This window comes from Rhipicephalus microplus, chromosome X (genome assembly GCF_043290135.1).
Source record: "Rhipicephalus microplus isolate Deutch F79 chromosome X, USDA_Rmic, whole genome shotgun sequence".
NCBI lineage: Eukaryota > Metazoa > Arthropoda > Arachnida > Ixodida > Ixodidae > Rhipicephalus > Rhipicephalus microplus.
In genome coordinates, this window is record NC_134710.1 from 407,225,933 (window position 1) to 407,802,648 (window position 576,716).

The following is a 576,716-nucleotide window of genomic DNA, read 5'->3' on the forward strand; positions in this document are numbered from 1 at the left end:
CCGCAACCAGATGTTGTCCACCAAACGCGTTCTGTTCAACAATGGGCATTACTACAGCCCCACGTATTTGAGAAAGTTGCTGGACATAACAGAAAAACAGTCGTCGTTCAAGCTTGTTCGGAACCTTACGCAGAAGCACGTTTACCCGACGAACTTCGAGAAATTAAGCGTGAAGAGGGCCGTTGAAGTGTTCTCTCCACAGGCATGTATAAGAAAAGGTGTAAACCCATTTAGCGTTAGTGTCACACACTCCCAGATTCTCTGTATTCCTTGTAGACATCACAATGCGTGACGCACACAGGTCATGCAGGAAATGCCTTTTCGTTAGCTGTAAATTATGTATGCTTCCTGCAACCTGTATTACACAAAAAAATACATCTAATTGAGCTAGAATCATGCTCGCAGTTTTCTATCAGTAGTGACGTTTATACTTCTCAAATTCTTTGGCGCGCTCGGGCAAACTTTTATGCGCTAATATTACGCCACAACTCATTTTACATCATATTACGTCAAGTGAATGTTCATGCAGAAGCAGAAAAAATTTTGCAGCTTTTCGTTCAAATGAAGCAGTACAAAAACTGCCTTTTAATAGTAATTCACCGCAAACGATACGTGAATATTCATGTTAGTTTCTGGTTTATTTGTTTGTAGAACCCAAACGGAAGCAAATGGTGAAAATGTAATTCAATACGTATATAACTGCTAACATATTTATCAGTATGGTCACATAAAAACATGCACATGAGCTGCTGCTACTGCTGCTGCTAACAGCGCATGGTTATCTGAACATACAATTTCCCTTTCTTAACGAATGTACCTGCGCGTATTGCTTACCACACAATAATTACGTATCATTAGAGCTTCTATAAATATATGTTCACTAACACAAACTCACTTAAAAGTGCACGTTATTGATGACTGCAGTGCCACTTGTAACTCGTCTCACTTGCTGTATACGAACGTCCAAGCTTAGAAACCTCTCTCTAAATAATTCCGATCATTTTTAATATGTCGCGTCTCCTTGGTTTCTAGGTGACATCGGCCTTACGATACCTCTTACAATACGGCCGCAGATTTGGCATTTTCGGGTTTGAAGACTGCCTGCCAACCATCGAGCTGATGGAAATGATATTTAAATGGTTCACCATACACAACATAAGAAATACAACCTTCCACGTAGTAAGCCGGGACCAAAACAGGATGCCGTTCAGTTCCCCAGATGATGACAGGTACATTCCATTTATCCCGCTAGGTTTCATATTTTCTACAATAAACTGCTTTATTTTCAGGTTGATATGGCTGGAGCAGGAATTTCTGCCCTTTTTCGCAGCATGGAAAGCCGCGGCACCACATAAGAGGGCATTCATATCTCTTGAAACATACGAAGCTCTCCAACTGACCACAATGTCCACAGTACAGTGCACACAATTTCTCATCCGTTCAGGTTTCCTATACGTGTTGACTGCCAAATTCTCCAGTGACCCTGTCGAAGCACTTTTTTCCACCATCAGACAGCTTCAAGGAAGCAACGATCAGACAGACGCCCGTGCTGCGCTTTCATCACTGCAGAAAGTCCTCGTGATGGGAATGATGCACTCATCACCAAGCGGCAGTACAGAGCAAACAACGTCTCCTCTTGGATCGCCCAGTGCAAGGCAGGCGTCGTGCTCCACAGCAGTAAAGCAAGCCGGACAACCTCTGGAAATGCACTCGCTAGTAAACCAGAATCAAGGGTCGTCAGGCGAGTGCGCGGCATCGACATCTGCTACTATAACCCAGACGATGCGGCCACATCTAGAAGCCCTGCAGACTTGCCGTGGTGCGCTTTTCATATCTCGTTGATTCCGTGTAATGGAATGATTTACATTATTTAAAAATTATTACACACCGTCCAACAATTCCCCACTATACGATATTATGCATATATTATAAACTCTGCGCTGCTTACTGTGTTACATGCAAGCCGCGTGAGGCAGCGTTTGCGTCAGTGCACGATGTAGATGAAAACATGCTTCTCAATCAGTTATACTGTGTATGTATGTAACGATAAGTCCATGGTACAAGCAGGTACTATGGCTTACATTTAAAAATATAACATGCTTTCACCAGGCGCCCACACAACTCGACTAACCGACGTCCCTTTCCCGCAATCGGGGAAGAAATTTTCGGCGGTTTTGAATCGCTGTCATAACTGGCACACAGATGATGGCATGGCTCGTTTGCGTTCGCCTTACTCTCTTGAGATGCTGTCCCTTCCTAATCCCGTCGTCTTTCTCTTGCTTCTTCTCCTAGATTTTTTTTTATTTTTAAACGTTTCTCCCTCAGTTTTTTTTATGTTGTTGTTTATACTATTCTCCGGACTTCTTCCCTCCTGTCGTGACAAGCTATAAATCGACGCGGAAAATGTGTAAATATTATTATACCTTGAAAAAGACGGGGCTCTCCCGACGCAAACGTCGGCTGAATGAACAGTTATCTTGATGATATGTGGGGTTTAACGTTCCAAAACCACCATATTATTATGAGAGACACCGTAGTGAAGGGCTCCAGAAATTTCGACCACCTGGGGTTCTTTAACGTGCGCCCAAATCTGAGAACGCGGGCCTACGGCATTTTCACCTCCATCGAAAGTGCAGCCGCCGAAGCCGGGATTCGGTCCCGCGACCTGCGGGTCAGCAGCCGAGTACCTTAGCCACTAGACCACCGCGGTGGGGGGTGGGGCAACAGTTGTTATCTGAAAGCGCATTAACATCCATATATATATATATATATATATATATATATATATATATATATATATATATATATATATATATATATATATATATATATATATATATATATATATATATATATATATATATTTCTCATATTTTGTATACGGACACGTGTCGGTTTAATCATGCATGCTTATCTATATACTGATAAAATTCTTGCACACTTTTCATTTCTACCTTCCCACAGGTGCCCCACAGCCAGGCATAAGGGCCAGCACGCTTGGCCTTATAGCGGGCTTCCTGGTGAAAGCAGCTGAGGATTGCATTACTTGCGACGACTGCATCGGCAAAATCAAGGCTCCCAGCTCATCTGGACCAGCTACTGCTGTGATATTTAATTTAGACAGGGGAGGGCTTTCATACCCAACGATCTCATTTCTTTCCTTTGTGAGCACTCTAGAAAGGGCCGCGGAAGCATTTGCGCCATTGGCCATTTCCAAAAAGAGGCCGATGGCACTTTTTGTGCAAACTGTGCTACCTGCAGTGGCCTTGAACCCTCTTTTCAGCCATAAAGGCGCTACTAGCGAGCACCGAGAAGCCATGGCGCGGCTAGTGTTGCAAAAATTTAGCCGTCCTTTCTTCTCAAACTACGTGCGGGACAAAACAGCCAAAGAAGGAAAGAGAAAGAGAATAGCCGAAAAGCCAAAATCTCGCAAGATTTTAAAAGTTTAGTTGCATGCCTCCATTGTATCATGTACGCGCCCAGAACCTTGCTAGCACATTTTATTGAACTATGACCCAAATGCACGCAGCTCTGTACGCGTACATATGTTTTTCTTTATTGCAGACACAAGCCGTCACTGTGTGCCAGCAAGTAGGATATTCTTCGAAAGTGCAGAAACTTTGTTTGAAACATCAGCTTTAACTGGCATATTGTGGCACGCATAAGTAAAGCGACAAATGTGTTTTGTTTCATTTTGAAGTGCTGTAACATTGCTCGAATCACACGCATACACTCGCCAAATTCTTTTAGCAGAAACCTTGATATCACTTTGAGGGATCTGCTTTTCATTGACAAACGAGTATAATGGCACATTTTCAGCATGTGTACGCGCCCCAACTGCGGGTGTCGCCCTTGGGCGCTATCAATCAAACATAACCACTAGTACAACAAAGGCGGTACTATTCCGCCCTAAAAATAAGTCTGTTAATGAAAACATACATTTCAAGTATGGCGATACTATTATTGAGTTAGTAAATTGTATAAAAATTCTTGGAGTTACATTTTCGAGCAATATGCTTTGAAACGATCGCATTTACAGTGTGCTGGGTCAGTTATCTCGCGTAGAGGGCACGGTGTACAGTGGCAAAACTGTTCTACTATACAAGGTAAAATTCTTACTTTATAAATGACTGTTCTGTTGGCATCTTGCTTATTGTTTCTTGGTATGAAGGACTACGACTAACACGCGCTTACAAAAACTGTACCTGATGCAAAAGACGTATATTAGAATAATTTTTTACTGGTCGTATGATGCTCGCAGAAGTGAATTGTTTCAACAGGCTGGAATACCACCCCTACATCGTCTCTACGATTTTAAGTTAGCATTGGTGGTCAGGCGTCAATTTCAAGAAAGTCGACATTATTTGTACGACCTCTCGAAACTGCAGCCAAATAATTTGTTCGAAACATGACATAAAGAAACATGGAAAATAAAAACTTCGAGAACAAACTACTCCACAGATAGGTTGTTCTACACAGTTTCTACGTTAATTGATAAATATGTGAAAGCTGGCATAGATTTCTTACTCTGTACCCGAACTCAATTGCACGATATACACATGTATAGTTTTCAAGATTTCTTTGCAGTTGCTACATTGTTATCATGGTTGCTATTTTTATTTTTAGAATTTGAACTTGATATTTTTGTAATTGTTGCTTAGATAACATTGCTAACTGTTTGCCAGTGCTGTCGTGCTAAAGGCGTCTGTGGGCCTATGTCAAGCTGCCTCTTTCGAAGAGCAGCTTTTACCTGCCGCTGTCCTTCATCAAACTATTGATGAAAAATAAAACATTATTATTATTATTATTATTATTATTATTATTATTATTATTATTATTATTATTATTATTATTATTATTAACTATGCTCGACAAGATGATGATAATGATGACGATAAAAACTTTATTGGGGTCGCAATGTGTTGCCCTCGATAGGCACATCACTGCCTTTACCATATCGTCTCATCGCACGGACATATAAAATCATAGAAACGCGCATCGGCCAGCGCTCCCCGTTCCAGCAGACAAACTCCCGTAGCGAAATTTGACGCACAATTTTTGTTGTGTAGGTCACAGTAAGAGTTAAAGCTTCAATTCCTGTGTCTCTCCTTGATATGCGTCCGTGGGCGTATGTGCATTATTCTCTTCTATCAATTGACTACAAGTGTAACACCTGTCCAGGGCGAGTGTCCAAGGTAAGTGCTCAACAGGGGCACTGCGTTTCACCTGACGCGTCCTAAACAACCTAAAATCAGTTTGATATTCTATTACCAATGAGTACATTATTAGTCAAAAGCTTTATGAATACTAAATTGAAGTTTTTTTAGGCTGGAATGGCAAAAACAACCATGCAGCAAGACATTTCTACGCAAATATACAGCTTTAGAAGTCAATCAACCAGTATAGCCTAACTACTAAAATGTAACACATAGCACACGTTAGCCTTTTCAGCAAAAAACAATCACACGTATAGGCAGTTTGTCACAGAAGCAGACGCATGGTATCAGTCCGTCGCCCTCCTGCCGGCCGCACAGTAGCAGACGAACAGGTTATAGGTAGCGCCACCTACGGCGAGCGATTGAACGAGAGCGGGGACACGCGCTCCCATAGGAACCCCGCTATCTGAACAGGTCAGGAGTGTAGTAGGTCATGTTTCCGGGCGTGGGCCTGGTGCGACGGTCTTTTCATTCTCGTGAAATCCTCGCACGTGTTGGCTGCAAGAGCGGCCGTTTCCTTCAGCCACGGCGGCTTCAAAATCGAACACCGCGGTCCCACTGTTAAAAACCTGGGCTGCGCAATCGTCCCAGAAAGACGTTATGAGCAATTTTCAGGAAATATGTGTCGCCCGCACCGACGGTGACCTGCCGCTGGCGAAGTTCAAGTCAACAAAAACTGGCATGACTGTGTGTGTGTCCGAATTCGATGGGCCGCTCATTAGCGGCTACCTTTGCGTTGGTAAGTTTTAATAGCCCCAATCATCGCTTCCTGATTGTGCATTCATGCAGCATCTATAACAGTTGCGCCGACTTCGTGCAGTCAACCACCGCCCACTCTCACAGCTGTGCGCTGTGGTTCAATGTTTACAAGTTCTATTTGCGTCATGTTACTTGAACGGCAGTGTGAGCGTAATTAGTGACGTGAAGGTTTCAATAGCAATGTGAAATTCGAATGGCGGCGACTGCAGTCGTCTGTCAGTCGTAGAGAATACGACTCGGCAATCGTATTCAAGCTTTTGTTAAGCAGTCCAACTTCAAACTACTGAAATGCAGACTAGCATGCGTTAAATTTAATTCAAACATGAAGCGTGGCATGCGGAAGCGCAGAATGAAAAAGAAATAACAGTGGAGCAGTATGTGCTAAATAACAAAATGAACGCATACATTGGCATTGTTTTGGCTAATAATATTTATATATATCATACAGTCTGGTGCAGTAGTCAAGGTGCTCAACTCTAGTTTTTGTAGTGATGTTGATAATGGAATCAAGCAGCATTTAATGATGTTATAATTTACCCACCAGTATAGACGAATGGCACTAAACAAATTCCATGCTGGGAAGAGCACAAGAATACGGCAATACGCAAAAAGACAAAAACACTACGTTTTCTGCCCTTTCATTTGCAGCTGTGCCATGCACAGAGGAGCATTACCAGTTAGCCCAAAGTTGACTCCGTACTGCGTGAACTCTGAACAAGGAACCAAAGGAGGCATGCGCATCTTGGCATGCAAATGCACTAGTTGCCACTGGGCATGTACTCACCAAAGTTAAAAAAAAACCGGGCAGTTGGGCAATAATTGCCGTCATAACCTATGCATGTGTCCAAGAACACCGTTTTACCGGTTTATCTGAGAATTTCACGTTGTAGGATAATCATTTGTCTTTCCTTGTTATAAACAGAAGAGTTGGGGGGGGGGGGTCAACAATTGTAATTTTGAAAACAAATGAAAGACAACTCTAATATAAATTGTATAGTATTAGACATTCGTTATAGCAATTTCAGAAAAATATGTGTAGCCATGTCACCAGTACAGGGACCAAAGCTCAAGTTTGCGAAGCGACGACAATGCTGCGCCTGGCCGTGGTGGTGAGCTCCGGAAAACTTGAGGAGAGACGCGGGAGAGGTTGCAAACGAATTGGTGTGTTTCGCCGGAACGGGACCGCGTTCGACACGTGCTCAACGCATTCTGCAGTCGGTGCGGGGAACTTTTAGGCGCCGTACCATCAGCTTGGGGCGCTGAAACGAGACATTCGCTGTGCGAAGTTGCCTTTTTCGCGATGGAAGAAGTAGCCCCACGGAGGCGTGGGCGAGGTCCGAACACCAAGGGACGCTCTCCACGTGTAAAGCTGTATCAATTTCCCAGCAAGTCACAGGTGGCGAACACAACCGCGTTGGCGAAAGATAGAGCAAGCATGACATGAGAGCTGAAAAAAAAAAACTAACAAAAAAACACGAGGCGAGCACTTCAACTTGGCTTGCTGTAGTTAAACTTCAGCTTGCTGCTTTGCGGTGACGTCAGCGGGTCACGCTCCCACGGCACGGAGGACATGACTCTAAAACCTCTCGGGCATTGTAATGCCATGACCGTATAACTTTAGTTTTTATTTACTTTTTTAGCACGCCGCAAACTTTTGCACATGAGGTACACGGCTGCTACTGCTAGATACCCATCCAAACAATTATATTGTTTCCGTAAACGTCAACACAGCACATCAATAGAGTACACGGCTTCATGTCGGCAGAATGAGACTTACTTTCCTAAGGACCTGAGAAATGCATTTCGCAGTGACTCGGGCGTCCTCGTTTTCAGTCGTCTGCACCACGTCATGAACTTGAGTAACGAGCTTTACTCCTGTTAGATTCGCTTCTCGGATGTGCTTGTCCAGCTCAAAGAACTTGATGAAGCCCCACTGCAGGCGGTACATTGCGAGGTCACTCAAACGCACCGCACGCTTTCTGCACGAGCATGTAAGTGAGCGACAGCACATTGGCAGGAAGGGAGAACGCGTGATATACATCCCCGTTTTCTACTTTTCTACCAAAGATGGCGTTGCCTGTCCAAATTCACTATGCTACCATGCGTTGCTTTGGCTTCTTATATGAGTTGTATATGAATTGTATTCCTCTACAGACGCATAGCTTTATGTGTTGGGGTACTGTTGAAGGGGAATTGTGACAATTTTTCAGCTTGGTGAGAAAACACTGCCACTCTGAAGTCGGGGCTTCTGAGAACACACGAGCCAGACATTATTTTGCAGCACGTGGCGTGGAATTTACAATTGATTCTCAGTCGGCTAAAAATCGTTCACTCTTCTTTCGGTGAATAATGCTAATAAACTTACACGACTGTGCCTCAAACTGAAAGTCTACGGCCACATAGAGTTTCCTAAAATTAACTAGAGGAGACTCTGGCACTGCGATCGTTCAGCGACCGTGGAAACGATGGGTAGTACACGGATTTGCCTAGTCTTCTTACATGCGGGCGGCTAATCGTACTTGTAGCTTTGTTTATTGCCGTGTTTCAGTTTTGTTTCGAAGGAAAGACTGAACCTTTTGAACTTAGTGACCTGATTTGAAAAGGCAAGCCTAAAAGAATAAGGTGGTGAAGCGCAACCACTGAACGTTTGCCGATTTTTGTTTTGTGAGAAAATAGCTTCGAGCCACACGAACACACATGGAGCCAGAATTATAAAGATTAGACAAATACATGTTCTACCCATCATTCCCACGCTCGCTGAAGCGCCGTGTGTTGCAGCTCCGGTATACACTAGTGCCAGAGTTCCTTCTAGTGAATATTTAGGAAACTCTATGCACGGCCATTGGTTGATTTGAGCATCAGGAGTGCATAGTTACCACAGCCATCGCAAGATGCTGTCACGTGCATGTGTTGCTTGCAATCAAGTGTAAGGTAAGCCATGCTCTCGAAGAAAGAAAAAAGTGCACCAGGTCCTGTGCTGATGAATGCACGCATCTTCTTGCCCCTTTGTCATTGCCCCATGCGTAGCTTTCGGCATGCTCGCTCATACGAAAGGAGAGAGAAAGCACTTGAAGCTGTCACTCTGTTTGTAATTGACGGGTAATAAAAATACTTGTGGCGTTCAACTCGCGAGGCAATTACCTTTTTCAATGTAGCCATTTAATGGTTACTTGAAAAACTGCTGCAGAGCCCCTTTGAAGGCTATGCCTGGACTGAGCAGTGTAAGTTATATTTGAAAGTGTAATAAAGGTTGCAGCGCAAGCTCGAAAGTGCCGGAAGAAAGGCAAAAAGAAGGCAAGGTTGTAGCGGCAACCCTTATTACAATGGAGTATAACCAACTAGCCCAAATAGCCATTCTTCTTCGTTATATTTGACAGCAAGGCTGTGGGGATGTTGCTGGTGCACAAAATACAGAGCCTCATGATTGACATTTTGCCTGCTTATCTTTCTGTTTACAAAGTCCCTTCATTTGCTGACCTCAGTTACCCACCCACTGGTTACAGAGCATATTTGACTGCAGTGTGATCATCTGTCCTATGGCTGGAATTGCATTGAAGCAGGTGTATGTCATATCTTTGTGACATTGCAATTGGTAACCTTTTTATTCACAACAAGTGGCATTTATAAGCTTTTCTTCTAAGAAAAATTAACAGCCCTTCCATCCGCAAGCTTCTGTTTGCCTACAAAGCAAATGCCTGATTATTATTCTAGAAGCTGGAATAGTTCCAGCCAAAGTTTTTGAATTGAACCTGACATCTAGGTGCCTGTTTGGTCCCATCTTCATGGGGGGAATGTATTGGTCCTTACCTTGTCTTCCTCAATAAAAAGTGACACCATGCCTGCATTCTATACAGTGACCCCCCTGAGGAAGGGACTGAACAGGCCTCAAGACATTGAATTTATTTCAAAAGCTTTGGTTTGAGCCACTTCAGCCATTAGAATCATTTAATTCAGCCAGACAAAGCTTTGCTGAAAAGTTTACATTCAGTTCTGATTGCATGCATAGCTTTTAATAAAGCATAGTGGCTTAGTTCGTGGTCATTGTGGGTGAGTGGCACTATAAGGCTTGGCAAATTTTCACCTCAAATGGCCTGCCCAATATATAGGTATTCACGAGACGTAACCACAAGGTGCGCTAGCGTGGCAGTCGCCATACTTGTGACCTCGCGCGTGAACATAGTCGTCGTTCCACAACCAATGTTCTCGGCAGCACATGTTATGTTCATATTTTTCTCAATAAACGGGTTAGTGAAGTGAAGCGCCGCTAAATATCATGCTGTCATGAGGTGGATGGCTGACGGATCAGGGCTATGGCGGCGCACTCGCTAGTGCCACCTGGCGGCAAGAGCTCAATGAATACGTCCTATACCTCATCTGTAAAGTGCCTCAATTAAAAGAATAAATAGCTTGATTGCAAAACGAAATAACTACAAATTGAGGCTGTGGTTGAGCTTCTACTTGAATGGTGACCGCATGCTGCTAGCCTGTGATGCTTTTTTTTTTTTGCTGCTACCACACCATGCAATTTTCTTTAACAATTGCGGGGCTGTGCCATTAGAGAATTTTGAAGCTATTACATTTCACATGTTGCAAGTAGCATGACTTCTTTTTTCTAATCCAGCAACCGAAGCTCAAGATGATGACGGCCTGCCTCATACCTTAGAACATCTTATTTTCATGGGCAGCGAAGATTACCCTTACAAGGTATTAGCACTGGTTTTGTGTTGAAATATATCTTAACGTACTGTTTGATGTAGTGGTTGGCAGGGCTGTTGCTGAACAAAACGAGTGCACAGAACACGACTGGCTCTATGTGTTAAGATATACTAGTATAGCTTGCTGCATGTGGGCATATTGTTGGCTTCTGCATACATTCTTCACCGTTTTGCTCTCACAATGCCGAAGTTGGGTGTTGACCTGCACTGTAGCATCATCTGCGAAATTGTTTCCCAGCCCCAAGGACAGTTGGTAGCTTTACGTTTTTTGAGAAATTGGCATAAAATGCACATCATCGGCACACAATAGCCAGAACTTAAGAAAAAAAAGGAATGAAGGATTTCATACTTGCAAAAGATGCATTGTTTCATCTCTAGTGTTGCTGTGAATTTTAAGTGCTATTATTGAGGCATTTAAGTACAGAAGTGCTAGTTAATTGTTTTTTTTTACAGTGACAGCCAGACACGCGTAAACTACTGTGAAATTCTGAGCAAGTCCCCCCCCCCCCCACCTATATTTTTTTCCAGAGATTAGCAATAAGTGCTCCTTACCCTCTTGTCTAGCTACTTTCACTATTTCATTCACTATTTTGGAAACAGTGAATATATGCTTATTCAATAAAGCATTTTTATTCTTAGCAGCTCTTCCTCTGCCATCTTAAATTTTGCTCGATGACCGTGCAAGGGCCCCACCTTTAAATTTTTACTGATTATCTTCACTATAGGGGCGCATTTTCTCAGGATTTTATGGTAGTTTACAAACTTTCATCAACTACTCGGGCTTTTTCTGCTTGAAATTTTGCCATTGTCAAGGCCATGGGGTGATTTCGCCATCACCCACCACTTTCATGCCACAAAGTATGTGTAGCCTTTCTACAAACAATGTTTGCTGCATAGGTTGTGTTGCACAAGTTGAGCTTTGTGGTTTCTACGTGTTAACTCGACTGGTTACTGGCATGCTTACTGACCTGCTACTCCTGAAGTCAAGCTCTTGGCTGCTTGTTATACGGGGTGAAACGTATTAAACTTTTGGCAAACTTCTGCAATTATTCATTGTCTGCTGTCTTATTGGCAAGCGGCACACCTTTCACAGCTCCTGTGCCATGACTGTTGAGCCAAACCATCTCTACTTTGTCAGAGGTCAAGGACCAAAGTTATTATTTATTGAGTTAATGTTGAATTATATGCAGCAGCTGTGTGGCTTTTTCTGTTTTCTTTATGTCAGGAATTGAATTTTTTTTAAATCTCAATTTAGAAAAAAGTAAAAACTTTCCAGAGGTGTAGTTTTTTTCTCTTAGCGAAATGTCTCGGTGCCCTGAAAAATTGTCAAGGAACATGTAAAGAAGAGGAAATACACGAAAATTTCAGCGGCATAGTAGACTGGGAAAGCAACAGTTTTGACCCTGGCTCCCTGTATGGTTCCGTTGTGATTTCACGGACATTAGGATATTCTGTGCTGATAATATCACAAGTATGAGCTTACTATCACATGCTTTAAGTGGGTTAGTGAGAGTAGTGAAGCATTGTTCTTGTAATAAATGCTGTGGAGCTGGTCGGCTTAGAATTCAAGATTAAGAATAAAGCAAAATAGAATATAAATGAGGTCAGGATATTTGACGGGTGCCTGAGGTATCGTTTTCAACCATTGTTTATGTAGTATAATTGATTTTGTCAATCTTGCCATGGCGCTGTTGACTGAAGCATTAATGTTTTGGAGGAGAAAGTGCCATGCTTTAAACCCAGTACAGTGATACGTTTTCTCTGCACTTTAATTTTGTCTTTGTGATGTCGCTTTTGTGTAGTAAATTATTGCTGCTTGTTGTGGACACTTGCAGCTCAAGGGGAACACTCGCCTTCCCTGTAATTTACAGCTCTGTAGGATTCAAGGTTATCTGCAGAATATTCAATTTCCCAATGTATTTCAGGTTATATTCGTAGCAAAAATGCGACGATAAAAAGGCAGTACAACAATGCCACATCACAATTGATAAGTTAGTGGACCTTTTCCAATAAAGCCAAAGTCTGATAATTCTTTATTAACCAAATGCATAGTACATATTTGCACATAGAACTTGCAAATGAGTCAAAAGCAAGTCTCCCCAAAAAATGCAGACTAGAAAGAAGGTTCTTTGATTAGAAAGAAGGCTCTTTGATTAAGGTGGTGAAATGTGCTGTGCATGCAATATTTAGTAATAGGGCAGAAAAACTGTGGCTGCAATGTATGCGGGGGTGCAGGGAATCTTGGACCAGCTGGCGAACCGGTGCCTGGCGTCTGGCACCAATGCCTGGACGGACACAGATCACACGTGTTATACTATGACCACTGCTGGCTCCAAGGGGTTCGTCAACCTGTTGCCAATCTATCTGGACCACATTCTTTACCCCTTGCTTACGGTGAGTGTGTTCAACTCTACTGCACTGGTTTATCCGTTGCTGGATCAGTGCCACTGTACTTCTCACTGGGCTCACGAACACTTTCTGCAGCAGCTGCAGTGAGTAAGGTGGCTTGATAGGCCTCACTGTTGTAGCATCAGAAGCAACATGCCTGCTGTGCTGGCTGGTGCGCCACATTTGTTGGCCTCACAGCTGCAGGTGTGTGGGTTCTAATGGCATGTTCTTCTTTTTCACTGGGCCTTTTTTCCTGATAATGTCACACATTTTCAGAAAAAGCAAAAGCTGCTTCGTGGGTTATCTGATTGCCGAATTCGGGTAGTTGTGCATACACTTCATGCTCATTTTTGTTCCTTGTGTGGCAGCCCTCTTGTGTGCAACACCGCTGCTGTCATTTCTGAAAACACTATCTGGGAAGTTGTACTGATCGGCAAATGGATTCTATTGCATATGCGCATTGCAGTTAATTAAGATTAAAACTGGTTTCGTTGGCTCCTCAAGGCATCACCATCATGAAACATTTCTCCTCCTTTTTATTGACACCTAGTTCCAAGTCCTGCCTTTTTTTCGACAACTGCCCTATCCTTTGTTCCATCATTCTTGCTCTCAAACCTTGCATGGCTACAGCTTGGGACCAAACGTAGGTTTCCACATTTAAATATACATTTAAGGGCAGAAGTGTACTTGAAGACAATTCCTGAATTGATTTGAATTAAAATTATAGCATTTTGCTTGAGGAAAGGAAGTTTATACTGGCTTTGGGAAATTAAATTTCAGTAAGGATCATGAATTATTGTGAAAAATTGTCTGAAGTAACTAGGTCGAGAATATAGGCTTGACCTCGAAGGTGAAGCCTACAAAACTACACCTCAGCGCCAGCAAAAACCTGGAAGACTCCTGCGTTTAACCTTCAAAAGTACGCAATAGCATAACTGGGTTCCATGCGCATCGACTTCTTAATCTCTACTCTGGCTTCGCTTCTCGGTGGACACCGTGCTGCAAGGGAAGGAACGTCTGTGTTTGTAACATTGGCTGTTTCAAACTACCTAGAATGCCTACTGCAAGCGTAGTCTTGAAGGGCTCAATACGTGACAATTCTTTTTTAAACATACATGCAAAGGTAGGAATGTATATGAGACAACCACTGGACCAAGTTTAATTAAATTTGTAGCATTTACTGGAGAAGAGTGAAGTTTCATTGACAGTAGGAAATTTAGTATCAATTTAGGATGACTACTACAAATCAGTGCCTAATATATACTCTAGATCAGTGTACTACTGTATAGCGTAAAAGACTTCTGTTTACAGCTGTCAAACTGATAAGCAGTCAAAATTTTCAATGGGAAATGGTGAAATCAGTGTGGACCGCGAAAAATATAGCGCCTGTTTTAAGAATTCGCATGAATTCGAGCAATAGACCAATGGGGAAGTTTGCATGCAGGGTTGCTGGTGGTGGCTACATTGTGCCAATGCGAAATTAGCTACTTTACGACCCTACCGGGAAACGAAACAAAAATTGGTGCCATGGCTACTTTCTAGCTGCTCTGAGCTTTTATTTTGGCACATTCGCTAGCCATTTTTTTTCTAACTATTTGAAATTAATGTAGTAAGCAAGACTAACGAATTTTCATTGCTGCAAGCTTCTCTGTAATGACCTGTCTTGATGTCTTCCCCATGCCGCTGGGCTGGGTAAGTACGTAATGTGCTGCGTGACTGTAACGACGGAGTGACAAGTGCATGTGAATTAATTCGTGGCTACAGCTCACTGCTGATGCCGGGTTGTAAAACTGAAGCACAGCACATCAAAGAGATGTCGGCAACAGAATGAAGCTTGACTGTTCATCTTCGATCAGAATTCACTTTGGTACTTTGGTAAGACTATTTTGGTAAGACTTTTGTCTGTTCTAGACAACCTACATGCAGTCACGCTGGATTTATAACTTGTTAATTTATTTGAGGCTTGGAGACGCAGCGGGAATGAAAAATATTGTGAATTGTGATTTTTTGTTGTTGCTTTTTCAAAGTCATCTAACTTATTGTTGAATAATAACATTCATGTTCGTCATATTGCTGTTTTTTGTTTTGGCTACACATGTGGCACTAAAGCTAAATAGCATGGCTACTTGGTCTACATTTAGCTTGAGGTTCCTGTCTGCATCAGCTACGTGGCGCATGCAGCTGATTGGCGACCTTGGAGAAACCTTCACTGGTCTACTTGTGTGGTCGTTTTTGGAAAGAGGGGCTAGTCAAAACAACATATTTGAAGACTGAGAAATGTACTTTTCAAAGACACCAGTGCCATTGCTGAGGTATCTCAGGTTTTTTTTTGGTGATGTCTCCTAAGAGACCAATTTCAGGGACATTACTAATTTCCTTGTGTTTGAGACTGCACATGCCGCTTCAGGTCTGGGTCAACGTGAACCAGTCCACCCACCCATACCTGACATTATTTTTTCACTCTTTCAGAGTCAAGTTTTTTTATGAAATGCATGCTAAAAACGTGTAATTTTTTTTAGGCATTGCTGAAAGAAATACTTCAGACCATTCTACTGAAGAAAAAAAATTGTCTAAAACTTTTTTTGATGACCGTTAAAGTGACCAAAAAGTTATTTTGTGGTGTTTCGTATACATTCTTTACTCATAGTAACATCAAGCAAAATCCTAAACCAAAACACTGTTAGGATTTTTTATAAGTAACAATTACGCATTATAAGAAACATTGCTCTCAAATGTACAAAAATAAGTGCACCACAGTACTTTTCCAGTCAAAAATGTTTTTTCTGTAACACTAAATACTGGGAAATAGCCACCTTTGATCAGATTTTAATCATTTCGATGTGTGCGCTTTCGAGATATTGTTCCTTCAACTCGTAAGTGAATTCTCGTCTGATTAGCTGAAATCGAATGGATCAGATTCCGCACTTGGAGAATACATTAGAAGAATTGCCACTCGACCTGCTAGTGGTAGAGTAACTGGCATGTGCTTCTATAGCATAAGCGAACTATGTGAGTGAGCGCACGGAAGATATCTCTATTGTGCGCTTTTCCAGGCAGGAAAACGATTTAAAAAGCTATAATACGTCTTATCGCCAATGAGACGAAGTAGTTTTCTTAATCCCCAAAACAGGAAACGCAACCATGGTGGCATTGTTTGTGTAATTTAGTGCTGCACAGAAACATGTCAGCGCACCCCGGTGAGCGATAAACGAGAGAATCACAAGAGGTCACCCTTTCAGAGATTGGAAACCAGACAGCGATCAGCTTTGCGGGCGCGAGAAGTGATAACCACCCGAAGGATGAAACCGGCTGCACGGTGTCTGTGCGTTCGAATGTGCTAATGAAAGCCACAGAGGTATTGGCATCCTAAAAAAAGTGCACATCTTCCCGAAACGTAGCAGCACATTCTAAGCTAGAAAAATTATTGATCAGCTGCGCATTTTAAACCAGCCCCACCATGGTCGCGCGCGAATGTAAAAGCGACTTTATGAGTGCTACCTGGCAAAGCATAAAACAAAGTAACAACAAAAAGACATCTGTGCATGAAAAAAAACTTCAGTTTTCCAAAAGCATGCCAACACATGCTAAACAAGAAAAATAACCAAAAGAGGTGCTCGTTTTAAACCAACTGAACCACAAACGCGCTCGGGTGTGCACATGGCTGCCAGATCGCCGCTTTGTGAAGAAAAAAAAAACATTGTTGCATGAAAAAACTTCTATGTATTTCCGAAGTGTGGCAGCTCTTTCCAAGCAAGGGAAATGGTCGAAAAAAGCCTGTGTTTTGAACATCGAGGCAGTGCCGTACATGTATGGCAAAAACCCTTTGGTCTTTGTTAGGTGCTGCTGTGCATATATATGGCAAAAACTCTGAAAGGGTTCAAAGCTGTGGTCATGCAACCTCCAAAATTAGGTGCATGGGGTGAAATAACATGCGAAGCGACCAGCCATCTTGCCCGTACTTTGCACCCACACTACTGATGGCCTCCAAGATTACGAAGTTCATAGACTGTCACGTGCTCTCCTGTGTGGAGAGCCGGTGCAATCACGACAGCTGGATGTTGAGCCAGTGCCAACATGCACTGACCTTGGTACTCCTTGGAGCGAGACATTTCATGGTGACTTTCGCTTTTTGTTCTACATACATCCATTCCTCGTCCTACTTCTGCTTTGCTGCATTTGCAGGAGGCAGCCTTCATCACCGAGGTCCATCATGTGAATGGAGAAGGGGAGGATGCTGGTGTGGTCTACTGCGAGATGCAGGCACGTGAGAACACGGGCGAAAGCTTGTGCATGTTGCACCTGTTGCGTACGCTCTACCCAGCTCCCTGTGGCTACCGCTATGAGACTGGAGGCCTCATGCGCAATCTTCGTGAGAGCACTGACAATCAAAAGGCAAGCACTACTCCATTTTAAGGGGATTGGGGTGAGGGGGGGTTGTTGCCACAAGCTGCAAAGAAGAAGAAAGCTGTTGTTTACAAATTAAGAATTTGAGAGAAGCTTCTTGTGGAAAAGTTCACTAGTTTTTGTTCATGACAGATAGTCCCCAACATAAGTTATTAGTAGAGCTGTGCAGATAGCAAAATTTCGTGTGCTAATTGAATTCAAATGACGAAGTGCGAATTGAATATTTTTAGAATATTTGTCCAATATTTTCAGAATTATTTCGAATACTTTGAAGGGACATGGCAGAAAAAAGTTGGGACAGGATTCTGTTCCATAGTGCTGCGCTGCAGTGTTGAATAATAAAACTGATTTATTCTTGCTCTAATGCTACATGACTTGGCAACACCCTATGTGTGTTGTACCATGATGTGAATCGAGCGTCTGATGCTCCAGAGTACATTACGCGCTTCCGGGATACTTTAAATCCTCGAAGCTCGTGCCACCTGAGACCCGAGCTCGTGAGTGTCACACTCTCCACATACCTGTCCGGTGCATGGCAACTGTAGAGCATTCTTGAGGCCATCTGCTGTTTGTATCAGGCGTTAGAAATGGTGCTTGTAAGCACACCGAAGCAATTAAGTGATTCCTAAGCATATTCTTATGAGATAGCAGCATTAAAGTGTTTCTTTGGCTTGGTTAATGATGCACTGGCAGGGTGGTGTTTCATAGCTATCCTACTGAGAATGAGGTAATGCAGAGGCCGAACGGTATTTATTAGGCTTATGTGAATATTCCAATGCTTCAAATATTCTAACGAATAGTGGAGTATCTGAATTCGCTTTGATTCGAATGTAAATTATTGAAAATTTCGAAGTATTTGCCGTGAACAAATAAATGCACATTATCGTATAAATGCGTGTAAGGGCCGCACTTTTTTTTCAGGAAGTGAGGGCAAATTTTCAGGTTGCGGCCCATACACGGAACTTTTTTTTTGGTGAACCAAAAACAACGTACCAGTTAGTGAACGAAGAGCGTTTATTGCAGTATGCCGCGTGTGCGCTTAATCGTCGTCACTCGATGAGTCCTCTAACGCGGAGTCCGAGATAGTGTGTTGCGGAGCACCATCATTTCACAAACAGTCATCTTCGGTGTCATCCAGGCTGTTGGATATCCAAGTGACCTTAAAACTTCGGGACACAATGTCCGTTGACACCGAGCTCCACGCCGACAATACCCACCCGAGAACAGTAGCAAACGGTGCCCTCTTCAGCCGTCCGGTCGGCGTCTGCTCATGGTTGCCGGTTGCCATCCATTCCGTGTAGAGTCTTCGGAATTCAACTTTGAATGGTCGATTCACGCTCACATCCAATGGTTGCAACATTCCTGTGAGGCCGCCTGGAATCACGACCATGTCTGTGCCGACACGGCGCAGCTGCTCCTTCACCTTATCGGTAAGGTGGCCGCGGAAACTATCCAATTCTAAAAGTGAATGTTTGGCCAACAAAGCTCCCGGTCTGTTCTGCCAAACACTTTTCACCCAGTCTAGCACGAAATCATCGTTCATCCATCCCTTCTCTTGGGCTCTAACTATGATGCCCTTGGGGAAAACTTCGTTGGGAATTCTTTTCCTTTTCAAAACAACGTACGGGGGTAGCTTCCGCCCGTCCGCGGTCACACAAAGCATCACGGTGCAGCATTGGCGCTCAGCGCCAGTGGTCCGCACGGTGACACTCTTCTTGCCTTTTATTTCGACTGTGTAGTTCTCGGGAGAGTCAAACCACACAGGAGTTTGATCAGCGTTCGCTATTTGCGACAACAAATAACTGTGCTGATGGCGCAGGTCGATGACATGCTTGTGAAAACTAAGCACCTTGTCGGTATAGTCTTCTGGCAGCCGCTGGCACAGCGTGGTCCTTCGCCGAAAAGAGAGTCCCTTTCTTTTCAGAAACCTTCGCACCCAGCCAGCACTAGCCTTGAAATCCCCGGCCGGTATATTTTTTGCACGTGCCAAGGCTAGTGCCTTCATGCGCAGCATGTCTGTAGTGAGCGCAAAACCATCGTTCCGCACCTCAGTCACATAGCGGAGCAACTCCTCTTCCAAATCGGGATACTTGCACTGTTTTCCTAGGAAAGCGCGCTTTTTGATGTTGGTGTTCTGCAAGGCTTTCTTCTGGGCGCACCAACGTCGAACACACTTCTCGTCAACGTCGAATTTTCTGCCCGCGGCCTGTTTCCCGTGCTCGAGGGCAAACTCGATCACCTTCAACTTATAGCCAGCTGTATAGCTATTCAGCTGCTTGCCCATCGTGCCAAAACGTAAACGTCCCGCAGAAAACTAGCTAGAGTCCCAGAGTCATTCAACGGTGCGCAAAACTCGAGCACATGGCAGGCTGAACAGCACAATGACCGAACAACGCACAAATACCAAAGTTCGTGATGCTAATGCCGATATGGATAGCGCGTTTGTATAGAAGTGTCAGAAGTTAAAGATAAAATCCCGCTTTAACCTTTAGTTGGCGGGTGTATGAACACTACTGAAAAAACTTGCAATTTTTAGCCAACTTCATGAACATATTAGCATGAAGAAAACCAACAAATTATTCTATATGGTGATGATGAGAATTGTGTTCTCTAGCGCCATCTACTGACAACGCCTAGTAGCTCACACACGCGCGCGCATTTTGAATACGCATGGGTCAAGGAAAGTGCGGATGCGGCCCTTACACACAACTTTTTTTTTTAATATGTGCTTCTTAAAAACGGGATGCGGCCCTTACACGGGTGCGGCCCTTACACGCGTGTATACGGTAGTTCGTATGTAGCTGCCTGTAAAGATGTTTTCAATGCAGTGCAGGGGGTGCTAAGCCGTGAAAGCACCTATTAAGGGGAAATACGCTCTGCCGCAAAGCCCTCCTTCAAATTTGGAGGGGCCTTGTAATATTTATTTTATTTATTTATTCATAATAACCCTAAAGGCCCTCGTGAGAGGGTATTTACTTTTGAGCATAGTCAGAAACCGCTGCAGATTGGTGGTTGAGGCCACCGAGCACACCAGATATTATAGCGCAGCTCGTGGCCTGCAATTCACAATAAATTTTCTAAGTCAGCTAAAAATCGCTCTCTCCTCTTGGCAAATGACTCCACAAGGTCACAAAACACTCGTCCCAGCCATTGTATCAGCCATTTGCTGATTTAAGCATGGGGTGCTCAGTGGCAACTGGGGCAGCCGCAGGAGGCTGCCACTTGTTCATGTGCCACTTGTCATCGCAGTGAAAAGTCGCATATTCGAAAAACAAAAAAGAGGAAGAAAGGGCTCAAGGTCACGAGGCTCGCGTGATGCATTTTCTGTGCTGTTGCCACCCCGCCCTGCTTAGCTACCAACGCTTACGTCGGGACGAGAAGAGACAATGCAATTGTAGCATGGGACATATCTTTGCAACTCCACTCTTGCAGGGTGGATTCCGAAAGTTTTTACGGCGGTGAATTCATGAGGCAATAAGCTTCTTTAGTAAATCCATTTCATGGCTAATATTTGAAAGAGTTTTGCAGGGCCCCTTTAAATGAACATATTACCCCCAAATGAATTCATCATTTTTTAAGCATGAAAGCTTGAAAGCTTATTAGGATGGCTTGTATGCTCCTAGTATAATAAATTTTAAAATGTTACATATTTTCCAGGTCATCACTTGCATCCTACTGAAAGTCAAATCCTGCTACTATTCAGAGTTTAGACTTCCTTTGAATAAAAAAAAAAAGCATTTGCATAGGGGCCTTATTTCAATTTTTAAAAAATATTGTGCAAGTTAGTTAGGTCATAAGTGTGCCCATTTTTATTTATATATCATATATACTATTCGAATCTGACGCGCAATTTTTTTACTAATATCACTGTTTGCTTCAAACCAGAAATTCACTATTCACACTAGTCTAGTACCGTATTTACTCGCATAATCGGTGCACTCGCATAATAGGCGCACCCCTAGTTTGGTCGCGGAAAATTCGATTTTTTTTAATTCTGCGCATAATAGGCGTACCCCGAACTTGGCCGTGATCAGAAACGATTCTACCACCCAGCGGTACAGTTGGAACGCGGTCCCCGTACCCTGAAGAAAAAAAGAAGGCAAATCGACAAGCAAATAAAAAAAATTCGAAGTGCAACGACCTAACCAACGTGTTTGTCGAAATAAAACTTGAAAAAAAAAAAAAACGGCTGTTCTATCGATTACTGATACCCCCCACATCGCCGCACTTTTTGGAGGTCACGTGTACAACGCCGGGGGCTCGATCACCATCACCACCATCAGAGAAAAAGAAAGAAACGCCATTTTGCAAGCGGTGTGCGTATGTTGTGGTCGTGTATTGAACTTTGGTTCCACCATGGGGAAGTACGCGAGCTACACGGCTGGGTTTAAACTGAAGGCAGTGCAGTACGCGCTGGAGCACGGCAACCGGGCTGCAAGCAGGCATTTCGGCGTTGGAGAAACCAGTATTCGGTACTGGAGGGACCAAGACGAAAAACTTAAGGCGACGAAGAAGACACGACGGGCTTTCCGCGGTGCCAAGACCGGCAGGTATTTTTAAACGTAAGACGCTCCCAAAGGCGAAATTCCCTCAAGGCATCTACGTCAGAGTCCAGGAAAAAGGCTGGATGAGCGCGGAACTCACTGTGGATTGGGTGAAAACAGTCTGGGGTCGGCGGCCGGGTGGTCTGTTGTTGCCGTCCATGCTTGTCCTGGACAGTTTTCGTGGGCACCTATTTGACCGCGTACGAGATGAGCTAAAGGAGCTGCGCACAGATCTGGCAGTGATTCCGGGCGGCCTCACATCGATACTGCAGCCTTTGGACGTGTCCTTGAATAAACCTTTCAAGGACAATGTTCGAAGGCTGTACACCACCTGGATGGCTGGAGGACAACATCAGCTGACTCCATGTGGTAAGATTAAGAGGCCGCCTGTGGAAATGCTGTGCGCTTGGATCGTGGAAGCGTGGCAGGCGATCTCCGACGAAGTCGTCAGGAAAAGCTTCAAGAAGACTGGTATCTCGAACGCACTGGATGCGAGTGAGGATGACATGTTGTGGGGTGCGGATGATTCGGACACCGAAAACGAATCCCCGCTCGGCGAGGATGAATGTGTGATCTCCGACTCGGACTCCGAATAGGGAAAAGGAGGAACAGCTACGACTTTTGTGTAAATAAATTTTACGTGTGTGTGTGCAGTTGACGGCTATCGCTTGTTCATTAAAAGGTACGTAGGTATGTTTGTTTTATGCTGAATTAATTGGTAAACGATAAAGTCGCCTTTTACTTGACAAGTGTGCAGATTTAAAGCGCGAGAACCGAGTTGAAAAAATTTTCGAAAATTTTACCCCGCGTAATTGGCGCACCCCTAACTTCGAGCCGGATTTTTTGAAAAAAAAAGTGCGCCTATTATGCGAGTAAATACGGTATTTATGTACATGATTTGGTGCTACCAAACTGTTGATGAAAACACTTTACACGTAAAAGGCAAAGATTTTGAGCCTCTCCTCCTTTTTCAACTTCTGTGAAAGCCTAACTCGACTTCTGTGAAAGCCTAACTGATGTGGCAGACAAGGGTGTGCTTCCTTCTTTCAGTCAGGAGTTCCAAATCTACCTCACAAACGTCTGTAAATAAGAACCTCTGAAATTCGGGATGCTAAAAATTTTCGGGGTCCGATTTTTCGGACTTCTTGCCTAAATTTCAGGGTCAGAATAGAAATAATTGAGTCCCCGCTTCTTCCTCATTTATCATCTTCATATTGGAATCAGTAGTTTCTTTAGTCGATATGTCTACGACTGAGCAGAGCCTGAAAGACAGCTTTGCAGCACTATGAGTGTGATGGTGTGAAGCAATTGAAAAATCCGAAGGGCCAATTTTTATGTTGGAGCAGGGTTGCCACTGGTGGCTACTTTTTGCCAAATTGGTGAATTTAAAAGGCCTGTGGCAACCTAAAATTGTGATTGGCGACATGGCATATTTCTGGCGATTTTCCGCTTAAGTTTCAGCAAGTTATGCGTTCTATACTCAGTGTCATCAAAACGAATTGGCAACAGCAATTTTTCTATTTCTCTTAGTTTTAAACGCACCTGTAGAAGGCCCACTTCATGCGCGACTCAGTACGTCTGTCCTGTTTTATGTTTGTATCTCCTCAATTCACCTAGATTCTGGAGGCACTGGTGCGTCCGCGAGCAACCTCCCAGCAAAATTTAGGCAGCGGACAGCTTGGCATGTCGTAAGGTAATGTAAGTTTTTTTATGTGTTTCGAGAGCTTCAAGCTTCTTTAAAGTTTTGATTTTGAAGGGACTAGCTGGCAGTTAGACCGCGTGTTCCGAGCACAGCTCCAACTCTCCTGAATAGTTCTTGGAATTTCTTGAGGGCTGTGGTACCCCCTAATTTGGTATGTAGAGTTTGAATTTGTTATTACCATACTTTTTGGGCTTGCCAAGAAGTCGGCTTTTTTGGGTAGCTTTCAGAAATGGCAGTGAGGCGAATGTATAGCGTAAGCATCACCGCACAGAAAGCATAGTGCGGGCATTGCGATGGTTACGCAGAACTTTTGAATTTATTTCCGTTGGTTTGTATTTATGTTTGAATATGGGATACATGATTGCATGGCACTCAATTCTCTTAGTCTGCAGGAAAGCTACACACGCCGTCCCTTTCTTATGGCAGCGACTGCTTCACCCTGTACTCTCTGCAATTAAAACCATCACAAACTTTTGTTATAAGGTGCTAGCATTCAGGGACACCGCTGGTGAATGCGTGGCCTTTCTCAGTGCTTTCATGGCGAAGCGGGTGCTGCGACTGGCATGGAAAAACCTCAGAATTTAGAAGTTATGGACACTATACTGTACTCCACGAGGCTATACATAATTAGCAATATTTATTACTAGGAACGCCGTACATACGTACAGTGGCGACTCTTTAGGCGAAATTTGAAAAAAAAAAAAGGCTACTTTTGGCGACGTTTTACGCATGTTTTGGCGAATTTGAAGTCAGTGTTGGAATCGGTCTTTTCTTGAGTTCATACATTTGCCACTGTAGTTAAACTTGAAAGGTGAAGGAAATGAACTATTATTGTTAGTAGCGCCTGTTGGTGTATGCCTATCTCCTCTTGTCCATGTCTTTTTGTACGCGCAACTCGTCGAAGTAGGACCAAACAACCCACATTGCCACCTGCAGCTTTGCTGTGATACAATAATGTGATGGGGTGAAGCATATTGAAAATTTTAAAAGGGCGTTGTCAAGGTGAACGTTGACCGTCTTTGTCTTTGGGAAGTTCGAAAGATCGAATAGTACAATTATAGTGCAAATCAAATCAAATAGCAGACACTATTTAAAATATTCGACATTTCGAGTATTTACGCACTTCTATTAGAAAGAAATCTGGAACTAGTGCTTATGGGAACTCCGAGCACCAATTGTCAGCGAGCTTGTGATGCACTACTACTAGCTGTGCACGAGTGCCTAAACTTCATTTCTTTGGTATCAAACGATTTTGGGTTGCATGACTTGATCATATCGAGCAAAATGTTTCCTCATGCATTTAACCTCGGTATTGCAAACTGTGCAAAATCTGCAGTTTTTTTTTTTTTTTCGTTGTAGCAGAGCAACGTAAAATTTAAGTTGCACACCAAGTGCTGGAAGTTTTTGAATGAAATGGTAATACAAACAGAAAGCAATTTCAGGTGTGTTAACAAAATAGAATTTTATTGAACATTAGATCTGGTGATCATGCCGAAATGACCATGTTAATGCCCAAGGAAATGCTGTGGTGATGCGGGACCGTCGAGTGACTATCCAAGAAATTGCAGAAAATGTGGGCATCAGCGCTTTTTCTGCATATTTCATTATGACCGAAGATTGGGAATGAAGAGAGTTGTGGCAACATACGTGCCGAAACTGCTCACGGTGAAGCAAAAGCAACTTCGTGTTGAAGTCTCACAGGACATGCTGAATTTCATAAGCAGTGACCCTAACTTCATGAACACCATTATCACTGGTGATGAGTCTTGAGTATTTGGAAACGACTTGGAAACCAAATCTCAGTCACAGTGGAAGCATTCTACACCACCAAATCCAAAAAAGGCCCATCAAGTGTGCAGCAATGGCAAAGTGATGTTGAGTGCTTTATTGACTCCCGCAATGTGGTACACCACGAGCACGCACCACAGGGCCAAACACTCGCCCAATAGTACTACAGGGATGTCTTCCATGTGAAGCTGTACGGCGCAAGAGACATGAGTTGTGGTGAACAGGAAACTGACGCATCCATCATAACAATGCTCCTGCACATTCCTCACACTTGGTTCAGACTTTCTTGGCGAAAAGTCATACTTCCATAGTTCAACAGGCTCCTTACTCTTCTGATATGGCTCCCTGCGACTTCTGGCTGTTTCTCAAACTCAAGAGGACATTCAAAGGAAAGCGATTTCAGACAAGGGAGAACATTATGGCTGCAATGACAGCTGAGCTAAACTCCATTCCGAAAAAGGCCTTCTCAGAATGCTTCCAACAATGGCAGCACCCCTGGGAGAACTGAGCTAAACTCCATTCGGAAAGAGGCCTTCTCAAAATGCTTCCAACAATGGCAGCACTGCAGGCAGAAATGTGTGGAGTCCCAAGGGGACTACTGTGAGGGAGGGATTAGGTTTCCAACGCTCTAATCATGCCAGTTCTTTTTCTTCCACCAAAGGTTAGATACTTCTTTAACAGACTGCGTATAAGGCATGCATATATGTGATGATTTCACATTCCGTTTCCTGCACTTAGATTGGTCCCATCACATTAATAAAATTCATGCCAACATATCAAGGTCCCTCGCTGTACTCCACATGCTTAGAGACCTTGTTCCAAAATCTTTAAAGTGGCAGCTATATTGCACCCTAATTCATTCACACCTTCACTACTGCATAAAGATTTGGGGGTCTACATCTAAATCTAATCTTGTTAGGCTAATAAGATTGCAAAAGAGAGCAATACGATATGTAGAAAACCTATCATACAACGATCACACAGGTTCATACTTTTTAGAACACGGTGTTCTAAAGGTGAGTCAACTATATGAGTTTCATTTACTCTGTTATGTTTTTTACAAAATTAAGCTTAATGCTTCTAGATATATTGAACTGCAATCTAGTAGCTATGTGCCTTATGAATTAAGATACGACCATTAGAGAATTCCACTTGTCCGAACCACCTATGGAACGCAAGATTTAATTCCCAGTGTTCTCAACAAACATACTCATGTTGTAGAAATCGCGCAGCAATCTTTGTCTCTGAAATCTTTCAAAAGATGTATCAACGCTTACCTTCTATACTGTCCTCAAGATTGATAAGTTCTATATATAGCAGTCATATGTTTCTCTGGTTTCGTTATTTGTAGTGTTATGAATCTTTTTTATTACTGTACAAGTATGTACTCCATTTACTCTGTACAAAAACAATGTTACGCATGCATTATTAGTGTGTTTTATTGTATTTCTTTTTATATTGTATGCTCTGAGTGGTGCTTTCGGGTACTTGGGTCCCGTCAGGCAGAGGATATCTGCCTTTTGCCCTTGTATCCGAGACATACATTTGTCTGAAATAAAGACAACAACAACAACAGCTGAAAGACGTCACTGTGTTATTTAACAGCGCTCTTGTATAAAATATCACTTGTGTTTAAGGGGAGCCCTGCCGCGGTGGTCTAGTGGCTAAAGTACTCGGCTGCTGACCCGCAGGTCGCGGGATCGAATCCCGGCTGTGGCGGCTGCATTTCTGATGGCGGCGAAAATGTTGTAGGCTCGTGTGCTCAGATTTGGGTGCAGGTTAAAGAACTCCAGGTGGTCAAAATTTCCGGAGCCCTCCACTATGGCGTCTCTCATAATCATATAGTGGTTTTGGGACGTTAAACCCCACATATCAATCAATCGTGTTTAAGGGGAGATGCGAGTCGAAAAGTGTGAGTTTTTTCAAAAATTACATATTTTCATTTTTATTTGCTTTCACAAGTTTAGTTTCTCTAAATTCACGACAAAAAAACACCTGAAAATTCATATGAGACTCGAAGTAAGTTAAGATCGCCTTTAAAGAGCACAAGGTGGTTATTAAAAAGTCAAGGGAGGGACATGGCAATGGGAATTGTAAATTTTGTCAAAATGTTCAGTTTTTCAATTAATTTTTTTTGTGGTCCCAAGACCATGTTTTAAATCATAGTGTGATTTTAGATCAAATGAAGTAGTAGAAGTAGAGAAACAAGCATTTTACTGGTGGGCTGTCGTCAAAAGAAAGCTATGGGAAAATTGGGCACAGCAAAATGCAAATTTACAGCTTTACCTTGGCAAAGGGCCATCATATTGGCATTATCATAAAGAGGACAGATTTGAACTCAAGATAGCCACAAAGATGCATTTCTACAATGAAAAATAAAGCCAGCTTCCTTCAGAGTTCCGTTTTTATCAGCTTCTAGCTCCAATTTTTTTTTGAGTTCCATTTTCTCAGGTTTCATTTTTTGAGCAGTTGCTGTCAGTCATCCCTGAGCCATTTCACAACAAATTAAGCTGTAGCCATTCCGTTTCCTGCACTTAAATTCTGAGACATTGGTGAGTGCCGTAAAGCTGTCCATATTTGTGTGCACATCATACAGACTTTTGTAATCGGCTTTTTGTAAAAGTTGTTGGCAAGACAATATGTCCAGGACACTTGAGAAAAAAATTGTGTACTTACTTAAATATTAAAAATAAATCAATAGCATTACGGCTCAAAATGGACCCTTGTAAATATCCTTATGCAAAAGTTTTGATGAACTTGTGTCTAATTAGCTAATTATTTTTGGGGTGACAATGAGAGTCATCAAGTGTTGTAACATAAAAGTTATATTAGATAGCTCAAAACTGATTTCAGTTATGATATTAGCACAACAAATGACATCTGCAAGCCAAATTTCATCCCTTCAGCTTCCTAAATAACAAAAATAATTTTCATTGCCACGTCCCCCCTTAAAGGAGCTCATTGTCTAGAGTCCCTGGAAATTGTTACCTGGCTACTTGCGATTAACTTTTACCTGAAGTGTTCACTAAAGGCACATGCTCAAGATAGCCATGATTGCCAAGCTCTCATGATAGTAGAAAAAAATCTGAAAAACGTATCTTTTCCGCATTGATAAGCTTATACGTTTAAAAAGCATTTCCGATGGAGGCGGAAATGTTGTAGGCCCGTGTACTCGGATTTGGGTGCACGTTAAAGAACCCCAGGTGGTCAAAATTTCCGGAGCCCTCTACTACGGCGTCTCTCATAATCAAATAGTGGTTTTGGGACGTTAAACCCCACATATCAATCAATCAATACATTTATAAAGCTTCTTTCTCAAAATTCATTTTTGGGTCACTTCCTGAGTTACAACATCTTGTTCTTGGTTTTTCTAATACCCTCACTGGTATAAAATTTTGCACCCATAATCGTGAACATGCAAATGGTACAAGTATCTCCTTTAAAACTTGATGTCACCTGTATAGTTATTACGAACCTAAAGTAAACAATAAGTGTAGGCTGAGGATTTTAAGAATTCTCATATCACAGGTTTTCTGGTCCATTAAAATGTCTTATATGCTCTTTCTTTAAATGTATGTGCATTCTACAGCTAATGTAGAACAATATGAGCCCTTAATGGCTGAGAACCATAAATGTCTCGTGGCATAAGGAGTTTGTCCGAAAACCAACTATACATTTTACATGGTCGTGGCATAAAACTAAAACTGTGCAACTTACTATAAAACCCGTTACATATCTGAAATCAGCATAAATGGTCATATATACGGCGAGAATTCTATTGTCCTAAGGTGCAGATTAATACAACTTTTTTTTTTTTCGGAATATCATTTCTCCTTAGTGGCTCAGAACCATAAAAGTTTACTGGCACAAAAAGTTTGTCCAAAACGAACTACATTTTACACATTGTCATGGCACAAAAAAAAAAGAACTGTGCAACTTACTATAAAACTAATTAGTAATTACATACTTGAAATCAGTGTAAAATATATATATATATATATATATATATATATATATATATATATATATGTACATACATATAGCAAGAAAACTTTGTTACCCTAAGGTACAGAATAACGAATTTTTTTTTCAAATCTCATCTCCCCTTAAGTGAAAGGTGAATTTAAGGTGGGAGGCTATCATCAGATACCAACTTTTTTTGTTTATTGAGATATTTTGATGAAATTTTCAGGATAGACTAATAGCAAAATCATTAGAACTACTAATAAATTTCATCAAGTTATGTCCACTGGTTCTCTAGATAAAGCATATGTCAGAATAGTGCTCATGGTTCTTTTATTCCAGGCCTGGAGGACTTTCGAAACATCCCCGCCGCAGTGGTCTAGTGGCTGCTGACCCCCAGGTCGCGGGATTGCATTGACCCGCAGGTCGCGGGACTGTGGTTACAGCATTTCCGATTGAGGTGGAAATGCTGTAGGCCTGTGTGCTCAGATTTGGGCGCACATTAAAGAACTTCAGGTGTTCAAAATTTTCGGAGCCCTCCACTACGGCGTCTCTCATAATCATATGGTGGTTTTCGGACGTTACACCCCCACATATCATCAACTTTCAAAAGATGCTTGAACTGTGAAATGGACAATGATGACTCTCAGATTGATACCTCAGGGGGTAACAGAGCTCTTTTTTTTTATTTCTTACTGAAAAGCTTTAGCAGACCATCAAATTTGGTGTTGATGATTCGGGTATTAATCAAGTGTTGATTAGGTATCATAAATAACAGATACACTTTATTAAAAAAATAGGCTTGTCTCCCCCTCAGAAATTTATTTATGTACATAACAAAAAAAAAATCTATGAAAATAGAATAAGTGGTTTTCCAGATATGGTTAGAACAAGCAGCCTTACTAGCCAAAAAAGTCATTTTGAAAAAACGACATTTGAAATTTTTGGGCACATGCAAATTTAAAACAACCCTGCAGCATAACTGGAGGTCTCCTTTGGCACCTTTTCTTTGCCGCCTTTCCGTCTTCTCGAAGGATCTCTTTTTAGCCTTTTTAAAACGCAGTCAATCTTTCTCGCCTACCCGTTGAATGGCCTGGCCTGGTCACGCTGTATTGCCTGAAATTTCCACTCCGTAGCTGGCATAGTGCCGAGTTCTCCTTGAACAGCAGTGCGTTGTTGATCCACCGCTTCTTTCTCTTCGTACGTCGGAAAACGTGTTCGCAAGTGCACAGTTGACGACCCGTTCGCACTCTTGGAGGATGTAGAAGCCCCTGTCGATGAATGCGAGACACCAGGTGCACTTGCAATGTCGAATTTTTGCACCAGTTGAGCAGGAGTCTCGTGTCTAGGCGGCTTGATGCAACCACACTTTTGTGTAGATGAAGAAGCTGCTCCACGTGTACTGTCGGTGCAATCATCATCGGCGCACGTGTGAGCAGAGAGCCTCATCATGCGGACAACCTTCATAGATCACTTTCTTGCACCGAACACTTGTTGAGTCTTCGTTTTCGTTGGACGCATCGTGAGCGAATGCAACAACGATCTTGTAAATACAGTTGAAAATTGTCTCGTGAAAACGTTTGAAAATTGTTTCGTAAATATGTTTGAAACGCGGAGAGTATGCGATCGGCTGCAACGATGGACGATAGCGGGTGGAACACTAAGAAAATGCTGAGGACGAAAGAGCATCAGACGACAGAGAGCCGCATTATGTGTAACAGTACTACGTCGTTGCGTGCAGCAGTCAATCACAGTCGTAGGATCTCTCTCGTCCTTGAGGAGCGCGCTCATCGTTCACGCCCGGAGGCGCGCCTCTGCCGCGGGAAACTTCAAAGCTCCCGTAAGTCTTCCAATCATGAGCAGTTTTCTCGTCTCCTGCGCTGCTGCCGTCGGCGCTGGTGGCAGGAAGAGAAAGTGCAAGAATTCACGAACAAAACGGCAAAGCTCTGTCAAGCGGTCGAGAAACTGCGATCGCACAAAGTTGGGGCCAATTTGAGCGCTCCCGTGTCACTTGAAGTCTGCGGCAGCTTCTTGTAAACTTTATTTCAAACAGTTTCGCGATGAGTTGGACGTTGATATTTACAGAAAAGGTAGTTTATGACACGTACTGCCCGAATATGTGGCTTCCCAAAAATAGACTTTTTCGCTATCTTTTCGTTTTCAAAGGTCGCGTGCCCCCTTAATTCAGGTGAATGACACCAGCAACGCAGTTTTGAATCATTTGCATCGCCCTGGTTCATCACCATGTTAATTCCAACTATTTCAATATAGCTTCATTTCTAGTTTTTACATATGGCAGACAAATTTAGGTGCGTTACGAGTCTCATACAGGCGACACATGCACTGACGTGAGCTGCATATATTGCAACAAGGTACTGTTCACGGCCCATACGCAGCAGCCACTGGAGCCTGTGGCATATAGTGCATTTCGATTTTGGCACCGCAAAGAATGCTTTATTGTTTTTGGTGCGATTGTGACAGTTCAGTGTGCAACACCCTTTCTCACTGAAAGAGCTGTGGCTGCATTGTGTGACACTGGTTCAGCGAATCACCAGAGAACACGCTTGGGATCGCACATTTTTCGACCAATGGCATCAACAAAGCAGCTAGGAAAAGAAAGTATCAGCAAAGCTGATGTCAATTGTACTTGACCAATCAGAATACATGAAGTGTTAGCATAACCTGCAAAGTGTTCACTTCTCTACAGAGCAGTCAGTCGAATCACTCTTTTCCTCTATTTTTTCCAGCACCTGTTTGCCAACGCAGTGCTTGGTGAATAGAAGTGCTGGAATCACTGAAGGTAGAGGGCATTCACTTGATCCACAGAATGTATTGTGGAGTACCGTGGCTCTGTATTACAACTTCATAATAACTGTTGGGTGTGGTGTAGTGGGTGAAGAAAAAAAAAAAGTAAAACTGGTGAAAAATCGAGAGTGCAATTCTTATACAAGTATATGTGGTAAGGGGATGGCTATTGCATAGTTTGCAACAAACGTTTCGGTTATTTAAAAATAGTTTTTAGGACAGTTGACACATGCGGCGCGCTGCTTGAACACTAAAAAAGACACGAACCCACGGGTAGAACAAAACATGAGCCCTTGTTGTGCTCGAGTTGTGTTCTACTCACGATTTTTCGTGTGTTTTTCTGTGTGCTGAAACAGCGCATCGCAAGTGTCAATTATGGACAACTAACTAGTCCCTACTCTGGCCCTTGTAGCTGTTTTTAGGTGCTGAAAGTTTCTCTTTGAGTTGTGTTGTATGTGGGATTGGCGGCAATATGGCGTGAGCTATCAGTGAGTGATCTGACTTTTTTTAAACTGCATCTTTGAGGGGGCAGACTGGTTTTTAGGACTAAAAAGTGACAAAAAAATTAATTTTTTAAAATTGACATATTTGGCTTCTGCTAGTATTTTTCTATCTCTGCAATTTTTCACACACCAGGAAGTGGTAATCTTTTTGTAATGTCATTCTAAGTGTCAAGATTCTTGGTGCTCTTAACGTCCAGAACCTGTAAAAAAAGTGGGGAACGGACTTTGAGGCTTCTTTAGAACTTGCCAGCACCTCTTTAGAAGCTCTGCTACAAATGTATGAGCACCTTTATGAGGATTTCAAAACATGCACACCATGATTGTTGCTTTTTGAAGAAGCTGTGTGTTTTCAGTTTTTTCCATTTTTCTCAAATAAGCGAATTTGCAACTGTTTAGTTTTGAGGCCTCAATATCTCTGCAGCTAGGACAGGTATAACAATAATTCTTCTTGCAATGGAAACCTATATGTGTGTAGAATGCAAGTATGGGAGCAGAATTTAGAGTGCAAGCCTTTTTAATTAATTACTCATCAAAATTGTAACACAATTTCTACTGCTTTTGAACATGGCTAGTTCATTTGGCTGTAAAATAACCAAAAAAGGCCTAAAAACAGAAAAGTCTTGCTTAATTTGAATCTATAGTCATTAGTCTATGTTGGCATATCCTAAATATCACTTCTAATTGAGCACTTGTTTTGCTATGGCAGCCTTAAACAATAGGGAGGGAACTTAAGTTATCGCAGGAACAAAATAAGTTACAGGAAAACTAATTAAATATTTGAAATCAGCAGAAAAAACTGTATAATCCTGTGCAGTTTGATAAAGATCACTGAAGAAATAAACAAAAAAATGTCTAAGACCAGTCTGCCCCCTTAAAGGAACAAATAGAGTTTAGCATCGTCTCTCTAATTGCCGCATGTTATTTTCCTGATGCACAGGTCAGAGCATACCACAAGAGCTTCTACCGTCCTGAGAATCTGTGTGTGATTGTAGCTGGCAGCATATCGCCCAAAGAAGTACTCAAGGCTCTGGAGCCAATTGAAAAGAAGATCATTGCCAAGGTAAGCTACCTGCCAAGACTCCATCTCACAACTACCTTGCAGCCCTGCCGAAGCTATAAGGAGTACACAGGCAGTGTTCTTGAGCAGCATATTTTATAGTCCTGGCATAAATAATTCATTATCAATGACCAAAGAGCTGTGGCTGTGCTTCTTTTCTTGTATGACACGTTACAACGAAGCATTTTGTGTTAAGCTCTTCACGCATGCATTTCACATTTTCTGAATTATTGCATAGCTTATACCGGTGTCACACGGGCACTTTTAATCGCGATCAATGTTGATGCGGACTAACCACAATCCGGATTAGGTGCTGCTACACTGTCATATTTAATCACGATAAGGCGTGATTGGGATCAAGTTTATCGCGATCCATTCATCGCGATCTGCGTGAGAGATCGCGATTTTGCTGTTGTCTCCATCTCCTGACCGAGCTTGTTGAAAGCACAAAAAAAAAAAAAAAAACCAGCATAGTTCAATAAAAACACTTTAAAACAGCTAAATGTTTATAAAAAGCAAATTTTAAACTGTTTATATTGGGAAAAATGTCTGAAATATTGCATATTTTAACATTCGTTAGCATGTAGTTACGGGAGAAGCAGACGACCGTTGCCTTCCGCTCTTGCTTCAACCCACACCGCCGAGCTGTTCGAGCAGCTCGAAGCAAACTGAATATGAGTGTCGTAAACCTCTCGACTACATCGCAGCGTACGCGCACTTCGTGGTCAAATGAAGGGACCTCCACATTAATTGACCGCTGGCAGGAAAGACTGGGAGGCTTGAGGCGCCATAAGAGAAACGCTGGTGTATACAACGAGATCCCCACTTCGCTCCGACTGGACGGCTACAAGCGGGGGCCGTCAGAAATCAAAGTGAAGATCAAAAATCTCACACAGCAATACAGGTAAGTGCACAAAATACTTTGTGAAATGGTGTATTTATGAAATTACTTTGTAGTGGCACACAGTTTTTCATGTCCGTGCGTTCTTTGCATGAATAACATTGCTGATAAAGGCCTCTATAGAAATAGTGTACGCTGATTTTTGTGATTGACGTGTTCAGTGCTATTTAGCTTTCTGAGACCCAGCAATGGGAAGTTTGTTGATATAATAAACAAATAGTAACACAGCCCACCAGGGCTTTCATAGCACTTGCCTCCTCCTGAAAAAGTGTTTTCTCGGCTGCTTGTGGGACCCGTGCCGCCATGTAGTGAATATGGTCGAAGTCTGTTTGTTTCCGGTTTCTTGGGAGCACTCGAAATAATGGGACTGAGCACGAACAACTTTTACTGCTACCGCCTAAGAAGTAAATGAGTTTATATTCATTCTTGGATGTCTTAAGTGTATCTAAGCATTAGTTTCTGTTCGTAAAAGGTTCAAGCATGCAAAGAAATCCAAATTTGGGGAAAACATTTTTTTTTATGCAGAGTGAATCTGACAATGTCCAACATAATGGGTGTTGGGTCACAATGACAACAAAAACACGACAGTATGCTCATGTGCTCTCTCGGTACTCTACAGAGAACAGCACTTGTTTTGCTGCAGTTATAATTATTACATATTGGCATCACCTATTTTCACTTGTAGGTTACGATGCCATGGCGCAGAAAATATTACCATTAATAATTATAGTTTGTTTGAAAGCAGTAAATAAAAGTATATATGTAATGCGATATGTCCTCCGCCTCTGACCTCAACTACGGCCTACTTTCGGTTACCCGAAACAGTCTCCTAAGAGTGCCAATATCCAATATAATGGACAACGTGCTGCGGCCAATTAACATTATCATTTGAAAAACTACGTGACACTTCTCACCTTAGCACTAAGAAAAATCACCTTTGAAAGTTTAGCAAAAATATATGACCCTAAATTCTTGGTCTCGGGAGGTTAGAGTACGTGCCTATATGCCCCAGCTCAAGGGACAAAAATCTGGTGAGGCGCACGTACTACAAACCTCTTTATGTAAACTACAGTGTATACGCTAGAATTACGTCCTACTTTTTCATTTTATGCATGCATTTATGCTTTGTGCAGACACTACGTAAAGACGGGACAGACGACTGGCTCAGCATCAGTTAAATAGCCCTATTCCCAAAAAATTCATTCTTTCTTGGGATGCCTCCCGGTAAACGACGCGAGTCTTGTGCAGGAGACAAGCTGCGGAGAGGAAGGCACCACTGTGGAAGAGGTATGTGAAATACTTTTTTTTGTTTACATATTCCATGGCAACAAAAGTGTGCTGATGTAGCCTTCATGCTCGCGAGTTAAAGATTGAAAGGGTGTATACGAGATATTTTCAAATGAACAGAAATAATGTGCGAGACATACAATTTTAGTAGCATTGTTTTTAGAAACATTTTTATTGAGTTTTGACCAGCCAGCGCACGTCATTGCTGTTTTCCTGTTTTTCTTTTTCTTTTTACACAGCTCATCAGCGGTATGGTGTGCAGTGGTCGCCAGAACAATGAACATAGTAGCCCTGAAGTAAGCGAAAGCACGGGAACCTCTTCTGATCCACCGCCCGAAACAGCTGAAGAGGAACCATCGACTGTTCGTTCCACATCCCAGCTACGGCGCGATGCGACTAAAAGGAGGCGTGGCACCGCCTCCTCAGAGTTTGGAAGTGCTTTGCTCGCAGAGCAGAAGCGCATGCGGAAAAGCTTTGAGGCTGCGCGCGCCAAATAAATGAAGCTGAGGGAGCGCCACTTGAAGCTTCAAGTAAAAATGGTTGATGCAATAGGTACATTTTTCGGTACGCTTAACTAACACCCTTGTGTTGATAAATAATAATAAAGAAATAAAGAAAACACCACAATTAAAGTAGGTGATGTCAGTGTCTCCTTAATTCTCTTTCCTTTGTTTGTAGTATTGTACAAGAGCTCTTCTAACTGCCTCTCTACCGACGGCGCTCTCACAAGTGCTGCTTTCTGGTTGTTCAAACTGTGTGTTGCTGGCTTGAACATTGGAGGTCCAGTGTTGCATCATTCCTTTGCCGAACTCCTCGCAGATGTTTTTCAATATGCAACAGGCACGAATTACCGTCGGGGCATTGTGAATTTTGCATTTCATACGCTTCATTGTGTACCTAAACTTCGCCTTCAACTGCCCAAAGGCGTTTTCCACTATTCTTCTGGATTTCGATAATTGGTAATTGAATGCTTTCATCTCCGGGTTAAGGCATGCACGGCGACTAAAAGGCTTGATAAGGTTCGCCATCAAAAGAAAAGCTTAGTCACACAAGATCACCGGAGATCCGGAGTCACACAAGATCACCTGTCCGCAAATGTCTACGACGGGCGTCTGGAGTAATGGGCCTTCAATGAACTGGGCCAAGCCAGACCGCTCGTATACAGAGGCGTCATGGCAGTGACCGGGTGATCCAACATTCACGTACAGGAACCGGTAGCGCTGATTCACTAATGCAAGGAGGATGATGCTGTACCTGCATGTAGTATGAGGGGGCATTTACAGAAAGCACCAAGCCTGTAACGTACGTCAATGACGGAAACGCCGACAGGTTTTTTTTTTTTCTTATCCTCACCCGGGCGGCGTAAGTGCTGAAGCGATCAATATTTCATGCAGGTGCAGAACAAGCTATCAATATACATGTCTCAAGTTTTACCCAGGTGGTCGAAGTTTCCGGAGCCCTCCACTACGGCGTCTCTCATAATCATATAGTGGTTTTGGTACGTTAAACCCCACATATCAATCAATGTCTCAAGTTTTATGACTTGTCAAGCCAGTTTGCTACTACGTTCAACAAAATAAGTTTTGTTTATACACAGATACATTATGTATTTTGTGTTTGCGTCAATATATGTCCATGTGCATGTATATTATAAGTACTTACCACCCTTTGTAGTTGTAGTAGTCGTTTGCAAATTCTTTCGGCGGCGACACTGGAAAGTGGCACCCATCAAGGGCGCCAACCACCTGAGGGAAGTCGCAGACAGCGCTGCATTCCATGATGTCGGTGGCCATGCCGTCTGCTCTTGGCATCTTCAGCCACTGTGGTTCTAGCTCAGTTATAACTGCTTCGCAGATTTCTCTGTATATGGTATTCACAGTGGAGCGCCCGATGCCGAAAAGATTAGCAATAGATCTGTCTTCAGAAGACAAACAAAGCTTGTAAAGTCCCATTGCAACTCTTTTTTCCACCGATATCGCTTGGCGCATCGCAGTCACCTTACGCTGCACAATGGGCCGGCAGGATTCCACGATGTATCGAAATGTTCCACTTGATACGCGAAAACATTGCTTAAAAAAATGTTCCCCAATATTTGGTAGAGTGTCCTCAAACCATCTCACGTTCCGATCGAACTTCCACCTTTCGCATGAACAACTACATTACCAGCCACTGCGGCAGCTGTGCATAAGGTGTTTGCGAGAATGCAGTATCTCTTCATTTCTTGGGTTTCCACTCTTGCAACCTCTATGTCAAGGTCAGTATTGGTTGAGACCATCAAAAAAGATACAATTCTGCACTTTTCTTTGGCACTCATTTTGCAAGTGCAGCAGAAATTCCCCGGCGCTTGACACAAAAAAAAAGAAGACGACAGAAAAGCACGACTGTCAGCATTGGCAAGTGCTAATGGTGCCTGACGTAACGAACAAAAACGAAACAAACTTAAAACTTTTGACAAATTAGACCCCTGTGAACATTTTAAGTACTTCGTAAAAAAAATGAGTTTCATGAACAACTTGTAAATTGCATTGCACCCATTGTACAAGTTTTAGGGCACGCTAACGCCACCTGGTGCATTTCTTGAGGAAACACCGAACCGGATTAGCTTGGGCCGTGTATCAGCGGTCGCAAAGTTGATCGCGACCACAAAAACCAATCAGTTACGCTGATCGTGATTAAAAGTGCCTGTGTGACAACGGTATTACACGATGGTAACCATTATAGCCACCCTAACCACAATGATATACAGCAACATGGCAGCCCACATACAGCCCAGACCGTTCACTTGAACTCATTTGTGCTTTTTACTGGCTCTCTGCTCCCAACAGCAAGAAAACTGAATTTAATCTGTCACCCTTAGACTCGTCTAATGCTGAGGGCAAAGCATCAGGTATCTTTCATCGTTGTTATTTAGATCACACATTTCTTTTGATGCTGCAAGGACTACCCAAATGTTGCAAAGCTGTAAAGGTGGTTTGATTTCAACTGAGCAGATGGCGCCACATTAGTACCGTTGATGCGTTGATGATGTGAAACATCCTGAATGCCTATATTGTTTACTGTGCCAATAATTTGCTGTTCCACTCAAGAACAGTACGTTGAATGAATCTCCGAAGGGCTATGTGTCTTCTATCCAGTATTTTTAGAAAGAAGCAAGATTAGTAGCACTAAATGAGCTTGCTATTGAAAAACGAACAAAGAAAAAAAAAACAAGGTGGTAGTATACATGCTGTTATAAAAGGAACTGTGTTCCTCAGACGCCAGCGAATGCATCCTGTATAAGTGGGCGTTGGAACATAAAAAAAAAGCGGTGAGGTGGCGTTCTAGAAGTTTTTGTTTTTATATGAACTACATGGAGCTAATACAGTTGAATCCTGTGACAATGAAATTGATGGGGCAGGCAAAAAAATTTGTCGCGATTTGAGGAAAAAAAAAAAAAAAGAGAACACATACGAGTCGTGCAACTTACGAAAAAAATCAAGCTTTTATGCCAAGGATCGGTCAGTTTAGGCTGTTTTTGCTTCTTGCCAAGCATTGGTACAACATAACTTTCGCATGCCATCAACAGTCATCGCTTCGTCATCCTGCACCCCTACGCAACGTCTGATGACGCCAAATTCGTCCAGCACATGTGAATTCGGAGGCAGTGTGGAATTACGTTGCGTGGATGGGTCATTTTCATCCGACCAAACCCTCTTTCTGTACGCTCTTTATGATGTCTTTGTCAATTCTTTCTGCACCACCAAGCTGGAGTTGGCTCGCATGAACTCGCTGAGATGGACATTGGCCGGCACATCACTTTCCTGCAGGTCTGCCCATGCGAGTACGACTTCTTTGTTCATTAATTCATTCCAATGGTGATCCGAGTCTCGTCATTGCGAGCGTGTATTGCGGAATCTTAAGCCTTGGCATACTGTAAATCGAATCCGGCATGGCGAAAGTAGTTCACGACAACGGCGAAGAGCGAAAGACCCTTGTGAAGTGTTCACGAGGCGAAGACCCTCGTGAACACTTCACGAGGGTCTTTCGCCTTTCCTATTGGCTTACATACCGTGCAGCTTTCACAGTGCTGTATGGTACTACTGAGTAGGTTAACATTGACATGGTAGCTTATGTTAATAGCATCTTGCGAATTTTCCAGCAATATGCTGCATTGAGAATGTGCTGCGGAGGAGGGAATGCATTTCTTGAGAGGGAAAAGGGGTGACGCTCCTGTATACAGTATGACCTCGTTACAATATCTCTGCTTACAACAGACTTTCGGATACTGCATACCTATATAAGACATTAAGCTGATTTCCCATTATTTTCCCACCGATTGAGCTTTGTAATATAACATACTCTAGTGCTGCATAGATTCAGATATGCAATCGAACCCTGTAACAAATGACATTGGCAAGGAAATGTAAAAATTTTGCTATCAGGAAAAATCTTGTCATGGTCAAATAAAACTGTACAAATCGGAAAATCGTCAGCATAGCAATCATTTAATGCCGAAATTTTCGTAGCTTGTCTTGTCGACACTTGCCAGGTAAATAGCATGGGTCTTGCATCACAATGCAGCAAATTGTTCTTGCGACATCGTCTTCACGCATTCTGAGGAACATCCGAATTGTGTTGAAAGTGTGCACCACATCCTATCAATTGGTTGTCTTCTCCCTTCCGCTTGTGTCATGTTAGTTGGCGTCAGCTTCACACGCACTTACGATAGCTTTGTCAGTCAACTCCTAGTGAAAGACCACATCTTCATCAGTACGAATAAAGTCATTCAAACGAACACTGTCAAGAACCACGCTTTTGAGGGAACATAGTGTTCCCTATTCGTTATTTAGTGATATAGGCACCAGCTCATGGCAGAAGCATCTGCATCTTCACGCAAACCTTCAGGCCGTGCCGTCAAATAGGCTCATAATGGCTCTTGGGTGGCATGGAAACCTGCATGGTTGGAACAGTTTTCATTCATCACTAGATACCGCATTTTTGTGCGTATAACCCGCACCAAAAACCCTAAAATTTCAGTGGCCCAGTGGGAGTGCGGATAATATGCGGGGTTTTTTCTATAGTGCTACTTTACAGCTATGTGTGTTGTGCCGTGAAGCCTTTTAGCAGTGTAGCGAAGGCTATTGAGGCGGTTTCTGCAAATTCGTGTTGCTCCGCAAGTAGTACGGCATCTTGCGGCTGATTTTGGTTTTGCTTCCTTGCATCGTTAAAACGTTTAGATAAACATTTTGGAAGAGACAATTCGATTGTTCATTGTAAACCTCACTGTCACATTACAAGTGTGTTTTTGGACGTTTACAGCTGCACAGTGACCCTCCGCCACCCTCCACATGCCTCTACGTCACAGACACCATGTGTACCCTGGAAAAGGGTTTGCCGAAAAGATGGTGCTGTCTAAGAAATAGAAAGGAAAAAGGCATATTTGCAAAGTGAGCAATACCTGTATCTTGCCTGCGACTTCCCGCAACCGTTTGAGTTCCATAATAAATAAAGCAGTATTTATTTCAGCTAGGCACATGATATTAGCAGTAAATTTACGTACTACTTTTGGCGTGGTAGCAGGCATGCATTTCAGTTTTGTTGCTTCCACAGTGCTGTCAAGAAAAGTTGTCACCAAGTGTGACCTCCTTTTACCTCGCTCATATTGCTAGTTCTCCACATCTTGACCCGTTCGCCAAGCCTGACTTTATCTGTGTTGTCAACATGAGTATTCAGTGGCAGTCCTTCACCACAGAGTCACAAAGCGGGAAGACTGTATGTTGTGGACGAGTCCTGCATGCGCCTGTGGAGAAGAAAGCCTGCAAGTTGCCCACCACGACCATAGGTCCTTTTGTGGCTCCAATATTGGCGCCTACCCAGAGACGAAGTTGCAGCTAGTGAAGTTCATCAAAGATGTGAGAAGCAGGGGTCACACCGTATAGGCTGAGATGGCCCAAGTGGAAGCGTGGCGACTATCGACGGAGCTAGGCCTGTTTGTCCGATTCCATGTGAGCTGTGGATGGCTGCACCACTTCTCGAAGCGACAAGGGCTCTCTACTACTTGAGTAGTAGCTTTTCTACAGCCTTCTCTGTATACCAAATGCATGGGAAATACGCAAGGATATTTTTTATTCTTTCTCAGTGAGCTGCAAGGGGGGGTGCGGATCGTATGCAAGGCAGGTTATACGTGCAAAAGTACAGTATGTTAGAGCGCATATTGTGTGTAACACACCACATGAACTTCTCACGATACCCAAAGCATAGTCATATGTTTACATGTAGCCCTCGCCATGCTTGTGGCAAGTTCACCTCAATAGTACACCTGCCGCCCTGTCTCTTAAACAGGATTACCTGCCAGCAAGCTCCACTCTCTGTTATTCTAAGGCACACCTGTGTCTTGTGCTGTAGAACATCGACTGTGCAGGCTTTGCTGGTTCAGCAGTCAATAGAGTGCACAGAGAAAACCACGAAGTGAACATAGAACTAGGGACAAAACCGAGCAGACAATGCAGCGTGCTGTAGCCATGGCAACCACTCCTCCGTTGCTGTGCAGTTTCTGCATAACCTTGCTAAAAAGGGTCCTTTGCCCATTCCTGAAAAGACAAGTGAAACTTCACGTGTGTGAGCAAAACTGCTTGCACATGGCAGCCTGAGAATGGCAAAACAGCACAGTTGCAGTGAAAGCTGGAAGAACGGCCTTTCTAGAACACTTTTTGAGTACTCTAGGGCAACTATTACAGGTATACTCGCATGGCATAATTTTTTACTAGTGGAAAGTGAAAGCTGGAGGAGCGGCCTATCTAGAAAGCTTTTAACACAAAAGTGTTTTATACCGGCGTCTGCCATGCCTCCACTGACATATTTTGGTCACATATATGACCGTGTAAAGTATGTACTAACAGATTGCAAAGCATGGATGAAATTGACAATGGCTAGCATGAATGGCTATCAAGCTAGCATAGGTCAGAAATAAGCACACAATCCTAAAGTTGAAAGAAAGTCTGCTATATCTGAAAGCCTGTTGTACATGTGTATTTTGTAACTAGCATAGACTGTAAGACACTAATTGTTCATGTTTAATTTGTCATCTTTAGTGGAATGCATTGTCACTTTGAATTAGTGCATATTGCGAGGACAAGTAAAGCGGATGACAGACGAGCGAGAAATTACCTTCAGAGAATCTTGCTATCTCGCAAATATAAACGTTTTATTTTGGGTAAAGCATGCAAGCTTTCCTACAAAATAATGTTCAGCAGATGCAGTGCTCGATGTCCAACTTTTTTCTTTGCAAGTATAATGCTGTCGAGTGACCCCTGCAAAGTTGCTTTCACTTTGTGTGCAGTAACCCGCCTGGGTGGTGTAGTGGTTATTCTGCTTGATTGCTGACACGCAGGTAGCGGGAGGTTGCCCTGGCCACATTTTGCCGGAGGTGAAATGTTGAGGCCTGTGGGCTTAGATTTAGGTCATGGCTAGAACACCAGGTGGTTGAAATTTTTAGAGCTCTTCACGGGCGGTGTCTCTCGTATTGCTGGAAGAATGTATCGCATGCATGTGTGAAATACGCTCAAAGTTTGAACTGCTGCCAGAAGTCTCGAAACATTTTTGATGGAGGTGAAAATGCTGTAGGCTCGTGTGCTCAGATTTGGGTGCACGTTAAAGAACCTCAGGTAGTCGAAATTTCCAGAGCCCTCCACTGCCGCCTCTCCCGTAATCATATGCTAGTTTTGGGACATTAAATTCCACATATCAATCAATTGGAAGTTTCCAAAATCTTGTTAATCACGTAGCAATGACTTTTGTTTGTTTTTGTCTATAGCTTTAAGCAAATTCTTAGGTATGACAGGCTGAAAGCACCTTAGTTATAAAGTGAAAGGAGCACATTCGTTCAATCTCATTTCTCCTGTCCTGCTCTGCCCAAACCACTTAAAAATTTGTGTGTAGCTGAATGCCTGCTCTAAAGATGTGGTTTGAATCATTTTCAACTGTTTTTATGGTCAATTTACAAGGGGTGAAGTAAATTAAAACACAGAAAGTTGCTGTAAATTGTGAATGAATTTCACAAAGCTAGCATGGCAATATAGTTGGTACAGCTGTCAGGACAGATCAGTAGGACATTTTGTGGTGATGTTGGCCAAGCTGCTAATTTACGAAGTGATTGAAAACACCCACTGATAAGTGAACACAGCAATGTAGTTAGGAAAAGCTCCATCCCTCTTCATATTTTATGGCTAGGCCAGAGGTTCAGCAGCTGCGCCAATTGCGCCAATTTGATACAATTCCAGATTGTTGCGCCGAGCTGTGCCTAAACCGCGAAGTCGGCTGAAATTGCACTACGCTGTAGGAAAATGCTCAGCCAGCCTCAATTTTATTCTGGTGCGCTAATTTCCGCGACATATTCAGGCCATATCGGCCTCCTGCACTTTGCGCCGTCAGTAAAAATGCGCAAACTCTAACTATTATGCCTAGAATATTCCAGGCACCCGCCCTATGCTCACGAGACCTGATCGACCAGATAAAGAAACAACGCTGCACACTCGTCAATCTGCCGACCGCAGCGGATACCTATCGGCGGGATGACAGAACTTCAAGACAGAAATGCGTTGCTGCGGCCACTAACGCTTCGCGGGAAATGTTACTTTCTTAGCCTGAAAATGCGGCTATCCTTGTTAGGAACTAAAGCTGGAAGCGTATGCCGCGTTTTTCTCACGTGGAAAAGCTCAGTGTGTCGCAAACGCCGGTGTTGCCAGCGACCACGTTCATTGCCTTAGCAGTGGCACATAACTTTTTTTTTGTCTTGAAGTTGCGTTGTCCCAGCCAAGGTCCTTGCGATAGACATCCTTTTTTTTCTTATATTGCTCCAAATTTGGATTTTAGTGTACCAAAAGTAACATTTTGCTGCTTCAAAAATTGTTCCAAATTGTATTTCTGCATTTGCACCCCTGCTAGGCTTGTGTGAATATTAAAAATTTCAAAGAATGCCTTCTTTATTCGACACATATCTATTTGAGAAATGCATATTTGAATTTTCCCGAGTACTCGACCATGGTGAAATATATTGTTGAAAAACTGAACACTATTTGGAACAGTTCTCATCTTCAACCAACTGTTGACTTATGAATGCCATGCATCCCCATTTTAAAAGTAGAATATCGCCTATATGTACCCATTAAACTACATTGTACTTCACAGTTACCGCATACTGGCCATGCAGTTCTGGAGAGTTAGTGCATATTTATGCTACATTTCCAGAAGTCTCCTGTCATTTACTGCAGTGTGTGATAAATACGAGGTCTGTTAGAAAAATATCTGACCTTCGGTAGAAGAAAAAAAAACAAACTGGCATAATTGGAGCGTTGGAAACCTAATCCCCCTCAAAGTGGTCCCCTTGAGACTCCACACACTTTTCCCAGCGGTGCTGCCATTGTTGGAAGCATTCTGAGAAGGTCTATTTCAGAATGGAGTTTAGCTCAGCTGTCATTGCAGGCGTAATGTCCTTCCTTGTCTGAAATAGCTCTCCTTTCACTCTTCTCTTGAGTTTGGGAAACAGCCAGAAGTCGGGGGCCATATCAGGAGAGTAAGGAGCCTGCTGAGCTATGGAAGTATGTCTTTTTGCCAAGAAAGTCTGAACCAAGTGTGAGGAATGTGCAGGAGCATTGTCATGATGGATGCGTCAGTTTCCTGTTGACCACAAGCGCCGTACAGCATTACATAGGCAATGGAGGACATCCTTGTAGTACTCTTTGGTAATTGTTTGGCCCTGTGGTGCGTACTCGTGGTGTACCACACTGCGGGAGTCAATAAAACACTGAACACCACTTTGCCATTGCTGAACACTTGGCAGGCTTTCTTTGGCTTCGTTGGTGTAGAATGCCTTCACTGTGACTGGGATTTGGTTTCCGGTTGTACTGTGCACCCAAGACTCGTCACCAATGATAATGGTGTTGAGGAAGTTGCTTTTGCTCTACCGTGAGCAGTTTTGGCACGAATTCTGCCGCAACTCTTTTCATGGCCAAATCTTTAGTCATAATAGAATGTGCAGAGAAAGTGCTCATACCCACCTCTTCGGAAATTTCCCGGATATTCACACGACGGTGCCACATCACCACAGCATTAACTTCGGCAATGACCTGGTCATTTCGGCATGTTGATGGCCGACCGGAGCGTGGCTCACTCTCCACCAATGTGTGGCCGTCTTTAAACCAGTTGTACCCCTCCTTAACCCATGTGCAGCTCATAGCGTCATCACTCAAAGCCGTCTTGATATTCCCAATGGTTTTTACTTGGTTGTCGTCTGGAAAAATTTTATGTAGTATCATTGCTCTAGTCGCTCCGTCATTGTCCCTACGAATGAAAAAACGACGAGAGCACTGCGCACTACCTCACTCAAACTGTGCGTCCCATCAGCTGACGTTATTGGCAGGCGGGAAAAAATTCACGCATGCGCACTAAGATTCAAGGTGGGCTGATGCAAGCGCGCTTGTTTCAAATTCATCAGGTGTTCGCCAAAAAAAAAAGTAAGGTCGGATACATTTCTAACAAGCCTCGTGTGCATGACACTTGATTTTCAAGTTCCATTCCAATCGGTCTGGCTCCTCCAGGTGACAGGGGCTGTTTATTTTTTGCTGAGCTTTATTTTGCAAGTCTCTCATACAGCACACATGGTTCCTTTGTGTTCTATAGAAAGGTATAGTGGACTCTCAATAAACGGAACATGAAGGGACCAGGAAAATGTTTTCTTTAACAGGAATTCAGTTTACTGAGAAATGAGTAGGGGTGCAGAGTACAAGTACGAAAGCAATGTTGTCCAAAGCACTTGTTCCACTTAAGCAGCAGTTCTGTTTACCAGATTTCTGTTTACTGAGAGGCAACTCTATTATTAAAAATGTTTCCTAAGCGAGGTGTAGATGCTTAGAAAAAAAAATGGTTATGTGCAAGCATCACATTGCATTAGTAAGAGGGTCTTTTTTTTTCTTTTAGACATGTTGCAGTATGTACTGCATGCTATCTTTGTAACAATGTCAAGGAATCAATTTTTCTGCATGATAATTTGTAGTGAGTCTATTACAAAATCCATCTCTAATGTGTTACAGCCTGATGATATCAGGATTCTATAATTTGTTAAAAAAAATAATTAATACTATAGTTATTTCTTGTATTCCAACTTCTTCAAGTCACGTTAAAGAACCCCAGGTGGTCGAAATTTCCGGAGTCCTCCACTACGGCGTCTCTCATAATCATATGGTGGTTTTGGGACGTTAAACCCCACATATCAACTTCTTCAAGTGCCAGTAAACATCCCTGCAGTCAGAAATTGTAATCAATGGAAACATGCACACTTTTGCTGTGCAAAAATGCTGCCGTAAGAATTTTGCCAATATGTCCTATAATAAAGAAATTAAAAGGCGTTAGAAGAAACGTTTTAGCTGGTTTCAGATTCTAGCGCAGCCTCACCACCCTTCTTCGCCATAGGAACGGGAAGGCATAGCCCACTGCTGTAACTTGGTCCACTTCCACTATGTGACACGACATCTGCAATTGACGTCATCGGCGAGTTCGATCACTCGCAATGCACTTTCACGGCTCGCGGTTGTGTACTGTTTACATTCTCGCACGCGCTTAGTTGTCACACGTGCTCCTGTTATTCACCTTGTGTTGTGCGCACACCTTGAAAGGTTCTTGCAGAAGGGAGAGAGAGTGGTTGGGGTACAGAAGAAAAAGGATCATTACGGTGACACGCCTTGTCGATGTACAGCTGAGAGTGACGACCTGTCATGCAAGTGCAGTGCGTGCAAGTGCTATGCTATGCGAGAAATATATGCACGGCAGCTGCGTGGCCAAAACTGCATCATAGCAGGGCCAAGAAACATGGGGCAGCTTCGTAGAAGTGGGTGGAACAAGCAGAAACTGATGTTAACTTGACAATTGTTTGTTGAGACCTGGTTTAGACCAATCAATGAGCTTGGTGGTATGTGAAGTCGCTCCTGGGCTAGATTGTGTCACTTTGATATGAGAAGGATCAGTCAGGCAAAAGAAAGAGGCAGGGAAATCGTTTTTCGAAATGGAGGGTTTACGCGGTGCGCAGTGCTGTAATATTCAGAAAATAGGATCCCCACAGCTTGTTTGGGAGGGGAAGGGGGTGTGAAAAAAAGTTAGGGCTTGTTTAGTGGCTCTTTAACAATGTACAATTGGTAGAAAACCGCAGAGGGTTAAAGTGATAAAATTTGCAGGAATAAAATGAATTGCCTTATGCAGAACAGGGTGGGTTTGGGATCATTGGGGAAGGTCTTCGTCCTACTGTGGACATAAGTTATTATGCTGATGAATATGACATATTTTCTATTTGATTCTACATTCAAAGGCAGTGTTTTGTATTATTTGTATTAGAAAATTTCATTATTTGCCCATCTATGATTATAGCCACTGCCTAGAAACTGTGTCAAATACTAAAGAGGTTGGCACTTAATGCCTACTTTCAGATCACGAGAAGCAGTCATGAACATTGTGCTTACAGGGCCAGAGAAAGCCATTTACCCGGCCATGGCAGAAAACAGTGCCACCCATCACCGGTCCTTTGGAGTCAACGGTACCGTACCCATGTGACGATGATGACCATGGCCTTGTCTATGTAGCTTTCAGAGGGCCTCCACTGAAAGTAAGTTGAATGTTTGTAAGCTTACCTTATTTGTAATCATGAACAGCATACAGGCAATGGAAGACTGAAGACTGGAATCCACAAGATTTGTTCATTAATGTTATGTAATTGTCTTTGTGTGCCATTGAACTGTTTCCTACTCCTTCACGACATCCATCACTGTTGTGAGTGGATGCGATTGCAAAAGACTCTTTGTGTGTGTGCCGCATGTACATGTGCATTAGTGTGGGTTCGGCGTATCTGGCTTCTGACTACTAACGTAATATAAGACTTATAGAGTGTGTTGAGTTTTTACTTGACAAAAAAAAAAAAAAGAACAAGGTGAAAGAGTGAGCTTTATTTAATTCATGAGCTTCATTTCCTGATTTGGTGTGGTTGCTTTTCTGGTGAATATTATTATGAGGTGCGTATGTGCATAACTTCCAACTCTCCCAACTTGCATGGGAGAGTGCCGATTTTTAGCCTATATTCCTGTTTGTATGATTGCGGCCATGAATTTTCCGGTACACTGCCTCAGCCAATTTCGAAAAAAAAATACTGCAGTACTACACTCGAACTCGGTTACAGCGAAGGCCACTTCAACGAAATTTCCGCTACAACGAAAAATTCACGATTCCCCATCAGCAGTCCATAGAAGTCAATGCATAAATATTGTTGCCACAACAAACACTTTGTCTTCGATCGTCCCGCTTCAACAAAATTTTACGATGCAATTCGAGGCTCAGATACCGATTTTTATGCAGTAAACCCAATCTTTAACATTTCATGCATTTTGAGAGCCTGAAAATACGTCAACGAAGTCTAAAACACATGTTGGCGCCACCAGAAACCACCGCTATACCGCCGCTATTCAGCTAGCATGGGCGCCGCCATTGCTCGATAGCGATGGCAATGAGACTGCTCTGCTTTTGCCACTGCCTTGCTTTTAAGCCGCAGGCGATTCGAAGCTGAAGCTCAGTCGTTCAGTTTATAGTTTGCTTCTCGCAGCTGTTGCGTGCAACTGCAGAATGATGCCTTTTTTGATGCTTATCATCATGTTTGCGCTTAGCCAGTGTGGTAACTAATCAGAGCATTATCAACAAAATCAGCTAGCTGCAAGTAATGGATGATAACAATGAATAATGTAAAAGTCGCTGCTTCACGATACTCTGCCTCCATCTTCACTCACGAAGGCCGTTTTAGGCATTGTTTCAGCATGCTTTTCACCATGGCCGCATTATGCATGGATGAGAATCACGTCGTGACACTTCTGGGAAAGAATAGGAAGCAGCGGACAAATTTTCAGAATAAACGTTCCTTTGTTTTGCTAGCTCAGATCAGTTATGTTTTTTCGATTTCACTACAACGAAATTTTTGCTTCAACGAAATTTTTCCCGCATTTTTCGTTGTAGCGGGGTTAGACTGTAGTATGATCACGAGAAATCAAAATACCACCACCACGACACCACATTGTGCCTGCTGTAACTGCACTCAAGCACATCCGGCACTACCACGCTGTGTATGGCCAAGGTCTGTGAGCACGTGGCGCTCACTGTTGTTGCACTGTGTCTGGTTGACTGACAGATACCATCGAATCCCTTTATAAAAGACACATATGTAACAGACAAATTGTTATAAAAAACCAGTTTGTCTAAATTGAAATAAGTGTTGATAAGAAAATGCATGCGTGGTATTATGCTCGTAAGAGACACCACATACAGTATAATATATTGTATCTAAGGAAACGAGCCCTTAAATTTACTCTTCTTCCTTGGAGCAAGTCTCTTATAAAGGTGTAGTAGTGAAACCCAAATAGAACATTTTACCACAGTTTCAACTAGCCAATGTAGAAAGTGTGCACTGGCCTGCATGCCGATGGATTTGGAACTGACGATATTAATCATTATGTGCTGTTGTAGTGTGTTCAGTGCGACTCAAAGGACTCACTCAGGTCCCTAAAGTTCGAAATATCATAGGCTTTATTAAGCCTCCTGCCACCTTGTAGGGGAATACGGGGAGAAACAATATGAACAGATGACCATTGATCGAGACAAGAAGTACCAAGAGGGCTTAATTCAATGTTTTGAAGCAAGATAAATTCAGATCTGTTGTTTATTTAACTCTGAGCTCACAATATTATCTGTACCGAGGGTGCATTCGTGATCATGAAATCAGCCATTGGTCATTCCCATGTCAGTTTGCCGAGAGGAGAGCAAGTTAATTCTCAGCTGTTTGCGTAATGAATGTGCAAATTCCGTGCACTGTGCAGTGCTATCTGTAGGGAATTCGGAGCATGGTGTTAGAAGTATTTAGGTGGCCCAATAGTTCCTTCGGAAACGAAGAACTTTGGTCCTCGTTTTGTGGAGAGGGCCTGAGATGGCGCCAGAGTACCCACTGTCGATGTGAGCTATTATGCATGGTCATTTCAGGGCCGCGGACGCTGCTCAACATTTATAAAAAGAACAAAAAGACACTGTCTTTACTCTATAACAAGTGTGATAATTAAATGAATAAATTTTGATGATACAAAAGCATATATTAGAGGAATATGTTCAATTCACTTCCTCAATGGTCCGTGATAGACCGATGCTTCCACATTTGGACACGTGAAATTGTGCATTTAAACATATGGCATTAAAGTTGCGTTGAAATATGAGAGAAGTTATGGCATTGGAGTTGTGTTGAAATACCAGAGAAGGTAGTTCTGTTTAAGTAATCCTTACAGAAACAAAAATAACCTACACACCTTATTAAGGAAGGCTCTCTAGGTGCCGTCATAAGCCCTTCTGGACTGTTGTTAACAGGCGTGACTCCCCAAAATTGCAAGACCGAAGCTGTGACATCAGCTTTTGTACTACCATGCAACAGCCTAGAAAGGAGGGGATCCTCCTCTCTGTTAAAAAGGTGTATTTGCCCTAGTATAACAGCGCAAAAATGTACTGTCGATTTCTGTCGTAGGGATTGCATTTTGGTGGAGGCTTCATGCTAGAGGCCCGTGCACTGTGCGGTGTCGGTGCACTTTAAAGAACACCACATTGTAAAAATTTCTGGAGCCCTTCTCCAGCATGCCTCATAATGATATCATGACTTCAGCTCATAAAACCCCAAGTATTCTCATTGTTAACAAGCGTAGCTCTGTCACAGGGAGAACACACTACATGCAGGCAGGGATGGTTCATAGAAAATACCAACTCACAGCGAGGATGAACTCAATAGCGACAGTGATGTCGAGTGTTGTTACAGTGATGTCGAGTGTTGTTACAGTGATGTCGAGATGCATTTTATTGCAGTGATGTAAGGATGACACGCTGGCACACAAATGAATTGCGCTCACTTACCTGACGAGCATTTCAATATTTTTACTGGTATACTGACGTTGCTAGGGAGTTCTTGAATGTATTGAAGGGGTGTATGTTTGCCCAACAGAGCTAGAATTACGTTCGGTTGTTTGTCACGACTCGCCACTCTTTTCATGACGACGTGACTGGGAGCAGTAGCATAGCAGAATTAGCTCGTGCCAGTTGTGGAATCATCTGGCTGGGTAGCTGCCTCACGATAATAATGTAAACTTCACGAAACATGATTGTTCTCAACCTGTCATCTTCAACCTTGTGTTAAGCTCGGGCTGCAGTTGGGAAAGGCACGGTATTGTCGTTTTCAAAAACGATCTTGATCAAACTTGTGCCTTAGACCATGACTGGCACTGTGTCGATTTCTGTGGTATCAGATGCCACACAGCTTCGTGTACTTATCTCGCAGAACATGCCGCATGCCTGCTAGGGTTTCGTTGGCGTGAGTTCTTGAAATCTGGTTGTATTTTCTAGCCTGACACAGCGCGTTTGACACAGCGCGTTTGAAGTAGGCGCTTCCCTTCCTTTTTTTTTTTCGGTAAGCACGGCAGTCGGAATCTTCGTCGGCATGGCGTCTTTAGCCAAATACTTTCTTTGTGGTGCACTCACAAGAGTGGGTCCTTCATAGACAGCTTCCCACGTTTTCATTGTGTAGTGTACCTTGGCACGTAGAGCTTCCTGCAGACGTAATTAGTCGACTGCGGCATGCAGTCCTTGCGCGGATTAACATGGCAGCCCGCTCCTTAGGGTTCAGGCAAAAAGCGGCACTTTTTCAGTGCAAGTGTTGTCGCCCGATTTGCACTGTGTCACATACAGTAAAACCTCATTAAATCTAACTCGGTCATTTTGAAATCCCACTTAATTTGAAGTATTTCAGTGGTCCTGTATATTACAATTCAAGTTTGAGCTGATAATTTGAAGTGGCAGTCAGCACCTGTCTGGTTAATTAGAAAACTTTGAGTGCAGTGTACCCATTTCCGATCTCGATTTCTCCGCAAAGCTACAGCCCTTAAAGGCTCTTAAAGGCCTTTAAGGGCCGTAGTTTAAGGGCCGTAAACAGCCATTAAAGGCCACTAGGCATTGTACTGTAGCAATTCTGCTGAGTGACAGCTGAAGTACACCAGCCTCGATACTTTGTGGGGTCTCGAAGTGGAGAGCGCCGCGCTCTTGGAGTAAACGGACACAGCAGACGCGGTTGGACCAAAGCCAACAAATATTTATTGAACTACTTTTAGAATGACCATGTGATCAGCTGAATTATTATACATCACATCAGTTGTGATTAGTATGCTAAACAACCTTACACAAAACTACATAACACTCAACAACATAACAAACAAAAGAACATGCACAAGGCGACTTCGCTAAAGCTTGACTCACCACGTGGGCCCACCGCTAAAGACAACCCTTCGCGCTAACCGTCACCTGCGAAAAAAAACTGCTCATCTCTCCCGTGCCGCCAGGTGTCACTGCCGGTGCCATCGCTCTAACTATGATGATGATGGTGGTGAACAACGTTTGCGAGCACAACACCACACTCGATAGTTGCGACCCCAAGACACGTGCGCCACGAGGCCCAACAAACCCCACATCTCCCCAACCTTAATTCAAACCATATTCCGAAAAAGAACAAAGAAATCATCTACACAAGCTCTAACAAAAGATGACAACTCATGTCCCTAAGAAATGTCTGTGCACCACGACACCACCGCCAGTGGACACTGCTGCACTGTCCGGCTCGACAACTTCACCTCAGTACCGGTCCCGCAACAGCAACGTTGCCGTCAGCGCAAGGAACCGTCACTTGCCCCGATACGTCTTCTGGTTGCGACCAGCACTCACGAGGGCGCCGGACTCCAGGCAGTTGCGCAGGTCCCAGGCGTGTCCATCGGCTGATCTCACGACTGCATTCCTGGTGAACGGCGAAGACAATGTCCAGAAGAGCTAGCCGCCTGTACATCACTCCCGCTGTGTACATTCAAAACATTTGAACGAGCTTCGTCTCTTCGCCCCTCGTATGGTCAGTACTGCTAGCTAATAAATCGGCGGCGACCGAGATGCACAGCTCAAATAAATGAAAAGTCACTTGTCTTAATTTGTGCATCGCAAGATAAAAAGAAAAGTGAGGGAAGCAGAGTGCAATGCCTCAACGCCACAATCCACCTAGTTGTGCCACGTGCGACAAGCGGCTGCGCAGAGCCTTAGGCCTAATGAGTCGCTCGACAACGACCGGCATCCACCCAGCACCCAACCTAGGGGCAGAAGAGGCAGCCACAAGGAGACATCCATTCTTCAAAGCAGCCTTATTCTCTCGCCACACACAGCAGCTTACTGAGCGATTGGCTGCCACCGTCTCAGACGGTGTCACGGGGCGTCGAGCCACAAGACAAGACAGCTATGACGCCCGGCTTCCTGAGCCCAAAAGCATACCTGCCAAGTCTCCCGGATTGGCCGGGAGACTCCCGGATTTTGACCGTTTTTTAGGGTTGTACCGTTGTCATGAAAGTTTCCTGGAAATCGAAATTTCTCTGCCTGATCTGTCCGCATTGACAAAAAAGCAGCTCAATACGCTCCAGGCTTTTCGAACTTACCCCATTTTATTATAAATGAGTTTAAGAGGTATTCATGTGAACGCACAGTATAATCTCAGTGATGCGAAACCGTGGCAAATTCAAATTCTTAAATTCCCCATCCAAATTTTACTATGTTCATTGGGGCTCAGTTCAAATGTTCTGAGCACAATTTGTAGTAGCGTTGGGTGATACGAACTTTAGTACAGAAACCGTCGAACGAAGGCCGAGAGCAGCGTACTCGAAGCTTCGGAAGTACGCGTGCAGCCGGCGCACTACAGTGCGTGTGACTGTTGTTGCCACAACCGCTGAGGACGAAACTGTGGTTGCTCTTGACACGATCATGTATGCCGACGACGTGACTGAGAGAACCCCGCAAGTGTGCGCTCAACCATTCAAAGCAACGCTGCTTTCCGCAATATCTGCGGACAAACCTGTAGTAGATGCTATCGTAGAAGGTACAGTCAAACCTCAATATATCGAACACGGGTATATCGAATTATTGCCTATATCGAACGGTTCCTATCTCACGCGGGAAATCGCATGCATTATTGATTTTTTATTTCGAACAAAGTTTGACATATATTGGATATATTGAACTCAGCCACCCCAAACCGCTCGCACTTCATTGACAGGCGGCGAGCTTTCCCGCAACTCTCGAAAGTAGCGGTAGAGCGGCGGGCGCTTACAAATGCTGCACACATCGATGGCGCCGAGGGCGCCACTTTAATGTAGCGGCGTACGCGCACCGCAGCCTTGCGGTAGAGGTTCTTGAATGGGGAAAGTGAAAAGCGCGGAGCTGTTATTTTCTTTCATACGAAGGCACCGACACGGCTTCGCGCGGGGGAAGGGAAGTGGGAGGTAAAGATTGAGGAGGAAAGTATAGGAGGGAAAGGACGCAGACGACTGTCTCGGACGCAGCCCGCGCTGCCGCCGGAAAAGGGAAAGCCATGGAGAGGAAAGCAGTCAGGCGAGCCGGCATGGGCGCGCCATGTGCGCGCTTTACACCCGCACTTACGCCGCAGCCTTGCAGCTTGCAGTCGTTGCAGTCTCTATGGTGTTAGCGGCACACTGCGCACTTGTTGCAAGCTCCTCCCCCGTAGCATCGGTAGGAATCGGTCGTTGTGCTCGCAGTGTTCGTGCGTTCGGAGTTAGGCCTGTCGCGCGCTGTTGGGCGCGACAGGGCCGGAGCTCACAACGGTGGAGCTCACGGATGTGAAGATTGTCGCCGAAGCTACTGCTGAGCAGCCAAATGAAGACTCTGCCGAGGTGGATCCCGCAAGCGCTGATGGTGCCCCGCTCCCGACATCAGCTTAGGTCGTAGCTGCCTTGGCCCTTGTGCGCCGTCACTGCGGTGCGATTGAAGGCACCGGCCTATCACTTATGTATCGCCTGGACTATATTGAGGATGCAGCCGCCAAACATGCCTTGGCCAACAAAAAGCAGGCTACTCTTTTTCAATATTTTAAACCAACACAATAAATACTATGTTTGCATCTTCAAGTGAGTATTTACTGCACCATGCTTGAACGGTTCGTTGGTTGTTTTCAGCAAGCTGTTGACGCATTTTTTTCGTGATTTTTTTTATATAGAATTCTGGATATATCGAACTATTTCGCCATCGCCGCGCCGTTCTATATATCGAGGTTCGACTGTATAAAACGACTTAGTTTTGAAAGTGCGTGCGCAGCCAAGCGCATGGGGATTCTAAAATGAACTACCAATTGCCGCAACCGCCGCGCACAAAACCACGGTCGCGGTGATGGGATCTACAAGCTTCGAGAGCACACAGCGGTAAATTAAAAGCAGCAAATACGGAAAAAATTTTAAAAAAGTTACAGTTTTACCGCAAGGGCGAAGCAATAAATGCGACAGCAATAACTTGAAATGTACCACTGAGAACGGCAAGCAGATCGAAACGTGCAGCGTGCTGCTCACACACAAATGACGCACGAAAATGATACTCGCAGGACGAGAGCGAACTAACAGTGTTTACTTCTCGACACATAACGCGCTGTTTAAGCAAAAATGATGCACGATACGTAATCACAGGTACAGATGAGTACAAAATAACTAGTGTCCTAGTTGTTATATCTCGCTGTGTATGAAAAGCGCGCCGTTTTCGCAAAAGGGGCCTGTGCAGAGATCGAAGTGACCTTTGTGGGCCCTGCAACTAACGCTTTCGTTTCAGTGAGAGACGATTCCCCCACTAAAGGATAAGCACGCGCGCACAGTAATCCATCCAAGGGGCAAAGTACACGTGAGAGATGACCACGTGGCGGCGCCGAGCGCGGGCGTGTTTTTTTCTTTGAGTGTTCATATATATATATATACATATATATATATATATATATATATATATATATATATATATATATATAATCGATACGTATACATATATTGTGAAGTACGGCAGTGGTGGCGACGGCAAAAAAACAGCCTGGGCTGTCCATATAATTGCTATCGCAATAAATAGGGCCTCTCAAAAGAATATTGGTGTTCCTCTCAAAAGAATCTAGCAGTGAGCAAAGCTTTGACCCGCGCTTTTGCAGCAGCCAGCTGCGCCATCCCGTCCATTCACGTGTGTCCCAGGAAGACACACGCGAGTTGTTTTGACTGAAATATATTCTGCTAGTTGTGTTAATCCTTTGAGACTCTCACCTTAGTGAAAAACTCTACCCTCGTGTGTTCGGCCACTCCTAGCCACTATAAGACCGCAACGCTGATGTTGGCGCTTGCAATTGAGACCTCCCTCTCACCACCTTTTGTTTTTCGCGATGGTTTTTGTTTGTTTTTTTTAATGCCCCCTCGTTGCGGAAATCTCCCGGATTCAGAATCCTTGAACTTGGCAGGTATGTAAAAGAGATAGAAGGAGGTATTTACAGAAAATTGGACCACCCACGAGGCTTCCGTACTCACTTGCTTCGGGCCTGGCCTATAATCCACGGGCTCTTAAGCTTTGCTCACCCCAGAATGCAGGTCACATAGCTCTCATATCAACTCAACAACATTCTTGAACCAACAACAATAACAGCAAAACTTGTGAGCAGAAAAAAAAAAAACTCAGCGAAACTCAACGTGCCGACAAGTTCAAACATGTCTCAACAACCGATCTTCTCGCTCTCGACAAAGCACACCGCTGACGCTAGCAACAAATATCCCCCTAGGCCTACTCTTTTCCGGCTCGGACAACAGGCTGTACCAAACCGCAAAAACTCGTCCGATGCTCTAAGAGCCCAACGTCGTTGGGCGCCAGTGTGGGGTCTCGAAGTGGAGAGCACCATGCTCTTGTAGTACACGGACACAGCAGATGCGGTCGGACCAAACCTAACAAACATTTAACTACTTTTAGAACGAGGATATCTTCAGCCGAGTTATTATACGTCACATCAATTGTGATCAACACGCTGAACAACCTTACACAAAATTATGCTACACTCAACAACATATCAAACACAGGCACACGTACAAGGTGGCTTCGCCAACGCTTGACTTGCCACGTGGGGCCCACCGCAGATTACCCGCGGTGCCGCCCACAGCAGACCCACCGCTAGAGACATCCATTCCCGCCAGTAGCCAACCACAAAAGAGAACCGCTGATCTCTCCCGTGCCGTCATCAAGGCTTGAGGCCAGGCGTCACTGCCGGCGCTATCACTCTAACCGTGATGGTAAGTAGTGAACAACTCTCGCGAACACAACGACAACTACCGCTTGGAAGTTGTGACCCCAGAATATGACTTCTGCACGAGACACGTGCGCCACGAGGCGCAACCAACTTTGCAGGGGGTGTTAGCACCTCCACAACTTTTAGCACGAAAAAAAAAAAAAAAAAAAGTCCCATGATCAGCTGAAGTGTGTGCCTGTGGGAAACAGGACGTGCTTCACTGCAACACAGAAGTGATGTGCGGGCAGCATGTCGCATGCTTCTCGCAATGTCAGCACGTCATGTTTTACCCATTCTTTCTAGGAATATAAACAAATTAATAAAGGGTACTTTGGTGGAATTCAGGATGTATGCGAACCTCTGAGTACTGGTTGCTCCAACAATTTGTGCACTTGCACTGCTGGCGGAGTTCTTGCCTGCTAAGCCTACTTGGAAAACTCGGTTAGAAAGCTTCAATGATCATGTTTTCCAGCCAAAACATTGCAAATTTTGTCCCACTGTCTATTAAATAAATTGTTTATTTTACTATAAAGAATGGACAAATAGTGGCATTATGATAGGCTGACGTAGCGAGGGGCAGGTGACACGCTGCCCGCGTGTCGCTACAGTGTTGCAGTGTAGATGTCTTACGTTACACAGGTGCACATTTCAATTAATCACGCCATTTTTTTTCTTGTTTTCTTAGAGATTGCAGCAGCAAGACTCTGCATTCTCCCTTGCTTGCGGCAAAACTGTGACCTTGTATTGTGGGAAAACTTGACTCCTGGAACTGCAAACTAGCCAGCACAGCAAATGACCAGCCCCGATACTTTGAATAATTTTAAGTTCCTTGCACCCCACTTTTTGTATGTTCTATTTATATAATGTATGTTCTCGCCACTAATGCGTTATAGGAACCAGCACACCGGGCTGTCGACCACACAGGCTCTGAGCCACGTGACTATTACTGCCATCTGGTGGCGTGAAGGAGGGGAGGAACTGAAGTTCAATGCAGCGCATGTGTGGTGGCAGTGCTTCGTCGTTCCACCTGTATTTCTAATACCGTGATTTCTAGTACGTTCAAAAAGTGCGGCAGGACCCTTTTAAAGGGACCATTTTAGATAAACACAAATTTTGTTGTACATCAAATAGTGTTGCGGTCACCATTGGAAGTGACCATTTGAAATAAGGACAATTTTATTGGCCGATCACAGGTATTGCCAGAAACAATTTTTTCTCCCTCGTCTTAAGGGGCACGTGGCCCTTGAAAACCGAAAAATCACGAAAAAATCTGTTTTAAAAAAAACGTATTTTTAGATTGTATGTCACATTAACTACCTATTCTGTAAATATCAGCGCCTAATTCAACTTCTAAATACAAAAAATATGCTATTTTTGAGGCTGCTGCAGCGCCCAAAACATGCGCAAAAGCCAAAATCAAACCAAATATTGCACGCGCGCTATTCCGAGACCATGCAGTCGTCCCGCGCAATCTTGGTCTTGTTTTGACCGTAAATTCTTTCTCTCTCATTTGCCGTCTTTCAAAATGGCGTCAACGATGCAGTTGAGAAGCTATCTATGTTTCACTTTTCTCAATCAACATTCGCTTTTCTGCTGCAAAGGCCCAATGCGTAGATGCTTGCGCCGGCGAAACTGTGCTGTCGGCTGCTACAAGTCCAGAATCCGACAAACCTTGTATACCTGGAGCCGCGAATGCATCAAGCGTATCCGAGATCGCTGGATGCAGCACGTGCTCTGAATCAGTACTGTCAAGCGTCACACCGAGTGTTGCTAAGATCGCCAGACCCTGCTTTTCGTCTCCATTGGGGCCAATAGCGTGCATGGGCCATCGGCCCTTCATCTGAGGATGCATTTTCTAACTAAGGAAGAAATCAATGCGAATGCGAGACTTCGAGACGCTGTTTGTGCTGAACTCGAATCTATGCCAGCGACGCAGAAAAAGTTTGAACTGATGCAGCCGGCTCTTGAAAAAAAAAAAAAAAGATTCTAAACAGCACTTAGAGAAGATGGAGGGAAGACAGAAGAGGAAAATAGTGCACAAGGACACTTCAAACTACTCTGCTGGAGCGTTTTGAGGAAAACACTTGTGCTGAACTTTCAAAGCCCGTTTTCTCAAAATGAATTTTTTAGCTAATTGTGGTGCCGAGGGAAGTGATTTTTCAAGAACTGCTTATCAGATTTGTGTGCCGTCTTTTTTATTCTGCTCTTGGATGACTTTGCCAAGGTGTAACAAGCTTCTTTTTTTGAAAATTGTTGCCATTAAATTATTAAGAAACAATTATTTTTTGATAAATGTCATACCTACTGGCTACATCAAATTCTAAGTTGCATAAAATTTTTTTGGAGGAGAAATTGGGTTCTTTAGCGCCCTAGGATATCTATCCAGGGGTGATCACAAAAAATTTCAGCCTTCTGGTATGTCCTAGGATTTCTTCCGGCTCTTCCTCAGGCACGCAAGTGAACCACCCTGTTAGACCTCAGTGACTCTAGAACCCCTGAACACAATTTCACGAAACTTTGCAGTTTATCCAGTTTTAATGTAGTGAACATACCCTGAAAGTTTCAGGAAGATATTCTAAAAAATATATAAGTTCGTTTTCCGGGGTAGCCTTTTCCCCTAACCCTTGCAATGAGTCTCCCTATTTCAGAATTTTCTAAATTGGTCAGAATGCTGTCTTAATCTTAAAAGAACTTATTCTCTTATCTTTCCAGGTTTTTGAAGACATTGCTGCATTGTTGGTTATGCAAGACTACCTTACAGACACGTCAGTCTCTCCTCTACAGAAGTTGTTTGTTGAGACAGAAGATCCATACTGCAGCATGGTATGTTCCAAAGTATATACAGTATAACCTCACTACAAGAAACCTTCATAGTGAAGAGTATTTTGGTCTGTTGTAAAAGGAGCATGTAAAATCCAAGTAGTGTTACAACAGACTTTTATGTAAGCACCTAATGGGTCTGTTGTAACTAGAGAAAATTACTAGTCATGAATGGATTTACTCTGCACAGGGGTATAAAAAATAATTGTTTGAAAATCGCACTTAGTTTTTGTTTCCTCCCTATTTTTAAATATGATTCCAAAATATCGTCACTGAAAACTATGCAGAAGGGCTGTAAAAATTGTTTGCGCCTGTCGAGCTTGCGGAAATTATTGCCGAAATATAAAAAAAAAATATTTAAAAACTACAGTGCCTAAACGTCACAATCATCGAAAATCACACTACTTAGTGACATTCCTGCACTTGTTCTGTGTTCGTGGGACTCAATGTAGTTAAAGAAGCTCAAAGCGGAAGTTCAGTTATCAAATATCGATAGCGCATCGAACTTGTCACGAACATCGCAGACGTGTGACCTGCTGCTGCTGCTGACCTTGGAAAAAAAAACCACCGCAGAACAAATATTTATTATCACAATCGCGCATGACCTACTTTGAAACATCGGGCACTGTGGCTGTGTTCATCGCAACCAAGATTTCTGCTCGAAGTCGTGGCTAGGCTTAACTTCACTCCAAACTTTGTGGGCAAGATCATCGCATTAGTGGTCATGCGAAAGCGATGAAGCTGTAATGTGCTTTGTCAAAAGTGACGAATTACATCGCCTGCTAGCTCCTCAGAACCATAGATAGGCATATTGCGCATAGGCAGCAGACTCCCTGGCCAAACACAGTATACAGCGATTGCTCGGAGCAATGGCTAGCAATTCTGAGCGTTGGCACCCCAAAACGCAAGACCAAGCACACTGCGTGTCTACTTTTTTGTTGCCTTAGTTAAGCATAACCAACTGCAGATTGGTAACCTTTGTTCTTAAATCAGCATGTTGATATCCGCGGCGTGCCATTCCTATCCAGAAAGTATTCCGATGTTTGAGTCGGAAGTTGTTGAATTTGGCATGGTCCACTGTAGAAAAGTCCACTGTAAAGTATTTCTGGCCACCTTGCCAAACGTCTGTTGTACTAGAATCCGTAGTAAACACAGCTCAATCAATGAAACAAGTAGGGTGGTCGGCATAACGACGCAAATTGGTACGTTGTATACGAAAGTCTGTTATAAGCAGATCTGTTGTAACGAGGTTATACTGTAATCTTTGCTCAATGTAGCCTTACTCTATGTGTCACTGTTCAAATTTTAGAACACAGAATAAAAGCAATGATTGTGGCGTCTATTTGTAATTTAAAAACCAGGTACAGTTAAACCTCGATATAACGAACTTTGGCATTATAAAAATATTGATATTATAAGACAGTGTCTCACTTAGCACAACTTAATGCCCATGAAACACCATCTAGATTGAGCCTCATTATTATTAGGAGTCTTTATATGTGAATTAAGTATAGCAGAATTTCAGTGCTGCTCCATAGCAATACCAAAGCAGTAAACTGAAAGTTCTGCTGGGGCAAGTCGTCGAATGGTTGAGTTGGACAGAGTTTTTGCCGATGCCTATTCACATAATTAAACAAGTTGGCACCTAGCGGCGAGTGCATAAAACCTCGCGGTGTGGATCCCTCCTTGCGACGTCAGCTAGCCACACCTTGTCCGCATGTGCGCACGTCATGCACATCCTCAGAACACCATTGTGTAAGCACAGTGTTAAATGCTTGTACTTATGCGTATACATTATGCACTAGCATTTCACCTTCCAAGACGCACCATGTCCTTGTGCCCAGATTTGGGTGCACTTCAATTTCTAGAGCCCTCCATTACTGTGTTTTTCATAATAATATGGTGGTTTTGGGAAGTTCAACCACACATATCAATGAAAACTTACCATGGTGTCTCTAATAAGTGAGTTCATGCGCGTGTGGGTATGGCACTTGCTGTAATCATTGTACTGTCCATACCCTAAAATCATTTCAGTGCGGGGGTCATTTGTTGTTTAAGCGCATCAAATAGTGCATTTGGCATCATTCTAAATGCAAGAAGTATAGTCCTAAATTTCAAGGTGTAAATGGGTAATTTTAGCGATGTTTTGCAGAGTGTTGGTGATTTTGAAGTCTTTGTAGTAACACTGAGCATGAATGAGTTTTGCAGAGGCCGTTTCATGGTAAAGAAAACCTCAAGCCAAAAATTTCTATTGCAGCACATGTATTCATGCAAACATAAAAGCAGAGTGCACGAAGTTCTCCATCATCTTATCATGCAAAAAAACAGTACAGACTTTTTTGTAGTCGTTAGATAAAGTAAACACTTAAAATGTTGTAGTCGCACAATACTTTACTTACATTGTGGTATAGGCAGAGCACAAGTTAATAAAAATAAAACATATATCACCTGGCAAAACATGACTGGGACAGAAGGCCATCGGCCCATTGATTGGTAGATTTCTCACACATAATAGGAATGTTAGCCTGGCTTCATGCATTAATGTTGCAGTGGATGTTGTATATTGTATTGCCATTAGACTATAGTCAACACGATATATTCGGTGATCATCGAATCAAACCGCTTACAGCGAAGCATTGTCGCTGAGTACATGAGTATATACGTGCTGCCAACCACGTATTCACACCAACGTGCCAATGGTGCTGCCACCTATAGCCTTCTCTCGCTGCGAATACTTGTATTGCTTTCAGGTTAACACATGAAGTTTGAAAACGTTGACTGTTGGGCGCGTTGATGGTGTGACATAGAAACCACCGTCCTCGTCTGTTTCTTCCTGTATGTTGTGTTTAGTTGCGCCCTCACGGTGGTTTCTATGACATGACTTTGGCTGCTGTGAACAGGACTTTGTTGCCGGTGCAGCATCAAACCTTGCTGCTGGCTCTAAGGTTCAAGAAAACAGATTAGTTGGCACTAGTGAAATTCACTTTTTAATCTGCTGTATTCAAACATTTTTGTGGTTTTTATCATGCAATAATGTGAGCCTCTGGTAACTATACGTGGCTTTTAAAATCAAATCGTCGACATTATTGACTTCGTCATATTCATGTTTAACTGTATTTGATAGTTCCTAAGTATTTATCGAAACCAAATGAGTATCTCAAGGCTCATTTTCATTTGCTAACTCAATTTATAATTAGGATCAACTCTCGAGTACAGTCGAGCCCACATATAATGGCCCCACTTGAAACGAACTTTCGCTTAAAACGAACAATATCCGCGTGACCGTCAAAGTATACATTGGTTCAATGGCACAAAATCGCACTTACAGCGAACGTCCTGAGCGCCGCTGATCGGTTACAGCGAACGAAGTCAGCGGTCTGCCGACTTCCCGGGAAACCAATTTGGACCACCGATCAGGCATCGGCGAAGTGCCCATACATTCGTATTGTTAAACGCCGACCCTGCCTCCGCGACCCTCTAGTTGCCGCTCTCCCCAACTCATGGAGGAAGAAAAGCTGTTTCTTTCCTCCATGCCCCGACTGCTTTTTGTTACGCACCTCTCCGTCCTTTGTCCCCCCTCTACTCTGAGTGCCCCGCATCGTCAGACGAGGCCCGGGTTTTCACACTGCCATTGATCTTTCGAAGACCGGTCGGCCATCTACCCTGTTTTTAATTGCTGGTACTGTCGTTGGCGTCGCCGGCCTGGAGTGACCAGACCATTTGCCAACATCATCGGCTACCAACTGTATCCGATAGTCTGCGTCTAGTGCACACGCGTACACTACCCCACCGACTCTGATAATATGCAATTTGTTTCGTGTTTAGGGCTTGTTCTCGCTGATTTTGCCCTCGTCTCTGCATGCCTTCCGCGCGCATGCGGAAGTGCGAAATCGGCTGTTAATTTGCGTGGAACGAATCACGACATATCAAAGTTCGTGAGGCCACGCAAGCCCGCCGGCACAACAAAATGATTTTTGACCACGGCCGCCGATTCTTCGAACAGCACCGCACGCACCAATCCAGGCAGCCATGCTTCGACTTCTGCGCGCGCAGGCACTCTTTCCAAGTTTATCTACGTGTGAGTTTCGCGGACCTTTCAAGCAAGCTACCCAATGTGCCTCCTTCCCGTGTGTTTTGGTTTTCAAGGTCGCCCTCCCACCACATCCTCCCCCCTTTTTATCGCAACTCCTTGCCCTTCTCTCGCAAGTCTGCTCTCCTCTCTTGATCACAACCCCTTCGCCCGTCTCCACTGCTCCGCGACGCCCGCCACGCTGGCTCAAATTAGTTTCGTTCTCTGACTGGAAATGGGCCCAGAGTTGTTCCACGCATTCTGGTATGTGTGTCACGTGTGCGCGTCTTGCTCGCTCTTAATGTGTGTGTGTGTGTGGTCATGATGGCCGACGGAAGGACTAGCACGCTTTTTCCTGCCGCTCAACAAAACGTCGAAAGAGTGACCGCTTGGCTTGAGCGTGATCCGCGCATTAGGTGCCGCGTTGCGGAGTGCTTGCTCACAGCTATTGACCACCTCGCAGCCATCTTGCTGCTTCGGGCGTCCCAGTATTCGGCGGTGACGGCTACATGCGCGCGAAACTGTTTTCGCGAGGCTGACTTTGTCGACGTCGGGCCCGATGCCGAGCCTGAAGTTTCCGAACTGCGGCGATGATTTGTGGCAGCGCGTCGACTCCGACCTGGGAGAGCAGGTGGGACATCTGTTGCGGTGGTTTAATTACGTCCGACGATGAGGCCGACACTGCGAAACCGTGCACGGATTGCGGTATTGTGAATGAAGTACGTGACGAGGGTGATTTGGAGGAATCTGATTGCGAGAACGACGAAACTTTGAAGCCAGTGTTTCATGCAGCTTATGCCACGGGCCTCGGTGAACGAGCACCCTGCCATTTTAAATGAACTTGAGACCACCCTTATCACTTCTGCTCTTCGAAACATGTGGATCACGGACTTTTTGCGGCAAAAAAGATATTGTTTTTACTCGCAACTTTTTTAAAAGCTGTGTTTCATTTACTACGAACTTCGGGATACAGCGAACGGATGCCGCGTCATGCTCAGGTTTGTTATAAGCGGGCTCTCGACTGTGTAAGGTTTAGTAGTAGTAGTAGTAGTAGTAGTAGTAGTAGTAGTAGTAGTAGTAGTAGTAGTAGTAGTAGTAGTAGTAGTTGTTGTTGTTGTTAGTAGTAGTAAAAAGAAATATTTATGTTCACTGGTGGGTTTTTAACAGAGGTATCCCACCACAGAAACTCAGTACTCTAGAAGATGAATCAAATGAGTTGGTTTACATTTGAGTGCCCTATTAAAAAGCCATGTGGTGTGAAGATTTTTTTTATGAGAGATGACTGCACACTTGTACTGTGTGAGCATACTGCTGCAAGAATTTTACAAATAAGTTGCGTGATAATGAAGTTGAATGGGATTAAAGAACCATTTTGGCTCAAAGGGCTATGATATTCGCAGAATGTGGTCACCGAGGCATTCTGCATGAATGAGCAAGCTTGTTTGGTTGGTCCAAACACATACACACGCAAAAAAAAATTTGGAGCTTATTTACTGGCCATTAGTCTTGAAAACTTGACGATATGTAAGCCAAACTTTTACATGTTGTTATATGTGCTAGGCGGAAAATGGTTCACATTCAGTTTCCACACTATGAGATCTGCATAATTTTTTTTCCTTACCTAGACTTGTTGAGATGGCAGTAAATAGCATCTGTACCCATCATTCGCTGTTATTGATGGTCATTTGAGAGTGAGCATGTTTAAGGGTTTATTTCTGTATAATTATGGGGCTGAACAGGGAGAAGGCTTGCACGCGAACTTGCATATAAAAAGAATCTCTTACCCAAATTAAGAGAAAAAAAGAAATGCTGCTTATCGGCTGTTGAAAATTAGCAGCTACAGTGCTGCTCTACTAAGTCTGGGGTCACGCGATCAATCCTGGCTGCAGCGGCTGCACATTGATGCTGAAACGTAAACATTCTCTTGAAAATAACTTAAGTTTCTTGTACAGCCAGTGCACTCTCAGGGCCAACCATTAAACACTGCAAGTCATCTTAACTAGACGGCATAAGTAGTATTAGTGAGACCATTATTCTTGAGTGAAAATAACTTGCATAACAAGTTCTGCCTTCAGTTGTGGAACATAGAGGCCATTGCCGGAACAACTGCATCATCCATGACAGTGCAAGCAGGGCTTATGCCATGTCTCTTCTAGATGTAACCACTTGCAGAGCCAGAAGCTGTATCTGATATAAAGATGGTGTGGGATCAAAATTCAGGGCAACCTCCAGAGCATGTTACCTAATTCACTGCAAAATAAAATGATTTTTTTTTTGGCTGATATCGAGGATGGGTACATAAAGTTAATGCTAACTTAAAATTTCCGCTCGACGGAAATTAGTTTATTATAACCCAACTTCATTTCTGAAATTGCAGCATATGGCCTGAACTGAATAATTAGTTGTTTAGAGATTTTTTTTGTTACCATTATAAACTTCTCAATTTTTTCCTGTATGTAAATGGATATTCTTGCCACTTCAAGAAATAGAAAAGTTGGTCATTCTAACAGTTTCGTGACTGCGAGAAATTTGGCCCTCCTTCCGTAGTCCAAAAAACCTTATTTTTTTATGGCACCCAAAGTTACTAATGTTACTGTTTATGGCGTCGAATTGTACAGCTAGGAGTTGCCTTTCAAACACGGTCAGTTTGAAACCACACATTTATTAACAATAATGTGAAAAAATCATCAAACTAAAAACATTGTAAACATGAACAAAGAAATTTCATAAAACCAACACTGCTCTGAATAGGCTAAGCATAAAAAGAAATTGAAATATACATTTTAAGCGCAAGGAGCACACACAATTATCTTGTAAATATAAGCACTGTACATACAATTGTATATAAAATAACATTACACGTAGTGTCTTTCATGCTATTGTGCTAAGCAGTTTCACGATGCGGTAAAACACAGGTTTGCTACGCATGTTTCACAGAAAACACTTGCTTTCTGTTCAACTTTTCTTTGTTCATAGCATAATTTACAGTTCCTGAACCTCCAAGAACTGTCTCTCTCGCTGTACGTCGGCTTCTGAAAAATATGCGTCCAGGCATATCTATTTGTGCTTTTGCATAACTCTCCAATAACTTGAACAGTAAAAAACAAAAAGTCGACAGCGCTTACGAAGTGCCGCGCAGCACTACGTAACGCGGCTCCAAGGTTTACTCCTGGCTGCCTCCGCGCACAAAACTGCGCTCCCTGCGCTGCTGCCGGCAAGTAGTCCTACCCGAAGGGAGTGGACACTTTGCAGATAAGAGCTCTAACCTTCAGAACACATCGGGTCAACTTACACCAATGCGCGCCAGCAATAACGTGGCTCTAGCATTAAGCTAAACACGGCGGTGGACGACTGCTAATGTTCCGAGGCAGTTTGACGAACTCTCCTCATCCGCGCTGAAATCAAAATTGTCGATGTCATGTTCCTAGCCTGGGCTGTGATCGTCATTTGAATATTCCAGCCCAGATGCACGAGAACCACCCGAAATTCGCCATTTTCATGAAGTAGTCGCACGCGACATCGACGCCATAATTGAAACAGTGCATGCTCACTCGCGCGCATAGAAAGGCGCTTTAAAATAACCACATGGTGGCAAAAGAGAAACACAAAAGCAAAACTGATAAAATACTTTTTTTTACCCGTTAGATAGCGCAAGGGGTCCAAAAGTGTTCGAAACAGGGCAAATATACAAGTTGTAAACATCGAAAACATACTATTGATGGGGATAGATGTAGTCACGAAAGTGTTAAATAAGTATCTGTTATAATAAAATGGTTGTATAGCCACTCATTAATTACCATATAATAAGACTCTATGCACTGATTTTCTATATATGTTGCCATTTCCACAAACTTCAAAACAATTTTCTGTGCCACTTAAAGGGCCCCTCACCAGACCCAATTGAACATTATGGTGATTGATGGTATATTGTAATGATATTGCCGTAATAAGAAATTCAGGGAGTGTTTCACTGCAAGAATTTTTCAGACTGGTATATCACTGATAAGGACAGGATCGCCTACAGTAGCATTGAATGCTTACAGAAGGTGAGCTTTACTGCCAGCGGAGACACTCTGCACCTTTGTCCAGCATGAGTGTGTAAGCGACATTCCTTCTCGGCCTTCTCACGTTCTATAGCCAAGCCACTCATTGTGTTTGTTATGAGCCATTGCAGCCTTTTCTTTCTTTCCTTGCTGTGTGGCACACTTCAAGGGCAGGGTGTCTACCAACTGGGAAAACGGAGGAATCTCAGGGGTTTTTCTTTGTCTAGAAAATCTCAGGGAAAACTCGGTGAATTTGGGCTTCTGTCTGAGAAAATCAGCTGAAACTTTATTGAGGGGACTAAAGGCGTGTTCACACTTGGCCTCGAAAGGCGCATTCACACTTGGCCTCAAAAGTTGCATTCACACGTGGCCTCGAAGGCGCAATCACACATGGCCTCAAAAAGTGTGTTCACATTTAGCCTCGAAGAGAGTGAAAGTGGCGACACTCTCCGGAAAATGGCTTGTTTCGCCACCCAAGCAGCCGGAAAAATACGGCGCGCGGCTGGCGAGCAATCATCGGCCGGAGACTGCTTTTCCCGCCATGAAGCAGAAACCTATTCGTTTTGCGCTTCACGGCTTAGGCTGTGATAGATCAAACCGCGGGATCTAATCAGCCGGTTGCAGATTCAACATGGCGGCAAAGGCGTTGGCGGTGGCTCGCATCGGCTCAAATTGTGAAGTACCCGTGCAGCACGATGAAACTTGACGGCGTCAACAAGGACGTTGTGAGCCTAGTTTGGATTATGATCGTTGAGAACTCTGGAATTAGATGGTGCAGCAGCAGCGAGTCCGCGTGCCCCAACGTGTCTCGCGTTTGTGTACGGCCAGCTGATTTCAGTAACGCTGCCGGTGCGTTCCCTCATGTCGTTTCTTCTAGCTCGTGTCGTTTCTGCTAGCTTAACTTGAATTTGGTATGAAACTTGGCACTCGGAAAGCAGGCAATATCGAAATAATTCTCAAAATAGCGATGCCAGAGGCTGCGTCAGGGGCAGAACGAATGTGAACATTCTTGACACGTGCGGTTGTGCTTTTTTGGCCGCTCTTGCGATTTTGTTTTAGCTTCACTTCTTAATGATGACGTGACAATGCGTCAGACACCGAGCGGCGGCGCGTCAACCTTCTTGCTACCCGGAAACAGCCGCCGGCATTGCCCAGAAAGACTGTGAAGGATCGAGAAAGAAGGAATGACGCCGCGACTCTCAGTGCCATCGGCGGAAAGTATCTAAGAAAACTGGAAGTGCCCGTAGCCTCCGCTGTGCTGCACGCAAGCAAAGGCATCAGAATCGTCTGGAATAGGGGCGTGAGGCTATAAAAATGTGTAGGGGCAATGAGCAGCCAGTCTCAGTCGCATGCTTTCCTTGCGTGCAGCACAGCAAAGGCTACAGACGCTGCCAGTCTTCTCTGGAACATCCCGCCAACAGCGGCAATGCAAGCGGCGGTGTTATGCATTCTCTCTTGATCCTTTGCAGCTAAAGTTTACTAAGATGTAAACTTGCGCTGGCGTCACTTGGCTGAACTTCTTTAGCTTTGCTTAAGGCACAGTTTGCAGTTATAAATGATGCTGACACCAAAATACTGTTCCTGATATTTTTATGTAGGTTTTTCTCGACTTTACACATTTCGTACATTCAAAATCCGCATTCAAGTAATTTGACTATTTTGCACAAAGCGTTGCACATGCTTACTAGGCAGTGATAGCATTTGGTAGCATGGTGCCTTCTTGTATTGATGTGGCAGAAAGTTAAGTGCCACTCGGGGAAAGCCTGGAAATCTCGGGGAATATTGAAATGCTGACTTAATAGACATTCTGGGGGGCCAGTACTGTGTTTTTCAGGGGACCAACCTATTGAAGAAAGAGCACACTGAAATAAACACCCAATGAAAGCACACACATGCACACTCATAACGCTACTTTCAACAGTTTTATTTTGAGATTCCAACACTACCCATAGGGCAGAAAAATGAGCTCATCTGCTGTGCAAAAGTAACAAGAACATTACTAGGCATCATAATGCACACCAAGGAAATCATTATTTCTTTATTAGTGCGATACAGGAATGCTGATTTCCAAGAATTTAGGAAATCAAATTCTTTTTTTATCTGTGCAATAGAAGCATGCTGGTTTTCAGAAATTTAGGAAATGAAATTCTTTTTTTATCAGTGGAATAGGGCATGCTGATTTCCAAGAACTTGATTTTTTTGGTGTTCATTATGATGTCTAGTGATGTTCTTGCTACTTCTACGCAGCAAGTGTGCTCATGTTTTGCTCTACAAGTAGTGTAAAAATTACAAAATAAAACGATTGAAAATGGTGCTATGTGTGTGCATGTGTGTGCCTTCATTGTGTGATCATTTTCAGTGCACTCTTACCGTTCATAAACATGGAATTTTAACGCGCCCAGATTCCCGCCTTGGAATCTTATTTCCGCCTTGGAGTACTGCAATATGATAGGTTGCAGGCAGTATTGCTGAAAGTATTTATCTGTGCAACTTTGATTGCCAGTAGCATTTAAGGCTCTTTTAAACAAAGTGCACAGTCCTGTGCTTGAAACATCGACTGCTTTTGCACAATGTAGCCATTTTATAGTGTTCAAACATGTATACCATGTCGTGATGTATGTACTAAGCTTGTCTCTTTGCAGTGCCCAGTCTGGTGAGGGGCTTTTTCATAATGTAGGTTAACTTATGCTAGGAAAATATTTTTTCTAGGCCGGGAATGCATTCAGACCACAGCTAATATTCCAACGTAAATTACACTGGGCATGCTTTCATGCATGCAAGTCATTAATAATTCCATAAATGTGCTCTCTACTGTCTGCTAGCAAAGGGACATTTCCTTTACATACCTTGCGTATTATTTGTTAGCTTGGTTTTGGTTTTAGTTATCATTCCCCCACTCCTGCCTTCTTTTTTTTTTAACACTGAAGCTTTTTAAACTAGCTGTAATTTTTGTGGTCTAATGGGCATGAGCCACTATGTGGCCTATCTGAAAACTATTATCATCATAAATGGGTATGTTGTCATAAACATGTACAGTAAACTCATGGTAAATGAAACCTGAAGGAACCAGGAAAATGTTTCGTTTAAGAGGAGTTTCGTTATTGAGAGATGAACAGGAGTACAGAATTCAAGCTCGGAACCAATCACATTAGAGTAGAGGTTGCTGCAAGCAGCAATTTTGTTTAAGAGAGTTATGTTTGATGGGAGTTTACTGTATGTGCCACAGAAGTTGGGTAAATTTTGCTGCTGACAACTTCCACTGAAAAGAAAGAGGGCAACAGCTAGCCCAACAAATGCCTGTGAAGAGACAGTGGCGAGCCAAAGATCTCGAGTACATACAACAAGAGAATACCATGGAAATGGAAAAAGAGTGGCAACTGTGAGAAGACCCCCGAAGCGATGGAAGAACTTTGCCTATGATGACGTGCCCGTATCATGTCTGACTGTGATTTGACTCAAACCTCTCTGCACTGAGAATCAATGTAGAAATGACTTAGCGTCACCTAGCTAGAGCCTAGCAATGACCTAGACGCAACCTGCACCACCAAGCTAAGGTCTAGAAACAGACTAGAATCAATCAGATAAGTCTTCAGAACTGTCCAGTTTCTCTGTTTCAAGACTTGTGTGGCTTTTCGCAAGCTTTACCATTTTTTTTTCTTGTAACTTCTCGTTGCAAGGTATCTCTTGTACTTTCACAGTCCCGAGGAAGTGGTAAGCTTGTATTAATTATTCAAGTTTGTGGGCACACATGCACATGCATTTGCAAGTGGAGATTCGTGGTTTTTTGTTTGCTTCAATTGTTTGTGCCTTGCTTTTTTCCAGGTAAAATCAAGTTTTATTGAAAACAGAGACACCTGCTTCTATTTCACCTTTGAGAATGTGTCCAAAGGAAAACTTAAAACAGTCAAAAGCATGTGAGTGATTTTTTTTGCTTTGCATATGTATTATTGTTTATATTTATACCTTAAGGTTGGTTAGGTAAAAAAAAGGGGAATTTTACTTCATTACATTGAAGAAAAAAGGTGAAAATTTTAGGGGCCATTTTTCTTTGTTATACACAATATTAGTTCTCATTAACTTCATTATATTGAAGTTTATAATAAAATTCAATATTCCACCTTTGATGTGAAATATAATCGCCGACAAATTTTTTCTTGCACAAAAAAAAAAAGCGGGAAACTCAAAGGAGCTAAAAAAAGTGCTCAAGGAATCGGGCAGTTTGACAACACAAATTTCAATTATGAAACAAAATAAAATTTTGTGTAACATATCATAACATATCGTTAATACTCATACCTGTTACTGCAGGTATTAGTATTAACTTTTATGGGTACTTTCATGGTTTGCTATTACCCTGGCTACTTTTATAGTTTGATACTTGACCAGCAAAGTCTTTTGCACAGAATGCTAATAGCTGGAAGGAATGAACACCTGTTTAGTACACTGTGGTTATTGGTGTAAACTTAGTTTTCTTGTGTTTTCAACTGTGGTGGTTTGCCAGTGTAAGTTTTAATAAGTTTGTCCTGATAATGATACGAGAACAAATTTATCAGAAATCATGTTTTGAATTAAAGTTACCAAAAGGAAGCATAAGCAAAACTGTGTGGCCACATTTTCTGCATGTCTGGCAGTCTTGGTTTTAATATCTCCATTCCAATGGGTTGATGAATATTTCTAATAACACGCAACTTTTCCGATTTAAAGAAGATTGGTGTGTCATAAGTTATGACAGCCTACAACTTTACCACGGGGAGAACTGCCATCAAGTTTTAATTAAGAAGGAAAAAAGTTTTTGTTAATAATTCATTATGTGTCTTTGAATGCAACGAAGTATTTCCACCTTGATGTAGAGTTAGTGTGTGAAAATACAGGTGCCTGTCGAAGCATTTTTATGAGAAATCTGTGTTGTCCAATAAAAAAAACGCCCTGTATAAAAGCGTGAATTCTTTTTTTTAAGGTTTTTTACTAAGCACATGCTTATTAAGAGAGTATGTTTGTTGTTGATACATATAGAAACCGCCAGGCCCCAGAAAATGCCTCATAGCAGCTTTTTGTGCCCTGTGTCTGCCAGAGTGGTCTAGTGGTTATGGAGCTTACCTGTTGACCTGAAGGTCACTTCTACGAAAATTCGACCGCCATGGCTGAGGTCACATTTTTTAGAGACAAAATGCTGGAGGCCTGTGTATTGCGCGATGTTCATGCATGCTAAAGAACACAAGATGGTTGAAATTTCTGGAGCCCTACATTATGGTGTTCTCATAATCATATCGTGGTTTGGGACGTAGTACCCCACAAGTAGTAGTAGTAGTAGTAGTAGTAGTAGTAGTAGTAGTAGTAATAATAATAATAATAATAATAATAATAATAATAATAATAATAATAATAATAATAATAATAATAATAATAATAATAATAATAATATTATTATTAATATTAATACTATTATTATTATTATTATTATTATTATTATTATTATTATTATTATTATTATTATTATTATTATTATTATTATTATTATTATTATTATTATTATTTTATTGGGCTCTGTGTAAAGATTACTTCCCAACATGAATATAATAGTGATGGTATTTGTATTCCTACGCTGTGTAAAATTGAAAAATGATGAAAGGCATTGATTTTTTACTATTGTAGAAGTTTGCTTGCCATGCCTTGTTGATTCATAGTGCACATCTAGTAGCCATAGTCGAGCACATTATTTCTATTAGCTGTCACTGCTCGTTACTGCCACTGGCATGGTTGTTGGTTTTCACCAATTGGTGGATCTGACAGTGTGGCGTGTCCGGCCAGCATGCTCACTGTCCTATACTTATGGCTTGAATAGCATGAACGCACAATCTGGAGAAGATTTTGGGATCTTGCTACTGCAGGCACAAGTATTAACTTTATGTCAGAGATAACAATGAGCAGTCACTGCATCTTGACCATTTTTATGTCTTCTATGGCAAAAGAAACTACCCGTGACATTATTTGAATTGAGGTTATCAGTTATAGCAATTAAATCTGGCTCCAGGGTTTCTGTGCGGGAAGCTAAGCTGTTCAGGGCTGATTCAACTAAACTTGCATCATTCAATTGGTGCCTGGAAAACCAATTCTTGGTAAATGACCACAAAAAATATAACCTACAAACACAATTTTCAAGACACAGTGCCTAAGAAAACTTTCATGAAAAAAAAAACATCTTCTGCCATGTGAATTTTGTCTTGCTGTTGTATGATGACACTATGAAGCAAGCTGCTAGCAAAAAACAAATAATTGAGCTACCATAAAATCCCGAGCAAGTGTCCCTTCCTTTTGTCAACAGATGTGCAATATGTGCCAGTGACAAAGCAATGCCCCCCACCCTCTTCCACCGTTTCCACTGTTTCATTCACTATCTTGGAAACACTGAATACGTGTGCACTCAATGGAGCATTTGAGTAGAACTATGGGTGCACACTGTTTGTTCTTAGTGGCTTTTGTCTGCCCTCATTTAATTTTGCTACATGATTAAGCAATTATTCTTATCAGGTTATCTTTAGCCATGGGGGGGGGAATTCATGGTAGTCTAAAAATAAAGCTCGTGGCTATTCAACATATCACTCATAAAAGTGGCTTTTGATATTGTGGCATTTCATTTTATTGTTGATCTAGCCCAGGATAAATCATGTCAAGACTCCTTGAGAAGGAAAGTAAAAAGCATTTGTGTTAATGCCTTTGATAATTTAACATAATATAACAACGCTGCATTCTTTTTGTTTGAGTTACTTTTGTGCTGTCCATTCCACACTTCTTGTCATGGTAGCAAGTGGCATTGGCTAACACTCCCAGGATTACAGAAATATAAACGCTGAATAAGGTTGATTGGAAAAGAACCGCCAATGTAGGTCAGTTGGTAGATCATCGGATACATTATTCTTTGTTGCTTTGGTCCCTTGTCTCGATTTTTCATCCACTTTAATTCATTTCCATTTATAGTGTAATTGCTTTACTACAGTTGAAATATATGTACAAGAGATACCCCCTATACCTTGCAGCTTCGCTGTCTGTTGTTTTCCTTTGGTCGCATGTAACCAAAGGAATGATCCCTCAATCAATCCCTCCTGTTTCGTTCGTACTACTGGAGGAAATAGCTATTTACAGCCTATTTTTTTTTATTCATATGTAGTTCGTAGATGTTGAGCGCTAATACATTATTATTTCTCCCAACTGTTTTTATCTCTCATTTCAGTTTGATCAAGGCTTTGACTGATATTGCCAATGGCACCATGCCTCTGGATATGGATAGAATGGCTGTTGTAATTCAGAGGCGACGTCTACGGATACTGAATCAGGTTTTGTATTTCTTCCGCTGTTACACAAATTGCATCAAGGGAAAGGCCACATTTGACTAATGCCTCAAAAATGATGCTTGTGTCAATGTTTACTGGCTTCATTGTCATAATAGCAATAGGGCTTGTAAAGAAGTTGAAAAGTTAGTTGATATTGAATGAACAATTATATAATCAGTTATACATTGTAATGTAGTTGCGCTGAGCAAAACACGCAGATTTACGAAACAGGAGGACAGGGACAGGTGGTGTGCAGTTCTGCCCCACTGGTTCACACCACCTGACCTGTCCTCTTGTTTCGTAAGTCATTCATGCATTTTGTGCAATGCAACTACACTATATAAACCGGAATATAAGTCGAGATATTTTCAATAGAACAACGAGCTAAAGTTGCCCTTTGTCTTATATAGCGGCGTCTAGCCAACAGTGCACCGCTGTTTGGCAACATGTGGCTTGCATGTGCATGAGAAGCTGGACACGGCCATATTCGCATTCAAATCCAATAGCAAGTTGTTTTTTTTCTCTTGTCTGTTTTTTTGTGTTCGTGCTTTGCCTCTGATCTGTTTAAGTTCTCGCTCTGCTTGACATTGTGTTTCATTTTTAGTGGTCTTTTTTTTCGTTCACTAAATATCAGTAGCGGTAAGAGAAGGCAGTACTCAGCTGCGTTCAAACTAGAGGTTGTTGAGTTCGCAGAAGCGAATGGGAATAAGGCTGCTCAGTGCCACCTTGGTGTATCAGGAAAAAGCATGCGCTATTGGGGGGTGCAGAAGGGGAAGCTGCAGATGTGCAATCCTTGAAAATGTCATTTCGTGGGCGATACGCGGTTGGAGGATAACCTACCTCATACGCAGTTGGAGGATAACCTAGGGAACTTTGTGTGGGAATTTCATGCGTGCTCGCTGCCAGTGACCGTGGATACCATTCGCAAAAAAGCTGTGGAACTCACTCGTGAAGCTGGGCTCACGAGAGAAGAGTTTCGTGCACCAAACTCTTGGGTGCGTCGATTCACGAGACGCAAAGGATTTTCTTTCCGGTGGCGCACATCCATCTGTTACCCATTATTTACCCACCTCTACGGATTACCCACCTCTACGGAAATTACCCACCTCTACGGAACGTCTGACGTCACTGTTACAATGTTGCCCGACTTTAATGCACAGCCACCAACACTAATTGATTGATATGTGGGGTTTAACGTCCCAAAACCAGTATATGATTATGAGAGACGCCATAGTGGAGGGCTCCGGAAATTTAGACCACCTGGGGTTCTTTAACGTGCACCCAAATCTGAGCACACGGGCCTACAACATTTCCGCCTCCATCGGAAATGCAGCCGCCGCAGGCCACCAACACTAGTAGCAGCAGAAAGAAAGTAGCGGGAGCCACAGCAGCAACAATGGCCATTGAACAATTTTCCATCATGACCTTCAAGATTGCAGGCATGCTTGGTTGAACCGGGCTCGCTAGATGGCACGCCCTGTCCAGTTTAACCAGGTGAAAATCAGATTTTTGAACCACTCGCGCCATTCCCTATAGTAACATCCGGCGATGATTTTTTTCATGAACAGAAATTAACAAGCAGCATTTTATGACGTCTGTTGGTGCACGGAAGGCTCATTATTTAGTGCAGCTAGATTGATTACTAGTGATTAGTTGTAGGTGGTTTTTCTGACGCCATCGGGATCATTTTGTGAGCCTCCTATGGTAACATATTCATTCCCGTGCACATACCTCAACTTTTCGGTAAGTAGGGCACTGCTGTTGATAATATTGTCATTTTAGAAGTCGTCATACATTGAGCTGTCACTTTAACGTACATTGCTATTCGATTTTAGTGTCTCGTTAAAGGGGGGGTGACATAAGTTTTGGCATTGCGTTTTATTGCTCCAATGTGTTGCTGGGGGCCTGTTCGTCATAACACGCGACATTCTTTGCTGTGGCGTGTGACAGATAATTAATTATAGGCCTCTCATTATCCACCAGCTTCAAGTTTTGGTTGGAAAGATCTCCAAAAATGACAAGCCACCGGGTGCAAGTATCGCCACCTAGCGTGTGCTGCTTTAGATCACGTCAGCACGCATAACTGTGACACTCCTGTGCATGGTCTGCATCAAGAATTCATTTTGAACAGAAACAAGACAGCATAGTTGCCAAATACAAAACTTTCAACGTGTGCACCGCGGTGACGCACTCGCGACCAGCCACCGACTGCGAAAACAAACGTGGCAAAAATGAAATGCCGGCTATGACGTCATCATAACTTGTTTTATTGACGGCAGGATGGTGACATGAGGGAAGCAAGCCCAAGGGGTCCCTTTAGATGTAGACAATACCTCCAGAATTCGGGCTTCAAAATTTCTGTAAAATACTTTCTCGCTATACTTGCTTTGATATTTTGCAGTTGTACACGTCTTCACGTGAATCAATCCCGCAGGCTATTTCGACCGCAAAATGTCTTGTGTCAGTACCACTTTAACTCTTTCATTACCGCGCGAAAATGGTTGTTTTTCATATGTCTCTAGAAGATCGCTTTTGCCAATTCAAAAAGTACTCCAGCACGCATTGCATCATACCAAACTTTGCACAATAAAATTCTCTTCCCCAAAAATATATGTTGTAGAGCAACAAAAATATTTTACAATGAATAAGAATGTGAAAAGTGTGGAATTTTCGGTTGCCAGCTGGTAAACAGTGGGATAAAAAGCCCTATACACCAGAACACAGCGAGCTCAGTGCTTGCTGCCATATTGAAAAGCACGTGGCGCCATCTATTGCAAGTGCGGTGAAGCAACACTCTCAACTGCCAGGCGAGCAGATGCCCTACAAATCAAACGCGAAACTTCACAACTCGAGTCCGGCTGTAAGCATGTTTCGCACTGTTCCTGTGCTGGAATTTTATGCTGATTTAGTGTTAAACGTCGAGGAGACCTTCCTCGACAGTCCAGAATGTCTGCAGCACGTGCATTTCAGACTACGGACGCAGCTTCATCTGGTATGTACTATTGCGATTGAAAGAAACGCGAACAGCAGAAAGCGTTGCTTTCGACTCGGAACTGTGGCGTGCCTTTAATGTGACAAAGCAGAATTTGTGCTGTAATCCAGTGTCAGCGTTGCGCTAGAATCTGGTTCCTACTTACGCTCATGCACCGCATGTGTATCAATCGCCAGTCGGGCCGGGCACTCGGAACACACGTGCGCTGCAAAAGTGCTAGCCAGAACAAGATATTAAAATACTACGGTGACGCCAGCCGAAAGCACGTGTAGATTCGCCTAGCGACAGCCAAGGCATGTCGCAGTGCGACCGAGTAGAATCTGCGTCGTTCACGCTTCGCGATTGCAGGCCGTTGCAGCTGTACTAAACATGCGCGGTGCGTGCATCAACGCGTGAGTCGTAATACATATATCCCATTATTGACATGCGGCCTGCGAAAGAGTATGGCAATAGTTCTGTGCCTCATACTACAGGCATACTGCACGCAAATTGCTGCTGTAAAATGAAACAGCTGGAGACGTGCTTGAATAAATGCAATAAGTATACTTACTTGTACACTTCACTGGGCTCTTAGTTTTTCCTGCTAAATGCGGTTATATCCTAAGGTGGCAGAGCTCGGCATTTTTCATTGTGGACGGAAATGTGTGCAATCGCAAAACACCGCACCGGCACGATTCCCGTGATGCGCTGTGAACTTCACAGGCAGTGCTCAGCAATCTCTTCCTCTTGCGCTCTTTCTTGTCGCATCAGATGACAGCGCAGTGGTAACCAGATGAATTTTTATAAGCGGGCGCAGCGTTTATAGGCGCTTTCTTACATTTTAAACTCCCAGAGCCACTGCTCGCCATGCTAGCGAGGTGCGCCGTGGCCGTTGCAAATAAATTATGGCGTCTCTGGGAGCAAGGGTATACTGCCGAAGGCGCCTGGGTGCGAGATAGGCGTGCTCTCGTCTATATATGCAAACAAATTCAGAACAAAGACAATTCAGAATATACATTTTGTAGCTAAATGACCCAGGAAGAGTGTAAAGAAAAAAAAAATGAATGTTGTACAAAATGTTTCTCTTTACATAGACAAAGAAAATCATAACAGAGGTGCTGCCCCGCAGGGGCGTCTGTGAAAGCAGGCGTTTGGTGTATAGCGACACCATGGACCCGAGCTAACGGGGGGTTTCGACTCTCTCCCACGCCTAGCCGTGCCTGGCTGAGCCGCGTCCTGGGAAATTGGGATCCTGGGATTTGAGCTGACACCGGGTGATTGGACTTCTAAGGTCCCCCAGCAGAGGCAACACACTTCTTTGGCCCCAGCTTCACGTAGACGGCACCCCTGGGCTGGCCCACCCAGCGGAAATCGGCAGTTGCCTTCTCCTTATCTCTCTCCCCCTAAGCTTCGTCTTTATCTCTCACTTTCTATCTGTCCTGTCATCTTCTCTCTTCCTTTTACTTCCGAATTTCCTGGCGGCGAGGGTTAACCTGGTGTACCTATCCAACCTAGGATAATTATAACAGGTTATAGTGGCGATGTATGGCTGGCATCTCCAAGTGTTTGCTTTCAACCGTGTAGCGTCTCCATGTTGGGCTCGGTCGTGGGTGGCCACCATCGCCGCCGAACTTTATAGTATTTTTATGGCAAAAGCTTTCCCCCCTTCCTCATCGCCCCCTGAAAGGGTGGCGCACCGAAGACACTTTTCTGCCTAACACAGCAAAGCCGACATTCCCAAAATACTATGTTATCCACAGTCAAAACGAAAAGAAGACAGTCCGAGCCATTTCACCTTTCGTCGTTTCCAAAACTCTCACAGAAGCAATAGGCCCAGGTTATAAAGTGACCAAGATGGGAAGTGGCGATCTTCTTCTAGAGGTTCGTGACAAAGCTCAGTATGAGAAGCTGTCTAAGCTAGTAGCGTTTGGAGAAACCCCTGTTTCGGTGGGCCCACACAGGTCCATGAACACTGTCCGTGGCAATATTTCCGATGATGATCTTACAGAACTTTCTGAAAGTGAGCTGCTCGAAGGTTGGCAGGACCAGAACGTGGTCAAAGTCCTAAAAATAACAATAAGGCACAACAAAAAGCTGACCCCTACAAAACAAGTAATAATTACCTTCGAAACAAGTTACCTACCAGAATCAATCGAAACCGGCTATTGTAAGCTCCGTGTAAGACCATAGATTCCCAACCCTCGTCGATGTTTCAAGTGTCAACGTTTCGGTCATGGATTGCAGAGTTGCTGAGGGCGCGCCACTTGCGCAAAGTGTGCATCCATGCAACACATATCCGACAACTGCACCTCAGAAACGAACTCATTGTTCGAACTTTGAAGGAGATCACGCTGCCTACTGGCGATCATGCCCTGGATGGAAAAAAGAGAAACAAATAGTAGAACTTGAGGTCAAATTCAATATCTCATTTCAGGAAGCACGTCAACGTTTTGCACTACACAACCCATTTTATTCCTCCTTCGCAGATGTGACGCACAGGGGCGCCCCGCCACATGTCTCTGCACCCGCAAATGTCACGCAATGTGTGGCCCCGGTCGTGCCACCAGCGCCCCTGGCTGGAGCAGCCTGTACTGCTCCGCCGCCTGACAAATAGGGCCGGCAGACCCCCGGGTCTGCTGAACCTTGGACCACTGCAAGCGCAGTTAGGTTCAAAAGTTCTATGACCATGCCTGCCGAGCAGGCACCATCCACCACCTTACAAGAGGTGATGGATACAGGTCCCACTCCTCCAGCGCCTCAGACGCCAAAGGATAGGCGCAACTCTTTGGAGCGCGCCAAAAAAGAAAAACCTCGAATCACAGGGCCTCCAAAAGGCCCTGTAACCTAACGCAATACTTTTGTACACACAGCACCACACAACTATAAAATGACACAAATACTACAGTGGAACGATAGAGGACTGCTGAGAAACCTCGACGATATCCAGGGACTTTTACACAAACACACACTTAAGGTGCTTTGCGTACAAGAGACACACCTGAAACCCAAACACACCAACTTTTTACGTCATTACGTTACTTTTCGGAAGGACCGGAATGATGCCATTGTGTCATTTGGTGGTGTTGCCATTATAGTCAATCAAGGGATTGCCTGCACACACATACCATTACAAACATCCCTTGAGGTGGTGGCTGTTCGAGCAGTTCTTTTGAATAAGCTTGTCACTATCTGCTCTCTCTACATACCTCCACAACACCATCTTGAAAAGCATGACTTCGAGTCCCTCATAGACTGACTTCCAGAACCTTACATTCTCCTTGGAAATTTCAATGCACATAGCAGTCTATGGGGTGACTCTCGCTACGACGCTCGAGGTCACCTGATTGAACAGTTCCCTTTTTCTTCCAGTGCGTGCCTGCTGAATTGAAAAGAGCCAACATATTATAACATCGCTAACAATATGTACTCAACAATAGACCTCAGCATAACATTTCCATCTCCCCGCCGCGGTGGTCTAGTGGCTAAGCTACTCGGCTGCTGACTCGCAGATCGCGGGTTCGATTCCCGGCTGCGGCGGCTGCATTTCTGATGGAGGCGGAAATGTTGTAGGCCCGTGTACTCAGATTTGGGTGCACGTTAAAGAACCCCAGGTGGTCAAAATTTCCGGAGCTCTCCACTACGGCGTCTCTCATAATCAAATGGTGGTTTTGGGACGTTAAACCCTACATATCAATCAAATAACATTCCCATCACTCCTGCCTCTACTTAAATGGGAAGTCATTAATAATTCGTATGGAAGTGACCATTTTCCTATCGTTATTAGCACATCAATAACAAACACATGTCCTGCACAAGTTCCCAAATGGCTCACCGACAAAGCCGATTGGGAAAAGTTTCAAAAAATGACTCTATTACCTTGGACTGACATGGCGGCGTTGAGCATAGAAGAGGCTGTGTGCTAATTTGCCGCTTTCTTGGTTGATATGTATTCCCCAAACATGTGGACCGTCAGGAAAACGACGAGTCCCATGGTGGAATAATGAGTGCCGTGATGCTCGAAGAAAACAAAATAAGGCATGGAAGTTGCTCAGAGGCTCGCCGACTGCCGAGAATCTTGCAAACTTTAAGAATGTCGAGTCGCAAGGAAGGAGGACTCGCCGACAGGTCAGAAGGGAAAGTTGACACAAATTTTTATCAGGTATTAATTCATACACAGATGAGGCGAGAGTCTGGAGCATGGTTGGTAAGGTGGCAGGACGAAAAGCACATTCACTTCCTCTAGTGAACACACAAGGGGAGAGTTTGGAAGACTAGGCTAACACTCTCGGAGCGCACTTCGAACAGGTCTCCAGCTCATCACACTATAGTGAAGCGTTCCGAAGACACAAAACCACAATAGAAAAACAGAGATTAGAGCGCAAACCCACAACACATGTGGCATACAATGAACCTTTCTGTTTCGCTGAACTACAAGCCTCACTTACCTGCTGCAATAAATCTACACTAGGCCCGGACCATGTGGCATATAAAATGTTATAACACCTGCCGTCTGAAACCCAAAAAGCTCTCCTCTTCCTGTATAAGGCGATATGGTCTTCCGGCGAGCTATCCTCAGCCTGGAAGGGAGCTATCGTTATCCCAATTCTAAAACAAGGCAAGGACCCAGCCTCAATTTCCAGCTACAGGCCAATAGCATTAACCAGCTGTCTTTGCAAGGTCTTTGAAAAAAAGATTATTAGGTGCCTGATGCACTTCCTTGAAATTAATGGCCTCCTTGACCCATACCAGTGTGGGTTTCGAGAGGCTCGGTCCACCACTGACCACCTTGTCCGTATCGAGGCACAAATTCGCGATGCTTTTGTTCATAAGCAATTTTTTCTTTCTGTGTTTCTCGATATGAAAAAGGCATATGACACTACATGGCGCTTTGGCATATTGCGAGACCTGTCACATTTAGTTGTGTGGGGTAGAATGCTGACAATTATCGAAAAAAACCTGTCCAATCGTATATTCCGTATCGAAGTTGGCACTGTCTTATCTCGAGTATTTGTCCAAGAAACAGGAGTGCCACAAGGAGGTGTATTGAGCTGCAAACTTTTCATAGTTAGAATGAATTCCTTGCACCTGTCTTTCCCACGAAATAGTTTTTACTGCATATATGTCGATGATATACAGATTGGCTACAAATCGTGCAACATCTCAATGTGCCAACATCAAGTTCAACTAGGGTTGAACAAGGTATCTCAATGGGCAAACGAGAATGGTTTTACACTCAACGCGCAAAAGAGCACTTGTGTCTTGTTCAGTCGAAAGAGGGGCCTCCATCCTGACCCCGACATTGACCTGCATGGTCAACCTCTGTCAGTGAAGACAGAGCACAAGTTTCCTGGTCTTATATTAGACACTAAACTAACCTTCATCCCACACATCAAGTATTTAAAGGACAGGTGCTTGAAAATAATGAATATTATAAAAGTGTTGTCACACACTACATGGGGTAGTGACAGGAAATGTCTAATGAATTTATATAAAAGCCTCATACGCACACGCCTAGATTATGGTGCTATAATTTATCAGTCGGCAACACCACCAGCCTTGAGATTCTCGACCCTCTCCACCATCTAGGCATTCACCTCTCTACGGGTGCTTTCCGAACTAGCCCCTGTGGAGAGCCTGTACGTGGATTCGAATGAATGGTCGCTCAACCTACAAAGATGTTTCCTGTCCTTTTTGTACTTCTTGAAGGTGAAAGCAGACAAGAAACACCCTTCCCATTTCACAATCAATGATTTGTCTTATTCTGGCTTGTTCGAGAAACGTCCTTCATTTAGACAGCTCTACGCGCTCCGTGTAAGGGGCCTGGCCGAAGAAACAGGTGTGCTTCTTCTTGAACACAGTTTGATGGCTCCTGCAACATATCTGCCACCGTGGCAGTGGCTGCATATAGACTGTGATGTCTCTTTTGTTGAAGTCACAAAGCATGCACCACTTGCACACATACATACATACTTCCTAGAACTACAACATAAATACACATGCCTTGAGTTCTTTACCGATGCATCAAAGTCAAACACTTCAATGTCATATGTAGCGATAGGCCAATTTTTTTCCGAGGCCGGCATTCTTCATCTTGATGCAAGCATTTTCACAGGAGAAGCTTACGCAATACTGGCAGTCGTTAAACACATCAAACAAATAAAATTACAAAAGGCGGTAATATACACAGATTCCCTAAGCATGGTCAAAGCCCTGAAAATTCCTAAAAAACACAAGAACCCCATGCTGGTGTCACTTTACTCACTTCTGTGCACACTGTACACATCAAAACAGCATGTCCTTGTCTGCTGGGTTCCAGGGCACCGTGAGATACAAGAGAACGTTTTGGCCGACAATCTGGCTGCTTCCGCCAACGACACTACTCCCAATGCATCAATACCAATCCCTGCACTTGACTTAAAACCTTTCCCAAAACGAAAGTTCAGGGGGTATTGGCAGAGCACGTGGAATAAACACACAGATAATAATCTCCATGCTATTAAGCCGCAACTAGGTTATTGGCCGCCACTATCAAAATCACGACACACAGAAGTAATACTAACAAGGCTTAGAACATGACATACACATTCTAAACATTCATTTCTTCTATCCACCGGCAATCCACCATATTGTGAGAGATGTGGAGAACTCCTTACGGTTCTCCACATTCTCGTTCAGTGCAATGAGCTAGATGCTTTTAGAAAAAAACATTTTTTATTGCCCTACCGGCAGGAGCTCCCTCTACATGCTGGGATGCTCATCGGTAGGGATCTGCTTTTTAAACTGCAAACACTTTTCATGTTTTTAAAAGATGTGCATGGCTTTCACTCGATATTTGGAAGTCATCCGTAGCACGACCTCTGTACCATGGTCGTGGCTGCGGTGACTACATCTTCATCATGGTTTTAATATCATGACATTTTGCCATCCGCTATCACTACACATATCTCACGCCACTGTCATGATTTTATTACTTCTATGTTTTAACCCGTGTTCTCGCGAGGAATTTGAAGGCCCCTTTACAGCCACACATCATATCATTGTTCATATTTGTAGTCAATTGAAATGGCGCTCTTTGGCCATCAATTGGCCTTTGCGCCATTAAAAACTACTCATCATCAGAACCGAGGTGCTGCTTTGTTGCTCATGCCATGGGGTGAAGCATCGCATGGTTTTTTGTGATACACACGTGTATCATACACTTTCTCAGTGAATTTTTTTTTTCTTGCGATAAAAGTCTCCAGGTGTTCCAATATATATGAATAACCGTGATGTGAATAATGCCTCTATAAATGGCACGTTCAATGAACTTTGTAATTCATCTAGTGTCATTTCTTTCCATGAACCACCTCACTCAGCATAGGTTGGCGTTTCAATATATGCATCCAAGCATATTTCTTTGCATTTTTACACATATCATTTTAAAGAAAGCACAATATCACGTGCAGTTCTAAATTGTTTCATGCTGCTCTAAGGTCAGCGTCAAGATGTGCTCCGGGAGCCTTCTTGCCATTAGGAGCTCTGCAGCCAGCGCCAGCACACCGTGCCCCAGCGAAGTATGGACTACGCACGTAACCAGAGTAGCTATAAGATCGTGCACAAGGCTCAGTAGCTACGCACTTGAAGTGGAAGAGACAACTTGAGGTTATAAGCAAAACAAACCCATAAAAGGATGTGGATGTTTCAGGCTGACACAAAACATTGTCTTCATAAACTTTAAAGCTGAGGTGCTGTCATCCTCAAACTCTAAGCTTGTTCTCACTCAATTCAGGTGGAGTTGCAAGACAGTTTCGAGCAGTGCATGTTTTTTGCAGCGCTGGTGCGCACCCATGCATGCGTGACGACGATGTCATAGGAGCGACAAGTGACACAAGATGCGACCTTGCATCTGATGTAACGGCGCAAGCAAAACCAAAGTTGCTGGAAACTGTCAGAGAAGGCCACCTCGACACTTTCAATGCGTGGCTGACCTTCGTAAATACTTCTGTAGAACAAATTTTTCCCAACTTCTAGGAACAGCTCTCCATTGAATATTTGGCAAAAAGCTTGGGCAATTATTACTGTTCAACATAGTCAAATTGCGAAGCTGACACTTTAATTTGATATTTTGCTTGCAAATGTTCTTTTCATTACAGAACTTCGATATTGCTGTAACATAATCACGAGGGGTACGCACTTCTGTCAAGTTTGCCAGCCTAGTGCACTTTTTCAACAATACACGCACATTAGTTCGCGCTAAGGTCAGTCAGAAATCACTATGTTGCAAAAATGGGCAAATTCAAATTGATTCTCAAAGTTAAGTGGCTGGACTAACTTTTAGAAAGTGCTGCGTGCACGATAAACAAATTTAACATGCCAAAATCGTTGATCCAAAAGCGTTGATCACCGGTGATCGATTTCATAGGCGTGGTAACGAAATAGTTAAGTTGGAAGCGTGACACACACATTTCCGCGACAGCGGGACATGTCTACCAGGTGTAATAAATTGTCATCAAGAAGCAGCTCATCCAGATCGTTGTGCTAACCTAAAGAATTGATGAATACTTTTCCATTTGTTTTGTTATGTTAAACCCTCATAACTGCTCGGCGGTCACTGTTGCAAGCTTTGTTTCTTTAGCGTCAAATTAAGACGATGCAGAGTAAGTGCTGATTATGGTGTGTTTTTTGTCACAGTGCATTGCTGTAGCACACACAGTGAAGAAATATACATGCACACACTCAGTAACATGGCATTTTGAAAAAGGAAATGGCATGCTTTCAAATAAAGGTTTAGAATTCAATTGTCACCAATACAGCTTGGTAGATTGTTTTCGCACATGTAGTTCAAAATATTAGTTCAGTTCTCGCAGTAACGATTAAATCCAGGGTGCTGCCTGACAATGTGGTGAGCACGTGCTACTGTGGCAGATGACTACGCCTCTCGAGCGCCTGGACACACGCGAGCTGTTGCTGACGTGTCGCTGCTGCGCTTGCTGCATTGGGATTTCCATGCGCTCTGAGACTTCTCCCAAGTGGGAAACAGCCTGTACATGCATACTCGCAAAGTAATGAGTTTGCTACAATTAGTAGACACTGAAGAAGACGGAGGAATGCCATCATAACATCATGGAATGTTGTTTTAGTGTAATGGAGGCAAACAAAATCACGTGCCCTATGTGTTTCTAAATTGATATTACAGCTTAAATATTAACTTGAGACAAGAAACTTTGCATATACGAGAGTAATGGATGCGGATTTCAAATGTGCTGCTGTCTAAAAACTGATTTTTGAAGTGATTTTTTTATTAATTAAGATCTATGTTCCCCCTTATTTTGTACATGTTGGTCTTTGTGCAGTTTTTAAATGTGTGGTTTTGACTCATAAGCTTGGCAGAAAGCCAGCTTTTATAGTCAAAGAGCTGACTTCTGGCTGAAAGTAGAAGTGAAAAGTGAACATTTCAAAATTAAGCGAAAACTGAAGTTGTGCAGAATTCTACTCCTGTTTTTTTTTAAAACTGCGTGCTTGTTCTGAAGGGGCTCCTAAACCACCTTTGTTACTTTTTTAATATTACATGCAATCAGGCGCATTGTGTTTTGAATGCTGTGATGTTCACAAATGTTAAATGCGGCAGCATTTTGAGCAGCAGGTGTACCACAAAATAAAAAAACAATCCTGTGCTCCTCTTTGGACCTTCCCATATTCCTACTGATTGTCATCACGTCGTCAGGCACATCCGGTTGTGTAGCCAGCGGTGAGAGCAAGTTTGTGTACTAGCAGGCATACATGCTCGCTGCTCTTCCTCCTTGCTGCTCGAGGAGAACTCTGAGCACAGGAGAGACGATTAAATGAATATGAGGAAGCCAACATAAGAATGGAATGAGCGAGGTTTGGATTTCCTCATCGATTGCATGTAACTACGTATTATGACACCATTTTGAAAATTTGTCGTGGCTGTGTGTTTATTGTAGACTGATGCATAACTGTAACACCATAACTTAAGTTCGACCTCTGGGTCGTTTAGGGGTCCTTTAATGATTCATATATGCCTTTTTATGCGTATTGCAACAATGACAGAAGCTTGTTAACAGTAGGAATACTAGGACATGATCTTTGCGTAGCAGTCGTTAAAGCAGTTTTTTTTTTGAAAACCTCAAAAATTATTTGATATGTAAGTCGATTTGATTTGTTCTTAAGATTTGTTCACCCACCCTAATTCAGAGCATGCAGTGAAAAGCTTGCAAGTCAGTTGGTGTGAAAGTAGGATTGATGTAACAGCACAGAAAAGTCCCGAAAGAAAGTAAAGCAGTGTCTGTGTATATCTTTCCCTAAATCTTTGTTTCTGTCCATGTGTTTATTGTGGTACATGGTCCAGTTTTCTTGTGTAATGTTATCTTTATAGAAAAATAAAAAGTTTAGAAATAAAAGTTGAAAGAAAAGTTTTGTAGTAAGCACTTTTTGCTTACAGTTTCTTCTTTCACACTTGGTTAATTCAGAATTTTTTTTCCAGCCTTGAAAAATAAGATTCTCAAATATTCACTGGAGTATCAATTTTATGTTTGCTTTTACCAGTCAATAAAAAAAATTGAGCTCTCGAAATTTTAATTTATGACATGGCATGTGGGGCTTGCGGATTTTGTTAGCCGTGTGTCCTGAAAGTTGATGTATAATGAAGGAATTACTTTATTGTTTTTTCATTACTTGCACTTCTTTCTTATATGTGCAGATCGAATCCGCACCACATGAAAGTATTGCAAACACTGTCATTATCGACTTCCTTTACGGAAATACACCTGAAGATGTGAGTGATGCTGAACACTTTTAGTCAACTTTTGCATGCAAATGCAATATTCTAGTGCCATGCAATGTTAAACTTCAAAATGAAACCCACTGCAATATTTTGCAGACATTTTGTTCCCAATACATTATTGCAATTTTTGTTGCAGCTGCGGAACAGGTTGAACCAGATTCCCATATTCATGAGCTTGCTGAAGCGAGATAAGGAGTTCTGGGTGCAGTTGCTGAAAAAGTACTTGGTTGACAACAAGGCCATCTGTGTAAGTGATTCGGTTATAATGTGTGAGCAGTAGTGCTTTGTCCGCCACACTGCACATGTAAGCTACCTAAGTGGTTCTCTTCCCCATGCATGCATGCATCACCGTAAGTATCTACTGCTACATTTCAACATACGAAAGCGGAGCGGTGCGTAAGTTAACGTGGTGCTACTGTCTTACAATCTGTAAAATGCATGTCCTATGCTGTTTCACTTAATCATTCCCAACTAATTCTTGTATTTGCATTAGGTTGCTCCCGGCCACAGCAGCCGTATTTTTGATGGAGGCGAAAGTTCTTGACAGCCCACCACTTTGGCATTCCTCATAATCATATTATGGTTTTGGGACGTTAAAGCACGACAAATATTATTATTGCTTTAGATTGCTGTTGAAGCACGAAGATAAAAAGTATTTGTGACAACACGGTGCGCGGGAGAGCGTTCGAAGCGCCCGGCAGACGCAGTCGCTCATCGTGTCGGCTCCCTGTTTCCTGGATCCTTTTCGGCAGAAATCACCATGTCCAGCGGATTTCACGTTACGAATCGACGCCACAAGTCATTGCGACCATCCTGACACAAAATTAGGTGGGAGGACTTACATTTGACCATTTTATGCCCATTTTTGTATTTGCTACGCCGGCAGAAAAGCCACCTCTATAGCGTTCGTTGGAAACACCGCCGCCATCGCTGCGGCGCAAGGAATCAAGAAGAATGTGGCGCCCTGTACGCTTTGCACGTTGAGTTTTTTGACCAAATGGAAGTGACCGTGAAGGGAGAAAGCGTTTCGAAAGAAGAATTTGAGGATAATAACGGATGGCAAACAGTGGGACAGCAGAAGATTACAGAGCAAATGCCAGAGCAACCAGACAAGCAGCATTCAACAGGGCAAAAGAACAAGAAACTGAGAGAACAACGGCTTCGCCTAATCACCAGAGCTAGCAGAATGCTGCCACTTTTAAGGTAAGACTGCAAGATAATTGTGCGACCCTGTGGGGGACTTGCGTCAGCGATCACGGTGCCGCCTGCATTGCCAACAGCGTCTGCCAAGGGGCCAATATACCAAGGGAAGTCCGAAAGCAAGACATGGTCTGCCTCAATTACCAACAAAACATTGTTGTGGTTACCACTCCTGCCAAAGAACATGCCAATAGACACCAGCGAATTGCCTGTATTAAAATAGGCACGCAAGCATTTGAAGCCAGCGCTTATGAAACAGCCCCAGAAAACACCTCCAAGAGAGTGATCCGGAGAATACCGCTAGGAGATATAGCCCGAGAGATAACAGCCCGGCAGGAGCAGTCGCTCATCGTGTTCGGCTCCCTGTTTCCTGGATCCTTTTCGGCAGAAATCACCATGTCCAGCGGATTTCACGTTACGAATCGATGCCACAAGTCATTGCGACCATCCTGACACAAAATTAGGTGGGAGGACTTACATCTGACCATTTTATGCCCATTTTTGTATTTGCTACGCCGGCAGAAAAGCCACCTCTATAGCGTTCGTTGGAAACACCGCCGCCATCGCTGCGGCGCAAGGAATCAAGAAGAATGTGGCGCCCTGCACGCTTTGCACGTCGAGTTTTTTTACCAAATGGAAGTGACCGTGAAGGGAGAAAGCGTTTCGAAAGAAGAATTTGAGGATAATAACAGATGGCAAACAGTGGGACAGCAGAAGATTACAGAGCAAATGCCAGAGCAACCAGACAAGCAGCATTCAACAGGGCAAAAGAACAAGAAACTGAGAGAACAACGGCTTCGCCTAATCACCAGAGCTAGCAGAATGCTGCCACTTTTAAGGTAAGGCTGCAAGATAATTGTGCGACCTTGTGGGGGACTTGCGTCAGCGATCACGGTGCCGCCTGCATTGCCGACAGCGTGTGCCAAGGGGCCAATATACCAAGGGAAGTCAGAAAGCAAGACATGGTCTGCCTCAATTACCAACAAAACATTGCTGTGGTTACCACTCCTGCCGAAGAACATGCCAATAGACACCAGTGAATTGCCTGTATTAAAATAGGCACGCAAGCGTTTGAAGCCAGCGCTTATGAAACAGCCCCAGAAAACACCTCCAAGAGAGTGATCCGGAGAATACCGCTAGGAGATATAGCCCGAGAGATAACAGCCCGGCAGGAGCAGTCGCTCATCGTGTTCGGCTCCCTGTTTCCTGGATCCTTTTCGGCAGAAATCACCATGTCCAGCGGATTTCACGTTATGAATCGATGCCACAAGTCATTGCGACCATCCTGACACAAAATTAGGTGGGAGGACTTACATTTGACCATTTTATGCCCATTTTTGTATTTGCTACGCCGGCAGAAAAGCCACCTCTATAGCGTTCGTTGGAAACACCGCCGCCATCGCTGCGGCGCAAGGAATCAAGAAGAATGTGGCGCCCTGCACGCTTTGCACGTTGAGTTTTTTGACCAAATGGAAGTGACCGTGAAGGGAGAAAGCGTTTCGAAAGAAGAATTTGAGGATAATAACAGATGGCAAACAGTGGGACAGCAGAAGATTACAGAGCAAATGCCAGAGCAACCAGACAAGCAGCATTCAACAGGGCAAAAGAACAAGAAACTGAGAGAACAACGGCTTCGCCTAATCACCAGAGCTAGCAGAATGCTGCCACTTTTAAGGTAAGACTGCAAGATAATTGTGCGACCTTGTGGGGGACTTGCGTCAGCGATCACGGTGCCGCCTGCATTGCCAACAGCGTCTGCCAAGGGGCCAATATACCAAGGGAAGTCCGAAAGCAAGACATGGTCTGCCTCAATTACCAACAAAACATTGTTGTGGTTACCACTCCTGCCGAAGAACATGCCAATAGACACCAGCGAATTGCCTGTATTAAAATAGGCACGCAAGCGTTTGAAGCCAGCGCTTATGAAACAGCCCCAGAAAACACCTCCAAGAGAGTGATCCGGAGAATACCGCTAGGAGATATAGCCCGAGAGATAACAGCAAACGTCATAAGTCCCAGAAACCCAACTGCACTCGTGGCCAAGCGAATTGGAAACACCACCAATGTGATTGTACTATTTGACAGCTACCGCATCCCAAGCTACGTGAAGTACGGTGGGGCATTGCTACTATGTTCGTTGTACAGAAAACAACTAGACGTGTGCTACCACTGTGGACGCTTGAGGCATAGGTCTGCCGTAACCCTAAAGACAAGATCTGCCAAAGCTGCAGCATGCCAAATCCTCCCGAAAGCCACGAATGCAAGGCCAGGTCCCAACTGTGTGACGAAGACCACCCCACAGCAGACCAAACCTGCAAAGCAAGATAAAAGACACCATTCCTAGGGCGGAAACACCGCTGGGAGAGAGCCAGACAAGAATAAGAGAACACGTCTTTCGCAGCACAAGACAGGCCATCTCACGCCTACACAGTGAGGAACAACATATCAGAGTTTTTCCCCATTTTGTCGCATGAGAAGAAAAGCTGCTCAAGGTCCAGGAACCGTTCCTAGTCATGGGCCAAGGAACCTCAAAACCCCGGCGGCGATACATCGCTCAGGGTGAGCCGCGCAGACAGGGTCAAGAGGACGCGCGTGAAGGGGGAGGCTGCTTCTGACCAGAAAGTCGCCAAACTCAAGGAAAAGTTAGCAGAAGTTAAGCAAATGATTCTGCATGAGGGAGTAGATTAAAATATTGAGGGAAGAAATTCACAACTACAGAACAAGCATGGTGTAGTGCAATGACGCAATCATTATAACAGGATAGCGTAACCAGTATGGAGGAGAGCACTTATTCTCCTCTCGCAAAACGTAAGGCTGTAGAGAACAACGGTGATGGTACTAGCAAGCACAAGAAAATCAAGAATACTTACATGTTGCACAAATCTTAAGAGGAATTTAAACAATGCATAGATTCACGAATAAGCAAAGTTGAAGAAGCTCTGAAAACTCAAATTAAGGCAATGAACGACATTAAGGAAACCATGGGAGTGCAAATTAAAGAGTGAGGAGCGGCTTTTATGCAGCAAATTAACACAGTTATACAACAGCAGGCTCACCAGCAGCAACTAGATAGCCTATCTACTATAGTCGGTGGCAACCTAAGAATAAATATATAATAAATCAGGCCACGAGGCCTGATTGCCCTTTTTTTCCATGCCTCTGTGCTACAAAGGAAGTAGTTCTCATATACTGGCCATAATTTTTATGCACGCAATTGTTACCTTACAAGACTTAATTGGCGTTGAAATACAGAATCTGAAGCTCGATAAATAAATGTGAGAAGGCGCGGGCTTCCGCGTCAGCAATATATCTGTTGTTTAAATCGCACCCCTCACTGTGCTCATCTCGGAGTCCATGAAGAAGCAATACACATCTCTCGAAGGGGATGTTTCTGCATGGTACCTAAGGTTGTACTAAACAAATAATGCCACATTTAATGTAATGTTAACAATTAGGAAACTGTTATTTTGCAGTTTCACATAATGAAACAGGGGCAGTATTCACATTTAATTAGGTTGTTTGCAATTTTTTTTACGAAACTTTCGCTGCCAGGTTTCTCACTGTTTTCTGTAACTATGGAAACCATGACTTAAAGCGAAGAATGGAGAAGAGATCTGAGATTGACTTTGTGAATTTTGATTCTTGTGCTGCCTTAAATACCGAATGTGTGTTACGCGTCATCGTGTTTGAGATAATTGCCAATGTTTCTTTCGACATCTTCTTGTTTTATGAAAATAAAAGTGCTCTGAAGATTTTGCGTCTAACAGTACGTATCATTGCATACATTGTCGTTAAGTTAAAGGCCAAGGCGATGTACACGGCTAAGGTTGCGGCGACTAAAAGCTGTAGGTACAATTTTTTTTTCTTGCTTCGACAACTTGCACTTTAAGGTGTTGCCATCACCTGTCAGCACTTCAATACTCAACTTTCTTAAATCAGGTCCCAGTTTTGCTACAACAGGGGCCACTACGTTCAATGAATGTGTCTGTGTGAAGGTGTGTCTCTGCAGACAAGGGGTTTTTCTCTCTCCGGAAAATGCGAGTGAATATCGTGCCAGACTTTGCTTTCACAGGGGAGAGCAATGCGTCAGTCTTTTTTTTTCATTGAACTGTAATTTAATATAAACAATTTATCTCTATGCATAATACATGCACGCAATACAGGCAAAATGAAAAAACAACACAAAACGTAAGACTTTCAATATGATATCAATAAGGATGATACAGTGTCTTAAAAAACGAAATGTTTTTCTCTTTTTTTGCTCAACAATAGCTTTAGCGGCGTCGCCACAGTGACGATCACGATCAATGTAACTGATTGTGATTGATCGTGATTGCTGCTTTGATAACGATTGATGCATCGATATTACATAGCTTTTGTCTTTTCCCAATTTGAAGAACCACGCACAGCATTTTTCTTGCAAGGTGTTCGTACTTCGAGCGTCAGACAAGCGCTTATGCAACGGACTTTTCAATCTGGCATGTAATTATGAGCGTGGCAATAGACTCCATTAAAATGACGCAGCTGTGCCAATTGGCACATGTAAAAATAATTACCCACGTACACGATGACCACAATTCGCTTTTTAATGCATATATCGCCCCGCCGCGGTGGTCTAGTGGTTAAGGTACTCGGCTGCTGACCCGCTGGTCGCGGGATCAAATCCCGGCTGCGGCGACTGCATTTCTGATGGAGGCGGAAATCTTGTAGGCCCGTGTGCTCAAATTCGGGTGCACGTTAAAGAATCTCAGGTGGTCGAAATTTCTGGAGCACTTCTTCACGGTGTCTCTCATAGTCATATGGTGGTAATGGGACGTTAAACCTCACATATAATAATAATAATTTTTAATGCATACACCAATGCAAATTTTCCCCACCTGGTTTGTTTACTGTTAGAACTGTGTGATGCTGGCTGGTCCTCTCAATTGCTTTTTTCTCCCACCTCGCTCACTTATAACACTCATGTGGGTGCACAACACAGCACATATTGCAAACAATCACCCAGATTCTCACGTTGCACCACTCAAGTAACGCACTCACACACGTACATGCGGTAACGCTGATGCCTCACCTTTGGCGGGCAGTAAAGCACAGACGTGCACATTCAACAGAACACACACTTGCACATTCAGACTTCACTGTCACCTTACTGCACACGAATGACCATGACGACAATCATTGAGAGTGGTCATTCTAGCGACGCAGAGAATAGACGCCGTGTTGCTGCTTCACGCTGCCGAATCGACGAAACGCGATGAAGCTCTGCCGCTTCGTGCATTCGAAATGCTACAAAATCATAAACGCCAGCATCGAATGACGGTCGACCACGATGATGGTGAGGGCGAGTGGATGATATAGCTTCTTGACGAAGAAAATGCCCCATAAAACCAAATGGACGCCCGACGGTCTCTGTGCAGCGGCACATCGCCTCTCGCCGCGGATGGCACCATGCTGAATTTGTCATTGGTTCATTGTGCCTCTTACATCATTGTAATGAGCGGCTGCAGTTGGACGCGCATAATACAACTGGACAGTGATACACTTTACTTTTTTTTCTTAGCTTGTCACCGGCTATAGGCTAACAGAACTTGAAAATTGGCCCTTAGCTACAGGCCTACAAACCAGTCGAGTAGCACCCATTAAAACAATCATGAAACCTCCCCTACTATATCCGGCTTTCATAAACTCGGCACCTCCTCAGCGATAATTGTAGCCATGGACAGATGCAACAATTATTTAATATGGCAATGGAATTGTAGAAGTTGCAGAAACAAAGAAGCCGCCCTACACCAGTATCCTGATGATAAAGAAAAACCAGATATTATCATGTTACAGGAGACGCATGGCCTCGCTAAGTTGTCTGGCCAGCGCTCTGTCGGTGGTGCTGAAGGGGAGACTAAAGCCCTTGCAACTTAAGTGCAGAAGGACCACATCGCAGTGCAACACAGCACACAGGTTACTGATATAGATAATATAATAATTGAAATCATACCCACAAGAAAAACAGGTGACAGTGTGTTCATCTTAATTGTGTACAGTAACCCGAAATTCACACCGCACAGATTTTTAACTCTCTTCAAGCGTACATATGATAGCGGGCGACCGAGTTGTAATAATCGAAGGGGACTTTAAAGGGCCACTCACCAGGCCCCTTACCGAATTTTAGTTAGACAGTGGAAGTTGTTAAGTGTTCGATGAGGAACGTTTTGCCACAAAAATTTTTTCAATCTGTTCATTACGAGCGGAGAAAACAGGTTTTTTGAAGCGGCGCAAAACGAGGGTGAGAGGAGACGAGCTTGACACCCTTGCCGCTCCTCCGCGTAGCCTTCGCAAGCCAAACCTCTTCCCCACCCTCTCCGGCATCCGACCAAGAGGAGACGTTTGCATGACGTGCCCGAACAAGCCCAGTCTCCGTGCACGCGAGCGGCGTTGCTTTGTTGATTGGCGTTATTTTGTGGTCTTCTGCCTGTTTTTGCGGGATTGTTTGGAAACGCTGGCTTAGACCCGGTAGAGTAGATGAGCACAATGAGTGCGCGAACACGTAGGAGCGTTCCATGGCGGTCGTCAGCTCGATGCGCTGACCGCGGGAACCCGAACGCATGTGAAACGCTTGCACATTAGCCCGGCATCTCGTAGTATTTCACGGGAAAAAATGTAAAAAAAACTTGCACAATTTTTTATTGCGTCTCATTATTTATTTCAAGTTTTATTCATCTCTTAAAGCAAGAAATACATAAATTACGCATGTTGTGTTAAATAATTTTTGCCATGTCACGTGGTATACTGTTGACAACGTCAGAACAGAGTCGTCTATGTAGAGGACCAACGTGACCGCAGTGCTGTGTACGTAGGGCCATTCCTACGTCCACGTCATGCCCTCATTCTCTACACGTGTGCCGGTAGAGTGGAGGGTGAGCAGCTTTCATCTTGCAATTTGACCCATTTCCGCGGCACGTACCATTGCAAATTTTGACAGAGGTGATCATGAACGCCTCATCTACGCATTGCGCTTGTCAGCTCAAAATTGTCAAACCTGGTGAGTGGCTCTTTAATTACCCCCATTCTACATGGGGCTATAAACAAGTTCTCCCCAAAGGCAGGGATCTCTGGCTTGACTCGTAACAGGAAGGCCTAACCCTCATCACTGACCCCACAATGCCCACTAGGCAAGAAAATAGTGTCTGTGGTCATACCACGGCCAACCTTACTTTTATAAAGAACACGCAATCTGCACGATGACTTAGTACACAGAAAGACTTTGGAAGCGATCATTCGATTATTGAAATCCAGCTTATTGGGAGGCCCACCAAACACATGGGCAAACAGCTTAGGCCAGTTGACTGGGTTAAATCAGAAATATACGAGAGGGCATCACAGAAAACATTACAAACATTGCCAATGGGCCGCTAATCTAAAGAAGGATATTTCAAAAGCAACATAAATAGTTCCACCGGAAGCTAAGCTTGAAATTCTGGACAGTGGAGTATTACATATGGGGGAATCCAAACAAGGGCTGCAAAGACGCTGGAAAATGCAGAAATATAACAGAACATTAAGAAAAAAGATAGCCGCACTTAACAAGGAAATCGAAAATTATGCACAACAGCTTTGTTGCCAACAATGGGAAGAAACTTGTACCACCATGGACAACCAACTGAGCCTAGGCAAAACGTGAAATTCTCTTCGACACGTCCTTAATCTAGAAGACACAAAAACAGTACATAGTGTCACGATGAGTCACAAGTACTGGGGGATTTATTAAACCACCGAGTAGCTAGCACTAGGACGATGCGTCAGTCGTGGCTGGCTTTCTAGCAGAGAAGAAGCACGCGATCTTCTTTTTTCCTCCAGATTGAGAGCCGCTCTTGCTGTCAGCCCACTACGTGCTGTTGGCATTATCCCCCCTTCCAAAAAAAAAAACAAGTACCAAAAAGAGGAAAGAAAAGTACCTAGCAGCACCGCGATGTTACTACATAGGCACGTGAAAAAAAAAAAAAGGAAATTCGGATAAAGTGAAAGTAGAAATTAAAGAGCGTGCCAATATAGGAAACGTCAATGAATGAGAAAGAAAGTTAACAAAAATAAACAAAAAACACAAAGAACACTGTACGGTAAAGGAAAAGTTACGAATAACGCGCAATAAATGGTTTCATGCGCAACACATGAACGACGTCCGGCCTCAGTCGTGTCCTGCTCCGTGCATGGGGTGTTGAGTTCGAACCACTTCGTAGTTCACGTCACTGACGCGGTGTAACACTTTATATGAACCAAAGTATCGGCTCAGTAACTTTTCAGTAAGGCCACGGCGGCGGACGGGCGTCCACACCCAAACTTGATCTCCGGGGCTGTAAAACACTTCTTTGTGGTGGGTGTTTTCTTTTCGGAAGGGGGGTCTGCAGCATCCGTGAGACTACCCAGCACCTCCACCAGTTTGTCACGATGAGTCACAAGTATTGGGGGATTTATTAAACCACCGGGTAGCTAGCACTAGGACGATGCTTCAGTCGTGGCTGGCTCTCGGGCCGAGAAGAAGCACGCGATTTTCTTTTTTCCTCCAGATTGAGAGCCGCTCTTGCTGTCAACCCACTACGTGCTGGGGGCAATAGGAAAAATATGAAGAAAATTCTGCATGCCTATAAAGGCACAAGAAAAGAGTTTCCTAAAAAAAGGTCGCGCTTAAATACATATCCGAGGCACCACCACGCATTCACCCTGATTACGTTGGAGTGCGGAATCCCGACCTCGATGAAGAATTCAGCAAAGCCGAGATACGAGCAGTTCTACACAAAGTAAATACTACGTCGACACCGGGCCCTGACGCCATTACAAACAAAACACTGCGGAACCTAGACGATACGTCCATTGGCAAATTAACAGACTTTATAATTTATGCTGGAGGCAAGGCCATATACTGCAGTAATGGGAAACGGCGCTCGTTGTGCTTATACCCAAGCCTGACAAACGCTTACAGCTTGAAAACCTAATACCTACATCACTAACTTCCTGCTTGAACAAGCTAATGGAACATGCCTTACTGACCCGATTGACCAACTACCTAAAGTACAACAACTTACTCCCATGTACAATGATAGGATTTCGGAAGAATCTGTACACAAGATGCCATACTATAATTGAAACACCATATTATAGATGACCCTAGCAGATCAACTTGAGCCATCCTTGTGCTTGATTCAAAAAAGGCATTTGATAATGTCACCCACCAAGCCATACTAAATTATGTCAGTAACAGGCTTAGGTGAGAGGACGTATAATTACATCCGGAACTTCCTAACGAATCGGCAAGCCAAAATCGTTGTAGAAGGCCTCACATTTGAGGAAATATCAATGGATTGTGCAGGGACACCCCAAGGATCGGTGATATCACCTGTGCTATTTAACTTAGATCTAACTGGCCTCCCAAGTAGATTAGAAAAGATGGAAAGTTTGCACCATACATTATATGCAGATATTACTCTGTGGGTAAGCACCGGAAGTGATTGGTCAATTAAACAACGTTTACAAGAAGCGATCGACACCGTAGAGCAATACCTAGAAGAAACCAGTCTCATGTGCTCAGTCGAAAAATTTGAGCTGTTACTATATAGACCAACATTAAAAGGCTGACCTTCCAAGCACCACAACACACATAACTACACAGACATACAACTTAAAACACGAGGCCCCGCTGCGGTGGTCTAGTGGCTAAGGTACTCGGCTGCTGACTCGCAGGACGTGGGATCAAATCCCGGCTGTGGTGGCTGCATTTCGGACGGAGGCGGAAATGTTGTAGGCCCAAGTGCTCAGATTTGGGTGCACGTTAAAGAACCCCAGGTGGTCAAAATTTCCGGAGCCCTCAACTATGGCGTCTCTCATAATCATATAGTGGTTTTGGGACGTTAAACCCCGCATGTCAATCAAACTTAAAGCACGAGATGGGCACACCATACCCATTTTAGACCAGATAAGGGTAATGGGCACCAAAGGGGAAACGGTACTCAAAATCGAAGGGAAGATTTCTCAAACGATGCACCTAATCAAAAGAATTATGAATAAGCTTAGCGGCATGAAAGAGGCAAATGTCATAAGGCTTATCTAGGCTTTTGTCATCAGCCACATTACGTATGTATCTGCATACATTAGATGGTTCCCAGCAGAAAAAATGAAATAAACAGCCTCATACGAAAAATTTATAAGCAAGTGCTGGGGCTTATGCAAAGCAGAAGTACAGAGAAGCTGCTAGAGCTAGGTTTACATAATACACTTGAGGAACTGAGAGAGGCGCAAGATATTGTGCAGTACGAGCACCTTTCTAAAACAAAGACTGGTAGATGCATCCTGGAAAAATTAGGCATCACTTACCACACACAATATGGCACTAAATGCGACATTACTCGTGACGTACGGACTAAGCTCACGGTGCCTCCGTTACCTAAAAACATGCACACTGTGCACAACGCAGGTAGAAGGCGGAGCAGAGCCACGACGATGACAAAGAGCTGTGGAAACGACGAAGAAGCAGTCTTCGTAAATGCCGCTCGTTACACAAAAGCTGCTTCGTCGCGGCAGTAGTTAACCACAAGAAACAATGCTCCACCAGTCTGACAATATACACGAGATGCGTTGAAACGGGGGAAGAGATAGCTATAGCTTTCCCTATATCACAAACTGACACGTGTTATATAATCAGCGATTCACAAGCTGCTGTACGCAACTTGGAAATGGTCAGATTTCCCCGGAAGCACTGCGTATTCTTAAAACAGGCAAAACCAACCAAGACAACAGATGCATTTGCATTCTCTGGTTCCCAGCTCACATACCCGAAACCACAGGAAATATCAACCCTAAAGAGGTGGTATTCGAGGACTTACCGGGCTACGACAAATGTTTTCTCGTCAAAATTTCCAAATGTCTGGGAATGGATGGACCGAATGACAACATTCAATGAAATTACCAAACGTTATAAATTACAGAGGCATGTTTACCCCCTCCTTACCATAAACTCAACAGGGTGCAGTCTGTCCAATGGCGACAATGAAATTACGAAACATTATAAATTACAGAGGCATGTTTACGCCCCTCCTTACCATAAAATCAACAGGGCGCAGTCTGTCCGATGGCGACAATTACAAACCAGATCCTATAGAAATCCAGTGCTACTACATGCTATGTATTCAGAGATATACGCGACTTCTCAATGCAAAGATTGTAAGGCACTACAGTTAAACCTCGTTATAACGAAATTGGAGGGCCGCCGCTATTTGCTCGTTATAACCAATATTTCGTTATAGCCGTAGCGGGCATTTACCGCAAACATTATGCACTGTACTTACCCCCAAAAAATAGCGGGCGAAATAGCATCCCGCCGCACGGTGGTATGCAACAAAATAACCGCATTCCCAAATGAAAAGGAAAAAAGTCATGCACCTGTTTTAATGCACTTCAAAATACACAGCTTGCATTTCAGGCAGACTTAGCTGCAAAGAAGTCCGTAATTGGACGTTGATGCATCTTCCTGATGCGAACGATGGCTCTCTCAGCTGCGGCCGCAATGTTCAAGCCATCTTCGCCGCCCTCGTGAGCGCCGAAGTAGCGGCGCAGTACGTCCACTGCATCTAATGCCGGAGGCATTAGACCCGGTGGACGCATTGGCAAGTCCACATTGCCTTTCTTGCCACGTTGCCTTTCTTGGTCCCCGATTCGACGGCTCTTATCATAGCCGCCTTCTGATCTAGTGTTATGCGCTTTCGCTTCCCGCCTGGCGCACTCATGTTGCTGGAATCACGAGCACAGCACGATAAAAGAAAAAACGGAAGCGGTCGAAAAAGAGAAGAAACACGCAAGCAAAAGCAACGCGGCTCACGTCTGCGAGCGACAACACTTGCAGAGAAAGTGACTGTGAAGAGGAAGGGGCGCTTTTTTGCGCTGCCCTCTAGGAACCGGTTACTCAAGGGGAAGGGGGTACGTAAGATTAGGAAGCGCACCTCAGCCCCATGAGAAAGGGGAGAGGAAGAATATAAAGAAGACAGAAAAGAAAAGAAAAGGGCGAGACAATCGCGGGGCGCTCCGCTGTCGGTGGTAGCCAAGCGGCGTACGTGCAGCGAACTCTCCTCCGGAAACAGCGTGTGCCGTCTGCTTTGCGCGCGTTGCTGGAGGGCGCGTGGCGGAAGTTTTGAACTGCTAAATACAGTTCTCGCGTTGCGCGCCGTCTCAAATTCGCGTTGTGCACTGTCGTGACATCGGCTCAAAATTTTACTTCCTAACAAAACTTGTTCGTAATATCCCATAACAGGCAAATTTTGCCTCGTTAAAACAAGGTTTTGAATACATTGGTTTGTATGGGGACTTTCAAGGGGAATTAGGATTTGCTCGTTATATCCATTATTTTGTTATAGCCCGTCTCGTTATGACGAGGTTTAACTGTAGCTTCCTTAGAACATATACCATGGGAATGCCAGGGATTAAAACACAGTAATGAGAATGCGGCCTCCACCGACAGCCTCTGCGCTATGGGCAATCCAGCGGGCAGAAGAAGCCCCTGGGAGGCAAGACCTTCTAGCCGACACCTAGGCGGGAGCCCAGCTCACCAGCACTCCGGATACAAAATAAAGTTTTTTCCATCTATCGAACTCGTTGCGGGTTTAGGGATGGGGTTACAGTTCTTGACATTGTGCTTAACGTAAGATGTTTGACACGGTATTACCTTGAGAAATAATGAGCCTCAAGCACATTACCTGATGTTAGATTCTATGAGCTGCATTTGTTTGCCTGCACTTTTTGCATTTCGTTACAGTTCCACTCGGATCCACAATTATTCGAAGAGAGAAGTCTGTGTGGCGCTTATCAGCATATCATACTAGTGCCCATTGAAATGCTTTGTGCTGTTCTAAAATTCTGTGATAAAATCACACTATGGAGCCTTGTTTTTGGGAATGTTTTATGAACCTTGCTTCCATGTGCTGCCTGTATTCAGGATTCAGTAATTTTACAGCTTTTACATGTTACTTTATTTTCGATTATCAGCAATGTTTGTCTATTTGCTCATGCAGATTTCTTACAAAATTCGGCAATTAAGGCCACAAGCTTTTCTTTTTGGTTATAAAGTGTGAAAGTCCACTTGTTCAATGTAATAATTTCGTTGTGGGAGTAATTGTCAATTAATGTGGACACTGCTAGGAAGGATGCATGTTCTTATTATGATAACAGAATAGAAAGTTGCGCGAGTTGGTGTATATTCACGATCAATTCACCCGTGAGGTGTATGAAGCCTATCATATTAACAAGTCACGTGATGCTTGCGTAAGCCAGACCTCGGTTACATTGCACAAAAAAGAGTTCACTTTTATTGATGAGCGTATCAATCTCGTTGTACCTCACTTGTCATGTGCGGCTATTACTTTTTAAATTCCTGTTGCTCGGAATAAACTTTCAGTTGTGAGTGCAGCGCTGTTTGTGGTTCTCTTCTTTGTCTCTGTCTTTTTGTGCTCCGCTTTTCTTTTAATATCCTTATTATGATTGTTATAGTTAGGACTAACTTTAGTTAGACTAACTAAGTTAGGACTAACTAACAAAAGTTGCATGAAATTTAAAATGTTCTTGCAGAGAAGGCCCAGAGAGATTGTCAGGTTAGTCTTAATAAGTATGCAGAGATCTGGCACTTATCTCAGTGACTTTTCTTACCACACGCTTGTTTTTGTCGTGCAGGTGATTGGGGAGCCTAGCCCAAGTTTGCTGAAGAAAATGACTGAAGCCGAGAACCAGAGGATTGAGCATCAGCGAGAAGCTCTTGGTGAGGACGGCCTCCAGAAGCGAGCAGAAGCATTAGAAAAAGCCATTGAGGCTAATGAGGTACGATCTACAAGGGAAATTTTTTGCTTTACTACTGTATCTTCTGGTAGTCTTGGCACCCATAGCACGACCCCTTGTTGAACTGACACCAAAAGTACACCCACAGTGTGTTTGGCTTGTTCCATCTGCATGATCGTTTCCTGCCGAAAGTGCCTTGAGGTGTGCCCAACTGTTTTGTCATACCAACTTGGAGATCACGATGAGCTGTGGTCACAGGGCCTCAACTTTCACTACGGATGCCACTGTAGCATAACAGTAGTATTGTAATTACTCGCGTAATCCTTGCACTCTTATAATTCCCGCACCCCCCGCATCACCCAACAAAAATACGATTTCTTTTTTGCCTCGAGTAATTATCGTACCCCCCAAAATTGCCGCAATAATGTCGTCTGCTCATTCCAGCCATTAATGATGATAGCGCGCACCATCTGACGCCATCTCTTAAGCATCAAGCGTGCTATTTTTGCACGGAGATTCAATTCAATCAAAGCCAAGCCAAAGTGGCAAGTGCACATCGCGGCATGTTTTGTATGTTGTGTCGGTAATCTTGTCACGTTATGGGGCGATACTGAAACTACACGACTGCTTTCAAGTTGAAAGTGATTGATCATGCACTAAAGTACTGCAACAGGGCCGCTGGTAGGCCCTTTGGAGTCGACGAGTTTTGTGATCGCTACTGGTGACGGCGGCTGAAAGTCACCAAGACGCGTTGGGCCTGCCATGTGCCTAAGACTGGGATTGATGGTAAACTTAATTTCTTCAGAAGGAAACTGCTGACGATTCTGTTAAGTAGCCATCAGCCCAATACTGATGACCTACGCTTATCGTTTGAGGGCTCTTTTTCAGTGACGACCGCTATCGCTACGCCCGTAATGCCCACAAGCTTTGCGTATGATATTCTGATTCTCGACTATTAGCTTGCACTTCTTGTGCCTCAAATAAATCTCTCCATGTATTGAACCAGCGGTTTTATTGTAAGTTATAATTAGTACTTCTCAAAGCTTGCTGTTAGTTTCTGGTGTGAGAATCTTGATTTGCGGCCAATTTGTTTGTTTTTTTCCGCTCTGTACGTTTTCATGAAAGGTTTTCTCCGCGTAATTCTCGCACCCGCTAACTTTGCATTGGTGTTCTGCTAAAAAAAGTGCGAGCATTATGCGAGTGAATACGGTATTTCAGTACCCTTGCACCCTGCCTTAATCCACATTAGCCATTGCAACTTGCTATCCATGATGACAGCAAGAAATGAAGAAATAAATGGGAAATTTTAGCCATCATGAGGTCTTATCTCGTGTAAGCATCAGAGCTAGCAACATGTTTTTGCTTTAAAGTTATAGTATATCCACTCTCTATGAAAAAAGGGGTTACGGTAAAAGAGGATGGCAGTAACAATACTGTTACTTACACCTTATGTTTGTTTTGACAACATCGAAAACATTTTTGTGCTATATGAGGGTTCTCATAAATGCAGTATAAAGCAGAAGAGGCCATGTCTTTGAAAACATTGTTGCCGATACATTGCACCAGCGTGTAATACGTGGTTTTGTAACAATCGGCTTTTTGTTACAAATTGGTTTGGTCTTGGCAGAACCTCCGTAGAAATAATGTATCAAAAACATTCAATATACGCCCAAATTTTGTACGACTGTGGCACTATCCGAGAAAAATAAATGTTTTTTACTAAACTCTAACGCTGGCCAGAATTAGTGGGTGTAAAATAGAAACTGACAAGCCCATAGGTTCAAGATAAAAAAAAAGAAAGTATAAGAAGACATGCTCTGTCTTCTTTCAGAATGGAAGATATATTCTTCAGGCAGTTCATAAGCACCTGTGACTCAATTTTCATGACTTTCAGATCACTTCTCGATGTGCTTCGATAGCAGGCATATTCTTGGGCTCTTACCTAGACAAACTCGATCTATACGCAGTAGCTTCAGGAGGTTGACAAGCTAGTCTTAGAGATCCGGATATTTTCACGTATTTAACCCGTGGAAAATGTTCCTGGTCAACATGCAGCTGAAGATTTCCTCCCTTTTGTTGCATCCCTAGCAGTCACTAGTCTCAAGTGCGCAATAAGGATGTGAAGCAGCTATTTTCAGCATGTAGAATAACTCTATTTTGATGTCATTGTTTGTAATAACAGTGGCACATCACTATGTGCACTTAACAAGGCAACAAATAGAATGTCCACAGCTCGGGCACATGCAAAATTGTTCTACGGGAACTAGCAAAAAAAAAAAAAGTTTCTCATCATCATTATGTGATGCCGTTGACTCTGTTGGCTGTTCCGATGAAAGGCTGTTGCCAAAACTGTTTCGGTTTTGTTTTTATTCGCAGGAAATTTTCGGACTGTACATATAAAAAGCAATTGCATTGGATGTCTGTTTTTTTTTTTGAAGTTGAGGATGAGGATTTCAGTGCTGGGCAACCTGCGACTATTCGCAACTGTGCCATGCTGCTACAAAAGAGTCTTTTCTGTCTAATTTGAGCCATTGCTGTGCCACAAGATCGTTTGGAACCAGAAGTAATGTTGACAGCGCGCATCTTGAGCAGATATTATGTAATGGTTGCCATCTTGTACAAGTGCACTGCTGCATTTGTGTAGAGTAGTGCTGCTTCAAAAGCACGAAACTGGCCGATCAAATACAGTCAAACCCTTTTATAAGAGCCATGCTCCAGGCAGCAGTTAGTCGAATATGGATATATCGAAACTCAAAGGGGATTGCGAATTAGTTTGATATATGAAAAATTTGATATAAACAAGAGGCCCTGAGAGCTTACCTGTAACTGTCATCACCTACAATAGGTGCATTCAAGAATGACAATTTATTCCGCACATACGCTGCAATAGAATGATTTATTTGGGTGAAAAAAAATGGCTAATCTTGGCCTGCTTCGTCGCTTTTGAAATGCTGCAGACACTAGTCTCGATCTTATCAATGCTGTCCAGGTGCAACAGCCCAGTTTTCTCCATGTGGCCAATACAACGGCAAATGATCCCGAACGCTGCCGCCACTTCAGCGGCAAAGTACGCGCATGTAGCCAGCGCGTCGTCCGGGTGATCCTGCTCGGCACATCAGCTGTCGGCCTGGACATTGCAGTCCGCTTCCACGAAGTTGTCTGCCGGCACTTCGTGTGGAACTGCTTCCGAGAAACGGAATGGCTACTCGCGGAATGCGTCGTCTATGCGCTTGTCATCATCGTCTTTACCGGTTTCCGCAAGTTCCGCCGTCTTGAAGCCTGCCTTGTGGAAGCAGTTGACCACTGTGTTCGTTTTCACATCTCGCCAGGCATTCAAGATCTCTGCAGGGGAAAACTTTGCGGAGATTTCCGGTCTCTCCTTTGTCATCCTGGCTGCTGACAGCTTCGCTTTTACCAGAATTGGTATTGTCAATGATGTTGTAGCGCTGCTTAAATCGGTGAAGCCACCCCCTGTTGTCGGCGAAGCTGTTTCACTGAGTGCAGTGGCAAACCGTTTGGCCTTGGTGATCAGCATCGGGCCATCCACCACACTTCTAAAAACCAGGCATAAAGTGCCTTTTCTGCATTCTTGGGGGGAGAAGCGTGCACATGGGATGCTCCCAATGCTCGCTGCTCCACTGCCTTTACCTTGATTATCTGCCTTATTTTTCAACAATGTAGTCAGAGTGCTCCGTGGCATCCAAAAATCATCTGCGATTGTGGAACATTTCTTGCCCACCTCAACACGCTGAATAGCCTTCAATATATCGCAAAGTCAACGGTCTTGTGCTTCTTGACGCTGGCCACAGCTAGATGAGATGTCGACAATTCAAAGAGTCTGCAGTGGCTTTGCACACTACACACGCAAAAGAGAAATGGTGCATATGCGGTGCTACGTAGGCGAAGCGACAGCGAATCCCATGTTAGCTTTAAAGATCGCGTATTAGCGTTGATGCCATGTGTCCAACATGCTACTGAGCTGAGAAAGTGTTTGATTTTGATTTCTGCCTACGAGTTGGAGCCAGAACATTTAGAACTGGTGATGTGTCTTTAGTGTGGATTGTTTTGAAATGAGAGCGCACTACTTAGATGCGAACAGAAAGACAGGGACAAGCGCTTACTACCAACTATGTTTATTCGGAAAATTATGAAATATATACTGACAGATGAAACAGTGTCATGGCACACACGATAAGACCCAATCACGGACCAAAATAACAAAACCGATAAATATCTATGTACGTCAACCCCACCTTACCAACGCCTACTGTGCCTCAGAGTGATTACTTAACTCAGTATAAACTTCATAGTTTTCCGAATAAACTTTCAGTTGGTAGTAAGCGCTTGTCCTTGTCTTTCTGTCCGAGTCTAAGAAGTGCGCTCTCATTTCAAAACAATCATGCATCACTACCTTGCCCAATCAACAATATTGTAGTTTGGAATGTGGGTACTCTTAAGCGGGAACAGGTGTCTTAGAAGGCCAAAAATTGCAAAAAATAGACTTTTTGAAGCTGACATTTTCGGAATCTGCACCTATTTTTGAACTTATCTGAGAGGGTTCTAGCCTTTCGCGTCATTATTTCTGGTGCAAAATCAATTTACAACATCCCTGTGAGATGAATGTGAGCGCAGATTGACGCTAAAACCGCATTTTTTCCGCGCCAAACTGTTGCCGTTACACACGAGCTATCGTGTTCATCTTGGTCTCGTTTGGAAGGGTCGTTCTTCATCTTCAATTTCCCGCCACTGCTGGCTCACCTTGCTCATTGGTTTTTTAGCAAAAACTCGTCATCGAGAACCACTAGCGCGCGATTCAATTGGCTGCTTGGGGCTTGTGACCAAATTTAGGCATCCGATTGGCCAAGGGGCGCTTTCAGCATCTGCTTCACCATCGTGACGCGCACGGACATGCGCCATTTTGTCATAATGCTACTGACTGCTTGCGGCAGTAAAGAAGTTCCGTGCTACAGTAATTTGTGAAGCGGGTATGGCGGTCGTTCGTTCAAACCCAAAACACGCTACCTCTCCAGTGGGGGCTGTTACGTAGTGCCTCGTGTCATCCCCACTGGGGCTTGTGACAAGTGAGGGTTCGCAATTGTGATGCTCAAGGGGGGCATCGGCCCGGTTCTCGAGCAATGCGGTATCTGCTGAAAACGTCAGCGGACAGAACTCACGCGGAGCAGACATAACGCGGGTAGACACGGCGAGCCTGATTCGCAAAGGCGGGCCGACTCGGCTAAGACGAATCAAAGGTTTAAGAACCTTTGATACCGCGTTGGGCGCCAGTATGGTGACCCCGCTACTAACTGCAGGAAATGATCACTGCGGGTTCACGCTTAGCGAGCCACAGGGCCGCGACTCCGCCACCTACTCTCGTGTGGCACACAGCTTCGCGCGCGCTCAACTAATAAGGCGTATAGCGTGGTGCGGCAAAACAGACAGTGTTCAAATACAAAACGCACAAACTTTATTGCCTTTGGCGGCACCCCGAACAGCAGTTTAACGTCCGCTCCCGGGACGCGGAGAGCACAGGCTCCCGAACGTGAGCGTTCACGATAACGGGCAACCGCAAGCACGTCGCAGTAGGCAGTGGCGAGCCTTGACACACTGGTCGGGAAAAGGTTCTTCGCGGTTATGCTGCGCACTGTCACGATGGCCACTGGGCCTGGTCGCGAGTGTTAGGGCGAATCTCGTACGCGTAGGCCTACGGCAAGTGCGGCTCGGTGCAGTACGACCACTTCAAACACTAGGCACCGCTGTGGGCTTAGCGTACGGTACCGAAGCTAGCACTCAAGTAAACACGCCTGCCGAGGTGCCAAAGGCCACCCAGGCAGCTACAGTCCGGCAATTCCCAAAGGGGACGTGGACGAAGGAAAACACGTGCTTACCCGGCGCCGACCACGAAGGAGAGAGCCAGCTCCCTCGGCACACACATACCGCGTGCCGTGCCCGCACGTGGGGCCATCTATCGCCACGCGCCGTTACCAGAGCAGAAAAGCAAAAGGGTGTGGCCATGTGGCAAAATGCCCGCGAAATGGTCGCGGGCGCGCCTCAGATCCCCATAAATGTTTGGTATGATGCAATGCGTGCTGGAGTACTTTTTAAACTGGCAAAAGCGATCTTCCCGAGACATATGAAAAACAACCATTTTCGCACGGTAACGAAAGAGTTGAAGGGGTACTGACACTAGACATTTTGCGGCCGAAATAGCCTGAGGGTTTATTCACGTGAACATGCGTATATCTGCAAAATATCTGCAGCAAATATAGTGAGGAAGTAATTTACAGCAATTTTGAAGCCTGAATTCTGGAGGTATCGACCACATCTAAAGGGACCCTTTGGGCTTGTTTCCCTCATGTCATCATCCTGCAATCAATAAAACAAGTTATGATGATGTCATAGCCGGCATTTCTTTTTTGCTGCATTTGTTTCCGTAGTCAGTGGCTGGTCGCGAGTGCGTTGCAGTAGTACACACGTTGAAGGTTTTGTATTTGGCAACACTGCTGTCTTGTTTCTGTTCAATAGGAATTCTTGATGCAGACCATGCAGAAGTGTGTCGGAGTTATGCGTGCTGACGTGATCGAAAGCAGCACAGGCTAAATGGTGATAGTTGCACCCGGTGGCTTGTTGTTTTTGAAGCTTTCTCAAGACGAAATTGAAGCTGGTGGATAATGAGAGGCCTGTAATTAATTATCTGTCACGTGCCACAGCAAAGGATGTGGCCTGTTATGACTAGCAGGCCTCTAGCAACGAGGCTTTGCAGTATTGGTTGTAACAAAGTAAATGAAAAAATGTCTTATACCGTAAAACCTCGTAATTTAAAGTCACTGGGAGTATGAAAAATCTTGGAAGTAAGGGGGTTTTACAATAATTGAAACATACAAAAGGTTTAGTGCTAGGAACTTTGAAATACAATAAAATCTCGTTAAGTTGAACTCAGTTATTTTGAAATCCCGCTGAATTCGAAATATTTACACCGTCTCGTATTTCCCGATGTAAGTCTGAGCAGAAGGGTTTCTTGAAGGGCCAGTTGGTATATGATACTGAGGGGAACAGTGCAAAAAACGTGACGGAGAAAGAATGAACACACGACACAGGTGCTGACGAACAACTGTGTGTAAATTTATTACACCGGGAAATATAGAGCTGAAAACGGGAAAACAAGAACAAAAACAATCACGCGCACATAAGCGTGGAAGGCTAAAACGAATCTGCTACGAGTCAAAATGTACGAGTTAACCGCTCAAAAACATATCTTTTTCCAGGAGGGAAAAAGCTTGTGAAATGCGGAGTTGCCTTAGGTGTTCTTAGGAGTGCTCAGAAGAGGTCTTGCTCTCACCAAGTGCAAAGAACCTTTGGCGCCCAGGTCGAGCGACTGGAATGCGCCAGCTACCCAACTGAGTTACTCTGTGCCTTGGCAACAATTCTATTGAGCGAGATTTCGAAACGTGGCACCAAGACACACCCAACACAGGAAAGACAAAATTTCTGTTATCCCTTACGTACACCGTGTGAGCCAAGCGCTCATGAAGATGTTTAGCAAAGCAGGCATAAGACTCGTTTTCTCTGCACTTTGTAAGCTTAGCCGCTTTTGCAAGAAAGTGAACGATGACAAACCCAAGGAGCATGCATGCGTTGGGGGGGGGTCTGAGGTGCGCCCGTGACCATTTCGCGGGCATTCCGCCGTATGGCCGCTCCTTTTCTCTTGTCCTGCTCTGGTAACAGTGCGTGGCGATAGATGGGGCCACGCGTGGGCTGAGGGAGCTCTCTCCTTGGTGGTCGGCGCTGGGTAAGCACATTTTTCCTTCGTCCGCGTCCCCTTTGGGAATCGCCGGACTGTAGCCTGCCTGGGGGGTCCTTGGCATCCCGGCAGGCGTGTTTACTTGAGTGCTAGCTTCGGTACTGTACGCTAAGCCAACAGCAGTGCCTAGTGCTTGAAGTGGTCGTACCACACCGAGCCGCACTTGCCATAGGCCTTTGCGTACGAGGTTTGCCCCAACTCTCGCGACCAGGCCCAGTGGCCATCGTGAGAGTGCACAGCATAGCTGCGAGAGACCTTTACCCGACCGGCGTGTCAAGGCTCACCATTGCCAGCTGCGACGTGCTCGCGGTTTACCTCTTATCGTGAACGTCCGCATGCGGGAACCTTTGCTCTCCGCATCCCGGGAGCGGACGTTGTACTGTTGTTTTGGTGCCGCCAAAGGCAATAAAGCGTTGTGTATTTCTGTTATTCGAACATTGTCTGTTGAGCGCGCAAGAAGTGGTGCGCTAGACGCGAGTAGTTGACGGAGTCGCGGCCCTGTGGCTCGCTAAGCGTGAACCCGCAGTGATCATCCACTACGGTGAGTAGCGAGGTCACCATAGCGTCAAGAAACACAGGATGCAGTACGTTCAGTGTGTGAGCAAAGTAGTGTACGACATTCCGTTTTCCTTTGGTCGGTCCTATACGGGACACACCGGTCGCTCTTTGGATGGTGGCCTGAGAGAGAATGCAAATAATCTCAGGGCTTCAACAAGCAGCACCTTGGCAGCTGATTGCTCCTTGTGCAGATATGTCCCGCTCCTTCATGAATGCAAGATACTCTCGAGATATCGTGACAAGACAGAGCGCAAAATGAGTGAGGTTTTCCTTATCAAAACGAAAGGGAACATGTGCAGAAGTGAGCCTTCACTCGCCCTCCTGGAAAAAGAGAATGTTTTTGAGTGGTTAACTTGTGCATTTCAACACGTGGCAGATTCGTTTTTGCCTTCCACTGTTATGTGCATGTGATGGTTTTTGTTCTTGTTTTTCGTTTTCACCTATATATTTCCAGGTCCAATAAATTTTCACACAGTTAATCATCAGCGCGTATGTCGTATGTTCATTCTTTCTCCGTCCCATTTTTTGCGCTAACCTCAGTAAGTATGAGGGCATAATTTAAAGCGGCACTCAGCACTATTCCAGTTAATTTGAAAACTTCCGGTGCCATGTGCCAATTCCTTATTCCAATTTCGCCGCAAATACGCGGAAACGACGGCCCCTGAAAGCCACAGGCCATTCAATGTACTAATGAGTGACAGCTGAGGCACGTCAGGTTTGCTTTTTGCAGTGCAAAAAAAAAAAAGTAGTAGTCTCCAATCAAAACGTGCCCTGCGGAAAACGAGATGTGCTTCACTAAGCTTCATCGATTTACGTGTCCCGAACGGCTCCGGACGGCCCCGGACGCCAGCGCCGCATTCGTTTTTCTTAGGTACCAACTGGAAGCTCCACCCAGTTGTCCGGGATCGCTCAGACGCATGTTCGTTTTTCACCTGCCTGATGGCCTGCGGGCAGCCCGGGACAGTTCGAACAATTTCTTTTGAGCCAGGCAGGTGGCAGACGACAGCGCAGTGCGCATGCTGTGCGGCCATCTTAATTTAGACACGGGAAATTTCCGATGCGCTCCTCTCTCTCTGTTTTTATGTCCCCTTCTCGAATGTTTCTGAATTTCGCATTGTTAGTGCACCCAGTTCTTGTGATCAGTGTTCTGAGCCATGTCGAGCATGTGCATATTCCTGAAGGTCAAGCAAACACGCGTTATGCTCGCTAAGAGAAACAGTGGTGGAACGACCGCGCCGGTCTACGATGCGCACGTGTTCGAGTAGTTCACTTACAGTAAGTTGCATCACAACAGAAATGGGCATAATTCACTATGTAACTGCTGTTCAGGTTTCAAATTGGCCAGCATTGTGGCCTGTGTTTCAGCTATGGAGGGAGCAGATGGCATAGCCAGGCATAGCAGACGCCCCAGCGGATGCAGTGAGCATCAAGCGCGCAGATGGCCCGAGGCCGCTCGGGCTGGCTCGGGACTTTTAGATCACGTGCATGTGATGTAGCCAGCTGTGAGCCGAAGTGTCCGTGGGCTGTCCGCGAGTGATAGGGACTTGGTAAATCGAAACTCACTGCAATACAGCAGTGATGCGCAGGCAGCGTATTGAATGTTTCTCGCTACGCAGTGTGTCATGATTTGCCCATTCTTTCTGGGATTGTAAATAAATTTAATAAGGAGACTTTGGCGGAATTCTTGATGTATGCGAACCTCCGATTGTCCATTGCCCCTGGCAATCGGCAGACTTGCACTGCTGGCGGAGTTCTTGCCTGCTACACCTACTTCGATAACTTAGTTCGATAGTTTCAGTGATTATGTTTTACAGCCAAAACATATCACGAATTCTGTCACACTGAGCAATATTAAATTCTTTATTTTACTAAAAAGAATGGTCCGATCATTACGTGGCATTTCATGATACGAAAAAAAAAAAGGATGACCTTAATTTTAGGTCTGGCGGTCACATGCAACCAATTTCCCATGGGGTGGGTGCCCTCCTAAGCCACTATAACTTCGTTCTGCCAAGCACGAAGCCAGAAGTGCGCCTCTACCTATTTAACCAGTAGGTACCTGGCGGCAGCAATTCTCTGCCTCCCACAGCAGTGCCGTATGCTCAACTATTTCACCAAGGCTGTGGTGGGTTAAAGTACACCCAGGAGCCTTCGGAAAATCTTATGGAGCTACCTTCCGAGATGAGTACCCAGAAACAACTGAAGGCCAGGTCGGTGTACTCCTCTACCTTTTGGCAGAAACCGATGGGTTCCTAGTAAGCACTGGGAATTGAACCTTGCACCTCCCGCATTGGAAGCAGACGCTCTAACCATGTAGCCACTGCTGCGGTGGCTACATGGCAGTACGCCATGAGGTGCATGCAACATGCTGCCCGCGGGTCACTACTGTGTTGCAGTGAAGTGACCTATTTTCCGCAGGTGCGCATGTCACACTATCATGACAGCATATTATTTTTTTTTCTTCTTTTTTTTTTTTCGATGGAAGCGGCGAGGCCCGCCATTCTTCAGTGTTTGCGGCAAAATTAAGACCAGGTATTGCGGGAAAACTTAACTCTTGAAGCCGCAAACTAGCCCGCACAACAAACGACCAGCCCTGATTACTTCAAATAATTGCAGCTTCTTTGCATCCCACTTTTTTGTATGTTCTGTTAATTTGAAGATTTCTGGCAACCCCAGTGACTTCTAAATAACGAGGTTTTGCTGTTAAAAGTAATCAGAGATAGTCGTTTGCTGTGCCAGCTAATTTGCAGCCCCAAGGGTTTTTTCTCGCAATCATTATCATCATCAGCTTGTCTACGTCCAATGCAGAACAAAGGCCTCTCCCATGACCTGCCAGTCAACTCGGTCCTGTGCTTGCTGCTGCCACTTTATACCCGCAAACTTCCTAATCTCATCTGCCCACCTAACTTTCTGTGTTCCTTTAACCCGCTTGCCTTCTCTGGGAATCCAATAAGTTATTCTTAATGACCAGCGGTTATCCTGCCTAAGTGCTACATGCCCGGCCCATGTCCATGTCTTTCCATAATACCAGAGCCCAATTTGTCACCATTGTGGTGAAGTGAGGCACATCTTTTTCGCATGTGCACATTTAAGTCGATGACAAGACCACCTTTTTCTTTTGCTGGCAGAAGTGTGGCTGGAGGGCATTATCAGTCACTCCGTCATATCGCTACTTTGCATTGCCTTGTGGCTCCTAAGGGCTGCAATTTTCATGAAATTGTGGCGAAATCGGGATCGTGAATTGGCACATGGCACCTAAGTTTTTGAGTAAACTGGACTGGTGCCGACCACCGCTTCGAATCATCCACTCAAACTTGCATTACAAAATACTGGACCGCAGAAACCCTCGAATTAAGTGGGATTTCAAAATGACGGAGTTCAAATGAATGAGGTTTTACTGTATTATAATGTCAGTAATATATCTTTATAACGAATGTTTGGATATAAGAAGCCTTTTTTTTGGATGTAAAATGCAACTTTGTTCTAATGACTTTGAGTGTAATGTCATACGCATATTGAAATTTCTGCACTCTACACCCCGTGTAGGGCCGTGGGCTGATTTGAGCATTGTGAGCGGCATAGTTACTTTGGCTGCTGCAAAATGCTGCCGCGTGCCCACGCGTGTTCGCGATCACAGTGTCAGAAGTCTAGGGGTGTCACTCTTTTTATCTACCTCGAAATACCAAACTGAGTGTTTGCATGTCGCTTGTCGGTTACCACTGAGGTCCAACGTTTGCTGTTACCACTCACTTCGCAAAGCCTTCCTGACACCGCCGCATATACACAACCGTCCTTTGTCCTCTCACCATCTTGCCCTCTGTTCTTGCCCAAACATAGCCTCGTTCCCCAAGCCTATGCAACACTACTCTCGCAACCATTGACTGCTCTCAATGCTAAATAAAAGCCACCCATTTGAAGAAAAAAGTCGCAGCTTTGCCTTAAAGGCCAAGCAATGAACGTGATAGCAACAAATTAGAAGGTCACGTGAAGAATGGCAAGCAGACTGAAATGTGCCCCGCGTTTCTTACGCACAAATGACGCATGAAACGTACTCGGTTACAGATGAACGCGAATAAGCGTCTCAGTTGTTACTTCGCTGCATGTGAAAAACGTGCCCTTTTCACAAACGGAGACTGGGCAACAAGTGCAGTGATTATTTTGTGCCTGGTCACAACGACAGCATCGTTCCGGTGAAAGCCCTAGGTTTACGATTGTCCCCACTGCGAGGTAAGCGAGCGCGGGTGAGAGCGTCCCCTTTCCATGGGGCAAAGTACGTGCGAGAGATAAGAGCGCACGTGAGATGCGCGCTCATCGCGGAGGTGCGCGCTCATAGCGCCATCTCTTTGGTAATGCCGAAAACACGATAGTCGTTTCACAGAGATGCCCATCGCCAGCGGCAAGTGGTAGATATAAATAGCTTGCCGTTTGAATGTTCAAGGAGGTGGTCTTTCTTGATTCAGTGGCTAATGCCTTGCACTCTTAATTCGCTGGTCTGAGGTTCGATTCCGCTTGCCGCAGTCAATTTCTGGACTATTTTTCTTTCTTACGTTTTCACATATATATGGATATGTATACATATACAGTGAATGACGGTGTTGCCGACGCCCACGTTGATGCCAACCTCAGCGGCAAAATCCATTCGAGAGTGTCCATATAATTGCTATCGCAATACAATGAAAAGTGCTGAAGGTCTTGATGCATGCTGACGAATGCGTGCATCTTTTTACTCCTTTGTCATGTTTCTCCCTGCATAGCTTTTGGCGTGCTCACTGGCACAAAAGGAGAGAGCATGCGCTTAAGGGGGGGACGCGGCTTTGGTATCGCGAGAAATGGGCCAAAAAATCCATTTTTCAAAAATAAAGTTTTCAGTTTCTGGAATCTTTTTTTTTATCTGATTCCAAAACATCTACTCAGAAAATGGCGCACAAGTGCTTAGAAAAATTCATTTCATTTTCCTAGGTAGCGAAAGTTTTTCTGGAAATGGTGAAAAAAGATCGATTTTCGAAGAGTTACAGCTTTGCGAGGGTGTGGCCGGGAGCCGTCTTCTTGGGCTCATTAAAAAGAGCGTTTCTTCGTGTTCAAATTTCCTGCCTCAACTGGCGCCTCCCTTTAAAAACAAGCGTACAAAAAGCAAATATTCGAAGATCGTTTCGAGGCCCCTTATTGGCTGTAGCCGTCATGTTACCCAACTCGCCTCGCCATTGGCCCGATGCTCGCTCCAGGAGATCGTTGTCTGCTGCTTGTGCGTCGCGAGGACATGACTGTCAAAATTACTACTTCGTGACGTGTTCATGGCTTGACAATCCCTTAGGATATAATTACGCTTTAGTTAAGAGCTGTAAGCAGATGCACGATCAGATTACTAGGAGCAGGTGCGCTGTCTACGAGCGTGGCGCATATTCGCAGTCGTCTTTAGGCCAAACTCTGCTGAAGGCGAGACTTCAGGCAAGAATGACGCGCTAGCGCACTTGTGGTGATGTGCTTTTTCACAAGCAACAGAGCTGTAAGCGGATTCACGATCAGATTACTATGAGCGGGCGCACGGTCTACGAGTGTGGTGTGTCGTCGGAGTTGTCTTTAGGCCTAACTTCGCTGACGGCGAGACGAACTTTGCGGGCAAGAATGTCGTGTTGGAGCACTCGTGGAAACGTGCTTCTTTGCAAGCAACGAAGCACATCACTCGCTAGCTCCTCGGAACTGTGGTCGGGCGTTTTACACAGCGGCACCAGACCCCATTGTAAAGCTCGTCAACCTGCTCCCCCCCCTCCCTCAATTCATCCACTGCCAAGGATTGCTTGGAACCGCGGCTAGCAGTCTCGGGTGTCGGCATTCGAAAATGCGATAACAAACGCAGTGCGCGCCAGTTTTTTGTCATCGTAGGTACACATTTCGCACATCATCACCGAACGCTGCCGGCAAGTGCTGCATGACACGCCAGCTGTGTTGTCCACACGGCCTCACACTTCACGGTCATATGAAGGGCTGTCAATAAGCTTTTGTGATGCAATTTAGACGTGCTTGGAGCCTTGCGATGGTCGCCGCGGGCGTCTATGGATGTTCTGAGACAATGAAAGCCTCGTAGATCAGCGTTTTTGCGACCGGCCGTATGATGATGCGTTTCACGGCTAGCCTGGCTAAAGGGCATGTATGAAGCAGGGCCACGAGTTTTTTTATTTGCCCGACTCACGTCATTATATAAACTGCTAAAACGTTTCTGTGCCACCAGTTTTGTGCCCATAACTATTAGTCATTTAAAAAAAAGGCATAGGCTGTCATACTAAGAGTTATTTTTTTATGCCATGAACTTTTCTTTATAAACAAGTTTTCAGTGTTTATTTATAATTAAGAAGCACCTAGTTATGCTAATAATAGCTTGAACATAAAAAATGCCTAATCATTTGAACATATGGCCTTATTCATTTACAATCTATTCTGTCATGCCTACTGTCACACCACTTTTGTATACAGAGAACTTAGTTTGAAGTCTCTACTTCTTATTTGTAGATAAAAAAAAGGCTATGAAAAAAAATATACCGTATTTTCCGGTGTATAAGGCGCACCTTTGTATAAGACGCACCCCCCAGTTTTCGCAAGTTTTCATGCAAAAATTAATATATAAGACGCACCGGTGTATAAGACGCACCTACATTCACTCACTTTCCGCAAAGAAACTTCATAACGTGCAGTTGAGCGAGCATTGTAAAATGCCGTACTTACGTTTCTGAGCGCCAGTCCGTAAGAAAACTTATACTACACCGAATTTGTGAGAAAAAAATAATGCGCACCCACTGAAACGTTCCGCACGACTGCAGGAAAACATTTTATTCCTCAAAGCCCTCAAAATCTTTGTCCTCCGACGCGCTTTGGAATAGTTCAGCGAGCTCTGGCAGCAGTGACGCTGGGACTTCTTCTGTTTCCTCTTCGGAATCGCTGCTGCTGCTGCTGTCGTCGTCGTCGAGGCAGGGGCTGAGGATGCTAGCAGGCCTGCCTTGCGGAACCCCGCAGTTACGGTGGCCTGTGACACCGCACACCAGGCTTCGCGCACCCACTTTGCGACCTCGCAAAACGAAGCACGCCTCATGCGTCCAGTTGCGGTATAGCTATGCTCGCCGTCGGACATCCATGACTCCCACAGGCGCCGCAGAATAGCCTTGAAACTGCGGTTCACCGAGATGTCCAACGGCTGAAAAATTTTTGTCATCCCGCCTGGGATAACTGCAGCGGTGCAGTTTTTTGCCTTGATGCGCTTCAAAGTGAGCTCCGTTATATGCGCCCGCATGCTATCCAATACCAGGAGGCCCTTCTTCGCATGAAAGAAACCGTCCGGTCGCTTAGAAAAGCATTTTTCAAGCCACTTGCCCATCATCTCTTCGTTCATCCAGCCTTTCACGTTCGTTTCTATGACGACACCAGGCGGGAAAGACTCTTTCGGCATCGTCTTCCGCTTGAATATAATCATTGGCGGAAGTTTTTGCCCGTCGGCGCCACATGCCAGCACAACCGTGAAGTGCGCTTTTTCGTGGCCGGTAGTTTTGATGGTGACAGACTTGTCACCTTTCGGTGCCACACTCCTTTCCATTGGAATGTCAAACGTAAGTGGCACCTCGTCCATGTTTATTATATGGCTGTTGCCGATGCCATCGTCTTCAATGGCTTTCTTAACGAAAGCCTGGAATCTTTCAAGCTTGTCCTTGAAATCTGCTGGCAGATTCTGGCACATGCTTGTGCGGGCCCTCATCGCCAGCGCTTTGCGGCGCATAAATCTGGAGCACCAGGACGGCCCGCCAACAAAATCAACGGCGCCCACCTTCTTAGCTAGCGCCTGCGCTTTGAGACGCAGCTGCACCGTTGACATCGCCCTACCTTGGGCACGCTGCTCCAGTATCCATGAGTGCAGACGTCCCTCAAGGTCTGGCCATCGTGCTTTCTTGCCGCGGTCAGCTTTCTTGTCACTCTTCATGGCCTGAAGCTTATCAGTCGACTGTCGCCATGTGCAGACCATCTTCTCCGTGACGTCGAAATGACGGCCCGCTGCCCGGTTTCCGTAGTCCTCTGCATACTTCACAGCAGCAAGCTTAAACTTCGCCGTGTAACTTTTCCGTTTAGCCGGCATACTGCAGGTGAAGGTAACAAAGGCGCGGACCAACCGAACGAATGAAGTTGCAAATGGCGACTAGTCCAACTCGCTGAACGACAGCGTAGCGATGGTAGCCGCAGTAGCGGCCGAATCCGAACCAAACCGCCGAACCCGTCGCGCACCTATCGCCATCTTACGCCGATTTCACTCACTGAGTACAGCTCTCTATGGTACAGCCTCCGAAACTTGCGCAGCTTCAGTGAGCTGAGAACTCACACGACGACATACTTTTGAAAATTTTTCCGTTTTATGTACTTTGGTTTTGTTTTAAAACTGTAGTACCGGCACGTTGAGTGTTCGTTATTATAATTATGATGCATAATTCGCATTGGACTGCTCTAGTGGTTTAAAAAAAAAGACTGATGAGCATCAACACGAGTTTCTCTCAAAAAACTACCAAAAAAGTGCGTATAAGACGCACCGTTGTATAAGACGCACCTCCGAAAATTTTGGAAAAAAAACGCGTCTTATACACCGAAAAATACGGTAGGCAACAAAGGCACACTGGGCAGAGGCCAGATGCCTGAGAAGTCAAATATCACAAGACAAACCTAAGATCACAATTTTTAGGTGTTTTAGAGACGTGAAGAGAAGGTGAAACTTTGATGCAGTTTTCTCAAGACTGTTTTTTTGGCATTATGCTCAGCTGGTGGAGAAGATATCTTGGCAACCACTTCACAGATTTTGATTTCGTTTGTTTTGTGATGCTCCTTCATTCATGCTTTAGGGGGCTGCAATCTTAGTTTTTTATATTACTCCCTAAAAAATTTTCCATGGGGCTTCTTGTTTGTAGTACAAGTGTGCTCATTGCAGTGTCGCTGAACAAAATGCTAACTTCAAATTTTAACATTCTAAAAAATTTTTTTTGAAAATGCAGCCCTTTTCAGCATACATTCGGCTATGCGTTCAGTGATTGCCAACTATTTTTGTCATTTTATAAATCTGCCAGCCTCTCGACAAGGTTCAATGAAGGAATAATTTGTATCTCATTAAGTATTTGTGTTATGGCCTCGAAATTTTTATGGAAACACTGTGAGGCATTTTTAGTGTCTGTGCCAATTTTCATCAGCATTCAACGAGAAACAAGAAAGTTAGTTTCCAAAGGCACATCCCCCTCAAAGCGTGCGGCACATCCCTGTAGCTCCGCTCGAACTTGAATTCTAAAATTTTTTGTGGCAGTCAATATGTGAGGTAGTGAGCTTTTTTAAGAAGGCATTTGATGAATACTTGGAAAAATATTGCAGGGCTCCCTCAATTTACTTTTGCTTTCCAGTGCAGTTGTGAAAACCATGCTGTATACTGACATCGTGGCATGCTGTGGCTCGACAGGAAGCCAGTACATGCCTATGTATGTAATTTATCCTACAAAGCTAAAACAATATAATATTGCAACATTGCCATTGGTTCATTAAGACACGCACAAACATGTTCGTTACTGCAAGGTCAAAATATATTTGTTGGGATAGATGATTAGCTGGCACCTGTGCTATGACCTCGGGTGATGGAAAACGCTAAAGAAACCTACATTTAGAAAATTTCTATGCTTGAAATTATTATTTCTAATTGTACAAAGTTCCTCTGAATATGTATGTTTAGCCATATTGTGCAGGTTACAGCTGCACAAAATAAACCAAGAAGAGCCAAGAGCCAAACGAAAAATCATGTCTATTACATTAACTATTCAGTTTATGTAATAGAATTTTTTCGCATTTTTTTTGTATCGCTGGTGTTCAGTTTTGCTCCCAAATGAAATACGAATTACGAATAAGTTCCATGATCTCCTTTATGATAAGTGACATTGAATTTGCCATGTATTGGGTATAAGTTTTCTAGACTGATAAAGTGTTCTTAAAACTGCATGTGTGCTGGTAAACATAAAAGGACTGATTATGATTGAACAAATTGAAGGCAAAAACATGCATTGGGATGTCTGTGCTACTAAGTTCAAAGTATTCTGTATTTTTGCCTGTTTGGCCCAGGGAAAGTCGCTACACTTATTAGGTCAAGTTTTTTGTGGTGTCTGTCTCACGATAACAGTAGCTACATTGCTATTTATAGAATTGCTACTTACTTATTAAACTTGGTTTAGTAGTCCTCTTGATTGTCCTTTTAACATCTGCACAGACTAGCAAGAAGCTACTGTGACCAGCAAGGTACTTTAGTCTTGGTTTTGCTAATGCTGGTGTACTTATAACACTAGAACTTGCATTTTGAAACCGCTTCAATCAAAATTCTTGGCAAATATTTTTCATTAAGTGCGCATTTGTTGGGAGTCACAAGGCATAAGGAAACTGTATCTGTCAATTTGGTGCAGAAAGAGCCACCAAAAGACATGATCTTGGCTGTGCAAGTCCCTCCAGTGTCGACCATCCGCTTCCACAGTCTGGTGCGTGTTTGCAATGCTCATAACGACAAGGGCATTATGTCGTTCAACTTTCAAGGAATTCCTTTCCGCTTTGAAGTGGACCATCTCAAGACCAACTTTGTCTCGGTAGGTGCACAATGTAGTTTTTGTCTAGCTCACTATGTTCGTGATATTGTTCTAAAATGTTTGGTTTTATGAACTTGTTTACAATTGTAAAAGCAACAATGATATAACTGTTTCTTTATTGCAGCCATACAGGATAGGATTTATTTACAAAATACTGCCAGTGTCTGATCTCGCGCCTGCTTGATTATTCGTACAGACACCCACACGTACACTGATACGACAGTTGAGACCAGCAACTGCTTTGAACCAAAACACTTTATTAGAAAAAGTGAAGCAGCTCGTGCCCGTGCCAGAGAGCAGTCTTTTTACTTCTTATCTTGCGTTGGATGACGATATTTTATAGGATCTCAGCTGCCACAGTTGCAATAGGATAAGCTTTGGCGGGCTATTCACAACACCCCTCCGGAGGGTGTATGTTGTTTACAGATTTTCTGAGTTCTTTGTGGCCTGTATGAAAGAGACGAGCTCTTGTTATTCCGTCTCACCTAGGGTATTGTTTTTTAATCTGGCACATTTTACGAAATGTTCTTGGACCCTTGTCTTCATCAAAAACATGTCACCCTGTGACAGTGGTTTGGTTTGTCGTGTCTTGGCTTTGACCATAGCTCCTATTTCCTTGATGTATTGTCGATGCCATCTCTTCTACCAAGCTCGCAATGCATCTTCATCCTCACCGTTGTGCAGCCTTGTTTCTGCGTCTTGAAGCTGTCGTCCTCTGTCGGTGTGATGTCTGCTAGCGTTAATTGGATTGGCTCATTAAGTTCTTCATACTAGCAAGTGTGAATGGTCAATTATTGAGTGCTCCGTCAAGTTCTGCTACACTAGAGCGTAGTTTCTCTAACGAAGTTGTCCTTTTCGAAATTACAGTCGTTGACCGATTTTCTGAACCCGTCAAGGTCCGTAAAATAGTCCGAAAAATTAAACAGTTTGAAAAATATAGTCAAGCTGTGAAAATGAAGTTCATTTATATTAGAAAAGCCTGAAAAAATTTCAAATAATGCCATTCTTCATGCTGTTCATGGGGATGAGCAAATTGGATTCTTTTTGGGCTACAGTAATATTGCTGGCAAGCGCCACTGTCAGTTGCTGCCGCCGACCGTTGCGGGTGGCTAAGTTTTCGGCTCTATGGAACCAAGTTAACAAAACTTGATACCGGTCACAAAAAGGTGCATGCTTTTTTTACCTGCATCCACACCACACAGTACATGAGCCTTCAACATTTCCCCACCATCAAAAGGCTACCTTCGCAACCGCGATCGAACCCGCGTGTTCCAGGTCAGTAGCTAAGTATTGTTTCCCCCCCCCCCCCCCCCCCCGAGTGCTACTAAGCGACTGCGAACTGCAGTGAGCGTGTGACGCACACAATGGTTCAAACACACTTGGCACTAAAACGACCACGTGCTCTATGACGACAAAAAAGCCAAACGCTCAGAAATAACGTACCGGTATATTAATGATGATGATAAGTCTGACTGAAACAGAAAAGTATTGCCGCTTTGCTGGTCAAGAAGGATCAAAGATGGCCTTTGAAATTGTAAAATTGTGTGTGCTTCCAATCTTGGAGGCCACACAACTAGCCATTGCTTGCCAAACTGGATAAATCACACAAAAAATCTAATATGGTGGCCTTAAAAAGTGGATTTTGAAAATCGAGCACAGATCAAGCGGCATAGCTCGAAATTTAGTCCGGAATATCAAACTTTCGAACCTAACTTCATCTGGAAAATGAGTTGCGAAAATGCATTAGTGCAATTGGAACCTTGACGGCGCATTTGTAAAGTCTGAAATATCCAACAAGTCCAAATTTTTGAACTTCGAAAATCCATCTGCGACTGTATTTTCTGCATCGACGGCTTCACGCTTGTCATGAGGCGGTCGCGAAATACTCCCCAACACAGGGAACAGTCAGCTACTGTTTTTCACAGAATTCGGTTGCCACTGCAGTAATCTGTTACAACCTCGTGTTTAATGGTTTCAAGCATTCGGTTGATTTCTTTCACAGGCTTTATAAATGTTTTGGTGTTGCCCAAGTAGATAACTGCAGGCATTTCTCGTTGAGCAGTAAATTTGAACCTTATTTGAATGCTTATACAAAACTTGATGATCAACTGTCATTGATAGCCTCTAAGTCTACTCTACTCATTACTGCGCAGTTGAATAACAGTACATCTTTGTTTCACGATCTCGTACTTGTCCTTTGGATAAAGAGTTCCTGTGAAGTCAACTCCTGTGATTTTGAATGGCTCTGCTTCAGTAACTTTGTCTGCCAGGAATTGAGGCATGTTTTGAGCAGGCGGTCCGGTCTTATGCCTCTTGCATACGACATATTTGTTCAAAACTCTTTTCACTGCTTGACACCCTGCACTATCCAGAACTTAGATTGCAGTTGTGCCAGTGCAGTGGTAAGAAACCTGAGTCGACTGGAAATCGCTGTGCCATACTGCTCTAAAAGGGTCTTTTTTGTCTGTTTTGCATTATTGTCGTGCCACATGGTGGTTTTGGAACCAAAAGTAATGCTGACAGCATGCATCGTTAGCGGATATTACATGAAGGTCGCCATCTTTCGCCTTTGCGCTGCTGCAAAAGTACTGAATCAGCCGACAAATTATTGCGATATCCACGCAATTGCGGGGGTGCCTTTTCTGGTAACCATGGGCAAAAAACGAAGGCCCCCGCAGAGGCATCTGTGAGAGAAGGCGTTTGGTGCGTAGCGATGCCATGGACCCAAGCTAACGGGAGAGTTTCGACTCCCTCCCATGCCTAGCCGTGCATGGCTGAGCAGTGCCCGGGGGAAAGGGAATCCGGGGGGTTTAGCCGCCGCCGGAAGAATAAATCTTAAAGGCCCCCCGGCAGATGCAACACACCCTTTTGACCCTGACTTCATGTTGACGGCGCCCCTGGGCTGACCCACCCAGGGGAAATCGGCAGTCGCCTTTTCCTATCCCTCTTTCTCTCTCTACATCTTCGTCTTAGGCATCACTTTTTATCTTTCCTGTCTTTTTGTTTCTTCCTTTTATTTCAAATTTTTCTGGCGGCGAGGGTTAACCCTGTGCAAATAGCCTACCTTGGTCTAGGCGCATTGGCTTATAGTGGCGTTGTACGACTGGTGTCCAGTGGCGTACCAACTCTTTCACGAGTGGGGGGCAAACAACCTACCTCGATTGCCAAGCGATGTATATATATATTGTACCGAAGCATAGTGGCGCCAGCTCTGTGCCAGCGTGAAAGAAGACGTTGACGTCCGTGTGTGGCTCGTGCTTGCCGGGTTCCTGCCTGTACCAGCTTGTTGCGGCTAACGTTTCTCGAATAATAACCTGTGTTTTTACGCAACTTTGCTCGTTGCATTTGGTGGAAACGTGCTGGGTAACGTCCTGGAGCTCCGCAGCCGTAAGCTACCATCTCAGTCCGCGATGACCGAGCGCGTCGATCCCCCACAAGGCTCTTCCACGCTGCCACCTGTCATTTGTTCTGGTGTACTTCGTCTGCGTGACCCACTAGTATACAACGGCACTGAAGATCAAGATGTCGAGGACTGGCCGGCAGAGTACGAGCATGCCAGCACGATTAACAAGTGGGATGACCCTGCGAAGCTGACTCACGTCATCTTCTACTTGATGGATTTGGCCAACCTATGGTTGTTCACCAACCACTAAGCCGACATCCCCACCTGGTCGGTTTTCAAAGAGGCCGTCACCTCGTTTTTTGGTCGTCCAGCCATGCGTAAGCTTCGTGCTGAACTGGGCCTGCGGGGACGGTTTCAGCGAAATGGTGAGAGCTTCACGAGCTACATTGAGGATGTGATCAGCCTCTGTAGGCAAGTTGATGCGTGGATGACGGAGGCTGACAGAATAAAGAATAAATTGAAAGGCATTGACGACGACGCTTTTCATATGCTTGTGGCCAAAGACCCACAGCTATGTCAAAGTTTCGATAAGCTGCGCAAGCAACGAATTTCCACACATCGCGCTAATACGCAAACAGCTGATATTTCGGCTTTGGAGTGCAAAAGCAGTGGCCCCGACTACAGCGTGTTAATGCCTCAAATTCAACAGTACATCCGGGAGGAAGTTGCTCGACAGCTCTCTCTTGTCGCCACCATCAACGAGACCCCCACAACACTGGACCACTCACTTCGCCGTGCTATTCAGACGCAAGTTGCCGAGGCTCTCCCTTCGCCCGCGTCCCCAATATCAGTGGCTGCACCGCTGACTTATGCAGAAGCCGTCCGCCTACCTCCTGCCCAACTGCCGCTCCCTTCATACAGTCTAACCACCAACTACTATAGGTCACCAGTTTCGGTTTATCCGGTAAATCGACCCTTTCCACCACCTCGAGCACCTGTAAACTCCTGGCGTACTCCGGATAACCGGCCCGTCTGCTAAAACTGTGGTATTCCAGGACAAGTCGCGCGCTACTGTCGTCGCCGTGGATTCTATTTTAATGATGTTCAGCATTCCGGCAACATACCTCGGCAATCAGAATCGCATGTGACACCTGATTCACATGACCCCCGCTCACGTCGACCAAACTTCAGCCGACGTCGATCTCCTTCACCCCGTCTTCGGTCTCCTTCCCCCATGCTTCGCCGTTCCAACCACGCCCAGGAGGAAAACTAACAGTCGCAGTTCCTGAGGCAAGAGCTGCGCCACCGACGAAATTTCCAAGGCCTCATCTTTCGCCCCCTAATGAGATTGCCGTGTTTGTGGACGGTTTCGCCACAACTGCTCTTGTTGACACAGGTGCTGCTATTTGTATAATCAGTGAAGTGTTATGCCGCAAACTGAACAAAGTGACGACTCCACTGGTTGAAATTTCTTTACGCACAGCGAGCTCGCAACACGTCCAACCTCATGCCACATGCACTGCTCGTGTTGTGATTCAAGGAATGCTTTACATCGTTGAATTTGTCGTCCTTCCGCATGCGTCTCATGAAATCATCATGGGATGGAACTTTCCGCTAATCATGCGGTTGTCGACTGCGCTCGTGCTCAACTCATTTTGTTTCCATTCAGCACGACATTCATAGATCTGCCTCGCTCACCCAAAAAGGTGACCGTCGTCATTTCTCCTTTTCGGTCGCCTCGGTATTTTTTTTGTGCAACTCCGTTTCCGATTCAACCGCCCTCTTCATGCCGTCACAAGAATGCGCTCGTTGCCGGAACCTTGTCGTCCCGTTTGCCCGTTTGTTGTATTGGGAGTCTTGACACTTATGATGACATCATTCCTTTCGATGCCCGTTCTGATACGACATCGATGTTCGTAGATGCTGTCACAGCTGCCACCGCGCCCTCACTACCTGACGAAGACGTTCTGTTGCGCAGCGTAGACACCGGCTTTACACAAAACCAGCGCAATCAGCTCATTCAACTACTTGACCGTTTCCGCGCCTCCTTCGACCACGGACAACCTCCCTTGGGATGCACGTCAGTTGTCGCTCACCATATCGACAACGGTCATCATACTCCTCTTCGTAAGCGCCCCTACCGCGTCTCGCAGGCTGAGCGTGACGTCATCACTCAACACGTCGACGAGATGTTGCAACGTGGTGTTATTCAGCACTCACAGAGTCCTTGGGCTTCGCCAGTGGTCCTCGTGCGAAAAAAGGATGGCTCCATCAGTTTTTGCGTGGATTATCGTCGACTAAACAACATCCATCACACGCTAGGATGTTTATTTCCTGTCACGCATTGATGATGCCTTGGATTGCCTTCAAGGTGCGGAGTTTTTCTCTTCATTGGATCTGCGCTCTGAATATTGGCAAGTGCCAATGGCTGAATCAGACTGTCCAAAAATGGCGTTTGTGACCCCTGACGGCTTATATGGATTTAATGTAATGCCCTTCGGTCTTTGCAATGCGCCTGCGACTTTTGAAAGAATGATGGACAGTGTTTTCAGAGGACTTAAATGGCACATCTGTCTTTGCTATTTAGACAACATAGTTGTATTCTCGGCGAATTTCAAAACTCATCTTTCCCGTCTGGAACAAGTTCTCCAGTGCCTTACGGCAGCCGGGTTGCAACTAAACTTCAAGAAATGTCGTTTTGGCGCCCGCAAACTCACAATTCTCGGCCACGTCGTTTCAAAAGAAAGAATATCGCCAGACCCTGCCAAACTGCGTGCCGTTGCCGAGTACCCGAAGCCTACTATCCTAAAGGAGCTTCGTAGTTTCGTAAGCTTGTGTTCCTATTTTCGGCGTTTCATTCGCAATTTTGTCTCTATAATTGCCCCCCTGACTCAGCTTCTCTCCCGTAGCGCGGACCTCTCTGGCTGGAATTCCCACTGCAATGACGCATTCCCACTGCGTTCGACGATGACGAATTCGATGACGAATTCCCACTGCGCCGGCTACTCATCTCTCTGCCAGTTCTCTGCCACTTCGATCCCAATGCACCCACTGAAATTCACACGGATGCAAGCGGTGTCGGCCTCGGTGCCATTCTCGCTCAACGCAAGGATGGCTGCGACGAGTACGTTGCCGCCTATGCCAGCCGTACTCTAACGAAGGCAGAGTCCAACTGTTCCGTTACGGAAAAGGAGTGCTTGGCTATCATTTGGGCTATAGGAAAATTTCGCACTTACCTTTACGGCCGCCAGTTTGATGTTGTCACAGATCACCATGCTTTATGCTGGTTAGCATCCATGAAAGATCCTACTGGCCGCCTCGCTCGTTGGGCTTTACGCCTTCAGGAATACGATATCCGTGTTGTTTATCGCTCAGGACGCAGACATTCGGACGCCGATGCACTATCCCGTTCTCCACTGCCTCCTGACCTTGCCTGCTTATCAACTGCCATTTGCGATTCGTCATCGTTGAGCATCACTGACATGCCATCGGAACAGCGCAAAGATCCTTGGATCATTTCTTTGCTCGACGTCCTTTCTCACAGTACGTCAGAAACGACTTCACGCTCCCTCTCTCGTCAAGCAAGACACTTTGGTGTCCGTGAAGGCTTGTTGTATCGCCGCAATTACGTGACGAACGGCCGTAGGTGGCTTCTTGTCATCTCTCGTCATTTGCGTTCAGACATCTGCGCTGCCTTTTACGATGACCCCCAGTGTGGCCACGCTGGAGTATTGAAGACTTACTCTCGCCTTCGTCTAAGATACTACTGGCGCAGCATGTATCGGCACGTTCGCCAGTACGTTCGGTCATGCACCACGTGTCAACGACGCAAGACGCCTTTTCACAGCACTGCTGGCCCTTTGCAACCTTTAACCTGCCCAGCGAGACCATTCGACCGCGTCGAAATTGATATTTATGGTCCTCTACCCAACTCTCTTTGAGGCAACCGGTGGTTTATCGTCGCCGTTGATCATTTGGCACGCTACGCTGAAACATCTGCGCTGCCTGCTATCACTGCGAAAGACATTGCGTCCTTTCTTCTTCACCATCTCATTTTGCGACACGGTGCACCTCGTGAATTACTGACTGACCGTGGACGCGTGTTTCTCTCGAACGCCATCGACGAGCTGCTCAAGGCATGTCACACTGTTCATCGGAAATCCTCGTCATACCATCCTCAAACCAATGGCATGACGGAACGCTTTAACCGTACCCTCGGAGATATGCTTGCCATGTACGCCTCTGACGACCACACTAACTGGCACCAAGTGCTCCCTTTTGTCACGTACGCGTACAGCTCTGCGCCACAAACAAGCACTGGCTTTTCTCCTTTCTTCCTCCTGTACAAACGTGAGCCATCATGCTCCATGGACACCATTCTCTTTTACAGGCCTGATGTTTCCGAAGCGACGCCTGTTTCCGAAGGAGCTGCTTATGCCGAAGAGTGTCGTCAACTCGCTCGCTCATTTACCGCACAGGACCAATGGGGCCAGAAAATTGACCACGATTCATCTGCGTCTACTGTACACTATAACCCAGGAATGCTGGTTTGCCGAAGAGTGTCGTCAACTCGCTCGCTCATTTACCGCACAGGACCAATGGGGCCAGAAAATTGACCACGATTCATTTGCGTCTACTGTACACTATAACCCAGGAATGCTGGTTTGGCTCTGTGTCCCGTCTACCCCTCCCGGTCTTTCCCCGAAGCTTTCGTCGAAATACCATGGCCTCTACCGTGTGGTGCGGCAAACATCTCCTGTCAACTATGAAGTTGAGCCCATTGATCCACCTTCGGACCAACGCTGCCGTGGGCGTGAAACAGTACACGTATCACGCCTCAAACCGTGCTATGACCCCCTTGTCGTGTCCTTTCCCTAGGTCGCCAGGTTGGCTCCTTTCTTCGCGGGGAGTAATTGTACCGAAGCATAGTGGCGCCAGCTCTGTGCCAGCGTGAAAGAAGACGTTGACGTCCGTGTGTGGCTCGTGCCTGCCGGGTTCCGGCCTGTACTAGCTTGTTGCGGCTAACGTTTCTCGAATAATAACCTGCGTTTTTACGGAACCTTGCTCGTTGTAATATATATATATATATATATATATATATATATATATATATATATATATATATATATATATTATGAAGTCTTGGTAGTCTTGGTTGCGACAGCGTTTAATTGAGGAAAGACCTCACAAAACGAATGGGCAGAGCCAGTACACAGACGATGACGATGATGATGACCCCGAGTGGCAATGAGGAAGAAGAGACAAGCGGATGATGGTGATTGTGATCATGCAGGGATGAGGACGATGTAAGTAACAAATGCCCACACTAATTCTTCCCACTTGGAAGTGGACACCCTGGCCGTCGTAAGTCAAAGTGACGGGGAACGTCGCGTGAAAGGTTTCATGCGACAAACGTGGACAATCTCTGTGCTGCGATAGCGGCGGTCTATTGGGGCGACGAGTGGTGTCACACGATAATTAATTGGTGAAGTCTGTTCTAAAACAATGTATGGCCTGATAAAGCGTGGTTGGAATTTGTGACAGAGACCAGGAGTGTGAATAGGTGTCAAAAGCAGCACCTCGTCACCAGGTTGGAAAGACACAACGCGGTGGGATTCGTCATAGATGATCTTCCGCTCGTGCTGTCTCGCTTCAGTATTGATGCGAGCCTGATGGCGAGACTGGGCCAGGCGGAAAATGTATTCTTCGCTAAAAGACTGACATGAATTTCCATGGCTGTTAAAGAAGGAGACGTCGAGAAAGGTAGTTGGGGTGCGTCCGTACACGAGGTTAAACGGTGAGTAGCAAGTTGTTCGCTGAAGGGCGGTGTTGTAAGCGAATGTCAGGAATTGTAAAAGAGTATCCCAGTTTTTGTGGTCGGGTTGGACATAAACGACTATCATGTCTGCAAGGGTTCGGTGAAATCTTTCTGTGAGATTATTTGTCTGAGGGTGGTAGCTTGAAGCTGTCTTGTGAGTAGTTCCAGAAGCGCGCAGTGCTTCATTTACCATTTGTGACAGGAACAATTTGCCGCGATCACTAAGCAGTACACGAGGACCCCATGACGCAGGATTATGGCATGAAGAAAAAAGTCTGCAACTTCCACAGCTGAGCCTGTAATAACAAAGGAAGTCTCAGCATAGCGTGTCAGGTGGTCCACGGCGGTCACTATCCATCGTTTGCCAGCAGATGTGACTGGGAGAGGCCCGTAAAGGTCAACACCTACAACTTCGAAAGGCATTGAAGGGCACGCTGTAGAGGTCCAGCAGGTGCAGACACAGGGGAGTTTACGACGCTGGCATGGGTAGCAGGAACTGACGTACCGCGCTACACTATAAAAAAGGCCAGGCCAGTAATAACAACATCGAATGTGGTCAAGAGCTTTTTAAAACCAAAATGACCAGCAGTCAAGTCGTCGTGGAAGGCTTTGAGCACCTGAAGTCGAAGAGGGCGTAGCAATACAGGAACTCAGCGCTGACCGTCAGTGTGGTAGACGTGGCGGTAGAGAACCCCATTGTCCAGCTTAAAGTGGAGGAGTTGATGACAGAGTCGTGCGTTTGGTGGATGAGAAACTCCCGAAAGGTGGTCCATCATGCTTCTGCAGTATGAATCGGACCGCTGGTGGGAGATAAATGTTGGCTCGTCGTCCGAAAAGGGTTGCCTTATTGATGTGAGCGTATGAACTTTGGTAGATGTGGCGGTTGAGTTCTCACCAACGCTGATATGGGTAGTTGGAAGCGGGCAACGAGATAAAGCATCGGTGTCTTGATGTTTTCTGCCTGACTTGTAAGTTATGTCAGAGCCGTGCTCCTGCAAGCGAAGTATCCACCTACCCAAGTGTCCAGACAAGTTCTTCAGTGTAGAAAGCCAGCATAAGTCATGGTGGTCCGTAACGATTGTGAAGTGACAGCCATGAAGATAGGGACGGAACTTCTGGACCGACCAAACCACAGCCAAACACTCTTGCTCAGTTATTGTGTAGTTCTTTTCGGCAGGGGTGAGTACGCGACTGGCATATGCAACAACCTTCTCTAGAAAAGACTTGTCATGTTGTAGAAGAACGGCTCCTATACCAAGGCCGCTAGCGTCGGTATGAAGGATAGTCGGTGCAGCTTTGTCAAAGTGGCAGAGCAGAGGTTCAGACGTGAGTGCCCGCTTCAACAGCTCGAATGCTGTTTGACATTCTTGAGACCACAGAAAGGGGACGTTGGAAGTGAGTGGTTGGTGTAATGGAGCAGCAATAGAAGCGAAGTTCTGGATAAACTGCGAAAATAGGAGGCGAGGCCAAGGAAACTGCGAAGCTCCTTTGGTTTTTCGGGACGCGGAAAGTGAAGGACTGCAGAAATCTTGTCAGGGTCGGGCCGGATGCCATTTTTGCTAATGACGTGTCCTAAGACCTTGATAGATTTGCTAGCGAAAGAGCATTTTTTAGTGTTTATTTGAAGCCCGGCGCGGCAAGGCACGTCAGAACTTGATCCAATCGTTCTAGGTGCTCAGGAAACGTTGATGAAAAGAGAATAATGTTGTCCAGGTAGCAAAGGCAACTTTTCCATTTCAGGCTGCACAGCACGGTATCTATCATGCGCTCAAAGGTCATGGGTGCGTTGCAGAGCCCGAAAGGCATCACGTTGAATTCATATAGCCCGTCGGGGGTTGCGAACGCCGTTTTCTCCTTATCGTTTTCATGCATGGGGATCTGCCAGTACCCAGAACGCAAGTCGATGCTTGAAAAGAATTCCGCGCCTTGTAGGGAATCAAGGGGGTCGTCAATGCGTGGCATATGGTACATGTCCTTGCGTGTGATTTTATTGAGCGCCCGGTTGTCCACCCAAAAACGCACAGAGCCAATCTTTTTATCGACCAAAACAATAGGAGACGACCAAGGGCTAGATGAGGGACGGATGACTTCCCGTTTAAGCATGTCCGCAACGTTTTTTTCTGTAATTTTTCTTTCAGCTAGAGACACGCGGTAGGGGTGGCGGTGTACAATAGATGTCCCAACTGTTTGAATTCGATGTGCTGTAGTATTAGTGCGGCCCAGCTTAGACGAGCAAATATGGAAAGAATTTGCATGTTTCTGTAACAATGCGAGCAGCTGCTGCCTGCCTCTGTGAATATGTCGATTCACTGCTGATAGCGGTGGTAAAGGCGGAGGATGAAAAATGCTCACCGAGGGAAGGTTCTTTGGATGCGATGGCCTGAAGTGGCGTGACAAATACAGGCTCGAAGTCGGCAACACGGGCCACAGTAGTGCCCTGTGGCAGTAAGATCTTCTCCGGTGTAGAGTTGACAGCGGTGACCAGTGCAGAGCCATTGCAAAAACGAATGACAGCAGACGGAAGAGCTATACCTTTACGAACGCAAAGTGGTCACGGTGAGACCAATACATCACCGTGATAGATGTCGGTGGACGTAATGCTGACAATTTGCTCTTGTAGTGGCGACAGTTCGATGTCTTTCACAGCCACCAGACGAAGTGGCTTCTGATTGTCTTTGTCAAGCATGTAGTCGGTGTCAGCGAGGTGAACGACGCGTTGTCCACAACAAATTGCCGCGGAAGCAGATGATAGAAAATCCCACCCTAAAATTAGTTGGTGAGAGCAGCGGTACAGGACAGCAAACTGGACATGATGGTGGATGCCGTCCATGAAAACACGCACAGTACAAAACGCGGAAGGGTTAATGACGTTCCCCTGGGCAGCAACTAACATGGGGCCATCGTAAGGCATCATTACTTTCCCTAAATGTTCACACAAATCAGCACATATCACAGACAATGTCGCACCTGTGTCCACCAAAGCATCGACTCGTACTTCTTCCACTTCCACAGAAAGCATGTTACACGGGCCTGATGGAGGAATTTAAGTTTTGATTCCGAATGCAGTTTTCCCTCCACAAACTGCATCACCTAGTTTCCCGAATGAATATTCGGGCTGAAGTGGAGAAGTGGAATGGCGGAAGGGCGAAGGCGAGCGGCGTCTCGTGTTTCGGCTGTTTCGTGGTGCAGTCGACCTTGGAGGAGATGGAGACCAGTGCGGGGGAGACGAATAACGCCGACCTTGATAAAACGCCCCAGTGTACAAATGCCGTTCGTGCACGTCGTTCCGATGCTCATCTAGCTGGTGCTTTCGGCAGAAACGAGATATGTGGCCGCGATAGCCACAGTAGTAGCATACAGGGCGAGACGAGCGCCACGGTGTGGAATAGAAGGCATTCGGGGCACCTGGAGATAGCACGGTCAGGTGGGCCAAAGGGTCAGGGGGCACAGAATGGTAGTTTACCGGGGGAGCGGCAGCAACTGATGCGTAGTATGGACGCGGCAATGTCGCGTGGGCGTCGCTGGGAGGCACGGCAGCAACTTCAGGGTACGTGGGTATGGGGCGTGAAACAGGTGGCTGTACGGGCGCAGAGCCGGTCAGCGATGTAAGTTCCTCCCTAACGATGTCACGCAAGGGCACTCCCGAAGACTCTGTCGGACGCGGTGTAGGAGGTGTGAAGCCCATGGACTGCAATTCTTCACGTATAATGTCCCGGATGAGGTCACGCAGGTGGCCATGAGACGTAGAGTGGTGGTCGTCATGTCCGGTTGGAGGTGAACAGAGTCCAGCGTATCAAGGCGCTGGCATGTCGTCACGACATCAGTGATGGTAGCTGGGTTTTGCACAGCAAGTGTGTTGAAGGCAACAGGCTCAATGCCTTTCAGTATGTGGCGCTTTTTGTCTGATTCTGGCATGGATTGATTGACACGCCGGCACAGTGCGAGGACATCCTCGATGTATAAAGCGTACTATTCACCGGGATGTTGTCGGCGAGTATCAAGTGTCCTCTTCGCAACGGCGGATTGAATGTCCGGGGTCCCAAAAACGTGTCGCAGCTGCTGCTGGAAGGTAGCCCAGTCGGGTAAGCAAATGACATGATTAAAATACTATGTCTTTGCAACTCCGGTCAGATAAAAAGGGACGTAACGCAGTTTGGCGGCCTTGTCCCACTGATTAGCGACACTTACGCGGTCGTAGTCCTCGAGCCAGTCTTCTTCGTCTTCTCCACGAAGACCAGCAAAGAGCGGGCGTTCCCGCTGATGTCCGTGTATGTAAATAGGAAAGGCAGCTTGCGTCGGTGCGTGGTTGATGACATCAGCGCCGGTAGGCTCGGTCTGGGACATGCTGCCTGACAGTGGGTGCAATCGGCACCCTGAACGAAGTTCCAGGGGGTAGAGCGGGCTGCGGGAGGTTAGAGGACGGAAAATCCACCTCCACCACGTATGAAGTCTTGGTAGTCTTGGTTGCGACAGCGTTTAATTGAGGAAAGACCTCGCAAAACGAACGGGCAGAGCCAGTACACAGACGATGACGATGATGATGACCCCGAGGGGCAATGAGGACAAAGAGACAAGCGGATGATGGTAATTGTGATCATGCAGAGATGAGGACGATGTAAGTAATAAATGCCCACAATATATATATATATACACACACACAGTGATGAAATCTCGTTAATTCGAACTTCAATAATTTGAATTTACGGATAATTCGAACTGTAAGTTATGGTCTGGCCAAGCCCCATACATACAAGCCAATGAATTAAAAAGCCCGTTAATTCGAACGCGAGTAGGTTCCGCCGTGGTTAATTCAAACTACGCGCCACCGCGCCGGCAGCTTGGCTAGTCACTTGATAGGGCAACTGCCGAGTTGCGAGGCCGTGTTGACAAGGAGCGGAGAAAAAAAGCGGAGAAACTGGCACGGAGGCCAGAGTGCAGAAAATAGCGCCACTTACTCTTTACCCCCTCCCCCCACAATCTCTCTCTTGGTGGCTGCCTGCTCTCCGTCCTACGTAACCTCCAAGATTTGTTTTTTTAAGTGCCAATCTCGGAGCCTTTGAAACTCCTGCGTAGTTGTCGCTGTTAGACGACAGATGACATGACCAGCACACAGCAAATCGAGTGCGTTGTAGCTTTGCCCCTGCAGTCTCTGTCTTGGGCTTGCGTCGTACACCTCGGTTGTTGGTGCTGGGGGTAGCTTCCGGCTGTCACGATTCTTTGTGTTGGTGTTGGGCCTCAGCTAACGTTTGTTGTGGTAGCGCCTGTAGTAGCTTTTTGTCTGTCGCGATTCTGCAGCTCCGACTTGATGGCGTGTGCCCGCGGCAAATACCGTGCCAAGACATTTCAGGAGAAAGCTGATATCCTGCGGGAAGTGGACGCCGGACTCTTGCCTAAGCAAGATATCGTGAAAAAGCATGAGATACCGAAAACGACACTATCTACTTATATAAAAAATAAGAGGACTATTGAAGTCGCGTTAGAGGCAGAAGTTGCGAGCAAAAGAAGGAGGTTGCAGCCTGCAAAGTACCCTGACCTCGGGAAAGTGCTTCTCATTTGAATAAAGGAAATGTGTTGGCAGGACATACCACTGAGTGGCCCAGTCATACTGGCAAAGACAGCGGACTTCGCCCTGCAGCTAGACTACGATGACTTCGCTGCTTCAGATGGGTGGTTGCACCGTTTTCATGAGCGCTACTACCTCGTTTTCCGTGCTGTGTGGGGGGAAATGAACGCCGTCAACATGGAAACGTGTGAAGGTTGGCGCTCCGAAGTGCTTCAAGGCTACATGGAGAAGTATTCTCCACAAGACATATTTAGTGTGGATGAAACTGCCTTATTTTTCAAATTGCTGCCCACCAAAACTATCACGTATAATGGGGACAAGTGCAAGGGAGGGAAGAAAAGTAAAGAACGGATAACTGTGATGGTTGCTGCGAACATGACCGGGACCGAGAAGTTGCCTCTGTTTGTGATAGGCAAATCGAGATGTCCTCATTGCTTCAAGAACATCTGGTCCTTCCCATCATCTACGCGGCCAACAAAAAGGCTTGGATGACAGGGGAATTCTTTGTGCAGGGGCTGGTGAAGCTTGACAAGAAGTTCGAACGCTGTGGCCGCAAAGTCCTGCTTCTTGTGGACAACTGTTCAGCTCATAAAGTCAACAAGACGAAGGCCATTGAGTTGGCTTTCCTTCCAGCAAACACGATAGTGGTATTGCAGCTCATGGACCAGTGTATAGTTAGAAATTTTAAATCATTTTATCGGCATCATATGTTGGAACGAATTATTTTGTGCAATAACTACCAAATGACACTTCTAAGTATCCTACACATGCTTGTGCGTGCTTGGGAGGAAGTGACAGCGCTTACGATAGCAAATTGTTTTCGCCACTGTGGCTTCAGCACCGAAGCTCTGCAAGCTGACGAGCCACCACTGCTCGAACATGGCGTCACTGTCCCCATGGCGGATGTTTTGGAAGACGTCTGCTTTGCGGACTACGTCGATGTGGACTCAAGTGCAGTGGTGTGTGGTGCACTCACGGATGGTGACATGTCAGGTAAGAAGTGCAGAACCTATTGCTGCCAGTGACGATGATGAGGAGGAGTACGAAGCACCAGTGCGGCCCTCTGCTGCGGAAGTCATGGCCAGATTGAATGCCGCCCGTCTTTTCTAAAGTTTTGAAGAAGGCGGGGAAGAGGCCTTCCATCAAATTCACTCGTTAGAGCAAAAAGTGCTGGCTTTCGCCTTCAAAGAAAGAAAGCAGACCGCGATCACAAATTTTTTCAAAAAATAAATTATTATGCCCTACTCGCAGTGTACTATCATTGTTCTTCACTTCCGTTCGAACTTTTGTTAATTTGAACTGAGGCAGCTTCCCCTTGCGATTCGAATTAACGAGCTTTTACTGTATGTATATATATATATATATGTATGTATATATAAAATCACGCTCTGAAAAACGGAGGAAGTGTCAAAGCATTGAAGAGGAAACTTGGGATAGGCAAAAGTCGGATGTATGCACTAAGGGACAAAGAAGGCAAAATAACTACCAATATAGATAGGATAGTTAAAATAGCAGAGGAGTTTTACAGAGATCTGTACAGTAGCCGTGACAACCACGGCCTTAATACTATAAGAACTAGCAGTAACCCAGATTACACCCCACCAGTAATGATAGAAGGAGTCAGGAAAGCTTTGGAGAGCATGCAAAAGGGCAAAGCTGCTGGTGAGGATCAGGTAACATCAGATCTGCTGAAAGATGGAGGACAGATTGTGTTAGAAAAACTAGCCACCCTGTTTACGAGGTGTCTCCTGACGGGAAGAGTACCAGAGTCTTGGAAGAACGCTAACATCATCTTAATACATAAGAAAGGAGATGACAAGGACTTAAAGAATTACAGGCCGATCAGCTTGCTCTCTGTAGTATACAAGCTATTTACAAAGGTAATTGCTAACAGAGTAAAGAAAACATTAGAATTCAATCAACCAAAGGAACAAGCAGGATTTCGAACAGGCTACTCAACAATTGACCACATTCATACTATCAATCAGGTAATAGAGAAATGCTCAGAGTATAACCAACCCCTATACATAGCCTTCATAGATTACGAGAAAGTGTTTGATTCAGTAGAAATATCAGCCGTCATGCAAACACTGCGGAATCAGGGCGTAGATGAAATATATATAAACATTCTGGAAGAAATCTACAGGGGATCAACTGCTACCATAGTGCTTCATAAAGAAAGCAACAGAATACCAATCAAGAAGGGTGTAAGGCAGGGGGACACAATTTCCCCAATGCTATTTACCGCGTGCTTACAGGAGGTTTTCAGAAGCCTAGAATGGGAACAGTTTGGGATAAGAGTCAATGGAGAATACCTTAGTAACCTGCGCTTCGCCGATGACATTGCATTGCTGAGTAACTCGGGGGACGAATTGCAACTCATGATTACGGAGCTAGACAAGGAGAGCAGAAAGGTGGGTCTTAAAATTAATCTGCAGAAAACGAAAGTAATGTACAACAACCTCGGCAAGGAGCAGCGCTTCGAGATAGGTAATAGTGCACTTGAAGTTGTAAAAGACTATGTCTACTTAGGGCAGGTAATAACCGCAGAGCCGAACCACGAGACTGAAGTAACTAGAAGAATAAGAATGGGGTGGAGCACATTTGGCGAGCACTCTCAAATTATGACAGGTAGTTTGCCACTATCCCTCAAGAGGAAGGTATATAACAGCTGTATCTTGCCGGTACTTAGCTACGGAGCAGAAACCTGGAGACTTACAAAGAGGGTTCAGCTTAAATTGAGGACGACGCAGCGAGCAATGGAAAGAAAAATGGTAGGTGTAACCTTAAGAGACAAGAAGAGAGCAGAGTGGATTAGGGAACAAACGGGGGTTAAGGATATCATAGCTGAAATCAAGAAGAAGAAATGGACATGGGCAGGGCATGTAGCGCGTAGACAGGATAACCGCTGGTCATTAAGGGTAACTGACTGGATTCCCAGAGAAGGGAAGCGGGTTAGGGGGAGACAGAAGGTTAGGTGGGCAGATGAGATTAAGAAGTTTGCGGGTATAAATTGGCAGCAGCAAGCACAGGACCGGGTTAACTGGCGGAACATGGGAGAGGCCTTTGTCCTGCAGTGGATGTAGTCAAGCTGATGATGATGATGATGATATAAAATCAGCTTTTCGATGGCTGCATTTTTCGATGGAGGCGAAAATGCTGTAGGCCCGTGTGCTCAGATTTGGGTGCACGTAAAAAAAAAACAGGTGGTCGAAATTTGGTGGTTTTGGGACGTCAAACCTCACATATCAATCAATCAACTCAGGACGCTTCAGTCAGCACATGCGTACACTATCCACTACAGCTCACCACTCTACAGAACCGTCTTAAGGGGGGACACGGGTCTTAAAAGGCCGGAAATCGCGAAAAAAACCGACTGTTTAAAGTTGACATTTTCGGAATCTGCAACTATTTTTGCACTTATTTGAGAAGTTTCAAGCTCCTCGCGTCATTACTTCTGGAACAAGAATAATTTATATCACCCCTGTGAGATGAATCCGAGCTCGAATAGACACGCTAAAGTCGTGCTTTTTCCATGCCGAACCATTGCCATTATACACAAGCTATCGTGGTCATCTTGGTATCGTTTGGAAGGGTCGTTTTCCATCTTCAATTTCTTGCCACCAGTGGCTCGCCTTGCTCATTGATTTTTCAGCAAAAACGCGTAATCGAGAAGCACCACTGCACGATTTTATTAGCTGCTTGGGGCACGTGACAAAACTTGGGCACCCCATTGGCCAAGCGGCGTTTCCGGCGTCTGTCTTAAAGTAGGACGTGGGTTCCAAAATGTTTTTTTAATTTTTTGCTCAATCTTAACCAAGCTTCACTATCTAAGCTAGTTTTTCATGCTGATTTCAAATCTCTAATTTGTTTCCTAATATTTCAAGCAGTTTAGAAAACATGAAGGTCTGAATCTTAATTGCATACTTCTTACGAGACTTCTCGGCAATTCATTCTTGCTAAATCCAAAACGTGAATGCATAATCCCAATGCTGGAGACTTGCTCTAGGGGGTGATACTATATTTATCCATTTGAAGGCATTTTATAAGCAAGAAAACGGACGAACACTTATTGTCACTATATTAAAATAAATTTCTCTCACTAAAAATTTCAATGGTAATTTTTGAAGTGATGCTAGAGAAATAGAAATAGCATCACCCCTTAGATCATGTCAAGACGAATAAAATGATACCAACTTTGTCGCATTCACTCAAGCTTAACATAGGAAAAACCCACGTAAGGCCGAGTGCAATGTGCAAAAACATCGAACTGAGAAAAACGCGTTTGAAGTTTCTAGCAACTTTAACTTTTGCTAATGTGAAGCTACAGCGATATTAATGACACCATTCTGTAGCTCTATAATATAGGATAAATGGCCATGCTAAATTTCACTGTACCCACCCAGAATACTGCTCGCAGCTTGTTCTAGAACTATAAGATAGTCATTGACTCAGCATGAGAATTATTATTTTTTTACTTTGTGGTCGTTCCAGTGCCTTGCAAGTGAAAGGAACACAAAAAAATTATGTAATAATGTGTCCTTTGATAGACAAATAATTTACACAATGTTTAGGTCTAAAACCAAGAATATTTATTTTTGCAAAAATTCTCACTATTTGCCATCATGACTGTTTACAGCAGATCAGGGCCACTATACATCTCAACAATGCAGCCAACACATATGCGAGCTATGTCCACGCGCTAGCCAAGTGCCGTCATAAACGACGTCGACGTTTCCGGGTGCGTTGCCGAACTCCGCATAGAGCTCCTTGACGCGAGCAACGCTCGCCGCCCGCATTCGGCAGCGGTCGCACAGCAGGCTTCTTTCATTATATTCATGTGGCTTTGGTAACTCTTGTGGTGAAGCCCTCGATGTGAAATATTCATGCCGATGAAGAAGTTCGACAGAGCCGTTGCCCCCCTGCCGATACTGTTGATGGCCTTCATGGCACGCATATTAACTTCAAACGGCCTTATTTTGGCGTCGGTCTCGTCGGCTATACGTGGGGACGAAAAACGCTCTTCGCGAAAGTCACAACTGCCGCATGTGACTATGAGCTTCGAACACAGCCCGTACTCTTTCTTGGCCTTTGAAATAGTGACGCTTCTTTCACCGCATTCTCGGCAGGCGATAAGTGCGAATAACGAGTGTATTGCCGCCAGATCAACAATAACAAATTCTGTCCCGTTTTCTTTGCCACCATCCTCCAGATCAATATCTAGTAACTCGAACTTACGTTCCGTCGCGCTCTGCGATGGGAGTGATGCCTTGAAGCCCGCTGCATTTCTCGCGCACTCAGCTAACTTGTCTGCCGAATAAAACGTCGTGTCAATGCGGTCTAGGATGCTGCTGGAAGTTCAAGATAATGATCTGACGATGACATAATCCGATGAGGTGCTGCTGCAAGACACAAGAGAGTGCACCGCTTCGGACACAAGCGGCCGTGGCTGCACGCTGTCGTCGAAATGCGCCACTTCGGCGGCATCGGGCGAAATCGGCTGCACGTTGTCGGCTGCTTTTTTCTGCCGGGCGTTCCACGGGCGCCTCTGTTTCTTGCTGTACGCTTGGCGCGTCTTCTTCTTTAGACGAGCGTCTCCAATCATGCCGGCAAAAGACGGAAAGTCGTTGCGTCGGTCACGTAGCACAAGCAGACACGTGCGGGAAGCAGACGAACAACGTGCGTGAACAAGAACCGGCGGCCAACGAACAATATAAAAAAAAAGCGCGGGCAACTTTGGCCGCATCAGCCAATGGAAAGCGAGGAACAGGGGGCTCGCCTAGTGCGCACGCGCTCCGGCCAATCAGCGGCTTGGAAGGGGGTTCCTGAAAAGGGGTGAGGGCAGTCGTTCTGTTTAAGCAACGCCATTTTGAAGGGTGGCAAAATGCGCACAAAAGAATCAGCTTCAAAACAAGCCCAATATGGTGGCGATCGGCCGACTTCCTCGCCGGCGGCGCGCGCGGGAAGTTTGAACAAATTTGACCTACCGTAGGTTGTTTTGCGGCTCCCGTGGCGACTTCATAATCAATTTTAATTCATTCACTGATCAAATTCAGTGTTCATAATTTGAAGACATGTGCTTATAGGTCAAAAAATTTCAAATATCTCATTTTCTCAAAATCGACTTTTTGGCCATTTTTCACCATTCTAAGACCCGCGTCCCCCCTTAATCGTGATGCGCACAAACATGCGCCATTTTGTCATGGTGCTGTCGACTGCCTGCCGCAGTAAAGGAGTTCCTCGCCGTACTAATTTGTGAAGTGGGTGTGACGATCATTCGTTCACTGTGAACTTCAGAAAGAGCTCGCTGTCACTCAGGTTAGGGAGGATAGCAAACTCGCGGCGTTCAACGACGTTCGCCGAGTCACCGATGTAGGCCTAACTCATGTACGAGCCCGTTGGCTGTCGACAACGTCGCTGAAAGCGGCAGTGTTTTGCAGCTTCAACAGTTACAGGACAGCAAGTAAAAAAGCTGAAGTGAAGCTACGAGAGATAGCAATCTTTGCAACGATGGAACAAAAGCGCAGTCTTATCGCTAAACGCGCCGATGCCGCGGGTTTCCTCCGGCTGACGTGAACTGCGTGACGGTTCGTCAGAGTGGAGTTCGCCGGGCCTTGGCAAACAACAGAAAATGAATTCGCTTACGGTGAGTGTGCTTGCCACCCACGCAATGAAGGCTACTGGCAACAGGTAGAGTGCTTGTGACGCATTCGCAACGATGAACATATTGCGCCGCGGCTTTCACTCGAAAATGTTGGAATCTTGCGTGAAAAGGAAACCTAACACCTTGCTGCTCTGGAGCCTTGAAATTGATAATCGAGTGCACGAGTTCGGTCTGCGACATCAACAACTCAATCTGGACAAGCCGAAAAACCGCTTTATTATACGACGGATTGCGGATTACGCGCGCACATTCGTCGCACATAGGCGTCACCGAACTGATAAGTGGCCTAGTTGGCAGACGAGCACACGGCAACCGCATTAGCTCGCAACTGTGCCTCTGCAGAAAACATGTAGCGGGCATTGAAAAAACGCCACTTAGGGGATGCAAAACAGGACTACATGCCTGATGCCTACTGAGAAAGTTGAATTCGGAAATCATTGTAAATAAACAGCTTTTCCATGCTCCTGTCTGCCCAAAATGTACTTGTGTTTTTGCATAATTTCTCAGGATTCAAATTTTGCTGCTGTTGCAAAGTTGTCTAAGTGATATCTCTGCCTCCAGAGTAGATAGGACTGTCATTTTTGTTGTGACGTGTAGCTGTATCTTTAGTTGACACAATAGTAGGTGTGAATTTTTGATTGAGATCTTCAAAAAATTTAATTTTTGCCAGAAATGGAGCATAAAGTGGGTGTGTCTATAACACTGAAATGCAAAGTGCGACAAACCTTGCTAAAATTATCAAATTAAAAAAAGCACTCCTACTATTGTGTAGCTTATGTTCATTAGTACGCAGGCATGTGCCAATAGTAGCTCTGAAATACAAATATCTTGTGTCATTATACCGGCAAACAATAGGTAATTAGGTTTAGGATATTTCAAAAACTAGTTGGCTTGAAGGAACAGTAATTACATTTTTGAAATCAGCATCAAAAACGCTATCTCACTGTGAATTTTCTTTATAAACACATGAAAATATTTGGCATTTCATCTCAAGTACAGTGTCCCCCCTTAAATGAAACAGGCTTGTGTAGGCACTGGCGCAAATGTTCCTGCATATACCAGACAACTCAGAAAAGTGGTAGGGGGCTCAGCCTCCCCACTGAGAAACTTTTCTTAGTGATGAGGCTCGCGCCCCCCTTGCCCCCCCACGGTTATTATGCCACGTCGGTAAGTTTTTAGTATTTACAAACTTGTAGCGTCCCCTCGTTGGGCTCTATGGTGGGTGGTCACCAATGGTGCTGAATAAAAATAAAACCAGCATGCATAGAGCATTTCCCTTACTTACCGATCGTACCGGCTTGAAGTGGGTACGCATTGATGATAAACTTTTTAAACAGGCCAATAGAAACATTTCCTCACTTTAATGTCATTCACTGTGAGAAAACTGAAAAGCAAGCCAGGATGGTCTCTCCCTTCGTAGTTGCTAGATGTCTCACCGAAACTCTTGGTGCTGGATACAAAGTAACCCAAATGGCTAGCAGAGACGTCCTCCTCGAAATTCGGGACAAAGAACGATTTGAAAAGCTAGGCCGTTTCTCAGCTTTTGGTGGCATACCGATAACCGTAACACCACACAGATCAATGAACGCAACTCGCAGAGTGGTATCTGACACGGACTTACTTGACCTGACCGAAACTAAATTTTTGGAGGGGTGGAAGAGCCAAAATGTGACCAATGTACAGAGAATTATCATCAGAAGAGACAAGGAAACACCAACGAAACACCTAATACTCACGTTTGCTTCCAGTGAATTGCCAGAAACCATTCAAACAGGGTAACCGAAGACCTCTCTCAGGCCATACATACCAAACCCCCATCATTGCTTTCCAATGTCAGAGGTATGGCCGTGCCTTTAAAAGCTGTCTTGGTCACTAAACCTGTGCGTAATGTGGAGTCCTAGGCCACATGTCTGTCCTAGGCTACATGTCTGAGAACTGCAAAGAGCAGCCACACAGTGTAAACTGTGACGGAAACCATGCTGCATATTCACGTTGCTGTTCATACTGGAAGTAAGAAAAGGAGACAACGCTGAAGGTGAAAGAAAGCATTTCTTTTAAGGAAGCAAGAAAAAGGGTCCCACCATTCCATGGCCCAACACATATGCTAATGTAGCGCGTCAGGGGGCACCGCTGCACCAGCCCTCGCCACTTCTTAGGCCCGCGTATACCAAGCCGGCGGTTGTGGCACCTGCCTCGAACACGGCTGTAGTCCAGACTACGCCTACCGCATAAACTGGACTATAGGTCGAGTGGGAATATAGGTCGACACCCCAAGTTCAGGTTACCGAAAAAGAAAAAAAGGAAAACAACCCAAAACTGCCGAACCACATTTATTTGCGAATTGGGCGCACCGCACCTCGATCGTCGGGGCTCCTCTCAACCATCATCGCAGCTGCTCCTATTAGTCCGACGAAGCAACACTGTCTTCCGAAGACAAGAGTTCGTCGTTGGCCGCCTTCCACAGCGGGTCATCTTCGGTGCCATCAAGCGAGTTGCTGATACAACCTTTCTTGAAAGCATTTTCCACCATGGAATCCGGCAAGGAACGCTAAGCAGAAAGCACCCAGCCACAAACATTCGCAAGCGGAGGCCTCTGTAGGCGGCCCGTCGGTGTCTTGGGGTTGTCGCCGGACATCCACTCTTGGTATTCCAGCCGCACTCGGTCCTTGAACGGCTTGTTTAGCACAACGTTGAGCGGCTGGAGGGTGGACGTCATACCACCTGGTATCACGGCGACGTTCGTTTTCCTATCGCCGAGTGTGCGTTTCACTGCGCCGGTTAAGTGGCCACAAAACGCATCCAACAGCAGCATGTTGCGAAGACGCAGCAGTGCGCCTGGCCGACAATTCCACACCACTCTTATCTATACGAGCATCATGGCCTCGTCCATGTATCCCTTTTTGTTGACGTGAACGACAACACTGGGCGGGAACACTTCGTTCGGCATTGTCTTGCATTTGAAAATGATGAAGGGCGGAAGCTCTTTTCCATCTGCTATGCATGCCAGCATGACGGTGAAGTGCGAGTGCTCGTTGCCAGTGGACAACAGCTTCACATCCTTGGCGCCACGATGCGTGATCGTCGTCTACGAAGGCATGTCAAACCACACGGGGGTCTCGTCGGCGTTGCCAATCTGCCCCATCATGTAGTCATTCTGCTACCGAAGCCGGTTCACAAAGCGCTGAAAGTTTATGAGCTTGTCCTCGAACTCCTCCGGCAACTTTTCACAGATGGATGTGCGTCGCCGGAGAGAAAATTCTTTGCGTAGCATAAATCAACGCACCCAAGAGTTTTGGTGCACGAAACTCTTCTCTCGTGAGCCCAGCTTCTCGAGCGAGTTCCACGGCTTTCTTGCGAACGGTATCTACGGTCACTGGCAGCGAGCGTGCACGAACTTCCCGCACAAATCCCCTAGCTTATTTTCCAGTTGCGGATGAACGGCACTTCGTCCACGAAACGACATTTTTCGAGCATTGCGCATCTGCAGCTTCCCTTTCCCCGCCCTCCAATAGCGCACGGTTTTTTCCGATATACCGAAGCGGCGCTGAGCAGCCATATTCCCGTTCGCTTCTGCGAACTCAACAACATCTAGTTTAAACGCAGCTGAGTACTGCCTCCTCGCACCGCTAGACATATTCAGTGAACGAAAAAAAAAGGCCACTAAAAATGCAGCGCAATGTCAAGCGGAGCGAAAATTCAGAACAGATCAGAAGCAAATCCCGAACACAAAGAAAACAGGCTGCGATTGGATTTGGATGGGGATATGGCTGCGTCTGGCTTCACAAGCGTATGCAAGTCATATGTTGCCAGACAGCGTCGCACTTTCGGCTAGACACCATTATATAAGACGAGGGGCGGCTTTAGCTTATTATTTTATTGAAAATATCTCGACTTATATTCCTGTTTATATGGTACTCGGGAACAGAGACCGGGGAGGGACTCCAGGGTCCTTAGGTCTCAAGGCGTTGCCTCACCAGGCGAGGCCCAGAATTTGAACAACCAGGTTGCACGTGCGGGCATCCAGTGCCTCCAATGAAGCAATGGATACGTCGGTACCCTTGGTGCCGAAAGAGCGGTGTGGCTCCTTAGAGAGCGCCAAGAGAACAAAAAAAGCAGATAACGGGGCCTGGTGATGGCCCTGTTACTTGAATTCCAACTTCCCGCCTAAAAAGCCACTCTCTCATCGTACATACAGCATAACTTTACTTTCACTATTAACACTCAAATTATACAATAGAATGTCAGGGGCCTTCTCAGGAACCTTGACGATGTCCAAGAACTTTTACCCAAACATTCACCAATAGTGCTGTGTGTACAAGAAACACACTTAAATCTAAAACACACCAACTTTTTACGTAAATTTGCTATTTTCCGAAAGGACATTGATGATGCTTTGACATCATCCGGAAATATTGCCATCATAGTGAATCAAGGGATTGCATGCACACACTTTTAACTCCAAACATCCCTTGAGACAGTGGCTGTTCAAGCTGTGCTTTTTGACAAACTGATCACAATTTGCTCTCTTTACATACCTCCGAGATATCAACTACGAAAACTTGACTTCCAGTCCTTAATCTATGAACTTCTGGAACCTTTTGTTCTCCTTGGAGACTTGAGTGCGTATAGCAGGCTCTGGGGCGACTCTCATAACGCCAAAGGTCGACTGATTGAACAGTTTTTTTCTCTTCCAGCACGTGTCTCCTGAACCGAAAAGAACCAACCTATTATAACTTTGCTAACAATACCTATTCCTCCGAAGACCTAAGCGTAGTATTTCCATTGTTTGTGCCTCTACTTCACTGGAAAGTCATCACTAATCCCTACAGAAGGGACCATTTTTTCGTAGTTTTGAGCACACCTACATCAACTGAATGCCCGCCACAGGTTCCAAAATGGCTATTAAGCAAAGCCGACTGGGAATAGTTTTATACCATCACTCATATAAATTGGCGCGGCACATGTAAAGCATTGATGCTGCTGTCAACAACTTCACAGCGTTTTTGATTGATGCAGCAACAAAATGCATCCCACAAACAAATGAACACCCTGGAAAACGACATGTGCCATGGTGGAACTCTGTGTGCTGAAATGCGTGCAAGCAGCAAAACAAAGCATGGAGGTTGCTTTGGAACTCACCGACAGCCGAAAATCTTGACATCTTTAAGAAAATAAAGTCTCAGGCCAAGAGAATGCATCGGCAGGCCAGAAGAGAAAGTTGGCAGAAGTTTTTATCAAGGATCAATTCTTATACACAGGAGGCTAAAGTCTGGAACATGGTTGGTAGGGTAGCAGGAAGACAAGTACACACACTCCTACTCGTAAACACACAGGGTGACACCTTGAAGATCAGGGGAACTTTCTCGGTGCACACTTCGAACGGGTGTCCAGCTCATCACACTATACTGATGCTTTCCAAAAATACAGAACAAAAATAGAAATCAAAAATTCGAACACAAATGTACAAGATGCGAGGCGTACAACCAAGCTGTCAGCTTAGTCGAGCTCCAAATATTACTGAACTTCTGCAATGATTCTGCTCCAGGTTCTGACCGTGTGGTGTACGAAATGTTAAAAAACCTACCAATCGAAACACAAAAAAACTTTACTTTGTCTGTGTAATGCTATCTGGTTTTCTGGCGCTATCCCTACTTCCTGAAAAGAGGCACTTTTTATTCTTATTTTGAAACAGGGCAAGGACCTTTTTTCTGTTTCGAGTTATAGGCCTATTGCACTTACAAGCTGCCTGTGCAAACTTTCCGAAAAAATGATGAACTGCCGACTTGTACATTTCCTTGACACAAAGAATTTGCTCGCCCAATTCCAGTGTGGGTTTCGAGAGGGTAGGTCCACCACCGACCACCTTGTTCATATCATGGCACAGATCAGAGATGCTTTCGTCTACAAGCAATACACTCAAACCTCGTTATAGGGAAGCTGAAGGGGAGCCACAATTATTTTGTTATATTCATTATTTCGTTATATCGATTATAAAAGTTTGTGGAAATGTATGCTCAGATGGGCGCACACCTATAAGCGTGCAAGGAAGGAAACTGCTGCTCAGCTCGATGTACCGCTACACGACCACGCGTGCGACAGAAAATAAACACAGTTGAATATCATAATTCAAACACGCTTAATTCGAACTTCCGGTTAATTCGAACTCACGCTGTGGTCCCGTCAAAACTATGTGTATTCCAATCAGCAAAAACGCCCTGTAATTTTGACGCACCAGCACTTTCGGCGGTTAGTTCGAACTTACTGTGCTCCGAAAATGCTCTCAGCATCATGTTCGACCCCGCGGCGGCACCCCTCAACGTGCGCGCAAAGAAGAAAAAGAAGAAAAGAAAAGACTGGCGGATTGTTTGCTATCTTTCAAATGCCGATCTGCAGCGCGCCTGTGCCAGGCTTCTGCCTTTTCCGTCTCTGCGCGTAGAGATTCTTCTTCTTTCAAGGCCACGCGCAGACAGAGAGCAAGAAAAAAGAAAAGCTGTCGCGAAGAGTTGACTCTCTCTTTAATGCCCATCTGCTTGTTTCCGCGTGGAGTTGTTCCTCCTTTGTTGGTGCAGAGTGTAGCAGTGGAGATGCACTCGTTGCCGTCGTCTTTAGAAAGTGTTGGCGCTGGACTTAGCCGCGCGCTACTACGCTTTGCAAACTGCGTGCGAAATCGATTGACTCGCTGCAAGGCAAATGTGTGCAGACGCGCATCACCGATTTCTTCAATTTATGACAAATGTCCTCCGATTTGGGAATAAATCTAAGTCTTTTGAAGGTTCCCCATCGTGTGTTCTTAAGTGAGAGGGAAATTGCTTTGCATCATGGCACTGCTTCTCGGTCATGTGACGCGCTGAGCGCTTCCTCAATCCTCTCTGCTGGCTGTGGGAAGAGGACGGCTCTGTCAGCCTCGCGTAGCGCGGCTGTAAGGTCGGCGTGGGAGTTTTGAAAGAGCCACGCCGAACGAGCGTCGAACTCCGCAGAAAACGTTATACTTAACACTCAATAGTAGTTTCTTATAGACTATTTGATAGACTCATTTAGCTCGTTATATTTATTTACCCGTCAATTTTAGTTCGGTACAACGAGGTTTAAAATGCATGGTTCACAATGGAGCTTTCAAGGGGAAATTCATTTACTTATCCAATATTTTGTCATATCCCGTTACGTTATAACGAGGTTTGAGTGTACTTTCTTTCTGTGTTCCTTGACATCGAAAAGGCATATGATACAACGTGGTGCTTTGGAATATTGAGAGACCTGTCCCACCTTGGCTTGCATGGCAGAATGTTTACTATAATTGAAAGTTACTTGTCAAACGGGACATTCCGCGTTCGAGTAGGCAGCGTTCTTTCCCAAAGATTTGTCCAAGAAAGAGGCATGCCGCAAGGTGGTGTACTTAGTTGCACACTTTTTATTATCAATCTGAATTCTTTGCACTTCTCCATTCCTCCCAATATATTTTATTGTACATATGTCGATGACGTCCAGCTTGGTTTGAAATCTTGTAATCTGGCTATGTATGAGCAGCAGTTTCAGCTTGGTTTGAACAAAGTATCCGATTGGGCCGAAGAAAACGGGTTCGGACTGAATGCACAGTAAACAAAAAAGCATGTGTGTCTTGTTCGCAAGGAAAAGAGGCATCCATTTTGAACCCAATATTCAACTGCATGGGCAGCGTCTTTCTGTTAATACTGAACACAAATTCTTAGGCCTAATCTTGGACACCAAGCTAACCTTCATATCACTCATTAAGTATTTAAAAAACAAGGGCATAAAAGCCATGAACATTCTAAAAGTGTTGTCACGCATTACGTGGGGAAGTGACAAGAAGTGTATAATGAATTTATATAAAAGCCTCATACGTACCTGCCTAGACTATGAGGCAATAGCATATCAGTCTTCGACATCTACTGTCTTTAAAATGCTTGATCCTGTTCAAGATATAGGCATCCGCCTCTCTACGGGTGCTTTTCGCACTAGCCCCGTGGAAAGTTTGTACGTGGAATCGAACGAATGGTCACTCCACCTACATAGATGTTACTTGTCTTTTAAATATTATCTTGATGTAAATGCAGACAATGATCACCCATAACACTCAACAATTAATGACATATCAAGTCCTGCTGTGTTTGAAAAACGGCCTTCTATGAGACAGCCCTACTCACTCTGTGTGAGGGGCCTATCGAAGAAAACCGGTGTGCCACTTGAACACCGTTTGATGGTTCCCGCAGCATGCCTGCCACCGTAGCAGTGGCAGGCGATAGATTGCGACCTGTATTTTTTGAAGGTTACGAAGCATGCACTAATTGCACATATTCAGACATATTTCCTAGAAGTACAACAGAAACACACATGTCCTGAGTTCCTTACGGATGCTTCAATGTCCAACACTTCTGTCTCGTACGCAGCCGTCGGCCCATCCTTTTCGGAAGCCGGCCGTCTGCACTCTCATACAAGCATTTTCACCGGCGAAGCTTATGCGATACTTGCGGTCGTTAAACAAATTAAACAAATAAAACTACAGAAGGCAATAATATGTACAGATTCCCTAAGCATAGTAAAAGCTTGGAAAACTCTTAAAAAACACAAAAACCCTGTCCTTGTCTCACTTTATTCGCTCTTATGCACAGTCTACTCATCCAAGCTGCATGTTGTGGTCTGCTGGGTTCCAGGTGTCACAAACGAGCGCTCAAAAAAGAGCGCGCTGCCGAATTCTGACGACCAAGCGCCGAAGGGGCCCCTCAAGATCAATGATAACGAGGGAAACAAGTATCGAAAGACTCCCCGGGCGCACTGTCTTTCCCTCCTCGGAAGCGTAGTTTCGCCGACCAACCTTCTCACATCGGCTGCCGAGCAAGCCCTGGAAAGATCTGGAAGGAAAGGGGCATGGTGATGTAGAGTTGTGTCACGTCTCGCGTGCGGTCCTCGAAACGTCTCGCTTTTTCCCCAGCCTTGGCTGTGCATCGCGCCGACGAAACGATGAGAATTTTCTGGAATCTAGCGGGAAAGGTATTTAAGCGAGCAGCGAAGAAGGGAAATCAGGAAAAGAAGGAAGTTTGCACCAGGGTGTGTCGGGTGTTCCGCCTTGTTGGCGAAGGTTTTGTCTTTAGGGACAAAGCAGGAAAGAAGAAAGTTTGCGCCCGTGTACGTAGGCAGAAGATGAAAGTTTTGTGCAAGTGTGCGTAGGGTCATTCCGCCGTGTCGGCGAAGGCTTCTGCCCTCAGTGGCAGAGCAGGTAATGAAGAGGATTTCCACCTGAGGGGTGAAGACTCGTGCTACAAGCAGAAAAGTGTGTCTACTACCAGTGAGCGAAGACGCGTTGCAGCAGCTGCGTGTGGGAAGCCGACGTGTTACCAGCGAATAAGTTCGATGCTTGGGAGAGCAGCCAGTTGAAGACGCGAGGTTTCCTGGAAAAAAAACTTCGGGGGCAGCGGAACGACAACAGCGCTAGACTTTGAGTGAGTGATTCTTGGAAGAGTATCATTCAGACTTTGTTCTAAGGACTTTGGACTGAACAAGTTTTTGAACTGTTTAGTCTTTAAGTGTCTTGGTTGTTTGGTGCATGCGATTGCGTTTTAGCGGGTATTGTTGTTTGTGTCCGTTGTTTTGAATGTAGCTGATTGTATTGTGTAGTATGTTGTTTGATTGATGACATATTGTGTAGCGACACCACGGACCCGAGCTAACAGGGGAGTTTCTACTCCCTCCCACGCCTAGCCGTGCGTGGCTTTGCCGTGCCCGGGGAAAAGGGGATCCTGGGGGTTGAGCTGACGCTGGGTGATTGGACCTTTAAGGCCCCCCGGCAGAGGCAACACACCCCTTTGGCCCCGGCTTCACGTAGACGGCACCCCTGGGCTGACCCACCCAGGGGAAATCGGCAGTCGCCTTTTCCTATCTCTCTCTCCCTACATCTTCGTCTTTATCTCTCACTATTTATCTGTCCTGTCTTCTACTCTCTTCCGTTTACTTCCAAACTTCCTGGCGGCTAGGGTTAACCCTGTGCAAATAGCCTACCTTGGTCTAGGCGCATTGGGTTATAGTGGCGTTGTACGGCTGGCGTCTGCAGTTTTCAGCATCTGTAAACTTGTAGCGTCCCCTCGTTGGGCTCCGTGGTGGGTGGCCGCCAACGCTGCTGAACAAAAATAAGAAAGGCATGCATGGAGCATTCCCCCTAATGTCTGATCGTACCGGCTTAAAGCGGGTACGCACCGATGCTATAAATTTTTTCAACCAGCCAAAAGAAACATATCCTCACTTTCATGTTATCCACTGTGAAAAAACTGAAAAGCAAGTCAGGACCGTCTCTCCTTTCCTAGTTTCTAGATGTCTCACCGAAACTCTTGGCACAGGATACAAGGTAACCAAAATGGCTAGTGGAGACCTTCTCCTCGAAATCCGCGACAAAGAGCAATTTGAAAAGCTAGACCGTCTTTCAGATTTCGGTGGCATACCAATAACCATTACACCACATAGGTCAATGAACACAACTTGCGGAGTGGTATCTGACATGGACTTAATTGACTTGACTGAGACTGAACTTTTGGAGGGGTGGAAGAGCCAAAATGTCACTAATGTACAGAGAATCATCATCAGAAGAGATAATAAGGAAACACCGACAAAACACTTAATACTCACGTTTGCATCCAGTAAACTACCGGAATCTATTCAAACCGGGTACACGAAGACATCTATCAGGCCGTACATACCAAACCCTCGTCGTTGCTTCCAATGCCAGAGGTATGGCCATGGCTCCAAAACCTGTCGTGGTCGCCAGACTTGTGCACAATGTGGAGTCCTAGGCCACGTGTCTGAGAACTGCAAACAACCGCCACACTGTGTAAACTGCGAAGGAAACCATGCCGCATATTCACGCTCCTGCACATACTGGAAAAAAGAAAAAGAAATAATTACGTTGAAGGTGAAGGAGAATATTACATTTAAGGAAGCGCGGCGAAGAGTCGCTCCATTCTATGGACCTACATACGCTGATGCGGCGCGTCAGGGGGCACCGCCGCACCAGCCCTCTCCACCCCTCCGGCCCGCGCATTCCGAGCCGGCGGTTGTGGCACCTGCCCCCAAGGCAGCTGTAGCCCAGGCTACACCGCCTACTCCCAAACAGAGACCGGAGACTCCAAAGTCTTCGGGTCTCAAGGCCTCCCCTCACCAGGCGAGGCCCAAAATTCGAACTAACAGCCCGCATGTGCGGGCATCCAGTGCCTCCGAGGAGGCAATGGATACATCAGCACCCTTGGTGCCGAAAGAGCGGCGTGGCTCCTTGGAGCGCGCCAAGAAAACAAAAAAGCAAATAACAGGGCCTGGTGATGGCCCTGTTAAGTGACCTCAAACTCCCCGTCTAAGCAGCCACTCGCTTTTCGTACACACAGCACTATTTCACATTCACCATGAACACTCAAATTATACAATGGAACGTCAGGGGCCTTCTCAGAAACCTTGACGACATTCAAGAACTCTTACATGAACACTCGCCAAAAGTGCTGTGTGTACAAGAAACACACCTTAATTTAAAACACACAAATTTTCTTCGTAAATATGTTATTTTCCGAAAAGACCGTGTTGATGCTATGACATCATCCGGAGGTGTTGCCATCATAGTGAATCAAGGAATAGCATGCACACACTTACAACTCCAAACACCCCTTGAGGCAGTGGCTGTTCGAGCGGTTCTTTTTGATAAACTGATCACAATCTGCAGTATTTACATTCCTCCTAGCTATCAGCTCCAAAAACGCGATTTACACTCTCTAATTGATGAACTTCCGGAGCCTTATGTTCTCCTTGGAGACTTTAATGCGCATAGCAGGTTATGGGGTGACTCTCGGTATGACGCGCGAGGTCGACTGATCGAACAGTTCCTTATCTCGTCGAGCGCGTGTCTCCTAAATCGAAAAGAACCAACCTATTATAACCTTGCTAATAACACCTACTCCTCCATAGACCTGAGCATAGTATCTCCATCTCTTGTGCCTCTACTCCAGTGGAAAGTCATCAGTAATCTGTATGGAAGTGACCACTTCCCCGTAGTTTTGAGCACAACGACAGTAATTGAGTGTCCACCACGTGTTCCCAAGTGGCTCATAAACAGAGCCGACTGGGAACAGTTTCATACTATCGCTTGTCTAGGTTGGAATGACATCTGTACTTTGAACATTGATGTTGCTGTGAACTACTTCACAACGTTTTTTATTGATGCTACAACAAAATGCATCCCACAAACAAATGGACACCTTGGAAAACGATGTGTGCCATGGTGGAATTCTGAATGCCGAAACGCGCGCAAACAGCAAAACAGAGCTTGGAGGCTGCTTCGGAACTCACCGACAGCCGAAAATCTTGAAACCTTCAAGAAAATAAAGTCTCAAGGCAGGAGAACGCGTCGGCAGGCCAGAAGAGAAAGCTGGCAGAAGTTTTTATCAGGGGTTAATTCATACACACAGGAGGCTAAAGTCTGGAACATGGTCGGTAGGATAGCAGGAAAACAAGTATACACACTTCCACTCGTAAACACTCAGGGTGATACCTTGGAAGATCAGGCAAACTTCCTCGGTGCACACTTCGAACAGGTATCCAGCTCGTCCCACTATACTGACACTTTCCAAAAATACAGAACAAGAATAGAAAAGCAGAAACTCGAACACAAATCCACTAGATACGAGGCATATAACCAAGCTTTCAATCTAGCTGAGCTCCAAACATCTCTAAACTCCTGCAGTACTTCTGCCCCAGGTTCTGACCGTGTGATGTATGAAATGTTAAAAAACCTACCAAACGAAACCCGAAAAACCTTACTTTGTTTGTACAATGCCATTTGGTCTTCTGGCACTATTCCTACCTCCTGGAAAGAGGCTATTATTATTCCCATTTTGAAAGAGGGCAAGGACCCTTCTTTACCCTCGAGTTATAGGCCTATAGCACTTACAAGCTGCTTGTGCAAAGTATTCGAAAAAATGATAAACTGCCGACTTGTACATATCATTGAAACAAACAATTTGCTCGGCCCATTTCAGTGCGGGTTCCGAGAAAGTAGATCCACCACAGACCACCTTGTTCGTATCGAGGCACAGATCAGAGACGCCTTCGTCCATAAACAATATTTTCTCTCTGTGTTCCTCGATATCGAAAAGGCCTATGATACAACATGGCGTTTTGGAATTCTAAGAGACTTGTCCCACCTTGGTGTGCGAGGAAGAATGTTTCATATAATCGAAAGTTACCTGTCAAACCGGACATTCCGTGTCCGTCTGGGCAGTGTGCTCTCCCAAACATTTGTCCAGGAAACAGGCGTGCCACAAGGTGGCGTGCTTAGTTGCACACTTTTTATTATCAAAATGAATTCTTTGCACTTGTCCATTCCCCGCAATATGTTCTATTGTACATATGTCGACGACGTTCAGCTTGGCTTCAAGTCATGCAACTTGGCCATGTGTGAGCGGCAGGTTCAGCTTGGTTTAAATAAGGTCTCCAAATGGGCAGATGAAAACGGATTTCGACTTAACCCACAAAAAAGCACGTGTGTCTTGTTCTCTCAAAAGAGAGGCATGCACTCGGAACCTGACATTCGACTGAACGGGCAACGTCTGTTCGTCAAAGCCGAGCATAAATTCTTAGGCTTAATCTTGGACAACAAGTTGACCTTCGTACCGTACATCAAGTATTTAAAAACAAAATGTTTAAAAGCCATGAACGTTATAAAAGTGTTGTCACGTACTATGTGGGGTAGTGATAGGCAATGCCTCATGAACCTCTGTAGAAGCCTCATTCGCACCCGCTTAGATTATGGGGCCGTTGTCTATCAGTCTGCTACTCAAAGTGCCTTGAAGATGCTGGACCCCGTACACCATTTGGGCATCCGCCTTTCTACGGGTGCTTTTCGCACCAGCCCCGTAGAAAGCCTTTATGTTGAGTCAAATGAGTGGTCGCTTCATCTGCAGAGAACTTACTTGTCCTTTGTATACTTCCTGAAGGTGAAAGCAGACAAGAAGCACCCCTCATACTCTACTATTAATGATCTGTCGAGCTCCATTCTGTTCCAAAACAGGCCTTCAATGAGGCAGCCCTTCTCAGTACGCCTGAAGGGTCTAGCTGAAGAAACTGGAGTGTCACTTGAACACAGTTTAATGGCTCCTGTAGCATACCCGCCACCGTGGCAGTGGCAGATTATAGACTGTGATGTGTCGTTCCTAGAAGTTACAAAACATGCGCCTATTGCCCATATCCGAACATACTTCCTGGAACTTCAACACAAATACACACGTCCTGAGTTTTTTACAGATGCCTCGAAGTCCAACTCCTCTGTGTCCTACGCTGCTGTCGGCCCATCCTTTTCGGATGCTGGCCCTCTACATCCAAGCACAAGTATCTTCACAGCAGAAGCTTACGCGATACTTGTGGCAGCTAAACACATCAAACAACTACAAATACAAAAAGCAGTAATTTATACAGACTCCCTCAGTGTTGTAACGGCTCTGCGCAGTCTTAAAAAACAAAAAAAACCCTGTCCTCGTCTCACTTTACTCTATTTTATGCACACTCTACACACTCAACCAACGTGTTGTAGTGTGCTGGGTGCCAGGGCACCGTGAGATTCAAGGCAACGTGATGGCGGATCAGCTTGCAGCATCCGCCCACGAAAGCACCGCCATTACACCCACATCAATCCCGGCCCTTGATCTTAAGCCGTCTCTCAAACGAAAACTCAGGGACTACTGGCAGAGCAAGTGGGATATACACACACAAAACAAACTACACGTTATCAAGCCACACCTTGGTCATTGGCTGCCAGTATCAAAATCGCGTCATACAGAGGTTATACCAACGAGACTCAGGATAGGACACATATACACGACACACACATATCTTTTGTCTGGTGGCGACCCACCATTGTGTGACAGATGCGGTGAACCATTGACTGTCCTTCACGTGTTAATCCAGTGTAAACACTTAGAAACTATAAGAAAACAGCATTTCCATTACCCTACCGACAACATATACCTTTACACCCTGCAATGTTCGTTGGTAGGGAACCGCTTTTTAGTCATAAATCATTGTTAGCGTTTTTAAAAGAAATTCGTAATTTTCATATCATATACCCGGGCATCCCGTAGCTCGACCTCTCCAGGGAGGTTTTTGCTGCGCTGGCTACACAGGAAAGCACTTGTCTCACGGCCCTTGCACGCAAGGGTATGAACCAGTGAGGCACTTGTGCTAATGCCATACATATACATCATCGTTTTTTATTATCACCAACTTTTGTTATCTATTCACACCACACACACCTTTCACGGCATGGTCATGATTTTATTACTTGTATGTTTTTACCCGCCTTACCGCGAGGAATTTTATGGCTCTTATACAGCCGCTAATCACAATCATTGTCCACATTTCTTGTCGCATGAACTGGCGCTCTTTGGCCATCAAATGGCCCTTGCGCCAAAAAACACCATATATCATCATTGATGACATATTGTATTCAACTATTGTCAAGTGTTCATATTTGTGTATCGTTTGATCTGCCTTATTTGAAAATATGATTTTGTTTTGTTTATTATCAACTCTCGTCTCTGACTCGTCCTTTGAACCACATCCGGCGTCCGTTGGCGTGCCAAATAGGACCACTTCTAAAATGTCCACGCTTTCGTGGTGCAGTTCGAGGGGCCGATATTTCGGGCCTTCGAATTAGTTCAGCGATATCTTTCCCAATTAACAGGACCTGTGACAATTATTCTGGCGTCCGCGGCAGGACCTTTTTGGTGCACAGTGTGTCCAAAGTAGTGAGAAAGAGCCTGAGTCGTTGATAGGGCTATCGGGACAATTTTTTGGCGTTCCTCAGTGTTCTCGTTAACGAGTGTGTAAGGAGTGTTTCGATAGACTGAGTTAGGCAGATATTTTGGGCACGCGGCAAGGTTTTATTTGTGAGACACCATGGATCTTGAGAAGTTATTAGCTCTTGGTGAGAAGATGGGTCTTTCTGGCATCGAACTATGAAAGTGGGTCAGCCACAAGAAAAAAAAGAAGAAAAAGTGAGGGTCAAAGAAGAAAAAGCAGCTGAGCTGGAAAAAGAAAGCTTGGCGGTTGGAAGAGCCAAAGCGGAAAAAGCAGCTGAGCTTGAGAGAGGGAGGTTGGCAGCTGAGAGGGCCAAGGAAGAAAAAGTAGCTGAGTTGGGGAGAGAAAGGTTGGTAGCTGAGAGGGCGAAAGAAGAAAGAGGGGCGGAGATGGCAATGATATTTTATGCCCGCTACAGTGGTCTTGTAGTTAGGATGCTTGACTTTTGATCGCGGATCTGATTGCGGGATCGAATTTTGGCTGCAGCGGCTCAATTTTCAATGAAGAGGCAAATTCCTGAAACCCGGGCGGTAGAATTTCCAGAGCCCTTCACGTCAGCGTCTTTTACAATGATATTGTGGTTTTAGGACATTAAACTTCGACACTTATTATTGTTATTACAGACACCCACAGCTATTCAATTTTGTTGAATTGGGGCACCACATTTACAGTTTTGGCGCCATCCTGACGAAGGCCTTTCCACAGGGGCTGTTCAGTATACAGTTAGAAAATATATATAGTCAAACACGGTTATATCAAACCAACATATATCAAATTTTTGTTTATATCGAACTCGCAAGTTACCCTCCTGAAATTCCTTTGTAAGAGTATAGAAATTCGTATGTATTGTAAATGTATAGAAATTCGAACAGTATTTTTACCCACCTTTGAATATATCAAACGCCGCGCAAGCTGAAGGTACACTTCGAAACTTCCCCCCCCACCCCCCGTTATTTCCGCGGCAGCGCGGCTCCGCGCGCCAGTTGGAAGGCGCATTTGTGCTTGGCGACCTCTGCCAAAACCCGAAACGCTCAAAAAAAGGTATGTGCGAGAAGGCTAGGACTGCACGATCTCTAACTTGCAGAACATTCTTTTTTTTTCCCATTTCTCTTTTTCTCATGCTTTCTCTGCATACCCATCGGCTCGAAGAGCGAAAACAAAGGAGCCGACGTCCTCCTCTTTTTGCCTTTTCTTTAATTTTTGTTGCTGGTTTGCGAGTTTTGATCACCCAACCACAGTTCGCGCCTTTTGCTGATGACCTCGCCGGTGGCAATCGCCTCGTGAGTGCTTTGTTGCTTCCACTGTCGCATCACCTAATTACCGCCGCATGTACAGCATTTATCTTTAGCGTGTGTCGTCACAAAGCTGCTGCGGACTCCTTGAATTGTCGACTTCTCGTGTAGCAATGGCTAGTGTCAAGAAGCGCAAGACCTTCAACTTCGTGATGAAGTTGAAGGCTATTGAGTGTGTTGAGGCGGTGGAAAAATGCTCCACCGTTGCAGACGACGTCAGGATACCACGGAGCACTCTGAATAACTTGATGAAAACAAGGGGGATGTCAAGGAAAAGGCGGCAGAGGAGCGAACGTCGGGAGCCTGTCATGTGGGCGCTTTTGCCCACGGGAATTTAGAAAAGGCACTCTATGCCTGGTTTTTAGAAGTGTGCGCAAAGAACATTCCGGTGGATGGCCCGATGCTGATGGCCAAGGCCAAATGGTTTGCCGCTGCACTCGGTGAAAGAACTTCGCCGACAACACCGATTTAAGCAGCGTTACAACAGCGAAGCAAAGCTGTCAGCAGCCAGGACATCTAGCAGTGGATGACGTACGAGTGGCCAGAAATCTCCTTGAAGTTTTCTCCCGTGGAGATCTTCATTGCCTGGCGAGATGTGATAACGGACACAGTGGTCAACTGCTTTCGCACGGCAAGCTTCAAGACTGCGGGACTTGCGCAAACCAGTGAAGACTATGACGATTGCATAGACGACACGTTTCGCAAGTTTTCGTCCCGCTTCCCGGCTGCTCATGTGACGAGGAGAATCATCCAAATGAGGCCCTGGCTACACGGGCGTACTCTGCCGCTGAAGTGGTAGCAGCGTTCGACATGGAGGGAACCGAGCTGTTGCACCTGGACAGCCTTGATAAGATCGAAACTAAGGTCTTCAACATTTCAATAAGGAAGAAGTAGGTTCAGATTAGCGATTTTTTTCATGCAATTAAATCATTTTGTTACAGCATGTGTACGGAATTAGTTGTCATTCTTGAATGCGCCTATTGTAGGTGATGATCCGTTACAGGTAAGCTCTCGGGACCTCTATTTTTTATATCGAATTTTTCATATATCGAACTGATTCTTGATTCCCTTCGAGTTTGATATATCAGTGCTTCATTGTATACTCTATTCACACGCGTAATGAACGCACTTATTTTCTAGAAAATCTGAGCAAAGTTGGGGGTTACTTTTTTTTACGCGAGTAAATTTTATGAGAAGTTTTTCGGGAAGAGCGAAAAATGTGGTATTGCCAGAAAAGTTATATTGCTTAGCCTTTCGCAATTGACGTACACGTACACTGTTTGGAAATGGCTTCTTTCTTGCACTTTACTCGTCTTCAGTGGTTGATGACGCTATCTTCTGCAAGCTGTGCCTGGGCAGCCCGTGCATGCCATAAAAGCGTTTTGCGGCTGTCTTTTCTCGTAATTGTTTAACTGCAACAGTGGTGTCTGCTGTGAACTCGAGGGGCGCCCAAAAGCGTGCGCTATGACGCTACGATGCACTTTGCCAACATCGCGGCAAGCTCGCACGACGACCTTGACGACACCCTTAACATTGTAGCAAGTAACCAACATGGCAGCAGGCTACATTCAAAGTATCAAAACAAACCCTTGATAACAAGATTAAGGACAAAATATGGCCGCCGCCTCGCTTCTACATGAGAAGTTTCTTCATACACGGATAACAAGCGAAGTGGGAATCTGGGGTGCTACCATGTTGCGAAAATCATCACGATCTTTTTTGGACTACAAGAGACTTTTCCCAGTTTTCCAGAAAGCTGCGACACTATAGTGACGAATGACCCTTTGCAGCAGTACATAGCTTCTCAGTACATAGCTTCACTTGGTTGCAGGATTATTAAATGGAACTGCACCGACTCGTATACTTCACGGATGGAATGGGCAAAATGTGCCATAAGCCTGTTGACTGCGCTTGTTTTGTCATTCAGAGCTGCATCTAGATCAAAAGTGTCAAGAAGTGAGCTTCCAAGCTCATGCAATACAGCACTGTGTGAACTTAAATAGACTCGAACTTCATTATAACAAAGTTGAATCTTGCAAAAAAAAAAAATCATTATATTCAAAAATTTGTTACGAAGGTTATTCCTAACACTGTATCTATTGTGAGGCTATTTTTCATTTACTTCGTTATAACCGATATTTTGTTATATCCATGTTCACTGTATTGAGATTTGAACGCATCTCCAGGTGTCTAATGAAGGTCTGAAGTCAACACGTAGTTTTGAAATAGGTTTAACCACATTGACCAAGAACCAGCATTCGTGATGTCGAATTGATCAGGCTTGCGCGAGGACAGCCTTGCCCATAATGTGGTCACCGCTTGGGTGCAGCAGCTGGTTGTGACAAATAATTTGTGATGGACATCACAGCTGCTGAGTGCAGCAGCTACATCATTCAGGCGATTGATTGTCTTGGGTGCTGTAGTCTCTCTGGCAGTGGCGAGGCCCAGGGAAGTGTTGGCAAGGCTGACAAGAGCAACTACGCAGCTGCGGACGATGGGATTGTTTCATAGACTGTGGCTGAAGGTGCCTTCCTCACAGTGGCTTGGTGATAGGAGTGCCGTTGATAGTGTAGACCAAGCGCTTTGTCATGCGCTCACTGTGACCACTTCTGATCACTTCAGACATCATGTCATGCTTGCTATAAGTCATTTTCATAACTAAGTTTAACAAAGAAACAGATGAGCACTACAAACCATGTGTAAAAAGTAAGTGGTGTTCTTGTGTATTAGGGACGATGTGCTGCTTTTTCTGGCCATATTCTGCTGCGACTCATCTTTTTTCAAAAACCGTCATGTGAGTTTCCGGCCTGACATACCAGGGCTGACGGATTTCCTGCACGTCTAATGCGCTTAGTTTGGTATCAACTAGATTGGGGCCTTGAATTTATAATAATAATATCTCAGATTAGATGCAATTGTGTTATATCTAAAAAGTGACCATGTCAAATTGTTATGTTTTACAACTCTTTGATACAAGCGACGGCCGTAAAGCTAATAAAAGTTAGTTTGCAGAATTTTCTTAATTACTCATTTGAATGTAACTCTAACCCTTTCTGCCCTGGTGTCCTATAAAAAAAAACACGAAGGAATTTTGTTGCCATATAAAAATAACTCAGATTTTGAAAAAGGTATCTGAGTTGTCCTGAATACATTTGTGAAAACGTAGGTGGTCGTTTTTTTGTCATCGTCGTCTTCAGAACTAGGCAAATAGGAAAGCAAGATGGTGAAAGATGAAAAAGACGACACTTGCTGCAACCGAATAGTTGATGTCTTGTGCATTAACTATTATATCGGTAGCTGTCATGTGTTCTCATATTTTTTCTAAGACATTTGACATCCAACTTGCAAAGTGGGTCTTTCCAAAGGCTAACATGTGGCCCGTAGGAATGCACAATCTTGGTGTCCTAAATGTAGGACACCAGGGCTCAGTGGTTGTCGGAGTTCTGAGTGCATTCATGCATTCAGAGCTCGATTTCTTCAGAGCCTGATTTCTCGTTATTCTAGTCGAGAAACCTGCCCAGATCTCTTAGATCATATGTATGGTGTCTCCAGTAGTGAGATTGTAAGTAATGAATTTAAATTCGTTTTTTGCACTATATGAATGATGCGCCGGAGAGCTAAAACATGATGACAAAGAGCAGTTCAATCAGCTTGCCCTTGCAGACATGGGGAGAAACAATTTTGGTACTGCGAAGCAGAATTTGGCAATCTTTTATGATGTTGGATCTTCAAAGGGTCTCATAATTAGATGACGGCCATAGCCCCACCGCGGTGGTCTAGTGGCTGCTGGCCCGCAGGTTGCGAGATCGAATCCCGGCTGCGGCTGCTGCATTTTTGATAGACCCGAAAATGCTATAAGCCCATTTGCTCAAATTTGGGTGCACGTTAAAGAAACCCCAGTTGGTGTAAATTTCAGGAGCCCACCACTATGGCGTCTCTCATAATCATATAGTGGTTTTGGGATGTCCAATTTCACATATCAGTCAATTAATCAATCAATTCATTCGAAAGCTATGAGAAGGTATGTGTCATGAGCACAAAAAGCCTGCTTTTGGACCTTTCGGGCACTGTAGCTAATGCATGGTTCTTACGTGCTAGTTTTACAATCAATACATGAGCTAAAGGGATAAAAATAAATAGAAGTACTTCAACTCATGACATTTCCCTTTGCAGCCTCTTAGCCCTGGTGTCCTATGTATAGGATAAGGCACCATTTTTCTTCTATACTGATGGGGTGCTCGGAATACATTTTCATGCTCTTAGGGTTGTAGTCAAGCCAAAACAATAAGAATTAAAAATATATACACGTTAAAAAAATTCAGGGCTGAAAGGGTTGTCGAGGAAAGAGAGGCGAGAATGTCGCGACGAGCCCGTGCCGAAGTCAAGGCTTTATTTGGAATGCAGGCGTAGGCAGAGTCACCGCTGCAGCGTCAAGCCAGGTTCCAAAGCTAGGCTGTTCTGACATACCTCGTGGCTCGTGCCACACGAGCCACGCAACTCGCTTCTTTTTCGGCGCGGCTACTTAGCCAAATCTAGCGTGGCGCTGCATAGGCTCCCCCTAGTGCTTTGCGTGATTCAAAACATATCTATAAAAGAAAGGGAGGGACAGATGCTATATACATGAACTACAATCCGTAAAGTGTCCATTTGGGAAGTTCAGGTTCTCAACGTGTATAAGCCATTGAGAAACAGTGGGTCTCCGGCGGGTGACACTGGGAGAAACGCAGTGGACGGAGATGAAAGCGCCTGGTCGCTGCGGTCAGTCATAGACGCGTGCATCTCACGACGACTCGGCGGGAGTAATTGAGAGCGAATCCGGCGTTTGGAGCGGACGCAGCTGACAAATGTGCCTCCATCTAGAGCAGTGGGAACGCGCTGAAGAACTCGTGTCGGCAATGTGGGGGAAGCAGTCTGGTGAATCAAAACGGAGCCATGATGACCGAGGACTGAAATGTAGCAGTCGCGGCGAAGTCTCTGACAGCGCAGATGGCACCCTCAAGGCAGCCGACAAAGAGCAGTTGGCCGGATGCGCTGATGCGTACGCAGCCATCGATGGAATAATGACCTCAGCGTTACAGTGTGGCTGCCATGCCGACGCGGGTGGCTGAATCGACGGATGTGAAAACGCCGTGCTCGAAGCGCACAAAGGTCACGCCAGGCAAGCAGGTCCACAGCGGCTTGTCGGCTGAGTTGCAGAAGGCAGAGTTGCGGAAGCATGGCAGCGGGCCTCAAGGCGTTGGGTGTGTTCTCCGGGTCACCATAAGTCAAGGAAGGAGAGGCAAGACGGTCGCGACGAGCCCGTGCCGAAGTCAAGGCTTTATTCGGGACGCAGACGTAGGCAGAGTCACTGCTGCAGCGTCAAGCCAGGTTCTGAAGCTGGGCCGTGCTGACATACCTCGTGGCTCGCGCCACAAGAGCCACGCGGCTCGTTTCTTTTTTCGGCGCGGCTACTTAGCCAAATCTGGCGTGGCGCTGCAGGGTTAAAGGGACACTAAACGCTACTATTAAGTCGACGTTGATTGTTGAAATAGTGGCCCAGAAACCTCATAGTGCTACGTTTGTGCTAAAGAAGGGTCTATTTTGAAATGAAATCTCGTTTTAGTGGTCCGCATCGGGTTAGCGCACTTCAAATTACCCGCCTCAAGAAGCAGACAGACTGGACCGACTCACGTCACTGTTGCCGTACACAACATTGCCCAGCTTTCTGCACTAGTAGCAGCAGACCGAAAGCTGCGGGAGCCACAGCAGCAAGAACGGCCATTGATCAATTTCCCACTATTGGCTTCGAGATTGCAGACGTTTTTTGGTTCAACTGCGCCCCGCTAGATGGCACGACCTGTCCAGTGTACCTACGCGAAAATTGAATTATGAACCACTCGTGCCATTCCTCATAGTAACGTCCGGCGGTTCTTTTTTTCATGAATCAAACAGAAACGAACAAGCAGCATTTTATTGCGTCTCTTGATGCACGGAAGGTTCTTTATTTAGTGCAGCTAGATCAATTACTAGTGATTAATTATAGGCGGTTTGTCTGATGTAATCAGGATCATTTTGAAAATGTCCTACTGTGGCGCATGTGTTCTCGTGCATTTACCTTAATTTCTCGGTAACTAGGGCACTGTTGATAATATAGTCGTTTTAGATATTGTGATATATTGAGATTTCACTCTGACGTAAATTGTTGTTTGACTTTAGTGCCCCTTTAAGCTGATTGATGTGTGGTGTTTAACGTCCCAAAACCACCATATGATTATGAGAAATGCCATAGTGGAAGGCTCCGGAAATTTCGACCACCTGGGGTTTTTTAACATGCACCCAAATCTGAGTACACGGGTCTACAACGTTTATGCCTCCACCAGAAATGCAGCTGCTGCAGCCGGGATTCGATCCCGCAACCTGCGGGTCAGCACCCGAGTACCTTAGCCACTAGACCACCGCGGCAAGCCCTTTAAGTGTGGAAAAGATTTGCCATCCTTGCTTATGAATACCACCGAGGCCCAACTCATATTTTTATAAAATAATCTGCATTTTCTAAAAAAAAAAAAAAACCTATACATAGTGTGCACGTGCGTCACGCAGCGCCCCTTCGTCATTTTGGAAATGCGCCGCCGACATGCCCGGGTACATACCGACTCCATTGCCTACCGCTGCCGTGTTGTCTCCTCGTGCTTATGCCCATTTAGTTTTGCCCCACGATGCAAGTTTGAGGGCTGCTAGTGAGGCAAGTTGCTTTAGTAGTCCCCAAAGAGGGAGCAGAGCTTCGGCGTGTTTCTTCGCCGAGAGTTATTACCCGAAATTGAGAACGCACATTGCGATTTTCCGAAAAGTACTGGCGTGTTTCGCTGGCGCGGATTAACAAAAAAACTACTTGAAGAAACTCGGTGATGTTTGCGTCTTCAGGTGTCACTTCATTCTGGGTGAGTGCTATAGCCAAGCACTTGCAAACTTGCTATAGCCAAGCACCTGCAAACAGAGATAGCTTACAAAGATACTGATGTTTATACAAACTTGTCCGCGACCACTGCATGCACTATCAGCGTGTGAGAGAGGCGGTTAAAATTGTGATCGATCGCAGAAATTCACGTGTTGCATTGAAACAAACTGTGAAAATGCACGCGAAACAATGTTAGTTCACTTTGAAGTATAGCCGATCGGTCCGAGTTGGGGGGGGGTCAGGATTTTGAAAAGTTGGTCAATCAATTCCCTAACATGGTCATCATCATGTTCAGGGACTCTACTGTACATTAGTGTAAAAAAAAAAGTAAAATACAAGGTGAAAAAGGTGTCAAAACATACGCGAAAAAAAAAAAAGTGATGACCGGCATTACTGCGGCATGCACCACGCGAAGTCTCTATGTGCCTCGCATAATATTTTGCTCGGCTGTTTCCACAAATTTCAAATAAATAGGCTCAACATCAGCACTGTTTAAAACATTTGGGGGGACGGGGGGACGCTGCTACTTCGGTGGCGTGGGCGGCAGCGATATATTAATATTATATCTTTTTTTTCTTTATCTCTATTATTAATATTATATCTGGATATATTAATAATATATCTCTTGTAAACTTGCCTAGCTCTGCAGGACTCGTTTTTGATGAAAGCTGCTGCGCTTCACTCATCCACTCTTAAAATTGTGGCTCGAGGGACTTTGGGCTTTCACTTGTTCTTGGGCCACGCGATTTGTGGTGTTTGTAGTGAAAGCGAGATAATGGGCCCTCGTAGATCGTGGTGGGCAGCCGGTGTATGCGGTGGCTGCAGTATACGTGTCGCACATCTTGATTTTCTGGTCTTGTATCGAGTGAACAAACGAGGCCTTCCTGATCCGATGAGCTCGTTGAAGTACGACAAAAAAACCCACAATGCTTCCCTTTCAACATCGTACACAGCAACAGATGACGAGTCCCCAACAAGCCGCGCTGCAGCACGCGAACTGCCGTAGGTACCCAGGGAGGTACCCGGGCATGGCGGGAGAGGGCGACAATGGCGGAAGTGACATCACATGAACACTATGTATATATTTTTGGCTCCCGGTATAGGGTTGCTTGGCATCTTTAGTGGTTAAGGAACTTGACCTTCTACATGGGGTGAATGGGGTTCAAAGCCTAGAAGCTCATGTAGTGCAGGTGCTTGGCCTGTCACTCAAAGCTTTGTTGCAGTGCTGCTAAAGCACATATGTGCGCCAATTGCAGCTGCCGAAATATTATAAATTTTTCTAAAAATCTAGACTCTTACTATGTAGGCCAGAAACCCGAATGGTGAGAAAAAGTAGCACAAGGTTTTCACTAGGCATGTGTGAATGTTCAAGTACTTCGAATATTCTAACAAATATCACAGCATTCCACTTCACTTTGAAATGAACCTGAATTATTCCAAGTTTGGAACTGTTTGAAATGAACGAGTAGACATATAAAATCCACATGTAGCTTATTGTAAAGTTGTTTTCATTCCAGTGGAGTGATGTTGTACTGTGGATACACATATCCAGGGAAAATTTGCAATACCACAAAACCTTGCTTTATTCTTCTCATACCACTTCATCAATTTTTAAGTTTAAAAGCTTGTAATACCAGCTTATATACTCTATGTATAGTAACTTTTTAAACGAAACATCTTTTTATGGGCTATCACTTGGAATCTACAGAGAGTCAAATCTTGCTACTGTTCAGTGTTGCTTCCTTTTTTTTTTTTAACCAAGAAGAATCACATTTGCACACGCCTTGTTTAAATTTAGAAAAGTATAGTGCAGGTTAGTTGAATCATAAAAAAATATGCTCATTTTTTAAAAATGTGATATACACTATTTGAATTCAATACAAAATTATTAGACCAAATTACTATTTGCTTTGATGCCTAATATTTACTAGTTGCTCATGCCTAGTTTTTACAATTCCTTTACAACACACTAGATGAATTAGCTTTTGCACTTACAATGAGTCGGGTGCTTTTTATGCATGCTGAGGTACTTGACTTGTTTTGTCTTGGAGCTCTCTTTTTAGTTCAAAGACATGACAAAACGAGGGTGGGGATGCAGATTTTTCATTTTTTTGCTCATTTGCTTAGGATAAAAGTTTAGAGTACTTCGTTGAAGTTGGAAATACTAAGCACAATGATCTTTCATGTGAAAAATAAAAGCAACATTCATGACTCCTCAAGCACACCCAGCACTTTATCTAGATCAGATGGTGTATATAGACTGTTGCTACCATCAAACTCTTGGGAATTGGCTACTGAGCAGATAAGAGAGAAAGGTGTTTGACCCCAGGTACTCTCAAAACAGTAGACTCTCACTAAAGGGAATTGCTGCTGAAGTGATACAACTGCTTCTAAACTTGATTAGCTTCGTGCTTGAATTCCGCATCCATATTTATTTGTCTATAAACAGAACTTTTATGAAATGCAACGTAGTTTTCTGGCCTTTTCAGGTTCCGCTTAATGAGCGTCTACTGTAATTTCGAGTCCTCTACTTTAGTATGCTTCTAACCATAGTTAGAAGCCTACTTTCATACTTGCGTGCACAGTGGACCCTTGTGTCTTTTAAACATCAAACATTATCGCTGTCATACTTGGTTATTATTTGACTGAACCTCCGACTTGTGACATGGGGACCTGTCACCAGTCTACACAGTTGACCCTTGTGTCTTTTAAACATCAAATATTATCGCTGTCATACTTGGTTATTATTTGACTGAACCTCCGACTTGTGACATGGGGACCTGTCACCAGTTTACAGTGTATTCAACAAAATCTTGACTCTTTCGTTACCACGCAAAAATGGTTGTTTTTCATATGTCTCGGGAAGATAGTTTTTGCCAGTTCGAAAAATAATTCAGCATGAATTGCAGCATACCAAACTTTAAACAATGAAATGGTCTTTCTAAAAAACATATGTTCTAGAGCAACAAAACATTTTAGAATGAATAAAAATATGAAAAACTGGAATATTTGGTTGCCAGCTGGTAAACAATGCAATAAAAAGCACTATATATGCAAAAATATTCACAATGAAGAAAACTCAGGATGTACATTTTGTAGACAAATAACCAAGGAACAGTATAAAAAATATTGAATGTTGTAAAAAATGTTTCTCTTCACATAGAGAAAGGAAATCAGAACCGAGGTGCTTCTTTGTTGCTCGTGCCGTGCAGTGAAGCATTGCATGATTTTTTGCGAGACACAAGGGTACTCGTACAATTTCCTCAGTAAATTTTTATTGTCTTGCGATGAGAGTCTCCAGGTATTCCAATGCAGATGGATACCCGTGGTGTGAATAATCCCTCTGTAAATGAGATGTCCAATGAACTTCGCTATTTCATCTAGCGTCACCTTTTTTCATGAGCCACCTCGCTCCGCATTGGTTGGCGTTCTAATATATGCATCCAAGCATCTTTATTTGCATTTTGTGCATATCCTATTAAAAAAGAAACAATATCGCACGCAGTTCTAAAACGTGTCGCATTACTTCGTAGTCGGGGCGAAGATGTGCTCTGGGGGCCTTCTTGCCGTTAGGAAAAGCTCTGCAGCCAGTGCCAGCACACCACGCCCCCGCGAAGTGTGGACCACGCACGTAACCAGAGTAGCTATAAGATTGTGCTCAAAGGTGAGAAGCTATACGCACTTGCAGCTGAGGAGACAACTTGAGGATGTAAACAAAACAATACCATGAAAGGCTGAGGATATTTCAGGCTGACGCAAAACATCATCGCCATAAATCTTGAATCCGAGGTGCTGTCATCCTTGAACTCTATCTAAACTCGTTGTCACTCAATTCAGGTGGGGTTGCAAGACAATTTCGAGCAGCGCATGTGTTTTTCAGCGCTGGTGCGCACCCATGCGTTTGTGACGACGATGCTATAGGGGCGACTAGTGACTCTAGATGCGACTCTGTGTCTGATATAACGATGCAAGCAAAACGAAAGCTCTTGGTAACTGTCAGTGAAGGCCACCTCAACACTTTGAACACATGGCGGATCTTTGTAAATAATTTTTGTAGAACAAATTTTCCCTGACTACCAGAAACAGCTCTTTGTTGAATAGCTGGCATAAATCTCTCGCAATAATTACTTGTCAAGATACTCAAATTGCGAAGCTGACACTTGCAAAGGTACTTTTCATTACAGAACTTCGATGTTACTATAGCAAAATCACGAGGAGCACGCACTTGACAGCTGTCAAGTTCGCCACTCTAGTGCACTTTTCTAACACGCATACACGCATACACGCACACGCATACACGCATACACGCATGCACATACACGCACATTCTAATACACGCACATTGGTTCGCTGAAAGGTCTGTCAAAAATCCCCATGTTGGCATAACTGGCAAATTCAAAATGATTCTGAAAATCGAGTGGCTTGACTAAATACTAGAGAGTGCGGGGCGCGAGAAACAAAGTTAACTTGCCAAAATTGACGAACCAAATGTGTTGATAACCGGTGATCGATTTGAATAGGTGTGGTGACAAAAGAGTTAAGCTGATGGTGATGGCACTCGACAAATTTGCACCAGCAAGGTGCAGACTGCTAAAAGCAAAAATTACTTTGTTTATTGTATGCTGATTAGTGGATTTCTCTTTAGCAGCTTCGGTGTGTTAGTGTTACTGTATTTTCTGACTACTCTAAAAACCCGAGTATAGGCTGGACCAGAATATAGGTCGACTCCCCGAACTTTGAATCTCTGAAAAAGAAATTTTTTAGAAATTGCTAAGTATCGTGGCACACCCTTACCTTGGTAAATACGCAATACAACTAGCTACACTGTGGTGACATTTTATTTGGACACTAACTTTATGTAGTTAAACCACAGGAGGCCACGAAGTGCTGTCACTCAGACTTGTCCAAACTTGAATCTGTTGATGTCCGTTTTTTGCTAGTAATGTCCCAGAGTGCATCGTCCTTCGTTCAATCCAACGTGTTACTGATGCAGCACTTCCGGAAAGATGGAAGTACGCCACCTCAGCGCAAAGCCTTTCCGCTTCATAATTGGTGCACCCACGATGGCGATCCCTTGAATTTCACACTTGTGAGCCAAGAGTCGCGCACTATCTCGAGAGCTTTTACGCGGATGCACTATACTGTTATGGGTAGCGACCTTGCACGCAGTTCCCAGATGAATTCGGCGTATAGCGTTTGCAGTTCAGGGTTTACTGCAGTCTGTCCAGCAACAATGTTTTTTTTGGTTGCTGCAGGATGTGATGCATTGCTTTTGGCTCCTTCATTTTTGAATGCTTTTCTTCGATGCACCGAATTCCCGTTGTGCTGCCAGCTTTCCAGGTTGCCAAGCACTTCGGCATGCTCAATAACTTTGTTCTTAACGCCGATTCTAAACTGCCATCGACTACCACTCATTCTGAAGGAAACAGAAAAAAGAAAACAGCAGACTGACAGCAGATAACCGAGGCAAAATGGCATTTATAGAACACTGTAGGCCTTGCCTAGCCTTGCCCAACGGCGCTGCTGCTGATGCTCACGATGGCAATGGAGGCTTTCATTTCAGCTGCCCATTGTTGCGGTCGTCCACATTTTTTTCTGCCAATGACCGGCATATAAGACGATGGTTGACTTTTTATTGCAGTTTTTTACAAAAAAAAAAAAGACCTATCTCGGTTTTTATGGTAGGTGAGAACGGTAATCATTTTCGATGTACTGTAGGCTCGTTAAACAGAACCTGAAAGGACCAGGAAAATGTTTTGTATAACAGGAGTTACGTTTACTGAAAGATGAATAAGGGTGAAGAATCGAAGTAGGAAACCAATCGTGCTAGAGGCAGTTGTTCCACTTAAGCAACAGTTTTGTTTAACACATTTCCGTTTACTGAGTCTACTGTAGTGCATTGCTTTCAGTGTTAAGTGCAGATAAAATACATTTGTTATTTGGAAGTGCAAGTTTCAAGAAATTTGTTCTTCTCTTTTTCCAGCTGACTGTCATGCTCAACACTAATGGTATCTCCCAGGACCTTCGTATGTACATTCCACTTTATCTAGAGCTGCTTCACGAGTCACCAGTCATCACAAAAACAGGTGAGCGAGCATGTCATCATCAGTAAGTAATGGCTCATCCATACTGGTGGCTTTTTAGTCAGTCTTGTGGTCATTGTAACTCTGCACAGTGAGAGATTAAGAGAGAGAAAGAGATGTAAACTTTATTAATTTCTGGCAGATTGCTGGGATGGGCTCCCTCCAACTTTTTTTTATTTCTGCTAACATGTAATTCTGGCAACATTTTATCCTGTATGCCTAAGGGAAATCCTACACAGTTTTCAGCAGTGAGATGTCAGATTGTGCTTACTGTTTATTGTTTGAAGTAGGTTGCAGAAGGTGTTCTGCTATTTAGCAGTTTTTGCATGTGAAATATACATATTTTATTGCCAAAAACACAAGCTGCTTTTATGTCCTTCCTCTTGTGTGGTTGTGTTTTTTGGCTATTTTCTGTTCTAGTTCAGAATTGCCAGTTTCTATTTCCATTGCCACGAGAGAGTCTGTAACCTTGATCTCATAATATACCATACCATATTTTTTCGGATATAACCTACACCCTTAATTTTTAAAATTACAGAAAAAAAAAAAGATATGTATCTAACCCGTACCCTTACCTTTTAAGCACACTTTTCTGAATTAAAGCAGCATGCTGGGGCAAGCTGGGTGAGTTGATACTTAAACGCTTGCATGTGTCTGTTCCTTTTAGTCCTCCATCGAGGTCATGCTGTGTACATGGCAAACGTCAATTTTTTTTTGTCTTTTGGTGTCGGGTACATGTGAAAATACGGCAGCTCTGCTGAAATTATAGATCCATGTGATGCTGCCTGCTTCTAGCTTGCGGAAGCAATAACGAAGTTAAATTGTGGCAATACGAAAACTCATTAGGTATCTTGGTAGAATTTCATCCAAAACCCAGCCTCCTAAGCATCAGATGGATGAGTGAGAAAAAACAGGCAGCTAGAAGCAGAGTCTAAATCTGAAGCATGTTGTGACCAAGAGTGTAATGCTAACCAACTGCAATTCTAACCAGTAGTTACATTATATTTCTGGTGTCTATATGTGTTCGTATTGTAAAACATGCACACCCTACTTTTTTTTTTTGAAGAAACTGTGTGTTACTCGTTCTTTTCATTTTTATTAAAGTGTAAATTTAGAACTGTTCAGTCTTGAGGCCTTGGTATCTCGACAGCTAGGACAGGTGTGACAATAATTCTTTTCGCAGTGGAATCCTGCAAGTGTATAGAATTTAAGTATGGGAGTAGAATTTAGAGCAAGTCTTCTTCCATTAAAAGACTTGTCAAAATTGTGACACCATGCCGACTGCTTTTCAGAACAGAAAGTTCATTCTCTATAAAATAACTAAGAAACTGATGAAATCCAATGTTTGTCTGAATTCCATCAGACTGGGAGAACCCTGTCCCCATTTGTTGTTGCGAAGTGTCTTGCTGACGCAATAGGACCTGGCTATAAGACCACTGAAATGATCAGCGGTGACCTGTTACTTGAAGTAAGTGATATTTCACAGTACAAAAAGCTTTCCAACCTTGTGGCATATGGCACATTTCTAATCACTGTGACCCCTCATCGGTCATGAACAGCATGAGAGAAGTGATTTCTGATGATCATCTGAACTTGAGCGAAGAAGAGCTTCTCGAAGGATGGAAGGACCAAATTAAGATAAGGTGTGAGAGCAAAGAAATTATGACAAAATTTCTGATCATCACTTCCGCTTCAACTGTTTTGCCCAAGTCTTTTGAAACTGGTTACACAAACACAAGCATCAGATTCTACATCCCGAATCCATGCAGGTGTTTTAAGGGCCAGCGTTCTGGTCATGGTTCGCAGAGTTGAAGTAGCCGACTGGCGTGTGCCACGTACCGGAATCACAAACACTCTTTCGACACTTGTGACAGTCCACTACGCTGTGCAAACTGTGATGGTAGGTGCGTGGCATATTGGAGAGCCTGTACTACTTGGAAACAAGAAAAGGAAATAATCCCACTAAAATAAAGAGAAAATATTTCCTTCAAGGAGGCACGAAGAATGGTTTCAACATTTTACGGCGCATTCTGTGCTGATGCAGCGTGTCGAGGAGCAGCGCCGCACCAGCCCTTATCAAAAGCCCAGCCTGCTTGAAGCGAGCTGTTGGCTGTGGCTCCTGCCCCCATGGTGGAACTAGTTACATCTGCTCCACCTATCCAGCAAGAAAGTCCCGCTACCTTAGGGTCGCTGGCACATGCACTAATTATGAAAGCCTGCTTCATGTGTACTGAAAGCTCATTACCGCCACGACCGGACGCAGTGGGCACAGCCAAGGCTGCCTGACTCTCCCTGGCCCGAACTGGCGCTGGCAACAGCCAGAGCAGCATGGACCCAAAAACAACCCCATCGACTTCCGGACCGGGGGGTGTAAAGGTTTTGCCCTCTGTGGCGAGGTTTGTTTTTACGTGAGACCTCACGCTCGCCCGTTGCCTCGTCAGAGGCAATGGACACTACACTTACACCAAAGGCTTACTATGCGCCTATGGAGCAGAGAGAGTCTCTCGACCGCTTCAAAAGAGATAAGATTCGTGTTAAAGAGCCTGGAAAAGACCCTCTATTACTTAAATTTTAAGTAATTTTCATTTTGGGCACACAGCACTACTTTACACACAAAATGGAGATTTAAGTTTACTATGGAACATCAGAGGATTGCTGAGAAACCTCAATGATGTCGAAGAACTTTTACATGAACATTTTCTAAAAGTGCTGTGTTGACAAAAAACACACCTAAAATCTAAAAACAAGAACTTTTTACGCCATTATGTTATATTCTGAAAGGACCAAGTTTATGCGGTGGTGTCATTGACTATAATGGCATGTGCATTATTGTCAATCAAGGAATTGGATGCTCACACTTACCCCTTCAAACGTCCTTCAGTGCAGTGGTTGTTCGAGCTGTCCTCTTCAATAAAATCGTCACTATTTGCTCATTTTAGATACTCCCACATCACCAGCTCTAAGAACAAGAATTTAAGGCTTTAATAGACAAACTCCCAGAACATTATCTGGTTCTTGGAGACTTTAACGCACATAGTAGTTTAAGGGGTGATTCTCTCTGCGATGCACGAGGTCATGTAATTCCTTTTCTCAACCTGCGCTTGTCTCTTGAATCAGAAGCAAACAAGATATTACAACCTGGCCAACAACACCTACTCGTCCATAGATCTCAGCATTACATCCCTATCACTTCTACCTCAACTGAAATGGAAAGTCATTAATAATCCTTACAGAAGGGACCATCTTCCAATAATTCTGAGCTCACCAATAGATAATGCAGGTCCTCCACAAGCTCATAGATGGCAGATCGACAAGGCCAACTGGGAAAAGTTTTTAAAGGCGACTAGCCTAAGTTTGTTCAATCTACGTTACTTAAGTGTAGACGCAGGTGTTCAATTCTTCACAGCTTTTATAATTGATGCTGCTACAAAGTTCATCCCACAATTGAGACCGTGCGCCAAACGACGCGTCTCTTGGTGAAATAGTGAGTGTGAAAACGTGACTGCTTGTAACTATACGCAGTTTCCATTATCTATCTTTGTCTTGTATGTGCTTGAATTCTTATACATTTTTAGTTGACTTATGTTTGCCTTCCTGATTTGCGCATCTGATACCTGTTTCTTTATTTTGTCTTTTTTTCTTGTGTGTTATATATGTTGTACCCACCCCCTCTGTAATGCCCTACGGGCCCTGAGGGTATTCTAATAAATAAATAAATAAATAAATAAACAATAAGTCTCAAGGAAGAAGAGTGCGTCGAAAAGCTAGAAGGGAGAGCTGGTAAAAATATTTGGCGGGAATTAACTCATACACAGATGAGGTGAGAGTCTGGAACATGCTTGGCAAGATAGCAGGATGGCAAGCACACTCACTTCCTCTAGTGAACACTCAAGGCGACAGCTTGGAGGATCAGGCAAACTCTCTCGGGGCACACTTTGAATAGGTCTCCGATTCGTTGCACTATACTGAAGCATTCCAATGGCATAAAACTATAAATAGAAAACAGAAAATAAAGCACAAATCTACGACACATGTGGCATACAGTGAACTTTTCTGTTTAGCTGAGCCTCTCTTATTTGCTGCAATGAATCCGCCCCAGGCTCAACTGAGTAGTATAGGAAATGGTGAAACACTTGCCCTCTGAAACTCTAAAAGCTCTCCTTTCTCTGTGTAATGCCATATGGTTTTCTGGTGAGATCCCCCTAGTCTGGAAAGAAGCCATCATTATCCTGATTCTAAAGCAAAGAAAGGATCCATTTTCTGTTGCTAGGTACAGGCGGATCGCACTTACAAGTTGCCTGTGTAAACTTTTCGGAAAGACGATTAACTGCCGGATTCTACACTTCCTAGAAACAAGTAATGTAGTGGATTCATACCAGTGCAGACTTTGCGAGGGTAGATCCACTACTGACCACTTGCTACGAATTGAGGCACAAAACCATGATGCTTTCGTCCATGATCATTATTTTCTTTCATTGTTTCTCTATATGGAAAAGGCTTATGACACCACCTGGCGTTTCGGCATACTACAAGACCTCTCACACTTAGATGTCCAAGGCAACACTCTGACCATAATCGAAAGTTACTTGTCCAACCACATTTTTCGTGTCTGCATGGGGAATGTATTGTCACGAACATTGGTTTAGGAGACTGGAGTGCCTCAAGCTAGTGTCTTGAGTTGCACACTTTTTTTTTTAAATATAATAGTTAACATTCCTACATTCCATGCAATATCTTTTATTACGCATATGTAGACGACATTCAGGTCGGTTTTAAATCCTTAAGTTTCACGATGTGCGAGGAGCAGCTTCAAGTTGGTTTGAATAATGTTACCAAATGGGCTGTCAAGAATGGGTTGAACTCAAATCGCAAAGAAGCATATGCGATTTATTTTCAAGAAAGAGAGGTCCCCATCCCAATCCTGTTTATGACCTTCATGTGCAACGATTAGCTGGGAAAAGTGAGTGTAAATTTTTAGGCATAATTTTAGACGGGAAATTAACATTCGTACTTCACATAAAAAACCTCAAAAACAAGGGCCTGAAAGCAATGAATATACACTCAATGTTCACATATATCATGGGGCAGTGATAGAGGATGTCTGATGCATCTTTATAAGTCTTATACAAACGTGCCAAGATTACGGGGCAATAATCTGCCTGTCAGTGACACTAAACGCTTTGAAGATGTTTGAACTGTTTCATCATGTCGACATCCGGCTCTGTACGTGTGCTTTTCGTACTAGTCCTGTAGAAAGCCTGTATGTAGAATTGGACAAGGGGTCATTGCAACTTTAGATATCTTAAATGTCCTTGCTATATTATTTCTAAGTGAATGCAGACAAAGAATACCGTACACATTCAACTATTATTGATATGTCGATTTCTGCAGTGTTTTGCAACCGGCCTTCGTTGCACAACCCTGCTCCATGTGAGGGGCCTTGCTCAGGAAACCGGTGTGCCACTTGAACACATTTTGAGGGCCCCTGCAGAACAGCTGCCACCGTGGCAGTGGCAAACGATAGATTGCGATGTGTCTTTCTGAGAGGTTACAAAGCACACCCATTGTACATACCCAGGCACTTTTCATGGAACTGCAACATAAGTACACTTCTCCTGAATTTTTTACTGATGCCTGAAAGTCTTACACTTTCGTGGCGTACACAGCAGTCTGTTCATCCTTTGCGGATGTCGGCGCTCTGCATCCTGACACAAGCGTCTTCACTGCATAAGCTTTTGCGGTACTTGCGGCTGTTAAACACATTAAAAAATTAAAGTTACAAAAGGCAGTAATTTACACAGATTCCCTGAGCTTTGTAAAAGCCTTGAAAGCTCTTAAACACAAAAACTCTGTCCTTGTCTTGTTTTATTCACTATTATGCACAGTCTACAAGTCCAAACAGCATATTGTAGTGTGCTGGGTGCCAGGACACTGCAACATCCAAGGTAACGTGGTGGCAGACCAGCTAGCAACATCGGTGCACGTAAGCACTGCCAATACTGTATTTACTTGCATAATTCTCGCACTTTGTTTTGCGAAAAATTGCTGAAAACTTGGGGGTGCAAGTATTATGCGGGGAAAATTTTCCACGAAAAGGTACAGAGTGCTAAAAAAAATAGGAAAAAGAAACAGAGCGGCCGCAAATCAGGGTTTTCACAGCAGCAACTAACTACATGCTTTGAGAAGTACTAATTAAGACTTGCCTTAACAATATCACCATGGGTTCAACAAAAAAGCAAGATTTATTTGATGCACTAAATCCATCAGTCAATAAAGTCACTTGGCCGAACTTCTCAAAGTCAGAGTTAAAACTGGAGTCGCTGATTACGGCCTCATCCAAGTCACCGCCAGCTTTGACATCCTCTCTATAACCCCTTTTGTGCATCATGTCGTCTTTTATCCGGTCGAAGAGATAGGAAATCTCAGTTGTTTTGAAACTGCGGGCTATGATTTCTGGAAAAATCATGGACCATGCCTAGGTAATCCACATGCTAAGGAGCTCCACTGACGGCTTCTTTATTTTGCCTCCGGGAGTCATGGGATGGTTGCCTTCGACCATCCACTCTGCATACAGCCTCCGAACATTATCCTTTAGGGTTTGTTCAAGGAAACATCCAGAGGCTTAAGCATCGATGTCAGGCCCCAGGAATAACGGCCAAATCAGTCCGCAGCTCTTTAAGCTTCCTCCGAACGGAGTCGATGGGATGACCGTAGAAGCTGTCGACGATCAGCAGCGACTGGTATAGAAGTGCGCGTGGCTGGTGTCCCCAGACAGTTTTCACCCAGTCGACCATCAGATCAGCGGTTATCCACCCTTTCTCCTGCACCCGTATGTGAAGACCAAGAGGGATCTTTGCCTTCGGTAGGGTCTTTCTTTTAAAAATTACAGAAGGTGGCAGCTTCCGCTCGTTCGCTGTAACAGCGAGCATGACTGCCCACCGCTGCTTTTTTGCACTGGTTGTCTTGATGTGCACACTCCGCACACTTTTTTGTTCGACTGTTGTGCAGTGCGACATGTCGAAATTGAGCGGCATTTGATCCGCATTCGAAATTCGCGAGAGCAAAAAGTTCTTTTCTTGCCAAATCCAGATCACAAATTGATGAAATTTTACAATCTTGTCTTCATCTGTCAAGGGTAGCCGCTGGCTCAAAGTTTTCTGTTTTCTGAGTGGCAGTTCATTTCGGCGCATAAAGCGTGTGGCCCATTCATTGCTTGTACAGAAATCTCTTTGCCAGGATGCCCTCCTTCTTGGCAATTATGCGCACCTGATTCTTCATTAATTCAATGGATACGGCACACCCGTCCGCGTGGAGACTTGACGTAGTTGAGTAGTGCCGCCCCCCCTGCACATATTTTTCAATCTTAGGCCCATGGAAGGCCTGCTGGGTTTTGTTAATGGCCTTTAGCTGTGCGTGCTGCCGTTGCCAGTACCAGGCACAAAAATTCATCAACTCCGAAGTGCCTGCCGGCGGCCCTGTTGCCGTGTTCTAATGCATGGTCAATCACCTCGACTTGAAAGCCACCGTGTAGCTTGCGTACCAGCCCATAGCGTAATCACAGAACGAGGTAACACACACGCTGAACGAACTAGCACTAACACGTTGCTATGGCAGACCAAAACACGTACTTGCTACTTGTGGCTTGGCTTGGATTAGGTTAGGGCTCTCTGCGATAGCAGTTCGCACGATGCACGCTAGGCTGTCGCTTAACGCGCGCTATCATCATCAATGGTTGGAAGCAGATGACATTCTCACCGCAATGTTTGGGGGTGCGATAATTGTAGAGGAGGAAAAACTTTTTTACCAATCCAGAGGATGCAAGGATTACGTGAGTAAATACGGCACATTCGTAGATATCTCTGCTGTTAACTTACAACCATATCTCAAACAAAAGCTCGGAGCTTATCGGCAGAGCACATGTGATTGTCACACAGAAAATAAACTACACGTCATTAAGCCGTTTTTTGGTAATTGGCGGCCAGTGTCAAAATCACGCTACCCAAAAGTTACACTTACAAGGCTAAGAACAGGACATACACACAGCACACATTCATACCTTTTGTGCGGTGGCGATTTGCCTTTGTGTAATAAATGTGGTGAATCACTCACTGTCAACCATATTCTCATCTAATGTAGTGAACTAGACTCTATTAGATAACAGCATTTTTTGTTAGCTTACTGTGAACACATTCCACTTCATCAAAGGATGTTCATTGGCAAAGAAACATTTTTTAATTATCAGTTATTGCTTGTGTTTGTAGATGAAATTCACAGCTTCATCATATATATAAGGGAACTGCGTAGCATAACCTCTCCACCGAGGTCGTTGCTGAGGTAGCTACTCTGAGAAGGGCCTGTCTCTCAGACTTTAGTTTCAAGGGGGTTGAGGAGGCATTCCTGCTATTTTACGATCGCTGCTTTGTAGATACCGTGGTCACTTGTAATTCATTCCACACCCAAACATCAAATTGCATATCACTGTCACAATTTCATAGTTTATACACACCTGTTATGCTTTTATATTGTCACGACGCAGACACAGCAGGAGTTCGATATAGAAGAGCTCACTTTAATTAAAAATGAAAGGCGCTCGTAAAGAGGACCGGGCAAGAGCTTCGTCTTCTTCTCTGGCTGTGCGAGCTCTCCTCTGCAGGTTGAATGCGGCATTTGCCTCCCTCCAGGAAGAGCATCGACCCGATGCTCGGCTACAGAATACGCGGTGTATGTAGTTGACGTATTACGCAACTGGCTCACTGAAATATGGCTTCATCCGCACAACGTGTACGATTTCAGATTTTTGAGCTCGTGAGGAACTGTCAGGGATGACCTCATAATTCACGTCACTTAGGCGCCGTATAACATTGTAGGGACCAAAGTACTTCTTCAATAACTTTTCACAAAGGCCGCGTCGGCGAATAGGGCTCCAGACCCACACTTTCTCGCCTGGTTGATAAGTGACGTATCGGTGTCGCAGGTTATAACGTTGTGCGTCATAACTCTGCTGTCGGGCGATTCGCACGCGTGCTAGCTGCCGTGCCTCTTCAGCTCGTTGGGTAAAGGCTTGAACATCCGTGTCTGTATCCTCGCAGTCGTGCAGCAGCATGGCATCAAGCATTGTCGTCACTTCACGGCCATAAAGAAGACTAAATGGCGTGCTCCGCGTAGTTTCCTGCTGCGCCGTATTATAAGCAAACGTCACGTATGGTAGAACGTCGTCCCAATTTTTGTGATCCACGTCGATGTACATACTAAGCATATCAGCAATTGTCTTGTTGAGGCGTTCTGTTAAGCCGTTGGTTTGTGGGTGGTAGGAGGTAGTTTTTCGATGCGCTGTTCCACTCAACCCAAGCACTGACTTGAGGAGCATGGCCGTGAAAGCGGTACCTCTGTCTGTTATTATAATTCTAGGAGCACCATGCCTCAGAACGATATTTTCAATGAAAAATCGTGCCGCTTCTACTGCGGTTCCACTTGATAAAGCCTTTGTTTCTGCGTAGCGAGTAAGATAGTCCGTAGCGACAATTACCCACTTATTTCCAGTATGCGAAGTCGGAAATGGTCCAAGGAGATCCATTCCGATTTGTGCAAAAGGCATGGTGGGCACTTGAACTGGTTGCAACAATCCGGCTGGTTTTAAAGGTGGCGATTTTCGTCGTTGACAATCGAGACACGTGCGGACGTAATGCTTTACAGTGCCTGGAAGCTTCGGCCAGTAGTACTTTTGTTGGATTCTGGCCAATGTGCGCGTGTATCAGAGGTGGCCGGAGGGTGGCTCATCGTGGCAAGCGCTCAGGATCTCATCGCGAATGGATGTCGGGACGACAAGTAAGTGGGCGTTTCCGCTGGGGGCAAAGTTCTTCTTGTATAGGACACCACTGCGCAAGCAGAATGATGGCAGGCTCCTTGCAAATATCTTGGGAACGCTTGTAGACTGGCCGTTAAGAAAATTAATAAGAGGGAGCAACTCACTGTCTTCTTTCTGCTTAGACGAAATGGTGACCGTGTCGACCACTCCTAAAAATGCCATGTCATCATCTTCTGAGACATCATCTTGCTTTATAGGCGACCTGGATAAGCAATCAGCATCAGAGTGCTGTCGTCCCGACTTATAGACGACCGTCATATCGAATTCTTGTAGGCGTAAGCTCCAGCGCGCTAGCCGACCGGATGGGTCCTTCAAGTTGGTCAGCCAGCAAAGAGAGTGGTGGTCGCTGACTACGTGGAAGGGACGGCCGTAGAGGTATGGGCGAAACTTCAGAACTGCCCATACTACAGCAAGACATTCCTTTTCCGTTGTGGAATAATGGGACTCGGCACGGGAAAGCGTCCTACTTGCATATGCAATCACTCTCTCGGCTGAGTCTTGCCACTGGACGAGTACAGCGCCTAAACCTACGTTGCTGGCATCAGTGTGGATCATGGTTGGAGCGTCCTCGTCAAAGTGAGCAAGCACAGGGGGTGTCTGCAGGCGCTGTCGTAGAGCGTCAAATGCTGCTTGTTCCTCTTCGCCCCATAAAACTGGAACATCGTCTCTCGTTATGCGTGTTAAGGGCGACGCCATGTGCGAGAAATTGGCGATAAATCTGCGGTAGTAGGCGCAAAGGCCAAGAAAACGTCTTACGGCCTTCTTTTCTGTTGGCACCGGAAATTTTCGGACGGCGTCGATCTTGTCGGGGTCCGGACGAACACCTTCATGGCTCACCACATGTCCTAAGAATCGGAGTTCCTTGAAACCGAAATGACATTTCTGAGGTTTCAGCGATAAGCCAGCAGACCGTATTGCTCGAAATACTAATAGCAGCCGTCTTAGATGTTCCTCGAATGTTGGTGAGAAAACAATGACGTCGTCGAGGTATACCAGACACGTCTGCCACTTAAGGCCTGATAGGACGGTATCCATCAGTCTCTGAAATGTTGCTGGGGCTGAGCACAATCCGAAGGGCAAGACTTTAAACTCGTAAAGCCCGTCAGGCGTAACAAAAGCAGTCTTTTCTCTGTCCCGCTCATCGACCTCGATTTGCCAATAACCGCTTTTCAGGTCCATCGACGAGAAGAAGCGTGCATGCCTCAGCCTGTCAAGTGAATCGTCAATACGCGGTAGTGGGTATACGTCTTTCTTGGTCACGCGGTTCAGCTTGCGGTAGTCCACACAGAAGCGTAAGCTGCCGTCTTTCTTCTTAACTAGCACTACCGGTGATGCCCAAGGGCTTTTTGACGGCTGAATGATGTCATCATTGAGCATTTTCTGGACTTGTTCTTGGATTGCTTCGCGTTCTTTCGGTGCCACGCGGTATGGGTTTTGTCGAATTGGTCTTGCCGTCTCTTCCGTTATAATTCGGTGCTTTGTCAGTGGCGTTTGATTTACTCTCGAGGTCGACGAAAAACAATCTTCAAACTGGCCGAGAATATCTAGAAGACTCTGCCTCTGCGCTGGCGATAAATCTGTGCTCACGTCGACAGGCAGTGGTGTTGAAGCGGCCAGCGTCTCTGCCTGTTGTACTGCGAAGCACTCGCGGAATTCTACAATTTCTTCAAAGTATGCAACTGTGGTACCCTCTGCAATGTGTCGACGCTCGTTGCTGAAGTTTGTCAACAGGACCTCTGCTTGCCCAGACACTACACTGACGAGACTTCTGGCAATAGCGATTCCTCGAGAGAGTAAAAGCGTCGATATTTGTTCCGCGACACCTTCTCCACTATGCTGCGTGTTGCACGTGACAGAGACGAGGCGGCATGACAACGGTGGCATGGTCACGTCGTCAATCACGCGCATGGGCTTGCGCTGCAGCGCTGCACTATGGTCCGCTGAGAAGGTCAGTACACTGTCCGGTATATTAATAATGGCACCGTACTCCCGCAGGAAATCCATACCCAAGATGACCTGTTTACAACACTCAGAAAAAATAATGAAGGTTGCCACGAATGATGAATCCCCGATCTTGATTCGTGCGGTGCACTTTCCGGTTGGTGTCAGCAGCTGGCCTCCGGCTCCTCGAATTTGCGGCCCCGTCCATTCCATTTTTACCTTCTTGAGTTGGTCGGCCAGATTCGCACTCATTATTGAAAAGTCCGCACCAGTGTCGACCAGTGCGGTCACGTCGTGACCGTCAATTGAAAGTGTAATGTCGGCGGTGACAATCTCGTCTTTCGTCGGTTCATTCGAAATGTGTGGCACTTCATGCGGCGGCAATGGGGGATTTTCAAATCTTCGGCAATTCGCAACCTTCCCCCCTAAGGTCGCTGCTTTTAGTTTCCCCGGCGTGGACTGGGAGACCTTCCTCTCGCCATGTCCGTGGTGCTACCTCTATTAGATCGGGGAAACTGACCTGGGGAGGGCGAGCGTGACCGGAACCCAGGAGAAACGTCTCGCGGGATCGTCGCGCTCGCTTCAACGTTGCGTCTTCCGTCGAAATAGCGCCGAGGGGTAGTGGACGGAAATCCTTGATACCCGGCAACGCGATGAGGACAATACCGCACGATGTGGCCTGCTTCCCCACAATGGAAGCACAGGGGCCTGTAGTCAGGGGTACGCCATATGTCGGTTTTGCGGAGTGGGGGTCGCATCGGCGTCGACGTTTCCCTGTAGTACCAAGGCACTGTCGGCGGCTGTTGCTGGTGGTACTGTTGAGGTGGCGGCACATTAGATCTAGGCTGTCGACGGAGAATATCTGCATATGTTGGCCTAACTATTTCAGTGTTCGGCTCGGGAAGTGAAAGCGCTTGCCTTATTTCTTGGCGAACAACTTCTGTGACCGACACAATCGCGCAGTCATTCGGTGTGGCGGCGAGCTTCTTCACCTCTTCTTGCACAATTTCGCGTATCAGGTCACGCAAAGAACGCTCGTCAGGAGTCACCGTGGTCACGGCGGTTGCGCTGATTTGTCCGCTGTTGTTTTGACGGTCGTACTGGCGGTACCGTAGCTGTAGTGCGCGTTCTATGGCGGTCGCCTCCTTCGAAAATTCGTCGACGTTTGAAGGTGGGTTCCGTACGAGACCAGCAAACAGCTGCTCTTTAACACCACGCATGAGGTGGCTGATCTTTCTGTTCTCGGACATGTCGGGATCGGCTCGATGAAAGAGACGAGCCATGTCCTCAACAAACATAGCAACAGACTCGTTGGGCTTTTGAATCCGTGATTCAAGGAGTCGTTGTGCATGCTCCCGCCTTTCGGTGTTTGCGAAGGTGTCCAGGAACTTCTGCCGGAACTCGTCCCACGTTGACCACACGCGATTCGTGAACCACGTGCGAGCCCCGTCTTGAAGAGGGAAATACACGTACCCCAACTTCTGTGCGGCGTTCCACCCGTTAACGTTGGCTGTGCGCTCGAACTCCTCAAGCCAGTCATCTGCGTCCTCATATGAGTTGCCATGGAAGTCCACAGGAGTTTTAGGGGTGAAAGCAGTCACCTGTGTCGTGCTTGGGCTCGTCATGGTGGGGCAACTGCTTCCCGGGGCAGTCATGTTTTCCGTCCAAGGACCGAACTCTGGGCTCAGGCCTAACAGGCGGCGGCTGGCGCGGTGAACGGGTGTTTCGACGAGCGGAAGTCTTTGTGGACTAGATCCCGGGCTGTTGGAAGGCGTCCTGGACATGTACCCAGCTCCTCCACCAGTGTCACGACGCAGACACAGCAGGAGTTCGATATAGAAGAGCTCACTTTAATTAAAAATGAAAGGCGCTCGTAAAGAGGACCGGGCAAGAGCTTCGTCTTCTTCTCTGGCTGTGCGAGCTCTCCTCTGCAGGTTGAATGCGGCAATATAGTGCTTGATTTTAGGTTTTCATAGAGCCGTAATACACCCTGTCATCGCATCAAAGACACGGGGCTCTTTGGCCACCCAAGGCCCTTGCGCCACAAAACTCCACTAAATATTATTTGCATTAAACATCATTTGGAACAAGTTTAGCCTGTGTGCATTTATATGCCTCCAACATATTTCATTTCCTTAGTGAGTTATTGAACTGTGTCGTTTAAGAATGAGATTCAGTTCCGACTGATCCGCAGTGCAAGCATCCTATGTTTTCTCATGGTTATTGCATTTCCATTTTTGCATTCATGCAAAATTTCTTTTTATTTGTCTTAAATCATTTGGTTTTTATCACGTTCTAGCCTATGAAATACGGGTAACATGAAATCGCAGACAGCCTGAACTTGAATAATGTGATGTATTTATGTCTCGCTATGCCAAAATAAAGTAAGAGGAAATTCGCCGCACAAGCATGTACTAATGTTAACCAGCAAAAGCTGAAAGGTGCGGCGCCGGTGTTTACCCGTGAGTTTAACCTGACGCGGTACAGAAACATTTCACAATTATTGGTTTCATTTTCACGCTTCCTAATGTGGTTAGACAAACCTCATTTGCCTTTGGTTTACTACATGTTTATTTCACATGCCGCACATTGTGCCTCACATGATCACGGTCACGGAGGAGTGTAATGAGTGGTTAAATGCGCTTGGCAATGCTTTAATCGTAGTGGTTGTTTTCGAACCACAGGAAGTAACAGACGACGTAGCCAAAGCCATTGTCCGCTGGAAAAACTCCTGCCGAACGTGGGCGTTCACCTCGGGAAATGCGTTCTCGCAATCATCATGTTGACGCTGCAATGACGTTGCAAGTGTTTGACGTCGGGAGCATACTTGGCGGTGTGGTTTGCAGGATCTGCCCACCACTGGCGCCTGCATTTCCGTTAGCGATATATTGCAGTTTGGAAGTCTGCTGGATCATCGGTTCGCAGTTGCTGCTGGAACTCGGCCTCCTGGGCCTGTTTTTGTGCCCGGACTGCATTATCGACCCAGCGAATGCGAGCTCTCTTACTTTCGGTGCTCTTCTAAAATTGTCCGTGGCATACGCTTATGGACGGTTGTGACGGTATGGGTGACAACACTCGCTTACGCAGCCAATGACGTCCGTGCCTTGGTACGACGCTGCAAATGACATAACTGATAACACAGCCAATGGAGACCGCTCATGACACCGCTGCCAGACATATTTTTGTTTCTCCTAGCCATATACAGCTTTCGCTGTAAAAACTTGTTTTGTTTTTTAAATTAGTATGTGCAGGCATTTTCACTTCAGTGCAGTACTTTAAAGGCTATTCTTTATTTCTTTCTGCTGAGGCAGAAGTATTCAGTTGGTAGACAAACTTTTAGGTCCATGCTAAAAAAAAAAATGTCGGATCTCACGTACAGTGGGAATCGATGATAAGCGACGTACGAATGAGGAAGGTTGATATGTCACTTTAATATCAGCATAATGTTATGAGGCAGAGGTAAATTATGCGGAACATGACTTTGATGTGATGATAATCATGTTTGGACGTGTCATTTACTTCCGTCGTCTATTCGTGCCATGTGATACCAAATTTGGTATATGTGGAGCTAGAGAAATGGCCGCGAGTGTCCTATGAGTGTAACATGTAGTCATGTTTTAGATGAAATGCATGCCACATTTGAACATGTCATTTACCTTCGTCGTTTATACAAGTCACGTAATACCAAATTTGGTATATGTGAAGCTAGCGAAGCGGTCCCGAGTGCATGATGAGCGTGGCATGTAGTCATGTTACATGACATGCATCTCATGATTATCATGTTTACACCAGTCACATAACTTGATCATCCATTCACATCCTGTTATTGAAAATATGGTGTATGTGAAGCTAGCGAAACCGCCGTGAGCGCATCAGGAGTGTGGCATGTAGTCATGTTCTCACATGACACGTACCTCATGATTATCTTGCATGTACATGGCATTTCCCTTCGTCGTTTATTCACGTCCCAAAATACCAAATTTGGTACATGTGAAGCTTCCAAAACAACCGCGAGCGCACCATGAGCATGGCGTCTAGTCATGACTTACATGACATGCATGTCATGATTTCCACATGAGTGTGTGTCACTTGTGTTCACCATGCATTCATGTCATACCATACAAGTTTTATAACATGTCATGTGAATGAAGCCACCGCAAGAGCAAGACCATTAAATGTAAATCATGACATTCATGACATACAAGTCATGATTTTCATGTTATGACTAGTCACTTATGCTCATCATACAGTTATGTTATGCCATACCATTTTTGGTATTGATACCATTATAGAAACGGCCAGGAGTGGTAAAAGTTGTAGGTGGCTAGATAGATACGCTCAAAGTCGTTAAAGTTCGCTAAGAAATGCTTTGCATTCAATAATAAATTAGCTTTGTGAATATACACATTAGATAGTAATTATCATAGTCTTCATGTTGGTACACAATTTGTAGGCTTGTTGATCCTTATGACATATATGATGTCATCTTTGACTGTGTTCAGTTTTGAAACTGAACGAACCTAAAAAGAATCTAGATGTTATCGTTATTTGTGAAATGTTATTGTTTCTGCATTATCTAGTTTTCCTTTTTCAATTGCTGTATGCTGGAAATCTGTATTTCATTCCGTATAAATCCTCCCCTATGTAATGCCCTCCGGGTTCTACAGTATCCAAATAAATAAATAAAATAAATAAATACCAGGCTCATGAAATCATTGAGAAGCGAGGTTCACATAACCATGCTTCTGGTAGCTTCCTTCTGTATTTAATTGGGGCTTCACTTGTACCTGCATGTATGGTGCAATGAGATATCAATATCAGTAAAAATTTTCCCCCAATGTTCTCTCTTTTGATTGGGTTATCTCTTACTTGATGAAAGTTGACATGTCTCATTCCTCTTTTGCTGCTGTGAGGTACTCTAGCTTTGCATGCTAAACGGCAATAAGTCGCCATCCTAGGTATCCTGCAGCATTTGAGAGTGCAGTGGATGGGACCATTTTTTTTGTGCAGGACGCATGAACCACAACGAGGTCATCAATCAACTGGAAGCAGACACCATTCACATTTTCACTGGGTTGGGCCTTGAGTGCAGTACACGCTTCTTTGCTGGCTCACATGCCCAGTACGCCTCCCTCTACCTTTTGGTATGATGTGACATCCACACTGCTTTAGCCAGTCATATTGGACGTATGTACATTTCATTATGATGGCAGCAGGCACACCAAGCTAAAATGTGCTGATGGTGCCATTGTCGTCATCATGGAGGTCTATACAAAGTGAAAGTGCACTGAGATTTTATGTGCCTAGCATGTGCAACGCCGCGGAAGAGTATGAGAGAGCACGCCAACTTCATATGTGCTAGGGGGGGGGGGGGGGAGTAGCGGAAATGTGGCTAGGCAGGCACGGAGGGGCAGGCAAGAGTAGCACAGTGTGGAAAGCATGCATTTTTCCTTAGTCTGCCTAACATGGGGAGGTCAATTTCAGCCTTTTGGCTTTTAAAGCTGGCAAACATGCCGACTGCAATGGGGCCATATTGTCCAGCCAATGATTTGCCAGGTGTGATATATTGTTGACTTCGAAAGCTACTGCCAGAAACTTGATAATTCGCTCTGTTATTATAAAATCTCACTTACCTCAAATAATCTGTGTTCCAATAATTTATCTCATAAATTGCACTGGATAATCTGATGCAGTAGCCTGCATCAGCCTGGTCAGTCAGAAAATTTCGGGAGTTGTGTGGCAGTGTGTAATATCAATTTCGCCTAAAACCATGAGAATGATGGTCCCTTTTGAGTCACAGGGTGATGCTATGTAGCAGTGTTCATGATTGTTAGACGAAGTGCCCAAGTCTTGTTGCTGCCAGCAGGGAAAAGAAAGGGGGGTTGAGGGGGGAACCACAGTGCACCCTGTGGACAGTTGAAGAGGGCTTCTAACAACTGCGTAGGAAAAGAAATGCTTCACTGTAACACAGTGGTCACATGTGGAGGAAGCAATAGGTCATGTGTCCTTCTGTGACAGGTTCGTGTGGGCCCAGGTGCTCAAACGACAAGAGATGCGACGTAAACAACGGCAGCACGTTTATACGACATGGACACACATATATAAAAAGGTCTACAATAACATAAATAATCTTAAAATCCTTTGCGGCACTATTGTCCCTGCAGTTTCTAAGTTACAGTACACGGTTCCTGCGACCCCGACACCGCGCAGCTATTTAGCACCACACTGCATGTGAGCCACTCACACGTCGCTGGCGACGAGATGGTCCGACCTGTCGTCGTGTCACCTTGAGGTCGTGCTGCTGCTATCACGATAGTCCCTGGGACGGCCGCTTCGCTGTAGCGTCGCTGGCCAGACGCATGGTTGCAACCATGCCTGGAACACCGGTAGGCTAGTCCCGCACCTAGGTCTCAGCTTGCCTGGCTTGGTTGCCCCCGGAGTCACCAACTCGCTCGCGAGTCTTGATGGTGACGCTTGCACCATCGTCACCCGGAATCGCTAGTCGTCCAGGTTCGCCTTGGGTCCTCCCATTAGAGGTTCGGTGCTGCAACGGACTAGTAGCATGCAACCCTCGATCTCTTCTGCTGTCCGACTGCCTCGACCTGCCTGGCTTCTCGAGCGCTTCAATCTCCTTTGTCTTCTTCCCGCTCCCTCAAGAGCGGCACCGCCCCGCACCATGCACGTTTTCGTCCTATTTTCACCTCTAACCCACACTGCACTAAAAAATGTACTCCACTCGTCACACTCCCCCCCGCTTTCAGAATGTGTTCGGCGGATACGATTGGCATAGACGTGACACAATGGCACAAAAAAAATACATACGTGGCCACCGCACACATGCAGAGCACTTCCCGTACAGCACAATTAGGATCCCAAGACTCACGTACCAGCACACCATGGCAGCTCGCCATGAGGCACAAACACCCTGCCACCTCTGACGCGAGAGCCCCGCCGCGGTGGTCTAGGGGCTAAGGTACTCGGCTGCTGACCCGCAGGTCGCGGGTTCAAATCCCGGCTGCGGCGGCTGCATTTCCGATGGAGGCGGAAATGTCGAGGCCCGTGTGCTCAGATTTGGGTGCACGTTAAAGAACCCCAGGTGGTCAAAATTTCCGGAGCCCTCCACTACGGCGTCTCTCATAATCATATGGTGGTTTTGGGACGTTAAACCCCACGAATCAATCAATCTCTGACGCGAGAACACATCCACGCACGCAGAATGCACAACACACGATGCACGTGGTGGGTTCCTCCTGGTCTTCACTTTGTTGTGACAAGCAGCAGCTTATCAAGGTCAGTAGAAGTCTGTTTCGTCGCTTAAACACTTTGGCCTGATGACGTCGTCGGTGACTCTAGGAACGGGATGGTTGAAAGTGCCGGAAACCGATACGTTGGTACACTGGGTTTGTCCGAGTCATGGAAGCGGTGCGACGGGGATTCCTATCTGTAGCAAACACAGCTGGCCACATTATGTGGACCGCTCTGGTAGTGCAGCCACCTTTGCCAACGCGGCGGTATTTTCGGCGACGTGTAAAGAGGCGCTGTCGCCTCATCTCCTCTTTGTGTCGAGTTCTAGTCAGATAGGGGCGATTCCTATTGCGCTTTAGGCCATGGCATGGGTGATAGCCGTTTAGTTTCACATGGGATTGGCTTTTGATGCCTTTTCGCACACTCCTTCCGCTTATTACCGTTTACCGCAGCTGGACTTCTCTCTCTCGATTCGGGTTCATATGCCGGTGATCGGTTAATTACGGGTACCTCGTGTCGTCTACCAGGACGTGTCGTGGGTGTCACTTGCTCAACGACACTCCAGCCGCTTGGACAATCAGCCTTCCTTTGAGTTGCTATCGAAGTGTCGAGCTGTGCTGCCCCGGGTAGGTTCCCAATGACCACATCATACAGGGAATCTCTCATGCACAAAGCACGAACCTCTTCACTAAAGAAGGGTGTGTCCAAAAAAACCACAGCTTCCGGGAGGTAGTGTGCCGTGTGATCCAGCAATAATAGTGGTCTATAGGTGCCAGTGAATCTTTTTTTCGGGCACTATTGCCTGTCGGACAACGACTGTGTTGCAGCCAGTATCATGCAGCACGGTAACCAGCTTCTTGTCTAAAAATCCTTTCTTTACTAGAATATTCTGGATTCCTTGTGATGGAACGCCCCTGCTGGCTGCGGTATTGACGACGGAAATCCTCTATCCATCCTTGAGAACAAAGAATCTTTGATTTCTTGGAGATTCTTCCGGTGTATGGTCTACTGCAACCATGCACGACGCTTCACTATCACCCTCTTCTCGGGTGGTGAACTTCTTCCTGTTGGGACGCATCTCACCTGTTCGGCTTTCGTCTCCATAATCACCTCTAGTGCGCACCCAACACTCAGCTGCCCTCTGCCCCTTCTTTTCGCATAAGCAACAGCGATTGTCTCCCCAATCTCGCACAGGTGTCTTCGTTTTATCTGTTCTTAGACCGGACCCTTGAATAATTTCCTTCTGAGGCCGCTCCCTGCCAAAGTTCAACAAAGCCTGAGCCTCGGCGAAATTGTCAGCTGGCTGCAAGAGTTCCTGGATTGTTCGGCAAAGTCTTTTTTTTCAGAAAAACTCTTAATGAGGGGGAACAGTCCTTGAGAAATTGCTCGGAAATCATCAGCTCCTTAAGGCCATTTTAGCATTCTCTGTCTCTGCGAGCTCCAGCTAATGATTGAAGTACCCCAGAGCCTTGAAGCGTACTGCTTGGCGGTTTTCCTATCTTCTGGTCTTGCATTACAGAATATATCTCGGTACCCGTCCGCCGTGTTCCGAAACCGTTGTAGGAATGCCTGCTTTAACGTGTCTATCCAAGGCAGCAGTCAAGTCCATGCGTCCAATGACAGTCGGTGCTTCCCCCATCATGCATAGACTTAGAGAAAGGGCCCACTTCTCTCGGGGCCATTCCTGGCAAACGGCTACACGTTTAAAGGGTTGCAGATATGCATCTAGGTCGTACCTTTCGTCATTGAACGGTGGTATAAGCTTGTGGGGACTGCACACGTTATACGCCCCGGATGCATTCGCTCTCGCAGCAGTGATGTAAAGTGCGGCCTGCGAACCAGCGGCACTTTCTTGCAGTCAAAGACTCAGTTCAAGAACCTTTCTCACGAGCTGCCTCTCATTCCTGTTCGATCAACTGCTGCTTTCATGCCATTTCCTCCTTCAGAGCATTTCGCTTCTTGGCACGCTCATCGTGTAATTGTATATGCTTTTTCTCTACCCATGCCCTCAATTCTGCATCCTTCAGTCCTAGCTCTTTTCCAATGCTTCCAACGTTGTCATTATTCATGCTTCACCCCTGTGTTGGAGCGTTGGCTACCGTTGTAATTAGCCTGTCCTGAAAAGGCTCGCGAATAGTGACAGGTTCATGTGGGCCCAGGTGCTCAAACGACAAGAGATGGGACGTAAACAACGGCAGCACGTTTATACAACATGGACACACATATATAAAAAGGTCTACAATAACATAAATGATCTTAAAATCTTTTGCGGAGCTATTGTCCCTGCAGTTCCTCAGTTACAGTACATGGTTCCTGCGACCCTGACACCGCGCAGCTATTTAGCACCACACTACATGTGAGCCACTCACACGTCGCTGTCGACAAGATGATCCGACGTGTCGTTGTGTCACCTTGAGGTCGTGCTGCTGCTATCACGATAATCGCTGGGATGGCCGCTTCGCTGTAGGGTCGCTGGCCAGACACATGCTTGCAACCACGCCTGGAACACTGGTAGGCTAGTCCCGCAGCTATGTCTCAGCTTGCCTGGCTTGGTTGCCCCCAAAGTCACCAACTCGCTCGCGGGTCTCGATGGGGACGATTGCATCGTCGTCGCCCGGCGCCGCTCCTCGTCCAGGTTTGCCTTGGGTCTTCCCGTTAGAGGTTCCGCGCCGCAGCGGACCAATAGCATGCAACCCTTGATGTATTCTGCTGTCTGACTACCTCGGCCTGCCTGGCTTCTCGAGCGCTCCAATCTCTTTCGTATTCTTCCCGCTCCCTCAAGAGCAGCGCCGCCGCGCACCACACACATTTTCGTCCTGGCCACTGCTAATCCATATTGCACTGAAAAATGTACTCCACTCGTCACACTCTCAGAGCGTCTACTTGTCACAGTGCAACCGTTCGACCATTTCTAGGAAAAGTAAAATATCAAGGCTCGTTTGACGAAAGGTTTTGTCTCTTGTCAGGTCATTGCTCCGGCAATAGTGTTGCCGGCAGAGCGTTCACCTGCTTTGAAAGCCTGTTCCGTAATTTTTTGGTAAATCACTTTTATATCATAGACAGGAGGTAAATCCACCCTCATTTTGAAGAAGATTAAGGATCAGACTACCTATTTATAATTCTAGACCAAGATTGTCAACACGGCTAGCAGTGCCATATTGCACTGTAAATTCACCAACAGAGAAACACTGCCCTGTGTCTATACCAGTTGTACGCAATGTTTGGCTAACCAGCCGCGGCATGGACACGTGCGTCCTTGTGCCTTCTTGGGCACTCCTCCCTGTGCTTCTCCACAGGCTGGAGTTCTGGCTGTTTGTGATCTGTTTTGCATTATAGTGCATATAATTAATGCAACCATTAGAGACGCGATTTATGGCAATATTCTGTCCGTGGCTGTCACTAACATGGTTACTGATAATTGGCGCACATCCGGCAATAATCTGCCGCCCACTGCCATGCCTGTTGTGTTAGCTGTAACCAGTTTTGCTTTGCTACTTATCTGCCACTAGAGTTGCACTGTATTCTGCATTGTAGCAGACCTATTTGCAATGGCTGTGCAACTCTGGTGGGGAACCTGGAAAACCATCTCACAGTAGAAAATGAGATTCGGGAGTGTAACCTCGCTGTACGACACTACGTATCTTCATGGCCATGATTTTCTGCATTATTGGGCTCAAATATATGTTGAAAAATCAAGCCAGGCACAGCATATGAAACATAACTATAAATGTAGTTTTTCTATGGGCGATACATGCCAATTTTTCAAAGAGGAGATGCTGCTTGAAAGTTTTTTTAATGTGTGGTCTAGGGCAATGACAGTGTTACCATTGACATAGGTTAATATGCTTATTTAAATTATGAGATAAGTTTTATATAAATTTGCACAGTTTTCATTCTATATCATGACAAGGCGTAAAATGCGGCTCTTCTTGGGCACACTTTTCTTGCTACTTAACTTCTTATGTTTTTGAGACATTGATAACTCATACTGCTCCACAAGTTTAAAATGCTAATAGCTATCAAGAAAGTGCACATAATAATTTTAATGAACTAGAAAAAATTTAATGTGAGAATTCTCAAAATTCTCAGCTAACTCTAATTGCTTACTTGAAGTTTAACATAATTGTGTAAGTGATATCAAGTTTAAAAAAAATCATTGCACTTGTCACCTGTTAAGTGGCATTCACACGAGGGAGAAATCCACGGGGGATAAAGGCGGAGCCTAGTGACGTCAACAGGCAAGGATAAGTCCCCCCGAATGTCCCTCACTCACACGGACGAGGTGAATGACGGGAGAGATCAGTGTGGCCAGAGTCTCCACCATACAATGGAGTGGGAGAACTTTGACCCCCAACCATAGATACCGGGAAGCTTTCGTCTATGAGGGGGGGGGGGGGGGGATCAAAGCCGCATTGTGTCTTTATTGGAGAAGGAAGAAAGTGCTGGCGTATCTTGAGTGAAGAAAGTGCTGGTGTGGTTTGAGGGAAGTGCACATTTTGCACACCCCCCCCCCCCCCTGTTTATTGCTTTTTTTTTGTGGAATGCAGGCGCGGCATTGCTCTTGGTTTGACTAGCCACCACAAGCTCTTTTCTTTGTTGCGAAGATGAACTTTCCTAAAGTGACATTCCGGGCAGCGTCATTGACGACTATGAAATTCCTCACAGCCTCTCTGACTCGTCAAATACTAATATTGAGTTAGTAGATAGGAATTGGAATAAAGTATCTTTCGATGTAGGTTGGCTTTTTGTAAAGAAGGCATTATGCTATCATAACATTTCTTTCGTGAAAACAACCGAGAACAAGAGAGATCTAGCCTAGTAATATTTGACAATTATCTGTACAAGTGTTTTTTTATAATTTCAAAACCCAAGGTAATAGAAGACCATTTATGTCTTCACTACGTGAACTCAGCTTAAGAATCAGCTGTATCAGTGCAGCCAATAAAGTAAAATGTGAAGTATGTCATGTTTCTCAAAATAAAAAACAGCGTTTGGATTCTACGACTGCCTATATTTTAAGCATTTATAATATTGAATAAAGAGGCCTGTTAAAAAAAATTTCTTCATAAAGTAAGACATCTCCATCAGACTGAACAAGTGGAGCAGCAGCAGTAGCAACAACAAAAGTGGGCGATGTCACAATTCTTATCAGAATAACCACTTTCAAACAAAACTAAATATCACTACATAGAGATGGTAGCGCTCCATCATCTGTTTGGCTACCGTCTCCCACACACCATTCTCCAGATTAGTCCTACTGTTATTCACGAACGAGATCTCCAACAAACAAGAATATTGTTCCACGAGAGAAAAAAACAAGTTGCTTTGTCGCTCATTTTCGCCATGACGGGGTCTGCAAGTCCGGAGCATAAATTGGAAAGGTCGCTGCCGTGTTTTGTCGAAAAAAGGCTGCAATGTGGCCAGAGACCCACCCGAAATTCCTCTGCATTCCCCGCTGCACGTGGATCGTTTGATTGGTTGGAGAAATGATCCCCGCCTCCCCCGAGGAGCCGCGAAGAGGGCGCGTCGACACACTAACCCGTGACGTCGTTGTCACGTGATGCGCCATCCTCGCCCGTCTTCTGGGGATTTTTTTCTCGTGTGAATCCCACTTTATTAAATATGTGAGAAAAAGTTTATACCAATCTGGCCATAAGAAGTGCCAAAAACATAATATCCTAACTCAACAAGTTGCCCAATATTGCATCTTTAGAAAAACAAATTTTAAAGGTAGAATTGAAAGCCTATCTATTTGACAAGGATATATTTTTGAAATGATTTCTTCTATCATGAGAGCTTTGCAATCATGGTTATTTTGTGCATGTGGCTTTGGTGAACTCCTCATGCGAAATGCAGTGGCAAGCAGCCAGGTCACTAAATTCCAGGGGACAATGAGATCTTGTTAGTTTTTTTATAGACACCTTGTGCTCCTTTAAATTGATTTCAAAAGATTATGTCATTCATAACTACAATCTCAACTTCTTTTGTCATGAGAGTGAAGAAATTAAACTTGTGAAAACAAGTAAAAACAAAAAATATGTAGTGATCTCACTCCTGCATTATTCTGATAATATCAACGAAAATTGCACCGAAGTTCGATTTGGGAGCATCTATCACCGGCAATAGCCACACTGATGCCTCAATTACTTGTGCATCCTATTTTCGGGGCCACCAAAGTCACATTCACGTACCTATTTTATTATGCTGAATAAACAGTGGTCACGCGTGCGTCCAAAAATCCATAATGCTATGTTTAGTACAAACGCAACTTTGTTGTGTGATTCCGCTTAAGGGCGAAACGCGCTCTCCGCAGAGGCTCTTGAGATCTAGTCCAATCGGTAGCGTGAACACTGTGTCGGAGATTCATCGGCGGACGTCATTTGTTTCAAGAACGCTGCTGATAGTTCGTTTGAAAAGTTATGCGGCATGTAATAAAGCAGTTTTCACTAATAACTGCACGCGTGCCACCAGGATGTCGCGTCTATTTCTGGACATCGTGATTAAATTTTCTGTGTTTCTCGTCTGCAGAAAATACATAAATGATGGCGAACGCTTTGACACTTTTCCTCTAATACACTTTATTCATGAATCATTATACAGAAGAGCTCTTTCATAATTCCTTCTACCAGCACATCAGCATTTATATTCACTGTGGCGGTAAAAGCCTCTAAAAAACCCTGCCCTTTCGAACTCGAGGTTGCTAGGGTCCGAATTGATCATTCTGGCATGGCCATCGGTAATACCATGCTGAATGTGCTGGTTCTGAAAATTCTTGTATGCTTTCTTTTTAAATGTCATTGCATTTATAAAAGCATGTTTCATAGTCGGAGAAATGGCGATTTGGTTTTAATACGCACAGCCATGAGGCCATCGCTAGCGGCTCTTGCATTGGAAGGCCTGTGAAGCGGCTATGCCTTGTTACACGTTCGCCTCTTGCTTTTAAGGGTCAATAGCTGACCATTAAAAAAAAAAACCGGCATGGCATTTATTGTTTCATTTTAATAGGACGGGTAAAGGGGAGACTGCTGCGTCGCTTGAAGTGGCTGGCGTGTGCTAACTCGAGGCATAATGAAACTGCTCGTGAACTTCCTGTGTTACGAACATCTTCTTCGCGTTTAGATAACTGACAGCACGAAAGCTTCGGCAACTAAAGTGGTCATTGTCTCTTTAGCCGGCGTTCTTTTGAGTTACGTGATATCGAATCTAAAAGATACAATTTGTTAGTTTCACTTACGCTCTTAGCCATGAATGCGATACTAACAAATTGTATTGTTATACCAAATAATAAAGCTTGACGTCATCTGTGAGAAGCGCTAGTGGCGGGGTTGCCATTTCGAAGGTTCGCGCACTCGCAGAAACTTGCTCATGATGAAACAAGCACTAAAAATACACACACTCAGAGAGGACACAGACAAGTGCTTACTAGCAACAGAAAATTTTATTTCGAAGCGAACATTAATAAATACATCACACGCATGTACGTCACTCCCGACTTCTCCTGTCATCATCAACAATGTGATATAGCAAAATATGCACCCCCATAATCGACGGCACAGAACCAGAAACAAACACGTGTCAAGAACTAAGAAAAGAAAACGTAAAACAGAAAAAAACAGAAAAAAGCGTAAAACAGAAAAAAAACACTGGGTTATGTGACGGTCTAAAAAGAGCGGACAGTGGTCATCCTGATCTGCACAATATTTCACATAGGTTGGAAAAAGTTGCATGATGGTATGGCGTGCGGGCTGTTTTTTTCAGCTGAAAGCAAATGATCAAAGAGTTGTCCAGCAGTAGAAAGGCTAGTCAACAAGAAAGGAACTGGAGAATCGAACAGATGTAGCATAAAACGTGGCAGGAGGTACGTTGAGTGCAAAAGAGATTTTGTATACGGAACTCCTTTCACATGTGGAAAGGAATACGTTGGTCAGACGGGTCGGTGCATAAATGTGCGCCTTCGTGAACATGAGAGTTCACTAAAGGGGGCCCCTTACTCACACTTAGCGATGCACTGCAAGGAGTGCACCTGCCAACCGAAATTTTCCGACACACGAATAATTGACAGGCACAACAAGCGGACGACGAGAGAAATAATGGAAGCGTGTAGAATAAGGAAAGGAGGGGACAGTTGCGTCAGTCAAGCGTCAGTTCTACTAACAGATGCGGAATTTGCTTTTTTGGACGTCACATAAACCAGTTTTTTGTTTTTTGTTCTTGTTTTTTGTTTTAAGTTTTTTCCGTTTTTTTTCTCTTTTACGTTTTCTTTCCTTAGTTCTTGACATGTGTTTGTTTCCGATTGTGTGCCGTCGATTATGTTAGTGCATATTTTGTTATATCAGGTTGTTGATGATGACAGAGAAGTCGGGAATGATGTGCATGCGTGTGATGTATTTATTAGTATTCGCTTCGAAATAAAATTTTCAGTTGCTAGTAAGCGCTTGTCTGTGTCCTCTCTGAGTGTGTGTAGTTTTAGCGCTTGTTTCATCATAAACCTTTACCAACACGCCCAACTAGCAGTCATTCTAAAAGAAACTTGCTGCATGCGTGGTGTTCGATAGCTGCGACTTGGGTGACTAGAGACCCTCGAAACATCTCCTGCACGCCGATGCACATACAGATAGAACGCATGTACACAGTAGTATTGCGTGTTAGGCCCTTGTGCTGTAATGTAAGCATTAATGGAGGTTTGTATCTAACTTGAGATAGAAACCGCGGCCAACAGTGTCGACAGGCACACGCTCCGCTGGTCTAGACCAGTGTGACTTCATTTGTACAGCACAACTGCATGTACGAATGAACCTCCAAAATGAAGCCACTATGGTGTGGCCGCCTTGTGATCATGGCTCAGTGCATACCCTTATATAGCCGCTCTAGAAAACCGAGCACTTTTCACAGTCTGTTCGCATTGGGAGTACAAGGTAGAAGGGTACACCAGCCGTAAATAGTGTGTGCGCCAGCGATCACACCCTTAAAGTCAAAGCTCATAACAATGCTCCTTCACCCTCATGTTCCTCGCTCGGTCCTTCGTGTCTTTTGGGCACGGGTGACGTTATCCTCTGGGCTTGAATAACAATAAATGGGAGGCCTGGAACGCGGGTGAGGGTATCTCATTCGCCATCAGTGCAAAGGAGATATGTTGGCTCTTGTCTCTGCTTTAGCCATGTTCGTCACCCCTGCACCCCTGCTCGCACACTTTTACCCGCCTGTAAAAGACGATGCGCGAGGGGATGTTACCGATTTGGACGTTACACAATACATGATGGCCAGTGGCATAGCGGGGGGGGGGGGGTACATTAGGAACGTTGCCCCACCATCCACTTCCGAATTTTTTTCGCCGTGGCATATATAGTACAAAATTGCCTTTTGCCTGCCCCCCCCCCCCCCCCTCAGATCAAGGTGCAACCCCCTTCCTATTTTTTAAAATACTTTTGGCTACACCCCTGGCAATGGCAGAAACCAGTCGAGAATGTCCAAATAATTGCTATCCTATTAAAAACAATATGGATCTTGCCTTCGTGTTGGTATGCATAAGGTTCCCTGTGAAACTTTTTTTATGCACGGCTTTCTAGAGAACACGATGGGGGCTTTTGTAGTATAGACGGAACGCCCTAGCCACGTAAACTATGGCTGCAGAAAGAAAATGAAGTTCGTTGAATTGTGTAGTTTCAGCACAGAGATGATTCCGGAGGAAGTTGGCTTTCTGAGACCAGCTGAATGACTTCGTATTGTGCCCAGCAGTCTAATCAGTCGTGAAGAAAAAGAACCTTTTTTTATTCTTGAAGTCATCATAGGAAAATGCGCTTGGGACTGTGAGAGTCTTTTGGCGTTGTATGTCACATCGTTTGTCTACTGTATCTGCTGATAATCACTTAGGTGTATTTGTAATATTCTATGAAGTACAATTTTATTCAACCAGTATTCTGTTTATTTGCTACGGAAAAAATCACTGAACAAGTTTTGCCAGAATGCTCAACAACATAGGGCATTATTCTTGCATCATCTATTGAAATAGGGAGTGCTTCTAAGACGAATGGCTTCATGAAATTTGCAATGAATCTAAATATTTTATTTATTGCTTTTCACAAGAGCCTCAGAATAATTTTTCATGTCCTTCAATTTAAATGCAACTTGCTTCTCCTACAGGATTTGAAGTTAGCTGCTCCAGATTGCTCCAAAATGGAAAATTCTGCTCCTCCAAAGTGCTCCAAAGTAGAAAATTTTTCTGCTCCCAAGTGCCCCCAAATGAAAAATTTCGCTGCTGCAAAGTGCCCTAAAATAAAAATTTTGCTGCTTCGAAAATTGCTCCAAATCATAAGACTTCGGTGGCATCACTAATTATGTAATTCTAGAAAATACTTCCATTTTTTGAGTAGCATCTACACTGAATGGTCTGTCAAAATTGCGGGTGTGGGTTATATTGTAACAGGCAGATGAGAACGACGAAAAGGACGGGGAAAAAGATGATGTGGTCGGCCTCTACGAGCGAGCGGGATGCCATCTTGTCCGTCCCGAGTTCATTCTGTATTTTGTCCAGTAAAGCTATTCTCTACTCACTTCAAGCAAGACGGAGCTTGGTAGCAGGCACTTAGTGGGCTCCCTCATGGCGACTGAAGTCAGCAATGTCGACCCATCTCCCACTATCCTGGCTTTTTTAACCACTTCCGTGCTTTCTCCAACTGGCCCGTCAACTCTCATCTTGGAGCTCCCGAGGGATCCAGGAACCTTTTCCAGCACCAATGACGTTTACGTAGAAGCCTGGCTGATGTCATACGTTGCGAGTGGGTGTACTTATGCGATGGGACCCAACGCTCTTGCTGGCCGACGTGATTTTTTATCTTAGAGGTACCGTAAAGGTCTCGTATGAAACGCATGAGGAAGAGCTGACCAGCTGGGAGTTATGCAAGCAAAAGCTCTGAGAGCTATTCGACAGGCCTGTGGCAAGTCAACGCGCCACCCAAAACGAGCTCGCACGTCGGGTTGGATTGTGCACCGAATCTTACCTCACGTACATTCAGGATGTACTCGCTTTGTGCTGCAAGATGGACTCGCAGATGTCTGAAGCCAATAAGGTTGGCAATGTTATTAAGGGCATAGTGACGCCTTTCACCTTCTTGCATTCGAGAATTCATCTACGGTCCAGGACATTATTTCTGAATGCCGGCGCTTTGAAGAAGTCCGAAGCCGCCGTGTTCTCCACCAGTTTGCCCGCCTTCCAAACACAGCTGCAACATCTACATGCGAGGACCCTCGTCTGCCTTCTACGGAAAGTTCCGGTGACGTTCGAATTGTTCGTCGGGAAATAGAAGCCACGGCTCCACTCGCGTTGCCCTCCCCCAACTCTGACAGCTATCACGCCACCGTCTCCCTCATCCAGACGGTTGTGAGACAAGAATTGGCCAGCGCCTGCTAGAACATCTGCTCAATTTATCGTCCAGACTACGCTCCACCAAATTCACCTCTGGTTGTTGCGCCCAACCCACGTTTTGCTGCACCCCCACGTTACCGCAACCCAGCAGAATTGCGTACCCCAAACGACCGGCCAATATGCTTTGATTGAGGTCGTATAGGCCACATTTCGCACTGCTGCTGTGCCCACCTGCCTGGAATTCACAGTCGTCACCGCAAACAGAGCCGCTAACGCCTGACAATTCTTCGCACCCTCGATCCAGCTGCTCCCCTTCTCAGCAATGCCGTTTCTCCCGCTCGCTCCCATCTCGTTGATCGCCGTCCCCAAGCTTCTTCTGGCGCTCACCTCCGGAAAACTGACGGGAGCACCTATTGGAGGTGCTGCAATACCGACCTGATGCTAAAATCTTCTACTGACCCTGCCTGCACATAGGAACCTTATCAATGTTGACGTCAACGGCGTACCAACTATGGCCCTCATCGACACTGGCACACACGTGTCCATCATGAACGCTGACCTTAGAACACAGCTGAAGAAAGTCCTTACTCTTGGCCCAACTCCTGTGGTCCGAACTGCCGCTGGTAGAACAGTCACCGTGATTGTGTGCTGAGCTCGCGTCAGCGTTGCCGGACATCACACATCAGTTTTGTTTTATGTTTTAGAACGTTGCCCTCACGACATAATTTTGGGCCATGACTTTTTGTCGGAACATTCGGCCTTGATAGACTGTTCTGCCGGTATAGTGCAACTTTTTCTACCTACTGTTGTTGATCCTTCAAGTTGCCCTCCAAGTAGGCTCTGTTCCACAGAACACCTGCGTCTCTCTCAACGAACAGTTGCTCCCATAGGTGTCTGCCCTGTTCCACCTGTCCCAGACGGTGTTTATATTGTGTCCCCCAATGTTGACGTCCTGCTTTCGCACCACGTTGCATTTCCTCACACTGTCATCACTATAACGGCCAACGCATCCTGCCTACCACTAGTGAATTTCAGCCTATGTACTCAACTCCTTCCCTCCCTCGTGATATATCTCTCGCTGAAATTATGCCGGCGGCAGAGTGCCATATTTGCACTCTTAAGTTATTACAGCATCCCGAGTGCAGGGAAAGCTTTGTCTACTCCTCCATCAGACCAAAGTGTCTTAACGAAGATGATTGCACCCGACTTACCGAAAGAAGAAGCTAACGAACTACGTTCCCTCCTTGCATCTTTTTGGGACATCTTCGACCTTGGCGACCGCCCCGGGGTCTAGGCCAGACGTGTGTTGTTGAGCATCGGATCGATACAGCCGATACGAGTCCCACTCATCAATTACCCTACCGCGTGTACAATACTGAGCAGCGCATCATCCAACAGGAGGTCGACAAAAGGCTTTTTAGGAATATCATAGAGGCTTCCTGCAGTCCACGAACGTCCCCTGTTGTACTTGTGAAGAATAAGGACAACAGCTGGAGATTTTGTGTCGATTGCCGGCATTTAAACAAGATCATGAAAAAGGACGTCCATCTTTCACCACGCATAGACGATGCCCTGAATTGCCTTCACGGCGCTGAGTATTTTTCCTCCATTGACCTTCACTCCGGATACTGGCAAATAGCCGTTGATGACATGGACTGTGAGAACACGAGGTTTATCACTCCCGACGGCTTTTACCAGTTTAAAGTGATGCCATTCGGTTTATGCAATGCGTCCACCACGTTAGAACATATTGTCACGGGGTCGTGACGTAGCCGAAGACAGGAGACATTGTGTTGGAATTTAACTGTTTTTTAAGGTGAATCTGTGCCTGGTAAACGGAAAGTCCGATTACAGTAGCAGTCTTGGACTGATAGCGGCGAACGGAGTGTCGGCCGTCGATCAATTACTGACAAGGGGCGGAGTGCGTCGGCATTTATACTCTTGCCATCGAATGTTCTAGCGTTATCGCTGGCGGTGGCGTAGGTTCCAGAATAATCTGTACAGTTCACAGAGTGGGCGTGATCTTATCGAAATGATCTACTAAAGTCCGGAAGCTTCTCGAAAACTGCACGCGCATTTTGCGCTGAGAATTGTGTAGTGTTTTGGGGTGATAACAAAACTTGAGATATGGGACGTGGCACTATGATGGATGCCCTGCAGCACGGCTTCAAATGGTCCATGTTCCTGAGCTACGTAGACAACGTCATCGTTTTTTCTCCTTCTTTTTTGACGCACTTTGAAGGGCTATCGAAAATCCTATCGGTCTTTTGTACGGCTGGATCGCAACTCGATTCGGGAAAGTGCCACTTCGGCCGTCGTGAAATTTCTGTGCTCGGACATTTTGTTGATTTTATAGGCATTTGCCTTGATCAAGATAAAATACGGGAAGTAAAAGATTTTTCTGTACCAATCTGTACCAAAGACGCTCACAGTTTCTTTGGCCTATGTTTTTACTTCTGTCACTTTGTTAAAAACTTCGCTGACGTCACACGCCCTCTCACTCAACTCCTCAAAAAAGATGCTGGCTTCATCTGGGGCCCTGAGCAAGCAGATGCGTTCCGAAACATAGTGTGGCTGCTTACTTCTCCTCCCATCCTCGCTCACTATGACATCTCAGCTCCAATAGAAGTTCGTACAGACACAAGTGGCTATTGCATCGATGCAGTCCTGGCCCAAAAACAACAAGGACCCGACCGTGTTGTTGCCTATGCCAGCCGCCTTCTTTCGCCCGCTGAGAGAAAGTATTGAATAACTGAATGCGAATGTTTGGCGCTTGTTTGGGTGTCACACCTGTCCCGTTAATTAGGGAGGCGATCGCCGGGCTAATTCCAAGGGCCGAAGTATCGGCCCCCCGAATCGCACCACGAAAGCGTGGACAATTTAGAAGTGGTCCTTTTTGGCGCGCCAGCGGACGCCGGCTGTGGCTCAAAGAACAAGTCAGAGCCGAGAGTTGATAAACAAACAAATTATATTCTCAATAATGGCAGATCAAAAACAATACACAAGTATGCACACTCCACAATAGTTGCATACAATATGTCACCAATCAAACCAATCAATCAACGTACTACACAATACACTCAGCCACACTTGAAACAACGGACACGGACAACAATACGCACTACAATGCAGTCGCATGCATTGAACAACCAAGACACTTAAAGACTAAAGAGATAGAAAACCTATTCAGTCCAAAGTTCTTGGAACCAAAGTCTAGATGATACTCTTCCGAGAATCACTCACTCAAAGTTCAGCGTTGTTGTCGTTCCGCAGCCCTCGAAGTTTCTCTTCCAGGAAACCTCCCGTCTTCAATTGGCCACTCTTCCAACTTCAACTTCTTCGCCGGAACACGTCGGCTTCACACCCGCAGCTGTTGCCCCCGCGTCTCCGCTCGATAGCGGTAAACACACACTCTTGCCTGTAGCCCGAGCCTTCACCCCTCAGGTGGAAATCCTCTTCATCTCCGGCTTCGTCCCTACGGACCAAAACCTTCGCCGACTACACGGCAGAATCCCTACGCGCTCTGGCGCTCACTTCCGTCTCCTCCTGTTCTGTCACTACGGGCAGAACCTTCGCCGACTCCACGGCGGAATCCCTACGCGCTCCCGCGCTAACTTTCCGTCTTCTCCTGCTCTCTCGTCTCGGCCGCTTGATTAAATACCTTCCGCGCCACATTCTAGAAAGTTCTGTTCTTTTCGTCGGCGCGATGCGCAGCGAAGGCTGGGGAGAGGCGTGAGACGGTTCGACTGCCCTCCCCGTCGGATGAGTCAACTCGGCGTGGCCACGCCTCCTTCGTTCTAGAAACATCGCGGGCTATCTCGGCCGCCGATGTGGGGTGAGGAGGTTCGTCGATGAAGCCACGCTTCCGCGGGGAGAGCGCGCGCCCGGGGAGCCTCGGACGTTTGCTTTCTTTTTTTTTTTTTCTTTTGACCTCGCGGCGTTTCTCTCGCCCGTTGTCGCAAGAATTTGGCGGCGCGCTCTTTTTTAGCGCTCGTTCTGTGACACTGCCCCCCACTTTAAGAATATTATCTCATAATATTCAAAACCACACAAACGAGCGCGAACAGTCACCACACATTCTCACAGACTGTAACATAGTCCGTCGCTCATGACACGTCACATTCACAATAGATCACTTAATACAATTGTACATTGTAATTCACTTACACCACACGTGAAAACACAACCACAAGCACATGAGTCCAACACTCCACCACACATTCCCAATATACAATGTACAAAGTTCTCTCATTACAACAATGGTCCAATACTATACATCACATCACAGCACAACACTTCGACACTTGTGACACAGGATACCACAACATTAACACAACATAGGGCACTCAACACTGCCAAACACATTCTGCTTTGACCTCAGCACTTACCCTACGTACTTCGAGCAGCGCCTGCGCCCCTTTTTTCGGTGCTCGCTCGATCTCTTCTTGTGCTTCCACGTTCTTTTTCGGCGAGCCCTTTCCAACGACGATATCTGAGGCGTCGTCTCAGCCATCGTTGTCTCTTCCGACACCGTTAACGCGTCATTACATTCGACGGGTCCTGTCTGTTTATTTACCCGCTTGATCATGCCACTACATTTTGCCCGGCTGGCCAACTCCGTCTCCTTTACACTGTCGGTCGGTTGAGGTCGTGCCGACGTAAGTCCGGTTGCTCGGCCCGTGAACTTATTCGACACGATCGTCTTCTCCTTCGCTGTCTCTTGCGCCGCGGCTTCGCCTCGGGCTCTAGTGAGATCCGTCACGGGATGCTCCTCCACTGTATCTCGCGGCCGCTGTGTTGGCGAGGGCTCTAACTTCGGGTCTTCTCCCAAACATTCTGGATCACTTGGCCCTCGCGCCCCGTCGATGTTTCCGATGACAAGGTCATACAGGGGGTTCGTCATGCATAAAGCAGTAACCTTCCCGCTGAAGTACGGGGTTTCAACCTCAATTTCTGCTTCGGGAAGCATCCGGACTGTACGGTCAATTAGGCAAACCGGTTTCGTTCTGCCTGTCAACTCTCTTTCCCGTACCAAATTTCTCCTCACGATAACCGTGGAGCTACCGGTGTCTCTTAGAACCGTAATCTTCTTGCCTGCAATCTTTCCAGGAAGCGTTGGCATTCCCTTCGTAACACCGGTTGGCTGTTTTGACATTACAGCCCCCACAATAGGAATTTTCTCCCCATTCTTCAACTCTACGAATCCATCAGTGACGGCATTATTATCAGATTTCGGTGCTGCTTGCACACAGGATACCTGGTGAGTTTGACTCACTCCGTTCCGACATGCATCTGCTCTGTGCCCAGTCTGACCACACTTGAAACATTTTAGAACCGTAGGGCTCGTAAAGATCGTTCGACAGTTTTTCGCGCGATGACCCACTCGGTTGCACAGAAAACATCGCGGAATGCTCTCTGGTGCACGCTTCTTTTCTTCGGGGGCCAATTTCTTCGAATCATCGGGACAATCCTTCTTGACCTTGGCCAAATTAGTTCCACCTTGCGCTTCCAAGAATTGATCAGCCAATTCAAGCATTCCTTCAAGTGACTCAGCCTTCCTCTCTTTCAAATACAGCGACAGGCTTGGGTGGCAACTAGTAAGAAATGGTTCTCTAATTAGGAGCTCTCTAAGTTCATCGTACTCCTGCGCTGTCCCTGAAAGTTCAATCCATCTGTCGAAATAATGACAAAGTCTGGCGGCATACTGTGTAGCCGTCTCACCATCAGCTGGCTTTCCTGTCCTAAATCTGTCCCGGAATCCTTCCACAGTGAATCTAAATCGCTTTAGCAAAGCAGCTTTCACCTTTGCATAGTTGGCTGCATCGGTCGGCGTCAGCCTACCGTACACACTGAGCGCTTCACCACTCAAGCAAGTACTCAAAGCAGTTGCCCATTGATGTTCCGGCCAATTCTGGCTCTTCGCAATCGTCTCAAATCGGTGAAGGTACGCGTCAAGGTCGTCCTTCCTTTCATCAAACGCTACGAGCAGCTTGCTTGGGTTCAAGCGGAAGCCGTGATCTTCCCGTTCGCTGCTTTCAACTCTAGCTTGGACGGGAGTTTCGCTTCGCTGTTGCAAACGGAGCCGCTCGAGTTCCATCTCGTGCTGCCGCTGCCGCTCCCTTTCCTCTCTTTCTTCCTTCAGCTGTCGCTCCCTCGCTTCTCTTTCTTCTCTCGCCCTTTCGGCTGCCAACTTCTCTCTCTCCAGCTCCAACTTCAATTGCTGCTCTCTTTCTTCCTTCAGCTGTCGCTCCTTTGCCTCTCTTTCTTCTTTCACCCTTTCAGCTGCCAACCTCTCTCGTTCCAACTCAGCTGCTTTTTCTTCCTTGGCCCTCTCTGCCTCCAACCTCTCTTTCTCCAACTCAGCTTCTTTTTCCGCTTTGGCTCTTTCGACCGCCAACCTTTCTTTTTCCAGCTCAGCTGCCTTTTCTTCTTTGGCCCTCTCTTTTTCTTCTTTTTCCTTCTGGGTGACCCACTTTCGTAGTTCGGCGCCAGAAAGACCCATCTTCTCACCAAGGGCGACTAACTTTTCGAGATCCATGGTGTCTCGCAACTCGCAAATAAAACCTTGCCGCGTGCAAAAATTATCTGCCTAAATCAGTCTATCAGAACACTCCCCTGCACTCGTTAACGAGAACACTGAACAACACACAAAATCGTTCCGATAGCACTATCAACAACTCGAGGCTCTTTCTCACTACTTTGGACACACTGTGCACCAAAAGGTCCTGTCGCGGACGCCAGATTAATTGTCACACCTGTCCCGTTAATTAGGGAGGCGATCGCCGGGCTAATTCCAAGGGCCGAAGTATCGGCCCCCCGAACCGCACCACGAAAGCGTGGACAATTTAGAAGTGGTCCTTTTTGGCGCGCCAGCGGACGCCGGCTGTGGCTCAAAGAACAAGTCAGAGCCGAGAGTTGATAAACAAACAAATTATATTCTCAATAATGGCAGATCAAAAACAATACACAAGTATGCACACTCCACAATAGTTGCATACAATATGTCACCAATCAAACCAATCAATCAATGTACTACACAATACACTCAGCCACACTTGAAACAACGGACACGGACAACAATACGCACTACAATGCAGTTGCATGCATTGAACAACCAAGACACTTAAAGACTAAAGAGATAGAAAACCTATTCAGTCCAAAGTTCTTGGAACCAAAGTCTAGATGATACTCTTCCGAGAATCACTCACTCAAAGTTCAGCGTTGTTGTCGTTCCGCAGCCCTCGAAGTTTCTCTTCCAGGAAACCTCCCGTCTTCAATTGGCCACTCTTCCAACTTCAACTTCTTCGCCGGAACACGTCGGCTTCACACCCGCAGCTGTTGCCCCCGCGTCTCCGCTCGATAGCGGTAAACACACACTCTTGCCTGTAGCCCGAGCCTTCACCCCTCAGGTGGAAATCCTCTTCATCTCCGGCTTCGTCCATACGGACCAAAACCTTCGCCGACTACACGGCAGAATCCCTACGCGCTCTGGCGCTCACTTCCGTCTCCTCCTGTTCTGTCACTACGGGCAGAACCTTCGCCGACTCCACGGCGGAATCCCTACGCGCTCCCGCGCTAACTTTCCGTCTTCTCCTGCTCTCTCGTCTCGGCCGCTTGATTAAATACCTTCCGCGCCACATTCTAGAAAGTTCTTTTCTTTTCGTCGGCGCGATGCGCAGCGAAGGCTGGGGAGAGGCGTGAGACGGTTCGACTGCCCTCCCCGTCAGATGAGTCAACTCGGCGTGCCCACGCCTCCTTCGTTCTAGAAACATCGCGGGCTATCTCGGCCGCCGATGTGGGGTGAGGAGGTTCGTCGATGAAGCCACGCTTCCGCGGGGAGAGCGCGCGCCCGGGGAGCCTCGGACGTTTGCTTTCTTTTTTTTTTTTCTTTTGACTTCGCGGCGTTTCTCTCGCCCGTTGTCGCAAGAATTTGGCGGCGCGCTCTTTTTTAGCGCTCGTTCTGTGACATTGGGTAGTCAGGAAATTTCGTCCCTATTTGTACGGTTGGCCATTCATAGTCATCACTGATCACCATGCCTTGTGGTGGCTTTCGTCCCTGAAAGACCCTTCACGCTGTCTTGGCTGTTGGGCTCTGCGCTGACTACTCAGCCTGTACAAAACCGGCCTCTTGCATCAAGATGCCGACTGCTTGTCCTGATATCCTGTCGACCCTCCAGACGGCGACTCCTCTACAACCTACCTTCCTGCCGACGTTCTCTATCTGCATTTAATGAAATTGGAATCGAGCAGTGACAGGTACTTTCTTGGGCAGTATGATCCGAAGGCTAACATCGGCGACGCCCGACCCTTCTCTTCGAATGTTTGAATTACATGATGGTGTATTGTACCGTTGGAATATGCGTCCTGACGGCCCAGAAAGACTACTCGTCATTCCCCTTCAATTGCGTCAGACTGTTCTCGCCCGGCATTATGATGCAGCAATAGCCGGTCACTTCAACTTGTCACGGACCTACGACAGAGTTCGCCGGCACTCCTTCTGGCTTGGCATGTACCGCGACATCTGCTGTTATGTTGTAGCCTGCGACCCTTGTCAACGACAGAAAAAACCAAATGTCCCTCCTGCCGGACGTCTTCAGCCACTGGACATCCCACAAGACCCATTCTGCCGTGTTGGCCTGAACCTGTTTGACCCTTTTCTTACGTCAGCTGGGGGTAATCGCTGGATTGCAGTAGCAATCGATTATACTATCTGATACCTGATCACACGGGCCCTTCCAATCAGCTGTGCAACTGATCTGGCCAATTTATTTTCGGTGGACGTCATCCTACACCACGGTGCCTCTCGACAACTACTTATCGACCGAGGCAGCTACTTCCTTTCCGAAGTGGTAGATGACCTCCTCCACTCCTGCGCAACTAAACACAAGCTTTCGACTGCTTACCATCCACAAGCAAATGGTCTAACAGAGTGCCTCAATCGCACTCTCATCGACATGCTCTCCATGTATGTCTTCACCAATCACTGCGGCTGGGACACTACGTTACCGTTTGTAGCATTCGCATACAATTCCTCTAGACACGACACCGCTGGGTTCTCTTTTTTTTTTCTGTTGTTCGGCCATGACCCTGCACTACCTTTCGACACACTTCTGTCATCCGGACTAAATGATGCATCCGAGTACGCTCGTGATGCAATTATGTAGGCCCAAACGGCACGCCAAGTTGCTCAATGACCCCTAATGGACTCCCAGGACAATCAGAAGAGCGTTTATTAGGCCAGCCATCGTGATGTTTACTTCACACCCGGCAGTCGCGTTCTACTTTGGTCCCCCTCGCGCCATTTTGGACTTTCGGAAAAGTTACTCCCGCGCTATTCAGGTCCCTACCGCATCTTACGCCAAGTAATGAAATCACCCCTACAGACCCCACCATCACTCACCCTCGCACTGACATGGTACATGTTATGCGACACAAGCTATATCACTGCAGTGCCTGCTAATTAGCACTAGATCGGTGCTCCAGCCACCGGCGAAATCATATGACGGGCGGACGAGAACGACGAAGAAGACAGGAAAAAAGATGACATGGTCTGTATCTACGAGCAAGCTGGACGCCATCTTGTCTACCCAGAGTTCTTTCTGTATTTTGTCCAGTAATTCTCCCCGTAACAATATGTATCTGATAAATAGAAGCCGGATTTTTAGGCACTAAAAAGTCTTGTTTTAGGTGCCAAAAATCAGGCAAAAGACAGTTTTAGGCCTCCAAAGTCATAAATAAAGACACAATAAACTATTACAAAAATTGATATTTTCGAAAAGAGAAGTGCGCTATGTGTGTCACGTCAGGAAAGCAAAAAAAAAGTACATATAGTTTGTGATGCCATAAAGGCACCAATGGTTTAGCATTGCCATGCTAAATGGTTCTTTTTCCCACAAAGGGGGGGGGGGGGTGCAAAACGTGGTCTCTTCGGCGTAGACAGCAAAGTGTCCACTAAAAAATAAACATGCTGCTCCTGTGTCTCTTTTCTTTCGGCATGGCTGAGAAGGGCAGCACAGGAGCAAATAGCCAGACCACTAGAAAGCCAGGAGGGTCTTTTAGCCTCATAATATTGGCTGGGTGTAATCATGCAGGGTCAATTTCTGCTCTGTCGGTGAACACCTTAAAAGTAAAAGACCCCTCACTCACCAGGTTTGAGCATTTCAAGCTGGAAAGTGGTTAGGTTATGTTAGGTGAGATTAAAGTGCTCAGTGCATTGCATGCACTGGGCGCTCACAATCACATCTGCCAAGATTTGCGATGTTACTTGCTCTGGAAAAAGGTGAAATCTCTGATTGAAGGGCGCTTGCTCTTAATCTCAAGGGTGCGCACCCTAATGTAGAGGTAATGTACAACAAGGAATGGTCTTGCATACATCCCAGTAGTATACGTGACACAGCGGGAATTATTTGACCAGACCTGTATAATTTGTGCGATCTATCGCTTGAATAGATGAATGAAAGCTGATAGAAATATTAAAACATACAAATGAAATTTAGAACCTTCAAATCGTGTGAGATGCATGACTACGGTGCCTTCATTTCATCTGTGTTTGTGTTCTCGGCGTTCTCGCATCGTGCCGGCATCAGCCTTTGTGCCTTGGCGTATTTCTGGTACATAGTCTCTTACTGCAGTTCCAGTGGTGCGACGCTATGTATTGTTGTAAGGTTTCGGGATTCATGCCAGCCTGTTTACACCTGCGCACGTATAGGGATTGATCTCGTAGAAAGAGGCAGTACACTACAGCGAATGTAAAAATGACACATCACCGCTTGCAACTTGGCTTGGGCATGTCATCCACATGTAACCTTGCGTGTGCATGACATGTTGATGATTTTGTGTTGTGTGGTCTTCTGGCTCCAATACTAAGGAGGGCAGCGAAGGAATTAGTCTTGCGAAGTCTCTACGGGGGAGAGTGGCAAATATTTCAAGCTCACCTCCTCACATCATGCTTTCATGGCTCATAATGGAGCTAATGAAAAATGCTTGTGGTACAAAGGTCTCCATTGGGCATGTAACAACTTGCAGCGTCTAACTAAAATTTCTCATGTGACCTGTGGAAGCGCCCTCTTATAAGTAAGTTACAAACAAAACAGAAGTCAAGTGCACATCCAATTTTTTTTTTCACCTACGCTCTATTCTTTTACTTTCCCCTGATGGCTTTCGATGTTTTCACATTCGTTTCATGTTCCTGCAGCTGCACAGAGGCACCTCTTGTTTCCTGCATGTCCCTGCCACACCCAGGTCTTCAATGTCTTGGGAACACTGGCCTGGTAAACTGGCTTAAAAACTGCCTGCCAGGTTCTAGTCCATGGATACCACTCTCCAGTTCCTCTCCTCTTCTTTTCGCACCTTTATTTTCACCTCCCCATTCTACTGTGCATGCTAGAATGTGCTCCTATCTAGAATTGCATGAAATAGCGTATTTTCCTCTATTCCCGCTCCTGCGTAAGGTGGCTAGTGCGACCCATTTTACTGCTGCTGGTGGTTGCTTGTGTGAGATCATTGAAAAACTGAAAAAAACTATACACTGCTATGATTTTCAAAAGATCAGTTTTGCCGGCTAACATGCATAGCTGTCTCAAACTGTACTCAAAAGCAAAATAACTCAGGCACCGATTTTGAATATAGGCATTTATAGGCACTTATGGGTACTTAGTCACTAATGCCAAAAATAGGCACTTATAGGCACTATAAGAACACTATAAAAGCTCTCTTTATCATCTAATTTATGGTCTTATATCAAAGTGGCACGATAGGAATGCGAGGAGCAAAATAGCCATTTGCCTAAAATCGGGTCTCTAGTGATAATGTATGATAAATCTCAAAACTTAACATAGTTAGTATAAACTTCTCTGAACTTTAAAAAAAATTAAATCTGTATGCAGGTAACACGCAAGCTTTTCTTTTAGCTACGACTTCACAGTAACTTGAATTTAATGTGAATTTAATGTGAACATGTCCCACACTGCCATGAAACTGCTCCTTCATGTTGGCTACAAGCAAATTTTTGTATGTTCATTCCTTTTCAGTAGTTTGAATAGTAAAACTTAAGCCGAAGCAAATGAATATTCTTATAAGCCTGCTTTAATGTCCCAAAAGTGCATGAGAGACATTGTTGTGGAAGGCTCTAAAATTATTTTTACCGCATGAGGTTCTTCAATGTCTATGTAAATCATGTTTTTCTGCTGAATTTATTAAGGGATTTGCATGATGAAGTATATCAAGTTATTTTCATAATCATAGCACAAGCACCAACATTCTGTATGGTGTGAACTATGTCATAGTGTAGCAGAAGAGTGGGCATAGAAGTTCTTGTACTAAATTTGCAAATATTTAAGCTTACGTAGGCTTTCTTTTTCAAGTTTCTATCTTTTTTCTTGATTTGAGTTTTCAGAAGGGATCTCTTCATACTCATCTAAACACTTCTTTTTCACAGTGAAACCGTGGATGTTTCAACAGTAGAGATGGATCCTACCGGACATTACGTTGCAAAAATGCAGTGGCGCTGTCGTCAGGTGTTTAGTTTCGCATGTTAGGCAAAAACCACTGCGTCAACTCCAGTTGCTGCTGTGTTTTTGCTCGTGCGTGTACTGTTTGTCGGCATGCAGAAAAAAAAAAGCTGTGTACCAAGGAGCCATCGTGGTTATTTGTGCAGAACTGCATAAGAAAGATGGAATAAGTCTTCTTTTTAAAAGTTTGCTATTTATGATGACCATTGGAAAAAAATAGCCACAGCTGTAACACTCTAGAACTTGTCTTGAACATCCGTTTTTTCTTCATGTTCTTGAGCGGCTTACCCAGCAAAAATGATCAGCTTTGTTAATCATTTTGATGAGCCGCATTGCATTTCTTTATTCATTTATTTATTTTGGAATAGTATTCGGGCATGTAGCATGTGTTTCTTATGCATGGACATGGTTTATTAAAATAGTGGTCATAGAAGAGATGGCTTTAACTATGCTTTCTTTGATTGTATGGAGCTGCGATGACACACCTGACACAAATGCATCGGAAAAAGGTGTTCTGGCTGTAGTGAACCTCAGGAGCTTTTCATATTGGTCAGTATTCACAGAAAAGCAGCATTCGGGAAACTTGCAGAGTCTGGTTATGGGCTGTATGCGTTTCATGGCCTTGACTTGAATGTACAAAGGAAGCCGCAGACTTGACAGGAACGTAACCGTATTGTCTATAGCACGTACAGTGATGCTATTACTGCGCCAATTGTGCCGATCCGCACCAAATCGCCCTGGCTGTTACACGCTGCTACATTTTGTCAAAATTTGGCGAGTCTGCGCCCAACCTGCGCCAAAGGGCGTGCTCAGACTTTCAGAAACGAAACTACTTGAGGTTCTCCTATTGAAAATGACATCGCAGTGCAAGATGCAACCTGAGCCAAGTCAAGCCAAACTGGCCGAAATGTGAGTGCTGGTGCAATAGGAATGTTGGGACTATGGATGGTTCGGACGCAGTGAATGCCTGATTTTTCGGACTTTTTAATGACTGGGAAATCGGCCGAAAAAAGATTCATGGCTTTTTATTCTGCTGAAGTAATCAAATTGCCACAGCCCCGTCTGAAATAGCTTCAATTCCTCCTAGAGTATACTTATCAGGCATTTCGGTGCATGCTCAGGCTGTCTGTAAGTACATTGAGGGTCTGCCAACGTCCATTTGCAAATGTGGATTGAATGATGAGCGCTTCCGATAACAGCAAAGCGCAGAATAAGTTATGGAGTTATCGCATGGAGCGAGTGGAAACTATGACGCAGAACATTAAGGATGTGGCAGAATAAAGAGATACTTGTCTGGACTTCTGCGATGCGTGTAAGATGTGTCACTGTACGAAAATCTCCGGTGAGCGACACGTAGCACTGGCTGCCACTCGAGACTGATCGTTTCTAGTTGTGTGAAGCACATAGCCTACACAGCTGACGCCGTTTCTACCGGGGCCTTTTTGCAGGCACGTGTTTCTCATAAAAAAGTGTTCTTGATGCCCACTCTGTTTCTTATCGCTTACGCACGTAACAATGGCGAGCTGCTTTTGTTCTTGAAGACGCACTTAGTCTTCTGTGTGCGCCCTTAACTGATTCGCACAAAAAGACAGCGTGAACGGCGGCGCTCGTGAGTGAATAAAAGCGTGCGGTACGCCGACAACTGCGCCACATGGAGTAACAAGCAGTTAGCTGAAGATGCTTATCGTGAAGGAATTAAGTCTTACTGGCGTGTTTCCTGCATTGCCTCCCTCACGCCTCCGAGCATTTCCAGTACTTATCGGTTAGACATCACCTCCCTCTGCACTGATACCGGCTGTTTCGAATTTATCTGCTTTACCAAATAGCACTTGTGCATTGCAGCAAAGCCGACTGTTGGACGTTATTGTGACGTCGAATGATGCGTGAAAGCGCTAATTTAAGCCTATGTGGTCATAGACATAGCGAAGGTAGGGACTTAAAGTAATGCTGTTTTATACCTGGAATGCTGGCTGAAAGCCCAAAAACATCTGACGTGGAAGAGTTTCAGCGTCGAAAATTTTATTTGTTCTTATCCATAGACGTTGTTAGGGCTTGGGATGCAGTCGTGAACTCGCCTGAATTTGGAAGCATGTCTGAAAAATCTGGCTTCAAAAAATCGGCAGTCAACTGATCTTCAGTGAAGTTATAATGAAGTGCTATGGTTTTAAATTTTATCATTGGCTTTGTCTATTAAATATGGTTAGGTTATCTGTTGGGGATATAGTTTTATTTTTTTTACTCTATTATGCTTGAGTAGCATGCAGCACATTGTAATTTTATTATTCGTGCATCATAAAAAACGGCAGGAAGGGGTGGATAAAAGCTTTCAATGAAAAAATTCATAAGGAGGGGTCGGTGTTGGGTCGACGTTTTCACAAGTGGACTTGTTTTTTTCAAGGCTAGAACAGAACATTCTGTTCTGAAGAAGACAAGACCGCTTGTCGGAACGTCGGCTCGACACAACCCCTGTTGAAGGATTTCTTCGTGAACACCATAGGGGCCTTAAAATTAACTCTAGTAATATCTGCTCTGAAAGCCAGTTTTGCTGCTCCAAAACACAGTTTTGTCTGCTTCAAAAGCTGCTCCAAAGCAGCCTAAGCCAGTAGCATCACTGCATGTAGTTAAAGCATTATCGCTGGAGTATTACGAATGACAGTGTCGCCGACATCACCCTTGTCTTTTGCAATAAAAACTTCCGCGGTATATTTGTTATATGCGATGATTTACCGTAACAATTTACCATGTATTTTTACTCCGTGCATTTTCATATCGTACCAAAAAGACTCTTGCTGAACTGGGTCACTCATTCTAGCATCAGTTAAGGGGGGACGCGGGTCTTTGAAAAGTGAAAAATGGCCAAAAAATCGATTTTGAGAAAAACGCATTTTTGAATCTTTGAACCTATAAGCACCTCTCCTCAAATTATTAACGCTAAATTCGATAAAAAAATAGGTTAAAATCTATTTTCAAACCATCACGGGAGTCGCAAAACAACCCGCAAAACAGAAAATTTGTTCGAACTTCCCGCGCGCGCCGCCAGCGAAGCAGCCGGCGGATCGGCGCCATCTTGGGCTTGTTTTGAAGCTGGTTCCTTTGTGCGCGTTTTGCGGGCTCTCAAAATGGCTTAGCTCCAACAGAACGACTGCCCTCCCCCGTTTTGCGAAGCCGTCTGCCGGACCGCTGATTGGCTAGAGCGCGCGCGCGCCGGCGAGCCCCCCCGTCTCGCGCTTACCATTGGCTGGCGCGGCCACGGTTGCTCGCTCTTTTTTTTGTTTGTTTGTTTTTGTTCCGTCGGCGCCTGCTCTCGTGTGTGTTATCTCGTCTGTTACCCGCTCGTGTACCAACGTCGCCGACGTATACGTCTTTCTGCATTTCGCCGGCATGGCTTGGGAAGCTTGCCTGAAGAAGAACGCTCGTCAAGCTTTCGACAGGAAATGAAAGCGAGCGTGGAATGCGCGGCAGAAGGGAGCGGCCTGCGCGCCGCCGAGAACGCCGTAGATGGCCGAGGCAGCGCATTCTGACGACAAGGGGTGTCGGAAATGCCTGTTATTGCGGAGGCAGCACATTCAGACAACGATTCGCTGGCGCGAATGCCTGCCGAAGCGGTGCGCTCTATTCGGCCCAGCTGCAGCACTTCGTCGGATCATCACGTCAGCGGATCGTCATCCGGCACTGCTGGAACCATTCAAGGTCGTGTCGACACGACGTTTTACTCTGCGGACGAGTTCGCCGAGTGCTCCATACATGCGGCGAATTTAAAAGAGTCCCTGGCATCGCAGTGCGCGACAGCACGAAAGTTTGAGCTGCTGGACGTTCTGCTGGAGGGCGACGACAAAGAAAACGGCACGCAATTTGCCATTGTTGATATAGAAGCGATAGACTCGCTATTTGGACTTCTCCCCTGCCCCGAGTGCGGCTCAAAAAGTATGACTTTCTCCAAGGGAAAAAGAGACTATGGGCTGTGCTCAAAACTCGTGCTCGCATGCAGCAGTTGCAACTTTCGCGAAGAACGGTTTTCTTCACCGAGAGTTGCCGAAAATAGCCAGGCCAAAGTAAGGCCTTTTGAAGAGAATTTGCGTGCCATGAAAGCGATGAATACTATCGGCAAAGGGGCAACAGCTCTGATGGACTTCTTTGCCGCGATGAATATTTCGCATCGAGGGCTTCACGAGAAAACATATCAAAGCCACATGAAAATCATGCAGGAAGCCTGCGGTGCGACTGCTGCCGAATGCGAATCCACTAGCGCCGCCCGCGTCAAAGAACTCTATGCGGAGTTTGGCAATCCACCGGGCAACGTCGACGTCATTTATGATGGCACGTGGCTTACCCGTGGACACAGCTCCCATATCTGTGTTGGTTGTATAATTGAAATGTACACTGGTTTAGTTATTTATCACGTTGTACTTTCAAACTTTTGCCTGGGCTGCGCCACTGGACCAAAGGAAGATGAGGAGGGACACGCTGCTTGGCTCGTCCAGCACGCCCCTGTGTGCCAGAAAAATGTTGACTGCAAGGCTGGCCAGATGGAAGTAGAAGCAGCCCTACGCCTCTTCCGACGCTCCTTAGAAAAGCATAAGCTTCGGTTCACAACAATGCTTTCAGATGGTGATAGCCGAACCTTTCATGCCCTCACTGAAGATGAAGTTTACGGATACATAAAAGTTGAAAAAAAAAGACTGCATCAACCATGTGCACAAACGAATGGGGGCTGCCTTACGAACGCTCATCGAAAAGAAAAAAGCTCAAGGTGGGTCACTTGGCGGAAAAGGTAGGCTCACTCAAGACAAAATAAAGAAAATTACCTCTTACTATGGTTATGCCTTGAGGAGCCACAAGAGTGATGTGCCAGGCATGAAAAAGGCTGTGCTGGCCACACTAAGGCACATGTCATCAACAGACGAGGCACCCAAACATGACCTCTGCCCTGAGGGAACAGATTCATGGTGCAAGTTCAACAGGGCCATAGCCAATAGTGAGGTGCCTCCACCGCACAAGAACAGCCTGCCCGATTTCGTCTGTGAGGCACTAGAACCTGTGTTTATGAGGCTTAGCGACAAAGCATTGTTGGAAAGGTGCAGTGATGGGATCACCCAGAATCCTAGTGAGAGCTTACACACTACAATTTGGCAACAAGTCTCAAGACCACCCATGCCTCACTGCGCAGCGTAGAAAGAGCAGTGGCTGAAGCCATCAGCCGCTTTAATCAGGGGGCCACGACGAGCAATGAAGCAATTGCTGAGAAGCTAGGCTACAGTGCAGGAAATCTCTTCATGCGTCGTAGCCTTGAAAAGGATAAAACCAGGCTTCACAAATCGCGGAGGGAGCACCTGCAGAGCAGTTCAACAAAGGCAACACTTGCAAAGCGACATAAGCCTGCAAGAGACACTGCATACAGCCCTGGCATGCTGTAGAATTGTAAGGATGTCTGGGACAAAAATGTGTGTTTTACTTGAAATAGTGTTTTATGTATAAAAGGGCGATGTTTTTATATATAACATGTGTCTTCCTTTGGTTTTCAGTGCACTAGAACAGCCACAAAGTTGTAGACTGGGTTCCTTATACTGATTCAACGGCCAGTACACAGTTTTTAAATGAGCTGTGGCAAATATTTTGGGAAGGTGCATTGACACATTTGGTACAGCCATACTCACATAATGTAGAGCTATACAACGGTGCCATTTTTATTGCTCTAGCTTCACTTTAGCAAAAGTTACAGTTATTAGAAACTTTAAATGTGTTTTTCTCAGTTCGATGTTTTTGTGCACCACACTAAACCTTAGGGGTTTTTCTTATATGTTACTGTTGATTGAGAATGATAAACTTGGTATCATTTTATTTGTAATAACATTACCTATGGTGTGATGCTATTTTGATTACTCTAGAAGCATAGTGTTAATTACAATTATGGATAGTAATGAGCGAAAATTGAACAGAATATTCTTTGTAAGTGCTGGTCTGTTTTCTTATCTATATAATGCCTAAAAATTAATAAAGATAGCATCACCCCATACAGAAAGCCCTCAGCATTGGGGCTATGCATTTATTTTTTGGATCTGGCTTGATTAAGTTGCCAAAAAGCCCCCAATGAAGTGCATAATTAATTAAATTACAGATGTTAATATCTTTTTATCCACTGAAGCTATTTCAGAAACAATTACATATTTGAAATCAGCATGAAAAACTGTCCAAGATGGTGAGGTTTGGTCAAGATTGAGCCAAAAACAGAAAAAAATTTTAAAGACCCATGTCCCCCCTTAACACGGTAGAATGTACTCGTGTGTCTTTGACTGCTACAACAGCGATTACATTTTGCAAATGAGTTACATTCCCACCGTTAAGATATCTCATATTTTGATGAGGTTCCCAGAACCCGGTCTACATGTCAACATGACTCGTATGTTCATTAGAGAGCCTCTCCACTGCAACTTCGTCTGCTATGGTTGCTACTTGTAAACATACGGTAGGCGCACTGACATACGTAGCTTGGAGGCAGCTTTTGCACCTGCTACGGCAGTTGTCACGTGATCATAGAAGACTGTAGTGAGCTTTCATTTGGGGAAGGCTGGGCGAAGCCAATGTGCCGTCTCGAGGCTAGAAGAGCCCCTTTCTATATTACAGTGCCTACCGTGTTTACAAACATGGAGTATGTCAATGGGCGAATAATACATCATTGCTGAAGACCCTCAAACAAATTACTAGGTGCAAAGCAAAAGTGACCGGTAGAGTTTTTAATTAAAAAAATATTGCTGTTTCCAAATTAACCTAGTTGTATTCTGTAATCTGCACTGCTAAATACTATGTAAACTTTGCTCTAGATGGCCTTGTTTTGCCATGCTAATGCTCTCAATGTGCCAAACTGATTCTTTCCTCAACATCTCATTTTCTCCACTTCAATGCACCCACCTATCCCTCCTTTTGTGGACCCACACCACCGTGCCGATTTTGCAGACGGGGCATGTACAGCCGAAAAACTTTTGTGCACTGTCATTTTTGAAGTATTACTGACATCACACAGGATGCCACTTAAATTATCTGCGCAAGGAGGACAGACAGAGGCATGAATGCATGCTGAAGTGCGATCAGCTAAAGGAATGTTAACAATTCATTTATGAAGGGCACGGTTAACAAAAGTTGTCATGAAGTTAGCTTTTGGTGTTTGCAAAGACAACCACAAGATGAATGAAGTCATTTGTGTACAGTCATAAAATATATTTTGGCACCTTTTTTAACTGCCCATATTCACATTTCCATTAGGGGTCGTGTTGTGCTTGGGAGTTAATGTAAGTAATCTATCTGTGTCCCGTTTTCTTTTGTGTCCATCTTCCCCTTCTTGCTGGTTTACTAGTGTTGATACCAGCACTATGTAATTACAAGTGTGTGTGAAGTAGTGGAGGCTTCGCATCTAGTGGAAGCAGTTTCCCAATGCAGTTTCCCAATTGCCTGTTTTAACTAATTGTCAACTGAAATCTGCTTTCACTTTACTCTCTTATGTATTTCAGCTAGACCGTGAGAAGTATTTCCGAGGTGTGCAGTGGGTGCATGACTTGCTGACAGGTATAGATTTTGAGGCAGAACGGATCCAAGTTGTTGCCAACAAGATGGTCAAGGATGTGGTCAAGAAGAAGCGATCGGGAATAAAGATAACTGGAACACTCATAAGGATACTTACCTTTCGGCCGGAAAGTAATAATACCGCTGGCAGTATGCTGCGCCAGCAGACCTTCTTGTATGAAGTGCTGCAACAGCTGAAAGCAGATCCAACCAAGGTGAGTGTAGCTCCACTTTTGCTTCACCCTTTTTAAAGTAACGCAAAAGGAGAATCGAGTGTTATGTGAGAATGACAGGCCAATTCTTGAAAAGGTCTAAAATGTCAGTACCATCACAAAGCAGTGCTTTAGTAATTGAGAGAAATATTGAAGTTAATTGTGTGAGGCCAATTCTTGAAAAGGTCTAAAATGTCAGTACCATCACAAAGCAGTGCTTTAGTAATTGAGGGAAATATTGAAGTTAATTGTGAGATATGCAATTTCAGTGGGACAAACTCATACTTAACACTCTCATCATGTAGCACCTCTTCACTATAATGTGGTCAATAGTGCTCAACGACTCATTATAAATAGATTATTGCAATGTGTGCTAAGATGGCATGACAGCTTTACATTTCTGGTTGATTATAGGAAAAAAAATTGACCCCGTATATGCATGTTAATCTGTGATTGTCGTCGAAAGACGATAGTCTTGTGAGTGGAGAGAATGAACAAAACATTTATTTGATATTCTGCGCAAGAAAATTGGTGAATGGTATTCTGGAGGCACTGCAGAAAACATTTATTTGATGTTCTGCGCAAGAAAATTGGTGAATGGTATTCTGGAGGCGCTGCAGAGTGCCTCGAGCGTGCAGCGGAGGCGAACGAACGCATCGAATCATGTCACATGTGAGACATGAGCGTCATCTGGCAGTTTTTTTTTGGAAAACAAAGCACGTGGCCCTGAGACAGGTGTGCGCGCCCGTCTCAGAGGTGATAAGGTGTAGAACGCAAAGCGACGGGTAGGTGCCACCACCATCTCGTTTTAGCAAAGCGTTGGAAACACTCACCTTTTCATGCAAGCGTTGCATGGTTTGTGCCGCGTGATAAGCACTTCGGTCCTTAAGATTACTTATGTATACCTTTTCTTGTAAAAGACGCACATGTAGAATATATACGTGATGTTATAGTGCCCCAGACACGTGCAATAATTGCTTTTAAATGGACAATTGCGCAAGTATGAACGCTAAACCTTCAGCAACATTAGTGGGCCCTGCGGATGGGGTCGGCCATTTGGAGTATCGTTTGGTCACTTTGGTGCTGTTTAGAGTACTGTTAAGGGTGGACAAACAGACACATGTACAGATACAGACAAACAGACAGACCAAAATTTTTGTGTGGAAGGTCCCCAAGAAAGACTATCATCTTTAAAAGAACTGTCTGACCTTACCTCGATATTGAAGTGGGTGGTAGCAAAATTTTTGTTTTTGCCCAGCTCCGCATGCACTGCTTTAGTAGTTTCATTTTTTGGTAGTTCTGCTAGTAAGGGAAAATGCTGCATCTATGTGACGTCAGCTTTGTCTCCAACCATGCTTTTTCATTTTAGAGAAGAAGTTATAACACCAGCTGTCTGATAATAAAGAATTAATTAGATAATAGTTATTGTTGTTTTATATATGCAGTCACTTCTGGGTCATAAACGTGCGTCTAAACCTAAGCACACTTGCCTCTAGCATTATGCCTCCGTCGAACTGCGACTGGGATTAGATTCCGGAACATTCGAATCAGCAGGTCCTAAAGAAAGGTAATGGTGATTGCAATGTCAACATCCCTCACTTGACGGCAGGTGTTTAGGATTGTGCTTAGGGCATGTAACTGCAAGTACAGTTTTCTCATAATGTAACCATTTTTTCTAACATAAAGTAAGTGGCATGTGGTTCCTAGAATGGCCCTGTAACAGTTCACATGTATTCATGTATTCACATGTAACAGTTCACATGTAACAGTTCACATGTATTTGTTTTTAGCATTCTTTTGAATTCTATAGCCATGGCTTTATCATTTTAAAACCTTGTTGAGTTCAAGAAGCAATAGTTTTCATTGATTCTGTGTTCTTTCTGATGCTTTTCTTGGTAGGTGATAAAAAACCTGACGGAGGTTAAAGAGTTCTTGACACGGCCCGAGAATGTGACTGTGCACATGGCTGCGAACATTGAAAAGCTGTCACTGCATGGTGATCTGGGAACACCTTGGACAACCTGCCTCACCCGACAGCCAAAGCCCCCATCTCCTATAAAGTGGTACAGCACATGCTATCAGATGCACCTTATTTTTCTAACCAAAGTTCTAGTTTATCATCAATTTATCATTTTGCACACATTACAGCCAATACCTGTTGGCATACGAAAACCTTGACTTTGAGCTTGAAGAACATTCATTTTAAATGCCATATTTTAAGTAATTAAAACCTAGAAAACATTGAGCATAGTTACACAGCTTTTTGGTGCACATATTTAATTTAGGTGACACCAGTATTTTTGCAGAATTGCTTGGACACAGAGAAAAAAAATGTCTGCATTTTTTTTTGACATTGTAGTGTGAAATTCCTCTCATTCTCTATGCATTATTCAGGGGTGCAACAGCTGCACCGACTGCGCCAATGTTATACAATGCCTGGTAATTGTGCCAAGCTGTGCCAAAACCAGTGAAATTTGCTGAAATTGCGCCACGCTGCACTAAAATCCTCAGCCAGCCTCAAAATTTTTTTCTGGTGCACTGATTTTGACGAGAAATGCAGGCCATGTCGGCCACCTGCAGCTTCCATCATCAGTCAAAGCGCGCATACCTGAACTGTAGTGCCTAGAATATACTTAAAGCATTCTGGGCACCCGCCCTATGCTCGCAAGACACGATCGACCAAATAAAGTAACAACGCTGAGCGCCCATCAGTTCGCTGACCACAGCGAATATCAATCAGCGGGATGATGGAACTTCAATACAAAAATGTGTTGCTGTAGCCATCAATGCTTCATTTCCCAGCCTGAAAATACGGCTATGGCTTGTTAAGAACTAAAGCTGCAAGCGTATGCTGCATTTTCTTCATGCGGACAAGCTTTATGTGCTGCGGCACCAACATTGCCAGCGACCACGTTGATTGCCTTAGCAACGGCACATAAAACATTTATTTTTGTCTTGAAGTTGCGTTGTCCCTGCCATAGTCCTGGCGATAGATATCCGTTATCGTCGCCAGGCCAACGGGCACGCGCCATTGTTACTTTACCTGGTCAAATGCGTCTTGAAAGAGAGCTGAAGCAGCACCTAACCCCACGGTGAAAAAAAAAAAAAGAAAAAGAAAAAGGGCGGGAAGTGGTGTGCTGTAGCAGTTATAAAATTATTTGGTATTGCTTCTAATTCTGCTTGAGTTACCTTCGCCACAGTTCACTGGTGGCCTGCGGAACAGCATGTTTAGACTTATAAGGGGCTGTTAGCACTAGTGGAACACTGCACATTTTTGCTCAGTTACTCATGCACTTGTATGCCACACAGTTCTGAGTATTAGTATGATCACTGATGTCTAATTAAGCTACTGGCAATAATTTGAAGCATTGTATGACATTTCTGCTTCCCTAAAAAACCAATATATATTCTACACCAGTTTTTTTTTTTTTTTTTCACTACCCCTACTCCTCAGTTTTATGACTCTCCAAAATTTGAGGGTGGCGAGCTTGGCTGATCCATATTTAAATTTGCAGAGTCTGTGAAATGAGTTGACAAGTGCAGCAAATGCTAATATAGACTATCATTCTTTGCTCAGCTGGGTGGTTCAAAATACTACTTTCATTGAAATAGCAGTGCTATTTCAATGAAAAGGGCTGGGGTAGACATAAAATAAATTTTTTTTAAGTTGATCAGTGTTGGTACCAGGTCCAATAAATGGGATATAATAGGGCTCAGTGAGGTTAGGAGGACAGATGAGACCTATACGGTGCTACAGAATGGGCAAGTCCTTCGCTATCGAGGCTTGGCTGACAGTAGAGAACTGGGAGTGGGGTTCCTAATTCACAGAAACATAGCTGGCAACATAGAGAAATACTATAGCATTGATGAAAGGGTGGTAGGTATTATAATTAAACTGAATAAGAGATACAAGATGAAGGTGGCACAGGCTTACGCGCCTACATCTAGCCATGATGACGCTTCGGTTGAAAGCTTCTAGGAAGCCGTGGAATTGGCAATGAGTAAGGTAAAAACACAGTATACAATACTGATGGGAGACTTTAATGCAAAGGTAGCGAGGAAGCAGGCTGGAGACCAGGCAGTAGAAGATTATGGCATTGGTACTGGAAACGCCAGAAGAGAGCTACTAGTAGAATTCGCAGAACGCAATAATTTACGGATTTTGAATACCTTCTACCGAAAACGAGGAAACCGCATGTGGACATGGAGAAGCCCTAATGGCAAAAATAAGAATGAAATAGACTTTATAATGAGTGCACACCCAAGCATAGTGCAGGATGTGGAAGTGGTTGGCAAGGTACGATGCAGTGACCATAGAATTGCACGGTCTCGAATTCGCCTAGACTTGAGAAAGGAACGACAGAAACTGATACGCAAGAAGCCAATCAATGAGCTAGCACTGAGAGGGAAAGTACAGGAATTCAGAGTCTCGCTTCAGAACAGGTACTCTGCTCTTAGTGAGGAAACCAACCTTGGCATAGATACAATGAATGATAATCTGACGAGTATCATTACGGAGTGTGCAGTGGAAGTTGGAGGAAGGGTAGTTAGACAGGACACTAGCAAGCTTTCCCAGGAAACGAAGAATCTCATTAAGAAGCATCAAATCATGAAAGTATCAAGTACAACAGACAAAATAGAACTGGCAGAGCTTTCGAAGTTGATTAATAGGCGTAAGGTATCCCACGTAATAAGGTATAACATGGAGAGAATTGAACACGCTCTGAAAAACGGAGAAAGCGTCAAAGCAGTGAAGAGGAAACTTGGGTTAGGCAAAAATCGGATGTATGCACTAAGGGACAAAGAAGGCAAAATAACTACCAATATGGATAGGATAGTTAAAATAGCGAAGGAGTTTTACAGAGATCTGTACAGTAGCCGGGACAGCCACGACTTTAATACTATAAGAACTAGCAGTAACCCAGATGACACCCCACCAGTACTGATAGAAGAAGTCAGAAAAGCTTTGGAGAGCATGCAAAGAGGCAAAGCTGCTGGTGAGGATCAGGTAACATCAGATCTGCTGAAAGATGGAGGACAGATTGTGTTAAAAAAACTAGCCATCCTGCTTACGAGGTGTCTCCTGACGGAAAGAGTACCAGAGTCTTGGAAGAACGCTAACATTATTTTAATACATAGGAAAGGAGATGACAAGGACTTGACGAATTTCAGGCCGATCAGCTTGCTCTCTGTAGTATACAAGCTATTTGCAAAGGTAATTGCTAACAGAGTAAAGAAAACATCAGAATTCAATCAACCAAAGGAAGAAGCAGGATGTCGAATAGGCTACTCAACAATCGACCACATTCATACTAACAATCAGGTAATAGAGAAATGCTCAGAATATAACCAACCGCTATACATAGCCTTCATAGATTACAAGAAGGCGTTTGATTCAGTAAAAATATCAGCCGTCATGCAGACAGTGCGGAATCAGGGCGTCGATGAAGTATATATAAACATCCTGGAAGAAATCTACAGGGGATCAACTGCTACCATAGTGCTTCATAAAGAAAGCAACAGAATACCAATCAAGAAGGGTGTAAGGCAGGGGGACATAATCTCCCCAATGCTATTTACTGCGTGCTTACAGGAGGTTTTCAGAAGCCTAGAATGGGAACAGTTAGGTATAAGAGTTAATGGAGAGTACCTTAGTAACCTGCGCTTCGCTGATGACATTGCACTGCTGAGTAACTCAGGGGACGAATTGCAACTCAAGATTACGGAGTTAGACTAGGAGAGGAGAAAGGTGGGTCGTAAAGTGAATCTGCAGAAAACGAAAGTAATGTACAACAACCTCGGAAAAGAGCAGCACTTCGAGATAGGTAATAGTGCACTTCAAGTTGTAAAAGACTGTCTACTTAGGGCACGTAATAACCGCAGAGCCGAACCACGAGATCGAAGTAACTAGAAGAATAAGAATGGGGTGGAGCACATTCGGCAAGCACTCTCAAATTATGACAGGTAGATTGCCACTATCCCTCAAGAGAAAGGTATATAACAGCTGTATCTTGCCGGTACTTAGCTACGGAGCAGTAACGTGGAGACTTACAAAGAGGGTTCAGCTTAAATTGAGGACAACGCAGCGAGCAATGGAAAGAAAAATGGTAGGTGTAACCTTAAGAGACAAGAAGAGAGCAGAGTGGATTAGGAAACAAACGGGGGTTAAGGACATCATAGCTGAAATTAAGAAGAAGAAATGGACATGGGTCGGGCATGTAGCGCGTAGACAGGATAACCGCTGGTCGTTAAGGGTAACTAACTGGATTCCCAGAGAAGGCAAGCGGGTAAGGGGGAGACAGAAGGTTAAGTGGGCAGATGAGATTAAGAAGTTTGCGTGTATAAATTGGCAGCAGCAAGCACAGAACCGGGTTAACTGGCAGAACATGGGAGAGGCCTTTGTCCGTCAGTGGACGTAGTCAGGCTGATGATGATGATGATGATCAGTGTTGGATCATACACTGTGGCACTTGAGGAAAGATAACGCAAAACTCTGACTGCATGGTCTCTGCTTGGCTCGGCCTCGCATACCCTAAACTTGGCTTTTCCATCTTTTATTGTGTTCTTCCACATTTACCAAACTCTTCCCACTAAGAGTTCAAGTAAAAGAAATTTTGTGGGGCCAGATTATTCATAGAGAGATGGACTACCAAAAAAGCTGTGCATGTCTTTCTGCTTTAGATGTCTCTCCACTCATTTCTACAACATTGGCGGCTGCAAATGATGATGTTCTTCCTCAAACTCGTGTTTCAATTAGGCTTGTGTGAATAGTGAATTTCGGGTTAGACGGGAATAGTGATTTTCATCGAATAATTTGGACTCCAAATCAAATACTATATATCCTGTATTATAAAGAAAAATGCACATACGAAGTATGTTAGAAAAGTATCCGACCTTTGGTGGAAGAAAAAAAAAAAACTGGCCTAATTGGAGCATTCGAAAGCTAATCCCCCTCAAAGTAGTTCCCTTGGGACTTCACACACTCACCTAATCGTGCTGCAATTATTAGAAGCATTCTGAGAAAGCCTGTTTTTGAATGGACTTTAGCTTAGCTGCCGTTGCAGCTATAATGTCCTCTCTTGTCTGGCATCGCTCTCCTTTGAATGTCATCTTGTGTTTGGAAAACAGCCAGAAGTCGCAAGGGAGAGTAAGGGGCCTGTTGAACTACAGGAGTTTGACTTTTTGCCAAAAAAGTCTGAACCAACTGTGTGGATTGTGCAGGAGCATTGTCGTGGTGGATACACCAGTTTTCTGTTCACCACAACTCAGTCCTCTTGCGCCGTACAGCATCACATAGGCAACGGGGGACATCCCTGTTGTACTCTTTGGTGATTGTTTGGCCCTGTGGTGCGTACTCGTGGTGTACCACACCACACCCTGGGAGTCAAAGAAAGCACTCAGCATCACTTTGACATTGCTGAGCACTTGGCGGGCCTTCTTTGGCTTTGTTGGTGTAGAATTCCTTCACTGCGACTGGGATTTGGTTTCCGGGTCGTACTGTGCACCCAAGAATTGTCACCAGTGATAATGGAGTTCAGAAAGTTAGGGTCATTGCTCGCGAAATCCAGCATGTCCTGTGAAACCAACACCAAGTTGCTTTTGCTCCACCATGAGCAGTTTCAGCATGAATTTTGCCGCGACTCTCTTCATGGCCAAATCTTCAGTCATAATGGAATGTGCAGAGAAAGTACTGATGCCCACCTCTTCGGAAATTTCCTTTTCCTGGATAGTCACACCATGGTCCCGAATCACCACAGCATTCACTTCGGTAATGACCTGGTCATTTCGACATGTTGATGGCCGACCGGAGTGTGGCTTGCTCTCCACCAGTATGTGGCAGTCTTTAAACCAGTTGTACCACTTCTTAATCTGTGTGTGGCTCATAGCATTGTTGCCGAAAGCCATCTTGATTATCCCAATGGTTTGCACTTGGCTGTCGTCCAGTTTCTGGCAAAATTTGATGTAGTATCGCTGCTTCAGTCACTCAGTCATTTTTTTTGCTACGAAAAACCGACGAGACCACTGCGCACTACCTCACTCAAACGCTGCGTCCCAGCAACTCACGCTATTTCCAGGCCGGAGAAAGTTCACGCATGCACTTGAAAGTCGGCTTATGCAAGCGCACTTGTTTCAAATCCATCAGGTGCTCACAAAAAAAATGGTCTGATACTTTTCTGACAGTCTTCGTATTTGCCATGACCCAAGACCCAACTAACTTGACAATATTTTCAAGAAATCGAAACAAGGCCGCTGCAAATGCCAATCTTTATGGTTCGAAAGAAGTGGAAACAACTTTGAATAGTTGCAGGATTTGACTTTCAGTTGAAGGCAAGTGGTAACCTGTTAAATATGTTACGTTTTAAAATTTACTAGACTTTGCATATAAACCAATATAAGAAGCTTTTAAACTTATAAAGAAGCTTTTAAAAGATAATGAATCAATGTGAGACAAAGAATGTCATGCACAGTTCATTTATCTAACTTGCATTTCAAGTGAAGCTTCGCGCCAGTGTAGATTTCGCCTGGATGTTTTCACGTCTTAGCACTCTTTTATTGCAGTGAAACTATCTTTGCAGTGAAACTCTCTTTTCTTGGCTCAGCCTCCCTTTCATTGCTTTATTTTTCTCCTTGTCTTTTACTCAATACTATGTAAACTTTGCTCTAGATGGCCTTGTTTTGCCATGCTAATGCTCTCAATGTGCCAAACTGATTCTTTCCTCAACATCTCATTTTCTCCACTTCAATGCACCCACCTATCCCTCCTTTTGTGGACCCACACCACCGTGCCGATTTTGCAAACGGGGCATGTACAGCCGAAAAACTTTTGTGCACTGTCATTTTTGAAGTATTACTGACATCACACAGGATGCCACTTAAATTATCTGCGCAAGGAGGACAGACAGAGGCATGAATGCATGCTGAAGTGCGATCAGCTAAAGGAATTGCAAAGACAACCACAAGTTGAATGAAGTCATTTGTGTACAGTCATAAAATATATTTTGGCACCTTTTTTAACTGCCCATATTCTTATTTCCATTAGGGGTCGTGTTGTGCTTGGGAGTTAATGTAAGTAATCCATCTGTGTCCCGTTTTCTTTTGTGTCCATCTTCCCCTTCTTGCTGGTTTACTAGTGTTGATACCAACACTATGTAATTACAAGTGTGTGTGAAGTAGTGGAGGCTTCGCATCTAGTGGAAGCGCATGCATGAGCCAGCCTTTGATCAACTTGCATAAAGAAATAAATATCTAAGCAGTTATGTTTTGCTAACATTCGAATGTGTGCCCGATTGAAAGGTGGCGCTCAATGCCTGAGCACACAGAGATAAGCTTTGTGCTTACCTTATTTTCTGACACTGTGCTCACTTTGAGTCTATAGTTAGTGTTTTTGTCGTCTCATTCTCTTGTGTGTTCGTGATTGCTTGTTCACCTCCTTTCTTGATAATATGCAGTGAAATCTCATTAATTCGAACACGCCTAATTCGAACTTCCAGTTAATTCAAACTTACGAATTGGTCCCATCAAGGCTATGTGTATTCCAATGGGTGAAAACGCCCGGTAATTCGAACGCGCAAGCACTTGCGATGGTTAATTCGAACATACCGCGCTCCGAAAACGCTCTCAGCACCCCACCCAATCCAGCGGCGGGACCTAGACCTACGACACCTCAACGCTGCTCGCAAAGGAAATGAAAGGGAAAGAAAAGGCTGCTGTGGAATGTTTTCTCTCTCTCAAATGCCGATCTGCGACGTGCCCGTGTCACAATTCTCCCTTTTCCGTCACTGCCGTGTAAAGACCCTTCTCCTTCCAATGCCGCACACAAAGAGAGCGAGGAAAAAAAAAAAAGAAAGCTGTCGCCAGGTTTAATGGATATGTGGTTGAAGGAAAGCAAAAAGGCACTATCTCTGCAGCCCTTGCCCCTTGCGGGAGCATGGCCCTACGTCTTGAGGGGGCGGATGTCTGTCACGTGCCTGTGTCACGCTTTCTCCTTTCCTGTCCCTGCCACGTAACCCTTCTGCTTTCAACGACACACAGGAAGAGAGCAAAAAAAAAAAAAAAAAGCTGCCGTGGAGTGTTGGTTTTCTCTCAAATGCTGATCTGTTGCTCTCCGCGTGGCGACGCTCCTCTTTTCTCGTCACGTGCTGGCCATGCTGCGGCTTCGCTATGCAGTCATTGTTGTCGCCATCTTTAGAAAGGCACTGCCAGGCCCCGGAAACTCTCAAGTTGAAGTGATCACCTGTAGGGGGCGAAAGAATCAACACGGCGCGTTTCTGCTTCAAACACCCAGAGTGGATTTACTAACCTCTCTCGCCACTCGCGCTGTTGCACTTTCTTGTAGGGCACCCGCGTCGGGGCCAAGTTTCAATTCTAAAATGATCATATATTGCATTTTTGCGTTTCGTTACGCATAAAAAACTACTTGTTCTTATAGCAAGTAGTTTTTCTAAAACTTGTGCTGCATCATCAATTTTTTGTAATAGTTCTTGCTTCAGCTGACTCGAGGTCAGCAGCAGCCTATCGACATCATTATCCTCTTTTCAAAATATACGGTGGCCAATTGTTGCGACGGCAGGTAACGGCTCGCGGTACATTCTGATGTGTCTTGGACTGTTTCATTTCGCTGTAAATATTTCGAGCCTCTGCCGATCGACACACTCTTTCTCGTTCTATTTATTTTGACTCGTTCAAATGCTTTCGCGAAGGGAGGTCAAGTGATTTCTGGGGAACGAAGCGACTGCTGAAGCTTTCATCAGATGAACACCCGTTGCAAGCCCGGGCCGGTGAGTAGAAACCACTTCATTTTTTTGATGGTTGCTTGCTGGGCTAGTCGTTTCATTTCAATATATGTTGTTTTTTTGCCAATGACTGCATAGGCGTCACATGATGGCAGCGCATTGCAATATTAAATTTTAAAATTTTTTAACGTCTCAATCTATCACCGGAAAAACGTGCATTACTTTGGGATGGCTTTGCGAGAGAACGAGTCGCTGACTCGTCAATTCTGAAATTCTATCGCCAGGTAACACCATCCAGGCTGTTGCGATGAAAGAAGGCAAATAAATCCCTGTCGCCTCGCATGTGTCTTCGTAGCTAGCCCATATATTAGTGCAAAAAAACCTACGAGTTGATAGTTTACTGCGGTTGCGTTTGAGAAACAACACATAATTATGGGTGTGGTTTTGCTATAGTGTGACAAAGAAAGTGTCACATAAATTAGAAGTACTTCTTTTTCTGCCACAGCATCCTGGCCCACCTGACATGGAAGCAGCTGTGTACAATGGGCAAGGGACCTGCTATATGACATGCTTTGTGAAGAAGCAGCCCTGAGTGATACATGTGTCATGAGGTACCATCATATATATGTATAAAATACTGTTGTTTACTAGTTAACTTAGTTTATTTCTTTACTTTCGAAAATTTCATGCATTGATATCTGGTGATGTTACTTGTTTTTCTAGACTGCCATGCAACAAGATGACTACCCCCGAATGTCCACTCTGCAAGCACGTTGAAACATATGAGTGTCCACTACAACAGGTCATCTCGAACCTCACACATGCAATGCTGTATTTTGGAATGTTTTACCGCGCATATCGTAGAGAGGTGCTTTAGATTGGCCACAAGCATTGGCTGCCTACCGTGACATGGAATCTGCACTTAAATACCATTAAAACTGAAACACTATTAGATTGTGTGGCACTTCTGACCTCAACAACAAAGGTTCAACAACGACCCAGATGTCTTTGAGCACATCTGTTTCTGTTTAAATTTAGTTGTCGTAACTATAGTGTTTACCACTATGAAGAGAAATTCTTTGTACTACCGTCATGAAAAAAATCTAAGAAATCACACAGGTAGTTCAAAAATACATGATCTTGACTTATCTACAGCCACACTGCAAGATAGTACGTATTTCAAGTCCTAATCTTTAAAAGTAGCAGAGAGAAAACAACTTCAGCTTTCAAGCACAAGTATATTGAAAAAATAAACACAATAACAAGTGTGTAATAAATGTGACGTTTATTGATCCAGTATTTGGACAGATTTACATCATGTACCACCAATTGATTTCTGCAGGGCTTGCTTGCAAGAGAGTTCTCAATCTTTATCAATATGTCTATGCAAAAAATAGGTTGTGCTCAGAGCTGAGCAGATAGTGTACTCTAAGAGTGCCAACAAAGATGTACAAACAACAAAATTGTACAATGCATGCCTAAAGGTTATTCTCTTAGAATTAGGCCTTTTCGATCTGTAAGCACACACCTCATAACTGTTCCTTTCGCATACATGTTCGCTGCATACTCGGCAGACCTGTCATTACCTGTGACGAGAAATTCTAGCTGTATTAACTGTGTAACTTAACTCTAACAATAAATGTAGCAAGCCTGAAATATTTTTAGGCCCATCACCTAAATACATATTACCGATGATATGGGCTAGTGGCTGAGAATTAAAACTAGTGCCTACCCTGTCCACACGACGCGACATTGCACAATTGTGAAGTACTCAATGTAGCATTGCAGAGCGAGAAAAATTCAGAACTGCACGCATCCGCAATTGCTTATTTAACAAATTTAGCAAAACTACATTGCTCTCACTGCGCGAGCTATCTATCGGCAATGTGCAAGCTTCCTTCCCGATTCCATATCATGCATTCACTTCACTTCAAGATCAACACTACAGGACAAGCACCGCATCTGAGGGCAGAATCGGACCCTTGTTCTAAAGCCATGATATTAAACTCGAATGCCGCAACACAATGAGAGCGACGTTCATTCAGCAATCTCGATGTTCAGTTATATGCATATGCTTTTTAGCTTTCAAGAGTCTTTACGCATGGGTTGAAAACTGTCGATATGTATGACTGACTTGTATTCTTTGGATCCGACCGAATACATTGGTTGTGCCGGCTTGGACACTCGCAATAAATGATGCTAACCTTACTTGATTGAAGTTTTTGCCAGTTGAGGCCACCTAGGTCACCTGGCGATAATTACAGATTACAGACGTGAAGCGCGATTCAGCAACGAAAAAAAAAAAAAAAAACCAAGGAAGCGACCAGCGTGAACCAGTCGCGAGCCCCCCACCTGCAACGAAAAAATTTGTCTCTTTATTGATGATGATAGTACTACCAGCGCCATCTCGCATCGCGGTATTTCAGTTCAGTATGCCGCCGCTACGTATTTACATGTTATTTTGATGCAACAGCCCAAAGGTACAGTTTTCGTTCTCTAACCTGGTAGGTGTTCTGTGGCACTGTACCGTGCTGCCAACCGGGCTGCAGCAATTAGGTGCCTTTTTCCTCTTCTAACCACTAACACCACCAACTTTGGAAAGTGGTTGCGCTGGTTTCCGTGCGCAACTTCTCTTGCTGGGAGAATGCTGAAGCCGAAGTAGAAATGCTTTGCAAGCTGTGTGCAAAATTTTTTTACTCGCTGCAAGGCAAACGTGTGCAGAGGTGCATCACCGATTACTTCAATTAATAATGGATGTTTTGTGATTTGTGAATACTTGTAAGTCTTCTGAAACTTCCCCCTCGTGTGTTAGCTCAATGCACATGCTCCACCGTGCAGAGAACCCTCCGTTTATTTAGCTTTTATTAACTTGAACTTCTTTTCATTTGAACAAATTTTCGGACCTCTTTGGGTTCGAATTATCGAGATTCAACTGTAATTACCAAGTAGCTCAACTTTTGTTATTCTTGGCCTCTGTCATTGCTTCATATTTGAATGATGTGTTAAATTTGTTCACAAAGTCATTTTTATGTATGTTACGAATGACACTACACTTCATGATGTATGCCAGCCTATATTGGCTAGCTTTTCTAGTTTTTGCATATCGTCGAGTGTGCAAGCTTAACTATGCCGTGTTGGGCCGATTGGGGAGCAGTGTTGCGCAGGTGTCGTGCCATAGCCTGCTGGTTCGTAGCAACGAGCAAAGCCTCCCAAGGGATGTGATCACATCTGTGGGCTCTGTAGAGTCTGCCTTCCTGACCCAGTGCTCACCGAGCCTCAGCTCCTATACAAGTCCAGACCTGCCTCCATTGCTGGTGCTCATCCAGTATCTTGTACAGTTGGAGGTGCGTGACAGTGCTGCTCAGTGTTGTTTGCTCAATGCATGTTGGTATGTACCTGTTGTTGGGGACTGGAGAACACAATTGTGTGTATTTTAAAATTTTTTCTAAATATAACACAATACAAGTCGTGCACAGAGCAAACAAAGCTTTGAGAAATACAAGATTATGGCCTTGCAAGCACAACAAGGAAACATCAAGTTCAGAGGGGGAGGGGGACAAGTAAAACCAAGTGTTAAGATTTTATGTGAACAGCATCTTCAGAAAGTAAATTTTATTGAGGCATTATTCATGGATAAAAATGAAGTGTCAAGGGGCACATGGCAATGAAAATTATATTTGTTATTTAGAAAGCTAAAGAGATGAAATTTGGCTTGGAGATGTGATTCGTTGTGCTGATATCATAACTGAAATCGGTTTTGAGCTATCTAATATAAATTTTATGTTACAGCGAGACTCATTGTCACCCCAAAATTAATTAGCAAATAGACACAAGTTTATCAAAATTGTTTCATAAGGATATTTACAAGAGTCCATTTTGGGCCATAATGCTATTGATTTATTTTTAATATTTAGGTAAGCACACAATTTCTTTTCTGAAATGTCCTGGACATATTGTCTTACCAACAACGTTTACAAAAAGCCAATCACAAAAGTCTGTTTGATGTGCACACAAATGTGGGCAGCTTTATGGCACTCACCAATGTCTCAGAATCTAAGTGCAGGAAACAGAATGGCTGTAGCTTAATTTGTTGTGAAAATGCACAGGGATGACTGACAGCCACTGCTCAAAAAATGAAACCTGAGAAAATGGAGCTAAAAAAAATTGGAGCTAAAAGCTGATAAAAAGGGAACTTGGAAGGAAGCTGGCTTTATTTTTCATTGGAGAAACACATCTTTGTCGCTATCTTGAGCTCCAATCTGTCCTCTTTATAATGATGCCAATATGGTGGCACTTTGCCAAGGTAAAGCTGCGAATTCGCATTTTGTTATGCCCAATTTTCACATAGCTTTTGACGACATCCCACCAGTAAAATACTTGTTTCTCTACTTCTACTACTTCATATGATCTAAAATCACGTTATGATGTAAAACATGGTCTCAGGATTACAGAAAAAAGTTAATTGAAAAACTAAACATTTTGATGAAATTTACTATTCCCATTGCCACATCCCCCCTTAATTAAATTTGTTCTCGAAATAAAAGCCACCAGAAGGTGTTTGGGACCTCATCAGGATTGTAGGACAGTCCAGGGTATCGAATGTCCAAACAAACGAATTTAGCACAAAAAAAAAAAGACTTGCTTACTTATATTTTGTGCCTCAAGGTTATGGCCACAATGGCTTCTGGGAAACTTATTTTTGAGAGAATTATAAATCATGTGCTTATGTTCGTGGAAAGCTATTTTGACTCTGTAAAGAATGGGCCATGTGCTGCAAGACGGTCGAATGGAGACCTAGCACAAGCACTGATTATGCCTTCAGCGTAACATTGGAAGGATGTGGCACTTCCCAATATACAAGCAGGTTTAGTCCTGAGTATGGGTATGGTCTTTGTGTTTTCTTCCATTTTGTGAATGTCAAATGTGTCTAATGTGCCGCTAACTCTGAAAAGCATTCAGACATCAGCGTGCAATAACCTTGGCATTTGGCATCACATGTGAGAATTAGGTAACAGTGCACTGACCACTGCCTTGTTACCTGCTGAGAAATTCCGAACTTGTGTTCGGCAAAGTGAATTATTTTTGCCAGCACAGAAAGTGAAACCCCTCTTGAATGCTGCTGTGAAGGAGTAGCACATGGCCCAGACCTGAGCGTTGGGAAATTCCTGCAGGGCTTGCACAGCCAATGTCCACTTTAGTCTTCACCAGATAATGAAACTTTGGCCAGTGGCTCTGGCAGTGCTGGCATGGTCAAAAGTGGGTGGCTAGGCAGGTGCACGCGGCAACAGTCAACTATCGGGTAGCTGGGGATGTTGTAAGGAAGAAAAGGAGCTAAAGGGCAGATTAACTTTCCACCCACTTTCTTCTTTATTAATACAATGGAAATTCTGAAGCTATACGTGACGCTGTGGCCTTCAAAAAAAGAAAAGTCTAAGTAACTGAAGCTCTTTCTAGAACACCTGCTACCACCACAACAAATCGCCGCTAAGCTGCCATTTACTGTTGGTACTTCTGCTGCTGATTCAGTAAAGCCATAAGTAATGTAAAATGGTTGCTCTAATTTGTCGTACTGTTCGTGGTCAATAGGAAGTCGATAAAAGTTTTCTGGGTTACTTTCAATTCAATATTAGTGTTGGCTGTTCTCTTGCCTGTCTTTGCTTGAAATTTATACTGAACTTTGTGTTCCTGTTGTGAAACCAAGGCATACTTTTGCAACATTATGTTGTGAATTTTTGTGTCTGGTTAGATTTTTAATGTTAACTTGAAATGATGAAACCTAGACATTTCAAGTTTGTCATATATATAATATAACTGTTGTGAAAGTATCCATAGAATTTGGGAAACACTATAGCAGTGGTGGTCCAACTGCGCCAGTTGTGCCATTTTGTTACAGTTTCATATGTCTGCGTCTTGTTGCGGGCATTCGAATACAGCTTTTTTATTTATTTATTTTGAAGATTACCCGCAGCGCAATCTTAGGCATTATTGCGGAAGGCACAGTGCCTCATAGAAAGAATCCACAGTCAACTGTGCCAAAGTTCATTAGTCCTCCTGTCTACACGGTATCGAACTGTTTATGGTTCAAAAATATTTTCGGTCACAACAAACACTACTAGAGTTTTTCCATAATGCCACCAATGCCCTTGCTTTATTCCAGCAACATACTTTTTCTCATTATATTCTGTCCAACCAAAGTCTCTGTACGACCACATGTGTCTCTGTTGTTGATATTTTAGCGTGCCCTTCGATAGTCTATCTTATTTGTAGGGGAACTAGCCATAACACGAAAAAAGTTATGCTATATATATATAATATATTTTATTCGTGATCACTTCGCATACCATGTTGATATCTACCGTGGCTAAGTGGCAACAGCTATCGGCACTACACGTTGTTTGTAAACAGCGCTTTCATGCAAATGAAGATTTGGCTGAGCAAAACATTGCGTGATATTTTGCAGTAAAAGTAAATCTTAATTGTCTTTCAATAAAAGTAAAGCTTAATCATGCTGTGCAACGTTCTTTGGTGTACCTACCATGTGCAACAACTTCTTCTCGTGTACATCCAAGTGTTTGTCACGTGTCTTGATTACTAAACTGATGTAATGCAGTGGCTAGTCATTATACGTAGTACATAGAAACAGTCGCGCAGTGTTACAAGCTGCCACTCTAGCATTGCCGGTGCGAAGTTGGCGGCGGGAATAACAGCAGGTTAGTTCGTTCCGTACATAAGCAGAGCAGTGAAAAGTTCAGAGATGTGTGTGGGACAATGAAACAATAGATGTAATATACTAGTATGCAACACAAAGAATACAGTACTTCAAAGAACTACAAATATACATATAAAAAACAGCAAATGAGCTTACAAGCCAGAAGTATTAGCTGGTACTAAATTAGCATGCCATGAAACAAAGAGTTGAATAAATAAATAGTAGTTAAAGACGCAAAAGTTCAGAAGTATTAACAGGTGATGGCATACGTCCAATGACCGGAATACTCATGGCGGCAGGTTGCAGAAACGACAGTTCAAAATTGCTTCAAGCGTGCTGGCTTCAGTGTGTGGGCGGGCGACGCAGATGACGCCAGTGACACCATCGACCAGACTTCGGACATCGTAGACGAAGCTTGCAAAACTCTGCTAGCTTAAGTGCTGGAGCGGCAGGACGTTACGGAAGGCATTTCCTTCCCCGACTTCAGAGACGCAAACAGCGATGTGCAGACATCTCCGGACATGTCCGACGAAGCCATTGTTGCCTCGGTTGTCGAAGTGTCGCCAAATGATAGTGATGAGGACGACATTTAAAGTGACAACAAGGGTGATCCAGGTCTGACAGTGGCCTAAGCTGCGCATTGCGTCAGCGTCAAGCGGGTATTTGCCGAGAAGAGGGGGGCTGGCGAAAAGCTGGCTCACAGCATAAGTGGGTTTGAGGCCACTGTCGTTGCTGCTAGGCCGCCGCGTCGTCAAATGAAGATTACGGTTTTTGTCACGCGAAGTTAATAAATTACTGCACGTTTTTTGTTCTTTCACCCCACTCCCCGAAGGTTTCTTTCTTTGACAGGTAAGTGAGCTACCTGATGCTATTTGGGTTAAGCAGTACTACCGTTTAGTACCTACTTTTTCCGAGCTCGGCCAACTATGATTTAACGAGGCTTCACTGTATTAGAAATATCTTCTAATGCAAGAAAGCACACCTGGATCCTAATGATGCAAGAGATATTGGTCATAAGATAGGAACCAAGCACTGCGTAGAATGCTTTTGGTAGTCGAAGTATGCCCTAACGCAACTAACTGTGCCTAATACTTCATCACGTGACAGATATTGCTCAAAAAACTGCAACTGAATCTTGTATGAAAGACTTCTGGACGTTCTCTGTAGTCAAAATATTCTCTAAAAACACAAATCTCACACAACACTTTTTAAAGTCACTGATATCGGTCATAAGATTGCAACTGAACCCTGTATTGAAGGCTCTTGATTGTCAGTAGTCGAAATATTCTATAAAGCGGCAGACCACACCCGACACTTCGTGATGTCACAAATATCGATCATAAGATTGCAACTGAACCCTGTATGGAAAGCTTTTGATGATGTCTGTATTAAAAATTTCCTCCAATGCTCCCAATGATTCAACAGATATTAATCATAAGATAGGAACCAAGCACTGCGGAGAATGCTTTTCGGCATTGTCTATTGTTGAAATATGCTCTAACGCAGCTAACTGTACCTGACACTTCATCATGTGACAAATATTGCTCAAACGACTGCAACTGAATCTTGTATGGAGGATTTCTGGATGTTGTCTGTAGTCAAAATATTCTCTAAAAACACAAATCACACACAACACTTTATGATGTCACAGATATTGGTCATAAGATTGCAACTGAACCCTGTGCAGAAGGCTTTTGAACGTTGTCTGCAGCCAAAATGTTCTCCAATGCAAGAAACCACACCCGACACTTCATGATGCAAGAAATATAAGTCAGGAGATTGGAACCGAGCACTGCGTGGTACCCTTTTGGATGATATAGTTATTTATTTTCAAATACTGCAGCCCAATGCACGGCTACTGCAGGAGTGATGCACATAAATACAAAATGAAAGTATTGAAACAATAGTTTCACAAAAATGTGCCAATGTGAAGAAACAACACTACATTCTAAGTGGAGCCCGGTAAAAACGAGAAAAATAGAAAAATGAGAGAAATAGAACAACTGCCTACAAAAAGTCGGACACACTGGTATCACGAACCAAACCAACTAGATCATTCCAGTGTTCGATAACTTTATTTGAACATGTTAGAGAGCACTACAAATGACTTCTAAGCTGGATGGTGGTTGCAGATCAGTGATGTATTGAAGGCTTTAGCATTTTGCTGGAAGTTTAAATATCCTTTAACATCTACTTAATGCATCTGACACTTCTTGATTAGACAGATATTGGTTTTGAGATTGCAGCCAAGCACTGCATAGAAGGCTTACACATGTCATCAGTGGTCAAAATACCCTATAATGCATTAAAGTGTGTGCAAAATCTTTTATGCAATAGATACTGGTCATAGTATTGCACCAGAGCACTGTACAGAAGTTTTGGCAAGTTTTTTAACGTAGCTCAACTGAATATCTTGATATTTTAAATATGCTTAAGTGCATGCATATATAGTCCAAGGTAATGCGTGTACTAAAAAACTGAACAGAAATGAAGCAGTCCTTGGACACACATACAAAAATTCAGTGTTCGAAACCATCTAATAATATCTTCAGCTCATTACAGTCTGGAGGAAGAGATGAATACATGTACAATTCTGAATGGTCTCATAAGTCACATGAGGCACTTATTGCTGTTCTTCTAAACAAAGTGCAGTACAATACTTGTGCACATTCACTCATTCTGTGGTTATATGGGGACCTTCTCTTCCTACTATAGTGTCATCATGCAGCTGATTCCAAATGAGGTGCTTCTCACTTACAAGATTTTCAGTTATCTCTCCGGCTGTAAACAAAACGCGTGTTATATTATAGTAAACTGTAAAACGACGGAGAAGCGTCATTGTATGCCTATAGCTATGAGTATCGGAATGAACTAGAAATTAAAAATGTGTGTGTCAGAATGCTGCCAAACAACGTATGTGCTACTGAGCATGGCAGAGAAGCAGAACAAACGAAAAGTGAAATAGCAGGCAATACTAGTAGCACTTTATCATGCAAATTTTTGTTCGATCACCACAGCAACGAATGTTCGAGTTTCTATCTTGTACATGAATGGAAATGAGAGCGCTGACAGCTGAATGTGTCAGCGTCGCTGGTATACCTGACACGAAGTCACATCACACTGCTACCAACCAGCACACGCTTGTTATTAGCTTGGCAACACACGAAAACAACTTTCACCAAAGCCAACGAATGTTTCAGGGTCGTAAAATCCATGAATATACTTATTCATGAAATCCATGAATATACATAAGTTTTCACGTCACTGAAATTTGTTGGGTACGGCGTGGTTTGCTTTCAGCGATGATGAATACTGATGTTGCAAACACAGTGCAGGTAATAACTCCGTATGCACTACGCGATGTTTCGGGCGTCGCATATAGTGTCTATGTTGCAACGGAAACTACCGTCGATTTTTTTCAGCCGATGTACTTCGCATAAGCTGGTTCATACGAACTCGATGGTAGAGGCCGACGCTGGATGCAGATGACACCGCTCTGAATATCTTCCGCGGTTGGCGAGGGCTCACGCTCAAAACTTTGAACCTCGCAAGTCTGTTTACACTCGTTTTTAACGCAGAAAATCGCAGATCAAAGCACAGGAACAACGACGTGCTCCAGTAGTCTGTACGATGTTTTCGCTCGACTGACGATCGCACTCTGGACCGGCGCAAACACAGCCGGCCGGCATTCACTGGATTTGTCGGCATTGCTTGAACTTGGCACGAAACTGAATCACGTTGGTAGCACTCACAGTCGTTCCTCGTGTCACTGTCGTTTTAGATTACAGAGCAGTTACTCAGGAACGTTTGGAGTAGTTTCTGTGCTTGCTTTCAGCACTCGGCCATTGCTTTCAGCACTCGGCCATGTCTTCGAAGCGGCGGCCATTAGGCACAGCATTCGGAGGCATTGCGGCTTCTGGTTGGTTGGCACGTGGCTTCTGGTTGTTGGCACCGCTATACGCTTGGTGACGTGGTGTACGCGTGGCAAAAATATCAAGCCCGACTTGATCCCTCGTGCCTCCTCGCGTATGCCCCTCCGACGCCGACGCCGAGAGGCGCATTTCACGCTTTTGACGGGTAGACGCGAGCATGCGCGTGCCCGTCGTTGGCACTTAAGGCATGAAACTGCGCAAAGTAATACAAGGACGAGAAGGGAGGACACAACAAGCGAGCTAGTTTTCTACAAAATGTTGGCGCATCTGTTGCGTCTTCTCTCTTCATCTGTGTGTTTTCTTGTGCTAAATATCATTTTACATTTAAGTGCTCAGAACAAAACAAAACAGGAACTGCAAAAAAAACTAGAGAATGCTCGCAATATGCCGAAGGAGTACTGTATGTATTCGCGTAATGAATGCACTTTTTTCTTGAAAAATCTGAGTAATGTTGGGGGTGCGTTTATTATACGAGGCAAATTTTATGCAAAAAAAAAAAAAGTTAGGTCGCTTAATCTTTTGCAATTCACATATGCGTACACTGTTTGGAAACAGCTTTTTTGTTGACTTTTACTCATCTTCGGTGGTTGATGATGCTAGCTTCTTCAAGATGTCTCGGCTTCGCCCATGTATGCCATAAAAATGTTTTGTGGCTATCTTTTCTTGCAATCGTTTAACAGCAACAATGGTATCTGCTGCGACCTCGAGGGGCACCCAGAAGCACGCGCTGGGACGCACTTTGCCAACTTCGAGACAACCTCGCACAACGACCGCGGCAATGCCGTTGCCATGTAGCAAGTAGCAAGTAACCAACATTGCAGCAAGCTACCCCCGAAGCATCAAAACAAACCTTTGACAACAAGATTAACAACTAAACACGGCCGCCGCCTCGCTTTCACACGAGAAGTTCTTGTACGCACGAAGAATAAGCGAAGTGAGAATTAAGCATGTGACCATGTTACAGAAATAGTCTAAATCTTTTTTGGGGGACAAGCGATTTTTTCTGGTTTTCCGGAAACCTGCGACGCAATACCGATGAATGACCTTTTTGGCATAATAATAATAAATGGAAGAGATACAATGAGTAAGAGGTGCCACGTGTCGGTTAGAGGGACTGCAATTAATGGATATATGGGGTGCGTTTACTACTTGGGGAAAAATATCGAAATTTTAACGACTGAAGTTGGGGGTGCATTTATTATGCAAATGCATTCATTACCCCAGTAAATACAGGTGTAAGCCCGCACTGCAACTTGACTTCACTATGACACTGAGTGCGGATAGTTCTTCAAAAGCCCGTTGCCAAAATGTCATTTGTTGTCTGCAGGGTCCCATGTGGCGGCAAATTCGAGGCCAGGGCTTGTCCTACAACTATGACCTTCTGATAAGACCCTGCGATGGCCTGCTCTACTTTGTTCTGACGAAGTCTACATTGGTGGCGTCCGCATATCGCGAGGCAATGCAGATTGTACAGCGACACATTGCAGGCGAGGAGGAGTGGGATGAAGAGTTGCTGGAAGCAAGCCGCAGTAGCCTCATGTTTGAACTTATTGAGAAGGAGAAGTATGTCAATGAGGTTGCCCTCCAGTCCATGCTGTCCTACCTCCGTGGCATTGACATGAGCTACACCAGGCAAGTGAACATTACTAGTTGGATCCGCCCCCCCCCCCCCCCAGGGAACTCTTCCTTTATTACTCCTTGCCCACTATAATACTCCTTGCCCACTATAAAAGAACACTATAAATCACACCCGTACAGCAATCTGTAGATTGATTGATCATAAAAGTTCAATGAGCAGAGGATTTCCACCTACTCTTTTCTTGTGCTGGTGATATTGTAAATGCATGCCCCTGATTTTAAAGATTTGCCAGTTTGTACCGACACAAGAATGTAGAGGCGCATCTAATGTTTGAAACTTGGCATATCAAATGAAGCAAAAGCACTTGCATGAGCCAGCCATTTAATTTTGCGTCAAGAAAGAATGGAATGTCTAAACGTTTATCTCGCCTGTAATGCCACACATGTGCCTGATTGACAGGTGGTGCTTAGAAAGCACCACCTGTCAATCAGGCACATGTATGTGCAGATGAGTTTTGTATGTTAGAAAGGCGTTCATTTCCACTTGTAACACTGCACCGTGCGGCCAGCACTCCACAGAGTCTCTCTCGCAGGCCCTTGAAATAGCATTTGAGCATAGTCGCATTTGTAGGTGGCATCGGCCGCGCCGTCTGCTAAAACATAGCAGCTGTGCCGAGCCACGCTTGACTTGCAGCGAAGCTAAGTTCACTCGTGTTATGCGAATGCAAATCGAGTATCAAGCATGATTTTCAAGAAGCGCAGCGACTGTGCCTTGCTCTGTGCAGCTTTTCCTCCTCAAGTCTTTTTTTCTTTGTTACATGCAATCTCACGACTACAATAATTTAAACATTGGCCCTTACATGAGTAAAATCTCCAAGCTGAACTGGCACTACCCCCAATTAAGCAGGCTACTCAGCTCTTTTGTACCACACAGTTGAATATTTCTGTGATTCACGTTACTGTTTTCATCCGCTTAAAGTTGGGTGAGACAAAGCTTATAATAAAAAAAAAAGATAAGTTTGACTGCACTGCAAATTGAAGGCTCAAAGGAAACTTTCTACATCATTCCAAAGTTTGGAGGCAAGAAAAATTCAAAGCAATACGCAAGCCTTGGCACAAAAATGTGTATGCATGAGGGATGACATTTTTTTTTTTTTTGAGATCATGCACATCAGATTGGCTACGCCAGCAGATGTATTTTCATTTTTTTTCGCGCAAAGTGGCTAAAAAATAAATTTGTTCTAACTAAGTCGGCTAGCAGTTTTGCAACCCATGGGTTGCTAGGAATTAAAAAAAAGTCAGTTTTGCCGCAAGTGCGAAGAAATGAATGCGATAGCAATAACTTGGAATGTAACGCTGAGAACGGCTAGCAGATTGAAACGTGCAGCGCACTGCTCACGCACAAATGACGCACGAAAACAACATACACAGAACGAGAGCAAACTAACAATGTTTACTGCTCCACACTTAATGTGCTGTGTAAACACAAACGATGGACGAAACGTAATCACAAGTATAGATGAGTGCAAACTGACAAGTGTCCCAGTTTTTATACTTTGTTGTGTATGAAAAGTGCATTCTTTTCGTTAACAGGGGCCTCTGCAGCGGAGCGAAGTGACATTTGTAGGCCCTGGAAATAACGCAATCTTTCCGCTGAAAGTCGAAGGCCCACAATTTTCCCCACTGAAAGATAAGCGCGCACACACAAGCATCTACCCCCCCTCTCATTTGCAGGGCAAAGTACGTGTAGGAGATAAGCGGGTGTCACGCGTCCATCGGCGCATCGTGACGAGCTGAACGCACAGCCTGGGTGGCTTTTTCTTTCTTGAGTTTTCATATATATAGACACGTATACATATACGGTGAATGACGGCGGTGGCAGTAATGGTAAAAATCAGTTGAGACTGTCCATGTAATTGCTGTCGCACTAAAAAGGGAGTCAGCAGTGCTTCTTTTGTGAATTGATTGCTTGGTATGAGTTCAGCTAAAAAAGTCCGTTAGAACACTTCTTAATTTGTCTGCAAAATGGTACAAAGAATGTAGTTGCAAATGAGTGCTAAGTTAGGGCAGCATGTTGGCGAGTTAAATTCACTAGTGCATGAAGCATTAGTGCTGGTAACACCTGAATGTCATGTTATTTCTCTGAAATTGACAAACTGCTCACACCTTCAATGTTTATGGGTGAGTAACAAGTTTAGACATTTCCACATTTAGACTCTCATGTCGAACTTTTCATGTACTTGTCATTGATTTTGTGGTGCCGAACTTTTAGACTGATCAAAAACAATCGCATGAACAGTGGCAACATTGTGGCAACTGGCCACAAAGCAACTGAGTAGCTTAGTTCTCGGAGTTGTGGCACGGCTTGGAGTTTTTACTTATGCAGGGGCACACATTTATTACTAGGAAGGTCACATGAAGAAAAGAAAGCAAACACGAGAAGCAAAACCTCAACAGAACAAAGCACTGTCGCTGCACTTCTCGGGAACCATGTCGGATTCTCGATTTGCATGCACATAGCAAGTTGGCTTCACAGCAAAGCAAAAGAAATTCAGAGGAGCTGTTGCGGTTTAGCAGGCAATGTGGCAAAGGCACCACCTACAGCTGTCATTGCGCTTGCGTGCAAGTTTGTCCTAGCTCCACCGAGAGGCAGGCACTCTGCAGAGCGGCCGCATGGTGTGGTGTTACTGGTCGAAGTGTACGCCTCTGCACTTACCTGGATGTCGTACTTTCCTGTACTTTCTTGGAGTGGCTGGACGCCAAGTGCCGTCCAGCCCCCCCGGTTCTCATGCTCCAGCGCAGTGGTTCTCAGCCATGGATGTGTTGGAAACCCCTTGAGGACTGGTGGCAGTGATGGGAGGGGGGTACATAGGTAATTTGCGTGAAACAGGTGCATTTTATTGCTACCAAAAACATGATACAAACCTGCCACATCACTTCATTTTGTAAAAAAAAATGTAAAAGAAAAAAGCGAGTGAGTTTTCTGCGGATCATAAAAATGGAAACCACTGCTCCAGCGCATGCTGTTTGTAACCAGCCGTGTAGCTAGCATACTGGTCAAATGCGCTCTGCACAGCAGGTGTGCCAACTAAGTTCACAATGACAAACCCAACAACAAAAACGCAGCGACAGATGGTGGCGCACAAACGTTATGGTAGATGTTGCGAGTGCACAACGCCGTTGGTGCGGTGGGTGCGATTGCACTTTGCTTGACCCCTAAGATGGCGGGCGCGCAGCGTGCCTCTACGCTGCGCGCCTGCCATCTCGCTCCTGCCATTTCGGATGCCATGTGATTTGTTTTTTGCTTTGTTGTTTTGCCGCTGTGCATGCGTGGCGCTATCAACAAAGAGGTTTCTCCTGCATTCAACAGAAGGCGCTTTGCCACAAAAGGGGACACTTTCCAATTTTGATTGACATCGTCCACACTCGCGCTGCTCGCAACTGTTTAGCATTTTTGCCAAGCTATGTTATGACTTTCATTGCAGTGTTATTAAGTGATATAATGGCTTGATTTAGTATTGTTTTGATCATCAATATAACTTGCTATTATACCGAAATAAAATGAAGAGATACATTAAAAAAAGTTTTTTCTTTTTGAAGGACCAAGGTGTGGGGTGGATTCATTATGCAAGCGGGTTCATTACGTAAGTTAATACGGTAGTATGTATAGACTGACAATTCTGCTTGTGGTTTCGCATGTTTAGGTAAAAAGATTGGTAGAACACATGTTGCTGCCTCATTGTTATGTTATTGAAGTCGTGCCTTTTTTCTGAGCTCGTGTAGTACTTTGCTTCCCTTTTGGCCATTTTTGCCAAGTCTTGAATAATTTTTCAGCCATGGTATATGACCTTATCTTAAGATGCACACTCTTCTCCTTCTTCTTGTGCCCCCATCAACAACTTTACCTTATAATTATGACTACAATATATTAAAACTAATTTAGAAAATTGTACAGCAATGGATATGATCACTGCCATTTAGTTCACAGTGCTTGAAAGTTGTGCCCCATAGCAACTAGTAATATCTGCCATGCAGGACCTTGCTGGAAAAGGTGGCACAAGTGAATCTACCAGACATGGTTCGTGTAGGAAAAAAGTACCTGTCCACACTTTTTGACCCAGCCGCGTCCAAGCTGGTCATTTGCTGTCACCCATCCAAAGTCGATGATACAGTTGCTGCTTTCAAAGAGTATGTGCCATTATATTTTTTTTTCTGTGGGTTCAGTGTATGGGGACTGTGGAAGCTTGGAAAATTTTACGTTTGGTTCATTATTAATTCTGTAAGGTGTGTTCTGCTAAGAACCCCAGGCATATCTGGCAACAATGTTCAGTTTGGCTGAAAAAAAAATATGTGTTTAAGGTATGTCGTTCTCCCAGGAACAAAAAAATCATAGGATTGTGAAAAAAAAGATTTTGCCTTCGCCAATAAACGCAGATGTCCCAGCTGTGCTGGAACCAATTCAGATGAGATCCCACTAAAAAAGCTATTTTAGCCGTGGAGCTGAAAAATGTTTGTGACATACTGTGAACAGCATGCATTGCAAAATGTTGTTACCTTGAGGGAGGGCTGCGTCACTCGAGCAGCAGCTGCTAACGCAAGCACTGGCACGAGCTCTATCTCGGCAGACATCAGTAGGCGGCTGTTACACCCCTGTGTGTGCTCGGCTCTCACCAAATGCTTTGTTTTGAGATGACGTGCAGCACCAAAACTGCTTCACTCCCTGGAGCAATTGTACTTTCTTATACCGATGTGTTGTAGTTACATGAGATGAAGTCCAAAATAAATAGCTGTTAACCTCACTTCATATGTATAACATTAGAATTTGTAATGCAGTTTCACCCTTCCTGTGAAACTTTTTTTATTGTTTTTTTGTAGTACACATGGCATCTATGCAATTTTTTGTGCAATCCACACTGATGATTTTGGTGATGCATATTCAGCTTCTTCATTTCCCTGAAATACTAGCAACCTTTTTGGTTCTCTTCCTCATGCATTTGTGGTACTTTGCATTCCACATGCTGCCTTGGTAGCCTGACTTAAGCAGTTTTGGGCTGAGTACATATAAATTAACAAAAGTTTCATACAGTAAGTCCTCGCTATAACAAAGTGGGATATAACAAACTAATGGATATAATGAAGCAATTGTAATTGCCCTTGAAATTTTCATAGATGCCCATGTATTCAAAACCTCATTTTAACGAAGCGAAAATTTCCCCACATTTGATATAACGAACCATTCCTCGTCCACAATGAGCATTTACACATAATTCTAATGTATGTCAATTCAATATCCCATAGCGCGCGATGGTTTACGTCTCATCATGGCCGTGGTTTCAAAACTCGTGCCTTGCCGCTTGCCAACACGCGTGTGGGAGTGAGACTTCCTGCTTCTCTTTTCTTCTGAAACTAATGGACTCTCCCGTGCGGCAACTCGTGCGAGTCTGCCAGCCTCCCCTCTCCTGTAGAACTCGTTGACCCGCCCGCGCATCTGAACTTCTTCTCCCGTTCAACTCCGCGCTGTAAAGCCCTATACTATATACGAAGGTATATGGGCTTTACTGCGCTGGGGCCTTGCGCGCTGCCAGGGCAGCGGATATTGTGGCTTTCTTTTTTTGTCGTTGGCTGTAGAAGAGTCACACCACCTCTATCAGTTTCTGCCGCTAGACACGTCATGGACAGTGGCAGAGGCGAACGTAAGCGCAAAAATATAACAATCGAACAGAAGTCGGCAGTGTTGAAAGCCCCCGAGTCTGGCGTTAAAAAAAAAAAGTGGCAGAAGATTTCGGCGATGTGGATGCTGTGGGCAACCAGGCCCAGACATCATGGCATTCTCTCTTTGACACCGGCGTTGTGCCTGACTGTGACACTTTCTGCAAGTATGTTGGTGCCGATGCTGACGTGGTGACAACTGAAGAACTGTCAGATGCGGAAATTGTGCCCGTGGTGACGGGCATGCATGACGACACTGGCGAATGTGTCGTCACCCCCAGAGCCTAATGTTGGGGAACCTGACGTACGACGCCAGCGCAAGAGCTGGATGGGACAGACTTGTTGTGCCGCTACTTTGGTGCTTACGATGACGGCGAGGACGGTCTCGAAATAGCTGCTGCAGCTTAAAAGGCAGTCATCCGCGTGAGGAAGAGTCGCCAAAAGTCTATTAAGGAATGTTTATTATAAGTGATCTGCCAGCTGGTGTGCTGAATTTGGCGGTAATAAAGTGCATTGTTCTTTATTATTTTGCTAGTTTTCTTGCCTTCTGACGGCTGTTTTTCTCTGCGCAAAGGGCAGCTGTGATATTTGCTTGCGAGTACATTCTCTCTTGCTGGCTAATTGTTCCTAGATATGGATATTGGCTATAATGAACTAATGGTTATACAGTTAAACCTGATAATAACAAACCTCCATATAACGAATTCCTCTATATAACAAGGTTTTTCTATTCCTCGCCTTTGCTTCATAGAAGCACATGTATTTGTGACCTCTATGTGACAAAGTAACAGCAAGAGACAACCTTGATATTGTCGCGAAGGCAATGTGTCGCAGAAAGCTTTTTTGTTTTTCAGCTACAGCTGGAGTTCTTTCTTTGTCAGATGCTCCTGTTAAAGGCGCTATTTAACGACTTTTTTCGAGGAGGGAGCCTCAAGGAAGAATAAGAGTCTGATGACAAAAAGCTGAATCCGGTCAGTCACTGTGGGCCACACACCCCAAACGAGTGAGCCCCCGCTTGGGTCCTCTGGGGCAATCGGGGACCGAAATTTGAGCACTTGTTTGCGCGTCAAGGCTGTTTTAGAGAATATGCTCGTTTCAAGAAGCTGCCACAGTTTTTTTGCGAGGCAGGATTCACGCGACCATGAAAACTCGTGTTGGGATTGGTTATCCTCGACTTGCCTGATTGGTCCTTATAAGCCGTTTTCTTATTGGTGCAAAGCAGTGGTCTTCCGCGCACCCGTGGATGCTTGAAAACCTTTTTTACGCAACAACTCGGGCTCTTTTTGGGGAGAGCGGACTCGGGGTCAACAGCGCTTCTGGCCACCAGAGACCACTCATGCAAGCCGAGAGGTAGGCCATCATTTCTCGAGTTTTGTATTTGTGACTTAGGGCATTGTGTAAATTTAACTTGTATTAGATAAATAAACCCCCAATGAGTGCTCCCTGAAATCATCGTGTCGACTTGTGATCACTTGCCTGTGCGAAATTTCTCCCACACTTCTTCGTCTCGACGGTCTTCAAATGTGTCTAGCTTAAACAACCCCAAAGTTTTGCTACAAAGTAGTGGAGGTGTGGGGTAGCGATATTGCCGCTCTGAAATTATGCCCCGAGTCAATAACAAGCATCAGGAAACAACCTCGAACTTTTATACTATGACGAAACCCCCTACCTTTCTCTCTGCTATGTATACCCCCCATGCAAAATCTTTCGTCGGACCCCTAGTGTTCAGAGGCGCGCCGGAGGAATCTATTTCTGAGTGGCTACTTTGCTACGAGCATGTAGTATCATTGAATAATTGGGACCAAGCCACAAAGGTTAAATTTTCATATTTGGCACTAGATGGGGATGCAAAAAAGTGGCACACGACACAAATTCTAATGGGTGCCCCAAATTCATGGGAAGAGTGGGCGACACTCTTGAAAACTTCATTCACAAGTCGGCACTTGATTGAGATCGCCCATTTGCATCTGCAAAACCGGACCCAGCTACCTTCCGAAACCCCCAAGCAGTATTATTATGATGTCACACAACTTTGTGCTAGAGTCAACCCGTCTATGACAGAATACGATCGGTTGCGGCACCTTTTGCGCGGTTTGCGCCCGGACATTCAAGAAAAAAACATAATTGCAAACCCAGAAACCTACGCTGTTTTACTTCAAATTTTGCAGTGCACTAATGTAGTATCTTTATTGAGTCCTGCGTCAGGGCCCCAGCCAATTGGCACCTACTATTCTACCAGCCTGCAGTCATGGACGCAAAACATCGCACCTCTGGTTGGAATGGCACCTCGCAGCAACAATACAGCCCCTCCGTGTGTCGCCAGCTGAGCCGCGGCCGAGTTGCGTTGCCCGCGGGAGGCTCCCGACCGCGAAAGAGAGCTAAAGGCAATTGCTGACTCCATCGCGTTGCTTTCTGACTGGCTCAAAAGCATCAAGGATGAGATGCGTCGTCCTCCAATGCCTTGGCCACCGCGAAATACCCCGCACAGACGGCCGTCCCCGATGCCAAATTTGCCGCCGCATAGGCCACATAGCAGAACAATGCTGGCAGCGGTTTCAAGATGGCAGGAATGATCAAGCGGTGTTCATTGAGAACCAGAATGGACAGCACAACCCTTCGGGAAACGAGAACGGCTGGGCCTAGGGAGCCAGCCCGGCCACCCCATCGGTACATTGTTGGAAAGTCAGCTTCTTGCAGTCCCTACACAAGCCAATGGTACAGGTGCACAGCTTGTAATTGGCACCGGCTTCTCCATAAGTGTAATCTCAGAAGGTTAGCCAACAAAATATGTGCTACATCAAAATTGAGAAAAGACATATATAAGAGGAATTGGCGGAGTTGTGCTCACTCCCCGCCGTGAAGCCGAAGTAAGACTTGAATTGGGCTCCACCAATATTCATGAGACATTTTTGGTAGTGAAGGATAGCTCGAACGAGCTGCTAGGTGGCCTTCCTTTCTCGAGAGCAGCACGACTTCTTATTGATTTCTCGAAGAAAGAGCTCGCACTCAATGGGGAAGTTTTCTGGCTAAGTGTAAACTCAGGTGCCCCCTGAACACAATGTGGTCCTTATAGTGTGGTGATCTCCTTATAGTAAGAGCACATTCGTATTGAAGCACGCGTAGAGGTGGCTGTTGAAATGAGTCGCGAGAGGTGGAGTTCACCTTGTCGAACGGAACAGCACGCTCAGAGCTGACTCCAAGTGGCACGCACAGTAACAAGGATTGTGCATGGGAAAGGCCTCAATCGTATTGCTAATCCCACCATGTCGCCAGTAAATCTCCTCGGCAGAACAAAGCTTGGATGGGTTTCGTCCATTCATTACGCGTAGCTGGCAATTACGGCTCCACAGAATGATCAAGTGCCCCAAGAATTCTTTATAGAGACTGGGGATCACCTACAGTTATCTGAACGAGAGAAGCTGCTGTCGCTCATTGAGAAGTACCGTCATCTTTTCACAAGCACTGATAACCCCATCCGGCAAACGCGTGTCGCTGAATACTTGATCGACACAGGCGATTCTCGACCCATTCATCAGCACCCATATCGTCATTCCCCTTTTGAAAGGCAACGAATGGAGCAACAAGTTGAAGAAATGCTTCGCGATTAGAGAGTCACACAGTCCTTGGTAATCGCCTGTTGTCTCGTGAAGAAGCCAAATGGGACTTGGCGTTTCTGCATCGACTTCCGAAGGGTTAATGAGGTCACTAATAATGATGTGCAACCCCTGCCGCAAATTGATGACATTCTTGACGTGCTTCAGGGGTCAAAATACTTGACTACACTTGATCCCACATCAGACTACTGGCAAGTGGGTATCAAAGAGGAAGATAAGCAAAAGACCGCATTTGCCTGTGGACCCGGCCTCTATGAATTCAATGTTGTCGCGTTCGGCCTGTGCAGTGCCCCGGCCACATTCCAGAGAATGATTAACAAAGTCTTTAGCGGCCTCCTATGGATGGTTCGTTTGGCCTACTTGGAGGACATTGTAATTTTCTCCGAAACCATGGCAACTCGTTCGGAAGATTTGGAAAGTGCCTTTTCGGCATTGGACTCGGCAAACTTGTGACTGAAGCTTGAAAAATGTAGCTTCAACCATCAGGAAATTAACTATCTCGGACACATACTCACAGGCGAAAGCATCCGGCCAGACCCTGATAAAGTAGCAGCCATTGAAAAATTCTCCAAGCCACGAAATAAGAAGGGTGTGCAAAGTTTACTCAGAATTTGTAACTACTATCGGCGTTTCATCAAAAGATTTTTCTCACATTTATCGACCTCTAACAAACATAACTAAAAAGGATGTTCCTTTCGTCTAGGATGCGGCTTGCGAAGCCGCGATGCAATCGCTCAAAGAGAAGCTGATCACAGCCCCAGTTTTGCATCAGTTAGAGCCGGGAAAGTCAATAGAGGTGCACACTGATGCCTGTGATTATAGCATTAGTGCCGTCCTTGTTCAAAAAATCGGAGCTCAAGAACAAGTCATCGTCTATGCCAGTTGCCATCTTAACAAGGCTGAGATGAACTACAGCACGACTGAAAAGGATGCCTCGCCGTCGTGTACGCCTGCGGACAATTTCGGCCGTACATTTTTGGTGCTAAATTCGCTGTCGTAACTGACCAAGCGAGCCTGGCTTGGCTGATGAAAGTAAGGAATCTAAACGGTCGTCTCATGCGCTGGTCACTATTGCTTCAGGAATTCGACATAACTTTGCGACACGGCCCTGGCCTCAAGAATGGAAATGTCGACACGCTGTCCCGCCTTCCTCACGATCCCGCACTGGTAAGCGAAGAAAACCCTTTACCATTGCTGGTCCTGGATCAGGTGGATGTTGGGAAAAAGCAGAGGGCAGACCCTCTGATGAGAGATATTGTGCAGCACCTCGAGCACCCGTATGCCCCCTTTGTTAGGAAAACTTAAAGAACGGCCCGGAGCTTCTGGTTGATCGATGGTGTACTGTATCGGAAGACGAAAGGCTTCCAGGAAAATCGCGTGGCACCCGTGATCCCTAAGTGCTTGAGATCCAAGATTTTAAGACACTGCCAAGACGTGCCCACGGCAGGCCACTTGGGTGTTAAGCACACATGGAATAAAGTGCGTTGCCACTCTTTCTGGCCGAAAATGTTGTCAGCAAGTATGTTCTCTCCTGCCCTGACTGACAGACGCGAAAGCAACCACCTGGAAGGCCGGCCGGTTTTTTTCAACCAATCCCACCTGCAGGTCGACCCTTTCAACTGGTGGGCGTGAACTTTATTGGACCTTTCACTAAGTCCAAATCAGGGAACCGCTACATTGTCGTGATTACCAACTACCATACCAAATAGCTCAAGGCTGTCATATGTCAGGCGGCCACTGCTGCAGAAATAGCAAGGGTGTTCGTTGAAAAGGTCGTGCTGCGTCATGGTGCACCGGAGAAAGTGATAAGCCATCGTAAACAACATTTTGTCGCCAACTTGACCGAGGAAATTTTCCGGCTCGTGGGTAGCGAACATGCCATCACAACAGCATACCACCCACAGGCCAAGGGTTTGTCCGAGCGTTTTAACCGCACGTTGGCTGACATGCTCAGCATGTATGTTTCCTCGCACCACCGCGACTGGGATGAATGTTTGTGGTACGCCCTTTTTGTGTACAGTTTTTCCACTCACGAGACAGCCGGATTCACGCCCTTCTTTCTGCTTCACGGACATGAGCCAACGCTACCTGTAGATGTTTGATCTGGCGCACAACGTGGATTCGACTACACCCTGGATGCTATCAAAGTGGCTCGATGACTCCAGCAGGCTTGAAGACTAGTAAAAGAACGGGAGAGGCGTCAGCAGGAGAAGAACAAACCCAGCTATGATGCTAAACGATGAAGTGTTGTTTACCACGAGGGCGACCTGGTATACTTGTGAACTCCCTCCCAGGCCAAAGGGAAGACAACCAAGTTTCTTCTCAGATACCACGGACCTTTCCGTCTCGTGCGCCGGGTAACCACAAATAACTGGGAGGTGGTAGACCAAACTGGAAGAAAACGTGACGTTGTTAATCTGGAGCATTTAAAATCCTGCCACGTCCAATGCTCTTTTGATGCCACTGTCGCAGAGGATGAATCTAGTGATAATTGGGAGGTTCACGATCGAGGTGGTGATGTCAGCAAGTGCAGTGCAAGGGGTGATATCTGCAAACAACATCAAGGTGTTCACGTGCGTGGGTGCAGTGCGAACAGTGATGAACTGGAATAGCATCTAAATGTTGCGTGCGAGTGCAGTCCGCGAGTGGGTCAAGAACTTTGTTTGCGACTTGGTGTGCGCGGGACTGAGGCCAGTGCTCCAGTACAACAGCGCGAAGGCTCCGACACTGACACTGAACTTTACACCGACTGGAAGACATTTTCAAGTAATAACAACGCACAACAGAATGTTGGCGCCTATGACACAGACACTGACTTGTATAGCAGTGCCGACGAGTGAACTCTATATATTTCTGTTTCCGATTATTTTTTTTGTTTTTTATTTGCAGTTTTAAATATGTTATTGTTTTAACCTTTTCACCTTTTAGACACGTGTATACGCATCTTTAAATAAGCCCCTTACACTTTTGTTGAATACAAAACCTTTTTGTGTTTTTAGTCCATTTGTTTTCACGTTTTTCAGATAAAACAAGTGGGTCACTTTTTTTTGTAGGCAGGAGGTGTCACCAAGGCAATATCTCGTGGAAAGCTTTTTTTTTCAGCTACAGCTGGAGTTCTTTTTTTGCCAGATGCTCCTGTTTGAGGCGCTATTTAACGACTTTTCTCGAGGAGGGAGCCTCAAGGAAGAATGAGAGTCTGAAGAGAAAAAGCTGCATCCGGTCCGTCACTACGGGCCTTGCGCCCCAAACGAGTGAGCCGCCGCTTGGGTCCTTCGGGGCAATCGAGGACCGAAATTTGAGTACTTGTTTGCGCGTCAAGGCTGTTTTAGAGAATGGGCCCGTTTCAAGAAGCTGCTACAGTTGTGTTGCGAGGCAGGATTCACGCGGCCATGAAAACTCATGTTGGGATTGGTTATGCTCGGCTTGTCTGATTGGTCCGTATAAGCCGTTATCCAATTGCTGCAAAACAGTGGCCCTCCGCGCGGTCCGCGCACCCATGGATGCTGGAAATCTTTATTTCAGCAGCGATTTGAGCCCTTTTTGGAGAGAGCACACTCGGGGTCAACAGAAAATCTCACCACCGGAGACCTGTCATGCAAGCTGAGGGGTATGCCTGCATTTTTCGTGTTTTGTATTTGTGACTTAGTGCATTGTGTAAATTTAAGTTGTATTAGATAAATAAACCCCCAATGAGTGCTCCCCGAAATCATCGTGTCGACTTGTGATCGCTTTCCTGTGCGGAATTGCTCCCGCACTTCTTCGTCTCGACGGCCTTCAGATGTGTCTAGCCTAAACAACCCCGAAGTTTCGCTACAATATAACGAATTTTTCCCATGGGAAGTCTAGGAATTTTGCTCCGCATTTTGTCAATTTGATACAAACATGCATCTTCCACGGCTGCCCTGCTGCCGATGAACGGCACGCACAGCACACCAGGCCAGAGCGAGCGCTCATTATTGCGCGCTGCTATAGTGTACTAGAATATAGGGTGGTGTGTTCAGCGAGGAGCTGTAGCTCCCACAGTTGGTATCGACAGCCGCGAGATGGCATCACCTTAGCATGGGCTGTCACCTCACGCATGGCCCTTTATGTACTTCTGTGCTTTTATATTAGTAATAGCAGAGGTTTAACGTCCCAAAACCACGATATGATTATAAGAGACGCCGTAGATGAGTGCTCCGGAAATTCGACCACCTGGGGTGCTTCAACGTGCATCTAAATCTAGGTGCACGTACCTCAGTATTTGCGCCTCTGCCGAAAATGCAGCCGCTGCGACCGGGATTCGATCTCGTGACATGCGCTTGCATACATCACGCTTAATAGTCTTGTGTTTAATTGCTGATGCGTCCGCGAAAGCTTTCTGATTGGGTGTGATCATATTGCAGTCAAAACAAAACGAAATGTCCAAGCTGCAACGCACGGTCCGAACGCAGGCAAACGACGGCAAAGGAGTCATCCCTCGGGAAACCGCCTGCAGTTTTTCAAGTTCGGTTGGTGAACGAATAAAAAATTAGGAAGATCGAGGTATCAAAGGAGCATCCATAAACCCAAAAGTTTCTTGTTATATTACTGCTATATGGAGTCATAGTCTGCACACTGCGACAGCTTCGACTTCCTTCGTTATGCCTGCGGCACCGTTCTTGTCGATAGTTGCATCATTTAATTGTAATTATGTGGCTAAGGTGACAAAACTGCCATTTGATTGAGAAGCATGCCGTAGCTGGAGACTTGGGAACAATTTTGACAATTTTGGGTCCTTCAACAATTACGTGCCCACCGAGATACTGCTGCTGTGGCCGGGATATTGCACTGTACAGTCAAAAGGAAACATCACTTGGCACTACTGTCAGACTGAAAGAAGAAACCCTTTATTTACGAGCGCGCATGCTACAGTGAGTAGTAACACCGACAAATTCTTCGCCATTCTGTGGAATTATCAGTTCACGATCACTTGATCACGGTGGCACCTTTATGAACACCGACTGAATTTCGCATGCATTTTTTTGTTCATTGTACCTCTCGAGACTGGTTGATATCATTCACGAAAAAATGAAGTCATGGCAGCACGTAAATTTTTGCTCTCTTTGACACGGGATGCGGTGCAATCGAGCTCATATAAATTGAAAGTAAACACAGCTTGATTAGCGTTCCAGCGAAGCTGCAGTCCCTATAGTGTTCGCCACATCGGGTTCGTAGTCGCCCTGCCGCGGTGGTCTAGTGGCTAAGGTACTTGGCTGCTGACCTGCAGGTCGCGGGATCGAATCATGGCTGCGGCGGCTGCATTTCCGATGGAGGCGGAAATGTTGTAGGCCCGTGTGCTCAGATTTGGGTGCATGGTAAAGAACCCCAGGTGGTCGAAATTTCTGGAGCCCTTCACTACAGTGTCTCTCATAATCATACGGTGGTTTTGGGACGTTAAACCCCACATATCAGTCATAAATCGGGTTCGTAGCCTGCAAAAAGGTTCATCGGTGAACCTGAATCAGTGGCCTTACGGTCAACACATGGTGCTGCAGTTTCCTTGGAGATGGTATAGATTCAACCGTCGAGTTCTTCCGCTTTCTCGGAGGTCTTGGATGCTGCGCTTTCTTCGATGAGTAGCTTGGAGCGTTGGTCATCGGCACGGCGTCCGGCGTCAGCTCTGGTCTCCTACGTGGTACACGATGTTCTGGTCTCCTACGTGACACGCAAATGGAGTTTTAGAATATCGTTTGCAAGCGCTGCCGGCGTTGCAGGTGCCGTATAAGTTTTAGAATAGCGTTTGCCCTGCTGTGAACCGCAACCCACGATAGCAGCGACACCGTAGTTTTGAAACCAGCACTTGCGGGCTACATGCATGCCGCGATCGCCGCACGCAATTTCAGATTTTCTACGTGCGATCCGCGAACACGAACGCCGACTCACGTTACGACGCATGTGTTGTGGCAACGACGCACCGCGAGGGCTCTCGGTGCGCTATTCTAAAATTTCCTTATAACTTGCACGTGGTCTCCGTGAACGCATGAAGGCTCGAAGTGTATCTCACATACAGAGCAGCTTTCCTTCAAAGTCCCATCCGTTTAATGTAAATTCTGTTCCCAAACCAAGCTTCCTCTGTGCTTCGTCTTTGGGTGCAGCGAAAAGCGATGACTGCTCACCTTTTTCCAAAGGTATACCCTGTTTCGCACCTAGGTGCAAAGCAGTGTCGTTGCTGCCGATGATTCAGCATTGCCTCACTGTCGCGTGGCCAGCAAAAACATTGCCAGAAAAACTTTCATTAAGCGAGCGCGAACGCAAGCAACATGTTACTGAACAGCACCCGAGAAGGCAGAGCGGCACGGAGCTGACAATCCTGCCAGCCCATCCTGGCAGCGCCACCTTGAAAACCGGTTTTTTTTCCACGTGTGTTGCTTCACGCGATGCATGGCAAGGGAGGGTGCATGGACAGACTACCCTATATTCTTGTACACTATAGCACCGCTGAGCGCGATGCGGGCAGGCAGGCCTGCATACCATAAGCCGGCGTTGCCACCACCTGCCACTCTCATTGCCGCGGGCGCACGTACGCGTGGTGTGCCTTCCCCCTCCCCCTCACGCTTTAAACCAAATTAAAAAATAGTAAAATTAACCAAATAGTTTTACGTGGTATTCGTTTATGTGTTCGTGTCGTTCGCTCTTCATTTTCTACGCTGTGCACGCATGCATAGTGTCACTGCACGTGCATGGTGTGGCCCCCAACGACGTTAAGCTTTGCTTTTTTTTATTACGATATAGCAATTATATGGGCAGTCTCGGCTGGTTTTTTACCGGCGCTGCAGCTGTCATTCAGCGTATAAGTATCTATCTATATGAATACTCAAAAAAAACATTTGGCCCTGTTTCTGCATGTAATCTGCAAATGTCGTCGAAAGACAATAGTCTTGTGTGTGGAGAGAGTGAACAAAACATTTTTTTTATGTTCTGTGCAAGAAAATCGGTGAATGGTATTCCGGAGGCGCTGCGTTAGAGTACCTCGAGCGTGCTACGGCGGCGAACGAGCGCATCAAGTCATGACACATGTGAGACCTGAGCACCATCTGGCAGTTCTTTTTGGAAAACAAAGCACGTGGCCCTGAGACGGGCGTGCGTGCCCTTCTCAGCGGTGATGAGGTGCAGAACGCAAGGAGACGGGTAGGTGCCACCACCGTGGCGTCCTAGCAAAGCGTTGGAAACACTCTCTTCTTCGTGCAAGCGTTGCATGGTCATCGCAGCGTGATAAGAGCTACATTCATTAGAATTACTTACGTATGCCTTTTCTAGTAAAAGAGGAACACGCAGAATATAGGTGTGTTGTTATGTTGCCTCAGATATGCGCAATAATTGCTTTTTAGTTGACAATCGCACACATATGTACGCTGCTCTTCGAGCAACATTGGTGGGGGCTGCGGATGGGGTCGGCCGTGCAGGGTATCTGCTGGTGCTGTTTAGAGTACCCGGATCGCTGTATCGGTGGACAAATAGACAAATATACAGACAGACAGACCAAAGTTTTAAAGAGTATAGTTTTTCTTGGGGACCTTCGAGAGAAAAATTTTGGTCTGTCTGTCTGTACTTTTGTCTGTTTGTCCGTCCTAACGCTACTTCAAACAGCACCACACGGCCAACCCCATTCGCAGCGCCCACTAATAATGCTCAAGGTTTAGCGTTCATAGTTGTGCGATTGTGAATTAAAAAAGCAAATAGTGCGCATATCTGAGGTACCATAATACCACGTCTATGTTTTGTGTGACTGTCTTTATATGAGAAGAAGCACACATGAGTAACTCTAAGGACTGTAGTGTTTATCGCGCTGCGCTGACAGTGCTTTGCATTCTAAAATTTTCACCTCCAAGAGTGGCGCGCATTTTTCTCCGCGATCGCGCACGCCTTCGTTTTCGAAAATAACTGCCAGATGGCGCTCGGGTCTAAGTACGAATCCTCAACCTCACTATTTAAGGTGAAAAAATGAATCTAGTTTTTGGTTCATTAAGTATTACGGCTTGGTGGCGCTAGCCACCACCCGATCTAAAGGGTAAAGCCATATTCACCCATTTTACATGCGCTTGTTTGCCTCCGCTACACGCTCGAGGCACTCTAGCGCAACACCTTCAAAATACCATTCACCGATTTTCTTGCACAGAACACCAAATAAACGTTTCGTTCACCCTCTCCAGACGCAAGACTATCGTCTTTTGACGACATTTACAGTGTAACATCTAGATTCGCGAGCGAATTTTTGCGTGGAAGGTCTCCAAGAAACACTATCGTCTTAAATGCCGTCTTTAAAAAAAGGCCGCCCGCGCTCGGCGCCCAGCTTGTCACGATGCGGCGGCGCGTGCTGATCACCCACGCGTACTTTGCCCAGCGGAAAGGGGGGGGGGGGGATGCTTGTGCGCTGCGCTTATTTTTCGGCGGGGAGAATCGCGTGCCTTCGACCTTGGCCAGAACAATTGGGTTTGGTTGCTGGGCGCACAAAGCTCACTTTGCTCGATAGACAGGGGCTGTGTGTAAAAAGAGTGTGCTCTTCAAACACAGTGAAGTAACAACGGGGGTATTTGTTAGTTCGCATTTATATCTGTACCTGTGATTACGTTTCATCCGTCGTTTTTGTTTTTGTTTAAACAGCGCGTTGATTGTTGCGCGGTAAACGGTGTTCGCTCTTGTTATGTGTATGTTGTTTTTGCGCGTCATTTGTGCTTGAGCAGCGCGCTGCATGCTTCGGTCTGCTTGCCGCTCTCAGCGTTACATTCAAAGTTGTTATTGCTTCATCCTTGCGGCGATAGTGTGACTTCACTTAATTTCGGAAAACCGTATCATTACCACCGAGGGGTTGTCAGATTAGGCGCTGATAAAAACTCCCTGAGACCACGGTGACGACGGATCTTTGGAGGTCTAGTCGTCCTGCGCTTCCGTCTTTAGCCGTGCCGTGAGTTCGCAGGGTGGTAGCTTTCGCGATTAGTCGATTAGTTTTGGCAACAGGACGGCGCGTTGAATGCAATGCAATGAACGGGATAGCAAAAAAACATTATGATGTTATTAGAAGTAAGGCTGGCAGCCAACTCTTTTGGATCTCATATCGCGGAACTCCTACAAAACGCCGCTGTGAGCAAATACGGCCGCTCCAGGTTGAAGTGCTCTTTTCACACCTTCCATTCGCGTAGGAAACGCACTGATACTCGCTGAGATAGCAAGCGTGCCAGTGATCGCGACCACCCTTGAAATCTAAGTTCATTATTGCTACTCGAGTGATCCCCCGTCCCCTCCCCCTACCCGCGTTGTTTCACGCTTGTTCAAGACGGGTGGTTCACTTTGAACATTCGACGGCAGTTTTAACACATGGGAGATGTTATCTTATGCACTTTCCAGGCGATATGGATGGGCCGACTCATTTGTTCTCTGCGAGCACTCTTACGCTTTTAACCACTCGTGAAAGTTACTATTCGCGGAGGCATGTTACCAATCTGGACTTGTTAAGAAACATGGCGGCGACAGCAAAAACCTGCTGAGAGTGCCCATATAATTGCTATCAGAATAATATCGCAGTTTTTTTACTGTAACGTAAGTGTTTTGGGTTAGCTCTGCCTTGAGTTGCCCTTTCGTTTTGTTTGTGCGTTTATTTTCCAAATTTTCGTACCGAACCTGCACATAACGAAATTCTCTTTACACCGAATTTTCTGGGATTTTGTCAATTTCGTGATATCCAGGTTTAACAAAGTAATTACGACTCCCCCTTCAACTTTGTTATAACGAGGTTTGACTGTACCTATAATTCATCCATACATTTTCTGAAATGAATGAGCGAGTTCTGATTGTGTGTTTTTTTTTTCTAATGAACTATTTTATTACCGCGCAAAAATGATTATTTTTGATTTCTCAGGAAGATTGTTTCTGCCTGTTTAAAAAAGAACTAATGCACACATTGTGGCATACGAAATTTTGCACAATGCAATGTTCTTTCCAAGAAATTTGTTCTATTTTGCACAATCAAATGCTGTATCCAAAAAAATTTGTTATAGAGCAACTAAAATATTTTAGAATAGATAAAAATGTGATAAGCATGTGATTTTTGGTGGCCAGCTAGTTAACAGTGCAATAAAAAAGACTATAAATGCAAAAATATTCAAAACAAAGAAAATTCAGAATGTACATTTTGAAGATAACTGACCCAGACACAGTACAAGAAATAATAAATGTTGTACATAATGTTCCTATTCAAATAGACAAACAAAATCAGAACCTAGGTGCTGCCTCGTTCGTGCCATGTGGTGAGGCATTGCTTCATTGTTTGTGAGACACAAATGAACTTGTACACTTTTCTCACTGAAATTTTGCTTTTTTTGTGTGATAAGAGTCTCCAGGTCTTCCAATATAGACGGATGCTCATGATGTGAATAATCCCTCTATAAATCAAATGTATAATGATGTTCGCTATTTCATCTAGCATCACCTTCTTCCATGAGCCAGCTCACTCTGCGTATTCATATGCATCCATATTCATCCATATGAATATGCATCCAAGCATATTTCTTAGCATTTTGCACATCCTCTTAAAAAAGAAAGAATATTGCGCACAGTTCTAAAACATTTTGCTCTTCTCTGTAGTCAGGGCCAAGATGTGCTCCAATGGCCTTGTTGTTGTTAGAAGCTCTGCAGCCAACACCAGCACACCGCTCTCCAGCGACTCCTAAGTAACTAGAATAGCAATAAGATTGGGCACAAAGGTCGGCAGCTACGCACTTGCAGCGGAGGAGACAAGTTGAGGTTTTAAATAAAACAAATCTATGAATGGCTGCGGATGTCTCAGGCTGACACACAACATCGTCGCCATGAAAGCTTACGCTGAGGTGCTGTCATCCTCGAACTCTAAGCTCATCCTCACTCAATTCAGGTGCGGTTGCAAGACAGTTTTGAACGCTGCGTGTGTTTTTCAGCACTAGTGCACACCCATGCGCTTGCGGATGATGCCATAGGAGCGACTAATGACACCAGATGTGACTATGTGTCTGATATAACAGTACAAGCTAAAACAAAGCTGTTGCAAACTGGCTGAGAATACAACCTCGGCACTTTCAACATGCGGCGGACCTTCAGGAATATTTTTTATAGAAAAATTTTCCTGGACTCCTAGCAACTGCTCTCTATTGAATAGCTGGCATAAATTTCTGGCAATTATTACTGCTCCACACTGCCTAATTGTGTAGCTGACACAGTTCGATATTTGATTTTCAAAGGTTCTTCTTATTACATAACTGCGATGTTACAGTAGCATAATCACGAGGGGCATGCACTTTTGTCAAGTTCGCCAGCCTAGTGCAGATTTTCAACAACACATGCACATTGGTTCGCACAAAGGTCTGCCAAAAATTACTATGTTGCCAAAACGTGCAAATTCCAATTGATTCTGGAAGTTGAGTGGCTGAACTAACTACCTGAAACTACCTTAGTGGATGTGCGTGAAACAAATTTAACATGCCAAATCGACAATCCAGAATGTCGATCAGTGGTGATCGATTTGAATAGGCATGGTAACGAAAGAAAAAAATAAAGAAGAAAAGAGGATTGTCGCCGAGCTACGAAGGAATGGCTACACAGAAGCGTTCATCCGCCGGGCGTCACGCCGTTTGTCGAGACGACAACCACCGCACCGCGGGAAGACACCTGCAAGCGACACACCGCCCGACCCCCTTTCCGCCCTGGCCACACCACCGCACACGAGAGAAACGAAGACGCCAAACAAACGCGTCGCCATTCCATATGTGCCGGGCATAAGTGAACAGCTCTCGAGAGTCCTAGGAAAAGCCGGGGTCACGGTTATCCATAAACCTGTTTCGACGCTCGCTCGCTTGCTACCGCGGCCGAAAGACCGACCTCCGAGGGAGCTACACCCGGGCGTTGTCTACAAAGTGTCGTGTTCTGGGTGTCCAGCCTGCTACATAGGCGAGAGCAAGTGTTTCCCGGAAAGAATGCGCCAACACAAGAACGACGTCAGGAAGATGGAAGTGCAACGTAGCGCTCTGGCGGAGCACTGCGAGAAGCACGACCATAAAATTGACTTAGACGGCGCTTCTGTTATTGAAACAGAACGGAATTTGGGAAAGAGGCTCTTGCTCGAGTCTTGGCACATTCAGCATACGCCTGCCAACGTGAACCGCTCGCTGGGAACAATGCCTTCGGTGTACGTTCACGGTCTCCGAAACGTGGTGGAAAGGGAAAGCCGGAGCCGTGGTGAGAGAACACGACGCGACGACACTTCCATGACCAAGACAGTCACCCCCTGAGGAAGGGACCGAGTCGGTCTCGAAACGTCGGGCTCTTTTTGAACTGTGGCTGGAGCGTTTTCAATTTTCTAAACTTTTCTACCCAGCCAGACAGATTGCTGTCAAAATGTTTACGTTTAAGAGTGAACAAGCATTGAATGAATGAAGTATCACTGTAGTCTTCTGTTACATTGCGGCAACAGCTATGTCAGATTCTGAAATTAACCTGAGTACGGTAACTAACTGGATCTAATATTTTGTAGCGATGCCTTTTTGCGTTTTTCATGTTTTTTCAGTGGGAAGGAAAATGTACAGCCCATGTTATCAATGAGGTGGGCAAGCTGTGAGTAGTGAATGATGAATACTGGCATAGAACAAGGAAAAGCCATCACTGCAGAATATTTGCCTTAGTGTTTCAGTACTCATCATTGTTATTCATCGTGTAACACCTCGAAGGGCCACAGCTCATTTACTGTTTTTTTATAGTATAGCTTTGCTCTTCAGCCATGGTGGTGTGGTTTGTACAAGACCCAGAGCCCTGTTATAAATTGACTTAGCATTCCGACTTCGAAATGTGCAAAGATCATTAATGGCCCCGTTATGAAACTATCAGTTTTATACTTGCCATACAAGTTCTACAAGCTACTGTGAGCACCGTTGTGGGGTTCTCTGTGAAAGAGCACGGAAAGTTATCTCACTGCTTTCGAGCCTCTTAGAAGGCGTCTCTCATAATCATATGGTGGTTTTGGAACTCTAAACCCCACATATCTAACAATCAATCTAGCCTCTTAGAAGAACGTTGAAGTACTAGGACTGCTTGATTGTCTGTGCATCTAGGGCAGTAATGGTCAAAGTCGAATGCCAATCAGTTTTTACTATTGTGAATCAACACTCTTCATAAAACTGCCTAGTGGCTGATGCAGCATGTTTAGGAGCCCACATATAGCGGCCCCACTCAAAACGAACTTTTGCTTAAAACAAACGATACCCGTGTGACCATGGAAATATGCATTATTTCAATGGCAGAAAATTGCACTTATAAGGAACGTCTCAAAGCCTTGCTGATCGGTTACTGCAAATGGATTTGGCGCTCCGGCGGCTTCCTGGGAAAATACTTCCTATTACTGATAAGTCATCAGTGAGGTGTGCGTAGGTTCCTACTGTTAAATGCCGACTCTGCCTCTGCAGCCCTCTACTTGTTGTTTTTCCCGCCCGTTTTTTTGTTACACACCACCTCGGTTCTTTTATCCCTTGCTAATCTGAGTCCCCCGCATTGCCAGATCATGCCCACGTTTTTACACTGCCACCAATCTTTCGTAGACCGGTCGGCCAATTGTTCTCCCCTCAGTTTTTGATCGCTAGTTTTGTTAAACCGTTTGGCTACATTGTTGGCCATCGACTGTACCCAATCGTCTGTGTCTGTGTTTCTTCTGCATCAGTGTCGTATCGTTCCACCGCACGAGCTGCCCCACCGGCATTGATAATTCGTGATTTGTTGCATGTTTAGGACATACTTGGCTCAGCATGCTCTATGCACAAGTTTCGAAGAGTAAAAATAGCTTTTACACGAAATGCACGCATTTGGAAGCGTAAAAACGGCTTTTACACCGAACGAATCGCGAAACGTTTAAGTCCGGCAGCCTCATAATGCGGTTGTTTTTTACCTCGGCACGCACAAACCGTTCTACCAAGTTTTCCTACATGCGAGTTGCGCGTTTCGGTCACCCTGCAAGCAAGCTACTGGACCTGCTTTCTTTCCACATGTTTTGATTTTCAAAGCCGCCTTCCCGCCGTATGCTCGCCTTTCATCACTCTATTGCAACTCCTTCACATGTCTGTTGCAAGCATGCTTGCAAGTCAACTCTCCTCTCTTTATCATAACTCTGCCCGTCTCCACAGCTCCGTAATGCCAGCCGCGAGCCACGCTGGCTTGAACTCTGAATCGTTTTATTTCTGAGTTTCGTTTTATTACTAGAAACGGACCCAAAGCAGGTCCACACGTGCTAGCTTCTCCATCGCGCGTGCAAGTCTTGCTCACTGTTGGTGTGCGTCTTTGGTCAGGATGGGGAACGAGAGGCTTTCCGCGCTTTTTCTGCCACTCAACAAAACATCGAAAATGTGACTGCTTGGGCGTAATTCGTGTGTTTAAGACATTGTAGGTGCCACATTGTGGAGCGTTTGTTCATATCTGTAGACTGCCCGGCAGCTAAATTGCTGTTTTTTGTGTCCCTGTATTCACTTGTGGAGATGGTGAAGGTTTCATAGGCGGCGGGGATGGCTACATATGTGCGAAACTGTTTTCGCGAGGCTGGCTTCATCGATGTTGAACCCGATACCGAGCCTGAAGCTTCCGAACAGGACCACTCCGGCGGCAATTTGTTGGCAGCGTGTCGACTCTGACATGGGAGGGCGTGCAGGACATCTGTTGTGGTGATTTGATTACGGCCAATAATGATGCCAACACAGCGGAACTGTGCCCAGATTTGGCAGGCATTTTTAATGAAGTGCACGGCAAGAGCGGTCTAGAATAATTCGGTGGCGAGAATGGAGAAACTTCGGGTACAGTGCCCACAACCGTAGCCTCAGGCAGCTTGTACTATGTGCTACGGGTTGCGGCGAAAAGAACCCTGCTGCTTCAAGTGAACTTGAGACTATCCTTATCGCTTCTGATATACTCAAAACATGTGCATTACGGATTCTTTTTTGAAAAAAAAAATTGTGTGTTCACTCGCCACTTTTTTCAGAGCTGTGATTCATTCACTACGAACTTTGTGGCCCCGCCACGGTAGTCTAGTGGCTAAGGTACTCGGCTGCTGACCCGCAGGTCGCGGGATCAAATCCCGGCTGTGGCGGCTGCATTTCCGATGGAGGCGGAAATGTTGTAGGCCCGTGTACTCTGATTTGGGTGCACGTTAAAGAACCCCGGTGGTCAAAATTTCTGGAGCCCTCCACTACGACGTCTCTCATAATCATATGTGGGTTTTGGGACGTTAAACCCCACAAATCGTCATCATCACGAACTTTGTGATACAGCAAATGGAGGCTGCATCACGCTCAGGCTCGTTATAAGTGGGCTCGACTGCTCCTTTCAGTGCATCTGACACTATTTGATCCCATGTGAGCATATAGACTCGAAACTGGAAGTGTTGCACTGGTGTTTTTTTTTTGGTCATCAAATATACTGCACTCATCGCAAAACAAATTATAATGAATTGAATAAAGGGCTTACCCATACAGCAACATTCAAGGTACGTTATGATTAGACACCATTACACCTAATTTTAACTCAATGGTTTGACTGCACAAACCAAAGCCTCGCATTGTTCACCTTTAGAGCTTTGTTACTGATGGTGGTATTGAAAAGACAGGCAGTTGTACAAAAGGGCTGTGCCATGAGCATTTGATCTTTCTTTCTTGCAGGTTCGGGAGAAACCTCACAGTTATTACATCTCTGGACGATAGCATTTTTGCCAAGTACTAAAAATATGGCCGTTCATCTAAAAGTAGAAGCACGTAAGAACCCAAGGCTGAGGACCTGAACAAGCCACACGTTCATGTCTAAGTAATGGACTATGCTTGTTTGTTGATTTTCACTACCCTTGTCATCTGCACTGACTTTTTTTTAATAAAGCCTGTAAAATTGTTTCTATAACTTTCCTAAATGCCTGAACTGCATATTCCATGTAAGTAAACCTAAAATGTTCCTGAACAATTGTTTCAGTGTTTCCGAATAAAGGAGCTCTGCAACACTTTTTGAACATGCAAAATGTTGTTGCTAATCTATTATCAGGGCTTCAGTAAACATGCGAGCCAAACATTGTTGCTGTGTATGCAGCAGGGAAAACCATTTTGTGACTGAAATGCCTGGAGGATGCTTGAGGTTCAGCTTTAAGGGCGCAACGTGATAGTCTTATAATAAAGCCCCATTTGCATCGCCTTCTCATTCATTTGCCATTCTCTGCTTCTCTGTGGACACCTCAGCTACGCCATCAGAAAGGAACATCTCTGCGTATGACACCTACTGAAGTTACAGTTGCAAACACACCATGCTGTGTCGGTAAGGATATGCATGCACCTATGTTGCTGCACATTTTTTTGTTACTTTGGCAGTGATGATGGCAAAAAGTTAGTCTTATAATTCAGCTCTTTGCAAAGGATTGGCAGCTTCGAACTACCTACTCATTGTGCATTTCTAATGGTGATACGCCTTGTGTGATTCTATGCTTCTACTGCGCAATACAAAGTAGACTCTTGTTAAATGAAACATGAAGTGATTGGAGAAATATGTTCCATTTAGCAGGAATTCTGTTTACTGAGAGATGAACAGGCATGCAAAATAAACTTATGGAACCAATCATATCAGTGGCAGTAGCTCTGTTTGAGCAGTACTTCTGATGATATTTTCATTTACCGAGAGTGTACTGTAACACAAAATGCTTAGGTTATAGCACAGCTCTGTTTGAGTGTGAAGAAAAAGAAGCCAATGAAGAAGGTAAATGCAGACGAGAGGATGAGTGCTTAACTTCGAATTTTTGTTTATTGCGTGACACTACAGCACATTATATAGCTCACCTAGTTGAACATGTGTACCGTGCACATTACAAAAACCTTGCGCATGTTGCGCAGCGCACGTGACAGAAAATTTAGCTGGAAGTAGATTGCCAAACTAGCAATTCTATATAAGTACGCCACTATTCACACCCAAGAACATCGAGCTTTTTTTTGGATAAGGTACATGTGTACCATGCACATTACAAAAACCTTAAGCGTGTGACGCAACATATGTGACAGAAAATGTAGCTTGAAGTAGATTGTAAAGCTAACAATTCTATATCAGTTCGTCACTGTTAATGCCCAAGAAATTGAGGTTTTTGTAATGTGCACCATACACGTGCGGGCAACACACGTGACAGAAAATATAGCTTAAAGTAGATTGTAAAACTAACAATTCTATATCAGTACGTGACTGTTCACACCCAAGAGCATCGAGCTTTTTTTCAGTTAAGGCACACGTGACAGAAAGTGTAGCTTGAAGTGGATTGTATAGTAACTAACAATTTTATATCAATATGTCACTGTTAACGCCACGAAAATAGTGCTTTTTTTTAAATAAGGCACATGCGTACCGTCCACATTACAAAAACCTTTAAGGACCCCTGACACCGAATTCGGAAACTCGAGATACTTGTGTTATTTGATAGTCCTGCATGCGGGGCCACCGTTTGCCAATTATTAGTGGCGAGCATAGCCTAGAAGATATTTTAATTTGGTTTTAAAGTATTAGTAGGGGTGCCTGCTCTTTCAAGTATTGAAGTGCAATCTACATTTTCTGTGGTTTTACGCCGACAAAGACTTCCCTTGTGACGTTGCAAGGTTAACATTTGCGGGGCGCGCACAATGCCCCGACTGGCACCCAGCAAAGACTATTGTTCGTCTCCTCTCACCCTCTGTTGTTGGGCTGCTCTCGAGGTGCTTTTGGCTGCTTGTGCCAGTAATGCATTTCTTTTTTTGAGGGGGATGCGCTCAAAGCACCCACAACGTTTCATTCTTCACTACACGCGGGTCTCAGGCACAGCTTCCCAGTGGGGCACTGTTTTCTTACGGCATTTAGGCAGATGTTTTGAGCTCAAGCAAAATTGTTCTGAATTAACGCCACTAGCAATAATTATGCAATGCGTTAGAGCATTTAATATAAAATTTTGGCATTACCAGACGCAAAGCTACAAATTACTGTAAAAAACTCGCAATAAAAACTTTCGTTGTCAGGGGTCCTTTAAGCGGGTGGCACAGCACACGTGACAGAAAATGTAGCTTGAAGTGGATTGTAAAACTAACAATTCTAGATCGGTACGTCACTGTTCACACACAAGAAAATAGAGCTTCTTTTTCAGATAATAAGGCACATGTGTACCGTGCACATTACAAAAACCTAAAGCATGTGGCGCAACATACGTGACAAAAAATTTAGCTTAAAGTAGATTGTAAAACTAAAAATTCGATATGAGTACGTCGCTGTTCACATCCATGAACATCAAGCCTTTTTTGTTTTTTGAGATCATGCTACGCATGCTGCTTCACACACTTTTCGATAGAGTTCGCCTCAATAATTCTCTTGTCAATTGGTTATTGCTGCGCTCAATAATGATACATTGGCCAAACAATGGAGTGCATGCAGACGTCTTACAATGCATAGCCAGAAAACTACCAGAAGAAACTTTGTTGTTTACATTGTTATAGTACTTGCGCAGACATACATTGACACACCTACCAATTTTTTCTATGCAAACGGCGTCACATAATAGAGGGAACATGTACGCGACAGCTAGAGAACATTCAATAAACCTAGTCACATGCTTTTCTCCACAGGTAGGTGGAAATATATTGTTACGTGAGTAACGAGACAAAGTATTGCGAATATATTCGAAAAATATATTTGCAAGAGCGGTTGCAGCACTGGCCAGTCTGGCTCCGAGCTCGAGCAGCCAGCGAGCCTCATCTTCTTCGTCGGGCGCACACGCGCATTCGCACTATGGTTTGTGGCAGCCTACAGGTAGCATATAACCCCCGTCGGCAAAGGCGCCGTCTCGGCGCATCTAGATGTCAAGATCATTGGGCGAGTGGTACTGCTTCAGGCGTGCGACGTGTACGATGTCGCTGGCCCTAGGGGTGGATGAAGACGGCGAGGCAGCAGGAGTGATTTCATAAGTGACGGGAGTCACCTCACGAAGCACTCTGTAGGGCCCTGTGTACCGAGAGAGCAGCTTGTCAGACAGGCCAACGTGCCTGGTCGGAGACCACAGCAGAACCAACGAACCGGGCGAAAAGTGCACATCGCGGTGTCGTTGGTCGTACCGACGCCGTTGGTTTGCTTGGGAGGTCAGAAGGCGAGCACGAGCGGTTTCGCGTGCGTGGGCGGCCCGGCTGATGGCGTCCAGAGCATATTGTGAAGTTGGAGCTGCTGGTAACGGAATCGTCGTATCGAGGGGTAATGTGGGTTCGCGGCCGAACAGCAAGAAAAAAGGGGAGTAACCAGCCGTGTCGTGGCGCGAAGAATTGTAGGCAAATGTCACGTATGGTAAAGCGATGTCCCAGTCAGAGTGATCTGAGGAAACGTACTTTGCAAGCATGTCAGTTAGGGTTCGGTTCAGGCGTTCTGTGAGGCCATTTGTTTGCGGATGGTACGACGTAGTGAGCTTGTGGCGTGTTGCACAAGAGCGTAGAATGTCCGCTATGACTTTCGATAGAAATGTGCGGCCTCGGTCCGTGAGCAGCTGGCGTGGAGCACCATGTTGCAAGATCACGTCGTGTAGAAGAAAATCGGCGACGTCAGTGGCGCAACTTGTTGGAAGGGCGCGTGTGATTGCGTAGCGTGTGGCGTAGTCTGTGGCCACAGCTATCCACCTGTTGCCAGCAGAAGACAGAGGAAAAGGGCCGAGTAAGTCCAAGCCGACGCGAAAGAAAGGTTCAGTAGATATATCGAGTGGTTGAAGGCGCCCAGCCGGAAGCGTCGATGGTGTTTTGCGGCGCTGACATTCCTCACACGCCGCGACGTATCTTCTGACGGACCGTGCCAGACCTGGCCAATAGAAGCGACGGCGAATCCGGTCGTATGTGCGGGACACACCCAGGTGACCGGCAGTAGGAACGTCATGAAGTTCGTGGAGTACAGCCAAGCGGAGGTGTTTGGGTATGGCAAGCAGCAGAGATGGGCCGTCTGGATGGAAGTTATGCCGGTATAATGTGCCATTCTGGAGTACGAACGAGCGATAGGATCGGTTCGATGGGGAGGAGTCGAGGCGCTCAATGATAGCTCGTAGGGCTGCATCACGGCGTTGCTCGTCGGCTATGTGGTTCAGTTGAGAAACGGAGCACACGCAGGCGTCGTTGTCAGGTATGGTGGCCGATGGGTCAACTGGATAGCGAGAAAGGCAATCGGCGTCCTGGTGCAGGCGTCCAGACTTGTATATCACAGAAAAGGTGTATTCTTGCAGTCGCAGAGCCCAGCGACCAAGTCGACCTGTGGGATCTCTTAAGGATGAAAGCCAGCAGAGCGCGTGGTGGTCGGTGACGACGGAAAAGTGAGTGCCATATAAATATGGACGGAATTTTGAGACCGCCCAGACAAGAGCAAGGCATTCTCGCTCTGTGATCGAATAGTTACGCTCTGCAGGTGTAAGGAGGCGGCTAGCATACGCGATAACGCGGTCGTGTCCCTGTTGGCATTGGGCGAGAACGGCTCCGATACCGTGACCACTGGCATCAGTTCGGACCTCAGTTCGGGCAGATGGGTCAAAGTGGGCGAGGATAGGGGGCGTCGTCAAAAGTGTTATGAGGTGAGAGAAGGCGGCAGCTTGAGTGGACCCCCACGAAAATGGAACGCCTTTCTTCAAAAGATCGGTAAGTGGTTGGGCGATTGCCGCAAAATCTTTCACGAACCGCCTAAAGTAGGAGCAAAGTCCCACAAAGCTCCGGACATCTTTGGCGGATTGGGGTACTGGGAAATTCGTGACGGCACGAATTTTCTCAGGGTCCGGTCTCACACCAGAAGCATCGACAAGGTGGCCCAGCACGGTAATCTGTCGGCGGCCGAAGTGACACTTCGAGGAGTTCAACTGGAGGCCAGCTTTGCGGAAGACGTCGAGAATGGCCGACAGACGCTCAAGGTGGGTCTCAAACGTAGGTGCAAATACGAGGACGTCGTCTAGGTAACACAGGCATGTTGACCATTTGAACCCGTGTAGCAGAGAGTCCATCATACGTTCGAACGTGGCGGGGGCATTGCATAGGCCGAAGGGCATAACCTTGAATTGGTATAGGCCATCTGGAGTGATGAAGGCGGTCTTTTCTTGGTCTTTCTCGTCTACGGCAATCTGCCAATAACCAGAACGAAGGTCGATGGATGAAAAGTAGCGTGCGCCGTGGAGACAATCGAGGGCGTCATCAATACGTGGTAAAGGATACACGTCCTTTTTGGTGATTCGATTTAGATGCCGGTAATCGATGCAAAAACGCCATGTGTTGTCCTTCTTTTTAACCAGGACGACGGGTGACGCCCATGGGCTTGATGAGGGCTCAATAATGCCTTTAGTTAACATCTTATTCACTTCAGCTTGAATAATCTGGCGCTCCGACGCGGACACGCGATACGGTCGACGGTGAATGGGAGCAGCATCACCGGTGTTGATGCGGTGCTTTACAAGAGAAGTTTGGCCGAGTGGGCGGTCGTCAAGGTCGAAGATGTCACGGTAGGAAGCTAGAAGGCGTGCGAGAGCGGCTGATTGCGCTGGGGGAAGGTCAGGGTCGATCATGGGACGTATTGACATGTCGAGGCATGTGGCATCGAGTGGGCGACAAGGAAAATTGGGGCATGCGTCGGCTGCGAAAGTGGTGACGTGATCATCGGCTAAGGACCGCAACGTGGCAATTAGGATGCCTTCAGGGAGGACTTGCTTTGTGAAGCCGAAATTTATGACGGGTAGACGGGTCCGGTTGGAGGCTACAGTTACGATGCAGTGAGGGACGGTGACGTCACGTGCCAGTAGGACATCAGGAATCGGCGTGACGATGTAATTCCCATCCAATACGGGTGAGGTCGTGGCGAATTCGGTGAATGTGAGGGCTTTAGGCGGTAAGCGGAGGAAGTCTGTGGCAGAAAGGCCGTGTTGAGGTTCAGGGTGAATATCCGGCTGAAGAGGAAGGTCTAAGCAAAGAGTACCAGCGGAACAGTCGATCAGAGCAGAATGGGTCGACAGGAAGTCCATCCCTAAGATGAGGTCATGAGGACAGTTCTGGAGCACCGTGAATAGAACAGGGATGTAACGGTCGGCGATGCGTATGCGAGCCGTACACATGCCAATGACAGGAACAGTGCCGCCATCGGCCACACGTACAGCTTCGGTAGCAGGGGGCGTGAGTACTTTTCTTAAGCGGCGACAAAGATGAACGCTGATTATGGATACATGAGCGCCAGTATCGACTAGTGCCGACAGAGAAATACCGTCCACGTGTACATCGACAAGATTTTTGTTCGTATGAAGCGTCAATGGAGGGTTTGGTTCAGACAGGGATGATGCAGCACTACCTCCAGGGGCTGCACTGTCTAGTTTTCCGTCGGGTACGATGAAAATTAGGCGGCGAGTGATGGCGGCGTGGCTGGGGCGACGGGGAACGACGGCGTTGAGGGGACGGAGAACGAGCAGGAAGGCGGCTGTTAGACGTGTCGAAAGCAGGGGCGGTACGGCTGGACGAATACCGGCGAAGATCTTCATATGGGCTATAAGGTGCGAAAAACTGGCTCCTATGTGGCGGCGTCCAGGAGGCACGGCAGTAGCGGGAGACATGTCCAACGCGGTGGCACCGGAAGCAGATCGGTTTGTCGTCAGGAGTTCGCCATTCCGCCGGGTTGCGAGATCGTGGAGCAACAAATGGGTCACGTCGAGGTGCATTAATGGGAATTGGTCTGGAGGAGGGGCAAGAGATGGGGCAAGCATCAGGGAACCCGCGGTTGGCGAATTCTTGTCGTACGACCGCCTGAATAACGGAGATCGCGGGGGTTGTCGGTATCGTATGTTCGAAAGAAGTGGGCTGAAGCGGCGCTGGACTTGCTGCTTCAAGTTCCCGTCGAACGATACGCGTTACACTCTGCTCAAAGGGCGGTGTGACGGTAGAATCGGAGCAGGTGGACGTAGCCGCCGTGTTTGGCAACCGAGAAAAAGGAGGGCGCACCCGACGGCTTTTTGCTGTTTCGAAACGGCGGCATTCTTGAATTACACGGTCGATGGTCGAGACGTTAGTGTACACCAGCAAATTGAAGGCGTCGTCCGCGATCCCCTTCAAAACGTGTCCAACCTTTTCAGCCTCAGACATCGCCTCGTCCACTTTTCGGCAAAGAGCGAGAACTTCTTGGATGTATGACACATACGATTCAGTTGGCGACTGGACACGGGTAGCCAGCTCCTGTCGTGCAGCTGCGTGGCGACCGGTCGGGTCCCCAAAGATGTCACGTAGCTTCTCCTTGAACGTGTCCCAGCTGGTGAGTTCGGACTCATTTGTCTCGTACCAGACACGCGGGGTTCCGTCCAAGTAGAAGAGAACATTAGCGAGCATCATGGTAGGGTCCCAACGGTGAGTTTGACTGACCCGTTCATAAAGGCGAAGCCATTTGTCGACGTCGAGGCCAGGTTGCGCAGAAAATGTCCCGGGATCACGTGGTGTTTGGACGGCGACAAAGGTTGTCGGAGAAGCCGCAGATGATGAAGCGGACGCGTTGTCACTGGAAGCCATGGCGGGAAGCTGGAGGATGCGGCCACTGCGGAGCTGCGTGGTGAGGACGGGGATCGTTCCACCTCCACCAAATATGTTACGTGAGTAACGAGACAAAGTATTGCGAATATATTCGAAAAATATATTTGCAAGAGCGGTTGCAGCACTGGCCAGTCTGGCTCCGAGCTCGAGCAGCCAGCGAGCCTCATCTTCTTCGTCGGGCGCACACGCGCATTCGCACTATGGTTTGTGGCAGCCTACAGGTAGCAATATATATATATATATATATATATATATATATATATATATATATATATATATATATATATATATATATATATATATATATATATATATATACATACATACATTGACGTGTGTCTACATGTACACGAAAACGATGATGGGGGATTTAGCGAATACCAAGTAGTAGGCCTCTAGCTTTACTCGGGAACCAAGAAGACAATCTTGCGACTAAGCTGTTGAGAACAAGCCGCTTTCGCAGTCGCAAGGCGTACCTGTGTTTTGTTTGCGTTGTACCATGACACTGGTGGAGGTGCGAGGTAGCTACCCTGCCACACGCCCGCTGGGAGTCGTTGATCCAGTCCAGACGCATTGTCACCTGTTGCAACTCCTCTGCATCGCTTCAGTCGACTGTTGCGAGGCCTCGCGCCAGTGCTCACTTCCTCGCCGGAACCTCGCAAGCACCACTCACCTCAACCAATGGCCAACGCAAGCCGCCAACAGGCGCCCCAAGGCAGCTTTCTGATGCACCCATCTCAGGTGACCATCTTTCGACCACTTGTTCCCGATCGCTTTAGGGGCGGCTCCCATGAAGACATTGACGACTGGCTCTACCACTACGAGCGCGTTGCCAAGATAAATCAGTAGCCGGAACAGGAAAAGCTTTTTTGCGCCTATTTCTACCTTGACGACAGCGCTCATACTTGGTATGAGAATAGAGAAGCCAATCGGTCAACTTGGCCGGACCTTCGACAGCAGTTCGTCGATACCTTCGCCAATGTCGATCGACGGGACCTTGCGCAGCAGTTATTGGAGCTACGGGTTCAAAAACCTAACGAAACCGTTGCAATGTTTGCCGAGGACCTGACTCGTCTCTTTCGTGAGCTAACCCGCACATGACGGAAGATAAAAAGTTGACTTACTTCAAGAAACAGCGGCGTCAAGAAACAGCTTTTCGCCGGGCTACTACTGCGCAACCCTCCAAGTACCGTGGTTGCCTTTATTACGGAGGCTTCGCCTTCCGAGCGGGCCTTTCGTCAACGCTGCAGGCAATATTACTGTATGGGCAGCAATGTCTCAATCAATGCTATCGCCATGACGTCTGTCAGAGCTCCTTGCGAGACTTGATTAGGGAAATAGTTCGCGAAGAACTGCAAAAGTTCCAGACTTCGGTTGCTGAAACTCCCATTGCGTCGGTCGTTGAAGTCGTACGTGACGAAATCCGCCAAGCGTTCTCTACGGCTGGTCCTGATGCTGAGTAGCGTCCCATGAGCTACGCTGCCGCTCTCCGACGTCCACCACCCCTTACGCCGACGCCGTACATCAGGCGCCTATGGCCCTTTGTCACCGCCGCAAGAGCAAACACTACAGCAACCACCCATGCTACAGCCATACAACTAGCCGTCCACAGCCACGGCAAGGGCATCGACGGTAGGGGAGATGCTCAGACGTCCACCGACCCGAAGAACAGATGCATGGCGCACAGTCGACAGGCGTCCACTATGCTTTCACTGCGGAGGTGCTGGCCATATTGCCCGTCATTGCTGGCATCGAGGTGATTCATTCCGTCCTCTTCGAACTTGGTTTGACGGTCGACGTGCCAACGACTAATACATTCCACGCTACGACGACTCTTCTTTCTATGGAGGCTGCTCTCACTTTGAGGACGGCCGTACCACTGCAGAGGAGGCAATGCCTACTCACCCGCCTGGTCTGGGACGTCGATTCCGCCCTCCTCTTGCGTGCTCGCCTTTGTCGCACCTACGCGAACATTTTAAGAAGGTCACCTAGCCCGCGCCCGGGAAACAGGGCGGCGACCTCCGGGGGGGGGGGGGGCAAGGTTGCAGGCTATGAAGGTGACGAAACAAAGCCCACACTGCATAACGTCGTACAGCCGATGAAATTGTGACTGCCGACCTTATTATTCTTCTTGACGGCCAGAAAGTAACGGCTTTAGTCGACATCGGTACCGACTTCTCTATTATCAGTCGAAACCTCGCCGACAGCCTCAAAAAAGTGAAGACGCCGTGAACGGGCTCTTATATAAGAATGGCAGGGGGCCAGTTATTGATGCCCTCTGGAAGATGTACAGCAAGAATAGACATCAGAGGTTCTCGTTTCACTGCCTCGTTCGTCGTTATTGCCGCATGCTGCAGAGATGTAATCCTTGGCATGGATTTTACGAGAAAATGGCGTCATCATCAACATCCCAGAAAGTTTGATTACTTTCTGCAACAGTTTGGGCTTACCCTATTTTCCAGAGGCGCGAACAAACCAACTGCGTCTTATTGATGACGATGTGGTCCTCCCTCCTAGGTTATGCAGGCTTGTTTTTATGGCTGCCGCTGTTCAGTTTGATGCCGAAGGAGTTGCAGACCAAATAAGCTCGCTTCTTTTCGCCCGCTTTATTTCCGTCGCAGAAGGTATCGTAAGAGTTGCTGCTGGACGCACGGACTTGCTGCTGACCAATTTTAGCACTGAGCGCCGGCTCCTTCCAAAAGGCACGGCTGTCGCTTACTTCGGCGATGTCATTGATGCCGAAGGCTGCTTGGCAGTAGTCGACGAGGCGCTAAAACTCGATTCAGCGCCTGCTTAGGACGTTACCATTACTTTGCTGAAAGACGAGCGACGCAGACTCATTGAGCTATTGGCCGAATTTTAAGGCAGCTTTTTGACAACATCAAGAGTTAACCGCACGCCTATATCCAACCATCGGATAATAGCCGAGGAAACGGTGAGACCTAATCACCACAACCGTTATCGCGTGGCTCCAAAAGAACGCGAAGCTATACAACAGCAAGTAGACAGAATGCTTGAAGATGACATCATTCAGCCTTCACAGAGCCCCTGGGCGTCGCCTGTGATCCTCGTTAAGAAAAAAGACGGAAGCCTGCGCTACTGTGTGGATTTCCGAAAGCTAAATCAGGTGACCAAGAAAGAGGTATACTGTACACTGAATTTTCTAACACTCATAAACATCCAAGCGCACACCTTTACGGACTTGAACATCTGCTTTTGTATACCCAGTATAACTTGCAGAATTCTGCTTTCAAGAAATTGATTTTTCCTGAAGGTTATCGAATTTCAATGCCAACCTGTTCAGCTAAATAAACGTCAATAACGAAATAGTTGGATTGATTGCACCCAAGCCACTTTGTGCTGAACTTTTTCAATAATAATGTTCCTGTTGCAAGCTGCAGCAAATGTGCGAGGATGGCAGTAGCGTAATCTTTCTGGTGAAAAGTAGTTTTTGGACTCCAAAGCGGCTCTTGGCTTGCCTTGCCGGAATACGAGGAGTACGATTCTGCCGGGCCACCATTCCGGTGCTGTGCTTATCTGTAGAAGGCACAAACGATGCTATTTTTTTCTACCGCCTTCCTGGTCTTCATATTAGCCGTCAGGAGTAAAGATTAACTATTGTGCAAGCACAGCACAAATCAGGAAGCAGCCAAGTGTTCAAGCTATTATTTCCATCTGCCCTGCTAGTTACCTTTAGTTTCTCTAAACATTCATCTTCACGGTTAAACATGTAGAGTTAGACATCATCTCCATTTAAGCACACAGTTGTGTATGTTTTGTAATCTTTGAAGACTAGGCGTGTGCAAATAGTTGATTGATTGATTGATATGTGGGGTTTAACGTCCCAAAACCACCATTTGATTATGAGAGACGCTGTAGTGGAGGGCTCCGGAAATTTCGACCACCTGGGGTTCTTTAACGTGCACCCAAATCTGAGCACATGGGCCTACAACATTTCCGCCTCCATCGGAAATGCCGCCGCAGCCGGGATTTGATCCCGCGACCTGCGGGTCAGCAGCCGAGTAGCTTAGCCACTAGACCACTGTGGCGGGGCGTGCGCAAATGGTAAATAAGTTCGAGGTGTATATTGGTTTGGTTGAATAATTTTAAATTGAAGTCAAAATGTATATGCATCTCGTAATGTAGAGAAGCATAACCATATTTGTGATGACCCAAGTAGCTCGCACAATATTTAAAAAAAAGTGAAAAGAGGCATGCGAAATTTATGTTTTCCGAATAATTACAGGATTTGATTTTCAGTAGAATGCTAGTGATGACCTGTAAAATGCGTTATTTGAATAAACTATGCCATTTCATGAAAAATCTTTTCAACTTATGAAATGACGAATTCACGTGGGGGTAATATCTTCATTTAAGCTTCAAAAAAAGCTTTGCAGCCTCGAGGATTTTTCTGGATTAATGTATTCACAGTGTAGCATTTAAACAGAACAGTGGAACCACCTTTACAGGTGTTTCTGCAGGCGTTCTATGTGTAGGGAAACTTAAGGCAAACATTACGTCGATGATGATTACTGAAATAGCGGCCTATAAACCTCGTGGTGCAACTTTTGCGCCCAGGAAATGCTTCTTTTGAAATCAAATTACATTTTAGTAGTTTGGATCACAATAGCGCACTTGAAAACCCGCGCCTGAAAGTCGCTTATCTCGAGTCAATGTTGCTGTGGTACCGTGCACACCGTTGCCCGGCTTTGCTGCGCGGCCGCTGACACTGGCAGCAGCAGAGCAAAAGTAGCGAGAGCCCAGCATCAACAACGACCATTGAACAATTTTCTGCCATGTCCTTCAAGATGGCGGGCGTGTTTGGTTCAACTGCGCCCCGATAGATGGCACCACCTGTCCAGTTTAACCAGGGGAAAATGAAACGCTCGAATTCAGACGGTTCTTTTACGAGCTTGCTACTTTTACTCGTGGCTTGTGGTGCGGCGGCTGCCGCCGTGCACACCAGTATTGCCAGTGTGTACACTTTTCTGATCGCCGTTCAATATCGCCACTCAGATGATTCCAACAGTGCTCACTAGGTGGCGCGCACCTCAGATGGCGCACAGTTCCGTTCGGACTGGCACGGTGAATGGACGTGTTTTTTAGCGCACGCGATCGATGCCGCAGATAAGTGGTTTTGCATGTTGTGAGCTTGCCTTTATAATTAGTAAGGCAGCAGTTAAAATCTTTTCAGCATATTGTCACGGGGTCGTGACGTGGCCGAAGACAGGAGACTTTGTGTTGTGATTTAACTGTTTATTTGGGCGAACCTGTGCCCGGTAAACGGAGAGTCCAATTACAGCAGCAGTCTCGCACAGATAGCAGTCTCGGACTGATAGCGGCGAACGGAGCGTCGGCCTTCGATCAACAACTGACAAGCGGCGAAGCGCGTCGGCATTTATACTCTTGCCGTCGAATGTTCTAGCGTTATCGGTGGCGGTGGCGTAGCTTCCAGAACAATCTGTACCGTTCGCACAGTGGGCGTGATCTTATCGAAATGATCTACTACAGTCCGGAGCCTTCTAGAAAACTGCAGGCGCAGTTTGTGCTGAGAATCGTGCGGTGTTTTCGGACGATAACAAAAACTTGGGAAATGGAACGTGGCATTGCCCCCCTCTGAAAAAAAGGCATCGTCCCGATGCTTTAACTAAAGATGAAAGTACAATAATAATGCAAGAAAGTACAATGAATAAATTACGATACAACAATAATACAAAAAACACTAGTTCAGTTTGTTAACGCGCATGAAACGGCTTGAGGCGCGCGACATGGACGACTTCAGGTCGCGATCGGCGTCGTTGAGAGTTCGTGATGCCGTCGGGGATAACCTCGTAATCGAGTGGGCCGAGCCGTCGAACCACCCTGTACGGTCCGAAGTACCGTCGCAGAAGCTTTTCACTTAGTCCACGTCGGCGTATCGGCGTCCACACCCAAACACGTTCACCGGGCTGGTATTCCACGAAGCGTCGTCGAAGGTTGTAACGGTGGCTGTCGGACGTCTGTTGATTCTTGATACGGAGACGCGCAAGTTGTCGGGCTTCTTCGGCGCGTTGAAGGTACTCGCTCACATCGAGGTTTTCTTCGTCGGTGACGTTGGGTAACATGGCATCGAGCGTCGTTGCCGGGCTCCTTCCGTAGACCAATTTGTATGGCGATATCTGCGTCGTCTCCTGCACCGCCGTGTTGTATGCGAAGGTCACATACGGAAGAATGGCGTCCCACGTCTTGTGTTCGACATCGACGTACATTGACAGCATGTCGGCGATCGTCTTGTTAAGCCGCTCGGTGAGGCCGTTGGTCTGTGGGTGGTACGCTGTCGTCCGGCGGTGGTTTGTTTGGCTGTATGCCAAGATTGCTTGAGTTAAGTCGGCAGTGAATGCCGTTCCTCTGTCTGTGATAAGGACCTCTGGGGCGCCATGACGTAGGACGATATTTTCGACGAAGAATTTAGCTACTTCGGACGCACTGCCTTTTGGCAGGGCTTTTGTCTCGGCGTAGCGGGTGAGGTAGTCGGTAGCTACCACGATCCACTTGTTTCCGAAAGCCGACGTCGGGAACGGCCCCAGTAGGTCCATACCAATCTGCTGGAAAGGTCGGCAAGGTGGATTAATTGGCTGCAGAAGTCCCGCTGGCCTTGTCGGCGGTGTCTTGCGTCGCTGACAGTCCCGGCATGTTCTCACATAACGAGTGACGTCGGTGGTAAGACGTGGCCAGTAGTACCTTTCTTGTATCCTCGCGAGCGTGCGAGAAACACCGAGGTGCCCTGCCGTCGGATCGTCGTGAAGGGCCTGCAGGAGTTCTGGTCGCAGAGCTGAAGGCACCACAAGAAGGTACTTAGCTCGAAGCGGTGAAAAGTTTTTCTTTTGTAGAAGACCGTTTCGTAGAAAGAACGACGCAAGTGTGCGCTTGAATATCTTCGGGACTTCGGCGGTCCTGCCTTCGAGGTATTCTATTAGGGCCTTAAGTTCCGGGTCGGCCCTCTGTCGTTCAGCGAAGTCGTCGGTAGTTATCGTTCCTAAGAAGTAGTCGTCATCCGGGTCGTCGGGTAGCGGTTGGTCGACAGGCGCACGAGAGAGACAGTCGGCGTCGGAGTGTTTTTTGCCGGACTTGTAAATGACAGTAATGTCATATTCTTGAAGTCTCAGGCTCCATCGTGCGAGGCGACCTGAGGGGTCCTTCAAGGTGGCTAGCCAACACAATGCGTGGTGGTCGCTCACAACTTTGAAGGGCCTGCCGTAGAGGTAGGGGCGAAATTTCGACGTAGCCCAGATGATGGCGAGGCACTCCTTTTCTGTTGTGGAATAATTTGCTTCTGCTTTGGATAGCGATCGGCTGGCGTAACTAATAACCCTTTCAAGTCCGTCAGCCCTCTGCACAAGAACGGCGCCAAGACCTACGCTGCTTGCGTCAGTATGTATTTCTGTCTCGGCAAATTCGTCGAAATGGGCAAGTAACGGAGGCGTCTGGAGGCGATGTTTAAGCTCCTGGAAAGCGTGTTCCTGCGGCGTTTCCCACTTAAACTCCACGTCGGCCTTGGTAAGGTTAGTGAGAGGATCGGCGATGCGGGCGAAGTTTTTCACGAACCGCCTATAATAGGCACACAGGCCCAGAAATCGGCGCACGGCTTTCTTGTCAGTGGGCTGCGGAAAGTCGGCGATGGCGGCTGTTTTCCGTGGATCGGGACGAACTCCAGACTTGCTGATAACGTGCCCCAGAAACAAGAGCTCCTCATACGCAAATCTGCACTTTTCTGGCTTTAGTGTCAGTCCGGAAGTCTTGAGGGCTTGAAGTACAGCTTCAAGGCGCCGAAGATGCTCGTCGAAACTCGAGGAAAACACGACGACGTCGTCTAAGTACACAAGGCAAGTCTGCCACTTCAATCCTGCCAGTACTGTATCCATAACGCGTTGAAACGTTGCAGGCGCTGAGCAAAGGCCGAAGGGCATCACCTTAAACTCGAAGAGGCCGTCCGGTGTTATGAACGCCGTCTTCTCTCGGTCTCTTTCGTCGACTTCGATTTGCCAATAGCCAGTCTTAAGGTCCATTGACGAAAAGTACTTGGCGTTATGGAGCCGATCAAGTGCGTCGTCTATTCGTGGGAGGGGATACACGTCCTTTCTTGTGATTTTGTTCAGGCGGCGATAATCGACGCAGAAACGTAGGGTCCCATCCTTTTTCTTCACTAACACCACGGGGGATGCCCATGGACTCTTGGACGGCTGGATAATGTCATCCCGCAGCATTTCATCAACTTGTCTCTTCATGGCCTCACGTTCTCGCATCGAAACCCTGTACGGACTCTGACGAAGTGGTCTGGCATTTTCTTCGGTTATGATGCGATGTTTCGTGATTGGGGTCTGCCGAATTTTCGATGACGACGAAAAGCAATCTTCGTATTGCAGGAGCACGGCCTTGAGCTGTTCTTGCTTATCGTTCGGAAGTCTGGGATTGACGTCGAAAGCTATGGGAGGGGCTTGGTTCCTCTGAGCAGGTTCCGCAGAATCGGCGAGGGCGAAAGCACTGGTGGCTTCGACAATTTCTTCGATGTATGCGACCGTTGTTCCTTTGTTCACATGTTTGTACTCATTGCTGAAATTCGTGAGCAAAACCGTTGCTTCGCCTCCCCGCAGCTCTGCAATTCCTCTTGCGACGCAAATATTTCGGGTGACCAACAGATGCTGACTGCCTTCAACGACGCCTTCCAAGTCAGGTGATTTAGGAGCGCCGACTGAAATAATGACGCTTGAGCGAGGCGGAATGGTGACTTGTTCTTCCAGCACATTCAAGGCATGGTGTCCTGACGGCGTGCGCGGCGGTAGTGCTTCTTCTGTGGATAACGTTATCGACTTTGTTTTTAGGTTGATGACAGCACCATGGAGGCATAAGAAGTCCATGCCAAGGATGACATCTCTCGAGCAACGCTGTAGGACTATGAAGTCTGTAGGATAAATACGGCCGTTAATGGTGACTCTCGCTGTGCAGATTCCTGCAGGCGTTACGAGATGACCTCCGGCTGTGCGGATTTCAGGGCCTTTCCAAGCTGTCCTAACTTTCTTTAACTTCGCGGCGAACGACCCACTGATGACAGAATAGTCGGCTCCAGTATCGACGAGAGCGGTCACACTGTGGCCGTCGATAAGAACGTCGAGGTCGCTAGTTCGCCGTCTCGCATTACAGTTAGGGCGTGGCGTCGGGTCACGGCTGCGTCGGCTTGTTCCGCTGCTTCCATGTTGCGTCGTCAGGCCACCTTCAGTAAGTGAGCTTTCACTGTCAGGGCTTTGCCTGGTTGGCGTTGTGTTCGGAAAGCTCCGTCGCGGCGTCGTCGTCGTCGGAGGGTCTTCGGTAGTTCGTCGCACAGCAACCGCACCTCCACCGGTTGCTGCCCTTAGTTTCCCGGATACGGGCTAGGAGACCGGCCCCGCGTTGGGCCAGAGTACTGTCGGTGGTGCGGTGACGTGCGGCGGCTGGGCGACGGCGAACGCGAAGGGCTTCGTGGTGTCCACCGAGTTCCTGTCAGGTAGTCGGCGATGTCACGTGGTCGTTCTCCTGGCTGCGGACGTGGTGCATCGACGCCGAAGCCACGCAGTCCCATCTGTCGGTACTGGCAACGGCGGTAAGTGTGCCCGGCCTCGCCGCAGTGGTAGCACAGTGGGCGGTGGTCAGGGGTGCGCCAAACGTCGGTTTTCCTCGGCGCACTGCGCTGGCCCGCTGGTGAACGGTAGGTCGTCGGTGGGGGTGGTGGCGGCGGTGGTGTCTGGCGACGGAAGTGCGACGGGGCGGCGTTTTGGCGTGGACGGGGAGGAGCGTTGTGGCGCACTGCAGCGGCGTAGCTCATAGTTTCTGGCTCGGGCAGCGGTGTATGGGGAATTCGAAGTGATTGCCGAACTTCTTCTCGCACAATGTCGGCGATCGAATCCACTTGAGGTTGCGCCGAAGGCAACAGTTTGCGCAGCTCTTCCCGCACGATCACTCGGATCGTTTCACGCAGGTTTTCGAAGTCACTGGTTTGAGCAGCAGCGCATTCTGGAGTCAGGCGACGATTATACTGTCTGGTGCGCATGTCAAGGGTTTTTTCGATGGTGGTCGCCTCGGATACAAATTCTTCGACGGTGTTCGGTGGATTCCTCATTAGTCCCGCGAAGAGCTCCTGTTTGACCCCTCGCATGAGGAAACGAACTTTCTTCTCCTCAGGCATGTCTGGGTCAGCGTGACGAAATAGGCGGGTCATCTCCTCTGTGAAAATTCCAACCTTCTCATTCGGTAGCTGAACCCGGGTCTCTAGTTGAGCAGCGGCCCTTTCTTTGCGAGCGACGCTCGCGAACGTTTGCAGGAATGCGCCGCAGAAGACATCCCACGTTCGGAGCGTGGACTCACGATTCTCTAGCCAGGTCCTTGCGGTGTCCTCCATGTAGAAGTACACACGCCGGAGCTTTTCTTCGTTGTCCCAGTGGTTGAGGGCGGCCACACGGTCGTATGTTTCTAACCAGGACTCCGGGTCTTCGAACGATGACCCATGGAAAATTGGTGGTTCCCTGGGTTGATGCATGACCATCGTGGGCAGGGATGCGGCGGTTGTCATTGTCGCTGCAGTCGCGGTCATGGCCTTGGTCTTCCGCGCCTTGTCTTCTAGAATCCCGTACTCCGGTGGTAGCCCTTGCTGTCGGCGGCTTGTTCGCTGCTCCTGGTTGGCGTCGGTGTCTTCTCCGCGACGTGGGCTGGGTTCACGGCTTGACGGGGGCGTGCGGTACATGAACGAAGCAGCACCTCCACCAGATGTCACGGGGTCGTGACGTGGCCGAAGACAGGAGACTTTGTGTTGTGATTTAACTGTTTATTTGGGCGAACCTGTGCCCGGTAAACGGAGAGTCCAATTACAGCAGCAGTCTCGCACAGATAGCAGTCTCGGACTGATAGCGGCGAACGGAGCGTCGGCCTTCGATCAACAACTGACAAGCGGCGAAGCGCGTCGGCATTTATACTCTTGCCGTCGAATGTTCTAGCGTTATCGGTGGCGGTGGCGTAGCTTCCAGAACAATCTGTACCGTTCGCACAGTGGGCGTGATCTTATCGAAATGATCTACTACAGTCCGGAGCCTTCTAGAAAACTGCAGGCGCAGTTTGTGCTGAGAATCGTGCGGTGTTTTCGGACGATAACAAAAACTTGGGAAATGGAACGTGGCAATATATTACATTGTACGGCTTTTCGGGGGTCAGTCACCAGGTATTTACTAGTTTGTGCGTGTGTGTGATTGTTTCTTTGTGTTTTTTTCTTGCCACCCCGTCAGGAAGGTGCATGTACATTCACCACGCAAAATTTTGTAGTAGAGCTTAGACTTTCTCTTTTTCGTAGGGCAGGGATCGTGTTTTGTAATTATCGACTGAGAGACAAGTCATAAGGACAATGGGTGTCTTAAAGACATGGTTAAAATGCTGTAATGTGTTCAGGATGCGGGGTGAGTTTGAAAATAGACCAAAGTGCACAATCAAATGGAGAAGAGGCTGACGCGATCTGTAGGCAATGTGAGGTCGAGGAAAAAATGGAGAAAACGATGGTTGCCCAGAGTGACCTGCTGATGAGAATAACTGAGCTGGAGACTGCGTTGGCGACAGAGCAAGAGAAAGTGAGGGCAATGGGAGAAAGGCTGAAGTACGCCGAGGAAGCACTAGCCAAGGTGAACAAAGGAGCAGCCGATGGAGAGAACAGTAGGGAACCGGCAACCAGAATGGCGGAGAAGAAAGAACAAGCAAGTTTGGAAAAGAACAGGTTCAGCCGGTTCAATTGTCGTGAAGCCCAGCTTCAGCGAAGTAGTGGATGGGCTTGGAGGGGACAAAGCAGCCGGCGTCACAGGTGCAAGTAACCCCCAGGTGCAGGAAGCTCCAGCTGAAAAGTCACAGCATGTGATAATCGCCGGGGACTCGAATTTAAATCGATGCGCAGAAGAAATCAAAAAGAGGGTAAGAGGTGACTAGAGGGTTGCAGTAAAAACTTTCCCAGGACGCAAGCTAGAAGCAGTCATGAGGCAAGCGAGTGCAAAACTCAAAACTACAGCTGATAGGCGAAACCTCGGAACAACTTCAGGTGGTTTAAACAATGTCTTAAATGAAGATACGGCAGGACTAGCGACCACACTGGCGAAAGGGGTCGATGACATGCGCGCCACTTCTCCTCAGTTACAGGTAGCGATATGCACGATACCGGAGGTACCGGTGCGTGACGGCAACCTGCAAAGAGCGGTTGTCAACGCAAACCAAGAGATATAGTGGAAGAGTCGAGAGAAAGGCTTTGAGGTGGTCAAAATAAACAGAGGTGCATAGGTGGTGTGGTTTTCAACGAGACAGAATTCACTTCAATGCGCGGCTAGGTCACGAGGTGCGTTGGCGACTTGCAGGATGCGCAGTAGCTCTTTTGGGGGCACGCGGGCCCTTCGGGGTGCAGGATAGCTAGTAACGAGGAAAACAAGCAGGGAGACTTTTTGACAGGTGGTATGGACAGATACAGTTTCAAAGTGGCACCAGTATCTAAGATAGGTAGAGTCCCGGGCAGAAATAGACGTAGCCACGAGCGTCGAGCCACTTCAGACATAGGGTATATTAACATGCAGGGAGGCAGAAACAGGCTGAAGTGAGAATAGATAGAATAACAGCTAAGGGAGGAGAGGTCGATGATATACGGTTTTGTAGAAACACAACTTAGGGATATGAAACAACCTCTTAACAATCCGGACTACGCGTGGGAATATTGTAATAGAACAGAAGGCAGCAGAAAGGGGGGTGGTATTGGGGCATTCCTTCATAAAAGTACAAACTGGCAAAGGGTCAAGCAGGAGTGCAAGGAACATTTATGGCTAAAAGGGAAAGTGGCAGGGCAAATGACACTCCTTGGTTTCGTGTACTTGTGGATGGGAGCACAGGACAGAGAGGAAAACCAGGCAATGGTAGAGTGTATATCAAAGGACATTCAGGCGTTAGGAGGAGAATGCGAGATAATTATACTAGGTGATATTAATGCGCACATAGAAGATACAGATGGGTATACCGACACAACAGACAAAATGATCATGGATATGTGTGAAAGGCATCATTTGATCATTTGCAACAGTACCGAGAAGTATGAAGGGCAACTAACATGGGAGGTAGGAAGGCTGCAGTCGGCGATAGATTACACACTGATGTCACATAGGATGTATGATAAGCTCAGGGGAATGCACATAGATGAAGGTGGCTCCAGAAGTCGGGGTAGTGGTCACAAACGTATCAAGCTAAGTTTTGGAAGAGCAGTGAAAGTGGAAAGGAGACAAGATAAGCAACTACAGGAAAATTTTTATTCAGAAAGGCAAATAGAAATAGTTACTAAACAAATCGAGAAAGTAATCACTGATGACAATAAAACAGTGTGGACAGACACGAATCTAACTAGCCTGTTTGAGCTAGAGCTTGCTAAGGCACATGACAAGTCACCCCGGAAAAGAAGACACAAACCAAAATTTGATGGGATGAGGAAGTTAAGAGAGCCATAGCAAAACGCCAGGAAGCATCTAGGGAACACAGACATTCCAAGCAGCGGGGTAAACCGACAAATGATGTTGAAAGAAAATGGGAAATCTTTCTAAGCTGTAGAAGGAATGCATCCCTTCTGATCAATGAAAATATTAGAAGAAAGGAAGCGCTGGTAGAAGTACATAAAAACATAGAAAGGCAGCTGCGAAATTTTGGAACCATCTAAACTCCCTAAGAAATGAGCCGAGCCTAAAGCAGATGCTTATAACTACAGCTCAAGGTGCTAGGCTAGAAGGGGACGAAGCTACTGAATATATAAGAACAAAGGTGACAGAAAAAGTTCAACAAAGAAGTGCTTTATGCACCACCAAAAAACAAGGATGAATCAAGTGGCGCAATGGCTCCATTTTCACAACGAGAGTGGGAAAGGGCTGAGAAGAGGGTTCCTAGTAGTACATCAACATGCCCATATGGCATTCCAATTATGCTGATAAAGACATTAGGTCCGAAGTCTAAGCAGGCTTTGAGAGAGGCAGTGAGCAAACTAATATTCGATGGTGAAGTCCCGATGGATGGAAACCTAGCAGGATGAGCATGATCTATAAAGGAAAGGGGGACAAAGCTGACATAAACAACTACCGCCCTAAAACCGTGACATCAGCGGTCTACAGGCTTGCGATGCAGATTATAAAGGAACGACTCTGGCATGAAAAGAGGTTGAGGGGGTGCTGGGGGAACTGCAGATTGGGTTTCGGAAACCCAGGGGGTTGGAAGAGGTCCTGTTCTCACTGACGCAGTGCATCGAAATAGCAGAAAAGGAACACAGGCCCCTGTGGCAAGCATTTTTGATATCAAGGGAGCGTACAATAGCGTAGTTCAAGAAGACCTGTGGGGAATACTGGACACACTAGGTGTGGAAGATGGAGTCACTAATCTTTTAAAAGATATCTTCAAAGGTAACAAGGCAGTTATAAAGTCGGAAAAACAGGTATCCAAGTCTGCAGAGGTAAAATGGGGGCGTAGGCAGGGGTGTCTTCTGTCACCTTTGTTATTCATGATGTACCTACATTGATTAGAGGCCAAGTTAGAGGGAAGTGGACTGGGCTTCAACCTCTCTTTCGTCAAACAAAGAAAACTCATTGAACAGGCACTACCAACATTGGTGTACGCAGATGATATAGTGCCAATGGCTGACAACAAGGAAGATTTGCAGAGATTGATGGAGATCTGCGGTAATGAGGAAATAGGTTAGATTTCAGATTCAGTAAAGAAAAATCAGCAGTCATGATTTTTAATGATAACAAAGCTAGTGAGCTTAGAATACAGGAGGTCGCGCTAGAGGGAAAAGATAAATACAAATATCTGGGCGTATGGTTAAGCAATGGGGCCGAGTACCTAAGGGAACGCGAAATTTACGTGACGACTAAAGGTAACAGGAATACAGCGGTGATGAAAAACAGGGCACTGTGGAATTACAACAGGTATCATGTTGTGAGAGGAATACGGAAAGGGATCATGGTTTCTGTCTGACGTTCGGCAATGCGGGCTTCTGCTTGAGATTAGAAGTTCAAGCAATATTAAAGATTAAGCAACGGGGAATGGGTAGGCTTGCCTTAGGAGCTCACGGGAATACACCAAATCAGGGAGTACAAAATGATATGGGATGGACATCATTTGAGGGCAGGGAGGCTATCAGCAAGATGGAATTTGAGAAGCAATTGAGAGAAATTGGGGGGGGGAGCGTTGGGCTAGGAAGGTATTCAGCTACTTGTACATGAAGAAACTCGATACAAAATGGAGGAAGCGAACCAGAAAATTAACTGGTAAATACCTGGAAAACAGCAGGAGGTCAAACCAAAAAGAATGATTGCTTAAGAAGAACGTGAAGGAAGCTGAGACCGACATTTGGAGAATGGGCATGATTAAGAAGTCCGCACTAGAGATCTATCGAACTTTTAAGCAGGAAATTGCCACGGAAAGGATCTATGATAATACTCGGGGTAGTTCTCTACTGTTTGAGGCCAGGACGGGAGTATTGCGAACCAAGACATATCGGGTCAAATACGAAGGGGTAGACACGGTATGCAGTACGTGTGGAGAGGAAGAAGAAAGTGCCGAACACTTGATAATGTTCTGTGAAGGGCTTCACTCTATAGTTCAAGATGATGGCGCAGAATTTTTCAAAGTACTGGATGTTAGGGACAGGGAGAGCAAAATAGACTTTAAGCGGGTAGAATTAACTAGAAGGAGGTTATCTTATTGGTGGTTAAAGTCAAGGCCCGAGTGAAAATGAACCCTTCACTGCAAAGTACGAATCCTCAACCTCACTAGTGAAAGGGAAAAAATAAATCTAGCTTTTGGTTCACTAAGTATTACGGCTTGGTGGCGTTAGCCACCGCCCGATCTGAAGGGTACAGCCATATCAATCAATCCATCCATCCATCCTTTCAATATTCGATTGTCCGCGCACATGCCTCCTCGAAGTAATTTTGAAAGAAAGGGAAGTGATACGAAAAATGTGGCGTCCCAACTGTCTCTTTCTCTCAGTAAGTCACCTCAACAACGCTACCGGGGGGATGGATAGTTGGAAAGAGAAATGAATGTGAAAGAGGAAGGAAAAAGAAGTACCGTGTGAGTGGTGCTTGATCTGGCCGCGTGCGAACGCGCACCGCCTCTGAGCCGGGAGGAGACAAAAAAAAAATAAAAAACTCGTCAGACAGGCTGGTAGGGCGAGGAGGATGTTCAGTGACTTTCATCGGAACCTGTCAAATGACGTGAATGTTTACGTCAACATCAAATAGTTTCACCCCTCCACTCGAATTTAGTGGCAGGACAATCTGATCAAGCCCCTCAAGATACCCCTGGATAAGCACAAGGCAGCCTTGTTCAACACCATGCAACAACCTGAAATCTTCGATTATGATTTTTTTATTAAACACTTTAACATGTACATATTCGCTTGTGTCCCATTTTTAAGGAGCTTCGCTCATTGGTTTATTGATTAGTACACGAAACAACTGTTAGTTTTTATCTTTTGCATTCGTCGGGTCTACCCTGCATGCCGATGTCCCTTTCTTTTAACGCCCTCACATTTAGGTTATTTATGTCCGTCCTCGCCGTTCCGCAGTGGATATAAGCTGCAAACCTCCTGTGGCACATACGCGCGTTTCCATGGGACCTGTAGCATTACGGGTACGAGCCACACGATTCTTGGGGGAAAAGTGTGACCATGTACGCGATAAGCTTGTCACGGTATTTATGCCATGACCCGACTGTCGTATTTTCCGAATTCTCCCACCCTCCCATGCAAATTTAAATCTGCATCAAGCTAAAAAGGCGTGTGGCAGCTTGGGCTAGTTGGTATGACATGACGATAGTTATAGCGCGAGAACAGAACGACGACACAGACACAAAAATGACACGAAGGACACGAACGCTCGTGTCCTTCGTGCCCTTCTTGTGTCTTTCTCGTCAATCTGTTCTCGCGCTATAACTATCGTCTAAAAAGGCGGCCACGACAGCACCCGCTTGACGCAGGCGGCTAGATATATGGTTTATACACATAAATAGTATATGAGCACATGGTTGTAAAGATTGAGACTAACTCTATTCTTGGAAGAACACTCTACTTGCCTGACACGAAGTATGGATTTGGACGCCATTTATCAGCGCAAGACATCTCGTTATAGCGCAAGAAGGACGTCATCGATTATCTAAGCAAGCTCAGTAAGAGCATGCTTAGATAATCTTGGCATTGAACCTGAAAGAAGTGTTTCTCATAGCTAAACCTCCAGGGCGCGCTCTGTGGCGAATGAACATACCACTACGTTAGAAACTTTGTTACCAGCAGAACAGCAACAGTGCGCCTGGCACTCCGAGATCGGAGCAGTTTGAAATGGCAAACAAAAGAACCCCTCAAAGGCTAGGTCATCTCGCCCTTCCTCTTTAATATTTCTATGATAAAACGGCCGGACATATTGAAAGGAGTACAGGGATTAAGCCACGTCCCATATGCGGATGACTTATAAATAGTAAGGCTCAGAGTCATATTGATAGAAACGCTCAGAGTGCCTGCAGCATGCAAAGAAAAGTTGCGCGTTTAAAACGCGGGTTCTACTGCGGAAATCCTTGGTTTTGAAATGCGCTTGAGGGAGCGGCACATTTCTTGGTCGTATATTTTGCAGAAAGAAGCTGTAAAACACATAGTAATATATCAGTGACAAGCATGCTGATGAAAAGGGAAGTAGTCAGAAGGAAAACACTTTTTGATAGAATGTGGGTACGTGCACTTACACTCGAAGTAAAAAAAAAAACTATGAGCATCAAGCTCTCAAGGAAGCACCACCCCCTTAACAGCAACAAGCTCATTCCTTTTTTCAAGCAGTCTCATTCCTTCCTTTCATCCCTTGTCTTCAGTCTCCACGTTCGTTTTTTCAAGCAACAGATAGACGATGGCACGAAACGTCCTCCCGGACAGGCCACCTCGAGAGCGGCGCAGGATATTTATCTTGACGCGTATCTCCTGCTCAGGGAGCTCTGGCTGACGCTTCTTTGCCATACGCACTATTTCTGATATACCTATTACTTCGCATTGCTTTCCGCTGTTTTTCTTCGCTGGACCACTAGTATTCCGTCTCTTTGGATGGATTAGCAGGCTTTTTGCAGTCCGGTACTTTGTGAAACTGTGGCAGTCGCATTGCTGTCCTTGAGAATTGTTCCTAATATTGCTTCAGTGAGGAGGGTGTTGGTTCGATTGGAGCTATAAGCAGCTTTTCCATCCTGCGAGGGGGGGGGGGGGTAGACTCCTCTCACGCAGCGGCAGCCGCAGCTGAGGCTGACTGGCCTCGTCACCTGTCTTATTCTATTCCACTGCCTTCTGCTTTTTCGTGGCTCTGGGGTTCTTCAGCTTCAACTCATATTGCGGCGTTGATGCTTGAGAACTTTCGATGACCTGTTCTACCTTCAGGTACTGTACATCTCCAACACTTGTTCTGGTGGAGATTCTTTCATCGGTGTGCCCTTTCATTGGAGTGAAGTCTACGCTATCGCTTGGGGGTGTCGATTGCAACGTGACGAATCGCCGAATGTCTGACTCTTCTATCTGTGTCTGGGCGTGTGATGTTTGCGGCACCGTTTCTACGCCTCGAAAGTGGCAACAAACAGATAATGGTGCTTGACATGCGTTGTTCGTGACTCCATCACTTTCTTCTTCGAGGAGTTCTTCAACGGCCGACTCGTAGCAACTGTTGCTATGTGAGCTCGAACGCGCACGCTGAAGTTCCCAATCACCGGATGCTATGTGCTGGTGGCCGCCGTTGTCGGATGCAGACGAACTCGCTCCGGCATCAGCATCATCCTGCAGGTTTGATGATCCACGGCAGCCATACAATTATATGTCAGGCTCTTGGTTCTCAACAAATTTGAGCAGGCCCTATACAATAGAAAATAAATTCCAGGATCTGCTTCACAAATGCTGTCAGAGTTTCGAATCCTCGGAGGACATCCACAGCTGCCGAAGGCTTCAGGGAATTGAGCAGCTCGCCCAAATGGGATGAACCGTTAACTAGCAGCAAACTTCGCAGCTACTCCTCAATCTCTGCTACCTAAGAATCAGTGAGAATACTGGAAGTGGCCACAGTGGCGTCATCTTTAGAATTATAGGTGATTACCTCTTCTACAGATGACTCGGTCTTGTCTTCTCGTTCATTTCCTGTCTCTGCCGGGCTACCGCGTGTGGTGTTAATTCAGCTTGGAGCTCATAGCTTCTTGTTTTCCCAAAAGTCGGCTGTATCTCTATATTTGTTTCAGACTAGGAAGCAGCAGCTTTCTCCATCGTAACAGCAGGATTGTCAGAAGTTGCATCCATCTCAAGATGGGTGTACAGATAAGTAAGGTTCACCTCCGTACGACGCGGCGGGTCGCCAGGACAGCTGCTCGTCGAGCTGGGGGACGGCTTCGACATGACCATGAACTTCCTGTTGCGTGCCAACAAAGGAGCAGTGGTCTGAATCTTCTGGAGTTATAGTGATGCTTTTATGGAAAAGTGAGAAGCATTCTTTGACTCGATTCCGAGGATCGACGTTCGCCGCGAGCAGAACGCGCCACTCGTGTCCTCGAAATCCTGCCTAAAGATGGGCACAATGATGATGTCGCATATTTATGGCATGTGCCCTCAAATTAAGGGACCTAAGCGATATAAGGTGAGCTGCCAGAACCAGGTTAAGGGAAGTTGGAACCTTGTGAAGAGTTTTTATTTATTTGTTTGTTTTTCACTATTATAAATAAATACGCTTATTGCGCTCAGAAAGCCACTGCAATTATTTATGGCTAATTAGACCGACCATCTGTCACAGTAACGCCCCAGATTTAAAAAAACTATAAGCAATACCGCCCTGACACACGTCTAATTCATTACATGAACGAGAGTTAAACACCTCCAATTTTTAACGAAACAGGTCACAACAAATCTAAAATTTCCGGCTCGGACTGTTCACATGACACTGTACCAAATGCCTTTCACCTCAATGAAGGGTGACTTAAACAAACTTCCGCTCTAGCGTTTCGCGTATAAATTTTACATTCCCAAATCTGGTTTCTCAGCAACTAACTTCAGTACAGTTTGAGATGAAGTGGAAATAATGGGTCCCCTTTTTCAAGAATGCTGAAGCCTTGCCTCACTCTGCAGCATGCTGTTGCCGTTGACAAAACGTCTGCTCGGGCATGTGTGTAATTCATTCAATCTTTTCAGCGCACACAGCGACGATAAAACAGCGCTTTGTCAGCGTTGCTTTTCGTCCTTGTCTCTTTGGGCCCTAAAGAATCATGCTGTTGTTGTTCCCTAAGAAGTTATAGGCGCTACGCATCCCGGGTGATCGGCTATGAATTTGGTGTAACTAATTAACAGTAACATCTGGGATTTTACGTCTGAAAACCACAACGTGATATGAGGGCACGTTATGATAGAGGGCTCCAAAATTTTCGACTATGTTGTGTGGTTTAACATACTCGGACGTTGAACAGTACTAGATAGGTCGCCACCAGGTCAGTTCCTGCACATTACAGAGGTACGACCGACGGAACCGGAGTTGAATCCGCGACCTTCGTGGCCGCAGCCTGGCAAAGTAGTCACTACCAGACCTTCGTGGCCGCAGCCTGGCAAAGTAGTCACTACCAGACTGTAAAAAGCTTGCTGATTCATCTAAAGAGGCGGAATACAAGGGGTCCAGTGAAGGAAAAACAGCCTAAAGCAATACGGAGCAACAGCTATCAGAAATAGTGCGTATGACTAAGAAGCGTCAGCACGCGTCAAGATAGATCTCCTGCGCCGATCTTGACGTGGTCTATCCGGAATGATGTTTCGTGCCATCGTCAATATATTGCTTGGAAAACCAACGAGAAGACAAAGATAGATAGGAATGGCAGAGACTGCTTGAAAAAAAAAAGGGAGCTAGTTGCTGTTAATTGGGTGCGGCTCCCTTGAGAGGTCGATGCTCATTGTTTTTTGAAGACTATAGTATTTCTTGGGGTACTTCGACGTGAAAAATTTGGTCTGTCAGTCTGTACATTTGTCTGTTTGTCCACCATTGTTCATTGTTATTTTTAAAGACGATAGTGATTTTTGGGCTACTTCGACGCGAACAGTTTGGTCCGTCTGTCTGTACATTTGTCTGTTTGTCCGCCATACGACAATACCCGAAACGGCCAACCCCATCTGCAGCGCCCACCAATATTGCTCAAGTTTCAGCATTCATTCTTGTGCGATTGTCGATTGAAAAGCAATTATTGCACATATCTGAGGCACTATCACAACACGTCCGTATTTTGTGTGTATGCCTTTATACTAGAGAAGACATACACAAGTAATTCTAAACACTTTAGCGGTTATCGCACTGCGCTGCAAGTGCAACGCGATGCTGAAAAAAGGAAGTGTTTCCAACGCTTTGCTAAGGTGACACGGTGGTGGCACCTGCCCGTTGCTTTACGTTCTACACCTTATCGCTTCCCAGACAGGCCCGCATGCCTTCCTTCGTTTTCGAAGATAACTGACAGATAGCACCCGTGTCTAACATGCCTCCATGCACTCGTTCGCCTTCGCTGCACAGATCGAGGCTCTCTAACGCAGCGCCTCCAGAATACGATTCACCAATTTTCTCGCCCATAACATCAAATAAACGCTTTGTTCACACTCTCCAGACAGAATACTATCGTCTTTCGATGACATTTGCAGTGAAACATGCAGGTAGGGGGGCCAACTATACTTATGAATGGTGTAAAATGCTCGGGTGGGCACACAGAATGACGTCCATAACATTCTAACCATTACATTTCAAGTTTTTAAAGAGTATTGTGTGGTTCATGAGATCAAACAAAATTCACGAAGATATTAAACGTTGAGGTCGTCTCTTCTAACTGTGTTAATGTACTGCTTTTCATCGAGTAGTGTTATCTCCGCAGGTTTATTTTTACAAAGACCAAACATATTTGGTAAGAGAAGGCGATGTATATTAATAAAATCTGACAACCTAGTATACATCACTTTCTGAAAAGCTTTCGTGACAAGGTGATGTCTAGATACTGGTCTGTAATTACCGGAAAACTACCATCTTCTTAAAAAAAAAAACGCGACTTGAGAAACTTGAATTTTTTCTAGGAGACATACCGGTATCTAAACATAGGTTAAATACGTCTGCAAGAACAGGCCCAATGATGCCTCCAACATGCTTCACAGGTGTTACTTGAATACCATCTATGCCATAGCTATGACTGGTTTTAAACCTTTGCATTACTGCTATCACACCTTTTGTAACAGGGGCAAAAAATATTGTGTCATTCGGCGCATTCAGTCCCTGTCCACGGCGCGTCATCTTTTCGTCCACTTTTCCTTCTCCACAATTACATTTAAATTACTTCTAACAACATCTCTAAAACTTTTCTTGGCAGGAGTGTTTGTTAGATCTCAATAATGTGTCTAACACAGAAACCGAGCCCTTAAACGTACGCTTGATTCCTTCATATATAGCGATCAAGGGTCTCGTTCGGGCAGACTTGGTGCCTTGACGTAGTATACGAGGAATTATTGGTCAGTTTCCAGCTCGTAATAAGGTTGCATGCTACATTACGCCAAACAGGCACAAAAATGAATGTTTCCACTCGCCGTCATAGCCACTGGTGGCGCTGACTGACGCTGGCGCGTTTAATGCGCATATATATCCCATGAAGTAGACGGAGGCGATAGCCGCCGTGGTAGCTCAGCTGGTACAGCATCGAACGCGTTATTCGAAGGTCGCAGGTTGGGTACCGCCAACAACAAGTTATCCTTTTGTCCACTTTTCTTTCTTCACATTTACATTACAAGTACTCCTAATGACATCCCCTATACTTTCCTTGACATGATTGTCTGTTAGGTATCATGAATATAATGAGTTGCGTGCACCAGGACTACGATGATCGGCTGCTGACCCGTAGGTTGCGGGCTCGATCTTGGCCCCGGTGGTCGCACTTTATTATTTCGCTGGAGGCGGCATTGCAGAGGCCAGTTTACTGTGCAACATCAGAGCACGTTTAACACCAAACGGTAGAAATGTTTGGAGCTGTGTACTACGGCCTTTTTTCTTATATAATAATAATAATAATAATAATAATAATAATAATAATAATAATAATAATAATAATAATAATAATAATAATAATAATAATAATAATAATAATAATAATAATAATAATAATAATAATAATTATAATAATAATAATAATAATAATAATAATAATAATAATAATAATAATAATAATAATAATAATAATAATAATATAATATAATAATAATATTTACAATATTATTATTATTATTATTATTATTATTATTATTATTATTATTAATATTAGTGCAAAATGCTGAAACATTCAGATACCTAGGCGTAATTTTTCATAGTGCTATGTCTTGGCAACATCACATGCATTTATTTGTTCCAAACTGAGAAGTGTGGCATGTCTGCTTTTCAATATAAAGAGCTCGGTGCCTCTACCATTGAAAAAAAAAAAAAGATAGTTCATTCGCTAGCATATATTGTGGTGAGATATGGGATTACAGTTTTTACATTTTGCTCAGAACGCTGGAAAACACGCGTTGACAGTATACTTCGAAATATTTTAAAAAGTGTAGCTTACGGTGGTAAGGCAGATGCCAGTACTATTTTTCGGGATTTGGGCTTTTGTGGATACTAGGATTTGTCTATTAAAACAGTTGTGCTGAGATACAATTGATGTGACGACTAAAGTGCCACATGTAACGCGTCGACCCTTGAGAGAAAAAAACGTATACCCCCGTTTTCTACCAGATATGAAGAAGCATGTAGAGCCCCGCCGCGGTGGTCTAGTGGCTAAGGTACTCGGCTGCTGACTCGCAGGGCGCGGGTTCGAATCCCGGCTGCGGCGGCTGCATTTCCGATGGAGGCGGAAATGTTGTAGGCCCGTGTGCTCAGATTTGGGTGCACGTTAAAGAACCCCAGGTGGTCTAAATTTCCGGAGCCCTCCACTACGGCGTCTCTCATAATCATATAGTGGTTTTGGGACGTTAAACCCCACATATCAATCAATCAATCAGAAGCATGTAGAAGTGTATATATTCCAAAAAATATCAATGCACAACCTGAATAATATTTTTCAGCGAGTTCAAAAAAGCTATTAAAGCAATTACTCGCTGAGCTGTAAAATCACATGGTCTACTTGCATGTCACGTATGCTTTGGGTCCCTCCTTTGTTCTTTTTTTTATTTACTGCCTGTAAAAAAAAGCGATGGTGTCAATCATTAGTCCGTTCGTTGGCAAAGAAGCAACAATAGTTTTTGTTACCTTGTATTCACATCGCTGTAACCGGATCTGCCGGGCCTATCGCACAAGTATTTGGGACTAAGACAGGCCCATTTCTTTGTATTTGTTATGGATGTGTACAATAAAGTATTATTATTATTATTATTATTATTATTATTATTATTATTATTATTATTATTAAAAATGATAGTTCATTCGCTTGCATATAGTGCGGTGAGATATGGTATAAGAGTTTTCGCATTTCGCTCAGACCACTGGAAAACTCGCATAAACAGTTTGCTTCAAAACAGTCTAAGAAGTGTTGCTTATGGTGGTAAGATAGATGCCAATACTATTTTTAATGATTTAGGTTTTTGCGGGTTCCAGGATTTGTTTACAAAAACAATTGATCTAAGATACAACTAGTGTAATGTCTTTAAAGTGTGAAATGTTGCGCGTCGACCTCTGAGAAAAAAAAACAAAAACTTTTTACTTTATCGCAATTTTCTACCAGATATAGAGAAGCGTGTAGAAGTGTGTATATTTCCAAATTTTTTGATAAATTACCAGAGGAGTTTTTTCAGCTAATTCAAAAAAGCAATTGAAAAAGTTACTCTCTGAGCCGTAACATCACGTAGCTATGGTGTCGTATGTGCTCTTAGTTCCTTCTTTGTATTTCTCATGGGTGTGGACAACAACAACAATAACAACACTAACATTATTATTATTATTATTATTATTATTATTATTATTATTATTATTATTATTATTATTATTATTATTATTATTATTATTATTATTATTATTATTAATTTTATTATTATTATTATTCCAGAAAAATTGACAAAACACCCAGATTCGCCTTTAAGCGTGGTGACTACGTTAGCTTGTACTATGACTTGTTCATCACAGATTGGTCACTGGTAACTGACAAACCCAATGTCGATGATAAAGTCGATCAGTTTACTGAACTTATTTTGACCAGCATAGGCAACTTCATTCCCCAGTATATACGTAATCATTGTAAATATTCCTCCTGGTTCTCATCCGAACTTATAAGTGCACTGAAACATGAAGATTGTGCACACAGGAAGTGTAAACGTTCGCCATCAACTCATTTGAAGGAAGAATTCTGTCGGTTTTGTACTCTGTGTAAATGTCTTTATAAACGGGATCACAGTCTATAGATTTCAATTTGCAGAAAAAAGCCCGTCTGAGAGGACGGCTGAGTTCTGGAAGTACGTGCGCCAATGGTCGAGCAAAAGTGGCGAGTCCTCAGGATACTGAACCCAAATGAAGAAGTTCAAGCCGTTGCTGACTGTTTTGCCATGCATTTTTCATCTGTTTATAAGTGTGCAGCCTCTGTATTTAGTAACAGACAGTTAGTAATGGTCGACAGGTTAAGGCAGTTGGCACAGCTGATGCTGTGTCAATAGATGAAGATTTCATTTCAGAATGTATTAGGCGCTTGAAACCATTTTTTCCAGCTGGCCCAGATGGCATCCCCTCTGCCATACTAAAAGCGTGTGGCAGTATACTTGTACCACTATCGACTACCATATTTTATAAGTGTCTGATGCTTCAACGTTTCTTAACATGTGGAAAACTGCTCGTGGTTTCAAAGTGTTTAAGTCTGGCTGTAAAAGTGACGTCTCAAACTACCGCCCTATTTCCCTTCTTTGTGCCTCATCAAAAATTTCTGTGCTTGCTCTACACAAAATATTTTCTTTTTGTGTAAAAAGGCATTGATTGTAAATCAGCATGGGTTTATCGCTGGTCGCTCAATCATCACTAAACTTGCCACTTTGATGATAGAAGTGTCCACGTCTATTTCGTACAGAGAACAGGTGAGGCTGTTTGCTGTGACCTTAGCAAAGATGTTGTCAGCCATTCGCCGCTTGTGGATAAACCTCCACACTTCGATGTAAAGTATTCAACTGTGATTCTCCTCCATAGCCATCTTCGTGATAGGTCATGTTATGTTGCCGTTAATGGCCAAACGTCCCCTTTGAATAAAGCTACGGGAGGAGGGGGGGGGGGGGGCTCCTCAAGTGTCGGTACTGGTCCCACTCCTCTTTTTCAATTTATGTTAATAATGTTTTTTCCACAATTCAGAAGTTTTCTTTCCTTTTTTTATGCCGATGACATAAAGATATTCAAGGAAACTCATTCAGTTTTGAATTGTCGCTTGCTGCAATCTGATTTGTGTTCTTTTTCTGAATGATGCAGGTGCAATAACCTCTCCGTAAATATCTCAGAAACCAAGGTAATCAGTTTCACTCGAAAAACATCTAGTGTGACATTTTTATATTCTGTCAATTCTGTGTCGTTGTTTAAGGTATGTGAGATCAATGATCTAGGTGTTCTTTTTCACCTTACACATTCCTGCTCACGCTAAGCGTGTTGCTTTGCGGGGTCTTCGAACCCTAGGCTGTGTTTGCAGAATGTCTAGAGAATTCTGTTCTCCTGCGTCCTTCCGAAAATTATACCCCACGCTTTCACTTCCTCAACTTGAATATGCATCTGTGATCTAGAGTGGCATTTCTGATTCGAGTATAGCAACACCATTGATTCAGTAAAAAAAAAAAAAATCCTAACCATTTACAACCATCGTTTCGCTAGAAATGGCTCTGGATTTCGGTCTAACGCTGCTGGACTATTATCATTGCCATCACTTTCCTGCTGACAAAATGGCGCTGATCTGTTATTTCTTTACAAGCTTGTGCATGGTATCATATCCTGCCCTGTACTGCTCAACTGTCTAAATTTCCGAATTCCATGTTAGCTCATCAGAGATAATAGACATTTTCGTGTAACCACCGGCCTATGTGAACATTCGACCGTTGGCAGGATACAACGTTTTTACAATGCCTACTTTTTGGAGCTTGATGTCTTGCACAGCTCCCAGTCGTCGTTCTGCTCCAAGCTTTGCGCTCTACTTACAGAGCCTCGTACACTGTTGACATTTTTTTCGCTGCCTGCGCTAAGTGTATATGTGCAATTCCATAACGTTTTTTATCCCTGATATTTTCTTACGAATATTTGCCTTTTTTTTCATGCACCAGTACAAAGACTTCGTGGTTGTTCCTGGGCACTATAAATAAACATTTATTATTATTATTATTATTATTATTATTATTATTATTATTATTATTATTATTATTATTATTATTATTATTATTATTATTATTATTATTATTATTATTATTATTATTATTATTATTATTATTATTATTATTATTATTAGTCACGGCGAATTCATGGCCGATCGCCATGGGTAGGTTGCATGAAGTATCCGCGGAACAGCAGCAGCATTCTGCAGAGTGAGTCAAAGCGGCAGCATGGTACAAGAAAGAGACCTGCATGGAATTGACGTGAAAAGCATTCGGTAAAATCTCAAGTTTACTGTCGCGGACAGATATTTTGAGATTTGATGACAGCTGTTCCATTAAAAAGTGCAGGCATTTAACTGTCACTCCTGTAAGTAACGAAAAATGTCTAAGCACGGCACCGCTTATAGTTTTTTTTTATCTGCGGCGTTATCGCGGCAGATAGTGGGTCTCATTCACCATAAATGATCGTAGCGGCGTTCCGAACTCCATGAGCGTGTTTATTGGCTATTAGTGAAAAAAAGTGGTTTATCTTTGATATAAAAATTGGTATAACACTCTGAACCGGAGTTTGTCTTCATAGAAGCTGTTGAATGTTTATTGAACATAGATGCACAATGTATATGATGTTAGGTGGTCATAGCACTCTTGGACGTTGACGCACCCGTGCTGACGCCTGGTTACACTTATCCATCACGAAGGGCAATGATTTACGACCGGGGCACATTTTCCGGCGACAATGTATTGTACGCACCGCCAACGTTTTAGTAACGTTGCGCACCACAGCATCGCGCAAGTCACTCAGGCACCATTGGCGTTCTCAAAAAAAAAAGCAGAAGTGAACGTGTTTTCACTAAACTGTTTTCTGAACTCTGCTAAAGCAAAATGCGTATGGTATAGAAGTGGGTGAGCGTCCTGTAAATGTGCTTGGCTCAGGGTTATGCTGATAGATTGCTTCGGTAAGGGTACGCCATCATTTTAGCCCTGCTTCGGTGTGTGCAAGACATCGAATTTCGTCGGGATGCGCTCCCCTTCGGAAACGGGAGAGGCAGAGTTCTCAGCTTCAGCCGAGAGCGCGAGAAAGCTTCCTGCTCCCCCGTGGCATGCCCCTCGCTACACCACGTTCACTTGCACGTCATTCGCCCGTCGGCGCCGTGATCTATCGACGCAACGCAGCCGTTCTCGTCGTCGGTTCTCTCGCGATTGTATCAGGTTACGGTGGTTAAACACTGTTGGTGCATATGGAATCTGCGCGCCACGCTAGTGCAACGCGATAGGCAAAGCACGCAACTGCGTCGTCCACGCGTCACATCACTCGTGGCCTCCAAAATTAGCTCCTGAAACGTTGTTGGAACTAACTGCAGAGGCAGTGATGCCAACCTAGGACTAGAATTTATCTCTAGATTGAAGAATGAAGAATTCCTAGATAATAATTCAGGGTCATTAGCTGTTAACGCCGTGCTGTTAATTAAGCAATAAAATAGCGTGCTATGTGGCCAAGTTCTTTTATATCTTGTTAAATTAAAAAGAGCCATATTAACTACCTTTAAGGTCTTTTCTTCTACGTGTTTTGTGGAGTTGTACATAAACTACTGTAAATGGCACCAGTTGCCACAGATACAGATTTTTCTATCAAATTCACTGTGCAACCACATTGAAGGCATAGACCGTTCAAGTCAACTGCAAGTCGGTAGCACCTTTTTTGTAGCTGGAACTTCTACGGTGGTGGTCCATTCTTAATTTTCCACATTTCCAGTCCATGTTGCATTACTTTTAGTACATGTATGGGGGCCTTCTTTTACTGGCTGAAAGCTACGCCTTTCGTCTGTATTTTCAGTCAGCTCCCAGTTTGGCCAAATATTTTAGTCACTTTTGCGCTCTAAAGCGAAGCGCACAATGAAAACACTGAAAATACCTGAACAAGTCTTCTTGTCTCTTTTCATTGTGCTGCTTACGCAATATTGAACCCGTACCACCCTACCCAGGCGTAGTTTCACTTGGTTCCTCTCGAAGCCTCCTGGTTAAGTTATTTCAGATGAAGACATCGCTGGGTGAAGGCACCCAACCAGCGTAAACACCTGTTTATGTGCACCACAAAAGAAAAGTTATTTTCGTTTCCCAAAGCAGGAATTACTCAAAGTACTCAAGATATGCACGTGCATGCTTAAGCCTTACAACAAAGTTTCATTTTGCCTAGTATTCGGCGTATAATAATCTCGCGTTACATCGCTGCTATCCAATTCGCTCGGGCCAGCAGAACACCAAGACTAGCACAAATAGAAAGAACATGAACATGAAGTAGCAAAAAACATTATTTTTCTAGCCTTTTTATAGTTGGAAGAGTGTGATGACTAAACTATGCCTTTATCAGACCACGTACTGTGACATTTCCAGAACCTTAAAAAATCTCCAGATTCAACAAAAACACACCAAATCCCTAGAAGAGGTAGAAAATTCTTACATCTAGGGATAAATCTCTAGAGTTGGCATCACAATGGGAAGGCCATGCTCCTCTGCTTTGCTGAATAAGGCCGATTCCTCCTAGGTGCCGTTTGTAGGCTGCACTGATGCCAGCGTCCGTTCGAATGCTGGCATCGAGACGCGCACCGTATATTGCTGAGACTACATAAGCGTTCTATATGAGTGCTTGTTAGTGTTATAACGCAGTGAATCTCTACTCCACTTTAAAGCGCTGGCACCACCCCAAGGAACCAAGACCACAGGTACAGAGGAAAGGAGTATGAGATATATAAGACACGTCGGATGTACTCTACCAATATGCACCGGTGGCGTAGATTATTTGGCGCGTGGTATAGTTCGTCGTGGACTGACAGTTCGTGGGTTCGATAGCGGGCCTCCAGGATATGCGAAAAACATTTTATGGTTTATTTCATTGTATTCACTTTGTGTAAGCTTTAACAACGTGATATCCAAGACGCAAGTGCGTCAGTGAAGTCTTGGTGTGCCCTCGCATAAAACACTTTCGTGTGAATAACTTTCCACATCGTTCAGGCTAGCTTTAGGCTAGTTCCTGCAACACCGCTTATATTGCGTTTTCTTCCCAGTGGGCACAAGCCATAAATATGCGTCATCATCCTCACCCCCATCATACCTGTGCCCTTTATAATCTGCGGGTAAGCGTTTTAGAGCACGAGTAGCACGTTCTGCTCGCGGCGAACGTTGACCAATCGATCAGAATCAAGCCGCCGAAAGCACGCCATTTTGCCTTTCAACCAGAGCATTGATAGCTCCAAGAGATGTCAATCATTCATGCTTACATTCGAGCCCGCCAAAGGAAGTACCTGGTGAGGGCGAAGCCGTCCACCGGCTCGGCAAACAGCAGTGTCGGTGATTCGCCGCCCACTAGAGAAGTGGATTTTGCCGAACTGTTCCGCTATCCCGAAAGGCATTCAAGATTTCATGATGCTCTGGCTACGACCGAGGGAGCTGCTGCTTCCGAACGAACATCGAGTGACGAGATTCCGTGGAATCAAGAAAAAATGGGAAGCCACGAGGTTGACGTTGAATTGACATCACATGACATCCCGGCAGTGGCAAGCAGTGAAGAGGAAGACAACAGTGGGCCATTCGCTGAAGAGGTGACCATTTTCAATTCAGAAATTGAAGATTCTGTGGCCCGAAAATTACACTTGAAGACTCCCACTGACAGTGAAGCTGCAGATATTGAGGATCAGCTTCGAAACTTGCTGCGAAGCTTCGAACTGCAGCGCACGCGTTATTGCTCATTTGTGCAGAACGAAGACCACGATGAGGAACAGCCCGACTTCGGCGTATCATCAAATCTCCAGAACGAAGCTGACGCCGGAGGGAGTTCATCTGCTTCCGACACCGGCGAGCACACGGTGTCGGGTGACTTCGAACTGCGGCGTGCGCGTTCGAGCTCACCTAGGAGCAGTTGCTGTAAAGCGGCCGCCGAAGAGCAGAACGAAGATAAAGGTGACGTAGTCAAGAGCCTCGCTTGTCAAGTACCGTCATCTGCTTGTTGCCATTCGGGAGACGTTAAAGGGGTGCCATCAGAGTCCGAGAGAGAGACTGTGAAGTTGGACGTTTTCCGATTCACGGAGTTGAAGTCGACACCACAAAGCAACAACGTAGATGTCACGGTAATAAAAGAGGGGCGAGAAAATCTCCGATGGAACCAGGTTGGCGGTGTACAGCAGCTGCAGAGTGACCAGGTGCTCAGAAGTCCTCAAGTAGCAACAACTCAGACTCCGGTCCAGCTGAAAAGCTGTGCAGCCTCGAAAGAGCAGAATCCAGCCGACAAGAACAAGGCGCGTGCTGAGGCCAGTCCACCGCAGCCACGCCTACCGCTGCGCGAGAGGAATGCGGCACCACCTCTCAGGCCGGAAAAGAAGTTGCTTAATCCTCGAGTTGAACAAGGCCTCTGTCCAAGGAAGCAGGCGGATGAACAGTTCTCAACCATGGCTAAGCCAATGACAGAGCCTCACAAAGTATCCGACTGGAAAAATCCTGCTCTTGCATCCACAGACTTCGAACGCCAGCTGTCGAACCAGGGACGAACAGTGGTGAGCAACACAAAAAAACAGCTATCAAAAATAGTGCGTTACGCAAAAAAGCGACACCCAGAACTTTCCGAGCAGGAGATACGCGCCAAGATAGACCGCCTTCGCCGCTCTCGAGATGGTTTATCCGGATTGACGTTTGCCGCCATTGTGGAACTATTATTTGAAAAACCAGAAGCTGAGCCTAAGGACAAGCCTTGAGAGAGAGGGAGGACACTACGTGACAAAAGAATAAAGTAGAAGTCAGCTTGCTGCAGTTAATGCGGCGCTGCTTCCATGGAAGCCTGATGCTTATTGTTTTCTTTTTTTCTCATGTAAGCTCATGTACACATATTTTATGGAGTGTTCACATTTTCAGTGTTTCATCAGCATGCTTATAGTTGATGCATTACTGGGGACTTCATAGCTTCGCTCTGCAAAGTATGTGAGCTGAAAATATGCAGATCTCCGGGGCATTTCGTACCCATAAAATTTCACAAGATTACTCACGTTTTTACCATTGTGAAAGGCTGCTGATGACTGTTTAGTTGGCAAAAAAAAAAAAAAAAAACTTGCGGGTCCTTGAAAGCTCTGTACATGAACGCAGGTCGCGACAGTGGCTTCCCGGGCTTGAGGAAATTATTTTGCTTAACGTGGTCGTCGTGGACGAATTCCCGCATAGACCAATCAAAGGTTACTGCAACTGAAGCGCTAGGCACACAAACACAGCAGCTGAGGGATTCACTAATCTGATAGTCAACGCAGCTCTATACGGAGTAAAAAACTATTTAACGAAAAGCAACCAGAATCGTGCATTCTGTTCTTGTGATACGACATGTAGATTCAATTTTATTTGGAGCAATTTACTTAAGGGGCCACTCACCAGGTTTGACAATTTTGACCGATGAACGCAATGCATACATGGGGCGTTCACGATCACGTACGCCAAAATATGCGACTCGAGGCGCTGCGGAAATGGGTCAAACTTCAAGATGTACTTTGCTTTCCCTTCTTTTCGAGGTTGTGCGCCCTGAGAATGAGGGCATGACGTAGACGTAGGAATCGCCCTACGTCGACGGCAGTGCTGTCACATTGGGCCTCTACGTAGATGACTGTCTTCCGATGTGACACGTCACATGGTGAAAATTATTTTACTCGACATGTGTAGTTTGTGCAATTTCTCGCTCGAATCATCATCATCATCATCATCATCATCATCATCATCATCATCATCATCATCAGCCTGACTACGTCCACTGCAGGACAAAGGCCTCTCCCATGTTCCACCAGTTAACCCGGTCCTGTGCTTACTGGACCTCGAATAGATGAATAAAACTAGAGATAAACGAGGAGACAGAAAAAGGGAATGTGCGCGTTTTTTTCATTTTTCCCATGAACTGCATCGAGATGCGGGGCTAATGTGCCTGCGTTTTGCATGCGTTCGTGTTCCCGCGGTTGGCACATCGAGCAGACGCGAGCCCTGCAAACGAAATGAATGGTCCTGCGCGTTCCAGCACTCAATGTACTCCTCTATTCTAGCGCGTCTAAACTAGCGGCTCCAAACGAGCGCACACCGAGGCATACCTCTCGCTGAAACAGGCACTCGATCAGAAAATAAGGGTGGTCAACAAAACAATGTCACTCACGTGATCGGAGGTTGGGCCTGCTCGAGAACGGCATGTGTACGTGATGTTTGATGGGATGCCGGAAAGGGTAGGGAAGAGACTTGTCTTCCGAAGACTACGCGAAGCCAGCGACAAGAGTTTCGAGCTCGCCTCCTCGCATCATCCTTTCGCACCGCTTCGAATTATCAGTTTCTCAGCTCGAAATGAACCAACTGAGAAAAAAACGCGGCATAATGCTCTTCACTAGACGCAACTGCCACGGTCTAACTAAAATTTGTTATGGGGCCTGGTGCACATGAGTGGACCCTTGATGAACGAACTCAACAATGTAGATAACAGGATTTGACAATAAAATCATACAACGGATTGCTGAATATCATGGTGCAGGTGAGGCAGACCTCGATTCCTTTACGACAAGTATTCTGGAGTTTGTAGCGAATAGAACGTTAGTGTATAAGGACGCTTTGCCATGACTTCATCAGAAAAACAAGGGCTTCCGTGTGATTGTTACAAAGGTAGGGGTATCAAACTGACCTCAAACAGCGGGCCACGCTTATGCTCTTTACTACTGCAAGGGCAGTGAAGGGAGTAGGAGTGGAGGTGGTATGAGGAGGAAGAGTTGTGCAATCTTGAAAGAAAGCTTTTCCATATTACATACACTGGTCATTTCTGAAGAATATTTGGTGGCAGAATTGCGGCAATATAACGATACCAACCGCGGAATTGCTCAAACTTGGATGCTGATTCTGAAACATAATTTCACAGCGAAAGCTGTTATTAGATCACAACTCGGGTCACGCGTCAACGTTGTTGTCCGCTGTCGCTGCCGCTGTCATCGCCGGTGTCCGTAACCACATCGCGCGAAATTAGGAAAATAAAATAAAAACGCAGTACTAAAGACACATCGAGGTTTGAAGCCAGGTCGGCTGGGTACTATCGCAGCATTCTATCCCTCAGCTACACGGGGGCTTGTGACTTCTTGGCAATATTGCCCTAGGCAGGCTTGATATCGGGAAAGGAATCGCTTTAATACATTGTGTAGAGCGTTTCAGAACAGCAAACGAGCAACCAGGTGTCACGCAATCCAAATAGTGTAATGAGTCGTCCAATTCTCCAACCCATTACAAAAGCTTGTTTTTGTTCAGCTATTAACTGTGGCGCATACCCATTTCAGGCATAATTCCTCATGGTCATCAGCCACAGCATGAACAATTGACACGAAATTCCTTGCTCGCGTTTAGCGCATACAACGCTTCTCAGAAGAATGACAAAAATAGCATTGTGAATACTGGTCTACTACCCTAAAATACCGTAGTGGGCATCAAGAAAGTGTGCTTGCAGCAGTTACCCAATAAGGGCTTACAAAAGGCTCTGAAAGGTCGCTCTTCTAGCTTTCGCTGTGACTGTACTGCGCCTTCCGCGCAGGACTGGCGTTTTTAGCTTCATGGTTGTATCGTGCTTGACAAAAGACAAGTGCCGTTACCACGCCTCAAATTCAGAATTATTGAAGAATCATTGCCACTTTAGATAGTGAAGGTGTATCACCGCTCCCCTGAGACACAATTCTGCCTACGCCCCTGTATGGTATATATAAATAAAGAAGTAGCCTTGGCATCAGTTTGATTCTCGGGAAGTGTTCAAAATTTTGTTGTCGGTTTTCGCGTGCTTCGTAAGAGGTCTTGTAGTCTTCAGTCTGCGCAATTTATGCCTTGCAGCTTTTCGGCACTGCTTCTGGTTGAGTAACGAATTTATACAGATGCACAAAATCAATCGGACATTACCTTTTCTCAAAAACAGAGCGAATGACCTTCATATTTTGCATGATGATTCAACACGGTATTAGTAATAACGCTTACCTAAAAAAATGGGTTCCTACATTTATTTCGCAAGAAAAAAATAATTGCTCTCTCTGTTCACTTGCAGTAAGGGGGACCTTCCAATTAATTTTGCTTCTTAATTATAAGTATTAGAAACTTTTAAGTTCAGTATATTCGCAAGAAATTTAGCTCTGATCTGAGAAAGTGTGAGATTGTTCGGTTGGTTAGTTTTCAAAAAAAGGTACATGACGTTTGAAAAAATTTAAAAAAGTACCCACCCGGAAAAGGCGTTTGTTATCTTAAAAAAAGCGCTTGAACTGCTCACAACGTAAAGTAATAATTACGATGAAAAGCAAGAAAGCGTTTTGGTCGAGAAGTCGGGGATTGGAAGGTATCAAAATGGTTCGAAGTGAATACAGTAGACTGGTGATAATTCAAATTTTGATAATTCATACTTTCGGTTAATTTAAACACAATTATTTTTTGTGGCAGGCCCTCTATAATTTCAATGTATTTAAAGGTCTCCTAATTCAAACTCTATTATTCGGGTAATCCACACTTTTTGCTGTTCTATACAAGAAAATATCTGCGGCTGTCTCACTACTATTTAAAAATTTGCATAGTTATGTAATCCTAACAGTCTAAAGATGAAAAATAAGCACCTCAGGCCTTCAAAGAAAAGTTTGCTAGTAAACAAATGTTTGAAACAAAGCACACGCATAGTAAACCGTGATGCTTCTCAACTGGTATAGAGAGCTTTGTCTTGGAGGCACATACCAATAGCAAAGAAGCAATTGGCAATTAATCATTTTTCAAAAGGTCTGAACAGCAGTGAATGACCAATATACTTAAGGACCTTACTCCTCTGCTTTCTGTGCACTGCGTGCAGTTTGGTATAAAAACACCTAAAACTTTAAATGTGATAAAATCAATGCTTAATCATGATGTGTGGTGTCATCTCACCCAGAGTCATCTATTTAAAAACTTCTGATAATTCAAGATTGTTGATAATTCAATCAAAATGCAGATAACGCTTCAAGTTTGAATTAATGAGAGTTGATTGTATTTAAAACTGATCTAGCCACAGTAAATGTTTTCTTTAAAATTCGAACACGTAGAAACAATGACGAAAAAAGAGCCCGCATGGAACCATGAGAAGGTGCAGCCTTTGGTGTCATTTTTAAATGGCTTAGAGCACTCCTACACTCTCACTAATGCATATTGCTGCTTTTCATAAGGTTTATTATACTAAGCATTGAAATAAAAGAAAATTCTTGTTAGGTCAATCTACCCTGTCATACCCTCTAAATAAATAATTGCATTTTTCAGCGAATGCTGGTGCGGTGCTTCACCTCATAGCACTTCCTTACTCGGACGTTTTTTTTTTAGTTTTGAAATGCTCCTATGTTTCCAGTTAATGATGCGGGATAATACCAGGGGTGGCTTATGCGGGAAAAACAAGGTACATATCTCAATGAGGAAAAAGATTTAAATTTAAGGGCTCATTTTTTTTTGTTAGGCATCACATTGATGACAACTGTTAATAGTCAATTTTTGTTAGTTCTCAATAATATATATGTATATGGCGTCTAACATTCTTCGCACACACCTGAGCATACTCGTCTGGCCCGCCTTCTTTTTAATATGCTTAATGTGCTTCTTGATATACTGGACGGAATAGAAAGTCACACCTATGGTCTCTATGGTCTATGGTACTGGCCATTGTCTGCTTTGTGGAGAACAGCAGTTTGATCAGTAGTACGACATTCATCGCGTGAATGAAACTAGCGGAAAGAAGAACAGTGATCCCGTATGACGGACTCGCGGCGCAACGACGAAGAATCTGGGGGACAGAACGTGGCCTGAAGTAGTGTCACCCCTTTTCGTTCACTGATGTCGCCATATATTTTGGTATGCATTGACACATTGCCGTGTTCCAAAATAGTCCAATATTAAGGATAAATAACTTACATGCATTCGATATAATTGTGTTTGACTGTGGCTGTGCGTGTGGGCGTGTGTGTGTGTGTGTGTGTCTGTGTGTCTGCGAGCTTGCGATACCGAATGTGCTAGCCAACTGAAATCAAATTTTAGCAAAAGAAATGACACCCTCAGGGAAAGCTGAGCGCTTGCACACTACCCTGGTCGTGTACGCTCCGTTAAGCATGCCCTCCTCAACTTTTTCGTCCCTGTAACCGTAGCGCAGCTTTTTTAATCACGCTCTAGGAAATTGGTGCATGCTATAATTATACGCGCTCACGTGGCGCTTCTGAAAAGCTTCCTAGAGTTCTCCAGTTGCTTCAGAACTGCATTCGTTTGTAGCCGCATTGGGCAGGGCTTCACGCTCTTTGATGAACGCGGCATAAGAACGCCGTGGACGAATCCATGAAGAACCATGACACCCTTTAAAGCCGCACTGCATGCATGCGTTGCAGCGCGTCAACGCGTGGCTTTTTGACGTGGCCCCCTGCCCTTTCCCTATGGCGAGAGAAGACGCACCGTTGCGCAAACCTGCACGCCCTCTTTCCATAGGGAGAGGGCGCGGCGCTGGGTCAAAAGGCCACTCACTGACACACTGGAAGACGTATAGTACCTGTGGTCAAGCCTTTACAATGCGCTGATTAACGAACGCAGCCGTTTGTCATTCGACACGCTCTGAAACCATAGGGTAACATATAAAGTTAAGAAAGAACACTCCCGTAGGCCCCTACGGCTGATTTAGGTTCGCAGCGCTCCAAACGGTTGTTGGAAACGTTCGCAGCCTCAGAGAGTGAAGATCACAGAAGAGAATGTCTCGAAGGCTTTTTGTAGTGACTAGGAATATTATTCAGCCTCGGACATCACTTCTACGTGCGTGCTTGTCTCTGAGGCCATATTTTTTTTTACGTGTCCTTTGCAACAATCAATGAGCTTCATGTAAGTTGCAACGCTAGAGCGGTAAGCACATGATGTCAGTGTGTGCCTATGCACATATTTTAATTAAAACATGAGAATCACTGGTGGAGCGAAAACTTTTATTTTCAAGTGATTTTCTTGGTAGGCACATGCCCACTTTGTTATTGTTAGATAAACACAGGCACAAAGAGAGGTTCTTTGCACTGCGAGACCCTAAAAGAGAACTGAAATATTATGATTATAAGTTAAACACAAGAAGTAAACATCTACCCAAGGATATAAGTAGACCCGCAGAAGAGTAAAACTGCAATAACCACGCACAACTACTCACATAGTGCACAGCGTGATACGGCAGTAATTTATTGATATGTGGAGTTTAGCGTCCCAAAACCACCACACGATCATGAGCGACGCCGTAGTGGAGGGCTCCGGCAAATTCGACCACGTGGGGTTCTTTAACGTGCACCCAAATCTGAGCACACCGGCCTACCTCATTTTCGCCTCCATCGAAAATGCAGCCGCCACAGCCGGAATTCCATCCCGCGACCTGCGGGTCAGCAGCCGAGTACCTTAGCCACTAGACCACCGCGGCGGAGCACGGCAGTAGTTGCATCAGCACTTGACTCCTGCATGAACAAAAAAAAAAAGAGAATAAAAATGTTGACTAAGTTTTCTTTCCCACCTTCGCACTAATTTTCTCCTACGCACTTTACATCGCTCTTTCGCGAAGAACAGTCACAAGCTGTCACTAGTCTAGTTAATTAGGCAGGCAATCGGCAGGCTGATTTCAAGGGCTGAAGTATCTACCCCCTGAACTACCCCACGAAAGCACGGACAATGTAGATGTGTCCCTATTTGGCGCGCCAGCGGACGCTGGCTGTGGTACAAAGAACGAGTAAGAGCCGAGAGTCTATAACAAAGAAAAAATATATTCACAACAACGGCAGATAAACGATACACAAATATGCACATACGGCAATAGTTCAATGCAAGACGTCACCAGTCAAAGAACGGGCTGCACAATACAATAGGCTAAATTCAAAACATTGGATACAAACAATGACAGACGCATCAAAAAACCAAGAAACCTAAAGACTAAAAAGATCGTCAACTTATTCAGTCCAAAGTTCTTGGAAGAAAGACACTCTTCCAGTAATCACTCATTCAAAGTTCAGCTCCATTGTCGTTCCACTGCCACCGAAGTTGCTCTTCTAGGAAACCTCGCGTCTTCAAATGTCCGCACTCCGAGCATCAAACTTCTTCGACAGTAATACGTCGTTCTCCTACGCGCTGTGGCTGCAGAACGCGTCTTCGCTCACTGGCGGTAGACACACATTTCTGCTTGTAGCACGAGCCTTAAACGTTCAGGTGGAAATCCTATTTAACGCCTGCTTTGTCACTGAGGACAAAAGCCAAATATGCACATATTTGGCCCCACGGCGGAACAACTCTATGCATGCGCGCGCAAACTTTTTCTTTTCTTGATCACCACTCTCCACTGCTCGCTTAAATACCATCGCGCCATGTTTTATACCCTGTTCCAGAAGTTTCATGCAGCAGTGTGGAAGCTACAGGCCTTTTAAACCAATCAGGAGGGCGAGCACATCTAAGTGTATTCTTCCGCGCCCTGTCGTCTGCTAGCGGCGAGCGCTGCAGCGAAAGCGGCAAGAGCGTCTTGGGACTGCGCAGTGAGATGAGCTGTAATTGTGAAAGCGGATAATTATTCCTCCAGACACTGTAAAAGAACGCGTCTTCGAGATACTTGCACGTAAATATTTGAGGGATAAAGTTCTGTCGCTCATGTTCTGGTGGAAAGTGTCGCGCTAGCCAAATGAATATGAAAGCACCACGCTTCATGAGATTTCGTATACGCATGCCTATGGGCATGCAAAGCGCCACTCGCGTTCAATACGAAATGATGGCTCTATTCCCAGTGGTTTACTTGTCTTTCCCTGCGCAGTGTAGCAGTATGCATGCCGTACTTATGCACACATCGCGTCCTAATATGCTGGTCTCGTCTAGCATCTGCTCTCGATCACAGCTCCTGCCACCACGAGACAGCGTCTTGGGTGAAAGTACCTTGCCGTGCTTATCGTGCTCCGCTACCCATTTCTACAGCGCTCGCTTGCTGACGTGGGCGTACGGAGCCGTTCTCTTAATGAGAGAGCTCATGCTTGCAATTCTGCTACCCTCCTTACGCACTGTCCCGAACACATTTAGAGCCAACTGCTTTCCTCTTTTGTCGTAAAAGCTGATCCGGGAACGATATCACACAGGTGAACCAGGCGCCGCAATTTCGGCAGGAGTGACCAAATCTGCCGCCGCGGACTAATCACAACCCAAGACTGGGTCCTCCGCAGCACTGTGGACGCTCGGGCTGTGCGGACTACCCATAAAAAGTGAGGCAGTGTGGTACCATTCCTTCGTACTTTATAAGTAAAAACATAACACATACGAGCCACAACAGCGTTATTTATTTCGTCATTTGCATGTTATAACTTGTACAAGCAAGAACCCTTGCTTCAATATCATGGAGGCACAAAAATTGTTTTATACAGAAAATGCGACAAAATCGTCGTACAAGTCACAGCTGCAACACGCAGAGAAGCCTTCAAGTAAAAATCCTCCAATGAGACCACTTGTAAAAGTCATGAGGACAAACAACGGGATACGTATATGGGGCACTACGTGTCGCTCCGCAACAACTTGCGCTCGAGGGTCGTGTAGCCTTCGCTCTGCTGCACGGAACTTCTGGAACAGAGTATAGACTTTTCTAATCGTTTCGTCTGGGCGCTGCACAGCCAAGGCAGGGCAAAGGGCGAGATGTTTCGAGAACAGCCCGCGACATGTCACGCAACTCTATATCACCCAAAGGGGTTATACTAATGGCGAATTCCAATGGTAGATCCGGAGTGGCCGCCGAAATCTTGGAGCCAGCACTCGGAGTGTGCCAAACGAGATCTGCGAGCGGAACACGTATGTTCCGCGTGAGGTCTCCCCGGAAGTTTTTAAAGACGATATTCTTTCTTGCGGACCTTCCACGCAAAAATTTTGGTCTGTCTGTCTGTCTGTCTGTCTGTCTGTCTGTCTGTCTGTCTGTCTGTACACTTGTCTGTTAGTCCACTCTTAATGGCACCGGGTACTTGAAATGGCTGACCTCATCCGCAGCGCCCACCAATGTTGCTCAAGGTTCAGTGTTCATACTTATGCAATCGTCAATTAAAAATAAATTATTGTGCATGTCTGGGGCACCATAACTACAAGTATGTATTCTGCATGTGCGTGCGTCTTTTAACAGAAAAGGCATACATAAATAATGTTAAGGACCGTAGTGCTTATCACGCTGCGCTGACCACGCAATGCTTGCACGAAAAGGCGAGTGTTTCCAACACTTGGCTAAGACGAGACGGTGGTGGCCTCTACCCGTCGCCTTGCGTTCTACACCTTATCACCTATGAGACGGGCGTGGGCGCCCATCTCAGAGCCGCGCGTCTTGTTTTCTAAGAAAACTGACAGATGGCGCTCATGTCTCACGTGTGACGTGACTTTATGCGCTCGTCCGCCTCCGCTGCTCGCTCGAGGCACTTTAACGCAGCGCCTCCAGAATACCATTCACCAGTTTTCTTGCGTGGAAGATCAAATAAATGTTTTGTTCACTCTCTGCACACGCAAGACCATCGCCTTTCGACGACATTTGCAGAATAACCAGCAGATACGAGGCCATTTTTTTACGCATACGTCACTAAACCGGTACCGGAAACGATTTTTTTTCTGCTCTCGACGTTTCAATGACAACTGTGTCGCTACTGCAAAGTACGCATTTCGACCACGCAGTCACGCGGAAAGCAGGGCTACCGCTTTCAAATTTTAGAAATGTAAACAACAGCACAGGGTTACTAGACCGCTTCGAAAAACGCTGAGGGCAACCCAGCTGCCCGACTGTACCGGAAATTACGGCACGAATTCTCAGAGTTCCGGCAAAATCTGCCTCCGCAACACAGAGCACGCGGAACGCCCCGTCGCGGAGTGGATTGCTCCGAATTTGCCAGCAGAAATGGGAACTTGTTTCGAATCTACCAGCGAAACGCGGATTGTCAGCTTTCGAGCAAGAAAACTTGCTCCCGCTCAACGAGTGTAATTCGCCATGAAATTTCTGGAAAGGTGGAGGGGCTCCGTGGCTGAAGCCAGAGCGCTGCCATATTGCTAAGGGCAGGAAGCAGATGGGCGCATTGTGGCGTACATGGCTTTCGCGTTGTTTTTGTGCTAGTAATGTTGCTTGTGGTGCCTCTATTTGAACCAGATGGTTGTTAACACGGCTGTGATCACTTTTTCAGGCGACTATGGTAGGCTCTTAGGTAGCATTTCGCTGCGCGAATTTCGTGAAGTGGACACCGCGCACAACTCTCGATGTGCAATTAGGAATGCTTCGCGCGCTCGCTTTTCCTCACATAATTTACAGCGAAAGCTGTTCTGAGATCACAACTCGAGTCACGAGCAGCATTGCGCCGCCACCGCCGGTGTACGTAAAAAACACCGCACGAAATCAGAAAAAAAAGTATAGCACCATTGACACAATGGGGCTCGAACCCGGGTTTACTGGGTGCCAGCCCATTATTCTACCACTGAGTTGCGCTGGTGCTAGCGACTTGTTGGCAAACTTGCCTTGGCACGCTTGATGTCGGGAAGGCAATCGCGTTAAAACGATGTGTAAAGTGTTTTAAAACAGCGAAAGAACAACCGGTTGTCGCACGATGCGAATAGCGTAACGAGTGGGCCATCCAATGATCCAACCCATTACAAAAGCTTGTTCTTGTTCACCTATTAACTGTGGCACATATTCACTTCAGGTATAATTCCTCATCGTCATCACCACTGCATGAACAGTTGGTGCAGAATTCCTTGGAAGTGTTTAGCGGATACCATGCTTCTCAAAAGAATGACGAAAAATAGCTCAGTGAATGATAGCCTACTACCCAAAATAGTATTAATATTGCCCAAGTGGGTATCAAACAAGTGTGCTTGCAGTAGTTTCCCAATGAGTGTTTTGAAATGACCCGGAAAGGCTGCTCTTTTAGCTATGGCTGTGGCTGTGCTGCGCCTTCCGCGCAGTCCTGGTGTTTTTTTTCTTTTGCGATAGCAATTATTCAGACACTCTCGGCTGGATTTTGCCGTCAGCATCGATGTCATGCACCGTATATATATATATATATATATATATATATATATATATATATATATATATATATATGTAAACGCAAAAAAATCCAGAAAAAATAATCCGACGCGTGGAATCGAACGCAGGACCTCCGCGTCATCGTGGATGCAAGGTGTCAAGCACTGGGCCACCAAGGAATACCTCTTTCAACGTTCAAATGACAAGCTATTTATACCTACCATTTACCACTGTTGGAGGGTATCTCGGGGGGACCATCGTGTTTTCAGCATTATCAGCAAGATGCCGCAATGAGCGCACGGGGGCTCTGGTCTCTCACGTGCACTTTGGCCCCCGGAGAGAAGGTGAGTGGACGATATCTCGCGCAAACTTGTTTTCGGGTGGGGAGGATTGTACATCTTGGCTGGCGTTAGGCTCGGAACGATTCTGTTGTAGTTACGGAGCGCACAAAGGCCAGTGTAATCATTCCACAGCCCCCGTTTGCGAAAAGGACGCCCTTTTCAGACACAGCAAATTAACAACTGAGACGCTCATTCGCGTTCATCTGTACCTGTGAGTATGTTTCGTGCGCCATTTGTGCGTGAGGAACGCGGGGCACGTTTCGATCTGCTTGCCATTCTGCGCGTGACCTTCCAATTTGTTGCTATCGCGTTCATTGCTTCGTTGTTGTGGCAAAGCTGTGGCTTTTTTTCGTGACTATGACTGCATTCGCGAATACATAGATTTATTTTTCATGTACGGGTGCTCACAGACGATTAGAATAAATTTTGTACGTTTCAGGGTTGCAAATATGCACGGCACATGTGAGTGCGCTCTGTGGCGAGAATTTTCAGCACCAATAAAGAATGACTACTTATGTCTAGTACACATATTGAAGCCGGCTGCTTCGATAAGACAGAAAATAACGAAACGACGGGCTCGTAACAATACTGCCATGTTTGAATCGTTCTCACGCGCACATACAAAAGCCAGCACGTGAGTGTGCTTAATACAAGTGAGCGCTTTGTTTTTTAAAAAGTAGGTAATGTAGCACCGGCTGTGCATTTAGGGAATCTTGAGTTTTTATATCTGCATGAGCACTACGCGCCCAATGCCGAAATGTCTGGTGTTGCGATATGCATCTCTTTATGTAGAAGAAAAAGAAAATGAGGTCGTCTGAAAAGTCAGGAAAAGGCGTACACTTTTTGCCTACTGCGCCTTTCATTGATGGAGCTGTGAAAATCCCGGCAACCCCAAACTTCACTTCCAAAGGTGTGGTGCAGGTGAAAAAACAAAACAAAAACTGAAATAATCGCGAACGAGGTAGAAGGGTAAGGCACCTTAGTAGTAACAATAGGGCTTTTTAAAATGTATTAAGACTTCTCGGAATTTCATTGACCAGATAAGGAAGCAGAACATTCTCAGATAACAGATTGGAAATTTTCCAAGGATTGTTTTTCTCGGATATCCAGAGCTTTTGAAACGAGTACGTGAAAAGGCGAATACCCCCTTCTCTCCGCATAATGAAAGAAGTTTGCAACACACTGCTCCGTTATTCGCCAAGGCCTTATGGTTGTGTGCGACTGAAACTTTTATTTTCGCTGAATTTCTTCACTGGTTACTTCTGCTTTGAGGCAACTGCAGTGAAAAAACATATATAGTGAATCGATATCCTTCAGAACGTTTTTTTACAGCGAAAGCTGTTATGAGATCAAAACACGGGTCATGCGCGGCGCCGTAGTTGTCCGCTGCCACCCGTAACCGGTATCGAACGAAAAAAACTCGGCATATAAAAAACACAAAATGACAAATGAGATTACAACTTGGGTCCGCTGCATGCCTGCCCAGTATTCTTCCACTGAGTCACGCTGGTGCTATGAACTCAGTAAATTAAAAAAAAAACGCCAATGGCACAATTGTATTCAAACCCGAGTTCGCTGCGTGCCAACCCAGTATTTTACCACTGAGCTATGCCAGCGTTCGGAACTCGTTTCTAAACTAGCCTTAGGCAGGCTTGATGTCTGGAAAGAAATCACGTTAAAATGAGTAGTAACGCGTGTGAGAAGATAGAAGAAGAGCCAGGACTCACACAATATGAATCGTGTAACGACTGGGTTGTCCAATGTTCCAACCCATCACGAAGGCTTGTTCTTGTTCCCCTATTAACTGTGGCGCATACCCACTTCACGCATATTTCTTCATAGTCATCAGCCATTAGGTAAAAAAACAGCGCAAATTTCCAGCAAATTTCTAACTGTTACCGTGCACTCTAAGCCAAAAGGCTCTCATTACTCTCGTTACTCCCCACTCTCATTACTCCCCTCAAAGGAGTAACTGGAGAGGGACGAACCGTTGCTCTCCTTTCAGTTCCTCCTTCGGAGGACAGACAGTTACTCCCTCCAGTTGCTCCCTGCAGACCAACAGTTACTCCCGACAGATGCTCCTTGCGGGCCAACCATTACTCCCACCAGTTGCTACCCTAAGACCAACGGTTAGTCTACACCGTTCCTTCCGCGTTTTCGTAGTTACTGTCTGAGGACCAACTGCACATGCTTCCAGTTACTCCTTGTGGAAATGAATATTTATCTCGAGTGTGCTTGTCACACGCTTAACAAATAGAGAGAGCTCTTTGGAAGAGCACTGCTTGGGTGCTTCTTACACAAAAAGTGGACAATATTGAAAGGAAAAGAAATGCTTTTTTTGTTTTTTTTGAGGCGACGTGTGAGCACATGTAGAATTAGACTTCGCCACATCACAGCCAGCACCAACCAAGCGCCATAATGCATCAAAGGTTTTCTGCGTCTTCCGTGGAAAAGCAATCTTGAATTTCTAGCATAGGGCAGTCTGTGTCATCATTGGAGAGAGAAGGGCAACTTCTCCAATTGTGAAGGATTCGAGTTTCGCATGACAGGTGTTTACATCAGGCTAGCACAGCAGAATGTCACCGCAGGCATATGTGAAGCATCTCAATGCTGCAAGAAAAAATAAAAGTGTGAAGTTTAACATGCCACAATCAATACATAAGAATAAATCACACACACTGCAGCAGAGTTTACATTCTAGAATGTCTACTGCAAAAAGAAATGTGAAAAAAATGGTAGGTTAGGTTAGGCCAAACGTTACTTTGAAAGCCATATAAAATGCTTATGTGGTAGACGCTCTTCACATGATGTCTCAGATAGCAATATTATGAAGTCTTGGTTTGGAAGACCTTTATTAGGCCTGAGGAACCGGCAGCCGACAGCTGAGATGAACGAACCAAGATGATGATGATACGTGACAACGATGAGGATGCATGAGCAACACATGATAATGATGATAATGTACAGATGAAGAGGAATGGTATACTAAATGCCCACACTGATTCCCCCCCCCCCCCCCCCCCGTGAAAGCGGCCAGCCTGGCCGCGGCAAGTCAAGGGGACAAAGAACGTCGCATGAAGGGCTTCATACGGGAGACATGGACGACCTTAGTAGTTCGATAACGGCGATCTGCTGGGGCTAAAAGTGGCGTCACGCGATAATTCACTGGTGAAGTTTCTTCAAGAACTATGTACGGCCCGATAAATTGTGGCTGGAACTTGTCGCACAAACCAGGTGTGCGAATAGGCGTCAAAAGGAGCACTTCGTCTCCAGGTTGAAAGAATACAGCACGATGCGATTCATCATAAACCAGCTTTCTGTCTTGCTGTCGGGCTTCAGTGTTTATACGAGCACGTTGGCGGCTCTCTGCGAGCCGCAAAACGTATTCCTCTGAAGAGGATGAAGATGAATCCGCATGGCAGGTAAAGAAAGAGACGTCCAGGAAAGAAGTAGGGGAGCGTCCATAAACTACGTAAAATGGGGAGTAGCCGGTTGTCCACTTAATAGCCGTATTGTAGGCGAAAGTGACGAATGGTAGAACTACATCCCAGTTCTTGTGGTATGGTTGAATGTAGGCGGCGATCATGTCAGCAAGAGTGCGGTGGAATCGCTCAGTGAGGCCGTTAGTTTGGGGATGATAACTAGAGGCAGTCTTGTGAGTTGTGCCAGAGGCGCGAAGAAGTTCGTTCACTAGTTGTGAAAGGAAGGCCCTTCTACGGTCGCTGAGCAATACACGTGGAGCACCATGACGGAGTATAATGGCTCGGAGAATGAAGTCGGCAATTTCAGAAGCTGAACCGGCAGTGACAGATGCTGTCTCGGCGTAGCGCGTCAAATGGTCAACGGCTGTTACTATCCATCGGTTTCCAGCAGCACTGACTGGAAGGGGGCCATAAAGATCGATGCCTACAACTTAGAATGGTGTGGATGGGCATGGAAGAGGCTGTAGTGTACCGGCTGGAGCAGAAGTGGGTAGTTTTCTACATTGGCAGGTAGTGCAGGACCCAACGTACCGAGCTACACTACTGGTAATACCTGGGCAATAAAACCGACTTCGAAGGCGATCGTAGGTTTTGTGGTAACCAAGGAGACCAGCCGTCGGATGGTCATGAAGTGCTTTGAGGACTTCGGACCGAAGCGATCGGGGTAGAACGGGAACCCAGCGCTGACCGTCAGGATGGTAAATTTTGCGGTACAGCACCGAGTTGTTCAGCTTAAACTGCGAGAGTTGGCGACGGAGATTCGCATTAGGTGGACGGGAACTGCCGGTGAGGTAGCCTATAATACGTCGACAGTATGGGTCAGCCAGCTGTCGAGAAGAAAAATCGTGCGGGTCGTCCGAAGGCAGCTGGTCCATCGAGGCGAGAGAGGAAACCACCGTAGACGTGGACTGCGAGGGTGTGTTGTGCAAAGTGATTGCGGAAACGTTGAGGGGAGGCGCTGGTGGTGGGCAGCGAGAAAGAGCATCAGCGTCGCTATGCTTTCTGCCACACTTGTATACTATGGCAAAATCATACTCTTGTAGGCGTAGAATCCAGCGGCCGAGGCGTCCCGACAAATTCTTGAGTGTCGAAAGCCAACATAAAGCGTGGTGGTCGGTCACAATGGTGAAATGGCGGCCGTGAAGATAGGGACGAAATTTCTGCACTAGCCAAACGATGGTGAGGCACTCCTTCTCAGTGATCGTGTAGTTCCTCTCGGCTGCGGAGAGGACGCGGCTGGCGTACGCAACGACTCGCTCTCGCGAAGAGTTGTCACGCTGGAAGAGGACGGCTCCTAAACCGTGGCCGCTAGCGTCTGTATGGAGGAAGGTCGGTGCACCATCGTGAAAATGAGAAAGTACAGGATCGGTCGTGAGGGCACTCTTCAACCTGTCGAAAGCTGATTAACATTCCTGAGACCACTGAAGGGGCGTACCAAAAGCAAGTAGCTTATGGAGTGGTGTGGCTATGGAGACAAAGTTTTGTACGAATCGCCGAAAGTAAGAGGTGAGACCAAGGAAACTTCGCAAATCTTTCGGCTTGTCAGGGCGAGGGAAGCGAAGCACCGCAGCAGTTTTCTCAGGGTCTGGACAAATTCCGTCTTTGCTCACATGACGGATGACCTTGATAGATCTGCTGGCGAAATGGCACTTCTTGGTGTTAATTTGAAGACCAGCACCCGCAAGGCAAGTCAGGACCTCGTCCAAGCGTTGCAGATGTTGAGTAAACGTCGATGAAAAGACAACAATGTCATCGAGGTAACATAGGCAAGTCTTGCATTTCAGGCCACGGAGCACGGTGTAAATCAAGCGTTCAAAAGTTGCGGGCGCATTGCATAGACCAAACGGCATAACATTGAATTCGTATAGGCTGTCCGGGGTTGCAAACGCCGTTTTTCTTTGTCATCTTCGTGCATGGGGATTTGCCAATAGCCGGAACGCAAGTCGAGGCTTGAAAAGAATTCAGCACCTTGTAAGGAATCGAGGGCGTCGTCGATACGTGGCATGGGGTATACGTCCTTCCTAGTGATCTTTAGTACTCGGTAATCTACACAAAATCATACGGAACCATCTTTTTTACGCACCAGAACCACTGGAGACGACCAAGGACTTGTTGAGGGTCGGATTATCTGCCGTTGCAGCATATCGTCTACGTTTTCCTCAATGATTTTCCGTTTGGCTAGGGAGACGCGGTACGGACGACGATGCACAATGGATGTTCCGTCGGTCTGAATACGATGCGCTGTAGCAGTTGTCTGACCCAGGCTGGATGAATGAACGTCAAAAGAGTTTCCATGCTTTTGCAACAAATCAAACAGCTGCTGCTTCTGTGAGTCTGTCAAGTCCTTGTTGATATGGCTTCTGTAAAGGCCGAGGAAGCAGCATGATCTCCACGATGGCCTTTAGGGGAGGCAGGGGTAAGTGGCACGACGCACACAGGCTCCAGATCGGCAACGCAGGTTACAGTAGTGCCCCGTGGCAGTAAAATTTTACCCGGTGTGGTGTTCGTAGCAGCGAGGACAGCTGATCCATTGTTGAAGCGAGCCACACCTGATGCGAGAGCTATGTCTTTATTAAGGCAACGGGGCAACGGAGTGACCAAAATATCACCAGAGTTAACGTCGTTGGACAAAACAGTGACTAATTGATGTTAATTTGGGGGTAACACGATGTCTACAGCAGCGACGAGTCGAAGTGGCCTGTAGGTTTCGTCACTAAGCAAATAGTCTGTGTCAGTAAAATGGACGACACGTTGTGCACAAGAAATAGCCGCGGAAGCAGATGAAAGAAAGTCCCAGCCTAAAATGAGTTCGTGGGAGCACGGGGATAGCACAGTGAATTGTATATGATGAAGAATGTCGTCGATTAGCACACGGGCATTACAGAGAGCGGAAGGGCAAATCATTGTTCCCTGGGCTGTAACCAGTGTTGGTCCATCATAAGGCGTCGTGACTTTTCGAAGACGGGTACACAAATCAGCACGAATAATAGAAAACCCAGCCCCAGTGTCCACCAAAGCATCAACGTCCACTCTCTCAACTGAGACTGCAATCATATTGTAAGGGCGAGCTGGAGGAATTGGAGTACTGTGTTGGAATGCAGTTTGTCCTCCAAAAACTGCATCCCTTAGTTTTCCGGACGCCGATCAAAAGCGAGGGAAGCAGGCTGAGGAGGAGAAGAGGAGCGACGGTAGGGCGATGGTGAACGGCGTCTGGTTGATCGATAACTACTGCACAGTTCACCGGATGCTGGCGGAGATGGAGACCGACGCGGCGGTGACGAATAACGACGGCCCTGGTACAAGGTTTCTGTGGTATAGTCTCGTTCGCGTATGTCGTAACCTCGGCGCTCATCTTGCCGGTGCTTGCGGCAAAAGCGTGAAATGTGACCACGATAGCCGCAATAATAGCACGTAGGGCGAGTCGATCGATAAGGAGGGTAGTAGCTTGTGTTAGATGCACCGGGAGAGAGAGCAGTGAGAGGGACAGATGATGGCTCAGGCGGTGGTGATGGAAAGCTCGTGGGAAAGCTTCTGGGAGGTGCGGCAGCAACCGACGCGTACGTTGGTGGCGGTGACGTCGAGCTGACGGTGCCTGATGGTGCGGCGACGGCATGCGAGAACGATGGGAGAGTACGAGCGACAGTGGGCTGCAGGTGGGCGATGTGGGTCATGGACGTGAGCTCTTCCCTGATGACATCCCGCAATGACGTTGAAGACTAAATGGGACACACTAAAGGTAGTGTGAATCCCATTGATTCTAATTTTTCGCGTATAATCACCCTGATTGTGTCTCGTAGGTTTGGATCTGCCGTAATATGGGCCGCGTCACTGTCCGGTTGTAGACGCATAGACTCGAGTGTTTCGAGGCGCTTACAGGTTGTCACAACGTCAGCAACAGTAGCCGGATTCTGGATTTCAAGGTGATTGAATGCGATGGGTGCAATCCCCTTAAGAAGCTGGCGTACCTTGTCTGACTCTGTCATTGGGGTTTCAACCCGGCGGCAAAGTGAAAGGACATCCTCGATGTAGGATGTATACGACTCCCCGATGATCTGTTTCCGAGCCGCGAGAGCTTTCTTTGCGAGAGCCGAACGAACAGTCGGTGTGCCAAAGACATGGCGAAGCTGATCTTTGAAGGCTCACCAGTCGGGGATGTCGATGAAATGGTTGAGGAACCACGTCTTCGCGACACCCGTGAAGTAGAATGACACGTAAGCGAGTTTGTAGGTGTTATCCCTCCGGTTAGCAGCGCCGACACGTTCGAAATCGTCCAGCCATTCCTCCACATCTTCCCCGCGCATACCAGCGCAGGAATGGGGCTCACGCTGGAGGCTGTTAATGACGTGAAAAGGCGCGGCACGCGGTGGCGGAGTGGGAACGGTGGCAGCACCGACCTCTTCTTGGTGCGACATATTTCCGGACACCTGGCCCAAGCGGCGACCTGAACGTAGCTCCAGGGGGTAGAGTGGTCGAGAGGATGACGAGGGATGTAACAGCACGCTCGACCACGTATGAAGTCTTGGTTTGGAACACCTATATTAGGCCCGTGGAACCAACAGCCGACAGCTGAGATGAACGAACCAAGATGATGATGATACGTGACAACGATGAGGATGCATGATCAACACATGATAATGATAATAATGTACAGATGAAGAGGATTGGTATACTAAATGCCCATAATATTCTGGAAGAAAATGTGCAGCGCCTCAAGAAGGCATTATATTTGTAGCAGTTAAAGCTACCCTTCGGTTAAGTCAACTTGTTTCCCATACACAGCTGAGTGACATTTCTATGAGCCCATTCACCAATGGGCATTCTAAGCGACATCATGTGTGTGGTAAATAACACGTACTGTCCGCTCACGTTAAAATACATATTTAGTTAAATAAATATTTAGCTCGTGCAGATAGTTGCTCTAGATTATACTGCGGTTTCATACGCTGCTGCGTCACGAATTGTGCAATACCTGTAGGCACAAGGCCAGCATGCAAAGCCTGGTGGAAAGTAACCATTTGCAGAGACTACATGATAATCTTCAGTATATTCTCTTGTACCTGAGGTAAACGGCTGGACAAAACTATCGACACAAATAAAAATAGAACATGCTACCTTCGAACAATGCTTTAAATTTAGGAAACAAGGGTGCACTTGTTCACTCTGTTTACAAGTCACAGCCACGAGAGCTGTGAACGAAGCAATATATCTTAAGGCATGCACAGATATTCCAATTCTTTGTTTGACAGTGTCACAGTTAGCTTGCCGATACACATATATCTGAGCGCAACAATATGTGAAGCTTTTATTAGTTCAACGTATTGTTGTTTCACAGCCGAACAGGTTACTGCTCTGTGTCTAGACGTTTTTTAATATCCTTGTTTTGCACGTGTTTCGGCGTTTGGTCCGCTTTGACGGGCCAACTCTCCATGCTGCTGCTGTGTGTGTTAGGCACTTGAGGTAGCTGCATTCTCAGGCCTTCTGTGTTCGGCCAGCGCCGCTATTTTATTATCTGCGGATGCTAAAATAAATCACTGTTTTGGTTTGGTGAAGTTTAGCACACAGAACAAATAATAATCTGGCCCATGAATATGAATGTGGGTGCCATGCATATTTGTGTGCGGTGTCCTTCAGGGGAGTAACCGTTGCGTGACGAGAGCACTTACAGTGGTTCCTCCTTCCGTTGCTCCCTTAAAAATTTAAGACTATTACGATTGCTCCCCCGTGTTCGAACATGTCGGCCATCTTGTTCCGCTTGGTTCTTTCGGGGAGTAACAGTTGGTCTGAAGGACTAAAAACAGCCGTTGCTCCAATTTCGGCCGTTTTCGGCTTAGAGTGTGTACGCTTCTGTGTAGTAGGCCAAGGAATACTTGCCTACCACACAAAATTTATTATTTTTTATGGCGCTGTGGGTACTCAGCAGTGTGCTTGTAGCATCTCAAAGAGTGTTTAGAAAAGGCTCTGAAAGGCTTGTTTTCTAGCTGTCGTTGTGACTGTGCTGCGCATTCCGCGCAGGTCTGGCGTTTTTTATCAGACTTAAAACGCCAAGTGTCAAAGAAAAATTAAATCAGATGGAGATTACCATCTCTCTTACGTTCCCTCACCTCCTAAGAATAATAAACAGATGCTTTATTAGCTATGACGAAACGCACGGCCGCAAGCACTAAGATCATTACGGCGCTACAGACTCCGCCTCCTTCTGCCCTGAGAATATGGCTTGACTTCGATAAATGGGTGGGTATGCGGGACGGGCACTGCAGAAAGTCAAGTACAGTGGCTAGAGTAGCCACTGTACTTAAACTATTCTCTATTCTACCACAGTCATCATCATCATCATCATCAGCCTGACTACGTCCACTGCAGGACAAAGGCCTCTCCCATGTTCCGCCAGTTAACCCGGTCCTGTGCTTGCTGCTTCCAATTTATACCCGCAAACTTCTTAATCTCATCTGCCCACCTAACCTTTTGTCTCCCCCTAACCCGCTTCCCTTCTCTGGGAATCCAGTCAGTTACCCTTAATGACCAGCGGTTATCCTGTCTACGCGCTACATGCCCTGCCCATGTCCATTTCTTCTTCTTGATTTCAGCTATGATATCCTTAACCCCCGTTTGTTCCCTAATCCACTCTGCTCTCTTCTTGTCTCTTAAGGTTACACCTACCATTTTTCTTTCCATTGCTCGCTGCGTCGTCCTCAATTTAAGCTGAACCCTCTTTGTAAGTCTCCAGGTTTCTGCTCCGTAGCTAAGTACCGGCAAGATACAGCTGTTATATACCTTCCTCTTGAGGGATAGTGGCAATCTACCTGTCATAATTTGAGAGTGCTTGCCGAATGTGCTCCACCCCATTCTTATTCTTCTAGTTACTTCAATCTCGTGGTTCGGCTCTGCGGTTATTACCTGCCCTAAGTAGACATAGTCTTTTACAACTTCAAGTGCACTATTACCTATCTCGAAGCGCTGCTCTTTGCCGAGGTTGTTGTACATTACTTTCGTTTTCTGCAGATTAATTTTAAGACCCACTTTTCTGCTCTCCTTGTCTAACTCCGTAATCATGAGTTGCAATTCGTCCCCCGAGTTACTCAGCAATGCAATGTCATCGGCGAAGCGCAGGTTACTAAGGTATTCTCCATTGACTCTTATCCCTAATTGTTCCCATTCTAGGCTTCTGAAAACCTCCTGTAAGCACGCGGTAAACAGCATTGGGGAAATTGTGTCCCCCTGCCTTACACCCTTCTTGATTGGTATTCTGTTGCTTTCTTTATGAAGCACTATGGTAGCAGTTGATCCCCTGTAGATTTCTTCCAGAATGTTTATATATACTTCATCTACGCCCTGATTCCGCAGTGTTTGCATGACGGCTGATATTTCTACTGAATCAAACGCCTTCTCGTAATCTATGAATGCTATGTATAGTGGTTGGTTATACTCTGAGCATTTCTCTATTACCTGATTGATAGTATGAATGTGGTCAATTGTTGAGTAGCCTGTTCGAAATCCTGCTTGTTCCTTTGGTTGATTGAATTCTAATGTTTTCTTTACTCTGTTAGCAATTACCTTTGTAAATAGCTTGTATACTACAGAGAGCAAGCTGATCGGCCTGTAATTCTTTAAGTCCTTGTCATCTCCTTTCTTATGTATTAAGATGATGTTAGCGTTCTTCCAAGACTCTGGTACTCTTCCCGTCAGGAGACACCTCGTAAACAGGGTGGCTAGTTTTTCTAACACAATCTGTCCTCCATCTTTACACCACAGTAGTTTATGTTTAACCTTCATATTCTAGCCACTGCAGTTTAATTATAACCTTCTTGGCATCACCATGCCATTGGAGAATTTTATAGCGATCTCTCGCCGACGGGTGCGAGGAGGTTGGTCGGCGAAACTACACTTCCGAGGGGGGAAGACGGCATGCCCGAGGAGTCCTTTGATGCTTGTTTTTTTCTTTACGCTGGCTTTGGCGCGACTAACTGGTGCCCGTTATCGTCGCCATCGCCAGAATTCAGTGGCGCGCGCTTTCCCGAGCGCTCGTTTGTGACACAAGCAGTTGCCGCAACAAAAACAAAGCAATTTAGGTGTCATGCAAGCCGTTAACGAGGCAGATGTGTTTACTCAAAGGTCACGTCCTAGCTTTTGTTAACAGACATTTTTCTAGATTCACCACTTCTCTTTTATGGTGCTCGTTAGGGCTTAGAGCAATTCGCGAACGGCACAGATAACAATACTGAGCCTAGCTGTACTTTTCACAAAACCTGACTCATGCAGTGAATTCGAATACATGCATCGTGGCACAAAGAAAACCTAACAATGCGAGCGGCGGCACAATTTCTTGAGCCAAGAAACAATTTTTTCGCAAACGTGTGGCGAATCATTCGTAACAGCTTTTCTCTCGTGTGAAGCAATAAAAAAACAGTAGGCGAAGTGAAGGGCACAAAAAAGATCTTTGCGCCTAACAGCACAATGCGAGAAATGTTAGGTTAGCGTTTAAATGACAAATGCCATACGCACTTACCAAAATATTGATGGCGTTCGTACCTAGCAGCAGCCAACCTGAGAGGCAGACAAAACAAACGAAGACCACGACGCACGCCGGGCACGTTATCGCACATCTTTTATCGCGCCTCCCTGCAGCTTCCCATGTTTCTTCATTGCCTTAAATGCTAATGAACACGGAGCGTGAAAACGTTGTCGTCACGTCGACATGTGTACTTCTCTCGCATCCGATTTATGCCTGATCTATGCCCGACGATATCGCACCGCACAATCACAGACGATTAAAACGGATCGAGGTCACTATCACAGTCGAAAAAAAAGTTAGACGTATAATGCACTAGAAAAGGTACTGTAGTAAATAACTAGTACGCGTGTTTTCCTTGAAGCAATGAGTGATATGTTGCCATCTTACCGTTGGAGTGAAGCTGCGTAGCTCCGCCACTTTTGGCCCGAGCGACCACTCTAGTTTTATTACGTTACTCCATGCGGAAACGCTTGAATAGTGGTGCACTAAAGCACACCTATTTCGTAATTGGCGTTGCCTGTCGTGGTGGTGTAGCAGTGTTCTGTGATAGGCTGCTGACTCGAAAGTTTCGGGTTCGATATTAATAGTACAGCAGAGCTGTTAGGTTCAAGGTGTGGCTTGTGTCGTAGATGAAAAAATTGTTATCATCAACCGACGCGTGCTCTTTTCTTCCTTTTCTGCTTCATGCCCAGAACACGTCTACCGATTCGTCGAACGTGCTCTGATGCCATACCATACCTCTGATGGCACACCTGTGATGCCATACCTCTGATGGGCGAGAGGATGAGTACTGAGAGAGACAAAGAAACAGGGAGAAAAAAGGAAATCCTTGTCGAAAAAGAGTTCTTCACCAGGCTAGATTCCAACTACTGTCCCCGTGATCAGAAGGCAAGTGTCTCAGCCAATCGGCCATTCAGGACCGTTAGCAGAGAATACCATAGCCATGTACAGCATAATACAGCAAGAGAATGGGTAAAAGAATTGAGGGTGAAAAGACTATGGAAGGAAGAAGCGAGAACGAGATCAGAGAGATATAATTATAAAGAAAAAATTGAAGAAGTATAGATGAAGATAGCAGGCAAGAAAACAACTGCAGAGAGATAGGGAGAGTACAGACGAAAAATGGAGAAAGAAAGCGGAGAAGGAAAAAAATGCTCTCAGCCCCCCGCCCCCGAAGAGAATGTTGAGGAAATGTAAATGCATTGCGTGGCATCCATACTGGCATTTCGCACTTCAGAACCCAGCTTTAGAAGAATAATGTATTTTTTTTGCACCATACAACCAATAGCAACCTTCTGCGCATGTGGAATTTTTCAGTCGCGAGAAAAACGGTATGTGTTTTTAGCTCTAGTGACTAGCATGCGCGGTTAAAGAATACTATGAAGTGAACAAAACAAACAGCATTCTCGACTCGGCGCTGGCGTTTCGCAGCGGTGCCTCGATCACACATTTTCGGACGTTCTTGAGAGGTGCCCCGCCAGTGAACGATCGAGAGTGAGGCGCGAGCAGATGGGAAAGTGAGGTGCAGAGAGGAGAGAGAGTGACCGGCTAGTGAAGGAGTGGCAAAGCACTGCACCTAGCATCTCGTGTGAACTGCGGTGGCCCTCATCCTGCTGACACACCAGACTGTCCATGCTGGCAGGAACAGAGACGATTGGCTACCAACACGGCTGCTCGACGACAGCCCTTTCCAGACGAGCAGTCACGGTGGTTATGAGGGAGGATACAAGGGAGGTTCGGTCCTATGCCAGTGCAGTGAAGGGCCATGCTGCACCAGCCAGACCAACTCCAGCACCACACAACCTCTGCCAGCCAGCCCCTGCAGCCGCGACCAATACCACAGTTGTGCTTGCAGCCCCGGCTGATCATGCTGTCCAGCCTCCTGTACGTGTCTCCACGCCTGCAGCCGCCGCCCCCAGGAACCAGCTTGCTGAGGCCCCCGCCCCGACGCCTCTACTAAAACAACTGCTGAGCTCCCTTCTGCTCTCCTTGCAGGCAGTCACTGCTTTGCTTCCTCCAGAGCACCCGCTTCGTGCCATCTGCCTGTAGGCGGGAGCTTGGCAGCAGAACAACCACCAGCATGGCTAGTCCTCGCACCAGGCCACGTCCGCCCCGACGTCCGAGCGTCATCCACTAGAAAGTCCGTTGGCTGGGGTCGTAGAGAGACGACTTCAGACAACAGCTGCTGCACAACGACTACGACGTCCTCGCACTCCAGGAGGTCTACGCCCAGGCAGAGCAGCTCCTACTGCCAGGCTATGTCGGCTAAAGAAGGCGAACCAGCTGCACTCTGACTGACTGCCGTGCTTCTCTCTGCCTAGACGACAACCATCCACAAGGACTTGCCCGCTGTGCCATCTACGTGAAGCGGGACTTGCTGCAGACTGAGGTATCCATGGCTGACTAGGTTGGAGGGCCCTTCCAGTGCTGCACCGTCCGCGTCCGCCTCGACGGGGTCTACACCGTGGTGGTTAGCGTGTACATCAGTCTCAAGGAACAGTAGGACCCTAGGTGTCTTTGGCAGCTTGCGCAACGAGTGGGGAAGGACTGTGCGGTGACGTCAACGCCCACCATTCAGTTTCGGGTGGCCGCAAGACTGACCTATGAGACCGAGACATGCGCGACATCCTGGTGAAGCTGGGGCTGACAATTCTGAACACAGGGGCCATCACCTAGCTTCGTCGCGGAGCCAACACCATGAGCACCGCCATAGACCTAAGCGTGGCCACGGAAGGTCGCCGGTATGCCTAGTCGCCATTTCCAGACAACCGGGGTTCGTACCACCTGCCCATTCTTCTGACCCCTTTCCGAGGCAAGGCCCCCAGGGACCGAAAGTACCATGTGGTAGACTGGCGGGTATACCGGCAGCTCTTCAGACAGGACACGGGTGACAAGGACCTCATGCAACTGGTGGCTGGCAGTGCCCGAGCTGCAACCATCATCGTCAAGGCACAGCAAGGGCAGCCTCTTCCAGACATGCAGCACCTAGCCTTTAGGGCAGAGCAGAGGCAGGCAAAAGGCCAGGCTCCAAAGAAGACTCAACTGGAGCTCTGGACAGTGTTCCGGAAGGTTGACGCCGTCTGCAAGAGGCTCTGGACCGACTTGGTGTCGACGGGTGCCAGCGCAGCTTCATGACCGCCTTCCTGTCTGGCAGGACCTTCCGGGTTCGAGTCAGAAAAGCGACCAGCTAACCCATGGACATTACTGCAGGCATATCTCAGGGTTACTTGCTGAGCTCCTTCCTGTTCAACCTGACGATGGCAGGGCTCTCAGCTTCTCTTTCTACAGGCACCAGGTTCCCGGCCCGCTGCGCCGTCTTCACCGATGACGTGGCACTCTGGGCCCGGGGACCGAAGCGGTCCATTCCAGCCATTAGGAGGTCACTGCAGGCGGCCCCGGACGCGGTGATCGCCTACCTGAGGGGCATCGAAGTCAAGGTCTCCGCGACCAAGACCAAGGCCCTGCTGATCCACCCGCTGGTGGCGGCACCACGCTACAAGAAGCAGCTGAGGGTCGGCAACTGTTGCCTGCCTTGGAAGCTGCTGGTGAAGTACTTGGAGCTCACCATCGACCACCAGCTCATCTGGATCACAGCTGCCAAGGTTGCCACCACACAGGTTCGACGTGTCCAGGAAGCCATCAGCAAGCTGCAGCAGCGTGGACGCCGTTGCTCCCCCAAGCTGGCTCTATGACTCAACCAGGCTTCATCATTCTCGATCCTGCTGTACACATTCCTACTGGTGGCCTTGACACCTGCCAGGAGACTGGACCTTGAGGGACTTCACAGGAAAGAAGACATGGTCATCCTGAGGCTCCCCAAATATTTCCCCGGGGCAGCAACCCTAGCCGAGGCTAGAGAGTGGCCCCTGTCCTTGCGCATGCTCCAGCATGCGCTGAGGCACGTCGACCAACCTCCCCGTGCCACCGACGCAGCACCAGCCGAGGTCACGGGTGGGCGGTCTTTTTGCATTCTACCACGAGATGGTCCCGGATCCACCAGTCACGGTGGCTCCTCCACCGCCCTACCACCGGGCGCCTAAGGTTCACCTGTCCTTCGATGGTGCAACCAAGTGCAGAACGTCTGCTGCAGCAGCGCAACAGGCTGCCGTCTCTAACCTCCGTGAACAACTTCAGGCCGGCTCCAGGTCTTCATGGACGGATCCTTCATGCCAGACAATAAAACGGCAACTGCCTGCATCATCGTATCCCGGACCGTGAGCAGGCAGTGCCGACTACCCTTCCCGGCGAGCTCAACGGCTTTGAAGCTGGTGGGACTACACCTGGTGGCAGACCTGCTTGCCGAGGACGTCCCTGCTGAGCCGGTTGCTGTACTGTGTGACAGCAAGGCAGCCCTGCAGACACTGACCAACCATCACCGTGCCGGGCTCTTGAGGAGTCTCCTGGCATCCAAGTACCAGGCCCTTGCGGTGACCGGGACGTCCGTCTCCTTCCACTGGCTGCACTCTCACGTGGGAATAGCTGGCAATGAGGAGGCGAACACGCTGGCCAAGGCAGCACATCAGCCAGGCACCCCCATCACCCAGGCTGTGGCGGGTGATGGGGGTGCCTGGCTGATGCAGGCTGGCATCAAAAGATCCTCACCTCGGTCCACCCGGACTAGAGGGTGGCCAACGGGTGAGGACCCAGGCATCTCCTCGAGGCAGGCCTTACCAAGAGGCAACAAGCTGACCTACTGCGGCTGCGAACTGGGTGCGTGTGGATCGCGGCCAGCTGCTACCTCAAGGAATGCTGCGCCTCCCCAGCCTTCAGTCACTGTTGTGTGACCCCAACACCCCAAAGCACCTCCTCTGTGCCTGCCCTGCCTTGGCACAGGAATGCTCGAGGGTCACCGCGACGTACCGGAGACATGGCCTTCCTACCACTACCCTGGAGGACCTGCTCTTCCCGTCTCGTCCCCATCTACAAGCACTGCGGAGCCTGGTGAAGTTCCTAGATGAGACTGGAATTGCGGCCTGCCACTGAGAACGTGACCCTTGCCATCCTTACCCTTGCTGCCGGGCTGCTGTTCGTGCTGAAAACGTCTGCGCCACTGCTTAACTAACCTTTTCCTCTTCTATCTAGTTTTCTCCCAATCCCGATTTCCGCAGGCACTGCGCCATGTGCCCTACTGGGCTGCAGACATTAAGTGCCTTTTTTCTCTTCTAACCACCCCCCATCACCCTCGCTTACGCTATCTCGCACCATATTCTCCGGTTGGTAGGAACGAGGTCAAGCGCGCGCGCCCGCAGCTGTTGCTATGGGAGAGAGAGTGAGAGCGGAGAGATGAAACCTGCCTGCTCGCGGACAGTGCCGCGGACAACGCCGAATGCCTGACCTAGCCCGACAAAGAAATGCATTCACATTTAAAAAGAGAAAGACAGAGTAAAAATAGGCACATGGAGAAAAAGACGCAAAGGCTCTAAAAAGTTTGAAAGAAAGCAGAGATCTTGCCACGTTATGTGGAGTATCATCGTTATCAGTCAGGCTATGCCAACTGCTGGAGAGAAACTTCTCCCATGTTTCGCCGGTCAACTCTGTCCTGTACTAGCTGCTGTCACTATATACCCCCAAACTTTCTAAACTCATCAGCCCACCTAACTTTCTGTCTCCCCTTCACCCGCCTGCTTTCCCTTGGAATCAAGTGTGCGGTCTTGAACGACCAGCAGTTATTTTGCCTTCGCGCTATGTACCCGACTCAAGACCATTTCTTGTTCTTGATATCGACTATGATGTCCTTAACACCTGTTTTTACCCTGATACTCTGTTATCTCTTCTTGTTCCTGAGGGTTGGACCTATCATTTTCTTGTCATTGCCTGCTGCGTCATCCTCAATTTAAGTTGAACCCTCTTTTTAAGTATAGGTAAGATTCAGCTGTTGTACCTTCCTCGTGATGCATACTAGCAATATACTACTCATGATTGAAGACTGCTTGCCGAATGTTCTTCACCCTATTCTTATTCTTCTAGTTGCTTCAAACTCGTGGTTCGGCTCCGTGGTTAATACCTATCCAAAGTAGACGTACTCTTCTGCAACGTCGAGTGCACTGCTACCTCTCTCAAAGCGCTGTTCTCTTCTGAGGTTGTTGTACATTAGTTCCATTTTGTGCAGAATTATTTAGGACCTACCTGTCTGCTCTCCTTGTCTGATTCAGTAATCGTGGATTGTGATTCATGCCCTGAGTTACTCAGTAACAGGAGTAGCATGTCAGGTGCAAAGCCAAAGAAGCATCTCCAGCTCTCCATCAGAATAATTTTTTCTGCAATACAGTATCATCGGCGAAGCGCGTGCTACTAATGTACTCTCCAATAACACGTATTCTTCCCATTTTAGGTCTCTGAAAACCTTCTGTAGGCACGCTGTAATAGCACTAGGAAAATCGTAACCCCTTGTCTTACACCATTCTTCATTGGTATTTTGTCACTTTATTTATCGAGCACTATTGTGACAGTTGATCCACTCTAGGTTTTTTCTAGGATATTTATATATGCTTTGACGACGCCCAGATTCCGCAGTGTCTGCATGACAACTGATATGTCTACTGAATCAAATGCCTTCTCCTAATATATGAAGGCTATGTATAGTGGTTGGGTGTATTCTGAGCATTTTTATATCTCATGATTGATAGTATAGATGTGATATAGAGTGTTGAGTATAGCCTGTACAAAATCCTGCTTGATCCTTTGATTGATGGGATGATGTGGAATATAGTACACAGCAAGCAATGAGAATGACCCGCAACGGTGGTCTAGTGGCTAAAGCACTCGGCGTCCGACCCGCAAGTCAGGAGAACGAATCGCTGCCGCGGCGGCCGCATTTTTGATGGATGTGAAAATGCTGGAGGCTCCTGTGCTTTGATTTAGGTGCATGATGAAGAACCCCAGCTGGTCGAAATAGCCGGAGTCCTCCCTTACAGCGTCTCTCGTGTCCATGTGGTGGTTTTGGGACATTAAACCCAAAGAATTGAATTATTGTATCTTGAGGAGCGGGAAAGCAAGGTGATAGAGTGCGTAGACACCCAGCTAAGACCGGACCATTATAGGTGCCCTCAAGCTGTGTTGTAACCCCCTTACGTGTGACTTGAGGGAAGCTCGCTCAATATTTATCATGTATCGTGTGTTTCGCGAGCTTTTGTTTTTTTCCCTCTTTTTTTGGAAAAATAATTAAAGCCAAATTCCGTAAGGAAACAAACGCTCCATTCCGAGGTTACGTCAGGTGGCCTACATCTCAATGTTTCAATGTTTCAACGTCAGCTAGAGTTGCGGCGACTGACTAAAACAAGAATCAAAATGTTGGCTAATTAAAAATACCTGATGAATTGTTGCTTTGTAATGACTGTATACACTACGCTACTTTAAATCATTTACGCTACGCATACTTTAAATCACGACTTTGGAATGACAACGAAATAATGGTTGTAATTACACAACAGTGTCACCAACTATAGCAGGTAAAGCTCCCCTAAACAGAACGGTGGTTTTTCAGGGGCGTAGCCCCTTAGGGGCTAGCCTTGTCCGGAAATGTACCGGCATGCACACGCGTATCACAGCGCCGGCTAGAAAGTGGTGAAAAGACCACCTACGCAATCCGCCTGTCCGTCCGTGCGTCCATACTTCCATCGATCCTTCCGTTCGTCCATGCATGCGTGCGCCCGTCCGTCCGTCCATGCGTCCGTCCAACTGTGCGTTCGTTCATCATTCCGTGCATCTGTGCATCCATCTATTCGTTCGTTCGTTAGTGCGTCCGTCCATCTGTCCGTCAGTGAGTGCTTTCTTCCGTTCATCCGTCTGTGCGTCCGTTAGTCCATCCATCTACTTGTCCTTTATGCCAGTCGAGGACTTCAACGTAGACATTAGGCACTTTGGTTAAATTTTTGTTAAAGAGACTCTCTACTAACCGCCATCGCTTTTCTGTTTTGCATCGCAATAGAAAGCGTAGCGTCTGAAATGTCCAACCTTGCAGCAGCTTCTTTGGAAAGTTAGTAGAAGTTTTTAAAACAAATTTTTTCGATCGGCGTGCGATTTTGCAATGGTGTGATCTATGTCCCCCACACTGCTTGGTGGGGGCGATGGCAATCGTAGCCTCGGTAAAAGTCTATAACTGAAACCATGTGCCATTTTTTAGGTCCCATCGAGTTCTGTTTTACAGTAAAACAAACACCGTAGTGGTCGTCCTAAGCACGCAGATTGCGAAATACAGTATTATTAGCCCAGTTTATCCAGCTTTGTTTAGTCAGCCTTAAAACCAACCCATTCGAGCGGAAACGTTGGCCTGTTTCTGCAATACAGCCTCGCCGGTGTTGTGAAACAATGTTACTAGGTTGTGAAATGAACGTTAATGGTTACAATCATGCCAAACATGCTACAAAAAGAAACGTGAGACGTGCTTCACAAAAGAACACATGACCCCTGCTGTCTTTCAGTTATTTTTAGGTGTTCTCTGTTGCGTGTGAGATCTGAGAGCCAGCATGGACGCCTTGGTGAAGGGGAACATCATGACAAAATGTTCAATGTAGAACCTCGGTGAATTCTGATGTGCACTTTATGCGGGAGGACAAGCGCAACTTTGCTGGACCACGCTGGATTCAGGAGCACAGTTCAATAATTTACTGAAGTCAGTCGCACTGCAATTCACCGAAAACATTCTTCTTTTTGTTCGCTTGTTTATATGAGCACCGCCAGACACAGTGCTCGCGTTTATCCGCTGTATTGGGTGCGCGATCCTGCAGAGTCGCCGCCTGGTGGCAGCTGGCCGAAGAGGTGAAGTGTGGATTGCTCTGTGCGTCGTCTGCTATCAGCGTCGTGTTTCTATGTGCGCGTACGTCCTGCAGGTTCTCAATGTGTGGTTTGTCCCATGGAGGAAGGAAAAAACTTTGGAGAAGCCCTCACGTCACTCGATATGAAGCCGTGGTGAAGCGGGAAGTCAGCCATATTGACTGGGCAGATTCTCCTCTCTTGTTTACATCCAAATGTAAAGCAGAAGGCACGACTCTTCCTCCGGCTCGGAAAGCACGTAGGCTGCGCAGCGAACGTGTCTTGACGATCCGAATATAATGGAACGGCACTCAACACTTTGGACCAGCGTGACACCTTCGGCAAAATCATTTCGTCCGACGATTAACAGAAAGTAACAGCTCGCTCACAACGAAGTAACTACAAGAAAACGTGCGCTAGATTCACTGAGCTTGTCGAGTGTTTTCACGTCAATAATTCACACACTTTACAGACATCACAATTGGTCGTGCGCCTTCTTTTATGGTTGCATTCTGACACGAGGCCAATGCAGCGCCCAGCCACTGTGCCCGTGTTCCGCGTGAAACCCACCGGTGTCAGCATTCTGCGACCGTGGTGACTTTCAGCACAGTGCAGGTGACACTTGAACGCAGTTGCTCTAACGTTGAGAATATAATGCCGGGGGCGAGTATAACAAGTGGAAGAGAAAAGCTGTTTTATTACGCACATGCAAGTTGTTACTGTACACATACCGAGCACGAAACTACGTATGTGCACATGGTCCTCATTGTGCCTTGCTGGGCACAACAGTGTCGTCTGTTGCCACAAACAGGAGCACTGCCAAACTGTCACTGACTTTCAAGGCGTTCATCGTCGTTCCGCTTCGTCATGGTGCCCAACAAAATTTCGCTGATCAATTGAAATGTTTCATTCGCGTCATCCGCCGCACGACACATGAATACACGCTCGTTCTATGCGCTGTTCAGTTCCTGGGGTGGACGAAAGATTTTGTAAACGTTGCTAAGAATACAGTAACTGCCAGGAGAACATTGTGTAACCAATAACGTGGAGCAGAGCACGGATATTGTCCGCTACGGCTCAGCACGAGACCTGCGGAGGCACACCTGCCACCGCCAGCTGCGACCGCTCACTGCTAGACTAGCCTCACTGTGCAACACGTAACCATAGCCACGGCGCCATTGTGCCCAGTGAATATGGCCTCCATGATGGCGAGCGTCCATTTGTCGTACAGAATGTAACCTAGGAAGAGGTTTTTCTGGGGATTTTTCTATCTAGTGATTTTTGATGGTGGCGCCATGACGTCGCAGCGGAGCTATTTGGAACATGTTTAGAACGCCGCTTCATCGGTCCAGAGGACCGGGTGGGGCCTGATAACTGGCTGATTCTCATTGTCAAGGGCTGCAGAAATTAGGCGTCTCTTCCTTCATCTAACCACCACCACCGTTCTCAAGCTAGCACCTCAATTGAACGTTCGGAAAGTACCATTTATTTTGCTTTGTCTCCGCAAGTCGTGCCGCTTCGTGTAGACAACGCAGTACGCGAACCGGTGCCTCGTAACGATTTCGTCAACGTCGTGGTGATTGCGCTTACTCGATCGACAGACAATGTAGTAAACCGGTGCCCCGTTGCGATTTCGTCAACGTCGTGTTGACTGCTCGATCGACAGACGTCGCAGGCTGCAATGCGCTGCGTTATAAGCAGTCGTCTCGATTATTTGTAGTTGTACTCTGCCCTGTCGGTCACTATCCCATATGTAATAGCCAGAAATACCTGTATATATTAGACGGCGTGATAATATGGAGCTATGCTGGTGGGATTCGAGAGGAATTTCGCAGAGGCTTGTAGATAAGCCCAAAAGTGGTGAATTCTTTGGTACCTGTTATCATCCTGAAAAAGTTGGGTAACTTGCTCCGAGTCATCCTCTCATTACGCTAATATGCTGGCATGGCGAAATTAAATTGTGTTTCGGGTTGGCCATTAGGGATTGAGAGAGTAACACAGGTGTAATGGTAATGACCCCAAATGTTTAGGTTGAAACATGCATATGCCCGCTTTTGTGGAACTGAACTGCAATTAGTTCTTTTCAAAAAAATAATTGCTTCAAGCGCGTTAAGAGGTATTGCACAAACACCTTTGGTCTCCGTAGCACACGGACAAGGCGGTGAGGCTGGATTTGTGAACGTCAGTTTGATAAATTCGTATTTGTTTTTACCGCGTGCTTCTTCGCAATGCCGTATACGACGGTGAAGCCAAACGTGTAAATGCCAATGTTTTTTGTGTGTGCTCCTCCGCAGCGCGCGTGCATGGCGGTGAAGCACATCATGTAAATGCCAGTTCGGTCAATTAGTGCTTGTCTTTACCGAGTGCTTCTCCGCAGCACGCTTGCATGGTAGTGAAGCTTAACCTATTTCTGCATTGCATTGTTTGCTTTATTTGCAGGCACGGATATGAGTGTTCGAAGTTCAAATCAGCACGTAGATTCCTTTACATTTATTCAACGACTTAATTTTAAGAACGTATTTGTCATTAACTTGCCACCCAAATGCTTAGCTTCGTATTATGAAAGAACATGTCATCATTTGGTGCTTTCTACCCACTGCTGTACCATAGAATGAAAATGTCAGCTGTTTCTCATGCTAATACATACTGGATGACAGAAAGGCCATGGGATGAATTTTTAAGCAACTATTCAGTCGAGCTGACATCCCCAAAGCCAAGAGACGGATCATGCTTTTGCGCCACTGCAGGCTAGCAAACTAACACATACCCAAATTTACCAACATACTCAAAGCTACATTCCGCAGTATACTGAGACGAGCGCCCGTGGAGCTTAGCGGTGCGAACGCTGACACATATGTACGAGTATTCTTCATGTCCCTGTGAGGTGAACGCAAAACGGGGTATGCACTGCCCCTTGATCCGCGAGGTGGTGAAAGCATCGCTGGGCAGCGAGGCCATTTTGGCGGCCATTCATAAGCGCAGTACTGGGCTAGGCTACGTTCTGTGTGCGCTCTGTCTTCCCTATGTCCGAGCGTCATAAGATAAGTGTCAAAGGTCTCTACTGTGCAAGCTGTCCTCTTTAGGTCACATACAGCAGTGTTTTGTGCGTGGTGCGTATTTATTACGTGGAAAGTTTTGCGTTTGTGGAGGGACCGTACGTGCCGTTGATGCACGCCAGTCAGCAGCAACAGTTGTGAACTCTGCCGTAGTTGGTTGTAACAGCCACGCGAAAAAGAAGCCAAGGGGTAAGAATGCTGCCTCAGTATTTTTTTTTAACCAAAGGGGGGCTGAATCATGCCAGAAGGCCGCAGAAGTAACAGCTTGACGAAAAATTTAGTGGTTTCACCGCATGAACCGCTGAGACATCCTGTCTTCCCCTGACCATGTTTACCAGATTCACAGGGGCTTGCACGACAAATGAAACGTGATTAGAAATGAACGGAAAGTCAGCTTACCTTTCTAACAATAGTGATCGACTGTACGGCAGGACTTTCACGCCTGCACTAAACAGCTGCGATCACTCGGCTACAAAGCTCTGAAGAACGCTTCAGCTATATAAATGTTCCCTCTATTCTCGCTACAGCCAAACTTATGCAAACTTGTTTGGAACACTCCCTTCGCTAACATCTGTAGCATCCCCTCCTGGTCCTTTAATGCCGAAGCCTGCAAGAGACACTAGCAAGCTTTTACATATCAAGCTTTGTTTACTTTCAGCTTGAACCTGATTCTTCAATATAATCTACTCGGTATACAGCTTGAAGCAAACTGCTGTACTAAATTAAGAATATAGCATCCTAGCCAATTTAGCAAAACTGCAACCAATAAGCAAATGGAACACTGTGCGCCGAGAATCGAGAGAGCGCACCTCGGTACTCACTCTTGCTTATTAGATGGCAGTGCACATTTATGGCAGGTCCTTCATAAATTAAGTTCATGCTCTAACAGTGAACAGAATTAATTCATCAGTTTGGGACACTGCACAAACAAGCAGAGACGCATTCTCGTGAACAGTGGCCCTTAGTGCCAAAATATATGAAGCTATTTGGGTTCCAAAATACATTTATTTACATGACAGAGTTCATTTCATCAAAATTTAGAGTATTTCTTTCTTAGTTCATTTAGAACAATAGTGAAATTTGTCAAAAAAAAAAAACGTGCCTAAAGGCAAATATTGCCGCACTGGGCTGTTCCACCTATACAGCAGTAGCAGCAAACTGCATTTACAACCACAAAATCATACATGGAGATCAAATACTGCACTTGTTTGACACAGATGAAAGTACTGAGTAATTCGGATGATCATCCTCGGCCTATTCATGCAAATGTGTACGAAAGCAAAAGGCTCCCAGTTTGAAATAACCATTGTTGATATCGACGTGTTCCAATTATTTGTAGTTTTCCCCCATTGAAATACAAAGTTGTGCCAAGATTAGGGTGTCAGTTTTAGTTAAAGCGGCCCTTCAACACGTTTTGAGCATGGTCATAAAACACTGAGAATGTATTTATTTGTTTATTTATTTATTTTGATTACCCTCAGAGCACATAGAGGCGTTACAGAGGGGTTGGTAATACAACAAAAATGCAGCAAAAGTAGAACAAAAAATACAAGTTAGTGAGAATACATGTTTAACAGCAAAAAGTTATTTAGGGCGCATGACATAATCTGTCAGTGCAGTTTTGAATGATGATGCGTCTTCAATGCAGGCAATGGATGAGGGAAGGCGGTACCACTCGGCACTGGTTTTTGTCAGAAAGAAGTCGGAAAAAACATTAGTGCGACAGAGTGGAGTGAAAACTTAATGTTCATGATCAAGACGTGACGATATGTATGACGGTTGTGATATGAGCTCCTGTCTAATTGAATTGTTCGATTGAAGAATTTTTCGGAAAAGGCATAGACGAGAAGTTTTTCTTTTAAGCTGCAAATCAAGTGGTCCGAGATCAGATTTTAATAATGAAACGCTTGCTGAGCGGGAATAGTTTGACGTAATCAAACGTGCTGGTCGATTTTGAACGGACTGAATAATGATTTTAATGAGTTTAGACCGGTGTCCCAAACAGAAGACGCATACTCGAGTTTTGGTCGAATGAGTGTTTTGTAAAGTAGCAATTTTAAATGGCGTGGGGCATTAGAAAAACTTCTGCGTATGTACCCGAGTGATTTATTGGCATTGTTAGTGATGTAATGAATGTGTGTATGCCAAGAAAGGTTATTCGTTTTGTGAATGCCGAGATACTTACACGAGGTTACGTATTCAAGGGTGATGTTATTGATAGCATAGCGGAGAGGAATGGATGCATCAGAGCGACGTGAAACAGTCATAATCTTGCATTTAGTCGGATTTATTAACATTAGCTATTGTGAGCACCACATTGATATGTGATCTAGATCGGACTGAAGATTGAGGTTATCATGCAGGCTAGTTATTTCATGGTATACAACACAGTCATCAGCAAAAAGTTTGATGGAACTAATATTAATGGAAGGTAAGTCATTAATATATATTAGAAAAAGCGAAGGACCTAAAACAGAACCTTGAGGAACGCCTGACTTTACGTCACAGTGGGACGATACGGCATCATTAGCGGTTACAAATTGAGTACGGTTAGTTAGAAAACATTCTGTCCGCTCCAAGATGTTAGGGTCTATATTAGGAGAACTGAGTTCAAGAAGTAGTAAACGGTGAGACAGCTTGTCAAAAGCCTTAGCAAAATCTAAAAAGATACAGTCAATAACCTGTCCTTTATCTAAGAAAGGTGAAATGTTATGCATAAACGATACAAGTTGTATTTCGCAGTAATAGTTCTTGCGAAACCCATGCTGTAATGAAGTGATATATGCGCTGGATTCAAGAAATGAATGGAGGTTAGTAAATATTACATGTTCGAGGATTGCGCAACGAATGCTAGTGAGCGAGATGAGTCTGTAATTGAGAGGAGAATGCAGGTCACCTGATTTAAACAGAGGCAGCACCTTCCCCCCTTCCAATCTGCAGGCACAGACGAGCACTCAACAGACTGGGTGAAAAGGTATTTAATAAATACAGAGGAGTACAAAGCAGTATTTTTCAAGAGCTTGGAATAAATTTCATCAGCGCCACAGGAAGATGATAGTTTCAAAGCATAAATTAATTTCAAAATACCCGCAAAATCAACTACATTGAATTCATGGGGAAAAATTGTTTTTGTACAAGTGCGGCTCTATGTCGATATAGCTATCAGAAAACGACTTTGCAATGGTGTCATTTAGTACCATGCGACATTCTTCATTGCTCATAGCGCACCCATCAGAATCTGTAAAAAATATCCTAGTTTTTTTTTTATTTGAATAGTGCTCCAAAATTTTGATGGATTAGTAGAAAAAAGTGATGGCAGATAAGTATAAAAAGTACGGCTTTTGCCTCTTTTACCGCGATGCGATATGCACGCAGTGCGTGAACACAGGCATTCCGACGGATAAATGTTTGAATGCGTTTCGCATTCAAACAAGGTGAAAGAGGCGTTTTTTCTTATTTTATAATCGTTTTAGTGTCGTCGAAAACCACGGAAAACGTTTCTTTTCGGAAAGCCTGCGCAGTGGGATATATTTAGCAACAAGTGATGTGGCTTTATTGTTAAACAAATTCCAATTATCGTTTACGGTACGGCTGAAAAATTCTGGCATGTACTCTTCAACGAACACTGCAAGCTTATCATTAATTGCTGTGTAATCACCTCTCGCATAATTTCTGATCAGTTTTGGAGTGCTTTTCTGGCGTGTGACGTGGCCCTTTACAGAAAATGTAAAAGACAGTGATCGTTTTTTCCGGGTAAACAAGATATTGAGTGTACTAAGTTAGGGTTATTTACGAGTACGAGGCCGAGAGTATTTGACGAAGTAGCGCTAGTTCTAGTAGGTACAAAAACAAGTTGCCTAAAAATAAAATTTAAGCAGAAGTTAATAAAAAGTTGCTTTTAGTAGACGAACCAACAACAAAGTGATATTGCGAAGCCCAAGTTATTTTAGGAAAATTTAAATCACCCAGGAGAAGCATAGGAGAGTGGGAAAATTCTGAGACAAGAAACTTGAGAACGTCGTGAAGTTCATCGCAGAAAGCAGTTGGTGAATTTAGCAGACAATAAAAAGCACAAAGCAATATGTTCTGTTCATTTAAGACAGCACGTACGCATACTAATTGTAAGGATGTGGCAAATACAATCCTAGCATACACTATATTATCGGCGACGGCAATCAGCACGCCACCACCCGGTTTTATATCATGGTCTTGACGGTACACAACATAATTCTTCTCGCACCGAAACAACTCCTCGCTCAAAATTTTATCGGTCAACCAGGTCTCCGTCAATGCAATCACGTCAGTGGCACATGAATCAAGAATAGGGGTTAGAACGTCACGTTTATTGATTAAACTGCGTACATTTGACAACAAAAAAATAAGCCTTCAGAATACTGCCTGCGTGGCTGATGTCTAACTTTGTGAGGAAAAAGAACCGCCAGAACGGCAGTTTGCAGCAGCAGATGATAGTTCCGTGTTACTTAGAGCATTGCCGAAATGCAATTCGCAGACACTGTCGGTGTCGGGGAGTAGACGTAACACTTTTTGTTGATGTATAACTTGTTGCACCTCACAGAAAAATATTCACCGCTTTTCTTGCCAAAATCGTACAGCTTTGTCCTGACAGTTCTAGTTGCCTTACGAAAATCTTCGCTTACGGAAACACCAATCGCTTTTAACTTACCTTTAGAAGACAGAATCGCTTCTCTTAGTTTACAAGATGAAAACCGAACAATGATAGGTCTGGGATTTTTAGTGACAAAACGGCCAAGTCTGTGGGCCCGGGAAATCAGGTCATCGCTGTTGTTTAGGTTCAGACATAATGCTGAATTTATTGTTGAGCAAGCTATTTCTTCCCATTGTGGTCAAATTTCTGAGGTGGTGTCAGCTATGCCGTAAAATATTAAATTTTCTCGAGGCGAACGGTCTTCAAATTAATTTAGCCGTTGGTTCAGTGCAGCCATTTGAGGAGCTATGCTTTCCCCTTGTTGCCCTTCAGACGATCGAAGGCTTTCTTAAACGGCAGAGAGCCTATTATCGATATCAGCGATTTGCTACTCCGTCGAAAATTGAGCTTCTTTTACTTCACCTAGGGCAAACATGACTTCTTCATGTTTCGCATCAAACTTATCGAGAGCTGATTTAACAAGCTGTAGTAATTCCTTGCTAGGATCGTCTCTGGGGGGGGGGGGGGGGGGCAAGGTTTAGCTCTACATCACCGGACATGAATAACAACTTGGTAATAAACACGCACTCTCATGTTAATTGACACATTATTTGGGGGACTGGAAGCACTAGCAGCCAAACATTCTTCGACTTTTTACAGTGAAGTTGCGGTGCTGTACTCACCCGCACCCAGAAACGGAAAGGTGTTTCAATCATGTTGACGGCTGCAGTGCCTCCAATCCCACCAGTACTGCGTAAGATTTTCCAGCAGCCTTTAAGACTTGCCGATGACGATGTGTAGGTCGACTTGGTAGCCGGGAATAACAGCACAACGGTAATACACGGCCAGCTCACACAAAATGTCTCAGTAGCTTCACGGCAGAACAGGGGCCCCGTCATTCGGCTGAGCGAGTTGATGCCTCCGTCTTTAGCTGCCGGGATTACCAGCACTCGCGCTGTGTCGGTGAGGTTGTACCACACGAAGAAACTGATAAACAGGTGCACCCAGAAACGGAAAGGTGTTTCATTCATGTTAACGGCTGCAGTTCCTCCATTCCCACTAATACTGTGCAAGATTTTCCAGCAGCTTTTAGAGCTTGCAGTTGACGATGCGTCGGTCGACTTGGTAACCGGGAATAACACCACAGCAGTAGTACGCGACCAGCTCGCACTGAATTTCTCAGTAGCTTCATGGTGGAACAGGGGCCCCGTCACTCGGCTGAGCGGGTAGATGCCTCCGTCATTAGCTGCCGGGATTACCAGCCCTTGCGCAGTATCAGTGAGGTTGTCCCGCACGAAAAAGCTGATGAACAGGTGCACCCAGAAACGGAAAGGTGTTTCAATCATGTTGATGGCTGCAGTGCCTCTATTCCCACTAACACTGTGCAAGCTTTTCCAGCAGCCTTTACAGCTTGCCGATGACGATGCGTTGGTCGAATTGGTAGCCGGGAATAACAGCACAGCAGTAATACGCGGACAGCTCGCACAGAATGTCTCAGTAGCTTCACGGCGAAACAGGGGCCCCGTCATTCGGCTGAGTGGGTAGATGCCTCCGTCATTAGCTGCCGGGATTACCAGCCCTTGCGCAGTGTCGGTAATGTTGTCCCATACGAAGAAACCGATGAACATGTGCACCTAGAAACGGAAACGTGTTTTAATCATGTTGATGGCTCATCTTGGTAGTGAAGGCTCCCGAGAACCAGTGAGCTAAATATCATAGCACAGCTCATGGCCTGCAATTCAAAATACATAGCCAAAATAAGTAAAAAGTGCTTTATTTTCTCTCGTAAAGTGATGGACGAAGCTCAAAAATTGCTCGTAGAAGAACATCTGTCATTCTTTAGCCGATGTGAACATGGCGCATTCAGTCGTTACCGCGATCAACGTTTGAGGCTGCGACTTTTCTACGCATGCAAGCATGATCATAAAAAAGTTGTGTATTCGAATAAAAAAGAAAAAAAGTGCACAAGGTCACAATGCACACATGGCGTATTTTCTTTGCCCCTGCCATCCCTCTCTGCTCGGCTTCCAGGGCTTTCGTTGACATAAGAGAAAAGAGTATGCGATTGCAGCGTGCGACAAATCTTTGCAGCTCCGCTCGTACTCGACGGATTCTTAAAATTTTTGCGGTGTTTAATTTTGTCGCAATAATATATTTTAGGGAATCCACTCTACGGTGAGTAGAAAAAGTGTTTCAGGGACCCTTTAACGTTCAAATGAACGAGATTTTACTGTATTATGTGTCAGGCCATACTTCAGTGACATAGAGAGCATGCTCGGAGAACGAAAATGATGTGGGTGAAGCGGCATCAGGCGCAGTCCCCCGCCAAACTGTGTTTGGAGGTGCCAGATGGGCACCTGTTTCACAATATCTCTCATAAAATAAAACTAATTGAATGTTGGTTTATTTCTTGCAATGTTTAAAATACCCTGGCGTAAGCAGCCAGCACCAAATAGAAAGCAGCCCAAGAACGCAGCAAGAGAGGTGAATGACGATAGCCTTCGTCATGGACCCTGCCAATTCGTTTGTCATAGATGTCTGCTATACTCGCAGAGCAGGCGAATTGTAACTTGCGGCCTGAACAGCCACTAAATTTATTGTACTGGTAATAAGTTCACGCTGTCTCATGACCCGATAGAGGCACTTGTGCTTACTTTGAAACCATATTTAAATGTGTTTCAGATGACAATAACCAGTAAAAAAGTGGTTTGTATAAGAAGCTTAACATACAGTCTGAATATCAATAAACAGAAAAACCAAAGCAAATTTTCACATTGTCATTTTATTGGCATTTCAGGAACAACATTGCCAGATGACTAGAGTACGTGCCACTTGTAGATGGAAATTGACTGTTCAAGAATAGGTTGCGAAATGTAAAAGGCAGATATTGGCATTCTCCTTGAACCATCAGCTGTCCAACATCTGCAAGGAGCAAAGGTGGACACAATGTCATGTAAACAAAGCCTTGTGCAAGCACTGATACAAGTTTGTTCGGCTGTTATAAAAAGGACCAAAACATTTTGGTTCACATGCACCAACAACAGAAATGAAGGCCAAAGATCAGCTCCACCAGTTTAAGCAAATTTTTAAGAGGCTGCATATCAGCATTCAGTCTGTTTTACTAGATCATAATTGCTTATTCCTTTGCTCTATTTTTGTGAGCATTTACCTGTCAGGTAATCATAATCTAAACAGATTGTACTACTTTGGCTTTCTAGCACTATAAAAAAAGAACCAGGCGAGTAACTAGTGAAGGCAGGGCTCTAGCTCGTTCGCGGCTCTCTACCCAAAATACGATAAATGGCCTGGTTGGTGCCTTGCATGTGTACTTGTATTAGTAGCCCCAAAACACTCTACAATAACCTTTAAAAAGGCCACCCTTCACTGTGATAGTCTGCTGCGTGTTCTGCGGAGGCCTCGCGAATTTTGTTATAGCTGAGCGGAGCTCTTTCAGCGGAAAGTTCTGCAAAGTGGATATTTGCCAAGCAGCTCTCAGCATAGCTTCGCATAGTGTAAAGATGGAAATGGGAAGCAAAGGTGAGGACGATCTTAGGAGGAGTTGAGAGCTTGAAGCATAGCATAGTTTACAGCAGCACAGGGGTGAGCAGTTTTAGACTCGCCCCCCTAACGGATACATCTCACTTGTTTACTAGGTGGGACAGTGTCCGCACACTTTTGCAAAATTGACCATTTGCAGAAATCTGCAAGGCGGCTTTCCTACAAGGTTGTTTTCTAGCCAAAAGGAAAAAAAAAACTCGCGTGCCAGATTGCTTTCCTTGTTTACACAGGCAATAAAATGACATTTTCCCCCAACAATTACTGAGTGGTTGTCGCACCTCGAATGAACCCTCAGATTGCGTGGTGGGCGAGGCAACTGTCGTTTGTAAAGAAGAGAGTGCGGTAAGGCAACACAGTGAGTGAAAAAAGCAGTGTGAGAACGAGACCTTTTGGTTGGAAAAAACTTTGCAGGAAACCGAGCTTGGAGATTCGCGCAAATGGTCGATTTGGCTATCAGTACTTTAAAAATATCACGCAGAAGCCCTGATGGCCATTTCTGTGAATACTTTCTAAGCAATGGATCTTTTACTGTAAAAATAATAATCTTGCATTTAAAAAAGCAAAGTTGTTCACAGGCATAATCTGTTTACAGAAACTGTACAGAGAGTGCATATTGCGCATAATTAATTGCTGCTAGAAAATACTATGCCCAAACAAGCTTATTTCAGAAAATGCCGGCAATCCCTGAAAAGTACACTACTACACTGGTTTGCCTCAGTTAACGAATGACGTGGCGCAGCATAAATAGGCATCTATAACTGTGTAAACGCATAACGCATTTCGCATAGATATTATAGAAGCTTTTTGAAAATGCATTTTTGGTTACAGTGCAAAAGCGGCGAAGACGAAAGATAGAATGGACACAAACGAGTGCTGTAGGTGTCCCTTCTTCGAGGTGTCCCCCATCACTTGTTTGTACAATTTCTGTTTTTCTTCTTTGTTGTTTTCGCGCTGTATTTAAAAATGCATCCCTACCAACTAGCCAAACTTTCAATACTACTGCAATATACTTTTTAACATTATTTCCCTGAAAAATAAGAAAAAAATGGCAACTTCTTGCACCCGCTTTCGGCAAGATTCTCTTTTAGATGGGAATACATACGGCTCCATCGAAAGCAAATAAGGTTGAGATGGGAAAAGCAACTTAAATTTGGGAGTGAATATCAATCTATAATTTTGGGGAAGTTATGGAAGTATGCTACATATAGGCCATCTTATGCTAGAAAGGCATCAGTAGTCAGCCAGCAGGCTCTGTCAAGCGTCTCATTGAGCGCTTTCTGCTACGCATAGAACATCGCAGCTCCATGCAGATGCAAAAAACGTCCTTACGGAAGCATTGACTGCAACTACGTGTTGTAGCCACAGGTTGACAAGAAACTTCGAGCTCACTCAGACTCACGGCTTGACCTGAGCCTGAGTGAGCCAACTCATGAGTCCGTTAGTGCTAAACGAGCTTTTTGATTATGGTGTCAATGCTCTTTACTGCCAATATCTCTTATAATCCAGGCTTTGCGATATGCCTTGTGGTCTTGACCGTTTACATAAGAATTACCAGCGATTCAAATATGCGACTGGCGAGATATATTTTTACCAAGAGCTCCTAGTAAAACAGTTTGCGGTGGGGGGTCATGGCACCTTTCCTCTAACTCATGTCTCTGATCAATAAATATTGAGGTGGTGCATGAATGCTAGTGCATAATGTGTGTGAATATACTTGAAGTTCTAAACAGACATAATGCTGAAGTTCATTTGATAGAACTACAGGCCGGTGATAAAAGGTGGAGCTTACTCGTGGCATTTTCTGCTGGCAGCACCGGTGGCATTTTCTGTGTACTCATGCGTTGCCGTGCGGTTGTCTGAGCACCACGCGTGCGGTGCCGCATGTCCGGCTGGGCCGGCCATGACACTATAGTGCACGCCACTGCAGAGGTCGATTGTGGAGTGTAGTGCATCAGACCGTGTGCGCTGGTAGACGACGTGGTGACATTCCATTTCAGGCGTAATTTACAGTTGGGGCATCTAACTGTAAATTAAACTGTGAACTCTAAAGAACACGCCTGGACGGGACAGAAAAAAACATGCGTGAGCGTACATCGTCCAATCTTACTCGCACAAGGCTACTTTTGCTGTCCGAATTTCAAGGCGACGAGAAAACCACCGTAACCCTGGTCGAGTTGGTACAGAACTGATGCAGCACAACCGCCTGGACAACAGACGCGCACCCACCAGACATGCAGCGTCTCGCAAGTGTCTCTCAATGTATGGTTTTCCGTCGCTTGATCTTTTATTCTTAGTACAAACAGGATGCTGGAAATTGTTGTCTGCTGAATAGCGTCTCTCGCAGACGGCGCTGCTGCCGTGGCATCGAGTCTTGTGGCTCACACGTTCGTCTGACCCGTTGCGGGGCGTGAAACTCTGGTGGTGTTTAACGTAACTTCCCTTCCACTGTGACGGTGCCAGTGATCCTCAGCCCTCAAAAGACTCACTCGACTAAATATTACTCTGACAGTCTGATTGGATTAGTTGACTCTTGAGTCAGTTTGTCAACTTATGGTTCTAGCCAGTGTCAAGTTTCACAATCCAACCTTCACTCATACAGATGTCATCCTCCGAAACACAACCTTCCTCCAAAAAAGAGATTTACCTTCAGACACAAGACTCAGAGCGATCTGTTTTCTGGAAACAAGGTGCGTCGCTCTCTTTCACGACCATAAAAGTGCAGCTGCAAAACCAGTGGGTACCACTCGTTAGGACCTTAACATATAGATAAATTAGTAAACATATATTTTGTTACCTAGGCTTATCAAAATTTTATATCTCGTAGATGACGTAAAGAACCCTTTAAATGCTTTTCTTGTGAACTATCTAAGCAGGTTGAATGCATTGGGTATATTACATGAAGATGCAGAGCACATCACATGCACGATCTCAAGAAACGTGGCACTGCGCCAGTAACTAAAGAGATCTGGATGCATGTAAAAAGCCCCAACTGCAATTTTTGTAGAGGGAACAAATTTTATAGGCAACGATTAGTAATTTTGTCTAGTCTGGTTCTCTTTGTTAAATATATTACCATGGTTTTGGTAGCATGTTTGGAAAAAGTAACACTAAATAGACGTTCTTGGTGCCGTGTGCCTATGAAACAACGCCTCCTCATTAAAAAAAGTTTTTCTTTAAACTCTGTAAAAGATTGCTTGTGTAAGATAGTTTTGTGCGCTCAAGTAACGTGACGTCGCAGGATCGATGAGCACCAAAGCACCTCAAACAAACACGCTTTATCGATCACAGGCCGAAAACAGCAACGTTTTCTTCTTCTCTGCCCTCGGCCAAGGACACTCGCTGCTTCGTTGTCGCCGCCACTGGCACATACGCGCATCATTATTCCCCCTTTAAAAATAAACATCGCCCCGATGTTGAACGTTCGAAAAGCAAGGCAAAACCAAAACTGCACAGTTAGTCACTAAAAGTAAGGCTTCATCTGAAGCACGTAGACAATGTCTGATGAATGTCTGCGGCGCTTTGAACACTGAACGCCGTCCTGAACAACCTCATAGTTAACGTCACTGATGCGTCGCAGAACCTTGTAGGGTCCGAAGTACCTTCACAACAGCTTTTTGGAGAACCCACGCAGACGAATAGGTGTCCAGACCCACACTTTGTCGCCCACGTTGTATATGACGGTTCTGTGCTGAAGGTCGTAATGTTTGGCGTAATCGTTTTGTTGTTTGGTGATTGGCAACCTAGCAAGTTGTCTGGCTTCCGCTGCTCGCTGGGTAAACTCTTTGGTGTCCGTTTTATTACCATGATTTTTATGACGGAGCATCGCGTCTAGCGTTGCCATAACTTCGCGTCCGTAGAAGAGACTGAAGGGTGTCTTCCGAGTGGTTTCCTGACGAGCCGTGTTGTACGCGAACGTGACGTAGGGCAATATGTCGTCCCAGTTCTTGTGCTCTACATCTACGTAGATACTTATCATGTCAGCCAGGGTCTTATTGAGACGTTCGGTGAGCCCGTTGGTCTGGCGATGATACGCCGTTGTCTTTCTGTGAGCTGCAGCACTTAGTCGGAAAACGGTGTCCAAAAGCTCGGCCACGAACGCAGTACCTCTGTCAGTGATGACTATTGCGGGAGCACCATGCCTTAAAACGATGACTTCGATGAAAAATTGCGCCGCTTCAGCTGCCGTTGCGCGTAGCAGAGTGGCTGTCTCCGCTTATCGGGTCAGGTAATCTGAGGCGACAATTATCCACCTGTTCCCAGTGGCAGACTTTGGCAAGGGACCAAGAAAATCCATGCCAATTTGTACGAACGGTGTCACCGGCACTCGGACAGGCTGCAGCAGGCCGGCTGGTTTGATGGATAGTGGCTTGCCACGTCGGAAATCTAGACATGCCTGCACGTAAGTTTGGACAACTCCGGCAAGTCTTGGCCAGTAATAGTTTTGCCTTACCCTGGCCAATATTCTTGCGTAAACCAAGTGACCAGTGGTAGCTTCATCGTGGCATGCTTGCAGTACCTCATGGCGAAGCGAAGAAAGAACGTCGAGCAAGTAGCTGCTGCCGGCGGGTGAAAAGTTCTTGTTATAAAGAACGTCATTCCACAAGCAGTACGACGGCAGCCCTCTCGAAAATAACTTCAGCACGCTATGCGTTCGCATTTGTAGCTAATTTATGAGTGGTAGTAGTTCAGGATCATCGCACTGCTGTTTAAAAAAAAGCGGCAGTGTCCACAATTCCCAAAAAGGCTATGTCGTCGTCGTCATCATGCGGCGATGCCGTCTCAACAGGAGATCGAGAAAGATAGTCGGCATCGACGTTTCGTTTTCCCGACTTGTAGGCAACAGTGAAGTCAAATTTTTGGAGCCGAAGACTCCAGCGTGCAAGACGGCCAGACGGATCTTCTAAGTTGATTAACCAACCGAGCGAGTGGTGATCACTGATAACGGTGAATGGGTGGCCATACAAATAAGGGCGAAACTTCAGGACTGCCCACACCATTGCAAGACATTCTTTCTCATTCGTAGTATAGTTAGCTTCTGATTGGGACAGCGTTCTGCTGGCGTAGGCAATCACCTTTTCAATGTTGTCCTTCAACTGTACGAGCACTGCTCCAAGACCCACCTTACTAGCGTCTGTATGTAGTATTGTTGGCGCATCTTCATCGAAGTGGGTGAGCACGGGCGGTGTTTGCATGCGCTGACGAAGCTCGTGAAATGCCTGCTGCTTTATCACACCAACACACCAATGGTGGCACCATCTTTTCCAGTGGTAGGTTTCACGCTCACTATTTCAGTTAAAAAGTATATACACTGCGACGACACTAGTATTGAGAGATAATATTGCAATTTAGCTGTTATATAGTCAGCGACAACTTATCTTGATGTTGGAGCACAGGCTATGAGGCGGGGCTTCTGCACACTTGTGTTTTATTTATTTATTTACAGAATTTTCGCAACGCCCTAGCAGCATTACTGCAGGGGGGTATACTTACTCATTCATTCTTGTGGTGTTTTAGGCATCAAGAATTTTCCCTTGAAATATGTGCCAACTAGTATACCAACAAGTACTTCTAAGTTTTCGGATGATTTGGGTTTTTGTTAGCTCGCATCGTCAAAGCCTATGGCGGCGCACACAAGGCTACAGAACGAAGATGCACTCAAAGGGACAACATACAGGGTGTCTACCATCCTGGAAAAGTTAGAGAAGTTGGACTGCTCTGAAAAAGTCAGGAAAAAGTCAGAGAATTCCCGAAAAATCAGGCCAGGTCATGGAAATTGGCAACAGTTCTGTGCGAGCGTCACAAAAAAAAGCATTATCATTGATCAATCCTTAAAAAGTCTTTCCTTTAGCTGCAACTACAGTGAACTGCTAGAAGGTGTGTGAAAAAAAAAGCCGCCCCTATCTTTCCACGGGGGGAACTCGAGTAAATGCGTCGCAGAGCGGTGAGGGTATCTCGTGAATGTTGCGTAATTCGGTATGGTTTGGGATTCACCGGGTAGCATTTATCTCGGGTAGGTGTGCGGGCCGAGGCAGGTAATGGTAACCGTAGGTCACGCTCTTGAACGATACGTGCCCACATACGAACGAGTCCATACACGATGCGCACACCAAGCACGACTTGAACAGCTCCAGCAGTCTCTCGTCGTCATCTTTGTCGCTGTTAAAGTTGTCTTTGACGAAGACGCCCTTCAAGTCGACGTTGCCAAACGTGCTCCAAAGAACCCAAAGCGTGTTGGTCTGCTTTGCTTTGTTCGTGATGCTCCCGACCAGCGCAAGGCCATTGTCAAAAATCAACGCCTTACAGCTGTGTCCGAAGTTGTGGTCTTCAAAGTCGAGTTTGAAACGAGCGGCCGGCTGCGCAAACTGCTTCGCTCACCGCGCCCCTTTCGCAGCACGCTCGCGTTCACGAGCAGCTTCCGGAGTCGCTTCTCGTTGAGGGCGTGCGCACGCTGCTTCTCACTCACGTACCTCTGGTCTTAAAGCTCGCTGCTCACGTTTTGCCGCTGCTTCTCGTGCACAAAGTTCGGCATCAGCAGCTCGGTGTTGCCATTTCGCAGCTGCTTCTCGTGCATGATGTTCGGAATTCGCCACTCGGCATTGCCGTTTTGCAACTGCTTCTTGTGCCCCGAATGAATGATCTGCAGTTCACTTCGAACGCTTGCGTTAGCGTCGTATGCTCGTTTCTTCACAGCCTTGTCTTCTGCATTAATTTCCATTGTTGATCCTGAAGATGGTGAGGGTGGGTAACGTTGCCTTGAACGAGTAGTGGGACGATAATGTTGGGTTGTGCCCCAGTACTGGTTGAAGGTAGAGTTGCCATCTGTTGCTTCCATCACATCTACTCGAGTCAAGCAAAGCATCAAGTCAAGCGAAAGAGGGGGATGAAAAGGGAGATGGGGAGGTGGAGGGGAAACGAGCCGAGCATGTGAAGGGGGGGGTGTGAACACCGACGATGAGTGCGACTGAGAAATGCTGCGCGTTAAAAAAAGTCAGTGAATATCTTTTGCTTCTGAGGGTATACACGTGAAAGGATACACTGACCCATAGAACATAAAGTTTACTAACGTGTGAGTACCCGATATGGGAGAGAACCTTGTTCACAATAAAAGCCATAAGAAATGCACAGCGTACCTAAATACGCCTGGATACGTGACGTAAGTAGCGAGAGTACATTGTCAGAAGAATCTTATCACTCCTGACCAGTTTATGTACAGTCGTCTGTATCTGGATTCGAGGTGCAGGCATGTGTTAGCTTCTTTTAAAGGCGGAGCATATTATAGTCGAACCTACTCGTAAATCTGGTGGTGGTGTTTACACCCTTACTGCACATGCTCACATTTCGTGCCAACTGTAGCCCTTCCCACTCTCTCGCTTCGCAAGGCCGTCGCAGACAGCGTCTGCTAGTAAAAAGGGGCTGCTCGCGCAGCGCAACCGTCACTATATGTAGGCACTGGATCGGGTGTTCGGTATTCAGTATAGGCCGTCTTTGCGTGGCTTTCACTTGCCTTGGCGCTTTGCTTGACTCGAGTAGATGCGATAGAAGCAACAGTACCTTCAACCTGTAGTGGGGCACAACCCAACAGTGTCCCAGCGCTCGTCGAAGGTAACGCTTCTGTTTGATACAATAAATAGGCATAATGAAGACGAAATGGCAATTAGGCAATCCCAAACTTTACCTAATTATGCAAAAATCACGCAGTACCCCCCCCCCCCCCCTATGCTGTGACGCATTTACTCAAGTCCCCCCCCCCCCATTTCGTGGGAAGATGCAAGTTTTTTCTTTGTCCAAAACACACAAGTTTTACAAATCAATTTGGTGGTCTGTAGATTCCACGTGTTCAGAGAGGGCAGTCGAGGCCACACATTGTTTCGTGGCGTCTTATGTGTGTTTTTTAACGTTTTCCTTGAAGTCACCAGTTTCACCGATGTACTGGCTGTCACAATTGTGGCAGCCTAGTGCATAAACGAGACTAAGAAAGTTTCTGCTCGGCAACTGGCCTTCACATTGGCTAACCTTCAGCTTCCATGTTAGTACATTTACTCTTTTGATGTCTGTTGCTTCTACATATCACGCAGCATATCTGACTTTTGAACCACAACTTTACTGATGTCTGTCTACGCCACAATTTTTGCTCGGCATGAAGGTCGCCTGGATTGTCTAGGCTAGAACTGCAATCAGCAGAAGCTTGCCGGGCTACCTATGTTATTTATTATTATCAATAATAATATTTTATTATCGTTGTTATTGTTATTATTATTTTTGATACAACAGGAAACTTTGTCAGCTACACACTTACTGCTCGTGTTTCAAGGACAACACTTGGGTAACTTCAGCTAAGTTTTTCATTTTGATTTTCTAAGATTGTGTAAATATATCTGCAATTATTTTTCATCGTCACGTCTCCAGCAGAGTACTTAAATCAAGCTAACGTTCCGACATTCGTGATTCTTCTGTGGAATCAAGGAAGCTGTTGCACCTTGACAGATTCATTCTTGCAACCGCATATTCAATCGGCACTAGAGCACTGCACGGGCCGATGTTTCCGGTCCGGGCCCGGCCTAGCCCGAAAAATACATGCGCAGGCCCACCCGAGCCTGGCGCAGGGTTTGAAATGCGTCCCGTATCCGGCCCGGGTACGTGCCTGGGGTTTTTAAATATGGCCCGTACCCGGCCCAAGCCTGAAAAAATTGGGCCAGGCCCGTTTTTGCCAAATATGCCTTCAGCATAAACGAAGCACTGTCCAATCTTCTGTTATTGAGTAAATGCCTGCAGCATAGAAGATACCTTCTAAAAAGTCATTTGAGAATTTCTTTCAGGGCCACAACTTCACCCGTTTCTGTGTATATTTCCCTTTATAATTACACCTGTACCACTTCAGGGAAATAATTTTAGAACAATGACAAATGAAATTGGAGTCATAGCTGGCTTTTTCATTTACGCAGTGCTAACCGCGCTACGTTATTTTTGCGACTTAGAAGTGTGGCAGTTTGGGCTAGTTGGTATGACATGACGATAGTTATAGCGCGAGAACAGAACGATGTCATAGAGACAGCGCTCGTGTCCTTCTTGTCTCTTTGTTGTCGTTCTGTTCTCGCGCTATAATTATCGTTATTCTTGTGTTTCAAAAAAAGACTGCAAAGTATATTACCCTCATAAAGTGGAAAAAGTGCCATACATTTGTACTCCGACTCTATGTAAAGTGCATATGAGCTGTGCCTATTGAGTTCATGTAGCAAGTCTTCTGCAAATTCCGTTGAGTGAAACAGAATGCAAAAAAAAGTGCCACCCGCATCTTCGCAAAGGGAGAACTCCAGTAAATGCATCGAAGAGCAGCAGGGGGGGGGGGGGTATCACGCGAATGTTGCATAATTAGGTATGGTTTGGGAATGCTTAATTGTTCATCATCGTCAACATCGTGACTACTCCTACTGCTGGGCTACGGTCTCTACCATGATTCGCTAATAAACCCAGTCTTGTGTTTTCTGCTGCCACGTAATACCTGCGAACTTTTTACTAACTTTCTGTCGCTCCTTCGTGCATTTGCCTTCTCTGGGAATCTAGTCACTTACCCTTAATTACCAGCGACTATCCGGCGTACGGGCTACATGCCGGGCCCACGTCCATTTGTCCTTCTTATTTCGCCTTTATTATTTTTCTTTATAGAATAAAGGAGAATTGCTGCCTTCAACGTCATGCGAAAGCCAAGATGCACTTGACTGAAATCTGATCGCGCGATCCAGAGCGTGAGCAGTCGTTTTTTTTACTTGCAGACGCTGCCTGCATCGGCCTTGCAAAGCGAGACAGGGTGAGGGGAGCGACAGTTTTGCAAGTGTCTTCTTAGGCCAGCACGTGACGCGAGCCACAGCTGTCGCCGAAGAGAGACATCATGCGATTAAGAAATTCTCCACATTTAAAACGCGCTTTAGCTGCTTCTGGCAGGAAAACACGAGGCTGGGTGGAGGGGTTAAATTAACCCTACATAGGTTAAAAAAACCTATGTAGGGTTAAATTGATAGGATGTAAAAAAAGACTTGGTGGTGATACATTATGAAAACATGTGGCGTACAAAAATACAATAAGAAAGATGACTGGATGATGCGCTGTCCTTCACATCGTCATGTTGTCTTTTTAGTCCACGTCTTTGTCATGCGCTACACGTTTTTCACAACGAAAGGGTTAAACACTTTCTTTTCCCTTTTTTTACGAGTGGAAAGTTGCTTTTTAACTGGATTTTTATAACTTCTAGAAATGAATGTAACCCCAATCGCTTCATTTCTGTCGTCTTGAATTCTAAATTTAATGTCTTGGGAAGTGAGAGTGATGCCTTTTTATTTGTAAGGTGGCACCACTCTTTTGGGTATTTATCGCTCTGTCTTTTTTTTTTGCAGGCTCTCTATGTAAAGTATGACGAGAAAGCGATGTGGTCAGCATTCACAATGCTTATGTTATGCAAGACCTTCAAGGGATGTGGCCAAAGGACGACCTGCGGAAACTGTGCACTTGATCGGTGGTGTGTTCTTCAGAGCAAAGTTCACCTTTTTTTGAAGATCCAAGTGTGAGAAACTGAAGCAGCAGACAGCTCCAATACATGATCTGTGCAAGTCACATTTAGAGGAGCTGCAAACAAAAAAAAAACGAATAAAAGGTGTATCACCCGTGTTTATGTACTTTCATTACAACCATTTAAGATTTGGTGAATCAGTGGCACTGCAGAAAACTGATGAATGCTTGTCAAACTGTGGAAGTATAAAAAGAAGCATATGAACTTACCACACGCATGATCGCTGCTTCTTTCCTTTGCCCCCAGAAAGCACGTGGTACAGCTAAGCGTACTTAGGAACTGACAACTGAGGACGTAGCAGATGTTCAACATAAAATTTTTCTTGCTTAAAACAAGTCACTCTAATTGAACGTTGCTCAATAAATTTTTTTGTATGCCCCTCTAAAAAAGTGAAAACATGAAATTTTAATTTGACTGTATCACCGAAGTGCCTAAACATAAATAGTTTATTTAAAAAATACTCTCAACGGCAAACATTGTACAAAGGAGAGTGGTTAATACATTTAGGTTATAGAATGTTATGCAAGACCACTTGGAAAGAATAATGGTCTGACTTGTTGGCAACTGAGTGGGGAAGGTGGTTCTATAGGCAAGGTGTCAACTCGCAAAAACTTATGGGATACACGCGGTCTGCACTGGCTTACGGATTAAGGGCTCTTCATCCATCTGCTGCGTCACTCTTTGGGTGTCGGTGTGCTCTCTTTTTTCATAGCAACCCAACGTGTATGCTGTGAATTTCTGGAGCAAGTTAGCATAGCCGCACCCACGACTGACCACGAAAAGAAAGCATGTGCTGTCGTGAAATATTTTCAAGTGGCGAACAACAGACTGTACATGCTATCACGATTCAGCGTTTCTTCAGAATAATAAGTGGCGTGGACTTAGCTGTCACGTCTTTCAACTACTTTACACTTGTATAATAATGCAGGGTGTCCACTAACGTGCTTATTTCTTACGTGTTTTCATCTTTGGGGGTGCTCAGCTGCTTTTGCATTCGTAGTTGCACCACACCTTGTATCAGTGTTCATCGTGTGAAAGGGGTATCCTTTATTACTGAAACTATGCGTTCAATGACAACGACCTGTAAAACTGTTCAATAGTTCGTTCGTGATGACCTCGACTTTAATGCAGCACTGACAAAACTTTAAAAAGTGAAATATATTGACAGCAACTTTTTTCAGCTAAGTCGAGCTTGTTTGGCGTTTACGCATTGCATCGTGTCCGTAAACAAGCTGGTCGAGACGACGCTCACTTCATAGTCAGGCGCCGTGGCTGTTATGCGTAGTTACCTGTTCTGCTCGATGTGCACTGGGTGAAGTAAGAATAAACTGACTACTAAAAGAAATGCTTGGAAAAACACTTGAAATCACCAGGAACATATTGCATAGCTGTTCTATATGTAGAATAGTATTTTCTTGTCTACACAACGTTACTGACATCATTTTGTCCTACTGATGCGAGGTCGTCGCCGTCAGAACCACTGACTGACTACATATACATCGCTGCAGTCATTGACAAATGCTGTGTCCATGGATTCTGCAGCGTCACCGCTGGCCTGATGTCGCGTAGCGGCTGTGTCACGCGTATTTATGTATGAAGGTCAGAGAGGACGTAGCGGCCGTGCGTTTTAGCGTAAACGCCATATGCTTGTAGTAGATGCGTATATAGTGATTGTGCTTTTGATGATGAAAAACTGCACATTCAAATGCCTTTCGTGCTTCCTTCTTGATACCTCAGTTCCTCTTTTGTCATGCCAAAATGTCGACAGCACGTAGTCAACCTACCGTGAATTTTCGCTGGGAGCATCTGTATGTATGTGTAAGACAAACGAAATCATTCATGCAGGATTTGGGACAAATATCATCCACATGACGTTAGGCATCCTAAGGCTATACGACTCGCCGTGGCTCTCCTTCCGTGGCTGTCACCGTGGCTGTCCTATAAAACCCACTTCCATATTTTATCTTCATTCCAAGAGAATCCGACATCTTTTTCTCTTTGGTGCTCAAACTCGAGCAACTGACAGTTGCACAATCAACAATGATTGCGTGAGCAATTAGCTTGCAACCCAATCAAAAGAAACGACGTGTATACAGCTCCAAAAACGCGGTCAGCGAAACAGAGCGCCACGGATATATTGAAGAGAAAGCCGATGCAGACGGCGCCTTCCATGAGCCTTTGCGGGTTTACGCCTTACTTATTCAGATGCTCTCTTCGGCACGAATGAATTGAAAAAAAAAAAGGTTCGTGTAGCAACTTGGCACTTTGACTTAAATGTTGCCGTGTATTCGCAATCAGGTGTAGCAAGTATTGTGACACCCCGACTTACACGGTTTTTTAACGTTTATGCTCCTTATTCTTCAAAACTACTTGATCATCGACCTCCATGCTTCTTTGACACAATTACTAGCAACTATCCTGGCGTGTGAAGCTATTGTATATCTTGTAGAACTAAAAAAAATTGTCAGAATGGGTGCATACTTGCTGTTTTGCTTTCACCTAAATGCATATTGTAACAGAAAGGTGCACGCCAGTGAAGTGGATAAAAAGCACCATTCCTTTTCTAGAAACCAGCAGTAGATCAGAACAATCCATACAGTATTAAAGAAAGAAGCGTACTTTAAGAACTTGTTTTTCTTTGTTACATACAATAATTATGAGCACAGGAAGTAATGGCAAGGAAAGTGTAGGAGATGTTATCTGTAGCAATTATCGGTTGCATAAAGTTGTCTTTTTGCCCACTTCACACTTGTACGATAATTGGAACAAATAACATTTCCTTGGATGTTGTTTGGCATTAGCGTGTTTTCAATAATGCGAGCGCTATTGTATTGATGGCTTTTTTTAAAAATCAACTTAAGTTATACCCACTATGGCAACATTAAACCGCTTCAAAAAACAGCACAAAAATTTTTGCAATAATACTGTAAGAGGTTGAATATTGCACAAAAATAATTGCCCACAATTTTTCGGACAAAGGAACTCATTTGTTTTCTTGTATTGTTTTTGTGAATAAACAAGCATGCCACCGTATCACCTGTTTATTTGCACATGCGTGTGCGCTTATTTATGAACCTGCAAGATAAAGAAAATATAACGTGCGTCTGTGATTTGAACCACTGCGTTCACGTATGCTCAAGATGCTGCGTCTGCTGTCCACAGAGTCTCAACAGTACAACTTTGCTAAGAGTGGACAGTACAGTAACGACAGCAGCCAGAGGGAGGCCGCAGTGGCGAAAGTCTTATGGCTTCGTGCAGTGCAGAAAACAAGTAAACAAGGCGGTTCGTGCGTGAAACATCATCAGAAGACAGCGAAAAGACGGAAAAAGCTGGCCAACACGAGCGCTGTCTTTTTTGTCTTTAGGCTTTGCGCTGCTTCAAAATGAACCAAAAGCAACAACCAACTCTCGCTTTTGCTGCAGTTTATGCAACCACAGGCCGCTCTTCTTTCTGTGCAAAACAAAAACAAAAACAAAAAAAGCAAGGGCACTGAATGATCCTACACGCGAACGCATGCGTTACCGTTTTAAAAATGCACTTAGAAATTTGCGGTAGTTCACAGGAACCGATGAAGATGTGGAGAAATCCGTCAAAGAACAAAAAAGGTACAACGTCTGGCTCTCCGAACGCCATGTTTGTGCAGCTCACAATCTTCCGCATTGAAGACTCAGGCCTTGGTCGCTAATGCAACGTGAAAGCAGCCAAGTGCCATTCTTAAAATTCAAGGACTGCGGTAGCCCTGAAAGCAATAGATATTCGCCTTAACACGTTGACCGCGCAAGTTCATGCATGCTGCAGAGGCGTTTTGCTCACCTTCTGACGACCAGTAGGCGAAGTGTCGCACATCAAATATTACCTCTCGATGTTCCGGATGGTGCTAAATGTGATCGCCACGTATTTATCTACTTAGATTTCACAATGTGACGTAGAACAGCGCTGAAGCTTGGTCGTTGAACGCATGTCTTGCAGCCAAAAAGGTAAACAGGACGTCGCCTTGACACCTGCTACAGGAAGCAGGCAGCGCTTTGCGCAGTTAAGAACTGAAACCGATATCGCAATCTTATAAGCATCTTCGATTGACCTGTCATTCGCGCACCCCAGCCATAAATTAACGAAACAAACTTTTTCTGCGTGAAAAAAAAATTACTGTGTACATACTCCATGGCCTTTTGGCTGAGCTGAAGGTGTGGAAGAAAAAAAATTCAGTCTCGAAACTTTTCATCTCTGCTGAGGTGTTATAACATTTTGATCCGAAGAAACCGGCAGTAAATGAATAAGTAAATAAGTAAATAAATGAAAAGATTGTTTGGTTATGTGACGCCTTGCAGGCGGACGGGCAGTGAGGATTCGGCGCGAAGTTCAAAGGTTTGCTCTTGAACCTTTTTTTTTCATTTTCATTATTCAACTTGTCACTGCAAAAACAAATAAAAGGCTTCATTCCAATAAGTTTCCCTCTTGTGAACCATCATCTGCTCTATACAGTTTCCTTACGCATAACTGTCTAAGGCACTTCTCATCTCTAGGTCAACTTATCACTTGACATGGTACTTCAATATAGTTCCAGGTTGAAGCTAGTGACCATGAGAAGTTACTATATAAACTTTTAGAGTTACTCTGATGCCCGAGCACTCTTACTCTGAACTATATGTAAAGTGCAATCGTTGTGAATTAATTTTTTTCTTCTGGCACCTTTTGGCAGTCCAAATGTCTCCATATCTCTTGTGTCAGACAGGTCTTCACGGATGCCTTCAACTAAATGGCACTAAAACCGTGCACCTGCTTGAAATCATATATATGGGCTTGATATAATATTTCAAACAAAAACAAATGAAAATATTGTAAAAATTGGCGTAGTGTTGGTTACAGGTGCCTTTAGACCACATGGTAGAATGCTGCATTTGCAGTAAATGAGGTGAGAGACTTATGAATTGTAGAATTTTGCTATGCTTCTTTATTGCCTCGTTCATACGAATGAATCTTGTTTGCACTGCAGAAACACCTAAAAAAGGGCCAAGGTCCTCCGTTATTTTCCAACGGAGCTGCTGTGATGCACTTGCAAAAAAAAAATAAATTCAGAACAAGGTACTACTGTAACATTCACCGAAACTGCAAGACGCACAAATAAAACTGAGCAAAAAGCTCATAAAAGAAATCTTTATTTTAAGGTAATGCAGGCATAATAGCGAACATGCAGCTTCCTTAAGCTATGAAATTTCCCCCAGAGTTGTTTCTACTCCTTCCTCCTTACCTTGTATAAAAACAATCTCACAAAAGAGGGGCACACAAACCTTATCGCATAAGTTCTTTCACGGTTTACTATGAATGTGCTTTAGTTGTCTACTACATCAATAAGAACAGAAGTGATAATGAGCACAGACACTATATCCAAAAAAAAACTGTATAATAAATGCAGACCTATATTTAAAAGTAAAAGGTGGTGTAAACTTTTTCTTTGTTACGTTCAGCTGACATGGCATTGGAAGCTCTTTGCAGATGCCGATGTCATGTTTAATTCTAATACGCTCTTTACAAACTCGAAGACACGATAATGTACACTTCATAACATAAATGGATGGTGAGACTCAAACACTTTGGCGATGGTCCTGGTCTGTGAACGTACTTGTGAAACAATAATAAAAGTTTTGGTGCACTACAGTGCAGAAAGACACAATGGACCGAACACAAATGACGAGAACAAGCGCTGAACTTTCAACAATGTTTATTCGGAAATAGCCCGTATATTCATACCGCCCTGAGAAAACTGAAGACTTAGCGTACCCCACGCACGTAAGTCACAATGCAATGTGCACATCATCAGTGAATCAACTTTGCCAGCTGGTCTAACCTGTGTTCTTTCCCTTGGAACAACGTTCCCTGTGGCATTCAGGGAGTCGAGGCCAGCACAGCTTTTTTGTATGTAGGGTTTCACATGAAGCCCCTGTCGATTAGAGCGCATGTTGTATTTCAGGAAGTGCGAACCTCCTTACAGCTGCCAGAACTAAAAACCCGGCCCACCCATTAGACGAGCGGCTTCTCTTCTATATGACCACTCCTTCCACAATTTCGTGGTCAATAAGAGGGGTGGTTTTACGATTCCACTGAGCAAAAATATTCTTAAAGCAATATCGAAAGAAACAATTGCTGCAGTAGATTTCACTCCGATGTTTCTTAAGTGAACAGAAGTTTAATGCAAAAAAGTGTGAGAATCTTAACATTTCTGAGCTGGTTAATGCGATCAATAAGAGCAAGAACAATTTTTCAAAAGTCTTTTTAGTGCAAAAAATCACAAGGCCGATGCACCTTTTTGGATTATTGTCTACGAATCTGAATCAGCGTAATCTGAAGCTTTCAGTGATAGATGACCCTTTTTTAAAACTAATTCTAACCAGGCTTTAGACGTCTTTGATTCTTTCACCGACATGTGCTGTCAGGATTTATCAATTGATATCAAAGATCTTTTTTATTCCTTGCATCATAACCTAATCTTTGAGTTTGTTGAGCATTCTATCTTTAAACCCAGCTACGTTGCTTTCCAACTCTGCGAAGATTTCTGCTGGTCGTTTCTTAGAATGTTTAAGCTTTTATTAGCCGTCTACCTACGTACTGTTTGAAGGGATCCCACACCTACAAAAGCAAGGCGTATGCACTCGTTCCTATATCGCTTGGTTATTAGAGACCTAGTTCTTGCTTACTTCAATATTCAGATGAATGGCTTGCTCACCAAGAAAATGTTCTTAGCATATTCTGATTTCTTGATAACTACCTAATTGTTTTAAGTTGTGATTCGTACGATTTAGAAATACAAAGCATAGTGCTACTTGATGTGTTTTTCGGTGTGATGAGCCCATTCGGCCTAACCCATGAAATCCCAGTAAATGGCTAAATTAGATTTTTAGATATCCGGTTTCATTTGACATGTGTTAGCATCTGCCGGTGCTATGAACCATGCACTAAAAAACGACTACCACTTTTCAAGTCCACCCACGCTAAGCTCGTTAAACGAGCAATTGTCACGTTCTGCCTCAAGAGTGGTCTGAGAAAATTTTGCCAACACTTTACTTCTGAAACATTTGAGCGTCAAGCTACAAGGCAGTCAGGTGCTGGGCATCTCGAGCCACTCCACATTTCAGTTGTAGACAGCCTGCTCGACAAGGTACGCCACCACCCACAAAATTGTGGAGCCATCGCATAGCGCTGGCAGAAGGTAACATTGATACCTAATAGACAAAAGCTGTCGTCCAACTTGAAAAAAGGTGGCCTAGTGGTAAGACGTGAAACTCGTATTTTCAGTACCAAACATGCTAAGTTCTACAGATCGACCGACCTGGAGGCAAAGATGAATCAGGTGTGTGGCACAAAGCACTGGATGCCCTTTGCTAATTGTGCAGAAGGGATGGAAGGCGAAATTATTTTAAAGTGAGGTAAAGTGTACAATGGCTTAACTGGGTGTTGCAAAAACGATAGGCTAAAAGAGCATGCAAACAATGTGAAGAATGCGCATGACAGAAAAGATTTCGAAGGTTTCCTACCTAGATATTGTGTTACCTGCTAGAATTTCTCTCCCAATCAGTGGTCGTCATTTGCGTTCTGCCTATTGTGTGTTTTTTGCACTATAGTGCACCAGAATAATGTACCAACAAGCCCAACTCGCCGCTTTGATAATGAAAGGCTACATTGCAGTAGCTGTCACATTTGCTTCATGGGCGCAGTTTTGTAAAATTAACTAAAATACTGTATTTCTAGTTAATTACACCAGTTTAATTCAAGTGGTTTAACAAGTATATTATATGGAAGAATCAGATTTAAGCTGAAAGTAAACGAAACCTGAGAAGCAAAAGCTTGCTAGTCTCTCTTGCAAGCTTAGGCGCAAATGGACCAGAAGGGGATGCCACAGATGTTAGCTGAACAAGCTTGCATACCTTGAGATGTACTAAGAATAGATCGAACATTTATATACCTGAAGTTTGTCTTGAATGTAGGAATGTTAGGGTTTGTTATATAAAGGTCAAATTTAACAAGGCTGCTTCTGTGGCAGTCCTCTCCCCCTCCCTTCTAGAAACACTAGGCTTGATGATCTTGGTATACCTACAATGATTACGCTTCTTAGCAGCGCAACAACTGAAAGAGAACAGAAGAAAATACACAGAGGGCTAGCTTCCAACAGCTGGAAGAAACGCCACGTCTCACTCTCTTCCGTCTTATTTGGTTGTTGCGCGGCTAAGAATCGTAATCAGAGCCCCTCATCACTAACCGTTCTAAAAAATCACAGCATATCCACGAAGTGAATAATGGTGAGTGAGATGAAGAGCTGTAGGGTCTCACCACTAACCGTAAACCATCCACGAATATCACCCACTACATCATCAAAGACGTGAGAAACACTGCACATGATTATACAAAAACTTTCATTATTCGTAAGTGGTAGCTATACGTCGCTTCCATTCCCCCTTCATTATTACGGCTTTATGGCCGGTGAAGTGGTGGATTGGTGATCGGGCATAGTAAGATGTTCGCAAGGACGAAGTAGTGGCAGTCGGCAAAAGTGGAACTATAGGCGGTCACGTACAGAGAAAGAATGGATACAGTGCGACAATCTATTGTTGTTTAACGAGCACCTGGATGTACACGACCATCTTGCACTTCATGTTGGCTACTTCTCAACAGTATTTGCTTCATGGTTGGTGAAGTCGTGCACCGGTGATGGGGCGTAGTGGGATGTTTGCAAGCATGAAGTAGTGGGCAGTTTTCAAAGGTTTAACTTTCTCTATGGTGTAACTATAGGCGGTCATGTAAAAACAAAGGATGGACACAGTGGGACAATCTATGGTTGTTTAACGAGCACCTGGTGTAAGAGGTATGAGGTTGATGGCATCCCACCGCTGCGACCAGTTGTTAAGGGTACGAGATCGATGGCAGGCATGACGAGTTTCTCTACGGTAGCTGAGTTCCGCCGTCTTCCGCATAGCCAATCTTCGCCAGTGAGGAAACTCGTTGTTAGAGATAGAAGGAAGGTTCGTTTACATGATGGAAAGATAGAAATGTACAGATTCAGCTCATATTGAAAAAATGGCTTCGGCTTTTACAGCCCGTCGTTTCCTCTACACGTCAGTCCGAAGAAGGTGGTGACCAATGTTGCCGCGAATCAAGTGGCGAGCCAGTCTCAGGGAACCACCCACCAGAAATGGTGCAGAAATTGGGCCACTCGTGAGAAGAACGACGTGCGTGAAAAGTCCAATGGTTAGAACGAACGCACCACACAATGACGCACCGGGCTCACGCCTTCAAGACATTGCTTGGTGAGGAGGAAGAGTCCGGCGGAGAGGGAAAGTCAAGCTCCTCTGGGGAGAAGATGGCCGCTGACACGAACATCAGCAGCGGTCCATGGCTGCGTTCTCTTACAGTATTTTCAGGAGTTTCTCGGACTCGTAAGGCGAGGTGCTCGATGCCTGAGAAGTGTGATTGCGACGCCTTCCCGCACTTCCGATTCTTTGTCATGACCTCATGTAGGCGACAATAGCCGAGTCGAGAGGTTGACTGTATGAGAACTGCAACAGTGGCGCCGTCTCACGCTCTTTGACCAGGTTCAACAAAAGGGTTCATCGCAAAGCTTCCATTGAGTTCCTTGTAACCCACCAACAACAAACTGCCTGGCCCACCTGCAAGACAGGTGGGCTAGGCTTTTCGTTTCTAGGGCAGCAATGGGGTTCAAAGCATTCTAGCAGACCGGCTTACCCACAATGACACCTGCTGTTATGAACTGCCGGGCCAAACTGAATACAAGTACATGACCATCTTGCATTTCATGTTAGCTACCTCTCAACAGTATTTGCTTCATGTTCGGTGAAGTGGTGTACCCGTGCTGGGGCGTAGTGTGATGTTTGCAAGGACGAAGTAGTGGGCAGTCGGCAAAGGTGGAACTCTAGTCAGTCACATACAAACAAAGAATGGACACAGTGGGACAATCTATTGTTATTTAACGAGCACATGGATAAAATTGCATGATCATCTTGCACTTCACGTTGGCTACTTCTCAACAGTTTTGTCTCATAGTCGGTGAAGTGGTGCACCGGTGATGGGGCGTAGTTGGATGTTTGCAAAAACAAAGTAGTGGGCAGTTTTCAAAGGTGGAACTATAGCGGTCACGTAAAAATAAGAATGGACACAGTGGGACAATCTACGGTTCTTTAACAAGTACCTGAATACAAGTGTACGGTCATCTTGCATTTCGTGTAGACTACTTGTAAACAGTATTTGCTTTATGGTTCGTGAAATGGTGCACCGGTGATGGGGCGTAGTGGGATATTTGCAAGCACGAAGTAGTGGGCAGTCGGCAAAAGCGGAACTACAGTCAGTAACGTAAGAACAAAGAATGGACACAGTGAGACAATCTATTGTTTTTAAGGAGCACCCGGATACAAGTACATGACCATCTTTCATCTCATATTAACTGGCTACTTCTCAATGGTATTCGCTTCATGGTCGGTGAAGTAGTGCGCTGGTGATGAGGCATAGTGGGATATTTGCGAAGACGAAGTAGTGGGCAGTTTTCAAAGGTGGAAGTATAGGTGGTCACGTAAAAATAAGGGATGGACACAGTGGGGCAATCTACGGTTCTTTAACAAGCACCTGGATACAAGTGTACGACCATATTGCATTTCATGTAGGCTACTTGTCAAAAGTATTTTCTTTGTGGTCCGTAAAGTGGTGCACCGGTGATGGGGCGTAGTGGGATATTTGCAAGGACGAAGGAATGGGCAGTTTTTAAAGGTGGAACTATAGACAGTCACGTACATACATACAAAAAATAGACAGACCCACTACTTCAGGAGTTTCGCCCCTAAAAAAGCAAAGCTTTAATTTGAAATGTTGATTTCACGAACAACACAGTGCTATAGTGACCATTGCCGTTACTCAATAAAAGCTAACGTAAGTTCGTCACCCTTCACAATTTTGAAACCATTCCAGCAACGGAAAGGTTACTAAGATACCAGAATAGGTGACGTGCTACCGGAAATGCTGCGAGACGCTTTATTGGTGCGCGTTACCACTAGGCATGGCCACCATGGTGGTCCACTGGTTATGGTGCTGAACTGCTGACCCGAGCCTCACGAGATGATATTCTGGCCATGATGGAAGGATTTACATGAAGGTGGAATCCGAGAATCCCATGCTTACATGGGCTTAGGCGCACGTGAAAGAACACAGGATGGTCAAAAAGTTTCGGAGCACTTCACTGCGGCGCCTCCAATAATCTTGTAGTGGTTCATGGAAGGGAATATGGATCATAGAAGCTTGCGATGAAAAAAAAGGCAGATACCACGTACAACGGGAATCGATGATATGTGAAGCACGAAAAAGGAAGGCTGAGATGTCAATTTATATCAGCACAACATTTTGAGGCGTACGTATATTATACCGTACGTGACTTCCATGTGATGATTATCATGTTTTGACGTGTCATTTACCTTCGTCATCCATTCACTTCACGTGCTAAAAAATTCGGTATTTGTTGAACTAGCGAAACGGCCATGCGAGCCCTGCTGCAATGATCTAGTGGTTAAAGTACTCGGCTGCTGACCCGCAGGTCGTGGGACTGAATCCCAGCTGTGGTGGCAGCATTTTCAATGGAGGCGAAAATGCTGTAGGCCCATGTGCTCAGATTCGCGTAGACGTTAAAGAACCCCAGGTGGTCAAAATTTCCGGTGCCCTCCACTACAGCGCCTCTCATAATCATATGGTGGTTTTGGGACTTTAAACCTTACATAGCAATCAATAAGCGGAACGGCCGCGAGCACATTATGAGCATGGCATGTAGTCATGCGTTTACATGAAACGGATTTCATGATTATCATGTTTGCGCCAGTCATCTATTTTCGTCCTTCATTTACATTCTACATTCTAAGGCAAAATTACCCGAAAAAGGAGTAACGGAGCCCATTGGGCACACGCGATGAACCGTTGACCGTTGAGGAGCAACCACAGAGGGAATCTTGCCGCACGAAACCTCTTAGTCTCCAAACACGCTCCGAAGGGATGAACCGCCCGGGGATTGCAGGCAGCGCGAAAAGCGTTGCCAACGTGAGTAGCTTAGCCCTCCTTCTCCTCTTCTGCTGGCTCAGTCTGTCCCCGTATTTTGCCGGCGATGGTTCGCGGTGCGTCGCGCTCGGAGTGCTCGACCACGGCCGCCTGGATTCGGCAGTCCAAAAATTACGACGTGGTGCTTGTGTTAACGCTTGGGTGAGCGTGGGCGGCTGCTTTAACGTTTCGCTGCACCCATGAAGTCTGGGGCAAGTGTCGACATGTTACCACGCCGCGCTGTATATCTCTAGCTTCAAGATAGTAACAACCAACACATGACAGAAACAAATTGGAAGGCCAATATGACAGCCGAAAAGACAACAGACCTATAAGGTATATACTTCGCTCCGACTCAGGGCAGAAAACAGCGCTGAATTCTAAGGCAAGTAGGTTATCATTCTTTATTCTACTCGTTGCGTGTGCGATACGGATCACGCTTGCCAGCAATGGGCTTGGTCATGTTGTATATCGCACGCACGAAATGCATCGCGAAGGTCAGCTTCGGCGTCTGCAGTTCGCCTGTGCTTTGCGACCGCCTGGAAATTTCCCGCCATTGTAGTCGGCCTCCCGTACGCTCGCTCATCGAGTGCTCACCTGTCTTCGCCGCCGCGATGAGGTCCGGGCTGATGATATTGGGCTGAGACCTCGTCGCTGTGTTGGAAGTTGTCGAAAACACGTTGCGGGTTCTCGTAAAAAGCTTGGTTGTAGTATGTCGCGCGCTGTAAATGCACCAGCATGGGCTGGCGGGGCTTTCGCTAGCGTGGGAACTCACTGAAAATTGGTCGCCATTACAGTTGGCTTTCCCGTGAGTTGGTCGCAAGCAGCTCGGCGCCGTCCGTTGGCCGCGGTGACGGACTCGCGTTTGCGCGCTGCACTCGCTCGAGTTTGTGGAAAAGGGTCGCATTACCGTCGATTTCTTCGGCACTAACTCTAAACCAGCTCGGCGCTGTTCGTGGCGGCGGCCAAGTGTACGCTGGCTCTCCTGTTTGAAGTTCGCTGGCGGCAGACACTCCACGTGCATCGCGGCGCCATGTTTGGTCTCGCGTTCGCTTGCTCGAGCTGAACGACGTCACTCGTTTAGGACTCACCGACTTGTTAGCGGCACGGTGGTTCGCGGAGTTGTGACTGCAGCCGCCGTTTCTAAGCCGTTGCGCTACGGGGATCAAAATGAGTCTTTGACGATGTGTGACATCATGGTGAAATTATTAGAATGTCATATCTCACGTGTGTTTTCATTTCACCTTGCACTTATTTCTCATATGCATTTGTATTCATCCTCTGTCACGTGTGACTCATTATTTTACAAACTTATTGTGCAGCCGTGGGCACACACCATGCTGAAGACTGTGTGCACTGGCGTTTGCGATGCCTATCATCCCTCTCTTTTGTCAGAGCAGCTTCAGAAGGACTGTGCGAGATGTGAAGGTAAAGTTATTTGTGTGTCATATTTTAACGCTTGTTTTTATGTTAACATGCACGTACTTGTTACATGCGTGCATCGTCATCTTCTGTCACGCGTGGCTAACTACTTTAACTATATTATTGTACGTGAAGCCGTGGGAACACAACAGGCATAAGGCTGCGTGCGCTGGCATCTGCAATACCTGTCATCTATCAATTCCGTCGGAGGAGCTCCCCAAGGAGTGAACAAGATTTGACAACGAGACTGCAATCGAACAATTCACCATGAATTCACTTAAGAGAATGGAGAAACTTCAAGTGTATGTAGAAAAATGAAAGATTTCGGTGTCTCACTTTTACCTTTCGTTGTGGCCGTGACTGCGAAAGCGGTTACACATAGGTGGCTAACTACTTTTTCGTGTGTTCTTTTCTGCGCAATTTGTTGCTCATTGCCCAGAAAATTAGGCGAAAAGTATTAGGCCTTGCGGAAAATACACAAAACAATGTTTGAACTGGGAACAAAAAGTTCCTCCGATTGGTGTATTTGAGTGGATCAACCGTTCGTCCAGCAAGGTGCAACCATGAGGGCTAACGGTTTCGCGGTAATGTGTAAATGTGGGGATTAACAGTTTCTATATAAGGTGCGATTGTGAGGACTAAATGTTAGTCTTTTCAGGTGAATTGTGGGACTCACTAAGGTGTAAATGCGAGGACTAAATGTTAGTCTCTTGAGCTCGTGGGGACTAACTGTTAGACCCAGTGCCGTTAGTCTTTAAAGGGATTAATGGTAGTGGCGGCCGCATTAGTCTCCAAAAGGACGAACCACGCACCCTTTTAACACCATTGTGCCTTAGAGTGTATCGCGTAATATCAAATTTTGTATAAGTGAAGCTAGCAAAACGACCGCACGCACGCCATGAGTGTGGCATGTAGTCATGACTTGCATGACATGCAGGTCACGATTTTGACGTTACGGTCTGGTACTTATGTTTGCCAGGCTCTCATGTCATAGCATACCAGTTTTGCAATGTGTCATGTGAACGAAACCACCGTAAGAGCAGCAAGACCATGAAATGTGAAATATGACATTCATGACACAGATGTCATAATTTTTATGGTACGACTTGTCATTTATGCTTGTCCTACAGTCACGTTGATCCATTCCGATTCCGGTATTAATACCATTATCAAAACAGCCTGGAGAGCTAAAAGTCGTATGGGGCTAGATAGATAGATAGATTTATAGATGGATAGATGCGCTCAAAGTCGTCAAAGTTCGCTAAGAAATGCTTCGCTTTAAAAAAAGTGAGGTTTGCGCGAAACGCATAGAACAGTCACAGCGGAAGCTGGAAGTACGGCCTTTCTACATCCTTTTTTGAACAATTTTCGAGCAACTACTCGAAGCATACATAATGATACCTACTATGCCATATATGATTCAGATCTGTGCGTATAGAGGCGAAGCGTCCACAATTGCATTATTCGCCATTGTTTGAAAAAGCGTGGCACCCACTATACACTTGTAAGGCATTATATGGCTTTTGTGGATGCTGTGAATGACGACGATGAAGAATTTTCCGAGGCTTCTGCAATCAGTTGGAACATTCATCGAGGCACTGTTGGCGCAATTCACATTGTGGTGCGATTCACTATTACTTCACGACTCTACGCGCTTTATTACATATGTTAACGTGATTCCTGGAGATGAAGCCTGCGCAGAGTCAGTTTGTAACTGAGTTTTGATAACCAGTGTAGCTCTGGAAAACTGGACTTTGTGGAACTGGACACTGATGAAGAAATTTCTGCTTTCCCACAAACACGGACCTAGTATCAGGCAGGAGACTCTATAGAGATTTGCTATCGGTGCTTTTTCTACCTCCACGGAAAATGTATCTTTTTCATGATACAAAAATCTTCTTATACAAACTTCGCACCGATACACTGCCAGTAAAATCTTTATTGCAAAGGGAAGACATTTTAGTTTCTTAAGTTAACTGTCATCTCCGTGATGTACCAGAGAAAAGAAATCAGTTTTAATAGGTGTAAAAATGCCATTATTTTGGGATATTCTCTTTGGGATATTCTTACTGATTCTAAAAAAACCTTTACAATTATTGCACTTACGATACCTTACCTTCCACCAACATTTCTTGATGAAGTGCTTTTGGTATGTTTTCCGGTCTACGGCGGCGGCATTTCCGATGGAGGCGGAAATGTTGTGGGCCAGTGTACTCAGATTTGGGTGCAAGTTAAAGAGCCCCAGGTGGACGAAATTTCCGGAGCCCTCCACTACGGCGTCCCTCATATTCATATGGTGGTTTTAGGACGTTAAACCTCTCCTATCAATCAACTTTTTTATTTGTTTTTTCTTTGTGGGACTGCATAGTTTGTCGAAAATGCGCACGCAAGAGCGTATAGCGGAAACAACCACTGCTAAAAGCATTCAGTTCATGCTTACGACTCTCTATCCAAGGAACTCAGTTGAAGAACTCGACATCAGACCAGGCTGGAACTCCATTTTGATGAGATGCTCATCCTCACGAGCCTCCCGGTGTGACAGAACTTCGCCTGTTTTTCTGGGTTTGCGCAGTACATATGTGTGTCAGGCTTTGAATGCCTGTGCGGTGCTTGTGCGATTATTGTCGCTGAGTGAATGCATCAAGACGTTACAGCATTTGTGATATTTTCAAATATGTAGAATAAATACGATTAAAAATATAAGTGGTGTAGCTTTGTGGTAGAATACAAGGCTGCCATGAAGAGGAACCTGGTTGTATTCATATCCTGTCCTTGGCACTTTTTATTTTAGTTTTTTTATTACTTCGTCTGATAGTAGTTGCGGTCACCACCGGCGAAGAGCTATGGGGCCCGAATCGAGCCTTTTTTATGTCCTAGCAGCGTTCGCTGTGAATTGTGTACTCAGGGGTTGTGGATCGAGGAAATAACCTCTGCACGAGCATTGAAACTTGAGCAAGTTGGTACGCATTCATGTTGATTTTAGCAGCACACTGTGGGACAAGGACTAAGAAGAAAAGAATATGCACAACGTGGGTGCTGTCTCGTAGCTGAAGTTTTTTAAGAATAACATGTAATCTAAAAGTGACAAAAACCTAACAGAAAACGGATAAGTTTTATAATCAACACGTGCAGGTGGCGCTTGGGTATTGGAATTCTGCATCCCTCAGCGTGATAGAAAGTACACCGATATAATTATCTAATTATCTTTTTCCTTCAGATGTGGGACGCTTTGATGAGCTCTCTTGCTATCTGTTGTTTATGACGTGACAATATCTTAGTGTCAGAGAAGAATGGAGGGCCACTGCATTGTTTACATGGGCGGCGAGTGAAAAACAGTTTGCTGCCTGATAGTGATCATTCATGCTTCCTAAGACGGATATTGAAGCATCTTCCGCTCTTTCCATTGTATGTTTTCCCAAATGATAATAGGAGTTGGTAGACAATGTCCTTTTGTCAATCACTATAACGAAAAGTGTGTTTGATGTCGCCATTGCGGCAAACACCCATTTTGTCTGATTTGTGTGTCTCTGCTTTTCTGCACTTTTGAGCACATGGACTCTAGCTTATGTGGGGAGGAAAAAACTACGTCAACGCCGGAACATTGAGCCACGTTTTTCAAACCGTGAGCCACACGATGAATATACGGAATGACCGTGTGCCTTTGGCTCTCGTAGCCAGTTTTTCTTTTTGTTGCCTCCCGTTTGTCAACGATTTCGCTTCAAAATATTGCGCAACTTTTCACAGGATTGCGCAATCGTGTCTTCCGGAAAACGTGCTTACTTGAGTATTGCCGCCTGTTCGCTAAAGCTAATCTGTAGCTTGTCCTGACAGAATTTCTGTTAGGTTGAGTGTACACATGACACGACTATGCCCAGTGTAATTATTTTTGATGATTTGATGTGAAATTTAGTAATGGCTTAAGTGAAGGAGAATTATAGCACCAACAGGCATCTGTAGGCTGAAAATATAACTTGAAGTCTAGACATCTAGGCACCGGAGCACGCCTTCTGTCATTAACTCAACCATGAAATTTAGGCCGCTATTAACTTGGAACACTTTCAAGATATTTATGGAGTGTCGACACGAACATAACGAACATCAAAAAGCACCAAGTCGCCATCGACGTAGCGAAAGACATGCTTGACCAATCCATCATATCTTGCACCAACTTATTGTCCAGAAAACTCAGAAATATTTTTCAGAAGGACTGGCACTAACCGAGAGCCAATGCAGCTTCCCCTTTCCTGTATGGAAAGCCTTTCATTAGGTTGAACATAAGTGGTTTTTAAGTAGGAAGATACTAACTCTGAATAAGTGTTGGAAGTCTTCCGAAAGAATGGCAGCGGCCTAAATTTCATGGTTGAGTTAGTGACAGTAGGGGTGCTCCAGTTCCCAGTCTCCAAGTTAGATTTTCTGCCTACCCATGTGTGTTGGCGCTATTATCTTCTACTTAAGCCACTACTAGACTTCACATCAAACCATAAAAAAATAATCAAACAGGGCATAGTCGTGTCATGCGTTTGCTCAGCCTTGCAGAACTCCTGTCTGAATGGGCTGCGGGTTAGCTTCAGCGAACAGGTGGCAAGACAAGGAAGCAGGTTTTCAGGAACACACGATTGCGCAAGGCTGTGAAAAGATGCGCAAACCTTTGAAGCCAAACCATTCACAGGCGGGAGATAACGCAGAACGGGCTACGAGCGCCAAATGGTACACGGTCATTCCGTACACTCATCATGCGGCTCAACGCTATGGCGTTGACACCACAATACTGCCACGTCATAAACAACAGATAGCAAGAAAGGTCCTCGAAGCGTTCCACATCCGAAGGAAAAGAGATAAATGTATCACTGTACCTTCTATTACGCTAAGTGATGTCACATTCCAATACCTGTTGTCCGCACATGTCTGAACTTGTTGATCACAAAGATTATCAGTTTTCTGCGCAGTTTTTTTCACCTTTATATCAGTAAGTTAAAAAAATAAAACTCGATTGCGAATCAGCACCCGTGTTGTGCACATTTTTTTGTTTTTAGTCCTCATCCCCCATTGCCCTGCTGAAATGAAGAAGAAATAGACCCTGTTTAGAGATTTTTTGCAGCAACCATTATGCTGTCATTCCCACGGATACTTGTGCGTGGTGACACTTCGTTACGCGCGGGCATCCCTTCTTTCACTCATCGCCACCACGGCTAGTCCGCATCGTGCCTATCTCAAAAAAGAAATGTGCATCCACGCATCATGCATTGCGGATTCCGTGTGGTATACCACGACGGCGATGTGCTTGGGCCACCCGCAGCGCGTCACTTATGGTCAAGTGCGCCGCCTCCTGCCACTCAGCGCCTCGATGCTCACGCTTTGCATAGCCGCGCTACTCTCGAGGAATCCGAGCAGTGTGAGTTGATGAGCTTGTGTTTGTGCGTGCACGAATAATTAGGTAAAGACCCGGTGAGCTTGCTTATTCTGTACTCATTAAAAGTGTGCTCAACCACTTCTCAACGTAATTATCGAGTAACCTGTGTTTCATAGTGCATTGACTTACTAATTTATTGCCGCGAAAATGCCTCTAATCTATGAAGATCCAAACAGGTGGCAGGGTTTTGCCACGCGCTTTAAAGGGCTCATAAAGTTGTCTGAGTTCAAGTACTGCAGATGTTCGTAGTCACCTTTAGTGCCCCTCCTATTCAGGCACTCTCTCCTTATAGCATCATATCTCTTCACGAAACACGTAGAAAATGTTAGCAATATGGCGTGGAGTCATCTTAAAGAAGTATTAGTGCGACGAAAACAGGGACGGAAAAAAAAGACAAACTACCAAGTGGGCCAATCAGGTGTTACTGATTTTCGGCTATACACTCTCATCTCCGCTTGCGCAATCCAAAAAGCACAAAGTGCAGTGATATCACCTAGTCAAGCTTAATGCAAACATAATTGTTAGGCTTTTAATACAAGTCTAGAAATAGTGGTGTGGTTATAAATTGAGCTCTTGTGAAAGATTCTTGAAATATTGACCTGCTAGGATTCAGTGGGGAGTAAAGTGAAGCTTTGGGCTAGTTGGTGCTGCATCGTAAAGCACATAATTAGCAAGCTTCAAAAGGGTGCTCATCTTTTAGCACTCTAGATCGGATAAAAGCAGACTGATAGCAATTATAGCGGCGAAAAAGTACCTGTAACTCTGCTCATATTTGACGGATTGAAAATACTTTTCTGGAAGTCCGTTGGGCAGGCAACAATATCCCATAGCCTTGTCATTCGATGAGAGCTTAGGAAAATGTTGCGCCCCGCCGTGGTGGTCTAGTGGCTAAGGTGCTCAGCTGCTGACCCGCAGGTCGCGGTATCGAATCTCGGCTGCTGCGGTTGCATTTCCGATTGAGGCGGAAATGTTGTAGGCTCATGTGCGCGAAATTCGGTGCACAATAAAAAACCCCAGGTGGTCGAAATTTCCGGAGCCCTCCCCTATGGCGTCTCTCATAATCATATGGTGGTTTTGAGACGTTAAACCCCACATATCAGTCATTAGAAAAACGTTTCAGACGCCTTCATGTTACCGGCCTTTCTGGGATCACTACTTGCTCAACGAAGTTCTCACGGAAGTGCTGTTGGAACCTCTTCCGTTAACCGTTTTGCAACTACCTGATAATTTGTTACGCTCTTTACACAATTGTCATTTTTTTATTCCTCTAACAATTTTCCTGTTTTATACACCATTGGAGTAGTAGTAGTTCTGGTCAAAACTCTACGAATAAAGTTTCGTATAGCCAGACCTTATGGAAAGAACCATAGCATTCAAACTTGTCTGTTGACGTTGTACATGGAAGTGACTATCGAGACTAACAAAATTTAATATGCCATCATCATATTAGTCTGTCATTTTTCTTTAAACAAGCTTCATCTTCTTGGAGTTTACCGTAGTTGTGCTGATATGGCTAGCACGTTGTGTGATGGCGCATCAACTGATGGCATTATCACTTGTTGGCTTAAGCGCGTGCCAATTCAGTTCAACTGTAATTACTAGATAGTGAAGTACAAACACTTAAACGAAGGTGAATTGGGCGGCATTTATCATATGCCTTTTTATTGACGCTGATAACATACCTCTTCTTTTTAATGTTAACGTTTGTGCCCCGCCGCGGTGGTCTAGTGGATAAGGTACTCGGCTGCTGACCCACAGGTCGTGGGTTCGCATCCCGGCTGCGGCGGCTGCATTTCCGATGGAGGCGGAAATGTTGTAGGCCCGTGTGCTCGGATTTGGGTGCACGTTAAATAACCCCAGGTGGTCAAAATTTCCGGAGCCCTCCACTACGGCGTCTCTCATAATCATATGGTGGTTTTGGGACGTTAAACCCCACATTTCAATCAATCAATGTTAACGTTTGTAATAATAATAATAATAATAATAATAATAATAATAATAATAATAATAATAATAATAATAATAATAATAATAATAATAATAATAATAATAATAATAACAAGTGGTCTGTCAATGGAAGAAAAGATGATCTGCTCAAAGATTAGGCACTTAAAATTATCCTTATCGGTTGACTTAGATGGCATCCCTTCTGCATTACTAAAGACTTATGGTAGCACATTTACCCAGTACGGACTACAATATTTAATAACTGTGTGAATACTCCCACACATCACATGTGAAAAATTGGGTGTGCTATTCAAGTATTTAAGTCAGGCTCCAAAACTGGTGTTTTCTAGCCAGCATTGTGAACAAGAGGAATGCAAGATGCCGCCCCATGGATCTGTAGACAACTGAAGAAAAAAATACTTCATACAATTTCCGTCATGAAGCACTACATAATGGGTTGTCTCACTCATGAGCACAAAGCAGTTGCGAAGGTAAGGGATGGGCGAGAGCAGAAGAGAGCTAGAGGCGAGAGTGGCGAACAGCTAGATCGGGAGCATCTGTCTGGCATTGAAAGTATAGAGGATACATGTTTGGCATAGCGGTACAAGCTGTAAAAGAATGTAACTTTGATCAAAGCAAGCATGACTTCCGCTTTGATAGTGTGTGTAGGCTGGTGTGCTTTACCAGTCAAAAAGAGAAAACCTACATCTTCTAACTCGTAAAGAGTTAATAGTTGAGCTAGTAGCTGTGCGCTTGCGTCTTCTCGTGGCTGCCTTGTGGCGCAATAATCTCGCCTGCAAACGCAATCATTGTCGCTCACCGTAATTACATATAGATCGCACTTTAAGAATTTCTTCAACCGGAATACCTTCTCAAGCTTTCGAAGAGAGCGGACATGCGTTTTTAGCTCTCGCGTCCGTGAGCCTCTTGCAACGCTCCCAATTTCTTTCGCGTAGGCGTATTACCAGTGCTTTAGCGTTTCACCCCGCGCTTCTGCCGCGCCCGGACGCCCCTGACATAGAGTACATGGTTGAAGGAACCAAGATTTTGGCAGGAGAATGGTCGGATGGCTCTCGGCAGCCGTCACCCGGTTTTCACGCCTACTAGAAGCGACGCCTCGAGCTCCACCAGGCGACGCGCACCTGAACGGCGCCCAGCAAGCGACGCCCTCACGTAACGACCGGAAATCACACCCGACGCTCCTGCGAAGACGTGGTCCACTACGCTGGATGCCACCTGACGCCATACACATCGTAGGATGGCTAAAACCTCCCGTCAACCTTACGATGCTGCCGCCATGGCAACTGTACAAGCTCTGTTGAAGGCAGCATCGCTACCGGACCAGCCACGAGCGTCCCGCGACAAAGTGCGGGTTCACTCCACAAACACCACTTTCACCCTTAGTGTGTGTGTTGTGGCGAGGAACACCCGCCGATCCCACTGGTCACAAAACCAACATGCCATGCCCGCTGCATCGTTTGTAAGGGCGGTCACGCAACGAACAGTTCGACCTGAAAATACCGTTTCGTTAGGAAGCCTACCCCATGCAGCAACGCACCGGCGCAAGCACCCGGCGAAGAGCCACAACCACAGCAGTCATCGATATTTCGCACCAATCACTCATGGCCGTGAAGAGCAGTCGTACCCGCCTATCTGCCAGCCGCAGCCACAGCAACAGACTGGTCATTCCGGACCCCGCACCCGTGGCCAGTCCCCATCGAGGTCCTGGTTCAGGCTTCGGTCTCAGTCCAGTTCCAAATCGCGGTCCAAGTGCTGGTCCAAGTCCCAGTAGCAATCCCGTTCTGCTAGCCACCTCAACTCGTCCTCGTCGCCTCTCTCCTCCTCCCTTAATTTGTCCCAGGGATCATTGCAGTCATCGTCCGCGCCTGGTACACTCTAAGGCAAAAGGGTGCTAAAAGGGTGTGTGGTTCGTCTTTTTGGGGACTAATGGGGCTGCCACAACCATTAATCCTTTTAGGAAGTAACGGCACCGGGTCTAACAGTTAGTCCCCACAGATCAGATCAAGAGACTAACATCATCATCATCATTATCAGCCTGACTACGTCCACTGCAGAACAAAGGCCTCTCCCATGTTCCGCCAGTTAACCCGGTCCTGTGCTTGCTGCTGCCACTTTATACCCGCGAACTTCTTATACTCATCTGCCCACCTAACCTTCTGTCTCCCCCTAACCCGCTTGGCTTCACTGGGAATCCAGTTAGTTACCCTTAATGACCAGTGGTTCTCCTGTTTACGCACTACATGCCAGGCCCATGTCCATTTCCTCTTCTTGATTTCAACTATGATATCCTTAACACCCGTCTGTTCCCTAATCCACTCTGCTCTCTTCTTGTCTCTTAAAGTTACCCCTACTATTTGAGGGAATAACAATTAGTCCTCACATATACACCTTAGCAGGTAACCGTTATTTCCACAAATCACCTCAAAGAACTAACATTTAGTCCTCACCTTTACACCTTATCGGGTAACCGTTAGTCCCCACAATTACACCTTACCGGACGACTGTTAGTCCTCACAGTTGCACCTTGCCGGATGAATGGTTGGTCCACTCAAATACTCCAATCGGATCAATTTTTTATCCTAAGTTCAAATATTGATTTCTATTTATTCTCCGCCAGGCTTGTACTATTTTCGCCGGTTTTTCTGGGCAGTGAGAAAACATGGCGCTGAAAAGTACACGCAAAAAATTATTAAGCCACCAGTGTGTCACTGCTTTTGCAGTCACTGCAACAACGAAAGACAAAAGTAAGACATTCAAACCTTTTATTTTTTTCTGTTCACAAGAATGTTTCTATTATTTAAGAGAATTCGTGGTGAAACGTACTAATGCCGCCTCGTTGTCACATCTTGTAATGTCTTTGTGAAGCTCCTTCGATGGAAGCGATACATGACAGGCATTGCTGACGCCAGCGCACATAGCCTTCTGCATGTCGTGTTCCCACGGCTGTACAATAAAATAGTAAAAAATAGTTAGTCACACGTGACAGAAGATGAGAATGCACGCACATGACAAGTACGTGCAAGTTGATATAAAAACATACGTTTAAAATATGACACGCAAACAACTTTACAATCACATCTCTTACAGTCCTTCTGAAGCTGGTTGGACGAAAGCGAGAAATGACAGGCCTTGCAGACGCCAGCGCTCACAGACACATCCTAATGCACGATGTGTGCACAAGGCTGAATAATAAAATTGTAAAAATAGTTAATCACGCGTGACATAGGATGGATATGCATGGGTATGACATAAACGTGCAAGGTGAGATAAAAACATACGTCTATAATAGGACATGTAAATATTTTAACGCGATGAAACCCATCGTCAAAGATGCGTTTCAAACTCCGCAGTGCAACAGCTTAAGTGCGGTAGCAGCAGCCATAACTCCGAAGCGCTGCGAACCACCGTGCCGTCAGCGAACCAGCGAGTTCTAAGCAAGCGCCGCCGTTCAGCTCGGGCAAGCGAACGCGATATCAAACACGGCGTTTCACGCCGAGTTTCTGTCGCCAATTAACCTCGAAGAGGAAAGCGACCGTACGCTGGGCCGCCGCCACGAACAGCCCTGAGTTGGTTTCGAGCGAGTGCCTAAAAAACCAACGGTAATTCGGCTCTTTCTTCAAAAACCGAAGCGAAGGCAGCAAGCAAACGCGAATCCGCAGCCGTGGCAGCCGCCAACGGTCGGCGCCGAGCTGCTGGCGACTGATTTACGGGGAAGCCAACTGTAATGGCGACCAATTTTTACAGACGCAGTTCCGACGCCAGCGAAAGCCTCACCAGCCTGTGCCGGTGCACTTACAGAGCGCGACACACTACAACCAAGCTTGCTACGAGCAACCCCAACGTGTTTTGGACGACTTGCAAAACAGCGACGAGGTCTCCGCCCAATATCGTCAGTCCGGAGCTCATCACGGCGGCGAAGACAGGCGAGCACTCGATGAGCGAGCGTCCGGGAAGCCGAGGACAATGGCGGCCAATTTCCGAGTGGGCGAAAAGCACAGGCTAACTACAGACGCCGAAATCGACATTCACCGTGCAAATGTGCGTGCTATATACAAAACCACCGAGCCCGTTGCCGGAAATGCGATACGTATAGCACACCCGACAGTACGGCCGAATAGAGAATGATCACCTACTTGTGAAAGAATCCAGCGCTTATTTTTGCCCCGAGTCTCAGACTGAAATAATGTATCCGACAGGCCTGTGTTCTCGGCCGCAATGTTGGTCGTGATTCTCAACTGGTGGTGTCGTGAGTTGGTCTTCACCATCTCGACCAAGCGAGAATTATAAAGCGCGTCGTGGCGACGTGTCGAGAACGGGTCCAGATTTCATGGGTTGGGTGAAATGTAAAAGCAGCAGTGCATGCTCATTGAAGGGTACACACAAAAACCACGTCGTTAATTCTAGATCGTCGAGCTGTCCGAGCGCGACCCAACACGTACCATCACCAGCGAAATCGGGGGGAAGACTGAGCTAGGAGAGAGGAGGACGGCTAGTTTTCTCGACAGCGTTTTTTGCACGGCCCGCATCTTTCGCGCGGTTCATCCCTTTGCATTGAAGAGAAAGACTAAGTGGTTTGCACGCGGCACGCATCCCTCTGCGGTTACTCCTCAATGGTCCAGCCGTTCATCGCGCGTGCCTATTGGGCTTCATTACTTCTTTTTCGGGTAGTTTTGCCTTAGAGTGTACCAAGAAGCTTGCCTGGGTACAAAGACCGCCAGCGTCGCTCAAAGTGTCACCAACATCGTCGCAGGATCCACAGGTGAGGGAGTTGGTCAGGGAGAACACCTCACTCAAGGCACAACTATACTCGCGGCAGTCTCTGCTCTCCTTTCTAAACTAATGTCCAGAATAGGAAACCTCACACATCACACCCAGTCATTTCAGTCATCATCCAGTCATCCAGGCCGTTTCTTCCCCATCCAAGCTGCAATCATAGCCCGCGGGTAAGCGCAAAGCGAACACCTCCACCGTGTTGCTTCATGCCGAAACCGATATCGCTGCAGCGGTCTCTAAAGCAGCATCTGCAAATCTCACGACCCTATATAGACGCGAAATCGAAGTCCATTTCAACACCCTGCCACCGGCCATTGCGGACACAAACACCTGACTGAATGCCCTAAAGAGTTATACGGAGGCCACCAATATTTCACTGAACGCTCTAAAAATCACACTGAGTCCACCACTACCGAAATCCATGCACGCCTCGAGCGTCGTGAGCATCCGCATACGTTCGACCAACCTTCCAGTAAAACTCAACCTCCTACCCACTCCCTCTGTTCCCTTGAGCAGAGCTCTCTCAGCTGCGTAGCGGCTGTTGCTACAGAAGGGAGTGGAAGGTTGGCTGCTTGGTGCCCGTCTTGTCTCGTCGTGGCTGCTGCTTGTCAAGGATTGAGACCAGAGCCTTTAGATACATTGCAACAACTCGACCTTATCTACAGAAAACTATGTACATATTTACAAGACACTTTCACCAATGAAACCATCGCGTGTTGCTTCAGCAGAGCCGATAGTGCAGAGCACTCTTTGTGGCGACCAGAACGACCATGAGGACTCGGGATCCAGGTTTTAATCCCTCAGTTGCCCCTCCCGAGTCTCCTCACGGCCAACCAAAGCAAATTAGTCTGTTTATTAGACAGACTAAACATTTGCTGGCGTCCTCTCTTCTCGCTCTCCTATTCAAGCACTCGATTACTCGGTCGGAGAGAGAGAGAAGAAAGGACTGGCCTGCACACTACGTTCCACGAACTCTGCGAAAGCACAAAATGGTGGCGCCGTTCGGCTGTGGGACTCCTGCCATTACCGTGAGATGACTACACTGTCCAGCATGACAGCCATCCCGTGGACTCTAATCCTGATGGATGGGTGTCTATACGCTGTCGCCATGTCACCCGCCGGCAATCCGCTGGCCGGGGACCCCTTAGCTGGTTGTTAAACGTGGTGACTGACCGTGGCTCTCTTGCCAGAAGGGGCGCGCTTACGCCGAGATTATCGTCTCTCGAAAATGGGCTCTTTGAGAAGCGCGCCCTTCTGTGACCAAGAAGACTCGCTCCCCTGGCCTGCGACGCCAGACCTTACACGCCCTTTCCAATATTCGCGCAAGCGCTCAAATGCAGCTACGCGAATAACAACAACATGAAGGAATGGCGTCGAACGTCCCTAACCTTGCAGCCGCACTTCGCAGTTCCTTGAACGCCAGAGGTGTTTCTGCAACATGTGCAATATTCCCTCTGCTTAAACCTTGGGGCTCAACTAAACGAACGCCACCACAAAGCGACAAAAAAAAGAAAACCGACACGAGGTCACTGTGTACACAAGTACAATCGACAAAGCAGGCAAATCAAACAACAACAAAACTTCTGCATGCTTACAGTCGTACATATACACAAAAAACACTTCACTGAAACACACACACCCTTTCACACATAGTGCGGTTCAAGTCAAACAAAAAACCCATCACTCTTGCGTGTTTACACACAAGAAAAAAAAACACACTTCACTGAGACACACACACATTTCAACGCAAGCGCTGTTCAAGTGTCTTTAGGTTCACGCACGTCACTTTTAACTAAAGGAGTGTCCACAACGCGCCTAGTCTTCTAGTGTCTCAACGGCCCCTGAGGCACCGCTGCCATTTCCCGAACGACCATTAGGTGTCTTCGACAGTGCGCATGCGTTGGCAACAACACTGGGTAGCGGCCCCAGGCCCTGGTCATCAGTGCGCTGAAGGGCCACAAATCGAATGCTCCTGAACTCCAGCTGACTAACAAGGAATCGCGGCATTGAGTTGGAGAAAACCCGTGCCGTGCAAACGCGATTAACGCTTGAGCATCGCCATTCCCCGCCGAGACCTCAGAGGTCGCCATGAACGAGTTCACTACAAACCAATACGGCTTTTCGCGATCTACTCTCATCAATGGCGCTGCCTCACAGAGAGTGGTTCGCCCTATCTGCCCACGCAATTTCGCCCGCGACCCATTCTCCCGTTAGCTCAGAAAACGGCTGAGCTACCTCCACGTAATTTAGCCCGTTGCTTAGGTAGTATTCACACGATGCCTGAAATTCTATCAGCTTCGTCCCTACGATTGGCACACTCGACATCTTGACTACAGCGATCTCCTCACCATCAAGGCCCCGACAAGGTGAGCCTGCAACACGCTCTAAGTGACTCTCCAAATGAAACTCCACACAACACTGTTCCCGCTCGAGAAGTCTCCCCCCTTCCCCTTTTACGCTACTATGTAGATGCGAGCTCTTTCGGGTTAATTTCTCTTCTTCAAGAACTTCTGGTTGTCGCACCGAATTTACATTGGGTTGGCCACCGAACCGCACCCCGTGCTTACTAAAGTTCTCGCCGCCTCGGTCATGGTCTCGTTCTCCGGCATCTGCCAACCGACCTGAAACCGCGCAAGTACCCACAGCACACGATGCTGCTGGCCGCGGTTCATACTCAGCATTGCTAAATTCCACGCCTTGCTCAAACGATACGCCACCTGACCCAGCTTTTGGGCGAAAAAGGCGAGACTCACTCGCGTCTCCTAGCTCTCGAGGCTCCACCGGCTTCTGTGCCACGCACAAATGCTCGGGTTGTCTCTCAACAATGCCTTACGCTCCCGCGTCCTCCTCGGCTATCCGCGGCTTTACCTCGGCATGCTCCTTTTCACGGAATTCCTCGGGCGCGCTTGCATCTTTCTTGCCCACCGCTTCTGTACCATCGGGCGACGCGCGGCTGCCCCGAAGGCTGTCGTCGTCCCCGCTCCTGGCGACAACATGGGTGATCATACCCTCTATAGTCGCGACGTCCCCCTGGCTTTCAGGGCTCTGGGCTTCTAACTGCCGCTCTTTGCACGTGCTCACTAGGCCACTTTTCGGCGTCAGCTGTGTGCCGCCTGTCTTCTCCACGCCTTTAAATATTCTCTCGGAAGTGCACTCATCTTTAAGCCATTTCCATGCTTTTTCTGACAGCAGGCGATCCGCTCGTGCTGTCAGTTGGTCAGTTAACGCGCAAAGCACGGAAACCATCCCCTTTAGGTCAGCGCTAACATCGCTTTCGCTAGACATCATCAACGGGACTACCACGAGCTTCGCCTTGACTGTACCACCGAACGCAGCTGTTAAGTTAACGGTGCCTTGTGGCTTCACCATCTCCGGTGGGATTGCGCTCTCCCGCAACACAGTGATCTCCGCCCCCGTGTCCGAAACCGCTCCGACGTGAGGTTTCCTAAACGTTCATCTCTCTGGCCCTTCCGCGCACTACACTCTAACGGGTTTCCCGCGTCGCTCTCGTCTCCCGACTCGCGACTCATGGCCTGCGCTCGCCTGTGCAGGTTTAAGTGGGCCAACCTCGTGTTCATAGGACGCCTTAAATTTTTAAAAAAAGGCAGCGGCACCCCTGAGATGTAAGAACACCAGAGGACTCGCCACTTTTGAAGTTGCTGCTCGCTGCTCTCTTGTCGTTAACGCCGTCAGACGCTCGACATTGCTCGATGTCGCCCGGGTTGTCGCCGGACTGATGATTTGGGATGACCCCAGTGACGCCAGACCTTACACTTCCACACTGCAGACGAACCCCATACCTGCAATGGCTTAATCATGGCGTGTTCCACACTGACCAGATGGCAGTGGAACTGCAAGAGGGTACCGTAAGAAACGGAGCCACCTGGAGCAGCTCGTACAGAAGCTGCAAGCTGAACCGCAGGCGAAGGAGCCGGTCCCGGATGTTATCGCCTTGCAAGAGACATCTACTCTCTCCACCCTCCCGGTTGCGTGGCATACGATCAGCTTGATACTTCCCCCTACACATTTACGCTCGTTCACAGCAGCCTCACAGCTGTAGAGCACGAATTAGAAGCTACGGGCATTCAGTATACGAAAGTAGAGATTATACTACGCAAGAGCACATGTAGACAAGTCGCTCTTTGTCCTGAATATGTTCAGTTCACCCCGTGAGAAAGCGGCAGACTTCTTCCGCTTTTTTCACTGAGATGATCGCTGTCGTCGCCGCTACATGTACACGAATCTGAAAGGCACAAAACTATTGTCGTTAGTACAAGACCTTTGCCTTACCCTATATAACGATCCGCAGCAGCAGCCGACATGCAAAGGCAACAGTGTGTGCTGCGACACATCGCTGGACCCCACACTTTGCAAGAACGTTACGCGCGCTACCTTGGACAACATGGGCCTTTTAGTGGGCAGTGACCACAAGATCCTCGTCATAACAATCCAAACGCGCCTCAGCAAGAAGCCAAAACCTACATCTCGCATTACCAATTGGCCGAATTTCCGCCGTTTGCATGAAAAAGAAGCCTCCGACACCATTACAGAGACCAACGAAGGGATAGCTTCATAGCAAGAGTACGTGCAAGTCACAACCCGTGCAGTAAAGACTACCACCGACTTACCCACAACTGACTCTCGCCTCCTCCACATGTGGGACGCACACGCTGGCCTCTCGCACAGGTAGTGCCGGCAGTGTAACAACATGAAATTGCGCGGCCCCATCGAAGCGCTAGTGCGCGAAATTGAGAACTCCAGCTTCGACCTTGCGAAACAGCAGTGGGGCCAGCTGTGTGACAGTCTCAATGGGCAGATGAGCTCCAAGAGAACGTGGCACCTACTACGACACTTGCTCGATTCCTGCATGTCAAAGTCATCTGCGGGAAAAAAAGCTTCACCGGCTGCTACATTGTTACCTGGCACGGCCGCTGAGCTGCCGAGTACCGGAGCCACTACACCACCGCGGCGGAGCTTTCCTCTGCACTTTATTTGTTCGTACAACACACATGACTGGAAATGCAAGGATACGGCCCGCAAGAGACGCTCATCAGCGTACCATCCGAACACGGTTTGTGTCCCGCAGGAACGCGAGCTGTGTTTGTGTGCCCTGCAGAAAACGCGCATTGGCGTCACTGGGACACGCAGTCGGCGTTTGACAAGAAGCGCGTGCACGGACCGGGGGGCGTGTTTGACAACCGTATGCTGGAGAACGCGCGAAAGAAAAAAGAGACGTCCATGTCGTCTGCAACGGCTCTCATTGGCTAACACCACCGCAAACGTCACTTCCTCGCAATGTCCTGACGCCCTCGTCTGTCCTCGCCGTCGTCGCTGCGCTCACGGGGTGAGGGGTGGGTGATCGCGGTGCTGCGTTTTGTCAATATGTCAGTGATCCAACTGCTTTGGGGTTGTTTCTGAACTACTGAAGCAGTAAGTAAATATTGTCAGGGCTGTCTGCGTGGACAGGCGGCATCTTCACCCTCGTGGCAATACGACGAGTAGCAGACGGACAAGATTTACGCGTTGGAGCGAGACGTACGGCCCTGGCCGCGGGGTTTCATCGCGTGGGGAGCTTGTTTTTTGCCACGCGTGTTTAGCTCATGCCTAAGTTTTAACCCCACATAGTTGTCGTTTCAATCCACATTCTAACGACCGTATCTAAATGTCATACACTGCTGTTCACGTTTTTAGCAGTTTCCAGTACTTGCTTGTACTTGCAAGTTTTAAACAGATCAGTACGACTTGTCTAAATGTAACATTTTGTAATGTACATACCTACCGGCCTAGTTCAGTTCGCTAATTCAGGTGAACATTCTTCATTCTGTTTCAGAAAACGCAGTTTACACTTGAGCACAGCGTGTTCAAGCCAATATATGTCAAGTTTATTAAAACAGTTGTGGAAGAGCTACATTGCAACAAAAAAATCACACTAGCAGGTCCCATAGTTCATAAAAACTGCTGCGAGCCTATTGTGAATATTGTAACAAACAAATACAGTGCCGGAAGCTAAAACAGCTATTTAATAATGGCGAACTTTTGCCCGTTAACTAAATACACAAAGGTTGTGAGCTCACTGGTCAAAGCCTCGTCAACTTCTCTAGCGTCTCGCCTTGAGCTGCTCCTTGAAAAACACCAGCGTTCCTTGTCCAGCGCGTGATGTGGTGACACGTGCAGCCAGCGTTGCATGGCGCGTTTAGCTTGGCGCGTTTGGCTTGTCAGTTGGTGTGGCAGAATTTATAAGAGCAGGAAGCGGGGCAAGACTTCGGTAGGTGCCTAACAACATGCGGCATTAGTACCCCTCCTGAAACGCATCGTCCTGATGCGTACGCTGACGTCGAACAGTTTTGTAGAGGAGTATTTATCTGATGTTTGAGCACATTTGTCAGTTGTTTCGTTCAGTGCCTTTCGTAGTACGGTTTCATTCGTACTACATGTACGACTTCTGTGCGATTCCTGCGTCGGGTTGAGCACACTTGCCCTTCAAGAATTACTTCGTAGTTTAGCGTGCCTAACTGGCGAAGTACTTTGTAAGGGCCGAAATAGCGCCGCATCAGTTTTTCCGATAGGCCAGGTGCGCGTATAGGCGTCCACACCCACACTTTGTCTCCGGGGTCTTACTGTACGTGTCTCCGCTTCAGATTATAGCAACTTGCATCGGAGCCTTGTTGCAAAATGATACAATGTCTTGCCAATTGCCGTGCCTCTTCTGCCCTTTCTATGTAGTCGCTGATGTGTGGGTCACTCTCATCCGAATTGTTGACAGGTAACATCGCGTCTAAGGTCGTTGTGACCGTCCGACCAAAAACAAGTTGAAATGGCGTGAAGTGTGTCGTTTCTTGTACTGCGGTATTTTACGCAAATGTTGCATAAGGCAAAATGCTGTCCCATGTCTGGTGCTCAACGTTCACATACATCGAGATCATGTCGGCGAGAGTTCTATTGAGCCTTTCGGTTAATCCGTTTGTTTGCGGATGGTATGCTGTAGTCCTTCTATGATCGGTGTGGGTGAGCTTCATAACAGACTGCATCAAACGGGCAGTAAATGCTGTTCCTTTTTCTGTAATGACAACCTGTGGTGCGCCATGTCGTAGTACAATCTGAGTGACGAAAAACTGGGCTACTTTGTTCGCCGTTCCTTTCGCGAGAGGTGATGTCTCAGCATATCGAGTCATGTAGTCTTTTGCTACAACAATCTAGCGCTTTCCCGATGAAGAGAGAGGAAATGGACCAAGCAAATCCATTTCCACTTGCTGAAATGGCCCTTTTGGTGGCTCTATTGGTTGCAACAAACCCGCTGGTTTCGATGGTGGTATTTTACGTCTCCGGCAATCGCGGCATGACATAACATAATAGTGCACCGAATCCCTTAATTTCGGCCAATAATACTTCCGGCGAATTCTGGCCAAAGTGCGGCTACTACCCGTATGGCCAGCCGATGGGTCGTCATGACACGCTTCTAAGATTTCTGCTCGCAGTGATGATGGTACAAGAAGCAGAAACGTCTCACCGGTGTTTACGAAGTTGCGCTTGTATAGGACGTCGTTCCGGAGCACATAGGATGTCAAACCACGGCCGAAAACTCGTGGTACCTCAATTTGGTGACCCTCAAAGTATTGGACAAGCGGGCGTAGTTCCAGGTCCTCTCGCTGAAGACGAGCCATCTCCGACACATTCAGAACTCCAAGAAATGGGATGTCTTGTTCTTGGTCAGATGATGCAGACTCAACAGGTGCGCGAGACAGGAAATCCTCGTCATTGTGCTTGAGGCCGGACTTGTAGACCACAGTGATGTCGTGTTCCTGCAGACGCAGGCTCCATCTAGCAAGCCTTTCTGAAGGGTCCTTGATGTTTGCCAGCCAACACAATGAATGATGATCACTGATTGCTCGAAACGGTTTGCCGTAGAGGTATGGGCGAAACTTGCTGATGGCCCATATAACTGTGAGACACTCTTTCTCTGTCGCTGAGTAATTAGACTCAGCATTTGATAGAGTGCGGCGCGCGTAAGCAATGACCTTTTCTTCTCCATTCTGCCACTGAACGAGGATGGCACCGAGGCCAACGTTACTCGCGTCGGTATGTATGTCTGTATCGGCCTCTTTGTCAAAATGGGCAAGTATTGGAGGAGACTGCAAACGGCGTCGCAACTCTGAGAAATGCGCTTCTTGTTCCTCCCGCCAAGAGAATGGTACACTTTCTTTCGTTAGCCGTGTCAAAGGCTCAGCGACCTTAGCAAAGTTTTCAACAAAGCGTCTGTAATAGGCACATAGTCCCACGAATCGTCTGACGGCCTTTTTGTCTTGCGGTTTCGGAAATTTTTCAACTGCTGCAATCTTTTCCGGGTCTGGGCGGACGCCTCCCGCACTAACTATGTGCCCGAGGAACCAAAGCTGACAAAATCCAAAGTGACACTTTTGCGGTTTGATGGTCAGTGCTGCCACGCAAATGGCATCTAGTACCATTCTCAGTCGGTGGATGTGCTGCTCGAAGGTAGAAGAAAAAACGACTACATCGTCGAGGTAGACGAGACACGTTTGCCACTTGAGTCCGGACAGCACAGTGTCCATCATCCTCTGGAAGGTAGCGGGAGCAGAGCACGCACAAACCGAAAGGGAGCACTTTGAACTCGTATAGTCCGTCTGGGCTCACAAACGCCATCTTCTCGCGATCTCGTTCGTCTACCTCGATCTGCCAATATGCACTTTTCAAGTCTAATGATGAAAAGAAGTGAGCATTGCGTAACTTATTCAAGGCATCATCGATCCGTGGAAGTGGGTAAACATCACGCTTTGTGACTTGGTTCAGCTTTCTGTAGCCAACGCAAAACCGCAGAGTGTTGTCCTTCTTTTTGCCTAGCACTACCGGTGATGCCCACGGACTGTTGGATGGCTGGATTACATCATCGTTGAGCATTTCCTGTACTTGGTTCTTGATGGCTTCCCTTTCTTTTGGCGCTACTCGGTATGGGCGCTGATGCACAGGTCTCACGTGTTCTTCGACCACGATACGGTGCTTTGCGACGGGAGTACGTCCGACTTTCGACGAGGTGGAGAAGCACTCGGCGAACTCTCTGATGAGGTCAGCAATCTGTTGCTGCTGAGATGACGAGAGCTCTCTGTCAATTTCTACTGACTGGAGTACGTTATCTACTGTCTCTGAAGCATTATCAAGAGTGCACACATCTGAAACTTGCACGTACTCATGCAGTGATGCTACGGATGTTCCCTTCGCCACATGCTGCAGCTCATTTCGAAAGTTAGTTATTAGGACATACGCACATCCATCACGAAGGCTCACTAGGCCTCTTGCCACGCATAGTCCTTTTTCTAGTAGCAGTCCGATGTTTCCGTCAGCTAATCCGTCACAGTCATGAAGAACTTCACTCCTCACAAGAGCGGTCACACTGTAACGTGGCGGCACGGTTATATCTTCGTCCACAATGGGGAGAGGTAGAACGATTGGTTTCTCCGCATGACAGAAGGCGATGGCATTCTCTGAAAAAAATGAAACCTGGGACTCTTGCAAGTCAATGACTGCATTGTTTGTTTGCAAAAAGTCCATGCATATAATCAGTTCACGGGAGAACTCAGGAAGCACAATAAAGCTGCCGACATACACAAATCCTCTTATTCCTATCCTTGCGGTGCATAACCCCACGGGACTAACTAAGTGCCCTCCAGCGGTACGTATCTGAGGTCCGGTCCACTCAATCATCACCTTCTGAAGCTTCTTTGCGAGAGCATTACTGACAACGGAATAGTCTGCACCAGTGTCTATTAGCGCAACGGCGTCGACGTCGTCGATCGTGACTAATATCTCGGAGGTAACGTCGCTACTACTGCACTTGCCATCGTTGCGTAACTGCCACCGTCCTGTCGGGATAACAATGGAGGGTCTTCAGTTGGCAGTATATCAGTGGCCTCACCTCCAGAGGTCGCTGGCTCTAGTTTTCCCGCCGCGGGCTAGGTGAACGTGATCTTCGGAGATTTGATGACGGACGACGACTCGGCGACCGATAGCGCATTGGTGCTGTCGAACGCGACTCCCGTTGTTGCGTGTCTTGAGGTGAATAGCGTGAAGACAAGTACTCTTCGATTTCGTAGGGCCGTTCACCGTTCCGTGGGCATGGTGCATTGACTGGAAAACCACGCAGTCCCGCTCGACGATACTGGCACGCCTGGTAAAGGTGACCTGCTTCTCCGCAGTGGTAGCAAAGGGGCCGCCGGTCTACAGTGCGCCATACATCGCTCTTACGTGATCTTGCTTCCGGCATTGGTAGCGGCGTACTCGGAGAAAACGTCGGAGGTATCACAGCAGTCGCAGCCGTCCGATTCATGCGTCCGAGGTCCTGTCGTACAGCTTGCGCGTACGACAACTGAGGCGGAGGCTCCGGTTGTGCGCGCTGTAGTACCTGAGGTTGTGGTTGTAGAACCGGTTGCCGCACTTCTTCGCGCACAGCGTCGGCAAGTGAGGACATCGCTGGATGAGCTTGAGTCATGTGTATTTTTTGCAGTTCTTCCCTTACGACAGCCCTCACCATTTCACGCAAGAGATCAATGTTACTCGTGAGGGTTGTCGACGCCGCGCTAACAGATGAGACGCTTACGTCCCTGTTGTATTGGCGCGCGCGCTGCTGTAGAGTCTTTTCTATCATGGTCGCCTCTGATCTGAACTCAGCAAGAGAGCGCGGTGGATAACGCACCAGGCCTGCAAAAAGCTCCTGCTTCACTCGACGCATCAGGTGCCGCAACTTCTTTTCGTCAGCCATGTTCTGGTCGGCCCGGCGGAACAGTCGAGACATGTGTTCTATGTACATGGCGACGCTCTCATTGTTCCGTTGGTTTCACGTCTGAAGAGCAGCCTCTGTCTTTTCTTTGCGGTCCATGTTTGGGTACGTGGCAAGAAACTCTCTTCGAAAGTCGTCCCACGATAATAAGGACGCTTCGTGGTTTTCGAACCACGTACGTGCAGAATCTTGCAGTGCCACGTAGACGTAGCGACGTTTCCAGTCTTCGTTCCAACCGTTCAGTCTGGCAACGCATTCGAAACCGTCGAGCCAGTCCTCGGAATCCTCGAAAATATCACCGTGAAATACCTCTGGTATGCGGGGCGGGTCCATGACAATATGCGATGAAAATGAAGTCGCTTGGGTGGAGGGGCTCCGGAACTTACGTCCTCCGCTGGTCTCGAAGAATCGAAGAGGGCACCAAACTCGGGCTGCTCACCTCGTAGGCGACGACTCGTTCGTTGGTGTACGGGAGTCAACAGCACTGGCTGCAACCTTCGGGGTTCAGGGCTATGTTCCCTATGCTGAGATGGGCTTGGAATCATACCCAGCACCTCCACCAGTTTGTAACGAACAAATACAGTGCCGGAAGCTAAAACAGCTATTTAATAATGGCGAACTTGTGCCCGTTAACTAAATACACAAAGGTTGTGCGCTCACTGGTCAAAGCCTCGTCAACTTCTGTAGCGTCTCGCCTCGAGCTGCTCCTCGAAAAACACCAGCGTTCCTTGTCCAGCGCGTGATGTGGTCACACGTGCAGCCAGCGTTGCATGGCGCGTTTAGCTTGGCACGTTTGGCTTGTCAGTTGGTGTGGCAGAATTCATAAGAGCAGGAAGCGGGGCAAGACTTCGGTAGGTGCCTAACAACATGCGGCAATATGCATGTTGCCTGTCTGAAGCCATCCACATGAAGAGAGCAAGAGTAACTCACAGCGAAGACCTAATGTAGAAGCATAGAAATGACAAAGTGAGTTAGTTGCAATGAAAAATAAAAAGGGGGGCTGAAACAAGAGAAAGCCGATGACACTATTCACAGTATTTTTACTTTTTCTCTCCATTAGTATATGCTTACTTATTATAAAACACCTGGTCCTCTCTGAAGCACGCGGCCATATAGGTAACACTGTAAAGTTAGAAATTACTAATGCTTAGTTTATTTCGGTGCATTGAATTTTCTACACACTCCTGCGGTGCCCTCAGGCCTTGGAGGTAATACAAATAAAACATCTGGTATAAACAAACATACTCTTGGAGAAATAATTGAAAACTAAAGTCACCCTTACCCGTCGTTCAGTTTTCTTTTGCACCATCTGCTTGCGATCTTTTTTTTATTCGTCATTGTAGTAAGCTGCTCAGTACGATCCCAGTGATACAGTTGGGAGCCACGAACATGTGTCAAATCTGGATTTTTTTGCACTGCAACTGCCCCATATGTCCCTTGTTTTGCTTTAAATATTACCCACGGTCACCTGCAAGTTAGACACGTGCAGTATTTTGGAGAATGTCTACTGCACTAAGTCCGCAAAATTTCGACAGGCATCACGAAACGACATTGCAATGTTAAGTAACTAGGCAGTTTATTTTAAAACAGAGCATACTCAGTGATTGAACAACTGTTTCACGTTTTTGCGCCACTCTCGCTGCAGCTAAAAAGCGACTGGGGTGCATTATGAACACTTATTACTTTAAACTCTCAATTACTAACGATATGCATCGATCGTGTAAGAAAGACCGTCGGTAGCCTCAAAATTACTCAAAACATGAACGCTGACTTATGGGCCGTACCTGCAACAGCGGAATAAGCCGACCGGGTTAAACTTGACATGCGTTTCAGAGGCGTGACAAACATGCCGCGGGATCTACGGGAAAAAGTGGGCCTTGATGCTCGTGACGCTTCGCCAAACAAATACGTCTTATGTACAGTTCATCTACGCAACTTACCCGAGACTGTTTACTTACGGTATCAGTAGTTTGGACGCAACCGAAAAGCAATCTTATTCACAAAACACACCAACACACAGCTGCCCTCAGTACCGGCGCTACCAGCGAGTCCGCGGCGGCCTTGGCTGCTGGAGCGGCAATAGCAAAAAAAGCAAAAAATCCTACGTAACGCGGAAATGACATTTCTGGTAGCCGCTCCCAATTAGCGCCGTAGCAGACGACATGGGCGTCTCCCTTCTCTCTCGCGCGTTCTCCAGAATAGGGTTCTCAAACACGCGACCAGAGATATAAAAGGAGCGTCGCGTGTGCGCTGGGTGCTCTTTCTCTGGCCTTCGTTACGGCTTGTCGTGTCTCGTGTAAAGGCGCGTCCCGACGCCTAATGAGCTTGACCCTTGTAAATATTGCGCGTGCATAGCTGCGTCTAGCTGCGAGATAGCGATGACAATGAAGATCACAGATTTGCTCGAGAGGCACAGCACAGGCGAGTGAAGAAGACAACAATCTTTGTGGCCTACTTTTTGAGAGCGTCTCTTCGAGTTGCACTGTCGGTGTTCTTGAATAAACCCTCTGTATTTTATAATTCGCGACACTGGTGGAAGAGCTGGGTGCTATCACCCTATGATCGGCATATTGTGAGAAGCCCTGGATCCAGTCCTACGAGACAGCCACGCGTGGAGAAGCCTGTGCACCACTCAAGCCGTCGCCTTCAAGGTCTTGAACCAGAATTTGGCCTTTTAGAAGGAGCAACACTTCTGACAGCCACCCATACACAAGAAATGGCATTTTGAAGGAACCCTGCACAGGTGTCGGTTCAGAATATGCGTATTCCTGAACAATTTCATGGCCAGCCGAACGAAGATTCGCAAGACTGGCAAGAGTTGTTTGAACGGGTAGCTATATCGAACTACTGGAGTCTCGATAAAAAGCTCTTCCACGTATACTTCGATCTTGAAGATGGCGCGAAGACGTGGTATATAAACCATGAGGCAAGATTGACGACATGGGAGAAGTTTTGTTGCTGGTTTCTTGACACCTTTGGTTACGCGGGCCGACGCGAAAACGCACAACGCCTTCTTGAATAACGCACCCAACAGCTACGTGAAAGCGTCGCCATGCTTGCTGAGGATATGCGCGTTCGTGCCTCCGCGCGGACTCCAACATGCCCGAAGCTCAAAAGCTAAGCCATCGCACGAGGGGCGTCAAAGAGCAGCTGTTTGTTAGTATTGTGTGCAATCCGCCAACAACAGTCGACGAGTTCATCAGAGAGGCCACAGCAATAGAGCCTGCGCTGCAGCAACGGTACCGACAGTCTGATCACCCGGCGACCGGCGCAGCTGCAGGCGCCGCCACGCTTACCTCAAACGACGAGTTTTCTCTACGTCACCTGATTCGACAGATCGTGCGTGAGAAGATAGCGAAGGAGAACGCAAAGTACACATTGCAGTCACAGGCACCCCCGCAGCACGAGTCCACGATAGCCTTCGTTGCTGAAGCCATTCGCCATGAAATTCGGCAAGCAATTGCCTCTACTCAGCAATATTCCACTCCACCGTACCATCCAAACTCGTATACCTACGCAGAAGCTGTGCGTCATCCATTGGCTCCAGAAGTATCCTACCAGCCCAACGGATACAGCTATGCAGACGCTGCTCATCGACCCACGCCCATGCCAGTGCCGCAGTACTTCGAACCGTATCCTGTGGCAGCCTGGGCTCAGCAGGATTTGGTCAGGTGAGGCCTATATGCGGAAGACCGACATACTGCACACTACAGATCGCCGACCACTCTGCTACAATTGTGGAGAGCCAGGGCACATTTACCGTATTTACCCACATCGCCGAGATGAATACCGCGGGAGTGCACCTGCCACTACGTGCCGACAGTTCGACGAAAGTCGTGCCCCCCCCCCCCCCCTCGACGACGACCAGGTTGGCCGGTGGGATCAGTCTGCTACGTTCTGGACGCGCTCACCATCTCCGCCTCGTTCTGCTTCACCAAGCCGCCATAGTTTTGCTGAAGAAGCCGTCAGAGAGTACGGTGCTGTGGTCAACATACGTGATGGTGTGATTACATTCTCCGCTGACAAGCCTGTGACCAATCATCCAGACAAACAACCCAGGGTGTTACGTGTGGTAGACGGCGACGTCTTCGTGCCACCACTGTCATGTAGTCTTGTTTTCGTGTGTTGCGGCGTGTTTTGTAATGAAGACGCCATAGTCGAACGCATCACTGCCCTTCTTTTTCGCCAATGCATTGCCATTGCTCGCGGCATCGTCAGCTTAATGGATGGGTGCGTAGAGAAGTTTCTGGCCAACTTCACGAATGAGCACCGGCACATCGGTAAAGGCGCGGCTGTGGCATACCTCGAGGAGCTCGACTACTCTCATGACAATCTTTTTATGCAAGAGGAAGCCACAGCCAAATCAGCTCCGCATACTCCACCAATCAATATCGGTCCGAGTCTAACACCGACTAAAAGATGCCGTCTTATAAAGCTGCTTAACCAGTTCAAGGACTGCTTTTCATCGACATCACGAGTGGGTGGAACGCTTCTGACTAAGCATCACATAATTACGGAAGACACAGCAAGACCGATCTGACAGAACGCATGTTGCATCGCTCAGAAAGAAGGTGACGTCATTCAGCAGCAAGGCGAAAAGATGCTAGATTATGACGTAATTCAACCATCAAAGAGTCCTTGGGCATCGCCATGGTACTCGTGAAAAAGAAAGATGGCAGATTGCGTTTCTGCATCGATTATCGTAAGCTAAATCACGTTACGAAAAAAGACGTTTATCCATTACCACGGATCAACGACTCTTTGGACAGGCTACGGCATCGCGCTACTTCTGGTCAATGGACCTTAAGAGTGGATACTGGCAAATAGAAGTATATAAGCGCGACCGAGAAAAGATCGTCTTCGTGATGCCAGATGGGCTTTATGAATTCGAAGTCCACCCTTTCAGTCTATATTTTGCCCCAGCCACGTTTCAGAGACTAATGGATACCATTCTGTCTGGCCTGAAATGGTAAACATGCCTTGTGTACCTCGACGACGTGATTGCTTTTTCTGCCACGTTTGAAGAACATCTAAAGCTGCTACTCTCGGTCCTTCAAGCCATATGGTCCGCTTGACTCACGTACACTAAAACCGGCAAAACGCCACTTCGGCTTCGAAAAACTTCAGTTCCTGGGACACGTGGTCAGTCGCGAGGGTGCGAGGTCTGACCCAGATAAAACTACTGCCGTCACAAAGTTTGTTGATAAGAAAGCGGTCAGGCGTTTCCTGGGTCTTTCCGCCTACTACCGGTGATTTATAGCAGACTTTCCACACATACATGACGTAATATCGAGAGACAGCACGGCAAGGTTGGCTAGTATACCCCTCAGGTAAATAACTGCGCCACTAGCACCAAATTGTCCCCTGGTGTTTCGCAGGTGAAAGTGGAACAAAAACAATAAAGATATTGCTGATATGCTACCATGGCAACACTTTTTATTATCAAAGAGAAGGAAACGCTCAGCTGCATGTTGTATGCTTTGAGCTTGACGAGCGCATGACTGCCTTTTGAGCCTCCAATGAAAAACCACAACGCTTCATATTTTTTTCAGCCTGTGCTGCTGTTGCGTATGCTCTTTTCGACAGCTTTCGGTTTTTATTTATCTCGAAATCTAGAGACGACCAAAAAAGTTTGTTTGGAAATATTTTTTGTTAATTGCGCGCAAGGCAGCCTGCCTTAAAGTGTGACAATTTTGTTCGAGCAAGAAAAAAGAGCAGTCGGAAAATATGGCTTACGTACGGTACATATTAGCAACGCTTTACAAAAGACAAAACTCAATACATGCCAGAATGACACAGAGCGGTGCACATCGTACAGTAAATACAAATGGTGGAACTCTGCACTGGTTACACAAACGTAAGAGAATGCTTTACGCAAAATCACCGTATACAAAGTATACCTGCAGGAGTCGCAGCGTCCATTGGCTGTACAGAATACAATACTCGAGAAGCGATGGCTCATGTTGACAAGTACGTGAATAATAAACTGATCGTGCAGTACAGATGACCTGTATATTGAGCCGAACACTACAAGCTCCTTTTCCTTTTTCAATAAATGTTGCTAGTGGGAACAACTTTCTTCCCCAGGTGAATTTCCTACATAACTCACCCTCTGTTAATGTACCGTTACATAATGAGCAAATTTAATTTACATTTTTAAGAGCCCCCACGACTACGGAACCATGAGAATTTTTCAAAATGGTGCCGTAATAGTGGAGTTCAACGTGCACGTTGATGGTTTCCACCATCAAACATGTTTGATGGTCAAAATGCAGCGATCATTTCTTTCGCTGTTTCCTTCAGCACCTTTCGTTCATATTTGCTCCCAAAGCTGCTTGGCCTCCCGCCGAGCGTCCCTCCCAATTTCTCACGGCATACGTCATCGCCAACGTGCTGCTCGAAACACCGTCTACTTCTGGTTGCCACGACTTCGTCCTTCCTTAAACTTCGTGCTCGTCATCGAACCACTGCTGCCGTGCCGGCCCGTGCTTATACGAGTCATGCTGCTCTGGACCGCGTCATATGGGCAACAGTAGCTGATTTGCTAGCGTGCGCACGCACGCGCGTAACACGACCAACAATAAGAAACAGCGCAGACAGCTGCTTGCAGAACAACCGGAATTTAAAAACTTTTGCTCAACCAATAACACCATCAACGTGCGGCACGTCAGAGATTCAAATTTATTTCAAGGCGTCACGTGGAGGCCCGCAAGCATGTAGTGGTAACTCAATTCCCAGTAGGTCCGTAGAGAAGGACGGATAGTTTCTTGGATTTTGTGCCGAGGCAACGGCCCATAGCACTGCCATGTGTGGACTCATCATGAGGGAATTCTGCACACAATGTGTGTGTTTACAAAATTATCGGAGTTGGTTTGGGGCCCTTTAGCACTTGACTTTATTTATCGATACAACGCTTATTGTTTCAGCATGTCCACCGGTCTCCTGTCACTGGAGATTATGGCTTCGGGTCTATATTCAACCACACTTGAGGTCCTTTTGCAGGCGGCTCCTCGCTGTGGGTAGCCAACCTCTTGTTAAGTTTCGTGGTCTCGTCACACAAATACTTCTGTGCGGCTGTGGTGACTCTTATCTCATTTCCGCTTCCCGACGTCGCTGTTCAGGGTTTTGCTGTTCTAATTCTCAGCCTCCTCTGGCACTGTGGTCTCCTCCATCCGCTCAAGTTCCGCTGCTGTACGGATAAAGGTTCAGGCGGCCTCGCTACCTTGTGCGTGCCTGCCGATGCCGACTCTGTAGTTGATGCAAGGTGGCACTTCACACTCACGGCGGACATAATGTGTCCCTTGACAGCGCAAGCACTGCATCGGCTGACCAGGCTCAACTACCAAGGCTATCATATTCCTCTCGCGCAGATCTGGTGGGGGGAGGTTTCCCAGTTTAAGGCACCTCTTTAACTTTAGTACGACAGTCCTTGTAGTCGAGCAGTTCTCTGCAGTTTCCGGGACGCGCTACCACTCCTGGTGTCCCGTTTTTCCACCACCTGGCCAAATGCTGCCGTTGAAGCCCTAACATGTTCGTCAATTATCCCGCGCAGCAGTCAGTGCAGCCTGAGAATCATGCGTTGGTCCTGCGGGTCGATGATAACGCAGCACTGCCCTTTCACCTGGAGTTCCTTCAAGGCAAGTAGGCGTTTAGTGAATTCCGCATCGTTGAAGGTCACCGTCCTCAAGTGGTTTATATGACACGCATCTAGGCTCAGCACAATTGGAACCAGGCCCGTTGGCGTCAGCTCATCCTGAAATCTTCAAAACTGTAGGGCATGCTCTGACGTCTCAGTGAAAAACACTATGTTATTTACAAGTTTTCCTTCTGGCAGCTGGGGCAAAACAAACTGTTATTCCTTTTGTTCCGTGCCCCAGTTCTCGTGGTCCAGAGTAGCCTCTATCGCGGCTCCACTGGAGCGCATCATACGACGATGCCCTCAGCTCGGCTGCTGAAAAAAGAATGCTGAGCTTTACCCCCGATGTGGATGGGAACCATATGCTGAAAACTAGATTAGTAGTTAGGTGGCACAGCTGACTGAAAAGTAGGAAGAAAGATGCTGTCCATAAACCGGTTCTTTTCTGACAGCGCTTTCTAATTACACATTTTTTCTACTCCACAAATCAAAATAGGTATGACTAGTAACCACTCGTAAGTTAAAACAAATTTGATGGTTCCGGGTATCGAACAGAGGACCTTTCACGTGCAAAGAGAGGGCTCTTTCCTCCTCAATGAAGAATGAAAACATATGCTGAAAACTACCTCAGTAATTACTTGCCACAGCTGACTGAAACGTAAGGACGAAGATGGTAACGCAGAGCGGCTCCTTTCTGACAGCGCTTCTCAGTTACGCATATTCTTCTGTTCTAAACTATAAGAAGGACGACTAGTAACCATTCGTAAGTAAAAAAAATAAAAATGATGGTGCTGGGTATCGATCCCAGGACCTCTCGGACGCAAAGCGAGTGCTCTACCCACTGAACTACACTCCCGATGGGTGCCCATAGCATATGCTAAAAACTACACCAGTAATTACGTTCCATAGCTGACTGAAAGTAAGGACGAAGATGGTATTGCAGAGCGGCTCCTTTCTGACAGAGCTGCTCAGTTACGCGTCTTCTGCTATTGTAAACTATACGAAGGGAGACTAGTAACCATTTGTAAATAAAATAAAAAAATAAAAAAAATGGAGGTGCCGAGTATCGGTCTCAGAACCTCTCGCACGCAAAGCGAGTGCTCTACCCACTGAGCTACACTCCCCTTTTTCTTTATTTCCGACTTTTACGTTTGATGTCACTTGTTACATATATAAAACGTGTGGGCCATGCTTTTGCCCGGACGAGCTTACAATTTTTTGAAGCGCACTAAATCGTCGAGCACAGTAATCCACACTGGCGGGTCGGGGAGCGTGCGATACACCTGTCTCAGACGCACTACACTTTCAATGAAATGATCAGAAACAGGACGAACGACCTGGTGAACATGTTCGAATTCCATTTTCGTTCTTGACACAGCATGTAGGCCAAGGAGCATGACTAAATCGTAAGGAATGTTCGCCGGTGTGTTTACTGGCAGGAAGCGTATTTCATAGGGGTCAAGAGGCAGCTCTTTCTTTAAAGTGCATTGTAGCTAGCACATCCCAGAAGAAAATGGGGTCACAACTGTCCAGAAATACATGCTCTATAGTTTCGCGTTTTTTACGTAAATAACAATTGGTTGTCCAGGGTATGAAAAAGCCTTTATATTGTAGCCAACTTTCAACAGGGAGTGCGTTTGTGAGGAGTTTAATGAAGAATGCCTTAACACATGGTAGTACCGGCATTTTCTTTACTCTTTTTAGGACGTCCTGTCCTGGGTCTCCGAGGTGCGGGAAACGGTACAGAGGCCCTGGAAGCACACTATCAACGAGATCTTTATACAGGTTTTTCTTGCTGACACTGCACAGATATTCTTGAGTAAATCAGGCGCACAACATCCTATACGAAGCGATAACCTCTCACAGATAACCGGTGACTGGCGCACATAAGATATCACTTGACGACACGAGAAACCAGGCAGGAGTCTCTGCAGTCTCACTTGGATGACAGTGCGAAGAAAAGGGTCATTTTGATCGCGCAGGAACACAACACGAGATACAAGTTGTCACAGAAACAAGTGGGCTATACCGAGACCGCCTAGCTTAACTGGACGGAACAAATTCATTGACTGGTACGCTCCCACATGGACACCCAAATCAACACAGCAAATACTCGATGAATTCTCTGGATATTCACCCGTGATGTGCATAATATGTTCATCACGGACCAGAACTTCACGACAAGAAATGGGTTGCAGACGGTGGCCCGAGAAAAAATTGACAGTTGCCTGCCTTGCCATGCTGTTGCCTTTTCGGTTGCTCTTCGTGCTTTGTCAGACCAACAATACTGAAACGTTCCGTATTAAATCTTACGGAAAACATATGGACTCTGTACGACTTCCTTATGAGCTATACGGAAAAGATAAGAATTTTTATGGGAGCATACGGAAGTTGTATGGCATATACGGAAAACGTTTTACGGGAAATATGGAAGCATACGGAAATTATATGGAACATAGGGAAAATGTTTTATGGAAGATATGGAAAGATACGGAGTCATGTTGTATATACGGAAGATTACTTAGGAATATATGGAAAGAGGTGGAATTATGGAAATCTCTATGGAGTATACAGAAAATTTCTTAAGGAATTATACGGAGCTACGGAAAGTTTCTTACGGAAATATGAAAGAATAAGGAGTGCGAGCAGACTAATAAGACCGGAGGTGTTAATGTCACTAGATTAAATGGCAGTCTGAGCTACGAATACCGTTCGATCCGTGGTGGTGCTACACCGCGGCCAGAAAAAGTAATGTCATTGTGATTGTACGCGATGTCAATGTCGACAATTCAGAAAGAAATGGCCGCAAAAATTGAAGACAGAAAATGTAGAGTGATAAACAAAGTGAAGATTTATAGACATAATCAGTCCCGTGCCAAAATGAGGAGCACATAAACGGAAAAAAAACGTCGACAGGACGAGCGCTCACTTGCAATGTTTATTCCTTGTGTTATTCCTCTTAAAAACATGCTAATTTGCTAAATAAATACACACAGAAATTTTATATCGCAGATTAAGTGGTCACCAAGAGCCAAGACGACCCACTTAACCAGTATGCACACAGCCGATAAAATAACCACAAGCAACACGGCGTTCGCGGCGTGACAAAAAAAAACTAAACGGCAAAATGAACATCTCAGGTCTATTCAGGTTTTCTAGAACGCGAAGTATCAGATGAACACCTGGTATCTTGTGGTGCGACCGCACACATGTCGAGCTACTTAATTATTAGTTTTCATGCAAGTTATCAAGAGAGAAAATTTAAAATACAGATGCATGAATCGAAATTGCCTTTCTGCTTTTTACGATAGGCAGTGAATCTTCATGCACATGAATTATGCCTCTGTAAAGTACATAGGAAAATTAAATCGAACAGAAAAAAAGAGAGGAAGACAGAAGAAAGGCAGGTAGCTCAACCAGGTTGATGATTTGCTGGCCTGCAGCATAGGTAGGGGTAGAGGGAGTGGTCAGAAAAACAATTAGGTATGAGAGCACAACTGATATGTACCGACACATAATGGTGCTTATCATTGATGCACAGATGGTCGTATATAGAGCTGGATCGTTTAGAGATTTTCAAAAGCATTGTTTCAGCCCACCGTGCAGATTACGCTTCAATTTTAGTGCTATATAAGACACAACTTATGAGCCAGCTTTAATGAATAGGAAGATTATAGATGAAACAAATGCTTAAAATTATATCACGGCTGCATGGATGCATACAAGAAATGTAAAGCGCAATAAAGTGAGGACAGATGAGTTCTGTAGACGCTGCAGTTCTACATAAATGCTTCAACTGTGTTGCAAAAAAATTTAACCAATGTCTGTTTGTGCAACATTGTTCATTTTAAACTATCTATATGTATACCTAGAATTCCTACTGCGAGTGAAGCTACGTAGCGTGCCATAACTTTTCCTTTTATTAAGGGAAAATTTTCAAACAATGAACATTGTTTATTTTCTGTCTCTTGACTTCCTGCCCGCAATTCTTGGTTTGGCTCGATCACAATTGTGCAGCCCTTATTTTGGAGGAATCAAAAAACGTTAACCAAAATATATTTTAGAACTGTTTCTCGGTGATATTGCCTTCCCTCAACTGTCACAGCTTGCGATGAGTCATAGCAAGTCTCGCACATACCTAGGGCCTACCCTTGAAGAAGCTGGTCCAGCTGTGAAATGCTCAGTTTTTTCTTAAATAAATTTTTGGTTAGAGTTTTCTCACTTCTCGAGTCCCTTCCCAATCAAGCAGACCCAATGTTCCCCTTTGTTCTTAATTTTGTTTTATTATGAAATAAATAAAAGTGCAATTATGAAAACAAAAGTAGTAATCTATCATTGTGTGCATATGTTTTGTGATTGTATCTACGTCACATACTTTTCGCATGTCTCTCAACAATAGATTGCCGCCCCCTCGCGGATGAAAACAAGTATTTTACGCCCACACACAAGATGAGCAGTTGGTTGTTTCCCGGGGCTCTCTTGCGATCGAGTCGGCCACCACAGGAAATTAGAGTGATACGCCATTAATCCCTGCATCTAGCTGTGTTCCACTTAGTAGCTCTCTCGTTCGATGACAAATTGAGCGTGGGGCGCGATGCTAATGCGCACGACCATGCCTCGCGTAGCGGCGACATCAGCTGATTGCGCCGGCTGGCTTGCTTCTATTTGCTTCAGAGCAAATAAATGTCACGCCTTGAAACATCGCGTACTGCACTCTGTCAAAATGTTACTGCTTTGCACTCATCCTATGATTCATTGAGAATTGATAACTCTGATACAACTACTAGAGAGCTTTGCGTCGGCGACACGCACCGAACGTGAAACCGCACTACGCCTGTCATAGAAAGAGTAGGAGACTGTCGTCTTCCAGAACAAAAAACAAAACAAAATAAAGACCTGCGAAAATATTCATAATTTCTAACTTCTTTTTTGCATAACCGTTTATCACTTTTAAAGTTATTTTGCCAGGTACCATACATTTTTTTCAGCTTATTGCAGCGACAGATGTTTGTTTTTTATTTTCCTCACATATATATTCAAGTCAAATCGATCCACAGCTAAAGCCACAAGTTGCTTGTCTTCTTTGTTTCCGTGGGCATGCCGTTTCGATGCGTCTCTCATGCGTTCGCGCTGCTACACACGAGAGCACGAAATATTACATTTACGCAAGGAAGCGCCGTTCCTCGTTCGTGCTATGTGCAAAGATTGCGCGCTATTCTCGCAGTTTTTCGAGTGCGGATCAAGTGTGAGTCGTCCAAGAAATCGGCGGGTTGTGGGGGCGCTCGAAGGACTCCGAGGTGACGACTGACGCCTGTGGTCGCTTCCCTCTGGACAGTAGGAAAGAAACTAAAGGTAAGGGGGATACTTTTTTATGTAGACTAAGTATGCCACTCCGCGCAAATGTGTGTTGCCGCATTCGAACGAGGCGTCGTGAAACGGCAGCCTTACGCGCCTTTGCGAGTGCGGTTACCGATTGGCTTTGACAACGCTAACGTCAGCAGAGCCATGGCGCATCGGCGCGGCCTTACTGGAGCTAATTCGCGACAACTAAGGCAACATGCATATGTGTGGTGATCGATTTTTTCATATGTGCAATGTAGTGATGAGGACGCACACGGCGCTTGCTACGTTGTTGATTAAACGAAGCCTGCAGTGACATTTGATGCAAAGCAGCATTTTGTTCACGTCCGTGGACGATACAATTTGTAACTTGGCTCGATTCACCTAGCCAACCGCCTAAGTGGGTATGATAAGCAAACGTTCAAGGTAGAGCGTTATTATGCCCCTAAACATTGGCGTATGCTTGTTAAAAGATATAATGTGTGTGCCTAGTGTAGAGAGAGAGAGGTGTTCGTGCAATTTGTATATGTACCTGCAAGACGCTTTTGCTTGTGACTAATAATGTGTCGGCCAGCACCTACATTCTACGCCTGACTTTAAAGAAAACTTGCATGCACAGTGTGAGATTTTGTAATCTGCCAGAGTTGCTTTTTATAAAATAATACACTGCCAGCATGTTCAAAATATGTTTCGCTGCTGTGTGGCAGGGGTGCGGTTATCACGCTGTTGTGCGCTTGCTGATGCAAGCACTTATAGTTTTGATGCATTAAAACTTCTCATCTAACTCATCAGGTGTTTGGCTGTTTCAGCACAAACAAGAGAAAGAATGAAGGAAGACGGGTAATGACAGGACCAGTGCCGACTTTTGTTTGCAGGAGAATACCCATGTTGGTGCATTTATTGTGACAGCCTTTCTGCGTTGCTTTTTTGCCCAATTTATGCATTGACACAGTTGTCAGCAATATGAGAGAGAACAAGGAAATTAGCTTCTAAATATCATGGTGATTAAAAGCCTAGTAATTCACAGCACAAAGTAGGAAGGAAGGAACCAACAAAAAGGGAGAAGGCAGGGAGGTTAACCGGAAAGACATCTGGTTGGCTACCCTACACTGGGGGATTAAGGAAGGGGACAAGAAAGACGAGAAAGAGAGAAGAGAGGGAAAAGAAGGTGGGGGAGAGACTTACAGTAATTTAACTGCAGCGTGTAGAGCTCTACCACTTGTTAGAGGCGTTCACACAAGCCTGTCTTTCTCAGGAAACACAACAGACTTTCACTGCCTTGTGGGCTGTCGAGGCATGTGGACGTTGCTGTAATAGCACCTGCACAAAAAGAGGCCGATCATCCAGTCGCCGCATTGCGTTGGCAAGTATTTGTCTATCTGAGGCAAATCGAGGACAATGGCACAGCAGGTGTTCGATATTTTCGTCGGTGCCGCAAACATCGCACACCGCACTGTTAGTAGTTCCGATTAACGTAGTATAAGCTTTCGTGAAAGCAACTCCCAGCAAAAGGCGATAGAGAAGCGAAGCTGCACGTCGATGTAGGCCGGGTGGAGGCCGAAGTTGTAGTGAAGGGTCGAGCTCTTCTAGTCTTGTACGCCGTATGCTTGGTGTGTTCCACTCATTCAGTGTGAGACTGCGGGCCAGTTGACGAATCTGCCTCGCCGCATCCGCTCTTGAAAGCGGAATCGGGACGCTGTTCGCTTCTTTATGTGACGTGCGAACAGCATGATATGAAGAATCATTGCCGCCTATACCACAATGCTCAGGTAACCACTGAAAGACGATGTCATGGCCTTTTTGTATTAAAAGGTGGTGAAGTTTCACGGTTTGGTAGGTCAACTGGTCGTGGCATCCGCGTCGGAGAACTGATATCAGGCACTGTAATGCTGGTTTTGAGTCAGAAAACACAGCCCATTTACCTGGTCTTTCTTCTGGATTGATGTGTTCAGTGCATTGCGCAGAGCCTCGAGTTCTGCCGTCATTGAAGTTGTCACATGTGAAGTCTTAAAACACCGAGTTACCCCTTGTGATGGTATAACCACTGCTCCACCTGAACTAGACGGCGTAGTAGAGCCATCCGTGTAAATGTGCACATGGTTACTGTAGTTTTGTTCCAGTAGGATTAGACTCAGTTGTTTAAGGGCATGTGTCGGTAAGTTCGATTTTCCCCTAATTCCTGGAATCATTAAGTGAACTCGCGGCCGGCTCAAGCTCCAAGGAGGAAGCAGTGGCTTTGATTCAGGTGCGTATGTCTCAGCAAACGATGAACGATGCTTGTAGACAATAGTGCCCTGTGTCGTGCGGGGCCTTTCAGCAGCTAGGCTCGCTAGGTGGTGAGAAGGGGTCCTGGCATAATGCCTGAGGTGCATGCGCATTGTCTCGGTAATAATATGCGTATTTATCGAGTGATCTTGAGCGATGGCAATGGTTTCAGCCGTCGAAGCACTGCGAGGTAATCCAAGGCATATCTTTAGTGCTTTGGCTTGAATGCTCTGAATTGCGCGCAGGTCGGTCTTGCCAGTGTTAGATATTGCAGGTAAGCTGTACCGTAAGAAACCGATAAACAGCACTCTGTCCAGTTGTAGTATGGATGTTATGGGCACTCCCCAATTCTTTCCTGCAAGAAATTTGAACTTGTGGCATGTTGCGATCAGCCGCTTCTTCACATAGTTCACGTGTGGAGTCTATGACAGGTTTCTATCAATTATGACTCCCAAGAACCTGTGGCTTCTGCTGAACGATATGTATTCTTCATTAAGCGATATACTGTAAGCAGACATTGGTTTCCGCGTGAACGCTACCACTGCACATTTTCCGCAGGACACATCGAGGCCTTGTTTACGAAGATAGCATGACGTCGTTGTAGCAGCCTTCTGAAGGCGGGCGCGAAGCTGAGGCCTTGTCACACCTGATGTCCAAATGCAGATGTCATCAGCATAGACAGAAAGTTCTACAGTGCTAGGTAGCAGCTCGACTAGACCAATGAGAGTTAGGTTGAAAAGGGTAGGGCTTAGCACTCCTCCCTGAGGAACTCCTCGGCTGCTGTAATAATCAGGTGTAGGGCCATTCGCTGTCATCACGTAAAATGATCTCAGCTGTAAGTAGCTGTACACCCACATATATATCTTGCCACCAAGACCTACTGTTTCCAAAGCACTAAGGATGGCTTCATGGGTGACATTGTCGTAAGCCCCCTTAATGTCTTGAAACAGGGCGGCGCAAAGTCTCTTACAGGCTTTCTGGTGTTGAACATATGTCACCAGATCAAGAACGTTGTCGATTGACGAATGGCCACGCCTGAATCCAGTCATGGATACTGAATAGATTTCGTAGTGCTCTAAATACCACTCCATTCTTGTTAGAATCATTCGTTCGATCGTTTTTCCCACACAACTGGCAAGTGCGATAGGACGGTATGAGGCAATATCCAAAGGAGATTTACCAGCCTTTAGAAGTGGAATGAGGCGACTTGACTTCCATGCCTGGGGAACCGTACCAGTCTGCCAGGAGTCGTTGTATAGGCGTAAGAGTGCCTTTCGAGCTTCGTCTCCAAGATTACAAAGGGGACGATAGGTAATGCCGTCAGGTCCGGGTGCTGAAGAACGTCTGCACAGAGCCAGTGCCACCTCTAGCTCATCCATAGAAAACTGGCATTCCATACGGGGATCACGTGAGGGCGGTGGGTGGTCAAATATTCCCGTTCTTGATACTGTGAAATTGGAATCACCGGCAATTCTTCTACAGAAAGATTCTGCGACGTCAATCTCTCTGCATCGAAGGTGAAGTGCCAGAGATGTAAATGGGTGTCGCTGACTCAAGGTTGTGCTAAGACCTCGGACAGTTCGCCATATCAGTGATAGGGGCTTTCGTAGATCCAACGACTCGCAAAAGGACGTCCAACGTCGCCTAGCTAGTTTATCCTTGTGCCGCTGCATTTTCTTTCGAATGCGTCTAGCCGGCATCAACTCATCCATGCACTTTGTCCGTCGGTACCTTCGTTCTGCACGATGGCGTACTGCGCGAAGTTTCTTAAGCTCGATGTCGAAATCGGTGCGCTTGTGACTAGTCAAATGTGTATGCGTGGTATTCTGCAGGACATTCTTTATCGAGTCCTCTAGGTTATATGATGAGCCATCGGTACAGCAGTCTTCCATTAACATTTTGAATTTCTGCTAATCGGTGTACTTGAGGCCTTTTGAGGACTTGGAGCTGGTGAAACCTTCTATACACAGGTAAGTTGGTATATGGTCGCTGCCCCACGTTTCCAGATCCGAAAACTAGTGCACTTTCCTGGTAAGAGAGCGAGAAACCAATGTAAGGTCCAGGCAGCTGCTATAGGCTGATCCGCGTAAATATGTAGGGCTTCCATCGTTACAAACGCAGAGTTCGTACTCCCAGGCTAAGAACACCAATTTTCTTCCTCTAGAGTTGTTCCTAGAGCTTCCTCATAGGAAATGGTGGGCATTGAAGTCGCCAGTGATAACCCATGGCCTTGGAGTCGATGTCAGAATACCGCGTAAGCGCTCGCAGTCAAGGCGGCTTGATGGAGATAAGTAAGCTCCGATAATCGTGAAAGCAACCTTATCCTTCTTCACAGTAAGGCACACATACTGATTCCCTTCATCAGGCGAGACTCTGTGGTGAACGTAAGTGAGGTCATGGCGCATGAATACAATAACTTTGCTGCAGTCTCTGTGAGTGGAGGACTTAAAGCACTCATATCCTGACAGCTTGATTGAAGCACACAGGTTGGGTTCACAAATCACGATAATGGGGAAGCGGTTCACAAATACAAACTGTCTAAAGTCAGACATGCGCGACTTCAGTCCTCTGGCGTTCCACTGAAAGACAGATGCATTCTTGACTTCCGCTCCAAACGATGGTACCTCGCTGGCCATGGTTTTACCTTAGCGCTGCAAGCACCGGACTCAGGGTGTCCAGCACATGCAGTGCGCTCTGCGCAGCCGAAGTCTTCATATTACTCAGTAGGACACGCATGGTACTCATCAGCGATTGCAGCAAGCTTATCACTTGATCTTCATTCATCGCATCGCTGGTTTGAGGGGTCGTCGAGGGCGGCGAGATTTGATGCAGCTCCGAAGTAGGTTGACTTCGTGGAAAAGAGGGCCACTGTTCGGAAGGTGCGACTGCAGTCCCTTTGTTCTGTTTGGCAGTATCCGTCTTCAGTGAGCTCGGTGTTCGTGGGTCAGCCTCTTTGATAGAGGATGACATCTCTCTATCGGTGGAGCCGTATTTCCGTGATGGTCTTCGACCACGACGCCGTCGTCGGCGTAGTGTAGCGGCAGCTTCCCTGTGCGTTGAATTGTCCTGCATCATACGCCTGAGTACCGCGTGCTCGTTTCGCAACCGCGGGCAATCTTTGGATGAGGCCTCATGAGCACCGTGGCAGTTTGGACATCGTGGCATGGTGGCACTGCAGGCGTCTTTTGAGTGAGACTCAGCGCACCGCGGACACACAACTTTGTTCTCACAGACACCTTTCACGTGTCCCATCTTGAAGCACTTGTAGCATTGCAGTGGCTTCGGTATGTAAGGACGCACTGAGTGGTGAACATGGCCAACTTTGACATACGAGGGAAGGCTGTCTCCCTCGAACACAAGCCTAGAGCAGCGTGAGTTGCCGAGTCTGGTAATGTGCGTGATGCGGGTGCCTTCAGTTGCTGGCTTTATTATTATTGGCAGGTCATTAGCTGAGATGGAAAGATCCACATCATAAATGACGCCTACAGTGCCACTACAGCCTGTAGCGACCATTGGCCGAACTTTCACGTTGCCGATTTCTGTTATGTGCCGAAGACTTTGCAGTGCGCTACGGTGCATAACGTCTACAGCAAGGGCATTCTTTCTTGCATTGATCCTCACGTCTTTGATCTCATTCGGCACGGTTTCCTCGAGAAGCACAGAAAGAACTTGCCTGTTCAGGAGTCGCAAGTTAGATGCGGGGTCTTTGGGCATAAACAGCATGGTGTGCGGCCACCGCTGTGGTGCAGTCTTAACGGTGGAAACACTTGCCGACGATGCCATCCGCAGCAGTCTTCGTTTTGTAGATCGATTCTTGATGACCGTGAAGTCATCATCCGATGACTCAAAGCCGTCCGAGTACAAATCAGTTGCCTCACTGTCGGTGTCGCTCGACGCGTTGCTACGCTTCCTGGACGACGAAGTCCGGCGCGACGGTTTCACGCCAGGAACATTCTCAGGTGTGTCCTGAAGCATCACCGCAAAGGAGGGAGCGGCAGCTCCCAGGATTTCTAGGAAAACAAATTGAAAATACTGAGACACAGGCACAAGAGTTCTGTGAGAGAATCACTTCGTCGTCGTCCCAAGAGAAAAAAAACACACAGCACAAAGTAAGAACAAAAGACATCAGTATGATCAATGTGGGACGAGTACAGTCTGTCATCTAAAAAATGTATTGTGCAAAATGTTGCCTAAGTAAGAAACCTCTCTATGTTTGCAAACAGAGTGACGTCACTTCGAGCACCGTGCCAGCCATTCCCTTCCTTGGTGCAAGGAATAGTTGGAAAGGAAGATGTTGGTGACATTCCATATAGCCCACTGAGATGTATGCGATTCTAAACCTGTAGCCTAATATATACGTAATCTTTTGTGCAGTTACATTGCTGCACCTGACACCTACAACTTATTTGCTTATTTACATTGCTCCCTTAGGACCTATCACACAAACTTGAAGTGTGCATTGTCACTTCATGAATATCGAGCAGTAAAGGTACTGAGTATATGTGAAACAAGAATCTGTGCTTATTACACGAAGACATATAAGGCCTTGGATGAAACGAGTTATACCTTTATTGGGCTTGCGTACTCGTCGGGGCGATGCATACATGCAGCTTCAGCAAATAGTATCTTCCAGCCCGGTGACCATGCAATTTTTTTCTGCACACAGCGCAAACACCGAGATGTACCCACTCGCGGATGATCGCGTCAAGTGCATATTTACCTTGAATAAAATGTCGGATCAAGATTTTTCAACAACCGGTCGCTGCAACGAGTGCTAACGTCTTCGCAAACAAGGCACATTGTTATTTACACTGCGCACGCCACACACAATATTCTCAGTTAAATCGATATTCTCAATACCTCTTAATGCACACTACATGCCGCAATCAACAGTGCACATTTTTGAAGACTATGCCGCTGTTCCTCGCACAGGCCACCACGTGTGTTCACTTCTTCAAGATAAACAGACAGCGTGGCAAATATTTTACCACACAGTTTACCACACAGCTAGATGTTTGCTGACACATACTACAGCTAATGTCGACATTCTAATGTGAAGTGTAAGCTTTGAAAAATTGAATCTTGCCCCAAACACCGCACGACTGTACCGGGCTGAGTCACCAGTGGGAGTCTTTTTTTTCAGCCACACCTTTAACGTATGCCAGTGACATCATGCTGTGACGTAACTTGGTAGGGGCCTATCGCTGCATACTTTATGTGAATGAATGAGGGTCCTGTTAAAAAAAGCAGGCATTGTTGATTTCGTAACTTGTTCATTTTTAACTGGACCTTTATTTACACGAGTTGTCTTACTCATATTCAGGCGAATTTTTGTGCAATAAATTATACAGTTGGCAGTCTGTGCTTGCCCCATACTGTTGTTACTGGTGGTTCTCGTTGTTACTTCGCATTGTTATTACTGCTCACCTACAGAAACTAGCCTAGCTTGCCACTGTTTTGGACAAGATGCAGCTGGCAAGTGCGATAGTGTTCATAACTCTAAATGCTCAAGCAAAAATTATCGTTTTATATTCAGTTAGTTGCATTCATATCAGTACATTATAAGTAATCATTGATTAAAGATGAATCTGTGTTATTTCACATAATGCTCACAACTTTAAATATCAAATTGAATTGTGTTTATAAAAACATTGATTTTAGCTAAACTTTATGCTGTTTTCTTGAACAGCTGACAAAACGCTATTGCATGCTTACTTGCGATGAATTGGATTGTGTTTGAAATACATTGCAATTCTTCACCAGACTGCCAGTAACACTTCACGTTGGAGGAAATTTTATTAACCATGGATTGAGTAATTTTTAAGAACGGAAAGAAAGAAGTGGCAGGCCGGGATACTTGATATTGACATTCATTTTGCTACCCAGCGCATTATCATGCAAACTTCCCTTAGAGTAGGTATGCATCTTGCATGTGTGTCTGTAAACCAAGAACTTTGGGTAGAACTGTATTTGTCTTACAAATGGTTGCAGGACTGTGGAGGCTGTAGGGCTGCTTAGGCAATATGAATGGTGGAATCCCTGGAGATGTGTTCAACCATGTTGCATGAGCTGCTTGGTGTTTTCACAGCATCTTTACAGATGTGTTGGGTGAGTAAAGCAAGCAGGTTTCAACACAGGGAAAAGTATAATATGGCAGAACCTCTTGTGCGTGCCTTACAACCCAAGTATATGAAATATTGATCCTGCACCTTGTGGCCGGTAATTTTTAAAGAGACACTTCTTGTTGCTTTATACTTGAAACTTGATGCTTCGACAGCAATGTATTTGTGTTTGACAGCAAGTGTTTTTGAACAAATAACTGATCTCAATTATGACAAAACACCCTTCAAACTTGATCCTTAGCATAAGCTTGCACATATCTATAGCAAATTCAACTGTTCATTTTTTGCTGTGATGATAATGGGCAAGTAGCAAAGGCGAGTTCAGATTGGAGTGGTCGGTGACGTCTGTTTAGGCTGTGCCGTATTGCTTTGGAACCAGAGTTACTTGTGGCCACATATACAATAAAGCCATATGACGTGCATTCTAAATGAGATTACCATATCACATTGCACTGTATCTTAATATGTGTGCATTCTAAATGAGATTACTATAACACATTGCACTGTATCTTAATATGTGTCGAACAAATGCAGATATCTTTAGCTCGCCACTATAAATGGATACTAAACCAACACACGGTTGAAATTTAGTTGTGGTGTTGCCGCTGCGTATGAGGAGGAGGAGGAATAAATGAGAAAGGACAGGGAACAGCTGCGTATGACTCTACAATAAATGCATAGTCGTGATAATTTTTGTATATGCTGTCGCAATAGTAATAATACACACATTGGGTGATACAAAAGAGGTCCTCGCTTATTTCGCTTGTTTTCCGCTATGCTTCTTTCTTGTCTCTTCTTGCCATGTGCTCCTCCTCACTGTGTAAGGAGCAAGAGCAGTGGGCACACAAACACGTATTAAAAAAATGTTGTTGTAAGGTGAGCACTGAGAGGCTGAACACTTCCAAAAGGTTCAAAAAGAAAAGGTATTGTTTCTAGCTACTTTTTGAGCACCCATAGCTAGTTCTGCTGCTGCAGTTGTCATTGTTGATCAGGACATTATTCTGAAGTCGTTGCACACATTTACTTGAAATGTTTACAAAATAATTGGAGGTGGTTTGGCACCCTTTATTGCAGTTACATACAGAACTAGGTTTCAATGTGTAAGCAAAATCTATTCACTATAAATCAGTAATAATGATATCTGAAATTCAGGAAATATTCACAGAAAAGCTCAGGAAAAGTCTAAGTGGTTGCCCCTTGAACGTGAAGGAGATACCCTTCTTCTAAAAGGTCAATAGACAGTCTAGTAGTCTCGATATTACATGCACCATAAAATATTCTGGTGTGCTGCTTTTCATGCATGTTATAAAGAGAGGGGTTTTTAATACAACTGTTGTCACTTTGACCTGTGTTGCTGAAATTGTTCACATAGTGATAATACATGAATCTCTTTATGCCTTTTGGTTTTATGCAAATGGTTTGCTTACCCAGTCGGTATAACCTAATTTGGATAAAATCATAAATGCTCCAAAATTTTTTTACTATACAGCAACTTTATTTTTGAAATACGCGACCGTAGATGTGAACGCAGTTGGTGGCGTGCTTGATTAATGCTTCACTATCACCACTCTAACTACACCTGCTACAGTGCATAGTGTGACAAAATTATTGGTACTTAACATTACTGGCAGCATACACTTTTATGTCTCAAAAGGTGTTAGAAAGCCTGGTAAAAATGTGTGTACTTTTTTTCACTCCAACGAAATATTCTGGTCTACTCAAAGCAGCTTCCGCTCTTTTAAGGTCCTCAGACTATTTGGTATTCAAAAGAAGTATCACTGCCATATCCTTTCTTTGTTGGCCTACTCACCACTCTAATAATGAGAATTACCCGACAACATTTCTCAGGAAAATATATCGATGTTATAAAAAGTAATATCAATTCAATTGTGAGAAAATGTGAACCCATTAGTAACTTGTTGCCAAGTTACGTTTTCGTTCACTTTTCACAATTTTGTTAAAGTTATTTTTGATAACATCCCCTTTAGTTTGTTTGGCCTCATTGTCTGTTAGTTCTCGTTATATTGTGTTCAGCAAAGGCAACGAACCCTTAAGTTGGTAGTTCTTTCCTTTACTCATGAATCTGAAACAGTGAATCTTAGTAATCTTCGCGGTGTGTGACTTGTTTTTTTGATGGGTTGTGCGTGTGTTCGTGTACGTGCATTTATGTGGGAGGACGAACCATTGACACCTCCTGTGACTAGCAGATTTTCTGAGAAATAACAGATGCATAATGCAGCCAAAGAAGTATAGGGATATTGGAAGTAATCGTAATGTAATTGTCAAGAAAGAAAAGTGGAAGAAAAGATAACTTGCCATGGCGAGGAACTGAACTTGCCACCTACGAATAAAGCGTGCGGTGCTCTACGAACTGTGCTACGTACTACAGAAGCTATTGCGCCTTCCGCTTGGCAAGGTATGTATGTGTACCTAATCGTCGGAGAGACAGTCAGCCCCGCTTGTTGCCATCATGGCAAGTTTGGGACACTATTTCTTTTCTATTGGCATCACGTAGCATGTGATGTTATTACAAGCTGACAGCCTGACTAACGCGCCTGTGCCTAATGCACATATATGCCCCATAGGTGGACGAGTAGATAACTGTCATATTAGCGCAGTTAGTAGGGCATCAGATGCATTATTCAAAGGTTTCCAGATTCGGTTATTGCGCACGACAAGTTACCTTTTCTTACCATTACTTTCTTCTCAATTACATTAGAAATTCTTCCATTAATATTCCTAGTACTTTTTCTGGCAGCATTGTCAGTTCTCAATAATATCGTTTCTAACAAAGAAAAACGAGCCCTCCTTTCCTTCATTCGTAGTGAGGAACTTGTTATGGCAGGCTTTGTGCTACGAGGTTGTATATGAGGGATAATTGGTCAGCTGTTAGCTCGTGTAATAATAGCACGTGCTGCGTGCCACCAGTAGGCAAAAGAAGGTGTTCCACACTCGCCATAATGGTAACAGGCAGTGCTGACTGACTCTTCTATGATTAAATGCACATATATATTGTACAAAGTGGAAGGGGGATTGCCGCCATGGTAGCTCAGTTGATAGAGCATCGGACACATTATTCGAAGGTCGCAAGCTCGGTCCCTGTCCAGGGCAGGTTATCCCTTCTACTTTTCTTTCTTCACAATTACAACACTTCTATTCTTCTTGCAGATTTTCTGGCGTTTGCTAAAAAAGGTACCTTATAATCTGAAGAGGCAAACAGAATGAGCCAGTGTACGAGTTAGCCCTTGTAGTGATTACAAGTAAGATATGTTTTGAAGAATAAATCGTTTTGCCACTTGCCTCAAGAATGGCTACAGGGCATGGTGCTGGATGCCCTTTGGTATTTTTAAATCAAGCTATCTTGAATTCTATTTTTATGAATTACATGTGCTACACATGTCGGTATCACACATTTTAATGCCACAAAGAATATGCAGCGAGCAATGTTATAAATGCGAAATTGCATAAGGGTAAGGTGAAAACTGCACCCTCAACGAGAATGTACAGGGAGCACAGGGTGCAGGCGTCATTCCTTCTGCCCGTACTTTTTAATTGCGAGCTGTTTTCCCCTCGTTCTGATCATCTAACTAGATTGAGATGTCTTGTTATGGTGCATAAGCATGCTCAACGGGAAACTAGGTTTGTCTCAAACTCTGTGTGTGTCTTTCAACCTATATGATGCCTGGTTCAAGAGTTCATGCAGACCAGATTGTGTAAAACAGGACACCCGTTTAACATAATAACATGGCTTAAAGCATAAAGCAATTAATGGGACGGAATATCAATTTTTATAGTAGATGTTTTTTTTGTGCAATAGAAAGCTTACTGGTCTGAGCATATAATCATGCAGTGAAAGAAGAGAATTGTCGGGGCTTGTTTCTTTTTGTTTGACATGGCTTTCATGAGTACATCTAATAGTAACACAAAAAGTGCTGGAAACATTTTAAGAATTCTCGGGTCTCTGACTGCTATGAAGTGTCACACAACACAGGCTGCAAACAGTGGGAGGTAAGCATAACAGCTTTATATGTTTGTGCATTGCAGTTTGCTGCAAAAGCATGCATTTCACGTGTGTGTGAAATGCACATATTTTGCACTGTTTGCCACGATGGCAGTGCTGCTTTTTGAGGGTTGACTCCTCTGCGTAGGCAGCACAGAATAATGTTGGCACAGGTAATATGAATATAGGCTGCAACTTCGACCACTAAACTTTTTGCATGTTAAAGCATCAAACTATTTGCAGTAAACATACAGACTGCATGACATACTAATTTTTAGGCGTTTTAAGTGCAATTTTAAAAGAAAATGCCACTCAAGTTGCAAAAAAATGCAGCTCAATTCACGGATTTCGATTTCCACCTCCAATCACACATTCTGGTGACTAGTCAGTCTCTTTATTGAAGAAATTCTAATCAAACTTTTTAGCTGAATGGGTGGGTACTGATGTTGAATTTTGTGCATTGCTCATGAATAGAACAATATATTCATGCCCAACCCTTCAGTACTGCCGGAAATCGATCAGGCAATCTTTGCATATTTTTAGTATCGTTGCACGATCAGTGCCAGCTTCAGCTATGCCACAAAAGCAGCCCACAGCGTCCAGCTAATGTTGTTTCCGTGTGCAACTGTAGTTGTGGTTGTGCTGAATGACCTTTCTTTAGATACACTACATAACAAACTTGCTCTTTTAAAGTCAAGTGCATCTTCGGATCGATTGTAAATGTTTGCATATGCGAGGCGTAAGTTTTATATGAAATTTCTCAGTGTGCCACGAGGAAATGTGTGTTCTACAAAAATTTGTATATCATTATATACAACTCCCAAAGCCTCGTCTACAACTTTCTGCAGGTTGACCTTGAGCAGAAAACGAGGAGCGGCAGCAGCTCCCAGAAAAGAGCAAGCACTTTCCAAGCTTTCCAAGCTCTCTTCGACCGGAACAGGAAAATCACTGTGTGGCATTCAAAACCATTGCAAGAAGTGTCTTATTAGTACACTGTGCTGCTCTTTCATCGTGGAAGACGAAGTTGACTACTCTAGAAGAGCTTCTCGCTGTGTATTTTGAGTGCTTCAGTGGTTTTGTTTTTGTCCAGCCTGCAGTCAAGAAATCATGTGTCAGATTCAGCCGGGATGGCTAGAGGGAGTCGGACAGGCATGTTTGGACATTTTTCGAGCCAAGTAGTGCCAACTTGTCGCACTGGTTCTGTGAGAGTTACTGCCACAAATGACAGAAGCTTTGTCACCTCTGTAAATGTACAGATGTGTCGGGGAAGATCAGCTGCATTAGTTTTTTCTAAAACTGATAGCTACTAATATTCTTCATTGTACAGGAGTTTTGTTCCTCACTTATGGGTGTAAAGCCCTCCACAGAAAAAATGCTACACTTGTACTTATACAAGGCCCCAAGGCCCTACTTGTAGGTTTTTTGGCTTGTAATCATAAGCACCTCGTTTGGGTGAACATTTTAAACATGTACAGCGAAAAATTTGGGTGGCCGGACGTTTGGTCATTATCATGTTTCTCGCAATATTCTTAAGTATGTTGCGCATTACGTTGTCAATCTGGTTCATGTGCATAAAAGACATTACGCAGTTTTGGGCTACTGCAAGCACCGTATTGTAGTATAAAAAGCCTGGAAGCAACCTATCAATAATTTTTTTAACACAGTTGCTTAATCTGATGCATGATACATCACTTAACTTTCATGCGTATTCATTAGTGTAAGCTCGTCTTAGTGTTATCAAAAATGAAGATGCGAGTCGACAGATGGAAGCATCTAGTGAGGTAATCAGGGTGAAAAGTGGAAGTGCCTCAGACAGGCTGGCCGATGTTGCAATAGGAGGACCTATTTTTTAGAAGTCACCTTGTCATGCTTGGCGTGTTAGTTTAAATGGGGTTAGTAATGACATCGTCTTTTGGTGTAGACACGTGTGCCTCTTCGAAATGTTTGTCTGAAAAAAAAACCTATAATGCAGAAGAGTGCAGCCCTCACTTCCTTTCAAGTTAGGTTCAAATAATACAAAGTGTTCTCCTGTCGGAGGGTGGGGGTAAGAGAAGCAAAAAAAAGGTGAAAGAAAGAAAAGAAGAAAACTGAAGAAAGAAAAGGGGGGATGCAAAGTAAAAGTAGTGTGCTACACTGCTCCTACTTTGCATCCCCTATTTCCTTCTTTTTTCCTTCTTTTCTTTTTTCACCATTTTTTACATTTCTCCATCTAGTGCATGAATCAATGACACATGACTTTGCTACAGCAAAGATGCCTATGTGGTGTTGGATTGAATTCTGCATTGTACTTCATTCAGTATAATTACAGGCTGATCTGTCTTGCATTAAGTGCTTCGTGTCTTTCACCACACATGATCAAATGGAAAGTTTGCGCTTGGCTCTTAGTATACTGGTATATAGCTTGTGTCTTGGACTACTCAAAACGAATGTTATTTTGCTGCTGCTTTTGGTAATTAATTTATGCGACATGAAAATATCTTGCCTTGTGAACTTCGTAAGACCTGCCTTTCTTTTTCTTTCCTATGCAGGCATTGTATGTAAGGATGGAAGTAACAGAGAGGTGATAGCTTGGGCTTCGGAAGCATAAATACTGGCAGTCAGGCTATTCCACATCAAACATCCCAGTCATTTTGCCAACCATCCTAAATGTGTTTTGAAAAAATATTGTGCTTGTTTACTGTAATGAAAACGGCAAAATGCTAAAATATATCGCATAGAAGAAAATATTCGGCCACCTTGGTACCTTATGGACTTCTGAGGATGTCGTCTGGGTGTTTTTTGTAAAAAAAGTATTTCAAAAATACTGCCTCTTCTACACCAAATTTGCTCCAGGTATTAAGTAAAGGTGATTGTGTGTAGTGCATTAAGTTCAGTAATATTAGTGAAATTTTTTTGCCACATCAAAAGCAAGAAAGCAGTTCTCTTTATATGGCAAGTTATGTGGTTACACGTTTTGTGTAAGAAGCAGGAGAGGGCACGGCACCCGGCCTGCGGACAGCATGGCTAAACCGCTGCTGCTGCTTTTGCAGGTTGCGCCGTGTTTTTTTTTTTGGTCTGACTGCAATGACGACGAACTGCGACGATAGAAATGCATACTTCCTGCCGCCCCACGGAATCCTGGAACCTGGAAATGCCGATAATCTGTCGACCCGAGTGACGTCACCTGCAGCAACAGAATATAAGGAGCAACGAGACATGAGACGTCTCAGAGGGCACGGCACCCGGCCTGCGGACAGCATGGCTAAACCGCTGCTGCTGCTTTTGCAGGTTGGTTACCGCAATGAAATAGCTTCTTGTCGTAGTGATGATTTATGCTTGTTAATCCTGCCGTGCCCTCGAAGATGTTACTGTATTATAGTTGACTGTTGGTCTGCTGTGATGATGCTTGTTATATCGGGAGACGTCAAGGAAAACCCCGGGCCTGCTACGACGCAAGAGCTCTTGCAAACGATCTTAAAAAACCAGGCCAAGTCTGAACGTGATTTGAATGCTATTAGCAACCAAATATCTGAAGTAAACGTTAAAACAGATAAGCTAACCAGTTCGCTTGCTTTAATCCATGAAATGAACCTGAGAATTGATACTTTGGAAGCTACTGTCCGGCAGCAGGCGGAAATGCTGGTAGACTACGAAAACAGAAGCCGGAGACACAATATTTTGGTATTCGGTCTCGCTGAAAAAAGTATAGAATCTGAATCTGATTTAATGGTTTTGGTCGTGGACAAGATATTTAAGGAAAAACTTGATGTAGAAGTTAAGACGATCGAGAGAATACATCGCATGGGAAAGGTACAGCCTGGGAAGGTTAGGCCAGTCTTCATGAGATTCTATGACTGCTGGGAAAAGGAGCGTGTGATGAAAAATTGTCCCGAGGCTGAAGGGAAGTTCCATAAGTATTAGTAATGACTATGCGAGTGAAACAGTGGAAGTGCGGAGGAAGTTATGGCAAAGTGCGGCTGCTGAGCGTGATAGTGGTTTGAAGGTTTTCCTGAATCACGATAAGCTCAAAATAAACGATAAGTTCTACACTTAGGATCAGACCAAGAATGAGCGTTGTGCGATTTCGAACAGCAAAGACAAGAGGGATGGCAGAGCTGCCCCTGCTACCCGCTCGAATGCCGCATCTGCGTCGAACACTTCTCCTTTCACTTCTGCGCCAAAATCGTAGCTGTGCCTGCTTGTACTAAATGCTCGTAGCATTGTAAATAAGGTAACGGAACTCGAATTCTTGTTGCTGTCACATAGCCCACAAATTACTGTCATAACCGAAACATGGTTGATCCCTTCAATTTCCGACAATTGTATTATTCTCCCCGGATATCTTGTACACAGGGGGGATAGGGATTCACGGGGTAGTGGAGTGGCCATTCTTGTGAAGTCGCCTATCACGACAGAAAGAATTGATTGCTCCCTCTCCGAAACGGTTTGGTGCAAAATACTCGTTGAAACAGTGGTTTTTATTGTCGGAGCAATTTACAGGCCCCCTGGTACCACGCCTGATTTCCTAGACCAACTGAACAGTTTCTTGTGCAAATTCCAGAATGGCAACACGAGGTTGATACTGACTGGCGATCTTAATTTACCGCATATAAATTGGGAAAGTGTCACATCTGGACAAATAGATACTCTGAGTGGTGATAAAATGTTGGAAATAATGTTCTCTCATAACTTAACACAGATTGTAAAAGAAAATACGCGAGTATCTACTAATTCAGAAACATTGCTTCATTTAGTGTTCCTATCACGCAGAGTGACACATAGCACTTTATCGGTCGAAGAGGGAATATCGGACCACAAGCTGATAACTGTTAATATCCAACTAGACGCAAAGCCGCAGAAGTGGCCATTTATCCCGGTTCAGATTAAAAACTTTGCACGGGCCGATGACACGTCCATACTTGATTATCTAGAATTGTCCCTTCAGGAGTTTGAACTTGCTTCTGTCTCAGAGTCTGTAGAATAGTTATGGCAACGTTTCAAAATCATTATAAAGCATTGTACGAATAAATTTGTTCCAACTCGTAAAAAGAAAACGAAACAGCGCAGTCCGTGGATAACGCGGGAAATCTTCCATATCAAACGAAAATTAAAACGCATGCGGAAAAAACAAAACCAACTCGGCAGCAATCGTACAATTGCGTGGACAGTTAAAGACAGCATTAAAAGAATCCAAACGAAAGTTTTATGCCGAAACCCTTGCTGACTTCATTAAGTCTTCTCCTAAAAAATTTTGGCTTCACTTGAGGAATAAAAAAGAAGAAATTGAACAGATAAAAATTGAACCCGAGACAGTGAGGCAAAAACTGCAGATAGCAAATTCTTTCAACCAGTTCTTTCAGTCGGTCTTCACTAGAGATGAAACCGATCAGGTGGATGCTGACCAGGCCTGCCCGCGCGCCTGCGCAATGGAGCCCTTTGCTATCATGCAGGAAGGGGTGTTCAGTCACTTGCTAGGGCTTGACACTAAAAACGCAACCGGACCAGACGAAATTTCCAGTATATTTTTACGACGGTATGCCGAATGTTGGTCCTTTTATTTAACAATTAGTTTCAGAAAATTTCTTGAAACGTCCTCATTACCGCAAGACTGGCGCACTGCAATTGTAAAGCCTATATACAAAGCTGGCAATCGGCTTCATGTGAACAATTATCGCCCCGTTTCACTGACCTCTGTGTGTTGCAAAATGATAGAACATTTCATAGCAAGGCACATTATTATTTTTCTTGAGTCAAAAGAGTTTTTTTATCCCCATCAACACGGATTCAGGAAGGCGTTGTCAACTGTTACTCAACTGGTAGAAACAGTTCATGATTTTATTTATCTCTCCAAGGTCAACAAGAAATAGACGTCAATTTTGTAGATTTTGCGAAAGCCTTTGATAAAGTTCCTCATAGCAAATTAATTTTTAAGCTTCAGCAACTAGGACTTAGCTCAGATATACTAAATTGGATAGCCGCGTATTTTGAGAACCGTCAACAAAAAGTACGTGTAGATGATTGCACATATAGTTCATTGAAAGTACTGTCTGGTGTCCCACAGGGGTCAGTGATGGGTCCTTTGTTGTTTTTAATTTTTATAAAGGATATTTCCGCAGTTGTCGAAAGCCCGGTTAAAATCAAACTTTTTGCAGACGATTGTTTAATTTACGCTCCTGTAACTAACGCAAACGACCAAATCAAAATTAATCAGTGTCTGCAAGCCTTGCATAATTGGTGCGCCCAGTGGGGGATGGAAATTAACTTTTCAAAGACTACTTTCACCCATATAACCAAGAAAAAATCCGTACTCGCATATGATTATAAAATCGGAAATAGCCTTCTGACCAGAACACACAGCTTTAAATACCTGGGGGTGATATTACCAGCGATTTGCGGTGGTACACTCATGTTCAGGAGGTGTGTTCAAAGGCCTACAGGAAGTTGTTTTACTTGAGGAAAAAACTCGAAAATGCCCCTAGAGATGTCAAATTACTTTCATATAAGACATTTGTTCGCCCTATTTTGGAGTATGCGTCTTCTGTATGGAGTCCTCATCAGCAGTCACTGAGAGATAAAAAAGAAAAAATTCAAAGGCTAGCAGTGCGCTTCATTTGCTCGTGGTACCGGAGGACAGAATCCGTCAAAAATCATGTGTGCTAGAACCCCTGCAAGTGCGCCGCGAAAAGCAAAGGTTAAAACTCCTGTTTCAAATTATAAGTGGCGAAATGAAAATCATCATCATCATTATCATCAGCCTGACTACGTCCACTGCAGGACAAAGGCCTCACCCATGTTCCGCCAGTTAACCCGGTCCTGTGCTTGCTGCTGCCAATTTATACCCGCAAACTTCTTAATCTCATCTGCCCACCTAACCTTCTGTCTCCCCCTAACCCGCTTCCCTTCTCTGGGAATCCAGTTAGTTACCCTTAATGACCAGCGGTGATCCTGTCTACGCGCTACATGCCCGGCCCACGTCCATTTCCTCTTCTTTATTTCAACTATGATATCCTTAACCCCCGTTTGTCCCCTAATCCACTCTGCTCTCTTCTTGTCTCTTAAGGTTACACCTACCATTTTTTTCCATTGCTCGCTGTGTCGTCCTCAATTTAAGCTGAACCTTTTTTGTAAGTCTCCAGGTTTCTGCTCCGTAGCTAAGTACCGGCAAGATACAGCTGTTATATACATTCCTCTTGAGGGATAGTGGCAATCTACCTGTCATAATTTGAGAGTGCTTGCCGAATGTGCTTCATTCCATTCTTATTCTTCTAGTTACTTCAATCTCGTGGTTAGGCTCTGTGGTTATTACCTGCCCCAAGTAGACATAGTCTTTTACAACTTCAAGTGCACTATTACCTATCTCGAAGCGCTGCTCCTTTCCGAGGTTGTTGTACATTACTTTCGTTTTCTGCAGATTAATTTTAAGACCCACCTTTCTGCTCTCCTTGTCTAACTCCGTAATCATGAGTTGCAATTCGTCCCCTGAGTTACTCAGCAACGCAATGTCATCGGCGGAGCGCAGGTTACTAAGGTATTCTCCATTAACTCTTATCCCTAACTGTTCCCATTCTAGGCTTCTGAAATCCTCCTGTAAGCACGCGGTAAATAGCATTGGGGAGATTGTGTCCCCCTGCCTTACTCTCTTTTTGATTGGTATTCTGTTGCTTTCTTTATGAAGCACTATGGTAGCAGTTGATCCCCTGTAGATTTCTTCCAGAATGTTTATATATACTTCATCTACGCCCTGATTCCGCAGTGTCTGCATGACGGCTGATATTTCTACTTAATCAAACGCCTTCTCGTAATCTATGAAGGCTATGTATAGTGGTTGGTTATAATTTGAGCATTTCTCTACTACCTGATTGATAGTATGAATGTGGTCAATTGTTGAGTAGCCTGTTCGAAATCCTGCTTGTTCCTTTGGTTGATTGAATTCTAATGTTTTCTTTACTCTGTTACCAATTACCTTTGTAAATAGCTTGTATACTACGGAGAGCAAGCTGATCGGCCTGTAATTATTCAAGTCCTTGTCATCTCCTTTCTTATGTATTAAGATGATGCTAGCGTTCTTCCAAGACTCTGGTACCCTTCCCGTCAGGAGAAACCTCGTAAACAGGGTGGCTAGTTTTTCTAACACAATCTGTCCTCCATCTTTCAGCAGATCTGATGTTACCTGATCCTCACCAGCAGTTTTGCCTCTTTGCATGCTCTCCAAAGCTTTTCTGACTTCTTCTATCATTACTGGTGGGGTGTCATCTGGGTTACTGCTAGTTCTTATAGTATTAAGGTCGTGGTTGTCTCGGCTACTGTACAGATCTCGGTAAAACTCCTCCGCTATTTTAACTATCTTATTCATATTGGTAGTTATTTTGCCTTCTTTGTCCCTTAGTGCATACATCCGACTTTTGCCTATCCCAAGTTTCCTCTTCACTGCTTTGACGCCTCCTCCGTTTTTCAGAGCGTGTTCAATTCTCTCGATGTTATACCTTCTTACATCGCATCTTTTACGTCTATTAATCAACTTCAAAAGCTCCGCCAGCTCTATTTTGTCTGTTGTACTTGACACTTTCATAATTTGACGCTTCCTAATTAGGTTCTTCGTTTCCTGGGAAAGCTTGCCAGTGTCCTGTCTAACTACCCTGCCTCCAACTTCCACTGCACACTCCGTAATGATACTCGTCAGATTATCATTCATTGTATCTACGCTAAGGTTGGTTTCCTCACTAAGAGCCGAGTACCTGTTCTGCAGCGACACTCTGAATTCCTGTACTTTCGCTCTCAGTGCTAGCTCATTGATTGGCTTCTTGCGTATCAGTTTCTGCGTTCCTTCTTCAAGTCTAGGCGAATTCGAGACCGTACCATTCTATGGTCACTGCATCGTACCTTGCCAACCACTTCCACATCCTGCCCGATTCCTGGGTGTGCAGTCATTATAAAGTCTATTTCATTCTTATTTTCGCCATTAGGGCTCCTCCATGTCCACTTGCGGTTTTCTCGTTTTTGGTAGAAGGTATTCAAAATCCGCAAATTATTGCGTTCTGCGAATTCTACTTGTAGCTCTCCTCTGACGTTTCTAGTGCCGATGCCATAATCTCCTACTGCCTGGTCTCCAGCCTGCTTCTTCCCTACCTTTGCATTAAAGTCGCCCATCGCTATAGTATACTGTGTTTTTACCTTACTCATTGCCGATTCCACCTCTTCATAGAAGCTTTCAACTGAAGCGTCATCATGGCTGGATGTAGGCGCGTAAGCCTGTACTACCTTCATCTTGTATCTTTTATTCAGTTAAATTACAATACCTACCACCCTTTCATTCATGCTATAGTATTCCTCTACGTTGCCAGCTATGTTTCTGTGAATTAGGAACCCCACTCCCAGTTCTCTTCTGTCTGCCAAGCCCCGATAACAAAGGACGTGCCCATTCTGTAGCACAGTATAGGCCTCATCTGTCCTCCTAACCTCACTGAGCCCTATTATATCCCAATTAACACCCTCTAGCTCCTCAAATAGTACAGCTAGACTTCCCTCACTAGATAAGGTTCTAGCGTTAAACGTTGCCAAGTTCAGGTTCCAAAGGCGGCCTGTAGTCCAGAGATTCTTAGCACCCTCTGCTGCGTTGCAGATCTGACCGTAGTAAGGTGTAAGCACTTACAGATAGCGCATGAACCCAACTTTTCTGTGCACAGTTTATTTCTGTTATTCTTGATTGATTTGTGGGGTTTCACATCCCAAAACCACTATATGATTATGAGAGACGCCGTAGTGGAGGGCTCTGAAAATTTCAACCACTTGGGGTTTTTAACGTTCAGCCAAGTCTGAGTACACGTGCCTACAGCATTTCTGCCTCCATCGGAAATGCAGCCGCTGCAGCCGGGATTTGATACCGCGACCTGCGGGTCAGCAGCCGAATTTCCGTTACTCTTGCTCCCCTATTTCTGTGCAGTTCGGCTATAGTATTCTGGCTTGCACAGATATTTAATGGCACCTGCCTGATCCTGCTTACTTTCATGGTGATTTTAACCTTCATAGGTTGCATAGTTTTACGTCTCAAAATTGTTCAAGATGCCAATTTTGTGCGCAAACTGTATAGTTTAAAGGCAGTGAATGTACATGTACGCACTATTAAATGTACATTGAGAGCTTTCACTGGCAGTTCCTGAAGTTTTAGTGTACAGAAAGCTTTTAAATCATAATTTTATAAGGACATATCAACAGATTATCTCTACCATTGAAAATCGTGACTACAACCTAGTTAGTTTCACTGTGATAAGCACGCTGTTTTCTTTCATGTGCCAGAACTAATTTATACACTTCTTTCTTCTATTATTCACATATGCATAACATGAAGGGTTGTGTGCCTTATATTTTCAGTTTTATTCTGTGTGTTATATATCTTGTGCTTGTGAACTAAGGTGCTAACATGTGTCTCTGATATTATTTGTGCAAATTATTTATATTTTCAGGTGCCTACGAAGGACACAAGTTCTATGGCAGTGACCTCACAAATCTACAGTTTTGCCTGAGCCTCAAGCAGCATTTCGCCGATCTCCACAAGGTGTTCATGAGATTCATGAGCACTGTGAAAGTGTGGCGCTGTGAAAAACACAGCGCCGCACTTTCACAGTGTTATGATTATTATTTATGTTTAGAGATTTCGTTCCAATATTGCTGTTACATAGTGTATTGTGCCACCATCCTGTGGCTTAGGTGGAGCTCGTGAAATTACGGTGCAGTCACCTCATTTTCGTACCATCGACACTGCAATGTCCCTATTCGCAGCTGAAGCATACGGAGAAATAAAAAAAATATGTTAATAGTAGCAGGGTTGATGTGTATATTATAGCTTCTCTATTGCAAATATTCAGTTTATAAGTTTTTTGAGTCTTGCATAGAACACTACATTAATGTGTTGTAATGTAACCACCATTTATGATCGCTAGCATGTGAATTTTGTAGCTTTGTAACGTATTTTATTTAAAAGCTAATTTTGCTTTTGCAACACGACAATTGGAAAGATACCTATGATTCAATCCCTCATCATGCATCTTCAAGCAATATTGTGAGTTGTACACAGTATTGTTTGTACTCAAGATGTGGATGTCTATTCAATTTACACATTATATTGCTTTGCACTAGATTCGGACGGTCATTTCTTTTGCGCATAATTATTACGGCTTTCCTTATCTGCAGAGCTTTCCGCATCCTGGGCTTTCCTTATCTGCGCAACTTTTCGTATCATACGGCTTTCCGTAGTCCAATGATGGCGTATGTGCGGAGCCGCACATACGGAACGTTTCAGTGGGGACGCGTCAGGATCGCGGTAACTACCGAGTGGAACTCCGAGGTATTGCGTTGGGAGTGTCGACCAGCACAAACGGGAGAAACGCTCCGGCGTCGCCTCCCACTTGCCATGTCAGAAACCATAACTCTTATCCCAGTTTACCTGGGCACTAGTGCAAACGCAGAAACTCGACAATAGTCGTGGCATGTTTAATACTCTTCTTGTCCGTGCAGAAGACGGCGATGTCGTCTGCCTAGGCCAATATTTTAACGTGTGCTGCCTGTAGCCTAAAGCTTGTAATAAGTTCGCTCTGAGTGATGGAGAGACATAGGGGCTCGAGGTAAATTGCAAACAACAAGGGCGACAATGGGCATCCTTGCCTCACTGATGAGCCAATGCGCAGGCTGTCAGCTCGCCGTTAACTATAATCCGCGTAGTACAGTTACTATACGCCATTCTAATTTTCTCAAGTATGACATAGCCAACATTAGTGTGTTCTAATATGCTGACAGGATCATGTGCGATACGTGGTCGAATGCTTTCGCCAGATCATACTGCTTCATCACCACATGCTCATCCAGTGCGTCACAGCATTCGAGCACACTTCGCGCAACATGCACGTTTGTCGCGATACTGCGACCTTTAATACCGCATGTCTGGTGTGAACCCACCACTTTTGTTATTACCCCTTGAAGTCTTTTCGCTAAACCCTTCATGAAAATTTTATAATAGACGTTTGTCAAGCTTATGGGATGGCAAGATGCGGCGGACAAGCGTTTTACGGGACCTTCGATTTTCGGCATGAGCGTGACATGTGCCGTTGTGAAAGATAATGGTACTCGTTTCAAATCATACGCTTCGACGAAACCTCTGAGCAACATCTGAGCTACCAAGCACTTGAAGGTTTTATAAAATGCCACACCCAGGCCATCGGGCCCCGGTTCTTTCTCCGGAGTCAACTCATTGATAGCGTCTTCGATTTCACGGACTGGGATAGGATACTCAAGACGTGCTTTGACGTCATCGTCCAGCTTCGGCATATATCGAAGGAATTTCTCCTGGAAGCCTTCTACGGAGTCCCGCTGGTGGCCTAGCAGGTTGCTAAAATGCTCTGCTATCACGCGCTTGATAGTCTAGCTATCAGATGTGATTTCGCCACCGTTAGCTATCTCACAAATTTCTCTCTGGCACGCGTATCTTTTTTTATTTGATAAAGCACGTCTTGTTGGCCTTTCCCCAACCGATAATTTCTCGGCTCTGGCACATATGATGGCCGCTTTGTACTTCTTGGCTTCGATTTCCTCCAGTTGACATTTGAAGTCTCTTAATTCGTTGCTGAAATAATCAGGCTGGTTGCTTTCCATGCTGTTTAAAAATTCGAGTTGCTCTCAAAGCATTCGCTCAGTTTTCTCTCATTGATACTTGAGGATGCTACTTTTTTCCATAGCCATCATTTTCACTCTCTGTTTATATTCTTCCCATCCAGCGGCCAAGGAAGCAGTTGACAGCAAAGCGAGTAGTGTCTCCAATTCTGCTGCTACTACGCTTACAAACTGCTCTGCGTCAAGCAGCTTAACGTTGAATTTCCAAAGGTCTCAACTGAAATGGCCTCTCAGGTGCCTTTACCCGAACCTGGCGATAACTAAACAGTGGTCGCTGAAAGAGACAGGCTTAACGTCGTACGCTGGGCACAAAGGGAAAAGTTGAGCTGATATGTAAATCCTGCCCAGCCTAGCATGGCTGTCACGTTGAAAATGAGTGTACATTTAGCGAGCGCCACTGGAATAAACGGTGCCCAAATCTTCTAAGACATTTTCGTGCACTATCCTCGGATAGCAACTCGACACTCTTCTCGCGAATTCGAGACTTCTTGGACCGGTCATCGGCTGCACATACGCAGTTGAAATCACCTAAGAGCGGTAACATTTTTTCGCAATTGAAGTGTGTTTTGAGGCACTGGAAAAAGATTTGCGCTCTGTTTCTACGTTTGGTGCACATGCACAGATCGGCGGTAGCTTTATCCAGAAAGAGAGAAATCGACGACCAAGAGGCGTCCGTTCTGGCACGATACAACAGCTTGAACACAGATGTCCAAGTTGTTGCGAATAAAATGCGCGACCACCCCAGCTACCAACCACGTGACACACACATATATCGAAGTGTGAGCGAAAATTTTATGCCATCCGATATGTACCTTCCTCGCTCTCTATTTTCGTTTTCTGGAGTGCTACTAAGTGCAAGTCATGGTAAAGTAGCAGGCGGTTTAATTGACACTGTCGCCTTCTAGTGCCCAGTCCCCGAACATTGAAGCTTGCTGCTCGAAATGCAGTTTCAAATTTATTAGCCATGTCGGAAAAAAATAAAGGTAACTCCCGAAGTGGCGCCAAAATCTACGTACCACTGTCCGGTTTTTGAAAATGTCATGCACCCTGAACCGAAAACAAAAGAAAGGCCAGGAAGCGAGGTAATAGGAAAGCATTTTTGCAAACAACACAAGTGGTAAGAACAGCCTGTTGGCTTCCAAACACACGCATGTGAACAGAGAACAATAGGAACAAAAGAATAAAAAAATGAAGAAACAAAAGCACCCCCATTCCACCCCACTCCCAATCCCTTCACCGACCGCCGCTACAACTACGGAGGCAGGTTAGCGGCCGACCGTCGTGGTTCACCCGGAATGTTCGGCTTCGGTTTGAGAGGAAATCGCCTCACCCCTGGCGCCTTTATCGGTGGCTCGTCCCCACCACTATCGTCCTGGTGCGGCTCGCTTGTCAATGAATGGTCGTGCGGCCGTTTACCGGGTGCTGTGCTAGCTGGTTCTTCGGTTGTATCCATGCCCTCATCATCGGCTTCATCCACACTTGCCTAAGGCACAGGATTTAATGACGTGGCCTTTGTCACCGACGTGCCCACTGTTACTGGGGTAGCTGCTTGTTCCAGTTCCTTTCGGGGTGCCGCGAGAGGTAGTTTCTCAGGCTGACTTGGCATAGAAGGAGACAACGTTGGCGGTGCACCCGGGCTGGCGCTTGTCGGAGACGCCGCCTCTTCCACGTCTACCTCATCGATCAGAAGGTCGGCTGAGTCCTCTCTGTTCCCCGGTTCTGTCACGCTGACGTACGTTCGCTGACACTGGCTGTCCTCATGACGTAAACGCCGGCAAAAGCAGCACCTTGGAAAGCGGCACTCACGACGGATATGGCCTGTGCCATGGCAGCGAAGGCAGAACGGGAGCCCTTCCCTGCACAACGACGAGTGCGAGCTCACCAGCGATACTAAGCTGGTATGGAAGGTCATGCATTTTAAACCCAGTGTTCATCTTCAGGGTCACGGCTCTTCTTCTGGATACCTTGTCCGCCACCCCCCTCGGCACGCCAATGCTCCCTGACGACATCGGTGACCTTGCCGAAGGGCTCGAAGGAGAGTCGAACGTCCTCGTCAGACACGCTATGAAGGAGCCAGTGCATTTTCATTCGAATACCCCTGTTAGCCGGGTCGATGAAAACGCAGCGCTCACCTTTCACTTGCAGTTCACCAATGTTCACGAGCTTCTTCACTGACTCGGCGTCCTTGAAAGTGACGGCCCACACGTGGCTCATGTGATACGCCCCCAAGGCGATAATATAGGGGAGCAGCAACCGCTGAGACAAAGCATCATGATAATCTTCCACCTTGTAGGGCCGACCGCTTACGTTGGCGTGAAAAAACAATGTATTTAACACCAACCGACCTGTAGGTAAACTGGGCAGAACAACCTGGTATTCATTTTCCTTCGCCAAAGACCTGTTTCCATGGCCGAGCATGGCCGCAATCAATGCTCCGTTGGAGCACATGACAACCCGTCCATACGCTGTGGGGACCGGAAGTGGAATCCCACTGAGCTACACCCCCGCTGCGTGGTCATGTCATATGCTGAGAACTACACCAGTAATTACGTACCACAGCTGACTGAAAAGTAAGGACGAAGATGGTATCGCAGAGCGGCTCCTTTCTGACAACGCTTCTCAGTTACGCGTTTTCTACTATTCTAAACTATACGAAGGGAGACTAGTAAACATTCGGAAGTAAAATAATAAATGGAGAAGCCGGGTATCGATCCCAGGACCTCTCGCACACAAAGCGAGTGCTCTACCCACTGACCTACACCCCGCTTGCTTCCCATGGCATATGCTGAAAACTATACCAGTAATTATGTACCACAGCTGATTGAAAAGTAAGGACAAAGATGGTATCGCAGAGCTGCTCCTTTCTGACAGCGCTTCACAGTTACGCGTTTTCTTCTACTCTAAACTATGCGAGGGCAGACAAGAAACCATACGTAAGTAAAATAAAAAATAAAAAAGAAGGGGCCGGATATCGATTCCAGGACCTCTCGCATGCAAAGGGAGTGCTCTACGCAATGAGCTACACCCCCGCTGGCTTCCCATGGCATATCCTAAAAACTACACCAGTAATTGATCCCAGGACCTCTCGCAGGCAAAGCGAGCGCTCTACCTGGTGTAGTTCTCTACTGGTGTAGTTCTCAGCATATGCTCATGGCATATGCTGAGAACTAAACCAGCAATTACGTACAACAGCTTACTGAAAAGTAAGGACGAAGATGGTATCACAGAGCGGCTTTTTTCTGACAGCGCGGCTCAGTTACGCGTTTTCTTCTATTCTTACTATACGAAGGAAGACATGTAACCACTCGTAAAAAAAGTAAAAAAATTAAATTTGGAGGTGCCCTGTATCGATCGCAGTACCTCCCGCACGCAAAGCGAGTACTCTACTCACTGAGCTACATCCTTTTTTTTTTTTATTTATTGCCTGGCATGGACATTGTACAGGGCAATCATTGCACACACATATATTACAATACAAAGAAAAAGAAAAAAAAAAACAAGCATTGCCATCAGTCCCATTTGTACTGATGTTGTCCTCTTAAAAATACTTAAGGTTTGCCAGGGGTTCAAACCTTGACAACCATTCTGGCTCGATATCCTCTATTTTGCTACACTCAATGAATGCAGACATGCTTTGCCTGAAATAAATTACTGCTGGTTTTGCGTCCGGGTCGAAATGGTATCCGGCCATTCGTGCACGCCATATACAGTGGAGACCGGTCAACATCACTACATCGAATGGGACCCCATCATCATTTGTTACTGCGAGGTACCTTATTCCGTGTGGGTCTAGTGGAAAATCCTTCTTTATTGTCCTCTGTAATATGTCCCAAAAATGTACCCCTTCCCAACAATGCAAAAAAACATGGTCTATTGTTTCTGGTTTCTTACATATCAAGCAGTGTGACCCCCATAGTGTAAAAAAACCCCGTTCCTCTGTGAAAGTCTTTACTGATAGTGTTCCTGTGTGTAACTTGAAGAAAAAAGTTTTCACCCCTGTAGGTACCTGCATGTTTCTCACCCGCTTCAGTACGTTTTGTCCCGGTCTTCCACTGTATATGGCCCTGTACAATGGTACTGGCAAAACCATAGCACATACATCTCTGTACAATTCTTTTCTTCTAACACATGCTAGATAATCTATCGAAAAGCGTACAGATAAAAAACGTACACTGTCTACCACTTCCTTGAGATACCCACGCAACGTCACGGGCCGGCTATCCGTAGTAACAACAAAATCTGGTAAGGCACTGCCTAACCTGAGCTGGCATACCGTACGTAAAAACGGATCCCTGACGTCACGGAAAAACAAAAATCTATTTACTACTTGTCTCACAAATAGGTGCGCCAAACCAAGACCTCCGTCCTTCACGCGCCTGAACAAGTTGGTCCGTCTGCACCTTTCCCATTTCGAGCCCCATATAAAAACTGCGAACACTCTGTGCAGCCTTTGCACGTTGATCCTTGAACAATGTAACACCTGCATCACATACCACAGTTTAGCGATAAAAAACATGTTGCACACAGTAGCCCTAGCGAAAACAGACAGGTTCATGCCTTTCCACCTGTCTGCTTTTTCCTTCGTCTCTTTTGTTTGACGCGACCAATACTCCTCGCTGCCGTTATAACATTCCAGGGGAACACCGAGGTACCTTGTCGGTGTTTCCGTCCAGTGCACATTCGCAAAAAGGTCCGGCTTTGAAGGCCACCTTCCGTGCCAAAGCCCAAGAGATTTCGCCCAGTTTACGCGGCTTCCTGTGACGCTACAAAAATGTTTCACAACACTTATCGTTTCCTCTACACTTTCTTTGTTCGTACAACACACCGCAATGTCGTCTGCATATGCCAGCAGCTTAACTTCCACTGCCGCCAAGCTGAAGCCACGAATTTTTTCATTTTCATTTATCGCTAAGCACATCGCTTCGATGTAAATACAAAACAAAAGTGGACTGAGGGGGCAGCCCTGACGCACAGAACGCATTACGTGAATGGGGGCCCCCAAAGACTTGTTAACAATTAAACGTGTTGTGCAGTTCTGGTACGCCAAGGCCACTCCCTCCTTGATGATGGAACCGACATTAATATGATCTAAGATGACAAACAAAATATCATGCGCAACACAATCAAAAGCTTTCTCCAGGTCTATCTGGAGCACAGCAACGCCAAGTGAATCTTCGTCACAACACTCTAGCACACACCGCATCTTGTGAATGTTTGAGCTAATGGTTCTGCCTTTGATTCCACAAGTTTGGTGCTCTCCAACAATTTCTTTAATGACACCTTGAAGTCGCGCTGCCAGAACCTTCATAAAAATCTTGTAGTCGACATTGGTCAGCGATATGGGCCTATACGATGTCACCAGTTTAAGTTTTTCCCCTTCGTCCGTTTTAGGAATTAATATCGTATGCGCTTTGCTGAAGGAGGGCGGCAGAGTTTTCCGTTCGTACGCCTCATTGAACAGCTCAGCTAACCCCGGGGACAGTTCTATTCTAAACGTCTTATACCATGCTGCGGTTAGGCCATCGGGTCCCGGTGACTTTCCGGGGTTCAGATGACCAATCGCGCGTTCCACTTCACCTTCCGTTATTCTGCCTTCTAAAAGCTTTTTTGTGTCGTCACTAAGCCGCGGCAAGCGCTTGAGAAACTCTTCTTTAAAACCATGTACATTCGCTTTTCGAATTGCAAAAAGTGACTGATAATACGCAACAAAGGCCCGTTCGATGCTTTCATTGTCGCTCGCGAGAGTCCCGTTGCAATAGACCTTATCGATGTGGTTTCGGCGTCCTTGCGCTTTTTCGAGACCAAGCGCCCTTTTTGTGGGCGTCTCACCCGCGGCAAGATCATTTGCGCGCGCGCGAACCCAGGCGCCTCGATAACGCTCTCTGTCATGCAGTTCTAATTTTTCCTTGACACTGCGCACCTCGTCTTTGCAAGTCCCAGGCTCCCGACTTTCTAGGGCTATCAGCTGCTGCAGTGTTTTCTTAAGACTTCTTTCTTTTATTTGCGCTTCGAATTTTAGCGTGCTCGATCTGTCAAGCGCTTTCATTTTCACCTTCTGCTTTAAACACTCCCATTTCTCTGCTACTGTTTCCGTTTTTTCCATAAGCACTTCATTAATGGTCTCGTGCACTGCTTCTAAAAATGGTTCATCTTTTAGTAACAATGCGTTCAGTTTCCATAAATCCCAGTTGAAAACCTTACGCTGTTTCTTCATGCCTATGCGACACACAACCAAACAGTGATCTGAAAACGACACTGGCTCAACCGAAAAATCGTGACACATAGGCAATACATCTAGGGATAGGTATATGCGGTCTAAACGTGCATGGCTATTGCCATGAAATCGCGTGTAGATCACTTCGCGATTTGCTGCCACACATTCATACACGTCTTCCAAGTCATTTTCGGTTATTAATTTGCCTAGCACGTCACTGCTTTTGTCACGAACGCCAGTGCTATTGACTCTATCGCGAGCCCTTAAAACACAGTTAAAATCACCTAACAAAACCACCCTCTTATCACACTTTGTCCACTGAAACAGGTTAGAAAAAAACTGAGCACGCTCTTCTACACTATTCGGTGCGTATACGCATATAACTCTGAATTCAGTGGCACCATAAACAAAGTCACAATAAACAATTCTGCCCGACTGACATGAAAAAACACTTTGCACAAGAAGGCTTTGCAATTTTTTTACAAAAAGAACACAACCCGCGGACGTTCCTATCGAGTGGCTTACGACCGCGTAATATCGGTCAGTGAAACGGCGCACCATGCTCCCGGTCTCCTCCTCTCCGTCTACCTTAGTTTCCTGGACGGCTAGGACGTCTATGTCTTGGTCTGTGAGCAACCGATAGAGCTGACTTTGCCTACGCCTAGCCGCCAACCCTCTGACGTTAAGCGTAGCTATACTGAATGGCGGAGTTAATTCCATAGTGACTTGTTCGCTATAAAGGAGTAGGCCCGGAGCATGGCGCTTACCCTTCACGACCAGCCCTCGGCTAGCCGCCTCCAGGACCATCCTGCTTCCCAGCGCTGTTTTCTTTTGCCTTGTCCTCCAGTCTCCGGTCGGTAGGGACTTTCGGCTTAGGTTTGAGACTACGCCGCCTCCCTTGCGGCGCCTTCGCAGGCGGCTCCTGGCTGCTGGTGGACGACGCCCCGTCCTGCTCTACCGAGTCGTCGAGTGGACGCTTTAGCGTGGCGCTGGTCACGCACATCTCGTCGTCGCTGTCCGCCGCCGTCTCTCCCTGACCCTCCGTTGTATCAGCTGTCCCCACTGGAACCACGTCCGTCTCGACCCGCTCAGGCTCGGCCGCTGACGGGGCGCTGGCCGGTGTAGTCGAAAGCTGGCGAGTCTCCGGAAACTTGGGTGTGTCTGCCTGCGCCGCCCCTCCAGTAGTCACAGGGACCACTGGGCTTCCGACCCCTTTGGCGGCGTCCTCTGCCTCGGCCGCGTCCATGACGTGCTCAGCCATCGCCTCGTTCTTCGCTGGCCCCATTGCACTGGCGTACGTTCGAACGCAATCCGCCTCGACGTGTCCGAAGCGTTTGCACCGCGAGCAACGGGGAACCTTGCACTCTCGGCGGACGTGCCCTTTGCCTTGGCAGCGCAAGCATTGCATCGGCCGACCAGGCACAACCAGCAAGGCCAGCTCTCCATCGATCCTGATCTGGTGCGGAAGGTCCTCGACCCTGACGCCGCTTTTCAGCTTCAGGAGAGCTGTTCTCGTGGCCGAACACTTGTCGGCCATGCCCGGGACACGCCACCGCTCACGGCTCACCTCCACGACCTTGCCGAAAACCGACAGCGCCGTCCGTACTTCTTCGTCGCTCACCCCGTGAAGCAGCCAGTGAATTCGTAGCCGCACCTGCTGGTCCTGTGGGTCGACGACGACGCAGCGCCGCCCCTTCACCTGCAGCTCCTTCAAGGCGAGCAGGCGTTTTGTGGGAGCGGCATCATTGAATGTCACCGCCCACAAGTGGTTAACCTGGTATGCACCGAGGCTTACCACATCCGGCAGCAGGCCCGTTGGCGTCAATGCGTCCCTGAAATCTTCGACCTTGTATGGCCTCGCTCGTACATCACCGTGTAAAAACACGGTGTTGATAACAAGTCGTCCTTTTGGCATTTGCGGCAAAATAAACTGGTATTCGCTATCTCCGTTCCTGTTTCCGCGGCTAAGATTGGCCGCTGTCGCCGCTCCGCTGGAGCTCATGATCCTGCGATCCGTTCAGCACGACTGCCGGAAGCAGAATGACTGAGCTACATCCCCACTCGGTGCCCATGGCATATGCTGAAAACTACACCAGTAATACGTACCACAGCTGACTGAAAAGTAACGACGAAGATGGTATCGTACAGCGGCTCCTTTTTGACAGCGCTTCTCAGTTACGCGTGTCCTTCTACTATTAATTTACGAAGGGAGACTAGTAAGCATTCACAAAAAAATAAAAAAAATGGAGGTGCCAGGTGTCGATCCCAGGATCTCTCACACGCAAAGCGAGTGCTCTACCTACTGAGCTACCGCCCCGATGGGTGCTTAATGCATATTCTGAAAGCTACACCAGTAATTATGTACCACAGATGATTGAAAAGTAAGGACGAAGATGGTATCGTAGAGCGGCTCTTTTCTGACAGCGCTTCTTAGTTACGTGTTTTCTTCTATTATATACTATACGAAGGGAGACTAGCAAACATTCGTAAGTTAAATTAAAAAAATGGAGGTGCCAGGTATCGATCCCAGGACCTCTCGCACGCAAAGCGAGTGCTCTACCCATTGAGCTACACCACGATGGTGCCCATGGCATATGCTGAAAACTACACCAGTGATTATGTACCACAGCTAACTGAAAATTAATGACCAAGAGGGTATCGCGGAGTGGCTCCTTTCTGACAGCCCTTCTAAGTTATGCATTTTCTTCTATTCATAACTATACGAAGGGAGACTAGTGAGCATTCGTAAGTAAAATATAAAAATAAAAAATGGAGGTGCCAGGTATCGATCCCAGGACATCTCGCACGCAAAGCGAGCACTCTACCCACTGAGCTAAACCTCCACTGGATGCCCATGGCATGTGCTGAAAACTACACCAGTAATACGTACCACAGCTGACTGAAAAGTAACGACGAAGATGGTATCGTACAGTGGCTCCTTTTTGACAGCGCTTCTCAGTTACGCGTTTTCTTCTACTATAAAATATACGAAGGAAGACTAGTAACCATTCACAAAAAAATAAAAAATGAAGGTGCCGGGTGTCGATCCCAGGATCTCTCACACGGAAAGCGAGTGCTCTACCCCCTGAGCTACACCCCCCTCTGCGCCCATGGCATATGCTGAAAACTAAACAAGTAATTATGTACCGCAGCTGACAAAAAAGTAAGGACGTAGATGTTATCGCCGAGCGGCTCCTTTCTGACAGCGCTTCTTAGTTACGCGTTTTCTTCTATTCTAAACTATACAAAGGGAGACTAGTAACCATTCTTAGGTAAAATAAAAAATAAAAATGGAGGTGCCGGGTATCGATCCCAAGACCTCTCGCACGCAAAGCCAGTGCTCTACCCACTGAGCTACACCCCCGCTGGGTGCCTATGGCATATGCTGAAAACTACATCAGTAATTACGTACCACAGCTGACCGAAAAGTAAGGACGAATATTGTATCGCAGAGCAGCTCCTTTCTGACAGCGCTTCTCAGTTACGCGTTTTCTTCTATTATAAAATATACGAAGGAAGACTAGTAACCATTCGTAAGTAAAATGAAAAAATAAATTTGGAGGTGCCGGGTATCGACCCCAGGACCTCTCGCAAGCGCAGCGAGTGCTCTACTCACTGAGCTACACCCCAGATGGGTGCTCAAGGCATATGCTGAAAACTACACCAGTAATTACGTACGACAGCTGACTGAAACGTAAGGACGAAGATGGTATCGCAGAGCGGCTCCTTTCTGAGAGAGCTTCTCAGTTACGCGTTTTCTTCTATTCTAAGCTATGCGAAGGGAAACTAGTCACAATTCGTAAAAAAATAAAAAAATGGAGGTGCCAGCTATTGATCTCTGGACCTCTCGCACAAAAAGCGTGAGCTCTACCTACTGAGCTACACCCCCCTTTTTTTTTTTTTTTTTTTTTCTTTATTGCCGGCTTACTGAGCTACACCCCCGCTGGCTTCCCGTGGCATATGCTGAAAACCATACCAGTATTTATGTACCACAGCTGATTGAAAAGTAAAGACAAAGACGGTATCGCAGAGCGGCTCCTTCCTGACAGCGCTTCTCAGTCACGCGTTTTCTTCTATTCTAACCTATGCGAAGGGAAACTAGTAACAATTCGTAAAAAATTGAAAAATTGAGGTGCCGGCTGTCGATCCCAGGACCTCTCGTACGCTAAGCGAGCGCTCAACCCACTGAGCTACACCCCCGCTGGCTTCTCTTGGCATATGCTGAAAACTACACCAGTAACTACGTACTGCAGCTGACCGAAAAGTAAGGACGAAGAGGGTATCTTAGAGCGGCTTCTTTCTGACAGCGCTTCTCAGTTACGCGTTTTCTTCTAATACAAACTATACGAAGGAAGACTAGCAAACATTCGTAAGTAAAATTTAAAAAAATGGAGGTGCCGGGTATCGATCCCAGGACCTCTCGCACGCAAAGTGAGTGCTCTACCCACAGAGGTACACCAGCGCAGGGTGCCCATGGCATATGCAGAAAACTACACCAGTAATTAAATTCCACAGCTAACTGAAAAGTAATGACCAAGAGGGTATCGCGGAGTGGCTCCTTTCTGACAGCCATTCTAAGTTATGCATTTTCTTCTATTCATAACTATACGAAGGGAGACTAGTGACCATTCGTAAGTAAAATATAAAAATAAAAAAAGGAGGTGCCAGGTATCGATCCCAGGAACTCTCGCACGCAAAGCGAGCACTCTACCCACTCATCTAAACCCCCACTGGGTGCCCTTGGCATATGCTGAAAACTACACAAGTAATACGTACCACAGCTGACTGAAAAGTAACGACGAAGATGGTATCGTACAGCGGCTCCTTTTTGACAGCGCTTCTCAGTTACGCGTTTTCTTCTACTATAAAATATACGAAGGTAGACTAGTAACTATTCACAAAAAAATAAAAAAATGGAGGTGCCGGGTGTCGATCCCAGGATCTCTCACACGCAAAGCGAGTGCTCTACCCCCTGAGCTACACCCCCGCTCTGGGCCCATGGCATATGCTAAAAACTAAACAAGTAATTACGTACCGCAGCTGACAAAAAGTAAGGACGTCGATGTTATCGCGGAGCGGCTCTTTTCTGACAGCGTTTCTTAGTTACGCGTTTTCTTCTATTCTAAACTATACGAAGGGAGACTAGTAACCATTCTTAAGTAAAATGAAAAAATAAAAAATGGAGGTGCCGGGTATTGATCCCAGGACCTCTCGCACGCAAATCAAGCGCTTTACCCACTGAGCTACACCCCGATGGGTGCTCATGGCATTAGCTGAGAACTACACCAGTAATGACGTACCACAGCTGACTGAAAAGTAAGGACGAAGATGGTATCGCAGAGCGGCTTCTTTCTGACAGCGCTGCTCAGTTACGCGTTTTCTTCTATTCTTAACTGTATGAAGGGAGACTTGTGACAACCCGTAAGTAAAGTAAAAAAATAAAAAACTGGAGGTTCCCTGTATCGATAACAGGACCTCTCGCACGCAAAGCGAGCACTCTACTCACTGAGCTACACCCCCACTCGGTGCCCATGGCATATGCAGAAAACTACACCAGTAATACGTACCACAGCTGATTGAAAAGTAAGGACGAAGATGGTATCGCAAAGCGGCTCCTTTCTGACATCCCTTCTCAGTTATGCGTTTTCTTTTATTCTAAACTATAAAAAGGGAGAATAGTAACCATTCGTAAGTAAAAAAAAAGAAAAATTGCAGGTGCCGGGTATGGACCTCAGGATCTCTCACACACAAAGCGAGTGCTCTACCCACCGAGCTACACCCCCGCTAGCTTCCCATGGCATATGATGAAAACTATACCAGTAATTATGTACCACAGCTGATTGAAAAGTAATGACGAAGATGGTATCGTTCAGCGGCTCCTTTTTGACAGCACTTCTCAGTTACGCATTTCCTTCTACTATAAAATATACGAAGGTAGACTAGTAACCATTCACAAAAAAATAAAAAAATGGAGGTGCCGGGTGTCGATCCCAGGATCTCTCACACGCAAAGCGAGTGCTCTACCCATTGTGCTACACCCCCGCTCTGGGCCCATGGCATATGCTGAAAACTAAACAAGTAATTACGTACCGCAGCTGACAAAAAAGTAAGGACGTCGATGTTATCGCGGAGCGGCTCCTTTCTGACAGCGCTTCTTAGTTACGCGTTTTCTCCTATTCTAAACTATACGAAGGGAGACTAGTAACCATTCTTAAGTAAAATGAAAAAATAAAAACTAGAGGTTCCCTGTATCGATCACAGGACCTCTCGCACGCAAAGCGAGCACTCTACTCACTGAGCTACACGCCCACTCGGTGCCCATGGCATATGCAGAAAACTACACCAGTAATACTTACCACAGCTGATTGAAAAGTAAGGACGAAGATGGTATCGCAAAGCGGCTCCTTTCTGACATCCCTTCTAAGTTACGCGTTTTCTTTTATTCTAAACTATAAAAAGGGAGAATAGTAACCATTCGTAAGTAAAAAAAAGAAAAATTGCAGGTGCCGGGTATCGACCTCAGGACCTCTCACACACAAAGCGCGTGCTCTACTCAGTGAGCTACACCCCCGCTGGCTTCCCATGGCATATGCTGAAAACTATACCAGTAATTATGTACCACAGCTAATTGAAAAGTAAGGACAAAGATGGTATCGAGGAGCGCCTCCTTTCTGGCAGCGCTTCTCAGTTACGTGTTTTTTTATTATAAAATATACGAAGGGAGACTAGTAACCATTCGCAAAAAATTTTAAAAATGAAGGTGCCGGGTATCGATCACAGGACCTCTCACACGCGGAGCGAGTGCTTTACCCACTGAGCTACACCCCGTTCTGGGCCCATGGGATATGCTGAAAACTACACCAGTACTTACGTACGACATCTGACTGAAATGTAAGGACGAAGATGGTATCGCAGAGTGGCTTCTTTCTGATAGCACTGCTCAGTTACGCGTTTTCTTCTATTCTAAACTATACGAAGCGAGACTTGTAACCATTCGTAAGTAAAATGCAAAAATAAAATTGGAGGGGCCTGATATCGATCCCAAGACCTCTCGCAAGCAAACGCAGTGCTCTACCCACTGAGCTACACACCCGTTGGGTGCCCACGGCATATGCTGAAAACTACACCAGTAATTACGTACCACAGCTGACCGAAGAGTAAGGACAAATATTGTATCGCAGAGCAGCTCCTTTCTGACAGCGCTTCTCAGTTACGCGTTTTCTTTTATTATAAAATATACGAAGGAAGACTAGTAACCATTCGTAAGTAAAATGAAAAAATAAAAATGGAGGTGCCGTGTATCGATCCCAGGACCTCTGGCACGGGCAGCGAGTGCTCTGCTCACTGAGATACACCCCAGATGAGTGCTCATGGAGTATGCTGAAAACTACACCAGTAATTACGTACCACAGCTGACTGAAAAGTAAGGACGAAGATGAAATCGCAGAGCGGCTACTTTCTGAGAGCACTTTTCAGTTACGCGTTTTCTTCTATTCTAAGCTATGCGAAGGGAAACTAGTTACAATTCGAAAAAAAATTAAAAATGGAGGTGCCGGGTATCGATCCCAGGACCTCTCACACGCAAAGCGAAGCCTCTACCCACAGAGGTACACCAGCGCAGGGTGCCCATGGCATATGCAGAAAACTACACTAGTAATACGTACCACAGCTGATTGAAAAGTAAGGACGAGGATGGTATCGCAAAGCGGCTCCTTTCTGACATCCCTTCTCAGTTACGCGTTTTCTTTTATTCTTAACTATAAGAAGGGAGAATAGTAACCATTCGTAAGTAAAAAAAAAATAAAAATTGCAGGTGCCGGGTATCGATCCCAGTACCTCTCACACGCAAGGCGAGTGCTCCACCCACTGAGCTACACCCCCGCTGGCTTCCCATGGCATATGCTGAAAACTATACCAGTAATTATGTACCACAGCTGATTGAAAAGTAATGACCAAAAGAGTATCGCGGAGTGGCTCCTTTCTGACAGCCCTTCTAAGTTAAGCATTTTCTCCTATTCATAACTATACGAAGGGAGACTAGTGAACATTCGTAAGTAAAATGAAAAAATAAATTTGGAGGTGCCGGGTATCAACCCCAGGACCTCTCGCACGCGCAGCGAGTGCTCTACTCACTGAGCTACACCCCAGATGGGTGCTCATAGCATATGCTGAAAACTACACCAGTAATTACGTACCACAGCTGACTGAAACGTAAGGAATAAGATGGTATCGCAGAGCGGCTCCTTTCTGAGAGAGCTTCTCAGTTACGCGTTTTCTTCTATTCTAAGCTATGCGAAGGGAAACTAGTCAAAATTCGTAAAAAAATAAAAAAATGGAGGTGCCAGGTATTGATCTCTGGACCTTTCGCACAAAAAGCGTGAGCTCTACCCACTGAGCTACACCCCCGCTGGCTTCCCATGGCATATGCTGAAAACCATACCAGTATTTATGTACCACAGCTGATTGAAAAGTAAGGACAAAGACGGTATCGCAGAGCGGCTTCTTTCTGACAGCGCTTCTCAGTTACGGGTTTTCTTCTAATATAAACCATACGAATGGAGACTAGTAAACATTTGTTAGTAAAATTAAAAATTAGAGGTGCCGGATATCGATCCCAGGACCTCTCGCACACAAAGCGAGTGCTCTACCTACTGAGCTACAGCCCCGATGAATGCGCAATGCATATTCTGAAAGCTACACCAGTAATTATGTACCCCAGATGATTGAAAAGTAAGGACGAAGATGGTATCGTAGAGCGGCTCTTTTCTGACAGCGCTTCTTAGTTTCGCGTTTTCTTCTATTATATACTATACGAAGGGAGACTAGCAAACATTCGTAAGTAAAATTAAAAAAATGGAGGTGCCGGGTATCGATCCCAGGACCTCTCGCACGCAAAGCGAGTGATCTACCCACTGAGCTACACCACGATGGTGCCCATGACATATGCTGAAAACTACACCAGTAATACGTACCACAGCTGACTGAAAAGTAACGACGAAGATGGTATCGTTCAGCGGCTCCTTTTTGACAGCGTTTTCAGTTACGCGTTTTCTTCTACTATAAAATATACGAAGGGAGACTAGTAACAATTCACAAAAAAATAAAAACATGGAGGTGCCGGGTGTCCATCCCAGGATCTCTCACACGCAAAGCGAGTGCTCTACCCCCTGAGCTACACCCCCACTCGGGGACTAAGGCGTATGCTGAAAACTAAACAAGTAATTACTTACCGCAGCTGACAAAATAGTAAGGACGTAGATGTTATCGCAGAGCGGCTCCTTTCTGACAGCGCTTCTTAGTTACGCGTTTTCTTCTATTCTAAACTATACGAAGGGAGACTTGTAATCATTCTTAAATAAAATGAAAAAATAAAAATTGGAGGTGCCGGGTATCGATCCCAGGACCTCTCGCACGCAAAGCGAGCGCTCTACCCTCTGAGCTACTCCCCCGATGGGTGCTCATGGAATAAGCTGAGAACTACACCAGTAATTACGTACCAAAGCTGACTGAAAAGTAAGGACGAAGATGGAATCGCAGAGCGGCTTCTTTCTGACAGCACTGCTCAGTTACGCGTTTTCTTCTATTCTTAACTATATGAAGGGAGACTTGTAACAACTCGTAAGTAAAGTAAAAAAATATAAATTGGAGGTTCCCTGTGTCAATCCCAGGATCTCTCGCACGCAAAGTGAGCACTCTACTCACTGAGCTACACCCCCACTCGGTGCCCACGGCATACGCAGAAAACTACACCAGTAATACGTACCACAGCTGATTGAAAAGTAAAGACGAAGATGGTATTGCAAAGCGGCTCCTTTCTGACATCCCTTCTCAGTTACGCGTTTTCTTTTATTCTAAGCTATAAGAAGGGAGAATAGTAACCATTCGTAAGTAAAAAAAATAAAAATTACAGGTGCCGGGTATCGATTCCAGGACCTCTCACACGCAAACCGAGGGCTCTACTCACTGAGCTACACCCCCGCTGGATTTCCATGGCATATGCTGAAAACTATACCAGTAATTATGTACCACAGCTGATTGAAAAGTAAGGACAAATATGGTATCGCAGAGCGGCTCCTTTCTGGCAGCGCTTCTCAGTTACGTGTTTTTCTATTATAAAATATACGAAGGGAGACTAGTAACCATTCGCAAAGAATTTTAAAAACGGAGGTGCTGGGTTTCGATCCCAGGACCTCTCACACGCAAAGCGAGTGCTTTACCCACTGAGCTACACCCCCGCTCTGGGCCCATGGGATATGCTGAAAACTACACGAGTAATTACGTACCCCAGCTGACTGAAATGTAAGGGCGAAGATGGTATCGCAGAGTGGCTTCTTTCTGATAGCGCTGCTCAGTTACGCGTTTTCTTCTATTCTAAATTATACGAAGCGAGACTTGTAACCAGTCGTAATTAAAATGCAAAAATAAAAATTGGAGGGGCCTGATATCGATCCCAAGACCTCTCGCAAGCAAAGGGAGTGCTCTACCCACTGAGCTACACCCCCGCTGGGTGCCCATGGCATATGCTGAAAACTACACCAGTAATTACGTACCACAGCTGACCGTAAAGTAAGGACGAATATTGTATTGCAGAGCAGCTCCTTTCTGACATCGCTTCTCAGTTACGCGTTTTCTTCTATTATAAAATATACGAAGGAAGCCTGGTAACCATTCGTAAGTAAAATAAAAAAAATAAAAATGGAGGTGCCGGGTATCGATCCCAGGACCTCTCACACGCAAAGCGAGCTGCTGCGCTAAATGCTTCACTAATGCTTCCCTGTCCTTACAAAATACAGCGATATCGTGCGCATATGGCAAGACTTTGACCTCAGTTGTCATTAACTGAAAGCCACGTATTCTGTCATTGCTACCATGTAAAAACAAAACGGCTCCAAATACAAGGCAAATAACAATCGGGAAATCAGACCCGGGGCATGTGATGAAAACTACATCAGTGATTACGTACCATAGCTGACTGAAAAGTAAGGACGAAGATGGTATCACAGACCAGCTCTTTTCTGACAGCGGTTCTCAGTTACGCGTTTTATTTTATTCTAAACTATGCGAAGGGACTATTAACCATTCGTAAATAAAATAAAAAAATGGTGGTGGTGGGTATCGATCCCAGGAATTATCACACGCAAAGTGAAAGCTCTACCCACTGACCTACACCCCCAATTGGTGCCTGGGGCATATGTTGAAAACTACATCAGTTTTTTTGGGGAAAGGAAGATGAAGTCATTCTTTGTAGAACACATCTCGCTCGTCTCAGTGCTTTTCTGGACCTTTCGCTGCAATTCTGGGGTGTATTGCCCCGTAGGTTGCGGTAATGGATGTACAACCTCACGAGGTGACGTCCGACTCCAGTTTGACCGCGGCCACTACCTCGAGGAAGCGAGCAAACACATCCAGTGAGAGCGATGACACTGAGCTGTACTCCGCATCTTGCGACGAGTCCTCAGACGACGGCTTTCAACTTGTCCTGCACCGCAAGGCCAAGTGACGGATCATCAATCCATCGCCGGTGTCAAGTACAGCCACCGTGAAAATGGCGCCCCAGAGATGACCCCATTCCATCCTGTTTGTGCCAAAAAATGCTACCGAAAGTCTGCGTGTTCTGAACAAGCAAGCGCTTTCGCTCTATTTTGAAAACACTGTGCCGAACAAGATTAAAGACCTACGGCTTAATACAGGAAAAAACATCCTGACTGTCGATGTGCTGCACCCGAGTGCGCTGAGAACGCTGCAACAAGTAACACAACTCGCAAACATTGCAGTTAGGTCCATTATACCAGCCGATGGTGTGACCACATCAGGAGTCATTTACGATATTAACACGGAAATCCCAAACACAGACCTTCAAATACTTCAAATACAGAACCAGCGAGTCAAGACAACGTCATTCTCAGCGTTGGACGGCTTGGTAACACACGCTGTGTGAGAGTAACGTTCAAAGGCGACTGTCTTCCCGCATACGTGAAGGTTGGCCACTTTCGCCAACAAGTTCGACCGTTCATTCCTAAACCCTTGCAATGCTTCATTTGTCAGAAGATCGGCCATGAAAAGGGTGTTTGCAGGAGCTCCAGAGCGTGCCCCCGGTGCGCTTAACCACACGCGGAAGAGAACTGTAGCGCTACCACACTGAAATGTCCTAACTGTCAGGGTGCTCACAAGGCTTCTTCGAAAGAATGTCCACACATAAAGAAAAAATTTTCTATTCTGAAGCAAATGGTACGAGACAGCTCAACCCACAAAGGAGCTGCCGAGAAAATCCGGTGAAGACAACGTCGCCGTCGAAGGTCTTCACGTCGGAGAGCGCCAACTTCAGGCGATAAGTCGGCGCATCAGGAAAGATCGCCAGCTGCAGTTTACAGCACGGCAAACACAGATGTTAGAAAGGAGCAAAGGGGCAGACCAGTTCCTACAGAAGAGTGGCCTCCACTTACGCGTACACAACCCTCAGAAGAGCCGCAGCAGAAGCCATCTTCTTCAGAGCAAGCTGCTGCAATGGAGGACTTGTGGAACACAGATCAGCAAGTGATAGCTCTTTTGCGATCCTTAATTAACGCCATCCGCTTGTTGTTAAGCGACATGCACACACCGTCAGCAAAAAGTGCATTGCCATTACTGGACGCTTTGAGTCCAGTACTCGCAGCGCTTGAGTAAACAGTGGCTCACCAGCCACTGTCTTTCAGAGAAGAGGTCCGAAAAGCAACTATTATTCAATGGAATGCCCGGGAACTGTGGTCACGCATCGCCGATTTCCGTCGGTTCGTATACACCAATAAGTTCCCCATCATTGTCATCTGCGAGCCAAATTTGCAGAAAGAAATCAAACTTTCTGGTTATGAGTCATTCATATCGTCTACAACTGCGGACAATAGCATAGTTCTGATGTTTATTCGCCGTGACCTCACCTACATTTATCATCCGGTTTAACCCCACGACGACAATCATGATATAAGTATAACAGTGAAAAGGAGACTTACCATCACGGTTGTGGGTGCCTACCTCTCTCCGTCAAGCCGTTTCGACCATACAAGACTACAAGGTATCCTGTCAGCAACTTCTCACCCATACAATATAATTGACAACTTCAACGCCCATCATACAATCTGGGGAAGTTGGAAGACCAATGTTAAAGGGAGAAAGCTGGTATCCTTCGCCTCCGACAACCAACTGTTCTTGCTAACTGATGGCAGACCAACGTTCCTACGTGGTTCAAGGTATAGCAGCTGCCTTGACCTGGCCTTTGTCTCACGTGGCCTCGTCAGGTATGCTGAGTGGTTTCCAGACATAGAAACGCATGGAAGTGACCACATTCCCGCTTACGTCAAAATCGAAGGATTGTCCCATGCTAAGATACGCGATAGTGTTCAGAGAGTGGAATGGTTGAAATTCCAGTCTCTCATGGAAGAGCAACGTGAAGCGAACATATCCCTCGACATAGAGGAGATAATTAAAAGCACAATACACAATACTACGTGTACCCTCACCTGCTCTCCCAAAGTAACGGAATTTGACGTCGAGCTAGAACGACTTCGAGCAATCCAACGGCGTGCTGAACGAAGATACCGACGCACGGAGGCAATAGAAGGCTTACGGATTGCTCGACGTATACAAAAGAAGATTCAGCGCCGGATAAATAAACTTGAGTCACAACGTTGGAGTGCTTTTTGTGAGTCACTTGACCTATGAAAACCTTTATCCCAATTGTGGAAGACGGTACGAGGTCTCCGCACAAAACCCACTCGGTGGTCACCATTCAGGGCTCTCGCACTTTCTGAACAGAGACGCGGCATGGACGTGGCAGAAGACTTCTGTGCCAGAGTGTCTGGGCCACTCGCAGTGCCAAATAGCCTATTGCCCTCGACTAACTGTCCACAAACACTGGATTCCCGCATGGATATGCCTTTTTCCATCGTGGAGCTCAGAGCAGCACTAGCTTTGTAGGACGCACGTCGGCACCAGGGCCCTATAGAATTTCTTAAAGGGCCTTGTGTCATCTGGGCGAACGCGCGAGAATCGTCCTTTTGGAGTTGTACAACAAATCCTGGCAAGATGGAACGCTCCCGACAAGCTGGAAGACAAGTCGTGTAGTTCCACTTCTGAAGCCAGGCAAGTCACCGTTGGACCTCTCATCTTATCGTCCGATCACATTGGCCAGTTGTGTAGGCAAGGTTATGGAGAGGATGATCCTTGGACGCTTGGATTGGTTCTTGGAGTAAAACAACATCTACCCAGATGCCATGGCAGGATTTCGGCGTGGTGGAGCATCGATTGACAACGTAGTCGATCTGGTCACTTATGTCCAACAAGAGAAAGGCCGTAAGCATCTCTGCGCATCTTTGTTCCTAGACGTCAAAGGAGCGTATGACAACGTTACGCATGAAGCTGTTCTCACTGCTCTCGAAGATATAGGAGTAGGTGGTCGGATGTATCGCTGGATACGTAGTTATTTGTCAATGCGATCCTTCTTTGTGAGCACTGAAGATGGTCCAATCTCTCGACATTACAGCAACTGTGGCGTCCCCCAGGGTGGCGTACTCAGTCCTGTGCTGTTAAATCTTACGTTAATTGCTCTCACTGAGCATCTGCCAAGCACGGTCCGGCTATCAATGTACGCAGATGATATCTGCGTTTCGGCATCAGCTGTAACACGCCTGCAGTTACGAAGGAAAAGGAAAATTCAAAAAGCTGCCACTGAAACATTACGCTACCTCAGATATCGAGGCTTGGAAATTTCTTCCGAGAAATGCGCCCTCGTAGCTTTTACACGAAAGCCTATGGATAAGTACACTATAAGCATCAATGGTCAAACTGCACCATACGTTCGATCGCACAAGTTTTTGGGCGTCATAATTGACAGGAATCTATCATGGAGCGATCCCGTTTCGTACATGAAGAAACGGTTAATGGACATCTGTAATATACTGAAGTTCTTTGCAGGGAAGACTTGGGGAATGTCTCCCATTGCAATGCTGCAGCTGTACAGAGTACTTTTTCTTGGTTTTCTGCGGTACAGTTTACCGGCATTGACCAATCCAAGCAAAACAAGCCTTCGAACGCTACAGAGTGTTCAGTCCCAGGCACTCCGCATTTGCCTCGGCTTGCCTCGTAGTGCGTCAACAATGGCTACTATAGCTATCGCCGGTGACCACCTCATCACGACACATATCGACGTTGAGGCACTCAGGACACATATAAGGCATATCGCTCGGACACCCTGCCACCACCTAGCCTCTTTACCAGCAGAGGGACCACGTTCGTCATTTTGCCAAACGGTCACCACATACCACGATTCTTTGCCAACATGCTTAACACACGCCGCCAGGCCTTCGACCCCTCCCTGGTGCCTGACTCAGGCTAACATGAGGCTAACTATACCTGGAATCAAGAAAACAGCAGCTATGTCGTCACCTGCTCTTAGACAGCTTGCTCTGCTCTTGTTATACGAGACGTATCAAGGCTGTATACACGTATACACTGACGGCTCTGTTTTACAAAAGAGTTCAACAGCATCATTTGTTATACCGATAAAAGACACGACAAGAAAATTCAAGACCTCCCACCTCACGACATCAACGGAAGCAGAGCTCACAGCTCTTCGTGCCGCATTGGAATTCATCAGCGATCAACAGCCACAAAAATGCACAATTTTCATTGACTCAAAGGCGGCACTGCAATCCCTTCTATCACCTTTACGCCACGGCCCGTACGAACAGCTGGTGTTTGAGATTGCAGAAAAGACTCACAAATTTATTGAGGAAGGACATGAAATAGCCTTTCAATGGCTTCCAAGTCACTGTGGAATAATTGGCAATGAACGGGCCGATCGAGTTGCCCGTTCTGCCCATTCTGAAAGCGATGAAATATCAATTCCGCTTTCCAGAACTGACGCTGCACGGAAACTCTGCATGCTTGCTCGCAAGCGCACCACGTCACAATGGAACGAGTCACATTTCATCCATGCATGGTTAGTTACTTTAGACCCAACCCTCAGTCTTCGAATTCCTCCGGAATTACGCCGATGAGACGCTACTATGCTGTGAAGATTATGGTTGGGCGTCGCATTTACCAATGCGTACGCGTTCCGCATAGGAATGGCTGACACTGCTGCATGTGACCATTGTGGCAGTGATGAAATAACTTGGCACATTCTGTGTGAATGCCCACAATACTGCTCGCAGAGACAGTCACTCTGCAGTGCACTAGATGAACTGGACAATCAGCCTCTTTCGGATGAAAGACTCCTGCGCTGCCGACAGGACTTTATGTCGCAGAAGAAGGCTGTGAAGGCGCTCCTGCGCTTCTTGCGTTCAACCGGCCTGTCCAAACGACTGTGACTGGGACTCCCTGAATGTGTGTACATGTGGTTTTTCTCCTAATTTATTTTATATATATCCTCTTTCCGAACTTTTTGACCACCCCCGTACAGGGTAGCAAACCAGTTCGGCTAGGTTAACCTCCCTGTCTCTTCCTTTTAATTATTTCTCTCTCTCTCTACATCAGTTTTTACGTACCACAGCTGACTAAAAAGTGACGACGAAGATAGTATCAAAGACCAGCTGCTTTCTGACAGCGCATCTCAATTACGCATTTTCTTATATTCTAAACTATACGAAGAGCGACTAGTGAGCATTCGTAGGTAAAATAAAAAACTAAGGTGCCGGGTATCGATCCCAGGACCTTTCACACGCAATGTGAGTGTTATACTCAAAGAGCTACAACCCCAATGGGTACCCGGAGCATGTGTTGAAAACTACATCAGTAGTTACGTACCATAGCTGACTGAAAGTAAGGAAGAAGATGGTATGACAGACCAGCTCCTTTCTGACAGCACTTCTCAGTCACGCGTTTTCTTCCATTCTAACCTATACGAAGTGCGACTAGTAACCATTCGTAAGTAAATGAAAAAATAAAAATAAAAACCGGGTATTGGTTTCAGGACCTCTCGCACGCAAAGCGAGTGCTCTACCGACTGATCTACACCCCCGATGGGTACCCGGGGCATGTGCTGAAAACTACATCAAAAATTTGGTACCATAGCTGACTGAAAAGTAAGAAAGAAGATGGTATAGCAGACCGGCTCTTTTCTGACAGCACTTCTCAGTTACGCATTTTCTTCCCTTCTAAACTATATGAAGTGCGACTAGTAACCATTAGTAAGTAAATAAAAAAATCGAAATAAAAACCAGGTATTGATTCCAGGACCTCTCGCACGCAAAGCGACTGCTCTACTCATTGAGCTCCACCCCAAATGGGTACCCGGAGAATATGCTGAAGACTACACAAGTAATTACGTACTACAGCTGACTGAAAAGTAAGGATGAAGATGTTATTGCAGACCGGCTCATTTCTGACAGGGCTTCTCAGTTACGCGTTATCTTCTATTCTAAACTATACAAAGTGCGACTAGTACCTATTCGTAAGTAAATAAAAATGGTGGTGCTGGTATCGATCTCAGGACCTCTCGCACGTAAAGCGAGTGCTCTACCCATTGAGCAACACCCCCGATGGGTACCCGGGGCATGTGCTGAAAACTACATCAGTAATTACGTACCATAGCTGAGTGAAAAGTAAGGAAGATGGTATGGCCGACGGGCTTCTTTCTGACAGCGCTGCTTAGTTACGCAGTTTCTTCTATTCTAAACTATACAAAGTGCGACTAGTACTTAATCGTAAGTAAATAAAAAAATGAATGTGCTGGGTATTGATCCCTGGACCTCTCGCACGCAAAGCGAGTGCTCTACCCACTGATCTACACCCCCGATGGGTACCCGGGGCATGTGCTGAAAACTACATCAGTAACTAGGTACCATAGCTGACTGAAAAGTCAGAAAGAAGATAGTATGGCAGACCGGCTCCTTTATGACAGCACTTCTCAGTTACGCATTTTCTTCCATTCTAAACTATAAGAAGTGCGACTAGTAACCATACGTAAGTAATTAAAAAAATAAAAATAAAAACCGGGTATTGATTCGAGGACCTCTCGCACGCAAAGCGACTGCTCTACTCACTGAGCTCCATCCCAAATGGGTACGAGGGAATATGCTGAAAACTACATAAGTAATTACGTACTACAGCTGACTGAAAAGTAAGGATGAAGGTGGTAATGCAGACTGGCTCATTTCTGACAGCGCTTCTTTGTTCCGATGTTCCTTCTATTCTAAACTATACAAAGTGTGACTGCTAGCTATTCGTAAGTAAAATAAAAAAAATTAAAATAAAAACCGGGTATTGATTCCAAGACCTCTTGCACGCAAAGCGACTGCTCTACTCACTGAGCTGCACCCCCTATGGGCACCCGGGGAATATTCTGAAAACTGCATGAGTAAATACGTACCACAGCTGACTGAAAAGTAAGGATGAAGATAGTATTGCAGACCGGCTCATTTCTGATAGCGCTTCTCTGTTCCGCGGTGTCTTCTGTTCTAAACTATACGAAGAGAGACTAGTAACTTTTCGTAAGAAAGTAAAAAAATAAAAATTTGAGGTGCCGGGCATTGATCCCAGGACCTCTCCTACGCAAAGCGACAACTCTACCCATTGAGCTATACCCCCGAAGGGTCCCCGGAGCATGTGCTGAAAACTACATCAGTAATTACGTACCATAGCTGAATAAAAAACAAGGAAGATGGTATGGCAGACTGGCTCCTTTCTGACAGCGCTTCTCAGTTACACGTTTTCTTCTATTCTAAACTATACAAAGTGCGACTAGTACCTATTCGTAAGTAAATAAAAAATTGAGGTGCCGGGTATCGATCCCAGGACCTTTCGCAGGCAAAGCGAGTGCTGTACCCACTGAGCTACACCCCCGATTTTTTCGCCTTAATACCTGTCTTTGGTACATAACATACAACGCAAACAACACTGATGGCAAAACCACTCCATGAACCACGTACATACGTTGACGTTGCTGTCAACCAGCGTGGTGCTAGTATCGTCGGAATAAAATTTAGGTAACGTGACGAGTGGCTCTACTCTTCAGTCTGGAGGTTCCGGTACCGCTATGTCAATCTCAATAAACCAATGGACGCTCTCTCTGAAGTAGGCTCGAGCAGGCAGTGCATATTTATTAAAATTATAGCCTGCTATTCTGGAACGCCACAACGAGTGGAGGCCAAAGGGCATAAATGCGTCGAATGGCAGCCCATTTTGATCCTGTACACACAAGAACCAAATCCCGTGTGGGTTCAACGGGAATTCTTTCTTAAGAGCCTTTTGCAGCCCATTCAAAAAATAAACCCCTTCCCAGCAATGCAAAAACACGTGGTTTGTGGCTTCTTGGACCCTACAAATAAGCAATGCGTGCGCCAAGGCAAATAGCATCCTATTCTTTTCAAAACTTTTTCACAGGCAATGTACCAGAATTGAACTTAAAGAAAAAGTTTTTGCTCCAGGCTGCACATACATTTTTTTCACTCTCTTCAAAACGTTTGTGCCTGAGCCTTTGCTGTACACTGACCTGTACGACGGCACAGGAAAGACAATGTCGCAAAAAAGCGAAGTACAGTTCTTTTCGTTTAATAATTGAAAGGTATCCTTTTGAAAACCGTACACTTTAATATCTCATACCTGACACTATTTCTTTGTAATAGCCCCCTATCCGTCCTACACACTCTTCGGTGGACACAACATATTCCGGCAGATGGCAGCCTAGTCGCAATCGACATAGTGTGCGCAGGAAGGGATCGGTGACATCTCGAAAAAGCAAAAACCGATTAACTAGCTGCCGTAGAAATATGTGAGTTAACCCACCCCCTGTGTCTTTTACTCTTCGGAGCAAGTTAGTATGGCTGCAGTGTTCCCATCCTGAGGCCCACGAAAAGACGACAAATATTTTGTGGGGCTTTTGCACATTTGTTGTTGAACAATGTAGTACCTGCATGACGTACCACAGCTTGCTTATAAAAAAAAGAGGTTGCTAATGGTGGCTCTGGCAAAAATCGACAACGCGCCACCTTTCCACTTATCCGATTTTTCCTCTGTGTCCTTAATATGGCCTTTCGAAAACTGGTCGCTGCCGCGATATGCGTTAAGCGGGACGCCTAAGTACTTGACTGGGATCGTTGCCCAGGGCACGTTTGCGAACTGGTGTGGCTTCGTTGGCCACGATCCATGCCATAGTCTCAAGCACTTCGACCAGTGAACACCACTCCCAGTATTTTGACTGAAAACACGCACAGTACTTACAGCCCGTTTAATACTGTCCTGATCCCTAAAGAAAATCGCCACATCATCTGCATTAGCGAGCAGGTTGACTTCGGCTGCCTGCAACTCAAAACCGTGAATTCCTTTGTCGTTGATTATTTTCAAGCACAGGGTTTCTATAGATACATAAATAAAATAAAAAAGGGCTGAAAGGGCAACCCTCACGAATCGAACGCTGCACGTTATTGGGGGCCCCCAGAATCTTATTCACAATCAACCTCGTCGTGCAGTCCCGATACGCCAGGGCCACTCCCTCGCAAATAAGAAAACTGACGTTAACATGATTTAACACAGAAAACAAAATTTCGTGATCAACACAGTCTGGGCTTTTTCTAGATCAATCTGTAATATGGCAACTTTTTCATTGGAATAATCACAGTGATCTAGAACGCTGCACCCCTTATGAATATTTAAGGCGATGAAGCGCCCTTTGAGGCCGCACGCTTAGTGAGGCCTCACGATGTCCTTTATTACTGCCTGTAATATTCGAGCTAATACCTTCATGTAGATTTTATAGTCTACGTTTGTTACGCCTATAGGACGATACGCTCAGACAGCTTTCAGTTTACTTGAATCCTCTCTTTTCGGTATGAGAACCATATGGTACGACCTGTATGATGGTGGCAAGGAATTTAATTAATAGGCTTCATTAAATACCCCTGTCAAAATGGGCTGATTCTGTGCTTAAACGTTTTATAAAAGGCGGCTGTGAAAGCGTCTGGACCGGGTGACTTCCCTGTGTTTAACTTGTCTATGGCGGCCACTACTTCGGTCACACTTATTGCACGCTCCAAGCTCTCTTTCCTTTTGTCATCCAGACGGGGTAACAACGGCAGAAATTTCGTCTGGAAGCTCACTGAATTTGCGTCGTGCAATGCCAACAACACGCCATAATGGTCCATGAAAGCTCTTGGGATGCCTTCAGTATCAGTTAATAGGGTACCGCCCCGCTCTATCTCACAAAACGCTGTTTCTTTCCGCACGGGCTTTTTCCAAGCCTAGAGCCTGTTTCGACGGCATTTCACCTGTTGCAGTTTGCTTTGCCCTTGCCCTCACCAGCGCACCTCGATAACACTCTTCATCCAGCTGCTTCAACTTTTGTTTTACTTTTCTGATATTTTCACTCCACTTTTTCGTGGCTCGGCACTCGTGGATTAGAAACTTGTCGAGTAAAACCCTCAACTCCGTCTCCTTCTTTTTTACATCGTACCGAATGCTTGTTGCCTTGTTTATTGCTTTAAGTTTAAGCTTTTCTTTGCAAAGTTCCCACCGTTGCCAAAATTGAATCTTTGCGCTGGGGCTTATTTTACTAATTTATTTTTTTCACTTCTGGATTAAACATGTCGTCATGCAGAAGTTTATCGTCCAACTACCCCAGTTCCCATGAGAATGACTTATTTCGCTTCGTAATACCAATAGAGCAGAGGACTAGGCATTAAATGGAATGATACACAGAGATGACATAACTCGTGCATTCTGTTAGGATGTCGACGGAAACGTTAATGCTGTTAAGTCTTGCGTAACTAGGGTCTTCAAAACACGTGTACTTGGCCGCACTTGTTCCTGTAATGAACTCGACAACTTCCTCGACGTCCCGTTCTGCGACAATACTAGTCAAGAGGTCAGTACTTTCATATCTGTAACCCCGAGTGCTCGTTTTGTCGTGTGCGCTTAGCACGCAATTAAAGCCACTCAGCATTGCTAATTTCTTTCCCACACAGAGACGGTGCTGAAGGCCGAGAAAAAGCTGTCCCCTTTCTTCAACCCTGTTGGACGCGTACACGCACACGAACCGCCACTCGATGTTATTCAGAGCAAAGACAAGAACAGCACATCGGCCTGCTTCACACAAAAAATGGGCGTTCACTTTGAGCCCAGGCAACATTTTAACAGTAAGTACGCCGCCAGCAGATGTGCCCACCGCGTGGCCAACTACAACAAAAAACCTTGACTCAAACAGTTGCACCATGCTGCCGGTCTCTGCTTCACCATCAACTTTCGTTTCCTGTACCGCTAACACGTCCATGTCGCGCTCTGTTACGAGACGGTAAAGCTGGCTTTGTTTTCGTTTACCTGCCAGTCCTCTAACATTAAGAGTGGTGACATTCAATGGAAAAGCAGGCGCCATTTTAAACGCAAGAAAGGAGACCAGCACTGCGCTCAACCTTCGTGTCTAGCCCATGGCTAGACCGTACCATCGCCGGCGGTGCCGTCCGGGGGAGCTGTTGACTGCCCCCCTGGCTCGACGTTGCCGCCGCGCTTATCAGCCGGAAAGTTGGGACGTAGTCAAATAGAAGGCTGCCGTCTTTGCAAAGTCTTTGCTGGCGGTTTCTCGGTGTCAGGCGTGGTCGTTTTAGCACTGTCATTGCTGGCCGGAGGGTGGGGACGTTTGGGAGCCGCGGTGACGTTGGTCGGTGCTTGAACGCTACACTTCTATAGTGGTAGCTCGTTCGCATTCTTGTGCTCGCCGACCTTCGGTGCTGGTGAGCTTTCGGGGGCTTTCACCGTCACCACGGATGACGTGGATGTGTCGCCCGCCGCTTTTGGGAGGGTTGGTGTGTCACCCTTGCCGGTATCGACTCCCAAAGCCACAGGCAGAACTTGTGCCGCCGGTTGGTTGACAGACCATGCCAAGTCGTCTTGCGCTTCTTGGTCTGCCGGGGCGTTCCTTTTCGGGGCTTCACCGCAGGAAGGCGCCAACGAGTTTTGAGGTGCGGCCTGATTTGTAGCCCCATCGGTGCCCCGAGCCGCCTCCTCTGCCTCGACGACAGCAATAATTTTCTCCCGGTCACCCGCCTTCGTCTGTGCTGTCGCCGACGCGTAGGTGCGTACGCAGTCCGCGTCCGCACGTCCATAACGGCGCCACTTGGAGCACCGGGGCACCTTGCAGTCCCGGCGGACGTGTCCCGTGCCATGACATCGTAGGCACTGCGAGGCTAGTCCGGGCACCACAACGACGGCCAACTCCCCTGCAACTCAGACTTGGTGGGGAAGGTCGTCCACTTTGTATCAGGGCTTCAATTTCAGCAGGGCGGTTCTTGTGGTTGAGCCCTTTTCCTTCATACCTTGGACCCGCCAACGCTCTCTAATCACCTCGGTTACGTTGCCAAAAGCCACAAAAGCCGTGCCAATATCTTCGTCTAGGACGCTGTGAAGCATCCAGTGGAGGCGAAGCTTCACTTGCTGGTCTCCTGGGTCCAAGATGATACACCGGCGGCCTTTCACTTTAAGTTACTTAACCACAGCCAGTTTCTTGGTGGCTTCACATGTGTTCAAGTTCACCTCCCACACGTGAATATATTGGTATGCACCTAACGCCACGACGTCAGAAAGCACACCAACTGATGGTGAGGGCGTCTCCGAAATCCTCGAGTTTGTAGGGCCTCTCCCGCACATCACCGTGCAAAAACAACGTGTTCAGTACAACACGGCCGGTGGGCACCGTAGGCAGCACGATCGCATAGTCCTTATCATCTTCACCATCAATCCTGTTTCCGCGGCCGGCACGGGCCGCTATCGCCACTCCGTCGCAGCTCATGATTCCACGACCGTCCGCTTTCGCTGCCGGAAGAAGAATGAGATACACTCCCGATGGGCACCCAGGGCCTAAGCTGAAAAACTACATCAGTAATTACGTACTGCAGCTGACTGAAAATTAAGGATGAAGATGAGGATGTTACGGGTGCAAGATGTTGTAGCGGTGCAAGATGTCGTTGTGAAGAACGAACAGTTGTAAGGAGTGGTCAGGGTGGGGAGAGTGCAGACCATTGATAATAGCACGCAAAGAGGGGTCGCGGCGTTGTTCAGCAGCTATGTCGGTGAAGTCGGTAATTGAAAGAACGAGGGCCTCTTGCTCATCTTCCCTCGTGTCAGGAGGACCGACTGGGTAACGGGACAAGCAGTCGGCATCCTTGTGAAGTTGTCCGGATTTATAGTATATGGAAAAAGTGTACTCTTGTAAGCGCAGCGCCCAGCGACCAAGGCGTCCCGTTGAGTCCTTGAGTGAGGAGAGCCAGCAAAGCGCATGGTGGTCGGTAATAACTGAGAATGGTCGGCCATACAGGTACGGTCGGAATTTCGCAATGGCCCAGACGAGAGCTAAGCACTCGCGTTCTGTGATGGAATAATTTTGTTCCGAGCGCGACAACAGTCGGCTTGCATACGCGACGACGCGGTGCATGCCTTGTCGCCGCTGCGCGAGCACTGCGCCTATGCCGTGGCCACTGGCGTCAGTACGAAGCTCCGTGGCGGCAGATGGGTCGAAGTGTGCTCGGACTGGTGGATTGGTGAGAATGTCAACGAGCGACGAGAAGGCGTTTGCTTGCTGTTGGCCCCAGGTGAATGCGACATCCGTTTTGAGGAGGCAGGTTAGAGGACGCGCTACTTCAGCAAACTTCTCGACAAAACGACGGAAATAGGAGCACAGTCCCAGAAAACTTCGGACGTCCTTGGCTGAGCGGGGTGTGGGGAAGTCGCGAACTGCTCGGACTTTCGCAGGGTCTGGTTGAACGCCCGCAGCGTTAACAAGATGGCCGAGTACGCAGATTTGGCGTTGCCCAAAGCGGCATTTGGACGAGTTAAGTTGCAAGTTGGCACGTCGAAAAACATCAAGCACTGCGGACAGACGGGTGAGATGGTCGTCGAAAGTAGTTGAAAAAACAATAACGTCGTCAAGATAGCAGAGGCAGATGGTCCACTTTATGCCTCGAAGGAGAGAGTCCATCATGCGCTCAAATGTCGCGGGGGCATTGCATAATCCAAAAGGCATCATCTTGAACTGATAAAGTCCATCAGGAGTCACGAAGGCCGTCTTCTCTCTGTCTTTGTCGTCTACAGCGATCTGCCAGTAGCCTGAGCGAAGGTCTATTGAAGAGAAATATTTGGCACCGTGCAAGCAATCGAGTGCATCGTCTATGCGCGGTAGGGGATAGACATCTTTCTTGGTAATATGGTTGAGATGGCGGTAATTAACACAGAATCTCCAGCTATTGTCCTTCTTTTTAACAAGTACAACGGGTGAGGACCAGGGACTAGATGAGGGTTCTATTATGCCCTTATCAAGCATTTTATCGACTTCTCGCTGTATAATAGCACGCTCCGGTGCTGACACACGGTAGGGTCGTCGGCGAATGGGTAGAGCGTTACCGGTGTCGATGCGATGGGTTACCACAGATGTCTAGCCCAAATTACGGTCGCCGAAGTCAAAGATGTCCTGATAAGAAGCAAGCACACGGCAGAAAGCAGAGACTTGTTCAGAGGTGAGCGTGTCAGATAGCATTGGCTTGAAAAGGTCGGAACAGGAACGTGACGAGAACGACGTTGATGAAAAATCGGGTGGCGAATCGGTGGTTAGAGCCGAAACTGTGTGGTCGACCAGTAGTGTAAGATGCGCAAGTGACATGCCGCGAGGAATAACTTGCGCTGAGAGGCCGAAATTGAGGACGGGAAACGAAGTTCGGTTGTCCTTAACGGTAACCACCGTGTTGGGGAGTGCAACGTTGCGTGTCATGGCGACCTCAGAAATTGGGGCAGCAACATAATCACCATCGGGTACTGCAGGATATGGCGAGAGTTGGACTTGGACTGCGGCTTGCGGCGGAAGTCTAAGGAAATCGACAGAGCGTAGACGAGGTGGGCTGGTAGAGACGGTCTCCGAAAAGGATGGTAGTTCGAGCCGAAAAAGACCTTTGGAACAGTCAATGAGCGCAGCGTGTGAAGTCAGAAAGTCGAGTCCAAGGATGAGGTCATGAGAGCAATTTTCCAGTACAGCGAACAGAACTGAAGTTTGATGCTCAGAAATTGTTAATCGCGCAGTGCACATTCCAAGCACAGCAGGAGTACTCCCATCCGCTGTACGAACGGTAGGTGCAATCGCAGGCGTCAGAACTTTTTGGAGGTGGTGGTGGAGGTCTGAGCTCATCACAGATATTTGTGCACCGGTATCAATAAGAGCAGTTATAGGTAAACCATCAACGAGAATTGTAAGAAGGTTGCACCGCTGGTCGGGAGTGGGCAACGAAATCAGCGTGGGCAACGAAATGAAACACTTTCTCCAGATATAACTGGAGTATGGCCACACGAGCTTGACTTATGTCAACACATTCGAGCACAGACCGCATTTTATCAACATTTGTTACTATCGAGCGACCTTTGATTCCACACGTTCGAAATGGACTCACGATACTTTTATTACTGACTGAAGTCTAGCCGCCAAAATGTTCATTAATATTTTGTAGTCTACGTTTGTCAGTGCGATAGACCTGTACGCTGTGACCTGCCTGAGCTTTTCAACCTCATCTGTTTTCGGAATCAGAACAGTACGTGATTCACCAAAAAACTGAAGTGATTTCTTTTTCTCATATGCCTCGTTCAAAACGCCTGCGAGTATAGGAGACAATTCACTTTTAAAAGATTTGTACCTCTTGGCACAAAGACCATCTCGTCCTGCCCCACCATGGTGGTCTAGTGGCTAAGGTACTCGGCTGCTGACCCGCTGGTCGCGGGATCGAATCCCGGCGGCAGCGGCTGCATTTCCGATGGATGCGGAAATGTGGTAGGCCCGTGTGCTCAGATTTGGGTGCACGTTGAAGAACCCCAGGTGGTCGAAACTTCCGGAGCCCTCCACCACGGCGTCTCTCATATTCATATGGTGGTTTTGGGACGTTAAACCCCACATATCAATCAATCATCCGGTCCTGGAAATTTCCCGGGATTTAACTTATCAATCGCCCGTTCAACTTCAAATGCAGATATAGACAATTTCAAAGCACTTTTCACTTCCTCACTGGCTTGTGGCATGCATCCCTAAATATTCTTCTTAAATCTTTCTAGGTTTATCTGTCTACACGCAAAAACGTTTTCCACATGCCTTGAAAATACCGATAAATTGCTGTTGGTATCAATTACTTTGTGACAATTCTTATCAATCGTTTTATGATTCCGTCGAGTGTTCGTTTTTTACACCCCTAAATCTCTTTTTCTTGGCGTCTCTTCAGCATCTAAAGCCTTAGCCCTATCACGAACTAGTGCACCGCGGTTGCGTTCCTCGTCATGCACTGCGAGTTTCTGCTTCTTATTGCGTATGCCAATTTTATACTCTCCTGGTTGTTTGCACTCTAAGTCAATTAATCTTTCCAAGGTCATTCAAAGTTCCATTTATTTCTTTTTCCTTTCGTAATTCTATGCGCAAGAAAGGTCAATAGCTTTTATTTTTATTCGTTGCTTGAACTCTTTCCGTTGTTCTGCAACTTAAGCTTCATCATCTATTTTTATTTCATTGATGCAGTCCATTGCCTGATATAAGAAATATTCGTCTGTTATCAAAGTGGAATTCATCTTCCACATCTCCCATAAAATTGTTCCACCTCTTGTTTCTTCTCGCATATCCCATTTAACTGAACAATGATCACTGAAGTGTATTGGGTAGACAGCATATGTCTTGCAGTGGGCTATTATTTCAAGTGACACGCAAATGCGATTAAGGCGTGCATGGCTATTCCCCAGAAAATGTGTGAAACGCGCTTCGCGCGTTCCCTTCAAACATCTGCCCACGTCTTCTAACTCGAATTCAGTAATTATGTCAGCTAGCTCCCTCTTACTATTATCGTACATGACACGTCCATTTGATTGATCTCACCTGTTGAGGACCTAGTTAAAATCACCATAATCCAGATTTCCTTTCCTAAGTGAAGTGCCCTTTTAGATCCGAAAAAATAAATTGAACGTCCCTCGCAAATGGTTGGTGCATAAATACACACAATACGCCACTGCTATTCAATGAATACAAAATCACAGGAAACTGATCTACCAGACGGGCAAGAGATGCTATCTTGCACTACCAGACCTTGTAAACTATTAATGAACAAGACACAGCCTGCAGACGTGCCTATTGCTTGACTTACAATAGCGCAGTAACGCGCAGTACACCTTAGCACCATGCCCCGGGTCTCTTCCTCACCATCTACTTTTGTTTCTTGTGCAGCTAGTACATTGAGATCCTGTTCCACGAGCCACCTGTAGACTTGGCTTTGTTTCCGCTTGGTGGCAAGACCTTGAACATTTAACGTTGCCACTCTAAGTTTCAGTGGAAAAGCCATGTCTACACCGTGAAGAAGTTATTAGCATGGGGCATGATGCTTAATTTCTGCGTCTAGCATAGAGCTAGACGTCTTCGGAGCCTCAAGGTGGACCCGTGACACTGGAGGACAAAATGGGCCAGCGTTTGTCCGATATCGGGTTGGGACACAGCCTTGTGCTACTTCGTTGGAACAAAGTCGCCTGCGCAGGTGGCCCCTCTTCATCCTTTTCACTGGACACATCGCACCGTCCTGCAGACTGTTCGTGGGGTCTTTTGCTTGGCGCTCCACCACTGGTACTCTCAGTCGACACTGGAAGTTGTTCGGTTAATTCCACTGGCTCGGGCGTCTTCGATGGGGTGCTTCTGTAGCCTTCCTTGGTTTGGCCGGCTGGCTCTTGAGTAACCTCACCAGATGCTATGTCTGCTTGTACTGTTGGTCCATCACTCCATCACCACCAGTCGGTGTGGCTGTACATGTTAAAGCATCTGGGTTCACCACGTCACCTGCCCGTTGTGCCACGTCTTCAGCCTCGGTCACGTGCATCACCAACTCTGCTGTGTCTTCGCCTTCAGCTTACCAGATAGCTGATGCGTACGAACGCAAGCACTCATCTTTGCTGTGGCCAAACCGCCGACAACGCGAGCATCGGGGTACCTTACACTCTCATCTATCATGGCCGGTACCTTGGCAGCGCAAACACTGCATTGGCCGACCAGCTGCAACAACAAGTGGCAGTTCACCAGCCATCCTGATTTGATGTGGGAGATATTAAACCTTCACGTCACTCCTGAGCTTAAGCAGCACAGACTGTGTTGTTGACCCCTTGTCGCTTACTCTTTGAACGTGCCAATGTTCCCGGGTAACTTGTACGACCTTCCCAAAAGCCGCCAATGCCGTTCGCAAGTCTTCATCGTTGGCGCCATACAGCAGCAAATGAAAGCACAGCCGCACCTTCTGATACTGGGGGTCTACGATGATGCACCGTCGCCCCTTGACTTTCAGCTCCTTCACGTCCAGCAAGCGTTTCGTAGGGCCCGCGTTACTCATGGTGACTGCCCAGACATGAATTATCTGGTAGGCCCCTAGTGCCCACACCTCCAGCTGCAGTCCTGTAGGACCAAGCGCGTCTCGGAAATCTACTCGACACGGTCTGCCACGCACAAAACCATGTAAAAACACAGTGTTTTGTGCGACGCGTCCCTTGGGCAGTGGTGGCAAAATATTCTCGTAACGTGCGTCTTGATCTTGGGTCATCCTTTTACCGCTGCTAGTATGTGCCACAAACGTACCACAGCTGACTGAAAAGTAAGGACGAAGATGGTATTGCAGACCAGCTCTTTTCTAACAGCGGTTCTTTGTCATGCGGATTCTTCGATTCTAAATTATACAAAGTGCGACTAGCAACCATTCGTAAGTAAAATAAAAAAATAAAAAGTGGAGGTGGCGTGTATACATTTCAGGACCTCTCGCACGCAAAGCGAGTGCTCTACCCACTGAGCTACATCCCCGCTGGGTACCCGGGGCATGTGCTGAAAACTACATGCCCCGGGTACACATGGGCTGAAATTACGTACCGCAGCTGAGAGAAAAGTAAGGATAAAAATGGTATCGCAGACAGGATCCTTTCTGATGGCACTTCTCTGTTGCGCGGTTTCTTCATTCCATAAATCAAAATAAGTAGGACTCGTAACCATTTCTAGCAGCTATCGTCATCTCTATTTGCTGGCTATTAATTATGGCTTGCTCAGCTGCGTGAGTATGCCCAAGTGTCTTGTTCCTCGGGCGGCGTGCTCCGCTGTTAGGAGAGAACAGAAACACAGACTTAAAACGTCTCACTAACACATATAATCAATTCTTGACCAATCGCTCCGAGTCGGTATGGCCATGTTTGAGGTATCATCATCATCATGTTCTCTACACGTGCCATCAGTCTGCACGGTTTTCTTCTTTTAGGGGCGAAGCTCCCCTTAGTCTTGCCTTGTCCTGAGTCAGGCGTAACTGGCAGTGTAAAACAGATAGCCAGACGAACGGACAGAGGGACACACAGATGCATGGAAGCGTGGATGGATGCACGAATGGACAGACGTAAGGACAAACTAATGCACGGATGGACTGGACCTACGCATGGACGAACGAAGACACGGACAGATGGACGGGTGGACAGAAGCACGGATGGACGCATGGACGGACGGACAGGTGGATAGAGGGCGTATAGATGGACAGAAGCACGGATGGACACATGAACGGACGGATGAACGAACTGATGCACGGACGGTTGGATGCACGAGTGAACACATGGACAGACGAACAGACAGACAGAGAGACAGACAGACGGACAGACAGACATACAGATGGATGGACTGATGGACAGACAGACGAACGGACGTTTTGCCCCACTCGTAATCGTTCACTCCACAGATATTCTCTGATGCCACCACATGCATTGTTATAGAGAACCTATGCTCAGTCCATGGGTCAGCTGCCAGCTTCTAATAAGATCATGTACTACGTGACGCGAACCGACCAAAAATAGGTGTTCCACACTCAGTGCAATGGAAGCAGGCGGCGCTTGCTGATGCTCCTACGTTGAAATTCTGATACATAGCCCATAAAGTGGATGGGTGGATCGCCGTCTTGGTAGCTCAGTTGGTAGGGCATTGGACGCATTATTCGAAGATTGCAGGCTGGGTCCTTGCCCACTACAAGCTATCTTTTCGTCTACTTTTATTTCTTCAACAATTACATTACAATTATTTCTAATAACATGCCTATACATTCCTTCAGATAATTGTGTGTTCTCTTGATTAATGTTTTTCTAAAACACTGATTTGATTTATATGTGGGGTGTAACGCCCAAAACCACCACATGAATATGACAGACACCGTAGTGGAGGGCTCCGGAAATTTCAACCACTGGGGGTTCTTTAACGTGAACCAATATCTGTGACAAAGACAATCAGCCCACTACTTTACCTTTTTCAGTTTTTTAGAGCAAGATTCACGTAACGAGTGTAATAATACACTTGCAGCATGTAGAAATGACCCCTCATTTGTCGTCTCATTGCGTCGTGCAGCTTCAGCGTTTCGGTCTGTTTGTTCTATGCATCAAGATGTCACGTGTTCATGTCTCGCTCAGCTATCTTGTTTTAACATTTTTTCATAGCACTTGTATTTAGCCAACATCAAGATCGGTGCATGATGTGATTTGTCAAAGTCAACTCTAAAACCTAATTTCTGCTATTTTTTCGTGAGGTGTACTACTGCTCCCTTCGATGGGGTCATGCTATACTCTGCCTTAAGGGAAGTTGCCTTACTGTAGAAAAGGTCGCGGGATCAAATACCAGCGGCGGCGGCTGCAATTTCGATGGAGGCGAAAATGCTGCAGGCCCTTGTGCCCAGATTTGGGTGCATGTTGAAGAACCCCAGTTGGTCGAAATTTACGGAGCCCTCCACTACGGCGTCTCTAATTATCATATGGTGATTTCGAGACGTTAAACACCACATATCAGTCAGTACTTTAGAAAAAAGAGGTATATATTGGAGAAAAAAATACTTTCCCAAAGAGAACGTGCCGGGCCTCTCTTAGTTATTAGAGTGCATATTTACACCCACATACCTAGCGAACACACTTGTGATACGAAAAGAGACTGACGAAGCTATGAAGAGAGTCCACTAGCACACGCCAACATACGCCGCGCAATCCATTCACAGCCGCGCTTCTTACCACGCGGTTCATTGATAACCATATACAAATCACTTCTATTACTTCGAAGAAACACGCACACATATTCCGATTACTCTCTTCCTAATTATACGGTGGAACTGGAAGCGCGTCCATGCCAGTACACGTGGACGAACTTTTTAATGAACCGTTAATCTTAGTTAAATGAACCGTTCCCAATTAACCGTCATAATCAGTGTCAGATATGTCCCGTCAACCATTCGCCTTTTCCCGTTGTGTCGTGGCGTAAAAGATCGCGTTGGCGATCTGTTCAGCTCGTCTCTGGACTCACCATGGGTAAGACGCCTGTCGTGCATTCCAGGGAGGAACAGTAGCTTTAGGTCGGTTCACGCTAGCGACAAGTCTGCCCTGACGGCGTGATGCCATAGACCTGCAGCCGCCACCGTCCACGAAAGAGCTGTTAAAATTGCGCGGATAGCTTCGCCGGCGAGGCATATCAGCTTCCAACAAACATGGCTGCTCTTCCTAATGCAGTTGTTGACCTCCTTGAATTTGTCGAGCGCCTGCCATGCGCCCTGTAGCTTGTAAGCTCCGAACGGAATCTCCCATTCTCTTTAGCTTCGACAACAGAGTAGTCGAATTCATTCAGCACCCTTTTTGAAAGCTGTGCTGAAGTAGTTCATGTTGTAGGCCTAATAACCTTCCCAAATCTTAGAGGCAATATAATACGCGTATTTTAATTGTTTCTAAACTCGTACAGCTCGCGCCAATAGTCCATGCGCCAGTTTCGAGATACGTGTGGTTTTACGCTGCACTTTCGTGAATACCTGAAGTGCTAAAGCGCTCCGTTAAGTGCTGGATTCAAACCCGAGAACAACACGTACGACATCCACATTTATAGCTTGAAGGGGACTCACCTGCTGGATTCCGAGATGAAAGGTTGTGTCGCCCGCATTCTCCGAAACCAGCGAAACTCTGGCCGATCGGACCACCGTACAGAATCACCTGAGTGGTGCCCCGTTCTCGGACTTTCTCGGCTGGGTTAACCATGTTCCCCACCTTCCCATCTGGTCTCTATTTTTGTGACTCCTGTGCAGCGAGTGCTCTCTCTTCTTTCTCTATCCTCCTTCTCTCATCCCCTACAAGGCACTGCGTCATGTCGCCTATAAGCAGACAGAAATTAGGTGCCTTTTTTTCTTCATTAAGACCACGCATTCACTCATTACACCGTGAAAACCACGGATCAAGAAGCAAGCAGCTCGAAGAATCCCACGGCACACTCAGACTACTCGGAGATCCGAAGCAGACGACGCGGGTCACCCATGTCACTCGTCCGTCGGTAATTGGCTACGTCGCTCTCCGGCAAACGGCAAACGGGGCCAAAATGGATCTCGGTCACATTTTTCAAACGGCAAAGAATGGCAGCCGTGCGCAAAGAAAACAGCCGCGGCTGCCTCAGCGTGAAAATTTACGCTTACTTGTGAGTATATACAGGGTGTACCAGGTAACTTTAGCCAGAGTTTAAAAATATGCCGGCACACGTCATTACGACACGACCAAATGCATGTTGCTCACTATTGCCTGTATTTCAAAAATTATTTCGTATTCTTAAACATTGTTTAATTTTATATGTTCAAATAATGAACTTTTCAAGAAACGAATATGGATAAAAATTTCAATAAGAAGGTTGTACATCGGTTTGCAAAGCGTCCGATTAGACCATTTTAAACTTTAAACCTGTAAGGTATTGGTGTTTTTCTGCTCATTACAAATGTCTGCGATATACACAAAAACCCCACGTGAAAAACCACTCGCGCGTCAGTTTTCACGATGATTCTAGTGCTCTCTAACGTTCCGCGTACGAAAGACTGTATCATTTGCCGCATTGTGCGGTCTCGGCAGGGCTGCAACGATGTTGGGGGCTTTAAGATGAACACGTTTTGCTATCAGCCACAAAAATGATAACTACTGTGACTGCTTATTGCTGTCATGAACTGGTGCGAGGGAAGCGTGTCGTTCGTACGCAGAATGCTAGGGAGCACTAGAATCATCGTGCGAATGAAGCCCCATTGATCTTGGGAAAGTACCGCCATCAACTCTACTCGCCGCTGCGCGCTCGACCTCCTCTCTCCCTCATCGCCCCCCTTCACATGCTCCCAGTCTCCGACACTTTTTCTGCACGTTAATTAGTCTCCTTCATGGTTGCCCTTGGAGATGCGTGGATCTTGCGCTTTGATTGAGTTTTTCTTTTCCACTCGCGCCATTTTTCGCCCATGCTCCGCGTAACAAACGTAGCGCGCGTTTTATTTTCTGTGCTTTGTGCAGTCGCTATGTCTTACTATTGCGCCTATGACGGCAACAACCATGGTGAAAATGGTTACGCACTTTTTTATGATACCCCAAGGTAAAAGCGATGGCTTGCGCAAGTCGCAGTGGATGCACAACATTGGTCAGAAAGGCTTCGTTCCGACAAAGAACAGCGTACATCGCCAGGTAAGGCGCATTTCTTTTTGCTCGTATCAAAGCATCGCCGGATGCTGCACTTGAAATATTGTAGCAAAGCTTCGGGGTTGTTTAAGCTAGACACATCTGATGACCATCCGGACGAAGAAGTGTGGGAGCGATTCCGCACAGGCAAGCGATGACAAGCCGACACGATGATTTTGAGGAGCACTCATTGGGAGTTTATTTATATAATATAACTTAACTTTACAAAATGCACTGATTAGCAAATACAAGACATGGAAAAAGATGGCATACCACCCAGCTTGCATGACTGGTCTCCGGTGGTGAGGTGTGCTGTTGACCTCGATTCCGCTCACCCTAAAAAGGGCCCGAATCACCGCTTATGTAGGGTTTTCCAGCATCCACGGGTGCGCGGACCATTCAGGCAAGCCGAGGATAAGCAATGCCAACACGAGTTTTCATGGTCGCGTAAAGCCGGCCTCGCAACAAAACTGTAGCAGATTTTTACATTCTCTAAAACGGCCTTCACGTGCACGCAAGTGCCTGACTGCCCTGGAGGACCCAAGTGGGGCCTCACTTGTTTGGGGTTGTGGTGGCAGTGGTTAGATGAGAAAGGCACCGATCGGGAACCCGGCGCAGTGCCTTGTTTGGCTCGAAGCACACAGTAAGCGACCGGATGCAGCTCTTTCTGTGAAGACTCTCATTCCTAATCGAGGCGCCCACCTCCAGAGAAGTCGTTAAATAGCACCCAAACCAAGAGTATCTGGCAAATAACGAACTCCAGCTGTAGCTGAAAAAGAAATGGCTTTCCGCGAGACATTGCCTTCGCGACACCTTCCCCCTACGAAAAAGAGTGCCCCACTGGTTTTATCTGCAAAACACGAAAACCAATAGACTAAAACACAAAAAGGCTTTGCATTCAAGAAGTTTGTGAGGTTCCTATTGTAAATATACTTATAAATATGTCTAAGAGGTGAAAATCTTAAAACAATAATATATTTAAAACCACAGATGAAAAACACAAAATTATCGCGAAACAGAAATCAATGCAGGTCACTCGTCAGCACTGTAATGCATCTCAGTGTACGTGTCGTTAGTGCCGACATTTTGTTGTGCATTGTTACCACTTGGAAATGTCTTCCAGTCGGAGTAAAGTTTATGTCAGTGTCGGAGCCTTCGCACTGCTGTACTGGAACACTGGTCTTTGTCCCGCGCCTAATATGTCACAAATGGAGTTCTTGCCCCACTCGCGAGCCGTACTCGCGCACAACACTTGGATGCAATTCTTGTTCATCACTGTTCGCCCTTCACCCGCGCACGCGAACACCTCGATGTTGTTCGTGGATGACACTCCTTGCTCTGCACGTGCGCACATCACCACCTTGATCGCGCACCTCCTGATCATCACCAGATTCATCGTCTGCGTTGTCGGCATCGGAAAAGCATCGGACGTGGCAGGGTTTTAAACTCACCACAATAACAATGCCAGGTTTTCTTCCAGTTTGGTCTGCCATCTTCCAGTTATTCACGGCTACCCGGCGCACGAGACGGAAAGGTCCGTGTTATCTGTGAAGAGGCTTGGTTGTCTTCTTTTTGGCACGGGAGGGAGACCATAAGTACACCAAGTCGCCCTCGTGGTAAACAACACCTCGTCGTTTAGCATCATAGCTGTGTTTGTTCTTCTCCTGCTGATGCCTCTCCCATTCTTTTGCAAATCTTCGAGCCTGCCGGAGTCGTCGAGCCATTTTGATAGCATCCAGGGTGTAGTCGAATCAACGTTGTGCGCCCGACCCAACATCTACAGGTAGCGTCGGCTCATGTCCGTGAAGCAGAGAGAAGGGCGCGAATTCGGTCATCTCGTGAGTGGAAGAATTCTACGGAAGAGGACGTACGACAAAAATTCATCGCAGTCGCGGTGATGCGAGGAAACGTACACGCTAAGCATGTCAGCAAACATGCGGTTTAAACGCTCTCACAAGCCGTTGGCCTGTGGGTGGTATGCTGATGTGGTGGCATGTTCGCTACCCACGAGCCGGAAAATTTCCTCGGTCAAGTTAGCGAGAAAATGTTGTCCACGATCGCTTATCACTTTCTCCGGTGCACCATGACGCAGGACGACCTGTTCTATGAACGCATTTGCTACCTCTGCAGCAGTGGCCGCCTGACATGCGACATCCTCGACCTATTTCGTGTGGTAGTTGGTAATCGTGACAATGTAGTGGTTCCCTGATTTGGACTTAGTGAAAGGTCCAATAAAATCAACGCCCACCTGTTGAAAGGGTCGACCTGCATGTGGGATTGGTTGGAGAAAACCGGCCGGCCTTCCGGGTAGTTGCTTTCGCGTCTCTCAGTCAAGGCAGGAAAGAACATACTTGCTGACAACAGTTTCGGCCAGAAATAGCGGCAACGCACTTTTTCCCATGTGCGCTTAACACCCAAGTAGCCTGCCGTGGGGTCGTCATGGCAGTGTCCTAGAATATCGAATCTCAAGCACTTAGGGACCACGAGCACCACGCGATCTTCCTGGAAGCATTTAGCCCTCCGATACAGTACAACGCCGATCAACCGGAAGCTTCATGTCGTTCTTTTAGTATTCCTGACAAAGGGGGCATCCGGGGGCTCGAGGTGATGTACAATATCTCTCATTCAAGGGTCTGCCTTCTGCATTTTTCCAACATTCACCTGATTCAGAACTAGCGAGGGTAAAGGGTTTTCTTCGCTTACCAGTTCGGGATCGTGAGGAAGGCGGGAGAGCGTGTCGGCATTTCCATTCTGGAGGCCAGGGCGGTGTCGCAAAGTTATGTCGAATTCCTGAAGCAATAGTGACCAGCGCATGGGACGACCGTTTGGATTTCTTACTTTTATCAGCCAAGCCAGGCTCACTTGGTCAGTTACGACAGTGAGTTTAGAGCCAAAGATGTACAGCCGAAACTGTCCGCAGGCGTACACGACGGTGAGGCATTCTTTTTCAGTCGTGCTGTAGTTCATCTCAGCCTTGTCTAAGTGGCAACTGGCAGAGGCGATGACTTGTTCTATAGCTCCAATTTTTCGAACAAAGACGGCGCCGATGCCGTAATCGCAGGCATCAGTGTGCACATCTATTGGCTTTCCTGCCTTAAACTTACGCAAACCTGGGGCTATGATCAGCTTCTGTTTGAGGGATGGCGTCACCGCTTCGCAAGCCGCATCCCAGATGAAAGGGACATCGTTTTTAGTTAAGTTTGTCAAACGTCGAGAAATGCAAAAAAAGTCTTTGATGAAACGTTGATAGTAGTTACAAATTCCGAGAAAACTCTGCACACCCTTCTTATTTCGCGGCCTGGAGAATATTTTTATGGCTGCTACTTTGTCTGGGTCTGGCCAGATGGTTTCACCTGTGAGTATGTGTCCAAAATATTTATTCTCCTGATGGGCGAAGCTACATTTTTCAGCTTCAGTCGCATGATTGCTGAGGTCCATGCGGAAAAAGCACTTTCCAAATCTTCCAAACGAGTTGCCATGGTTTTGGAGAAAATTACAATGTCGTCCAAATAGGCCAAAGAAACCCTCCGTAGGAGGCCGCTAAGGACTTTGTTAATCATTCTCTGGAATGTGGCCGGGGCATTGCACAGGCCGAATGGGACAACGTTGAATTCGTAGAGGCCGGGTTCACAGGCAAATGTGGTCTTTTGCTTATCTTCTTCCTTGATACCCACTTGCCAGTAGCCTGATGTTAGATCAAGTGTGGTGAAGTATTTTGACCCCCAAAGCACGTCGAGGATGTCATTGATTCTTGGCAGGGAGTGCACATCTTTTTAGTGACCTTATTATCCCTTTTGGAGTCGACGCAGAAACGCCAAGTCCCATTTGGCTTCTTCACGAGGATGACATGCCATAACCGAGAACTGTGTGATTCTCGAAAGAGTCCATCGCGAAGCATCTCGTCAACTTGTTGCTCAATTTGTTGCCTTTCAAAAGAGGAATGTCGATATGGGTGCTGATGAATGAGTCGAGAATGGTCCGTATCGATCATGTGTTTAGTGACATGCGTTTGCCGGATGGGGTTATTGGTTCTTGTGGAAAGATGGCGGTACTTCTCAATGAGGGACATCATCTTCTCTCGTTCAGATCCCCAGTGATCCCCAGTGTCAATATAAAATTCTTGGGGCACTCGATCTTTCTGTGGAGCCGTAAGTGCAAGCTGTGCATCATGAATGGAAGAGACCCATCGGAGCTTTGTTTTGCCGAGGTGATTTACTGGCGACATAGTGGAATTAGCAATACGAATGAGCCCTTTCCCATGCACAATCCTTGTTACTGTGCGTGCCACTTGGAGTCCGCTTTTGAGCGTGCTGTTTGGTTCAACAAGGTGAACGCCATCTATTGCGACTTTCACTTCAACAGCCACCTCTATGCGTGGTTCAATACGAATGTGCTCGTACTATAGGGACATCACCACATTGTAAGGACATCATTGTGTTCAGGGGGCACCTGAGTTTACACGTAGCCGGAAAACTTCCCCATTGAGTGTGAGCCCTTTCTTCAAGAAATCAATAAGAAGTTGTGCTGCTCTACAGAAAGGAAGGCCATCTAGCAGCTCGTACGGGCAATCCTTCACTGCAAAAAATGTCTCATGAATATTGGTGGTGCCAAATTCAAGTCTTTCTTCGGCTTCACGGTGGGGGGTTGAGCACACCTCCACCAATTCCTCTGATGACTGTCTGTTCTCAATTTGGATGCAGCACATATTTTTTGGCTAATTCTTCTGAGATTACATTTATGGAGGAGCCGGTGTCAATTACAAGCTGTGCATCTGTACCATTGGCTCATGTGGGGACTGCAAGAAGCTGACTTTCCGACAATGTGACGATGAGGTGGCTGGGCTGGCCCCCTAGGCCCTGCCGTGCTCGTTTCCCGAGGGGTTATGCTCTGCATTCTGGTTTTCAACGGGCACCGCTTCATCATTCCTGCCATCTCGAAGCCGTTGCCAGCATTGTCGCACTATGTGGCTCATGCGGTGGCAAATCTGGCATCGAGGACGCCCGTCGTTGGCGCGGGAAGTTCTAGGTGGCCAAGGCATTTGGGGGCGACGCATCTCGTCCTCGATGCTTTTGAGCTGGTCAGAAAGCGACGCGATGTAGTCGACGATTGACATCAGGTCTCTTTCGCGGTCGGCAGCCTCCCGCGGGCAACGCAACTCGGCCGCGGCGCAGCTGGCGACACACGGAGGAGGCTCTATTGTTGCTTCGGCGGGTGCCAGTCCAACCGGAGGCGCGATGTTTGGCGTTCATGACTGCAGGCTGGTAGAATAGTAGGTGCCAATTGGCTGGGGCCCTGACGCACGACTCATTAAAGATGCTACATTAGTGCGCTGCGAAATTTGGAGGAAAGCAGCGTAGGTTTCTGGGTTTTCAATTATGTTTTTTTCTTGAATGTCGTTACCGATCGTATTCTGTCATAGACGGGTAGAGTCTAGCACAAAGCTGTGTGACATCATAATAATACTGCTCAGGGGTTTCGGAAGGCAGCTGGGTCCGGTTTTGAAAACGCAAATGGGCGATCTCAATCGAGTGCCGACTTGTGATTGAAGTTTTCAAGAGCGTCGCCCACTCTTCACATGAATTTGGCACACCCGTTAAAATTTGCGTCGTGTGCCACTTTTTTGCATTCCCATCTAGTGTCAAATATGAAAATTTTACCTTTGTGGCTTGGTCCTAATTGTTCGATGACGCTACATGCTCGTAGCAAAGTAGCCACTCAGAAATAGATTCCTCCAGCGCGCCTCTGAACACTGGGGGTCCGATGAAAGGTTTTGCTTGAGGGGTAGATATTGCGAAGAGAAAGGTAGGGGTTCCGCCGTAGTAGAAAAGTCTGAGGTTGTTTTCTGATGCTTTTTATTGACTCAGGCCATAATTTCAGAGCGTTAATATCGCTACCGAGCAACATCTATCATTTTGTAGGGAAACTTCGGGGTTGTTTAAGCTAGACACATCTGATGACTATCCGGACGAAGAAGTGTGGGAGCAATTCCGCGCAGGCAAGCGATGACAAGTCGACAAGATGATTTCTGGGAGCACTCATTGGAGGTTTATTTATATAACATAACTTAGCTTTACAAAATACACTGATTCACAAATACAAGACATAGAAAAAGATGGCATTTCCCTCGGCTTGCATGACTGGTCTCCGGCTTGCATGACTGGCGCTGTTGACCCAGAGTCCGCTCACGCTAAAAAGGGCCCGAGTCGCCGCTCAAATAGGGTTTTCCAGCATCCACGGGCGCGCGGACCGATCAGGCAAGCCGAGGATAACCAATGAAACACGAGTTTTCACGGTCGCGTGAAGCCTGCCTCGCAACAAAACTGTAGCAGCTTTTAGGGGCGAAGCTTCTTATGGCGGCCCCCGTTCGTCCCTCGTAGCCGTTGTAGTAGTGTGTAACAAGCATAACATTTTGACCACCAAGGTGGTGCCGGTGAGAGATTTTTTCTGTGCGTTGTTGAACAATAAAATATAGTGCTCAATGTACATGCCAATGCTTGCTAAGGAGGAATGGGAGACAGGAGAATTCGGCTTTTAGTTAACGCGCATGCTGCAAATTTGTTATTGTTCAACAATGCACACAATAGAAGAAAGGGTTGCTACATTATACTCGCTGGGCATAACCTCCTAGGTTTTAGAAAGGTTTAGCGAACGTTGGGCCGAAGTGCCATGAATACAGTGAACTGGGATATACCATGAACTCAAGATGGTTAAAGGTGGAAAGTATACACAAAGCGCAAGCCGTAAGAAAGTGTGCGTGTGCCTCCTCTTGTTCAGTCCTTGGAATATCCGCTGGATAGCGGTGCTTCTATATGAAGAATATATGATGAGAAGATGCGAGATGGTGGTACTTGGAGTGCTGAATAGGTGTACGAACGGACGCGCAGACAGATGCATGGATGGATGCACGGATGGCTGCACGGACGGATGGAAGCATGGACGGACGCAGGAGCGGATGCATGGACGAAAACAGGGATTAAAGCACAGATGAACGGGCGGACGTACGAACTGACGCACTCACGGACGGGTGGATGGACGCACGGGCTGCCACACAGACGCACGCTTGGTTGGACGGAAGCAAGAACAAATGGACGGACGGATGCTTCGCCCCACTATCCATCATTCACTCCGTGGATATGCTGCCATTTTGAAACGGGCATATTCTCTAAAACGGCCTTGACGCGCAAACAAGTGCCCGATTTCCCTGAAGGACCCAAGCGGGACCTCGCTCGTTTGGGGTGTTGATGGTAGAGGTTAGAGGAGAAAGAGACTTCATTTCCGCAGGCCGGTCGGGAACACGGCACGGTGCCTGGTTTGGCCCGAAGCGCACAGTAACCGACCGGATGCAGCTCTTTCTGTTCAGATTCTCATTCTTCGTCGAGGCGCCCTCCTCGAAACAAGTCGTTAAATAGCACCCCTAACAAGAGCAGCTCGCAAATAACGAACTCCAGCTGTAGCTGAAAAAGAAAAAGCTTTCCGCGAGACATTGCCTTCGCGACAATATTTTTTTGACCTGTTCATCAACATATGTGTTCTTTAGGGGCGAAGCTCCTTACGCCATGTGTCATATGTCCAGTGTCATCGTAGTTGTCGTAGTAGCCAGTTGCATTGCATTGGATGTCAATAAAGACGGTGTCACTGCATATCCACGAAGTGAATGATGATGAGATAGACGAAGCGTCCATTCGTCCGTCGTTGCTTTTGTGCGTTCGTTCGTCCATGTGTGCATCCATTCTTCTATCCATGCGTCCGTCCATCAGCACACTTCTCCCCGCTCGTCATCATTCGCCTCGCGGATTGTGAGATTTTTCTCGGCTATTTGTGCGTTGCTTCAAACTGGAGTTGTCATCGCTATGCTGAATTCCTTTGTTAGAAACAAGAAGAAAGTTGAGTCATTTAGGTTTTTATGCAAAATTAGGTCAGGGAATGTTGCCATAAGTGTACATTGTTGCGTTCAGCCAGCCACTGGTAGAAATACCCGCCGAAAACATGATTTATTCTAGCCACCCATATTTGCATGAACTATTGCTTACAAATGCAGTGATTTTGACAGAACATTTGATGACTGCGATTGACTGCCTCATGAGATTTTTTCGGCTGACGATTTCGCTATATTGCTGGAAAGTTATCTACATGGTGATTGTAGTTTTCAAACGTGTTAAAAATCTTGCTGCTGCTCCACAGACATGTGACCTTTGTTAGCGTATGGATACATGTTTTTTTGCTTTTACGTATTACATGACCTTTCTTTTGCCCCTCCTGCCTGGACCAAAATGCTGGTCTATAGTATGCCTAAATAAATAAATAAGGTAAACAAAAAATTCAGCTCCTACTTTATCACCTCGGATGCACCTCGGCAATCGTCGAAAATGCACAACAGTAGTCTGCTTTTGCTGCAAACAATTACGTGGGATGACACGCCTTTTTGATTGCGTTTTTTGTGACTGCTATAATTTGTTTACTCGAACATTTTGTTGGAAAAAATAAATGAATTGATGAATATAAATGATAATAATTGGTGCTCGTTTTCATTGGGGCATCTTTTGTTTTTCGGAGAGGGTAATTAACACACAAAATTATGAATGGAATGCGGTCCATCGAAGGAAAGAAACAAATACAGAGGCGCAATGCAAACATGGTGATAGTGAAAGTGAGCCATTTTTTTAGGAAACTATGGCCGCAATTGCTTTGGTCGCGCCTGCATTAGCATCTCTTCCATTCACTATTATCTTTCCTACAAGTGTCACATGGGTACTTCTGACCAGGATTAGTCAGTCCGGATCGGATTTTTCGGTCGCTATGAACGCGCAGATTATGGTGACAATCCTGGTACAGAGTTTCTTCTCTTACAAGTAACCCGATAACTAGTTTCCTTGACAAAAACGTGAAAACACAGTTCTAATGAATCATTTTTTTTATTTTTCTGTTATTCTGGTAGATGAGTCACTGCTGGCAACACTTCTTTGCATTGCCATTTCTTAAAGGCGTTCTTCAGTTTGGAGACCAGTGCGCAAAGCTACTTTCACACCGATAAGATAAATACATGGCTAAACAATCCATCATACGCGAAGTCATTGTAATATGTGACGCTGTAAGTACCTGTGTTGTAGACTGACGCACAAGCACGAAAAAAAAATCCGAACACAGATGAACATGCCACAAGTGGAACTACATCAGATGCAAACGTACAGTATGGCATTATGTGGCATAAAAAATGCTCATCGTAGAACGCCCGTTGAAATTGTTCATTTGGTTAGCATGCCCCATTGATACGAACTTTGGAAGAAGCTAATTTTTTAATAAATGGTTGCCTCAGTATCAACAATATTGTCACGGGGTCGTGACGTGGCCAAAACAGGAAACTTCATGTTGGGATTTAACTGTTTATTTGGGCGAACCTGTGCCCGGTAAAGGGAAAGTCTAATTACAGCAGCAGTCTTGCACAGATAGCAGTCTCGGACTGATAGCGGCGAACGCAGCGTCAGCCTTCGATCAACTACTGACAAGCGGCGAAGCTCGTCGGCATTTATACCCTTGCCGTCGAATGTTCTAGCGTTATCGCTGGCGGTGGCGTAGGTTCCAGAACAATCTGTACCGTTCGCACAGTGGGCGTGATCTTATCGAAATGATCTACTACAGTCCGGAACCTTCTCGAAACCTGCAGGCACGGTTTGCGCCGAGAATCATGTGGTGTTTCGGAACGATAACAAAAACTTGTGAAATGGAACGTGGCATTGCCCCCCTCTGAAAAAAAAGCATCGTCCCGATGCTTTAACTAAAGATGAAGGTACAATAATAATGCAAGAAAGTACAATGAATAAATTACAATACAACAATAATACAAAAAACACTGTTTCAGTTTGTTAACGTGCATGAAACGGCTTGAGGCGCGCGACATGGACGACTTCAGGTCGCGATCGGCGTCGTTGAGAGTTCGTGATGCCGTCGGGGACAACCTCGTAATCAAGTGGTCCGAGACGTCGAACCACCTTGTACGGTCCGAAGTACCGTCGCAGAAGCTTTTCACTTAGTCCACGTCGGCGTATCGGCGTCCACACCCAAACACGTTCACCGGGCTGGTATTCCACGAAGCGTCGTCGAAGGTTGTAACGGTGGCTGTCGGTCGTCTGTTGATTCTTGATACGGAGACGCGCAAGTTGTCGGGCTTCTTCGGCGCGTTGAAGGTACTCGCTCACATCGAGGTTTTCTTCGTCGGTGACGTTGGGTAACATGGCATCGAGCGTCGTTGCCGGGCTCCTTCCGTACACCAATTTGTATGGAGATATCTGCGTCGTCTCCTGCACCGCCGTGTTGTATGCGAAGGTCACATACGGAAGAATGGCGTCCCACGTCTTGTGTTCGACATCGACGTACATTGACAGCATGTCGGAGATCGTTTTGTTAAGCCGCTCGGTGAGGCCGTTGGTCTGTGGGTGGTACGCTGTCGTCCGGCGGTGGTTTGTTTGGCTGTATGCCAAGATCGCTAGAGTTAAGTCGGCAGTGAATGCCGTTGCTCTGTCGGTGATAAGGACCTCCGGGGCGCCGTGACGTAGGACGATATTTTCGACGAAGAACTTAGCTACCTCGGATGCACTGCCTTTTGGCAGGGCTTTTGTCTCGGCGTAGTGGGTGAGGTAGTCGGTAGCTACCACGATTAACTTGTTTCCGAAAGCCGACGTCGGGAACGGCCCCAGTAGGTCCATACCAATCTGCTGGAAAGGTCGGCAAGGTGAATCAATCAGCTTCAGAAGTCCCGCTGGCCTTGTCGGCGGTGTCTTGATGGCGAGGCACTCCTTTTCTGTTGTGGAATAATTTGCTTCTGCTTTGGATAGCGATCGGCTGGCGTAACTAATAACCCTTTCAAGTCCGTCAGCCCTCTGCACAAGAACGGCGCCATGACCTACCCTGGTTGCGTGAGTATGTATTTCTGTCTCAGCGATTTCGTCGAAATGGGCAAGTAACGGAGGCGTCTGGAGGCGATGTTTAAGCTCCTGGAAAGCGTGTTCCTGTGGCGTTTCCCACTTGAACTCCACGTCAGCCTTGGTAAAGTTAGTGAGAGGATCGGCGATGCGGGCGAAGTTTTTCACGAACCGCCTATAATAGGCGCACATGCCCAGAAATCGGTGCACGGCCTTCTTGTCAGTGGGCGGCGGGAAGTCAGCGATGGCGGCTGTTTTCCGTGGATCTGGACGAACTCCAGACTTGCTGATAACGTGTCCCAGAAACAAGAGCTCCTCATACGCAAATCTGCACTTTTCTGGCTTCAGTGTGAGTCTGGACGTCTTGATGGCTTGAAGTACAGCTTCAAGGCGCCGAAGATGCTCGTCGAAACTCGAGGAAAACACGACGACGTCGTCCAAGTACACAAGGCAATTCTGCCACTTCAATCCTGCCGGTATTGTATCCATAACGCGTTGAAAAGTTGCAGGCGCTGAGCAAAGGCCGAAGGGCATCACCTTAAACTCGAAGAGGCCGTCCGGTGTTATAAACGCCGTCTTCTCTCGGCCTCTTTCGTCGACTTCGATTTGCCAATAGCCAGTCTTGAGGTCCATTGACGAGAAGTACTTGGCGTTATGGAGCCGATCAAGTGCGTCGTCTATTCGTGGGAGAGGATACACGTCCTTCCTTGTGATTTTGTTCAGGCGGCGATAATCGACGCAGAAACGTAGGGTCCCATCCTTTTTCTTCACTAACACCACGGATGATGCCCACGGACTCTTGGACGGCTGGATAATGTCATCTCGCAGCATTTCATCAACTTGTCTCTTCATTGCCTCACGTTCTCGCGTCGAAACCCTGTACGGACTCTGACGGAGTGGTCTGGCATTTTCTTCGGTTATGATTCGATGTTTCGTGATTGGGGTCTGCCGAATTTTCGATGACGACGAAAAGCAATCTTCGTATTGCAGGAGCAGGGCCTTGAGCTGTTCTTTCTTATCGTTCGGAAGTCTGGGATTGACGTCGAAAGCTATGGGAGGGGCTTGGTTCCTCTTAGCAGGTTCCGCAGAATCGGCGAGGGCGAAAGCACTGGTGGCTTCGACAATTTCTTCGATGTATGCGACCGTTGTTCCTTTGTTCACATGTTTGTACTCATTGCTGAAATTCGTGAGCATAACCGTTGCTTTGCCTCCCCGCAGCTGTGCAATTCCTCTTGCGACGCAAATATTTCGGGTGACCAACAGATGCTGACTGCCTTCAACGACGCCTTCCAAGTCAGGTGATTTAGGAGCGCCGACTGAAATAATGACGCTTGAGTGAGGCGGAATGGTGACTTGTTCTTCCAGCACATTCAAGGCATGGTGTCCTGACGGCGTGCGCGGCGGTAGTGCTTCTTCTGTGGATAACGTTATCGACCTTGTTTTTAGGTTGATGACAGCACCATGGAGGCATAAGAAGTCCATGCCAAGGATGACATCTCTCGAGCAAAGCTGTAGGACTACGAAGTCTGTAGGATAAATACGGCCGTTAATGGTGACTCTCGCTGTGCAGATTCCTGCAGGCGTTACGAGATGACCTCCGGCTGTGTGGATTTCAGGGCCTTTTTCAAGCTGTCCTAACTTTTTTTAACTTCGCGGCGAACGATCCACTGATGACAGAATAGTCGGCTCCAGTATCGACGAGAGCAGTCACACTGTGGCCGTCGATAAGAACGTCGAGATCGCTAGTTCGCCGTCTCGCATTGCAGTTAGGGCGTGGCGTCGGGTCACGGCTGCGTCGGCTTGTTCCCCTGCTTCCATGCGGCGTCGTCCGGCCACCTTCGGTAAGTGAGCTTTTGCCTTCAGGGCTTTGCCTGGTTGGTGTTGTGTTCAAAAAGCTCCGTCGAGTCGGCGTCCTCGTCGGAGGATCTTCGGTAGTTTGTCGCACAGCAACCGCACCTCCATTGGTTGCTGCCCTAAGTTTCCCGGATACGGGCTAGGAGACCGGCCCCGCGTTGGGACAGAGTACTGCCGGGGGTGCGGTGACATGCGACGGTTGGGCGACGGCGAACGGGAAGGACTTCGTGGTGTCCATTGAGTTCCTGCCAGGTAGTCGGCGATGTCACGTGGCCGATCTCCTGGCTGCGGGCGCGGTGCATTGACGGCAAGCCACGCAGTCCCATCTGTCGGTACTGGCAACGGCGGTATGTGTGCCCGGCCTCGCCGCAGTGGTAGCAGAGCGGGTGGTTGTCAGGTGCACGCCAAACGTCCGTTGTCCTCGGTGCACTGCGCTGGCCCGCTGGGGAATGGTAGGACGTCGGTTGGGGTGGTGGCGGCGGTGGCGTCTGGCGACGGAAGTGTGACGGGGCGGCGTTTTGGCGTGGACGGGGACGAGCGTTGTGGCGCACTGCAGGGGCGTAGCTCATAGTTTCTGGCTCGGGCGGCGGTGTTTCGGGAATTCGAAGCGATTGCCGGACTTCTTCTCGCACAATGTCGGCGATCAAATCCACTTGAGGCTGCGCCGAAGGCAACAGTTTGCGCAGCTCTTCCCGCACGATCGCTCGGATCGTTTCATGCAGGTCGTCGGAGTCACTGACTTGAGCAGAAGCGCATTCTGGAGTCAGGCGACGATTATACTGTCTGGTGCGCATGTCCAGCGTTTTTTCGAATGTGGTCGCCTCGGATACAAATTCTTGGACGGTGTTCGGTGGATTCCTCATTAGTCCCGCGAAGAGCTCCTGTTTGACCCCTCGCATGAGGAAACGAACTTTCTTTTCCTCAGGCATTTCTGGGACAGCGTGACGGAATAGGCGGGTCATCTCCTCTGTGAAAATTCCAACCTTTTCATTTGGTAGCTGAACCCGGGTCTCGAGTAGAGCAGCGGCCCTCTCTTTGCGAGCGACGCTTGCGAACGTTTGCAGAAATGGACCGCAGAAGACATCCCACGTTCGGAGCGTGGACTCCCGATTCTCTATCCAGGTCCTTGCGGTGTCTTCCAGGTAGAAGTACACACGACGGAGCTTTTCTTCGTTGTCCCAGTGGTTGAGGGCGGCCACACGGTCGTATGTTTCTAGCCAGGTTTCCGGGTCTTCAAACGATGAGCCATGGAACGTTGGTGGTTCCCTGGGTGGATGAATGACGATCGCGGGCTGGGACGCTCCGGTTGTCACTGTCGCTGCAGTCGAGGTCATGGTCTTGGTCTTCCGCGCCTTGTCTTGTAGAAGGCCGTACTCCGGTGGGAGACCTTGCTGTCGGTGACTCGTTCGCTGCTCTTCGTTGGCGTCGGTGTCTTCTCCGCGACGGGGGCGTCCGGTACATGAACGAAGCAGCACCTCCACCAGATGTCACGGGGTCGTGACGTGGCCAAAGACAGGAAACTTCATGTTGGGATTTAACTGTTTATTTGGGCGAACCTGTGCCCGGTAAAGTGAAAGTCTAATTACAGCAGCAGTCTTGCACAGATAGCAGTCTCGGACTGATAGCGGCGAACGCAGCGTCGGCCTTCGATCAACAACTGACAAGCGGCGAAGCGCGTCGGCATTTATACCCTTGCCGTCGAATGTTCTAGCGTTATCGCTGGCGGTGGCGTAGGTTACAGAACAATCTGTACCGTTCGCATAGTGGGCGTGATCTTATCGAAATGATCGACTACAGTCCGGAACCTTCTCGAAACGTGCAGGCGCGGTTTGCGCCGAGAATCGTGTGGTGTTTCGGAACGATAACAAAAACTTGTGAAATGGAACGTGGCAATATTATCAACACCATTTAAAAAAATTCAACACTACTGTGGCGCGCAAGCTGCCCAAACAACCCGCCTCCATTTAATTCTGGGGCGCGCACGCGGGAGCGTCGGCGAAAAATGGCGCCGCGCGCCCAGCATACGGCAAGCCGGCAAAGAAAATCGAGGAGGAAGCGCGCGCGTACAGGAGAGTGTCGTTAATTTCCCAAGATCAAGGGATTTTACGTGCGAACTGGCGCGATAGCGGGTTTGTCACGTGGTATTGTTTGTGTGTCGCGGGCATTTGTAATTAGCAGAAAAACACTAATACCTAACAGATATAAAGTTCAAAACTGTCTAATCGGACGTTTGGCAAACCGGTCTACGACTTTCTTATTGAAATTTTTCATGCATTTTCGTTTCTTGAAAAGTTAAATAAACTTATCTAATTAAACGATATTTGAAACACAAAAATTAGTCTGACTAACTCCAGGCAACGGTGAGCAACATGCATTTGGTGACGTAGTTGTTACGTGTTTCGGCATATTTTAAAACTCTGCCTAAGAGACACCCTGTTTAGGTCGGAGTGAAGTGTATGTTTGGATGCACTGTATCGTAAGTATCTATAAAGCTTTGCCGTTCATCCTCACTGTGAGTCAAAATAAGACAAATGTGGTCAATGTACCCCCTGTATAGGAGTGGTTTCGAGGAAGTTTGGGACAAAAATTCTTTTTCTAGTTTCCCCATGAAAATGTTAGCATAGTTTGGTGCGAGCTTGGTACCCATGGAGGTTTCGTTGATTTGTCGAAAGTATTCAATTCTAAAACTATACTCTCTTCCAAAAGATCCATGCAGCAGAGCCAAGGCTACATGACTCTCGAGCGCAAGTTGTTGCGAAGCGAGGTGTAGTGCCCCACATACGGAGACCGGTCTTTATCCTCATGACTTTTGCAAGCGTTCTCGTCGGATGATTTTTACTTGAAGGCTTCTCTGGGGCGTGTTGTCGCTGTGATTTGTATGACGATTTTGTCGCATTTTCTGTACAAAACAATTTTTGTGACTCCTTAATACTGAAGAAAGAGTGCTTGCTTGTACGTGTTATAAAATGCAAACGACGAAAGAAATAACGCTGTTGTGGCTCGTATGATTCGTGATTTTAGTTATAAAGTGAAAGAAATGGTACGACACTGTATATATTTATGAGTAGTCCGTACAGACGGAGCATCCACAGCGCCACAGAGGACCCAGTCTTGGTATGTGATTAGTCCGCGGTGGCACATTTGGTCACTCCTGTCAAAATGGCGGCATATGGTTCACCTGTGCGATGTCGTTCCCGGATCAGCTTTGACGGCAAGAGAGCGAAGCAGTTGGCTATAAATGTGTTCGGGGCAGTACGTAAGGAGGGCGGCATAATTGGAAGCATGAGCTCTCTCATTAGGAGAACGGCTCCGTACGCCCACGTCAGCAAGAGTGCGCTGTACAAGTGGGTAGCGAAGCACGATAAGCACGGTGAGGTACTTTCACCCAAGATGCGGCCTCACGGTGGCAAGGGCCGCGATCTAGAGCAGATGCTGGATGAATTAGACCTTGATGTGTTGCGCAGATTCGTGCATGGTTTCTATAAACGGCGGAAAATTCCGACGGGGCGCTAGCTCACTGCCTACTTCAAAGAAGATGACTCGCTGCCCTCCGTGTCCTCGAGAACTATTCACAGGATGCTACTCGAGGAAGGCTGCTGCTTTAGGAAGCGTTCCCGAAATTAACTTCTGATCAAGACCACTCACATCATCTAGTGGCGACGAGAGTACTTGCGCCGAATTATAAGCAGGTTCGACGCCAGAGACGACCCATCTTCTACCCTGATGAAACCTGGGTGAACGCGGGACACACTGTGAGCCGCGGGTGGGTCGACAAGACCATTAAGTCCCCTGAGCTTGCCAAGAAAGTGAACTTGACGACAGGCCCACCAAACCCCTGTGGTAAGAGAGGTTGCCTAATTATTACTCACTGTGGCAACGAGGATGGCTTCATCACACCTGCCAGTTAAGTATTTTAAGCCAGAAAGGGAACAGGCGACAATCATGACGAAATGAATGGCGCCCACTACGAAAAGTGGTTTAAAGAAAAACTACTGCCAAATCTGCCGCCACAAAGTGTCATTGTGTTTGATAAGGCGTTTAATAGTTTTGTGATGTTTCAAAAGGTACCCCGTATGGTTACGTTGAAAAAAGACATTCAGACCTGGCTCGCTCTGAAGGGTGTGACCTGGAGCAGTGACATGGTGAAGGAAGAACTGACAAAGCTTGTACAAACCCTAAGTACGAAGGTTAATAATAATCGCATTGACTGCATTGCTGCTTATGCTGGTCACACTCATACGCTTGCCGCCATACCACTGTTAGCTCAACCCAATTGAGCTTGTGTAGAGTGATGTGAAAGGTTATATTGCAAAAGTCAATACAAACCTAAAGATGAAAGGCGTCGATGCTCTTGTTTCGAAAGGCAAAGAGCAAGTCACTGCACAAAAATGAAAAAAAAATTACGTAAGCCACGCAATAGAAGTGGAGGATGAAACGATAAAGATTGATCCTATCATTCATGATGTCATTGATGTTAACCAATGAATCGTAGTGACCTTGGATGCTCACACAACGAGCAGCGATGAAAGCAGCATGAAGAATATGATCAACCTCCCTGTAGAATGGTTATTGAGGACAGTTCCAGAAATATTGTGATACCGCAGTCACCTGCTTATTAGACATGTCATTTGCAACAGCTTTGGCAACTGTCATTGTGGATCTTTGCGCATAACCACCCAAAAGCTGTCACGGTGTTTTACTGCCATTGAATACCAAAGCAGCAACTCTTGTAAACTTACTCGCCGAAGTGTCAGGCAATGTTGTGCTTCCTACTTCGAACCCCATTCTCGTCACCACTGCATTTTTCGTGTGTCGCACCGCACTTCAAATACATCACTCATGTGTGCTCATATGCCCCGTATTCCCAGCGACACCATGCCACTGTTGCCTTCGCAGCAATATTTTGAGGACTTTGTGTGCTCCCACTGACGGTTGCCGTGTCCTTCGTGGGCTACAGCTACAGCTTCCTGTGGTGTGTGTTTTACTGCCATCGATGCCGAAATGACAACTTCAAAGATAGAGTGTCGAAGTGCAGACAGTGTTGTGCTATTTATCTGAAAGCCATCTTCTGTCACCCCTGTGTTCTTCGTGTGTCATACAATTTCTGTACCTCATGGCGGCTTCAGCTAAGGTTCCCAGGGCTGCGTGCTTTAATGGCATCAGTGCTGTAGTGGGAACTTCAAAGCTGAAGCCTCGAAGTGCAGACAGTGTTCTGCTAGTTACTTGAAAGTCATCTCTTTTCGTCTCTGTGTTTTTCGTGTGTCATACGGTCGCTTTGCCTCATGGCAGCTACAGGTACAGCTCCTAGTACTGTGTGTTTAAATGCCATTGATGCCGAAACGGCAACATTAAAGCTGAAGCGTCGAAGTGCACAGAGTGTCTTGCTTTTTAGTCAAACGCCATCTCTTGTCACCCCTGCGTTTTTCATGTGTCATATGGTTGCTTTTCATTTCGTGTATCATACTTCAGAAGCAGTTTATTATTGGGCTGCACTTTCTTCTTCGGTTTAAGGCACAAATCCATAGATCATGCTTTGATTTAATGCTGTCTTTATGCGCGGAACACATGCATCCTCCAGTGTTTAAGAGCAAGAGCACATTTTATGAGAAAAACAGATAATATGATTTAGCCTGTTTTATATTTGAACTGCGGGATGGCTGGTTTGCAGCAAGCTGATCGCTGCTGTTTTGCCTGCTGTGTCCTTACAATCACTCTTCTCAGGACTATCCAGTTCGACTTAAAGGAGCTTGCTTAGGCTGTCAGGAGACAAACAACGAGCGGCGATGTCCCTATCGGTAATGCTCTCGGCATATGGGATCTATGTATGATGGTAGTAAACTGCAACATGCCGAGGTAATTCCTTAAGAATGATGTCGCAGTGCTTGGATAAGAAAACGACCTTTTCACACCAAGTAACTCCAGGTTTTCAATGTGGAGGAGCGAATTGTCACAAGGTTGTAAGAGCTCTTGCATCACCAGACAAAGAATAGGAATGGGTTTCAAACGCATTTGTGCTCCTGGCGTTTCTGCAGCACGTCTGCAGCAAACAATAGCGCTAATTACGATATAAGTTTGAGATGTTAAGATGGGTCACGTGAATTACTCCGCACCAATCTAATGTCATAAACGTTTACTTGTCCAATTATTCCACCCAAGAAAACTGCATAACTGGTATAGCATAGCCCTTCTTCACTGCATGCAGTTTCAAGTTGCCTTCCACCACGTGCCTCACGATTCAACAATAATAAGTTAAAAGCTCATGTGTCCAGTCACTCGTTGCGTCTTGCATCTTGACTGTACCGTGGAGTGCTGTAAGGTTCAGTCATTGAGTACCATCTTGTTTTTTTAATTGGTGACCTTCTTTCATGTATGTGGTGATCCATGCAACTTTTTTTCAATGACTGCACGCTTGCTAAGCACCGTTACGAGAATGAAAAGTTGTGCCTTAATATGTAGGGTGCCTCCTGTGCACAACCTACAAAGAACCAAGATTGCAGCTTCATTACTTCTATTTTTACCATACTTATCAAACGACTTTACTGTACAAGTGTGCAAGCTCAATCGAGTTGCTTTTAGATAATGACTGCGTATTTATATCATTTTTATACAGAGGCAACATTACAATGTATTTCGGTCTGTTTTTAGTGAACCATACCTTCCTTTTCATTGTGTTCATTGCTTGTGACTACATGTCTTATGAATTTTAAAGTTGCTGTGTTACACCATGTCTTTCCCTCTAAATTTTATTACTCATACTTAATATATATTAACTTCAGTTCTTCTAATGTAGGCCATTTTCATGCATTATTGTAGCAGGGGCCTTAAAGGATGCATAAAAATGGTGATAACAACATGTTGGCTTCACATCGATTCATATTGACATGTCCACATGCTGATGCTAAGTGACCCAAGTTGATAGCAGAGGTTGTATAAAAAGAGATAAAAGCTCCTGAGACAGTGTATCCAAGCGTGTGTTACATTCACACTTACGAAATGGCAAAACCATATGTGTTGAACAAGCTGCGTTAGACACAAGAATAATGAGAATTATTAGAAAATGATGCCAAGGAAGGCATATAAGATGTTAATAAAAGTAATTTTAATGTTAAATGTGAAGAAAGAACCGTGGACGAAAAGATATATGTGCATTAAACGTGGGAGCATCGGTCAGTGCTGCATGTCGCCATAAGGGTGAGTGCGGAACACTTTTCTTTTTGCCTGTTTGGTGTCATACAGCGTGATCCTTCTACAAGCTGGCAGCTGACCAATAATCTCTTGCATACTACCTGAAGGTACCAAGTCTGCCAGAACGAGACCCTCGCTATAAATGAGGAAAGAAGTATAAATTTAAGGGTTCATTTTCTTTGATATATTATAGTGACTTTTAAAGACGAAAACTTTGTAGACGATGCAGATGGTGTGACTGGAGTAATGTTTAGGTGAGAAAAGTCACAGCTTTGCCGCAAAGGCAAAGCAATAAACGGCATAGAAACAAATTGGAAGGTCACGTGCAGATTGGCAAGCAGATCAAAACTTGCCTCACGTTTCTCACGCACAAAGGACGTACGAAACGTACTCACAGGTACAGAATAGTGTGAATAAGCGTCTCAGTTGTTACTTCGCTGTGTCTTAAAAGCACGCCCTTTTTTCGCAAATAGAGGCTGTGCAACAATTACGGTGACTTTTGTGCGCCCGGTAGCTACAACAGAATCGTTCCGAGGAAACTCAAAAGCTAGCCTAGACGTACGATTCTCTCCACTGCAAGATAAGGGCGCGCGATCAAGCGTACACCCGCCTATTCTTTGCGTGGGCCAAATTACGTGTGAGAGTCCAGAGACGCCGTGCGCTCACTGCGTCATCTTGCTGATAATGCTTAAAACAAAATAGTCCCCCCGTGAGTATATTGCCAACAGCGGTAAGTGGTAGATATGAATCACTTGCCATTTGAACGTTGAAAAAGGCTCAGAAGACCCAGATTCCACTTTCGGCCGCTAAAGCAAATGGACGTGTGATGGCAAGCTCTAGTCGAGTGGCATCAGTGGCCCGTTTTAGCTGTGAAAGGAGGTTTTTTGAAGATTAAAAGGGCTATGAAGTTGTATTGCTTAAATACGGTATTTTGCATGCTGACGTACGATACCAACCTTATTAATTGGAAGATTTCCGTGACACTCGAGCAAGCCTGCCTCTGCTCCCCGAAGTGGTTGCTTTGGGGGCATATGGAATGAGTCCCTTGTGGGCGGTAACGTTCACGAACATGGACGCTGTCAAGAAGATTCCTTCGCGCGGCGATATCAAGGTAAAAAATGGCCCCGAATCTGCAAGTGACACTGCAAATGTCGTCGAAAGACGGTAGTCTTGCGTCTCGTATGTCTTATGCTTGGGGTGTTCCACTCCAGCAGACACAGACTACGTGCCAGGTGACGAAGTTGCTTTGCAGCGTCTGTCTTTGACAAAGAATCGAAAAGGTGTGCTCTTTTTGGTGCAATGCGCGAGCCGCGCTGTCTGCGGAATCATTGCCACTGATCCCGCAATGGCCAGACAGCCACTAAAAATTGACCTCGTGGCCTGTTTCTGTGACGTGGTGAGGATGCTTCACAACCTCGCAAGTTAACTGTTCATGGCAACCTCGTCGAAGGACTGACTGCATGCTCTGCAGAGCCGGTTTCGAGTCTGAAAAGACAGCCGATTTGCTCGGTCTCTGGGATTTGATGTACTCTAGGGCGCGACGCAAAGCCGCAAGTTCTGCTGCCGTAGACGCAGTGACGTGTGACAGCTTGATTCATAGAGTGATTCCTCTACCTGGAACCACCACCACACTGCCAGAACCAGACGCTGTGGTTGAACCATCAGTGTATATGTGCACGTAGTAATTGTTCATTTCGTGCAAGAGGAGTGAGCTCAATTATTTTAGGGCTGACGAAGACAACTTCAATTTTTTCTATATTCTTAGAATTGAAAGACGTACTTTCGGAAGTGTCAGGCACCACAGAGGATACACCAGTTTCTCAGCAGGCGTAAAATCTGACGTAAACGACGCACGATGTGCACAGACAATTCCACTAAATTTTGTGCGGGGCCCCTCAGTAGCGAGGGTTGCCAAGTGGTGGGAAGGATTCCTTGCATGTTGCCTGAGGTACATACGCAGCGTTTCAATGGTGATGTGTGTCATGATCGAGTAGTCCTGCAGCTGTCGATGCGCAGTGGGCATGTGTTAGATATAACAAGTAGGTTGTACCGCAGGGATCCATTACATAATACTTTGTACAGCTGTAACATACACTCGACAAACACACCCCAACTTTTCCCGGCAAAAACTCTGAAAAATGAAAAATGGCGGTCAGCCGCTTTTTCACGTAGTTACGTGTGGGGTGCAAGACAGGTTTCGGTCGATTATGAGAGCCTGTGACTCCGGCTGCATGACACCAACTGCCCGTTAATTGTTATGCCGCAAGCGGACAGTGGCTTTCTTGTGAAAGCCACGACTGCACACTTTTCACTTGCGATTTCGAGCTTTTGTTTGCGTAGGTGGTGCGATGTCACTGAAGCTGCCTTCTGACGTCGAGCGCGAAGCTGAAGTCGAGTCACACCTGATGTCCACCCACAGATGTCATCAGCATAAATGAAAAGTCGTACACTGCTTGGCCGCTTGCCAACTAGTCCAATGAGTGTTAGGTTGAACAGCGTCGGGTTTAGCACTCCGCCTTGCGGGACTCCTCGGCTACAGTAATACTCGGGTGTCGGGTCATTCTTTGTCTGCACGTGAAATAATCTATTCTGTAGTTAGCTCTGAACCCACATATATATCTTGCCACCGAGTCCCGCTCCTTCTAATGCGCGGAGAATTGGTGACATTAGCGTATGCCCCTTTAACGTCAAGAAACAGAGCATCAGATAACCGTTTGCAGGCCCTCTGGTGCTCTACATATGTCACCAAGTCAACTACATTGTCAATTGATGAGCGGCTTCGTCTGAACCTCGACTTGGCATCTTGATATTTTTCGTATAACCCTAAGTAACATTCCAGAGGCTTTAAAATCATTCTTTCCATAACTTTTCCTACACAGCTCGCGAGGGCAATCGGGCGGTAAGAGGAAATGTCCAAAGGTGACTTGCCGGCTTTGCGAAGTGGAATCAGGCGACTTGACTTCCATTCCTGTGGAACCATGCCAGTTTGCCAGGAGTCGTTGTATAGCAGCAACAGTGCTTTCAAGGCTTGATCTTCTAGGTGAAACGGAGTGCGGTAAGTGATGCCGTCAGGTCCTGTCGCTGATGAATGTCTACACAAAGCAAGGGCAGCCTTTAGTTTTTCCATTGAAAACGAAAACTGCATTCGAGGATCACGTGAGGATACAGAAAAGTCGGGCGTCTTCATCCCAGTTGAATTTGCCTCACAGGCAATCCTTCGACAGAAAGAATCTGCGACATCAATTTCTTGGCAGTGTAAGTGAAGTGCAAGAGATTTAAATGAGTAGCACTGAGCAATGGTTGTACGAAGACCCCGGACAGTTCTCCAGATTAGTGACAGAGGCTTTCTGGGATTTAAAGACCCGCAAAAAGGTGCCAACCATCGCTTATCCAACTTGTCCATGTGACGCTGTATTTTCTTTTGTGTGCGTCTGGCCACTCTCAGATCATCAAATGAATTCGTGCATCTATAACGTCGTTCTGCACAACGACGAATCGCTAGGAGTTTTTCGAGATCAATGTCCATATCACTGCGTGATGAGCTCACCGGAAGTGAACGCGTGGTGGGCTGCAGGGCACTCTTTATTGCGTCCTCTAGGTTGAAGGGTGAGCCGCCAACATAGTCTTCTATGATTAACTTGTATTTTTGCCAATCGGTGCACTGGACAGTTCTGGAGGGCTTGAGACTTCGAAAGCCGTCAATCTTCAGGTATGTCGGGATGTGGTCACTACCCCTTGTTTCCAAATCCGAAAACTAGTGCACTCTCCTGGCGAACGAAATGAAAGTGAGGTCCAGGGAACTCCTATAGGCGATCCACGCAGATAAGTAGGGCTGCCATCATTCACGAGAATAAGTTCACATTCAGCAGTGAAAGACACTAACTGTCTACCTCTATTGCTGGCCCTGGAGCTTCCCCATAAGTAGTGGTGGGCATTGAAGTCGCCTGTTACCACCCAAGGCTGAAGAGTTGAATTCGAAATTCTGTGCAAGCGCTCGTGGTTTAGACGACTTGATGGAGGTAAGTAGGCTCCGATGATTGTGAATGTGGTCTTCTTGTTTTTTACTGTTAGACAAACGTACTGGTTTTCTTTGTCAGGGGGTACAGGGTGATAAACATAAGTTAAGTCGCGCTGTATGAAAACAACCTTGCTGCGCTCTTCGTGGGTAGAAGACATAAAACACTGATATGCAGACAGTCTTATGTGAGCTGACAGGTTCGGTTCACAAATCACACATATGGAGAACTGGTTCGTGAATACATATTGCCGGAACTTGGACATACGTGCCTTAAGCCCTCTGGCATTCCACTGAAGTACAGATGCGTTCTTGACCTCCTCTCGAAAGGACAACATGTCGCAGGCCAGAGTTTTACCCTAGAGCTGCAAGCACCGGACTTGAAGTGTCCATCACCTGGAGTGCGCTCTGCGCTGACGGGGTGTTCATGTTGCTTCGGAGCATGCGCATTGCGCTCATAAGGGTCTGCAACATGTTGATGACCTGGTGATCCTCAGTTGTTTTTGCATCAGTGGTTTGTGATGGCATCGAGGTTGGCGGGATTCGATGCACCTCTGAATCAGGCTGTGTTCGTGGAAGGGATGGCCACTCTTCACGAGGTGGTAGTGTTGACCCTGGTTTTGTTTTCGGTGTATTCGTCTTCACAGAGCTTGATGACGGGGGGCCAGTTGTTTTTGCTTGAGATTACGTGTCTCTATCGATAGATGTCCCGTTTCATGAAAATCTCCTGTGGTGACGCCAACGTCGCCTGACAGTAGCAGTGGCTTCTCTGTGCGTTGAATTGTCGCGCACCATGCGTTTCAGCACCACGCGTTAATTTCGCACTCGCGGGCAATCTTTAGACGACGCTTTATGAGTGGTGTGGCACTTGGAGCATTTGAACGCTTTGCGTGGCAGGTGTCTACTGAATGAGGTTCGGCACACCTCTATATTCTATATATGGTGTTTTTTTGGCGCAAGGGCCATTTGATGGCCAAAGAGCGCCAGTTCATGGGACATAGAATGTGGACGATGATTGTGATTAGCGGCTGTATAAGGGCCATAAAATTCCTCGCGGTAAGGCGGGTAAAAACATACAAGTAATAAAATCATGACCATGCCGTGAAAGGTATGTGTGGTGTGAATAGATGACAAAAGTTGGTGATAATAAAAGACGATGGTGGATATGTATGGCATTAGCACAAGTGCCTCACACGTTCATACCCGTGCGTCCAAGGGCCGTGAGGCACGTGCTTTCTTGTGTAATCACCGCAGCGAAAACCTCTCTGGAGAGGTCATGCTGCGGGATGCCCGGATATATGATATGAAAACTATGAGTTTCTTTAAAAACCGCTAACAATGATTTGTAACTAAAAAGCGGTTCCCTACCGACGAACATTGCAGGGTGTAAAGGTATATGTTGTCGGTAGGGTAGCGTCTCTCATAATCAAATGGTGGTTTTGGGACGTTAAACCCCACAAATCAATCAAATCATCGGTAGGGTAATGGAAAGTGTTGTTTTCTTACAGTGTCCAATTGTTTGCACTGAATTAAAATGTGAAGGACTGTTAATGCTTCGCCGCATCTGTCACACATTGGTGGATCGCCACCGGAGAAAAGGTGTGTGTGTGTCGTGTATGTGTGTCCTATCCTGAGTCTCGTCAGTATTACTTCTGTATGACGCGATTTCGATACGGGCAGCCAATGACCAAGGTGTGGCTTAATAACGTGTACTTTGTTTTGTGTGTGTGTATCCCACTTGCTCTGCCAGTAGTCCCTGATGTTTCGTTTGAGAGACGGCTTAAGATCAAGCGCCGGGATTAATATGGGTGTAGGGCCACTGCTTTTGTGGAAGGAGGCAGCAAGCTGATCCGCCCTCACATTGCCTTGGATCTCACGGTGCCCTGGCACCCAGCACACTACAACATGTTGTTTTAGTGTGTAGAGTGTGCACAAAATGGAGTAAAGTGAGACAAAGACCGGGTTTTTTTGTTTTTTAAAACGGGCAGAGCCGTCACCACACTGAGGGAGTCTGCATAAATTACTGCTTTTTGTATTTGTAATTGTTTGATGTGTTTAGCTGCCACAAGTATCGCGTAAGCTTCCGCTGTGAAGATACTTGTGCGTGGATGTAGAGGGCCAGCATCCGAAAAGGATGGGCCGACAGCAGCGTAGGACACAGAGGAGTTAGTCTTGGAGGCATCTGTGAAGAACCCAGGGCGTGTGTATTTGTGTTGAAGTTCCAAAAAGTATGTTCGGATGTGGGCAAGAGGTGCATGTTTTGTAACTTCTAGGAAAGACACATCGCAGTCTATAGTCTGCCATTGCCACGGTGGCGGGTATGCTACAGGAGCCATTAAACTGTGTTCAAGTGACACTGCAGTTTCTTCAGCTAGACACTTCAGGCGAACTGAGAAGGGCTGCCTCATCGAAGGCCTGTTTTGAAACAGAGTTGAGCTCGACAAATCATTAATTGTAGAGTATGAGGGGTGCTTCTTGTCTGCTTTCACCTTAAGGAAATAAACAAAGGACATGTAAGTTCTTTGCAGATGAAGCGACCACTCATTTGACTCAACGTAAAGGCTTTCTACGGGGCTGGTGCGAAAAGCACCCGTAGAAAGGCGGATGCCCAAATGGTGCATGGGGTCCAGCATCTTCAAGGCACTTTGAGTAGCAGACTGATAGACAACGGCCCCATAATCTAAGCGGCTGCGAATGAGGCTTCTATAGAGGTTCATGAGGCATTGCCTATCACTACCCCACGTAGTACGTGACAACAGTTTTATAACATTCATGGCTTTTAAACATTTTGTTTTTAAATACTTGATGTACGGCACGAATGTCAACTTGTTGTCCAAGATTAGGCCTAAGAATTCATGCTCGGCTTTGACGGACAGATGTTGCCCGTTCAGTCGAATGTCAGGTTTCGAGTGCATGCCTCTCTTTCGAGAGAACAAAACACACATGCTTTTTTGTGGGTTAAGTCGAAATCCGTTTTCATCTGCCCATTTGGAGACCTTATTTAAACCCAGCTGAACCTGCCGCTCACACATTGCCAAGTTGCATGACTTGAAGCCAAGCTGAACGTCGTCGACGTATGTACAATAAAACATATTGCGAGGGATGGACAAGTGCAAGGAATTCATTTTGATAATAAAAAGTGTGCAGCTAAGTACACCACCTTGTGGCACGCCTGTTTCCTGGACAAATGTTCGGGAGAGAACACTGCCCACACGGACACGGAGTGTTCGGTTTGACAGTTAACTTTCAATTATTTGAAACATTCTTCCGCGCACGCCAAGGTGGGACAGGTCTCTTAGAATTCCAAAACGCCATGTTGTATCATAAGCCTTTTCGATATCGAGGAACACAGAGAGAAATTATTGTTTATGGACGAAGGCGTCTCTTATCTGTGCCTCGATACAAACGAGGTGGTCTGTGGTGGATCTACTTTCTCGAAACCCGCACTGAAATGGGTCGAGCAAATTGTTTGTTTAGAGAATATGTAGAAGTCGGCAGTTTATCATTTTTTCGAATACTTTGCACAAGCAGCTTGTAAGTGCAATAGGCCTATAACTTGAAGCTAAAGAAGGGTCCTTGCCCTCTTTCAAAATGGGAATAATAATAGCCTCTTTCCAGGAGGTAGGAATAGTGCCAGAAAACCAGATAGCATTGTATAAACAAAGTAAGGTTTTTCGTGTTTCGGCTGGTAGGTTTTTTAACATTTCATACACCACACGGTCAGAACCTGGGGCAGAAGTACTGCAGGAGTTTAGAGATATTCGGAGCTCAGCTAGACTGAAAGCTTGGTTATATCCCTCGTATCTAGTGCATTTGTGTTCGAGTTTCTGCTTTTCTATTCTTGTTCTGTATTTTTGGAAAGTGTCAGTATAGTGGGATGAGCTCGACACCCGTTCGAAGTGTGCACCGAGGAAGTTTGCCTGATCTTCCAAGGTATCACCCTGAGTGTTTACGAGTGGAAGTGTGTGTACTTGTTTTTCTGCTATCCTAACGACCATGTTCCAGACTTTAGCCTCCTGTGTGTATGAATTGATCCCTGACAAAAACTTCTGCCAGCTTTCTCTTCTGGCCTGCCGACGCGTTCTTCTGCCTTGAGACTTTATTTTCTTAAAGCTCTCAAGGTTTTCCGCTGTTGGCGAGTTGCGCAGCAACCTCCATGCCCTGTTATGTTCCTTTCGCGCATTACGGCACTCTGTGTTCCACCATGGGACGTGTCGCTTGCCGGGCTGTCCAGATGTTTGTGGGATGCATTTGGCTGCTGTGTTAATAAGGAGAGCTGTGAAGTACTGCAAAGCTTCATCTATGCTTAGACCACATATGTCAGTCCAAGATAAGTGAGCTTTTTTATGTAACTGTTCCCAGTCGGCTTTGTGTATAAGCCATTTGGGAACTCGTGGAGGATATTTGTATGATGTTTGTGTACTCAAAACGACAGGAAAATGGTCGCTTCCGTAGGGATTATTTAAAACTTTCCATTGGTGTAACGGTACAAGTGAAGGAGATGCGATCCTGAGATCTATGGAAGAGTAGGTTTTGCTGGCAAGGTTATAATATGTTGCCTCTTTCCTATTCAACAGACAGGCGCTGGAGGAAAAAAGGAACTGTTCAATGAGACGACCTCGTGCGTCGCAGCGAGAATCACCCCATAGACTGCTATGAGCATTCAGGTCACCAAGGACGAGATAAGGTTCGGGTAGTTGGTCTATTAAGGACTCGAATTCTCGTTTTCCAAGACGGTGGTGTGGGGGTATGTACAGAGAGCAGATGGTGACGAGCTTGTTGAAAAGAACTGCTCGAATAGCCACTGCCTCCAGTGTTGTTTGCAGTGGTAAATGTGTGCATGCTACTTTTTGATTAACAATAATGGCTACACCATCGGATGATGATGCAGCATCATCTCTGTCCTTTCGGAAGAGAACATACCGACGCAAAAAATTCGTGTTTTTAGATTTTAAATGAGTTTTCTGTACACACAGCACTTTCGGCGAATGTTTGCAAAAGAGCTCTTGAACATCATCGAGGTTTCTAAGGAGTCCTCTGACGTTCCAATGTATTATTTGTGTTGCCATATTGGAGGTAACGTAGTGCTGTGTGTAAGGAACAATGGGTGTGTCTGCTTCTTAAGCTAAGCGTTAAGACTCAAAGAACAGGGCCGTCGTCGGGCCCCGTTATTGGCTTTTTATTTCTTTTGGCGCGCTCCAGGGAGCTACGCCGATCTTTCTGCACCAGGGGTGCCGTGGTGTCCATTGCCTCCTCAGAGGCACTGCGTGCCCGCATTTGCGAGCTGATGTTTTGGGCTTGGGACCTCGCCTGGTGAGACGAGGCCTTCATATCGGCCGACCCTGGGGTCTCCTTCACCTCGGGGGGTGAAAACTTCGGTCCTCTTGGGCTAGAGGTCGAAGGAACCTACTTTGGTGCTGGGATACCCTGGCCGCTGCAAGAGCTTGCAGCGGCCTTGGTTGTCGCCGTGGGGACGAGTGGCAGGGCAGCCTTGGCTGTTCCCGCCGTGGTTGGGGGCATTGGCGACCGCCTGGGCACACTGTGTCTGGCATGGGCAGTTGCCGCAGGCCGTTGTAGTGCTGCCCCCTGTTGCACTACATCGGAAAACGACGGTTTGTTCGTGAAAAGACCAGATACTTGTTGACGGGCTTCTCGGAAAGTAATGTTTTGTGTGATTTTGATTGTAACAATTTCTTTTTCCTTTTTCCATGTTGGACAGGTTCGGGAGTATGCGGGATGGGCACCATCGCAGTTTGCGCAGTGGACCCCATCCTCCACCTTACACTCGTCCGTAGCGTGTCCTGTGGTGGCACACTTTCCGCAGGTGAGTTGGCCGCGGCAACTCTGAGAGCCGTGACCAAAACGCTGGCATTTGAAGTAACGTCGTGGGCTGGGAATGTAAGGTCTCACATTCAACTTCAAGTATCCTGTTTCAAGATGTTCAGCCAGGGTGCTGGTGCAAAATGTCACATTTATGTGTTTTGTTGGGATTTCCTTCTTATCACGCCTAATTTTGATTCTTTGTACTTGTGTCACCTGCTGGTCCTTCCAGCCCTCGAGGAGCTCACCTTCAGTCAGGTCAAGCAAGTCTTGATCAGATACAACGCCTCGGGAAGTGTTGATTGAGCGGTGTGGAGTAATTGAGATAGGTATGTTTCCAAACGATTCTAGTTTTGAGAGGTTTTCATACTGGCTCTGACTTTTTACCTCGAGGAGGAGATCCCCACTGGCCATTCTTGTAGCCTGGTAACCTGGTCCAAGTGTAGTGGTGAGGCATTTGGAAACAACGAAAGGCGAAATAGTTCTGGCGTTCTTTTCAGTTGTTTCACAATGGATTACATGGTAGCGGGGAAATGTTTCTTTCGGTTTGCTGAAATAATTGCAAAAGTCTTCGGTGCGCCCTCTCTTCGGGAAAGGACGATCGTGCAATGAAGGGAGAGAAGAAAAAGCCATAAACTAAATGTGAGTTCGGCAGCCATGCCAGCCGCCCACCATGGAGCCCAACACGGGGACGTGACAAGTCCTAAATTTATATGAGGCATGTCAACGTCAGCTGTAGACAGCCGCTATAACTAAATGTATTGTGCCCAAGACAGAGCACATACACAAGGTTAACCCTTGCCGCCAGGAAAAATCGGAAGTAAATGGAAGAGAGAAGAAGACAGGATAGATTTAAAGACGAGAAAAGACTAAGATGTAGAGAGAGAGAGAAATAGGAAAAGGCGACTACCGATTTACCCTGGATGGGTCAGCCCAGGGGTGCCGTCTACGTGAAGCCACGGCCAAAGGGGTGTGTTGCCTCTGCCGGGGGGCCTTAAAGGTCCAATCACCCAGCATTGGCTCAACCCCCAGGATCCCCTTTTCCCCGGACACGGCAAAGCCACGCACGGCTAGGCGTGGGAGGAAGCCGAAACTCTCCCGTTAGCTCGGGTCCGTGGTGTCGCTACACACCAAACGCCTACGTTCGGCACACCTCGGGCACACAACATTGCTGGTACATACTACTTTTACACGTTCATTTTGAAACATCGGTAGCATTGTAGGGGCTTTGATATGACCTGGTGGTGAACGTGGCCAACTTTGACGTGCGGTGGAAGACCGTCTCTCTTAAAAACGATACTCAGGCAACGTGACTGACCAAGCCTTGCGATGTGCTTGATGAGGATGTCGTCTGTAGTTGGCTTTATCAAGATTGAAAAATTCGTCAGAGAAATTGGAAACGTCCACGTGATAAATTACGCCAGCACTGCCCTTACAGTCAGTGGGGATCCCTGATTTAACTGTGACTGTCGATTTCTGAGATGTTCTGTAGGCTTTGCAGCGCACTACCGTGTAGAACATCAACTACCAAAACATTCTTCCGTGAGTTGATCCTTACGTCCTCAATCTCATTTGGAGCGAGTCCTTCAGATATGCAGAGAGGACTTGCCTGTTAAGCCGCCGTAGATTGGCCGAAGTGTCCAAAGCCATGAAGAGTATTGTGTGCGGCCAACGCTGTGCGGTAGCCTGCACGATGGATACACTCGCCATCGAGAATATTCATAGCAGTCTCCTTTTTCAATTGCGGCTCATGACGGCTGTGTAGTCATCATCCGATGACTCGACGCCGTCGTTGTAGAGCTCTATTGCCTCGCTATCTGTGCCACTTGAGGTGGTCCCACGTTTTTTAGCCACTGCCGGACGTAGCGGTTGTCCACCTCTAAAAATTTGAGAAGCTTCTTCATCCATTCTCGCAAGGAAGGAGCGGTAGCTCCCAGAATTTGCGGGAAAACAAATAAAAAATTGGAAACAAGGATACAAGCGTTCTATGAAAAAGACACTTCGTCGTCGTCCAAGTCTATGGCACACTCCTTACAAATCCTAGGCTCCGAGAATAAGAAATATTCGTCCCCTAAGTGAATTGCATTATCTTCAGAAAACTCGAGACAGTTTACCATATCGTTTCTAGACTGTACTCATGCAGTATCTTTCTGGGACATCGTTCAAAAGACCCCGAAGAAAGACCTGCCAGTTACACAGTATGGCATCTGTTTTCTGCCTATTATAAACGTAGTCGGTGTGCTCTGCGATATGTTCATGGTATTGGTTCTTGATAGTGTGTCACGAACACGGATGGCAGTACAAAACGTAGACGTGAACTTCCGGCCCGCTCGAGGGTAGTTCATATCAAGTGTAAAATATTTGATGACTGCATATGAGGCACAAGATAAGCCAGAGTGGTTTCCATGCTTCAATGAATTGGTTGGCGTAAAGCGTCTGCATTTTTAAGCCCCGTGTGCTGGAATATGTGACAGCACTTTTATACGTGACACTGCACTGAATTAATATATTGATTTGTACAGTCTGCAAAGCAGGCAATAAAGAATGAAACCCATCGGTTGCTCAGGAGTTAACGACCCGCATTACTGACGTGGAGGTCCCATGTTTGATTCCTCGCGCTTGAATCTTTAATTTTTCTGGGATTATTTTTCTTTTTTTGCGTTTTCATATATATAGATACGTATACATATACGGTGCATGACATCGACGCCAACGCCGGCAGTGAAATCTAGCCACGAGTGTCAATTTAATTGATATTGAAATTATAAGTAGGATGGCCTCTGGGTGCTCATGTCTTTCTGAGCTGGAATAATAACTGAGCTAGTTACCTTACAATGTCGCAACAAAAGAAACAAAAAGCCTGAAGGTGCAAACATGTATGTACTCGTACACTTGGGGGCACTAAATATGTGCATTCAATCTTCCCACATCTCATTCAATTGAGAGACAGTGTGCTTTCGCTGACCTTTACATCTGATGTATAAATGACACTCAGATATTTAAGGCATCCCGTGCCCTCTGTGTATCATAACAGTGGTACCACTGAAAAACTGCATATATGCAAACACAAGTGTGACAGCAGCTAAGTAAATAAGAGGGGGGAGGAGCCTTTAATGAAGTGTGACCTTCCTTGAGGCCTACATTGATATACCGCCTTAAGTGGGCTATGAACATTTCACCACAACTGAGTGCAGCTTCGTGCGCAGTGCCACTACCACCGGGCATGAGCGAACCTTGAGTGTGAAACAGCGAGCAAATGTTGGAAAGTAATCTACGACGCACAGTCGTAATGCTGGCACAGATTAAACCAGTGCCATTTCAGTGATGTTGCATGTTCGTTGTTTGGTGTTTATTGCTGGGTAAACGATAATGAAAGCTCATTTGTTAGTTAGAGCTGCATTAGTGTCCTACTTTGTCGTCCTATTTTCTTCATGATGTTTCACGCAAGGATGTACAGCAAATGGCTCGCATACAATCAGTAAACCTTGAACTGTGCTTGGTAAGTGTTCCGAGAATGAAGCCGTCCTCTGAATGCTTGATTGTTGACAAGCTTATATGTTGTTAATGAAAGAACATTCTCGTTTTAGCTAACATTCGAATGATGTAGCCCATTCAGGCACATTGTCCACATATGTGAAGACTACTTTGTGCAGGTCAACTCCAAAAGTTGCCGCAAAAGAAGAAGAAACACTGAGATTTGAATATGTTACCCGATTTGTTGTCTGTGTGCTGTCATTTTTCTTTACCGTGCGGAGTATTCCTGCACGAAACAAGTTTTTTGAAAGCATTACCATATTTGGCGAGTTAATTCACGTGTTACATTCTGGAAGCGACGCCAAAAATACCATTTTCATTGGCTCAGAGTGAACACAACCAGTGACAAATCACACACGAGCTTCATCTTACTTGTGATTGTTTTTATCACAAAGTGGGGCATGAGTGACTTCACAGTTAACTTACAATTAACTATGAATCGCTATATTTTGCAATCTTACAATCTGCGGGTACGGCTGACGTCGAAAGTGACTTATTTTCTGCAAGTCACTTTCGACGTCTGACCTACTTGCTCATTGGAAGATCGCTAATCGCCCCGCCACGGTGGTCTAGTGGCTAAGGTACTGGGCTGCTGACCCATAGGTCGTGGGTCTGATCCCGGTTGCGGCGGCTGCATTTCAGATGGAGGCGGAAATGTGGTGGACCCGTGTGCTCAGATTTCGGTGCACGTTAAAGAACCCCAGATGCTCAAAATTTCCGGAACCCTTCAATACGGCGTCTCTCATATTCATATGGTAGTTTCGGGACGTTAAACCACACATGTCAATCAAAGATCGCAAACCACAGACAAATTCCCCTCATAAGCGTCATTTAAACTTTTGGAGCACATTGTATTCAAGAACTAAACCGCATATTTCAAAGAAAACATTCTGGTTTATGTTTGATACGGTTTTAGACGAGCCTTATCGAGAGTCACTCAGCTTACAGAGGTGGTTTACGATCTCGCATTATGTATTACACCATAACCAACAGATGCACTTCTATTAGATTTCAGTAAAACGTTTGACTGTTGTGCCATACCAAACTAATTGCCAAAATAATGCTATGATTAGTGATAATGCCATTACTGCATGCATAAAGAGGTTTTTATCTGATCGAACCCATTTGTCATTATCGAAAACGTATCATCTGCTCCTGTGCCGGTGACTTCAGGCATCCCACAGGGCTCAGTAATAGGCCCGCTGTTACTTTTTATTTTCTCGAATTACATAAAAACGTGCAATTATTGTAAAGTTAAACTCTTCGCAGACGATTATATAGTATATCAGAAAATACACAGCAGTCAAGACCACGTTTTATTCAATAGCACTCTATCGAAAATAACCGATTGGTGTGAGAAGTGGCAAATTAGCCTTAATACAAAAACTTTATTTGTAAATGAGCTTTTATTATATGTGATGCATTGTGTAATGTGTCATAAACAAAAACAGTTGTCAACCGGGGCTTATGTGCATCTATATATCTGCTGTCTTCATCTTAGTCGCGCTATCTGTCTACAAGCATGAAACAACTAGTCCAATTCCAAAAGCTCAAGTTGCTATTACAGTGGACTCACGCAGCTTACTAAAATGAAGAGCACGACCCGAGAAGCTTTTGTAATACTGGAATCATAAGCAGTCCAACATGGGTGAAAATGTGGGCCTAAGGCGGCAGGTGAACATCAATTTCTTGAAGAATTGCTGCAGTTAAAAAAGTGCCACCATATCCACGAAGTGAATGACGACGAGTGGGCGAAGCTCCGGAAGTAAACCTGGTAAACCATGAATCTATCGTACATTTTGCCCTCTCAATTTTATTACAACGCTCCCCCTAGCGTATGTCGCCACACTGAATCGAACAATTGCCTTCCACCAATGACACGCGCCACATGTGACATCATTCTTATTTTATAACATCTCGCATCTTTCGTCATCAACTACAAGTACCGCCATCTAGTTTATGACATCTTGCATCTTTTCATCATTATCTACAAGTAGCGCCATCTAGTGAATACTGCAAGAACTAAACGAGTGGTGGCTACATACAGGGGACGCACAGGCCACGCCTTAAGGAGCTTCGCCCCTAAAAAATTTATTTCCTACAGGTCGTACACAGCAACTCGCAAACCTTATTTATATAAGGATTACAAGTCTACCAAACCTCGTCACATAAGCTTTATGGCACTTCTCACAAGTGACTGCTCATAATATTTAAATGAAGTCAAATGTCTCTTTGTACCGCATGAATCTGAACTATTTGGTAACACAGTACGCCTTATCGCGTATAATAAAACACTCAGAACATCTATTTTCAAACAAGCATTTTAAGTAACAAGTGCAGTAATAACTGCACACAGCTTGAGACAATAAGTGTTGCACCACGTATCGAGCAGGTAGCTTTTAATGTATAGCCTTCTAGCCTGAATACTCAGGATCAATCACAATCGCAAATGCACCGCGCCCCGTGGTAACGTTACAGGTAGCGGCACCACAAACGCTACTTGTCCTTTGTTTGTAGCATACACTCTAAGGCAAAAGGGTGTTAAAATGGTGTGTAGCTCATTCTTTTAGGGATTAATGGGGCTGCCACAACCATTATACTTTTAAGGACTAACGGCACCGTGTTTAACAGTTAGTCCCCATAGACGGGCTAGAAGGACTAACAATTAGTCCTGACATTTACACCTTAGTGAGTAACTGTTATGTCCCACAATTCACCTCAAAAGACTAACATTCAAACCACACATTTGCACCTTATAGGGCAACTGTTAATCCCCACATTTACACCTTACCGGGCAATCGTTAGTCCTCACAGTTGCACCTTGCCGGCAGAACGGTTGATCCACTCAAGTACTCCAATCGGATGAACTTTTTGTCCCCCGTTCAAACGTTGTTTTCGTTCATTTTCGCAAGGCCTAATACTTTTTTCGCCTGTTTTTCTGCGCAGTGAGCAACAAATTGCGCAGAAAAGCACACGCGAAAAAGTAGCTGCCACCTATGTGTAACTGTTTTCGAAGTCACAGCAACAACGAAAGACAAATGTGAGACATCGCAATCTTTTCTTTTTCTACATACACATGTAGTTTATCCATTCTTTTAAGTGAATTCATGGTGAAGTGTACAAGTCCAGTCTCGTTCTCAAATCTTGTTCACTCCTTGTGGAGCTCCTCCGACGGAAGCGATAGATGACAGGCATCGCAGACGCCAGCGCACGCAGCCTTTTGCCTGTTGTGTTTCCAGAGCTGCACGTACAATATTATAGTAAAAATTGTTAGACACACGTGACACAAGATGAAGATGCACGCATGTGACAAGCACGTGCATGTAATATAAAAGCAAGGGTTAAAATATGACACACAAATAACTTTACCTTCACATCTCGCACATTTCTTCTGAAGCTGCTCTGACGAAAGAGATGGATGGCAGGCATCGCAGACACCAGCGCATACAGTCTTCAGCACGGTGTGTTCCGACGGCTGCACAATAAGCATGTAAAGTAGTGAGTCACGCGTGACAGAGGATGACTACAAATGCATATGAGAAATGCGTGCACGGTGAAATGAAAACATACGTGAGATATGACATGCTAATATTTTCACCGTGATCTCACACATCGTCCAAGACTCATTTCGATCCCCGTAGCGCAACAGCTTAGAAGCAGCGGCCGCAGCCAAAACTCCACGAACCACCGTGCCGCTAACAAATCGGCGGGTCCTAAGTGAGCGACGTCATCCAGCTCGAGCAAACGAACGCGAGACCAAACACGGCGCTGCATGCGGAGTGTCTGCCGCCAGTGAACTTCGAACAGGAGAGTGAGCGTACGCTTGGCCTCCGCCACGAATAGTGCGCGAGCTCGTTTGGAGCTAGCGCCAAAGAAATCGACGGTAATGCAGCCCTTTTCAACAAACTCGAGCAAGTACAGCGCGCAAACGCAAGTCCGCTGCCGCGGCCAAAGGACGGCGCCGAGCTGCTTGTGACCGACTGACGGGAAAGCCAACTCTAATGGCAACCGACTTTCAGTGAGTTCCGATGATAGCGAAAGGCCCACCAGCCCGTGCCGATGCACTTAAAGCGCGCGACATACTACAACCAAGCTCTTTACGAGAACCCGTAAGGTGGTTTGATGACTCCCAACACAGCGACGAGGTCTCAGCCCAATATCGTCAGCCCGGAGCTCATCGCGGCGGTAAATACTGGCGAGAACTTGATGGGCGAGCGTACGGGAGGTGGACGGCAATGGCGGCCAATTTCCAGGCGGTCGAAAAACACAGGCGAACTGCAGACGCTGAAGCTGACCTTTGCGATGCATTTCGTGCGTGCGATATACAACACGACCGAGCCCATGCCAGCAAGCGTGATCCGTATCGCACACGTGACAAGTAGAGTAAAATAAAGAATGATAACCTACTTGCCTTAGAATCCAGTGCTGTTTTCTGCCCTGAGTCGGACTAAAGTGCGATAGGCCTGCTGTCTTCTGAACCGCCATATCGGCCTTCCCAACTGTTGCGGTGGTGTGTTGGTCGTGACTATCTTGAAGCCATAGATAGACAGCGTGGTGTGGTGTCGTGTCGAGACTTGCTCCTGACTTCACGAGTGCAGCGAAACGCAAAAGCAGCAGCCCACGCTCATCTAAGTGTACACACAAGCAACACGTTGTAATTCTTAGATCGTTGAATCCAGGCGGCCGTGGTCGAGCACTTCGAGTGCGACGCAACGCGATTCATCACCAGCAAATTACGCGGAAAGACTGAGCCAGCAGAGGAGTAGAAGGACGGGTAGTCATCTTGGCAACGCTTTTCGCACTGTCTGCAATTCCCGGGCGGTTCATCCCTTTGGAGCGTGTTTGGAAACTGAGTGGTTTCGCGTGGCACACTTCCCTCTATGGTTGCTCCTCGACGGTCTGTCCGTTCATCGCCCACGCCTATTGGGCTCCATTACTCTTTTTCGGGTAATTTTGCCTTAGAGTGCAGCGAGTGCATGAGGTCTACCTATATATGCAGCATTACACTGCACGATTCCGCACTCTTCTCTTTAAGTGGTTATCAAAAGGAAATGAATAGAAAGGTGCCGACCTGTAACTTTCTCTCCTTACGAGGACACCTCAACAGGTCGGCAGAGAGATGGTGTGAGAGAAGAGGAGTGAAAATGATAAGAAGAAAATAGAGGATGATAGTAAGAAGAGAACCCGCACATGGAAGTAGAAAAGAAATAGAAAAGATGGGAACGGCCATAGGAGTTCGAGGACGGGGTGCGCCGACCTTGTGAGAGCTACACAGCACCGGGGATGATGGAGGACACGCTGATCGGCGAGGGTTACGAGGCACAGTCAATCGAGACGACTCACGGCACCAAGAGTTCACCGGTGATGAGCCAATCGGTGAGATCTTCATGAGCAGAAGATCGCGTTCGACACAAAACCGTTCAGCTTGAGTTCCTCGGAGTTAATCCTGCACGCCTAGTGAAATATACGCAGCGTATTAGGACGCAATGAATGCACAAGTACGGCTTGCATACTGTATACACCGCTCAGTGAGATATCCAAGTAAAGCACGGCGAACAGAGCCATCATTTCGTATTGAATGTGAGTGCCCCTCGCATGCCCATAGGCATGCGCATACAAAATCTGATGAAACGTGGTGCTTTCATATTCAATTTCGCTTGTATGGCGCTTTCCACCGAAACTTGAGCCACTGAACTCCATCTCTCAAATGTACACGTGCAAGTACCTCGAAGACGCGCGCTTTTACGGTGCCGAGAATATTTAACCACTTTCACAATTACAGCTCATTTAACTGCGCAGTTCCACAGTGTCCCGAGACGTTCTTGCCGCTTTCGCTGCAGCGCTCGCCGCTGGCAGATGACAGGGTGCGGAAGGATGCACTTAGATGTGTTCGCCCTCCTCATTGGTTGAGAAGGCCTGTAGGTTCTACAGTGCTCTATGGAACTTCTGGAACAGCGTATAATCTTCTGAGGCTTGCGATGGCAGGAAAATTTGGGGTGTCAGGTTGTCTATGGTGTGTGTATGTTTTACAGCGAAAGCTGTTATGGTATCGAAACTCGGGTCACGCGTGGCACCGCATTTGTCCACCGCTGCCGCGGCCGCCGGTATCCGTAAGCACTATCACGAAATAAAAAAAAACCTAGAACCAAGAACCCAGTAGGGGTCGAACCCACGTCCACTGAGTGCCAGCCCAGCACTCTACCACTGAGCCACGCCGCGGTTTTTTTTTTTAAAGAATGAAATTATCACCAGTAAAGTACACACAGCATACTTCATCACAAGTCAGGGAAACACACACAAGCGTCAAGAACGGGAAGCCACTCCGGAACGGGATCAAAAGTCTCAACAACACTGCACACTTGAGCAGCTTCTTCTCGGAAGACAGATCTCGTCGACCGTGGTGGCTCGGCGTGTCTATCAATCATGCGACTTTTCCATAGTGAGTAAATTCCCAACAACATGAACAGGTCATAAGGAGTATTATCAGTCGGACTCTTTTTGAATGGCAGGAACCTAATACCATGAGATGTGATTGGAAGTTATTTTCTTAATGTTCTTTTTAGAATGTGCCAAAAATAAAAAAGCGTCACGACGATCAATAAAACAATGCTCTATAGTCTCAGGTTGATTACAGAGTCTACAATTTACTGTCCAGAGTAGGTATATTAATTTTTCATTCAGCCACGTTTTCACTGGCAGCGTAGAAGTGTGCAGTTTAAAAAAAATGTTTTCGCTCAAGGAGATATCCAAATTCTACGTACACGAAATAATATATCGTGACCAGGCAAAAACGAATATGGCTTTCGATAAACAGGTTCTGGGAAAAGGTTATTCACAAGTTCAGCGGTTAAATTTGTTCTATCAATAGTATACAAATACTCTAAGCTAAACCTGGCTTTCAAAAAATTGACAGTATCAGCAATTTTTTTATGAATCCCCGCAATGGCAATTCCTTGGCAACGCTTGTTGTGACATGAATAAAAGGAAGGTGGCAACATATATGGTTACGAAGAACAGTTAAAAGAAAGGGGTTACACACATCGTTTAGGTAAAAAAATCACAACGCCAACTGTCACACGAACAAATGCACAAGGCCGAGGCGACCCTTTTCAAGCGGAAGAAAAAGTTTGTCTCTTCTCATGGGTTCTCAAGAAGAGCTCCAAATAAACCAGGCAAATATACTATGAAAGGCTTGAATGTGTACACGAGAGCAGTGAAACACCTGCAGAGTATAAATAAGCGTTGATGCAAGAAATATATTGCACGCTTTCGCCCTGACAAAATTGGAAAGCTCCCGTCCTTGCCATGTTGCCACCTTTCGGTGGATCGTAGTTATCGCAGCGGTCCAGTGTGGGCCGCTGTTACGATAGTTATCAAGAGGCACACCAAGGCATTTCATAGGAGTAGCATTCCGATAAATATTTGCGAAGACCGAAGGTGTTTGGGCCCAGATGCCTAGCCAGCATCCACTACTTTTATCAAAATTTATGCTTGCGCCAGCGACTTCACAGAAACGTAACGAAGTGTTGACTCCTTCTTGAACGCTGGGTTTGTCAGCGCAAAAGAAGGCACTCTCATCTGCATAAGCTAGAACTTTAACTTCCTCAGCATCATATCGATAGCCTCTGATGCTAGGCTTTAGAAGCACACTTAAACCTAATGGTTCTAGATAAATTGCAAAAAGCAAAAGCGAGAGTGGACATCCCTGACGTACAGATGATTTTAACTCGAAAGTGTGCGATTATATTATATTCGAAAGTATGCGATTATCTTCGAACGTGTGCGATTTACAATCAGTATAGTTCTGCACTTCTTGTAACAGAGTGAAATACCATTGTACAGTACATCACGCAACTACAGGTGTCTGAGGAGACGAAAAAAAAAAGGATATCGTACCTTATCGAATGCTTTTGCAAGGTCTATTTGAAGGAGGGCTACTTGGTCCATGCTACCATCAATACACTCAAGAACTGAACGTGCAATATGAATGTTTGTCTGTATAGAACGACCGCGAATTCCACATGTTTGGTGGTCACCTGCACATTTAGTAATCACTGTCTGTAGCCGATTTGTCAACAATTTAGCAAATATTTTGTAGTCAACGTTACATAACGATACAGGCCTATATTCGTTAACTCTCTTTAATACGCCAGGATCAGCATTTTTGGGGATTAATGTTGTATGGCTCTGATAGAAAGAAGGAGGAAGTTCACCACGGTCATAAGCCTCTTTAAAAAATTTCTCAAGGAAAGGTATCAGAAGTTCCTGCAAAGCTATGTAAAATTCGCCACTAAGGCCATCTGGGCCAGGAGTTTTGTTTTTCTGCAACGTTGTTATAGCAAATCTAATTTTCACTCTGGTTATGGGCCCATCTACAGTGAGTCTATCATCATCTTGTAACTGAGGCACAAGGGCAATAAAGTGGTCAGCTTCTTCTTCGAAATTCTCCTGAAGCTCAGCCGCGGTGAACAAACTTTTGTAATAATCTTTAAATGCGGCTCTTATTTCACATGTCTCTGTGCAAAGGGAACCCCGCGACTCAATTTGCAGTATCTGTTTAGAAATTGCATATGTCTTTTCATCTCCAAGGGATTTTTTAGTGGGTTCCTCTTCAGTGAAATGGGTAACACGGGAACGAATCTTTGCTCCTCTGTATAAATCTGTATCATGTTTTTGTATCTGTGCTCGAATCACATGTATCCCGTCCACGTACAGTTCCGGCAGTTGACTTTCAAAAGTATGGAGCTTATGAAGTAAATTATAGAGATAGCGTTTTCCAGCTTTTTTTCTTTGCGCCATTTCACATGAAATACTAATTGCCTGATACTTGGCTCTTTCTTTGAAATTTGTCCATTGAGCGAAAATTGGCAGCTGTCGACACTGCGTTACTTCGTGTACCGATTCTTTTACTATTTTAACAAAACAATCTTCGCGCAACAACTGTACGTTAAGCTTCCATAGGTCCCAATTTAGAGGAGTTTTACGAAAATTTTCAGGACCCCAAGAAACATTGACCAAGCAATGGTCTGTAAAAAATAAGGGCTTTACAGCATAATTATGAATGTGAGACCATAAGCTTAGAGACATGTACATGGTCCAGCCGAGCATGAGGGATGCCTTGAAAGTGCGTGAACCCCACCGAGGAAGGTGCATGTGCTCCCGCATCTATTAAATTGTGGTCTTTCGATAATTTCTGCAGTAAGATTGCACTTGCATCACAACGATTTGTTATATATGAATGATCTCTCGCGTCACAAACACAATAATTGTCTTCGAAAACTATCAAAGTTCTCTCAGTGTTTAGCAGTGAAGTTAAAGAGAGGAAAAAAGCATTGCTGTCATTCACTTTGGAGTGAGCACAGACACAGACAAACCTCCAATTATGGGAATGGAAAGATAAGTCGCAACAAATGAGGCGTCCTTCTTCATCAGCATGTAGTGACGTCAAAGTATGATTCAAGTGCTTTCTAACTAATAAAAAGCATCCCGCGGATGCACCACGTGCTGGGCTGATGTATAAATTGTGATCTCTGAAAATTTGCAGTGCAAGATCGGTGTCACGCGCAGCCGAAATCTTAGTCTCTTGCACTGCAAGTACATCCATTTTATACTGCTCAAGCACGCGGCGCAACTGCCACTGACGCCTTACATTCCTCAAGCCACGTAAGTTGAGTGTCGCTACACACAAGGGAATTGTTAGCGCGGTAGTCATTTTGCTATCCTAAAGCTTTTGTAGGTCACTTTTAGCCACAGGGCAACCTGTGGCTTTACCTCCTTTGCACTTTTAGGAGCACTTTCCTGAGGACGCTGGCATAGGTGACGCGTCCCTCGGTCCTCAATGAAGGTGACACCTGGACCACATGAAGACACTTGCTCTGTCATGTCTGGCGCACTCGTTGTTGCTTCATCGGTGACTGGTGCTTGACGCTTCCTTGTCTGACCGCTTTCCATTCCTTCTTGTTCCTCATTGTCAGGAGGCTTGTCTTTAAGGTCTTCCAAGTGGTGTTCTTCTGAAGCATTGCATTTGCTTATGCTTTCACTGGCATCGTTAGCCGTGTTATTTTGCGTGCCAAGGGTATCGATGGACAAGTGTTCAGCTTCCTTTAAGGCACCTTCTGCTCCTCCCGCTGCTTCCCCTGTCACATCAACTACCTCAGTGACATCCATAAGATTATCCAGATGCTGCTCTTCTATGCCTTGGCTAGAACGGAGTTTGTTGGCATAAGTGGACACGCAGGCATCCGACGAGTGACCAAATCGCTGGCACTGCAAGCACCTCGGTGTTTTGCACTGTCGACGTACATGCCCCACTAACTTGCAACGAAGACACAGTGGAGGCCTACCGAGAATAAGTACGAGGCATTGGTGCCCATAAATTGACAGAAGGTGTGGTATTGAGCTCACAGTGATGATGCCCTTGAGCACCAAGGCAACGTCCGTACTTGTTGTCATCCATTGTTCTATCCCAGCACATCTCTATGTTTCTCTCTCAACAGACTTCACAACGCCGTAAGCTTGGAACGCCTCTTCAACACGTCGTGATTCAAAATGAGGTGGAAGCCAAAGAAGTTTCAGCCAAAGAAGTTTCAGCGCCGGGTTTTCTTGTTTATTGACTGAGACACGCCTCTGCTTCGTACTTGTTCGTGAATGTGCCTTGGCCGTCTTGGTGTCGGGAAAAGAATCACGTTATTATGAGTATTAAAGTATTCTTACACAGGAAAAGAACAAGACGTCACACAATGCGAATAGCGTAACGTGTGGGTCGTCCAATGCACCAAGCTTGCTTGCTTGCTTGTTCCTTTCTTTTGTGGCTCTCACCCACTAAGGGGGATTGTCCAAGAAGCCGGTGGTTGATGCAAGTCAATACCTTTACATTTTCTAGACTAGGGGAATATGATTACTGTGTTTCGACTGTGAAATTAATTTGGCGAAATGTAAAAAAAAGAAAAAAAGGAGGAGAGAAATAATAGAATTTGTTGAATATCTGAGGTGGAATTGTTATATGAAATTCTCCTGAAATTTGAATCATTGCAGTGTATCAGCTAAATAATAAGTGGTAGTGTGGCTATTAAAATTCGAGAGCTGATCGCTGACTCAGGCACGGTAATCTTTTCGTGTTATATATGGATTCGCAGAGAGCCCCGCAGATGTTCCTGTCGCTGTGTCCCAATGTAGTGGCCCCAAAAGACAAAATATTGGGAGTATTAAGTGATATGCCTAGTTTTTAGAATAAAATTTCGAAGCAGTTTTTTCTTTGGTTTTCTCAACGGTGACATGGGATAAGAAAATGGTCGATATGTTGAGGTTCGTTACAGCTTGAGCACAGAGGGGATGGTACCAGACCAGACCTGTTTAAGTAGAAATTAAGAGGTGGTACACGGCAACGTAATTTTGTGATCAAGACTTCCAATTTACGCGTGGGACACCATTTATTATTCCATGTGAAGTGCAGGTGCGAGAAATCTGGATTCGGTACCATGATTTTTGATGAAGCCATTACAAAAGCTTGTTCTTCATCGTTTATTAACTGCGGTGCATGCCCACTTCAGGAATAAATCCTCGTCCTCATCAGCAACTGCACGAACAACTGGCCCGAAACTCCTCGCTAGTGTTGGCGGATATCATGCTTCTCAGCAGAATGACAAAGGATACCATAGCGAATGCCGGCCTACAACTCAGAATTTATTATTATTACTGGCTTAGTGGCTACCCAGAAAGTGTGTTTGCAGCAGTTACCCAATGAGCGTTCAGAGAAGGCTCTGAAGGGCCACTTTTCTAGCTTTCCCTGTGACTGTGCTGCATCTAGCGTACAGGCCTGGAGTTTTTTTAATGCTGCTATGCCATTATCGTGGGTAATATTTGTATACAATGAGGACCCATTAGGCTAAGTTGGAATGTTTTAAAACGTGAAGAAAATGTGTGGTATCTTTTTTCATACGACATGAAAATTCAAGGAATGTGGCCTAATAATTTGTCTACGTACTTGATATGGGCTTGGTTACTGTGCCTATACCTGATATCATTGGTCGGTTTCGGATACCGGGTTTATGGTTTTTTGGGAGTATGTAGAAGCGGCCTGGACAAAAGTGTACTGGTCACATTACTTTGTACTCACTGTGTGTTATTTTTTTTTTTGTTCCAACAGCTCCTTCAGTTCTGTTGTTACAATACGCGTGCATTAGTCTGTCGGATCCCCTGGGAGGCACTTGTAGAATTTTGAGTCATTTAGTTGACGATATGCTAAATGGTATTAAGTTTAAACGCCCATTAACGTCTTTTGGCGACACTTCCTGATACATCTTCAAAACGAGACAGCTCCTTAAGAAACCTCTTCTTCCGCACCACCTCACTGGAGCCTTGGGACGCTGTCTTACGACAACCGGCAGTCCCAACACAGCCGCCCATGGCATCGACGCCTGATTAGACACAGTCGGTCAAAAAAGAAAGAGCTTCCGTGACACGCAAGCCCTTACCTTAGCCAGCCACCGTCTACACTAAAGGGATCGCCACCCAACTACACTGAACGCATGCGTTAAAAAAGACACTCACGGCGCCACTCGTATACCGCAGTGAAACCTAGAGCGTTTTCTAATTTATTTTTATTCCTCTTTTTCGTCATTTTTTTTTTCGTTTTTCGGTCTTTGCCATTTCTTTTTCTTTTTTTTCTCAAAATATTGCAAATGTGAGCGTGAACGAAATCTGCCCTCACTCCTGACAAAGACCAGACTCTGGTCGAAACTGTCGAAATGAACGCTACTGTTGGTACCATTCTCAAGGAGGGTCTACATAATTGTATATATATATATATATATATATATATATATATATATATATATATATATATATATATATATATATATATATATATATATATATATATATATATATATATATATATATATATATATTTCTTGAAAGTCTTCCTGGATTCCGGTCGAGTTATAAGTCACCAGAAGAAGCGAACGAGCAAACGAAAAACGATGCTTTATTGCCAACGTTACGGCCGGGGACCGGCCTTCGTCAGGGCATGCCCTGACGAAGGCCAGTCCCCGGCCGTAACGAGCATCTTTTTTCGTTTGCTCGTTCGCTTCTTCTGGTGACTTATATATATACAATTAGTTAATATACAATTATTTTACAAGTGTTGGCAGAAAGTATATATATATATATATATATATATATATATATATATATTTATTTATTTATTTATTTACAAATACTACTGCAGGCCCTGTTTGGGCCCAAGCAGGAGTGGCTAACAAATGTCAGTGACAAAACAGAATATAAAAATATAAGAAAATACAATACTTGGTACAAAAATAAAGAAATTCTCAACATCACGAAAAATATAAATGATACGTAGCAATAATGGCATTCATACCGAAATACAAAAAATCTCAGCAATATAATGAGGAACTTAATATATTGCATATTAAAAATCAAGTGTTAGGTCATTGACGAGATGGGCGAACGATTGTGTCATGTCCGCATTACCGACCTCCTGAGGTAACTTGTTCCAAAATGAAAGAGCATGAGGGAATAATGAGTACTGATGAACATTCAGATGACTGAATGGTTGTCTAACTGTTTTATTATGATGAATACGGTCAAAGCGCCCGGACGGGTTGGTTACGTAGCGATTGGGTGGCATTTTGAAGTGAGCATGGTACTATTGATAGATGAATTTTAATTGAGAGAATATTCTACGATGTGCGAGTGTTTTCAGATTTGCCTTCTCGCGAAGGGCAGAGACGCTTGCAAAACGAGGGTAGCTAGAGTAGATGAACCTCAGAGCCAAGTTTTGGATCCTCTCTATTTTTTAATTAAGTATTTTTGATACGCCACCCAGACCAGGTCTGCATATTATAACTAAGGCCTGATAAGCGCTTTGTAAGCTATTAGTTTTATAGAAGGTGAAGTGCGACGCAGTTTACGTTTTAAAAATGCTAACTTCTTTAGCGCATTGCTACAGATGTTGTCTATATGAGTTTCCCAATTTAAATTGCTTGTAAGCATGACACCCAGATATTTCACTTGCGTAGCCTTTTTAACATAAGCGTTATTAATAGTATATTGGAATTCTAATGTGATTTGTTTGGTCGTAACTGTGATGGATGCCGTTTTTGATGCGTTGAGCTTCAAGCCCCACTTACCACACCAGGCGCAGATGGATTGCAATGCATCGTTGAGTCTGGCTTGATCAGAACGCTGAACAATGTCGGCATAAATAACACAATCGTCCGCAAAAAGTCGGATTTATAGAGGTGATTGAACTGAGAAATAATATATAAGTAATAATATATATTAGAACTAATAGATATATATACATATATATATATATATATATATATATATATATATATATATATATATATATATATATATATATATATATATATATATATATATATATTTATATTTATATTTATATTCATTTATTTAAATAAATACGTAAGAAAGAAGCGAAACAAGCGTTGGAACGTAATACTGATTTCTGCGATTTAGCCATTTCTCCTTGAAGCCGTTCTTTTTCGCCTAAGTATGCTTGCAACGGAGAGCAGCTAATATATTGAGAGAAAACGAAATGAACGTCGCAGTGGCGATAGATGCCACACTGAAACAGCGTAAACGGGTTCATATGCGTGTGGCCCAAAAGCCCTGCGATTATGTCGTAATTCACTAGGCTCGCCTAAGCAGCTTACTGACAGTGTGATTGTAGTCGTGTTAGGATGCTTCATTCCCAAGTTCACCAACTGACACACACTATTAAGGTAGGCGTTAGCAAGTCTACGTCGTTTAATTGAATTTTTACAGGTTTTTTGTCCATAAGACATTCCACATATGTCGTGTCGATCTATCTATTAGGCTAGCTTGATAGTGGCTGTTTCGTTTTAGGACAGTTGGCAGCTGAAGCGAACAAATATGGGCCTTTTACAGTGGCTTACTAGTCTACATTATAAAAACACATATCTAGACCACTGGCTATCAGCCATCGATGTTTCGGGGACTCTTTATGAACCGATAGAAAAGAAGAGCGTTCCCTCGAACTAAAAAAAATGAAAGAGAGGGGATGGGAATAATGAACTGAGACATGCTGTGGAAAACAGGTGCCTTTAATTTCTCCCTGGGAAATAATCGTCAAACTTAAGTGCAATGGCAGTTCGATCTCAGCTCCATGTCAAAAAATCGTGTGGTGTGCAGCCATATGCAACTCGTTTTTAGCTTCTTTGCCCTTCAAATATGCAAGTTTATAATACGTATAATCACGTGCCTATGTCAGAGAAAATTGCAACAAAACACTACAGCCACCTCATGAAAAAGGGGAAACATTAATCAGCTCCGATGCTATGCAAACAACTTTTGCGGCAAAGTTTATGTAAAAATCTGAAGGGGCTGTGGTCATATGACTTAATATGCTTCCAAAACACGTTTTTAAATTTTTTGAAGGATTGATTTCGCATACCCCCAAAAAGGTCTTCGGGGACCTCACTTTTATAACCACAAATTAAACCGGTCTGTGCAGTCGAAGAGGAAATGCGAAAAGGCATATTTAAAGGCAGACTAAAGAGAAAAACAATATTTCGCGTATAGAACTATATTGCGATCCCGAAACATCTATAATTACGGCGAGACGACCCCTAGTATGAGAGAAAACGCTCGCCATGATAATGCGAGTAGAGACGTATTTTCAAGATTCGAATACGAAACACCGTGAAGATTTTGAAGCGGTCTTCTGGGTCCCAAGTAGCTTCTAATCGATAAAAATCAAGTACATTGTCATCTCTTGATGTTTTAGACCTAACATACGGAGTTTCAGAAATTTTTATTAGCCAATGTCTTGAAAACACGAAAAGTATACATTGAAATTTTTTATGACACGTGCGGTGATTTTGGCGTGAACTTTAAGAACGAAAGTTCGACATTAAATTTCTCCGATAATGATGAATATATGATAGTAAGGCATGTGGGATTAGAGTATTGTGAGAGCAGTTCAACAACAATAATAAATCCATTGTTTCTCTTTAGTGTCCCGTTAAGTCAGCAAAATATTCAAGTACGTAATGCCATCCACTTCGGTGGCTGCATGCCGCATTGAATAGACGTTTCAAGGATTAAGTACTCTGAGCTTACCTTGCAGAACCTCAAAGTACTGGCTATTTTTCGACTAGCTGCGTTATAAATTTCAGCTTAAAATTGAGGAATTTTGTGTGTAAATCGTAAGTACAAAAACTGCTACTATACTGTGCGAACGCTGAATCACTGCTTCAAATACGTGATCAAGATGGTTGCTGCTAAAGGGACAGACGACTAATGGCAACGACTTACATAAAATACGCGCATACCAGCCAGGCAGGCGCTTGTGTGCCAGCTATGTAGACAAGCGAGTTTGAAATATGCTTGTTGCATAAAGCAGTTTAAAAGCCTCCCTGCATGCACGATCACCGTTTTTACGCAGATTTCGCTGAACGATGTTGTGATCAGCGCAATTCTTAATTGTGATCAGCGTGTTCCTTGGTTCCCTTTGCTTGAGCAAAGTATAGACTCCATGCACTGAGACTGGCGCGCCGCCGCGCGGCCGTCAGAGAAGACAAACGTTGAGAGGCCGAGCAAAGCGAAACACTCCCCCAACGTTCGCTTGCTCGTAGTTTATCTGAATCATGAACTGATGCTTCTTCTATTGTGTCAACAGGTACACGCCGTGTCCTATGGGAACAAAGTTTCAGAGTTTCTCGACTTTTTTCTGCTTTATTGGGCAAATAAATTAGTGGATCATGGCTCTGGGACGTAAAAAGTGTTTAGTTTCAATTTCCTCTGCCATCTCGCTTTCAGCCGACGCGTGCTTGAATATGCCTGAGACATCCTCTGCAGGAGCGATAATCTCGCGTGATGTTCTTGCTACCATAGAGCTGATGAGAGAAGAAATTCATGCAAAAAATTTTATTTCAGATCAAGGCTGGTGTGACGTTTGAATGAACGTTATTAATTACTGTTTTGCCGTGTACCGTTCGCAGTTTTGATGAATGCAATGTGAGGTCGATTAGTGCTTTATTGAGTTTATTGGTCCATCAGTAAAGGGGCGAACTGAAGTACGTAGCATTTTACTGTAAACACAAGTAGCCACTCAGCAGCGTATGCGCACTGGATAGGATCAAGATAGTACGTCAGTTGGTTGATTGGGCCTTATTAAACTGACACAAGGCACCATGGGGGATCGGCCATGAATTCGGCGGTGCCTTGTCGTATAAAAGGTTGTGTTTGTATATCTCCAGATCTTTACAAATAGATCATTTTCTAGATAACTAATTAGCTTAAATCACGAAAAAAAGCGTAATGTCGTTGAAGAATAAATTTCACTTACATGATCTTACAATTAAATTCGTTTTGTCTCGCGTAGCAAATCACATGTGGCATTCCAAACGCTCTTGTGTTTATAACCAAGTGCTGTAGCTCCAAACGAAATGCCCACCGGAACTAATGAATTGAATCCCATTTTTCGGATTTGGTTCATTCAAAGCCCTTTTTCTTTACGTGATAAACAATCAGCATGTTAGGAAGAAATGATGCAGGGCGTAGAGAATAGCAGAACTATACATGGTAAGAAACGATGCTTTGCGAATGCTGTAGCGACAAATGTGCATGTCTGTGTTTGTTTCGGAAAGCAACATAAACAACGCAAGAGGTTAGAGTGAATGAGAGACACGTGACGGTGGCCGAAGTGACCGTGCCGTCGTCGTCAGCACTCTACAAGGTAAAGCGAAAGACGGAACGGGGCATGCGCCGTCCTCCCTGGACTAAGTCTTCTCGCATTCTCTTTCTCGCCCGCCACTCATGCTCTTAGCATGAGCTGCGCGAGCGGCGAGGTAAAGATTTGGATCATGATGATTGACGATGATGCCTCAAATATTTCAAGCAAAGCACTTCGCGAGACCCGATGACTGAAAATCACCGTGGCATGACGCCGCAACAAACGAGCACGCCAGTTTCCACGGTGAGTGGCCTAGGAGCCATTTATACTTCTAAACGGTCCGAGTATTTTGCAAGTACGCAGGCAGTGGGCCAGTACCAATAATATTATAAGTTCGAAAAAATGACAGCTTCCAGTGATAGTTATGAATCCGCCCTCATGAATTACGTACACCTGAAATACGCGTTTAGCCGTCATTCCTCGACAAGCAGCAAAGCGCTCACTAATGCAAAAAACGTGGCCGCTTTCGTGAACGTTTTCCCATTTATTCGTGGTGGCATCGAGGAAGATTGTCCCCCTGCGATATCTTTAAATTCTCCGCGAAGCAAACACTAACCCCCCAGCCACGGGCGCTTGTGCCATCATAGCTATCAAAGCGATTGGGCGCTGCTCTCTACTTCGACTCTCAACGTTGCGCGCTGGCCACACCACAAGTGGCGCTGCGCGCGCCTTTCAAGGTGCCCCCTATAGGTCCTTCACGGAGTGTATACCGTCCAGAAGTGGACAAGGTCAAGTTTAGGAGAAGTCTTTCAACAATTACGCCGAAATCTTTCAACAGTTACGCCAAAATCACTTCGAAGTGGATGTCCGGGAGCACCGACATGTTTTACGGACACTACGTACACCTACGCTGACACGGTAACGTTAAATCTGAAAAAAAAATAGCGCGTGTACGGTAAGCGGTGCGGGTACCGTACGTGACCGCGCGTGTACCCTTCGATCCCGCTATTACGGTACGCCCGATATCCCGGTAAGCCCGGTATACTATAACTGTATATTTGGTAGGTAGATAGCGGAAAAGCAAGAACACTGTATTTCATTGTCGGATCTCATTGACAGCGGTGAGAGGTTTATTCGTAGTGACAATCACGCGTACTACCAGGTACTTATTATTACCAACAGTAATACTTATAATCTCGTTCTAAGGATTTTGGATTTTAGTTCTGAAAGCACCTGGAGTAATGAAGTATTTGATGCCGCAAAAAATGCTTCTGAGTAAAATTGAAATAGCCTCTTCTTTTCTAGAATCTCGTAGACCCAAAAAACTCAAGCAATGTTGCAAAGGTGGCTGTCGTAGATAATGTTACTGTAAGGTATGACGTCGCAGGCCAGGAGGGTAATTCTTCTTTGTCGTAAAAGGGCGTGCTTCCCAAATAGCCGATTCTCGAGAGACGATAATCTCGGCGTAAGGACGCCCTTTCTGGCAAAAAGACCGAAGTCGGTCGCTGCTTTTGACAAGCAGCTAGGTGGTCCCCGGCCAGCGAAGTGCCAGTGAGTGACGTGAGGACAGTCGGTGTATCGTCACCCATTCATGAGGATTAGAGTCCGCGTGGCGGCTGTCACACTGGACAGTGTAGTCATCTCGCAGTGCTGGCAGGGGCCCCGCAGCCAAATGGCGCCACCACTGTGTGCGTTCAAACAGTTCGCAGAGCGTAGTGTACAGGCCGGTCTTTTCATCTCTCTCTCTCCGACCGAGAGGTAGAGTGCTTGATTAAGAGAGCGAGAAGAGAGCACGGCAACAAATGTGCTTAGTCTGTCCAATAAACAGACTGAATCGTTTAGTTTGGCCGTGAGGAGAATTGCGAGGGCCAACCGAGGGGTTAAAACCTGGCTTTCGTTTCCTCACGGTCGTTATGCTCACAGCAAAGAGTTCTCTGCACTATCGGCTCTGCCGAGACAACATGCAACGATTCCAACGGCGACGAGTCTTGTAAATTTGTACATAAATTCCTGTTCATAAAGTCGAGTTGTTGCAACGTATCGAAAGGCGCTGGTCTCTATCCTTTACAAGCAGAAGCAATAGCTACGACAAGATAAGACGGACACCATGTTCCCAGCCTTCCACTCCCTTCTATAGCAACAGCCGCAACGCAGCTGAGAGAGCTTGGCTCAAGGGAACGGCGGGAGTGGGTAGAAAGTTGAGCCAGAGAAATGAACTGTTCGAAAATCTCACACCGAGGCGTAGACTGCAGTAGTTGCGGTTAGAGATGGAGAGACAGTCACAGATGTTGGGTGGAAGCTCTCGGTGAAGTGGACGTGAGTTCGGCAGGCGGGATCCGTGTAGCGAACTGAGGCGCTACTCAAAAGCTCTCACAGGGGTATCACTCAAATTTCCAACAGAGGCTGAAGCGCCGGTGTGGTTTGAGTCCGTGGAGAGTGCCCTAGAAGCGTACGAGGTACCAGGGGAGTTTTGGGGACGTTTGGTTTTCCCGTTGGTAGTGAAGAGAGTCCCATTTTGGTCCATGTGACTAAGCCCAACAGATCACAAATATTACCAAGTAATCAAGCAAACGGTGCTCAAACTATCGGTAGGGGAGTATCTAAGAAGATTCTTGGGGTCAGGGAAGCGTGCGAACGAATGATGGAGACCTTTTGCGACACGTTTAGAGCGCTACCTCCACTATTACCTTGAGGCAAGGGGGTTGTCGAATTCGAAGGCCTGGTTAAGGTTTTGGTTACCGACCTATTAAAGAAAAATTTATTGGAGGAGGCCGTGTGGTATTTGACCCTCCAAGAAGCGAGAACGTGAATGAGCGCCCCAGACATATTCGCGTTGCTGTGAACGTTTGAGGTAGCGCAGTGTGCGAACAGCACTGCGATACAGTCGAATCAAATATCAGCGGAATTGCAGGGCGCGAGCAAAGCTAGAGCTCAGAATGAGGCAGCGAAGAACCGTGGGGCCGGAGATGGCCTTGGCACGGAAGGAAAACGTACGTCCAGGGCATGCTACAGTTGTGGTAGGACAGGGCAGCAAAAATAGACTTGCTCGCACCGACAGGAGCTGCAAACATCAGATGGGTCGGACGCTGGGAGCCAGAGCTTAGCAGTACATGTTTCGATGGGAGAACCAGTGGTAGCCCACAGTGACCTTATCGCCATGTCACTCGATTGTAAGGATAGGCATATCGGGGTGAGTTTGGACACGAGGGCAGGTGAAGCCACACGGCAATAATAAATTAACATCTGCGTTTGGTAGTACAGTGAAGGCGAAGCTCGCGGTGGTCCCGTTGACGATGTCTAGCGAAAGCGGCGTTGACGCTGACCCAAAGGGGACGGTTCCCGTGCTTGGCGCATTAACTGACCGACTGACAGCACGAGCGGATTGCCTGCTGTCAGAAAAAGCGTGGAAATCGCTTAATTATGAGTGCGCTTCTGAGAGCATATGGAAAGGCGCGGAGGAGGCAGGCGGCACACAGCTGATACCAAAACGTGGCCCATTGAACATGGTGTAATTGCGGCAGTTAGAAGCCGAGAGCCCTGAATCGCAGAGGGAAACCGCGACTATAAATGGTATGATCACCCAGGTTGTCGTGAGCAGCGGGGACGACGACAAACCCCCCGGGCAGCCGCGCGTCGCCCAATGGATCGCAAGCGGTGGGCAGGAAAGATACAGCTGCACCCGAGAAGTTCCGCGAAAAGGAGCATGCTGAGGTAAAACCGCAGATAGCCGAGGAGGGCGAGGAAGCGGAAGGCATGTTGAGCGACAACGCAAGCGTTTGTGTTTGGCACAAAAGCCGGCGGAGCCTCGAGAGCTGGGGGACGCGAGTGACTTGTGCCTTTGTTGCTGAAAAGTTGGGTCACTTGGCGTGTCGCTTGAGCAAGGCGTGGAATTAAGTGATGCTGAGTATGAATCATGGCCGGAAGCATCGTGTGCTGCGGGTATTTGTCGGGTCTCTGATCAGTCGACCGAAGCCGAAAAACGAGACCACCACCGAGTCTGCGAGATATTTAGTGAGAACGGGGTGCCGTTCGGTGGCCACCCCAATGCGACTTCGGTGCGGCTACCAAAGGTTCCAGAAGAAGAGAGACTAACTAGAAAGAGCTCGCATCCCCATAGAATCGTATTGGGGGAAGTGAGGAGACTTCTCGAATTAGAACAGTGCTGCGTGCAGTTTCATTTGGAGAGCTACTTAGGGCGTAATGCAGGTTCCCCTTGTCTGGCGTCTGACGGTTAAATGCTTGCGGTAGTCAATGGGTTGAGGGTGCCAACCATAGAGACGGAGCTGATAGAATTTCATGCATCGTGTGGGCACCTAAGCTACGGGCTAAATTACGTGGAGGTAGCACGGCCATTTTCTGAGCTATCGGGAGAGCGGGTTGCGGACAAGATTGCGTGGGCGGATGGGGCGTCTCGGCGGCATAGAGCCACACTGTGTGAGGCAACGCCATTGATAAAAGTAGATCCCGAAAAGCCATATGGGCTTGTAGTGAACTTGCCCATGATCAACTCCGAGGTCTACCGATCGCGGCGGGCGAAGAGTGACGCTCAGGCGTCGATCACGTTCGCACTGCACGTGTTTTCTTTCTTTCTTTCTTTCTTTCTTTCTTTCTTTCTTTCTTTCTTTCTTTCTTTCTTTCTTGAATTATTTATTTAATTATTTATTTCTGTACCAGAACAGAAAATCAATGCCGCGATTCTTTCTCAGTCAGCTGGAATTCGGAAGCGTTCAATTTCTGGCCTTTCAGCACACTGATAACCATGATCTGTGGCCACCACCCACTATGGTTTCCGCCACATGCACACTGTTGAAGGCACGTAATGGTCGCTTTAGAAATGGCAGCGGTGCCTCAGGGGCCGTTGATACACTAGAGGACTAGGCACGTGGTGGACACTCTATAAGTTAAGAATGACGTGTGTGAACCTGGAGACACTTGAACAGCACCGTGCGTAGAAATGTGTGTGTGTCCCAGTGAAGTGTATTTTTTTCTTGTGTGTGTAAGCATGCAGGAGTTATGGTATTCTTTGTTTGACTTGAACCCCACCTTGTGTGAAAGGGTGTGTGTATTTCAGTGAAGTGGTTTTTGTGTATATGTATGGATGTAAGCATGGAGAAGTTTGGTTGTTGTTTCATTTGCCTGCTTTATCGATTGTACTTGTGTGCACGGTCACCTCGTGTCGTTTTTCTTTTTTTGGTTGCTTTCTGGTGGCACCCGTTTGGTAGGGCCCGAGGTTTAAGCAGAGAGCAAATTGCACGCGTTGCAGAAACGCCTCTGCCGTTCAAGGAACTGCAAAGTGTGGCCACCGGTTGTGGATGTTCAGGGCCATCCCTTTATGTCGTTGTTATTCGCGTAGCTGCATTTGAGCGCTTGCGTGAATCTTGGGAAGGGCGTGTAACGTCTGACGTCGCAGGCCAGGGGGGTGAGCCTTCTTTGTCGCAAAAGGGCGCACTTCCGGAAGAGTCGATTCTCGAGAGACGATAATCTCGGCCTAAGGACGCCCATTCTGGCAAGAAGACCGTGGTTGGTCACCGCTTTTGACAAACAGCTAGGTGGTCCTCGGCCAGCGAAGTGCCGGCGGGCGACGGGAGGACAGCCGGTGTATCGCCACCCTTCCTTCAGGATTAAGGTTCGTTCACACCAATACGTTGCAACGTATTGAAAGGCGCTGGTCTTCATCATTTATAAGCAGCAGCAGCAGCTACAACAAGACAAGATGGACACCATGTAACCAACCTTCCACTCCCTTCTATAGCAACAGCCGCTACGCAGCTGAGAGAGCTTAGCTCAAGGGAACAGATGGAGTGGGTAGGATGTTCAATTTTACTGTTACTTTAGCGTAAAACGTGCCACTTATGACACTGAAGAACCTGAACGCAAAAAGACATGAGGAAATGCTACATTTTATCTGGCCTGTCTCTTTATTTCCCTTCTACTACTCACATTAGCCCCCGTCCTTCAGTTCTTCGAGTGGAACTCCCTTCAATAAAGGCTGCAACGCAGAGCATGCAGTGAGGGCCGAACTAAAATATAACGCTAATCTTCACGTGGGCTCAGACAAAATATGCCTGTTGGTTACTTTCTGATAGCTTTGCAGGCTACAGTCAGACGGTGCACTTTTTCCTTCTTGTTCGTCTGCAAGCGCACGCGTCTTCAAGGTGTATGCAAAAGCCGATGCTTTTTATAGATGCCCTGCAATAACGGCCGTGCATCACACCGACTGCCTATATTTACTGAATCGATTTGCTGTCGAATCACAACCTTGAGCATTTCATCTCATCATGGGATACAACCCACAGCAACAAGACACAGAAGGAAGATATGAATCTATGGTACTAGCACTGCCTATTTCGCCCGAGTAACGCTGTTGTTAAACTGACCCAACATTGATTTTTGCTGAAATCAATTCTCTCAAACGTTTATTCACTATCTTCACGGTAGAAGATGAAGACGATGCTCAGGACTAGGGCAGAAGAAGTGAAAGCTAGGGCTGTACCATACTTCATGGCGTAGTGGCAGTAAAACCAAATCTGCATGAGAGATGATGGCCTACACAAAATGTTTCAATCATGATAGGGGTTTGTACACTAACCATGCATTACCCAATGTACAGCTTATGTATAAGCTAATGCGAGAGATATTCCTCATGATTACGATTTAATACGTTGAAACAACAGATATGCGCATCATCTGAAGAAACACTGAAAGAAAAAAACATAGGACATGCACAAGATGTTCACACGATGCAGGACAAAAGCGCATAAGAGGAGGACAGAGATTAGGCTTGACCCACACAAGCGCTGACTTATATGCCAAACCAACAAGCAGACCAAACAACTACCCTATATCCATTTTTTTGTATCATATGTATGTAACATCTATATTTCGCTCTTCAAAAAATAACCCATCTTGGCAGCCCTCGTGTTTTCCGGTGTGTTCTCCCACACTCCCTCTTTTTCACGATTTCTTATAAAGTAGGCTGAATACCAACAGTTAAATTCAGGGTCTCTTGAATTAAGTAGAAACCAACTATCACCACTCGGCACCCAAGACGCACCACCAGAGGTGGTATAGCAAAGTGGGAGACGAAACGTGCTGCTGCTATTCCAATAGCGGTGATTGACTTGCTGGTCACTCCAAGATGAAGCAGCAACACTGGAGAACTTCTGGTATGCTGGGAAAAAGTTTTATTTATTGACTGTAGAAAAGTTACGTTAGTTCCGACATCAATGTTACAACAAAAAAAAAACACTCTGAAAATGAACTATCTTCTGTAGGGCGACCCTACGGGATTTGGCAGAACCGATGTTGCCAAACTCCTCAAGCCCTGTTCATAACACTTGGCGGAACATCGGGGCTTCTTCTAAACCACTCGGTGCTTCACCCTCACATAACTCTCGGCGAATTGTCGCCTGCTTGTCCACTGATAGGACAGTACACTTGGTCGATCAAAATCTGCCACAAGGACGCCACCTTCGTGCCCGAGGGGGCTCATGCCCTCTCCCCAAATAACACATAAACCAAAATGTAAATAACACAAAACTATAAAAAGACAAGAAGCATGTGCAAGCCCCTCGGCGCACAATTGTCTAGACCTAGAGCTACATGTACTGGGCTTTGGCGGCCATATAACGGCTTTTCTGTAACACGTCAACTTCCTGACGACGGGGCAATAATCCGCCTGTCCCTTGTGTGCTGTAACAGGAACCGCTCACCGACCGCCCATGGTTGCACTTACAAGCTCATTAGCAAGAATTAAAGCGGGAGCAGTCGAAGACATGCCAATGTGACAATATGCCCCAAATCGTCACCCAGGCGCCCGATCATCACGACATCAGCCACCCTCTTATGTGTCGCCAGCCCACCCGCTTCCGAGAGCTAGCGGAGCTAAATCGGACCGGGGCAAACGGTTGTCGGTGACCTCCAAGTTTTCGCAGCGCGCTCTGCCTCGAAACGGCGTGCGTGAACACTGCATGCGGCTACGCTTTCAGCTGAACTTCAGCTGAACCGAAGTGAGGAGTCACCGCACGGCTCTGTGCCTCGGAAGAGGTCCGTTTATGCGCTGGCTGGCAGTGCCGTGAGGCAATGGGGCGTCGTCACTATGACGTTTCTAATCTATGTTGCCCGTGTGGGGACCCGAGAGCAGCGGCTTTTGCCGAATTTAACGGTAAAATTTTGATGAAAGTGAAGAAACATTATTATTATTATTATTATTATTATTATTATTATTATTATTATTATTATTATTATTATTATTATTATTATTATTATTATTATTATTATTATTATAAACAGGTTTATTGGTTGAACCTAACGGGCAGGTGGAAGATTCGAGATAGTCACAGGATGAGGAGTATGGTGAAGCTCGAGCGCCGATCTCCTGGTGCCTTACTCGGCGATGATGCTTGTGGTTTCCTGGTGTTGTCATCACTCCTTCATTTTGATTGCCCCCGTCGAGAAAGATGAAGCCATCCTGGTGATCTAACAGGTGGGAACGTGCGGGTCGATGTACGGCTTCAAGCTGTCCACGTGAACAATATCGCTTCCACGCCGACGATGCTCACCGAGCGGGGTAAGAGGTTCAATGGCGTAATTTTATTAGGAGCGAAGCTCCTTATGGCGTGGCTTGGGCGTCCCTCGTATGTGACCACCAGTGGCACATACCCGAAATAGGTATAACACTTGACTTCCAAGGTGGTGCCAGTGAGAGATTTCTTCTGTGCGTTGTTTAACAATAAAAATAGTGCTCAATGTACATGCCAATGGCTGCTAATGGGGAATGAGAGACATGAGCATTCGGCTTTTAGTCAACGCACACGCTGCGATCCCCATTAGCAGCTTTTGACATGCACATTGAGCACTATCGGACAAGAAAGGGATGCTACATTATACTCGCTGGGTGTAACCTCCTTAGCTTTAGAAAGGTTTAGCGACCGTTGAGCCGCAGCGCCATGAATACAATGAACTTGTATATACCATGAATGAACTCAAGGTGGTTAAAAATGAGAAGTAGATACGAAGCGCAAGCCGTAAGAAAGTAAAAGCCGAATTCTCCTGTCTCTCATTTCTCATTAGCAGCCATTGGCATGTAAATTGAGCCCTATCTGACAGGGAAAGGTTGCTACGTTATACTCGCTGGGCGTAACCTCCTTGGTTTTCGAAAGGTTTAGCGAGCGTTTGGTCGCAGTGCCATGAATACAGTGAACTAGAATATACCATGAACTCGAGGTGGTTAAAGGTGGGAAGTGGACCCAAAGCGCAGGCCGTAAGAAAGTGTGCGTGTGCCACCTCTCGTTTAGTCCTTGGAATGTCCGCTGGATGGCGGTGCTTCTATATGGGGAATATATGATAAAAAGATGCGAGATGGTGGGACTTGGAGTGTTGAATAGATGAACGAGCGGACACACAAACAGATGCATGGATGGACGCATGAACGGACGCAGGGGCGGATGCACGAAAGAACGCTGGGACGGGCGCACAAACAGACGCATGGACGGTCACACAGACGGACGCATGGACAGACGAATGCTTCGCCCCACTCTCCATCATTCACTCCGTGGATATGCTGCCATTTTATTTCATTTCATTTATTTATTTACTCTCAAAGCACTGGCATTACAGAGAGGAGTGGGACAACAAATATCAATAAAAAGTAAAATAAAACAGCAGGATTAGAATAAACTATAATGCACTTTCAAAAATGATTGATTTGAACGGATTGGCGTCAGTGATTGAAGCGATCGATGCGGGAAGGTGGTTCCAGTCAGTACATGTTCTAGGGACGAAAGAGTTGAAGTGCTGGTTCGTATGGCAGAAGGGAACCCCAACCTTTTATGGATGGTCATTGCGTGCTGATATGTAGGCTGGTGGAAAAAACAGTGAATCAAAGAGGGCTCTGTTAGTGTGAGAGATCTTATGAAAGAGACAGAGACGTGATTTTTGCGTCGTATTGAGAGGTTATACAAATTTAGCTGAGCCTTAATTAATGTGACACTTGCAGTTCGAGAGTAATTGGACAATATGAAACGTGCTGAGCTATTCTGAATGGATTCAATGTTGTCTATGAGCATGGGAATATCAGGATCCCAGATAGACGAAGCATATTCGAGTTTTGGCCACACTAATGATTTATACCGGAGAAGCTTTAGGTTAATTGGAGCAAGAAATAATTTCGACGTAAATAGCCAAGAGTTCGATTAGCATTGCATCTTATGTAGTCAACGTGAGCCAGCCATAAGAGGTTGTTAAAAATGTTAACACCGAGGTAGTTGTAAGAAGAAGCCCCGCCGCGGTGGTCTAGTGGCTAAGGTACTCGGCTGCTGACCCGCAGGGCGCGGGTTCGAATCCCGGCTGCGTCGGCTGCATTTCCGATGGAGGCGGAAATGTTGTAGGCCCGTGTGCTTAGATTTGGGTGCACGTTAAAGAACCCCAGGTGGTCTAAATTTCCGGAGCCCTCCACTACGGCGTCTCTCATAATCAAATAGTGGTTTTGGGGCGTTAAACCCCACATATCAATCAATCAATTAATTGTAAGAAGAAACATTGTTTAGGGGAGTTTTATTAGGTAGGTACGAGGGGAACGCAGCTTTTGAAGGGTTATGAGCTATTCTCATTGATTTGCATTTATTTGTGTTAAGTTTCATTACCCAATTATTACAACACGAAGAAATATTGTCTAGGTCAGATTGCAGGGTGTCAGTGTCGTTAGATGTCAAAATTTCACGGTAAATAACACAATCGTCAGCAAATAACCTAATGGAGGAGCAAATGTTATGAGGCAAATCATTAATATATATTTAAAAAGTAAGGGACCTAAAACAGAGCCTTGAGGCACACCTGAGGTTACGGCAGTAGGAGGAGAGTTACATTCAGTAGCAGTTACAAATTGCTCGCGGTTACGTAAGAAGCACTCGATCCATTTTAAGATGTGTGGGTCAAGATTCAGTTCCCTTAAATTTAGAAGTAGTAATTCGTGACAAACTGTGTCAAATGCTTTCGAAAAGTTGATAAATACACAATCAATAAAAGTACCACGATCAATAGCAGAGAACAAATCATTAGTAAAGCATGAGAGCTGAGTTTCACACGAGTAACTTTTTCAGAAACTATCTTGAAAGTTAGTAAAAAAAGAATTATTCTCAAGAAAGTTGACTAAGTTACGGTAAATGACATGTTCTAATAGCTTACATGGTACAGTAGTTAGTGAGATGGGTCTATAATTGTGGGGATCGTTGGTGTTACCAGACTTGTGAAGAGGAACCACCTTCCCCACTTTCCAGTCGTTTGGCAGGGTACTCGATTCCAAAGACTGAGAAAAAATTCTGCATAGTATTAAGGACGAAAACAATGCGGTGTTTTTGAGAAACTTGGCGTTAATTCCCTCATCTCCGGGGGAAGAAGAAGGCTTTAGATTTTGAATTAATTTCCTTATGCCCTCCCAATCAAGTTTTACTGGCACCATTAGATCGTAGTAGTGAGCAGACAAGTAAGGACCAGTGGTAGGCACCACGTTTACAAATGATGATGCGAATACACTGTTAAGAGCTAGGCAACAATTTTCTCTTGGAATATATAATTCGCTCCCTGAAACTAGGTCAATTAGTTTTTTGTTATTTCCACCAATTACCTGCCAAAATCTACGAGGATTAGTGACTAAAAAAGAAGGCAACGTTTGTTCAAAATATGAGTGCTTTGCAAGTGAGAGTGCGCGTGCGTACTTGTCGGCTACACTACGATAATCATCCCATCTTTTGATGTTGCCCGAGAGCTTTGCACTTCGAAAGATGCGCTTATTTTTATTAGGTAGCCACTTTAAAGTAGGCGTGAACCAAGCAGACCAATTGTTATCGGTTATTTTGCGGCGCGGTATGAAGCGGTCGGTAAGTTCTTCGAGTTTAGCTCTAAAACGTAGCCAGTTTTTAGATGCGGAAGCACCTTATACTCGCGCCTTGTAGTGCGCCGTCCGCGCCGTCCGCGCCGTCCGCACCGCTTCTCGAACATTCGACAGCTGACGCGCGCGCATGCGCCGTCGCGCCGTCGCCCACTCTTCCACCATCTGTGCATCCCTTCCTCCTCTACACACCGCGCGTGCTTCAGTCCTCCACCATCTGTGCACCCTTCCTCCTCTACACACCGCGTTCGACATCTACAATTCTCCTGATTCTCCAGTGGACGCGCATGTGGCGTCGCGCTTCGAGAACATTCAACAGCTGACAGTGCATGCGCCGTCGAGCTGTATATATACTCAAGGTCGGTGCTCGCTCGCTCAGTTGCCGCTCGTCGGTTGGTTTGTATGGCGTGTCGACGTCCAAGGTCGCGGTGAAATGAATTCCAACGAATCCACAAACACAATGATCGACGTCCCTTCGACCAGCGCCGCCCTTTCGCATACGTGTGTACGTGTTCACTCATTTAACACCCCCTCCTACAACCACGTTAACCAATTTAGCCATCGACCCAAGTAAACCGCACTTTAACACCCCGTTAACCAATTATATGCTCCGCATCCTCCTCAGTGTTCCCCCGAGGGAAGCTGCGGGCAATTTTTGTTTACCGAGTGTTCAGAAAAGCTAGAAAAAAATTCGTGTGAAAATGTCTCCAGTTTAGCAATAATTAACGTGTAGTCAGCTCTCCCGTAATCTCTGATTATTTTTGTAGTTTTACTAATTTTGACGGCGTGTTCGGTACGAGAAGTTGAATGGCAGAGTGATCGCTGAGACCTGGCACGACTGACAGAAACTGGATGGGATCAGGGTTATTTGTGAACACCAAGTTTAATATGGTAGACGTGATACGGGTAGGGGAGCTAACCAACTGGCTAAAGTTAAACCCTAAGCATGTATTAATAAAAGAGGTGGACTCGGAATTACTGGAGTCAGGTAAGGTACAAGGCGAATTCCAGTGGATGTCGGGGAAATTAAAATCGCCTAAAAGAATAATATGCGAGATAGGAAACCGAACATGAAGCATGTTAAGGGCATCGTACATATCTGAAGAAAAACCAGCAGGTATATTAGGAGGCCGATAGCACGCGCAAACGAGAACGTCTTTGTTATGTAAGCGAACACTAACGCACACTAATTCTAGAGGGCAAACGAGAGCTACGTGCGATGAAACCAGATCATCCGCAACAGCTATGAGGACACCGCCTCCGGAGCGTGATCCACGATGGCATCGATAAAACTTGTATTTTTTTTTCGCAATTTAGAATTTCGTAGCCGTCTACTTCCACGGAACGCCACGTCTCTGTCAAAACGACGACGTCTGCAAGACAGGTGTCAATCAGAGATGACAGGGCGTCTCGCTTGCCCATTACACTTCTCACATTACTAAGCAGAAAGGAACAATTGTGTTTGACAGTACCACGTCGTGGATTTGTTTGCTACGAAGATGCTTGGACCGACGAGCTAGGAGGACTTAGGTTAGTGTCGTTTTCGTTGTTATCGTCAACTGGAACAACAGACAACACACGATCAGTGACTGGGCAGTACACGTGATTTTTCTGGTTAATAACAACCTTGTTGTATTTTACTGAATACTTTTGACCGCTGGCTTTACCAAAATCAGTTAGTTTTTTTCAGGCTGTCCATGTGGCTTTACAGAAATTTTCGTTAATAGTGATTGATTGATTTGTGTGGTTTAACGTCCCAAAACAACCATATGATTATGAGAGACGCCGTAGTGGAGGGCTCCGGAAATTTCGACCACCTGGGGTTTTTTAACGTGCACCCAAATCTGAGTACGCTGGCCTACATCATTTCCGCCTCCATCGGAATCACAGCCGCCCCAGCCGAGATTTGATCCCGCGATCTGCGGGTCAGCAGCCGAGTACTTTAGCCACTAGACCACCGTGGTGGGGCAATCTTCATTAATGTTATTGTTCGTACCACGCAACTTTGCTTTTTCGGAAAAGATGTTATCTCTAACTTTGAATGATGCAAACAGTACGACAACAGGGCGGCACTTGTTTGTTACAAATGCTCCTAGTCTGTGGGCTAGAGATATCGTGTCATCTAAAAGCTGCACCTCGAAAGAACTTGAAAGAATTGCCCTAATCTTTGCTTCTGTGTTTGACTATGTTTCAGCTGCAGCATCAGTAATTCCGTAGAAGTTTAAGTTGTCTCGTCGCGATCGGTCTTCGTAGTCGTAAAGAAAATGCACGAAGAGTGGTATTCTCACTACGAACCGCTGACGCAATCGAAACAGAACAATTCGAACGCGATCACTCGGATACGTTTTCCAAAGCATTCACCTTTTCTTCAAGGTTTGCTAAACGTGTGGTAAGGTCGGACACTTTGTTATCAAGAACCTTTTGGTTATTTTTGATTACTTCAATGGATGCTAGAAGATTGTCGTGCCACTCATCGAGGTGCACTATTAGGCGACCTATAGCTAATACGACTGCATTATCCTGTACTTTGGGGTCTGGCTTTGGGGGACCAGGATTCAGTTCAACGTCACCTCCAAACAAAAGCAATTTCACAACATGAACACATTCACCAGCAGTAACAATGAAAACGTGTGGGCATGGATAGCAGCAAAGATACGTTATTACATCTTCTACAGTTAATAGAATAACAACCAACCTGGGTGTGAAGAGAGAAGTGGTTTTTAGCGACCATTGTCGTTGCTGCCATCCCATGCCCACTGAACGGGTGATGCTTCGAGGATGAGCTTATGTAGTCCACCGTTGTCGCTGTCGATGTCGTTGTGGCCTTCCTCAAACGCTCCGGTGTCGCATCACACAGTGGCTGAGGGGGTCCCGGGAAATCAGCGCCGATATCGCTGCAAGCCTCCGGAAGAGAGCACGTGTCAGACTTGGGTACGTGCGCGGCACTATCCACGCAGACAGGGATGCACGTTCCAATGATGAGGGCCAACTGGATGAAAAGTCAGAAGTGGTTTTTAGCGACCATTGTCACTTCTGCCATCCCATGCCCACTCATTGACAGACGATGTGCGCTCTACCACGCGGTATGGACCATGGTAATTTGAAAGAAAGTTGGTAGACGAACCAAGTGCGCAGGGTGGTACATACAGCCATACAAGGGTTCCAGGGGCAAACTTTGCGGCAGGAGGGTGGTCGTCATCGCGGGCCTTTTTCTGGCGTTGCTGGTCAGCCGTAGTAAACTGCTTCGCTAGTTGGCGGCATTCTTCGACGTGACGGGCGGCTTCGGACACGGTAGTGCACGAAGATGCATCTGGTGCGTATGGTAGCAAAATGTCAATTGTGTGCGATCGTTGACGTCCGTATACAATGAAGAATGGGGAAAAGCTGGTGGTGACTTGGGGAGCGGAGTTGTACGCGTAGGTCACAAACGAAAGAACCAGGTCCCAGTTCGTTTGGTCAGATGCCACATGCGTCGCGAGCATGTCACCCAGGGTCCAATTAAACCGCACAGTGAGGCCATTCGTCTGAGAATGGTAAGAAGTACTCATCTGGTGTACAATATGGCACTGGCGGAGAAGTGCTTGGATTACGCCGGATCCAAATACACAGCCCCAGTCACTGCGGAGCTCGCGAGGAGGGCCATGACGCAGCACAAACCAATGGAGGATGAAAGCTGCGACGTCCTGAGTGGTCGCCGTAGAAAGAGCAGTGGTTTCGGCATACCGTGTCAGGTGATCTACAGCAACGATAGCCCACTGGTTACCTGCTGTGGTTAATGGCAGTGGACCATAAAGGTCAATTCCGACGTGATCGAATGGGCGGTCGGGGCACGCAAGCGCCTGTAGTGGGCTGCTCCTAGATTCGATGGCCGTTTCCGTCGCTGACAATCGTGGCAGCGGCGAATAAACTGTCGAGCAAAAGTAAATATCCCACGCCAGTAGTACCGCTTCCTTAAACATTCGTAGTTCTGGAAGACACCGGCGTGAGCGCATTGCTGGTCGGAGTGAAATCATGCACAGATTGTAGAGCGCAGCTTTCAGGGAATAACGAGCAGCCACTACCTGCCGTCTAGTGAGTAATTGCGCCGGTACAAGAGGCCAGTTCGAATGGTGAAGTTTGAAGCTTGGCGTCACATTGCTCGAGTGGTTGGAAGCGCCGGTACCTCAGATAAAACGGCCAGAAGCGAGGTTATCCATGGATTGTCGCGCTGTACAGACGACAATGTGTCGATGTCAAGAGCTGACAGCGCGTCTTCTATAGAAGATATAGAGGCAGCCTCAGTAGACACTGGTGATCGCGAGAGTGCATCAGCATCTGCATGTCGGTGGCCGGAATGTTACACGACGCGGATGTCATACTCTTGAAGTCGCAGAGCCCAACGAGCAAGGCGACCTGATATATCCTTGAGCAACGACAACCAGCATAACGCATCATGGCCTGTAACTACAGCAAACGGGCGGCCATATAACTATGGGCGAAACTTGACAATCGCCCAAAGTATGGCTAAGCACTCTTTTTCGGTAACACTGTAGTTTACCTCAGCCTTGTTTAACGTTCTGATGGCGTAGGCGACGACATACTCAAGGGATCCAGGCTTGCGTAGAGTGAGAACTGCACCGAGACTGACACCGCTGGCGTTGGTATGGATCTCAGTTGCAGCCGTAGGATCATAATGGCGCAGTATAGGTGGTGATGTCAGGAGACGGCGAAGAGTAGTAAATGCGTGATCACACTAGGAAAACCATGACGAGATGTCTTGGCACTGCTTAGAAGTAGGGCGAAAGGGGCAATTATGGAGGCAAAGTTGCGCACAAACTGACAAAAGTAGGAGCATAATCCTACGAAGCTGCGTAACTGTTTTATAGTGCTCGGTTTGGGGAATTCAGCCACAGCGCCTAGTTTAGTCGGGTCGGGAAGAACGCCATCCTTTGATACGCTGTGACCGAGGATGGTGAGCTTCTGAGCCGCTAAGTGGCATTTCTTGAAATTCAGTTGGAGCTGTGCTTTCTTCAGACACGTGAGGACATGTTTAAGGCGTACAAGATCTGTTGCGAAATCGGGTGCAACGGCGACAATATCGTCAAGGTAGTAGAGGCGTGTGTTTCATTTCAAACCCCGGAGAACCGAGTCCATCATGCACTTGAATGTGGCCGGTGCATTGCAGAGGCCGAAGGGCACGACATTCAAATCATATAGCCCGTCCAGTGTCACGGAGGCTGTTTTTGGACTATCGGCATCTGCTAAGGGCATCCTCCAATACCCCGAACTCGAATCTAACGACGAAAAAAACTCGGAACCTTTTGAGCAATCAAGGGCGTCATCAATCCTGCGCAAAGGGTAGAAGTCTTTGCGAGTGATCTTATTTAAGCGCCTGTAATCCACGCAGAAGCGAATTGAACCATCCTTTTTAACAAGAACGACAGGTCATTCCCGTGGACTTTGGGAAGGTCGGTTGACGTCACTCTTGAGCATATCATCAACCTGTTCGGTGAAAACCTGACGTTCCGCGGCGGAGACACGGTATGGTCGCTGTCGTACTGGCGCGTTGGAAGCTGTGTCGATGCAGTGAAAAAACTGGGAGTTCGACCAAGGGTAGGTTGAGCAACGTCAAAGGATTCACGGAACTGGTAGAGCAGCTAAAGAAGCGCAGAGCATTCAGAGGGCGATAGTCCGTCGGCGATAGATGAATTGAAAATCTCGTAAGGTGTTACATTTGAAGTGTTCGCAGCACTGATGGCGTCGTAGTCACTGGAACAATCTGGGGGCATGGTAAAAGTTTGTTCTTTATCAATGGCATGCACGTGTCCAAGAGATTCATCTTGAAACAGTTCGACGGGATACCGAAGGGGATTGATGTGGCAAAGAGCACTGTTTCCTTCGGAAATAGAGAAACTTGAATGAGGCAGAAGTGATCTTCGACTAAGGAAGAGGCTCGATGGTTCAAAGAATGCAGCTTTATCCACAATGCCGTCACAGGACATGGGGGCAACACAGCTGCTGTCGGAGGAATTTCAGCACCTTCTTTGACGACGAGTTTGTGTACGGTAGGGTGAATGTGGTCGGTTGGTTGGTCGTGATACGGGAACAGTTCAAGTTTCGATCTTGCACAATCAATAACAGCGTGGTTACGCAATAAAAAGCCCCATTCAAGTATGATGTCATGTGAGCATGACGAAAGGACAATAAACCCAACATTGTAGTGCTCCTTCGTGATGATTAGTCCGACAGTACAGGCGGCTACACGCTGAATCGGCTCGCCATTCGCTGTTTGCAAGGTCACTTTTCGGAGCTTGCGGCAAAGTTTAGCATCTATCACGGAAACGGCAGCACCGGTATCAACTAGACCATTAGCTCGAGTAGCTTCTACAAAAAGTTCGACGATATTCGACGGCAATGTCCGAGGACTTGAGCATTTCGAAAGCTCAGTTCTTGCCTCCTGAACTGCGGCAGTTAGTTTCCCACGTGTTCAGGAGCTGGCCGACGACGCATAGGTGACACAGAGCGACGACGGGGTGAAGGTGAGTGACCAGACATAGTACTCGGACATTCCCGTGAAGATGAGCATTACTGAGAGTCCTAATTTTCCAGACTAAATGAAGGAAGGTCAATGAAGCTGTTCTGTCGTCGGGCGTCTGTGTATCCCGGCGCGAGACGACGGCAGTACCGGGCGATATGGCCAGGAACACCGCATGCAAAACAGATAGGCCAGTTATCGCGCCTTCTCCAAGTATTAGTGACGAGGGGAGCAGCCCATGCAGCGGACGGGTGAGTTGAAGCTGTGGTAGCAATGGGAGGAGCCCAGGCGGCGGACGGCTGAGTCGGGGCTGAGGTATGCAGCAGTCCCTGGAACGGCAGGGGCTGGTGTAGCTGCTGCCGCTTTAGTGCCTCAGCGTAAGTAAGAGGCGCAGTGACAGGGGGCTCCTGGAAGGGCACTGGCATAGCTTCGGAAATCTGCTTCTGGACCACATGTAAGGGAATGGGAGCCAATGGTTGTGGGTGTCGCAGGGGCTGTTGCTGCGAGAGCTCGTAGCGTTGAGCAAAAGGCAGTAGAGAAAGCTGCCGAGCCACTTCCTCTCGCACAGTCTTTCATTTGTGCGAGAGGGTTTTTCTGGTCTGGAATGAGCATCGCGTCTGAGTTCGTTGTCTCTGCGATTCATAATAGCTCTGACTAAAAGTCACTACTTCGGCCACAGTGCTAGGAGACTTCGCGAGAAGCACATAGAAAACGTCATCGTCGACGACCTTCATAATGTGCTGTATCTTTGCACTCTCGCTCATCGAAGCATCGACGCGCCGGCAGAGATCAATCACATTTTCTATATATGAGGTGAAAGTTTCACCTGGCTCCTGTGCCCGTGTGTGTAGACGTTGTTCGGCGCGTAGCTTCCGTAAGGCAAGGCGACCAAAAACGGCACATATCGCCTCCTTGAAGGCGGACCAGTTTTCAAACTTGGTTTCGTGGTTCGTGTACCACAGCTCAGCCAGGTTGGTGAGATAAAAATTGACAGTGCTCAACTTAGCAGCGTCATCCCACCTGTTAGGTCCACTGAGTTTTTCGTATAACAACAGCCAGTCCTTAACATCCTGATCTGCGGTGCCCACAAAGATAAGGGGGTCTCGCTGGTGAACCGGGCCGGGGCAAGTAGCGGCCGCGAGAGGTACTGTTGGTTGGGCAGCGTCAACTTGCATGGTCGACGGCAGGGTGCGGGATCGGAGTTCCAGAGTTTAGGCGATGTGGTTACCCAGCACGATCCACCCAATGCAAAGAGGTTTATTGGGCGAACCTAACAGGCAGGTGGAAGATTCGAGATAGCCACAAGACGAGGAAGATGGTGGAGCTCGAGTGCCGATCTCGTTGTGCCTTACTCTGCGATGATGCTTGTTGTTCCCTGGTGTTGTCATTATTATTATTATTATTATTATTATTATTATTATTATTATTATTATTATTATTATTATTATTATTATTATTATACGCGCCTCCACTCCATTCAGTAGGGCATTGGCAGGACTGCACCCGCAGGTGAGGTCAACGTGTTACCTCAAAGGGAGGCCCTTTGGTAAGTGCGACACTTTCTTTTAATAATCATTAAAAACATTCATTAAAGGAGCCCATTGCCACAAGAAATCACTGCAATAAAAATGCTTAGAATAGGTCAAGCAAGAAAGGAGTTTCTTGGATTTGTCACACTTTTCTAGCGTTGTTTAATCTTTTCGTACCAGAGAGCACGCTGAAAGCTGTGCGGATGACAGGAGAACGAGAGAAAAAAGCCACGATCGTTCGACAGCGCGCGTAATTACCTCGAGCACTTCCTTTTAATTTTTTTAAACGCGTGGCTATCTTTCAATAACATCACAAGCGAGGGCACGGGGTGGATTGGTTGGATGGTTGGATAGACGCAGCTTTGAATGGTTGTGTCAGCTAACGGTCGTGTAGTTCAGGTTTATGGCGCGTTGATTTGGGTATATGGCATCACTTTTCGAGAGAAGAGTGAGCGATTTATAGAACACTTTGACATTTAACGGCGAATTCCAGGCATCGCTAAAATACCGAGGCTGCGCCAAAATATTTGGTTCACGTGTTCTCGGGAGCCTCCACTATTGATCAGCAGTGTTTTCGGAAGATGCTACTAAACTGTGACAGGGCCGCGGGCCCTGCAACCCTTTTGCATGGTCCACTGCTGATTTGTGCGGTGCGTTGTGCGGCACATGTCTCAGCAGCGCTGTAGTTGCCAATTTCTAGAGAAATGGCCAATAGCGTCGCACATGCGTTTTGAAGTTCCAGCGGGCGAATTTCATACTCGGCCCCTTGAGCCTCTGTGGAGAGTTGTTGGGTGAGGTGGACCGGTAGTGTTGTGACCATATGTTTCACGCAAAACTCGTCATTTCGGAGCCTCGTGAATGGCTGGTACTAAGCCAATCAAGGGGCCTCGTGAGTGCCCATGATTGGCTGAATACCTCGTTGCGTGGGGATCTTGTCGAAATGTGTGGGTGCCAGATGAGGTGAGGTTCGACTTCCGTTGAACAAAGAGCAGTGTGACGTTATTTGTCCGGAGCCGATCAAGAATGTCCACACCCAGTAGGAAATAACCGAAGACCACTCCCAGTTCGCGATAGCTGAAATCACCAATCGCGAATCAGCGCCGACGCCCCGAGTCTATCGGGTGTCAAGGGTAGCGATTAGTGCGAAAAAACAAGACGGACACACATGAAAAAATGACGACAGCTTTTGCCATCTGGTGTCGTTGACTGGAGCCCATGTGACCCGACGACAGCGTTGGTCCCCAAGTGAAGAGCAAGAGCAAACTCGCTGCGTTAGCTATGTCCAGCCGTGGTAGACACGATAGACAACTCGGGTTTGGTGTGGACGAGCAGCCCGGTGCTATAGTGATACAATTAACCAAAAACAGGTGGTTTCAGTTTGAACGAAAGCTTATGCGACATACCACCTTTAGCGACTAGCCGGTGCGTTTCCCGTCCACGAATATGGCGTAACGCAGTCAGTGTTTCGCTCGTGAAAGCAATGATGGTGCCGGCCTAATTCGTGCTGTGGGCCTCTAGGATCATTGCGAGGCTACACTGTCATTTGACATGAAGAGCAGTTTTTGTGACGATGTCGATGGTCTGAATTGCCAGAACTTCTGAGCTTCTCAATTGCAGAGGTGAGGTGGTCGACTGGTTTCTCGAGGTGCAAGAGTCGAACTTTTGTGACTCGGCCTCTTGCAGTACTAACACCGAACAATGTCGGAGACGAGCAGTTGCAGATACGGTCGACGATTTAGCTACAGGTGCCCTATATTCATGTCATTGCAGCGTGCTGGTACCATTCGTGACGTTTATTGGAGATCTTGCAAATACAGTTGATACAAAACAGGAGGTCGACTCTTCTTTGAAGGGTAGTCTCCAAGGTGAATCGTGCATCCGGTGTGTAGTCATGGTGTGTACTCTTGACAAAAAAGTGGGTGGAGCTATTTTGCTGGGTTGCTTTTGAGGTCGTCGTATGCCATGACAAAAGGCAAAAGCGCAAGCCAGTCGTCCATATTATTAGTGATGCCGGTGGACAACGCTGAGTGGGCTTGGTGACGGTGCCACCTTTGCACCCACGAATCCAATCCGCTTCGCCATGCAGGCTTCCATCCGAGCTGCCCTCCTGCTAGTGTTTGTTCGTGACCTGGATGCTGTTTCAGCGTGCGCCGTACCGTCTCATCCACCAAATCTCTGCGCCGGTGGTGCTCGTGCCGCGTATCTGTTGGAGCTGCCAGGAAGCAACATATCAACAGGCTTTCCACTATCGCACCCACACCCGCTTGTCATCAATCTACCTTGGCTGGCCCCATCGCCAACGACAACCTTCACAGTGTCGCCTATAAAAGAGCCACATAGATCTGCGCCGCCCTGTGGGCTTGGTGGCTGTGCCACATTTGCACCCACTAATCCGCTCCGCTTCGCCATGCAGGTTGGTCCATCGTATCAATTATACTCCAAAAAAGCCAGTAACTACTTGTTGGTACAGCTGCCGAGCCCGCAGTGTTTGATGTGTATCTGTTGCGATTGTATTGCTGTTCTCCGCAATATATTATTGCTTGCGGGAGATATAGAAACTAACCCAGGACCAGACACAACAAGCATTGTCATCGAGCTGAAAAAGCTGTCTGTTGGACAGTCCAAGTTACTAACAAAAAATACAGGACATCAAAACCCAACTCCTTCTAAACAGCGCTGCCATTTCTGACCTAAGCACAAGTTTGGCTAGTGTGGAAACGAACTACCATCGTATCGAACCCATGCAGGAGCAGCTGAAATCGATGGAATCGGACATAGTTGTCTCGGCTAGTCGAATTGTAAGATTGGAAAACCGCCTTGACGAAGCTGAAAACCATTCAAGGCGTAACAACTTGTTGTTCCACGGCTTTCCTGATACTGACACTAAAGAATCATTCGTGCGCTCCGAAGAAATAATTATTCGCCACTGCGCTGAACACCTCAACTTCACATTAGGTCCTCAAATAATTGAGCGAGAACATCGACTGGCTAGACACACTCAAGGTCGAAACCAACCAATTATTGTAAAATTCAATCTTTATAAAACCAAAGAAGCGATACTATCCAACGGCCGTAAATTGAAGGGCACTCCTTTCGGCATTAGCGAAGACTTCTCCCGGCAAGTGCAAAACGTGTGAAAGCATCTCACTGCTTTTGCAAAAAACAAATCCGTTCCTTACTTACTCCGTTATAAAACTTTGCACGTCAAGTCGAAGCGATATGTCTTTAACGAGTCATCTCAAAGTGTCGAGGAACTAACATAGCTATCACACCGTACTAAAACGCCCTGCCACGCTACACTTTAAGCCGAAAATGGCCAAAATGGGAGCAACGGCTGTTTTTACTCCTTCAGACCGACTGTTACTCTCCGAAAAGACCAAGCGGAACAAGATGGCCGACTTGTTCGAGAAGGGGGGAGCAACTGTATTCATCTTAAGTTTGTAAGGGAGCAACGGAAGGAGGAACCGCTGTATATGCTCTCGTCACGCAACGGTTACTCCCCGGCAGGACACCGCACACAAATATGCATGCCGCCCACATTGATAATCATGGGCCAGAATATTGTTTGTTCTGTGTGCCAAACTTCACCAAACCAAAACAGTGATTTATTTTAGCATCCGCAGATAATAAGATAGCAGCGCTGGCTGAACACAGAAGGCCTGAGAATACAGGTATACGGCAAGTACCTAACACACGCAGCAGCAGAATGGAGAGTTGGCACGTCAAAGCGGACCGAACACCGAAACACGTGCAAAACAACGATAAAAAAAGCCTGGACACGCCGTTCGTCCGCGAAGTAAGGGCGTCAAAGTCGATCAAGCACCGAAACACGTGCATAAAGAGCCCCCCCCCCCCCCCCCGGCCCAGATATATCGGAGAAGAAAAAAAAAAAGCGGACCCAGACGCGCTTCTCATCAGCGATATACTTAGTAGCACGCTTCACCGGGTAGTTTGAGGGCAGAATGACAAATCTGCGCCATCTGCGCCCGCACGACAAATGTGGCGCTAGTGTAGCAAACGATGTAAGTTACAAAGTAATTTTTATTCAGTGTTTATGTTGACTAGCACTAAATAAAAATTACACTCAACTTTTTATATTTATTTATGAGTTTTAGTGTACCTCAGTTTTTTTTATAATTGTATTAGGAGAACACACTGAAATTATTGCGCTGATGCCTGTGCTGCCACTGCTCGACGTTTTTTTTTTTTCGGCGCAGCTAGGTTCCCGTTCGCACTACTTACTCATTTTCATGTGGTCTGTGGTTGGCGAGCACATGGACGTGCGAGCTTGTAAGCTATGTTTTGATCGTGTGTGTGTGTCGCAGATTTGCGTTTCTACTTATTCGTGATGAAGGTTAGTGTATATTTATCTTTATGAAGCGCGAAGTAGTTGTGGATTTTGCTGCTGGGTGGAATAAACACATCGTAAACACGTCTTCAGCTATCTGCAAGCCTGTTCGCTCGTCGGACAAAGGACTGTGCATGCATCAGCGTGCAGGTGAGTGGCATTTCCAGCAACATTTAATGCTCTTACAATACATTGTTTAGTGGTTGCGCTATTGAAAGAGAAATGATTTGCTCTTATTCACCGTATCCATTGCTAGCCGTATCGGACTAAATTACCTCTATTACCGCCTGCATACCCTCTTGCTTCCCCTGTCACCACTGCAGTGCCAGTGTACTTTTGCAGTTAAAACTTCATTTCCGCAACACTACCTCGCTTGAAAAAACATTGGGGCGGGGTTGTAGCTGCATTCATACTGGCACTTTTCTACCATTGGCTTTATGTAATGTTAACGGCTGAGTGTTGGGGCCTTGGGCCGCATTTTTTAGAGATGTAAAGTGTATGTAAATCAGTAAGTTAACAAATCATTGTCGCATCACTTCACTGGCATAGCCAGGCGGTTGCGCACAGAATTTTTTTAGGCCGGGCGTAGGGAGCCCAAATTGACGACCATATTCGCTTGCCCGGCCTATTCAGATAAGCGGACCCCCCCCCCCCCCCCCTCCCCGCACGCCTAAAAAAAAAATCTGCCCACATCACTGCGTCACTTGCTTCACCTCTGCGCTGAACGTACTATTTTATAAGCGCACCATCAAGCGAGCAGTTTACATATTGACAGAACAATTGGAGGAGGAATGACCCAAATCTTTCAGATTTATTTAGTGATGCAAAACCTTAGCAAAACTGAATATTGTAAAAGACAATCATAAATGCTGTACGTTCTCGTTAGCGCTGTCATTATTCTGCGTCATGAAATCTTTATGCGCTGGGAAAAGTTGGCATGCCGTTGAAGTCACATATCGACGTTAATACCAATCGACGAAAATTTCGACAACCTCAATAACGCCGTTTGGGATTTGCCGCATGCACATAATTAGGCTGATTCCCACTTGGCTGTTCTTAACCTGACTTCACTGCTACCAAATGAAACAATATTTGATGCATGTCTTTTACTTTTTTTCAGGGATATGACACAAATTTGGTTATACTGCAGATAAAGATGCTCCCAACGATGCTAAAGTACAGAAAGCAAGTGAATTTTGGTAAGTGCAGACTTTTTGTACTACGTATATGAAAGCATCGCTTTTTAGGGGCAAACTGTGCATGTGTTGGCCAGAGAATAGTTCATTATGCCACATGGTTACACTGGCACTGGCAATTCGACATGGCTCCGCTGGCCCGTGTGTGTGGTCACACTGTTACCGTTAAGATAAAATGTTTATGTTTTCATTGCAGGGATTGCTGTTTGTACTAAAAAGCCAACTGCCAAGATTTGTTTACGCTGGCACTCCTAAAAGTATGCTTTCCCTATTTACATGGATTTTGGCTTGCACAAAGCATAACACTTGGGTCTAGATTCACAAAGCTGTCCATGCGCAGGCCTTCATAACAGCGTTTCTTGACTTGCCTTTACCCTGTTTTCTGCAGATGTTTCGTGGGTTTAAAAGTGCCACAGCATGTTGACCTCCCCCACTCTGAAATATTCGCGTTCAAAGTTCCGCAAGAGTGGGCTTAACTTTCTTGTGCACCTCTTTGCTAGTCCAAGATACTGAAGTGTTATGCTCTTACTAGAGGTGGCAGTGTTTCTAATGTTTGTATTTCCATCACATTGACCAAGTATGCGATCTTGGCTTGACTGGTAGCACACCCTCAACAAATGTCTTTGTGGCACATGTAGAAGGCAGTACAAAATAAATAGGCAGACATTCACACCGGGAGCTAACTTCTAATAATGCTTTTTTTTTTTGGAAACCATGGTGTGCTTATTCCAATTTGTCTAACAAGCAGTAACCTGTTTGGCTGTGAACCAACAAGACCTTGAACTAATAAAAGCTTCACATCTTGTTGCTCTCAAATATATATGTATTGGCAAGCTATCTGTGACACTGTTAAACAAAGAATCAGAATATCTGTGCATGCCTTAAGATATATTGCTTCGTTTACATATCTCGTGGCTGTGACTCGTCAACCGAGTGAACAAATGCACCCTAGTTTTCTAAATTTAAAGCATTTTTTGAAGGTAGCACGGTCTACATTTATTTGTCTATAGTTTTGTCCAGCCGTTTGCGTCAGGTACAAAGAAATATACTGAAGATTATCATGTAGCCTCTGCAAATGGTTGCTTTCAAGCAGGCTTTGCATGCTTGGCTTGTGCCTACAGGTATTGCACAATTCAAGACGCAGCAGCGTATGATAGAACAGTAGAATTGAGAGCAACTATGTGCACGAGCTAAATAAGTATTTTAACATGAGCGGACAGTACGTGTTATTTGCCACACACATGACCTCATTTAGAATGCCCATTGCTGAATGGGCTCATAGAAATGTCACTCAGCTGTGTATAGGAAACAAGTTAACTGAACCTAAGGGTATCTTTGACTGCTACAAAAATGCCTTGTTGAGGTGCTGAACATTTTTTTCCAGAATATTGCTGTCTGAGACATCATGTGAAGAGCGTCTACCACATCAGCATTTATATGGCTTGCCAAGTAACGTTTGGCCGAACCTTCCTTTTTTTCACATTTCGTTTTGCAGTAGACATCCTAGAATGTAAGCGCTGCTGCAGTGTGTGACTCATTGTTATGAATTGATTCTGGCATGTTTAACCTCACACTTCTATTTTTTTTCTTGCAGCAATGAGATGCTTCACATATGCCTGCGGTGACGTTCTGCTGCGCTAGCCTGATGGAAACACCAGCTGCGAAACTTGAGTTCTTCAGAATTGGAGAAGTTGCCCTTCTGTCACCAATGATGACACAAACTGCCCTATGCTAGAAATTCAAGATTGTTTTTCCATGGATGACGCAGAAAACCTTTGGTGTATTATGGTGTTTGTTTAGTGCTGGCTGTGGTGTGGCGAAGTCTACTTTTATGTGTGGTCACACGTCGCCTCATAAAAAGAACAATAAAGCATTTATTTTCCTTTCAATATTGTCCACTTTTTGTGTTAGAAGCACCCAAGCAGTGCTCTTCCAAGGAGCTCTCGCCATGTGTTAAGCGTGTGACAAGCATACTCGAGATAAATACTCATTTCCCCAAGGAGTAACTGGAAGCATGTGCAGTTGGTTTTCAGAGAGTAACTGCGAACACGTGGGAGAAACGGTAAAGAGTAACTGTTGCTCTTAGAAGAGCAACTGGTGGGAGTAATGGTTAGTCGGCAGGGAGCAACTGGTGGGAGTAACTGTTGGTCTGCAGGGAGGAACTAGAGGGAGTAACTGTTCATCCCCCGAAGGAGGAACTGGAAGGAGAGCAACGGTTCCTCCCTCTGCAGTTACTCCTTTTAGGAGAGTAATGGGAGTTGCAATGCAATTGCTCCCTGAAAGGAGCAACCCCTATACCCCTGTTGCTCCGTTTTGGCTTAGAGTGTACGCGTGCTGCTCGTGCGCATACGTCTTTTTCGGTTATCTACACTAACATGCGAAGCATTCTTTCAAAACGAGACGCGATGTCAAACCTTGTTTCATCGTCTGGGAGTAACCTGCTCATAATAACAGAAACGTGGCTTAATGCCGATGTTCTTGATGCGGAAATACTGAAAGACCTTCCAAATTTCGCACTAATCCGCAAACATCGGCAGGGAAGCAGAGGTGGTGGTGTCCTCATTGCCATCAAGAAAGAACTTTCGTTTTGCATCATTGATATATGTTCCGACCTGGAAATTTTATGGATCCTATGTCGTTCGAAGCCACAACTTGCTCTCGTTGGAGTGTGCTATCGCCCCCCTCCCCAAACAATTCTTCAGATTTTTCTACGAAACTAAAAAACATCTTAAGCCAGTTAGTCTAAAAGTACCCGAACGTGCTCCTTCTATTTTTCGGATATTTTAATTACCCCAACATTGTTTGGTGAAACCCTCCGCTAAGTACTGGAAATCTGGAATCTAAAGAATTCGTAAACGTCTGCTTAAACTTCAACCTCACTCAATTGGTTACCGAGCCAACACGTGTCACGCTGGATAGGGCTAAAATCCTTGATCTAGTATTGTCTTCAAGCCCTGAAACACTATCTTCCATCACCTACCTTAAAGAAATAAGTGACCACAAAGTAATTCGTGCCACTTTTTCTCTAACCCAGCCTGTGCGTCAGACACATAAGAAAATCATCCGTCTCTATAATAAAGGGAATCCCTTAGCGATCAATAACGAACTTGAACAATTTTACGAGGAATACGAAGCAACATTTCAAGAGCGTGACATTCATTGAAACTGGTCTCTTTAAAAAATATAGCATATTTAACAGATAGATACATCCCAACATTATCAATCAATGCTAACCGGCATAAACCATGGTTCACAAAAAACCTTAAAAAACTTGAAAACAAGAAAAAGCGCCTTTTTCTCCAGGCTAAACAAAACCCCCAGCACGATTCATGGGAAAAGTACTACGAAGCTGAACGTACATATCTCACCACTATCCGGCAAAGCAAGTACACCTTCTTTCACTATGACCTAGCTAAGATGATTACTGAAAACGCTAAGAAATTTTGGCAAACCATCAACCCACAGTCAGCCCGCACTATATCTTTACCCAACGAACAGGGCGAAATGCTATCAGATAAAGACACCGCTAACATGTTTAACACCGCGTTTTCCTCTGTTTTCACCAAAGAACCTGATTAACAATTACCTACGTTTCTTACAGCTTTTGAGGCTACAATGCCCCCTATCACTTTCTCGATAGACGGCATTTCAAACATAATTGCCAACAATAAACTGTCATCATCCGCAGGTTTCGATGAAATCACATCGAAGTTTCTGAAGAACACCAAATTCATTTCCGCGGCTTATGTAACGCTGTTGTTTTCCCAGTCACTGTTATCTGGAAACCTACCAAAATAGTGGAAAATGGCCAAGGTCGTTCCAGTCTACAAATTGGGCAGCAGAAGTTCACCCATAAACTACCGCCCCATTTCCATCACATCAGTGCCTTGTAAGATCATGGAGCATGTCATATACACTCATATAATTAGTTTCCTTGATTCTCAAAATTTTTTTTACCATTCTCAGCATGGGTTCCGCAAGGGACTATCCTGCGAAACACAATTAGCTGCCTTTCTCCATGACCTGCACCTCAATCTAGACGCTAACACTCAAACTGATGTAGTTTTTCTAGATTTCGCGAAAGCATTCCACAAAGTTGCTCATCAACACTTACTACTAAAACTCTCCCGACTGAATTTAAACCCCGCAGTTCTAACATGGATTGAGCAGTTCCTCACTAACCGCCTGCAGTCAGTGCGCGTCAATAACAACAACTCTGAGCCTCTTTCAGTAGAATCTGGCGTCCCTCTGGGTTCGGTATTAGGCCCTCTACTCTTTCTAATATATATTATTGACCTACCATTACATGTGACTTGCAAAATCTGCATGTTTCTGATGATTGCGTGATTTATCATTCAGTTATTAACATTACTGACCAGTCTGCTCTTCAACAGGACTTGCACAACATTAAGGACTGGTGTCAACGCTGGTTATAATTTTAAATACTGGTAAATGCCGTTTTCTCGCAGTCCTAACCCGTTAAAATTCAAATATGAAATAGCAAACCAGCAACTAGAGACCGTATGCCAATATAAATACTTAGGTGTGATGATATCGAATAATCTCGACTGGTGTGTGCATGTGAACAACGTTATTGCATCATCTAACAAAACATTTGGGTTTTTATGACGTCATTTAGAAAGCGCTCTACCGCATGTCAAGTTACTATAGCTTACAAAACACTAATACGGCCCAAACAAGAATATGCGTCAGCCATTTGGAATCCTCGCCAGATATTCCTTACAAACGCCCTTGAGGCTTTTCAGAATCGTGCCATTCATTTCATTCATTCCGCCTTTTCATACTATATCAGCGTAACATCCTTGAAATCGGAATCCGGTTTACAAACACTTTCTAATTGACGCCACATTGCTAGTTTATCATTATTTCATGAATTCTACCACAGTGAGCTAAATCAAGCACCGTATATTTTGCCACCATCACGCATATCCTATCGTATTCGTCACCCCTTAAACGTTGCTCGTCCTCAAGCTCGCACAGTCACCTTTGCATCTTCTTTTTTTCCTCGAGCAGCCAAAGACTAGGACGACCTCACAAAAGAAATCACTAACTTAAGCCCTACTGCATTCATTGAAGCGATCAAATCACACTATACCATATAATAAAGTGTTCAACCTGTTGTATATATTGTAACCCACCCCTTATGTAATACCCCCTGGTGAGGTCTTTAAGAAATAAAAGTGAAAGTGAATGTGAAAGTAACGTGCAAATACCTAGCAATCTACAATGTTATCAGCCGGAGCTGAAAACGGAAACCTCTTTTTTAAAACCAAACATGGCGGTTCTACAGTTCAAACTTGGCAGGACAGACTCCACCACAATGATAGAAGGCGCACTTGTGGCATTGTCCCGTTAGCAGAAATAAGGCTCCTTAAAACTATTCTTCGGGCATAGTACGTCGGTGACAGCGTCGGGTCTACAAAGCGTAAATGTATCGGGCAGCAGCACCTTAGGAGTTCGCCCCGGTAGTGGCGAGAAATACATGCCTTGACAGCTGAAGGGCCAATAGTAAAGTGGCATTTATTGACAAAAAATTAAATATAGGAAGCGTAAGATTTGTGGGAATTTAACTTGACAAGAAGACTGTGCCAAATACGTGACGGAAGGGAAAAGATAATAGTACGAGCGTACGCTAAGAACCTAAACTTTCATTGAACACACGAAGAATATGAAGGAACAGGAAATCCACACCAAGCGCGCTCAGAAACCCCAAAAATACTACATATTCACATCAAGATAAGCAATATCTGATTTGTGTATAGCCAATGAGGGCTTGGCGACACAAGTATCTATGGATTTTAAAACGAAATAAACTTCAACAAGCTCATGAGTATGCTGCTTCATATTCTTCGTGTTTTCAATAAAAGTTTCAGTTGTTAGTATGCACTTGTAGTGATCTTCTGTGCCTTCATCCACCTTTTTCCGGCAGTTTTTTTATACTACAATACCAACATGTCCAGCAGTCCATTCATTCAAGTCGTCTTCGGCATTTGTATTTTATCAGAAGCGAGTGCGGTCACTGTCTGGCTACTAAGGGTTATAGATACCAAGGGCTAAAAAGAGATGGTAGTTGAGATGCGAACAAAAAAGTGAGGTCACGTCCCCGCTATTAGCTAGTAAAATTCAGGTTTTTTATGATGTCGTAGAACCCAACTCTCACCACTCGGCGCCCGAGACGCACCACCCGAGGTAGTATAGCAAAGCGGGAGACGAAACGTGCTGCCGCTATTTCAATAGCGTTGATTGATTTGGTGGTCGCTTGAAGATGAAGCAGATACGCTGAAGAAGGTCTAGTAGGCTGAGAAAACTTGTATTTACAGACTACAGAAAAGAGACATAAATACGGACATCAACGTTACAAAAAAAGAACAGAAAAAAACTTTAGAAATGAACCATCTTCTGTGGGGTGACCCTACGGGATTTGGCAGAGCCGATGGTGCCTTACACCTCAAGCCCGGTTCAGACCACCTAGCAGAGCTCCGGGGGTCTCTTACCCCCGAATGCTGAGATGTTACTTGACTCGTACTTGACTTGTTCTTAACTCAAGATGGTCTTGCCGGTCGCCATAAATTGTTCTCGAACTTGCGGGCGACTTGAAGGCGACTTGGCTCGGTCGAAGCCAGGACAAGTTTCAAGTCAGCTGTGGGGCTAGCTTGAAAGCGACTCCATGCGTTATTCCAACATGGCCACCTCTCGAATGGACATCACGCGGAGGGTGGCCGCTTTTGAGTTTGCTTGCCTCGCCATAGGTGTAGCATTTCCTGAGGTGCAGTGCCTGTCGAAGATTCTTGGACCCGCTTTACGGGACCGAGGAAATCCGATGAAGTTGTACGACGAGCAACAATTCCACGCTCGGTACAGAAACACGAAGAACGCCGTGCAGAAGCTGCTGGTTATGTTGCCGCTCCGTGAAAGTGGGGACAACCAAAGACAGCCCGTGCCTCCACTGTTACAGCTACTGATGGCTCCTAGGTTTTATGGCGCTGACACATTCCAAACAGTCACCCAGAATCTCGTTCACATTCCGCAGTCGACAGTGTGCCGTGCAGTCAGAAAAGTTACGCTACTCATTGCAAAGGACCTGTACACGATGCTGGTGCGCTTTCCGCAGCCGGCGGCACTTCCTATAACTATGTGGGACTTTTATGAAGTGGCTGAGTTCCCTGGTGTTACAGGTTGTGTCGACTACACACACGTGCGTACTGATAGCCCCGGTGATGACGACACCGAAGTGTTCTACAACCGCAAAGGCTAGTTCTGCTTTTCTAGAACACGACGATATTTTTCGTCTCGGTACAAAATTGACTTGACGCTGTGTCTGTGTGCCTCTTTTATCCTTTCGTCTCGCCTAGGGCGCTGTTTCTCACTCAGAAAGGCATCGTTTGCAGCACAACGCTACGAAAAGTTCCACAGAAAAGAAAGAGGTGCCCCTATCACGAGTTGTTTTACCATGTGCATCCTCTTTCACCATCATGCAGCAAGACATGGCTGCACCCCGCGAAACAAAATTGACAAAATTCTGTCGAGGGCAATGTCCTCAGCTTCGCTTTTTCTCTTGTTTACCAAGCTCAACAAAAGGATACGAATCACTTTTGTTCCCAAAACTTGTTTTTTTTATTTTTTATACATAACTGCGACCTAGCCCGCTACAAGCATGTTCACAGGCAAACAGGAAAGCGAATATGTGAAAATTGCGTTACCTCATGAGCCCAGGTCAGCACGAATACACGCCGTGGCATTTCATTGAAAAAAAAATAACGACAGAAGAACCCAACGCGATGCTTCTTTCACCAACAAACAAGCAAGCGTGGAGAGACGCACTGCATTTGGGTGGCCACTAAAACCAGCGAGTACGAACGCTTTACAGAAGAAACACTGCGCATTGCTGTGGTGGCAGTCCCCATGTGCCACTCGTTAGCCGTAAAATGGCAAAATTATGCTTGTGGCACTTCGTTTTTATAGTCATTTTAAAACGTATGGCCTTTTCTTTTTCGCTGTAACACGTGTCTTACGCGAACAACTTCATTATTACCCTCGTTAGCAGGCGAGCAGCGTGTTTCTGCTTTGAAGCTCGTTCTTTACTTGACCAAGCAAGACAGCCTGAGCATCTATGAAACGCAAAGGCTGACTTGGGCGTTTTGAAGTCCGCTGCTTGCTTCACGCCGACTTGCTCAAGCCAAGTCGAAGGCGCGAGCCAAGTAACATCGCTGCATTCGGGGGTTATTCTGTCGGTGCTGCACCCTTACACAACTCTCGGCGAATTTTCACCTGCTTGTCCTTTGAGAGGACAGTACACATGGTCGATAAGAAACTCGCCACAAGCATGCCACCTTCGTGCACGTAAAGGGCTCATGCACCTCGCCCCAACTAACGCAACAACCAAGATGTAAATAAAAAAGAACTACAAAAAGCCATAGAGGATTGGGCAAGCTCCACGGCGCAATTATTTAGGCAGAGCTAGACATACTGGGTATTTTGGCCATAGAACGGCTTGCCCGTAACACGTCGCAACAATCCGCCTGTCCCCTGTGCGCTGTAAGAGGAACCACTCGTTGACCGCCCGTGGTTCCGCTTGCGAGCTCATTTGCGAGGGAGCAGTCGAAGACATGCCACTTCGACCATACGCACGAAATCGCCGACAAGGCACGTGATTGCTACGACATCCACCACGCTTTGACGTGTCACCAGCCCGCCCCCTTCTGAGAGCTACCGGAGCTCAGCCAGACCGGGGCAAAAGGTTGTAGGTGGCCTCCGAGTTCTCGTGACGCGTGCTGCCTTGAAACGGTGGACGTGAACACAGCATGTGGCTGGGCCGCAACTCCATCGATGTGAGGAGTCAACGCGCTGCACTGGGTCTCAGAAAGCGCCGTGAGGCAATTAGAGGGTCGGTACAATGACGTTTGTAATCCCCCCCTCCACCTTTTTGTTGAACATGTGGGGGTCGGTTTTTTTTTTCCGAATTAACAGGAACTCGAAACGCTCAGCAGTCTCTGGCGCTGGTGAACTACGCCGGGTTCCATGCTGGTGCCGTAATGTCTGCGTTCACGGCAAATCCGGTCGGACGCGCTTTGAACCAGTGCCACGAAAGCAATGCTGCTTGCCAAAGGCTGACATGCCTCCCCAAGCTTACGGCACAAAGTAAATGAAAGTAAACTAACTGCCGCGCAACCAATTCTAACAGTGGTCGTATACATAGCTCATCAGCACAAATATACGCCACTGTAGTTTGTCTTCTGATAACCGACCTATGGCATTAGAAATATTAGCAATAAACTGAATTGAATCTTATTGAATGAATTATAGTCAAGCAAGAACATGTTACAAGAACCTTGGTCCTTAGTACAACGTGAATGTGGATTCATTCAAATATAACATACATAAATATACGGACAAGAAACAGAATTTTACAGTGGCTTAAAATGCTAGATTAGTATACAGAACATGTAGGAAACCACTAACTTATATAAAACAGTACAAGGATATTTTGGGTTTCATAATAAAAAAACATTCCTTACTTTAGCGCATCTGTCTAATAGCATTTCAGGTTAGGAAAGAAAGCATAATTTAGTGTTACAGCGTGTCAGGATATATAATAAAACGTCCATATTCCAATGCAGTTTCTTGTGTGACTTTTAAGGAGCAAAATGAAGGCATTGTGTTCCACAATGGCGTTCTAACAAGATGAAGCAACATTTCTCGTATATATTTTTAATCATTAGTTTCAGGAAATTGCCACCATGGTAGCCTTTTCTATAGAACTATGCTGGAATCAAGAATGAGCAGTGAAAATGAACATTGGTATAGACCTATGGACCATTGTTGTTGTTTTGCAATTTATGAGGAGGAAGAGGAATAAATGAGGAAGGACAGGAAGGTTAGCCGGTTCTCAGACCGGCTGGCTACCCTGTAAAGCACCTTTACATTTATTTATGAGTTGTTGTGAGAGCATGATTTTCTATAGACGCTAGAGTGGTTTAGTTGAGTGATCTCGCTGGAGTTTGACATAAAATGAATAGTGCATTCTTGCTTGACTACTAGTGCCTTTGTGAAAAAAAATGTATGTATCATACCAAGCTTGAATTCAAAAGGACACTTGACTGTGAAATGTATATATGGCAAAATAAACTGTTAGCAATAACGCTACATTGAAATATTGGACCACATTTGAAACACGTAAAGCCATTTGTAACGAGTTTGTCACTTTTTAAATGGTACTCCAGTACAATGCCACGGTATACAATACGGTACCCACTCAGCAATTGCTCTCTCCAGTTGAAGTACATACGAGTCCAGAGTGTTAATCAAGTCATCATTTTTATTACGATAGTTTTTATATGGTCATTCTCAGCTGGATTTCGCCGCCGGTGTCGGCGCACGGTGCAAGAATGCTTTAGGTGAGAGAACGGCGGGACAGTCTGCTGCCCGATAATGTTCTGCTTAGCTAGAAGCCTAGGAGATGGTGCTACAAAATTTGCCGCGGCTTCCCCTCCTCCTTCTCAGGGTAGGAAAGCCCCGTGATGTAGGAACGTAGCGGTGATCATTTATTGTCGCCATAGCACCCTCGCCGCATCGTTAACCTCCTCTCTTATCACCCTCTCTCATCGCTGCTTTGATCCATGCGTGTCGTGTGAATGATATCGCACGATTATGTGGTTTTCTCAGATTTTGAAACTGTCGCTCTCGCACCGGATGTGCTTTGCGGAATTCGCCAGCAGCCCGCCATGGTCCTCAGTCCGTCGAGCCATCTATCAGCGCGCCGCAAACGAGAACTTAATCGGTTCCTCCCCGCCAAGCACTCGCTTTGCGTCGTTCGCTCACCTAAAGTATTTTTGCACCATGTGTCGGTGTCGGTGAGTGACCGTAATACAGTGAGTGACGGCGCTCAGCGTATTACGGTAACGCACCACTCACCGTATCACGGTTACTCACCGTGAACGCAAAAAGGAAAAAAAAAAAGAGACCCCGACGCGTGGAATCGAACACGGATTCTCTTCATAGCGAGTGCGAGGCTTTAACCACTGAGCCACTGAGCGACCGTGCTTACACGAGCAACCGGCTAGCTATTTATATCTACCACCTACTGCAGGTGATGAGCATCTTGGGGGGAACTATCATGTTTTCAGCATTGCTAGCTAGATGGTGCAATTAGCGTGCGGCGGCGCGTGCCCTCATCCCCCACGCATACATTGCCTCGCGGAGAAGAAAGCGCGGTTGTAAAGCCCCTGAACGCACACTCGCGCACTCTAATCTCGCGGTTGGGAACATCCTATGTCTTGGCTGTCCATACGCTTTCATCTCAACGATTTCGTGGTAGCTACCGGGTGCACAAAGGTCACTTCAATTGTTGCACAGTCACCGTTTGCAAGAAGAGCACGCTTTTCAATGAGACGTTTATTCGGGTTGATATGTACCGGTGAGTACGTTTCGTGCGCATTTGTGCATGAGAAACGCAGGGCACGTTTCGATCTGCTTGCCATTCTGCGTGTGATATACCAATCTGTTGCTATCGCATTCATTGTTTCACCTTTGTGGCAAGGCTGTGACTTTTTCGTCGTAAGATTTAAAAGCATTTCATCGACTTAAAACCAATCACAAATCAGTTTCATTTCTTCATTAGCCTTCCTTAAAACTTCAACTGTGGACTCGTACAAGCTATTGAGAGCAGTGTCATCATACATGGAAGGAGAGAACTCATGTTCTCCGAATGTGAGGTCGTTATTATTTGGAGAAATTGAAGTTGACCCCACAACCACTTTCTGGGGGATACTGACGTAACACGTGAAAATTCTTAATTAGTAGTGCAAAGGGGGACCATTTGTTGTATGTTCATGTAATATGAGCCTTCAAAGAAATTTGAAACATCTCCACCGAAAGTCATAGCGTTCTAATTTACTAAGTAGTAGAGAGTAATCAATAGTAATGATTGTGAAACTGACCTGCAGCATTGCATTGCTAAAGATGGCGCTGTTGGCGCAGTCGTTGCGGTTGTATGCTATAAATGAGGTATAAAATAGTTCATGTTCACAATGCTAAATCTAACGGCTGCCTCAGATATTGCACCTTAGCTTTGTGGGCAAGTTAGTCACGTATGGCAAGTTACATTTGAATTGAACGATACCACCTTCTTTCAATAAAAAGTGCCCTAGCCTACGATTTCTTTTCACTATTAAAGCGTGACTCGAAAAGGAGAACATTTTGGTAACTTGGACACATACGATGTTTTTAAAATTTTTGAATGTGGGATCCATCTTTACTTTGATGCACAATAAAGCGATACCTCTCAGGTTTATTTCTAGTAGGTACTCCTTTTCCTCCGCTTCAGATCCGCTCTTACTAGTTTGTAAAATATTCGAATGCTCTCTGAGAAAACTTTTATAGTAAGTTAGAATGCACAGGCAATGAGAGGCTAGTCAAAGGTGATGTGCAGATAACCATTACAGCAAGTTATTTGCCAACTGATAACCTGTTGAAGGAACACAAACGAGATGGTTTAAATGCAACAGCATCGTTTGATGTTGTGTTGCTGATCTGCAAGATCGCACAATACTGCCCTCATTGATATCTCTTTGGGTCAGAGTTTTTACGTATCTACACTTTCTACGGGTGTAAAAATCTCTTTTAATGACAAAATTCTTCATCCTTCATGATGTTTTGAATATTTTATATTGTTGGGCAAGTGTTTTTCATTACCATGTCTGTTACCTCGCAATCGTGCTGCAACACTGGCACATACGGGACAGTACCGAAAGAGTGCTTGGAGCAGAACCTGGTTTATTTCACAACATAACAGATAATTACCAAATATAAGGTTTTGCTATTGGTGACTACTATGCGCATAACACAATAATGCGCAAACATTCGAGCATTACTTTTGCAGAGACGGCACTATCTACCGAGCTACCCCCCAAGATTACGATATATTATAGCTCAGTGCGAAAATGCCAGGTACCATTCATGTCCATACACACACTAACGGCACAGATCCAGAGAAGCCGCTGTTTTTGTTCAAGCACATATTAATCATTTAACTATTGTGGCTACAGAGAGGCGAAAGAGATCCCGCTGTTTGAGAGCACAAAGTAGGACACCTACTAACCTGCGTTGACACAAAGGTGCTAGGCGAAAGACGTAGTCGGTTTCCTGCAGTGAGAAGGGTGCTGCCTGAGCTTCAGAACTTTATCTTGGGGTATTTATACAAGTCATGGCATTATATTCCAGAGGCCACTGTTACCAAGGACGGCGTTTCTGCCTAACACACGTGGGAGCTGACATCTTTCTGTACGTTGATAGCATCGGTGCTGACCCATGCCATGCGTCAGCGAACATGCGCCGCCAGAGAAGGCCAGCAATTAGCGAAACTCGTGAAGACAAATGCTATTGTAGCTCGAACAAAAACTAGAGCTCTATAGGTCCAAGTAACAGTATTTTCAGGTATCTGCTAGTTTCGACATACGTATATTGAAGTACTTACGTTTAAAGCAAGAAATCCACTGCTAATATAACGTCTTTAGACAAGAAACGTCGGTTGTATATAAGCTTGAATTTTCTTTCTTGATCCATGTCACCCATCAATATCTCTACTACCCCCACATCAAGGGTAAGATGGCTCCATCTTGTTACAGTTTCCTTTCTTTATTTATTTATTACGGAAATTGCGAAGACCATACGTGTCCATTTACTGAACAAGACGGAATCTCTCAAGGAATATTTTTAGGCTTGTGCAAATGATTGAATACTTTGATTTTTTGAATCCGCTGCAATTTGCATTTCAAATATTGAAAATTATAAATGACAATTTGAAATGAACGAATAAAAGTTTATCAGTTTGCGTGTGACTCCTTCTAAAGATGGTTTCACTGCAAGAAAGGCATGCTTTGGCGCGAAAGCATCTATCCAAGTGCACGAGAGGGGCATTAATTGGCAACAATTTTTTGAGTATTAGTAAAGTACAACCTCACGAGTCTTAAAACCACATTCATGCTATGACACAATGCTCGGAAAGCACGTCACCTTGACCCTCGTGCACAAAACACCACATTAGAGATTTCAAAGGTTTATACTAGTTCCTACGTATCTTCTATTAAATAAAAAAGAAATTCATTGCCATCTCTGGGTTACATAAAGCTAGCATATGAAGTTTCAGAAAATATCTTTGAGCCAATGTTGGAAAATACAAAAAATACAGTTTCAAAGTTTTGAAATCACGTGTGGAGATTTTGGCGCGAAATTTAAAAATGTAACTCGAACCTTCATTTTTCCCTTGCTAATAATGAAGTAAAGATAGTGACACATATGGCACTAAAGCTTCCAGAGCGCACTTTGTCAATCTAAGCCTAATTATTTCTAGTATTTATTGTCGCAACTATCTGCTCGTAACTTTTTTGTAAAGATGGTTGCACTGCAGTGAAGGAGTGCTAAGCCGTTGAGGCATCTATCTAAGTGAAATTCGCGCTGCCGCGAAGCCCAACATCCAGGGTAAATGACGATATTACCCTCACATCGACGCAATTTTTTACAACAAAAGCTGTTATGAGATCACAACTCGGGTCTTGCGCAGCGCCGTAGTTGTCCGCCACCACCACCGGTTTCCGTAACCACAATGCGCGAAATTTGCAAAACAACCTTGGACCAATGACACAGTGGGGCTCGAACCCAGGTCCGCTGGGTGCCAGCCCATTATTCTATCATCAAGCCATGCCGCAGCCTCGGACTTGTTAGCAAACTTGCCTTGGGCAGGCTTGATGTCGGGAAAGCAATCAAGTTATTACTATTTATAAAGCGTTTCAAAACAGTGAAAGAACAAGCAGTCGTCGCACAATGCAAATAGCGTAACGAATGGGTCGTCCAAGGCTCCAACCCACTAAAAAGCTAGTTTTTGTTCAGCTTTTAACTATGGCGCATACACACTTCAGGCATAATTTCTCATCGTCGTCAGTCACTGCATGAACAATTGGCGTAAAATTTCTCGCAATAGTTTAGCGGATACTACGCTTTTCAGAAGAATGATGAAAACGGCATAGCGAATGCCGGCTTTCTACCCTAAAATTTTCATTATTAATGCCGCAGTGGGCATCATAGAGTGCACTTGCAGCAGTTACCCAAGGAGTGTTTACAAGAGGCTCTGAAAGGTCGCTTTTCTAGCTTTCACTATGACTGTGCTGCGCCTTCCACGCAGGCCTGGCGTTTTTTTTTTTTTAGAATTTAAACTTTTTCTGCGGGCCTATATGCACTAAGTATAGTAAGCTTTAAAACGTAGCATATTTTACAAGTTATTACTTGCACTCTGTAGAAAGCCGAATTCCGCTACTCTTTGGATTTCTTTCACATTCCTTTGAACGAGAAAAAAAAAAGGGGGGGGGGGGTATTTACACAAGCCTTGTCTTAATTTTTTGTCAGACATTGTACAGGGTACTTAGGTGATAACAAATATGTTCATTTTTGTTTATATGAAGTGATATACACATTCAAATTCCTTTCGAAAGTATTCGACCACTGTTTCTATTCGCTTCAAACCTAAATTCACTATTCGCCCAAGCGTACATATTTTCTTTCTCAAGACAGGCTGTCTCGTTATGTGTAAAGACGGAGTTGCATAGTAAGGCTGACTGAATATACCGACGCGATTGATTAATTCTTCGTGATTAGAATTTGTTGTAGCTGAGATATTCTTAACGAGCTTGTTCTGCACTAATTTCGGCGTCAGCGCTGGCGTTGTTGGTTGTGAGAAAAAATGATCATCTTGTGCACGACCGAAAAACTAGCAAGATGAAAATAAAATAAATAACAGAAGGTGCGGGCTAGACTGGGAATCAAATCCCTGTCGTTTGCGAAGAAAGCGAACGTTCTTCTACACAGCCACATGTCTGCCCGTGAATACACGTCGAATAACTTCTGCTTGGAAAGGCAGTAAAAGTAATTTTATGCTATGCAAACAGGCGCTTCTGCATAAATAATTACCAATACCACATAAAGTATTGCCATAATAATTTGTGGAAGAAGAGCGCATTCCCATAGGGCGTCAGAACATGTTATCATATTTATTTCATCGTTTGAAGCCGTTCACCCACTACAAAAAAAAAACATGCGTTACTGCACCTGGTCCCTGAAGGCCACGTAGTGGTTGCATATCAAGTTGGGGAAAGTCCTGATGCTTAATGTTCAAGATGTGCAGTCGATCTTTTACCAGCCTGTGTAACCTGGCCATCCGCACCGGGGTGGTGCCAAGTAGGCCAGGCCTTCCCTCGCAGTGCGCACGCGTGACGTCACTCTCTCCCTAGCCTATTGCCACGTGTCACCTCTCGCTTCACCCTCTCCACCACTCGCAACGCTCGAGCTCACACTCCTCACATCAGCGTCAACTGCTCACCCGCATGCCTCGTCGTGGTCGTCTAGTGGCTAAGGTACTCGTCTGCTGACCCGCAGGTCGCGGGTTCAAATCCCGGCTGCGGCGG

General features: G+C 45.7%; 1 protein-coding gene and 3 non-coding genes across 4 annotated transcripts; 1 reads left to right on the forward strand and 3 right to left on the reverse strand.

Moving 5' to 3' along the window:
* The first annotated feature begins 5,650 nt into the window (after window positions 1-5,650).
* Window positions 5,651-274,922, forward strand: LOC119160965 (uncharacterized protein C05D11.1). The gene is made up of 21 exons (XM_037413256.2): window positions 5,651-5,955; window positions 10,597-10,679; window positions 12,926-13,084; window positions 17,261-17,470; window positions 33,725-33,847; window positions 48,520-48,660; window positions 60,937-61,047; window positions 72,979-73,070; window positions 76,385-76,487; window positions 90,155-90,229; window positions 90,375-90,485; window positions 105,140-105,283; window positions 124,052-124,228; window positions 175,663-175,765; window positions 192,579-192,712; window positions 226,187-226,453; window positions 228,350-228,513; window positions 240,338-240,527; window positions 249,152-249,456; window positions 253,438-253,590; window positions 274,400-274,922. The coding sequence occupies exons 1-21, from the start codon at window positions 5,817-5,819 to the stop codon at window positions 274,458-274,460; spliced, it is 3,045 nt and encodes a 1,014-aa protein (XP_037269153.2). The 5' UTR covers window positions 5,651-5,816; the 3' UTR covers window positions 274,461-274,922.
* Window positions 274,923-452,593: 177,671 nt separating this feature from the next.
* TRNAA-UGC (transfer RNA alanine (anticodon UGC)) lies at window positions 452,594-452,666 on the reverse strand. Its single transcript has one exon. It is a non-coding gene; the product is annotated as a tRNA-Ala (tRNA).
* A 6,012-nt stretch (window positions 452,667-458,678) lies between these two features.
* On the reverse strand, window positions 458,679-458,751 carry TRNAA-UGC (transfer RNA alanine (anticodon UGC)). Its single transcript has one exon. It is a non-coding gene; the product is annotated as a tRNA-Ala (tRNA).
* A 713-nt stretch (window positions 458,752-459,464) lies between these two features.
* Window positions 459,465-459,537, reverse strand: TRNAA-UGC (transfer RNA alanine (anticodon UGC)). Its single transcript has one exon. It is a non-coding gene; the product is annotated as a tRNA-Ala (tRNA).
* Between the last annotated feature and the right edge of the window lie 117,179 nt (window positions 459,538-576,716).

Coding starts and splice junctions, on each gene's coding strand:
- LOC119160965 (XM_037413256.2), top strand. CDS start 5,817: ATGAGCAATTTTCAGGAAATATGTGTCGCCCGCACCGACGGTGACCTG. Junction 33,848..48,519: donor AAAAGAAGATCATTGCCAAG/GTAAGCTACCTG, acceptor TTGTGCTTACAG/GGCCAGAGAAAGCCATTTAC. Junction 76,488..90,154: donor GTCTACGGATACTGAATCAG/GTTTTGTATTTC, acceptor TTATATGTGCAG/ATCGAATCCGCACCACATGA.